The sequence below is a fragment of the Symphalangus syndactylus genome, chromosome 24, assembly GCF_028878055.3.
Source record: "Symphalangus syndactylus isolate Jambi chromosome 24, NHGRI_mSymSyn1-v2.1_pri, whole genome shotgun sequence".
Lineage (NCBI taxonomy): Eukaryota > Metazoa > Chordata > Mammalia > Primates > Hylobatidae > Symphalangus > Symphalangus syndactylus.
In genome coordinates this window covers 44,693,573-45,173,852 of record NC_072446.2, presented here as the reverse complement: position 1 = coordinate 45,173,852, position 480,280 = coordinate 44,693,573, and the positions used below count along the sequence as shown (strand labels likewise).

Below are 480,280 nucleotides of genomic sequence, written 5' to 3'. Positions count from 1 at the left end.
GACAAGGAGTTTGAGTCCAGCCTAGGCAACATAGCAAGACCCAGTCTCTTAAGTAAATTTTTTAAAAAATCAATTTAGTTTCCAAATGAGATCAACATATTAACATATTATATTTGATTACTTTGCCTTTTTTTTTTGAGGTGGAGTTTTGCTCTTGTTGCCCAGGATGAAGTACAATGGTGCAATCTCAGCTCACCACAACTTCCGCCTCCCAGGTTCAAGTGATTCTTCTGCCTCAGCCTCCTGAGTAGCTGAGATTACAGGCATGCACCACCACACCCGGCTAATTTTGTATTTTTTTTTTTTTTTTTTTTTTTGAGACGGAGTCTCGCTCTGTCGCCCAGGCTGGAGTGCAGTGGCGCGATCTCGGCTCACTGCAAGCTTCGCCTCCCGGGTTCACGCCATTCTCCTGCCTCAGCCTCTCCGAGTAGCTGGGACTACAGGCACCCGCCACCACGCCCGGCTAATTTTTTGTATTTTTTTTTTTAGTAGAGACGGGGTTTCACGGTGGTCTCGATCTCCTGACCTCGTGATCCGCCCGCCTCGGCCTCCCAAAGTGCTGGGATTACAAGCGTGAGCCACCGCACCCGGCCCTAATTTTGTATTTTTATTAGAGATGGGGTTTCTCCATGTTGGTCAGGCTGATCTCGAACTCCCAACCTCAGGTGATCCACCTGTCTCAGCCTCCCAAAATGCTGGGATTACAGGCATGAGCCACCGCGCCCGGCCCAGGTTTGATTTCTTTAAAAGAATTCTTCACAGGTGCTGTTTACCTTTTTAAACATTATTTTTCTATTTTTGTTTTGCTTTTGAGATAGGGTCTCACCCTGTCACCCAAGCAAGAGTGCAGTGGCGCAGTCACAGCTTACTGCAGCCTCAAACCCCTGGGCTCAAGCAATTCTCCCACTTCAGCCTCCCAAGTACCTGGGGGTACAGGTGTGCACCACCACGCCCAGCTAATTTTTTTTTCTTTTAGAGACAAGGGTCTCACTATGTTGCCCAGGCTGGTCTCAAACTCCTGGCCTCAAGCGATCCTCCCACCTTGGCCTCCCAAAGTGGCTCCCACTTATAAGTGAAAACATTACAGGTGTGAGCCACCGTGTCTCACTATTTACTTTTTATTCATCTCATCAAGAGAAGAGAAATTCATAACATTAACTACTTACGTTAGGGGCTACAGCCCCTAACTTAATTTTCTAATCAGGTAGTTTCCTCTATGCTTGGTTAACTGGAATTGTGTGTGTGTGTGTGTGTGTGTGTGTGTGTGTGTGTGTGTGTGTGTGTGTGACAGAGTCTCACTCTGTCGCCCAGGCTTACTGCAACTTCCTCCTCCCGGGTTCAAGGGATTCTCCTGCCTCGGCCTCCTGAGTAGATGGGATTACGGCTGTGCACCACGACACCCGGCTACTTTTCTTTTGTATTCTTAGTAGATATGGGGTTTCGACATGTTGGCCAGTCTAGTCTCGAACTCCTGACCTCAAGTGATCTGCCTGCCTGGGCTCCCAAAGTGCTGGGATTATAGGTGTGAGCCACTGCACCCAGCCTAACTGGAATATTTCTATAAAGAATCTCCCTCATCAACTCTTTGTTATTCTGAAGTACCTCAACCTCAGCCTCCAGAGGAGCTGGAACTACTCAAATAGAAAAGGCAGGATCAATTCTTTCCCTTTACTGACCAGTTTTCAGAATGAGTTGGTTTCCTGGGGCATCCTCTGGAGGTCAACAACGAATTCTTTTTAGTATTATCATGAACTCATGGATTTTTTTTTTTTTTTTTTTTTTGAGATGGTCTCACTCTGTCGCCCAGGCTGGAGTGCAGTGGTGTGATCTCGGCTCACTGCAACCTCCGCCTTCTGGGTTCAAGCGATTCTCCTGCCTCGGCCTCCTGAGTAACTGGGACTACAGGCACGCGCCACCATGCCCAGCTAATTTTTTCTATTTTAGTAGAAAGGAGGTTTCACCATGTTGCCCAGGGTGGTCTCAAACTCCTGAGCTCATAGAATCCACCCGCCTTGGCCTCCCAAAGTGCTGGGATTACAGGCGTGCGCCACCGTGCCCAGCGGTTTTGTTTTGTTTTGTTTTGTTTTGTTTTGTTTGAGACGGAGTCTCACACTGTTTCCAGGGCTGGTGTGCACTGGCATGATCTTGGCTCGCCGCAACCTCTACCTCCCGGGTTCAAGCGATTCTCCTTCCTCAGCCTCCTGAGTAGCTGGGACTACAGGCGCGTGCCACCACGTCCAGCTTATTTTTGTTTTTTGTTTTGTTTTGTTTTTTGGAGACAGAGTCTCTGTCGCCCAGGCTGGAGTGCAGTGACGCGATGTCGGCTCACTGCAAGCTCCGCCTCCCAGGTTCACGCCATTCTCCTGCCTCAGCCTCCCGAGTAGCTGGGACTACAGGCTACCTGCCACAGTGCCTGGCTAATTTTTTGTATTTTTTTTAGTAGAGTCGGAGTTTCACCGTGTTAGCCAGGATGGTCTCAATCTCCTGACCTGGTGATCCGCCCGCCTCAGCCTCCTAAAGTGCTGGGATTACAGGCATGAGACACCGCACCCGGCCTGTATTTTTTTTTTAGTAGAGACGGGGTTTCACTATGTTGGCCAGGCTGGTCTCAAACTCCTGACCTCGGGATCCACCTGCCTTGGCCTCCCAAAGCACTGGGATTACAGGCGTGAGCCACTGCACCCAGCCAACTCATGGATTTTAAAAGCCTATTTGATGAGTTTCAGTCCACTGGAGTCAGGTCTTTTTTTTTTTGGAAGTGGTGTGATCTCGGCTTATTGCAACTTCTGCCTCCCACATTCAAGCGATTCTCCTGCCTCAGCCTCCCGAGTAGCTGGGACTACAGGTGCGTACCACCATGCCCAGCCAATTTTTTTTGTATTTTTAGTACAAAAATACAAGACGGGGTTTCCCCATGTTGGCCAGGATGGTCTTGATCTCCTGAGATAATCTGCCCGCCCTGGCCTCCCAAAGTGCTGGGATTACAGGCATGAGCCACCGCCCAGCCCAAAGATTCTATATTATATATACAGTTTTCCACTTTTTTTTTCCTCTTAGCAAAACATCATGGAGTTCACTCCATAGCAGTATAGAGATACTCATTTCTATTCACAGCTGCATAGCACTCCAATGTAGATATACCTTGGTTTATTGCCAGTGTCCTGTAGATGGACACCTGAGTTATTTCCAGGCTTTTGCTATTTACAAAGTGTGCTATAATGACTAGCCTTGTACATATATATTTTTGCCAATGTTATCTTTGGCTTAGACTACTATAAATGGAATTGCTGGGTCAAAAAACACATGCATATGTCATTTTGTAGGACAGAATCAAATTCCCCTCCTGAAGAAGCAGCTGCTATAATGGTGCTTCCAGTGGTTCCTACTTCTGGGTAAATTGCCCCTTGACTGTAATTTACAGAAGTGATGGGACTGGATGCATAGGCTCATGCCTGTAATCCTAGCACTTTGGGAGGCTGAGGCAGGAGGATCACTTGAGCCCAGCAGTCTGAGACTAACATAGGCAACACAGTGAGACCTCATCTCTACTAAAAATTCTGAAAGTTAGCCAGGCATGGTAGCATGTGCCTCTGGTCCCAGCAACTCAGGAGGCAGAAGTGGCAGGATTGCTTGAGCCCAGGAGTTTGAGGCTGCAGTGAGCCATTCTACTCTACTGTACTCCAACCTGGGCGATAGAGCGTGCCCTTGTCTTAAAAAAAAAAAAAAGTGCTGGGATGTCACTTTCAAGATTAAGTACCAAAGGACTGTGACTTCTGTTTTGCTCTCACACATTCTCTGTCTGAGAGCTGGGAGCTTGTCTTTAAGTAGAAATCCACCCATCCCCAGGGAGAAGGCAGGAGGGAAAAGGAGGAGAGGTCACAGACAAGCCTCCTGACTCTGTTAATCTTCACTGCAGTAGCTTCTCATTACAAGCAGGCATCTGGCCATTGTAGACCATTATAACTGTAGTTCTAGAAGTAATAATAGCAGATTTACTGTACAGAAGTGTCCACGGGCTCACAATTCTAAGGACATCATCATGACAGCAAGTAGGAAAAAAAATTAAAGTAATTCTTTCACCAATTACCAGTTTCTCTCTTCTCCAATTCCTTTGGATACGCCTCCTGCAAGAAGCCGATTTCCAGCTGTATGTGATAATGAAGGGGTTTTTCTTTCTTATGTTAAATACAAGCAAAGTGATTAACTGGAAGATAGCGTCTGATTGCGAGGAAATCAGTGATTCAGATGGTGTGGGAATGGCACCTGGGGATGGGGGAGGAGGGACGGAGATGGAGGAAGCTGGTGCAGCCTAGCCTGCCTTGTGCCAAGGACACCCAAGGGCGGAGGGACTGAGCTCTGGGGGAGGACGGATTTGACATAACTGGTCCAGCCTCACAGTTTACAGGTCCTGGAGGGTGAGGAAAGTGGGAGCTGGCTGCAGACGCAGGACAAGAACCCAGGGCTTCCCTTCTTCATTTTGCCTGCCCTGCCACTTCCTCCCCCCACTTCCACCCTTCCTAACCCTCCACCTCCCTTGTGCCTTTCACTGCCTTTTACAGCATTTACATTACACTTCAGTAAAAAGTTGTGGGTTTTTTGTTTTTGCTTTTTTTTTTTTTAATAAAAAACAGCACTGAAGAAGTAGAAGGAAGATATTCAGGGTTTTTATTTTTATTTTTTGAGTCTGGGTCTCGCTCTGTCACCCAGGCTGGAGTACAGTGGTGAGATCATAGCTTACTGTAGCCTCAACCTCCTGGGCTCAAAGATCCTCACACCTCAGCCTTCCAAGTAGTTGAGACTGCAAGCGCATATCATCATGCCTGGCTAAATTAATTATTTTATTTTAAGAGATGTGGTCTAGCTATGTTACCCAGGCTGGTCTCGAACTCCTGGCTTCTAGCAATCCTCCCACCTCAGTCTCCTGAATCACTGGGATTACAGGCTGGGGCCATCATGCCCAGCTCTAGGTTTTTAAAATGTAGGCAAGGAGTTCAGCATTTACACAAAAGCAGGGTTTGATTTTAGGAAGCTTAATAAAGAGAGGGGTCTAATCAGGGTTTCCTGTAGGATCTGGGCTTTAAGTTAGGCCTTAAAGAACAAAGAATGTTTGTGGGAGTAGTAAGCAATGACTTGGAGCAGAGTCCTCTAGCCATCGGGCTCCCCCTCACAGGCAGGCACCACTGACCCCAGGGGCTGTAGGCAGCTGGAGGAAGTGCTGCGTGTCTCCCATTCCAGCGATGGCGGCCCCTCTCAGAGTCAATACCCTTCCTTCCAAGAGACTGAACATATAACCGGACAATGGCCAGGCCACATATGACAATAGACTCTGACCGGAAACCCATAACCAGCCTGGGAAGCCAACCCACAGCCTCAGCAGCAATCGGACCCAGAACAGTCTGAACTTAGTGGCTGCCAGCTTCTTCCCAATCCCCAGCCACCACACCCCCTCTTCCAACTCCAGACCAACCAGAGAAAGCCAAATATACCCCCCCAACCAACCAAAGATGCCCCTCCACAGTTAGTCCACTCTGTCCCCATGCCAACAGTCTCCAATCACAGCACACCCAAAGCCTTCCCTTTTTTCCATTATAACGTTTCCCAGTCCCTGCCTGCCTTTGACCCCTGCCAAATGCAAGCAATCATGGCTGACTCCTTTGCAAACTTTGACTAAATGGCCTCTCTGCTCTTGTTTAGGTGGTTTGTATTTCCACATCTCCAACAGGGAGTCTGGACACAAACTGACAATACTCGTGAAATCAACACCCAGATGAGGAGGTAGACCAGCACTCCAGGATGCCCCTCCCCAGTATCCCTCCCCTGTTAACCGTTCCCCTAGCCTCTAACACCATGGATCAGTTTTGCTTATTTCTGTACTTTTTGTAGGAATAGAATCATACAATGAATTCTCTCTTGATGGTGAGGACTCTGACCTCTTTTGCTTGACCTCATGTCTGTGAAATTTATCCATGTTGCTGCGCATAGCGATATTTTCATTCATATTCGTTACTGTACCGTAGTATTCGACCCTGTGGCTTCACTGCAACTTCAACTGTGGATGGACATTGGGTTGGTGGATGGACATTTGGGTTGTTTCAAGTTTGGGGCTACAGTCAGTGTGGTGGTTAGAAACATTCTTGCCAATGTCTTGGTGGACGTAGCTTTCTGTGGTGTACACACCCAGGAGTGGAACTGCTGGATCACAGTTTATATGTATGTTCAGCTTTTGGTAGATACTGCCAGTTTTCCAACAGGGTGACACCAGCTTGGTCCATTCAGGCTACAATGAAACACCTTAGCCTGGGTAATTTGTAAACAACAAAAAATTATTTCTCACAGTTCTAGAGGCTGGGAAGTCCAAGATCAAGGTGCCAGCAGATCCAGTGTCCAGGGCGGGCTCTCTGCTTCAGAGATACAGTGCCTTCTCACTGCATCCACACATGGTAGAAGGGACAGAAGGGCTCCCTCAAGCCTCTTTTATAAGGTGCTAACCCCATTCATGATCTCCACCCTCATGACCTAACCACCTCCCACAGGCCCCACATCTTTATTTTATTATTTTTTTGAGATGGAGTCTCCCTCTGTCACCCAGGCTGCAGTGCAGTGGCACGATCTCGGCTCATTGAAATCTCCACCTCCTGGGTTCAAGCTATTCTCCTGTCTCAGCCTCCCGAGTGGCTGGGATTACAGATGTACGCCACCACACCTGGCTAATTTTTGTATTTTTAGTACAGATGGGGTTTCACCATGTTGGCCAGGCTGATCTCAGACTCCTGGCTTCAAGTGATCTGCCCCCCTGCCAGCCTCCCAAAGTGCTGGGATTACAGTCATGAGCCACCATGCCCAGCCCCAAAGGCCCCACCTCTTAATGCCATTGCTTTGGGGATTAGGCTTCAACATATGAATTCAAAGGGTACACCTACATTCAGAACACAGCACTGACTTAGATTCCCCGTAAAACCCATGAGAGTTTCATTTCCTCCATATTTTCATCAGCATTTTATCTTGTCAGATTTACTCTCTATAGGCTCTAAGTATTATTCCCCCTCCCCGATTTACTTATTATGAACAGTACATAACTGATCAGATAAACACCTGTCCCCTTGCCACCCCTAATGCCTGCCCCCACTTCATGTTCCAGGAACACTCCATTAAACCACCCCCTACTGTACTGGTGGGTGGGTACTGTACTGGGGGCTCATTGGGTGGGGTCTTTGCTGTATTATTCTGTGTCACTGAGGCCTATCCCAATGCTCTGCACACGCAGGTGCAAATATCTGTTGTATGATTACATAAAAGAATGATGTGAAAGCCTATTTGTCTGTACCACAATCATGAACGTCCCCAACCACTTGAAGGCACTCATAGTGTCTTAATCATCTTAGGCCTTCGATCTGGCATAGGGAACTGCTTTAATAAACAATGTCTGCTAAACTGAATGGCTTCCTGAGGCCTGGCATTTTAGGCTGTGTCCCCTGCCCCACCTCACCCAGCCTCGGGGCACTGAGCCTGGCTGGGCACACACGTGATAGTTGTAATCATATTGTCATAACATCCCTGAGACTACATTAATTACATACTGAGTGTTATAGTACTATTATAGCAGGTGGCAGATCTTGGCATACTGGGCAGGGATGTGTTGGTGTGAAAATCTCTATGTATTTTAGAGACAGGGTCTCCCTCTGTTGCCCAGGCTGACTTGCAGTGGTGCCATCATAGCTCACTGTAACTTCAAACCCCTGTGCTCAAGTGATCCTGCCACCTCAGCCTCCTGAGTAGCTGGAACTTGAGGCACGTACCACCACACCCAGCTAATTTTTAGATTTTTTGTAGAGATAGGGTCTAGCTGTTACCTACACTGGTTTTGAACTCCTGGCCTCAAGCAGTCCTTCTGCCTTGGTCTCCCAAAGTGCTGGGATTATAGGTGTGATCCACCACCTCCAGCCAAAATCTCACTTTAAGTGGGGTCCCGGACTCCAGACGTGATAAGCTGTGGCTCACAGGCATAAAGAGCATCCAGCCTGGGGCCCCGGGGTCAGAGTTTTCCCTCGCATTGTCCCCTGGGGTCTTCATCCCTCCTAATCTTGCAAACCAGCTGTCAATTGGGTTGAGATAGTATCTCTTTCATAGGGTCATTGTGAGGATTAAATGACTTAATATACGTAAAGCACTTAGCTTAATGCCTGGCAGACAGTAAGGTATGGAGTTAAGTTGTAACCGTTATTATTATTGCTGTTGCCGTTAGCAACACAGTGAGGAATGCTAGAAGTGACCATGCCCAGCACCAAATGAGGCCTTCATAGCCTTGGGCTAAAGGAAAAAGAGCAGAAAGGTGAACACAGGGGAAGGCCTCAATTTCAACACAGACGCATTAGACCAAAGACTTTGAACTCACTTTCCCTGAAGGTGGGGGTGCTATCAGCTGCTTAGTGGAGTATCATGGAAAACGTGGGACTCAAGGCCTGAAGGACTCCATTCCTAAGAGATGGGAGCAGGAGACATGCTACAGAGTTTGAATCTTGCCTAGCACAGGGATTTCTGCCTGCTGGAAGGGCTCTGTCAGGGCCTAGTGGAAGCCCCTGCCTCAGTGGGGCAAACTGCCACTGGACACACCCATCATTCATCATCGCCTCTCTGGGACAGTAGTAGCAGCCAGGCACCTCCCAAGAGCTTGACAACAGAGGAACCCGCTTCGGCCCCTCCTCTGAAAACAGGATCCAGCGCTACTCCAGCTCTGAACTGGTTCAAGGTGAGAGATGTCATCCACAGAGGCCACAAAACCAAGAGGTGGATGCCTCATTGTTACTTCATGCTGCCTAGGAGCAAAGAGAGGGCCTTAGGCACAAAATCCTCCAGACCTGCGTCTGCCCCTTGGCTTTCTCAACCCTTCACTCTCCAACTTGTATAAAGAACCTGTACAGTGGCCAGGCACCGTGGCTCACACCTGTAATCCCAACATTTTGGGAGGCCAAGGCGGGTGGATCACTTGAGGTCAGGAGTTCGAGACTAGCCTGGCCAACATGGTGAAACCCCATCTCTAATAAAAATGCAAAAATTAGCCAGGTGTGGTGGCGGGCATCTGTAATCCCAGCTACTTGAGAGGCTGAAGCAGGAGAATCACTTGAACCCGGGAGGCGGAGGTTGCAGTGAGCTGAAGTTGTGCCACTGCACTCCAGCCTGGGCAAGAGCAACACTGTCTCAAAAGAAAAGAAAAGAACCTGTGCAGAATGAGGGGAAGCAGGGAAGCAGGCAGGGGTGAACAAGATGGCCATGAATTGATAATTACTGAAGTTGGGTGATGGGCTCATGGGGATTTGTTATTCTACTCTCTCTACTTTTTTGTGTTTGAAAGTTCATAATAAATAATGTTGCTCAAAGGAAGCTATTAATAATTTGAGGCCAGGCAGGGTAATGAGCCTCTCCTAGATTTTTTTTTTTTTTTTTTAAAGATGGGGTCTTGCTTTGTTGCCCAGGCTTGTCGCAAACTCCTGGCTTCAAGGGATCCTCCCACCTCGGCTTCCCAAGATGCTGGGATTACAGGCATGAGCCACCACATCCAACCTCCCTCATATTTGACTAAGAAGTCTCATAAATCTGAGAACATCTAGCAAGGAATTAAGGCGAGGGTGTGGCACTGTTCTGGCTTCAGTCTGTCACTAGGCAGAGTCCACGCATTCTTCCCAGAGAGAAAGAAGCAGTGACAGCTCTTGGGCTTTGAGGGAAATGATTCAGCGGGAGAAAGAAGGTGGAGAGGGGCTAATATGCAGATACCATTGCTGCAGGTGGCTCTGCCCCTAAGTGCTGAGGAGGGCACTGGTCCCTCTGGCCCCACCCAGCCTTCACCCCAAGGTGAAGTATGCTTTCTCAGGTCCCCAAGGATGGGTGGCCAGGTCCCCCACTGGGGGTAAAGGTCTCACTCCCTTCTTTGGGTTCTGACTTCCACATTATCTGGCTGTGAGGGTGACCTGCCTGGCTTTCCCCACTAAGTGCAGCTCCCTGCAGCTGAAAGCCACACTCTCAACACAGGACTCCTGAGATCTGACACTGGCCAATTCACACCCTGCTTGAAGCTGGCATTTGAGAGGTCTTCAGGTTGACAACAGCAGCAACAAGTTTGCTATTCAAAGTAGGCCAAGTCATGGCTTTGGGCGGCATCATTTGAAAAGTGCTGGGGTCAGCCAGGCGCAGTGGCTGACGCCTGTATCCCAGCACTTTGGGAAGCCAAAGTGGGTGGAGCACTTGAGGTCAGGAGTTCAAGAACAGCCTGGCCAACATGGAGAAACCCCGTCTCTACTAAAAATACGAAAATTAGTCAGGTGTGGTGGCAGGCCTCTGTAATCCCAGCTACTCGGGAGGCTGAGGCAGGAGAATTGCTTGAACCCGGGAGGCGGAGGTTGCAGTGAGCCGAGATCATGCCACTGCACTCCAGCAGCCTGGGCAACGGAGTAAGACTGTCTAAAAAAAAGAAAAAAGAAAAAAAAATGGTGGGGGTCGGGTGCAGTGTCTCACATCTGTAATCCCAGCACTTTTGGAGGCTAAGGCAAGATATCATGAGGCCAACCAGGGAAACATAACAGCATGACCTCATCTCTATAAAAAATTTAATTTGGCCGGACGCGGTGGCTCACGCCTGTAATCCCAGCACTTTGGGAGGCTGAGGCGGGTGGATCACAAGGTCAGGAGATCAAGACCATCCTGGCTAATACGGTGAAACCCCGTCTCTACTAAAAATGCAAAAAAAATTAGCCAGGTGTGGTGGCAGTCGCCTGTAGTCCCAGCTACTCAGGAGGCTGAGGCAGGAGAATGGCCTGAACCTGGGAGGTGGAGGTCGCAGTGAGCTGAGATCGCGCCACTGCACTCCAGCCTGGGCGACAGAGCAAGACTCCATCTCAAAAAGAAAAAAAATTAAATTATTCAGGGATGGTGGCAGGTACCTGAAGTCCTAGTTACTCAGAAGGCTGAGGCAGGAAGATCGCTTAAGCCCAGGAGTTTGAGGATACAGTGAGTTATGATTGCACCACTTCGCTCCAGGCTGGGTGATTCTCTAAAAAAAAAAAAAGAAAAGAAAAGAAAAGATGGGAGGATGGGAGGATGGGAGGCGGGGCTGGGGGGCTGGGAAGGTCCCTCAATCCTTTCTACATGCCTTACCCAGGGTATCTCCCATAATGGCTGGTTACTGTGCTAAAATTATTATTATTATTATTTTTTGAGACAGAGTATCACTCTGTCACCCAGGCTGGAGTGCCATGGTGCGATCTCAGCTCACTGCACCCTCCGCCTCCTGGCGGGCTCAAGTGATCTTCCTACCTCAGCCTCCCATGTAGCTGGGACTGTAGATGAGTGCCACCACGCCCAGGTACTTTTTGTACTTTTTACCGAGGCTGGTACTGTGCTAAAATTCTACCACTTGGGCAACAGTCTTTGGGGCTACATATTGCCTTTTTTTTTTTTTTTTTTTGAAACAGAGTACCACTCTGTTGCCCAGGCTGGAGTGCAGTAGCACAATCTCGGCTCACTGCAACCTCCGCCTCCTGGGTTCATGGAATTCTCGTGCCTCAGCCTCCTGAATAGCTGGGATTACAGACGTGTGCCACTACACCTGGCTAATTTTCTTATTTTTAGTAGAGACTGGGTTTCACCCTGTTGGCCAGGCTGGTCTTGAACTCCTGACCTCAGGCGATCTGCCCACCTTGGCCTCCCAAAGTGCTGGGATTACAGGCGTGAGCCACCGCGCTCGGCCCATGTTGCCTTTTTGAGATACTTTTTTCAAAGCTACCCTGGGACAGTAATACAATAAAACTAGTACCTGTGCATAAATTGTTAACTGACCTGCCCAGCATGGGTACCTAACTGGGGTTTAGGGTAGGGGGACAGAGGGCTTTTTAAGATTGGTGGCGAGGGATGGGGATTAATAGACAGCTTGGGTAGGGTCCAATCCTGGTTCCAGGGTGCAGGTTGCTGGACTTGGAGCATGGCATGAAGAGATGTTCAGAGATAGAGATCTAATGGTTGCTGAACTCCCCTAGGGCAATGGAGTGAAAAAGCTGTAGCAGCCAAGGCAGGGTGTATATCCCTGGAGGCCGACAGCTTGGGGAGGGGCCACAGTGAGCCCAACCCCTGATGGGTCTAGTTCTTGTCCCTTGCAGAGCTCAGAAATGGAGGTGGCTCCTGTGCCTTGTCCAGCAATGGTTCCCTGAAAAGAACCCATAAGGATACCCCCAATCCACCCCAATGTGTTTCTGGTGTTATTGTAGCTAATCTCCCCACCAGTGGGTGAGCTTGGGGTGGGGGAACCTGGCTACTGGGAGTGGAAATGCCCTAGAGCCTCCATCCTGTACAGCTGCCCAGTGGACACACCTCTCTCCCCAGCAATTTCTCAAGGCACAAGATAAAGTAAGGGGCAAATACAAAGATAAAGCTGTGAGGCAGGAGGGTCTGAGTCTGCCTCTAAAGGAGTAGCCAAGGCTCCTGTTTCTCTGCATTTTTTTTTTTTTTCTTGAGACAGGGTCTCGCTCTGTCACCCAGGTTGGAGTGCAGTGGCACGATCCTAGCTCACTGCAGCTTCAAGCTTCTGGGCTCAAGTGATCCTCCCACCTCAGCCTCCCAAGTAGCTAAGACGACAGGTGCACTACCACGCCTGGCTAATTTTTTAAACTTTTTTGTAGAGATGGGGTCCCTCTTGCCCACCACGCCTGGACCCTCAACACTTAGTAGTGATAATAACATATATCCAACCCTTGGTAAATGCCAGGACTCATCCTAAGACCTACATCGATAAACTCCTTTAATCTTCACAACACTGGGAAATACATATATATACTTATCCTCCTTTTACAGGTGAGAAAACTAAGGGACAGACAGATAAATCCCTTGCCCAAGGTCACAGAGCTGGTGAGAGGCAGGCTGGGATGCAGGCCTAGGCTGCCTGTGCTGCAGAGCTGCACCCTTGACCACTGTGCACTCTGCCTCTCATGCCCTCTGCTCTACCAAGTTGGGCAGGAGAGAGGTGGGAGAAGCTGTGGCCACTTGCTCTGGGCCAGGCACTTGGCAAACACCTGTAGGTTCAATCTCAGAAGAACCCAGTGAAGAATGAGCAGGATACTCACTGTCCACGTGGAGAAGCAAGACCAGAAGTCTGACATCCACCAAAGCCACACAGCCCCGGAAGTGAGGGAGCTGAAATCCAAACCTCTGCCTGAGCTCTGCCCACCAGGTGTCTCCTCCCCAGCCCATGTAGGGAGCTGAACAGAATGGAGACCAGAGGAGAGGGAAAGAGGAGGCTGGAGAGGAGGTCCAGAGGTCTTCCTCAGGCCTGGCAGCTGCCCCTGGCTTCCCTGAGGTCCACAGGAACCTCCAGACCTTCCCAGGATTGCCCAGCAGGGGAGGGGGCCCAGTGGGGCAGGAACCCAAGGCAGTTGGGCTCCTGGAGAGCGGCCACCCTGGCTCCTGCCTGCCTCAGTGCAACGGTCTCAGGCTGGACTGCCAGGGTGGGAGGCAGGTCTTGTGGAGTCACCCACACACCACACACCTGCCCTGAGGCCTTCAGGGACCAATACAACAGGAGAAGCATTCCCAAGCACCACATGCTCCAGTGGTCCCTCCTGCTCCACCTGGGCCAACAGGGCTGAGGCCTGGAGGAGGAAGATCCTCTGGAGGACACGGATGATAACCTGGATTGCCAGTGGGGAAGGTCTGGAGCACTGGGGGCAGCCCAGGACCCAGAAAGCCAAGGACGGGGACTCACACAAGGCACAGTGGGGACAGAGATGCTGCTCTCAGGACTTGGTTCAGCCAAGGCATGTCCTGCTGCCAGGCTTGCGGTCCCTTAACTCCCCTCTGACCCAGCCTCCACCATCCCCAAGAAAGGGACAAGGGGCTTCGGAGAGGGGCCAGGTGTACTGCAAGAACGGAGCAGATGGGTAGTGGGAAGGGCCCAGGGCTTCACTAGTGCAGACGCCGCCGGTACAGCACCACCAGGAGTGTGACTGCCAGCACCCCTGCCACAGCCACCTGGAGCCACAGAGCCCCAGGTGAGGGCCTGTGGCATGGCACCTCCCCCTCCTGGAACTTCCGGCCTGTTTGTGGCCTGGGGCCACCCTCCGGGTCCACAGGTGGCCCAGGGTTGCCCTCCAGGAGCTGGATGCTGGGGTTCTCAGCCACGTGGATCCCAAAGGTGCCCTCGGACTTGTACTCATTCTCCTCTGGGCCATGGCAGGGCCCCATGCCCAAGGAGGTGCTGGCACTGATGGCAAGATCCTCGAAGCAGCCCGAGAACGGGCTGTCTACCTGGGATGCCAGCACGCCAGGCTTACTCAGCTCCGACCCAAGGCCCCCATTCTCAGAGCTGCTGTCTAGCCAGGCTGAGCTGCCTCCAGTGGCGCCGGCGGGTGTTGGAGCTGCTGGGGTCTCCTGGGAAAGAAAGGAGAGCACTGGAAGGGACTGGGGTTGGCAGGGAGACGAGCCTGGTGGGGCGGTCCCATTCCCAGGCCAGGGCATGAACTAACACTCCAACCCCTCAATTCCCAATCCATAATGCCCCTAGGCCACCTTTTCTTGGAGCAGTGGGGTAGAGGGGACCAAGGACCTGCACCAATGGTGGCCTTCTCCAGGGCAGCCTTTCCCTACTCCATGGCCTGCCTGTGAGCTCATGCCCACCTGGAAGCCCTTAGTAGGGCGGGGCCCCATCCTGCACTGACATCCTGTCTGGGCCTGAGAACTAGAGAGCAGCCACAGGGTCAGAGGCCTGGCCATGTGCCCAAAGGGCCCTATGGACTTGGCTCCTCCCAGCAGACAGCCGCAGCTAGGGTTAGATGTGAGGCTTGGAGCAGGCAACAATGGGGGGCTGCTGGGTCAGAGTGGCTGCTCCAGGTGGGACTGCGTTCTGTAAAGCCTGGCCATGGAGGGACACGCTGCGCATCCTGGTGGTGAAGAGCAAGGCAAGAGGCAGATGGGCCACTGCGCTGTCCCCCTCACTGCTGCCTTATGTGCAAAACAGCACTGCTCAGCTTCACTAGGAACTACGAGCCCTAAATGAACTTATGCACCTGACCAGTGGGTGCCCCCTGTGGCTGACCCTCCTGACGTGTCCAGACTTAGGAGCTCAATGACTGTTCCTCCTGGAGAACATGGTGTGGTGCCTGCATGAGGCTGGTTCTCAACTGTCTGTATGCCCTCAAGGAGAGGCCACGGAGCAGCACAGGCTGGAGATGGAATGCAGACTGGGAAGGGGCCAAGGCCGGGTCCAGGTAGGCAAGCTCTCCTGAGGGAAGGGGCCAGGATCCCTGCCAGGAGGGGTGAGGACTCACCTCATTTCTGCTGCTCCTGTCGGTGGGGACTGCGCTGGCAGACACCTTGGTGAGCACCATGCTAGTAGGCACTTTGGATGGCACCATGCCAGCATGGGTTGAGTTGATGGGCAATTTGGATGGTGCTGGATTGGTGAGCACATTAGAAGGCACTGCACCAGGGGGCTTTGAGCTAGTTGGCAACTTGGAGGGCACTGTGCTGACAGATGCTGGGTTGGCAGGCACTTTCAGGGCCACTGTGTTCACAGGCATCAAGGTGGTAGGCACTTTGGAGGGCAGAGAGTTGGCAGGTGCCTCTGCCCCACTGGAGCAGATGATAGGCTCAGCCTGGTCACTCTCTGCACCCTGTTTACCCTCTGCAGCCCCTGCAGAGGCCAAGCCAGGGGATGAGGAGGAGGAGGAGGTGCCAGGAGATACAACTGACCCTGTGGGTCCAGGCAAGCGGCTTGCCCTGGGGGTGGAACGGGCCAGGGGCTGGAAGGAGACAGATGGAGACACAGGCCCACGGGATGGTGTGAGGCTGGAGGTCGCACCTGCCGGTGGAAAAACAAAAGTGGAAACACAGACCCAAAGACCATTACCTTGAGGCCTGGAGAAGGGTCCCTCTGGCCCAGGTCTCATGGTCCCTACTGTGTGTAGGCCTCCAAATCTCCTGCCCTTGGAGGAGATGCCACAGTCACTTTGGTCACTGCTTCCTAGCCTGAAAGCCCAACAGCTGCCCTCAGTCCTTGATCTGTAGCCCCAGGTCTGTCCTGGCACACGGTGAAATGGTACCTAGGAGCTTGAAGATCATTATTAATTATTCTCTCCGCTTTTTCCTCTCCCACCTGGGAAACCTTCCCTCTCCTGTGTCTGCCTTTTCCACCTTGACCTTAGCCTCATGGAATCCTGGACACTTCCCCCACTGCTGTCCCTCTCCCACCACCATGAGTGGGAGTAGCCATGGATCAGGGTGAGGGGTGGCAGGATGGCTCATGCAGAACAGCTCACACCAGCCAAGACGCCTGGCCATCCCGGAGTCTTGGGAAAAGAGGGGACAGAGACAAAGCCACCCCTGGGAGGCTGCCTGACCTGGGTGGGGGAAGCAGGGGATAGCAGGTGGTGATGGTCTGCAAAGGCAGTTGCAGCAAGACTCTCCACAGAACTCGGAATGCACATGCCAAGCCCCACAGCTGGCAAAAGTCAGGGTGATTCTGATGTACACGTCCCCCACCACAATCTAATACCACAGAATCTCATGGGAACTGTGTCTACAAACGTACTGAAACCTAAGCGCCCTCTGCCTCTGTGGTCTACAGCAACTCCTGAAAGGCATCCCATGGCCAGGTTACACTGCAAAGCACAGACAGGTGCTTGGAGCAGTTTGGGGATGACAAAAGTACTAAGATGATGTCTCCCAGCCTTTAACTGCTCATGTGACTTGTGGCTGTCCCAGGGCACTGAGGGCTGACTGGGCACCAGCGTCATGTGGAATCGTTTGGGAAGGAGGAAAGAGACATGCTAGCCTGAGAGGTCCAGATGGACAACTATATATTTCTGAGGGGGAGCACTGACATCTGGAGTTGGGTCCAGGCCACTGGATGATGAAGACCTTACTTCCCCTGGGGACTGAGAAGTTTTCATGATTCACTGGGAACTGGAGATCTCTGCAGTAAGGCAGTGCCTAAAGGTTCCCCTGCCAACAGCTGATGCAGCCCTGCACTGTCCCTCTCCCACTGCCCTACAGGCCCTGGCTGCTCCCTGCAGTCCCTTTGCAGAGTGCAAAAATGGCCCTACTTATCTCGCTCACCTCCACCCAGCCTCTCTGCACTGTGCCTGTCAGTCCTCCCATCTAGGGAGGGAGTCTATTTCCCTACTCCTTGAATCTAGGCTGGCCTTATAACTTGCTTTTGTCCACAGAATGGGGCACAGGGGACACTGTGCCAGTTTTGAGCCCTCTTTCTCTCTCAGAACTCTGCCCAGCTGTCATGATGGGTTTGTGTGCTGGAGGATGAGAGACTACATAGAAGAGAACCAAGGTGCTCAGCAAACAGCCAGAGACAGAACTTATGTATACACCGGTGAGTACTTGAGAGGAAATCCAGCCAAGACCAGAAGAAATGCCCATGTAGGTAGCCCAAATGCCTGACCCACAGGATCATATGCTAAATAAATGGCTGTATTTTAAGCTACTAAAAAAAAAAAATTGGAAAACTGGAGTGGACTATTTGTTACACAGCAAATGCTAACTGATACACCCACTAAGGAACTGGTTTGCTTCCTGGGTTGAACTCCCTTTATTCCCACCTTGTCTCCTGTTCAAGGAAGCCAGATGGGGCAACTCTAATTCTCACCCTCACTTGAGAGATCAGAAGGACCCTATAATTCCAGATTCCATGCATACCTGCTGTGTGGGTACTGCCCAGTTCTCTGTCCTGCTCCTGATGCCCACTGGAGGTCAGAGGACTGAGGGCTGCCAGGTCAGAGGAGGACTCCAGGGGGCCACCATCTGGACTCCTTGGGATGGCTCTGGGGCTAAGCATCTGCGGGGCTTGCTCTGAACTCTGCAAGAGGGAAAATATGAATAAGGCAGTTGCCTCTCCCAAGAGCTCACAAAGGGCAGCTTGTGCTCTTGGGGCATCTCCTATAGGCCTCAGCCCACACCATGGAGCACAGGAGCCAGGGGAGCCCTTGCCTGGGTTCTGGTAATTCCCACACCCTCTGTCCACAGGTGTCCTTGCGTCTACCTCACAGAAAACACAGCATTGCCAGGCATGGTGGCTCACGCCTGTAATCCCAGCAATTTGGGAGGCAAAGGTGGGCAGATCACCTGAGGTCAGGAGTTCGAGACCAGCCTGGCTGACATGGCAAAACCCCATCTCTACTAAAAATACAAAAATTAGCTGGGCGTGGTGGTGGGTGCCTGTAATCCCAACTATTCAGGAGGCTGAGGCAGGAGAATGACCTGGACCCAGGAGGCAGAGGTTGCAGTGAGCCAAGATCGCTCCACTGCACTCCAGCCTGGGTGACAGAATGAGACACTGTCAAACACACACACAAAAAAACTGTGGTCTCCCAGCTGGTTGCTGACAGAGGATTAGGGCTGCCACAGGGTGAAGACCTGGTCAGCAGCCTGGAAGCTGGTCTGGGGCAGATTCCCACTGAGGAAGCCCTGGGGTTCTGAGCAGAGATTAGGCGTGATTTACAGGGAATGGGAGAGGGTTTCTGGAAGGCTCAATGGGCAGAAGTGGGCAGATAGGAACACAAAAGTGGTGGCTCAAGGTAGACTGTGAGGACAGACCTCTCCAGGGGACTCTGGCACCTGGGTCTCCTGGACAGGCATGGGGTAACTTGGCTCCTTCTCTCTGCAGCCATTGTAGGGCATGCTGTGGGCCGCAGCAGGTGTGGGGGGCCCTGGCCCCTCAGCAGGAAGTGACGGTGGCTCCAGTGGGTCTGGGGGACGGTCCAAGGTCCCTGGAGGACAAAGATGTAGCGATATCAAGAAGGAATCAGGGCTGGGCACAGTGGCTCATGCCTGTAATCACAGCACTTTGGGAGGCCAAGGCAGGCGGATCACGAGGTCAGATCGAGACCATCCTGGCTAACACAGTGAAACCCCATCTCTACTAAAAATACAACATTATTATTAGCCGGGCGTGGTGGCGGGCGCCTGTAGGCCCAGCTACTCAGGAGGTTGAGGCAGGAGAATGGCGTGAACCCGGGAGGCAGAGCTTGCAGTGAGCCAAGATCCCGCCACTGCACTCCAGCCTGGGCGACAGAAAGAGACTCCGTCTCAAAAAAAAAAAAAAGAAAAAAAAGAAGGAATCGGGGCTGGGCATGGTGGCTCATGCCTGTAATCCCAGGATTTGGGGAGGCCAAGGCAGGTAGATTAGGAGGTCAGGAGTTCAAGACCAGCCTGGCCAACATGGTGAAACCTCGTCTCTACTGAAAATACAAAAATTAGCCAGGTGTGGTGGCAGGAACCTGTAATCCCAGCTACTCAGGAGGCTGAGGCAGGAGAATTGCTTGAACCTGTGAGACGGAGGTTGCAGTATGCTGAGATCGTGCCACTGCACTCCAGACTGGGCAACAGAGCAAGACTCCGTCTCGGGGGAAAAAAAGAAAAAGAAGCCAGATGCGGTGGCTCATGCCTGTAATCCCAGCACGTTGGGAGGCCGAGGTGGGTGGATCACCTGAGGTCGGGAGTTCAAGACCAGCCTGACCAACATGGAGAAACTCCGTCTCTACTAAAAATAACAAAATTAGCCAGGCGTGGAGGCACATGCCTGTAATCCCAGCTACTCCAAAGGCTGAGGCAGGAGAATTGCTTGAACCTGGGAGGTGAAGATTGCCGTGAGCTGAGATTACACCATTGCACTCCAGCCTAGGCAACAAGAGTGAGACTCCATCTCAAAAAAAAAAAAAAAAAAATTGAAGGAATCAGGGACTATAAGGAGGCTGAGGAAGGAGAACCACTTGAACCTGGGAGGCAGAGGTTGTGGTGAGCCAAAGTCATGCCACTGTACTCCAGCCTGGGCGACTGAGCAAGACTCCGTCTCAAAAAAAAAAAAAAAAAAAAAGGAATTGGGGGTTCTCCTCATGATAAAAGAGGCTTGGGTGCTCTTGGGTACACCCCCCCGCCCCACTCATAGGTCCAAAAGCTGTTCTGATGTGGGTCCACTCCTCAAGAGTGACAAGCAGGGCCGGGCTTGTTGGCTCACGCCTGTAATCCCAGCACTTTGGGAGACCAAGGCAGGTGGATCACGAGGTCAGGAGATCAAGACTCTCCTGGCTAACACAGTGAAACCCTGTCTCTACTAAAAAAAAGTACAAAAAGTTAGCCGGGCATGGTGGCAGGAACCTGTAATCCCAGCTACTCGGGAGGCTGAGGCAGGAGAATGGCGTGAACTCGGGAGGCGGAGCTTGCAGTGAGCCGAGATTGCACCACTGCACTCCAGTCTGGGCGACAGAGCAAAACTCCATTTGAAAAAAAAAAGGAGTGACAAGCATCACTTGGCAAGGGGGCAGGAGTAGGAGGGTGAGAGCAGTTGGAGGACAAGGTAGCAAGGGAGGAAGGGGAGTATGGGGGGGCCTCGTGGGTCTCTAGCCACCCACACCATGTCAGCAGTCACCCTTCTCTGTCCCCAGGCATCCTAGGACCCAGTGGCTTTCTCCTCCACATGACTATCATTGCTCACTGACCCCTGCCCTGATGCTGCCACCTGAGCCCCTCCCCTTTGCCCCCACCGCTCATCAGGCCCTACCACAGCCATTGTATTCAGGGGATCACTATTTTTTCTTTTTTTTTTTTTTTTTGAGATGGAGTCTCGCTCTGCCGTCCAGGCTGGAGTGCAGTGGCGCAATCTTGGCTCACTGCAACCTCCACCTCCCCAGTTCAAGCAATTCTCCTGCCTCAGCCTCCCAAGTAGCTGGGATTACAGACTTGCACCACCACGCCTAGCTAATTTTTTTGTATTTTTGGTAGAGACAGGGTTTCACCATATTGGCCAGGCTGGTCTCGAACTCCTGACCTTGTGATCCGCCCGCCTCGGCTTCCCAAAGTGCTGGGATTACAGGCATAAGCCACCGTGCCCAGCCAGGGATCACTATTAATCTTGACACATGAAGAGATGTATTTAAAAAGAAGGAAGGAAGAAAAGGAAGAAAGAGAGGAAGGGAGGGAGAGAGGGAGGGAGGAAAAGCAAGGATGACAAAAAGGAAAGAAAAGCAAGCATGACAGCCAGACGCGGTGGCTCACACCTATGATCCCAGCACTCTGGGAGGCCGATCGCTTCAGCCCAGGAGTTCAAGACCAGCCTGGGCAACATAGTGAGACGTCATCTCTACAAAACATTTAAAAATTAGCCAGGTATAGTTGCCCATGCCTGTAGTCCCAGCTACTCTGGAGGCTGAGGTAGAAGGATCGCTTGAGCCTAGGAGGTCAAGGCTGCAGTGAGCTATGATTGCACCACTGCACTCCAGCCTGGGTGGCACAGCAAGACTCTGTCTCTAAAAGGAAAAAAAAAAGAGAGAGAGAGAAAAAGAAAAGAAAAACATGGATGTCCCACAGCTATAAATGTGACCAGGGTCTCGGGGGTTACCTCTAGTTTGAAATATAAATAAGGCTGGCTTGATTTTTTTTCCCATGTCTTTTCTTTTTTTTTTTGAGATGGAGTCTCGCTCTGTCGCCCAGGCTGGAGTGCAGTGGCGCGATCTTGGCTCATTGCAACCTCTGCCTCCCTGGTTCAAGTGATTCTCCTGCCTCAGCCTCCTGAGTAGCTGGGACAACACGCCCAGCTAATTTTTTGTATTTTTAGTAGAGACGGGGTTTCACCGTTTTAGCCAGGATGGTCTCCACCTCCTGACCTGATGATCCGCCTGCCTCAGCCTCCCAAAGTGCTGGGATTACAGGTGTGAAACACCATGCCCAGCCTCTTCCCATGTCTTAATCTCACTCAGGATCAAACTCAATCTCACCAAATCCCCTCCAAGCACTCAGAGTGGCAGGGACACTGAGAGGGACTTAAAGAATAACTGGGCAGCTGATAGAGGGCGTCGAAGGCTCTCAGGGTAAACCAGGGGAGGGGAAGAGAAGGTGGAGAGAGGGAGGGTGAATGAGTAGATGGGGGAGAAGAAATGAGGAAGGGTGGGAGGCAAACACTACAGCCGAGAAAGTTAGAGGAGACCCCATGTGCTGGGCATACGGGAAGTGCCCAGCCCAGCTCAACTCAACACGCATCGTCCCGCGGTATCACCCACTGCAGCTTCCCGCGGCAGACGCTGCCATGAGCTTCATTTTACAGAAGAGAGGCCTGAGGCTCAGGGAAATTAAGGGACTTGGCCAAAGGAACACAGCTGGTAAGTGGCTCAGCCGGGATCTACACCCAGGTTTATTCATCGCTTCACAGTGACAAGAAAGAGGATGACAGAGAAAGGCAGGAAGTACAGGGAGAGGGGAAGGGAGAGCGGAGGCCAGGGAGCAGGCTGGGGGTCCAGGAGGAGGGCAAGGGCAGGACACTCACGAGGCTGGTAGCTCTGGTAGACACAGGCCACTTCGTCCGCGAGATCAGCTAGCTCACAGCCTCTCAGCGCCGTAATGAAGTACTCCACCCAGCCGGGCCGCCGCTGAAGGGTATTGAAGAGATGCCAGAGGGTGTCCCGGTTCCCTGAGAGTGTGCAGGTGGCCCGCAGTCGATCCTGGAAGACACAATGCCACTGTCCTGCTCAAGCCAGGTGGCCCCTGCCGCTTCCCCACCCAGAATGAAGCCACAGCAGGGGGGTGGGGCACCAAGAAAGCCACAACAGCAAGGAGGCCACGTGAAACTGGATCAGAGCCCAGGACAGGGCCAGGTATGGAGTGAGGAATAGCAATTAGCAGCCACATCAATAAAGGCAGCTGCCGGAAACTGGCAATTAACTATGTCCTGGGCTCTCTGTTAAGGGATTTGCATGTATCATCTTTATTTAATGCCATTATTATCTCCACTTTACTAATGAGGAAACTGAGGCTTAGCAGAAGCAAAGTACTATAGCAAAGATCCTACAACAGTGGGGCAGGAATCCAAACCCAGTTAATCTGATACAAAAGCCTTGGATTTATATGGCCCCCAGGGCAAAAAGAAAGGTTTGGATTAGGAGAGAAGGAAAAGGTAGATAGCAAAAGTATGATGAAAGGGGCAAAAGAAGGAAAGAGAGGGGGCCGACAATAAGAAACAAGGAAGCTGAGAATGCCAGGGAGATTGTGGGCAGATGACAGTGGCTGCAGAGTTTTCTTGTTTCTTTTTTTTTTTTTTTCAGACGGAGTCCCACTCTGTTACCCAGGCTGGAGTACAGTGCCACGAGCTCAGCTTACTGCAACCTCTGCCTCCTGGGTTCAAGCGATTCTCCTGCTTCAGCCTCCCAAGTAGCTGGGATTACAGGAGCCCACCACCACGCCCGGCTAATTTTTTTGTATTTTTAGTAGAGACGTGGTTTCTCCACGTTGGCCAGGCTGGTCTCGGATCACTGACCTCAGCTGATCCGCCTGCCTTGGCCTCCCAAAGCGCTGGGATTACAGGCATGAGCCACCGTGCTCAGCCCTAGAGTTTTTATGTCTACCTGAATTCTCACATAAAAACAAGCAACTTGATAACAGAAACAAAAACCCACAGAATCCTGCAGGAGCTAGATTTTTAGAAAAAGGAAAATAGCCAGGTGCAGAAGCTCAAACCTGTAATCCCAGCACTTTGGAAGGTCGAGGATCACGAGGTCAGGAGTTCAAGACCAACCTGACCAACACGGTGAAACCCCGTCTCTACTAAAAATACAAAAATTAGCTGGGCGTGGTAGCACATACCTGTAATCCCAGCTACTCAGGAGGCTGAAGCAAGAGAATTGCTTGAACCCAGGAGGCAGAGGTTGCAGTGACCCAAGATGGCACCACTGCACTCCAGCCTGGAAGACACAGCGAGACTCCATCTAAAAAAAAAAAAAAAGGCTAGGTGCAGTGGCTCACGCCTGTAATCTCAACACTTTGGGAAGCCGAGGCGGGCGGATCATGAGGTCAGTAGATTGAGACCATCCTGGCTAACACGGTGAAACCCCATCTCTATTAAAAATACAAAAAATTAGCCGGGCGTGGTGGTGGGCGCCTGTAGTCCCATCTACTCAAGAGGCTGAGGCAGGAGAATGGCATGAACCCAGGAGGCAGAGCTTGCAGTGAGCCGAGATAGCGCCACTGCACTCCAGCCTGGGCGACAGAGCGAGACTCCGTCTCAAAAAAAGAAGGCCGGGCGCGGTAATCCCAGCACTTTGGGAGGCCGAGGCATGTGGATCACGAGGTCAGGAGATCGAGACCATCCTGGCTAACACGGTGAAACCCTGTCTCTACTAAAAATACAAAAAATTAGCCAGGCGTGGTGGCGGGCGCCTGTAGTCCCAGCTACTCAGGAGGCTGAGGCAGGAGAATGGCGTGAACCCGGGAGGCAGCATTTGCAGTGAGCCGAGATCATGCCACTGCACTCCAACCTGGGCGATAGAGTGAGACTCCGTCTCAAAAAAAAAAAAAAAAAAAAAAAATCGTGCCACTGCACTCCAGCCTGAGTGACAGAGCAAGACTCTGTCTCAAAAATAAAAATAAAGACCAGCCTGGCCAACATGGTGAAACTCCATCTCTACTACAAATACAAAATCAGCCAGGTGTGGTGGCATGCACCTGTAACCCCAGCTACTCAGGAGGCTGAGGCGCGAGAATCACTTGAACCTGGGAGGCAGAGGTTGCAGTGAGCTGAGATCATGCCACTGCACCGCAGCCTGGGCAACACAGTGAGACTCCATCTCAAAAAAATTTTTTTAAAGAAAATAAAGAAAACCCACAGAAAATATTTACTACAAAACAAGATATCCCTATAAACCCCAGAATACAAGAGGGAGGAGCAAACCCCAAACAGACCTGGATACTAACGCGATCTGTGTGGGAGGACACCGGAGACAACAATGGGGCTCCTGAGAAATCTGAGGACAGGAGGCGCCAAAAGAGCCAACAGGTACCCTCTGGAGCACAGGGGTCCAATCTGAGAACAGCAGCTACAATGGGGAGGGGTTGTGCCCATTTCACCAGCTAGTGAGTGCCAGGGGCCTGCAGCAAGTTCTGTTGGGGCTAGAGCGACCTGGATCCTGCCAGCTCTCAAACCTGAGTCCCAGCTCCGTGCCAGGACAGGGCCCCATGACAAGGAGAATGGAATCAAAACTGAGCAGGACAAGGAAGGGCAAGAGAGATGAAGGAAATAGGAGGTTCCAAAAAAAGTGGGCAAGTGGACCAGAGCCAGGAAATCTCAGAGCCAGCGCCATATTTTTTTTTTTTTTTTGAGACAGAGTCTCGCTCTGTCGCCCAGGCTGGAGTTCAGTGGCGCGATCTCGGCTCACTGCAAGCTCCGCCTCCCGGGTTCACGCCATTCTCCTGCCTCAGCCTCTCCGAGTAGCTGGGACTACAGGCGCCCGCCACCACGCCCGGCTAATTTTTTATATTTTTAGTAGAGACGGGTTTCACCGTGGTCTCGATCTCCTGACCTCGTGATCCGCCCGCCTCGGCCTCCCAAAGTGCTGGGATTACAAGCGTGAGCCACCGCGCCCGGCCTGCCAGCGCCATATTTTTGAGCAGTGCACAAAAGCAACACAAGGGGGAGCTCGGCGAAGTCAGTAACGCCACCCTGAGCAACACTTGATCCAAAAGTTAGAAAAGCAGCAAGGGTGCGGTGGCTCACGCCTGTAATCCCAGCAATTTGGGAGGCTGAGGCAGGCAGATCACAAGGTCAAGAGATCAAGACCATCCTGGCCAACATGGTGAAACCCTGTCTCTATTAAAAACACAAAAATTAGCTGGGCATGGTGGCACGCACCTGTAATCCCAGCTACTCAGGAGGCTGAGGCAGGAGAATCACTTGAACCCAGGAGGCGGAGGTTGCAATGAGCCAAGATCGTGCCACTGCACTCCAGCCTGGCGATAGAACGAGATTCAATCTCAAAAAAAAAGAAGAGCAGCAAGGACAAGGAGCAAGACACAGCAAGAGGAAGAAGGAAGGAGCCGGCCCAGGCTTGGGTGAGGAACTAGGATGGGGCTGAGCTTTGAATTCCACAGCCCTGCCCCCAGGCCAGTGTCGGCTGTCACTTCCCTTGCTCACCTGGTCTCTTGCTGTGAGGCAGGGCAGGTAAGGCAGAATCTCTACAACATCCACATTGCAAAAATTGCTGAAATTGTGGCAGATATACTTATAGGTCTTGTCTTCAGCAAACGGCATTGCTCAGATTCTGGAGAGAGGGCTCTGGCCCCATGAAGGGTGGATGGACTGAGCGAAAACGAGACTGGAAGAAAACAGATCACACATTTACAACAGGGTTTTGGGGGTTGGGAGTGGGGCTGGACAAAAGGCAATTCTTTCTCAACTTTTTGGAATGTTTGTTTTCTTTCAACTTTAATTTTTTTTTTTTTTTTTTGAGAGCGAGTCTCACTTTGCCGCCCAGGCTGGAGTGCAACGGCGCGATCTCGGCTCACTGCAACCTCCGCTTCCTGGGTTCAATTGAGTCTCTTGCCTCAGCCTCCCTTCCGAGTAGCTGGGATTACAGGTGCGCACCACCATGCCCAGCTAATTTTTGTATTTTTAGTAGAGATGGGGTTTCACCATGTTGGCAAGCTGGTCACGGACTCCTGACCTCAAGTGATCCACCCGCCTCGGCCTCCCAAGTTTGGGGATTACAGGTGTGAGTCACCACACCTGGCTGTTTTTTGTTTTGTTTTGTTTTGTTTTTAAGAGATGGGGTCTTGGGCTGGGCGCAGTGGTCCAGGCCTATAATCCCAGCACTTTGGGAGGCCAATTTGGGGGATTACCTGAGGTCGGGAGTTGGAGACCAGACTGACCAACATGGAGAAACACCGTCTCTACTAAAAATACAAAAAAAAAAAAAAAAAAAAAAAAAATTAGCTGGGCATGGTGGCGCATGCCTGTAATCCCAGCTACTCGGGAGGTTGTGACAGGAGAATTGCTTGAACTTGGGAGGCAGAGGTTGCAGTGAGCCAAGATCGCGCCATTGCACTCCAGCTTGGGCAACAAGAGCGAAACTCTGTCTCAAAAACAAACAAACAAACAGATGGGGTCTCACTCTGTCACCCAAGTTAGGTGCAGTGGTGCAATCATAGTTCACTGCAGCCTCAAACTCCTGGGCTCAAGCAATCCTCCCGCCTCAGCATCCCCGGTAGCTGGAACTACAGACCTGTGCCACTATGCCCAGCTAATTTTTTTATTTTTTCTAGAGACAGGGTCTCATGATGCTACCCAGGCTGGTCTCAAACGCCTGGCCTCAAGCGATCCTCCTGCCTCAGCCTGTCAAGTAGCTCGGATTACAAGCGCCAGCCAATGTGCCCAGCCATCTTTAATTTCTTTTTTTTTTTTTTTGAGACAGAGTCTTGCTCTGTCGCCCAGGCTGGAGTGCAGTGGCACGAACTCGGCTCACTGCAAGCTCCGCCTCCCGGGTTCACGCCATTCTCCTGCCTCAGCCTCCCGAGTAGCTGGGACTATAGATGCCCGCCACCAAGCCCGGCTAATTTTTTTGTATTTTTAGTAGAGACGGGGTTTCACCGTGTTATCCAGGATGGTCTTGAGCTCCTGACCTCGTCATGCGCCCGCCTCGGCCTCCCAAAGTGCTAGGATTACAGGCGTGAGCCACCGCACCCGGCCGCCATCTTTAATTTCTGTAAACATCCTATTTATTACTGCCTGGGTCTCTCCAAAATTCCTAGCGGTGGCTCACGCCTGTAACCCCAGCACGTTGGGAGGCCGAGGCAGGTGGATCACGAGGTCAGAAGTTTAATACCAACCTGGCCAAGATGGTGAAACTCTGTCTCTACTAAAAATACAAAAAAATTAGCCAGGCATGGTGGCAGGCGCCTGCAATCCCAGCTATTCAGGAGGCTGAGGCAGAGAATTGCTTGAACCCAAGAGGCAGAGGTTGCAGTGAGCTGAGATCACGCCACTACACTCCAGCCTGGGCAACAGAGTGAGACTCCGTCTCAAAAAAAACAAACAAAAAAAAATTCTGCAGAATTTGTTAAAAATGAATTGATGACCACCAGCTACTCAAGAAGTTAGGGCAGGAGGATCGCTTGAGCCCAGCTATTCGAGGCCAGCCTGGGCAACACAGCGAGACCCTGTCTCTAAAAAAATAAAAATAAAAATAATTGATGACCAAAAAGAATCAGATCCAGAATACCTAGGGCCCATTTCTTCTCTGCAGGTTGGTCAGCACTGGGGAGGTCTGCATGTACCCCTAGCACATGTGGTGGGGGGATCTGTATGTGACCCTAGTTTCTGTGCCTATAAATGTCCTGGCTCCCCTCCTGGCTCTAAGGCCCTCAAGCTGATACCAAGAGGGCTATACCTAAATGTGCTGCTGCTTTGGGACACGTTGAAAAAATAAAAAGTGAACCCCAACATGATAATAATAAAGATCATCCTACTTTAAAGAAGAAATTGAGGTATGCTTGCTAGTTAGCAGAAGAGGAAAGAACTGAGATCTTCAGGTCAGCTTCTTTCCGTGACATGGCTGCAGGCCCACCATTAAAGCCTGCCACACATACACTTTTTTTCTTTTTTTGAGACAGAGTTCCACTCTTGTTGCCCAGGCTGGAGTACAATGGCGCAATCTCGGCTCACCACAACCTCTGCCTTCTGGGTTCAAGTGATTCTCCTGCCTCAGCCTCCTGAGTAGCTGGAATTACAGACATGCACCACCACATCTGGTTAATTTTGTATTTTACAGGGCTTCTCCATGTTGGTCAGGCTGGTCTTGAACTCCTGACCTCAGATGATCTGCCTGCCTTGGCCTCCCAAAGCGCTGGGATTACAGGTGTAAGCCACCATGACCGGCCCACACACATTCTTAAGATAGGAGACTGAGTTCCATGTCTTGAACTCACTGTGTGTCCCGGGCAAGTTATCAGTTTCCAGACTTATTCACCCTTAAAATGGCTCAGATAGCTTGTTTTGACAGTACGGTAATTCAGCCTTATAAGCTTAATTTTTTTTTTTTTTTTTTTTGAGACAGTCTCCCTGTCGCCCAGGCTGGAGTGCAGTGGTGTGATCTCGGCTCACTGCAGCCTCCATCTCCCACGTTCAAGCAATTCTCTTGCCTCAGCCTCCCGAGTAGCTGGGATTACACTTGCGCACCGTCACGCCTGGCTAATTTGTTTGTTTGTTTGTTGTTGTTTTTGAGACAGAGTCTCGCTTTGTTGCCCAGGCTGGAGTGCGGTGGCGTAATCTCAGTTCACTGCAACCTCTGCTTCTCGGGTTTAAGCAATTCTCCTACCTCAGCCTCCCAAGTAGCTGGGATTACGGGGACACGCCACCATGCCTGGATAATTTTTATATTTTTAGTAGAGACGGGGTTTTGTGTGTTTTAATGTTGGCCAGGCCGGTCCTGAACTCCTGACCTCAGGTGATCTGCCCGCCTTGGTCTCCCAAGTTGCTAGGATTACAGGCACCAGCCAATGTGCCTGGTCAATTTTTGTATTTTTTAGCAGAGACAGGGTTTCACCATGTTGGCCAGGCTGGTCTCGAACTCCTGACCTCAAGTGATCCTCTTGCCTTGGCCTCCCACAGTGCTGAGCCACTGTGGCCGGCCTCTAAGCTTAAATTTTTTTTTTTTTTTTTGAGACGGAGTTTCGCTGTGTCACCCAAGCTGGAGTGCAGTGGTGCAATCTCGGCTCACTGCAAGCTCCACCTCCTGGGTTCACGCCATTCTCCTGCCTCAGCCTCTCGAGTAGCTGGGACCACAGGTGCCCGCCACCACGCCCGGCTAATTTTTTGTATTTTTAGTAGAGACAAGGTTTCACCATGTTAGCCAGGATGGTCTCGATCTCCTGACCTCGTGATCCGCCTGCCTCGGCCTCCCAAAGTGCTGGGATTACAGGCGTGAGCCACTGCGCCTGGCCTTTTTTTGTGTGTGTGACATGGAGTTCACTCTTTTTGCCCAGGCTGGAGTACAATGGTGTGATCTCGGCTCACTGCAACCTCCACCTCCTGGGTTCAAGTGATTCTCCTGCCTCAGCCTCCCCAGTAGCTGGGATTACAGGCATGCGCCACCACGCCCTGCTAATTTTGTATTTTTAGTAGAGACAGGGTTTCACTATGTTCTGGTCTCGAACTCCTGACCTCAGGTGATCCGCTCACCTCGGCCTCCCAAAGTGCTGAGATTTACAGGCGTGAGCTACCGCACCCAGCAGCTTAAAAAAAATTTTTTTTTTTTTTTTTGAGACCGAGTCTCGCTCCTTCGCCCAGGCTGGAATGCAGTGGCGCGATCTCGGCTCACTGCAAGCTCCACCTCCCGGGTTCACGCCATTCTCCTGCCTCAGCCTCCCAAGTAGCTGGGACTACAGGCGCCCGCTACCACGCTCGGCTTATTTTTTATATTTTTAGTAGAGACAGGGTTTCACTGTGTTAGCCAGGATGGTCTCGATCTCCTGACCTCGTGATCTGCCCACCTCGGCCTCCCAAAGTGCTGGGATTACAGGCGTGAGCCACCACGCCCAGCCAGCTTAAAAATTTTTAAGCGTCTCAAATATAAGCACTTGCTGCCAGTTGTTTATGTAGGAGTTACCACAATTTGCAATTATAGATGTACTTGCTTGTTACTTTTTTGCCTCCTCCATCAGGGAATGCTGCAGGGAATAAAAGCGACAAGGTCTATGCCACATCCAATTTATATTCTAATGGAGTGGGACAAATAACAGATCGGTAAATTAATACCCAAATAAGAGTTCCAGATAGCAATAAAGGTTCTAAAGAAAATAAAGCAGGTAATGAGACAGAGCCCATGGAAACAGGCATGCTACTTGAACTAGGGGGTCAAAGAAGACATTCTGAGCTAGCGTGCAGAACACAGCTGAGCCGTTCTCAGGCTCTGAGAAGATTGGTGTTTTAGGCAGAGGGCATGGTAAATGCAAAAGTCCTAAAATGGGAATGAGCTTGGCATGTTTGAAGAATAGAAAGCAGGTCAGTGTGGTCTAGGTTAAGAAAGCTAGGGATGGCTGGCTGCGGTGGCTCACGCCTATAATCCCAGCACTTTGGGAGGCGTAGGCAGGTGAATCACCTGAGCTCAGGAGGTTGAGACCAGTCTCGTCAACATGGTGAAACCCTTCCTCTACTAAAAATACAAATATTAGCATGGTGGTGGGTGCCTGTAATCCCAGCTGCTCAGGAGGCTGAGGCAGAACAGCGTGAACCCAGGAGGCAAAGGTTGCAGTGAGCCGAAATCGTCCCATTGTACTCCAGCCTGGGCGACAAGATCAAAACTCCGTCATAAGAAAAAAAAAAAAAAAAAAGCAAGCAAGCTAGGAAAAGGGGCAGAGATTGTCAAGGAGGTGGCAGGGGCCACTCATGTAGAGTGCTGTAGGAAAGGACTCTGGGTTTTAGTTGGAGTGAAACAGGGAAACACTGGAAGGTTCTGGTAGGGAAAGAAGAGGATCTGATTTACATTAAAGACTTCTCTGGCATTTGTGAGGACTTTGGAGGGGCCAAGATGAAAACTGGGAGACCAGTCAGGAGGCCACAGCCCAGGAGACAGGATGATTATGGTCAGGATAGGAACCACAGAGATGGCAGGAGGCAGCCAGATTCCAGGTGTTTTGAGGGTGTAGGAGATAAGGGAGAGAAAAGAAGGATGACTCCTTGGGCACTGGGTGGATGGAGGGTGCCCTTTTACCAGGCCAGAGAAGCCAGGGGAGGAGCAGTGGCTCAGAAGGGACTCCAGAACTCAGTTCTGAACAAGTGAAGCTTGGGATGCTATTGGATTCCAAGTGGGTTGTCAGGGAGGGAAGGAGGCAGGAGAGGACCAAGTGGGCATCAGGCAGGCATGAGACCTCTCTCAGGAGGCAGTGCTGTAGAGCAGACAGCACCTAAAAGCTGCTGGGCCACCAGACCCTCCTCACAGGGGAAACAGTCCTGTCACTGGCCTCAGAGCCTCACATGCACGAGTTGCTTTGCCAACCAGCAGGCGCTGCTACATTCCTCGTGGGGCAAGTACTGATGACAGGTCAGGAGAGTCAGGAAGGTGAGGCGGGGGTCCTCTGAGCCTTCAAGAAATTATCAAAGAGGCCGGGCGCGGTGGCTCAAGCCTGTAATCCCAGCACTTTGGGAGGCCGAGGCGGGCGGATCACGAGGTCAGGAGATCGAGACCATCCTGGCTAACACGGTGAAACCCCGTCTCTACTAAAAATACAAAAAATTAGCCGGGCGTGTTGGCGGGCGCCTGTAGTCCCAGCTACTCAGGAGGCTGAGGCAGGAGAATGGCGTGAACCCGGGAGGCAGAGCTTGCAGTGAGCCGAGATTGCGCCACTGCACTCCAGCCTGGGGGACAGAGCAAGACTCCGTCTCAAAAAAAAAAAAAAAAAAAACAAACAAGAAATTATCAAAGAACAACTCTATGGGAGTTAATAGACCCCTTTCTCGGCCAGGCATGGTGGCTCATGCCTGTAATCCCAGCACTTTGGGAGGCCAATGCAGGCAGATCACTTGAGGTCAGGAGTTTGAGACCAGCCTGGCCAACATGGTGAAACCCCATCTCTACTAAAAATGCGAAAATTAGCCAGGCGTGGTATCAGACACCTGTAATCCCTGCCACTTGGGAGGCTGAAGCATGAGAATCTCTAAACCCAGGAGGCAGAGGTTGCAGTGAGCCGAGATTGGACCGCTGCGCTCCAGCCTGGGCAAGAGAGCGAGATTCCGTTTCAAAAAAAAAAAGACCCCTTTCTCCTTCCTTTCTCATGGCATCAGCCAGGTACCAGAAGGCAGTCAGATGAGGCACTCTTCTGCATTCCAGCCTCAGCCACAGATGGAGGGGAAGGGATGATGTGGGCCAAACAAAAGGAAAGGAAGCCCACATTTGTTCACATTTATAGAGGGCCCACTGTAGACAGGCACATCCTAAGGTTCTTTCAGTTAATCCTTCCCCAATCCCGTGACAGGGAAAGTGATGCCAAGGTGCACAGCTGGCCAGAGGCTAGCACAGGATTTGAACCCAGAACCTGCTGCCTCACTGCAGCTGGTCATACACCTTGCAGGGCACAGAGACCCCTGCAGCGAGACCCACACAGCCACCTGCCTTTAAGCCCAAAGAGGACCCAAGGTCACTTGGCGGGAGCGAGGCTGAGGGTGCACTTGGGAGAAAGCTACATTTAGTCCAGACAGTAACCTTGTCCTCACATGGCTGCCACAGGTCCCAGGTCGCTGGTTGTCCTCCTAGATATTTTTGAGGCTTCACGGCTTCCATACAGAGAATGCCTTTTTCGTGTTTTTGGTTTGTTTCATGTTTTCCTGGCACCTCCTTCCCAACTGAGAAGGAAGGAGGTGACAGAGTGTTCCCGATACAGCAAAGTTTCCGACCTGACTGTCCAGAGGCTCTGAGTGCATCCCGGAAATAAATACCCACCCTTCCCAAAAGGACAGGCCTCACAGCCTTGGATCGGATTCCTGGGCGCGACCCAGGTCCGCGGAGGGCGGGGAGGCTGTTCTGAGCTGGTGTCGCCGCCGAGAACTGTTCAGACCCAGGGGAGGGCGGCAGCACTCGACCTCTAGGCGCACCCGGTCGAGGCTCGGCCCCACCTTAGCGTCACCCTGGGCCCGTGGGCGGCAGGAAGAGGTCAGCGGCCGCTGCCGGTCCCCTTCTGGCCCTACCTTTCCCCTAGCCCGAGCAGACGCCCAGCGCCACCTACCCCCTTTTCCCCGGATGCTGCATGCGGCGCCTGGGGCCCTCAGTGTTCCCGAAACTCTTGCGCCACAGGGCCGGCTCCTCCGGAGCTCCTCCTCCTCCTGTCCCCTCCTGGGCCCCCCGCGCGCCCCAGACCCAGGGCGTCCCGGCGGACTCCGTCCTGCCGCTGCAGCCACCTTCCCTAAAGGCGTCCGTGCGTGCTGAGCCGAAAGGACCCAACGCCCAGGCAGCTATCTTACCTCGGGTAGCCCCGGCCCTGAGACCTAGCGACCGCCGCCCGGGGCCCACGACCCTTCCCGCAGCGAGGAGGCGGGGCGGGCAGAGCGCGCGGCCATTGGCCATGTGGAGGGGCGGGGCTACTTGGCCGCGCGTGGTTGGCTGGCGACGCAGGCTGCTGCGCGGCGGGGGCGGTCACTGGGCCTTGGTTTGCGGGTCGGGAAGCGCTAGACTGGGCTCCGAGTACCGACCTGATTTTCTGCTGGGGGCGCGCAGTCTCGAGCAACTTCCAGGGGAAGTCCAGTGTCCGGCCAGAAACCAGGCAGGCGGCCGGCCTCGGAATCATCGGGGGGCTGAGAATTCCATCCCCACGCTTCCCAAGTGAAGCAGCCCCTCCTCCCGCTGGGAGCTTTGAGGGGTGAGGATCTTCGTGTCGTTCTCTGCGGCATCCCCACGGCCTGGCATACAGTTTGTGCCCAATAAACGTTGGGTGACGCTGAAGTCACAGGGACAAGGATGCCTAGCCTAGAGACGTGCACGCTGGGCCTGTGGGAGTGGGAGCGGACGGGGGACTGCCGGGTAGGTAGGCGCAAGGCAGGGACGCCAAGGTTGGCTGGCGGGCAGGCTGGGTATGGGTTGGGTGCTGAGTGGGAGAGGCCTCTTATGCCCAAGGGCCTGGGACAGGTACCTCCCGCAGTTCCTGCCATCTGCCTCGCCCTTCCCCTTCTGGGGCAGAGGCCAGCACTTATTGAGCACCTACTGTCTTCCAGGCACAGGGTCTTCTATTTTTTTTTTTTTTGAGACAGAGTCTTGCTCTGTCGCCCAGGCTGGAGTACAATGGCGCGATCTCGGCTCACTGCAACCTCCACCTCCTGGGTTCAAGCAATTATCCTGCCTCAGCCTCCCCAGTAGCTGAGATTACAGGCACATGCCACTGCGCCCGGCTAATTTTTGTATTTTTAGTAGAGACGGGGTTTCACCATGTTGGCCAAGCTGGTCTCAAACTCCTGACCTCAGGTGATCCTCCCACCTCAGCCTCCCAAAGTTCTGGGGTTACAGACGTGAGCCACCACGCCCAGCCTCAAGTGAGGTTTTATTACTGTACTTTATATCCCTGTGAATATTTCACAACCTTCAGCATTTACAAAGTATGCTTAATCACACCTGAACTGTAATAAAACCAGCTCTGCCTAGTTCAGCCAAGAGGGCATAAATGTTGATTAGTTCAAGAATCAATCCTGCCTGCTCCCCACCGGGCTCTAGCAGCTTCATATCTAATTCTTTCAGGAAGAACATTGAAAGTGTGGGGGGCGGGCTTCCAAGTGCGGCTATCACTCCTGTCTTTGCTGGACCTCAAAGAGCATTCAAACAATCCCACTACCTGACTAGGTGGTTCCCTGCCACCTGTCAACAGCTTTTATAAAAATTTAGACAAAGAAGAACACAACAACATGCTTATGGTATTCCTATCAAAAGCTCATGATCTGAAACTAATCATAGGGAAACAGTAAGCAAACCCAAAACGAGGGACATTTGACAGCTGTCCTATCCAATACAATGGCTACTAGCCACATGTAGCTATTTTTTTTTTTTTTTTTTTTTTTTTTTTTGAGACGGAGTCTCGCTCTGTCCCCCAGGCTGGAGTGCAGTGGCGCAATCTCGGCTCACTGCAAGCTCCGCCCCCCGGGTTCACGCCATTCTCCTGCCTCAGCCTCTCCGAGTAGCTGGGACTACAGGCGCCCGCCACCACGCCCGGCTAATTTTTTTGTATTTTTAGTAGAGACGGGGTTTCACCGTGGTCTCGATCTCCTGACCTCATGATCCGCCCGCCTCGGCCTCCCAAAGTGCTGGGATTACAAGCGTGAGCCACCGCACCCGGCCAGGGTAACTTTTTTTTTTCCTTCCTTCCTTCCTTCCTTCCTTCCTTCCTTCCTTTCCTTCCTCCCTCCCTCCCTTCCTTCCTTTCCTTCCTCCCTCCCTCCCTTCCTTCCCTCCCTTCCCTCCCTTCCCTTCCTTCCCTTCCTTTCCTTTCTTTTTCTTTTTTTGAGACAGGGTCTCACTCTGGTTGCCCAGGCTGGAGTGCAGTGGCGTGATCTTGGCTCACTACAGCCTTGACCCCCTGGGCTCAGGTGATTCTTCCACCTCAGCCTCCCAAGTAGCTGGGACTACAGGCACATGCCACCATACTCGGCTAATTTTTTATATAGATGGGGTTTCTCCATGTTGCCCAGGCTAGTCTCAAACTCCTGGACTCAAGCAATCCGCCTGCCTCAGCCTCCCCAGAGTGCTGGGATTACAGGCGTGAGCCACCATGCCTGGCCCAGCCAGGGTAACTTCTGAACATAGGGTGACTTGCAGCAGGAAACTTGCAGGCCCTACACAGCTGCTTCCTTTCTGTAACTTGTGGCTTATCTTCTGGGAAATTGCAAACAGTCCTGGGAGTAGCATCCTTGAGAGATTAAGAGATATTGTCTATTGTTTCTCTCTGCTTCCCAGGAGAAAGAAAAAGTTACATGGTGATGTTGCAGAGTCCCCAGCCCCAGGGGTTTCCTATAAGCCACCTATTCATTCATTCCTTCATTCATTCATTAGTTCGTTCAGTATATATTGGGTGCCTGTTATGTGCTAGCTGTTGGGTATAAAGTAGAAAACAAAAGAGACACAACTCGTGGAGGTTATAACAAGATGGAAAAAAGAAATGGTAAACTAAATAACAAAAGAAAGACTACGTAGTGGGGGAACGTTGTTGAAAAAATTGGTAAAGCTCTATCTGCCTCTTAAGGAAAATGCATAATTCATCTCCAGAAAGATGTGTCTTTCTGTGGCCCCCTTCAGAACAGACAGACATCAGTGGGGAAGGAGGTCTTGCCCATGAGTTTCATCGTGTTCCTTGAGTCTGTAATTTCAAAGCGGAGTTGAAAACGTGCTTTGAGATGCTAAGGGTGGAGCTTCAGGTCTGCATTTTTCTTTCTCCTTTTTTAGTGGGCACAGCTATGATATCAAAAGGTAGGCCTGGAACCAAGCTGATGGGAGAGGGAGCCCTGAACAGGTCAGTATAAGAAGGAAATGAGAAATGAACAGGAATGAAATGGGGCGCGAGTGGTCAGAGAGCAAAGAAAGAAGTGTGGGCAGTGAGTGCCTGATGGCTGTGGAGTTTCTGTTTCGAACGATACAAAAAATTTTTAGAAATGGACACAACATTGGCCGGGTACGGTGGCTCACACCTCTAATCCCAGCACTTTGGGAGGCTGAGGCAGGCGGATCACCTGAGGTCAGGAGTTCGAGACCAGCCTGGCTAATATGGTGAAACTCCATCTCTATTAAAAATACAAAAAATTAGCCGGGCATGGTAGCAGGCGCCTGTAATCCCAGCTACTTGGGAGACTGAGGCAGGAGAATCACTTGAACCCGGGAGGTGGAGGTTGCAGTGAGCCAAGATTGCACCACTGCACTCCAGCCTGCATGACAAGAGTGAGACTTCATCTCAAAAACAAATAAATAAATAAAATAAAAATAATGGACACAACATTGTGAATGCGCTTAATGCCACCAAATTCTACACTTAAAAATGGTTAAATGGTCTTTTTAATGTTAGGTATATTTTACAATAAAAAAGAAAAAAAACAACAATTTTCTTTTCTTTTTTTAGGACCGAGTCTTGCTCTTGTCGCCCAGGCTGGAGTGCAATGGCGCGATTTTGGCTCACTGCAACCTCCGCCTCCTGGGTTCAAGCGATTCTCCTGCTTCAGCCTCCCTAGTAGCTGAGATTACAGGCATGCACCACCATGCCTGGCTAATTTTTGTATTTTTAGCAGAGACAGGGTTTCACCATGTTAGCCAGGCTGGTCTCCAACTCCTGACCTCAGGTGATTCACCCACCTCAGCCTCCCAAAGTGCTGGGATTACAGGTGTGAGCCACCGTGCCTGGCCAAAAAATCCTCCACAATTTTTTAATGAAAAAAAGTGGGCTGGGCGCGGTAGCTCACACCTGTAATCCCAACACTTTGGGAGGCAGAGGCAGGCGCATCACGAGGTCAGGAGATCAAGACCATCCTGGCTAACACAGTGAAACCCCGTCTCTACTAAATATACAAAAACTTAGCCGGGCGTGGTGGCGGGCGTCTGTAGTCCCAGCTACTCGGGAGGCTGAGGCAGGAGAATGGCGTGAACCCGGGAGGCGGAGCTTGCAGTGAGCCGAGATCGTGCCACTGCACTCCAGCCTGGGTGACAGAGCGAGACTCCATCTCAAAAAAAAAAAAAAAAAGGTTAAAAGGAATGTAGCCCCAGCTACACAGGAGGATGAGGCCAGAGGATTGCTTGAGCTGAAGAGTTCCAGCCTGGGCAAAAGAGAGAGATCCCATCTCTCCAAAAAAAAAAAAAAAAAAAAAAGAAAAGAAAAAAGCTATTTTTGGCTGGGCGCAGTGGCTCACCCCTCTAATCCCAGCACTTTGGCAGGCCAAGGCAGGCGGATTACTTGAGCTTAGAAGTTTGAGACCAGCCTGGGCAACATGGCAAAACCCTGTCTCTACCAAAAATACAAAAAGAAAATTAGCTAGGTCCAGGCACGGTGGCTCACACCTGTAATCCCAGCACTTTGGGAGGCCAAGGCGGGCTGACAACCTGAGGTCAGGAGTTCGAGACCAGCCTGACCAACATAGAGAAACCCCATCTCTACTAAAAATACAAAATTAGTCAGGCATGGTGGCACATACCTGTAATTCCAGCTACTCAGGAGGCTGAGGCAGAAGAATTGCTTGAACCCAGGAGGCGGAGATTGCGGTGAGCCGAGATAGCGCCATTGCACTCCAGCCTGGGCAACAAAAGCGAAACTCCATCTCACAAAAAAACAAAAAGAAAGAAAAAGAAAAGAAAATTAGCCAGGCTTGGCGGCACGTGCCTGTGGTCCCAGCTACTCGGAAGCCTGAGGGGCCAAGGTGGGAAAATTGCCTGAGCCTGGGAGGAAGAGGTTGCAGTGAGGCGAGATCATGCCACTGCACTCCAGCCTGGGCAACAGAGTGAGACCTCGTCTCAAAAAAAGAAAAAAAAGCTTTTAAAAATACAATTTTATTAAGATAGGATCTCGCTTTGTTGCCCAGGCTGCTCTCAAACTCCTAGCTTCAAGCGATCCTCTTGTCTCAGCCTCTCAAAGTGCTGACATTATAGGCATGTGCCACTGTACCCAGCCTGAAAACAGTTTAAAAATAAGGAGTACTGCCGGGCCCGGTGGCTCACGCCTGTAATCCCAGCACTTTGGGAGACCGAGGCGGGCGGATCACAAGGTCAGGAGATCGAGACCATCCTGGCTAACACGGTGAAACCCCGTCTCTACTAAAAATACAAAAAATTAGCCGGGCGAGGTGGCAGGCGCCTGTAGTCCCAGCTACAAGGGAGGCTGAGGCAGGAGAATGGCGTGAACCCCGGGGGGCGGAGCCTGCAGTGAGCCGAGATCGCGCCACTGCACTCCAGCCTGGGTGAAAGAGCGAGACTCCGTCTCAAAAAAAAAAATAAAAAATAAAAAAAATAAAATAAAAATAAAAATAAGGAGTACTGTGAAAGCTGATGAGAAGCTGAGGCCCCAGGAGACTAGGAGTGGGGAAACCCCACTGGGTGGAATGGGAAAGAGACTCAGGGGAAAGGGAGCATGTAACAATCAATTGTTAAGTTTTTTTGCTCTGTCATTCTGTAAGATGATTCTCCTCTATCCCCCTAAACTTTTCTAACAGTTGGCTATACCCAAATGTCTGTTTCTTTAGGGACATCAAGGAAAAGATCTTCGTTTAGACAGCAGGGCAGGGAGAAGAGCCGTATCTCCTGACCCCGAGTGAGACTGACAATGCCATAGAAGCAGAAAGCTAAAGTACATAATGCCTAGGAGACATACGTCCCCATGAGAAACCCAGAAATGCTGGAGTACTAGGCATCCCATTGCAGGTAGGATGAGGGCTCAGGAACTTGCATTTGCATACTAAGGGATGGAGCAATTCCATAATGGTGGAGGACCTGGAACTGACCAGAAGGCAGAGACGTGAGTCACACAAGTGAACCTCCTGAATTTCACAGCCTGAAGGCTCTCTCCTTAGTTAAACTAAACTGGGTCTTCCCTACAGAGCTACATTGTAGTCCCTACTTTACTGCAAGTAAGAGATACATCTTCAGGAAGCAATTTTTCTTTTCTAGCACTTTCTGACATCTGCCAAATTAAAAGGATTAAGGGGGTGGGGACAATATAGCTACAATTGATAGGCAAAGAAGAGCCAACTAGTGCATAATTTGAATTCCTAGATGAAACAGAAACAATGAAATACAATACCTATTTAAAGATATACATTGGGAGGTTGAGGTGGGCGAATCAAGAGGTCAAGAGATCGAGACCATCCTAGCCAACGTGGTGAAACCCCGTCTCTACCAAAAATACAAAAATTAGCTGGGCATGGTGGTGTGTGCCTGTAGTCCCAGCTACTCAGGAGGCTGAGGAAGGAGAATCGCTTGAACTCCGAAGCCATAGGCTGCAGTGAGCTGAGATTGTGCCACTGCACTCCAGCCTGGCGACACAGCAAGACTCCGTCTCAAAAACAAATAAAAATAAGATATAATTCTGGAAAATATTTCTGAAGTAAAAAAGGACTTCAATCTACTTTTGAAAAAACACACTATGGGCCGGGCGCGTTGGCTCACGCCTGTAATCCCAGCACTTTGGGAGGCTGAGGCGGGCAGATCACCTGAGGTCGGGAGTCTGAGACCAGCCTGACCAACATGGAGAAATCCCGTCTCTACTAAAAATACAAAATTAAATGGGCATGGTGGCGCATGCCTGTAGTCTCGGCTACTTGGGAGGCTGAGGCAGGAGAATTGCTTGAACCTGGGAGGTGGTGGTTGCGGTGAGCCAAGATTGAGCCATTGCACACTTCGGCCTGGGCAACAAGAGCAAAACCCCGTCAAAAAAAAAAAAAAAAAAAAGAACAAACACACTATGTTTGCACTATGAGATACATTCTAGTAATGTTACTGAAATGTAAAGATAAAGAATCTTTGGGGCACCCAGGCAAAAAGATCAAGTATAAAGGCTCTAAAAAGATTTTTATTTTTTTTTTAGACAGAGTTTCGCTCTTGTTGCCCAAGCTGGAGTGCAATGGCGCAATCTTGGCTCACTGCAACTTCCACCTCCTGGGTTCAAGCGATTCTCCTGCCTCAGCCTCCCAAATAGCTGAGATTACAGGTATGTGCCACCACGCCCGGCTAATTTTTTGTATTTTTAGCAGAAATGGGGTTTCACCATGTTAGCCAGGCTGGTCTCGAACTCCTGACCTCAGGTGATCCACCCTCCTCGCCTCCCAAAGTGCTGGGATTACAGGCTTGAGCCACTGTGCCCAGCCAAAAATAATTTTTTAACATACAAGAACTCAAAAATATTATTCTCACGAAGTCATGTAAAAATAGGGAATTAAGAAGGAAAAAAGTAAAACTACGGATTTCTAGAAAATGTCAATAGTGAAAACACCGTATCAGGAGGTCAGGAGTTTGAGACCAGACTGGCCAACGTAGTGAAACCTCGTCTCTACTAAAAATACAAAAATTAACTGGGCGTGGTGGTGCACGTCTGTAATCTCAGCTACTTGGGAGGCTGAGGTGGGGGGATCACTTGAGCCCAGAAGGCAGAGGTTGCAGTGAGCCAAGACTGTGCCACTGCACTCCAGCTTGGGCAACAAAGTGAGACTCTGTCTCAAAAAAGAACAAAAAAAAGTCAATTGCTTTCACTTATACAAGCAATCAGCAAGTGCAATTTTTTTTTTCTTTTTTTTTTTTTTTTTGAGACAGAGTTTCGCTCTGTTGCCCAGGCTGGAGTACAGTGGTGCGATCTCGGCTCACTGCAAGCTCCACCTCTCGGGTTCACGCCATTCTCCTGCCTCAGCCTCCCAAGTAGTTGCAACTACAGGCGCTCGCCACCACACCCGGCTAATTTTTTTGTATTTTTAGTAGAGACAGGGTTTCACCATGTTAGCCAGGATGGTCTCGATCTCCTGACCTTGTGATCCGCCCACCTCAGCCTCCCAAAGTGCTGGGATTACAGGAGTGAGCCACTGCACCCAGCTTTTTTTTTTTTGAGACAGAGTTTCACTCTGTCACCCAGACTGAAGTGCAGTGGCATGATCTCAGCTCACTGGACCTCCGCCTCCCAGGTTCAAATGATTCTCCTGCCTCAGCCTCCCAAGTAGCTGGGATTACAGGCACGTACCACCACTCCTGGCTAATTTTTGTATTTTTTTTTTTTTTTTTTTTTGAGACGGAGTCTCGCTCTGTTGCCCAGGCTGGAGTGCAGTGGCGCGATCTCGGCTCACTGCAAGCTCCGGCTCCCGGGTTCACGCCATTCTCCTGCCTCAGCCTCCCGAGTAGCTGGGACTACAGGCGCCCGCCAACACACCCGGCTAATTTTTTGTATTTTTAGTAGAGACGGGGTTTCACCGTGTTAGCCAGGATGGTCTCGATCTCCTGACCTCGTGATCCGCCCACCTCGGCCTCCCAAAGTGCTGGGATTACAGGCTTGAGCCACCGCGCCCGGCCTAATTTTTGTATTTTTAGTAGAGACAGGATTTCTGCCATGTTGGCCAGGCTGGTCTCGGATTCCTGACCTCAGATGATCCACCCACCTTGGTCTCCCAAAGTGCTGGGATAATAGGCATGAGCCACTGTGCCCAGCCAAGTGCAATCTGATATTAAAACCACATTACCCACTTTGGAAGGCCAAGGTGGGAGGATTGCTTGAGCTCAGGAGTTGAAGGCCAGCCTGGACAACATAGCAAGACCCTGTCTCTACTAAATATTTAAAATTTAGCTGGGTGTGGTGGTGCATGCCTGTCGTAGGAAGACTGCTTAGCCAGGGAGGTCCAGGCTGCAGTGAGCCGTGATCACACTACTGTACTGTAGCCTGGGTGACAGAGTAAAGACCTTGTCTCCAAAAAAAAAAAAATATATATATATATATACACACACACACACACACACACACACATATTTATATATATATATATATGAAGAAAAAAGTTGAAGACTGACACTGCCTGACTTCAAGACTTACTACAAAGTTACAGTAATCAAGATAGTGGGCCGGGCGCAATGGCTCAAGCCTGTAATCCCAGCACTTTGGGAGGCCAAGACGGGCAGATCACGAGGTCAGGAGATCAAGACCATCCTGGCTAACACGGTGAAACCCCGTCCCTGCTCAAAATACAAAAACAAAATTAGCCAGGTGTGGTAGCGGGCGCCTGTAGTCCCAGCTACTCAGGAGCCTGAGGCAGGAGAATGGCATAAAGCTGGGAGGCGGAGCTTGCAGTGAGCCGAGATTGTGCCACTGCACTCCAGCCTGGGCGACAGAGCAAGACTCTGTCTCAAAAAAAAAAAAAAAAACCTTGAAAAAAGATAGTGTGGTGGCCAGGCACGGTGGCTCATGCCTATAATCCCAGCATTTTGTGAGGCTGAGGCGGGCAGATCACCTGAGGTCAGGAGTTTGAGAACAGCCTGGCCAACATGGTGAAATCCCGTCTCTAATAAAAATAGAAAAATTAGCCAGGCATGGTGGTGCATGCCTATACTCCCAGCTACTAGGAAGGCTAAGGCGGGAGGGTGGCTTGAACCTGGAAGGTGGAGGTTGCAGTGAGCCGAGATTGCACCATTGCACTCCAGGCTGGGTAAGAGTGAGACTCCATCTTGAAAAAAAAAAAAAAAAAAGATAATGTAGTATTGGCAAAAGAACAGACAAACAGATTAATGGAACAGAATAGAGAACCCAGGAGAGGCCCACATTAATACAGTCAACTGGTCTCTGACAAAGGAGTAAAAGCAGTACAGTGGAACAAAGATAGAAAGACTGTCTTTTCAAGAGATTATGTTGGAACAACTGAACATCCACATGTAAAAACATGAATCTACACATAGACCTTACAGCCTTCACAAAAATGAACTCAAAATGGATCATAGACCTAAATGTAAAATGCAAAACTGTAAAACTTCTAGTAGATAACATAGGAGAAAATCTAGATGATATTGGATTGGTGATGACTTTTTAAATACAACAGTAAAGGCAGGATCCATTTAAAAAATTGACAAACAGCTGGGCATGGTGGCTCATGCCTGTAATCCCAGCACTTTGGGAGGCCAAGGCGGGTGGATCACCTGAGGTCGGGAGTTCAAGACTAGCCTAACCAACATGGAGAAACCCCGTCTCTACTAAAAACACAAAATTAGCCAGGCGTGGTGGTACATGCCTGTAATCCCAGCTACTCAGGAGGCTGAGGCAGGGGAATTGCTTGAACCCGGGAGGCGAGGTTGTGGTGAGCCGAGATTGCACCATTGCACTCCAACCTGGGCAACAAGAGAGAAACTCCATCTCAAAAAAAAAAAAAAAAAAAATTGACAAGCTTAATTTTTTTTTTTTTTGGAAACAAGGTCTTGCTCTGTCACCCAGGCTGGAGTGCAGTGGCACAGTCACAGCTCAGTGCAGCCTTGACCTCCTGGGCTTAAGCAATCCTTCAACCTCAGCCTCCCAAGTAGCTGGGACCACAGGTGTGCACCACACTCAACCAATTTTTGTATTTTTTTGTAGAGATGAAGTCTCTATGTTGTACAGGCTGGTTTTGAACTCCTGGGCTCAGGCAATCCTCCTGCCTTGGCTTCCCAAAGTGCTGGGATTACAGGCCTCATGAGCCACCTCAGCCAGCCCACTTCATGAAATTATATGAAACTGGACTTCATTAAAATTAAAAAGCTCTGCCGGGCGCGGTGGCTCACGCCTGTAATCCCAGCACTTTGGGAGGCCGAGGCGGGCGGATCACGAGGTCAGGAGATCGAGACTATCCTGGCTAACAGGTGAAACCCCGTCTCTACTGAAAATACAGAAAAATTAGCCGGGCGTAGTGGCGGGCGCCTGTAGTCCCAGCTACTTGGGAGGCTGAGGCAGGAGAATGGCGTGAACCTGGGAGGTGGAGCTTGCAGTGAGCCGAGATTGCGCCACTGCACTCCAGCCTGGGCAACAGAGCGAGACTCTGTCTCAAAAAAAAAAATAAATAAATAAAATAAAATTAAAAAGCTCTGCTTTGTGAAAGACACTGTCCAGAGAATGAGAAGACAAGCCACAGACTGGGAGAAAATATTTGCAAAAGGTACATCTGATAAAGAGCTGTTATCCAAAATACAAAAAGAACTCTTAAAACTCAACAAAAAGAAATCACCCGAACAAGCTGCCTGTTTTAAAATGGGCAAAAGACTTAACAGACACCTCACTAAAGATTTACAGATGGCAAGTAAGCATAGGAAAGATACTCTACATCATATGTCATTAGGGAACTGCAAATTAAAACAAGATTTCACTATATACCTATTAGAATGGCCAAAAGCCAGCCGGGCACAGAGGCTCACTCCTGTAATCCCAGCACTTTGAGGGGCTGAAGCAGGCAGATCACTTCAGGTCAGGAGTTTGAGACCAGCCTGGCCAATATGGTGAAACCCTGTCTCTGCTAAAAATACAAAAATCAGCCAGGCGCGGTGATGCGTGCCTGTAGCCCCACCTATTCGGGAGGCTGAGGCAGAAGAATCATTTGGACGCGGGAGGTGGAGGTTGCAGTGAGTGGAGATTGTGCCACTGCACTCCAGCCTGGACAACAGAGCGAGACTCTGTCTCAGAAAAAAAAAAAAAAAAAAAAAAATCAGCCAAGCATGGTAGCACATGCCTGTAATCCCAGCTACTCAGGAAACTGAGGCAGGAGAATGGCTTGAATCCAGGCCGTCAAGGTTGCAGTGAGGCGAGATAGTGCCACTGCACTCCAGCCTGGATGACAAAGGACACTCCGTCTCAGGAAAAAAAAAAAAAGAATGGGCCAAAGCCAAAACAGTGACAAAATCAAATGTTTCAGAGGATGTAGGGCAACAGAAATCCTCATTAACTGCCAATAGGAATGCAAAATGGTACAGCCACTTTTGAAGACAGTTTGGCAGTTTCTTACAAAATGAAACATACTCTTACCACAGGATCCAGGACTCATATTGCTTGGTATTTATGAGTATTTATACTCCCAAAGGAGTTGAAAACTTATGTTCACACAAAAACCTGTACACAAATGTTTGTAGCAGCCATATTCATAATTGCCAAAACTTGGAAGCAACCAAGATGTCCTTCAGTAGGTGAACAGATAATGCACATCCACATAATGGAATACTATTCAGCAGTACTTCTAAAATGAGCTGTCAAGCTCATGATTCTGCCATGAAAAGACTTGGAGGAATCTTAAATGTACATTACTAAGTGAAAGAAGCCAATCTGAAAAGCCTACATATATGGTATGAATCCAACTACACAACATTCTGGAAAAGAATGGAAAGCAGTAAAAGCAGAAAAACTATGGGAGCAGTAAAAGGATCAGTAGTTGCTAAGGGTTGAGCGGAGGGAAGGATGAATAGGTGCAGCAGAGGACTGTTAGGGCAGTGAAACTCTTCTGTATGATACTATAATGGTAGATGCATCTCACTGAAAATACATCCAAACCTATAGAATGTACAACCCCAAGAGTGAACCCTAATGTAAACGATGGACTCTGGTGATAGTGACGTGTCAATGAAGGTCCATCAGTTGTAACAAATGACCACTCTGGTGCCCCATGTTGGTGATAAGGGCGGCTGTGCATGTGTGGGGACAGGGAGTAAATGAGAACTCTCTGTACCCTCTGCTCAGTTTTACTGTGAACCTATAATTGCACTAAACAAATAAAGTATATTTAAGAAAATGGTCACGGCCACTTCAATTGCAGTAATAAACATACAGAGACTTGGTTAATGGGTCACAGAGTATTGAATCTGACAAACACGGTTAACTGCATTACAATAAAATATAGGAATAATTGTTTAAAAGAAAAGATTGAGGCCAGGCGTGGTGGCTCATACCTGTAATCTCAGCACTTTGGGAGGCCAACATGGGTGGATCACCTGAGGTCAGGAGTTCGAGATCATCCTGGCCAACACGGTGAAACCTGTCTCTACTAAAGATACAAAAATTAGCCAGGCATGGTGGCACACGCTTGTAATCGCAGCTACTTGGGAGGCTGAGGTGGGAGAATTGCTTGAACCCAGGAGGTGGAGGTTACAGTGAGCCAAGACTGCACCACTGCACTCCAGCCTGAGCAACAGAGTGAGACTCCATCTCAAAAAAAAAAAAAAAAAAAGAAAAGAAAACATTGAGCCCTGGGGGGATGCTGGACAGTGCGCAGCACCACAGGGCTAGAAAAAAACACCCTGCCCTAAAGGAGACATGATGATCCAATCCCATCCCAGGGCTCACCACCCTTCCAGTCAGTGACCCACATATACGCAGGCCAGTTCCTGCCTTAAAACCTGTGACTTCATGCTGGGCGTGGTGACTCATGCCTGTAATCCCAGTACTTTGGGAGGCCACGGCAGGCGGATCACGAGGTCAGGGGATGTAAACCATCCTGGCTAACACAGTGAAATCCCGTCTCTACTAAAAATACAAAAAATTAGCCAGGCGTGGTGGCAGGCGCCTGTAGTCCCAGATACTTGGGAGGCTGAGGCAAGAGAATGGTGTGAATCTGGGAGGCGGAGCTTGCAGTGAGCCGAGATTGCGCCATTGCACTCTAGCCTGGGCAACAGAGAGAGATTCTGCCTACAAAAAACAAAAAACAAAAACCTTCACAGGTTCTTCCTCCCTCCATGTAAGCTCTATTCTCTGGGCTCTACTGCCCTCCTGTCATCACCTGTTGTCCCACGAGTGTTTGTGGAGGTACACTGGTAACACTACCAGCTGCTCAAAGTCTCTAGTTGTCTCAAGAAGCTGAGGGATGTGTGGTTTGTCCAGGGTTCCTGGGGCAGGGAGAAGAAAGGGAGGAGGCTTGGAGACGGAGGCAAGTTTGCTTCCATAGCCATCTCACTTTTAGTTCTAAATCCTGGCTCCTTCACTTGGCCTTCCTCACTAAAGTGTCCCTTCTTCCTTTGGGTGTTTAAAGCAGTTGTGAGCAGCAATTCAGGGATGCTCAAACCATTGCTGCTTTGCAGTCATCTGCAGTCACCTGGCCTTAGCACTGTCTCTCCTGGAACTTTGGGGACATTCTGTATCCTGCACTGCACCCAGCAGAGCATCAGGCCCAAGGGAGGCTTGATAAATATAGGGTGAGCATAAATTGTGGTGGAAACCCAGCCCAAGGGGCTGGGGCAGAAGTGTAAAGTGTGGGAAGGGTGCTGGGCACACTCATCTGGTTAAGGAAACCCTGGTCCAGCTGGGCATCTGGAACAGGAACTGGAGCTCAGCAGCCCCAGGGTGTGGTATCAGTCTCTGCTATTCTCTTGTGCATCAGTTTGCCTCACCTCATGGGAACCAGGCCACCAGCCATGCCTAACCTCAACTTCCCACAGCTCCCAGGGGAGCAGGGTCTCAACCTCTTAAGTTCTGTTTGAAAAAAAGGCAGAAAGAATTTGGATCAGTAAGCTTGAGCCTTTCCATAGAGGACAAAATGGCCTGTTCCCTGAGAACACAGCCAATCCACCAGGACCGCCAGCCTGGGGTGACGGGTGGGAGGGGTGGACCAGGAGAACAGAATGTAAAGGGAAGGGGTGTCCCTACTAGAGGCCTGTGGGACATTTCCACTGGTGGGACTTGGCCACACACACAGTAACATCCCTTTAAGTCTTCAAGGTCAAGGTGGTTTGTGGCACCATAAAATGGAAAAGGTGGCCTCATCCCAATTATGTTGACAGTGGTGGTAGAAGGCCTGGCATGGCTGGTGGCCTTGGCCATGGACTTGGAAGGGGTAATCATCAGTGCTGCCTCCAAAGTAGGTGTAGGTGGGTCCATCCTGGATGCTAAAGGGCAACTGATGGATGGCAAGCATGAGAGCTAAGCACCTAGGAGGCTCATTCTGCCAAGAAAGCCTCACCTTCCTTGGTAACAGGAAGATCATGAAAATCAATTTAATCTGAGGTGGTTTGTTTTTTTTTCCCCCAACTGAGTAAGTTTAAACCTTCACGCCGGGCGCGGTGGCTCAAGCCTGTAATCCCAGCACTTTGGGAGGCTGAGGCGGGCGGATCACGAGGTCAGGAGATCGAGACCATCCTGGCTACCACGGTGAAACCCCGTCTCTACTAAAAATACAAAAAATTAGCCGGACGTATTGGCGGGCGCCTGTAGTCCCAGCTACTCGGGAGGCTGAGGCAGGAGAATGGCGTGAACCCGGGAGGCGGAGCTTGTAGTGAGCCGAGATCGCACCACTGCACTCCAGCCTGGGGGACAGAGCAAGACTCCGTCTCAAACAAAAAAAAAAAAAAAAAACCTTCACTAGAAGCTGCTGATTGAAGACCTCCTAACCACCGGCTTTTGGTACCCCACCCATATCCCTTTGGGACTCAACATGGTGCAGGCAGGCCCAGCTCCACATTGCCTGAAGGCTTTTTCTCAGGGGCAGAAAGAGCCAGGGAATGTATGCACCCCAGGATCAACCTGTAACCACTGACTAAAGGCAGTAGGCAAACACCCACAGCCGCCACCTCTCAGGTGAGGTAATTCAGAGGCATCTGCTGTGTGCAGCCCCCAGAGGCACTCAGCTCCCTACCACAGTCCTAATAGGGTGACAAGCATTCACGAGGACTGTGTCCACTTCCTGCTTCCTGGGATCACCACCCGCCCTACCTAAACCACTCGCACCAATTCTCAGCCCAGGCACTGCTTCTCAGATGGCTCTGCCACAGCCACCTGCCACCTGTGATATATACTTTGGTGGAGAAATGTGTACCACCATCCAAAGGAGGCCCCTAAGGAGACAGAGGTGAGGTGGGCATGAGAGATGGAGGCATCCCAAGAAGCCTCCTAGGGGGATCCTTGACCACAAAGGCTCAGACACCCAGCTTGGGGGCCATCCAGAGAGGCACTCACTCGTAGGAGCAGGATGCACGCATCAAACTCACAGAAAGAGGGTAAAATCACACAGCCAGTGCTTTTAATTCAAAATGAAAAATACTTCATCCAGGCTAGACTGCTCGCATTCACCTGACAGCACCTTCTCTCCCTGCAGATGAGGGAAGGCTGTGATGATTTTATCTTGAGCCTGCCTGGTGGGCATGGGCTTGGCACAAAAGGAGCTGCAGAATCCTGCTGATTGGCAGATGCATTTCTGAACTCTGTGGGGGCTGGACACTGAGCAGGACCTTGTTGATAATACTGCCTAAGTGGGCACAAAGCCAGGGGCTGGGGCCTGCCAGCAATGCAGGCACAGCTCCTCCACCCGCAGGGAGTCTGAGACCCCTTTTGTGTTTCGATGACTGGGATTTTTTTTTTTTTTTTTTTGAGATGGAGTCTCACTCTGTTGCCCAGGCTGGAGTGAAGTGGCGCACTCTCGGCTCACTGCAAACTCTGACTCCCAGGTTCAAGTGATTCCCGTGCCTCAGCCTCCTGAGCAGCTGGGATTACAAGCGGGCACCATATACCCAGCTAATTTTTGTATTTTTAGTAGAGACAGGGTTTCACTATGTTGGCCAGGCTAGTCTCGAACTCCTGACCTGAGGTGATCCAATCACCTTGGCCTCCCAAAGTGCTGGGATTACCGGTGTGAGCCACGGCGCCCGGCCTTGACTGTGGGTTTGGAAGGAGAAGAGTGGGCTGACCTCCAGGCAGCTCCTCACCCTAGCACTAGCTGGCAGGGATGGAGGAAGGTGGGGCCAAGGACAAGAGTGGCTGCCGCACTGCAGTGGTCTAAGCTACACAGCAGCTCTAGGCTCAGGAAGTTCTGTGGTTCCACTAACCTGAGGATAGGCAGGACCTCCTCCACCCTCTGCCCAGCCCCTTTCTGCAGGCTTGTGTCGCCCACTTGTCCTGGTATAGCAGCACATCAGAGCTGGGAGCAGGCTGGGCAGGAGGAAGATGACAAGCTTCATCTGGCTGTGTGTCTACCCTCTGCCTGCCCTCGGAAGCACCATCCCAACGAGGAATCAGCGGGGCCAAGCAGCACTGAATTCCTTCTCCAGGCCTTGGACAAACTGGTCGTTGAGGAAAAGCAGCTGACCATGTGGCAGGAAGCGGGTGAGGATGCCCTCAATGCGGTCAGCCCGCAGCAGGAGGTTGGTTCCAGGCGCCAGCAGCCGGAGGTGGTCAAGGAGGAGGCGTGCCAGCAGCCGGAGCGTGCCCTCAGCCAGTAGCAGGTTCTCGTGGGCGTCCAGCACCAGGGCAAAGCCTAATGAGAGCACGCCCAGCCACACCACTGTCCGTGGCTCCTGGAAAGGGTTCTCTGCTGCCAGGCGGAAAGCCCCACGTGGGGCCTCATGTAGCGGCACTTGCTCATCTGAGGACTGCGGCTGCAAGTCCATGGGGGGCCGGCCGGATGCCTGCTGCTGCAGCCAGCACATTGACTCCACCTGCCTGGGGAGAATGGGCAGGTCAGGCTGGTGGGCTCACACACCAACTCTGCCATCCTCATGATCAACCCTGGTCCTGGGAGCTACCGTCATCCCCATATCTCAAGTAAGAAAAGTGAGGCCTAGAGAGACTAAGTGATCTGCCCAGGGCCACAGAATCAGGAAGTGTGAACCTCCAGGTCCTGAACCACTTTATTCCATGTGGCCAAGACGGCAGGTTTTCAACCCAGCTCCTTGGGCTGAAAAAGGGCACCAGAGGAAGAAGATCCTGCCCTCACCCTGCTTCACAGAGGCCTTCTCCACATAAAGGAAAGGGAAGCGGCTTGGTCGGGTGCGGTGGCTCAAGCCTGTAATCCCAGCACTTTGGGAGGCCGAGGCGGGCGGATCATGAGGTCAAGAGATCAAGACCATCCTGGCTAACATAGCGAAACCCCGTCTCTACTAAAAATATAAAAAAAAATTAGCCTGGCGTGGTGGCAGGCGCCTGTAGTCCCAGCTACTCGGGAGGCTGAGGCAGAAGAATGGAATGAACCCAGCAGGCAGAGGTTGCAGTGCGCCGAGATTGCACCACTGCACTCCAGCCTGGGCGACAGAGCAAGACTCCATCTCAAAGAAAGGAAAGGGATGAGGCAGAAAATAAACGCCATCGCCCAACATGGGCGGTCCAATCTCCACCCTATCCTGCAACCCTCTCCAAGTATGAAAGAAAGACCTTCCAAGGCCGGGCGCGGTGGCTCACGCTTGTAATCCCAGCACTTTGGGAGGCCGAGGCGGGTGGATCACGAGGTCAGGAGATCGAGACCACAGTGAAACCCCGTCTCTACCAAAAATACAAAAAATTAGCCGGGCGTGGTGGCGGGCGCCTGTAGTCCCAGCTACTCGGAGAGGCTGAGGCAGGAGAATGGCGTGAACCCGGGAGGCGGAGCTTGCAGTGAGCCGAGATTGCGCCACTGCACTCCAGCCTGGGCGACAGAGCAAGACTCCGTCTCAAAAAAAAAAAAAAAAGAAAGACCTTCCATTGGACCAACAAGGCTTCTTAGAAGCTCCCTTTGATCTTTCCTGAATCACCTTCCAGTCTGAACCACACACAGGCTGGTTTTAAAAGCATGTATTTGGTTTTCTGAGCTACAGGGAGGGGAAGGAGAATGAGAAGAACAAGAGAAAGGCAAGAGTTGGCAGAAGGTTGCCCCAGAGTGGTGCTACCCCACCCAGAATGGGGAGGTCCAGGAGGCTCCAGCACCTACCAGTTCTGGCTGGGTCTGAGAGGGGAAGAGCCAAGGCTAGCCACCCTAGTCTGGAACAGTATATTCCAAACTGTGATCTGGATCCCTGGCTTTCTGGAGTCCTCATGTACCACACCCTCTTTCTTCCTTAGAGATTCATAAAGTCTACAGGCACACTAAAGGCCCTGTTAAGTACTGCACTGAAAAGCATGTTTAATCTGTACTGTCTGCCTGCCTGCTCTCAAATCTTAGTTCTGCTACTTTCTAGCTATATAACCTTGGACACGTTAAATTTCTCAAACATTCTGTACCTCAGTTTACTCATCTGTAAGGTGGAGATAATAACTATACCTACCTCAAAAGACTACTATGAGGGTTAAATGAATTAATATATATAAGATGTCCAGAATATAAATGCTTAGCACTTACAGGCTGAACAAATGCTAATTATACTGATAACAGAATTATTATTTATTTAACCCTTTTCACATAACACTTATGAAAAGCTGTGGAAGACTCTCTGGGAAATGCTACTTTAAAACTTCCTCTCTGCTCCTTAGTCCTCATATTTCTCTGCATCCCCACTCCCCAAGAATACCTATTACAATCAGGTACGTGTTCAATGAAGGCCTGGGGCTGGGCTGTGTGGTTACCTGGCCACAGCTAAAATCTGTTCCTTCCGGAGAAGCCTGTCCCTCTCGGCACCATGCGGCCGTGGGTCATCAGGTGACTTCTCAGCACCGAAGACGCAGGAGTAGAGCACTCGGCAAAGGCCCATGTCCTCAGTATTCGGGGCCCTCAATGTGTGAATGAGGAAGGCGTGGACCATGGCTCCAGGGTGGGTGCTATAGAGAAGCCAGAGACATTGGTAAGGTGAGAGTGAACCCCAGCAGGAGAGGCAACCACAGGAAGGGGGCTGACCTGGCAGTGTCCGGGAGTGTATCCAGAGGCCGGTGAGGCTGAACACTTTGAATAACAGCATCTGAACAATATCACATAACAGAGTCCAGTGGTAAAAAACCTCAGACATACATAAGCAGAATAGAAAAAGAAAAACAAACCAAAAAAAACAAAAAAACCTCAGACAACCCTAAACCTAGTTCTACAAAACAACAGGAATCTTCAAAAGCGTCAAGGTCATGAGGTCATGGAAAACCTGAGGAGCTGCTCCAGACTGAAGGAGACTGAAGAGACCAGATAGCTGAATGCAACGTGTACTCCTGGATCGGGTCCTGGACCAAGAAAAGGGTAATTTGGGCCAGGTGTGGTGACTCACGCCTGTAATCCCAGCACCTTGGCAGGTCTAGGTGGGCGGATCACTTGAGGTCAGGAGTTCGAGACCAGCCTGCCAACATGGTGAAACCCCATCTCTACTAAAAATAAATTAGCCAGGCATGGTGGCGCATGGTTGTAACCCCAGCTACTTGAGAGGTTGAAGCCAGAGAATCGCTTGAACCCGGGAGGGGAGGCTGCAGTGAGCTGAGAGCGCACCACTGCACTTCAGCCTGGGCGACAGAGGGAGACTCTGTCTCAAAAAAAAAAAAAAAGAAAGAAAAAGAAAAGGATAATTTACATAAAGGGCATTATTAGGACACTAATAAAAACTTTAAAAACATTTAAATACGGACTATGGGTCAGAAAAAGTCTTGACCAAGGTTACCCGATTTTTTTTTTTTTTTTTTTTTGAGACGGACTCTCGCTCTTTCACCCAGGCTGGAGTGCAGTGGCGCGATCTCGGCTCACTGCAGGCTCCGCCCCCCGGGGTTCACGCCATTCTCCTGCCTCAGCCTCCCGCGTAGCTGGGACTACAGGCGCCTGCCACCTCGCCCGGCTAATTTTTTTTTTTTTTTTGTATTTTTAGTAGAGACGGGGTTTCACCGTGTTAGCCAGGATGGTCTCGATCTCCTGACCTCGTGATCCGCCCGCCTCGGCCTCCCAAAGTGCTGGGATTACAGGCGTGAGCCACCGCGCCCGGCCGGTAACCCGATTTTGAATGCAGGAGCTTGTCCTTGTTTTTAGAAAATAAACACGGATGTGCCTCTAAATATAGAGGTAACAGGATTTCATATCTGCAACTAACTCACATGGTCCAGGGAAGAAAAAAGGCAGAGACAAAAACAGAGGAAATAATAAGGTAAATGGGGTAAAAGAGGTAAAAATCTCATCAAAGTGCATACAGGAGTTACTTGAAACTGTTTCAAAATAAAAACTAAATAATAGTAACGGTTATCCGGATGGCTCAGTGGCCGGCCCGGGGGTTGAAAGGCGGCGGGTACACAGTCAGTAGGTATCTGTGGCTAAGACTAAATAGACAGTTTAAACTGGTCAAATAGCAGGTTCTCAAAGGCACTTCGAGAACCAGAGCCCAGCACCCAAGCGCGGACCTCCGCAACCCTCCAGCCGCAAGCAGAGCGCGTCATCACTCCGCGCCGCCGCGTTCCCCCTCTACTAGAGAAATGGTAGCGGTCAAGACAGCTTACGTCACTGCCTCCGTAACCCTGAGGCGCAATGCACTTCGGGGGTTGTAGTTTCTTATTCCGGTCAGCCAGGCCTAAATGGGGCACCCCGCCCTGAATGTGTTGCCCCTGCAGCTCCGGTGGGCTGTCGTCGAAGCGTCGCCTCAGCCTTCCGTCCGGGCCCGCGGACTGCCAACAATCGCTCCCCTCAGTGGCAGGAGAGCAATGGCGGCTGCGCGGCCCGTGGGCGCCTGCGCACGTCGGTCGCGGGCGAGCGCGCCAGCTGACGCCGTCAGGTTGGGCGGAGCTCTCACGTCCAGCTCGGTGCTGCGGCAGGCAGGTGCGGGCGGCATCTTCCGATGCCTGGACTCTTGGCGTGGGCTGGCCTCACAGTCAAAACCCTCCGGCCCCGAGCTGCCCGCAGGGACCATGCTGGTCACTCTCGTTGCGGGCTCGAAGCGTCCCCCGCTCGTTGCCCTAATCAGCTGAGCCCCAGGCTGCCGACCCCGGCGGCCGCGAGGGGGCGCCGCGGCTCGGAGCGCGGAGTCTGCGGAAAAGGCCGGGACCTGGTTGTCCCCGGAGGGCGGGGCGCGTCGCCTGCGGCCTTAGGAGGCTCCGGGGCGGGCAGCGGGTGGACCTAGGCCGGGCCGCGCAGCTACGGGCTGCGGCTGAGTTCTTATCTAGCCAACATGTGTGAGAATCACTGGGGCACCAGTTCAAATGTACATTCCTGGGCTGTACCCCCGGAAATTATGACTTTGGAGGGAAATATGGGTATTTAGGCACATGGGTATTTTGCGCGGATTTTAAATACAAATATGTGTATTTTGCGCAGATTCTGAATTCGTGGGTTCCTGCAGCGGATTAATGCTGGCACTCGGTTCGGCGCAGAACGATTCGAACGCTGCTTCCGAACTCTCAGTGTGTGTCCTTGGCAGAGCTGTCAATTTCATTGGGCCCCAGTAAAACCTTGTAGAGTGTCGCCCAGGGCAAACGCTTAGTAGGGCTGACCAGCAAGCCCCCTTCTTGACTGGAGGCCATCAAAACAACAGGGAAGAGGTTTATACCTTAAACCTGAAGGGGGCACTCTGGCACTAACCCCTATAGAGCCTTACGTAAAAGCTCCAACTTGGAGGCTTGGCCCATTGGTGTTTGGGGGCCCCACAAGACCTGCCTGGGCCTCACTGCCTGACTTGCATGTGTTCCTCCAGCCACCACCACCACTCCCACCCCCACCGCGACCATAAAGGTGCACCTCCTTTACCTCTTGGCATGTGAATGGCTTCAGCCTTGTCCCCCAGATGTGCCTTGGAGGCTCCCCCACTGACTGTTCCCCCAGCCTAGAATTCCCTTTCCTGGCCCTTTTTTTTTTTTTTTTTTGCAGCCTCCCTGCCTCCTCCCACCAGCAATGCTCCTGCCTCAGCCCCCCAAGTAGCTGGGACTACAGGCAGGCAACACATCCAGCTAATTTAAATTTTTTTTGTAGAGATAGCGTCTCACTGTATTGCCCAGGCTGGTCTCGAACTCTGGGCTCAAGTGATCCTCCTGCTTCTCCCCCACAAATTGCTAGGATTACAGGCGTGAGTCTCCACACCTGGCCTTTCCTGTCCTTTTAATTGCCATTGTAGATACATACTCAGACAAAATGGGAGGAAGCCTGCCTGCTCAGGCTGCCCGTTGGCATTCAGCTGCGGCCTTTGCACCCCTGTGAAGGTCTCACCAATAGTGCTGATGGCTTCCATCTTCACTCCCCAGGGCCATGCACAACGCAGGACTGGAGCCGGCTTGAACACGCTCTTTGGTGACGAGGAAGGAGAACAGGGTAGGGTGGCCCAGGCAGGGATCCTACAGCCAGCACCCCCTGAGAAAGTGCACTCTGAGCCCCTTAAGCCATAGGACCCAGGATAGGTTAGGAGGTGGCTGAAGGGAAGCTGCAGGTGGCCAGGGCCTGGCCAAAGCACGTGACAACACATAAATGTGTGTGCAGGTGTTGCGGCAAGCCCAGAGACTCTGGGGCCTCAGCTACGAGGCTGGGGAGTGATGTTGGCACAGCTCCTGGTCCCCAGTCCCTGTCGCTCTCAGGCAGGGCTGGTGTCTGCCAGCTGATTACAGCAGAGAGCCAGCAAGGAGAGGGCTCTGGTTGCTGGGGGCCACCTGGCATCTGGAACACAGTTTCCCAGCCTCTGTCCACTCCTCAGGCAGTGAGTCAACACCAAGTTTTTGACCACTAGAGGGCTGGCCTCATGTCAGGTGTGTGGAGGAGACAGCTGTGGGAGGCTGGCTTGAGCTACTACTCCCAGAGGACAGTGGGAGACCCAGATGGAGGTGATAGCATGGAGGGCTTCCTCAGCCTGGTGGGAGTGGGGGTTTTGCTTGATGGTTTTGCTGGAGGCTGCTTGTGGGTGTGCCCTGGGAGATCCCTTTTCCTTGGCCACTGGGCTCTCCCGGGTCCAACCCATGCTTCTGAGAGTCTGTTCTGGGTACATTGGGAATGTCTATGCCTGCTAGCTCAGACATCATCTAAAACAGCAAGCCCAGCAGTGGCTGCTCATGCTGACCTCACTGCTCCATGACCCAGCAGCGCCACTCTTGATGTGTACTTGAGTGAAATAAGGGCTGTTGTTCACCAAAAGACACAAATAGAATATTCATAGTATCTTTACTCTCTTTTTTTTTTTTTTTTTTTTGAGATGGAGTCTTGCTCTTGTCACCCAGGCTGGAGTGCAGTGGCACGATCTCGCCTCACTGCAACCTTTGCCTCCTGGATTCAAGCGATTCTCCTGCCTTAGCCTCCCGAGTAGCTGGGGTTACAGGCACCTGCCACCACGTCTGTCTAATTTTTGTATTTTCATTAGAGTGGGGGTTTCGCCATGTTGGCCAGGCTGGTCTCGAACTCCTGGCCTCATGATCTGCCCGCCTTGGCCTCCCAAAGTGCTGGGATTACAGGTATGAGCCACCGCCCCGGCCAGTATCATTACTCTTAATTGTCCCAAACTGGAAACTACCCAAATATCCATCTTTAATGATGGATAAATTGTGGTATACTCGTACAGTGGAATAGTATAGGGCAATGGAAAAGAACAACTACTGATACACAACATGAGTGACTCTCACAGACACAATGTTCAGTTAAAGAAGCCAGTCACGGAAGTGTACATGCCATGTGACTCCATTAACATAAAAGGTCCAAATCTAGGCAAGCCATGCTGCGCTGCTACAAGTCAGAATGGTGGTTATCCTAGGGAGGCAATGACTGGAGAGGCATGGAGCTTTAGGAGATGGCGACATTCCGAGTCTTGATCTGGGTGGTGAATACATGAGTACATTCTCTTTGTAAGTATTAACCAAGCTGGACACTGAAGATACATGCACTTTTCTATATACTAAATTCAGTTAAAACCTTAATAATGGCTGTGACAATTCCACTAAAACGATTTTACTCTGAAGTCTGCCTTTAAACTGGAAGATATAAGAATGTGATAGCCGGGCGCAGTGGCTCACGCTTGTAATCCCAGCACTTTGGGAGGCCGAGGCGGGTGGATCACAAGGTCAGGAGATCGAGACCATGGTGAAACCCCGTCTCTACTAAAAATACAAAAAATTAGGCGGGCATGGTGGCGGGCGCCTGTAGTCCCAGCTACTGGGAGAGGCTGAGGCAGGAGAATGGCATGAACCCGGGAGGAGGAGCTTGCAGTGAGCCGAGATTGCGCCACTGCCCTCCAGCCTGGGCGACAGAGCAAGACTCGTCTCAAAAAAAAAAAAAAAGAATGTGATAGAATCCTTCCCCTGCCCCAAGGCTTGAATTCTGGCAGGGTTGAGGTTTTTAGCATGAGAAGAAATTTAGAGCATAGCCTTTCATTTAACAGATAACTAAGTGGGCTCAGAGATGCTCCCTGATGTGGCCAGTGTTTCACAGCACAGTGCCACGTGGAAGGCATCGGGGACATGAGCTCTGCTCCCTGGAGCAGCCACCATGGATGTAAGAGAGGTCGGGGGAGGACTGTATGTAGAGGACTTGAACAAGATTGCAAAGGATGGAGATGGCCTAAAAGTGAGAACACACCATTCATTTGTGTGCTCATCCACTCATTCTGCTGGGAGAATCCTCTGGGTGCTTAGAGTTCCCATCAGGCTCTGTTCACACAGGTGCAATGGCCAAGGCAAGTAGGAGTCAAGATGACCAACAGATTCAGAAGTGGGGAGGACTCTGGAGGAGCAATCTGGCAAGACTGTGTGGAGGAGGAAGCATCTGAACTGGGCTTTCTGGAGAGGTAGGAGTTCAGTAGCTGCAGCTGGCAGGAAGGGCATTCTGTATATAAGGACTAGATCAGAGCAAATACAAAGGGTGAAAAGAAGCCAGCCTTCCCAGACTCAGGGTCCCCTGGCCCTCCTTTATTTAGAGGACATGGGTCCAATCAGAAATGTCTCTACATCCTCCCCAGCCAGTGGGGCACTGTAGGAGCCACCTGGGTAAGGCCTCAGGAAAGTCATTGCTTTCCAAATAAGGGGGGCAGACTCAGTGCCATTCTCTGACTTTTTGCGGCCCCAGGGCCGAAAGCTGTGTGCTGAGAACAATGAGGCAGGAAGGAGCCTCGGCCCCAGAGATGCTGCAGAGTCTACTTGTTGAGTGAGGTGTACAGTCATTTATGTGGTTAAACCGTTGAGTGGGGTTTCTGTTACATGCAACTTAATGCACTCTTAAGTGATGCAGCATGTGAAGTGGACAGGGTAGAGCCTGGCACCTAGTAGGCACTCAATACATCAATAAATGTTGACAACCGTTAATCCAGTGGCAAACAGGGTAAGGTATCAGAGAGGACTTGATCAGCACCAGAAAAAAAACAAGTGGGGCAGCTCAGAGGTGAGGGGGTATCAGCAGGACATCCTGTGGTTGCCAGACCTGCCCTGAAGACAAAACAGAAGAGTCTGAATGTGTTGCGGCCATATGTGTGCATGTTCATGTGTGTGAGGCTTTTTTAATTTTATTTTTTAGACAGTCTTGCTCTGTCACCCAAGCTGGAGTGCAGTGGCGTGATCTTGGCTCACTGCAATCTCTGCCTCCCCAGTTCAAGCGATTCTCCTGCCTTAGCCTCCTGAGTAGCTGGGATTACAGGCACCTGCCACCACGCCCAGCTAATTTTTATAATTTTAGTAGAAATGGGGTTTCACCATGTTGGCCAGGCTGGTCTCGAACTCCTGACCTCAAGTGATCCACTCGCCTTGGCCCCCCAAATTGCTGGGATTACAGGCATGAGCCACTGTGCCCGGCCATGTGTGAGGCTTTTACAGGGGTTAGCCCAGGGCTTGTGGCAGAGCTGGGCACCCAGTGGGTACAGATGTGGAATTGTGTGTTTGTGTGTGCCAGAGAAAATGAAAAGGAAGAAAGGTAAAATAAAACACTACCAAAAAAAAAAAAAACACCCAAAAACCTAGAGGAGGTTGAAGGCAACAGGTGGCTGGATTTGTGACCCAGCCCACCTACCTAGAGGGGCCACGTCTCCCTCGTTCTTTCCCTTCCCCTCCCTCTGACTGTGGGCAGAGGCGCCCATCGCCACACCCCCCAACCCTGCTTTTCTCAGTGGTCCTCCAAGTTAGGGGGTTGCCCACAGCCACTCCCTGCCCCCTCACATTGGCCCCTTTCCCACCTTCCCACCCGCCTGCCTTCCACTTTCTATTCACATGGGGTGGGGCCTGCCCCCACAATAGAGGCAGCCTGGCTTGCCTTTTTATTTGTTTGTTTTTTGAGGCAGAGTCTCTTTCTGACCCCTAGGCTGGAGTGCAATGGCGCAGTCTCGGCTCACTGCAACCTCAACTTCCTGGACTCAAGCAATCCTCCTGCCTCAGCCTCCTGAATAGCTGGGACTACAGTTGCACCCCACCACACCTGGCTAATTTTTAAAAATTTTTTGCTGGTCGCAGTGGCTCACGCCTGTAATCCCAGCACTTTGAGAGGCCGAGGCGGGCGGATCACGAGGTCAGGAGATCGAGACCACGGTGAGACCCCGTCTCTACTAAAAATACAAAAACTTAGCCAGGCGCGGTGGCGGGCGCCTGTAGTCCCAGCTACTCGGGAGGCTGAGGCAGAAGAATGGCATGAACCCGGGAGGCGGAGCTTGCAGTGAGCCAAGATTGCGCCACTGCACTCCAGCCTGAGCGACAGAGCAAGACTCCGTCTCAAAAAAAAAAAAAAAATTTATAGAGACAAGGTCTCCCTATGTTGCCCAGGCTGGTCTCAAACTCCTGACCTCAAGTGATCCTCCAGCCTTGGCCTCCCAAAGTGCTGGGATTACAGGTGTGAGCCACCACGCCCAGCCAGGGCTTGCCTTTTGGAGCTCCGCTGGGGCCCAGCTGGAAACTCATTGATGTGATTTATTTATTTATTTATTTATTTATTTTTGCAATGGAGTCTTGTTATGTTGTCCAAGGTGGAGTGCAGTGGCTATTTACAAACATGATGATCACGATGATAGCGCCCTAAGGCTTTGAACTCCTGGGCTCAAGCTATCCTCCTACCTCACTTTCTCTAGTAGCTGGGACTATAGGCACTTACCACCATACCCAGCCACAATGATGATTTTTACAGAAACAGACTTCAAGCTAGACCAGCAACCACCTATTTCTGGATGTGGGGAGAGCAATTAGGTAGAATCTGCTAGCCCCAGGCAGTGGAATTTTTTTTCATTTTTTTATTTTTTTTATTTTTGAGACAGGGTCTTGCTCTGTCGCCCACGCTGGAGTGCAATGGCATGATTTTGGCTCACTGCAACCTCTGTTTCCCGGGCTTGAGCCAACTTTGCACCTCAGCCTTCAGAGTAGCTGGGACCACAGGCACACGCCACTACATCTGGCTAATTTTTGTGTTTTTTGTAGAGACGGGGTTTCACCGTGTTGCTCAGGCTGGTCTCAAACTCCTGAGCTAAAGGGATCTGTCCATCTTGGCCTTCCAAAGTGCTGGGATTATAGGTATAAGCCACTGCACCCAGCCAGCGGTGCATTTTTTAATGCCTCTCTGATAAGAGTATTTAGTCATTTCTCAAAGATCAAAGCAGGAAACTAAGAAGAAAAGGGAATATGCTTTTCTGCAAATCACGGTGGACTGAAATTAGGTGGATTATGGCTGCCCTAGAATAAAGGAGGCCAAAGTCGGGCATTGTCTGTCTCTTCCTTTCTTCTACCTCCCTGGACCCTCTCAGACACAGCAGCACTCTGTGTTGGGAGCCTCCCATTGGGCACTCAGACAGCTCTCTCATCTTCTGTCTCCACCAAACCTCCATCGGCAGCTTCCTAACTGCTACCTGTACTGCTGCATAGGCTGCTGCTTCCTACACACCACAGCTGGACTTTGCTTATTTTGTTACAGACAGGGTCTTGCTCTATTGCCCAGGCTGGAGCAAGCAAAGTGCTGCTAGCTCAGCAGCCTGAACTCCTGGGCTCCAGTGATCCTCCCACCTCAGCCTCCCAAATCCCAAGCTGGGACTACAGGAACGTGCTACACCCAGCTAATTTTTAAATTATTTCTTTGTACAGACAGGGTGTTGCTTTGTTGCCCAGGCTGGTCGCCAACCCCTGGGCTCAAGCAATCCACCCGCTTTGGCCTCCCTGTTACCGGTGGGAGCCACTGCGACCTGCCAAGCTGTGCTTTTCTCCTGTGATCCATCACCCAGAATCTTGTCCATGTGCAGAAAGAAAAGGAAACCTTCAGACTGGCTCCTTTAATTAAATGTTTTCAGGCATGTCCTTTTAACCTTTCTGATCTCCTGTCAATCCCTACATTGGCCTTAAGCAATAGTGGCCATAGCAGACTCTTGTATGGCACTTGCTGTAGATGCCCTTGTTCTTTTTCTTTTCTTTTTTTTTTTTTTTTTTGAGATGGAGTCTCACTCTGTCGCCCAGGTTGGAGTGCAGTGGGACCATCTCGGTTCACTGCAAGCTCCGCCTCCTGGGTTCCCGCCATTCTCCTGCCTCAGCCTCCCGAGTAGCTGGGACTACAGGCGCCCACCGCCACACCTGGCTAATTTTTTGTATTTTTAGTAGAGACGGCGTTTCACCGCGTTAGCCAGGATGGTCTCGATCTCCTGACCTCGTGATCCACCCGCCTTGGCCTCCCAAAGAGCTGGGATTACAGGCGTGAGCCACCGCGCCCGGCCGCCCTTGTTCTTTTTTGAAACAGAATCTTCCTGTGTGCCCAGGGTGGTCTCCAACTCCTGGCTTTAAGTGGTCCTCTCAGCTTGGCCTCCCAAAGCACTGGGATTACAGGCATGAGCCACTGCACCTGATCAGCAGGCCCTGTTCTGAGTGCTTTGCACACATCAGCTCATTTGATCCAATCCACAGCCCTGTGAAGTAGGAGCTTTATTATTCCCATTTTACACATGAGGAAATAGAGGCCCAGTGGGATTCAGCAACTATTCTGGTGTGACACATGTGTCCTTGGAGGTGTACATATCAGTAGATTTCAGCCTCTACTGAAATCTTCTACTGAAGCCTTCTACTCCCCTTGTGTTTCCCTGTCTCCCCCTGTCCTCTCATAGTCATGCCAAGGGCTGGCTCAGCCCTCTTCTCCTGGAGCTCTGGAAGGCCATAGCATCCCTGCAACCCCATCCCTGCTCATCCTCCATGACTCAACCCTGAGAGCTCCCTCCCCTCCCTATGCTTGGATGACCTCCTTCCCCAGTGCTCCCAATCCCGAGCCAGAAGGCACCCTCCCCTCAGCCATCCTTCAGGAACATAGTCTTGGCTGGGCCCCAGGAGGACTAGGCCATGTGTGATTTGTCCTTTCAAACAGCCGCACTGCCTGCAGGGCTGAGAGCCAGGAGGCCCCACGAGGCAGAGGAGGCCCAGCCACGTGAGGCCCCTTCCCTTCCTGCTGCCCCAGGCCCCGCTGACTCAGAGCCTGGCACTCCTCCCAGGGTTGTGCGTGCCAGTATGCGCTGGGTGGGGCCGAGGCAACCCTTGCTGCGCCCCTTGGCACCCACACAGACTCCTCCTGTGTGGGGAGGGTGGGAACGCTTCTTACCTTCTGTCCCATAATCAACTGTCTTCTTTGAATAATAGATTGTGAATAATTTCACATCCCGGAACATTCTCTCTCCAGGCATGATTTTCGTGGCTGCAAAACAGCGGCTTCTCCATCATTACGCAACTGGCCTCTCTGATTGTTTCCAGGTTGCTCTCGGCCATGCACCTCCTTGTCTAAACTTCGTTCTGCACCACCAGCAGTATCATGGCCTGGGGAGAACAGGGGCTGTGTGCTCCATTCCAGGATCAAGACTGTAGAAATCATGTTTTCTAGATGGTTGTGGGCTGTTGTCAGCAGAAGGACTCAAGGCAATTAACATACAGCTAATGAACTCCAAAGAGGCGCTTTGATTTTTGAAGAATCTAACTTGAGAACAAATCAAGACTAAGACTAATATAGCCTCATCTTTCGACATAGGAGAGTTGGAAAACCAGCTGAGTCTGCGACACCCAAATGCCTGCCACCACCACATCCCGGTATGTGGGTTCAGCACTTGACAGCTAACAGATCTCTTTGATAGCAATCACATTTTCTGGTTAAGGGAGTGAAGTTAACATTTACCTTTTTTTTTTTTTTGAGACGGAGTCTCGCTCTGTGTCCCAGGCTAGAGTGCAGTGGCGTGATCTTGGCTCACTGCAAGCTCCGCCTCCTGGGTTCACGCCATTCTCCTGCCTCAGCCTCCCAAGTAGCTGGGACTACAGGCGCCCACTACCATGCCTAGCTAATTATTTTTTTGTCTTCTTAGTAGAGGTGGGGTTTCACCGTGTTAGCCAGGATGGTCTCGATCTCCTGACCTCCTGATCTGCCCACCTAGGCCTCCCAAAGTGCTGGGATTACAGGCGTGAGCCACCACACCTGGCCTTTTGTTTTTGTTTTTTTTTTGGAGATAGAGTCTCACTCTGTCGCCCAGGCTGGAGTGCAGTGGAGCAATCTCGGCTCACTGCAAACCTCGCCTTCTGGGGTCAAGGGATTCTTGAGCCTCAGCCTCCTGAGTAGCTAGGACTACAGGCGTGCACCACCACATCAGGCTAATTTTTGTATTTTTAGTAGAGATGGGGTTTCACCATGTTGGCCAGGCTGGTCTCAAATTCCTGGCATCAAGTGATCTGCCCACCTCGGCCTCCCAAAGTGCTGGGATTACAGGCGTGAGCCACCGCGCCCAGCAACATTTACCAATTTTGATGAGAATGTGGAACGCTAGAACTCTGGGACACTGTGGGTGGGAAGGTAAGGTGGTGCAAGGACCTTGGACAACTATGTAGAAAATACTAAAGTTAAATGTACACACGGTAACCCAGCACTCCACTCCTGGGTATATTTCCAGCAGTTTGTAACAGGCCCAAATAATCCATCGAGGGTAGGATGAATATGTTCTATATCGCAACTGTGGTGGGGGTTATACAACTGTATATATTTGCCCAAACTCACAGAACTGTACACTCAAAAGGGGAAATTTTAGCACTAACTTTGGCAGCACATATACTAAAAAAAAGGAAGACTTAATTTTACTGCATGTAAGTTTTTCAATTTTGAAACAAGCCAGGAGCAGTGGCTCATGCCTGTAATCCCAGCACTTTGGGAGGCCAAGGCGGGAGGATTGCTTGAGCTCAGGAATTCAAGTCCAGCCTGGACAACATGGCAAGATCCTGTCTCTGTAAAAAAAAAAAAAAAAAAAAAAGAAAAGAAAAATTAGCTGTGTGTGGTGGCATGTACCTGTGGTCCCAGCTACTCGGGAAGCCAAGTTGGGAGGATCACTTGAGCCCAGAACATCAAGCCTGCAGCGAGCCACATTTGTGCCACTGCACTCCAGCCTCAGCAACAAAATGAGACCCTGTCTCAAAAAAAAAAAAAAAAGAAAAAGAAAAGAAAAAAAAATTCAGCCTGGGCAACATGGTGAAACCTCATCTCTATAAAAAAAAAAAAAATACAAAAAATATTAGCTGTGGTGGCATGCACTGATAGTCCCAGCTACTGGGGAGGCTGAGGTGGGAGGATCGCTTGAGCCTGGAAGGTGGAGGTTGCAGTGAGCTGAGATCATGCCACCACACTCCAGCCTAAGCAATAGAGCAAGAACTTGTCTTGAAAGAAATAAAAATAAGTAAATAAATTATATATATATATATATATATATATATATATATTTTTTTTTTTTTTTTTTGAGAAGGAGTTTCACTCTTGTTGCCCAGGCTGGAGTGCAATGGTGCAATCTCAGCTCACTGCAGCCTCCATCTCCCAGGTTCAAGTGATTCTCCTGTCTTAGCCTCTCAAGTAGCTGGGATTACAGGCATGCACCACCACATTCAGCTAATTTTGTATTTTTAGTAGAGACAGGGATTCACCATGTTGGTCAGGCTGGTCTCAAACTCCTGACTTTAGGTGATCTGCCTGCCTCGGCCTCCCAAAATGCTGGGATTACAGGCGTGAGCCACTGTGCCTGGCCATAAATAAATATTTTTTAAAAGATAAGAGAAAGAGAGCCGGGCACAGTAACTCACGCCTGTAATCCCAACACTTTGGGAGGCCAAGGTGAGTGGATAATGAGGTCAAGAGTTCGAGACTAGCCTGGCCAACATTGTGAAACCCCATCTCTACTAAAAATACAAAAAATTAGCTGGGTGTGGTGGTGGGCGCCTATAATCTCAGCTACTTGGGAGGCTGAGGCAGGAGAATTGCTTGAACCCAGGAGTTGGAGGTTGCAGTGAGCCGAGATCATGCCATTGCACTCCAGCCCGGGCGACAGTGTGAGACTCGTCTCAAAAACAAAAAAATTAGCTGAGTGCGGTGGCAGGGGCCTGTAATCCCAGCTAATTGGGAGGCTGAGGCAGGAGAATCGCTTGAACCTGGAAGGCGGAGGTTGCAGTGGACTGAGATTGTGCCATTGCACTCCAGCCCTCCAGCCTGGGCAATAAGAGCGAAACTCCATCTCAAAAAAAAAGAAAAAGAAGAAAGAGAGTAGGGGTATATTCATACAGTGGAATAGTATGCAGCAATGAAGAATAAACAAACTCCTGCTACACAGGACAAAATAATGAATCTCAAAATCATTGTGCTGGGTGAAAGAAGCCAGACAAAAGAGTACTCACTGTATAATTTCATTTATAGGAAGCTCATGAACAGGTAAAACTAAATTACTGTGACAGAGGTCAAAATAGTAGTTACCTCTGGAGTGGGGGTAACTGGGAGGGAGCCTCCTGAATTGATGGAGATGTCCTACATCTTAAGCTTTGTGGTGGTCCCTTGGGTCTGTGCTCCATGCTGAAGATCTGTGCCCTTGATGAAATGTCAATTATTCCTCAATTTTAAAAGAAAACCTTAATTTGTAAAATTGTCATGGCAAAAGTTACCGGGTGAACAATTCAGACAATGAAGTGGATGAAGATTCTTCCCCCTTCCCTCCAGACACTACTGTTCCCCCGACCGGCTCTCTGTGCTTATGCCAGCCTCATGCAGCTCTCTAACCATGTGAGCTGGCAGCACGTGGTTGCTCGGAACTCCTGTAGGCTGGAATTCCTGCCCCACCCTGGCCAAAGCTAAACAACTTTTAAAACTGGCTGGCAGCCTGGGATTTTAAACTGCTTTCCTGCCTGATCCACTTCCCTTTAGCACATCCAGGAAGAAAGTTATAGCTTCTCTTGCTGGGGGGAAGGGAGATGAGACACCTCTGCCCCATCCTCCTGAACTTTCCATGGCAGAGGGGGTCCCAAGTCAGAAACTGAGAGGCAAGCCCACAGCACCCCCTTTCCCAGGCCCAGGCTCCTGCTTCCTCAGCAGAGAAGTCAGCACCAGGGCCTTCTCTTCGGGGAAGAGGTGTCTCCTGGCTTGACCAATCCCCCCACCTCTCCCACAAAATAAGCTGAATACCTGCTGGGTGGGCTTAGGAGACATTATATCTGAAAGTGTCTACAGCATACTAATTGTCCCATGGCTGCAACTAAGACTCTGATGGTGAGTTACAATGAGGACAGATGTGGCCACAGACATCAGCACTTGGCACAAGGCCCGGGCATTGTAGACACTCAGCCCATGTTTCCTCCTCACCACGTGGCCTGATCCCGGAGTGGGAAGAGGACGCTCACAGCAGAAGTGAGGCTGCCCAGCCCCACCTGCCTGGAGGCTCTGGGACTAAGATGGGAGGTAAGGGGGGATAGGATACTCCTGGGAAGGCTGGAATGGCTGCTCTGCTTACGTCTTCTGTGTGCCCTGGGGCAAGTGAGTGCCTTCTCTGAGCTTCTGAAGCTGCTTTCCTCTGTGAAACCAGGAGGAAGGGTGGCTTCACGAGACCCCCTAAGCACTTAGGGTGGAGCAGGCATGCCAGCAGAATGACGCCTGGGGCCCATCCTCTCCCCTCCTCCATCTCCCTTTCTCAGGGGTCTGCACAGCTGTTTCCCCTTTTCTGGGGCAAATCGTCTCTCACCAAATAAACGTTTGCCTTTCTATCGCTGCCGGCTAGGTGGAGGGGACTTCTGAAGCCTTGAGGTCCCTTCCCTCCCTGAGCACAGCTGAGCCCCAAGACCAAAACAACACCCCAATAACTCCCACCTATTGTGCCCTTGCAGAGGGCTCTGAACCAGGAGTGAAGACCAAGCTCTTGGGCATAAGAAACTTGAGAGAACAAGCTAGAGATAGGGCAGGTGTCCTTTAGACTCAGCATAGAGATCTGGAGTTCCCTTTTTCTGTTCTGATAGGAAATAGTCTCCATTTTCCCATCTGAAAAATGGGGTGGATAATCATTGCATCACCTACTTCACAACATAGATGAACTGTCTCACAAAGTGGTGATCATGCCTGACATGTGGGTGCACTGTCAAAGACAGCATCTTATATATACAGATGCAAAGGAGTCCTTCCCATCGCACAGCTCCCATTTGTGTGTGGGGGGCTGGGAGAAGGGTCACCTGCAGTGGTATTCAGGGAGGATTTCCTCAGAGATCTGGGTTTGGCCTGTGCTCCCAGATTGGCCCTTTCCCAATTTCTTGAGGGAATGAGGCTGGGGAGGACCCAAATCTTAAAAGGCCGTGCCAGTTTTGTTTTTTTTTTTTTGAGGCGGTATCTCGCTCTGTTGCCCAGGCTGGAGTGCAGTGGCACAATATCAGCTCACTGCAACCTCTGCCTCCCAGATTCAAGAAATTCTTCTGCCTCAGCCTCCCAGTTAGCTGGGACTACAGGTGTGTGCCACCATGCCTGGCTAATTTTTGTATTTTTAGTAGAGATGGGGTTTCACCATATTGGCCAGGCTGGTCTCAAACTCTTGACTTTGTGATCTGCCCACCTCAGCCTCCCAAAGTGCTGGGATTACAGGCATGAGTCACTGCACCTGGCTTTAAGTTTATCCTGAGGACAATGGGGAGCCACTGATGATCCTTGAGTGATGAGGTCACTCTTGCTTTTTGGTGCCGAGTTTAGGAAGGGCAAGCCTAGAAGTACTTGGGAGGCCAGGTGAGGGGAAGGAGAGGTTGAATCCAGAGTCCTGGCAGGAGTCTCACCCAAGAGATGGAAGACATTGGGAGAAGAAGGGACAAGAGCATGAGGGCACCTTTCCAGCAACTCTTCCTGCCTCTGCTGACCCTGTCCCCTACCCCAATCCCGCAATTGGCGGGCTGCTGGGGTCTTGCCCAGGGCCCCACAGGACACAATGCTGGTTTCTCAACTTGCTCAGTGCTTTATTGACCCAAAGCCCTAACAGATGACTCAGCAGGGCCTTCAGGCACAGCCCTGCCCCCATCTTGAGATTCAGAATCCAGAGGGTGCTCAGTCCTTGGTTTAGCTGCTTCTGTGACATTTCCTCTTGAATAGTTCCAAACCCTAAGTGTAAAGATTTTTGTCCACATAAATAGACACACATATATACCTGCTCCAGGCTGTCATGCTCAACAAAACGCTCCCACCTGGTTTGGGTGTGCAAGGCACTGCACATCCACGGCCATCCACCCATCCATCCAACCTTCCATCCATCCGCAACAAGACAGCAGCAAGTTCTGACCAGTCAGGCCCCAGGGTTCACAGCAGTAGGGGCTGGGCTTCCAGCAGGCTCACGATTCAGGCCTTAGCCCTTGCCCAGGGGGCCCCCAAGGATAATAACATCCCTTTCTGGGGCAACAAAACTGGGACCGAGTGGGTAACTGATATTTGACCTGGGAACCTAAACAGTCTACGGAAGTGTCCTGAGATGGGTATAAAGTCAAACAGACCAAGCACACAGGTAACACTGAAATAGGAAAGAGTAAGAGCTTCTGTTCAGGCTGGAGGTGCTCATATGGTGGAACAGGAAAGAGGAAAAGAGAAAGGGGCAACATGGCAGACATACCACGGTTCCTACAGAGGTTAGGGGCAGCCCTGGCCCGGGAAGTACACAGGGCAGAGAGCTGACTCCCAGGCCAGGAAGGAGTTTAGCTCTGACCCATCCTCAGGAACCATGGCTCTCCCCCAGGTTTAGCTGACACACACACAAAGGAGCGTTTCAGGACACAGGAAGATGAAGGGTTAACCCTAACAAGGAAACAAGAAGCTCCTGGAGGACACAAAATACTGCCTTTAAGCTGGTAGTAACCCAACTTAACTAACTCAACAGACTGGGCTCTTCCAGGGGTGGGGGGGCACCAGGATATGGAAAATGATGGGATGCCACAGGGGAATCAGGGCTGGGGCAGACAGGCAGGACACCCACACCATCTTTCCCATGGATAGCACCTGAGGCCTCCAGCAGGCCCTCAGCCCGGCAGGCCCATAGGGCAGCTGGCTTCAGGCCTTGAAAGGCAAGGGAGGTAGCAGGACTGACACAGGCCCCTCACTGGTCCTGCAGCCGGCTACAGAGCTCCCGCCGGCTCCGCTCCCCAGCCCAGCTGCGAGTCTTGAGGCGGAAGGTCTTTAGCTCATCCTTGAAGGCCTCGTGGTTCATGGGCCGGTAGTCCTGGGGTTCACAGAAGTTCTAGGACAGGACAGGAGGGGTCAATGCAGTGGAATGGGTAAGTTTGGCAGGGACTCAACACTCCCACCCCCTATCCCATGGCTCCAGCCTGGCCAAGCCAGCCCTCACACAGAGACTGTGGCCTTCCCCACCCACGCTACCGGGTGCTGAGGGAAGAACTCCTTGTAGCCGCCTTTCAGGATATACATCTCGGGGTAGTAGAGGCTGGGGTAGTCGTTGACAGCACGGTCTCGTTCCCTGATGAAACGGCACCTGGGGCATCATAGGCAGGGTGTGGTCAGAGTGGGGCATGCAGTGGCTTGTACATCATGGGACCTATCCCCCAGGTCCCCTCCTTTGAGGGCCTTGGGGAGCCACAGAAGGCTTTAGAGCACAGGAATGTAACCACAAGAACATTTTTAGATCAGTCTGGCTACAGAAGAGGGTGGGGAGGTGGAAGGAAGGAGGTAAAATCAAGGGGATGAACTCTCCGTTTCTAGAAGGCAGTTGCACAATCTTTGTTAGAGATATCTGTGCCTGGACCAGGAAAGGAGAAGCAGGAGAGGAGACAAGTGGGCCAAATTCAAGGGATCCATTCAGGCCACTCCTGGACAAGACCCAGTGAGGATCAGTGGTGGGGAGAAGGGAGGAGGAGGACCCAAGACTGAAGCCAGTGCCCAGGCCCGGTGCCCGGGTGGAGGTGTGTGACACGTGCTGGGATGCCTGGAGAAGTTGGGAGGGCCGCAGGGATGCGACTCTGTAAGGGGCGTCAGGGTGCAGATTCCCACCACATGGATGAGGCCAGGCTGGAGAGCCACTAGCAGTCAGATGGACGAGTGGCAACCCAGGAGGAGGCAGGGGTGGGAGGACAGATGGCCAAGCAGAACAGGAATAGAGACAGAAGGAGCTCAGCCAGGGAGGCCCAGGTGCTGTGGATGCCAATGGAAGAGGTTGCAATGGAGACCTAACAGCACTGAACATGTGGAGGGTCAGTGTACTGGGGACTGACACGGGCCCTTAGATTTCGAGAAAGACACCGCTAGAGACTTGGAACTAGATTTTCTGAGGGTGGCAGTAATGGATGGGGGGTGGACATGAGGCTTGATAGGCAGGACAGTGAGCGAGATGGGAGGCGGGTACCATGCACAGTGAAGCGGGGCTGAGGTCAGCTGTAGGCCATCAGATGGGACAGAGGAGGACCTGGACTTGCACCCCTGGCCATCTCAATGGTGCCAGCACTGGTGAGCCTGGGCAGGGAAGGCCGGGGCAGACACTAGCTGGCTGGGCGGAGCTGGGACTCACATGCGGGGCCCACGCTCAGATGAGAATTCACAGTGGAAAATGAGGATGACTCTCTTGTCCAGGCTACAGGGTGTGATGGGGCTCTGCAGCAGGAAGCTCTCAGCGTCGCGTTCCAGGGGCAAGTTCACCGCAGTCTGTCAGAGGAGCCAGAGGTCAGGCATAGCCCTGGGTCCAGGAGGCAGGCCCCTCCCCCTGCAGTCCCTGTCCTTCTCTTAGTAGGAACCCTCCCCATGAGAGGGGGCACCCGTCCTCCACCCATTCACCCTCTTGGCAGAGCAAGGACCTAAACCAGGTGGGATCTTCGGGGCCTCTCTCCATTGCCCCACTTTACCTTGATGTGCCCACCTTCATACTCATAGGGGTATCTGCAGTCTACAATCACAAACTTATCCACGATGTTGCTGAACTTGCCCGTCAACAGGGCCACCATCTGTAGGAGGTCATGGGGGTTGTTTCCAGCAGGTCAGGCTGGCAGCTGGCAGGTGGCCCTAGCCTGTCCTCTGGCCTAGTCCATACAGCCTGTCCCCAGGGAAGGTCAACAATGGAGCTACAGTCCCAAATGTGCCTAGAAAATGGGGCAACGCTGTTTACCGTTTCTGGTGAGATGTACTTGAGGTCTTGGTGCTTTCCATCTACTGTCTGTAGGAGGAAGGCCTGAAGGGAAGGGAAGGGAAGGGATGCGGGAGAGAGGAGAAAGTTAAATTGGTAAGACCAGGAGCCTAAAAGAATGAAGTTTCATTCCCAAAATCAGAGGACACCTGCTTTGGCCTTCAAATTCAGTTCTGGTTCCCATGGCAACTGAGAGGCGCCTCTTGGGTCTGACACCCAGGGAACAACCTTCCAAGGGGAAAGAGAAATGAAAAAGGGAAGTGGAAGAGATGAACTCCACACTCTGCTCCCTACTCTCTGCCAAGCCCGAAGGTGAGACATCAGGGGGTTCCAAGCTAGGTATGAGCTTGGAAATAAGACGGCGACGCAACAGATGCCTGGACTGACTTGAGGTGGAGTCAGGAGACAAGGAGGGCCAGAGGGAGGAGTCTGTGTGAGAATAAAGGATGAAAAGATACAAAGGACAAAGGAAAGGGGGGCTCCAGGGAGAGAGGGAGGAACCCAAGCAGCCCCTGGGCTAGAGGACCACTAGTCAGTAAGAGGTCAAGCCCCCAAGGGACCCTTCGATGCTGCAGGTACCTTAGAGTAATCTCCAATCAGCTCTCGGTGGTCACTGTCCAGGAGGTTCTCGATCTCATCGTGACACAGTGATTTTGAGCGGAGGACGCGGGCTTTCTGGAAAGTGAGTCAGATGGAGGCCAGGGTCAGGGTGGGGCTGTCCCTCTGTGCTCTGCCTGACTGGTACCCCCTTTCTCTGCCATGCCCAGGCTGCCACCTGCCCTCTGCCACAAACTTAGCCAAGGGGGTGGCTGCCCAGGTGCATGCCAAAGTGGACCCCAGGAGGAAGGCACTCACAGGTTCCTCAGCCTCCTGCTGCTCCTCAGGAGGGGTCACGCTCCGCTTCCGCTTATTCTGCACGGGTGTGTCCCTGTCCTGGGGCCGCTCCAGCCTCTTGAGGATGGGCCGGATCACACTGCAGGGCATGGACGGAGAGCGGAAGAGCCGCTGGCACTTGCTGTACATGACGAGGTCCTGGCAGGGACAGCAGGTTAGGGATCAGAGTGCCCAGGCCCCACCCCATCCCTCAAATCCACCGGAGAGTAGGATGGACCCCATGCCTCCAAATTCGGAGGGGGCCACCCCAGAGGCCCACCTGTTCCTCTTCCTTTTCCAAGGTCTTGACCAGTGGGGCACTAATGAGACTCTCCATGCCTGGGGGAACTGCATCATCGTCCTGAGGCCAGATTAGCAAGGACAAGGTCATACCCACGGGCATAGGCCAAACCCCTCCAGTCCCGGAATCCTCCAGCACAGCCTTCCCTGTTTCCCTGGCAAACTCCAGGTTGGGGTGAGAAGCTCCCCTACCTCCCAAACCTGCCCTCCACTGTGGCACCAGACACCTGCTCTTCTCTCATTGGCCAGAGGTTAGGCTGTGACTCAGTTACCTCAAATTCTTCTTCTGACACTGGAATGAGGTCTCGGTCCTGCCACGAGGGCTCAGAGCTCTCTTCTTTTGGGCGAACCCAGGGATGGGGAGGTAGGGGCCTGGTGGGACAAGGCTGTTTACCTTTAAGTCACTCTCTAGGATGTCCACAAATCCATCATCTTCCTCAGTATCCCCTTCTACAGGGGTCAGAGAGAAGCGACCTAGGGCCAAGGGGCTGAGCTCCTCCACTTCCATCTTCCGCTCAGGACTGAGACACTGTCCACATGACAGACAGACACAGACTTAGAGGTGGAGATAGTTCCTGCCCCATCCTCCTGAGGAAAAGTTCCCAGTGCCTGGGGGTTCAGGGCCACCCTCCTCTTCCCCGAAGCTGCATCCCCAGGCCCCTCCCAGAGGTCAGCTCTCTGGATGTACCATCAGGTCAGGGGCCGAGCTGGGTCTCTGGGCAAAGGCTTCCCTGCGGCTGGCCCACTCTGCCAGAGCATGGGTGGAGCTGGGATATGTGGGCTTCCATGGCATCTTGAAGACAAATCCATCCTGCAGCCAAGATGGGAGAGGAGCATCCTCACATGCCAGGGAACCACCCCAGCATGCCCCCTCCTCTCCCTGGAGAGCTCCCATCCCGGCCTTCCAGAAGCGCACATTCTCCTTGTCTTCCCCAGAGCTGCTGGCAGCTCCACCGCCCGCCTCGCTCTTCCTCCGGCCGTTGGGTGCCTGGGAGTTGGTGATGTTCCGAAGCACGGGGCTGTGGCCCAGCAGCCTCACCTAGAGAGCCAGGCAGGACGGCAGGCAGAGGAATGAAGGCTGTATTCCTCCGGCACCAGCCCAGGCCCTACCTTCTCCACCTCTCCTCCAGTTCCTCCCACTTACCTATCTACTTCTGAAACCCCATCTCCCACAGCCTGCCTGGGGACACCCAGCTGGGTGATCCCTGGATGCCTCCTGCTCATCTACCCCATGCCTGGCCAGCATGCCTAAGCCTTAGTCAGGCCTCAAAGACACTCACCGGCATAGACTGGAAGCGTCTGATGGCAAACTGCTCACTACAGGAGGAAATGGGGACAGGTGAGAGCTGGGAGAGGCAGGGCAGGGACCGAGAGCATGCAGCATGCCCTTCCAGAGCCCTGTGCGTCCTAGGGGAAAGCTTGTGGTAGATGGAAGAGGCCCAGGAACACTTACTTTCGAATGACCTGGCTGGCTGCCTGGATGGCCTGTTCAAACCTAGGACAGAGAAGGGTCCCATGCAACCCATCCTCCCTCCGCACCCATCACCCACCCCAGCACCAGGCCCCTAGTCCCCAGCACCAGGTCTCCAGTCCAGGGGGGAGTAAGGGCAAAGACAAGGGCCAGGGCTCAAGGCAGTGGAAGGGGTGGGGTAAGAAGAATGCCCACCATCAGGGGGCCCAGGTATTGGGGAGGGGGGAGATAAAAGGCAGGCTGGAATTTTAAAGGCTGCCCTGAATGAAAGCAAGCCCAGAGAATGGCAGTGATAGAGACAGCTGGGGCAGGTCACAGGGTCAGGGAGGCGTCACCAAGGCAACAGTCTCACCAGCCTGCACCAGGCCTTCCACCTGTATGCAAATCACCTCAGCGGGGCCATATGGCTGCCAGGAAAGGCATCCATCCATCCTATGATGATAGGCCAGGGGCACCCAGCAATGTGGGTGTCTCCAGGGCCTGGACAACAGCAAGGCTAGGCTTCCTCTCCCCTGTGAGGAGCTGGCCTGGCTCCCGGTCCTCCGAGGACTGAGGCCTGCTTTAGGGCTCCCCCAAACAGCTCCTGTCTGATACGGTAGACCCCCTAGTGACAAACGTGCAGGGTCACATCCTCTCCTCCCTCCTGTGGAATTTTCCAGGACCACCCCCTCCTGTCCCACCCCCTCCTCCTGCCTTAGAAAAGGCCAGCAGGCAAGGAATTCCAACACATGTTCCCTCTGAGGCCCCGCCCCCCAGCCATGTTACAGGAGACCACCTGCCACGCGGAGCTTTTGTGTATCTACACACACACACACACACACACACACACACACACACACAGCTTCTTTCTGAGAAACTCTGTATAACTGTCAAAGCAGGTGCAGGGAAGGGAACCACTTAGGGATAAAGTGGGGGATGCCCCCCTGGGGGGGGCTGCTGTGCCCAGCCAACCTGGCATCAGGGATGACCAATTTCATTGGCTTGCACATGAGCCTTGGGGGTAGGGCAAGACTGCTCTGTGCTGCCACCAAAACCAAGCTGCAGTCCCCCAACCCCACCCAATCCTCTCCTCATTTCCTGTTTGTGAACCAATCTGCAGCCCAGCCCAGTCTGATCAAAGGCAATGGGAGGTAAGACAAGTCACTACCCTAAATCCAAAGCCACAGTCCCCTGCACAGGCCAGGGATGCCCAGCTGTCCTTATTAATGGCTGGCAGCTGCTCCGCTGCTTGGGCTTTAACAACTGGACGGGAACAGCTGTGCTCTGGAAGACACCACCCATGCCCACAGCCAAGGGGAAGGTCTGTCCAGGCCAGAGCCCACCAAGTCTCTCTCCATTTCCTTGCACAAAGAGCCTAGACCAGGGCTGGCCAGAGGGTCAAGTGTCATCGAAGTCAGAGGTTGCTGTTCGGCCAAGAGCCAAATCAACCTGCAGGCAACTGTGTTTTGTTTGGCCTAGAGTGAGTTAAAGTTTTGAATTAGTTGGATCATATTTTTAAATTGTAATATTTCTCAGAAAAAAATGGGTATAGGCAAGAAAGAAAAATAGGACATACGCTGGGCTTGTATTCCTGCAAGACATGGGCTGTAGTCTAGTATCTGCTCTCCCAGTGGCCACTGTCCCCACTATCCCTGGCCCTGAGCCCACTCTCGATTGGCTCCCATGAGAGCAGATCCTTCTCTGAGACAGGGAGCAGAATGCCAAGGCCTAAGAAGGTCAGTGAGCCCCCCGGCCATGGGGATCCTGAAGCCACCCCATGGTCTGTCTGCTTTCCCAGGCCTTCTCGGTGAGTTTGTGGTAGAAGTAGGATTCTTAAAGACAGGTGCTGAATGCTTGGTAGTACACATTCCCCTCTCTACTCACATCTGCTCTGCCATCTGGGGGTCCATAGGGCTGGGGGAATCCATGCAGAGACCTGAGGGGACAGAGCACCTTGGTTTGAAATTAGTGAGTGGCACTTTCTGTATACTTTCCCCCACCATGTCCCAATAAGAAAAAAAAAAAGTTTCTAGTTTGGACTTTGACACATTAGAAAATGAAACAAAAACCCAACCATGGACCCTGAGAGCTGAAACATCGTCCCGCAAATGGTCCAGGGCTCCACTCCCTGTTTACTATGGAAATTCCTTCATATCTGTCTTTAAACCACAATGCTCGCTAAGCATTTTTCTTGAACTGGTTTAAAATAATTTGTTCTAGAAGAGACAACAGATTTTTAAAGAAGAGGTTATAGGCTAAGAATGTTCTAAAGACCAACTCTCAGCCCTGGGTGCTTCCCAGGTAGGGCAGTGGTTAGGAACTTTGGTGCGTGGTTTTACATAGGTAAGATGTCATCTCCGTAGAGGGCCCCACCCTCTCATCCACTCAGCCAGTCCATGTTGGGTGTGGTGAGCCCAAGAGGTGTGTCTTCCTTCCATCTCTGTGGAGGGTTGGGGAGAGGCTCCGGGGCCCACCAGGTTGTGGGGAGGATGTTAGTTTCATCAGCAGGGAAATTGGGAGGCCCAGGCAGCCCCCACAAACTCTCCTGGCACAGGCAGATCTCTCCAGGCTCCCCTGGGCCTCACCTGCATCAGAAGATTCGGAGGATTCAGACGTCAGGGAGGATTCGGATGCCCGTCGAGACAGGGAGAGGCGCGTCAGGCGGCTGCAGCTGCGGCTGCGGAGGAGCAGGGTCCCTACCTGACTCTTTGGGGTTTCGCTGGGAAGGGAGCAGGGACCCGGGAAAGGAGAAAGGTAAACGTGGGGCTCAAGACCTGGCTAGCCCACGTTCCCACTCCCTTGCTGAGAAAAGAACTGAGCGAAACACTACACTGGGAAAGCAATGGCCCCGAGGGCCCCCTCTTCTCAGGTCAAGGCAGGTTCATTCTACAGAGGCCCTAAAGGGTCTTCTCTTTGTTGACTGGTTTAGGAAAGGTCCTCCCAGGTGCAGGGGAAGGTGAGCCCAGGGTGAGAGCAAGGCGGCCTGGCTGGAGGCCAGCCTAGGGGTTGGTGGTCGGTCTAGCAGAGCCACCCCAGAGAGCCTTCCCCTAAACTGTCAGACCCCCACCTTTCCAGGACCCTTCCTGAAGGATGGACCAAGACCAGGTTCTCCTACTGGAACAACCCAGCTCTCCCCTTGCAGACTTAGGGAGCAGGATCAGTGTTTAATTAATTGCCTTAATTCTGGGGGCAGAATTGGAGGGAGCAGGGGCATGGATGTGTGAGTGCTCCACGGCTCTGCCACCCTCAAGTTCCCTCTCCAGGCTTGGGATTCCCATCCTGGGGCAAAATGGTGGCTATCTGGGCAGAGATTAGGGAGGCAGCGTGGTGGAGGCACAATGAGGGAGGAGGGAGTGAGGGGAAAGAAGACTTGGAGAGGCTTGTGCAGACTGAGAGCAGGTCACCTGGAGGGTGTGGGGGGCACAGCCCAGGTCTCACTTCCCATGTCCTGCGCCCCTATGAAGGGACAAGGGCGTACCTCTCCACTGCCCAGGATGCCTCCCCGGGACTCCACCTCCTGGATTCGACTACCATGCCCAGTTCTCCAGGAGGCCCAGGACTCCAGACCGAGCCTCTCACCCCCATATCCAGCCTCCTTGGAGTGTCCTACCTGCCAAGCCCGGCGAGGTCGTGCATGGTCTGGGTGAGGGTGGTGACCGGCGAGGAAGCGGCGGCGCGCACCGGGGACCCCAGGAGGCCATGAGATCCCAGCAAGAGGCCCGGGAGGTGGCTGGGACGCTGGGCGCCACCGCACACGCCTGCTGGACTGAGAGCCGAGCCTGGCGCGGGCTCCGGCTGGGGCACCTCCATCGCGGCGGGGCCGGCAGAAGGCTGGCTGGAGGGCCGGGCGCAGGGCAGCCAACAAACGCCGGCACAGCTGGCTGGGCCGAGGGAGGCAGCGGGCGAGGGGTGGGGAGGGAGGGAAGGAGGGAGGAAGAGCCACAGGGTCAGGCGCGAGGGAGGAGAGGGATGAAGGGAGGGCGGGGGGCGAGGGACGCGGGGCTCAGGCACCAGCCTGGGAAGCCTCTAGTTGCAGCTGCCACTTCCACCTCCTTATATATTCGAAAAATAACAGCAGCCGCGCCGCCAGACGCCACCAATGGGGTAGCGGGTTAGATGAGGGCGGGATTGAGGGCGGGGCCCGCAGGGCAAGAGGCGCGGAGGCTGGATTTCCAGGCTTTGGGTGGGCCGGAGGAATTAAGATTTATCCCACACCCTCTCACATCCCCCTGGCGCGAGGATCCTGGCCTCCCAAAATCCGCCTCTCGCGACATGGTTTGGAGCTCCACACTCCCAAAGGCAGCAGCAACGCCCTAGGGTGGCCTCCGCAGGACCCCCTGCGGCATGTCGTCACCTGGGATCACCGCTAGGGACGGGGAGAGGCTCCAACCGGCTCCCGGAAGTTTGCTAAACCCAGCTGGGCTGTGCGGTCTGCGTTAGATACCCCATTTTACAGACCTGGACGTTGAGGCGTGAAGTTCATTAACTAAATCAAGGTCACGCGGTTGGGCAGGCGGTGGGCCAGGATTCGCTCGCTCCAGGCGCCTCTGACCGCGCAGCCTCCCCGCCTCCGCGACTGGCTGCGCTGAGCAGCAGCAAAACGTCATTCGCAGGCGGAGCGCCCAGCGTAGGAGGTGGGAGGGCAGTGGGGCCCCCAAGCGGAACTGATGGGCGCCTTCGGGGGACCCCAGGTTAGATGTTACCCCAACCGGCCCAATTTTCGCGGCAGCCCCAGTAGAGGCTCTAAACGGTGGAACTAGGAATGGATTTCCGCGGCTGGGAGTCGAGGAGGGTGTCAGCAACCAGAGAAGCGAATTAAGTATCACGCCCATTGATGATCTGGCTAACTTGGTGCCAATGGCACCATATTATTTAATTGGTGTTTCTTTGATGACCAGACCAGAGAGGCTGAATTTGTCATTCGTTTTAAGCGGAGCATCTTCCAATTATCTTCTTTTTTTTTGAGATGGAGTCTCGCTCTGTCAACCCGGCTGGAGTGCAGTGGCGATCTCTGCTCACTACAACCTCTGCCACCCGGGTTCAAGCGATTCTTCTGCCTCAGCCTCCCGAGTAGCTGAGACTACAGGAGCGTGCCACCATGCCCAGCTAATTTTTGTATTTTTAGTAGAGACAGGGGTTTCACCATATTGGCCAGGCTGGTCTCGAACTCCTGACCTCGTGATCCACCCGCCTAGGCCTCCCAAAGTGCTGGGATTACAGGCATGAGCCACTGTGCCCGGCCCATCTTCCAATTTTCTAAATGCCTTCCAGCCCCGCTAGTTTTCCAGGCCTCTTGTTCCAGGAGGCTGCACCCAAAAGCCAGTGGGTAGTGAGCAGCTTTCGCATCCCGTCTCCCCAGGTTAGAAGTGGCCTCTGGCTGGGCGGGTGGTGGTGTGGGGGGCGGGCTGCAGCTCAGCAAGGCAGGAGCACCCCTTCTCGTGCAGTCCCAGCCACCCGGACCCAAGGTGCATTGGATGGCAGTGGCAAAAGGGAGGGCCTGGTGCTGGGGGGTTGAGTGGGCCAATGCATCTGAAGGGGAGGGGAAGACCCCAGCCCCATCTGAGAGGGGTGGCCAAGGTGGGAACCGTGACCTTTCCTTTTCTCTACATTTTGCCTAGCTCCTGTGCTGTGCAGAGGGCTCTGCAAGACTGAATTTCCGGTTCATCCTCCCTGGGTCAGGGGTCATGCCCTGGACCTCCAGCCACTACTTCCAGTGAGGATGTGACTGCCCTTAGTGCCAGGAGGGAAGGGGGAAGTGCCCTTGTGAAGCCACCCAGCCCAAAAACCAGAAATAAAACTGCCCCGAGATTTGCATTTTCAAAATAAACACAACAGGTATCCCCCCCACCCCCCACCCAGCCAACATACATCTGCACAGGGTGTGTGTGGCAGGGCAGGCATTATACTATTGAATCCCTTGAAATTCCAGTCAGGTCACCTCTGGGCCAGTGAGGGGGGAGGTGGGCAAGACCACAGAGGGGTTCTGGGTTTTTTTGTTTGTTTGAGATGGAGTCGCCCTGTCGCCCAGGCTGGAGTACAGTGGCATGATCTCGGCTCTCCGCCTCCTGGGTTCAAGTGATTTTCCTGCCTCAGCCTCCCGAGTATCTGGGATTACAGGTGCCCACCACCATTCCTGGCCAATTTTGTATTTTCAGTAGAGACAGGGTTTTGCCATATTGGCCAGGCTGGTCTCAAACTCCTGACCTCAGGTGATCCACCCACCTCGGCCTCCCAAAGTGCTAGGATTACAGGCGTGAGCCACTGTGCCTGGCCCACATACATAATTTAAAATATTATAGTAGCCACATTTAAAACAGTAAAAAAGAAACATGAAATTACTGTAATATTTTATTCAATGTAATGTATTCAAAATATTATTCGACATGTTATCAATATAAATTAATGTGATATTTTACATACTTTTTTGGATACCAAGTCTTCAAACCGTAATATGCATTTTACACACCCAGCACGTCTCAATTTGTACTTGCAACATTTAAAGGGCTCAATAGTGCTGGCACTGTGGCTCACACCTATAATCCCAGCAACTCCAGAGCCTGATGCAGGAGAATTGCCTGAGGCTAGTAATTCAAGACCAGCTTGGGCAATATGGTGAAACCTTGTCTCTACAAAACATTTTTAAAAAACTTAGTCCGGCATGGTGGCCCCTGCCTATAATCCAAGTGACTCGCTGGGCGCGGTGGCTCACACCTGTAATCCCAGCACTTTGGGAGGCTGAGGCAGGTGGATCACAAGGTCAGGAGTTTGAGACCAGCCTGGCCGACATTGTGAAAACCCGTCTCTACTAAAAATACAAACATTAGCTGGGCCTGGTGGCACGCACCTGTAATCCCAGCTACTCGGGAGGCTGAGGCAGGAGAATCGCTTGAACCTGGGAGGCGGAGGTTGCAGTGAGCCAAGATCACGCCATGGCACTCCAGCCTGGGCGAAAAGAGCAAGACTCCATCTCAAAAACAGACAAACAAACAAAAAATCCAAGTGACTCTGGAGGCTGAGGTAGGAGGATAGCTTGAGCCCAGGAGTTTGAGTCTGCAGTGAGCCATAATTCCACCACTGCACTCCAGCCTGGGCAACAGAGTAAGACTTTGATTCTAAACATAAAAATAAATAAATTAATAGTTCAATGGCCACTTAGGGTTAGTGGCTGCAGGTCTATATCTTAACAAGTGTAAATCCGTCTGTATTTTAAAGAATATACAAACAGCATACGAACATTGTTCTAGGCTGGCATGCTGGCTCACACCTGTAATCCCAGTACTTTGGGAGGCCAAGGTAGGTGGATCACCTGAGGTCAGGAGTTCAAGATCAGCCTGGGCAACATGGTGAAACCCTATCTCTACTAAAAATACAAAAATTAGCCAGGCATGGTGGCGTGCGCCTGTAATCCCAGCTACTTGGGAATCTGAGGCAGGAGAATCACCTGAACCCAGGAGGCGGAGGTTGCAGTGAGCCAAGATCGTGCCACTGCACTCCAGCCTGGGTGACAAAGTGAGATTCTGTCTCAAAAATAAATAAATAAATAAAAATAAAAACCATTGTTCTATACCTCTCTTCATCTTACTTGGAGATGGATCCATATTAGTACCATAACAATATATATTTACTCAAGCCCCTAATGCTGAACGTTTAGGATATGAGCTTTTACAATGATGCAGTAAGTATGCCCTTATGTGTCTGTGTGCTACCTACAAGATGAATTCCTAGGGAGGAACTGATGGGAGGCACAGCATTTAGTTTTTTTTCTGTTTTTGTTTTGAGTCCAAGTCTCTCTGTCACCCAGGCTGGAGTGCAGTGTTAAATCTCGGCTCACTGCAACCTGTCTCCTGAGCTCAAGCAATCCTCCCACCTCAGCCTCCCAAGTAGCTGTGACTATAGGCGCATGCCACTGCACTTGGCACATTTTTGTATTTTTTGGAGAGACTGGGTTTTGTCATGTTGCCCAGGCTGGTCTTGAACTCCTGGGCTTAAGCGATCCACCCGCCTCAGTCTCCAAAAGTGCTGGGATTACAGGCATGAGCCACCACGCCCAGTAGCATTAAGTATTGAGATCTCCTTTTCCCTTTCTTGAATCTCATCTCAAGCTGACTGGGCTATTGAAGGACAAGGACCAAATCATTTACCTCTCTCCCGGGCTCCCAGAACCTTGCTCCCAGAACTTTGGTTCAAGACCAAAGTTGACCCCTGACCCTAATATCCCACTTCTCAGCATTTCTCTTAAGGAGATGATAAAAGTACACACAGATGTAAGTTCATAGAGTTATTGTCTTCAGTAGGGGAGGTGATTCCTCTGCACTGTGCAATACCTGCAACCTTTAAGGAGAATGGGCAGGTGGGTGGGGATGCCTGCTTGGTAGGGGGTCAATAATTGTTCATTATTGAAAGACTACATATTGAGATCATAGCAAATGGACTTTTGAACAAAAGATTCCTAGAGTAAAAGAAGTGTGGGTGGTGGCTCATGCCTATAATCCCAGCACTTTGGGAGGCCAAGGAGGAAGAATCGCTTGAGCTCAGGAGTTCGAGACCAGCCTGGGCAACATGGTGAAACTCTGTCTCTACAAAAAATACAAAAATTAGGCCAGGTGCGGTGGCTCACGCCTGTAATCCCAACACTTTAGGAGGCCCAGGCAGGTGGATCACCTGAGGTCAGGAGTTCGAGACCAGCCTGGCCAATATGGTGAAACCCTGTCTGTACTAAAAATACAAAAATTAGCCAGGTGTAGTGGTTGGCGCCTATAATCCTAGCTACTTGGGAGGCTGAGCAGGAGAACTGACTGAACCCATGAGGCGGAGGTTGCAGTGAGCTGACATTGCGCCACTGCACTCTAGCCTGGGTGACAAGAGTGAAACTCCATCTCAAAAAAAGCAAAAAAAAAAAAAAAAAACAAAAAAAAAACCAAAAATTAGCCCGCCATGGTGGTGGATGCCTGTAGTCCCAGCTACCCTGCAGGCTGAGGTGGGAAAATTGCTTTAGCCTGGGAGGCTGAGGCAGCAGTGAAGCAGTGAGTAGTAATTGAGCCACTGCACTCCAGGTTGGGTGACAGAGCGAGACACTGTCTCAAAAAAAAAAAAGTGTGAAATTCACTGATGTAGCTATTTATCGACATGAAAAGATGTTCACAATATGGGCTACGAAATATTATGCCAAGTGTAGTCCCATTAAACACAATATGCATGGCTGGGCGCAGTGGCTCACACCTGTAATCCCAGCACTTTGGGAGGCCGAGGCGGGTGGATCACGAGGTCAGGAGATTGAGACCATCGTGGCTAACATGGTGAAACCCCGTCTCTGCTAAAAAGAATACAAAAAAATTAGCCAGGCGTGGTGGTGGGCGCCTGTAGTTCCAGCTACTTGGGAGGCTGAAGCAAGAGATTGGCATGAACCTGGGAGGCGGAGCTTGCAGTGAGCTGAGATCGCGCCACTGCACTCCAGCCTGGGCGACAGAGCTAGACTCTGTCTCAAAAAAAATAAAATAAAAAAAACCCCCACACAATATGCATGTGAAAACATTCTACAAGGATATTCTTTGAGTGGTGGAAATAAAGATTAAATGTTTTTATCTTCAAAATATTCTGTATTTTAAAATATTTTTCAAAGAACAGGTATAATTTTTTTGATTATCATTATTATTATTTTTTGAGACAGAGTCTTGCTCTGTCACTCAGGCTGGAGTGCAGTGACATGATCTCAGCTCACTGCAACCTCCACCTCTCGGGTTCAAGCAATTCTCCTGCCTTAGCCTCCCGAGTAGCTGGGATTACAGGCACTCACCACCAAGCCCGGCTAATTTTTTTTTATTTTTAGTAGAGACAGGGTTTCCAGGATGATCTCGATCTCCTGACCTCGTGATCCTCCCGCCTCGGCCTCCCAAAGTGCTGGGATGACAGGCATGAGCCACCGCGCTCAGCCCGAGATGTTAACTTTTAAGCAAATCTTTTTTTTTTTTTTTTTGAGACTGAGTTTCTTGAACCTGGGAGGTGGAGGTTGAAGTTGAAGTGAGCTGAGATCGAGCCACTGCACTCCAGCCTGGGCAACAGAGTGAGACTTGGTCTCAAAAAAAAAAAAAAGATATTCCAAAATGGACTGTGGTGACAGTTGAGCATATCTGTGAACTGTACACTTTAAATGGGTGAAGTGTATGCTTTTTGAAATATATCTTAATAAAACTTTTTTTTTCTTTTTTTTTTGAGACGGAGTCCCACTCTGTCACCCAGGTTAGAGTACAGTGCCGTAATCTCGGCTCACTGCAATCTCTGCCTTTCCTTTCCTTCCTTCTTTCCTTCTTTCTTTTTCTTCCTTTCTTTCAAAACAAAGTTTGTTACCCAAGCTGTAATGCGGTGGTGCAATCATAGTTCATTGCAGCCTCATGCTCCTGGGCTCAGGTGATCCTCCCACCCACCCCAGCCTCCCTAGGAGCTAGGACTACAGGCGCAAGCCACTATGCCTAGCTAATTTTTTTTTTTTTTTTTTTTTTTTTTTTTTTTGAGATGGAGTCTTGCTCTGTCGCCCAGGCTGGAGTGCAGTGGCGCGATCTCGGCTCACTGCAAGCTCCGCCTCCCGGGTTCACGCCACTCTCCTGCCTCAGCCTCCTGAGTAGCTCAGACTACAGGCGCCTGCCACCGTGCCCGGCTAATTTTTTGTATTTTTAATAGAGACGGGGTTTCACCGTGTTAGCCAGGATGGTCTCAATCTCCTGACCTCGTAATCTGCCCGCCTCGGCCTCCCAAAGTGCTGGGATTACAGGTGTGAGCCACCGCGCCTGGTCAATGTTGTTTTCTTTATTTTTATTATTTATTATTTATTATTATTTTTTGGCCGGGTGAGGTGGCTCACGGCTGTAATCCCAGCACTTTGGGAGGCCAAGGTAGGCAGATCACTTGAGTTCAGGAGTTTGAGACTAGGGGCTGAAGCAGGAGAATTGCTTGAACCAGGGAGGAGGAGGTTGCAGTGAGCTGAGATCGTGCACTGCACTCCAGCCTGAGCAACAGAGTGAGACTCCATCTCAAACAAAAAAAAAAATTAAAAATCAGCCGGGCATGGTGTCTTGTGCCTGTAGTCCTAGCTACTGAGGAGACTGAGGCTGCAATGAACTATGATCGTGCAACTGTACTCCATCCTGGGTGACAGAGCTAGACCCTGTCTCAAATAAACAAACAAAAAGAGAATGGAAAGCTTGCTGAGGGTCCTGAAGGACAGCTTTGGGCAGGCTGGACCAACAGAAGAGAAGGTGAGTTATGGATTTCCCAAACAGTCCTAAAAGCAGAAAGCTGGAACTTACAGAAAGAGGTAGGGGAGCCCAGGGCCTCAGATGGATTGCTGGGGGAAGTGGTCACTTGAGAGGGGATGGAAATGGGCCCCGTGCACTGCTACAAGCAAAGGGTAGACGAGGTATCTGGAAATGGCTATGATATCAGCATACGATGGGTGTGGCTTTTCTGTCCTAGAAGTGGTTGTGCCAATGCCCTTTGTATGGCACCAAGGAGGGGCCATAGGAGAGGAAAGGAAGAGAAAGGAAGGAAGAAAAGAAGGAAGGAAAGGAAGGAAAAGAGAGAAAGAGAGAGAGAGAAAGAAGGGAAGGAAGGAATGAAGCAAGGAAAGAAAGAAGGAAAGGGATGAAAGAGAGGAAAGAAAGAAAAGATGCATGGCAAGGAGTTCTCATCCAGATAATCTTAGATTCATTTTTGCCCAGTGACCACACACTCCTCTTGGGCCAAGCAGTGCTCTGGGAAAGTCTCCCACGTGTTCTTTCGGACCTTGAGATTAAAAGAATATGTTTTTTTTTTTTTTTTTTTTTTTTTTTGAGACGGAGTCTTTCTCTGTCCCCCGGGCTGGAGTGCAGTGGTGCGATCTCGGCTCACTGCAAGCTCCGCCTCCCGGGTTCACGCCATTCTCCTGCCTCAGCCTCCCAAGTAGCTGGGACTACAGGCGCCCGCCAACACGCCCGGCTAATTTTTTGTATTTTTAGTAGAGATGGGGTTTCACCGTGTTAGCCAGGATGGTCTCGATCTCCTGACCTTGTGATCCGCCCGCCTCGACCTCCCAAAGTGCTGAGATTACAGGCTTGAGCCACCGCGCCCGGCCAAAAGAATATCTTTTATATCTCAGGGATAGGGAAGGCCTCTCTAAGTAAGACGCAAAACCCCGAAGCAATAAGGAAAAAATTGACAGGTTGAAGATTAAAAACTTCTCATATCCAAAAGATTCCCTAAGCTAAGTCAGACAAGTGGCAGACTGGGAGAAAATATTTGCAACATACTTAACAAAGATCTTTTCTTCAGAGCATGCAAAGAGCTCCTAAAAGTCAAGAAAAAGACAAACACATGGTCAAAGGATATGACTAGAAAATTCACAGGATTCAAATGGCCAAGAAACACACGAAAACAGAAATTTGCACTAAAACAGCAGTAAGTTACGCTTTCTTCTTTTGGCTTCTAGAATGCCACAGTAGCCTGGTTTTTCTCCTGCTTCAGGGGCTCCTCCACTTCAAGAGTCTCTATTTGGTTCTTTCTTTCTTTTTCTTTCTTTCTTTCTTTTTTTTTTTTGAGATGCAGTCTCACTCTTTTGCTCAGGCTGGAGTGCAGTGGCATGATCTTGGCTCACTGCAACCTCTGCCTCCCAGGCTCAAGCAATTCTCCTGCCTCAGCCTCCCAAATAGCTGGGACTACAGGTGAGTGCCACCACACTTGGCTAATTTTTTGTATTTTTAGTAGAGACGGAGTTTCACTATATTGGCCAGGCTGGTCTTGAACTCCTGACCTCAGGTGGTCTGCCTGCTTCGGCATCCTAAAGTGCTGGGATTACAGATGTGAGCCACTGCACCTGGCCTCTTTCTTGAGCCCTTAACCTTGAAGGACCCGGGGCACTGTCCTTGGTCCTCTTTTCTTCTTTGTCTACACTCACTCACAGCTTCATCCAGCCCCAGGTCCTCAGCCTGTCCCCCTGGGTCACAGCCTTCCCCTCTGCCAATGCTGGAGTTCCCCTTGGTGCTGCCCTAAGAGATTTTTAAAAACACAGCTATACATTCATTGTTTTAAGAGCTTGGCATTTTAATGTTTTGCTGAGGAGAGGGAGGCTTCAGGATTCACTTATGTATATACATGACGTTATTTCTGTAAGTGCAACACATACATTTATGGCTATATGCATAGAAAAGCCCAGAAAGTGACACACCAAGATATTATGAGTGTTTATCTATGGGTTGTGGGATTACCAGAACTTTAAAAATGTCATTAGCAACATCAAATAGATTTACAACTGTAACGCTGATTTTAAAAATAAGTGTGTAACAATAGATTACATACGCTAGTGTTCATTCATAGCTGGAATGCTACACAATCATTAAAAAGCGTGTTGGCAATACTTACCGATATGGCAAAATTCTCACTACTTGATGCCAGGTAAAACAGCAGGAGATGCCAGATATACAGTCTATACAGTCTGATGCCAGTTTTATATACTAAATTTTAAAAAAGAAAACTACATGCATCTAGAGAAAAGACTGGAAGGAAATGTATCAAAATGTCACCTGTGCATCTCTCCAGGTGATGTGAAAAGCGTTTTTCAACTTCTTGAATTTTTCAGTTTCCGCAAAAAAAAAAAAAAAAGTGCGTTATTTTTACCTTAATTTAAAAAACAAAAACCCTGATTTTTACTCTTTTTGAGTCGCAAGTCGCTGTCCGCCGGGCGCAGTAGCGATGCACCGCGTCCCCGCCCGCGTCGCTGCCGGGTCGCCGGAGGCCGCAGCACGGGCAGGTCCAGCAGGCCGCAGCGCCCCCCTGCGGTATGTCCTGGCGGCGGGAAGGGGGTGGGCGCGGAGGGCTGGGAGGAGGCGCCGGGCATCCCCGCGCTTCCCGCGAGATCCCGCTCCACCCGCTCCGCCCGCTCCGCCCCGCTCGCCGTGCTCCCAGCTCCCCGCGCCGCGGCACTTCCTGCCTTCCGCGCCCGCGCCGCCCGCCCTCGCCTGCGCCCGTCGCCTGCCGCCCGCCGCCCGGCGACGCGCCCGCCGGCGCCTCCGGAGGTGCCCCCGGCCCGGCCGGGTCATCGCCCCGCCGCCGCGCCCGCGAGCCGCTTTGTCTCGGGCGGGGCGCGCGGGAGAGGCCGCCAGGTGCCCCCCGCCACGGACCCGGGCCCCCCGCCCCGGGGCGGCGGCGGCGGCGCCGGGCCCCGGGGCGGGGGGCGCGCCGGGATGGGCCCCAAGCGGCGACAGCTGACGTTCCGGGAGAAGTCACGGATCATCCAGGAGGTGGAGGAGAATCCGGACCTGCGCAAGGGCGAGATCGCGCGGCGCTTCAACATCCCGCCGTCCACGCTGAGCACGATCCTGAAGAACAAGCGCGCCATCCTGGCGTCGGAGCGCAAGTACGGGGTGGCCTCCACCTGCCGCAAGACCAACAAGCTGTCTCCCTACGACAAGCTCGAGGGCTTGCTCATCGCCTGGTTCCAGCAGATCCGCGCCGCCGGCCTGCCGGTCAAGGGCATCATCCTCAAGGAGAAGGCGCTGCGCATAGCCGAGGAGCTGGGCATGGACGACTTCACCGCCTCCAACGGCTGGCTGGACCGCTTCCGCCGGCGCCACGGCGTGGTGTCCTGCAGCGGCGTGGCCCGCGCCCGCGCGCGAAACGCTACCCCCCGCACCCCGGCGGCGCCTGCCAGCCCGGCCGCGGTGCCCTCGGAGGGCAGTGGCGGGAGCACTACTGGTTGGCGCGCTCTGGAGGAGCAGCCGCCGTCGGTGGCCGAGGGCTACGCCTCGCAGGACGTGTTCAGCGCCACTGAGACCAGTCTATGGTACGACTTCCTGCCCAACCAGGCCGCGGGGCTGTGCGGAGGCGACGGACGGCCGCGTCAAGCCACCCAGCGCCTAAGCGTCCTGCTATGCGCCAATGCCGACGGCAGCGAGAAGCTGCCCCCGCTGGTGGCCGGCAAGTCGGCCAAGCCCCGCGCAGGCCAAGCCGGCCTGCCCTGCGACTACACCGCCAACTCCAAGGGTGGTGTCACCACCCAGGCCCTGGCCAAGTACTTGAAGGCCCTGGACACCCGAATGGCTGCAGAGTCTCGCCGGGTCCTACTGCTGGCCGGCCGCTTGGCTGCCCAGTCCTTGGACACCTCGGGCCTGCGGCATGTGCAGCTGGCCTTCTTCCCGCCGGGCACCGTGCATCCGCTGGAGAGGGGAGTGGTCCAGCAGGTGAAGGGCCACTACCGCCAGGCCATGCTGCTCAAGGCCATGGCCGCGCTAGAAGGCCAGGATCGCTCAGGCCTGCAGCTGGGTCTCACGGAGGCCCTGCACTTTGTGGCTGCCGCCTGGCAGGCAGTGGAGCCTTCGGACATAGCCGCCTGCTTTCGTGAGGCTGGCTTTGGGGGTGGCCCTAATGCCACCATCACCACTTCCCTCAAGAGTGAGGGAGAGGAAGAGGAGGAGGAGGAAGAAGAAGAGGAGGAGGAAGAGGGTGAAGGAGAGGAAGAGGAGGAGGAAGGAGAGGAGGAGGAGGAGGAAGGAGGGGAAGGAGAGGAATTGGGGGAGGAAGAGGAGGTGGAGGAGGAGGGTGATGTTGATGACAGTGATGAAGAAGAGGAGGAAGATGAGAGCTCCTCCGAGGGCTTGGAGGCTGAGGACTGGGCCCAGGGAGTAGTGGAGGCCGGTGGCAGCTTCGGGGGTTATGGTACCCAGGAAGAGGCCCAGTGCCCTACTCTGCATTTCCTGGAAGGTGGGGAGGACTCTGATTCGGACAGTGAGGAAGAGGAGGACGATGAGGAAGAAGATGATGAAGATGAAGACGATGATGATGAGGAGGAGGATGGTGATGAGGTGCCTGTACCCAGCTTTGGGGAGGCCATGGCTTACTTTGCCATGGTCAAGAGGTACCTGACCTCCTTTCCCATTGACGACCGCGTGCAGAGCCACATCCTCCACTTGGAACACGATCTGGTTCATGTGACCAGGAAGAACCACGCCAGGCAGGCGGGAGTTCGGGGTCTTGGACATCAAAGCTGAGTCACTGGACCTAGCTGTGCCCCCAGCCTAGATTGGCAGCACCACCCCAGGGCAGAGGACTCTCTGGGCACCCGCTGTGCATGGAGCCAGAGTGCAGAGCCCCAGATCCTTCAGTAATGCTTCCCCTGGCCCTGCAAAAGGCCCAGTCACCTCGGCCAGGCCCGGGGCTGAGGTCAGCCTCACTGCCTGCTTATTGCCTCTTTCTCAGAATCCTCTTTCCTCCCCATTTGGCCCTGGGCTCAGGGGACCAGGTGGGGCGGGTGGGGAGCTGTCCGGTGCTACCACACCGTGCCCTCAGTGGACTAGCCACAGCAGCAGCCAGGGATGGGCCCTGGAGGTTCCCGGCCGGAGAGTGCCTCTCCCCTCTGCCATCCACGCCAGGTCTTTGGTGGGGGGGGACCCCAAAGCCATTCTGGGAAGGGCTCCAGAAGAAGGTCCAGCCTAGGCCCCCTGCAAGGCTGGCAGCCCCCACACCCACCCCCCAGGCCGCCTCGAGAAGCACAGTTTAACTCACCGCGGGCTCCTGAGCCTGCTTCTGCCTGCTTTCCACCTCCCCAGTCCCTTTCTCTGGCCCTGTCCATGTGACTTTGGCCCTTGGTTTTTCTTTCCAGATTGGAGATTTCCAAGAGGCCCCCCACCGTGGGAGTGACACAGGGCGCTTCCCTTGTGGGCAGCTGCAGGCCCCATGCCTCTCCTCCCTCTCTGGCAGGGCCCCATCCTGGGCAGAGGGGCCTGGGGCTGGGCCCAGAGTCCAGCCGTCCAGCTGCTCCTTTCCCAGTTTGATTTCAATAAATCTGTCCACTCCCCTTTTGTGGGGGTGAACATTTTAACAGCCAAGGGTGCATCCTTCATGGTCTGGGCTTGCGTCTGTCTTGGGGGACATATTCGTCCTGGCTCCCTTTGGTCCTTGCTCTGGTGGGACATGGAAGCAAGTGTTGAGAGGGTTGCCCTGACTGGAAGAGGGGCAGGAGGAGACCTCAAGCTTGGGGTCACTTGGCTGGGGCAGGAGGGAGGGAGCCATCAGTCTCGGGGGGCAAATCAATATGCACGTAGGGACTAGGCCTACCGAGGCTGGTTTGAAGGCCTTTGCAGGAGTGGGGTCAGGACAGAAAGAAAGGAGTGTTGGGGCAGCTTTTGGGGTCCGGATTGGAGTTTGGAGGGGCATACAGGGCACCCTTTGGTTTACCTTTGGTGCCTTAAGAGGGAGCCCTTTAGGCCTTTCAGTGATTGGCATCTCCAAGCCTGGTGGCCACCTCTAGGCACAGTGGCAGGAGGAAGGTGAAATTGCTAGGAACAGGTTGCAGAGGATGGTTGGTAACTCCCTGTGCAGTGCCTTCCAGGGGGCCCCCAGTACAAAGGTGAGGTCAGGTCCATTTGCTGATCCTACCCTTTTTCCTTTCAGAGCCAGCCCCTCCCTCCCTACCCCTCCCTCACTGAGGCCCTCAGGCCCCAGCGGTTCCAACCAGGGGAGGGCCTGGGCTTGAGCATGGCTGGCAGCTCTGGGCCCCAAACCGGTTTTCCCACCTCACCTGAGGCTGGCACATCACTTCTGTGTTTCCTTCCCAGCCCCGGCCCAGCTTTACCACCAAGTTTCTCCTCTCCAACACTGGGAATGTTAATGAGGGAGTATCCAGTTCATCTCTTGTCCCTGGCCTGCCCTGGTTATGGCCCCTTGTGGAAAATCAAGACCACTGTATATGACTTTAAAACAAGAAATAGGGGTGACTTCCACTCTTGGCCTGCACTTCTGGCATTCAGGAATCCCCTCCAGGCCTTGAGGGCTTTGAAGCGACAACAAAAAGTAGTTGGGATCCCCCTTGCCACTACCTTCCCGCCCCAAATCCGAGCCCTGGAGTTGGAGACCAGAAGGCCACAAGGAAGCCCCACCTGCTCTGGAGTGAGCAGGAGCATTGCCTGCTTGCCCAGGTGCTCCTGTTTAACCCAGCTACGTCACCGCAGGTTGCAACAAGGCGAATTACTTCCATTTGTCTCCTGTGAAAAAGAACACTTCTTGCTGGAACTGAGACTGTCTCATTAATGATAGCCCCTGCTCTGTGCTAAATGCTTTAGATGGTCACAAAGCCCCTATAAGGTAGGTAAAGCCATGAGAAACCAGGCAGAGGTCTGGTCAGGTGCCCAAGGCCACACCATTAGTCAAGCTCTCTTCCCATCCTGACTCTAGAAGTACCTCTTCACTAAGGAGGGACCCATACTCCTAACCCTCCTAAGGGTAGTGCTGTTTTGGAATGGAACTGGGTACTGCAATGAATTTCTTCTCTTTTCTTTTTTTTTTCTTTTTTTTTTTTGAGACGGAGTCCTGCTGTATCGCCTAGGCTGGAGTGCAATAGTGCGATCTTGGCTCACTGCAACCTTTGACTCCTGGGTTCAAGCGATTCTCTTGCCTCAGCATCCTCAGTGGCTGGGATTACAGGCATCCACCACCACTCATGGCTAACTTTTTTGTATTTTTAGTAGAGACAGGGTTTCGCCATGTTGGCCAGGCTGGTCTCGAACTCCTGACCTCAGGTGATCTGCCTGCCTCGGCCTCCCAAAGTGCTGGGATTACAGGCATGAGCCACTGGGCCTTGCCTGAAATCAATTTCTTTTCTTTTTTTCTTTTTTTTTTTTTTTTTTTTTGAGACGGAGTCTCGCTCTGTCACCCAGGCTGGAGTGCAGTGGCGCAATCTCGGCTCACTGCAAGCTCCACCTCCCGGGTTCATGCCATTCTCCTGCCTCAGCCTCTCCGAGTAGCTGAGACTACACGCGCCCGCCACCACGCCCGGCTAATTTTTTGTATTTTTAGTAGAGACGGGGTTTCACCATGGTCTCGATCTCCTGACCTCGTGATCCGCCCGCCTCGGCCTCCCAAAGTGCTGGGATTACAAGCGTGAGCCACCGCGCCCAGCCAACCCGAAATCAATTTCTAATCCATGGAAGAATAGCTCATTGACGGGAGATGAGTGCTTTGGGACAAATAAGTGAGAACCATTGTCATTTCACAAAGGAGGAAGTAGAGTTAAGAAGTTAAATGACCTGCCAAGGTACTGGCCTTGAACTGTGGTGTTCTCCCTGGGAGTCTGGGTTACCTATTAAATACCTCACTAGAACACTGCTGGGAAGGGTGAGTGGCAATGGCCCCATGAGCATAGAGTTTTGGAGAGGGACAAAGCAGGAAGCAGTTGTATCACGCAATCCATTTGGGTGGCAGATTATCAACAATGCACCCCCAAATAAAGCTGACAAACATTGGAGTGCTCCCTTCATTTGGGACTAAAGGGCTAAAGGGTCAAGAAGGGGAATCCCCACTCTAGGGGTGCAGATGCAGGAATTCTGGGGTCCTGGTTAGCTTTGGCTGGTCCCAAAATGGATGAGTGGCTGGTCACCAGGTGGCGTGGGCACAGAAGTGATGCTTTCTTGGGAAGAAGGGCAGCTAATCGCCTTTTCAGAGCTCGGGCCTGAGAGGAGGTAACGGGGAGGGGATGAAACTACAACTCCCAGAAGTCTTTGTTCCCAGGCGAGTCGGGGATGGTTTCCATGGTTTCAGAAAACAATATGGCCGCCCCCAGCTGGGACGTGAGTCTCTGGATTAGGCAGGCAGAGGCAGTTATGGGCTTCTGTGGTGGCGAGAAAGGAAGCGCCTGAAGGGTCGTGAGGCTGGGGCTGGACCCGGCACCGCTGGGGCGGCCAGGCCTTGAGGACGCCAATGGCGAGCAGCGTGGACGAGGAGGCGCTGCACCAGCTGTACCTGTGGGTAGACAACATCCCTCTGTCCCGGCCCAAGCGAAACCTCTCCCGGGACTTTAGTGATGGAGGTGTGTGCCTCTGTGTGTCTGCATGTTCTGTCCTGTATGTTCGTGTGTAACGGGTCTCTATGCAAACTCTTTGTGTTTGTGTGCTTGTGGGAGTGGGGAGGAATCTGTCTCCTGGGACTTCAAATTTTAGACGTGTGTGCTTGTTTTCTATTTGCATCTGTGTGTGAACGATGTGTGTCCATATATGTATGTCTACATGTTCTATCCTGTGTGCATGTGGGGGGGTGTGCCTCTAACTCCCTCCAGGGACATTAATGATTAAGATATGTGTCTGCATATGTATTTGTGCATTTCTGTATGTGCTAACTCATTGCTATGTGTTCTGTGTCTTGTGGGAGTCTGAGCATGTGTGTGTTCATACGTGTGTTGACATGTTTAGTTCTGTATTGGGGGGTCTTGTGTGCATGTGTTTCTTTGTGATTGTGAAGGTGTTTGTGTTTCTAGGAATGTCTCCTGGGGTCTCAATGACAGAAATACTTATCTGTCATCTTTTCATGTCAAGTACTTCTATGCATCTCTGTATCTGTATATTTGGGGAGGCTGTATGCATATGTGGCTTTTTGTGCTTCTGTTTATGTGTGTTCTACATGTGTGCCTATGTGTGTCTAGCATGTGTTTGTTCTATGTGTCTACACATTCTGCCCTATGTATCTATGTGTAGGAAGATCTTATCACATGTGTCTCTGCTTATGTGAGTCTTTTACTCTCCTGGAACTTTGGTGTTGGAGTGTGTGTGTGTGTGTGTGTGTGCGCGTCATTTATCTATGTGAATTCCCTGGGCTCCTGAAAGCCTCTCTTGGAGACTCATTCTCTTTTTTTTTTTTTTGAGACAGAGTCTCACTCTTGTCACCCAGGCTGGAGTGCAGTGGCATGACCTCAGCTCACTGCAACCTCCACCTCCTGAGTTCAAGCGATTCTTCTGCCTCAGCCACCCAAGTAGCTGGGTTTACATGCACCATCGTGCCCGGCTCATTTTTGTATTTTTAGTAGAGACGGGGTTTCACCATGTTGGCCAGGCTGGTCTCGAACTCCTGGCCTCAGGTGATCTGCCCGCCTCAGCCTCCCAAAGTGTTGGGATTACAGATGTGAGCCCCTGTGCTGGCTGACTCATTCTCTACTAGAGGACCAGAGACTCAGTATTCCCATCCCTAAATTAATGGGGAAGGGATGCAGCTCCTCTGAGGTATGCTGGAGACTTAGTCTCCTCTACCTATCACTAATCTTAATGTCTTTGTCTCCCTCCTTATCCTTCCCCTTTCTGCATCTCCACCCCTCCATTGGGTTCCACCACTCTGCCATGCCTGATTCTCCCACCCCCACCTTCTCTCACCTCCTCCTTCCTTACCCATGCCCCCACTTTCCATGTCTGCTCCCCTCTCCCTCAGTCCTGGTTGCAGAGGTCATCAAGTTTTACTTCCCCAAGATGGTGGAGATGCACAATTATGTCCCCGCCAACTCTCTCCAGCAGAAGCTCAACAACTGGGGTCATCTGAACAGGTAGCAGAACACCTGGGTGCAGGAGTGGGAATCTCCAGCCCCCACCCTGGGTTCCCGGGAAGGACTACCCCAGCCCCATCATCTCCTATGGTCTTCTTTGCCCAGGCTGAGACTGTTTTGGTGGCAGGGTGGGGAGGGTCAACGCAGACAGAATTCGTCCGATTACAAAATCAAGAGACTCTTTTTTTTTTTTTTTTTTTTTTTTTTGAGACGGAGTCTCACTCTGTCACCCAGGCTGGAGTGCAGTGGCGCAATCTCGGCTCACTGCAAGCTCCGCCTCCGTGGTTCACGCCATTCTCCTGCCTCAGCCTCTCCCAGTAGCTGGGACTACAGGCGCCTGCCACCACGCCCGGCTAATTTTTTGTATTTTTAGTAGAGACGGGGTTTCACTGTGGTCTCGATCTCCTGACCTCGTGATCCGCCCGCCTCGGCCTCCCAAAGTGCTGGGATTACAAGCGTGAGCCACCGCGCTCGGCCAAGGGACTCTTCTATTTGGAAGGAGGCAAGGAACCTTGGGACACCCACACAAAGAAGCTCAGATGCGATGTGCTTTCACTCCCCCAGGGCTGTGCACTCAGAACTGCAACCACCATGCCCCTTTCCCTCTCCCCCATCCCCTCACTTCATTTCCCCAGGACCCAATCTGCTATCCCTGTGTCTACCCCTCAGGAAGGTACTAAAGAGGCTGAACTTTTCAGTACCAGATGACGTGATGCGCAAGATCGCGCAGTGTACCCCAGGCGTGGTGGAGCTGGTGCTCATCCCGCTGAGGCAGCGCCTGGAGGAGAGGCAGAGGCGCAGGAAGCAGGGCGTGGGCTCCTTACAGGTGCCACCCCGCTCAAGCTTCTCCCACTGCTCTGGGGGCTGGGTGGGTGGCGCTCCCCAGACCACACAAAGGCCAGCCTGGGTGATAAGTGTCGGGGAGGGTGCTTGGCTAATAGAGCCTGGCCTGGGGGCCCGTGGAAGGGACATGGGGCTCCTTGGGGATGACTGAGCCCGGGCTTACAGCGGACCCCCGGGGTTCTTTCAGGAGCTGGCTCCCCAGGATGGCAGTGGCTACATGGATGTGGGTAAGGTGGCCTTTTCCATTTCTCCGTCCTGGGTGGAGCTTTCCTTCTGTTCTTCCTGTCGCTTGTGAGAGTGGAAGTAGGGAGGGGGAAGCAGGAGAATGAGACTCCAGCATAGTCATTCCTCCACTTGCCCTGTCTCAGGTTTATCCCAGAATGCCCGAGGTGAAGGTGCCCCGGACCCCCAGCGAGGGGGTCAGCTCAGGTAAAGAAACTGGGAGTTCCCGACTTCACCAGGCTGGTGATCTCTGCACACAGCTGGGGTTGGGGGACCCGGTAGGCTGAGCCTGAGACAGTCGGGAAGCAGGAAAGGGGCTAGAGGGAGAGAAGGGAAGGCCTGGTCGAGGGCACTGGAAGGGTAAGTGTAGGGCCCGAGGTCCAAGCCTCCGCTAAGCTGCTTCCCACCCCAGCTGGGACCGGCCGCCGGCGCCTCGGCCTCCAGCATATAACCAGGAGTTGCAGGGCGACCCAAGCTTCGTCCTCCAGATCGCTGAAAAGGAGCAGGAGCTGTTGGCCTCTCAAGAGAACGTGCAGGTGAGGGGTCTAGGAAGGCTGCGGGTGGGGGCTCGTGGCCAGCAGAGGCCGGGCAGGAGAGAGCAGGCCGTCAGGCTTGACCCCTGCGCTGCGCGGCGCGGCTTAGGTCCTGCAGATGAAGGTAAGGCGCCTGGAGCACCTGCTCCAGCTCAAGAATGTGCGGATCGAAGACCTCTCCCGGCGGCTCCAGCAGGCAGAGCGTAAGCAGCGGTGAGCGGCGGCCCGGGCCGCGCGGGGACGCCCCGGTACCCGCAAGAGCCCCGACGCCGCGCCCCACCCACCCACCGATGGACAGACCATTGGGAGAGCGGAGCCCGCTGCTCTCACGAGCCTCTTGGAGCCCGAGTGCCCTCCTTCCTTGGGATGGGTGAACGTGGGGGGAGATGGGACAGAAATTCTAGGAGCGGAGGCCCGGGACTGAGCCGCCTCCTCCCACTCCGGAGATCCGGGTCAGGAGAATGGACCGCTTTCCAGAGCCCAGAAGCCACGTGCAGAGACCTAGCCTGCCCCCCAAAGCAGTGTTCCAACACCTTGGTCCCGGCCTTGCAGCTCCCGGCGCTGGGCCTTGGGGGGCGGTCCCTTGGCTCTGTCCACACCCCCAGTATCAGGTCCCCGCCCAGCTCTGAGGACGGCGGCGTCTCCATCCAGGCTAGTTCCCCATGCCCTCAGCCATGGGGAAATCTGCCCCAGGCCTCTGAGGGGCTCCCCTGCCCCTCCTGGGAGCTTACCCGGGACCCACCTCGGCGACGGAGACCGCAGCAGCTGGAGAGGAAGGGGTGAGGAGTGGGATCGCCAGGAGTAGGGAGGACATTGACAATGTGCCTGTAGCAGTCGCTTCTCCCTCCTCGCGCACGGGGTACTGAGGGGGAAGGTTTGAAGGATACGGCTCAGGGCTGCCCCATTAAAGTTAGTGTTGTGTTCTATTTCCTGTGCCTGCCTTCTCTTTCTGCATAGATCTCTGAGGGGAGCCAGTTTCTTCTTCCCTTGTCCTCCATCTCCCCACCCCCGCCTTGAGTGAAAGAGCTTTCTGGACCCAGAGTGGATCTCATGTTGTGGGTGGCTGAGTCCTGTGTGGCCACAGCTTGGTAGGTTGATGATATCACCAGGGGTCAGGTTTTGCACAGGATGACAGCCTAACTTCTAAGTTAGAAGTTAGGCTAAGCCTTAGATTGACCCCCAAACCCACCCTCACAGTGTTCTCCAACCTTGTCCAAACCCAACCCCAAACCAGGCTTCAAATTCTTCCCAAATGTGGCCACTCACTCACCCTCAACCCTACTTATGGACTGACCCCTAACTTGGCCCTCTGTACAACTCCAACCCTGTCCACAGACAATCCCAGCTTCAATGGATTGACACCAAGCTTTATTCCCAACCCTGGCCAATACACTGCAGCCATGGCATGACCCTAACTTTAACGGTTTTCTGACTACCAGTAATGTGGAACATTTGTAAATCCTGAGATCCAGCTGGGCATGGTGGCTCAGGCCTGTAATCCTAGCACTTTGGGAGGCCAAGGCAGGTGGGTCACTTGAGGCCAGGAGTTCAAGACCAGCCTGGCCAACAGGGTGAAAACCCATCTCTATTAAAAATACAAACAATTAGCCAGGCGTGGTGGTGGGCACCTGTAGTCCCAGCTACTTGGGAAGCTGAGGCAGGAGAATTGCTTGAAGCTCGGGGGGCAGAGGTTGCAGTGAGCCAAGATCGCACCACTGCACTCCAGCCTGGGCAACAGAATGAGACTCTGTCTCAAAACAAAACAAACATCCTGAGATCTAACAATTCTATTCCTAGGCATATACCCAGCACATACCCAAGGGAAACCTAGGCTCTTGTGTTCTGTGTTCTGGGAGACATGTTACAGCAACGTTCATAGCAACACTCTTTTTGTTTGGTTTTGTTTTTTTTTGAAATGGAGTCTCACTCTGTCGTCCAGGCTGGAGTGCAATTGCATGATCTCGGCTCACTGCAACCTCCACCTCCTGAGTTCAAGTGATTCTCCTGCCTCAGCCTCTCAAGTAACTGGGATTACAGGTGCATGCCACCACATCTGGCTAATTTTTTATATTTTTGGTAGAGACAGGTTTCACCATGTTGGCTAGGCTGGCCTCGAACTCCTGACCTCAAGTGATCCACCTGCCTTGGCCTCCAAAAGTGCTGGGATTACAGGCATGAGCCACCATGCCTGGCCCATAGAAACACTCTTTGTAATAGCAAAAGAAATGAAAAGAACCTGTATACATTATCTCTTACTGTGTAGCAAATTACCACCAATTTAGCAGCTTAGAACAACACATACTTATTATTATATCTCACATTTTCTGTGGGTCAAGAGTCCAGGCCAGGCTTGGCTGGGTCCTCCACTTCAATGTTTCCTACAAGGCTGCAAGCAAAGGGCCAACAGAACTGCAGTCTCATCTGAAGGCACAACTGGGGAAGGATCCAGGCTTCCAGGCTTACTTGGTTGCTGACTGAATTCACTTCCTAGTGGGCTGTCAGACTGAAAGCTTCAGTGTTTTACTTGTTGTTGGCCAATGGCCACTCTCATTTCCTTGACACATGGCCATTTCCCGTATGGTAGCTTACTTCATCAAAGCCAGAAAGGGAGAGAGTTGATAGAGTCTGCTACAAACAAGGAAGTTACAGGCCTGGTGCTGTGGCAGAGGTGCACTTCTCAGAGACAGACAGCTATATCTGGATACCAGGAGCAGATGCATCAAAAAGGAAGAACCATCAGGACCTGGCCCAGCCTCTGCCATGCAGGAGGCCAATAGGTGAGGTCGTGACACCAGCCATCAAACCTGTATTTTGGGCCCACAGTGCTACTGCTAAGGCAGAACTATTAGCCTGCCCTGTCTCCTGGTCCTTGGGCCACTCCATCAGCCATTCCTACTGTCTTTACATACAGCAGCCTACAGGTGAGGTTACATGGATAAAAGTTTCAGAGAATAGAACTCCGGGGGCCTATTGCAGACTATGGAGAGATCGTGGTGCTATAGCAAGGGTCAGTGTGTGTGAAGGGCTAATCATTAGTTTGGGGCAAGTGGAGGGTCAGGTGGAGCCAGTGTTAACCTAAGACCAGGTAGAGTGCATGGATGGGGCTCAGAACAAGGTCAGGAGTAGTTGGCAATTTTATTTCATTTATTATTGAATATTTTAAATATTACTGAATTGGACTAAATATAATCCTTGGTTCATGACACTCTCTCCCCATTTGTCCATAATCAACTCACTTATGAACACCTATAAACCCACCACCTGCCCCAAGAATGGAATTATTACAAATAACTTTCACCTGCCATGTGCTTCTTGCATCTCTCCCCCTTGCTTCCACTCAGAGATAACCACCATCCTAGATTTCATCCTTTCATTGCTTTTTCCTCCTTGTAGTAGACAGCTCCTAACATGGCTCCCAGTAATACCTGCCTCCTGGACGTCACCCCCATGTGTACCCCTTTCCTTGAATGTAGGCTGGACTTAGTGACTTGCTTCTGATAAGTAGAATATAGCAAATGTGATAGGATGTCAACTTTTGTGATTACATAAGATTATAACTCCCTTATTTTTAATTTAATTAAAAAAATTTTTTTCTTTTTTTTTTTTTTGAGACAGAGTATTGCTCTGTCACCCAGGCTGGAGTGAGTGGTATGATCTCGGCTCACTGCGCTCTCCACCTCCCTGGTTCAAGTGATTCGCCTGTCTCAGCCTCCCAAGTAGCTGGGATTACAGGCACACGCCACCACACCTGGCTAATTTTTGAATTTTTAGTAGAGACAGGGTTCCACCATATTGGTCAGGCTGGTCTCAAACTCCTGACCTCAGGTGATCCACCAGCCTTGGCCTCCCAAAGTGCTGGGATTACAGCCGTGAGCCAACGCACCCAGCCATAACTCCCTTCTTTTTTAGAGACAGGGTTTTACTCTGTTGCTCAGGCTGGAGTGCAGTGGCACAATCTTGGCTCACTGCAACCCCAGCCTCCCAAGTTCAAGCAATCTTCCCACCTCAGCCTCTGGAATAGGTGGGAGGACGGGTGCATACCACCATGTCCAGCTAATTTTTTTTTTTTTTGTATGAGATGGAGTCTCAATCTGTCATCCAGGCTGTAGTGCAGTGGTGTGATCTCGGCTCTCTGCAACCTCCGCCTCCCAGGTTCAAGCGATTCTCCTGCCTCAACCTCCTGAGTAGCTGGAATTACAGGCACCTGCCACTACGCCCAACTGATTTTTGTATCTTCAGTAGAGATGGTGTTTCACCACGTTGGCCTAGTAGTCTCAAACTGCTAACCTCAGGTGATCCACCCACCTTGGCCTCCCAAAGTGCTGGGATTACAGGTGTGAGCCACTGCGCCTGGCCTTTTTTTTTTTTTTTTTTTGTAGAGACAGGATCTCGCTTTGTTACCCAGGCTGGTCTCCAACTCCTAGGTTCAAGTGAGCCTCCTGCCTCGGCCTTCCAAAGTGCTGGGATTACATGTGTGAGCCACTGTGCCTGGCCCCTCTTCTCTCTCTAACCGACGCTAAATCTGCTATCTTCTGGTTCATTCATTCGTTCTTTCCTCTATTTAATTGAGTACTTACTATGTACTAAATACCAGGAATACAAAAGTGAGTATAAAACATGATTTGTTCCCTCCAGTGTTCACAACCCTACAGGAGAGGAAGGCATGAAAGGGTATTTAAACTTTGTTACTTAATGTTTTGAATAGATAAAACATATATATGATTTAAAAAAAAAACACATAAAAAGTGAAAAGTCTTCTTGTTCCCAGCACATCTCTAATAGGGAATCTCTATCTTTAGTTTTTATGTATCCTTCCAGAATGACTTTATGTGACTATAAACAAACATGCACATTTGTCTTACTCTTATTTTTGAGACAGAGTCTTGCTCTGTCACCCAGGCTGGAGTGTAGTGGCACAATTTCAGTTAACTGCACCATCCACCTCCTGGGTTCAAGTGATTCTCGTGCCTCGGCCTCCTGAGTAGCTGGGACTACAGGCACATGCCACCATGCCCAGCTAATTTTTATATATTTAGTAGAGGCGGGGTTTCACCATGTTGACCCAAACACCTGAGCTCAAGTGAGCTGCCCGCCTCGGCCTCCCAAAGTGCTGAGAAAACAGGTATAAACCACTGCACCTGGCTAAGGTTAACATTTAAATCAGCAGATGAGGCCGGGCATGGTGGCTTACGCCTGTAATCCCAGCACTTTGGGAGGCCAAGGCGGACTGATCACCTGAGGTCAGGCATTCAAGACCAGCCTGGCCAACATGGCGGAACCCCGTCTCTACTAAAAATACAAAAATTAGCCGGGCGTGGTGGTGATTGCCTGTAACCCCAGCTACTCGGGACGCTGAGGCAGGAGAATCGCTTGAACCCGGGAGGTGGAGGTTGCAGGGAACCAAGATCATGCCACTGCACTCCAGCCTGGGCAACAGAGTGAGAATCCATTTCAAAAAACAAAAGGAAAAAAGAAAGAAATCAGCAGATGAGTGAAACAGATTTCCCTCCCTAATGTGAGTGGGCCACATCCAGTCAGCTGAGACCTAAATAGAAGAAAAAGGCTGGCCCTCCCCAAATAAGAGAGAATTTTTATTGCCTGGTAGCCTTTGAACTGGAACATCAGCTTTTTTCTTGCCTTTGGGCTCAAACTAAAACACTGATTCTTCCTTGGTCTCAAACCTGCTGGCCTTTGGACTGGAGCTACATCATTGACTTTCCTGGTTCTCAGGCATTGGGACTCAGACTGGAACTAAACCATTGGCTCTCTTGGGTCTCCAACTTGCCAACTCACCTTGCAGCTCTTGGGACTGGTCAGACTCCATAATTGTGTGAGCCAATTCCTTATAATATGTCAGTCTTTCCTATCTGCCCTCTTTCCTAGTTCTGTTTCTCTGCAGAATCCTAGCTAATACAAAATCTTTCCTTAGCAGGCTGGGCATGGTAGCTCATGCCTGTAATCCTAGCATTTTGGTAGGCTGAGGTGGGTGGATCGTTTGAGGCCAGGAGTTTGAGACCAGCCTGGATAACATGGCAAAACCCCATCTCTACTAAAAATACAAAAATTATCCCGGCATGGTGGCTCATGCCTGTAATCCTGGCTACTTGGGAGGACATTGAAAATTTCCTCTGTTTTTTTTTTTCTTTTTCTTTTTAAAGCCATATAAGATTATATTGTCTGTACCAAATTTATTTAAGAAGTCTTCTATTTATGGACATTTGAGTTATTTACAATCTTTTGCTATTACAAGAATGCAACAATAAATAACCTCATACACTCATGATTTAGTATCATGTGGAAGTATATCTAAATGATAAATTCCAGAACTGGGGTTCCTAGATCAAAGAATATATGCATCTATAATCTTTGTTGTGTTTTTTTCCTTTTTTTTTTTTTTTTTTGAGTCAGAGTCTTGCACTGTGGCCCAGGCTGGCGTATTATGGCGCTATCTCGGCTCACTGCAACCTCCGCCTCCTGGGTTCAAGCGATTCTCCTGCCTCAGCCTCCTGGGTAGCTGGGATTACAGGCACCTGCCACCACGCCTGGCTAATTTTTTGTATTTTTAGTAGAGATGGGGTTTCACCATGTTGGCCAGGCTGGTTTTTTTCTCTTTTTCTGTGTGTGCATTTGTAATCTTGATAGCTGTTGTGAAATTGTCCTCTACAAGGGCATGGCTCAGAGGAGAGGCTGAAGACTGGTAGTCCGTTGCCCTGCTTTGTTTGGTTTGCATGGTGTAGTGTTTTTTACAAAATTGCAAGTTTTTATGTTGATGAGGATGTGAAGCAACAGGAACTCTTATACTCTCCTAATGGGAGTGTAAGTAAGTACAATCATTTTGGAAAACAAGTTGCCAGTTTCTTTTAAAATTAAACACATGCCATGGCTGGGCATGGTGGCTCAAGCCTGTAATCCCAGCACTTTGGGAGTCCCAGGTGGGTCGATCACCTGAGGTCAGGAGTTCGAGACCAGCCTGGCCAACATGGTGAAACCCCGTCTCTATTAAAAATACAAAAAAATTGGCCAGGCACGGTGGCTCATACCTGTAATCCCAGCAGTTTGGGAGGCTGAGGCAGGCAGTTTACCTGAGGTTGGGAGTTTGAGACTAGCATGACCAACATGGAGAAACCTGTCTCTACTAAAAATACAAAATTAGCCAGCGTGGTGGCGCATGCCTGTAATCTCAAAAAAAATACAAAAATTAGCTGGGTGTGGTGGCATGAGCCTGTAGTCCTGGCTACTGAGGAGGCTGAGGTGGGAGGAGTGCTTGAGCCCAGGAGGCAGAGGTTGTAGAGAGCCGAGATTGCACCACTGCACTCCAGCCTGGGTGACAGAGTGAGATTCTGTCTCAAAAAAAAAAAAAAAAGTGGAATTACTCATTTCATTTATCATTTTTATTAGGTACTGCCAAACAGTTTTCCAATGAGGTTATAGTTGTTTAATTTTTAATTAAAAAGAATAGAGGGCTAGGCACAGTGGCTTGTGCCTCTGGTCTGGTCCCAGCACATTAGGAACCCGAGGTCAGGAGATTGCTTGAGGCCAAGAGTTTGAGACCAGTCTGGGCAATATAGTGAGACCCTGTCTCTGAAAAATAAAAATAAAAAAACTAAGAGGGTACAGAATACCATGTGTTTGGAGCTGTAGCAAGTGTTGTCTTTTTTTTAAAACTCACCAGGTTCTCATGGTGAGTGGATTTTTTTTTTTTTTTTTTTTTGGAGATGCAGTCTGGCTCAGTCGCCCAGGCTGGAGTGCAGTGGCGCAATCTCGGCTCACTGCAAGCTCTGCCTCCCGGGTTCACGCCATTCTCCTGCCTCAGCCTCCCAAGTAGCTGGGACTACAGGCGCCCGCCACCACACCCGGCTAATTTTTTGTATTTTTAGTAGAGACGGGGTTTCACCGTGTTAGCCAGGATGGTCTCGATCTCCTGACCTCGTGATCCACCCATCTCGGCCTCCCAAAGTGCTGGGATTACAGGCGTGAACCACCGCGCCCGGCTGTGAGTGGATGTTTTATACGTGCTCCATCTGTTCTCCTAACCTGGAGTTGTTCCTAATTCTTCTTGTCCTGCCTCCATCTCCAGGGAGCCGGGTATGGGCCTGTAGTTTCCCTTGCAGGGCCATCTAACTTTGGTAAAGGCCCCAGAGCCTGGGTACCACTCATGTGGTAACACAGACACATTGGGCAGTGATGGGGCAGCCATGTAACTCCTGCCCTGACTTCCTCCTGACACGAAGAGTCTAATTTTCTCCTGGAGGCTTTCCAGAACCATCTTTGGCCTTCCCTGAGAGCATGTAGTATCCCTAGGCATGGGCAGCTCTGTATTTCAGCTCCTCTCAGTGGGCCAGACTGCCCGATGCCTGGGAGTGTGAGGAACATTTGGCAAGGACAGGAGACCACAGTTCTTTGTGTGTGGTGTCCCTCCTACACTAAACTGTGAGTGCCTTCCACTCCACAGAGCCTAGCACAATAACTTACTCATCAGATACATTCAGTAAATGTTTGCTGAAAGGAGTTGACAATTCGGAAATAACCCCGGGCTGTGCAGTTAGCAGCTAGTTTGTGTTTGAGAGAGCCCACACCAAAGATGGTTTTGAGAAGTTGGCTAGAAAGACTTTTGAAAAAGGCAGGCTTGGGCCAGGCACGGTGGCTCATGCCTGTAATCCCAGCAATTTGGGAGGCTGAGGCAGGTGGATCACTTGAGGGTAGGAGTTTGAGACCAACCTGACCAACATGGTGAAACCCTGTCTCCACTAAAAATACAAAAATTAGCCCTGGGTGTGGTGGCGCGCACCTATAATCCCAGCTACTTGGGAGGCTGAGGCAGGAGAATGGCTTGAACCGGGTGGGGGAGGGGGTGGAGGCTGTAGTCAGCTGAGATGGCACCATTGAACTCAAGCCTGGGCGACAGAGTGAGACTCTGTCTCAAAAATAAATAAATAAATAAATAGGCAAAACTTATCTTGGTTGAAGAGGGCTTGAATTTTGGCTATGGGAAGAGAGGGGGGAGGGCCTTCCAGGTTGGAAGGTGGGATAATGAGGGGGAGGGGATCACAAATGTCTGCACAGACCCAGAAGGTAATTAACCGTGAGAAATAGGGATTGGTGGGGACTATGGTAAATTGATGTGCTCTTAAAGGGGCTTGTAATGCCAGGCTGGAATGTGAGCCCATGTTGTTAGATCTTCTGATATTTCAAAAGAAGCCACGAAACCAGATTCCTGATTCCAGAAAGAGGCGGAGGAGGCGGGAGGGGGAAGGACTTCTTTTAAAAAGCCCCATGTGAGCTAAACAAAATACACCTACGGGCCACTTGAGGCCCACCGTCTGCCAACTTTAGACTTTCAAGACAAGGTCTAAAGGTAGTGGGGTGGGAGTGGGTAGAGTGGGCAGGAGTGGATGGGCTGAGATCAGAATGTGAAAAGCTCTCAATGTAAGCGCTGTCTCTCAAACGCGAGGGCACATGAATCACCCAAAATGCTGCTAAAGTTTGTGAAGCGCTGCTGAAGACAATCCCAGAGGGCTTTGGAGCAGGAGAGGGACGCGATGAAAACAAGAGCTCAGAAAGATTAATTTGCCAACAGTGTGCAGACTGGAGATCAGCAGACAGGTTATGGGCCACAGGGTGGCAGACTTGAGGGCTCCTTTAAGGCAGCGACCCCGGCCCTGCCGAAGGGAGGCTGGCCTTCAGCCGCCCAGGCGGTCTCTCTGGTTCCGCTGGAAGCAAGGCGCTGCGTGCTCCGGCGGCTTACTGAGGGCACTTTGGGGAATCCGTCCCCACGGGCGAAGTATAGGTGGAGTGTTCGCTAACTGGCGGGCGGAGAGCACCGGCAAGAACCCCCGCAGACCAGAGGGCCACGCCTCTCGCTCCCCGGCTCATTGCAGGCGCCCACATCCCACCCTGCGGTGCTGAGCGAGGCGCATCTCGCTGCCATGGCGACCGCCTCCATGGAGACCGGGAGCAGAGGCTGTGGTCCCCGGGGGCGCGTCACAGGATCTCCCAGCCCCCAGCCCACGTGCCTTCTTTGTTCTGATGCTTCTCCAGGCCGGGCCCGCACGGGGGCGCTTCTTCCGAGACAGGGGATGGGGTGGAAGGGGAAGAGGTCCAAACCCTGGGGTGGAAACAGGAGTGATGGAGGGTTCCTCAGCTCCTGAACGAGACCAACATGGCCCGTATCGATGGCCGAAGCCGGCGTGGAAGCCCAGGGAGAAAGGCCACCTTGAGGAGCTCCACCCAGCCCCGAGACGCGCCCGACAGCCCTCCCGAGAGCGAAGGGCCCAAGGGAGGTGCGTCCTAAGCAAGGGTCAAGGCTAGAGGCGCTATCCCCTAGGCGGAAGAAGTAGCGGGGGCGGGGCCTATCGGAGGCCCTCCTTCTCCCTCTTCCAGTGCCGAGTTCTGGCCCCTGGCCTAGTTGGGCCGCTTGCCCGCCTTCCTCGCGAGAGCTAGCCCCGCAGGCGCGGACTCGCAGGGCGCTGCCTCAGCGACCCTGGCACGTGACGTAGGCGGCCTTCGCCAGTTGGCTGTTCTTTGGAGCCCGCTCATTGGTCCGGAGCGTCCCTCGCCCCACCCCCCCAGATCAACCAATGGGCGGAGGCGGGGGCGTGCCAACGGGAGGGCGGCCGCGGCGCGGGGCTCCCTTCCTCGTGCTCGGCGTTGAGCTCCTGCAGCCGCCGCCGCCGCAGCGGTCGTCCGTGCCCTCCCCGGCCCCGGGGTGCACCCCGCAAGGTGAGGCCACCCCTCTGCTCCCTGCCTCCCGGTTCCTTCCCGTTCGCCGAGGTCCCCTCCCAGTCCCGGCCCTGTCCTGAGCAGTCAGTGCCTGGGACCCCAGCGGCCGTGATGGCAGGGCTGGGTGGGGGGCTCCGCTGTCGGGGCCGGGCCTGGAGGACTCCCCAGCACCTGAACTAGAGTGATGTCAGGTTCCCGGGGCGCAGTGACCGTTAGCTGGTGCAGCTGGGGTGTTTTCCGCGAAGCGATTGTCCGGGGGCACGAATGCGGTGGTGAGGGCGGGGGCGTATGGGGGTCAGCGCCCCCTCCTCCCCACGACCCTGTTCATTGCCGCTGCCTCGCTGCATGACCTTGGACGAGTAGCATCTCTGAGCCTCCAAGCCTCAGCACCCTCAGGAAGGAGGGCATTGATGTCTGGGAGTGCGGGCTCCGGAGACTCCTGCGTCAGCCGAGGTGAGTGAAGGTGGGGAGCGCACAGGATTATCTCCGAGGGACAGAGCCGCCGCCTCGCAGCTCAGGATGGATTGGATGGGGGGGTTGTCCGATTACATTTCCCCCCTCCCCCTGAGATGACAAGAATGGGGTGTGGCGGGGGTGCCACACCCACAGGGATGGCTGCCGGAGAGGATAAAGGGTCTTACACCTGGACCCCTGGGGCCTCGGGGGCTTGGGCTGCACCTCCCTCCCGGTGGTACGAAGGAGGAGGGACTGGATTTAGGTTCTGGACCGGTGTTTCCATTAGTAAGCAGGGACTGAGAAAGGGAAGTCTCCGCTTGCCTTTCTTCTTGAATCTTGGCACTGGAAAGTGGAGGTAGGGTATTTTTCTGCCTCGGGGACTTGAAGAAAGTCGGGGCAGCACCCCTATCCCCCTCCCATTCTGGTCTTCTGTGGAGGGAAAATGTAGCTGGGTATCCCCCCACATTCTATCCATCCTGAGCTACGAGGCAGCAGCCCTGTCCCTGGGAGATAATCCTGTGTGCTCCCACCCTCACCTTGGCTGACCCCCTGCATCCAGCCTGGCCTCTGCTTCTTAGGACCTCTGGATCACAGGCCCAGGGCAGGGCTTAGGTGGGGCATGCGATCTGGAGGCTAAGCACCCACTAGCTGAGGGCAAAGTGGGGAGAATGCTGGGCAGAGGAGGGCAGCACTTGTTGGGGAGGCAGGAAGGTGTGGGTGGTGAGGGTCCCTTCTCCATATTCCCCCACCCCCACCCCCAGCACCTCACTGTTAGAGGGAGAGAGAACAGCCATACTTATCTTTGCACCTTTGGCCCGCTGGAGGGAGAAGGAAATTAAGTCACATTAAGGCTGAGTTGATGTGAAGCTGCCACAACTATTGACCCTTGACTTTCCAGGCCTTGTTCTGAGTATGTGTGGCCCCTGCTGTGTCCAGTCCTGAGAGTCAGCAGGTCAGTGTGGCCCCATCTCAAGGCCTCAATGGGTGTTCTTTTCACAGGCGTGAGCTTTAATGGGAGGCTACACAGTGCTTCTGCTGGACTGAGTGCTTAAGCCAGGACTGAGCCCCAGGCTGGGGTAGGAGAGGAAGAGGTAGCGAGGGTGGAAGGTTGCGGAGTTCTGGCTCAGAGAGAAAGACCTCGAACCACTGTGAGAATGGGAATTGAAGAAGGGATGAGAAATGAGGTCTCAGACGTTGGGAGCATGCTGACCAGAGGTGAATAGGTGTAGCTCCTCTTCCTGCACCCTGGGCTGGGGCCTGGAAGCTTGCTGACACTCCATCTCATGGGGGAGGGTATAATTTTTTTTTGCTGTGGGGGAAGGCACCATGTTCCTCCCTGGTCATTTCCCAGTTTCCCAGGATGTTCATTCTGCACATCTTCCTTGTGACCCCCTCTGGTTAGGGGGACTGGAAACTCCCAGCATCTGTTCTCTGACCCTCCCTAGGGACCTGGCTGCTTTGGGAGTGGGAGAAGGGGGAGGCAGGAGGAGGGAGGCCCCCTCACCCCTTGAGCTGTTTTCCAAGAAGGCTGACGTCCCTGGGGCCCACTCTAAGGGTCACTCCTGTCTCCTCCAGGATTGGCTTGAAGTGCCTCTCTGACGGTGCTGCTGAAATTGCTGTTGCTTTAGAAACCAGGCCTTTGGGGGTTTGCTTTTGCAGAGGTGGGGGGTGCATTGTCACAGAGCTTCAGGCACAGTTGCAGCAAACCCTGGGAGGAAGAGGCCACTGCTGCTTATTCCTGTGTTACACATTAGGAAACAGGGACAGAGAAGTGAAAGAACTCACCCATGCAGCTAGCAAGGGCAGATCCTGAATTTGAACCAGGACTGCTGCCTCTGGGGGCCATGTGGATTGAGCCGCGGTGAGGCCTTGGTTGGCACAGGAGGAGGCTGGAGGCAGGGCCAGGCTTGGGGTTGTGTGGTGGCCTAGCTGTTCTCTGTGGACACAGCTGCAGCAGGGGAGGCCCAGTGTCCTCTTTGCCTGTGAGGAATTGTATGTGGACAAGAGTCTAGCTCTCGGGGGACAGCGACCAGCAGGTTATCCATTGAGAAAGGAGGTTTGGTTTTCTCAGTTTCCTTTGGGTTCCTGAAGTCACTTGCTTCCTGCCTGTATGTTCTCGCTGTCCGGAGGGTTACAGGCCCTGAGTGTTTGCCCTTTACTGAGTACTGGCACTGCATGGATGTGGGTCCTACCCTCAGTAGACATGGGGCATGTCCCTCTCAAAGCAGGCATGGACAGGTAAACAGCTGATTGCAGCAAGGCCTGAGGAATGTCAGTTGGAGGCCACTTGGTGGGGGCCAGGGAGAGGGAAGTGCCCCCCAGGGCAGAGGTGGGGTAAGAGAATGGGGTGGGGAGTTCTGCTTCCTGAGAGCCCCCAGTGCAGTCATTGGCCCTGACCATATCATTTAGCGCTGAAGTATGGGCCTTGGCCAGGCCCTCCAAGGAAATGTGATGTGGTCATTCATTCAACAAACATAAACCAAACACAGCTCCTCCCTGTCTGGTGCTGCGCTGAGTGCCGGGGACACAGGGTTTGACAAAAACACAGTCACTACCCTTATAAGGTGAGGAAGAGGGATATCAAATTATCCCAGACATGAGAAAGGGGATTCCATAAAGAGCTGTAGTCCTGTCCTGGGATTTGCAGGGTGTGCATCCTTAAAAAAGAAATATTGGGGCTGAGACCCTGTCGAAGGTGTGGCTGGGAGGGACGGGATTGTTCCTGGCTGAAGGGATGACCTGGGCAAAGGCGGGGCGGGGGCGCGGTCAGGCAGTAGGTTGGGAGGAAGACAGGGAGGGTGCCCTGCACGGACCGGGTCGGAGTGTTTTGTGAAAAGGGCCTGCAGCCTTTGCTCACCAGCTACTGGTGCAGTTTAACCTGAGCCTTCAGGAAGCATCCTGGGAGATGGGGGGACCTTGTGGACACTGGGCTGTCACTGCCTCCTGGCTGCAGAGGTGTGGCTGGAGCAGCCTCTGCAGGATAGGAGGAGGGCCTCACACTCTTCACTTGGCCATTTGTCATATACTCAGTTCACAGCTTTGGGGGCAGCTGTAGTCGGGTGGTGGTTACGGCAGGCTGCTCTCCAAGACCAAGTTCCCTGGGGACAAGCTGAGCTTTCCAGGGCTGAGGCAACGGACCCCACAGTGGCCCTGGCCAGAGGTGAATGGGTGTAGCTCCACTTCCTGCACCCTGGGCTGGGGCCTCGAAGCTCACCTCCAAGAGGGGGTTGCTGGCCTGGTCCATTGGCCAAAGGGGGCTCCTGATGGTACCCAAACTGTGAACACCCTGCCCATTTGGCAAAGCTTGGGCCTGGGTGGACTTTGCCCACATTGAGAAGTGGGGAGCAAGGTGAGGCCACATCTGCTCCCAGGGAAGCTTGGCACCAGAGGGACCTAGAGGTCATGCCCTCCACAGGCCCAGCCCTAGACTATGAGGCCACCCTGTAGTTCGTCTTCTTTCCCTGGACTGACGAGCCAGTGTCACTCATCTCTAAGTTGTTCAGTGTGTTTCCCTGACAAAATAAGGACATACTTCTTTACATAATACAATTCCACGATCAACTGATTTCTTAGTGTCACCTCATATCCAGGCTATTTATATTTTCCAGATCCCCCAAATGTCTTTTTTTTTTTTTTTTTTTTTTTTGAGACAGAGTTTTGCTCCTTTTGCCCAGGCTGGAGTGCAGTGGCGCAATCTCAGCTCACCACAACCTCTACCTCCTGGGTTCAAGCGATTCTCCTGCCTCAGCCTCCCGAGTAGCTGGATTACAGGCATGCGCCACCACGCCTGGCTAATTTTGTATTTTTTAGTAGAGACAGGGTTTCTCCATGTTGGCCGAGCTGGTCTCGAACTCCTGACCTCAGGTGATCCGCCCGCCTCGGCCTCCCAAAGTGCTGTGATTACAGGCGTGAGCCACCTCACCTGGCTTTTTTTTTTTTTTTTTGAGACAGAGTCTCGCTCTGTCACCCAGGCTGGAGTGCAGTGGCGGGATCTTGGCTCACTGCAACCTCTGCCTCCCAGGTTCAAGCGATTCTCCTGCCTCAGCCTCCTGAGTAGCTGGGATTACAGGTGCACACCACCATGCCTAGCTAATTTTTGTATTTTTAGTAGAGATGGGGTTTCGCCATGTTGGCCAGGCTGGTCCCAAACTCCTGACCTCAGGTGATCCACCCGCCTTGGCTTCCCAAAGTGCTGGGATTACAGGTGTGAGCCGCAGCGCCCAGCCCCCCCAAAATGTCTTCTTTGATAGGTAGTTTGAAACACCCTCTCCTTTAATTTTCTTCTTGCAGATGATGTGGTGAAAAAAACAGGTCAGTTGTCCTGAAGATTATCCTTTTTTGGTCTGTTAAGTGTGTGTTGATCTAGAACAGGGGTTGGCAAACTTTTGCTCTGAAGGGCCAGATAATAAATGGTTTAGACTTTGCAGGCCATATGGTCTCTATCATAACTACTTGGAAGTAACTTTGTTTTAGTGCAAAAACAGACAACATATAAGTGAATGAAGTGTAGTATTCTATTAGTAAAACTTTATTTGCAAAAAACTTTATTTGCCAGTCCCGGCGGCTCATGCCTGTAATCCCAGCACTTTGGGAGGCTGAGGTGGGTGGATCGCTTAAGCTACAGAGTTTGAGACCAGCCTGGGCAACTCTGTCTCTACAAAAATTAGCCGGGCATGGTGGTGTGTGGCTGTGGTCTCAGCTACTTGGGAGGCTAGGGTGGGACGATTGCTCGAGCCTGGGAGATTAAGGTGGCAGTGAACTGGACTCCAGCCTGGGCTGGACAGAGTGAGACCCTGTCTCAAAAAAACCCAAAAAAACAGGCAGCAACCCTACTACCATCAGCTGTGTAATCAGCTGTAGTTTGTTGCTTTCCTATCTAGAACAATCTCCCTCGTTTTATTTTTCTTCTTTTTTTTTTTTCTTGTGACAGAGTCTCACTGTGTCACCCAGGCTGAAGTGCCGTGGCGTGATCTCGGCTCACTGCAACTTCCGCCTCCCGGATTCAAGTGATTCTCCTGCCTCAGCCTCCCAGGTAGCTGGGACTACAGGTGCCCGCCACCACACCCGGCTAATCTTTGTACTTTTGGTAGAGACGGGGTTTCACTATGTTGGCCAGGCTGGTCTTGAACTCCTTATCTTGTGATCCGCGAAAGTGCTGGGATTACAGGCGTGAGCCACCGTGCCTAGCCTGCTTTCTTTTTATTGACATTTGAAAACAAAAACAAAAGCAAAAAACAGGTCAGTCATCCTGTAGAATGTCCTGCCTTCTCGGCTTGCCTCATTGCTTTCTCATGTAGTTGTTAAATTTGTTCCACCCTCCTCTGTGTTTTCAGCAAATGAGAAGTTGAAGCTAGAGGCTGGTTTAGATCCAGGTTAAACCTTTTTGGCAGGAATCTCTTGTCAGTGACGCTGTAACTTTGGGCTGCCTTACTTCAGGAGGCATCAGTGTGACAGGCTGTCCTGCAGAGAGTAGAGAGATAGACCATTGTGTGACTGGGAGAAGTCACATATCTCCATTGTAAACTTGTGCTATTCCTCTTAAACACCAGGTCCTCGGCCAGGCATGGTGGCTCACACCTGTAATCCCAACACTTTGGGAGGCCGAAGTGGGCGGATCACTTGAGGTCGGGAGTTCAAGACCAGCCTGGCCAACATGGTGAAACCCCGTCTCTACTAAAAATACAAAAATTAGCTAGGCGTGGTGGTGGGCGCCTGTAGTCCCAGCTACTCGGGATGCTGAGGCGGGAGAGTCGCTCAAACCCAGGAGGCAGATGTTGCAGTGAGCCAAGATCGTGCCATTGCATCCCAGCCTGGGTGACAAGAGCGAAACTCCGTCTCAAAAAAAAAAAAAAAAACAAAAGTCACACCAGGTCCTCTGTCAGTGACACTTGGGCACCTGTGAGTATCTGCTTCCTGTCAACCTTCCCCTCTGGCTTAGCATCCACTGGCTCTTGCTGCCTCCAGCATTTGTTCCTTTAGGGGTTGCAGAATGACTTAGCATTTGGTCATTTCTTTGTTATTTATTAGCAAGAATTCTTCCCGAAAGAAGAGCTTTCCGACAACCACCAGGGCAATTTGGTTACAAGAAAGGCCAAGAGACAGGCTGAATTCTTTCTCTTTAATCCCTAGCTTTCAGAGTAAAGAGGGCACTGCTACCGTCAGTGGTGACAAATGAAGGCTTTTGAGGGCTTGGGTTTGTTTGTTTTGCTTTCTCTCTTCTTTTCTAATAATCTCTGTGAATGCACTGCTTTTATGTGTTCCATCTGTTTCCATCAGTTGCACTCATTATTCTTTTTGATGCTCAGATGGTCCCAGCTCGGCCCATTGGAGGCTTCCTGGGGCGCCTCTCACTGCCCCTGTGCTGAGGCTGCCATTGGGGAGCTGAGCCAGAGGCAGGCCTGAGACTCAGGGCAGGGTCTGAATGGCGGGTTCAGGTGGGGGCACACCCCCTCCACAGGCATCTGTTTTGCACATGGCCCTGACCGATCACCAGGAGGGAAAGCTCTAAAGGCATGTTTATTTTATGTGGTCCCCTGTTCTTGCCCACCATCGAGCACACTGTTGCCTCTGACCTCACCCAGCTGCATTGCTTGTGTGACCTGAATAATGTAGCTCCAGGCCCAGCCTTTGGGGTCAGCAGCACCAGAACTGGTCCCTGGAAGATACCAATAAAGTCCTCCTTTCCAGGCTGCCCCTCCTGCCAGTCTCCGGGGGTGCTGGGGATAGGAGTCCTATGCTGTTGCTTTGGCACCTAGAAGCTGCAGCTCAGCACATGCTGGCAGGACCCTGAGTCATTGGGGTATCAGGAAGCGGTGAGGGCTCTTGGTGAATGTGGGCAGTTGGTAGAGGGTGGGCGGAAGCCCCCGTGCTAGACAGTACAGGCACCACTTGGGCTGCCGAGAGCAGTAGGGGTTTGAGTCCTTCCTAAAGGGAGCTCCTCTGCTGTCCCCGAGCCATAGGTCCATGGGTGGCCCTGACCCCTGCCCTCCCCACTCCCTATCCTTCAGGCTCCCGCTGGTGTCCCTGGAGCATGGGAGGCTGCTGAGTGTGAGTGGCGGTGTCCGGCAGGGAGGGCGTCCATGGCTGCAGCCAACAAGGGTAAGTGCCTTCCTGGCCTGGTGGGGCTTGCACAAGCTCTTCCAGTGGGCCCTGGTAGGAGGGCCATTGCTGCAGGTAGGGCCCGCACCACCTTTATGTGTGTGTGCATGTGTGAGTACGTGTGTGCTGGTGTGCGAATGTGATTGGGAATATGTCAGTGTTTGTGCCAGGTCCTGGGGCTCATGCAAGCCCTAGCAGGGACCCCTGCAGAGCCCTGCTGACTCCTTAGGCTGGTCTGTGGAGGTGTGTGCTCTTGTGTCCCTGCCGTTCCACTGTGGGGGTTGGGGGAGCCGAGGGGCTTATGGTGAGCACTGAGACTGGTGATGTGGGAGGGCCACAGCAGGCTGTGGAAGGGAATTTTGGTTTCTTTCAGAGTCCAGAAGGGATAAGGGAGGGTTTTAGGCCAGGGTGATCTGGTGAGATTTGAGGGTTAGTTCTGTGGGGCTCACCAGGGATTGTGGATGTGCCAGGCTGGCCTCCTGGGCCTCCGAGTATCCAAGAGGCCGGCTCAAAGCTGGATCAGGTCCTCCCACTAAGAAGACCCTGGGCAGGGCTCTTGGTGGGAGGGCCTAGGGGCCAGGGGTCAGGGAGGACTAGGGCCATGCTCTCGGCTTCTGCAGCCTGCAGCGTTCATCCAGTCCAGGCCTTCAGCTCGGCTCCCGGCTACCCTGCCTGTCTCACTCCTCTGCCCTTTCTGGCCTTGAAGAACCTGACCCAGCTCAGAGACAGCTGAGGGCCTTGATGGTGGGCTAGGCAGAGGAAGGAAGGGGGTCTTGGGGTGGGTCTGGAAGCCTCCTTGGATTCTCTCTTCTTGCTGCCAGTGGCCAGTGAGGTTTAGTGGCAGCTGCAGCCTCGCCTAGGTGGGCTGAGTGTGTTTTTTGATCCCCTTTGTTTCTGCCACCCCTAGGCAGATCCCCTAGAGTCTGTTCCTGTCCCTGCCCATGAGGATGGGCAGGCAAGGGCCTCATGCACTGACACAGCTTAGGGGTAGGCCCCAGGGATGGGGAGCTTTGCACTGTGAAGGAGAGCACTGGGCAGGGTATCCAGAGGACTGGGCTGAGCCCCATGCTGCCCTGGCTTGGTGGGAGTCTGGAAGACTGTCCCTTCCTGGCTCTGGCACCAGCCCCATCCCCTCCAAGCAAGGGTCATATTAGTCAGTCCCTGAGTCCCCCTATGCTCACTCTCAGGGGATGGATTTTTGTGGGAGGGGCAGGTCGGCGCCGAGGGGGAGGCCTCAAGCCTCATGATCCTAGCCTGAAAAGAGCCCAGCCAGTGGAAGCTGGATGATGTCAAGGGCAGTCTTGGGGGCGACGAGGGGACAAGGGGGAGGAGTTTCTTGGGGACAGGGAAAGCCCTCAGAGCCCTCTCCCACTCTTCCTAGGCAACAAGCCCAGAGTCCGGAGTATCCGCTTTGCGGCAGGCCACGATGCAGAAGGATCCCACAGCCACGTCCACTTTGATGAGAAGCTGCATGACTCGGTGGTCATGGTCACCCAGGAGAGTGACAGCAGCTTTCTGGTCAAGGTACGTGCACACCTCCCCCATCAGCAGCTTCTCCCCCTCCCCGGCTCTGCCTGACTTCTGGGTGCCTATCCCCGTTCCTCTCAGCTGGGCTTATAGGCATGTCTGTGCCTTTCTCTGTGCCTTGGTTTCCCCATCTGTCAGATGGGAGGCAGTGAGATTTCAATGAGATGAGAGCATTTAGAATGTTATCCAGCTCAAGATGAGCAGAGCCATTGCTGTCATCTGCTTCACCCAGACAATAGCAATGGAAGACAGTGTCGCGGCTGTGGTGCCACTGGCCTGAGTTCAGGTCTAGGCCAGCCATTCTGGCTCTGTGACCTTGGGAAGGTCACCTGAGTTTCTCTTCTCTCAAGTGGAGACAATCACATCCCCTAGAGTTGGTGTGAGAATGGAAGAATGTATGTATGTGATACAGGTGTGACGCTAACTATGGCAATAACAAGGTGCAACTTTTTTTTTTAACCCTTCTTTGCCAAATCTCTGGCTGAGTTAGGCTCTTTGAAGTAGTATTAATCACTGCCTTTTCTGCTTGGTGGAGCTGGATTGGGGAAAATGGAGACTGAGACCTTCAGGTTGGTCAATAAATCAGGGGTCCAGAGTTGAACAGGAGTGCCCTTGGGTTGGGGGAGGTCTGGCCCGTTGAGATGGCCCTGAGTGGGGTGTCTGCTGTGCTGCTCAAAAGGGGCCCAGGTGTAGCCTGGCCAACGGGTCGAAAACCCATCTCTACTAAAAATAACAAAAGTTAGCTGGGCGTGGTGGCACACGCCTGTAGTCCCAGCTACTTGGGAGGCTGAGGCAGAAGAATTGCTTGAACCCAGGAAGCTGAGGTTGCAGTGAGCTGAGATTGTGCCACCGCACTCCAGCCTGGGCAACAGAGAGACTCTGTCTCAAACAAACAAACAAAAAAGAACCTGGGGGGCCCAGGTTTGTATCCATTTCTGTCCAACTCTGAAGTTCCCATTCTTTGTCCTACAGCTGACAGCTTCCCCAAGAGAGTAAACGGAACAAACCAACACTTAAAAATAGCTCTCTCCCATCATTGCAAAATCCACTCATGTCTTAATAGACATGAGAAAATTTGGAAGACAGAGAAAATATGAAGAAATTTAAAAGTACCCACAGTCATACGATCCCAAAATAACCATGGTTAATATTCTGATGTGTGTTATTTCAGCTTTTTTTTTTTCTTTTTGAGATGGAGTCTCACTCTGTCACCAGGCTGGAGTACAGTGGCGCCATCTCAGCTCACTGCAACCTCCAGCTCCGGGGTTCAAGCAATTCTCCTGCCTCAGCCTCCAGAGTAGCTGGGATTACAGGCGTGTACCACTATGCTCGGCTAATTTTTTATATTTTTAATACAGATGGGGTTTCACTCTGTCGGCCAGGATGGTCTTGATCTCCTGACCTCGTGATCCGCCTGCTTCAGCCTCCCAAAGTGCTGGAATTACAGGTGTGAGCCACCACACCTGGCTTATTCCAGCTTTTAAAAATTTTATTTATTTATTTTTCTGAAAACACTATGGTGATGAATCCAGCTTATTTTAAAAAGCTTTGTTTCCAAAAACAAAAGCTGGCATCACCGTGTCCACACTGGTTTTTGCTTGCTTCTGTTGTGAACTGTCTTCTACCTGTGTCAGTAAATAATTTTCCACGAAATTTTACAACTGCCTACTGGTCCATGATATGTGTCATCATTGACTTAGCTGGCTCCCTATTCCTGGGTGTTAACGGCTGTTTTTGTTTTCATTGTTATAAATAGGGCAGTGAAGAGTATTTTTTTGCACACCTCTATTTCCCCTGGAAAATTCTATAAGTAGTACCCCTGGGTCACAGGGTCACAGTTAGCAGGTACGGCCAGAAAGCCTTCTTGAGGGGTGTGCCCTCTACCAGCACAGCGTGAGGGGGGCACATGGATTGAGGTTTGTCATGTAGCAATATCAACCTGGTCCCATTGAACAGCTAAAACTCTCTGCAGCCAGTCCCAGTTGGTCCCCAGGGATGGGGCTGCCCAGCCCCAGTAACTGTGAGCAGGACTCTGTGTGCCCATACGAGCTGGGAGTACAGCATGCACCCTTTGCCTGCTGGCCTGGCACCCCCGCCAGCCACCCTGCTCAGCAACCACCCTGGCTTGTGACCCTTCATACTACTGGAGTTTCCAAGAATGGCATTTGTCCCAGAGGGTGGTTGTCACCAAGCAGTGTGAATGAACAACAGAAATTGCTTGGGTTGTGAGTATGAGCCATTGGGCACAGTCAGCCTTTGAGTGGGCAGGCAGGCATCCACAGTCCGGTGCTAGCAGGGCAGCCAGGAGCCCCAGTTCAATGGCTGGTGCCAGGCCTGTGGGCCAGCTCTGGGCTGACACAGCTGGTCTACTGTCATGTCTCTAATTTGATCCCATCCCTCATCCCGCACTGTCTGTGGCCTGGTGTCATCCTATGAGCGAATGGAGGACCAGCATCCCTGACCCTGCGATACTGGCAGTGATGGGGACAGGTGGATGACCTGTGGGACTTTGAACCTTTCCTTGTAGGCAGTGGGTGGTGCCTTGCTGGGTGCCATGCATGGCAGGAATGGCCAAGAAGTCTAGGGAGGACTTGACCCTGGCCACACTACATAGCCTTTGGCCAGTCATTTTGTGGCTTCCATTTTCTGGTCTATGAAATGAGCCACTGAGGACTTTGGGGCCTGTGAGACAGATGCTGAGGATCTTGCTGGCCAAGCTGTAGGGCTGGGACCCTCAAGGGGTCTGTGAAAGGGCTGGGGCCACTGGGCTAGGGGGTGGATCAGCTGGAGTGATGGAGGGAGTTGGGCTTTCTGGGATCTCTGGGGAAGCAGGTGCTGGGGCCCATGGGATCATAGGTGGCACAACTGGGTGGGCCTGTGGGAAGCAGGAAGTGAAGGTGCCTCCCTCCCTCACCTCTCCTGCTGTAGGTTGGCTTCCTGAAGATCCTGCACAGGTATGAGATTACCTTCACTCTGCCCCCAGTGCACAGGCTGAGCAAGGATGTCCGCGAGGCACCTGTCCCCAGCCTGCACCTCAAGCTGCTCAGCGTGGTGCCCGTCCCTGAAGGTGCGTCCCCTCCTCCAGCAGGGCCTGGATGGGAGTGGGAGTGAGGACATGGGGTGCTCCCTTACCCCCAACTAGGGTGGATGGGCAGCTCAGCAAGTCGGGGACATGGCACCTCTTTGTGAGCTTGCAGTGTGGCAGCATGGCAGGTCCCACACTCCAGGCCTTGCTCCCTGTCCTGAACAGAAGTCCATGAGCTCGTACTTGCCTGTACCTGCCCATGGTGTGATGGTTACCTCCGTGGGGCAGTAACCAAGATGGGAGCTGCTGAGGAACTGGTTTGAAGCCTCCAGCCCTCCCTCCTGCCTCCCTAAGCCTCGAGAAAAACCTGCTGGAGCTACACACACCGTGTGGATAACTCCTAGCACCCACCAGTCCCAGACCTTGGGTTTCAGGCTGCTGTTCCTATCAGGCTCACTTCAGGCCCTGCCCCACGCCCCACTCCCAGCCTGGCAGAGGCTAGGGTGTCAGTTTTGTGGAGCTCCAGCTTCAGTTTCATGTCCCCGTCACCAGCCTCCTCATGACCTTACTGACACCCCTCAGGCCTTTACCTCTTGCCATCTCATCTGCTCAGAGCCTACCCCGCCCTGCCCCCCTCACTCCTTATCACCGCCTCTCCCTGCCTTCCTTTTGGGAGAAAACAGCCAGCCCTTCTTTTGGAAGCCTGAATTGGACCCTACTTCATTCACTCTTGGAGCTACATTGGGGTGGCCCACAGGCTGGAGGCATGTCCAGCTCACTGAAGAATGGGTTTTTGAGACCTGTGCACCCCTGCTAGGGGGAATGGGTCTCTGGGCTCCAGAAGGGCCATCCCTGCCCCTTTCTTGGGGGGGCTTAGCATGTAGCCCCCCCATGGTGGTGGGTAGGGGCCAGTGAGTGCCAGGGGCAGGATTAGGAGGCTGGGGGAGGTGCTGACCAATTGCCCCTGTCCCCGGGCAGGTTATAGTGTCAAGTGCGAGTACTCGGCACACAAAGAGGGCGTCCTAAAAGAGGAGATACTGCTAGCCTGCGAAGGTGGCACTGGCACCTGTGTGCGCGTGACGGTGCAGGCCCGCGTCATGGGTGAGAGCATGAGGCTCCTGGTTGGAGGAGGGATGCACAAGCTCGACTGCAAGGGTTTCCGTCCTCTTCAGGGAACCAGGGCTGAACAAGGGATCCTTGCCTGGCTCGGGGGTTCTCAACCTCCTTGGCGGGTCCCTACCTCCGGCTGATCCCTGAGGGAAGGGGAGGGGTCCCCTTAGTGGGCCGCATGGGTGGGGCTGGGGGCCAGCATGGCACTGACTTGCACCCTGCCTTGCAGACCGGCACCACGGCACGCCCATGCTGCTGGATGGTGTCAAGTGCGTGGGCGCTGAGCTGGAATACGACTCAGAGCACAGCGACTGGCATGGCTTTGACTGAGGCCCGAGGCCCCGCCTGCCCCGGGCCCCTCAGCCTTAAACCCTGCCTTGTCCCCCGACATGCTGCGTGATGGTGTGGCTTCCTCACCCCTCTCTGGGGTGGGCGTGGGGGTGGAGTGGCCTTGCTCATGCCTCTCACCTCTGCCTTCATTTGTGCTGCCACCCTGCCCCTCCCTCGTCCTCCTCTCCCACTTCCTCCTCTCCGTGTGCCTCAGTCTCCTGCTGGAAGAAATGGGTTGAGCCCGAAAGGAGGCTGTCTGAGGAAGGGAGAGGGAGGGCCTGGGGTGGGTTCCCTACTCCCCACCCCAAGCCACAGGGGCTCCAACCAGGGTCTGGGAGAGGATGGAGCTGGCTCTGTGTCGTCGTGGCCCCATTACTGCTGCTGCTGCCTTGCTTCAGCCACCTCTCCTGCCCCTCCCTCGTCCCCAGTGCTGTCCACCATGAGTAGGAGGGAGGTGCAGTCCCCAGCCCCCACCCCTCAGGTCTGTGTTACTTGGTTTTTAAGCGACTGGTTGGGATAGAACCCTAAAGAAATAAAACTTTCAATGGATACCAGAGGCCAGGTGGATTTTTGTTCTCTGGGGTTGGGGTAATGCCTACTCCTTTGCAGATGGGCCAAGGAAGGACTTGGGTAGACTCACTCTTTCAGGAGGTAGGGGCACCGAGTGGTATTATAGCACCTAGCCCCACAAGAGGTAGGCACAGGTGGTGGCATTTTAGGCCAGAAGCTGGCTGCCAAGACAATTAGTTTGAATGAGGAGAGAGGGACCTCATGTGTAGGCCAGAGAGGTCTTAAGCAGTGGAGTTGTTTGGGATGCTTGATGGGAGACAGCAGCACCCCCTTCTGGTCAGTTCCCTACGCACAGCTGAAAGCTTTCTCCCTGCTCTCTCTAGCACCCGGAACCCCTGCATTCCTCCCACTATTAGGGTCTCCACGCCATATCAGCAGGCTGTGGCTTCCCCTTGAGCATAAATGTTTTATTGTCACCTCAGGGCTCTCAGGCAGGTGGGGCTGTTGCATGTCACAGTTGGAGGGAAGTGCCTGACATTTCACACTTTAGGAAACTGAGGCCCATGGGCGGTCAGAGAATGTCCTAAAGGCACACCAAGTCAATAGCAGAGCGGGGACCACCCCTCAGTGCTCCCTCTGGCCTCCCCATCCACCCTCCAGCTGCCCTTCCATGGTTGGGGTGGGGTGCAAGTTGGGTCCTTCATCAGCTGCCCTTGGGGCCTTCCCAGATGGGTGTTTTGTCTCGAAAGAAATGCTACCCTCATATCCCCTCATAATTGCCTCCACCACAATAATGTTCCCATCTCCCCATTAGAGATCTACTGCCCTTTCCACAATTCACAGTAATATTTGGGTGGTCAGCACCACACCAGGACTGTGCTACCCTCTGGAGTCCACTTCCAGTCACTTTCCTACGGCACAGGGTTTTTCTGCCTGGCTCCGGGTTCGGGCTGAGTCCATCAATGAGTGAACTTCAGCCCTGCAGGTCCAGACCCTGCACAACCTCCTTCCTCCTGCGGCTCCTCCTGCCATCCCACCCCCACCCCTACTCGGCCAAGTTCAGACCAGGACTCTTCTGCTCTTCCTTCGGGGTCACATGCCCCTTGCCGGGCTGCGCGCTCTGTCTTGCAAACCTCTTCTCAGTCACCCTTACCCGTTCAGTCCTTGGCGGGTCCCTTCAGCCTGGCAGTCAGCGGACCAGTGCCCAATCCCAAAGCCAGTCTCTGGGTGTGTCCCCACCCACCCTCCCATGACCTCATCTCCCCGGGGCCGGAGGGCGTGGAAAGAGGCGCAGACTGCAGAAGCATCGTTTCCCCCGCCCCACCCCGCTCCGCAGGCCCCCTGGACCGGAAGAGGGCGGGGCCGGGCAGAGGGCGCTGGCACCGCGCCGGCGCGCCCTCAGTTGGAAAGAAAGTCGATGGACGCGCGCACGGAGCGATTGGTGCTGACGTCGACGGCGGTGACCTTAATTTCGGTGTCGCCAAACTGCATGGCGGCGCGGATCTCGCGGCGGCCAGGAGGCGCGCCGGCGGTGTCCTGGCCGCAGTCGGCGGGCTCAAGCTCGAGGCTGAGCGCGCCGCATTTGCGCACGCCGGGGTCGGTGATGAAGCGCGCATCCTCCGCCGCGCAGCAGTACAGGTTGATGAGTACGCGCCGCTGGCCGGGACGCGCCGGGCAGTAGCTGCGCCGCACCTCCTCGCCCAGGGCCACCGACTGCTCGGCGGCCACGAAGCGCTCGAAGACGTCGGTGCACCAGCGGCGGCCGTCGCGAACCAGCAGCTTTTCGGGCGGGTGGCGCCCAGGCACAAAGCGGTTGAGCACGCCCACGCCGTAGGTGAGCGGCGAGCGGCGGACCCGCACCACGCCCGGCGCCTGGCCGAACAGCACCGCGCCTTTGAGGATGGTGAGGCCCACGTCGTGCGGGACCACGACACGCAGACCGCGGGCGCCCAGCGCCGCCTGCACCGCGTGCTGCAGCACCGCTGACTCGGCAAAGCCACCCACTAGGAACAGCAGCTTCACACCCTGCACCTCCGGCCGTGCCAGCAGCGCCTCTGCGGGACAGGACGGGGGGACGCGGGTGAAGGGGGCAGAGAAGAAGGGGCGGGGAAGAGAGAGCCACTGAGGCCACCACTAGGCGGCCACCGGCGCCTCCCCTCCCTAGCCTGTACCCGCCTGGCAACTAGAAAGTAGCCATTTGAGCACTTTCTTTGAGAGCTCCCGGGAGTCCTCGAGGGCTTCGCCTCCCCAACACTCATGCTCCCTACTTCTCTCCCACCACGACGTGGAGGACGAGAGATAAGGATATGCATTTACACGTATTAAACACCTAGACATTGTGTGCAAGACATTGTGCTCACTCTAGGTACTTCAGCTCATTTTATCCCTGTGATAACGTTTTGAGAACCCAATACTATCATCCCATTTTATAAATGGGGAAACTGAGGCACCAGAAGTTTTTTGCCTTGGCAAGACTACATATCAACCCCCTAGCTCTTAATCACCACTGCACTTCATCCCCCAGGTGTTCTAGATGATTCTAGGTCTCATCCCAGTGTATGGATGTGTGGAGGTTTCTAGGCACTGATGGGGGGGGAATTATTCCGCATCTGTTTGTTTATGTGGGGACGGGTGGCGGACCAAGCTCAGGTGCTCACCTATGTGCTGGATGATCCCGCTGACGGTGGGCTGAAAGAGCTCGTTCATGGCTTCACAAGACATTCGGAGCATCCCCTGTGAGGACCACTTCACGAAGTTCACGCTGTTGGTGGTAAAAGGGGCAAAGATCCATCGGTCAGGGCCCAGCTGCTTGCCCCAGTTTGGGATCCGTGGTCCTTATTCTCTACCTCTGCCTCCAGGCAGAAGTGCCTGGGCACCGACTGCATGTGGTGTCTGGAGGACTGGACCTGCTGAATGTTAGTCCCTTATCTCCACCCTACTCACTCAGAGGATTTAGTTGCCAGCCTGCTCCAGGTTCCAGGTACGAGGTCCTGGGAGGGGCCTCCCCTTGCTTTGGTGCAGGGAAACCACGGAGCATGGGCCGTTAGGGCCCGGGGTGGGGGTGTAGAGAAGGCTAGGAGGAGATAGGCATTGCCGCTTCCCCGCCATGATTCTCTCTCTTGCCCCAGTTCGGGCTGCGGATTCCGTGGGTGGAGCCTGCTGGGCTGGGGCACTCACTCGCCGCTCCCCGCCGCCCCACCCCGACGCCCTGCTGGCTTAGTGTATATGTGGGATGAATCAGGCAGACCCCCACCGTTCCTTGGGGCCCGGGACCCTCCAGTGCACGGTCATTCCCGGGTCGGCAAACCCTGCCTGAGCCCGCGGGCCTAGGACCCACCTGCTCCTGCGCAGAGCGGTCTCCACGTTGTGGCCCCGCTGCTTGCGGTAGAAGTCAATGAAGGAGAAGGGCAGCGAGATGTTGAGCGCCCCTGAACGGTGCGGGCCAGCAGTGCGCTTGCGAGCCTCGAAGGCGATGGTCAGATCTACCCAGGCTGCCGGCCGTTGCCTTTTGAAGGTGGCGATGAAGTCCTCGCCGAAGATGCGGCACAGCAGCTGCTCGAAGGCCAGGTCCACGCCCACAGCGCCATAAGGGCCCCCTGGGGTGGAGCAGGAGGCGAAGGGGGCGTCAGAGCTCACGGGGGTGTCAGCGCTCACCCGGCCGCCAGGGGGCGGTGGCGGGGCCGGAGCCCTGGTCGCGCTGGGTACCGGGGCGCCGCCTGGCTACTCACCAGATGCCTTGTAGAGCTCCTTGAGGGTGCCATGGGGCTGCTCCAGCTGGTGCACCGTCAGGTCCACGGTGCCTCCGCCGCAGTCGGCCACCACGTAGCGGTCTCCTGCGGCGGCGAGCGCGGGCACACACTCGTGGGCGGCCTCGCACCCTCAGCCCTGCGCCCCCTCCAGCCTCGCCCAGCCTCCAGCCCTGCCCCGGGTCCCAAGGCCTGTCTGCAGGGTCGGGGGAGGGACGTGAGGGGCTTCAGGTGCTTGAACCTCAGACCACCACATATGGGCGCAGGGTGTGGGGGAGAAATGGTTCCAGAGGCTCTGCAACTCCACCCGAGCGTCCACGGAGAATCCCCTGGAGGAGTGGGAGTTAGGGGCGCCGCTGTGAGTGGGGTGGGGGTGCGGGTGACTGTGAGGGGACGGCCAGGTTAGGTACAGCGGATGGAGGAGGAAGAGACGGGCTTTGCAAACATGCCCTTCCCCCCATCAGTATATGGTGCCCGGTAGGGGCCAAGGATAACTCTCCATCCCCCTTTCCCCTTACCTGCTTGCATCTCTGCCCACAGCTCTCCTACGCCCGACTCCACCAGGAACGTGCGGCTGTGGCGGGACCTTCGCAGCTGCTCCCGAGCTGGGGGTCAGGAGACAGCAGGGAGCGAGATTAGAAGGAGGTGCTCCAGCTATGGCGTTCAACTCCCATCCTCCTGCCCAGGCCCTCCGTGGGCACTGGGAGCAGCCAGTGCTTCTGAAACTCCAACCTGCTCCTGACTGGGAGAGGGCAATCCTGAACCCCAAACTCCCACCCTGTATCCAACAGCTGGGGGGAAATATTTATGGACACAGGGCCTTCCTTTAACCCAGGAGGCCTCAGGTCATGGCAAAATCAGGGTTAGAGGGGTTGGGAGGAGCGGAGGCAGGTAGGTCTTTGGAGTCTCAGAGGGGACTCAGGACTTAGGGCTTCTCCTTGCCCTGGGAGATGGCATTTGGGAGGATGACCATAGCTGTCCTTGGCCTGGGTGCCTGGTCCTGGCAGCAGGAGCTTGGGGCTGATGTGTGTCGGGGAAGATGAGGGGAGTGAAGGGGACAGCTGATGCAGTGGGCTGACTTCCTCCTTTGTCAGTACCCCAGCAATTTCCTCCTGGGGTAGGCTGTGTCTCCCCCAACCCTCAGACTCAGGGCTGGGCAGAGTCCTGCCCTCCTCAGACCTTGCTCCCCTAGGGCAAGGTGAAATCTCCACCCTGAGATTGGGCTGCCCTAGGTAGGGCATGTCCCACCCTGAGACGAGGTTGGCCTTGGGCAGGGCTGTGCCTCCCTCCCTCAGACGGGCTCCACCAGACATGTTTCTGCCTGCTCAAATTGGGCTCCTCCAGGGTGGGGACCCTCTCCCCTTCATACTAGACATGGCTGAGCTTCTGGCTTCAGTGACCCTCTGACCCTCCAAGGGTGGGTGGTGTCCCTGGGGGCAGCTCACCCTGACGGAAGCTGGAGTCGATGGAGCGGCGCTCACCCAGGCGCCTACCACCTGGGGCCCGGCCACTCAGGTCCAGGAGCTGGTGCAGGCGCAGCTTGCGGCAGTATACCGAGGCGGCCTCGGGCTCCAGGGCGATGAGTAGCTGCTCTGCATTCTCTCGGGACACTAGTCCGGCCTGGGGATGGGTGGTGGGCAGGGTCAGGCAGCACTATGGGCTGTCACACCTAAGATGGCACTGCAAGGTGGGGAACCTCGGCCTGTGGGGCTCCCACCTCCTCCATCACACCCCACCCATGTTAGGCCTCTCAGGCCCCTCTGTGCTGCACAAATTTGGAGCTGCCTCATAGCCACGCTGTGACCAGGCTGGGGAGGGAATGGCCCTGGCAAAATATGCCAAGAAGTTGCCCAGCAGGAAAAGACTCTAGACAGAATGCAGACCTAGAACCCCTGGGATCTGCCCCTTCAAATTTCCCAAGATAGCGGGGCTGCAGCAAGGTTTCCCTTCACAGGTACAAGTGGCCAGCTGAGCGCTGGCTGGGGGTGTTGCCAGAGACTCTAGCACAATGTGGAGGGGGTGTGGTGGCTCAGAGGAGGCAGTGGGGAGCCCTTTTAGCTCATTGAACCCTCTTTCTCCACTAGGCTGGTATCAGACAGTAGCCATAGGCCACCCCACTTCCAGGAGAACTTTGTTCCCAGGGAATCTGATACAGCAGGGAGGAAGCTGAAATTCCAGGCACCAAGACAGGCCAGTTGGGTGGAGAAAACACTTGAGATCTGGAATTATTTCCTTCAGGGCAGGGGATCCCTGTGGGAAGGACATTATGGTTTTGTAGGGTTCCCCAGATTCTGACCAGATAGGGGAGAGGGATAAGGGTGTGAATGGAGACTTTTACCCAGGGCCAGACTTTCCTGAGCAGCCAGGGAACAGCGTGAGAAGAAGGAGGGTGGGGAAATAGGCAAGGGGACGCTGGGGGAGCAGGTGTTTGTTCTGGCTGGGGACAGCCTTGCTTCTGTCCTGATCCTTGCACAGGGATGTCCACTGTGCTCAAGGTTAGCTCCTTCCAGTGAAAAGTGTAGACATCTACAGACCTGGCCCTGGGTCATGCCTGGCCCGTAGGTATGGGAGGATTGGGGGCCCCTCCAGGGTGTACACAGGCAGGCTTGAGATCCCTTTTGGACAGCCTAGGGTCTGTATCCAAGGCTCCAGGGTTACGACCAAGCAATGAGTCTTGAGGCTATGCCTTCTCTGTCTCCACTGGAGCTCCCCCAACTCCTTGCTCTAGACCTTTGAGCATCTCAGTGGTAGGAAGACCTGTATGCATTGGCCAGAATCGTCTCCCTTTATACTTTCATAGTCTTATTTCCCCTGCTCAAGAACCAGCAAAGGTGGGTGGTAGTGGGGGTGTCCCTCAAAATACTGATGCCAAGTGAAGTGAATGTTCTGGGTACCCTGCCTGCCACTGTGAGTGTTGGCTGTTATTCGCTCACAGCTGCTACCTCCTCTGGATAACTGCCCTCAGCTGAATGGGAATGGCCTCACTTGGAGAGGTTTCCCTCCCATTTCCCCAGAGCCAGTGGCAGACTGATACGGATGTGGAAGAAGCCGGCCCCAACTCTGTGCTACAGTTGTCCCTCTGCAGCTCCCCATGGGATCTAGCTGAGGCTAAACCTGAGGCTAGACTCCAGCCAAGACCACATCCTTCATAGCTCCTTCTTCTGTCCCGCCTCCCTCCCTCCCTCGCCTTTCTCCTGAGAAACCTTCTTCAATAGACCTCACGTATAAGACTTTCCATCTTGGGCTCTGCTTCTAGGACACCTGACTTAAGGCACTGTCTACACTGGCCTGGGCTGTGCCTGTTGTCCCTCTGTCCCCTGTTCCTGCAGGCCCACTCCCTCTCCTGGTGGGAGCAACTCTACAAACTCCCATCAGGAGGAGGCTGAATTACTTTCTACAATAACTCTATGGTCTCAAGGGTGGTGGGGTGCATGCAGGCATGGGGACAGGCCTGGGCCTTCCTGAGCAGTGTTCTCGGGCCCGCCTGCATGTTCTCACCAGGTAGGCAGCCTCCCGCATGAACTGTTTGGCTGGCTGTTTCCAGATGGCAGGCACCGTCAACACCCAGCGCACAGTGTCCTTCTCTGGCAGCGATGGGCTCTGCTCCCTCAGTTCCTGGTGCAGGAGGGGGCAGTGAGAGGAAAGCTGGCTTGGAGGGAGGGTGTCTTCAGCCCTCTGCGGAACTGGAGGTACTAATCAAACCACAGGAAGGACTTTCCAGCAGAGCTGGAAGAATCGGCCCCCCTCCCATCAGTATGGCTTGGTGCAGGCTCTACCAGACAAAAAGGGAGGAGGGTACTGGAGAAGATAACCTCTGAGCTCTGGCAGTGGCTACCCATCCAATGTCGGGGACGGGATGGGGGAGCGGTTTCGGATGAGGGGAAAATAGGGGGTCCCTGCCACAGTCGGCAGAGGTGGGGCCGCAGCGCACCTGAAGGGCGTGCTCCCTGAAGAAGCGCAGGGCATGGGCGAACACCTCCAGGGCGGGCATCGTCTTTCCATTTACTGCCTCTAGCTGGGTCTTCAAGGTGAGATCCTGGCAGGGACACAGGGCGGCTCTGCAGGAGGCCTCAGCTCGGCACTCATTTCCTGACGACCTCGCTCTTAAAATCACCCCGTTTCCTGGAGCTTTCCCTCCTCTTTACCACCGTCCCACTCTTGCCCCAATCTGACATTAGCTCTGCCCCAACCCCTGTCCTTAGTCCCACCCCTCCTGCAACCCCAGCTTCACTATTAGCCCCACCCACATTAGCCCCGCCTCCACCTCGTTTCTGAGCTCCGCCCACACCGGAGTCCGACGTCTCCCTTTAGCCCCGCCCCCTCTCAGCCACGACTCCATCGGGCCGGTCCTCACACGTTTTGGTTTTGTCCCACCCACCCCCATTAGCCCTGCCCTTTTTCCATGCTGGCCCCGCCTCCCTGTCTGGAGCCCTGTGACTCACCGTGGCACTGTGGATCTTCATCTTGAACTTCTCGAAGTAGAGCCAGTCCCGCGCCTCTTCGGGGTCCAGGTCATGGTAGTAATCGCGGGCGGTGTAGCCAAAGCTGTGGAAGGCGCCCTCTGGGGTCAGCAGCAGGCAGGTCGGGGTCTTCTGGTGGGCCACGCCCGGGTCTCCGCCCTCCCATTTCCTGCGGAGGCACAGGGCAGTCAGTGCAACCCTTCCTTCTTGGGTGGGAATCCAGGCAGAGGGAACAGCATGTGCAAAAACTTACAGATGTGAAAGAGCAAGGAGAACTAGCTATGGGTCGGCTCCATAGGCAGCAGGAGAAAATACAAGAATACTAAGGTGAGATCATGAAGAGCACAGAAGGCCATTCAGAATTCTGTCTTTGTGGATTTAAAGTAGCGAAGAGGTATGACCACATTTGCCTTTAGAAAGAAAGGTCACTGGCTCCCATGGAGCAACAGAATGCAGGGAAGGGAGCATGGAGAAAGGAAACCAAGGAGGAGGATATTGCAGCCATCCAGGTGACAGAAGGTCGGGGCTGAACTTGGGCACGATCAATGGCCATGGAGAGAAGTAGATGGATATTCTAGAGATGTTAGGGAAACATCTAGAGATGTTAGGGGCGTGGTGTCTGATGGGAAGAGAGAGCTTGGGAGGAGGCTGGAATGTCCCCCAGTTATTTCCTGTGACCTCCACAGGACAGAGACAGTGTTCCTGGATGTGTCCTTAGCCCCAGCCTGGCCTCAGTCGTGTGTGTTGATCAGCAAGACATCTGGGATGCCCTGCAGCTCCTAGAGGGCTGTAAGTGCCCAGAGCCTTTGTGGTTTCCTGTGATGTGGAAGGAAGGACAGTCCAATCTCACGAAGCTCAAGTCCCATGTATTTTGGGAGCAGTTACCTGTCTGTCTATCTCTCTATTCACCCTTCCATCCAGTCTCCAGGCCTTGGGAAGCCCCTCTTACCTCCCATCCCAGTCTGGGTTGAGAGCTTTGAGGTCTCCAATAGCTTCACCTACTGCCTGCCGACCCTCTAGGACACATTCAGAGGACTGGGGTCTTGAGGTCCCAAGGGGAGTGTTCACATAAAACCCAACAACATCTGAATGGATTTTTGAAACATGTCTATCAAAACAACTGTGTGACTTGTCAACCCAGCCCTTAGAACCTTCATTTTCTTGTTTTTATTTTTATTTCTTGTTTTATTATTTTTTATTTTCTTTTCCTTTTTACTAAACAAGGAAAAGAAAAAAGATTTGAGATGTTGGACCTAGGAATCACCTCTAGGAATTTACCCCATAGAGATTGCAGCACCAAGTTTTCTTTTTTTTTTTTTTTTTTTGAGACGGAGTCTCGCTCTGTCGCCCAGGCTGGAGTGCAGTGGCGCAATCTCGGCTCACTGCAAGCTCCGCCTCCCGGGGTCACGCCATTCTCCTGCCTCAGCCTCCTGAGTAGCTGGGACTACAGGCGCCCGCCACCACGCCCGGCTAATTTTTTTTTGTATTTTTAGTAAAGACGGGGTTTCACCGTGGTCTCGATCTCCTGACCTCGTGATCCGCCCGCCTCGGCCTCCCAAAGTGCTGGGATTACAAGCGTGAGCCACCGCGCCCGGCCGCAGCACAAGTTTTCAAAGAAGGATATTACTGCTGCACTTTTTGTAATAGTGAAAAATGAGAGGAGGAAAAAAAACCCCTAAAACTGTCAATAGGGGAATGGATAAATTATGACACATCTGTACTATGGAATACTAGGCAACTGTTCGAAGAAAGTGGTAGCTTCGTGTGTGCTGACATGAAATATCTACAAAATAGTGTTGAAGCTTTAAAACAAAGCAAGTTGTATATCTCACTTTTACTTAAAAAACACATATATGTTTGTGTGTGTTTGTCTACAAGCTTACAAAAATATTTGTGGGCTGGGCATGGTGGCTCACGTCTGTAATTCCAGCATTTTTGGGATGCTAAAGTGGGAGAATCACTTGAGGCCAGGAATTCAAGACCAGCCCTGGCAACACAGTGAGACCCTGTCTCTCCAAAAAAATTTTTTTTTTTTTTAATTAGCCAGGTGTGGTGGTGCTGCCTGTAGTCCTAGCTACTCAGGAGGCTGAGGTGGGAGGATTGCTTGAGCCCAGGAGTTTGAGGCTACAGTGAGCTATGATCACACCACTGCATTCCAGCTTGTGTGACAGAGTGAGACCCTGTCTTAAAGAAAAAAAAAAAAGAAAGAAAGAAAATAAAAAAGGCCAGGTATGGTGGCTCACATCTGTAATCCTAGCACTCTGGGAGGCCGAGGTGGGCGGATCACCCGAGGCCAAGAATTCGAGACCAGCCTGGCTAACACGGTGAAACCCCGTCTCTACTAAAAAGAAAAAAAAAATTAGCTGGGCGTGGTGGCGGGAGCCTGTAGTCCCAGCTACTCGGGAGGCTGAGGCAGGAGAATGGCGTGAACCCAGGAGGCAGAGCTTTCAGTGAGCTGAGATCGCGTCACTGCACTCCAGCCTGGGCGACAGAGTGAGACTCTGTCCCAAAAAAAACAAAAACCCCCCACAAAAGTTAGCCAGGCATAGTGGCACACGCCTGTAGTCCCAGCTACTTGGGAGGCTGCGGCAGGAGAATCGCTTGAACCCGGGAGGTGGAGGTTGCAATGAGCTAAGATTGTGCCATTGCACTCCAGCCTAGGCAACAGAGTGAGACTCCATCTCAAAAAAAAAAAAAAGGAAAAGAAAAAAGATTTGCCTATTTTATTGTTGTTTGTTATATCTCAAAAAAATTCAAAATTAAAAACAAAGTCTGACTTTCCCTTCAGTGGGTTGGGAGCTGCTCCAGTTGAGGCCGGGGACCCAGGCCTGGGGCCCATCCTCCAACTTTTGCCCCAGTGGGGAGCCCCAGACTAGGGGTGGCAGGGCCTCTGAGGAGACCCCATGTCTCGGTGACAGTACTTTTGGGACCAGGGTATGAGGAACTCCCCCCCCTCCCCACCTCACTCTCCCAACCCAGCTGCCCTCACCTCATCATGTGGATGGCCTCAGGGTCACTGGCAAAGCTGAAAGCATAGCCACTAGACGTGGTGCCAAAGTCAATGGCCGCCACCACAGAGAAGGAGGCCTGCTGGGGGGCTCGGGCCTCGGGCTTCTGAAAGTGCAAGACTTCGAATTAGCAAGCAGCCAGCAGGGACACCCCCACCCCTCACACCCCCAACACTTCCTCTGCATGGGGAAGACACTCCCCTCCACTGACTGTGGTCTAGACCAGCCCTGGACCTGGCCCACCCCACCTGGCCACCTGCTCGGGCTCCCCTGCCCTCCCAGACTCCAGGCTGAGCCTTGGACGTGTCTCTCAGGTAGCCCCAGGCAAGGTTTGGCTCAAGCTCCTGCTTTCCTGCTTCCAGCCTCTGCCCACCCTCCCTCTGGACCGCCTTAGCCCCACCCCCACCTCACACCATCTTCATAGGCAGCCACTAGTCTGGGCCCAGCTGGGAGCAATTTTGCTCCTCCAGGCAGTTTTACAGCACATGGACCAGTGTATATATTTTATCCTCTTGCTCTTTGTGGCCACAGTGACACAAACCAGACTGTCTGATTCTGTGGCAGAGAGGACAGGGCACGTGCACGTCCCCAGAGAAGTGTGTGCCTTCTTCTATGCCAGGGCTGGACTCCCTAAGAATAAGGGGGTCCCTAAGCTGGATCACCAGGGCAAGGTCATCCAGGTGGGGTGACCCACGGAGCTTGGGGGTGGGGAGATGGTGTCCTGGATACTTCAAGCTAGTACTTTCCTTTTTATTTGAGACAGGGTCTCACTCTGTCACCTAGGCTGGAATGCAGTGGTGCGATCTTGGCTAACTGCAACCTCCGCTTCACAGGTTCAAGTGATTCCCCACCCTCAGCCTCCCAAGTAGCGGGATGACAGGTGCACACCACCACGCCTGGCTAATTTTTGTATTTTTTGTAGAGATGGGGTTTCGCTATGTTGCTCAGACTGTTCTTGAACTCCTAAGCTCAAAGCAATCTGCCCACCTCGGCCTCCCAAAGTGCTGGGATTACAGGTGTGAGCCACCTCGCCCAGCCCAAGCTAATGGTTTCCAGACTATTTTTTAGCAACACATCTCCTCTCCTTCAGATATGACTTGGATTAAGGTGGGCTGTGGTCAACAGGGGGCCCAGTGCTCTGGGGACCTAGAAAAGCCACATGCTCAGAGGAACACTTGCCTCAGCCAGGCCAGCTTCAATGGCCGTGGGTGCCTCCTGTGTGGGGGGGTTGGGAGTTAGTTACATGGGGCTCACCTTCTCAGTAGAATTGTTACCCTTATAGTCCAGGGCCACCCAAGACCAATCCTTCTGGGGGGCACATGACTGGAGTGTACGGGGACAAGAGGCATGGTGGTACCCCCATCCCCTCCTCCTTCCTAGCCCAGGCCCTGCCATGACTGCCAGGCACAACCCTGTCCACACCACCCAGGCCACCCACCACTTGATCCCTGCTCCGGGCTTACTGGAGACTGCGAGGGTGTGAGGGGGGCAATGCCGCAGCTTTCCTGGGTCCTTGGGGAGCCGGGTGGGCTAGGCACTGGGGACCGCTCCGGGCTGGAGCCTGCAGAGAAGAAACGGCAGTTCATCCTGGCACAAGCAGGGTAAGGATGGCAGCGGGGCCCCAAGCCAGGCACCCAAAGGTTCTCCATCAGTCCTTGCTGGGCTAAGGCAAAGGGCTCTCTGCTGGGGAGGAGGACTGGGGGGTGTAGGAAAGACACACATGACATAGGGGCAGGAGCTGAGGGTCTGCTATCAGAGGCAATGTTTCCCTAGTGGGTGACCCATGCTTTCCCTGGGGACTCACTGTCTCCCCACTAGGGCCCCTCAGACACACAGTGTGGGAGGGGAGAGAGACAGAAAAGCATTGTGTAGCAGGGAGACTCAGTCCACAGATGGAAGGGCAGGGGAGATAGGGCAGGTGAGCTCCTGGGAGGGAGTAGAGGAGAGAGAAGCCCTCCTCCTTCAAAAGGTGGAGCTACAGATCTGACTGGCTAGGAGGTGGGGTTGCTCCCCTCCACCCTAAAGTTGGGCCACGTGGTTCTAATCAGAACTTGAGGGAACTCCGCAGGTCCCATGCCCACAAGGGCCACAGACAGGCCCAGCTGGCTGCTTGAGGAGGATATAGGAGGGGCAGCACCTCCTCCCACACTCATAGAGATAGCCCAGTCCTGAACTGGGGGTGTCCACAACATTAGGAAGTCTGATTCCCACCCCCCACCCACACACAAACACACACCCTGAGCCAGCATTTCAGGGCAGGAGGCCCCATCAAGACCCTCTTGCACGCCTGGGACTGAGCTGGACCTTTGGTGGGAGGGAGTGGAGTAGCCCTGGAGGACAGCCTCAGGCCTGGCCCCGAGGATCAGGCGGCTCATGGGGCAGGAGGGCCTGCCTGGCTGGTAGCTGCCACCACCACACTGGGCATTGCTAAGGGGCATGTGAGGAGTACTGGGGCAGCCTTGATATCCATGGACAGGCCAGGGAGGCTGGCTAGGGAGGGAGAGTGAGATCTGGTAGGAAGCTCCATGGACAGATCAGGCGGGTCCTGTGCTCCCTCAGCCACAGTCCTGTCATGTGCTGCCAGGCAGGTCTCCACTCTCCCTGGCCTTGGGGGTAACCTGGGAACACAGGCGAAGGGCCAGGCATGAGGAGGACTCTGGGAAGTGCCTGGACAGGGCCAGAGTCTGAGGTGCTGGAGGGGCAGGGACAAAATGGCCACATTTCAAGGGCTCCCTCTCCTCAGGCAGCCAGGGCAGGCTCTGGCCCTGCCACCAGCTGCAGCCTGAGAGGCCAAGTTGCTGTGGCTCGAGCTTGGGAAGGGAGGCAGGAAGGAAGGGCCCAGCCCACCAGGTCTTTGTGAATGGACTTCCTGAGGAGTGTCCCTCTTGCCTCCGGCCTCCCACCCCTGCAGAGAACCCAAGCCTGCTCCCAGACCAGGCTATGGTCAGACGCACATGCACGCGCAGAATTCTCTGCATTGCGTGCCCACCTGCAGACTATACTCCCATACACAGATCCTGTGCACAGAGACCTGCCCACAGAGACACACACTCACTGATGCACTCACACGGGGTCCTGTGCACATAGCCTGAACAAAACACATGGACATGCAAACATTCCTGTGCACACAGACCCTCCATGCACACGCAGAATTCTCTGCATGTGTGCCCACTTGCAGACTATACTCCCGTACACAGGTCCTGTGCACAGAGACCTGCCCGCAGAGACACGCACTCGCTGACACACTCACAGGGTCCTGTGGACAGAGCCTGAACAAAACACACGCACATGCATACACTCCTGTGTGCACAGACCCTCCTGGCACACACACACATGCACTCAGCCCACACTCATATACACGTGGGGGTCCTGTGAATAGACCAGTCCTGTGTGCATGCATACTCACACAGACCTGTGCACACAGACCCTTCCTGCACACACAGGGGGGTCCAGTAAACACAGACCTGCCCTGTACACATGCACACACACACACACACACACACACACACACACACACTCACTCAGAGAAGGGCTGTTGGGAAGCTCTGCGGGAGAGGTACATTGGACAACCTGTAGGTGGGTCTCAGTGCCTGCTCGTGGGTGGATCAGGGCAGAGTGGTGATGGGTCAGGGCAGAGTGGTGGGGGTTCTTACCGATGTACAGCCCCTGCAGGCCCATCTCCGGGACAGCCAACATCCTTGCAGGCCCTGTAACTGTCAACAGGAACAGACAAGCAGAGTGGGATTTATTTGTCCCTTTGTTCCCTCATCTGAATGCTTATTTATTTTATTTGTTTACTTTTGGTTGGAGTCCTTTGAAGCAAATCCTAGCCATCATGTTGTTTCACCTGTGAACTCTTTAATACATCTCTCCAAGAGATAAAGACGTTTTAAACAATGTCATCGCAACACCATTCTCATGTCTAACGAAATTAACAGTAATTCCTTAAATCTCATCTAAAGTCCCACAGTTCCCAGCTTGTCTCAAAAAATGGCTTTACTTTCTTGGAATCAGGATCCTCCTAAATGTTTTCTGGTGCCTGCTCTGTGCCAGGTGCTGGGAGATATTAGTGACCCAGAGAGACACTGTCCCTGCTGTAGAAACCAACAGTCTGATGGAGGAGATAATCAGGCAAGTGATTTTGAAATGATAAGTGTTGCTGAGTGCTAGGAAGGATAATGCTGGGTGGGAAGGGGACATGGTAAGTCTGGACGGAGGGTTGGGCTGGGCTTACCCTGCAGGCAGGGCCTGTGCACCCTATTTCAGATTTGATTTTATATGAAGGGCAACAGCAAATCTTGAAAGGTTTGAGGTGGCAGGGTGGGGTGGGGGCATGACTCAATTTGTCTTTTCTTTTTTCTGAGACAGGGTCTCACTCTGTTGCCCAGGCTGGAATGCAGTGGCACGATCTTGGCTCACTGCAACCTCTGCCTCCCAGGTTCAAGCCATTCTCCTACCTCAGCCTCCTCAGTAGTTGGGATTACAGGTGAGTGCCTCCATGCCCAGCTACTTTTTGTATTTTTAGTAGAGACGGGGTTTCACCATGTTGGCCAGGCTGGTCTCGAACTCCTGACCTCAGGTGATCCGCCCACCTCGGCCTCCCAAAGTGCTGGAATTACAGGCATGAGCCACCGTGCCTGGCTTTCCTTTTTTGTTTGTTTGTTTTGAGATAGGGTGTCACTCCGTCACGAGGAGAACCTACATCGAAAGGCTGAACAGGCCGGGCGCGGTGGCTCACGCTTGTAATCCCAGCACTTTGGGAGGCCGAGGCGGGTGGATCACGAGGTCAGGAGATCGAGACCACGATGAAACCCCGTCTCTACTAAAAATACAAAAAATTAGCCGGGCATGGTGGCGGGCACCTGTAGTCCCAGCTACTCGGAGAGGCTGAGGCAGGAGAATGTCGTGAACCCGGGAGGCGGAGCTTGCAGTGAGCCGAGATTGCGCCACTGCACTCCAGCCTGGGCGACAGAGCGAGACTCCGTCTCAAAAAAAAAAAGAAAGGCTGAACAAAGGAACATATACTGGCCAAGGAGATTGAGATGCCCCATGGTCTCATGAAGATTGTACCAAGAGATGGGTAAAGCTAGATCCCTGTAAAAGGTCCTAGATGAGACTGGAAACACTGTTTTAGTGGCCCGAGGCAGGTAAGCTTAGGTGAGGAGTGAGCAAGAGGTCACATGAGTTAGAACTTCTTTTCTTAAGATGGAGTTTCCCTCTGTTGCCCAGGCTGGAGTATAGTGACGCAATCATATTGAGCTAGAATTTCTGAAAAGCTTGGCTGAGATCAGGAATGCATGTGAGGGCAGTAGTTAGAGGGCACTAAAGCTGAAGGGAGGTGAGGAAGAATATTTATTTTCTAAGATGGGAGGGGCTCGATCCTGTCTATGAAGTTCTGGGGCCAGGCTATAGGCAGGATATTCCAAACCATCAACAGCTTTGTTACTCAAAGTGTGGGCTAAGGACCAGCAGCGTTGGTATCACCTGGAAGCTTGTTAGAAATGCAGAACCTCAGGCCCCATCCCAGACCTGCTGAATCAGAACCTGTATTTTATTTTTATTTATTTATTATTTATTTTTGAGGCAGAGTCTCACTCTGTTCCCCAGGCTGGAGTGCAGTGGCGTGATCTCAGTTCTCAGCTCACTGCAATCTCCACCTCCCAGGTTCAAGCGATTATCCTGCCTCAGCCTCCCAAGTAGCTGGGACCACAGGCATGCACCACCATGCCCGGCTAATTTTTGTATTTTTAGTAGAGTTGGGTTTCACCATATTGGCCAGGCTGGTCTTGGACTCCTGGCCTCAGGTGATCCGCCCGTCTCAGCCTCCCAAAGTGCTGGGATTACAGGCGTAAGCCACCGTGTCTGGCCTAGTTTAACAAGATTCCCAGGTGATTCAGGTGCACACTGAAGTTTGAGAAGTGTTGCTCAACAGTGTATCTCAGCCAGTCTGCAGACCACTGACACTGTGTTCTCATTGGTGGGCCTGGCTGCTCCTTTAAACAAAGGGGGAGGCTACACAGGGCCAATGCATTCCCTCTCTGTCACCAGCGGCCCGATCAGAAAGTTTTGCTACAGAACACAGGCAGACACAGAGCTGGCTCTGGCATGCCCATACACACATGCACACACCCTTGCTCACACACTTCACACAAACCAGCCCCATTGTGGACAGACACCTGGACTCCCACACACTCTTGTATGTCCAGGATTCTCCTGCATGGCCAGCACCATGGAGATTTCCAGACACTCTTGCTGTCCTCTGTACCATTGGAGGTACACAGTTGAATGCTCAGGAATCAGAATCAGAAGAAGGATGGGTGCTGGTTGTGGGCACACATATAGCAGCTGGCTGTTGAAGAGAAAAGGGAAAGCACAGAGAGGGGAGGGGAGGGTTCTTAGGAGCCTGGGGCAGGAGCCCAGCTCAGGATGATGAAGTGGGATGCTGAGCTGGGTCCTGCCAGCTCATGCGAGCTGATTCTTTCTATCCCTTCCCAATTCTGCACTCAATGACATCACATTGGTAGCTTCAAATCAGTCATGGCTGGGAGTATTTACACGACAGAAATTGGCAAGCACTACAAATCAGGATTTTATCCTTCTTCCAGAGCTGATTGGAAACCATTAACCAGCATACTACTGGATCAAGGTCTCGAGGGAGGAGCTGGCAGCCCTATTTGTATGTTGTTCTGATTCTTCAGCAAACACTTATCAAGATTCTTCATGCCAGGCTCTGTGCTAAGCACTGGGGAACCACTTTGCTGAATGAATGAATGGATTTTCTGGACCAAGGCTATTGTACCTGGAGGAGAAACAACCTAGAACCATCAGAAAAAAAAGACTCTGGGCCGGGCGCCGTGGCTCACTCCTGTAATCCCAGCACTTTCAGAGGCTGAGGCAGGTGGATCACCTGAGGTCAGGAATTCGAGACCAGCCTGGCCAACATGGTGAAACCTTGTCTCTACTAAAAATACAAAAATTAGCTGAGCGTAGTATTAGATGCCTGTAATTCCAGCTACTCAGGAGGCTGAGGCAGGAGAATCGTTTGAACCTGGGAAGCAGAGGTTGCAGTGAGCCAAGATCACGCCATTGCATTCCAGCCTGGGCGAGAAGAGCAAGACCCCATCTCAAGAAAAAAAAAAAAAAATACTGAGTCCTCGCTCTACACTGGATTCCACATCCAAACCATGGGCCTATACTCTTCCCAGCTATCAGAAGTTTGCCCAGTTATCTACTGTCTCTCATTGTGCGATATGCTGAGTGCCCCTATGCTGGGGTTTCAGGGATGGCAGGAGCCTATTATGGCACCTGGCGTGAGTGCATCATGCCACATCTCTGTGCCTCAGTGCCCTTTCCTGTAGAAGGGTGACACAAAGGGCTTATGTTAACAAGTCCAGATATGCAAGGTGTTGATAAAAGCAGGGAGTTGGGCAGGTTTGAGCGGTGTTCTTTCCCTTCGTGATGCGGATTCTGAATTTTCTTGTTAGATATTTTGGTCTTACTGAGAATTGCATTCTAGTCATCATGAGTTCTTTAAGGAAGGAGGTAGGAACTAAATCAATTTGTGTTAAAGGCTGGGTGTGGTGGCTCATGCCTGTAATTCTAGCACTTTGGGAGGTCAAAGTGGGTGGATTGCTTGAGCTCAGGAGTTCGAGACCAGCCTGGGCAACAGCAAAACCCCATCTCTACAAAAAATACAAATACTAGCCCGGCGTGGTAGTGCATGCCTAGAGTCCCAGCCACTTTGGACGCTGAGGTGGGAGAACTGCTTGAACCTGGAAGGTTGAGGCTGCAGTGAGTCATGATCACACCACTGCACTCCAGCCTGGGTGACAGAGTGAGACCCTGTCTCAAAAAAAAGAAAAAATTGTGTTAAAGAAGGAGGATCCCACGGATTCTGAGAGGTGGAGGTAAGCCAAGAGGTGGCTGACTGCCAAGTGAGCACACACACCCAGGAACACTTAAGGAGAATGCTGACCACAGAACACGGGACAAGCCCAGCTCCCAAGAGCTAGGTCTAGGCAGAGTCCACAGCTGAAAATGAGGGGAGGCTGAGCCCCGCTTCAGGGGCCTACTAATTTCAGACTGGTGGTGCCTATGGGTTTGAGAGTAATTGAGTGGGACAGTTTGATTTACACAGAAAGGAACTCCATTTCCTGGCTACAAGCACATGCCAAACTCTGGCCCCAGCCTGATCCCTAACCCTGCCCATGGACTGACCCCTAACTCTTGGCTTCATATTGACCTCTAGTCATCAGCTTCACCCTGACCCCTGGCCCAGACTTCTACCCAATAGACAGGGCCTATTAGTCACTGGGGACCAGGATAGAGTGTGGCCCAGGAGGAACTCACAACCAGAGACTCCCATCCCAGAGTATCCCCTGGTCTTACAACAGCCTAGGACGAACTCTGCCCCCCCGCCAGCCCCCGCTCCTTTTTTTGAGACAGGGTCTTGCTCTGTTGCCCAGGCTGGAGTGCAGTGGCACAATCATGGCTCACTGCAGCCTCGACCACCTGGCCTCAAGCGATCCTCCCACTTCATCCTCCCAAAGTGCTGGGATTACAGGCATGAGCCACCTTTGCCTGATAGAATCCTTGGAGGATCTCTTCCTGGGTGGGGTGTTTCAGCTGGCCACTCATGTCCCCAGGAGCACTACGGGAATGCAGTGTTCTGGGTTTCAGGGCTCCACACGATGCCTGTGTAGACAAAGAGCCCACCCAGGTCCTTCCAGCTCCCCTCCTCACTAGGACCCTGCCTCTTCCGCCTGCCGCTCTCTGCTCAGCACCCAGCCAGCCCTGTAATGGAACAGGACTCCGTCAGCGGGCTAAGTGAGGCCACAGGCGTTTCTTCCAAGCCACAGACTGGGCCAACCAGGGCCCAAAGCACAGATCAGAAACGGCACCCAAAGGGCTGCCCCACTCTGTTCTGGAGAGGAGCCCTTAAGAAGATGGGGCCATGTGTGGCTGAGTGAGGTGGCTGCCCCATCCTGCGCTGGGGCAGGGAGTGACAGAAATGGCCTCCCATGGCCCCTCCCTGTCCTCATCTTTGCTTTCCATACATCCTGCCGCACCCCCTTGGGTCCTCATCATGGGAGCAGCCAGTTCACAAACAACAGAGCCCCTCCCATGCTCTGCCCACAGCCCCCCATTACCCCTCTCGCCTGGGATTCCTGCGCTGCGTCTGCTTGCCGGAGAGTCCCTAGTTTCGTGCTCACTCCCTTCCAGTCTCTCTCATCAACACACGCTAGCCTCACAGACAGGCTCCACTGCCCTAGTGGGAACCTGGACCCCACCCCACCTGGACCTCAAGCTGGCCCGGAAGACCAGGTCCCAGCCTCAGACCCTGGCACCTGGACCACTCAGTACTCTGTTGCGCTTCGGGACCACAGGCCTGGGACCCCCGAGGCACCCCCCAACACACACACATACACTCAACTCCCAGGTTTCCACCTCAGACCTGGGCACCGGGTCCCCCAAATTGGCTCCCTGGAGCGCGCCCCAGCTCACACCAGTCCTGCCAGCCCCTAAGACACAGGAGTTTCTCCAGCCTAAGCCTCTGAGCAGCTGTGCGAGGGACAGGGGAGGTGGTCCCCCGAAACCCAGGTGGGAGACCAAGGTCGCTGCCCCAAGTGCCTTCCCGAGCACGCAGCCTCGCTGAAGAGGGGGGCTTGCAGATCTGTCCCCACCAGACACCCGGAGTCTGGAGGTTTTGGTGGGGTCTCAGCCGACAGCCCGGGACGGCAAACCTCCTCGCCTTTCCCCACTCGGGGCGCCCAACAGCCCCCTCCCCAGAACTCACCTCCGCCCTCCCGACAGCTCGAGCCCCGTCCAGCCGCCGCGATCCCGGGCCCGCAGCCCGGTGGCCGTGCCTGCTGCGGCGGCCGCAGTCCTCGACGTGCGCCCGGTCCCGAGGCCTCCCGCCTCCTCGCGCCGCCCACCCCGCCCGCCCGCCGCCCCCTCCCCCAGGCCGGATGGCCGCGCCGCCTGCGCCGCCGGGTCGGCCCGCGCTCCCGGCCCAGATGTGCGAGGCCGGGGCGGGGCCTGCCTGCGCGGGCCTCCGCCAAGGGGCCCAGCCTGGTCCCGCGTCCAGGGCCCCTCCCTGAGCCCCTCCTGCGCCTCCCCCGCTCCGCTAGCAGCCCAGGGTGTGGGAGAAGGGAGAGGGGACGGCGTAGGGAGGGGAAGAGGAATTCCAGACCCTCGTCGGCCTCCTGCGGTCCAGCTGCTGAGGGGCTCCCCTGCCCCGCCCCCACAGGCCCACCTTGGGGCTCAGCCTCGGCCCCTTCAGCGAGGGCCCAACAGCCGAGGGGGAAGGGCCCACCCTAGACCCCTCCACTTCCCTGCCCCAGACCCCTCCAGTCCCTTGACCCAGAACCCTCTCTCCTCCCACCCCCACTGCCCCTACAGTTTCCCTAGCCCGGTCCTCAGTGGCCAGAAAAGAGGCAGAATTGCGGATGAGGGCAGGCCCTCGGGTCCCCAGGCTAGGCCTAGCTCTGTCTTTGCTCAAGTTCAGACGACTGAGGCGCGGAGTCTCACAGACTGAGGCCCCATGCCCCGCAAGGGGACCACTCTGCACCAAGGGGCACCCAGCCTCTCCTCCGAGGCTCACGGCCTTTTTCTTGTCCTAACCGGAGCCCTTTTGGGGATGCTGGGACTTGGCCTCCAAATAGGGGGTTTGTGGGGTGAAGATCTCTTTCTGGGCTGGGAACCATGGCTTATGCCTATAATCCAGCGCTTTGGGAGTCTGAGGCGGGAGGATGGCTTGAAGCTGGCTGGGCAACAAAGACCAGCCTGGGCAACAAAGGGAGACCCTGTCTCTAAAAAGTTTTAAAAATTAGGCCGGGCGCGGTGGCTCACGCCTGTAATCCCAGCACTTTGGGAGGCCAAGGCGGGCAGATCACGAGGTCAGGAGATCGAGACCATCCTGGCTAACATAGTGAAACCCTGTCTCTACTAAAAATACAAAAAATTAGCCAGGCGAGGTGGCGGGCGCCTGTAGTCCCAGCTACTGGGGAGACTGAGGCAGAAGAATGGTGTGAACCCCGGGGGGCGGAGCCTGCAGTGAGCCGAGATCGCACCACTGCACTCCAGCCTGGGTGACAGCGAGACTCTGTCTCAAAAAAAAAAAGTTTTAAAATTTTTTTTTTTTTTTTTTTTGAGACAGAGTCTCGCTCTGTCGCCCAGGTTGGAGTGCAGTGGCGCAATCTCGGCTCACTGCAAGCTCCGCCTCCCGGGTTCACGCCATTCTCCTGCCTCAGCCTCTCTGAGTAGCTGGGACTACAGGCGCCCGCCACCACGCCCGGCTAATTTTTTTTTGTATTTTTAGTAGAGACGGGGTTTCACCGTGGTCTCGATCTCCTGACCTCGTGATCCGCCCGCCTCGGCCTCCCAAAGTGCTGGGATTACAAGCGTGAGCCACCGTGCCCGGCCGAAAAAAAAAAAGTTTTAAAAATTAGCCAGGTGTAGTAGCTCACGTCTGTAGTCCTAGGTACTCAGCAGGCTGGGGTGGAGGATTGCTTGAGCCCAGGAGTTTGAGGCTGCAGTAAGTGTGATCACACCACTGCACTCCAGCTTGGGTGACAGAGAGAGACCCTGTCATAAATAAATGAATGAATGGATGAATGAATGAATGACTTTCTGCTAGGTCCTTCGTGGAGCTTTCAAAGGCAGCTGACTCGTTCTGCCTGTTCCCCTTCCCCTCTGCCCCATGTGCCCCCACAGAAGTTCCAGATGCTTCTCAGTCCACCTCCCTTTGTGCCTGGGAAGGCTGCCCGTCAGAGAAGGGCCCCACAGCCCCATCAAATGAGGCACAGTTCTTGGGACATCCCTTTTGCTCTTCCACTCCAAACCTTTGCAAGGGCTGTTTTCCCTCCCTGAAATGCTCTCCTTCCTCCTCTCTGCCCAGCCAAAATGCTCCCCAGCTACAGCGTCACCTCCCTAGGCTTGCTGCCTTTCTTCTCAGGGCCACTGCCCCAGAAGGCCTCCTTAATGAGGTCAGGCATGGGGTGTGCGCTGCACCAACAATTCTGGATACCAAGCCAGCATGGTATCCAATCAGCAGTCTCCACAGGCCGCCTCCCAGTGTGCGTCTATGTGTGTCCATCTGTGCATCTGTTGGTGTGTTTGTATCTGTGCTTAAGTGTGTCTTTGCATGTGTTTGTATGTCTGTGTTCATGTGTGAATGTGTTTCTTGGATTGTCTGACTGTGTGTGTGTGTGCTAGTGTGTGACTGTGTTTCTGCATTATGTGTGTGTGTTGCTGCATCTTGTGTCTTTGTGTCTATGTGTGAGTGTGTGTCTGCATTTGTCTGTGTGTAACAGGGGTCCTTGGTCAGGGCCTACAGGCCTGCACCTCATTTGAGGCTGAGCAGAGCCAGGAGGGATTGAAGTGTGTGTCTGCTGTGCATGTCCTGGGGGCTGCAGGGTCTGGCCCCTCACACTCATGCCTGCCCCTTTTTTCTTTTTCCCTTCCACCTGGTTTTCCTCTGTCCCCACCTCCAGCTCCAAAGATGGGCTTGTCTCTGAGGGCCACAGCAGCAGGTTCCGAGCAGGGGTGAAGACTCATGGGGGGCGTATCCCCTGTCCTCAGTGCCAGTGCCCTCCAAACCTTCCTGTTTGGAAGCTCCCTCCTTCCCCCACCCCCACATTTCAGCCCCCCTCAGTCTTATGAGGGAGTCACAGACCCCACCCTTGGGCTGCGTCCGGTCTGACATGAGAGAAGGATAGCAAATAGCCCCAGTGAGCCCACATTCCACACTAGAGGAAGCTCAATTCAATTGTCCAGGTGGGCATGGATGAGGGTCCTCAGAGTCCCTGCCCTCCACCTCTCTGTGCCCTCCCGTCTCCCTCCTGCTCCTCTCCAGCATGGTTGTGGGCCCACCCACTGAGCTCACCAGCTTCCTGCATCTCCCTGGGTGGGGTAGCATGAGGAAGAATCAGCCTCTGAGTAGGTCCTCCCCAGGAGCAGCCTCTCCCCAGGCCCGCTGTTTTCCTCTGGACTGTGGTCAGGGTTTTCCCCTCCCATGAGATGCCCTTCCTCTCAGCCCTGCCCCCAATCCATCTCTATCTGCAACCAGAGGTGACTTTCAAAGGCACAAATCTGATGCCATCCCATCACCACTCCTATACTCTCCGTGGCTCCCCATGACCTAGAGAAGAGCCAAAGTGTGGACTGCCCTTGGCTGATCTCCCAAACTCTCTTTCCCAGCCCTAGCCTCCAACCCCATGTCCGGCCCCTCGGGCACATCCTGCCTTCTGTGCTTCTGAACCTTCCACCTAGGCCATCCCCAGCCCTGAGCTGCTTGTCCACATCCATCCCTACCTCAGGCAGTTGGGGAGAAAGGGGTCCCTTAGACCCTTGTGTGGGTGCTGTGTCTGCTTGGGGAGTCCCCTGGCCCCAGGTACCCTCCATGGGGATTTGAAGAAGACTGCCTGGGTTTGGAAGGCAGAAGCAGGGCCGTCTTTCCAAGTACCCACTGCTTGGCCCTGTGGCAGACCAGCAGGCAGTTTTAGGGCAGAGGGTGAAGTTTGTTTCTAAGACATGTCATCCCCCACCTCAGCCTGTTAGCACTGAGGGGCTTTGGAGAGAACTTTGCATGTCCCCCCTTGTCCCCGGGCTCCTGCCCAAGCCTGGCTGCTTGTTCTCCAGAGCTTAGCACACATGCATGTGCACACGCACACACACACATATTCACACACACACATGCATGTACACACACACATGCATGCACACACACACTCATGCACACACAATTGGGAGGGCAGGTGCCTCCACCACCTGCCTCAGGAGGGACGGGAGGGTGGGCGAGGCTTTTTTCACCAGTGGGCCTTGTTGACTGAACCTCAAGTGTGCTGGTGCCCCGCTGGGTCCCCTACCCTGACACTTCAGTTACTCTCACCACAACCACAGTGGAGAAGGACTCTTCACCCTCTTTCTACAGATGAGAAAGCCGAAGCTTAGTGAGAACAGGTCACTGTCCCATGCAGACCCCGTGGGCCCGTGCTCTTGCCTGTGCCACAGCTCAGGAGGCTGGGCCAGAAGCATGGTACCTGAGCACCCAGGGGTGGCTCCCAGCTGGTCACCCAGGCCCACCTGCTTATTCATGGGGATAGGAGGTGGGCAGCTCCTGGGCCACCCCTGTCTCTAGTGTCCCTCTACCCCAGTGCTGAGGGGTGAGCTTCCTTCCAGGAATTCCTCTGCCTGCCCCGCCCAGCTGAACTTCCTCCCTGTGGCCAACTGCCTCAGGCTGCATCATCTTCCTCCCTGGAAATGGGAGTGTGAGAGGCTGAGCTGCTCCCAGTTGCCTGCAGGAGCCTGGCGGCCCAGGGTTCAAGGCTCAGCCTTGGTGGCTCTCTGCTGTTGCTGCTCTGTCAACAGCTGGTGCCTCCTCCTTCATAAAAAGAAAGCCTTGGGGTCCCACCTTCCTGCTGAACCTCCCCAATACCCTGTCCCAAATGACACCCAAAGCCAGGTCCAGCCAGGATGGGACCTACCTCCCACACCTCTGTACTGACCTCCCCCACTTTTGACTTCTCCTAGTGTGATGTGAGGGTTTCCAGCAGATAGGTGGAGACTTCTTGGAGGAGGTGGCTCTGGATCTGAGCCTGAGGGGTGGCTGACAGTATACCACATGGAGGAGCGGGAAGGGCACTCCTGGTGGAGGAGATGGTACAGACAAAAGTGCAAAGGGTGGCACGGGCAGGAGGCAGAGTGGAGCTGATGTGCTTGGTGGACAGCCGGATGAAGGGCTGGGTGACTTTGCCCCTGGTGCTTTCAGTAGAGACCTGCCCTTGTGTCCTACTCTGCTGGCATTCTGTCCCCTTGGACAAGAACTCTCAGCTGCATTTGCTCCACCTGGACATCTTCTGTTTGGGGTTTTCAGTGTTTCCTCCAGACCCCTGGAAATTTAGCTTCCTTGTACAATTCTCTCTGCTCACCCTTGACTGAGCTTGGGTGAGACCTCCCCTTGCCAGTGAGCCCACCCCACAGAATTGCCCCTCTGCTAGGGTATGGGGTACAGAAAAGGAACAAGACTAAGGGAAAGGAAATGTTGAGGGGAGATGCTCTTTTTATTTCAGCGACATCAAGCACGAGGAGGTTGTGGGGCTGCAGTGTAGCCAATGCTGGTTGTCCTCCCCCAACCCAGTCTATTCTCATTTTCCTAAGAACAGAGCACTCTCTTTTTAGTCATGCATACGGTAACCCAGCAGAAACAGTATATTTCCCAGGCTTTCTTGCTTCTAGGTGTTGCCACGTGACTAAGCCTGGCTAATGAGATATAAACAGAATTGTTATGTAGCATCTTCCAGGAACCTTCCTTGAAACAGCTGGAGGGTGGCTGTGGTTCCTCCTTCCTCAGCCTGTTCTTCTCCATTCTGTTGCCTGGAATGTCAGTGGGAGGACTGGTCCTTCAGTCACCACTTTGGACAGTGTGGTTGAGGGACAACCCTGGTGATGGCTGAGGAGCAGCCTGCAAGGAGGCGGAGCACCCCAGCAGTATCCCTATTCCAGCCTAGGGCTGTGTACTTCCAGACTTTGCAGCACAAGAAAAAGAAAGTCTTTTGTTTAGGACTCTGAATTTTCAGTCTCTGTTACTCACAGCAGAATATAATCCTATCTGATTCAACTCCACAGGGAAAATGTTGACTAGGCAATTAGTAGATGGGTCTGGAGCTCAGAGTGGAGTTTGGGATTGCGGGTAGAAATTTGGCAGTCGATCTCCTGGAGGTGGAAATTAAAGACACGAGGACGATGAGCTCACCCAGGCGGAGCGTGTGGTGTGAAAGAGAAGGGAAGGGAAGAGAGGGGAAGACATGAGCCTGCTCCCCTCTGCCCACTGCCCCCATCTTTCCACAAAAAAGGATTCTGGCTTTGTCTGCTCAATTTCATCCACCCACTTCCAATATCATACAAGGAGGCTTCTGCCTCCCCAGAACTCTGCTTGGTTTTTATGATGCAGAATCAAAATGGAGCGGGTTTGAGGGGAAGACAAGAAGTGGATAGATAGGTTGGGGGAAGGTTTTTTGAGTTTTTAAGGAGAAAATGGTAAGAGCAGCTATGGTGTGTGGTAAAGCGGATAGGAGAAGAAAAGGAAGGGGCTTGAGAATGTGTTGCCATTTACTATGAGTATCCTTTTGACAGTATGTAAGAAAACACACAAGCCAGGCAGGGTGCGGTGGCTCACGCCTGTAATCCCAGCACTTCGGGATGCCGAGTCAGGTGGATCACAAGGTCAGGAGGTCGAGATCATCCTGGCCAACATGGTGAAACCCTGTCTCTACTAAAAATACAAAAATTAGCTGGGCATGGTGGTGTGCGCCTGTATTCCCAGCAACTCAGGAGGCTGAGGCAGGAGAATTGCTTAAGCCCAGGAGGCGGAGGTTGCAGTGAGCCAAGATCGTGCCACTGCACTCCGGCCTGGGTGGCAGAGCGAGACTCCATCTCAAAAAAAAAAAAAAAAAAGAAAACACACAAGCCAGATGTGGTGGCACACACCTGTAGTCCCAGCTAGGAAGGAGGCTGAGGTGGAAGGATCGCCTGAACCCAGGAGGTTGAGGCTACAGTGAGCTGTGACTTTGCCACTGCACTCCAGCCTGGGTGACATAGGGAGGTGCTGACTCTAAAATAAATTAATTAAATAGAAAAAAAAGAAAAGAAAAGAAAAGAAAGCACACAGAACTTGAAATTTGTTGCAGCTTTTTTTTTTTTTTTTTTTTTTTTTTTGAGACAGAGTTTTGCTCTTGCACCCAGGCTGGAGTGAAGTGCCATGATCCCGGCTCACTGCCACCTCTGCCCCCTGGGTTCAAGTGATTCTCCTGCCTCAACCTCCCAAGTAGCTGGGATTATCGGCGCTCGCCACCACACCCGGCTAATTTTTATATTTTTAGTGGAGGGGGGTTTTGCCATGTTGGCCATGCTGGTCTCGAACTCCTGACCTCAGGTGATCCACCCATCTCAGCCTCCCAAAGTGCTAGGATTACAGGCATGAGCCACTGTGCTTGGCCACAGCTGTCTTTTGGTTGCTGTCTTCTCATAACACCTCTCTGAGACAGGTCCACTTGGTTAATGATGTTAGTTAAATGTTCCACAAGTAACAAAAACTCATTAGAGCACATGAAGGAAAGGAGAAGTTGATGTCAAGGATCCAGGGTTTGTATGTAGGGACGGGTGGGGACATCTGGGCTTCCTGAGGGCTGGGAACAGGGAATTGAACATATGCCAGGAGCCTGGGAGCTGCCACCATGACCACTTTCCTCTCCCTGTTGTTCATGGACTCTCCTCTGTCCTGCTCTCTGTATACCTGCTAACTTCATCTTCTCTTGCTGCAGATTGCGTTTTAAAATTTTATTTTATTTTTATTTATTTATTTTAGAGACAAGGTCTCACTCTGTCACCCAGACTGGAGTGCAGTGGGCACCATCGTAGCACACTACAGCCTCGAAATCCTGGGCTCAAGAGATACTCCCTGCTCAGCCTTCTCCCATGGTGCTGGGATTACAGGCGTGAGCCACTGCCCCAGCCAGACTGCCTTTTAAAAATGGACATTTTAGACCAGGCATGGTGGCTCAACCCTGTAATCCCAGCACTTTGAGAGGCTGAGGCGGGCGGATCACCTGAGGTCAGGAGTTCTAGACCAGCCTGGCCAACATGGCAAAACCCCATCTCCACTAAAAATACAAACATTAGCCAGGTGTGGTGGCGCATGCCTGTAGTCCCAGCTACTTGGGAGGCTGAGGTGGGAGAATTGATTGAACCCGGGAGGCAGAGGCAGGAGAATTGCTTGAACTAAGGAGGCAGAGGTTGCAGTGAGCAGAGATTTTGCCACTGCACTCCAGCCTGGGTGACAGAGCAAGATTCCCTCTCAAAAAAAAAAAAATTGACTTTTTATTTTATTATTTTTATTGTTTTCTAAGAGACTTTATTTTAAAAAAAGTTTTAGATTTACAAAATTATTGAGCTGTAGTACAGAGTTCCCATGTATCCTCTCCCTCACACGCAGTTTCCCCATTATTAACATCTTGGATTAGTGTGGTACATTGTTACAATTAATGAACTAATATCGATACATTGTTGACTAAAGCATATAGTTTACATTAAGAGTCACTCTTTGTGTTGTACTTTCTATGGGTTTTGACAAAAGCATATCATGGATCCACCATTACAGTATCATATAGAATAGTATCATTGACCTAAAATTCCCGTGCTCCACCTATTCGTCCTTTCCTGTCCCCAGAACCCCTGGCAACCATTGATCTTTTTACTGTCTGTAGTTTTGCCTTTTCCAGAATGTCAAATAGTTGAAATCATACAGCACGCAGCCTTTTCAGACTGGCTTCTTTCATTTAGTAATATGGATATTACTTTTTGTGGCTTGACACATCTTTTTTTATTGCTTAATGCATATTAATATTACTAAATGCATATTTAGTATGCATATTACTTTTTGTGGTTTGCTAAGTCTTCTTTTTATTACTTAATGATACTCTATTGCATAGATATACCACAGTTTGTTTATCCTTTCACCCATTGGAGAGCTTCTTGGTTGCTTCCAGTTTTTGGCAATTATGAATAAAGCAGCTACAAACATTCTTGGGCAGGGTTTTGTATAGATGTAAGGTTTCTCTCTCTTTCTTTTCTTTTCCTTTTTTCTTTCTTTCTTTCTCTTTCTTCCTTCCTTCCTTCCTCCCTTCCTTCCCTCCCTTCCCTCCCTTCCCTCCTTCCTTCTTTTCTTTTCTCTTTTCTTTTCTTTTCTTTTCTCCTTCCTTCCTTCCTTCTTTCCTTCCTTCCTCTCTCTCTCTCTCTCTCTTTCTTTCTCTTGCTCTATTGCCCACCGTGGAGTGCAGAGGCATAATCGTGGCTCACTGAAACCTCAAACTCCTGGGGCTCAAGTGATCCTCAGCCTCAGCCTCCCCAGTAGCTGACACTACAAGTGTGTGCCACCACATGTGACTAATTAAAAAAAAATTTTTTTGTAGAGACAGAGTATCACTGTGTTGCCAGGACTGGTCTAGAACTCCTGGCCTTGGCTGAGCACAGCAGCTCATGCCCGTAATCTCAGCACTTTGGGAGGCCGAGGCAGGCAGGTCACTTGAGGTCAGGAGTTCAAGACCAGTCTAGCTGACATGGTGAAACCCTGTCTGTACTAAAAATATAAAAATTAGCTGGGCATGGTGGTGTGCACCTGTAATCCCAGCAGCTACTCAGAGGCTGAGACAGGAGAATCACTTGAAGCCGGGAGGCAGAGGTTGCAGTGAGATGAGATCACTCCACTGCACTCCAGCCTGGGTGACAGAGCGAAACTCTGTCTCAAAAGAAAATAAATAAATAAATAAAAAGAAAGAACTCCTGGCCTCAAGCAATCCTTCCTCTTTGGCCTCCCAAAGTGATGGGATTACAGGTGTGAGCCACTGTGCTCAGCCCTGGATGTAAGTTTTCAACTCAATTGGGTAACTATGTAGGAGTGTAATTGTTAGATTGTATGGTAAGACTATGTTTAGTTTTGTAAGAAACTGCCAAACTGTCTTAAAAATGGCCATACCATTTTACATTTCCACCAGCAACAAATGAGAGTCCTGTCACTCCACATCCTCGCCAGCATTTGGTGTTTTCAGCATTCTGGATTTTGGCCATTATAATAGGGGTTTAGTGGTATCTTGTTGCTTCAATTTGTAATTCCTTAATGACATCAGGTTAAGCACATTTTCATATGCTTATCTTCCATCTGTATATCTTCTTTGATGAGGTGTCTGTTCACATCTTTTGCCCCTTTTTTTTTTTTGAGATGGAGTCTCACTGTGTTGCCTGGGCTGGAGTGCAGTGGCACGATCTTAGCTCGTTGCAACCTCTACCTCCCGGGTTCAAGCTATTTTCCTGCCTCAGACACCCAAGTAGCTGGGACCACAGATGCACGTCACCACTCTTGGCTAATTTTTGTATTTTTATTAGAGACAGTTTCATTATGTTGGCCAGGCTAGTCAGGAACTCCTGACCTAAGGTGATCTGCCCTGCTCGGCCTCCCAAAGTGCCGGCATTACAGATGTGAGCCACCGCCACCATGCCTGGCCCTTTTGCCCATTTTTTAATGGGGTTGTTTGATTTCTTAGTGTTGGGTTTTAAGAGTTCTTTGTGTATTTTGGGTCATCAGATATTTGTTTTGCAAATATATTTCTCCCAGTCTGTGGCTTGTCTTTTTATTCTCTTAACAATTGCTTTGTTGTTGAGACAGAGTCCCACTCTTTCGCCCAGGCTGGAGTGCAGTGGTGCAATCTTGGCTCACTGCAACCTCTGACTCCCGGGTTCAAGCAATTCTCATCCCTCAGCCTCCCAGGCAGCTGGGATTACAGGTGCACACCACCACGCCCAGCTGATTTTTGTATTTTTAGTAGAGACGGTATTTCACCATGTTGGCCAGGCTGGTCTCGAACTCCTGACCTCAAGTCATCTGCCTGCCTTGGCCTCCCAAAGTGTTGGGATTACAGGTATGAGCCACTGCGCCAGGCCAACAAATATTTATTTATTTATTTATTTATTCTCCATGTATACGACCGTTCCACATCTCGTGAATTTAGTTGCCCGATTCCAGCTACCAGCAGATTTCAAATATAGCTAACCCTTGAACAACATGGGGGTTGGGGGGCACTAATCCTCCTCATCATCAAAAATCTGTGTATAACTTTTGACTCAAAAACTTAATTACTAATAGCCTTCTGTTGACTGGAAGCCTTACTAATAATATAAACAGCCAATTAACATATATATTTATGCATTCATGACCTACCTAACTTTGTTTCAGTTTTTTTTTGATATTTCTAGCTACGTGGTTTGCGAGTTTTTTCAAATTGTCACATCTCTCCAAAATTTTTTTCAATATGTTTATTTTTTTAAAAATCTGTGTATAAGTGGACTAGCACAGTTCAAACCCATGTTGTTTAAGGGTCAGCTGTAGTGTCTCTTAGTCCCAATTCTAAAGTTTTTAAAAGAGACAATTATTGACCAGTTTGGTGAAGTGGAGAATCAATGATGGCTGAATGAGGTGGTAGCATTAAGGTAGCTGGAAGGGAATCTGGATGATATAAATTTAGTTTTCTAGCCTCTACAGTACAGGAAGACGAACTGGCAGGAGGCAGGAATGATTGCTCAACCCTCCATATAAACACAGCAGTTGGAGCCTGGTGGATGGTTGGGGGCTGCGGATATGACGTAGTACATGTAGGTTAAAAAAAAGGTCAACATATACACAGAGATGAAACAAAATGCAAAATTGTCTACCCTGCAGTTCCACTCTTCCATCCTCTTTTCATTTTTATATATTCTGGAGTTTTGTTCTTCTTTGTTTTTTTTTTTTTTTTGAGAGAAAGAGTCTCACTCTCATTACCCAGGCTGGAGTGCAGTAGTGAGATCCTGAGTAGCTGGGACTACAGGTGTGCACCACCACGCTTTGCTAATTTTTTGTATTTTTTTTTTAGTAGAGATGGGGCTTCATCATGTTGCCTAGGCTGGTCTCAAACTCCTGGGCTTAAGTGATCTGCCCACCTCGGCCTCCCAAAGTGCCGGGATTACAGGCACGAGCCACTGCGCCCAGCCTTTTCTGGAGTTTGAACATCACACCTCTAAACAATATACTTTATCTTTGTTTCTCAATTTAGTAACTCAAGAGAGCATCTACTGACACCTCATCATTAAAGCAGGGAATGGAAATCACACTTTCTCATCTCCCCCCCATGTCTGTTTTCTCAGTTTTGTTTGCTGTGTGATTACTGGAGTCCTATGTTGGTGATACTTATAGTTCTAAACAATCTATATTTAAAATTTCATTCCTCATACATCAATTTTAGAAAGAATTTCTTGAGCCCTATCACTATGTAAGAAAAATTGTGCCTCCCCCAGCCCCAGGTCACCTGCCATCTCCCTCTAATTTCTGCTGTTTTCTTTTCTTTTTTTTTTTTTTTTTGAGACGGAGTCTTGCTCTGTTGACCAGACTGGAGTGCAGTGGCGTGATCTTGGCTCACCACAAACTCCGCCTCCTGGGTTCAAGTGATTCTCCTGCCTCAGCCTCCCATGTAGCTGGGACTACAGGTGCATGCCACCATGCCTAGCTAATTTTTGTATTTTTAGTAGAGATGGGGTTTCACTATGTTGGTCAAGCTGGTCTCAAACTCCTGACCTTGTGATCCACCCACCTCGGCCTCCGAAAGTGTTGGGATTACAGACGTGAGCCACTGTGCCTGGCCTCTTTTTTACATTTTCATGGTGAAAGTTTGTAACATTTACATGCTGTTCGGTAATTATAATAAAATCTTCCATGCTTTATCTTCAGGTTGATTCTGAAAATTGAAAACCAACGAATGTTATGATTGTATAGACGTTATTTACTGCAGAACCAAGTAACCAGATAGCTCCTTTGAGAAGGAAATATAGTATCATTTCCTCTACCCTAAAGTGGCTTGGTGGAGAATATTTGCTGTTTCAGATGTCAAGGTCAAATGGATTCTCTTTTCTTACACTCCACTAATTGTTCAAAATCATGCCTCAGATGTGTTTTCTTTCTATTTGGTCCTGGAATAGATTTTGTTGTTTCTGGTTCTCCAATTGCCTTTCTTATTTCTTTCTGAGAGAAGAAACAGATGTTGTCTCTGTTATGTCAACCGGAAAGACTACTTGCTGTGTCCACCTTCCTGTGCCTGGATTCTTTGCAGGTGCACTGAGATGAAGTAGTTGTTGTGTTTATCCAGCATTCCTTCTCTCCTGTCTTTTGGGGAACTGCAGCTCTTTCAGTTCAATGATGTGACTTGGGTTTTTTCCCCATTTTCAGTGGGTGGGCTTGTCACCAAGGTCTGGCAGTTTCCCTTGATGGTAGCTCATCCGAGGCTGGACACGCAACTGAGGCAAGGATAATTGGAGTCCTTCTGTGGAATTTGATCAGCGGCTATTAACAATGAGAAGCACTCATCCCTTTAGCTTTAGGTAAGGCTTGATCCAGGGACTCAGTGATGTCCACAAGGACCCAGGGTTAGTATATATCTTCTGTCTGCCCTCAGTGTTGTCTTTACCTGCTGGCTCTCATAATGAACTGTGAGCAGCAACATGCTTCTCTTGTGCAGTAAATGGAAGAGGTGTCAATCCCACCAACCCACAGGGCTTGAGAATACAGGAGGAAAATCAGGGTATTTTTACCAAAAGAAGAGTGAACTAATTTTGGAAACCAAAACCACAGATGTTCACACTCTTTTCTATTGAATTTCTTTTTATTTCAGCAATTCTATTTTAAATTTCCAAGAATTATTTTTTGCTTTCTTTTCATAGCTGCTTTTTTTGTTTTATGAATATATTGGCACTAGAATCTTTCTTTTCATAAGTTTTCTTGTATTCCTTGAATTATCTCTTCCCTCCGGGATTGGTTTGTTCACTTTTGGTTTAGTTTATTAAAGAGGGAGTATTGGCCAGGCACGGTGGCTCACTCCTGTAATTCTAGTACTTTGGGAGGCCAAGGTGGGTGGATTGCTTAAGCCCAGGAGTTAGAGACCAGTCTAGGCAATATAGTGAGAGCCCTATCTCTATAAAAATTTTTTTTTTGATTAGCTGGGCATGATAGTGGGTGCCTATGGTCCCAGCTACTTGGGAGGCTGAGGTGGGAGGATCGCTTGAGCCTGGGAGGTCAAAGCTGCAGTGAACCATGATTGCACCATTGCACTCCAGCCTCGGTGACAGAGTGAGACCCTGTCTCCTTGTTATCCAGGCTGGTCTCGAACTCCTGGCCTCAAGTGATCTGCTCCCCTCAGCCTCCCAAAGTGGTGGGATTACAGGTGTGAGCCACCATGCCCGGCTGACCCTGTCTCAATAAATAAGTAAATAAATAAATAAATAGGCAGTATGGCTGAGTAGTTCAGAGCCCAACTCAGGAAACAGGTTGCCTGGGTTCAAGTTTCATTTCTCTGCCACTTACCAGCCATGTAAACCTCGGTCAAGGTTATTTTACTGTACCATTCTGTGACTCAGTTTCCTGTAAGTGGAGATAACAATAGCACCTAGCTCAGAGGGTTGCTAAGTGAGTTAATAAGTATAAAATTGTCAGAACACTGGATGGGTGTGGTGGCTCATGCCTGTAATCCCGGCACTTTGGGAGGCTGAGGCGGGTGGATCACCTGAGGTCAGGAGTTTGATACTAGCCTGGCCAACATGGTGAAACCATGTTGTAACCCCGTCTCTACTAAAAATACAAAAATTAGCCAGGTGTGGTGGGATGTGCCTATAATCCCAGGTACTCCGGAGTCTGAAGCAGGAGAATCGCTTGAACCCAGGAGATGGAGGTTGCAGTGAGCTGAGATTGAGCCACTGCACTCCAGCCTGGGTGACAGAGAAAGACTCCATCTCCAAAAAAAAAGAAAAAAAGAAAGTTGTCATAATACTGCCAGGCCCACAGTAAGGGTGCAATAGCTCTTTGCTGTTGGTTTTTATTTATTTATTTTTATTTTTTGAGATGGAGTCTCACTCTGTCACCCAGGCTGGAGTGCAGTGGCGTGATCTCAGCTTTCCGCAACCTCCACCTTTAGGGTTCAAGCAAGAGGGCAGGGCTTCTTCTCCCCCTACTTCTTAGCACTGGGGCCCCAGGATTTACTCGGGCACATCACCTGTTAGAATAAAGACATGAGACCATGTGACTAACCTCTAGCCAGTGGAATATAAGCAGCAATGAAGTGTGCAATTTAAAGAATTACCTTTTTTGTTGTTGTTAAGAGACAAGATCTCACTATGTCACTCAGGCTGGAATGCAGTGACACAATTATAGTTTAATGCAGCCTCGAGCTCCTGGGTTCAAGTGAACCTCCTACTTCAGCCTCCCAGCTACTCGGGAGGCTGAAGCAGGAGAATCCCACCACACCTAGTTAATTTTTGTATTTTTAGTAGAGACAGGGTTTCACCATGTTGGCAAGGTTGGTCTTGAACTCCTGACCTCAGGTGATCCACCCGCCTTGGCCTCCCAGAGTGCTGGGATTACAGGCATGAGCCAATGTGCCTGGCTTGTTTGTTTCTGGATCTTTCTCTTTGTGTTGGTCTTCCTCACCTGTCTGGTAATAACTGGTAACCAATTCATCTTTATGAACAAAGGGCAGGTTGATTGATACTGGAACTCACGTAGGGTATTTCCTCTGCCCTGCAGTGTTACATGTGGGAGTGGAGAGGTACGTGTGCCAGCTGCCAACCCTTTGGGGTGTGTTGAGTCCCTGTAGAGAGTCCACTCCTGCTCCGGCCTCTGGGGCAGCTTTCTCTCAACGTGCTTTGGCTCTGGTTTCCTTTACCCGCATCTGTTCCTGAACGTGATCCTCTGTCTTTCTATCTTCTAGAAGTAAATCAAAATCCCTGTGCAGTGGATACTTCCCATCCCCCAGCCATCCTGTTCCCAGCCCTTCTATCTCCTTTTCCCTTTACTTACTGTGCTCTTAGTGGTATTGGATGGGCCAGGAATGGCAGAGACAAGTTCTCAGTCCACCATCTTGAACCAGATGTTGGTGTGGTGGTTTAAATGTCTGTGTGTGTGTGTGTGTGTGTGTGTGTTTAGATGGAGTCTTGCTCTGTCACCCAGGCTGGAGTGCACTGGCACAATCTTGGCTCACTGCGACCGCCACCTCCTGGGTTCAAGTGATTTTCCTGCCTCAGCCTCCTGAGTAGCTGGGATTACAGGCACCTGCCACCACGCCTGGCTAATTTTTGTATTTTTAGTAGAGATGGGGTTTCACCATGTTGGCCAGGCTGGTCTCAAACTTCTGACGTCAGGTTATCCGCCCACCTCAGCCTCCCAAAGTGCTGGGATTACAGGCATAAGCTTCCGTGCCCGGACTAAATGGGTTTTTTTTCCTTTCTTTCTTTCTTTCTTTCTTTCTTTCTTTCTTTCTTTCTTTCTTTCTTTCTTTCTTTCTTTCTTCTTTCTTTCTTTCTTTCTCTTTCTTTTTCTTTTTTTTTTGAGATGGAGTCTCTCTCTGTGGCCCAGGCTGGAGCGCAGTGGAGCGATCTCGGCTCACTGCAAGCTCCACCTCCCGGGTTCACGCCATTCTCCTGCCTCAGCCTCCTGAGTAGCTGGGACTACAGGTGCCTGCCACCACGCCCGGCTAATTTTTTATATTTTTAGTAGAGACGGGATTTCACCGTGTTAGCCAGGATGGTCTCGATCTCCTGACCTCGTGATCTGACCGCCTCGGCCTCCCAGAGTGCTGGGATTACAGGCGTGAGCCACCGCGCCCGGTCAGCTAAATGTTCTTAACTCCATCTGACTCTGTACAGATGGTGTCCCTTGGGGCCTGCATGTGTTCACACTGTATGCCCAGACCCTGCGCAGGGAGTAAAAATGGAGGACATGTACTTGGGTCTTTTAACTTTCTTGTAACAGGCATCCTTGGGCTTGTTGACTTTCCCTGGAAGTCTCTGGCTTCAGAGCGGATCCCTTAGTGGGTCATTCCACCTAGACCTTGTGGTTGTGTTGGGGAGGGAGGTCCCTTCGGTGTCTCTGAAAACCCCAGAGCCTTGAAACACTCAGGGATGGAAGTGGGTGAGTACAAGATGCATGAACAGGAGAGGAGAGCCAGAGGGATAGATGACAGACTGGGTGAGGTGACTGAATGAGTGAGGGTCCAGGGTGTGGCTATGAGAGTAGAGGTCACCTCGGGTGGAGAAGAGAGGAGAGTACGGCCTTCAGATACCCAATAAGAGAAGCAACAGCAGAGCCAACATTCTTAGAGCTCTTTTGATGTTCCAGGCCCTGGGAACTCTTCATACAAGCTTTCCAGAGGACTCCAGCTTCTGAGTCATTGAGTGACTCCTGGGATCATACAGCAGGTGACGGATATGCCTGGATTTGAACCCAGCTCTATGCAGGGCCTAGGCTTTTAGCCACTGAGCTACATGACTCCCATCCGCCCCAAGCTGACTACAGTATGGGTCTCAAAGATCTCCCTTGGGCCTCTATAGACTGAGCTGTCCACCTGAGATGGAACAAGTGGGTCTGAAGGCTGAGGAAGCAGAGGGCTCTGGCACCCTCTGGGGGAGGCAGGAGGCTCTGCAGAGATACTGACAAGGAGGTGGGCAGGGGCCTGAGGCTGGAATCTGGGTAGGTCCAAGGAATGAATGACTGAATTAAGGTCCTGGTTGCTCCACAGGAGGGCAGGGCTTCATCTCCCCCTACTTCTTAGCACTGGGCCCCCAGGATTTACTCGGGCACATCACCTGTTAGAATAAAGACATGAGACCATGTGACTAACTTCTAGCTTCTAGTGGAATATAAGCAGCAATGAAGCGTGCAATTTAAAGAATTACCTTTTTTGTTGTTGTTAAGAGACAAGATCTCACTCTGTCACTCAGGCTGGAATGCAGTGACACAATTATAGTTCACTGCAGCCTCGAGCTCCTGGGTTCAAGTGAACCTCCTGCTTCAGCCTCCTGAGTGGCTGGGATTGCAGGAGTGACCCACCACATCAGCAATTTAAGGAGTTATCTTGAAGTAGAGAGCATGGCCTACTTTGTCCCTTCCTCCATCCTGCTTTCCTGAATGCAGATACAGTGGCTGGAGCACAAGCAGCCACTTTGGACAATGACTGGAAGCAGCCCATTGACAATGACCAAGCCAAAAAATAAAAAGGGATCTAGTTTCATGATTGTAGAGTTGCCATATCATCTGGGATGCCAACACTTACTTGAGGGAGAGGGTGAAACACTTCTATTTTATTTAAAACACTGTTATTTGGTGTTTTCTGTACTCGTAGCAAAAGTAATTTTTTTTCAACCAAAAAGTTTTGCCTTTGGCAAATTCTCTAACCTCCCTATGCCTCGGTTTTCCTATCTGGAATGAGAATAATTCACCGGGTATGGTGGCTCATACCTGTAATCCCAGCACTTTGGGAGGCCAAGGTGGGTGGATCACTTGACTGAGAACTCTCAGGAGTGTGAGACCAGCCTGGGCAACGTGGTGAAGCCCCATCTCTACAAAAAAATACAAAAACTGGCTGCGTCTGGTGGTACTCACCTGTAGTCCCAGCAACTTGGGAGGCTGAGGCAGGAGGATCACTTGAGCCTAGGAGATCAAAGTTGCAGTGAGCCAAGATTGTGCCATTGCACTCCAGCCTAGGTGACAGTGAGATCCTGTCTCCAAAAAAAAAAAGAAAAAGAATAATTATTATTAGATGAATATATAACAGTGTGACCTGTTGAGAAATTACATTTTTTAAAATATTTTGAGGCAGAGTCTCGCTCTGTCATCCAGGCTGGAGTGCAGTAGTGTGATCTTGGCTCACTGCAATCTCCACCTCCCGGGTTCAATCAATTCTCGTGCCTCAGCCTCTTGAGTAGCTGAGATTACAGGCGCCTGCCACCAGGCCCGGCTAATTTTTGTACTTTTAGTAGAGACGGGGTTTCGCCATGTTGACCAGGCTGGTCTTGAATTCCTGGCCTCAGGTGATCTGCCCACCTCGGCCTCCCAAAGTGCTGAGATTACAGGCGTGAGCCACCGTGCCCAGCATACCTAGTTATTTTTATTTATTTACCTAGGCTGCTGTATACTCAAGGAAATGACAGGAAGCAATGCTCCCTGACTAATCAAGGTAGACAAGTCTTTGCTCTCCTCACCCTAAGGAAAGGTAAGCAAGTTCTAGGCGTGTTGTTCTGGGACTTAGGCCTTGTATCATTTTGCTAATGTAGCCACAAAATTCTCAGCAGCATCCAGCAATAAATTCACACATCCACAGTTTGACTGGTCTGGCGGATGTAGGCTGGGCTCAGCTGAGTTTTGTTTCAATCCATGGGTTTGATTCAGGTCATCTGCATGTGTTCGTCATCCTCTTTGGACCAGCAGGTTAGTTGGAGCCTGCCCCTTGCATGGCAACGACAGAAATTCAGGGGGGAAGGCAAACTGCTTAAGTACGTTTCAAGACTTAGCTTGTGTCATGTCCATGCACATCCATTGGCCAGAGCAAGTCATATGACTAAGGTCAAAGTCAAGGGATGCTTTCCCACCATGAAGCCAAGGGGTGGATGTATATAGTCCCAGTGGACTGAAGAATTGGTACCCATGTGTCACAACCCCATAGGCCTAGAGCTGGGTGTCTCTGGACCAGCTGTTGAGGGAGGAAGTAATGGGATGAACCCTTTGTGTTTTGGCCAAAAGAGGAAATGGCCCAAGCATAGGAGTGGATGCAGGGGCTATAAAGAGGAACAGAGTGATAGAGACCTAATATCTCTGTAGCCTGAGCATTTCAGGGTAGCATGTCACCAGACATCTGCTTTGGGTCACCATGGCCTGAGATTCTGGATCCACCCTGATTTAGGGTTTCACATCCTTTTATATCTGCACATGTGGCCTTGCCCTCAGGGTACAGGGGCCTAATTTGCTGTGGCCAGCTCCCCACCAGTACAGGTAGGAAGGGACTGAGTTGAATTAAGTTTGAGTTGTGAAAAAAAAAAAAAAAAATGGCCAGGAGTGGTGGCTTACGCCTGTAGTTCCAGCACTTTGGGAGGTCGAGGTGGGAGAATCACTTGAGCCCAGGTGTTTGAGACCGGCCTGGGAATATAGGGAGACTCCATCTCTACAAAATAATTAAAAAAATTAGCTGTGCATAGTGGCAAGCGCCTGTAGTCCCGGCTTCTTAGGAGGCTGAGGCAGGAGGATTGCTTAAGCCTAGAATTTCGAAGCTGCAGTGAGCCAAAGTGAGCCAAGATTGCACCAGGACACCCCAGCCTGGGCGACAGAGCAAAACACTGTCTCAAAAAAAAAAAAAGGTTTTGTTGGCTTGTATCTGGGATTGCTTGGAGCAATTAACATCTGCTTCACATGTCAAGTGCCTGCACAAATGAGGCCCTCAATAAGATGGGCTGCAGTAATGTAACAGTAACTAGCTGTGGTGGGGGCTTTCCTTTCCTGTCCCAAGGTGGGGGTGAAGGTATAGGATAGTGGCCAGGTGCAGTGACTCACCTCTGTAATCCCAGAACTTTGGGAGGCCGAGGCAGGCAGATTACTTGGGGTCAGGAGTTCAAGACCAACCTGGACAACATGCTGAAACCCCGTCTCTACCAAAAATACAAAAATTAGCCGGATGTGGTGGTGCATGCCTATAATCCCAGCTACTCGGGAGGCTGAGGCAAGAGGATCGCTTGAACTCGGGAGGTGGAGGTTGCCGTGAGCCGAGATTGTGCCACTGCATTCCAGCCTGGGCGACAGACTGAGACTCCATCTCAAAAGCAAAAACAAACAAAACAAAAAAAACCAACAACAAGAAACCAAAAACCAAAAAACGTACAGGACAGTGAGGGGGGGAAGAGAAAACCTGAGGAGTGTCCTGGACATTGGGGCCCTATGTTCCCCACAACAAGGGACTGCCTCTTGGGGGCTCTTAAGAGTACTCAGTGGTACAGGGAGGCTCCTGAATGGCTTGGAGAATAACTGCCTTGGTCTGGGCATCGTGTAGTGCATCCCCACCCCAGGCTGGGCGCATCTCCCTCTCAGGTGTCAGGGAGGAGCTGTGTACAGGAAGCCCCCTTCCACCTCCCCCAGCCTCCCTAAGGGGCTCAGAGAGAGTGGGGTGTGGATTTGGCTGGTGAATGGGAGCCCCCCACCCCATTTCTAACTTTGCCTGGGAAGGCTCCAGCCTTGCAGCAGTCCCACTTCTGCTTGCTCGAGTCCCTAAGTCCCTGGCCTTGCCGAGGGCCTTCCCCTATGGAGGTCTTTCCTGTTTTGGCATTGCGCAAGGCCTGCAGCTGCCTCCCTGACCAGCCTCCGGGTTGGACAGTAGAGCTGAGGCTTTGGGAAAGAGGAAGCAGCCCCTGATACGGGATCCCTCTCTCTTGAGCCAGCAGAGCCCTGGGGAGCCAGCTGCACCAGGAGCTCTTGGCCGTCCTTCCTGTTCTCCTCTCCGCAGGTCCAGCACCCCCGCAGCCACTTCCTCCTGTGGAGCAGGTACCCCTGTCCCTGGTCCCTGGGCCCGGAGGGTGAGTGGAGCATTAGAAGCGGGGCTGGGCTGAAACTGGCTGAGCGGGGTAGGGGCAGGGGTGGGGGGGTCCAGCTGGGTGCGAGTGGCGGACCCCAAACCAACCCAAGCCCAAGACACTAATCAAAGCTGGACTCAACTAAAACCCTTCCACCACCCCAAATCCTTCCAACCTGCATCCCAATCCCAGTCCTGACCATCACCCTGCTCTGACCCTACCTCAGCCCCAGCCCCAGCCCCTATTCCAACCATACCTCACCCTCACCTCACTTGCACCCCAACCCTAACCATTTACTCATCTCATCCAATCCCAACCATCCATCATCACAAACCTAACCACAATTCCGACTCTACCATCCTCATCTCAACCCAGCCTTCACTATATATTAACCATCACCTGCACCCAACTCCAACCTTCACCCTTACCCCCACCCATCACTCAACCTCAATGTCCACCCCAATCCCAGCCTTAATTTGCTTCCAGAATTCCAACCTGACCATCACCCTGACCTCAGCCCCAGCCCAGCCCAATGATAATCTCTCCTTACTCTAACCCCAGCACCATTCCACTTCATCCATCACCACTTCGTCCGTCTACAGGAGGGCTTCTGGTGCTGTCCAGTACAGTTTGGAGAGTGGGCACTCCAGCCAGAAGCATTTAGAGCCAGATTAAGGAATGAAGTGTGAAATTTCTACTGCCCATGTCAAAGCCAGTAAACATTAGTTATGGATTCTATGGCTCTGAGAATTAAACATTTGGCCTGTGATTGGGGATTTCCACTATTTTGACCATAATCTGCTCCAGGAATTGCCCATCTGTACCCTGACTCCCTATCTGTGGGCCAGTAACCTCCAGCTGGACATGTCACCCTGTGTTCTTCCTTCTCTAGCCCAATGGGGAAGTTGGGGAGAAGCCTTGGGGTCAGGAAACAGAAACTGAATCGTACACCTGGGCCTAGCTGTCCACAGGGAAACTGCCTCTGCCCTTTCTTCCCCAGCTAAACTTGGCCTCTGGAATCAGAGGTCAGGGAATTGGGGCCCCAGTGCACCCTCCAAGACCTCCTGAGGCACTTGGTCTCAAACAGGCAGCAAACGTGAGTGCCCACTGTGTACCAGGCCAGCTCAAGCCACCCTGATGCAACACATACCAATACTAGGAGTGGGGATTTAAAATCCTGTCTTCAGAGCACCCAAGACTTGGAGACCCAAGGATGAACCTCAGGAACTTCCTGTCTGGGGGACAATGATTTCCAAAAGAGTCACCCAAGGGAGGGATGGTTCAGGGCTGCAGAGCTGCTTGCTCCCTGTTGCTAGCACACTGCTCCCTTTCCCGGGACCCGCAATTTCCCCTCGACCACCAGGAGGCTCTGGCTGCTCACTAGGCCACAGCTGCAACCCAAGTTGCGGGGGGACGGGGGGCGGGGCACTGTCCCCTCAACTCCAGGCTTTCAAACAGGGACAGAGATCTGCTTTCTGGGCTGTCCCTGCTCTTTCTCTTTCTAGAACAGTTATCTGGGCTGAAGCTGGCCTTTGTGGTGGAACAGGCTGAACCAATAGGCTGGACTCTGGTGGGGCTGACCCCTTTGGGGTTAGGGCCAGGCTAAGCATAGGTGGCCTCTACATTATGTGATTGGAGTGGTCCTGGAAAGGGTCCTCCCCCACGCCCTGTTCCGGGGTCGCTGTGTCCAGAACCCCACCATTCTTCCATCAGGTTCACGATTGCCCTTTTCGGGACCCCAAATGGGAGGAACAGGGGAGCTGGGACAAGATAGCTGCCCTGGCCATAGCAGAGCTGACCCTGACATCCCCTGTGGCCAGGGACACATCTGACCCCCAGTGTGCCCAGCAGGCTGCTTTTCTTCACGATGAGGTGTCCTGGTCCCAGGGCCCCAGCTATATCATTCTCCAGTGGCCAAGAACCTGTTGTGGAGGCTGGGGGTGCATCTCCCCAGAAGAGGAGGAGGCCTAGGGCTTCCCAGAGAACTGGAGACGAGCCCTTGGGCCTCCACAAATGGCCAGATCAGTCCACTCCGGCAGCCTGCAAGAGGGCTGGGTCCCCTGGGGAGTGGTGTCCTTCCTGTCCCAATCCCGCCCTGTACTGTGCCCCCCTGCCGGGGCACCTTCTGCCTTCTGCAGCGGGCTAAGTCCCACCTGGTCAGCCTGACCGGCCCTGGGCCTCAGCTCACCCCCTTCCCAGGTGTGCCCCCTGGTAGTCATCGGAATCTGCTGAGCCCAGCCCCTGAGGCGGATGGGCTGGGGGCTGGGAGGTCATGAGTTTCCTTTCCCCACTTCCAGCCTCCCCGTTCACTTGGCCAAGTCAGCATTTAGGACCAGGGAGGATTGCAAAGTTGGCAACATGGGTGTGTATGTGGTGAAATATACATAATATAAAATTTACTGTTTTAACTGTCTTTAAGTGTACACCCCATGACATTAAGTACATTTGCAATATTGTGTAACCATCAGCACTATTTCCAGAACTTTTTCATTATCTGAGAGACTCAGCAATCATTAAACATTAACTCTCCCTCCCTGCAGCCCCTGGTTACTGCTATCCTACTCTACTTTCAGTCTCTGAATATACGTAGTCTGGATATTTCATGTAATTGGAACCCTACAATATTTGCCCTTTTGTGTCTGGCTGATTTCACTGAGCATAATGTTTTCAAGGTTCACATATGTTAGAATTCATTCCTCCTTATGGCCGATTGATATTCCATTGTATGTACATACCACAGTTTGTTTATCCACATCCATTCACTGTGGACACTTGACCTGTTTCCACCTTTTAGTGGAATAGTGCTGCCATGAACATTGGTATACTCTGTTAGAGTCCCTGTTTTCAGTACTTTTGGGTATATACCTAGGAGCGGAATTCCTGGATCATATGGTAATTCTATGTTGACGTTTTGAGGAATGACCAAATTGTTTTCCACAGTGATGGAACCATTTTATATTCCCACCAGCAATACATAGGAATTTCAACTTCACATCCTCACCAATATTTATTGTTTTCTGTGTTGCTTTGTTTGTTTGTGAATAGCCATTCTAACGGATGTGAAGTGGTATCTCACTGTGGTTTTGATTTGCATTTCCTAATGCCTAGTAATGTTGAGCATCTTCATGTCCTTATTGGCCAGTTATATATCTTCTTTGAAGAAATGTTTATTCAAGTGTTTTGCCCATTTTTGGAGTTGGATTTCATGGTTTGTTGTTGTTGTTGTTGTTGTTGTTGATTGTAGGAATTCTTTATATATTCTGGATATTAGTCCTTTATCAGATAAATGATTTACAAATATTTTCTCCCATTCTGTGGGTTGTCCTTTTATTCACTCTCTGGATAGTGTCCTTTGATGCATATCCTTTTTTTTTTTTTTTTTTGAGACAGAGTCTTACTCTGTCACCAGGCTGGAGTACAGTAGTGTGATCCTGGCTCACCACGACCTCCATCTCCTGGATTCAGGTGATTCTCCTGCCTCAGCCTCCCAAGTAGCTAGGACTAGAGGTGCACACCACCACACCCAGCTAATTTTGTATTTTTAGTAGAGACAGGGTTTCACCATGTTGGCCAGGATGGTCTCAATCTCTTGATCTTGTGATCTGCCTGCCTCAGCCTCCCAAAGTGCTAGGATTACAGGCGTGAGCCACCGCGCCCAGCTGTTGTTTGTTCTGTTGAGACAGGGTCTTGCTCTGTCACCCAGGCTGGAGTGCAGTGGTGCAATCATGGCTCACTGCAGCCTCGACCCCTCCTCTGGGCTCAAGCGATCTTCCCACTTCAGCCTCCAGAGTAGCTGGGACCACAGGCCTGTTTTTTAATTTTTCGTAGAGACAGAGTTTTGCAGTATTGCCCAGGCTGGTCTTGAACTCCTGGGCTAAAGTGATCCTCCTGCCTCAGCCTCCCAAACTGTTGGGTTCACAGTCATGAGCCACTGTGTCTGGCCAAGTTTTAAATTTTGATGAAGTCCAACTTACCTATTTTTTTTTCTGTGCTTTTAATTTCATACTTAAGAAAGCATTGCCTAATCCAAGGTCAGGAAGATTTTCACCTATGTTTTCTTCTAAGAGTTTTATAGTTTCACTTATATGTGTTTCTGGCATCTCTTCCTTTTAGACTCAGGTCTATGGTACCCCTTAGACACTCCCTGACCAGGGGCACTCCATGGTTGAGGGCCTGCCTTTTTGGATGTGGTACATTCAGCACACATTGAGCTCATATTAGTGGGGTATGTGTTCCACAGCGCTCTCATGCTACCTTTCAAACCTAGACTTGCCCTGCCACCTCCCCACTCCAACTCTGAACCTCAACTCTGAACCCCTAAAAACCTCACCCCTCTCTTAGTCACTAAGGGGTTTGCTGAATGCCTGGTGGGCTCCGCATTGCTATGGGGCACATATCTTCAGTTCTGGGTCCTGAGAAATGGGCTCTCACAAGCTGTAAAAAACAAGGCAAGGAAAATAGAGATAGCTCTGGGGTAGCTACAGGAACCTCAAAGGAGAAGTTCCAACTGGAAGCCAAATTCATGCTGCTCCTTGAAGGTTGAATAAGGTTTCAGTAGGCAAAGATTATTTGTGGTGGAAATAGAGCTGGGCAGCTAGGGAGCCCGTGAGCAGACAGAACTGCCCCCAGAGTGGGTCTGCAGAGAGCAGGGAATGGGGACAGAGCTGGGGGCAGGAAATGAGGACTTTTCACATCTCATGGGCAATGGGGAGCCACAGAAGGTTTTTGAGCAGGGGAGTGACTGTTAAAGGCAGCACTTTGGCAAGTTCAGTAAAGCCCCATTATGGTCTATAGTTAGCAAGGCAGGTGGTAGGAGACAAGCCTCAGGAAGAAACCATCATTCTAGCTGGGTGTCTTGGAGTGAGTCACTGGGCATCTCTGGGCTCCAGTTCCTGTTGGCTTGGGTGGTGGGGAGGGGGCAGGGAAGTGGGGAAGAGGGAGAAACAGCTGTTCATCTGCCTTAGGGTGGTATCCTTGAGGGGCTGGGAAAGCAGAACTTGGGATAGGGCCAAGGGACACACAGGCTTTTCTGAGGCAGGCCACCAAGTGAGGGCATTCGTGGGCACAGCCTGAGCTGGGCACGTGGCCTCCTGGCTCTCTGCTTGTGGCTGACTCAGAGGTCTTTAAGAGCCCTGCCCTCTTATTGGGTTGGCCAGCAGAGGAGGTGGGGACACAGGCTTGGACTTCTAGCAGGTGCTGGGGCTAAAGTGCCCAGAGGTGTCCCTGGAGGCCCCTGTGTGCCCAGCCAGTGCAGTGCGCACCATCCTCTTAGGCAACAGGAGCAGCACAAGAACCTGCTATGGGCTTCTTGCCCAAGCTTCTCCTCCTGGCCTCATTCTTCCGAGCAGGTAAGCTTTGCAGGCCTAGTGCCTGTCTTCCAGGGCCTAGCCTTCATAAGTCCAGCCCTTGGCAGATTAGACTATGCCTGGGTCACATGTTTGGTTGCTGAGGTCAAGGGAGGGCCCAACCGGGCAGTGGCCGGGAGCTGGGCAGGAAGCTGCGATCTGTCTTGGAGCCACCCTACCAAACCTCTGAGCAGCCTCAGGCAGTGGACTGACCCCTGGGGCACTGAGAAGGGCTGCTCTAAGTGTGCATTTCTCGGGGCAGGGCAGAGTTTGGGAGCCCATCTGGGGCACCTTCCCTGGGGCAGGTCGCAGGGCTCTGTGGCACCCTGAGGCCTGTATCACCCTCCTCTCTGTCCCCCTGCCTTTCTTCCCCCAGGCCAGGCCTCATGGGGCGTCTCCAGTCCCCAGGACGTGCAGGGCGTGAAGGGGTCTTGCCTGCTTATCCCGTGCATCTTCAGCTTCCCTGCCGACGTGGAGGTGCCTGATGGCATCACGACCATCTGGTACTATGACTACTCGGGCCGGCGGCAGGTGGCGAGCCACTCGGCAGACCCCAAGCTGGTGGAGGCCCGCTTCCGCGGCCGCGCCGAGTTCATGGGGAACCCGGAGCACAAGGTGTGCAACCTGCTGCTGAAGGACCTACAGCCCGAGGACTCTGGCTCCTACAACTTCCGCTTCGAGATCAGTGAGGTCAACCGCTGGTCAGATGTGAAAGGCACCTTGGTCACAGTAACAGGTGATAAGTGGGGTGGCCTGGCTGCCCCCGGGAGGGATTCCCAAGCTGCTTCCGGACCCCTTGGCTGTCAGCCCCAGCCCTTGTCCTGACTCTAACACCAGCCAGTCTCAGCCTCCGTTCCAGCCCCTGTGTAGGCCCAGGCCTGGTTCTCCCTTGTATTCCCCCAAGTGGGGCTGGAGTAGAAAGCACCTTTCCTTCCCCTAAAAGCCCCCTCCCCAGGGCTCTCTCCTCAGCTGGGGTTTCCAGGGCAAGGGATCTCAGGGGTGGTGAAAGCAGGTCCTGAGCACTGCTGTCTCTGTCCTCAGAGGAGCCCAGGGTGCCCACCATTGCCGCCCCGGTGGAGCTTTTGGAGGGCACAGAGGTGGACTTCAACTGCTCCACTCCCTACGCATGCCTGCAGGAGCAGGTCAGACTGCAGTGGCAAGGCCAGGACCCTGCTCGCTCTGTCACCTTCAACAGCCAGAAGTTTGAGCCCACCAGCGTCAGCCACCTGGAGACCCTCCACATGGCCATGTCCTGGCAGGACCACGGCCGGATCCTGCGCTGCCAGCTCTCCGTGGCCAATCACAGGGCTCACAGCGAGATTCACCTCCAAGTGAAGTGTGAGTTGTCTGGGGACACACCCTTGTGGCTGAGCACATCTGTGGCTCCCTGACAGAAACCAGCCCCTCTCCAGCCCACAGAAATGGAACCTTTGCTCCTGACGCAAAACCAGGCTGCACCTGGGCCTCCAGGGCAGGGCAAGTGGAGAGACACTGCTGAGCCCCGACGGCTTCGTTAAATGGTTCCCTTCCACCTCCTACTGCTTCGAAGGGGCTTGTCCTTGAGGCCAGGCTGGGCAGAGAAAGGGAGACACAAAGGGTTGGGGAACAGGAGCTCCCACGCAGCTTCAGGGTTGGCAGTGAGTGCCCCAGGATTTACCCTGCGCTGGAGGATGCTGGTGAGGTGGGGTTTATCCCTTTCCTGCCTTAAGCCTGCTCATGACCATGGTGACCAGGGTGTCACGCAGGCACGGCTATGAGTCAGTGGGGAGAAAGCCCGGGTTTCCATTGGTTATGCATCTTCCATCTCAAATGGGGCAGCCTATTCTAGAACAATCGCTGCTCACAGGCATCCGGCTGCTGGCTCCACCCATCCACTAGATGTGAAAACTTCGAGCAAGTTCCTTGCCTCCTAGAGCCTCTGTTTTCTCATGTCTATGGTGAAGATAACAATAGATGGTTCCTGTCTCATAGATTTATGATAAAAATTAAAGGAGATGGGCTGGGCGCGGTGGCTTATGCCTGTAATCCCATCACTTTGGGAGGCTGAGGCGGGTGGATCACTTGAGGCCAGGGATTCAAGACCAGCTTGGCCAACACGGTGAAACCCCATCTCTACTAAAAATACAAAAATGAGCCGGTTGTGGTGGCACATGCCTGTAATCCCAGTTACTAAGGAGGCTGAGGCACTAGGATTGCTTGAACCCAGGAGGTGGAGTTGCATTGAGTTGTGATTGTGCCACTGCACTCCAGCCTGGGTGACAGAGTGAGACTATGTCTCAAACAAAAAACAACAACAACAACAACAACAAAAACAAATAAAGGAGATGATCCAGGTAAGGTATTTAGAAGAGTGCCTGGCACATATTAAACACTTGAGGCCGGATACAGTGGCTCACACCTGTAACCCCAGTGCTTTGGGAGGCCAAGGCAGGAGAATTGCTTGAGGCAAGGAGTTCGAGACCCAGCCTGGGCAACATAGTGAGACCCTGTCTCTACAAAAAATTAAAAAACAAAAATTAGCTGGATGTGGTGGCTTGCACCTGTAGTCCCAGTTCCTCGGGAGGCTGAGGCAGGAGGATCACTTGAGCCCAGGAGTTTCAGGCTGCAGTGAGCTATGATTGTGCCTCTGCACTCCAGCTTGGGTGACTGAGCCAGACCCTGTTTCTAAAAAAATAAGAATAAAACACTTGAATACACAGAGAGAGGCTTTGGAACAAGATTTAAGGAAATGCAGTTTCTTTGTATTGTTGGCCTCTTGCTTACAAACTGGGTAACTATTTTCAGAGCTAGTTTGATGCTGCCTTTGGCCCCCTCCCACTAGGTGGTTGGTCCCTTACCAATAGCTTCCACAGGCCACTAAAGCTAGCAGTGGGGTACCCATGACCGTGTGTGTGGAGCTTGCCCCAAATAGAGCAGGGGCAATGGACAGCATTGGGAAGCAGAAAACTACATCTGGTGGGGTAGGCTGGACGCTGCCCAAGCATCACATGATCAGCTCTCAATGGGCATAGGAATGCGTCAGGCACAGGGGGCGGGAAAGGGATGGACACGGGCGGACAGAGCATGCCCTGGGTGAGGATGGAAGGGGACTGCTGTTTTATCTGGGCATACTTCCTTAGGACAGAGCTTTTAAAGGGGGGCAAGAAGAAGTGTGCCATCCTCTGCCCTCCCCAAGCACTTTACCCGATACCCCCCACTGTGACTTGCAGATGCCCCCAAGGGTGTGAAGATCCTCCTCAGCCCCTCGGGGAGGAATATCCTTCCAGGTGAGCCAGTCACACTCACCTGCCAGGTGAACAGCAGCTACCCTGCAGTCAGTTCCATTAAGTGGCTCAAGGATGGGGTACGCCTCCAAACCAAGACTGGTGTGCTGCACCTGCCCCAGGCAGCCTGGAGCGATGCTGGCGTCTACACCTGCCAAGCTGAGAATGGCGTGGGCTCTTTGGTCTCACCCCCCATCAGCCTCCACATCTTCAGTGAGTTCTTGGGAAGGTTGCATATTGGCCAGAGAATAGGGAGGAGCTCAGGCCTCAGGGACGGAGGGGAGACAGGGCAGGGCAGGGCCAGCAACTGGCATAACCCAGTGCTTCCTGGATGCAGGGGTGGAGTCCCAGCCCTGCCTTACCATGAGACAGGTGACAATACCCCCCTGAAGGGTGGGGTGTCAGGGGGATCCTGGTGAGCTGGATGAAGAGATGCAGAGCACTCCAGGAGGCTCCACTGTAGCAGCGGGCGGGTGGTGTAGGATGTGCAGAGATTGAGGCTGATTGGCTGAGACCCAGGGACTGTGTGGGGCTGGGGCTGGAAGTCGGCTGGGACCCCCCAGCACTCCCTATGCTGCCATTGCAGTGGCTGAGGTCCAGGTGAGCCCAACAGGTCCCATCCTGGAGAACCAGACAGTGACGCTAGTCTGCAACACACCCAATGGGGCGCCCAGTGATCTCCGCTACAGCTGGTACAAGAACCATGTCCTGCTGGAGGACGCCCACTCCCATACCCTCCGGCTGCACTTGGCCACTAGGGCTGATACTGGCTTCTACTTCTGTGAGGTGCAGAACGCCCATGGCAGCGAGCGCTCGGGCCCTGTCAGCGTGGTAGTCAACCGTAAGTGGCCAGGGTGGGGTGGCACTGGACACGGTCAGAGCAGGGCCAGATGGTGGAGCCCCAAGGAAGGGTTGGGGTCCTGGGCATAGGAACTTCAAGGCCACTTACCCGGAGGTGGCCTTGAGCTCACGTCCCAGCTCTGCACACCTGGGCAAGGCTTTGACCTCCCTAGTTCCCTCCTGTTTTATATTTGGAAGTTTAAACTTATGAAAAGTTGCAGAGAAAGACAAAGAATGATTATATACCTTTAACCTAGATTTCCCATTTATTAACATTTTGGCACATTTGCTTTATCTTTCTCACTGTCTACACAGACACACACACGTATATACATACATATGAATATATGGATATAGACTTGCATATATACATGTGCACGTATATGGGCACTTGTGTGTATGCACATCCACTCTATGTGGACATGTGCACTTATACATATATGGACTCTCTATATACATATGAATATGTTATCTATCTATGTATCTACCTACATATTTATATTCCTGAAGTTGCAGACATGATGCCTCTTTACCGCTAAATTCCTAAGATCATTCTCTTACGTAACCACAATGCAATGATCATGATCAGGAAATTTAGCATTGATAGAAGACTTTTTTTTTTTTGAGATGGTGTCTCGCTGTGTTGCCCAGGGTGGAGTGCAATGGTGCGATCTTGGCTCACTGCAACCTCCGCCTCTGGGGCTCAAGCGATTCTCCTCCTGCCTCAGCCTCCCGAGTAGCTGGGATTACAGGCACCCACCATCCTGCCTGGCTAATTTTTGTGTTTTTGTAGAGACAGGGTTTCACTCTGTTGGCCAGGATGGTCTTGAACTCCTGACCTCAGGTGATCCACCCACCTTGGCCTCCCAAAGTACTGGGATTACAGGTGTGAGCCACTACACCCGGCTGATAGAAGACTATTATCCAAGCTATAATCTATATTCACATTTTACCAATGGACCTAACACTGTCTTTTGTAGCCATTTTTTTTCTGGTCCAGAATACAATCACAGTTCACACATTGCATTGGGTCGTTGAGTCTCTTCATTCTCCGTTAGTCTGGGACTGTTCCTCAGTCTTTCCTTGTCATTCTTGACATTGAAATTTGCAGAGTTCAGGCCTGCTGTTCTGAGGAGGTCCCTCACTCCACATTTGCCTGACTTGAATGGCCTGAGACCATGCCCGCTGGGTGGGAAGGCCGCAGACGTGCTGCTCTGCCCTGTCAGGAGGCACTCTGTGTCAGCTAGTCCCATTGCTGATGATGCTTACTTTGGTCACCTGGCTGAGGTGCTGTCCCTAGCCAGGTCTCTCTATTAGTTTTCTCATCTTTGAAGTGGGGCTCCTATCCCCACTTGCAGGGTGGCCCTGAACACTGACTGCGACAACAGAGTGATATGCCCAGCCCAGCCAAGGACAAAAGTGTATTCAGCAGGCACTCAGGCACTTTGGGATCGCCCCTTTCTCGCAGGGCAGTGTGGGACAAAGGGGTGCATAGGTCACGGGTTGTATCAGGGTATCCAGGGAATGCCCTTGTCTGAGGGTGACAAGCTCACCTCTCGTCTCTACACAGACCCGCCTCTCACCCCAGTCCTGACAGCCTTCCTGGAGACCCAGGCGGGACTTGTGGGCATCCTTCACTGCTCTGTGGTCAGTGAGCCCCTGGCAACACTGGTGCTGTCACATGGGGGTCATATCCTGGCCTCCACCTCCGGGGACAGTGATCACAGCCCACGCTTCAGTGGTACCTCTGGTCCCAACTCCCTGCGCCTGGAGATCCGAGAGCTGGAAGAAGCTGACAGTGGGGAGTACAAGTGCTCAGCCACCAACTCCCTTGGAAATGCAACCTCCACCCTGGACTTCCATGGCAATGGTAAGACGGGCACTGGCAGCCAGGGAGAGTGGAGGGAGCCTGAGGAGGAGCCTGCTCCAGTCTGTTCCTTCTAGAAGTCTAGTGCACTCAACTGCAGGACTGAGCTAACTGGCTACGTCACATAAAAGACAGGGGCTGTGCAGTGACCCAACCTCAGAGCTTCCTGAAAGTCAAGGCAAAAAGGGAAACACAACAGGTCACATCATTCCTTTTGCACATACCCTGACTCTAAACTTGGAGAGTCCCTCAGAAGCATTCGTTATTTTTTAATTATGAAACTTTGGGAGCAGGCTGTATGCTAGCAGTCAGATGTGGGAAGCCAAATAGAAAAGCAGGGTCTTCTGGCTGGGCGCAGTGGCTCACTCCTGTAATCCCAGCACTTTGGGAGGCCGAGGTGGGTGGATCACGAGGTCAAGAGATCGAGACCATCCTAGCCAACATGGTGAAACCCCATCTCTACTAAAAATACAAAAATTAGCTGGGCATGGTGGTGAGTGCCTGTAATCCCAGCTACTTGGGAGGCTAAGGCAAGAGAATTGCTTGAACCCAGGATGTGGAGGTTGCAGTGAGCCAAGATAGCACCACTGCACTCCAGCCTGGGCGACAAGAATGAGACTCTGTCTCAAAAAAAAAAAAAGAAAAAGAGAAAAAGAAAAGTAGCGTCTTCCAACTTTCAGTATGTGCACTGTCCTTCTCTTCTCCTGAGGGCATGGTAGCTAATTGATCAAGCCAGGTTTTTGTTTTTGTTTTTTGAGATAGGGTGTTGCTCTGTTGCCCAGGCCGGAGTGCAATGGTAAGTTCATGGCTCACTGCAGCCTCAAACTCCTGGGCTCAAGCCATCCTCCCATCTCAGCCTCCCAAACAGCTGAGACTACAGGCCCATGTCACCACACCCAGCTAATTACAAAAAAAAAAAAACTGTAGCCAGGCACGGTGGCTCATGCCTGTAATCCCAGCACTTTGGGAGGCCGAGGCAGGCAGATCACCCAAGGTCAGGAGCTTGAGATCAGCCTGGCCAACGTGGTGAAACCCCCTCTCTACTAAAAATACAAAAATTAGCTGGGTGTGGTGGCGCACACCTGTAGTCCCAGCTACTTGGGAGGCTGAGGCAGGATAATTGCTTGAACCTGGGAGGCAGAGGTTGTAGTGAGCTGAGATCGCGCCACTGCACTCCAGCCTGGCTGACGGAGGAAGACTCCATCTCAAAAAAAAAAAAAAAAAAAAAAAAAAAAAAAAAAAAAAATTGCTGGCCACAGTGGCTCACACCTCTAATCCCAGCACTTTGGGAGGCTGAGGCGGGTGGATCACCAGAGGTCGGGAGTTCGAGATCTGCCTGGCTAACATGGTGAAACCCTGTCTCTACTAAATATATAACATTAGCTGGGTGTGGTGGCACACCTATAATCCTAGCTACTTGGGAGGCTGAGGCAGGAGAATCACTTGAACCCAGGAGGCAGAGGTTGCAGTGAGCCAGGATCACGCCACTGCACTCCAGCCTGGGAGACAGAGTGAGATTCAGTCTCAAAAAAAAAAGAAAAAAAAATTGTTTGAGATGGAGTCTCACTATGTTGCCTAGGCTGGTCTGGAACTCTTGGCCTCAAACGATCCTTCTGCCTCAGTCTCCCAAAGTGCTAAGATTACAGGTATGAGCTACCATGCGCAGCCAAGCCAGGTGTTGGACATAAGCCTGGGCTCTGGCTCTGAATTTTCAACCACGCTGCAGCCAGCTACTACCAATAGATCTGATTTGGCATTAAAGGGCAAACCCTCCTGATCCACCACAAAGCCCAGAGCTACCTACAGTAGTGTGGGGAAAGGAGAACCCTGGAAGGCTTTCTGTATAGGGCAGCATGTGGGGTTGAGAGGCAGGACCCTTCCCAGCCTCTTCCTCTCCCCGCAGCCGCCCGTCTCCTCATCAGCCCAGCAGCCGAGGTGGTGGAAGGACAGGCAGTGACACTGAGCTGCAGAAGCGGCCTGAGCCCCACACCTGATGCCCGCTTCTCCTGGTACCAGAATGGAGCCCTGCTTCACGAGGGTCCCAGCAGCAGCCTCCTGCTCCCTGCAGCCTCCAGCACTGACGCCGGCTCATACCACTGCCGGGCCCGGGACAGCCACAGTGCCAGTGGCCCCTCTTCACCAGCCATTCTCACTGTGCTCTGTGAGCAGCCACCACCTGCTGCAGCCTCCTGCCGGGACCCACCAGCCACCCCACCTCCTCCAGGCCCCCCAGCCACCCCACCTCCTCCAGGCCCCCCAGCTCTGTCCTGCCCTGCCCCACAGTCTGCATCAGGAGGGCTGGGTCACAGACCTGGCCACAATGGGCCTTTCCACCTGGGGCTGAAGTTTAGGAAATGAGGCTGGGGTCTTCTCTACCTCCCCATGTCTTTACCCTCCAATCCCAGCCCTGTGGGCTCCTCTGTCCCAGCCTCAAGCTCAGCATGGGCACCACATCCATGCTTTGTCCTCATGGGTGAGCCCTGGGACACCACACTCCTCTATTTGTGCACATGCCCCACAGGCTGTGCTGGGCTCCCATAGACGCCAAGGCAAAGCCCCTCAGCACAGGGACAGACAGTGCCTCTGCATCCGCCAAGCGGGGAGGCTCCGTATAAGACCAAGGGCCTGATTCCAGAGGCTTCCCCTGACACGTGTGTGCCAGAGCCACGTCCCGGAACTGTCAGAGGGCAGCAGCCTCTGCAAAGTTTTCTGGTGTCTGAGTGAGATCACATGGGGGCCTTGGCTGATTGCTCTCTTTTGGCCAACTGTCTCCAGAAGCCTTCAGGAAGAGGCCATTCTATGCATTCGCTAGTATCACAGGAGCTGGCTTGGAGATCAGAGATAAGCTGCAGGGCAGATCTTGAGGGGAGGCTCCGTGGTAAGGCATTGGGTGCAGGGTGGGAGCAGAGAGCATGACCCCCAGGGATTGCTAGGTGGACACCCTGCTCAGCAGCAGATGGGACTTATGCAAGGTGGCAGCCAGCCCATACAGCACCTTTGTCTGAACTAGAAAATGGTGCTCCTTCTTCTGGGAAGACTCAGTAAGCATCAGGGCACAGCTAGCTTGAGGAGCATGAGCCTAGCTTGAGTTCCACCCACCCTGGTCTGGCTGCCCTTGTGCAGTGCACAGCTGTTTGGGGCAGCCTTGGAGATCTGCCTTTGTCCAGTGTATTCTGGGAGCCTAGCCAGGCTTGTGGGGCCCTGGCAGCAACCGTGGGATGAGTGCCCATGTTCTTCCTCCCTGCAGACCCCCCTCGCCAACCAACATTCACCACCAGGCTGGACCTTGATGCCGCTGGGGCCGGGGCTGGACGGCGAGGTCTCCTTTTGTGCCGTGTAGACAGCGACCCCCCTGCCAGGCTGCAGCTGTTCCACAAGGACCGTGTTGTGGCCACTTCCCTGCCGTCAGGGGGTGGCTGCAGCACCTGTGGGGGCTGTTTCCCACGCATAAAGGTCACCAAAGCCCCCAACTTGCTGCGTGTGGAGATTCACAACCCTTTGCTGGAGGAGGAGGGCTTGTACCTCTGTGAGGCCAGCAATGCCCTGGGCAATGCCTCTGCCTCAGCCACCTTCAATGGCCAGGGTGAGTCGGGCAGGGAATGGGCGGCATGGGGGCAGGGGCTGGAGCTCTGGACTGTTCTGCTCTGAGGAAGATCTAATCAGGCAAAACCACTCTGTGCAGCAGTGGGGGCCCCTCGCTGCCCTCCTCCACATTCAGGAAGATCAGAGCTGTTCCTTCCCATGATCTCTGTTCAGGCCGGGGACAGGCATCACAGCTGGTCCCTGAGGAAGGACTCCCCAGCCGGGACAGTTGGGCTGCCTTGTCCTCCTTCCCTGTACTGCAACCCTCTCTGCCCAGGGCCCCCACAGTTCCCAGGGCCCACTTCTCCTAGGCTGCCCTGTGAGCTGGCTTGCTTTTCTCCCCAACCCTGTGAGCACCCCAGGGGGCCTCCTTCCTGTTCCTTCCAGGCTGGGCGGCTGGACCCCTGGCTCCTGGGGGCCAGGGGTGGTCAGTGAGCCTGTGCTGCCTGCTCTCCAGCTACTGTCCTGGTCATTGCACCATCACACACGCTTCAGGAGGGCACAGAAGCCAACTTGACTTGCAATGTGAGCCGGGAAGCCGCTGGCAGCCCTGCCAACTTCTCCTGGTTCCGAAATGGGGTGCTGTGGGCCCAGGGTCCCCTGGAGACCATGACACTGCTGCCGGTGGCCAGAACTGATGCTGCCCTTTACACCTGCCGCATCCTGACCGAGGCTGGCGCCCAGCTCTCCACTCCCGTGCTCCTGAATGTACTCTGTGGGTGACCAGCATGGGCAGCCTGGGGACTTGGAAGGTGGAGGGGTGGTCTGGGGAGAAGCAGGGTCTGGGCTGGGGTTTGGGGAGGAAAGAGCATGGCTTAGGCTGTGTGTGTGGCAGGAGGTGGGGGACATAGTGTGGTAGTTGTAATGTGGTGAGCTAGGCTGGGTGGCCTCAGCTCCCTCTGTTCCTGCAGATCCCCCGGACCCTCCAAAGCTGTCAGCCCTCCTAGACATGGGCCAGGGCCACATGGCTCTGTTTGTCTGCACTGTGGACAGCCGTCCCCTGGCCTTGCTGGCCCTGTTCCATGGGGAGCACCTCCTGGCCACCAGCCTGGGTCCCCAGGTCCCATCCCACAGTCGGCTCCAGGCTAAGGCTGAGGCCAACTCCCTGAAGTTAGAGGTCCGAGAACTGGGCCTTGGGGACTCTGGCAGCTACCGCTGTGAGGCCACAAATGTTCTTGGATCATCCAACACCTCACTCTTCTTCCAGGTCCGAGGTGAGTGTCAGTCTTCTGAAGATATGGTAGACTCTGATGCCCTGGGGGCTACTCTGGTCAGACTTTGGGCTGGGTGCTGTGAATTTTGTGCAGCAGAAATGTGTCTTTTTCAGTCCTGGTAATGGCAGTTTCCAGCCAGCAGAAGGCCTCCCTTTGCCTCCAGCTAGATATTTTCACCTGTAATAACTGCAGCAGCCACTAGGAGGCAATGGCAATTCACAAGGTGGCTTGCTTGGTGGGAGCACTTTCTGAAATAACTTATTTTGTGATTATATAATTTTGTTACATAGTAAACATTCTCATACATATGTATATTTATATTATGCATATATGTTTATGTATGTATATACACGTACAAATATACATTATGTATATTCTTATGCATAATATATTCATATTCTTTATATACACATATATGTGTGTGTATGTGTATATATTATATATCTATACTATATATTATACATATTATATATCTATACTATATATTATATATATTATATATCTATGCTATATATTATATATTATATATCTATGCTATATATAATATATAATATATATCATATATCTATACTATATATTACATATCATATATCTATACTATATATAATATAGTATATATATATGAGTTTTAGGAGCTTTTCCCCAGTTGCATGACCCTGCTAGCTGTGGTGTCAGGCGTGGTCTGTGTTCTTGCTTAGCATTCCAGCTGTCCCTCCATCTCACTCCCTGCAACCTGGGGTTCTCCTGCTTCAGACCCAGGGGCCACTGAGGAGCTGCCCTTTGCCTGGTCCCCAGGTCCTGTGCTCTTGTGGCCTGGATGCAGGGCTAGCCTGGCGAGGGCGCTCAAGATCACATAGCTGCTAACATTCCCTTTCAAGCCCTTGGTCACCCATGCTGAGTCCAGCTCCTAGTTAGGACGATGGCCCTGGGATGATCTAAATCCTTCCCTTTTCAGTACTTTATGGGTTGAACCAACATTTGTCAGGAGCTAACACATGCAGGCACAGTGCCTGGAACTGGGGTCACAGGTCACACAAGTCCAGTGCCCATAAGGCTTATGCTTTGGTAGGCGAAATATGACTGACACAGTAAAACCATCCCACCAGGTGGTGGGAGGTAAATGCCAGGATGGAGCCTGTGCAGGAGAGTGGGGAGCAGGAGGGGCCAAGGCATGGGGCTGAGTGGGCCCTGCCGGTGGTCTGGAAGGGGGCTGCAGCTCCAACACACGGGGTAGGGTTGTGTAGTCCTAGGTAGACACGCACATGGTCCCAGACTGTGAGAGGTGTGGTGGAGAGCCTTCACCTGCTCTTGGTTTTCCCCTGCAGGAGCCTGGGTCCAGGTGTCGCCATCACCTGAGCTCCAAGAGGGCCAGGCTGTGGTCCTGAGCTGCCAGGTACCCACAGGAGTCCCAGAGGGGACCTCATATCGTTGGTATCGGGATGGCCAGCCCCTCCAGGAGTCGACCTCAGCTAAACTCCGCTTTGCAGCCATAACTTTGACACAAGCTGGGGCCTATCATTGCCAAGCCCAGGCCCCAGGCTCAGCCACCACGAGCCTAGCTGCACCCATCAGCCTCCACGTGTCCTGTAAGGACTTTTGTCCCATCCAGGTGTGGGGGAAGGAATGCAGTCCCCTGGTCCCGGGCTCTGTCACATGACACAGCCCTGGATGAGGGACCCCCTGGCTGGGTCCTGACCACTCCCCACCCTGTGTAGATGCCCCACGCCACGTCACACTCACTACCCTGATGGACACAGGCCCTGGGCGATTGGGCCTCCTCCTGTGCCGTGTGGACAGTGACCCTCCGGCCCAGCTTCGGCTGCTCCACAGGGACCGCCTCGTGGCCTCCACCCTACAAGGTGTGGGGGGACCTGAAGGCAGCTCTCCCAGGCTGCAGGTGGCTGTGGCCCCCAACACACTGCGTCTGGAGATCCACGGGGCAATGCTGGAGGATGAGGGTGTCTACACCTGTGAGGCCTCCAACACCCTGGGCCAGGCTTCGGCCTCAGCTGACTTCGACGCTCAAGGTCAGTGTGTGTGTGTGTGTGTGTGTGTGCATGTGTGCTCCTTTAAAAGAGGAGAGGAGGTGGGACAGGGTTCTAGAAGCCTGGGGGCATGGGAATAGTCCCCATTCCCACCCTTCCTAAGGGTGGTGGACTCCAGACTTGAGTTTCTTGGGAGAACCTTTTTTAAACACCAAATTTTACATGTATGCCCAGTGGATAAAACTAAACAGGGAATTTCAGGAGAAAGTGCAGCAGGGGAGGGGAGGTCTGTGGTCTCCCCATTTGCCCCCAGCCAGGGTCAGGGAGGAGCTCAGGGCCTTCCAGGACTCTGTGGAACTCTACTTGGGACCACTCAGGAGCCAGTGGGCTATTCCCAAGCTCGACCTCTAAGCCCCATTTATAGGTGGGCCACCTGAGGCTCCCAAAGGCCAAGGGGCTCCCCAGCAGTAGGGGCAGCTTGCCCACATGGAGACAGGTGGCCTGCTGTACACAGCCTCAAGACCCTCACTGGTGTCCTGTGCCCTCCCTCTCCCCAGCTGTGAATGTGCAGGTGTGGCCCGGGGCCACCGTGCAGGAGGGGCAGCTGGTGAACCTGACCTGCCTTGTGTGGACCACTCACCCGGCCCAGCTCACCTACACATGGTACCAGGATGGGCAGCAGCGCCTGGATGCCCACTCTATCCCCCTACCCAATGTCACAGTCAGGGATGCCACCTCCTACCGCTGCGGTGTGGGCCCCCCTGGTCAGGCACCCCGCCTCTCCAGACCTATCACCTTGGACGTCCTCTGTGAGTCTGGCTGGATGCAGGGTGGGACTGACAGGAATGACAGAAGCCCACAGGGATCAGGGCATGGCCGGAACCCCACAGGTGTCCAATGGGGAACTCGGTACCCAGTAGCTAGTGGAGCACTGGGCAAGGAGCATTAGAGTAGGGGCACTGGGGTGAGTCCTGTCCGGGCAGAGGAGCAGTGCCTCAGATTGGGTGGTTGGGAGCCATGGGGGGTGGGGAACCAGGGCCCTCCTGAGTTTGAATGCGACCTGCAAACTGGCCTCCTGCAGGCTGTCGCCTGTGACTCCGTGTAAGCCTCTCATGCCCTGCAGACGCACCCCGCAACCTGCGCCTGACCTACCTCCTGGAGAGCCATGGTGGGCAGCTGGCCCTGGTACTGTGCACTGTAGACAGCCGCCCACCTGCCCAGCTGGCCCTCAGCCACGCCGGTCGCCTCTTGGCCTCCTCAACAGCAGCCTCTGTCCCCAACACCCTGCGCCTGGAGCTGCGGGAGCCACAGCCCAGTGACGAGGGTTTCTACAGCTGCTCTGCCCGCAGCCCTCTGGGCCAGGCCAACACATCCCTGGAGCTGCGGCTGGAGGGTAAGGCAGGGCCCAGGCCAAGCCCACTGAGATGGAAACCCACTGTGATGTCTGGCTGGGCCCAGCTGATCCTGGCCTCCTTGGTACAGGTGTGCGGGTGATCCTGGCTCCAGAAGCTACCGTGCCTGAAGGTGCCCCCACCACAGTGACCTGTGAGGACCCTGCTGCCCACCCACCCACTCTCTATACCTGGTACCACAATGGTCGTTGGCTGCAGGAGGGTCCAGCTGCCTCGCTCTCATTCCCGGTGGCCACGCGGGCTCATGCAGGCGCCTACTCTTGCCAGGCCCAGGATGCCCAGGGCACCCGCAGCTCCCGTCCTGCTGCCCTGCAAGTCCTCTGTGAGCAGAGGGTCCTTGGCCAGGGCTGCCCAGGAGGAGGGTGGTGGAGGGTGCTTCTAGGCTCTGGTGGGAGTGGGCACAGGACTGCAGTGGGCCCAGGAATGGGCAGTTGGGGAAAGAGGACATCGGTGCTGGAGAAAGAGACAGTCCTATAAGCCCTGCCTGGAGTACTCTGCCCACAGGACTCCTGGGAAGGTGTCACTTCTAGGAAGTGGCCATTGGTCCAGAGGCTTCAGCCTGGCCAACCCCAGGCAGCTGGGCAATGGGCAGTACAGGGTGCCTAAGCAAGGCCCCCATCTGTGCCCTGCCTGCCCACAGATGCCCCTCAGGACGCTGTCCTGTCCTCCTTCCGGGACTCCAGGGCCAGATCCATGGCTGTGATACAGTGCACAGTGGACAGTGAGCCACCTGCTGAGCTGGCCCTATCTCACGATGGCAAGGTGCTGGCCACGAGCAGCGGGGTCCACAGCTTGGCATCAGGGACAAGCCATGTCCAGGTGGCCCGAAATGCCCTACGGCTGCAGGTGCAAGATGTCCCTGCAGGTGATGACACCTATGTTTGCACAGCCCAAAACTTGCTGGGCTCAATCAGCACCATCGGGCGGTTGCAGGTAGAAGGTGAGTGGGAGAGAGAGGAGGAGGAGGGGCTCTGATGCTGTCAGGTCCAAGTCCATGAGAGGGGCTGGAGCTCCCACTAGAGCGGGCTGTCTGGTCTGAGAAAGCCCTGCCTTGAGAAGCCTAATCTGATGGAGGAGGCTCAGCTCCCACTGGAGGGGGCACAGTTCCACCTTGGAAAGCCCAATCCCAAGTCAGACTGAGACCTTCCCACAATGTGCAGAGGCCCCTCAGAGGTCCCACCCAGAGGCTCCAGCCCCCGAGGCCTACAAATCCCCAACCATCTCTCTATCCTCCGCCCACAGGGGCGCGCGTGGTGGCGGAGCCTGGCCTGGACGTGCCTGAGGGCGCTGCCCTGAACCTCAGCTGCCGCCTCCTGGGTGGCCCTGGGCCTGTGGGCAACTCCACCTTTGCATGGTTCTGGAATGACCGGCGGCTGCACACGGAGCCTGTGCCCACTCTCACCTTCACCCACGTGGCTCGTGCTCAAGCTGGGATGTACCACTGCCTGGCTGAGCTCCCCACTGGGGCTGCTGCCTCTGCTCCAGTCATGCTCCGTGTGCTCTGTGAGTGTGAACCCCCTCCCCGCCTTAGTCTCCCCACATCTCACGTGCCCACCTCAGTTCTTCCTCCTCTTCTGTCTGCCAAGAGTGAAGGCTTCACGGATATTGAGTCCTAGGTTGGAATCCTGGCTCTCCCAGTGTCTGGTTGTGTGACCTTGTAAAATGGGGAATACATCATTCACCTCATCTTGCAAGTAGTATAAGAAATAAATGGCTGGGTACGGGGGCTCATGCCTGTAATCCCAGCTCTTTGAGAGGCTGAGGCGGGCAGATCACTTGAGGCCAGGAGTTCGAGACTAGCTTGGTCAATATGGCGAAACTCTGTCTCTACTAAAAATACAAAAATTAGCACGGCATGATGGCATACACCTGTAATCCCAGCTATTCAGGAGGCTGAGGCAGGAGACTCGCTTGAACCTGGGAGGTGGAGGTTGCAGTGAGCCAAGATCACCACAATGCACTCCAGCCTGGGTGACAGACTGAGACTCTGTCTCAAAAAAAAAAAAAAAGAAAAGAAAAAAACAAAAGAAAGCATGCTGAGTGTCTGGCACACAATAAGCCCTCATCAGTCTTGGTCTCCCACCCCAGCCTTCACCAAGGCCCACACTGTATCGGTCAGCTATTGCTATTGACCACACCAAAACTTACTGCTTCAAACAAAAGCCATGTTATTTGCTCAATTCTGTGGGCTGGGCTCAGCTGGGGAGTTCTTCTGTTGTTCACACCTCATGTGGCTGCAGTTATCCAGTGGTCTCAGATGACTGCATGCTCGTGGCTGCTGGTTGGGCCACATGTGCCCAGCAGGCTGGCCTGGGCTTCCCACATTGTTGTGTTCCAACCAGCAGAGCAGAAGCTACAAGGCCTCTTGAGGTCTGGCTCTGAAGTTGCACAACGTCACTTCTTTCTTCAGTTGGTCAAACTGAGTCACAGATTCAAGGAGTGAGGAAATAGGTTCTGCCTCTTAATGGGAGGAGCAGCAAAGTCACTGTGCATGGGTACAGGGAGGGAGGAATTTGTGGTCATTTTCTGCAATCACCATACTCCCTTCCTCCCCACAGACCCTCCCAAGACGCCCACCATGATGGTCTTCGTGGAGCCTGAGGGTGGCCTCCGGGGCATCCTGGATTGCCGAGTGGACAGCGAGCCGCTCGCCAGCCTGTCTCTCCACCTTGGCAGTCGACTGGTGGCCTCCAGTCAGCCCCAGGGTGCTCCTGCAGAGCCACACATTCATGTCCTGGCTTCCCCCAATGCCCTGAGGGTGGACATCGAGGCGCTGAGGCCCAGCGACCAAGGGGAATACGTGTGTTCTGCCTCAAATGCCCTGGGCTCTGCCTCTACCTCCACCTACTTTGGCGTCAGAGGTGAGGGGAGGGGGCTCCATCTCCCAGGCCACTCTGCACAAAAGGCCAGCTCTTAGGCCCAAAGGCTTCCTTCCCTGTATCCCTCCTGCTGCAGCACGATTTGCCTGTCTACTCTAAACTGATTGCTAGGAGCTCCCTTGTTTGGAGAGCTTCAGAGATAAAGCAAAAGTTAGAAGGTGTCATCTTGGGTGGGTCCCTTTGGAAGGAAGCACTGGGGGCTTGCAGCTGTGGCTGCCCTGAGTCCCGCTCTGTGTTCCAGCCCTGCACCACCTGCATCAGTTCCAGCAGCTGCTCTGGGTCCTGGGACTGCTGGTGGGCCTCCTGCTCCTGCTGTTGGGCCTGGGGGCCTGCTACACCTGGAGGTGGGTCTGGAGCTGGGAGTGGGCCAGAAGATTGGGGTAACGCAGCCCACCTCATCTTCTCCCCAAATTCCCCCAGGTCCTTTAGGACCTCCTATTAAGTTCACGGGCTGCCTACTTCCTAGACTGCCCCTCCAAATTGGGAATCCCTTCTAGAATTGCCCCTAAATCCTCCTTGCTATAGTTTTCTTCTTTCCTCCTCTCTGCCCTGGCTGTGCTAAAGCAAGGGCTAGGGAGGAAGACAGAGGAAGCACCCACTCTCCATGAGGTTCCCAAGCTCTGGTGGTCTGGAGCCAGCCTGTGGGGAGCGGGAGAGGAATGGGGGCAGGCGGTGGGGAGGGGAGAGGCTCTCTGAGTCCACTCTGGGCCTTGCAGAAGGAGGCGTGTTTGTAAGCAGAGAATGGGTGAGAATTCGGTGGAGATGGCTCTTCAGAAAGAGACCACACAGGTATCCATTCAACACACGCGGGCAGATATAATACCCAGCTAACCCACAGTGCCGACTGGCATCTGGAGACTGCTGTCATTTAGAGGATGGTGCCTGGGACCACGGGGAGGTTGGGGAGAGCGTGCAGGGAACCAGGAGCCCCTCAGGAGATAGGAGAGCCCTGTTCTGCTTGGGGCAGAGAGAATCCCTGTGTCAGCTGGTGGCTGGCTTAGAGGACTAGGGGAGACTTTCTGGACTTAGCAGCATCCCCTCCATTTCCAAGACACATATGTTCTGACTCCCTCATCTTTGTTCTGAGGCCTCTTCCCCACTCCTGAGCCTGCCCATCACCTGGGCAGAAGTGAAAGTCAGTTTCTCCTCTCCTGTGGTGTGTCCCTTCTGTAGCTGATTCACCTGGTGGGCCAGGGCTCCAAGTCACACTTCCAGCGATGCACACTCCCACCAATCCTCTTGGGACCCTGCCTGAGGCTGGGGCCCTGGGGGCCTGCCTTGGCTCCCAGAGGCCTCCTGTGACCAGGGTTTTCTCTGTGGGAAGCTCATTGATCCTGATGCAGCCACATGTGAGACCTCATCCTGTGCCCCGCCCCTGGGCTGACCAGTGGTGTTGCCTGCCCTCTGGAGGAGAAAGTGGCCAGCATCTGTGATGACTCCAGCCTGTGAATGTGAATGAGGCAGTGTTGGGTTCTGCCTGCCTCTACGAAAACAGCTCTGTGACATCTGACTTTTTGTGACCTGGCCCCAAGCCTGTTGCCCCCCCAAAAATGGGTGGTGAGAGGTCTACCCAGGAGGGTGTTGACCCTGGAGGACACTGAAGAGCACTGAGCTGATCTCGCTCTCTCTTCTCTGGATCTCCTCCCTTCTCTCCATTTCTCCCTCAAAGGAAGCCCTGCCTTCACATCCTTCTCCTCGAAAGTGACCCTGGACTTTGGTTGGATTACAGCATCCTGCATCCTCAGAGGCTCACCAAGGCACTCTGTATTCAGCAGAGTATCAGTCAGCCTGCTCTAACAAGAGACCAAATACAGTGACTTCAACATGATAGAATTTTATTTTTCTCTCCCATGCTAGTCTTGCTGTTACAATGGTTTTTATGATGTTGGGGCTCAGGATCCTTCTATCTTCCTTTTCTCTATCCCTAAAATGTTGCCTTTGATTGTGAGGCTCACCATGGCCCCTCATTGTCCACATGCCCTCCAGCCAGAAGAAGGAGGAGTGGAGGTAGAAGCACACCTATGCCCACGGTGAATGCAACCCAGAAGCTGCACATGACTTTTCCACTCACTTCCCATTGGCGGGAGTATTGTCACATGGCTACTCCAAGCTACAAGGGAGACTGGGAAATGTTTTTATTTTGAGTCCAGAGGACATTTGGAATTGGACTTCTAAAGGACTCCCAACTGTGAGCTCATCCCTGGGACTTTTGATGTTGTTGGGAATGCCACCAGCAGGCCATGTTTTGTCTCAGTGCCCATCTACTGAGGGCCAGGGTGTGCCCCTGGCCATTCTGGTCATGGGCTTCCTGGAAGAGGTGATCACTCTCACACTAAGACTGAGGAAATAAAAAAGATTTGGTGTTTTCCTAGGGAGAGAGCATGCCAGTCAGTGGAGTTGCCTAAGCAGATATCCTTGTGCCAGATTTGGCCCCTGAAAGAAGAGATGCCCTCATTCCCACCATCACCACCCCTACCCCCAGGGACTGGGTACTGCCTTACTGGCACTTACAAGAGTGGAGGGCAGACACAGATGTCGTCAGCATCCTTGTTCCTGCTCCAGATGCATCCCTGTTCATGATTGAGTGAGCTCCTGTCCTTTTCCTGGAGGCCCTGTGTCAGGCTGTTAAAGAGAGTTACCAAGAAGGAATCACGTGCCCCTGCGAATCAGGGACCAAGAGGAGAGAGCTCTTGAGTGGGCTAGTGACTCCCCCTGCAGCCTGGTGGAGATGGTAGGAAGAGCTAAGAGCCCTCTGCTCTAGGATTTGGGTTGAAAAACAGAGAGAGAAGTGGGGAGTTGGCACAGGAGCTAACAGGCTGGGAGGCAGTTGGGGGCCAGGTGAAATTTGTGTAGCAGAGGCCGCACCCTCCCTCATTCCAGGCGCATTCATTTTCATGCTCCATTGCCAGACTCTTGCTGGGAGCCCGTCCAGAATGTCCTCCCAATAAAACTCCATCCTGTGACGCAACTGGAGTGAGTCTCTTTCTTGTAACCCAAACAGCTGGGCTAGAACAGAGGAGTCACATGTTAGTGGGGTTTATTCTTAGACACTATCTGTAGGAGGGGGCCAGAGGCTGCAAGTTACATGACATTTATCACAAAGTACCTTATGCTGAAGTGATTTGTGTCCCTTTCTGCTCCTTGAGGCTTCGTGTGTTGCTCACATTTGCCACCCATGATGACCAGCCCCGTGCATGGCACGCAGCAGGTGGGCACGTGAACTAAGCATTTGTCTTGTCTACATTGCTGACAATGGGGAGGGTGGAGAACATGGACTAAATCCAGAGGTGGGACAGGGAGAGAGCAAGTCAAATGCAGCCAGATGTTTGGGGGCTGTCTGGGTAAGAGAGAGTGTAGGGAGGACCATAAGCAGCCGCTGAAGCTGCGGCTACTGGGGGATTTGGGAATATCCGGCTTGGGAGTCTTCATCTGCTTCCGTGTACTTCCAAGGGGACATATGTCCATCTTGGATTGGAGGGTTCTCAGAGGGGTTAGTTGTGTCCGCTTCCAGTAGTCTGAGGCCTCCTGAGACTTTTTGTACATTTAATTAAAGTGTAACATACAGAAAAGTTCACACATTATAAATGCAACTCAAGGACTTTTCCAAAAGCGAACACACCCAGATCAAGAAACGGACCATCCCATAGTCCCCCCTTACACTCTGTGCCAGTTGCAGCCACCACAAAGGTAACTACTGTCTTGACTTAGAGCACCATAGATTTGATTTGCCTGTTTTTAAACTATCAGTAGAATCACAGAGTGTGTACAATGACTTTGGAAAACTGTTTGACAATATTTTTTTTTTTTTTTTTTTTTGAGACGGAGTCTTGCTCTGTCGCCCAGGCTGGAGTGCAGTGGCGCAGTCTCGGCTCACTGCAAGCTCTGCCTCCCAGGTTCATGCCATTCTCCTGCCTCAGCCTCCCAAGTAGCTGGGACTACAGGTGCCCGCCACCACGCCCGGCTAATTTTTTGTATTTTTAGTAGAGACGGAGTTTCTACCGTGTTAGCCAGGATGGTCTCGATCTCCTGACCTCGTGATCCGCCCGCCTCGGCCTCCCAAAGTGCTGGGATTACAGGCATAAGCCACCGTGCCCGGCTGACAATATCTATTAAAGCTAAAATACCCTTGCCCTATGAACCTGAAATTCTACCCATCTTGCCAAGGGACAAAAAGTTCCCCTCTAAATGCACCAGGCTGTCAGGGATGAAGCGTTGGCTTTGGGGCCCCCATTCACACACATGAATTTTTCTGGGGCACCCAAGCATCAGCCTGTCATCGCCAGGTGCCACCCTGGCCATCTCTGAGAGCTGGAGTCAGAGTGCCTCCCTCAGACATCCTGTTCTGCATCATTCTTTGGGAGGAGTCGTGTTTACAGATGGTGGGTGTCACCCATGCCAAGCACTTCTAAGGGTTAATGCTCACTGGTTTGCCTGGTTCCCAGGACACTTCCTGATGCCCCTCTGGAGGGTGACGCCAACAAGCCAGTGGAGAAGCCATCTTTCCCAGGTGCTGTCGGGTGCACCCGGAGCTGCTCGGTGCATCCTAGGATCCCTCTTCCTCAGCTTTGGTTTGATGGCCTCACTGCAACCTCAAAATGTAAATAAACCCTCTCTCAGAGACTTCGGCAGAAAATTCCTCTGACCCGCACTCAGACACAGCTCATCTGGGCTTGGGAGGTGTCAACTGTGTAAGGGTGACTCTGATCCCCATGTGGCTCTTCGACTGTGTCCCCTCCACAGTCAGTTATTAGCACTGACTGTGCTAGGAAGTGAGTAACACACATATTCCCAGACTACATGGAGCTCAGGAGCTTGGGGAGAGAGACAGGGAAGTGGACGACTACAGTGCCTTGTGAAACGTGTTGCAGGGAGAAGTGTCATTCAGGGGATGCTAACCTGGCTTGGGTAAGGGACAGCCTCTGAATGACAGGACATTAAAGCCATGGCCTGCAGTTTAAGTAGGAGTTTAAGTAGGAGTTGGCCAGTTTGAGGTAAGAATACCAGTAAGCAAGAACGCCACAGTAGCTCCTCGAGCTGCCTTCTCTACCTGACATCCACACTGAAGCCGGCCCCTCTGTGTTCAGCCTTGCTTTACTGAAGAGGTGTCGCTGAGGGGCTGCTCTGGGGCGCTGCTTTGCTTTCCTGTCCCCAACTTGTTCTGAGCTCGAGCCACCTCCATATTGGTGCTCCTGGTTCTCAGGCCTTTGGACTCAAACTGAATCACACCACTGGCTTTCCTGGTTCTCCAGCTTGCAGATGACAGATTCTGGAACTTTTTGGCCTCCATAATCACATGAGCCAATTGCTATAATAAGTATCTCTCTCTCCCTCTTTCTTCCTGTTTCTCTCTCTCCTTGCAAATATAGCTCCAATTATAAGAGCCCCAAACTGGAAAATAACCCTATATTGCACTGGTGAGTAGAGAAACTGTGGTTCCCTCAAACCACAGAACACTATTCAGAAATATGAAGGAACAAACTATTGATATGCAAAATAGTGTAAACGAATCTGAAAAACATCGGCAAGAGGGAAGGAAGCCAGACACAGAAGAGTGCATGCCGCATGATTCCATTTATATGAAATTCTAGAACAGGCAAAACTTATCTATAGACAGAGAACAACAGATCAGTGGTTGTCTGGGGTTGGGAGTGGGGAAGTTTGGCTGGAAGGGCACAGGGCTCTTTCTGTGGGTGAAGGAATGTGTCTGCATTATAGTGATGCTTATGTAGTTATATACACTTATCGAAACTCATCTTACTGGCCACTTAAAATAAGTGCATTTTATTGTGTGTAAATTATACCTTAATGAAGTTGATTTGAAAATCCAAAGTAGTAATAATAAGTAATAATCTCATAGCTGGGCAGGTGTGGTGACTCACTCTTGTAATTCCAGTGATTTGAGAAGCTGAGGCAAGAGGATCACTTAAGATCAGGAGTTCTTTTTTATTTTTATTTTTATTTTTTGAGACAGAGTTTCGCTCTTGTTGCCCAGGCTGGAATGCAATGGCACGATCTCGGCTCACTGCAACCTCCACCTTCTGAGTTCAAGCGATTTTCCTGCCTCAGCCTCCCGAGTAGCTGGAACTACAGGCGCTTACCACCATGCCTGGCTAATTTTTGTATTTTTAGTAGAGATGGGGTTTCACCATGTTGGCCAGGCTGGTCTTGAAGTACTGACCTCAAGTGATCCGCCCACCTTGGCCTCCTAAAGTGTTGGAATTATAGGCATGAGCCACTGCGCCCGGCCAAGACCAGGAGTTTGAGACCAGCCTGGGAAACAAAGTGCGACCCCCTCTCTACAGAAAAATTAAAAATTTTAGCTGGGCCTGGTGCTGTGTGCCCGTCGTTCCAGCTACTCAGGAGGCTGAGGTGGGAGGATTCCTTGAGCCCCGGATTTCAAGGCTGCAATGAGGCATGATCAGGCCACTGCCCTCTAGCGTGGGTGACAGAGTGAGACCCTGTCTCTAAATAATAATCATAAGAACAAGGGCCCTCTGAATGCACTGATATCTAAGGTGTATTAAGTGACCAAAAAAAAAAAAAAAATCAAGGTGCAGAAAAATGTTAATAAGAGAAAAAATATGTCTGTATTGTCTTGAGTATGCATAAAAATAATCTAAAAGCCTATGAAAGAAACTAATCATATTGGTTTCCTGTTGGGGAGGAGGGCTGAGAGCACGGAGACTTTTCCCTATGCTTTCTGTACTTTTTGATTTTGAGACATGTGAACATAGGTTTCTCTCACTGCTCGAACTTTCACTAACCAAATTACTACATTCCAAATTCTCAAAAACAAATAGATTTGCTTAAAAGTAGTACGGGCGCGGTGTCTCACGCCTGTAATCTCAGCACTTTGGGAGGCCGAGGCAGGCAGATCACCTGAGATCGGGAGTTCGAGACCAGCTTGACCAACATGGAGAAACCCCGTCTCTACTAAAAATACAAAATTAGCTGGGCGTGGTGGCGCGTGCCTGTAATCCCAGCTACTCGGGAGGCCGAGGCAGAAGAATCACTTGAACCCGGGAGGGAGAGGTTGCAGTGAGCCGAGATCGTGCCATTGCACTCCAGCCTGGGTAACAAGAGAGAAACTCTGTCTCAAAAAAAAAAAATTTTTTGCTTAAAAGTTAACATCTCGGGCCAGGCACAGTGGCTCACGCCTGTAATCCCAGCACTTTGGGAGGCCGAGGTGGGCAGATCGTGGGTTCAGGAGATGGAGACCATCCTGGCCAAAATGGTGAAAACTCGTCTCTACTAAAAATACAAAAATTAGCTGGGGGTGTAGCACGTGCCTGTAATCCCAGCTACTCAGGAGGCTGAGACAGGAGAATCGCTTGAACCAGGGAGTCGGAGGTTGCAGTGAGCCGAGATCGTGCCACTGCACTCCAGCCTGGCGACAGAGGGAGACTCCGCCTCAAAAAAAAAAAAAAAAAAAAAGTTTAACATCTCATCCAAATTTGCACCGAGCAGGAAAACAAAACTTTAAAACATGAAACAGATGCTACTGAGGCCGAAAGTGTCTCCCAAGTCTGGGAGTGTGTAGCTTTTACACAATTCTGCCCTCTGGCCACCGCCAGGAACAAAGGGTTGTCTCGGTCTGCTGCATCGCCTTTGCCCAGCAATGAAGCCCCCAAGACCTCCGTCTCCACTGGCTCCCTCCTCCCCGGGGGCAGTGGCTGGCGGCCACCGTGGTTTAGAAACAGCAACCCTGACAGCGGCAGCCGGTGGCCTGGACCTTCCTATCCCTGGGGGCACCCAGTGCAGGTGGATGACCCGACTCAACCTCCGCCAGGGTATCCTCGGGGCAGGACGGGTAGCAAGGGGGGGACAGAGATCGGCCCCAGGAGACCACGGAAGATCGCGCTCCTGGGGCCAACTTCAGCAGCGAGAGGCGGCCTTTGCCCACCGCCTCACCCCACCACGCCGCGGTCCTCAAAGAACCTTCCCAGCGGTTCTCTACCCCTCTCCGGAGTAGAGGCCCTCTGAGACCGACGGGGAGGGGCGGCTCGGGCCGGTCATCCGAGGGGCCGCACGGATTCCCTCCTCCGCCCAGCTCCACCCCTCGAGCGGCGGCGGTCCGGGAGTGGCGTCCCGGCTACCCCAGGGCGCACGCCGTCGGGGCCCCTGGCCAGGCTCCGAGTGGGGTTGGCGGGGAGGGGAGGCGGGAGCGAGGGCGGGCGGTGGGGGGTGGGGGCGGGAAGGTCCGAAGGCGAAGCCTGGGGCTGCATTGGGCGTGGGTCGGCCGCAATCCAGCCCGGGCGGAGCCGGAGCTGCGAGCCGCTGCCTAGAGGCCGAGGAGCTCACAGCTATGGGCTGGAGGCCCCGGAGAGCTCGGGGGACCCGGTTGCTGCTGCTGCTACTACTGCTGCTGGTCTGGCCAGTGCCGAGCGCCGGGGTGCTTCAAGGTGAGGACGCGGGCGGGGTGCGCCCTGAGGGGCAGGCTAGGCGAGGAGGTGGTGGCGGGGATGGGTTCTGCTCAGAACCCGGGTCAGCGCGCGGAGGTTCTCACAGCCCCGGGACCATATGGCCAGTAGGTCAGGGCGTGGGGACGGTTTGCGGGGGTCTCCGTGGGACCTGCCCAGGGACGCTCAAGTGTGCTTGAGCTGGCCTCGGGCCCGGCCTTGCCCACACTGCCTGGCTACCACTCCGCTGGCAAAGCAGAGGGCATGGTCCCCTCCCCCTCGAGGGCAGCCCAGCCCCCAGCCCCCAGCCCGTAACCCCCTTTGCCTGGATTCTCGCTCTCACAACCAGCTCCCATCCGCCGGCCACCGTGTGACCCGCTCCTGCACCTCCACCCCTTAGGACTCAGCGGGGCTCCATCCTCCAGGAAGCCCCCATGCCAAAGAGTCCCCCAGAGTCCCTGCTTTGCTCTCAGGCTGCAGAACTAGCTGTGGCCTCCGCCCTGCCCACCCCTCGTCCCTCCTCCCAGGGCGGCAGGGCAGTGTGTATGTTGTTTATATTGTTGCCTTGTTTGGTGAGATAGAGAAGAGCCTCTGCAGACAGAAGGTATCTGTTTAGCAGTGCTTTGGGAAGACTGCAGCTGTCTCCTCGGGGTAACCCCTCCAAACAAAGATGTTAAGATGGGGCTGGAACAACCTCTGCAAGCGGGTGGGAGGATTAGCCAGTCCTGCACAGCAAGTGCCTGGCCGGGGACAGGGAGGGCAACCAGGGAGGAGGCATGCGGGGCTGGGCAGGGCTGTGCAGTCTGGGCCGTGGCTTCCACAGCACTGTGTGGGGACCAAACAGGTACAGGTGCCTGGTCTGTTCTGGCCCCAGGGGAGGGTCCTAGGCGGTCCACTGCTCCCTCCCCTCTGAGCCCTATCTTGGGGCCAGGGGAGGCGATGGGACCCCTGGGAGAGGGGGGTCTATGTGCCCTATACCAACCTGGCTCCCTCGGGTTCCACTCCCATCCACCTGGTCACTGGAGCTCCAGCTCTGCCCCTCTCTCCCTCATTGGGGTCAGGGTGCCCATGGCCAGCACATGTGTGCAACGCCACGTGGAGAGCACCCACAACCACACTGCACCCACACCACACCTGTGCCTGGGCCCACCCTACCTCCTCCCCACACCCTTAGAGGCCTAGGAGCAGCAAAGCTTGGTTCTCTACTCTCAGTTAAGTGCTCTCTGGGCTGAGAGACCTCCCCTCCTTCCCCTCCTCCAGATCCACTCAGAGCCCTCCCTGCACTGGCCCCTCTAGCCTCCTTTCCAAGGTGGCAGACTCCTCTCGGCCCTCATCTGCCTGATGGCAATTCACTCATCCAATCAAGGAGGGCTTCTTGGAGGAAGGGTCTTTGATGTTTGTAGTCTGGGAGAGAAGGTGGAGGAGAAAAAAGGAGTTGGGGTGGCCTAGCAGGAGCTGAGTCACTTCCACAGGCAGCCATCAGCCCAGCAGGACTGAGGCCAGGGCTGCCTGGGGACAGGGGCTGTCTGTTCTGGGAGCTGGGACTGGGTACCGGAGGAAGGAGGGCTGCTGCAGGCTCTGGGGGACTGGGGCCTGGCTCCTGCAGGGCGGGCCTGTGAGAGTGGTTGGGGCCAGTCGGGGGCTGGGAGCATTCCAGGGGAGCCTTCCAGGCGCGCTCTGAGTAATGCTTGGCTCTGGGATTCCTCCTAGAGCCCCGTTAGGCACACCCGGCCAGGGAGCACCAAGGCTCCATCCGGAAGCCTCCCCTCCCCTTGAAGAGATGAGGAAGGGCCTTCTGGGCCAGGGTACCAAAACCCTGCCACCAGACAGAGTCCCCGAGGGAGCTCCAGGCAAGGTGGACCTCGCAAGGCAACATCTGGCTGTTGTTTTTCTCAGATGATGGGGAGGCACAGGCGTCCTCTCTTCGTAGATCTCTCACCCTAAAAGCATCTGCTGCCCATCTAAGAATCCCTGAGGCTGCCTCCCTCTTCCCTTCCCCTCTGCACTGGCGGCCTTGGCCTCTTCCTTGTGATCGCCTAGCCCAAGCCTGTCCCCCCGACAAAGGTCAGGGGACTCCCGCATCCCCAGCTGAGCTGTCCCTTCCCAGCCTTCTCTTTTCCTCCTCCTTGGTAGCTCCTCAGATCCAAGGATGCCCACAGGTGTCCCTCCTCCTCCAGGCTGAGCCCACGCGTGTTGAAGATGAAGTCTGCCCCGAAAGGCCTCCCATGCCTCCCCGGGGATGTCCTCTAACCCCCTGCCTCTGCTTTGTCCCATGCCCCTGTGTTCCTCAGGTCCCCCTCACCCTGTGCTCTGTCTTCACTCCAGGACATATCCCTGGGCAGCCAGTCACCCCCCACTGGGTCCTGGATGGACGACCCTGGCACGCCGTCAGCCTGGAGGAGCCGGTCAGTTCCATGTCACCTCGTCCTCCACAGGGGCCCTGAACCTCCCAGCCCTTTTGTCTCTCCCTACATTACAGCTTCTAGTTTTGCTGCGGTCCCTAGAACCACCAAGTCACTACTCCTGTAGGCCCCTGCCTCCCCCGCCCCTCAAGTGGGCAGAAGAGGGCACTGGGGGTTGGACATCTAGATCTCGTGAGCCCGCACACATGGAAGTCATTTCAGCTTTCTCCGCCCCACCTCCCCCTTTCCCTCCCTCCCTGGATGATCTGGGCCACCCCCACCCCCACCAGGCAGAAATGGGTCCAGGGTTTGTGGGTCCTGAAGCTTTTCAGGAGCCTCTAGAAAAAAGAAAAAGCACCAAAAACAAAACCTTTTGCAAAGTTGACCAGAACATGTGACCCTATGGACACACTGCTGTCCCTCTCAGGGCCCTGCCACTGAAGGCCTGAACCTTCAGCCTCACTGGCTCCTGCGGAATCCACTTCTGGTGTGGGGGGGCAGTGGTCACTCTCCTGGTGACCCCCAGATGTAAGACCACCCCATGTGCTTCTGCAGGACGCTCTTGCCCAGCCTCTTCCCAATCCCGCCCTTCACACGCTTCCAGAATAACCATGACCCATCTGTTTGTGCCATAATATCTGTGCTGCAAACTAAGAGGGCAGTAGCCTTGATTTGCCCATTTTACAGAGGGGCAAATGGAAGCCCAGAGAGGTTAGGGAAATTGTCCATGGTCACACAGCTCTTTAGGCTGGGAGCCTGAGACTCACTAAGGTCTGAATGATTTTAAACCATTGGCTACACCCCTGCCCCTCCTAGAGAGCCCTGTTTGTTTGTAATTTTCAGCCCTACTGTCCAAACCCAGCAAGAGGGAACGCAGGGAGCATTGCCATGAAGGCTGGGAGGCCCCCAGAGACCCAGCAGCTCCCAACCTAGGGCCCTCACTGGGATCCCCTAGGCCCATAAGGCCCCCATTCCACTGGTCAAGCACAGCACTGGCCTGAGCTTTGAGACTGCCCTCCCCATCTTCAGGAGGGGAAGGCTGGACACACACTGGGGTCACTCTGCCTCAAGAGGAGAGCCCCAAAGGGGCTCTGCTTCCCCCAACTGTGGGGGCCCCTGCCCCCAGGAAGCCTGCCAAGATGGTACAGAAGAAAGAGTAGAGGCTGGGTATCCCCTCCAACAGGCAGGAAACACTCACATTTCAAGATGAAGGGTATATATCGAGGGGCAGCGTACCAGGAGGGCAAGAGTAAAGACGGCAGGGGCTGCAGAGGAACAGGGACCTCGAGTATGGCCTTCCATCTGGGACACCACCTTTCTCCCAGTGCAGACCTTTCCCCAGTAAAGCAAGTGGCATTCCAGCCACATGAACTCATGCTGGAGGCCTTGTGGGGCCTGTGGCCAGAGAGGCAAGGGCCATCTGCTCCCCACTTGCAAAGGAAGAACTCCCTCCAAAGACTCTGAGACCCTTGGACAGGGCCCCAGCCCAGTGCATTTTTGGAGAAAAGGAGTCGGGGGTTAAACATTCCGAAGGCACAGCAGCCTCCCAGAAAGCTCCTGGGTCGGCTCCAACTCTGGGCCCCCAGCCAGGCTGAGTGGACAAGGGGGAAGTGGGGTGTTCCCACAGGGTGGGAGACGCCAAGAGGGTGGGAGAAGGAGAGAGGGCTGGCTGGCCAAGCCAGCCTCCTGACACCTAGCTGAGAGCCAATGTGCTCTCTTGGCTGGAATGGCGTCCATGTTTACTTCATGGGTCCAGTGAAGCAGGTGTCAGAGCAGGAGGGACGGGGGCTGCTGGAGGCCCAGGAAAACTTTGGAAGAGGGAGCAGTTTGCCAAAATTGGAAGTGGAGGAGTAAAGTTCGAATGCTATAGGGAATGAGCAGCAGCTCATTTGGAAACAAGCCTCAGGTAGAAGAGGCTCTGAGGAGGCCCTGACCGTGGCTACCCGATGCCCCCATGATGTCCTCAGCACCCCTCTGTCTTCCCCTGCTTTTGATGTCCCTTCTGGGCATGAAAGAAGAGGGCGGGCCAGGGGAGGGGCACCTTTCTGGGACTTCTGGTCTCTAGGGAGGATGTTGGTGTGCCTGGCAGGCGGTGCCAATGCCCTTCCAAGTGGCTGTTGTCAGGACTGCAAACATCGGAGTTTGGGAACATCTTTGTATGTTCTCACCTCCTCCATGCCCTCCATAGTATGTGGGGGGTCCTGCTGACTCCCCAGCCCATGTTCTCCCCAAGAACTTCCTCCCCAGCCAGCTCTACAGGCCACCTACTCCCTGGCAGGCAGGAGGCTTGGAGGCCACCATCTCAGCTCCACACTCTTTCTTGCCCAGGTCTCGAAGCCAGACGTGGGGCTGGTGGCCCTGGAGGCTGAAGGCCAGGAGCTCCTGCTTGAGCTGGAGAAGAACCAGTGAGTGCCAGGCTGGGGTAGGGCTGGGAGGAGGGGATCAGTGTTGGGGGGCAGGGACTGACACGGATCTGTGCGGGTGGTTGGATGGGCAGAGGACCCCAGAGAGGGTGCAGATGACAGGGAGAGTCACGCAGGCCCGTGGCTGGCCCCCTGGAGGCTGTTAGCCGCGCTGTGGGGCACATCCGCCCTCCCAACCCCAGGAGGGGCTTGTCAGCTCCCTGCTGGAGATGAGTGAGCACCACCTAGTGGACATTTGCAAGATACGCTGAGTCTAAAGAAATCCTAGAGGGATCCCAAAGATGAGCCAGCACTCCAGGCTAAGGGAATGGCAGGGACAAAGGTGCGGTGGCTTTGGGAGGCCGAGGCGGGCGGCTCACCTGAGGTAAGGAGTTTGAGACCAGCCTGGCCAACATGGTGAAACCCCGTCTCTACTAAAAATACAAAAAATTAGCCGGGCGTGGTGGCGGCGCCTGTAATCCCAGCTACTTAGGGGGTTGAGACAGGAGAATTGCTTGAACCCGACACATGCACACGTATGTTTATTGCGGCACTATTCACAATAGCAAAGAGTTGGAACCAACCCAAATGTCCAACAACAATAGACTGGATTAAGAAAATGTGGCACATATACACCATGGAATACTATGCAGCCATAAAAAATGATGAGTTCGTGTCCTTTGTAGGGACATGGATGAAACTGGAAAACATCATTCTCAGTAAACTACTGCAAGGACAAAAAACCAAACACCGCATGTTCTCACTCATAGGTGGGAACTGAACAATGAGATCTCATGGACACAGGAAGGGGAACATCACACTCCGGGGACTGTTGTGGGGTGGGGGGAGGGGGGAGGGACAGCATTAGGAGATATACCTAATGCTAAATGACGAGTTAATGGGTGCAGGAAATCAACATGGCACATGGATACATATGTAACAAACCTGCACATTGTGCACATGTACCCTAAAACCCTAAAGTATAATAAAAAAAAAAAAAATTGCTTGAACCCCGGCGGCAGAGGTTGTGGTGAGCCAAGATCACACCACTGCACCACTCTGGCCTGGGCAAAGAGTGAGACTCTGTCTCAAAAAAAGAGGAAAAAAAAAAAAAAGAAAGAAAAGAAAAAAGAAAAAGATGCAGTGGCAACACTTGGGGGCAGCAGTTTGTCTGACCTGCCTGGAAGGTCTCCATCTACGGGGAGGGGAGCGGGGGGAATGAATTTGGGGAGTCCCAGGATGGCCAGATCACAGAAGGCCATTTTAGTGCTCAGTGTCCTGGACCATCCCGAGCCAAAGATTTTGAGCTGGGGAAGGGACAGGCAGACCTGTGCTCAGGAAGGTGCCTTGGGCTGAGTGGGGTGGGTGTCCGAGTTGGAGCGCAGGCTCTTAAAACCACCCAGATTATGTTCTCAATATATATCACCTACTGAGTGCTTGTTTGATCACAGGCGCTGTTCTGAGCACTTGACACGTATTCTATTCTCCCTTGTGGAGTCGGATGGACCGGAAACAAACTCTAGTTCCACTGTGCCCAACCATATTTTCCCTGGGGCGAACGTCCCTACCCTTTCAATGGGGTGGTCACATCACCTACCTCCTAGGGTGGTGTGAGTGTGTGGAGCAGGGGTGGGGGGCAGAGCTGGGGCAGGTGGTGGAATGCCTGGGAGGTGGGAAGCAGCCATCATTGGGGGTGGTCTGGAGGTAATGAGGCCAAGGTGAGGTTGGGGTAAAGGATTTTCTTTGAAGAAGAGAGATTGACTTATGATTGATCCATCCATGTGGGAAGGATCCTGTTGAGATGGAGCCTGAAAATGGAATCATTACCGGAGTGGGTGTGGAGAAGGCGGGGAGGGTGGAAGCAGCGTGGACAGGTGGCGATTCTGTTTTCTCTGGAGGCAGGGGGTGAGCATCAATCACTGAAGGACAGGTGGGAGGTATGTAGGGTCTAGAAGTCTGAGGAAAGTATTTCAAGGATCTAGGGCAGGTGGGGGCAAGAGGGTTGACCAGATGCCCAACAAAGGAGGGCAGCAGTCAGGGGAACCTGGGGAGGTCACTGCATTTCCCCAACTCCAAGTCCCTTTCCTCGGCAGTGTCTCCTGACTCCTCCCTTCCCGACCCGTGGATCCTGCTGCCTGCTGCAGGTCCCCTGGGAACCACAAACTCTTCCCCTATTCCCACTCCTCCCTGGCGTCCTCCCTGGTGCTTCCCATATTCACGCCTCCCACAACTAAGCCATCACCAAGGCTCCTTTCTCTAGCCCCGAGAGTTTCTGATCTGAGCAAGTCACCATTGCTCCTGTCCCTTCCCTAAGACACACTGTGAGTGCCTCACTCATAAAGCTGCTCCATTAGCATTTAGGGAGGAAGGCTGGGAGACATCCTGGAGGAGGCAGGAGGAAGCTGAATTCAGTGCTCCCTGTTAACACCCCCTCTCAGCAGGCTGCTGGCCCCAGGATACATAGAAACTCACTACGGCCCAGATGGGCAGCCAGTGGTGCTGGCCCCCAACCACACGGTGAGATGCTTCCATGGGCTCTGGGATGCACCCCCATAGGTACCCCCCACCATTCCTACCCATACTCCTCCTTGCATTCCTAAGGGGAGGTCGGAGCTAGCCCCTACCACACATTCCGTCTTGCCCCTCTTGCTCCAGCCCTGGCTGAGATTTGGGGCTGGCCCCTTCCTCCCTAGGATCATTGCCACTACCAAGGGCGAGTAAGGGGCTTCCCCGACTCCTGGGTAGTCCTCTGCACCTGCTCTGGGATGAGGTGAGCTCGGGGAGGGGAGGCTGGGCCTGGGATGGGGAAAGGGCTCCCTCACACCCGCTCCTACCCCTCTGCACCCTAGTGGCCTGATCACCCTCAGCAGCAATGCCAGCTATTATCTGCGTCCCTGGCCACCCCAGGGCTCCAAGGACTTCTCAACCCACAAGATCTTCCGGATGCAGCAGCTGCTCACCTGGAAAGGAGCCTGTGGCCACAGGGATCCTGGGGACAAAGCGGGCATGACCAGCCTTCCTGGTGCTCCCCAGAGCAGGGTCAGGGGCATCGAGCGGATGGGAGTGGGAATGCTGTATCTGTAGCCCTCCAAATCAGAAGAGACAGGAATTCACAGGCCTCGAGTCCCAGTATTTTTACTGGAGTCTGAAGAAACAAGTTCCAGAAAACATGTTAAACTTCCTTCTGGGAGCTGGGATTGGTGGTCAGGGCTTAAGCCCAGCAGCTTCCACTCAGGGTCCCCATTTGCCCCTCCGCAGGACAGGCGAGAAGCGCGCAGGACCCGGAAGTACCTGGAACTGTACATTGTGGCAGACCACGCCCTGGTGAGGACAGACCCCAGGGGTTGGCGGGGTCTGGGATGGGGCCAGCTCAGCCCCTCAAGCCACCGGGATTTCTGCCTTCCCAGTTCTTGACTCGGCACCGAAACTTGAACTACACCAAACAGCGTCTCCTGGAAGTCGCCAACTACGTGGACCAGGTTGGGGGCGGCGGGGAGACAGCGGTGATGGGGGTGGCGGCGGCAGGACAGGCAGGTGCTAGTGGGGTTTGGGGAAGAGGAAGGGCGCCCCGCGAAGGACCACCGGCGCGATGGGGCGCCCTGTCCCGGCTTCAGCCCCTCCTCGCCCTCAGCTTCTCAGGACTCTGGACATTCAGGTGGTGCTGACCGGCCTGGAAGTGTGGACCGAGCGGGACCGCAGCCGTGTCACGCAGGACGCCAACGCCACGCTCTGGGCCTTCCTGCAGTGGCGCCGGGGACTGTGGGCGCAGCGGCCCCACGACTCCGCGCAGCTGCTCACGTGGGTGCCTCTGACCCGGACGCGGGTCCCGGGCGGGGCGGCCTCACCTCTCGGCCCCGCCTGGTCACGCCGCGCTCTGCCCCCAGGGGCCGCGCCTTCCAGGGCGCCACGGTGGGCCTGGCGCCCGTCGAGGGCATGTGCCGCGCCGAGAGCTCGGGAGGCGTGAGCACGGTGAGCCCCGCGGGCGGGAGCGAGGGGAGAGACAGGAGACTCTACGGCCGCAGTGACCGCCCCCCCCGACCCCCTAGGACCACTCGGAGCTCCCCATTGGCGCCGCAGCCACCATGGCCCATGAGATTGGCCACAGCCTCGGACTCAGCCACGACCCCGACGGCTGCTGCGTGGAGGCTGCGGCCGAGTCCGGAGGCTGCGTCATGGCTGCGGCCACCGGGTACGCGGGTTGGGGGTCGGGGCTGTGGCGGGGCGGCTAGTCCTGGGGACTTCCTCCGCTGCGTTTCTTTGGTCGTCCCTCAGTTTCCTCTTCTGTAAAATGGGGATAATGATCATAGTGTCCGCTTCAGGGTGGTTTATGAGGCTTAAAGGGAAGAAGCTCAGGCAAAGTGGATTCTCAACGGTATGAAGATTATTTTCCGAGTAACCTGGCGAGGTTACTCCTACACCAGGAGGAGCACCGTCGGGTCGCGATTCCACGTTGGGTCCCGGGCTGCCCACTCTTGGGGCCACACCATCCCCCGTCCCGCTTGCTGTGTGACTTTGCGCGGGTTACTTCCCCTCTCCGGGCTCTGCCTCTAGAGGATTTGAGCCTCCCATCGCTCAGGCGTGTCTGCGCATCTGGCGGCTGTAGCCAAGCCCAGGGGTGGGGATCGGAGAAGCGCGGGGGTTGGGGGACTGTCCATCCATGCCCAATGCCCTCCCCATGCCGGTAGGCACCCGTTTCCGCGCGTGTTCAGCGCCTGCAGCCGCCGCCAGCTGCGCGCCTTCTTCCGCAAGGGGGGCGGCGCGTGCCTATCCAATGCCCCGGACCCCGGACTCCCGGTGCCTCCGGCGCTCTGCGGGAACGGCTTCGTGGAGGCGGGCGAGGAGTGTGACTGCGGCTCTGGCCAGGTTAAGTCGGCTCGCTCGGCCCCCACTCGCCCTCTCCGCCCAGGTCTGGGGCGCTGCGCCGTCACCTGGTCCCTTCTTGCCTTTCTGGTCTCAGGAGTGCCGCGACCTCTGCTGCTTTGCTCACAACTGCTCGCTGCGCCCGGGGGCCCAGTGCGCCCACGGGGACTGCTGCACGCACTGCCTGGTGAGGGCATGGAAGGTTCACGGTGAGGGTTTCGGGGCGCTTAGGAGCCGGCCTGTTGGCCTTAGCTAATTGGTGCCCTCAGGTTCCCCCGCTGGGTGCTGGGCGTGGATCTGCCTGGCTCCCCCAGCTCCCAGCCGTGCTCTCACGGCTGGAGCATGGACTTCTCACTGCCCGTGGCCTCTCTCTGCCTTCCCCACCACCCGTCACCTGCACAGCTGAAGCCGGCTGGAGCGCTGTGCCGCCAGGCTATGGGTGACTGTGACCTCCCTGAGTTCTGCACGGGCACCTCCTCCCACTGTCCCCAGGACGTTTACCTACTGGATGGCTCACCCTGTGCCAGGGGCAGTGGCTACTGCTGGGATGGCGCATGTCCCACGCTGGAGCAGCAGTGCCAGCAGCTCTGGGGGCCTGGTGAGAGGTCACTAGCACCCTTGCACCCTGCCCCCCATCCTCTGGTGGAGCCAGTTTTCTACTGTGGAGAAGATGGGCAGGGGAAACTGAGGCCCGCTGAGCGCGGCCCCCCTCCGAGCTGCCCGCAGCTTGGCCCATGCTTCCTCAGGCTCCCATCCAGCTCCCGAGGCCTGTTTCCAGGTGGTGAACTCTGCGGGAGATGCCCATGGAAACTGCGGCCAGGACAGCGAGGGCCACTTCCTGCCCTGTGCAGGGAGGTAAGGAGTGGAGCTGAGTGGAGGGAGCAGAAGCTATGGAGTAGGTTTGGGGAAGGGGGGTACTGCAGCTGTCGACCCCCCTCTGCTTCCTCCCCAGGGATGCCCTGTGTGGGAAGCTGCAGTGCCAGGGCGGAAAGCCCAGCCTGCTTGCACCACACATGGTGCCAGTGGACTCCATCGTTCACCTAGATGGTCATGAAGTGACCTGTCGGGGAGCCTTGGCACTCCCCAGTGCCCAGCTGGACCTGCATGGCCTGGGCTTGGTAGAGCCAGGCACCCAGTGTGGACCTAGAATGGTGAGCTCTGCCCACCCGACCCCTCCTTGCCATTTGAATCCCGCAGGCCAGTGTCCCCCTCACTGCCTGGTGCACTGCCCGTAGGTGTGCCAGAGCAGGCGCTGCAGGAAGACTGCCTTCCAGGAGTTTCAGCGCTGCCTGACTGCCTGCCACAGCCACGGGGTGAGAGCCTGAGGAGTGGGGGTGACCTTGGGGTTCCTAATCCTACGTGACCCTCCTTCTCTTCTCTTCTCTGCAGGTTTGCAATAGCAACCATAACTGCCACTGTGCTCCAGGCTGGGCTCCACCCTTCTGTGACAAGCCAGGCTTTGGTGGCAGCATGGACAGTGGCCCTGTGCAGGCTGAAAGTATGCCAGTGGGGGGCATGTGGGCAGGAGCTGGGGTGGTGCACCTGCTCAGGACTTAGCCCCTCTTCCCCCAATCCCCGCAGACCATGACACCTTCCTGCTGGCCATGCTCCTCAGCGTCCTGCTGCCTCTGCTCCCAGGGGCCGGCCTGGCCTGGTGTTGCTACCGACTCCCAGGAGCCCATCTGCAGCGATGCAGCTGGGGCTGCAGGAGGGACCCTGCGTGCAGTGGGTAGGCTCCGAGCGCCTGCTTCCCGAACCTACTCCTGCGGTTCCCCTCCTCAGAGCTCTGCTGGGGCTGTGGGAGCTGGGGCAGGCCCTCAGCCCCAGCAGAGAGCAGCCCCAGAAGCCATGGAAAGAAGTAGTTTTGAACAGGAGGTTCCAGTGGCCTCCCAATCAAGCAAGGGGGTGGATCCCTGCCCCACCACCAGCACCGCAAGGCATGGCCCTCTGCCTCCCAGTACAGCTCCTCTTGTCCACTCTCCTGCTTCTCCCACCAGCTGGCTGCCTCACTCTTGACTTCGCCCTGTTTTCCCCGGGCTCAGATTGCAGTCCCTGTACCATGCTGCCCCCGGAGGCCTGTCCAGCCTCTGTCTCACGAGTTTTCAGCCCTTTGCCACTTCCTCTGCCCAAATCACCTCTGTCACCCCCTTGAAGTTCCCAAATGCTGGGCCCAGCACATCTTTTCACTCCATACCACTGGTCAGCTACGGTGCTGGCTGCCCCTGTGCCAGGGCCCTGCCTTAACCCAGTTCTCTGTGACCTGGGTGGTGGCGGAGGGGGGAGTCACATAATACTAAGCATGGCCGTCCTAGGACTCACCCTGCACCAGGGCCCTAGGCAGGGCAGGCACTCTGTGTCATGTCTGACGTAAGCTGATCTTGGGAGTGCTCCAGGCAAGCCAAGGGAGATGGCATGATTTGGGCCAGAGATAGGGGCAGAGGGCATAACAGACAGGGGCAGGGCACCACCTGGCCCCGGGTGGCAGCTAAGAGGAGGCTGACACAGTGAGTCGTAATTGAGGGTCTGTGGGCAGAGGAGCAAGGTGGCCAGAGCCTGGCGTGTCAGCACGGAGGGGGTGCTACAGAGGGCGGTGGCTGCTTCTTATCCCCAGGCAGGAGTCTTAGGACAGGGGAGAATGTTTTGAAGGAACATCACCGGAAATGACAAGGCCCTGGGAGATGGGATGGGGACAGTCAAAGATGGCTTGGAATCATCAAGGGCAGCAGGGTACCCAGGGACAAGGAGAGCAGACATAGCTGCCGAAGGGGCGGACGTCCAAGGTTCTTTGGAAGCTGAGCGATGCCAGAATCTGAAGAGTGCCAGGGTGCTGGGTGGTGCCAGAGCCTGGAGGAAATGTTAGGACTAGAGAGAGGAGGTGCCAGCCGAGGGTATGAGGCTCACTTGGAGCCTGGATCTCAAGGCTTCCCTGAAGAGGGAGCAGGAAGGGAGCTGAGAGGGTGACTTAGAGCAGATGGGTGCCCCAAGAAACTCAGTAAACGCAGAACTCCCTGGGCTGGACACCATGCTGTGGGGAGGCAATAACCCACTCAGGATCACTGTGCCAACCTCCTGGACTCTTATCACGTTGCTCAGGCCCAAAGATGGCCCACACAGGGACCACCCCCTGGGTGGCGATCACCCCATGGAGTTGGGCCCCACAGCCACTGGACAGCCCTGGCCCCTGGGTGAGTGAGGCACCAGGGGGAGGTGGAGAGGGAAGGGAGAAGGGAAGGGCTCATGCCTCCTGCCTCCTTCCAGATGGGCAGCACCCAGTCACCTTGAGTCCCCTGTGCCCCACCCCAGCCCCAGGGTCTTCTGCTGACCATATTCACAACATTTACCCTCTACCATTGCTCCCAGACCCTGAGAACTCTCATGAGCCCAGCAGCCACCCTGAGAAGCCTCTGCCGGCAGTCTCACCTGACCCCCAAGGTAAGCAGGGACCTGGATTCAAAGTCTCCCCCTCTCATCACCCACCCTCCCACCTCTCCCACCCCTCAGTTTGCTGCCCCCAATCAGGTTTCTGGGCTCAGGTTATTATGGAAATTAGTTTATGACCTCTTGGTTATCATGGAGACCAGGATGCTGGAAGCTCCTGGGCTGGGGAGGGAAAGCTGTGGCTTTTCCTGTATCATTGGTCCTCACTGAGTGAGGATGGACTCCCTGCCACACAGCTTGCAGCCTGGGGCCCCAGTCTTTAGGGGACAACATATCCTCCTTGTTCGCAGCAGATCAAGTCCAGATGCCAAGATCCTGCCTCTGGTGAGAGGTAGCTCCTGAAATGAACAGATTTAAAGACAGGTGGCCACTGACAGCCACTCCAGGAACTTGAACTCCAGGGGCAGAGCCAGTGAATCACCGGACCTCCAGCACCTTCAGGCAGCTTGGAAGTTTCTTCCCCGAGTGGAGCTCCGACCCACCCACTCCAGGAACCCAGAGCCACATTAGAAGCTCCTGAGGGCTGGGGGACACTGCTGGGCACACTCTCCAGCTCAATAAACCATCAGTCCCAGAAGCAAACGTCACACAGCCCCTGACCTCCCTCACCAGTGGAGGCTGGGTAGTGCTGGCCACCCCAGAAGGGCTCTGTCCTGGGAGCCTGGTGTGTCTCCTACATGCAATTTCCACAGACCCAGCTCTGTGGAGGGCATGACTGCTGGCCAGAAGCTAGAGGTCCTGGGGCCCTATGGTTCGACTGGGTCCACACTCCCCTGGAGCCTGGCCTCTGCAAACAAACATAATTTTGGGGACCTTCCTTCCTGTTTCTTCCCACATGTCTTCTCCCCTAGGTGGTTCCTGAGCCCCTACCGCCAATCCCAGTGCTGCACCTGAGGTTCTGGAGCTCAGAATCTGACAGCCTCTCCCCATTCTGTGTGTGGGAGGGGACAGAGGGAACCATTTAAGATACCAAAGTAGAAGTCAAAAGAAAGACATGTTGGCTATAGGCGTGGTGGCTCATGCCTATAGTTCCAGCACTTTGGGAAGCCAGGCTAGGAGAATCACTAGAGGCCAGGAGGTCCACACCAGCCTGGGCAACATAGCAAGACCCCGTATCTACAAAAAAGTTTTAAAATTAGCTGGGCATGGTGGTGTGTGCCTGTAGGCCTAGCTGCTCAGGAGGCTGAAGCAGGAGGATCACGTGAGCCTGAGTTCAACACTGCAGTGAGCTATGATGGCACCACTGCACCCCAGCCTGGGTGACGGAGCAAGACCCTGTCTCTAAAATAAATTTTAAAAAGACATATTACACTTGGACCTTGGTTAGTCTTTTCTGTATGTAAATTCAACCCTATGGGGTACCCTGAGGACCACACGGGGTGGTGGTTGGTGGGGTGGTGGCTGACGGGGTGGTGGTTGGCAGGCCGAGGCTAGATGGCAGCCAGGGCCCCAGGCATGTGTCTGGGCACAGGACAGTGTTGCCTAGTTTGAACACCCTCTTTGCTCTGTCACTCCTGCCTCCTTTGGGCATTCACATTCTCCCATTGCTTCATGCAAGAGCTGCTGAGTGGCCTATATCAGCCAGCTGTTGCCGCATAACAAAACCATCCCAAAACTGAGTGCAGGGAGGCAACTTCAGCTTGGGCGCCACTCTGCAAGCCCAAGGGGCCAGGTGAGAGTGCTCTCTAAAGCCCTCTCCTGCCTCAGTTGTAGTTGCAAAATTTTAATTTATGAAGGTGACTGAATGATGACACAGAGGCCAATGCTGTTGAAAGAAGTTATTACTCACAGTTTCCCACCATGCAGGGCCACAGTCGGGAGGCACTAGGTTTGGTCCAGGGACAGAATCAGGAGCGAGTGGAGGGCACAGGCCACAGCCCTCAGTGCCGTTTCCACTGGGGAGGCAAGGCAGGCCAGGGGCAGAGGGTAGGATTGGCATTTTGAATCATTCTGGTGGGCTTCGGGGCATGGGGCTGGGCTCTAGTTGTCTGGGTCGGTACCTGGCCCTGAGCTGGTTGAGGGCAGGGGAAATACTGGCTTGGTATGTGAGAGTTCCTTGAAGGGGGTGGTTGGTGTATGGACTCAAGATTGGTCGGTTTGCATATGAAAGGCATGAGTTGTTTCTGATCTCCAGGAATCAAGCAGTTTCTCTCCAGCCAACAAGCCCCCACCCCGAGATGTTAAACCATCATAAAATAGAGAATCTAAGGCCAGACATGGTGGCTCACGCCTGTAATCCCAGCACTTTGGGAGGCCAAGGCGGGCGGATCATTTGAGGTCAAGAGTTCGAGACCAGCCTGGCCAATGTGGTGAAACCCCATCTCTACTAAAAATACAAAAATTAGCCTGGTGTGGTGGCACGTGCCTATAATCCCAGCTACTCAGGAGGCTGCGGCAGGAGAACTGCTTGAACATGGGAGGTGGAGGTTGCAGTGAGCTGAGATCACGCCACTGTACTCCAGCCTGAGCAACAAGAGCAAGACTCCGTCTCAAAAAAAAAAAAAAAAAAAAGAGAGAATCTAAAAATACATGTTAATATACCTCCCCCGCTCTTACCCTTCAGGAGGGGGTGTCTAGACCCCCCGGGGCTCCAGCTACAAGGGACCCTAGGGGAGGCCAACTCTGCCCTCTTGGCTATTCCTTAAGACTGCCCAGCGCCCCCTCCACCCCTTCCCCATTCAGTGGCGAACCCTGGGGAAGCCACGTGGGAAGGAAAGAGGGCTCTAAGAGGGGAGGCCCCAGTCTGGGGGAGAGGCCTGTCTGGAGCCCGGGATCACCTGGCTGTGCTGGAGAACTGGAGAAGAGAAGCTCAGCGGAAAGGAGCTGGCATGGGGCCAACAGCAGAAAAGCAGGAGGCACGCAGAAGGGACTGGGAAGCAGGAGGGCAGGCATGGACCCTGAGGCTGAGCAGGGGGTGCTGAGGGGCAGAGTGGACATCGAGCTGGGGGCAGTGAGCCAGCCCCGCTCAGCTGTGATGCCCTCTCTTTGGCCACCCAACTACCAGCTATTTGGGCTGCCCCGGGAGGGACTGGGCTTCCTCTGACACTCTGTGGCCTGTAGCCATCTGTCACGCCTTCTTCTCTCCCTCCCCCTCCCTTGACTTGTGGCACCCACAGACAGGTGGGAGAGTGCACCTGCCCTGTGTGGTCAGAGCTTGGTTTTGAGTTTCCTTCCCTCACCCCTTTCCTCCCACACGCCAAAACACAAGAGGATGTGTCAGAGGCCTGTGAACCAGAGCAACTCCATCTTGAATAGGGGCTGAGGAAAATAAGGCTGAGACCTACTGGGCTGCGTTTCCAGTTACCGCATTCTACGTCACAGGATGAGATAGGAGATACAGGTCATAAAGACCTTGCTGATAAAATAGTTTGCAGTAGACCGGGCTCGGTGGCTCATGCCTGTAATCCCAGCACTTTGGGAGGCTGAGGTGGGCAGATCACCTGAGGTCAGGAGTTCAAGACCAGCCTGGCCAACAAGGTGAAACCTTATCTCTACTAAAAATACAAAAACTAGCCAGGCATGGTGGTGTGTGCTTGTAATCCCAGCTACTCGGGAGGCTGAGGCAGGAGAATCGCTTGAACCCAGGAGGTGGAGGTTGCAGTTGAGATCGTATCACTGCACTCCAGCCTGGAGCGAGACTCCGTCTCAAAAAACAAAACAAACAAACAAACAAAAAATCAGGTTGCAGTATAGAAGCTGGCTAAAACCCACCCAAACCAAGATGGTGATGAGAGTGACCTCTGGTTGTCCCCACTGCTACACTCCCACCAGCGCCATGACAGGTTACAGATGCCATGGCAGTATCAGGAAGTTACCATATGTGGTCTAAAAAGGGGAGACATGAACAATCCACCCCTGTTTAGCATATCATCCAGAAATAACCATAAAAATGGGCAACCAGCAGCCCTCAGGGCTGCTCTGTCTATGGAGTAGCCATTCTTTTATTCTTTTACTTTCCTAATAAACTTGCTTTCACTTTACAGACTCGTCTCAAATTCTTTCTTGCACGAGATCCAAGAACCCTCTCCTGCGGTCTGAATCTGGACCCCTTTCCGGTAACAGATGTCGTAGAGTGAACCACTGCAGGGGCATCTTGGTTTACATTTTGCTTCAACGGCCATGGTTAGCACAGCAGAAAGCACATCACAGTCTTCCGATTCATAAAAAACACTAGGAAATGAACCACCACAAACCACAGACAGATGTACTGAGACAGGATAGGTAGTCAAGAAAGTGAGCATGTTCTAGGTGCGCAGCAGCAACTGTGGTGACTGTACAGTCAACAAGCCTCAGCACTGGCATTGCAATTGAGCTCATTCAAGCAAAGCTATCTTCAGCGGGGACTTCTCCCTCTAGACAGCAAGCGCATTTTTATTTTACCTATCCTCAAACTGATCCTTTGCTCATTATAATAGTAAGAAACACACCCCTGTGTGGAGATTTAAGATGCTAATGAGGCCGAGCACAGTTGCTCACGTCTGTAATTCCAGCACTTTGGGAGGCAGAGGTGGGTGGATCACTTGAGGTTAGAAGTTCGAGACCAGCCTGGCCAACATGGTGAAACCTCGTCTCTACTAAAAATACAAAAATTAGCCGGGCGTGGTGGTGGGCGCCTGTAATCCCAGCTACTTGGGAGGCTGAGGCAGGAGAATCGCTTGAACCTGGGAGGTGGAGGTTGCAGTGAGCCAAGATCGTGCCACTGCACTCCAGCCTGAGCAACAGAGCAAGACATCGTTTTTGGTTTTGTTTTTGTTTTTTAAAGTCAAGACAAATCATGGTGGGGGCTTTTTTGGTTACTTTTTAAATCTCAGTGTTGAGACTTATTTGAGACAGGGCCTTACTCTGTTGCCTAGGTTGGATGAGATTTTTAACCTCAATATTTACTTATAGAATAACTTTTTGGTTAGTCAAAACAATGCTGTGTGTGTCTCATTCTGATCAGAATAAAACATCAGACAACTCAAGAGAAACATTCTACAAAATAACTGGCCAGGATTCTTCAAAAGTGTCAAGGGTAAAGATAAGAAAAGATGAAGGAACTCCCAGACTGAGGAGAATAAGGAGACAACTGTGATGTGGGATCCTAGAATGGATCTTGGAACAGAAAAAGGACATTAGTGGAAAATGGGAAATGCAAAACAGTCTACAGTTTGGTTAATAGGATTGTACCGAGGTTAGTTTCCTAGCTGTAATGATTGGACTATGATTAAGTAAGATGTACCATTAGGGGAAGCTGGGTGAAGGGTGTAAGGAAAATGCTTACATTTTCCAACTTTTCTGCAAGTCTAAAATTAGTCAACAATAAGAAGTTTAAAATAGGCCAGGCATGGTGGCTCACACCATGGACCTGTCATCCTAGCACTCTGAGAGGCCGAGGTGGGAGGATCGTTTGAGCCCAGGAGTTCAAGACCAGCCTGGGCAATAGGGCGAGACCCGAACTCTATTCAAAAAAAATTTTTTAAGTTTAAAATAAAATTATACAAAAAAGGAAAAGAAAAATGTTTCACAGCGCTCCTAGTTTAGCATGGAGAGACCAGGTCTCCCTGGGTGGTTGTCTGTGTGTTGCTGGGTGTGCACGGCAGGGCTAGTGTGTTGGGGTCCATCTAGGTACATTCAGGCACCAGATCCTGTGGCTCCCAGGTTTACCTGAAGGTGCAGCCTGGGGTGGAGACTTAATGAGGGCGGGGAGTTGTCGCAGCAAAGGCTCCTCCCAGGGGTATCAGCACAGACAGCTGGGTTTTCACTGTGTTCCTGCTCCAGAGGCGCTAGGAAGGGGGTGCCTATCAGGGCTCTGCCAGCCATCCTTCTCTGTTGAACGTCCAGCATGGTCTGCTGCCTGGGGCCTGCGCTGCTGCTGCTGCTGTTACTGGGTGAGTGCCCCTCTTTTCCCCTGGACCCCGAACCCTGGCCTCTCTGTTCTTGCTCCTCAGTGACAAGGTGGGAGGGCAAGAGATTCCAGGAAAAGCTGAACCACAGGAAGGGTTGCCAGGGAGCGGCCTGTGCGCAGGGCTTGGGGACACCTGGCAATCGATCCCACTATGTGCTGAGCACCTCGCCTCCCAGCCCAGTCAAGCCACCACCGCCATCCCCCTCCAGCCTTGGCACCCCCACCCCAGGAACTTTTGCCTATTGTCTGCCATCTCCCAACTCTCTCACCCTCCCCTCAGCGCCAGCCCTCCTACCCATCACACAGATTCCTTGCCGTGAATCTTTGGTGTTGTTCATCTGTTGTTCCACCTTCTTGGACTGCTCCTTCCCTGCGTGGATGTTGCGGAGGGAGGGGTCACTTTACTGAGTGTAGTGTGGAAAGTGGAATCTGGTAAAGGTTTAAGGTGGAGGAGATCTTGCAGCTGAGATGAGCTGCTGTAAGGGTGGAGACTGGGTAAGGGTGTTCTGGGCAAGGGTGACAGGTAAGCAACAGGCAGAGGTGGGTCCAAACCCTTAGGCAACACCAGGTGCTGGTGTGTGCAGCTGAGACCCAGGGATGTGCCTGGCAAGTCTGTGAGAGGAGAGCAAAGTGTGCCCTTTGGGGAGGGGAGGAAGAGAGGACTCACCCGCTGCCGTCTATCCCCTCCACTCAGGAACCATTCTAAGCTCTCAACCTATGTTCATCCTTCCTGCAGAGGCCGGTGCTGAAGTCACAGCAGGAATCACTGTCACCACATGGTCAAATCCACGGCCTGAAAGACACGGCCATTGCCAGAGAGGCACCCTGCTCCCAGCCTGGGGTGGGATACCATCCCCTAGCCCCTGTGCACAAACACACAGGGAGATGGATGAGGGGCCAGGCTGTGTATGTCCACCCAGGCTGGGCACCAGAAAGGCTTCTAGTCTGAATGAGATGTTCCAGACTGGAGAACTTATGGAGGCTGGGGGGCATTCGATTAGCCTGGTTTTGGTGACTCAAATCCTGGGAAAAGGCTGTCAAGTCTCAACTTCCAGTTTTCCTGGCTCCATTTAGACATAGCCTGTGGGCATCTGGGCAGAGCTCGCCCTCTGTCTACCCAACCCCTGGTGTGTGACTGTGGTGCCAGACACCTTCTCTGTCTCCAGCAGGGTGTCACCTATCCTGGGGCCTGGTCACTAAAACCACTGATGAACCCTTGGGTCCTGTGGCTCAGGACAAAGCCCGGCGGTGTGTCGTCAGGGACTTCTCTGAATCCACACCCTGGCAGCCAGGACTCAGTGGGTTCTTCAGTGGCCAGAGCTCTTGCATGAATCTGCTCTCCCCTGGCTGATGGAGGGTGGAGGGGCTGGAGGAAGCCCCAGATGGGGCAGGATGACCTCGACTCAAGGGAGCATCAGGAAGGGCTGGAGAGGGGAGACGCCGATGCAGGGGGCAGGAGGAGGAGCAGGAGGTCAGGAAAGAGGGAGAAACAGAAATCAATAGACCCACCCAAAGGGTCTCCATGGTAGGAGATAAGGGGCGAGGTGGAGGGGGTAGGGGAGGAAAGGTATGGTGTCACGGCCTGTCATTAAGAGACTAGGAGCAGCCACTGTCTTCTATACCATCTCTGGTTTTAAAGTCTCCATTGGCCAGATCCCCAGAAAGCCTCATTGTTCCCCCGTCAGGTAGTGCCCATGAGTGTAGGAGGAGCCCCTGGACCCGTCTTTGGACGTGTGTGGCGGTTCTGGGAATGGTGGTGATGCCCGGGAAGGAGGGGCTTCAGCTTCTGGGGAAGGCCTGGCTCAGCCTCGATGCTCCCTCACCATCCCTGAGGTGTTGCAGGGCCCTCCAGAGCCCGCCGCTGCCCATCCCCACGACGGAGAGCCGATCAGTGCCAGTCGGCCCCCCCTTTGGGCCACACTCTGTGCCTTCTCGGGTTTTCAGTGTCCCCCACCTTCCAGGGGCGTGGATGGGCTGGGTGAGGTGTGCATGCGGGGCGCACGGAGACCCGCAGCCTGCCCGCCCCTTTCCCAGGGTTGGTGAGCTCGGTCAGAGGGAACCGATGTGTGGACGCGGCCGAAGCCTGCACGGCGGACGCTAGGTGCCAGCGGCTGCGCTCCGAGTACGTGGCGCAGTGCCTGGGCCAGGTCGCCCAGGGGGGCTGTCCCCGCGCCCGCTGCCGCCGGGCCCTGCGCCGCTTCTTCGCCCGCGGGCCGCCCGCGCTCACCCACGCACTGCTCTTCTGCCCGTGCGCGGGCCCCGCGTGCGCCGAGCGTCGGCGCCAGACCTTCGTGCCCTCCTGCGCCTTTTCGGGGCCCGGCCCCGCGCCGCCCTCCTGCCTTGAGCCCTTACACTTCTGCGAGCGCAGCCGAGTCTGCAGGTGCGCGCGGGAGGGGGCGGGGCCGTGGCGAGGGTGGGGTCGGGGCCTGTCTCCCGCTCACCGCCCTCCGGCCGCGCAGGCCTCGCCTCCTGGCCTTTCAGGTCTCGTGCACCCCAGCGCCCAGCGCTCCCGACGGCTGCCTGCTGGACCAGCGCGCCCGCTGCCTGCGTGCCTACGCGGGCCTCGTGGGTACGCGCGGCCGGGATCTGGGCGCGGGCGGGGGCTCTCCAGGGGATATCTCCGCCTGGGTGGGCCGATGACCTCGCCCTCGGGGTCCCCGCAGGCACCGCCGTCACCCCTAACTACGTGGACAACGTGAGCGCGCGCGTGGCGCCCTGGTGCGACTGCGGAGCCAGCGGGAACCGGCGTGAGGACTGCGAAGCCTTCCGGGGGCTCTTTACAAGGAACCGCTGCTTGGGTGAGGGGCCCGGGCGGGGGTGGAGAGGGAGTTGGGGCGGCGCTTACTGCCCCCTCCCAAGCCGCCTGGCCGGGAGCCATTTTAGAGGGGAGAATGGAAGACTGTACAGTTGAGTCACTCTGTCACAGCTGTCCTTATTATTTTGTTATTCCTCACCACGCACCTTCCGTCCCAAGGAGCCAGTCTTTGCAGCAGGAGGTCTCTCACTTTGTCCCCTGTGCTGGGCCCTGTGCTAGGGTTTCCCAGCCAAGTCCACCCTGGACCCCTCCCTCCATAGATGGTGCCATTCAGGCCTTTGCCAGCGGGTGGCCCCCAGTCCTGCTGGACCAGCTGAACCCCCAGGGAGACCCGGAGCACAGCGTCCTGCAGGTAGGTGCAGGGAGGGAAGGGTGAGCTGGCACCTTCACACCCTTCCGTGCCTGGTGGGCCTGGGTGGAGGCATGAAGGGCCTGGGGTGGGGTGCAGGCAGAGGGCAGAGACAGGCTTTTGCCTCAAGTCTGCACTTGGCTCCCACCCCCAAGGTGTCCTTCGCATGCCGGGCCCTGGAGAGACGCTCCCTGCTCTCCACAGTTCCTGTCCTGGCGCTCCTGGCCCTGCTCTGACTAGGACAGCGACCTCGGACAGCACAGCCAGCTACCCCACCCTGCCTGCCCGGGCCGCCTCTGTGGCCTACTGGCCCTTTGAGAAGGGACTGGCTTACCCCCCAAGCCGGCCCTGGTGCTTTCACCCTGCTGCCCTTTGTAGGTTTGGACACCCTGTGTGCGGTCCCCTGGGGCGAGGGATGTAGGCTGGGGCCTGACTGCAAAGCCCCTGGTCTCCCTGTCAGGAGGCATCTTGGTTGTAGGTCCCTTTATCCACAGACTTTGAGACCATTGGGGTCTCCCACAAGGTGGGGTCAGGAGAGGATAACTTTTGTAGCTGAGATCTCTCTGGAGCCCCAGATCTCCTAGAGCAGGTCAGAGACCATCTAGAATCCCAGAATTCTAGGAAATTATATCAGCCTCCCAAGCATTCCTAAGGAATCCATCGGACAAGACCCCTTCTAACACTGCATCCTCCCAACTGGGCATTACCCACCATTGTAGCCACCTGTGCACCATGACCATGCTGGCAGAGTCTTTCCGGTTCCCCATATGCTGCTTGATGGGCCCCACCCTGTGCCCTGCCTGGCATTGGCCCTGTGGCCATCTTCCCCCTGGTTTCCTGCAGCTGTAGGAATAACATGCAGTGCTTATTAAATCTATGTGTGCTGAGACTGACCTTGCTTTTATGTGATCTGTGTCGTGGGAGCCTGGAGACCAGGGTCTGCCACTGGGTGTATCCCTACTGGCCTGTGTGACCTCCAGTGGCCTCAGAACCTGTCTGGGCCCCATCACCTCACCTAAGGAAGCTGAAATGAATCAGCTCTCACCTCCTTGCGGCAGGGGTTTTCATTGCTTTCCTCTCTTCTTTCTCTCCCCACTAGTACTCAGATAATGAAACTGCGTTTCCCAGCCTCCCTTGCAGCTGGGGGTGGCCATGGCACACACACTGCCCAACGTAGACCCAGCAGATGCTAAGAGCATTGGTTTTTTTTGTCTGTTTGTTTTTGAGACAGGGTCTCACTCTGTCACCAGGCAGTAGTGCAGTGGCATGATCATAGTCCACTGCAGCCCTGAACCCCTGGGGTGAAATGATCCTCCCGCCTCCTGCCTGCCTCCTTCTTCCTCCAAAGCTTGGAGACTCCTGATGAGGAAGGGGTTCCTGTGTCTCTAGCGGCTCCTTCTCAATCTGCTTGAGGTTTGGCAAGAGGTTAAAGTGGAGGTTGTGGGGGCCTTCCTCAGAGACCTCTCTGGGCCATTGCAGCGCATGCCCCAGCCCCTGGGAATGGTGGCTGGTAACACAGCTCAGAGCTGTCCCCTTCTGTAGGGAATTGCACTCCCAGAAATGCCTGTCCACTTTTACTCCACTCCCAGAGGCAACTGCAGCCAGTGACTGCCTCAAGGGACAATGCGGTGTGCTGTTCCTGCTCCAGAGCCCCTGTGGGGTCAAGCTGAGGCTAGACTCCAGCTGGGACCCCCACCTGGCTCAGCTCCCGCCCCTGCCCGCCTCCTCCTGCTCTCCTCACTGGCAGGTTCCCCCGAAGGCATTCCCTCCACAAATCATGGCATTTGAGAACTCCTGTCTTGGGCGTGGGTTCTAGAGATCCTGACCTAAGATACAGGGGTTAGGTACAGACCACACCAAAACTCAGGCCTGGAGCTGTCCTGATTGGAAAAAGAGCCACCAGCTCTGAGATCAGGTGTGGACTTAGCAGCTCACATCAGACCCACAAACACTACTTGCTGGCAGCTGTCCACCAGCCTCTCAGCTTCAGTCAGGACTCTCTTTTTTTGAGACAGAGCCTCACTTTGTTATGTAGCGTGGAGTGCAGTGGTGCAGTCTTGGCTCACTGCAACCTCCACCTCCCAGGTTCAAGCGATTCTCCCACCTCAGCCTCCCGAATAACTGGGATTACAGGGACATGCCACCATGCCCGGCTAATTTTTGTATTTTTAGTAAAAACAAGGTTTCACCATTTTGGTCAGGCTGCTCTTGAACTCCTGACCTCAGGTGATCCGCCTGCCTTGGCCTCCCAAATTGCTGGGATTACAGGCATGAGCCACTGTGCCCGGCCAAGGACTCTCTTGACTGTAACAAACAAATCAGAGTGGCTTGAGCATGTGCCTGAGCCATGCGGGCTTCAGGCACAGCTGTCTCCAGGAGTTCAAATGATGTTGCCCCTGCTGGTCTGTGCATTGGTTTCCCCTGCAGCCGGGCAGGCTTTCACCGAGAGGGTAAGACTGCCACTGGCAGCCCCAGTTTTCAGTGTCTTCTTTTAGCAGCCTCAGTAGGGAAAGGTACCTCTCTCTTCCAGCATTTATGGACTGTCCCAGGCAGAACCTTGATGGGCCCAGCATGGGTAATGGGCCTCTTCCTGTAGCTCAGTGAGTGATCTCAGCCCACCATGGTTACATGGAACAGGAAGGACAGTTTCCCAAAGGAAAAAAAAAAGGGTTGTTGGGCAGTGAAGCTGAGTCCAGCCCATTCTCACTTTACGAAGAAGAAGGAATACTCTAAGGCACCCACACCTGTGTGGGGATGGACACCTGTAAGTGGGTTGGGGAGAGGCGGGGTGTGCGCGTTGAGAGAGGGCTCATCATCTTGCCTTGCTAACCACAATGGCATGGTAGCCCAAATGCAGAGTTAAACATCGGCTGAATGATTCACCTTACATGAAAGTGTGTTCAACTATTCTCCATTTTTGACTCAGTTAATTAGAGTAAAATATAAGCACTGAAAAAAAAAGTGGAGGAAGCCAGGTGCAGTGGCTCACGCCTGTAATCCCAGCACTTTGGGAGGCTGAGGTGAGCGGATCACAATCACTTTCTTGTTTGCAGGACACAGGGTGGAAGGGAATTCTTGCCAGGCGTGTTATATAGCCAGTACCTGCAGGGTTGCAGGGCATGTGTCTGTTCAGATGTGACCCATACAGATGCCAGGAATGACATTGCTGTTGTTGACAGAATTTGTCAAAATGATGACCAGCTGGCGATAAGTTTTAAGGAAAACAAAGTTCAGTTTTCCCTTGATGTACACAGTAGTTGCATTTCTGGAAAACTGGCTGTATATTAAACCAGCTCTCAAATACTTTGTGTTCGCCAACATGGCGAAACCCCATCTCTACTAAAAATACAAAATTTTAGCCAGGTGTGGTGGTGCATGCCTGTAATCCCAGCTACTCAGGAGGCTGAGGCAGGAGAATCGCTTGAACCCAGAAGGCAGAGGTTGCAGTGAGCCAAGATCGTGCCACTGCACTCCAGCCTAGTGACAGAGCATGACTGTCTCAAACAAAACAAAACTGGAGGCTGGGCAGGTGGCTTACTCTTGTAATCCCAGCACATTGGGAGGCCGAGGCTGGAGGTTTGCATGGGGCCAGGAGTTTGAGACCAGCCTGGGCAACATAGATCTTGTCTCTAGAAAAAATTAAAAAATGAATCAGCCAGGCATGGTGATGTGTGTCTGTAGTTCCAGCTACTCAGGAGGCTGAGGCTGGAGGATCACTTCAGCCCAGGGGTTGGCTGCAGTGAGCCATGATTGTGCTAGTGTAGTCCAGCCTGAGTGGCAGAGTGAGACCCTGTCTCAATAAAAAATAAATAAAAACCAGAAATGAAATGACCTGAAATAAAAATAGAATTGTGGATTAAAAATATAGGCATATGCTTTCCAAAAGATTGGAAAGATAAAAAGGACAGAACCTATTTGAAAATTATGAGATTGCTTCATGGCTGTCAGTGGTCCCAAAGATATGTCCACATCCTAATCCCTGGATCCTGTAAATATTACCTTATATGTAGGCAAAAGAGTATTATTTTCTGTGGCAAGAGATGTGATTAAGTTATGTTTTATGTTTTTTGTTTTTTTTTTTTTGAGACAGTCTCACTCTGTCACCCAAGCTGGAATTCAGTGGTGCAGTCATAGCCCACTGCAGCCTCAAACTCCCAGGCTCAAGCAATCCCCCTACCTCAGCCACCTGAGTAGCTGGGACCACAGGTGTGTGCCACCACGCCTGGCTATTTTTAGTAGAGACAAGGTCTCTGTGTGTTGCCCGGGCTGGTCTCCAACTCCTGACCTCAAGTGAACCTCCCGCCTTGGCCTCCCAAAGTGCTGGGATTCCAGGCGTGAGACACTGTGCCCAGCCAAGTTAGAGATCTTGAGAGGAGCTTATCCCGGATTATCCGAGTGGGCTCTCAACACCTATATGTCGCACCTCTGCATCTTATGAGAGCGATGCAGAGGTGTCTAGAGGGAAACTAAACACAGACATTTTGAGCAAAAGACCAGGGGAAGACAGAGATAGGGATTAGGGTGATACAGCTACAAGCCAAGGAATGTCAGGAGCCACCGGAAGCTGGAGGAGGTAGGCACAGATTCCCCTAGAGCCTCCAGAGACTACAGCTCTGGCAACACCTGCATTTCAGACTTCTGGTCTCCAGAACTGTGAGAATCAGTTTCTCTTGTTTCAAGACACTGAAGTTGTGGTAATTTGTTCTGGCAGCCCCAGGAGATTAATAGCACTGTCTAAGATCATTAGAGTTTGGCTTCCATTACTTCTACCTAAAAAGGTCCTGGTTTATACACGGTGTTGTCTGGCCAAGCCTCAAGGCTGAGTCCAGCTGTGGCCCCTATGACAGGGAATGGGTCATGCCTTGTTCCTCCACATCTGAATGTCAGCCTCCTTGTCCTGCCAGGGAGTTGTCGCTTTTTGTGCACGGGCTTTGGGAGACTGCAGTCCTGCCCCCATACTACCCTCCTGTGACTGGGTCTTTCTGTTACCTGTTGCCTGGCAGGTGGCTGGGAGTGGGGGTGATGCAAAAAGGCAGGTGCTGGAAGCATCCGTGGATTTATTGCTGGAAACTTCACGGCTCATGAATGCCCATCCTGGTGTGGAGCCCAGTGATTAGGTGCAAGGTTGAAGTGGAAACCACTCACCGCCCACCAAGCAAGTCAGGCCAGGCCGTGCTCACAGAACCAGCTCATTTTTGCATGAAATGTGGACACGGGTTGGTGAAATTTCCAGAGGGCTAGGAGGACAGGGGCTGTGCAGGGCTTTAGAAGCAGTTCCTCAACCAGACAGCAGCTTGCAGTGAGCCTGTCATGCTTGTGAGCTGATGCAGAAATGCACGGCCCTGCCTTGCCAGGCTGCAGGGAAGCCCTGGGTTGGAGGATGTGTTGGGAAGCTGCTCTGCTGGGGTCATGTCTCTCCACACCCAAGTGAACCTTCAGTTCAATGCAGAAGAGAGAGAGAAAAATTAAGATGAGGACACACACTAGAAAGTAAAACACACACAAACTCAGAAATGGAGTCTTCAAGGGGCAGGAACCAAACGTGGAAGGAAAGGCTTACAGGGCATGCCAGTGGGCCCTGGCAACTCCATCCAGCACATTTGAGACAGCCATTGGGATCTTCTGGTCTAATCGCTTTCTTGTTTCCAGGACACAGGGTGGAAGGGAATTCTTGTTATACAGCCAGTACCTGCAGGGCTGCAGGGCGTGTGTCTGTTCAGACGCGACCCATACAGATGCCAGGAATGACATTGCTGTTGTTGACAGAATGTCAAAATGACGACCAGCTGGTGATAAGTTTTAAGGAAAACGAAGTTCAGTTTTCCCTTGATGTACATGGTAGTTGCACTGCTGGAAAGCTGGCTGTATATTAAACCAGCTCTCAAGTTACTTTGTGTTTATAACTGAGTTAGGTTCTCCACGCAAACAACTGGGAACAGATTTTTTCATTCTCAGAAATATCCAGCAGGCCTACCAGGTATGCTGCCCCCTCAGGGCCTCTGCATCCCTGTTTGGAATGCTCTTCTCCCAGACCTCCACATTCCTTCCTGCCCCCTCCACTCATCATTCTGCTCAGCTGTCACCTTAGCAGAATGGCTTTCCCTAGACACACTATGTTAAGTAGCAATCCCCCCAGCACTTTCTACCCCCAACCCTACTTTACCTTTCTTCATAGAGCTTATCTGACATTTTATTATCGACTCCCCTGGAGGACATGGAGTTTTCTCTGTTTTGTTCATTGCAAAATCTCTGGTCCTGACACAATGCCTAGCCCTGATGTGCTCAATAAAAATTTGTTGGATAACTAGGTGAATAAATCTAGAGAATTAATTAATTCACTTAAGCAGGGTAAAACAAGATACCTAATTCTACTACTATAGTGCTCTGTTCCACAAAGTCATTCAGGGACCCAGTCTCCTTCAGTCCTGTTGTATTACCTCTTCAACATAAGCCTTCAAGGTTGATGGAGACAGTGGAGGAGACACTGTCACTCTGAATGGCCTTGAAATGACACATCATTGGTGAGGGCTGATCCCAAGGCTCTACCCAGATGCCATGGGCCCAGGCCATGCAGTCGAAGCTGTGGACTCAGGAAGAGGAAATGTGTGGTAAGCATCTGGCCCAGTTTGCTATTCTAATCACCAAAACCAGTTTTGTGCTTCCTCTCCTACATGGGTCACAGACACCCTCTCCTAGGGGGACAATACAAGGTCACATCCCGCCAGACCTCCAGGTGTTGCAGCCTCCCTCAGGTGGCTCTTTGAAGTCCACAATCCTGAATTAACAAGACAACTTACTCCACTTCATACCCAGCAGGTAGTGATGAGAACAGGCAGGACACCCTTCTAAGCCCTCCTGCCCAGGAAGGAGCAGGTGCAGATGCAGCAATTGCTGCTCTGTGGTGTTTTTGCAATCCTGCTGGGCCCTGTCCTGGGCTGGGGGGAGTCCTCACTCAGGCCCAGTTCTGCTCTTGGACCCACATCTGAGCTTGTAAAGCCCTCACTGGACACAGCTTTCACAACCATCTTCCTGCCTGAAGGTGGATTTAAGACTTCCTCAATCACCTTTTTTTTTTTTTTTTAAGGTTTTGCTAATGGTTTCTTAAACTTACTACATCTTTATTTATTTCCAGGCAGGTCCAGGTCAGTGACTACACTCGTGGTTTGTTCCTGGAAACAGTTCTCACGTCAGCTTTTTCTTTGCTTCCTTAACCACATGCCCCTCCCTCAAGTTGGTGGCTTTGCAGTTTCCAGGCTCCAGTGGGAAGACCAGGGATGTTCACCATGAGGCCCAGTCACTGTGTTCAACTAAGTCTCATGGGGCCTTTGTTGCTCACCTGCACCTCTCACTGGTTGGAGACTAGAAGCAGTTGGCTTTTCCAGAACTGCAAGGCCCTGGTTGACATCTTTCCACCCTTTTCCCTTCTGCTTGTAAACTGGCTAATTCTTTCCTGAAGTAAACTTTTTCTCGTGATGCCTCGCCAAAAGCAGCCAGTAACAATCAACACATAGGATGTTTTTGTTGTTGTTGTTGATTCCCCTCAAGTCAAAAAGTCAGCAGACATGGAGTTTGCTTTCCAACTTACTGAGCGAAACAGCCTTACCAGATGTTTTGCTCCGCCTGGCAGGGACCTCAGTTGTCCTGCCAGCTACACCTGTCTTCTCACTGCTCGCCACCTGGCCTCACGCTGAACCAGTGCCATGTACTTAAGGGTTTGGTTACAGGTGCATTGCACTTCAAAGTGCTGATTTGTGTATTAGTGAGAATAAGAAAAGCTAGCTGGTGTAACAAAGCCCCAAATCTCAGTGGATCAGTAGAGTGAGTTTGCTTTCCAGTGACGCAAAGCCAGCAGAGCTCTTACTGATCAGGTGGCCGGCCTCTAAGGGGTGACTCAGGGACCCACAGTCCCTCCAGTGTCTTTAACATGTGGCCCCTAGGAGAGTCCCCTGTGGGAGCATTTGTGTGCCAAGCTTGGAATTGGTGCCCATCACTTCTTCCAAGCTTTCCTTGGCCATGGCTTAGTTTGGTCCCAACCTAACTGCAGGGAGGCCGGGAAATGATGAGCTGTGGGCCCAGTAGGTTTGGGAAACACAGCATTGTCTCTGCCACAGTACCACCAAATCACAGGGTTTCTATCCTGTTACCGTTGGTGGCTCCCACAGCCCTCCCTGGAAGAGTTTCAAGGTCCTTCTCAACTGGTTTGCAGCCACTAGTCCAGCCATTTCCCTCCCTAAGCCAGACCTGAGCTCTGGTGGGCAGGCCTCCCCAGGATCCTGCCGTCACCTCAGGCCCTGGCCCTAGTACCCTGCCACCTTCCCCTATAGGAGTGACCGTCTTGTGTTTCCTCCTTCTTTCAATGACCTCATCCTTCTGGAAGGAACTGTTAGCACTGGGAATTTGCACTCTGCACTGGGGCACTGAAATGCATGACTGACCCATTCTGAGGGCAGGAGCCAAATAAAATGGGGCAGGACGCACAGGAAGCCCCCAAACAAGGCCTTGCCAATGGGAATAACTTCATCAAAAATTCAAGGCCAAGGAAAACACTGGCCACGGTTGAGACCTGTCAGCACACCTGAGATTTAGCAGTTTGGAGACAACCTAGAGGGACATTCAGGAGCCTATGAGGAGAGCACAAAGTGGAAGGATAACGGCACCACTGGAGACAGTGGCGTGGTTAGTGGAGGAGTGACACGCTGTCCATACCTCACTGCTCAGATCTCTCCCTGCCCCCACAGGCCCAGCTGCCCTGTAGGCACACAAAGGCTGTTGTGGAAGGTCTGTGGCTCACAAGCTGCCTGGAGGGGTGTCTGAGGTACCTGCCAGCGGTTTTCACTCTCATCTCCGTAACTGTCAAGTGCTCCCTCTGAGGCAGTCTGAAAACTGGTAAACGCTTTTTTTTCCCTTAAGGTTCTAATGACCAAAATGTAAATATAGGCAAAACAATGCAAAATCAAAATGAAACACTCAGAACAAAAGCCACAATTTTACCAGATCTACTTTTATTTCAGAAGGAAGTTTGTATTATAGTATTTACTTTTGTTTATATACAAGTTCTTCACATTTGTGTTTAAAATGCACAGACCTCCCTTAGTTCTCTTGTTCCTGCTTAAATTAGCTGTTATTTTACAATACAAAAAATACCAAAAAATTGCAGTCCTAAATGTATGTATAACACCCACAATCCCCAGCAATGAAATAGTTTACAATACTTACTCCATATTTACATGAGTGTAATAGATGCTAAATTATACATATTAACAGACTAAGCTTGAATCCAAATAAACGAAATCGTAAATAACTATAAAACAAAAACATTTCCAGAGCCAGAATTAGTTCAACGAAACAGGCTTCACTAGTGTTTAGAATGTTTTGTGCACAAATTCAGTTACTGAAAGTCAATTCCATTATTGCCTTTAAAAGAGAAGGCGCCAATTTTCCTCTCCACTTCAAAACATCTCCTTGTAGGCAGGGTGTTTGACTCTCATCAAGGGGCAATGTCTCTTGGTGGGCCCGGCTATCTAGAAACCACCGCAGTGGCTGAAGCCAAGTTTGGTCAATGGGGTAAACATTTCAGAAAGTAGGCAGGGCATGCCCTGAGGACAGGAGGCCTCTGCCATCCTGGCTCTGTCCTCAGGATGGCCAGTTCTCACAGAAACCACCACAAGGAAAGATCTCCTGGGATGACAGGGGTGTGAGGACTTGGATTTTGTTTTAATTCTAAAATGTATTTTTACACTCAGTCACTACCCTAGCATTAGCTTAGGTTAGTGTTTAGTAAATACTTCTTGAATGGATGGATGAATAAATGAAATAGAAGGATCAAAGATGTTCATGAAAACACCACCATCTCCCAAGGAAGTGAATCAGCCCCTGGCCCCAGTACACCCCATTAAATCAAAGGAGCAGGATTTGCACTGGAAGGTAAAATGCCTCTTCCCACCGGCAGTGCTCTGCTCTTTTTATTTCCCAGGTGTCTCCATTCTTGAATGGCAGGCCTTACCCACGGGTAGTCCAGTACTTTCCTTCTGCTGACAGTCTTCTGTCCAGGACTGCCTTTCCTCCGGGTTAGCTCAGGGGATCTGGGGTTGCCTTTTCTCCACACGGGGAGGCACAGGCTTCTCCCCAGGCTGTGTGCAGGGACGGCAGGAGGCACACAGGAGTTCAGGGTGTGTCAAATTCTCCACGGGGAAATGGGAACTATTTATCAACAAACTAGCTCCCTACTCCCACCCCCAGTTTTCAGTATAATAAACTGATTCCAGGAAACGGTCATTAAAAATTTAGACAAAACTACAAAAAATGGAGAATCCCCTTTTGGAAAGTCTGATTGCCACAGGTTATAGTCTTTGAACTTAAAGACTAAGAGAAACATTTCTCAGGACAAGACTGGTCATCGCTCACTACCCAGAGTACCAAGAGGCCGCCAGAAAGGGTCATGATGTGCTTGCAGGGCCAAGGGCAGCGGCAGAGACACCTCTGCTTCCTGAGTCTCCTCAAGCGTTTCGATTCCCTGCCTGATTTTTCATATGCACTCTGACAGATGAGTCCTGTTTTAAGAAATACCTAATTGGTGCCAGATGCATCTGAACACATCACACAATGGGGATGCGTTTCTTGGGTTTGTTATTCATGTATTGGGGCCTGGCGAGAACCTGGATATCCAGCATATGGCACAAAAACATCTTAGGTGAAACTCAGACATTGTTATATTTAATAAAAATACATGAAGATTTTTTCTGTTTTATGTACACTCCGAATGTCTGAACATTCTGGACACTACTGTATAGTTATGTACAAGTGCAAGGTCAGTGTTGTCTTGACTATTTTAATTTATATACAGGCTCTCTTGCAACGCGCAACATTGCCAGATGACAACCAATTCCTTCTTGGTAACAGGCTCCGAGCCCAGCGCCTCTTACTCCCTGCCATTCCCTTTTTCTGCCCTGAGGCCGGAGAAAGCTGTTTGCTGTTGGTTGCAAAGGAGAAGCAGGTGGATTCAGCGGCTTCCCCACCGCTGGAGCAGAATGAAACTTAACTTGCTTCTTCCTTCCTTTTTAAAAATAAACATTATCTTTTAGGAAAAAAAATAAGACATAACCAGATGGCTGTGGGTCATGGTGCACGATATTTCAAGGCATAGGACTAACACGGGGAAGAGACTTCTTTGGCTAAGGAAAACTGGTCCTTTGAACAAACAAAGAGGATCTTCCTTGTAGGAGGACAATGCCCAGGGGCCTCCCTTTTGCCTTGCCGGGGGGGCCTGTGGGAATTGAGGGGCCAGTCCACTGCAGGCGCCATGGGTGCTGTGTTCTGCAGCAGGGATGGGGGATCTCATGAGAGGAGGGGTCTTTTCTAGAAGGTCTGCTCTTTAACAATAATGTGAAAAAGAAGCTTTATGAGAGGTGAGTCTCAAAGTAGAGGTGTTTCGTGCATCAGATAGTGTTTTATGGTTCAAATTCCTTGAAAACATCTTTCCAGGCAATTCTTCATGGGAGTGGGGTTAGTGTTGGGGAAGAGACAATACTCTCTCTCTAGGCACTGCATTTAAAGGTAAAATCCCACAGTTTTAGCTCTTTTGAGTATTTCTCCAAACTCACAAACTCGAGCATTGCTGTCCAGTGGTCCATCCCAATAGAGTAATGCCAGAGATCCCAGGTTTTGAAGCAGAAGAGAGCTTCTGGGAGGCTGCTGCATAATGCCAGAATACAGAGCACCATAAATGGGGAAAACACAATTTCCAGGCAGTGCCGTCTAGGAGAGGAGCAGGGGACTGTCCCACCCTCTTAAATTTGGTCATTTTCCATTTGGCAGAGTTTTCCCTCCTCGTCCTTTTTTTCCATGTGCTTTTTATCCTTGTCAGCATTTGCTGCCCTCCTCACAGCCACCACCTTGGTCTGAGAGGGAGGGTGGGTGGGTTGAGCCCCTCCTGGGGGAAAGAGGGCAAACAGGTCCTTCTCCAGGCTTTGGGCAGCTTCTGCCTGACAATGGGAGGCTGTCCCTTTCCTGGCATCTCAGTCCACCCCAGCCTGAGAATGAACCACAAGTTCAGAGGAGGCTGCAGGACACACAGCTGCTCTCTGATCCAGGGGTCCCAAGTGTTCTCAGTGCTCTTTTCTGCTCAAGGAAATGTGACATGAATGAGTCCTTTCCTCTGATCACTTAACAGGCCTAGGGTGACACGGGGGTGGGGGCAGGGGGCGCCTTCTTGACAGTGTCCTTTTTGATAATAAAAACAGGAGCTTTCACAGTTCATTCATTTCTGCTTTCCTCTCAACCCTGCTGCTAGGTCAAACGTTCCTTGGGTGAGAAAATTCTTTCCTGGCTGCAAATCAGATTTTAGAAAAAAAGCAGATTGCCAATGGTAGCTATTTAAATTTTACAAGAATGTAGGAATGCAATTATGTAAAAACTTAGGCTTACTAACTTTCCAATTGCTAGATCTATTTAAAGTCTAGGCACTTAGTGTTGTGTGTATGTGTTTGTGTGTGTATGTGTGAGAGAGGGAGGGTGAGATGGGGAAGGAGAAGGACAGGCAGAGAGAAAGGAAGAGAGAGTTTCAAATGGATTAAGACTAAATTAATCAAGTTGCTATAGAAAACTACCTATTATACCAGTTTACATTCAAAGTACACTGTTGACCTTGACATTTAAAATAGCCCCCCTTCTATCCTAGCTTGATATGATCAAAAGAGATGGACCATTATTAATTCTCAACTAGAAAAAAAGGTACTCCCTGGAAGAGAGATAATTGCCTAAATCGTGCAAGAATAAATATCACATCTTTTAAAAAAGATAGCAGGCTTCAGATGAAAACAAGTTAATTCATCTGACTAGTTTTTAAAAGACCATGTTCAAGAACAACTGATGATGAACGTCTACTTGTAAACACTCCATCTTTTGTTTTTTTGCACAGTTGAGACAGTCCCAAGAACAGTTTTCCACAGTGAACCTGAGTGTCATTCCTAGTTCTCTCACTGGCTCTACACCGGCCTCCTCCAGCAACCATCAGCTCATCCCTGGACCTGTAATTAAATCAAGTATTTCCTATGCAAAAGTAAAAGGTTAGATGCTGGAACACAGATGGGAGAAACCGTCAAAGAAAGCTTGTGATCATGCAGGTGAGTCAGATGCTTTGAGGGTTTCCAGTCTTCTGCCCCGCACCGCACAGCCATTTCCCCGCCACGCCCTTCCCTGCAGATGGCTCTGGTGTGCCACTCACTAGCTCGTGCGCGGGAGAGTCCCTGGCCCCAGCATCAGATGCAGGTCCCAGGCTGTGCAGGGGGCTGCTGCTTCCGGTTTCTCACAGCTCCTGACTTCTCCTTGTACACTATCGGCATCTGCTGAGAAATGTCCACCAGGGCGCTGGCCACAGCAAGACCTTGGGAGAACCACAGAGAGAACATACGTTGGGAGCAGCTGGCTTTATTTTGTTTTAAAAAATAATTTAAACATTTATTTTTCAATCCCATGGTGCAAAACAAACAAACCAAAAAACCATAACAAAAAACCCCCAAAAAGGTGCTCATACACAGGGAAAAGTCTTCCTTCCACCCTGACCCCCCCTCCACCTTCCCCTCCATCTGGGTAAATGCTTTCACTAATTTTTATGTATTCTTTGAGGGTATACTTATGCAAATACAAATACATATTCTTCTCCTTTCCCTACTTTTTACATAAAAGGTGTAGTTTGCTTTTCAGCACATCAACCAAGCACAGTGCTCTGCTTGGTGGTGGTAACATATAAATGAGATTGTAGACATGTGCTAAGTGCCCAATTTCTCCTGCCTTCCTCCAAAAGGAGCTGAGAAACAGCAGCACACTTTATGAGGAGATTCAGATTCACCCACATCACTCAGTCAGCATTAGTCACTTCCATTCCATACCACGATACAGGCACGGCAGGCTCTGGGGCCAGGCTTTGGAATAAGCAAGGTTCTTTAACCTCCCTGTGCCTCAGTTTCCTCATTTGTAAAATGGGGATAATAATAGTACAGGGCTAGTGTGAAGAATCAATGAGATTGACATAAAGTCTTAGTACCTGGCATGCATAAAGTCTTAGTATCTGGCACATAGCAACCAACGATCAATGGCAACTACCCTTTATGCTCATCACTGCCCCGCCGCCCACTTTGCTTTGGGGACTTGCAATCCCATTTTCCTTCCTGTATTGGTAACGGAGTAATCTGACATCCATTAGGGAAGGCACAGTTCTGGGGGAGCTGGATTCCTAATACACGTGGGAAATGGCCAGCGCAGGCTCGGAGCTCTGCTGAGACCTGCCAGGAGCTGTGTTAGTGGAGCGTGTTACTTGCCTTGTTGAGCCTGTGAAGGGGAGTGGCGGGGGGGATAGATAGCTCTAAGTGCCTGGCACACAGTGGGGAATGCTCTGGGAGTCTAGAAAAGGGCACCACTTAAAACAGGCGGTACAGAAGGGGCAGCAAGGACGGCCCCACTGTTGGGTGGGTCTCAAGCACTGAGCAGGTGTTTCAGGTGGTTGGGGCATGTCAGGCAAAGGCTGGAGCAGGAAAGGCTACAGGGCTGCACACCTGTCACCTTGCTGCCCCAGCCGCCACCCTGCCCTCAGGGAGCACCAGCCACTGTTTGCTAGGCTGGGTGGTGGCAGGAGACACAAACTGCACTTGAGTGACAGATGAGAGAGTTGTCCTGTCCTCAACACAGGCAAGGCCGAGTTAGGGGCTCAACTCACAAGAATCCCTAGGTGAGATGAAGACAACGAATCCTGGCCGAGCCATGCCAAAAGGCCTCCCTCGTGAAGATACTATAGATCCTAACCGTTCTAAAGCTGGGCTGGAGGATCTTCTGGGTCTGAGGGTGCACTGATGGGACAGTGGAGCTCAGGGCCTGGACCAGTATCCTGGGGCAGCCTTTCCACCAGACACAGGGTTCTCTCTGGCTAAGGTAACTCTGACTCCAGAATCATCTCAACTGAAAGTTGTCTAAAATGATCACATTGAGGCATCCTCCAAAGCACTCTGTAATTAAGTGAGATACTTTCAAAACTGTATTCCATATTTTCTGTCTTCAGAATAAGAGTTTATATAATCATGATTCATATATTTGATGGAGAAGTGTCACATGCATTGGTAAAATATTATGTAGTAGGCTATAAAAATGTTTAAGATAGTTATATGAAAAAAGCAGAATAAAAATTAGATCTTTTTATTTATTTATTTATTTTTTTTGAGACGGAGTCTTGCTCTGTCCCCCAGGCTAGAGTGCAGTGGCGCGATCTCGGCTCACTGCAAGCTCCGCCTCCCAGGTTCACGCCATTCTCCTGCCTCAGCCCCCCGAGTAGCTGGGACTACAGGCGCCCGCCAACATGCCCGGCTAATTTTTTTTTTTTGTATTTTTAGTAGAGATGGGGTTTCACCGTGTTAGCCAGGATGGTCTCGATCTCCTGACCTCGTGATCTGCCCGCCTCGGCCTCCCAAAGTGCTGGGATTACAGGCTTGAGCCACCGCGCCCGGCCAAAAATTAGATCTATGCAATCATTTCAACTAAATTGCTGGCCAGGGCTGGAAAGAACACAGAACAATGAAAATTGGTGGGTTGTGGGATAGCAGAACTGTGCGTGGATTTTCAGACATTTCCTTGTTATTGTTGTGTTTATGCCTTATATTTAAAACAGCGAAAAAGCAAAAGAAATGCAGGAGGGCTAGAAATACCAATTGAAGAAACACCAGCCCAGGGGAGATGGCTGGAAGTTGTGGAGTGGAGAAGGCAACTGAGGAAGAACGTGCAAGGTGAAGGGAGCACACCCAGATTCAGGGGCAGGACAGGGCAAAAGAGACAGGGAAAGAACAGCAGAGGCAAAGGGGGACCAGAAACTCTGACAGCAAAGGAAGGTGTGGTCAAAGGCATCCACGAGCACTGAGAGGCTGGGGAGGCCAGAACGGTGAGGAGGTCCCGGGACGTTTCCCCAGGAAGGGACGATGACCTCGGGAAAACAGTTTTGGGCATATAGGTGAAAATGGGTTATCTCACTGAATCCTTGCCATGACATGGGCAGGCACTGTTGGTTATCACCTTTATAACCTTGTTCTCTAGGAAAGGGAAGTATCCCATGCTTCGCTCCCTCACATGCTTAGAAGGTGTCTTTCGCTGGACCGCATCTACTCACCTGACTGCCCAGGAGGAGGGATGCCACCCAGGCCTCGAGGGAGCCTCACAAACACAGAGAGGACAGCGGCTTTGTTGCCAAAACACGGCTCCAGTGCAATGGGTTTGGGAACAGTCTGGCGGAAGAAAACAAAATTACCTTAAGTGATACTCAAGCTTTAATGTACACAGACAACTTAACCGTCATTTGCGCTTATAAGAACCATCAATTTTAGGTATATAAAAAAGGTACACTGCAGTTTTAAGATAATGAAAAAGGGCAGGAGAGAGCTCACAGTACTCTCTGAGCACCAGCGACATGGATGGTACTGCTTGCTGCCTTCCACTGAGGTCTCACAGTCGCCTTCCAGAGGGCTGCTTGAACTGTAGGGAAGGGGCCACGCCAAGTGGGTTTCTTCTGGATGCTGTACTTTGGCTCAATTTGAAATTCTAACTCATAATTGTAGGTCACAGGAATGGCAGTGGTGAGTGCTTGGTAGATTTGTCAGACAGTTCTACATACCTGGCTCAAACACAGATGCAGATATCATGGAGACTTAAAAAACATTCTATTTTGTCTGTCCTTTAGACACTAAGTAGACAAGCCTGCTGGATGTAAAAGCTTGTAAAAGCTGGTGGCTGACCAAGTGGATTCTTTGTCTACTCTCTGGATGCATTTGGCTCTGGAAAATATGTCTTCATCTTCTGTTGCAGCCTTTAGATGAGATTTATCCTCTATATTAGTTTCTTCTTTTTCCTTTTTCTTTTTTTTTTTTTTTTAAGAATAGAAATGGGGTCTCAGTATGTTGTCCAGGCAGGTCTTGAACTCCTGGGCTCAAGCGATCCTCCCACCTTAGCCTCCCAAAGTGTTGGGATTAAAGGTGTGACCTACCGCACCCAGCTTATATTAGTGTAACAAACTACTGCAAACTTAGTTGCTTAAAACAACACCCACTTATTATCTCACAGCTTTAGAGGTCAGAAGTCCCAGCAAGCTCTGTAGGGTTCTCTGCCGAGAGGGACAGGTCTGTTCATGTCTTCCATGAGTTCTGGGGAATTATCAGCTATCTCCTGAGGTCTCCTAGGCTGAAGTCAAGTTGTCAGCTGGATGGGACTCTTATCTGGAGACTCTGGGGAAGACTCTGCTTTGAAACGCATTCAGGGCTTACGCAGTGGCTCACACCTGTAATCCCAGCACTTTGGGAGACCCAGGAGGGAGGATCCCTTGAGTCCAAGAATTTGAGGCTGCAGTGAGCCATGATCATGCCACTGCACTCCAGTGTGGGTGACACAGCCAGACTCTCTCTCACAAAAACAAAAAAACTTCTGTGGCCACTCCATCTCTAAACCAGGGATGGTGTGTCAAGTCCTTCTCATGTTTCCAACCTCTCTGGCTTCCTCTTTCTGCCACCAGCCAGAGAAACTTTCTGTATCTTAAAGTCAACTCCCTTGTTTCATTACATCTGCAAAATCCCTCTAGCAGTACCTAGAGTAGTGTGTGACTGAATAAACATGGGATGGAAATCTTGAGGGCCACCTTTAGAATTCTGCTGACTATACCCACAAATGTCATCAGTTTCTTCAATTTGGTTGAAGAAAATAATTTCCAGTACCACTCTGCTGTGACAAGGAACTGACTAGATGGGTGAATGGCAGAGGCAGGGAGATCAGTTATGAAGTAACTGCAAGAATCCAGGTGAGAGACAGCAGTAGCCTAGATCAAGTGGGAATAGTGACAGAGGCGGGATACAGTGGCTGGGAAACATTTTTGAACATGGAGTCAAGATTTGCTGATAGACTGGCTGTCCAATGAGAACATGACATCAAGAATGAGTCAAGAACAATTCCACGATTTTGGCCTGAGCAACTAGGATGATGGAGGTGTTATGTGCTGAAAGGCGGAAGGTATGTCAGAGGAGCAAGTTTGAGAAATAAACATCCAAAGCTCAGTTTGGCCATGGCCATGTTAAGATATCCAAGTGGGGACACTGAGTAGGCAACTGATGTTTGTGTTGGAGGCTCATGGGAGCAGTCTAGGTGAGAGGATCATAGTGCTTAAACCTGTGATAGTGAAGATCACTGAAGAAGTGGGTATAAAAGACACGAGAAGGGGACAAAGACAGGGCCTGATGCACACCACTGTCAAAAGATGAAGAGGATTGAGCAAAGACCACTGAGCAAGAACAGCTAGAAGGCAAGTGTGTGGTGTCCTGGAAGAAAATCAAGAAAATGTTTTAAGGAGCAACTAACTGTGTCATATGCTGCTGACATATATCATGTTGTTCAATACTTTAGGCTTGTCTATTTTTTAATCCCACAAATATTATTTTACCAAGATAATGTTTGTTTAGATTTCTATATATGATTATACTTTTATTTACTCACTATTCTTATACTTTAGTCTATCCTACTGGGGGTAATTTTCCTTCATTTTAGCACATCCTTCAGACATTTCTTTTGTGCAGGTCTGCTGGTGGCAAATTCTCAATTTTTATTCTAATTTGAAGATATCTTTATTTCATCCTTGTTCTCAGAAGGTGCTTACTGGGCACACTATTCTAGGTTGGGAGGTTTCTTTCAGTACTTCAAAGACATTCTCCCACTCTCTTCTGACTTCTGAGAAGTCAGCGGTCAGCTTGTCATTCCTTTGCAGGTGATCTTTTCCCCCTTTTTTTTTTTTTTTTTTTGCGATAGAGTCTTGCTCTGTCGCCCAGGCTGGAGTACAGTGGCATAATCTCAGCTCACTGCGACCTCTGCCTTCTAGATTCAAATGATTCTCATGCCTCAGCCTCCCAAGTAGCTGGGACTACAGATGCGTGCCACCATGCCTGGCTAATTTTTGTATTTTTAGTAGAGATGGGGTTTCACCATGTTGGCCAGGCTGGTCTTGAACTCCTGACCTCAAGTGATCCACCCGCCTCAGCCTCCCAAAGTGCTCGGATTACAAGTGTGAGCCACCACACCCAGCCTCTTTTCCCATTTTTAACAAAAATTGTGGTAAAATACACATAACATTTACCAACTTGACTATTTAAAAATATACAGTTCAGTGGTATTAAGTATATTCACATTGTTGTGCAACCATCATTACTATCCATCTCCAGAACTCTTTTCATCTTGTAAAACTCAAACTTTGTACCCATTAAACACTAACTCCCCATTTTCCCCTTCTCCCAGCCCCTGCGAACCACTGTTCTATTTCCTGTCTTTATAAGCTTGACTACTACAAGTGTATCTCTTAACAGCGTAATCATACAATGTTTATTTTTTTGTTACTGGCGTATTTCACTCAGTATGTCTTCAAGGTTCATCATATTGTAGCATGGGTCAGAATTTGCTTCCTTTGGAAGGCTGGATAACATTCCATTGGATGCATAGACCACGTTGTGCTTATCCATTCATCCATCCATGGACACTTGGGCTGCTTCCACTTTTTGGCTACTGTGAATAATGCTGCCAAGAACACTGATGTTCAAATACGTCTTTGAGACTCTCCTTTCAGTTCTTCTATGTATAAACCCAGATTGCCAGATCATATATAATTCTATTTTTAATTCTTGGGGGAACAGTGGTACTGTTTTCCACAGTGGCTCCATCACTTTATACTTCCATCAACAGTGCACTAACGTTCCAGTTTCTCCACGTTGTATGTGATACTTTTTCTCTGGCTGATTTTAAGATGTTCTCTTTGTCTTTGGAGTTACACAATTTCATTATGAGAAATCCAACTTGTTTTCTTTCCTTCCTGCCTTCCCTTTCTTTCTTTAATCATGCTTACAATAGGTTTTGCTTCTGGAATCTGTATATTCATGTTTTCCATCAGTTCTGGAAAGCTATCATCTCTGAATATTGCCTCTCCTTTGTTCTGGGATTCTGGAAATACATGAGTTGGATCTTCTCATTCTATCCTCCACATTCTTAGTATCTATTGTACTTTCTATCTCCTTGTCTCTCTGAGCTGCATTCTGTGTACTTTTTTCAGATTCATCTTCCACTTTGTAAATTCTCTCTAAAGTCTGATATGCTGTTTAACATGTAAATTGAATTTATTAAAAAAATTTCAACAAGTATATTTTTCATTTCTAGAAGTTCCATTTGGTTCTTCTTCAGATCTGCTTGGCCATACTTGACTCTCATCTTTATGATTTCATCTTTTATTTCTTTAAACATTTCATACACAGTTATATGATATTCTTTAGATTTCAATTCTAACACTTGGAGTCCTGTCCACATCAATCATCTGTTGTTTCTGCTACTCTTATTTATGGTGGCTTGCCTCTTGTCCCTGGTGATCTTTAATTACTTCATCTTGATCTGTGGGACTCCAACAGCACTGAATTGAAGATGTTTTTCTATAGAGAGGATTTCCATCTATTCAGGTGGGTGTTGTGTTTACCATCTGGAACCACTTAGGACAAATCATGGTTCTGGTTTTGGTTTATGGTTTGTTCTTTTTAGGGTAGAGAAGGAGAGTATTCCCTGGAGATTTTACCTACTTCCTGTGAGCTCAGTAACATTTTAAGTAAGTATGTTTTATTCAAGATACATACCTATTTCTCTAGCGTATCTTAAATATTCCATCATTTTGCCCAAGGAGAAAGTCTTACCATTTTCTTCATCATTTTGGGGAGGGGGGTGATAAATATTTTCCACAGAGTATTAATACATAGTGTATTATCATTTTGCTGCTTAAAAAATTCCCCAAAATATAAAGAACAACAGGCTGGGCGTGGTGGTTCACACCTGTAATCCCAGCACTTTGGGAGGCCGAGGTGGGCGGATTGCTTGAAGTCAGGAGTTCAAGACCAGCCTGGCCAACATGGTGAAACCCCGTCTCCACTAAAAATACAAAAATCAGCTGGGCGTGGCTGCGCACATCTGTAATCCCAGCAACTCAGGAGGCTGGGGCAAGAGAATCGCTTGAACCTGGGAGGTGGATTGCAGTGAGCCGAGATCACGCCACTGCACTCCAGCCTGTGTGACATAGTAAGACTCTGTCTCAAAAAAAAAAAAAAAAACAAACAAAAAAACAATGATTCGATGTTCAATGTAGCTCTTTTCAAATAAAAGTTTTGTATGCCACAGAATACTCAATAGAAAAGCAGACAAATCATTTAGATTTTAAAATCCCCTGAACACAAGACTGCTCAGTGACATGAAACAAAGATTGAAAAAAAAAAGCAAAAGAGTACCCAGCAACTTCAGGTTTTAACTTATTGTTAAAAAGAAAGAGAGGAAAAAAAGGAGGTAATGGAATAGGGCTTTTGCTCTCTCTGGTTTCCCAGACTCAGGAGCCTAAGTTTTAAAAAGTCAAGTTATAGGGACTTCTGAGTCACATTCTCACCTTTATACTCCCCCCAATAAGATCAGGAGGCTCCTCATCTGTTTCCAAAGCGACGTTTACGGAGGCAAAGGGACGGCTGGCCATCTGTTGCATCTCTCGAAGAAGTTGCTGATAAATAATATGGCAAAGCCATTAATGGAATGAGTACCGAGGGGGTTTTATTAGTTAATGCTACATGTTAAAAACACCTCATCCTCCCTGATTCAAACAAATCAAGTCCAAAATGATACTTTTTAGACTTGATATTAGATAACATTAGGGATTATTAAATTTTGTTGGATGTGATAACACCATTGTCCTTATATTTTTAAAAAGCCCCTGTTAGAGATACATATTAAAGTACTATGTTTATTGCAGCATTATTTACAATAGCAAAGACTTAGAACCAACCCAAATGCCCATCAATGATAGACTGGATAAAGAAAACGTGGCGCATATACACCATGGAATAGTATGCGGCCATAAAAAAGAATGAGTTCATATCCTTTGCAGGGACATAGATGAAGCTGGAAGCCATCATTCTCAGCAAACTAACACAGGAACAGAAAACCAAATACTCCATGTCCTCACTCTTAAGTGGGAGTTGAACCATGAGAACACATGGACACAGGGAAGGGAACATCACACACTGGGGCCTGTCAGGGGTGGGGGGCAAGGGGAGGGAGAGCATTAGGACAAATACCAAACGCATGCAGGGCTTAAAACCTAGATAACAGGTTGACAGGTGCGGCAAACCACCATGGCACATGTATACCTATGTAACAAATCTACATGTTCTGCACATGTATCCCGGAACTCGAAGTAAAATAAGAAAATAAAGATAAAAATAAAAGTACTGTGGATTTAATGCTATGATGTCGACTTGTCAAATACATAAAATGGTGTGGCCCTATCTCCTCGTATTTCTACTACTAAAGTCAGGCTTGCTTTCTTCCTTCTGAAACTTGCACCAAGGATTCACACAACAACAAAAACCTATGCCTCATTATTCGGCAGATAGGAACTGAGAGAACCCTTCCTTCAGAGAGGTGGTATAAGCTAAAAACATAAACAAATGTGAAATTTTGCAGAGGAGAGGGACAAACAGGGGCTCGGGATTTAGGGAGGCTTGATGTGAACTCCTGCTCCAATAGTCTACAGCTGTGTGACCTTAAGAAAGGTGTTTGAAGTCTCTGGGCATCAGTGCCCTCCCTCTGAAATGTGTTCCTAGCCCATAAGGTTGTCACTGGGATCAAATGAGATAATACAGCACAGTGCCTAGCACATGGTGAACGGCCGTTCACATATCTTTAAGGATATTAGAGATCTTCTGAGCATGATGCTGAAGCTTTGAGGTTATGCCTTGGGAGACAAGTAGGCCTTACTTCAAACTGCCTCCTTGGAACTACTATAGAAGACAGAATCTTGGCCTGGATAGATATGGCTCTGTTCTAGAACGGCATTTTTATGATAAGTATTTTCTTAAAATACCAACATTCTTACATTTTATAAAGCTGTAGGTCCATTTACTCGACTAATGCAGCATTGTTCCTTGGGGTCTGTGCTTAAGTGCTGGGGTCACAGTAAGACAGGGTTCAGGAGGCAACGTGTGTAAAAGCACTTAAAACCGGGGCTAGTGTGTAGCAAGGACTAAACAGTGTCAGCCGCTACTACTATTGTTTTAAAAAATAACATCACATCATTGCTTCTACAGTTCTGAGAGGGAATAAATAATGGCTGACATTTTAGAAATGATGAAATATATTCTGAATGGTCAGCTTCACAGTTACAGAGAAATTCCAAATCACATGGGTAAAATCATAGTTTATTAGATGACCAACTCCATACTAAACACATATATATATTTTAATCTTTTTCCTATAGGCTGTGCATCTTACTTTCTCTCATGCACACTGCAAACAATTTCCAGTTGATTGTTCAGCTTCTGTGTTATTCATTTATTTTTTGATATACTTAAGCCTTCATTTTTATGCAGGCAAATCTCTACTATATTGTTTTAATAACTTTATACGAAAATAATAATTTTGTTTCCTTTCCAATAGTAACAACACTTCTTAGTGCCCTTTCACTGAGTGCACAGTCTAGAACATCCAGCACAAAGCTGAGTGACTGTGGGATTAAACAAAGATAATGAACTTGGGCTGTGAAGACAGAAGTCCCTAGTTAAAGCCTCGTTCTGCCTCTTAGTTAATTATGTGGTGTAAGTCATTTCACCTTTCTGAGCCTCAGTCCCCTCATCCATAAAACATAGCTAGGGACAATACCTGTTTCATAGGTTTGAGACGAGGATTAGTTAATCTATGTAAAACCACTTAGAACTCAGTGCCTGGAATTTTTAAATGCTCAGATGTCAGCTCTTGTTAAAACTAACTTGCCTGAATACAGCCTCTGGTGTTTGTTTTATCATGAATGATGCTGGTTATCCAGATATTCTTCATAGCGTTAAAAAGGTATTTTTGATTTTACTGTGAGTTTTGTTTTCAAATTAGGAATGGATATTGAGTTTCAATAAATGACAAAATGATTTCTTGGCCTCTAGGAAGAATTCAGGTGTTATTTTTTCCCCATTGATAGGATATATTCTTTTTTTGACATGATATATTCTAATAGGTTTTCTGGTATCAAGTGACTCTTCCATTACACTGCAATTAGACTGCTGCATATACATTCACTATGCAGCTGCCCTTTGTATTTTGGTGCTACCTTTGTCAGGTTTTGGTACCAAGATTTCTGTGTATAAAATCAATTTGGACTCTTTCAAGCTTTCCATCTGTTCCTTTGCTTTACAGATTTTAGAAACAATTAATTCTCATAAGCACTCAGGGAGGAATAGGCTGTCGTAATCTCCATAAGCTCATCTCAACCTTGAAACTCCCTGGGTCTAACGTCCTTCTTGGAGAGAGTAGCACTCAGACAAAGTTTTCAACTCCTATCTTGATAACTGGTTTACTGTGGCTTCTTACTTCTTACTCCATTGTGAATAAATATACATTTAAATTGAAAATATAGTTTTTTCAGAACATCACGTAATTCATTAGGATTTTAAAGTACATCAGTAACACAGCTATCTAAAAAACCCACTGAATAAGCTATCCCCTTATTTAAAAAATAATAATAAAGAGTGTGCAACATTCCCTCTACGATAACATCATCTGTATGTGGGTCAGAAAAGGTGGTACTGTGGCCTACAACAAGAGGCCCATATCCTGGAGCCTGTCTTAACCCTATTCAGACATGAATATCCTATCAACAGTGCTGAGTGCTTGTGAGTTGTGATTTTAGATACTTCCCTTCTCTTCTAAATCTTATCTATAAATACATTTTTATATAGAAAAAGGCATGAGTAGATCCAAAAAAACCCCAGACAGCTTCTTTGTCTAGATCTTATATACATGTGAGCATTTCCATTAGCAACAATGCAACAGGCATGACTAAATGAAAGGCAAAGTAATGATGGAAGTGAAAGTTGCAATAAACAAAGTTTTTATGTTGTAATTATTTCAATGGTGGTTATTTTAAAAATATTTATTTATTTATTATTTCAATAGGTTTTTGGGGGAACAGGTGGTGTTTGGTTACATGAATAAGTTCTTTAGTGGTGATTTCTGAGATTCTGGTGCACCTATCACCTGAGCAGTGTACACCGTACCCAGTGTGTAGTATTTTATCCCTCATCCCCCTCCCACTCTTTCCCCCGAGTCCCCAAAATCGACTGTATCATTCTTATGCCTTTCCATCCTCAGGGCTTAGTTCCCACTTGTAAGTGAGAATATATGAAGTTTGGTTTTCCATTCCTGAATTATTTCACTTAGAATAATGGTCTCCAATTCCATCCAGGTTGCTGCAAATGTATATAAATATATATATATATACACACATACACATATACATCCCACATTTTCTTTATCCACTCATTGATTGATGGGCATTTGATATGTTGTAATTTTCAACCAAGTTTATTTATTTAAATTTGTCAACTGTAAATATTTGCTTATTACTTTTGGAATGAAGCTCTGGAAACAAGTCAAGACTTATTAAAAAATAAAACTCAAAAACTTAACTACACACACATTTATCTTTCCTTGAATAATGAAAAATTTTTGAGATGCTTAAATGTCTGATTTCCCTCTCCCATGAAAAGTTCTTGTGAAGGTGGTGCCTAATCACGTGGCAGCTGTGCTGTGCTAATAAGCCCTTGGATCTTTGGCCTCAGTCAGGACTTGGGCTCTGGTCGGAAGGATAAAACTGGCATTTCTAAGTCAATACCAGAGTTTCCTTTTTGGAAAGTAAGACCCTGTGGTGCAGAACTAATTACACTTTATGTAGCACTCATCTACGTCTACTGACCATATGCTGCGGAACCATGGACTGCAGAAAGAGCCACATTATTCCTACCGTGGAGATGTCTGTCTGTCCATTACCACTAAATAGCTAAAAGCCACTTGCTTAAGAGAAAAAGAAAGAGAAAAAGCTCTTCCAGGGATTCTTTAATCTTTACCCACTGAAGCTTACCTCTCTACGTCTGGAGGCCCAACAACTTTGTTTGATCTTCCAAACCACAGCAGCCACCAGGAGCAAAGAGAGGAAACAACTGTGAGAAAGGAAAGTACTGAGTTATTATCCCAGCCCCCAGAATCAGCTCCATCATTGCCCACACCTCAGGCCAGGCAGTGAAAACAGCTCCCAATTGCCACCTCCGGGCTCCCTTCTGATGCTTTGTCACAACAATGTGCCGGTTCAGGAGGCAATGAGTGAGACAACTTCGGTAAGCCAGGCTTCCTAACCAGGCCTCTAGACTGTATCGTTCCCATGTGGTACTCAGAGAGAGCCCTGACCTTCCACTCGGCTTTTATCAGAATCGCCCACAGTGGCTTATCCCAAATAAGAAAAGTAATTCTAAGATAATTATAAGAAATATTAGTCATGCTGTTTATTCAAGTTAGCAAATATTTACTGGTAAAATCTAAGAAGGTGAAAAAGTTAATTATTAAAGTAACAATCAACTTTTCATAAAGGAGAGGCAAACAGAAGAAATGTGTGTAATTATTAGTGTATATTCAATATTTTTACAAACACATATTTTTAAGTAAAATAAAACACATTTGAAATGATCAAACCCAAGGCAACAACTTTCTTAAAAATATTAAGAGAAAATAACTCCCAGTGGCCTTAATAGTTGCAGAGGATTTCAATGCTCTCTCATGTATAAACCAGGTGTGGAATGATTTGAAAAGCTACAGTGATGGCAAAGAGAATAGCTGACTTGCGGTTAAAAGGAAGAATAAGCTTAACAAGTAAAAAAATAGATAACTGCTATAACTGCATTTTTACTCATTAACTTGTAAAAGGGGCTAGCTACAGGGTATTTTTCCAGAGTGCTACATGCAGACATAAGGCTCTCTGCCAATGTCATCAAGGTACTCTCTTGCTGGCTGAGCTCTGCGTTTGTAGGATGGGGTCAGCTTCATGAATGGCACCTCAGTGCACCCAAGTGCTGACACCAACACAGCCCTCCCGGGCTGGCTGGAGAGAGGGGCTCTAAGATGCTAGGATGACTGAACTGCCCTTATCTCAAGGCTTCCTCAAGGCTCACTGCCTCCCTAAGGGGTACAAGGGTGCAGACCCCTCAAATGGGTGCCCTGACAAAAGGCAATTCGATAAGATTGCCTTCCAGCCCCCCCAGGATCATCACTTGGTGTAAAGTCTTCATCTCTAGGCCTCTCTGCTATCAGGACACTGCCAATTCTTCTCTCTGACAGTCTACATTGTCATTTTTTTTGAGACAGAGTCTCGCTCCGTCACCCAGGCTGGAGTGCAGTGGCACGATCTCAGCTCACTGCAACCTCTGCCTCCCAGGTTCAAGTGATTCTATTCTCCTCTTTTAGCTTCCTGAGTAGCTTGGACTACAGGTGTGAGCCATCACACCCAGCTAATTTTTGTATTTTTAGTGGAGATGAGGTTTCACCACGTTGGCCAGTCTGGTTTCAAACTCCTAACCTCAAGTGATCTGCCTGCCTTGGCAAAGATTACAGGCCTCACATGACTGGCCTACGTTGTCTTTTTAATCAATACTTTAATTGGGTCAGGTCCTATTCTAGGATCATGGAAAGCACTGATAAACACAGCAAAGACCACTGTCCCATGGAATTTACATTCCAGCAGGTGGAGACAAACAGTAAGTAAATAAGCAAATTACGGAGCATGCCAAAAGGTAGGTAAGTGCTACAGAAATAAAAAGATGGTTTATAGTATTCTCTGTTGGAACCAACCCAACAACGATAGACTGGATTAAGAAAATGTGGCACATATACACCATGGAATACTATGCAGCCATAAAAAATGATGAGTTCATGTCCTTTGTAGGGACATGGATGAAACTGGAAAACATCATTCTCAGTAAACTATTGCAAGGACAAAAAACCAAACACCGCATGTTCTCACTCATAGGTGGGAATTGAACAATGAGAACTCATGGACACAGGAAGGGGAACATCACACTCCGGGGACTGTTGTGGGGTGGGGGGAGGGGGGAGGGACAGCATTAGGAGATATACCTAATGCTAAATGACAAGTTAATGGGTGCAGGAAATCAACATGGCACATGGATACATATGTAACAAACCTGCACATTGTGCACATGTACTCTAAAACCTAAAGTATAAAAAAAAAAAAAAAAGATGGTAAGAGCAAGGGGTTCTGGAGTACCAGTGGCACTCCAGAGCAGGATGGTCAGAGTGGGTGGGCCTTTCTTTCTCAGAAGGTGACATATGAGCAAAGACTTGGAGAAGGTATGGGAGGTGGCTCATGGACGCCTGCAAAAGTGCATCTGGAAAAAGGGGTAGTCAGTGCAAAGCCCAAGGCAAGGCCATGCCTGGGATGGCTTGGGGAGCCTCAGGAGGCCAGCATATTTGGAGTGGGGTGTGTAAGGCCAGATATAAAGGCAGAGAGAAGGGTGAGGGTGAAGGGCAGATCATGTGGGGCAATGCAGGCATTATGAGGGCATTGGGAGAGAAAGAGCCAGTGCAGGTTTTTACACAGAAGTGTTGTGATTTAACATTTGCTGAGAAGACCACTAGGGGTGCAATGGCATTATCAGGGAGACCAGCAGCTTAGGTGAGATGATGGTGGCTCAAACCAGGGCGGTGGAAGCAGGGGTGTGAAAAGCACTTTGGAATCTGGACATATCTGGAGATCCATTTTAGACATGCAGAGCCCTAAGATATCTACTGGACAGCCCAGGGGGGATGCCCTGGGCAGATATTCTAACTTGGAGGCTGGCTGCCAGGTCTGGGCTGGACATGGCATTTGGAAGGCATCAGGATATATACGGTATTTCAAGCAATAAACCTGGCCACGGTCACCAAGAAAGTGTATACACATAGATGAGAATGCCCTGGGGCCACCCTAACAATGAGAAGTTGAGGAGAACAGGAAGAACCAGTAAAGAGGTCTGAGAATAACCTTCTCAGTCTTTCTTGGCTTCCATGCATAATCCTGATTTTTGTTATTTTTATTCTAATAGATAAACATAAAGAGGCAGCAAATCCACAAGGAAGAGCATGAAGCCAACGGGAACAGCTTCTAAGTTGGTCAAGAGCCTGCTGCTGCTGCTGAGAGGCGAGGACCCTGGTATCACTCAGAAGCCTCTCTTGGGTCCACCAGTAATACAGTCTGTGCCTGCTTCCCTCAAGGCCTCAGGGAGGGTGAGAGGGCCCTTCTGTATTCAATAGAGATCTGTTGACAACACCCGTTACCCAGTTCCTTCTACTTGCTGCTCCAGCTACAAGAAGCGATAGAACAGCAAGCAGGGGAGAGTCTCTTATTTCCCTCTTTATAGAGGCTCCTTCCTGAGGCTGGAAAAGCACCTCATTAGGACACAAAGAGGTCTCAACAGACTGTGTGAGGACCTAGAGTTTACTTCTCTGTGTGCTGAGTCTGGAAATACTTTTTCTAACTCACCTTACATTGATTTTCTCATTTGAATCATCGAATTTCCCCCCGACTTTTGTTCTCTTTTCCATATATTATATGAGCCATTCTTCAGAGTGCTTAGGATTATCTGGTACCTTTCCCCTTTTCCTTAGAGGCTCCATTTTAAATTCTTTTTTTTTTTTTTTTTTAGGTTTTTTTTTTATTATTAATTTTTTTTGCACACATAAACAATAAACATTTTCTAAAAAATACATACAAACAAAAAGATGCGTATCAAACATATTAGGAAGGTTGCACATGGGAAGTCGGGGAATAAAAATGGGGGGTGGGAGTTAAAATAAATGAGAGAGGGACTTTATATGGATCAGTGATAATAACTCAATCTTCTATTTGACAAAGAAGAGGGAGAAGGAAGAGGAAGAAAAAGAAAGTGGGATAAAGGATCAGAAAGGGAGGAAAATAGAAAAAATTAGAGTATGACTCCAGGGTAGACCGGTTTTGTTGTCACTGAGTTGGTTGGTTGGTTTGTCGGCTGTATTTTTCATGCTTCGCCAAGTTGGCCAGACTGGTCTCGAACTCCTAGCCCGAAGTGATCAACCCGCCTCGCCCCCCAGAGTGCCGGGACCACAGGCGTGAGCCACCACGTCCAGCCCCCACATTGCCCCTGGCCTCCGTGGTAGACCTCCCAGACGGGGCGGCCAGGCAGAGACGCTCCTCACTTCTTCCCAGACGATGGGTGGCCGGGCAGAGGCGCTCCTCACTTCTTCTCGGACGGGGTGACCGGGCAGAGGCGCTCCTCACTTCCCAGACGATGGGTGGCCGGGCAGAGGCGCTCCTCACTTCTTCCCGGACGGGGCGGCCGGGCAGAGGCGCTCCTCACTTCCCAGACGGGGCGGCCGGGCAGAGGCGCTCCTCACTTCTTCCCGGACGGGGTGGCCGGGCAGAGGTGCTCCTCACTTCTTCCCAGACGAGGCGGCCGGGCAGAGGCGCTCCTCACTTCCCAGATGGGGCGGCCAGGCAGAGGCGCTCCTCACCTCCCAGATGATAGGTGGCCGGGCAGAGGCGATCCTCACTTCCCAGACGATGGGTGGCCGGGCAGAGGTGCTCCTCACTTCCCAGACGATGGGTGGCCGGGCAGAGGCGCTCCTCACTTCCCAGACGGGGCGGCCGGGCAGAGGCACTCCTCACTTCCCAGACGATGGGTGGCCGGGCAGAGGCGCTCCTCACTTCCCAGACGGTGGGTGGTCGGGCAGAGGCGCTCCTCACTTCCCAGATGATGGGTGGCCGGGCAGAGGTGCTCCTCACTTCCCAGACGGGGCGGCCGGGCAGAGGCGCTCCTCACTTCCCAGACGGTGGGTGGTTGGGCAGAGGCGCTCCTCACTTCCCAGACAGTGGGTGGCCGGGCAGAGGCGCTCCTCACTTCCCAGACGATGGGTGGCCGGGTAGAGGTGCTCCTCACTTCCCAGACGGGGCGGCCGGGCAGAGGCGCTCCTCACTTCCCAGACGGTGGGTGGCCGGGCAGAGGCGCTCCTCACTTCCCAGACGGTGGGTGGTCGGGCAGAGGCGCTCCTCACTTCCCAGACGGGGCGGCCGGGCAGAGGCGCTCCTCACTTCTTCCCGGACGGGGCGGCCGGGCAGAGGCGCTCCTCACTTCTTCCCGGACAGGGCGGCCGGGCAGAGGCGCTCCTCACTTCCCAGATGGGGCAGCCGGGCAGAGGCGCTCCTCACCTCCCAGACGATAGGTGGCCGGGCAGAGGCGATCCTCACTTCCCAGACGATGGGTGGCCGGGCAGAGGCGCTCCTCACTTCCCAGACGATGGGTGGCCGGGCAGAGGCGCTCCTCACTTCCCAGACGTTGGGTGGCCGGGCAGAGGCGCTCCTCACTTCCCAGACGATGGGTGGCTGGGCAGAGGTGCTCCTCACTTCCCAGACGGGGCGGCCGGGCAGAGGCGCTCCTCACTTCCCAGACGGTGGGTGGTCGGGCAGAGGCTCTCCTCACTTCCCAGACGGTGGGTGGCCGGGCAGAGGCGCTCCTCACTTCCCAGATGGTGGGTGGTCGGGCAGAGGCGCTCCTCACTTCCCAGACGGGGCGGCCGGGCAGAGGCGCTCCTCACTTCCCAGACGGGGCGGCCGGGCAGAGGTGCTCTTCACTTCCCAGACGGGGTGGCCGGGCAGAGGCGCTCCTCACCTCCCAGACGATGGGCGGCCGGGCAGAGGCGCTCCTCACCTCCCAGACGATGGGCGGCCGGGCAGAGGCGCTCCTCACCTCCCAGACGATGGGCGGCCGGGCAGAGGCGCTCCTCACCTCCCAGACGGGGCGGCCGGGCAGAGGCACTCCTCACTTCTTCCCGGACGGGGCGGCCGGGCAGAGGCGCTCCTCACTTCCCAGACGGGGCGGCCGGGCAGAGGCGCTCCTCACTTCCTCCCGGACGGGGCGGCCGGGCAGAGGCGCTCCTCACTTCTTCCCGGACGGGGCGGCCGGGCAGAGGCGCTCCTCACTTCTTCCCGAACGGGGCGGCCGGGCAGAGGCGCTCCTCACTTCTTCCCGGACGGGGCGGCCGGGCAGAGGCGCTCCTCACTTCCCAGATGATAGGTGGCCGGGCAGAGGCGCTCCTCACTTCCCAGACGATGGGTGGCCGGGCAGAGGCGCTCCTCACTTCCCAGACGATGGGTGGCCGGGCAGAGGCGCTCCTCACTTCCCAGACGATGGGTGGCCGGGCAGAGGCGCTCCTCACCTCCCAGACGGGGTGGCCGGGCAGAGGCGCTCCTCACCTCCCAGACGAGGTGGCCGGGCAGAGGCGCTCCTCACCTCCCAGACGGGGTGGCCGGGCAGAGGCGCTCCTCACCTCCCAGATGATGGGTGGCCGGGCAGAGGCACTCCTCACCTCCCAGACGGTGGGTGGCCGGGCAGAGGCGCTCCTCACTTCCCAGACGGGGCGGCCGGGCAGAGGTGCTCCTCATTTCCCAGACGATGGGTGGCCGGGCAGAGGCGCTCCTCACTTCCCAGACAATGGGTGGCCGGGCAGAGGCGCTCCCCACCTCCCAGACGGGGCGGCGGCTGGGCAGGGGCTGCAATCCCAGCACCCTGGTAGGCCAAGGCAGGCGGCTGGGAGGCGGAGGCTGCTGCGAGGCCACACCACGCCACCGCACTCCAGCCCGGGTAACACCGAGCACCGGGTGAGCGAGACTCCGTCTGCAGTCCCAGTACCTCGGGAGGCTGAGTCGGGCAGAGCACTCGGCGTCAGGAGCTGGCGACCAGCGTGGCCAACATGGCGAACGCGTGCCTGCAGCCAAAGGAGAAAAAGCAGGCAGCGGTGGAGCGCGCCGGTCTGCGGCGCAGGCAGCAGGGAGCCAAGTAGATTGCAGCCTGGGCCACAGAGGGAAGGAAGGAAGGAAGGAAGGAAGGAAGGAAGGAAGGAAGGAAGGAAGGAGGGAGGGAGGGAGGGAGGGAGGGAGGGAGGGAAGGAGGGAAGGAAGGAAGGAAGGAAGGTTGGTTGGTTGGAAGGAAGGAAGGAAGGAAGGAAGGAAGGAAGGAAGGAGTCCATTTTAAATTCTTTTGGACCAGGCTGGGAGCAGTGGCTCACGCTGGTAATCCCAGCACCTTGGGAGACTGAGATGGGAGGACTGCTTGAGGCCAGAAGTTTAAGACCAGCCTGGGCAATATAGTGAGAACCCAACTCTACAGAAAAGAAAATATTAGCTGGGCATGATGGTGCATGCCTGCAGTCCCAGCTCTACTTGGGAGACTGAGGTGAGGAGGACTGCTTGAGACCAGCTCAGGAGTTTGAGGCTGCAGTGGGCTATGATTGCACCACTGTGTTCCAGCATGGGCAACAGAGACCCTATCTCAAAAAAAAAAAAAAAAAAAAAAGCCAAAAAAATTCTTTTAGACATGGTTAACTTGTCCTGGGAAAATATTTTCTTCCTCATGCCATGAAAGTAACTCTATTCTTAGCTAAAAGTTTATCATCGCTAGTTAGTAAACATCGTCTAGAAAAACCAAAGTTCTGGATTCTTTTCCAGAAGTTCAACCCCCACAAGGGAGAAGCGATGAAAACGCCATCTGTCCTTGTTTACTATACAAGAGGCCATGGGCCTGAAAAATACTTCCCCGACCTATTCTGATAGTGTCATTTGGTCGTCCAGGGACTGAATGTCCAGTAGAAGTGGCCGGTCCTCACCGGGCTGGTACCTGGCAGCAGGGCCATCTTAATCCATACACATGCTTCAAGAATTTAAGGACGTCTACTAAGTGGAGCTAGAATACAGCCCCTACATCCCTTAAAAGCAAGCCATTGACACAAGCTTTTTTCCCTGAGAGGTTAGTGCCTATGGTTCCTCCTCACTCTGCACTTACCCTGAAGAATCTAAGTTTACTTCCCACAAATATCTTACTAGATTATGTACTAGATACTGAAGGTGTGTGTGTATAGGAGTGAACGAGAGACAGTGCCCTGCTCCCCTGAAGCTTGGTCTACTGACCCAGATATTAAGCAAGTAAACATAAGAATATATTCTTCAAATCGTGATGAATACCACCATGAAAAATAATACAGTTCTACGGGAGAAAGGAACAAGGGGAGACAATTTAGCTTAGCCCTTAGAATTTTCAGAGGGACAGGAGTGTCTTGTGTGTGCTAATGAATGACTCATGGGGAGAGGTGCCTAAAGAGCCTCAGATGCGGGCTGGTCACCAGAAAACCCAACTAGGTGTTTAGAGGGTTAGAACTTTCAGCCCCATCCCCCAAACTCCAAGAAGGGGAAAGGGGCTGGAGATGAGTTCAGTCACCAATAGAAAGTGGTTTCATCCATCATGCCTATGTAATGAAACCTCAATAAAAAAACTCAGAATGATGAGGCTTGGGGGAGCTTCCGGGATAATGAACATATCCACGTGCAGGGAGGAGGCTTGTCCAGAGATGCCATGAAAGAGTTGTGCTCACCCACCCCCATGCCTTGTCCTATTCATGTCTTCCATTTGGTGGTTCCTGAGTTGTACCCTGTATAATAAAACTGTAATTCTACGTATAGTGCTCTCCTGAGTTCTGTGAGCTGTTCTAACAAATTGTCAAATCTTGGAGTGAGCAGTCACCAGAAGCCCTGAATTCGTAGTTGGCCCAGTAGCAGTGAGGTAGCCTGGGGACCCATTTGTGCTTAGTGTCTGAAGTGGGAGCAGTCTTGTGGGACTGAGCCCCTAACTTGCAGGATTTGTTCCAACTATGGGTAGTGTCGGAATGGAACTGAACTGTGAGACACTGAGTTGATGTCAGAGAATTGGAGAACTTGTTGTTGTCTGGAAAAATCAAGCAAGGTATGAAACTATACAAAATGAAGGGTAGTGAGAAGAGTGTTCCTGAAAATGGGATAAGCATGTACAAATGCTCAGTGTAGGGAAAGAGCTTGTGCTTTTGAGGACACAGGAGATGGCCCTGGTAGGAGAATGTGGAAGAGAAGAGTGCAAGCTGAATGTGGAGAAGTGGAGGCCAGTTCACCCAGGACGCTGAATTTTATTTTAGATACAACAGGAAGGTAAGGGGCTAGACACACGATCTTTAAAGGTCTTCTCTGGACTTTTTGTGGATTCTGGAGGGGCCAAAGTCAACTGAAAAGGTCCAGGCGAGACTGATGCTAGGGTTGGTGGGGTGGGGAGTGGAGGTGGAGAGTGCACTGACGGCCGTAGCTCTGGGGCCTGGTAAGGGAGTGCCTGCTGAGTGAAAGCAAGAGAAGTGGCTTGGAACCGGCAGAGCCATGTTGCCAGTTAGTGAGGTGGGGAACACTGGTGAGGAAGGATGGAATTGGTCACTTCTGGGCACATCGTGCTGCAGATGGGGAAGGCAGAGTCCAGTCAGAGAACACGGAGTGAGAAGATGGCCAGGGTCAAGGTCTGGGAAAAAATCAACAGTGAGAGGCTGAATAGAAAAGGTTGCACACTAGGGAGGCTAAGAAGCAGTGGTAAGGCAGCATGGGTCACAGATGGCTGGAAGAGTCTCGCTCATGAAGCAGTCAGTTGGTTGATACCACTGAGAAGTCAAGAAGAGGAGAACCAAAAAGTATCCTTTGGATTTGGCAATATAGTGTGCTGCTTAATCTGTGGGGTTACATTCCCAGCCTCCCAGTGGATGCCTGAAATCATGGATAGTACTGAACCCTACATATACTATGATTTTTAGATCTGATAACCAAGACACTAGCGGGCGGGCAGCACAGGGGCGTGGATACACTGGACCAAGGGATGATTCCTATCCCAGGTGGGACGAAGCGGGATGGCATAACATTTCATGACACTACTCAGAATGGAGTACAATTTAAAACTTATAAATTGTTTATTTCTGGAATTTTCCACTTAATGATTTTGGACCACGGTTGACCCTGAGTAACTGAAACTGTGGAAAGTGGATCTCTGTCTTGTTCCCAAACTCAAACTTGTAACATTCTACCATTAAGAAAGTGGTTTGCTGTTGACTTTTTATGTTGTTCCATTATTAGTGTTCAAGAAGTTTCTCTTTCTAGTTTTCTAATAAGTTTTTTTAAAAATGAATGGGTATTAAATTTTATCAAATGCTTTATCTCCTCCATTGATTAAGATGATCACAGTATTCTCCTTTTTTTTTTTTTTTGAGACAGAGTCTTGCACTGTCGCCCCGGCTGGAGTGCAGTGGTGCGATCTCGGCTCACTGCAAGCTCTGCCTCCCAGGTTCACGCCATTCTCCTGCCTCAGCCTCCTGAGTAGCTGGGATTACAGGCGCCCACCACCACGCCCGGCTAATTTTTTGTATTTTTAGTAGAGATGGGGTTTCACTGTTAGCCAGGATGGTCTCAATCTCCTGACCTCATGATCCGCCCACCTTGGCCTCCCAAAGTGCTGGGATTACAGGCATGAGCCACCGCACCCGGCCTAAAAAAGGTTATGTTACCAATGAAGTCACCTGGGGCCTAGAGTTTTCACTATGACAAAACTTAAATTAGTATTGTTTTAAAAATGGATAAAGAACTATTCAGGCTGCTTCTTCTGTGTCAGTTTTGGCAAGCTGCATATTTTTCTTTTAATGGTCCCATTCTATCTGTTTCATTTGCAAATTCATTCACATAAAGTTGTTCATCAAATACCCTTCTGGAGGAAAAAAAGTCTGCGGGATTTGGAGGAATGCCCCCTTTTTATTTCTGATATTGGCTACATATACTATATACCTTCTCTCTTTTTTCCTTGGTTAATCTTGCCAGGGGTTTGCCAATAATATTCTTACTCTTTTCAAAGATCCAATTCACAGTTTTTAAGATCCTCTCTACTGTACTTCTTCCCTTAGATCATTAATTTTTGCTCTTATTTATATTTTTCTTTCTTCTACTTCTTTATGTTTAATTAGCAGTTCTTTTTCTGAGTTACTGAGAGAAATGTTTTTTCTTTTCTAATATATGCTTTTAAAGCAGTGATTTTCAACCTTAGCTGCACATTGGAATCACCTGGAGAGTTTTCAAATGTTTGGGGTGCACCCCTAGAGGTTATGAGTCAAATGGTCTGAAAAGTGGCTTGGACATCAAAAGCTCCGCAAGTGATTCTAGGTGCAGCTAAGGTTGAAAACCACAGATTTAAAGCTATAATCTCTAAGTACAACTTTAACTGCATCCCACAAGTTTTCAATATTTTCTTCATCAACCAAATCATCTTAAAATTTATGTTGTGATTTAATTTATATACATTTTGACTGAGCGCAGTGGTTCATGCCTGTAATCCCAGCACTTTGGGAGGCAGAGGTGGGCGGATCACTTGAGGTCAGGAGTTTGAGACCAGCCTGGCTAACATGGTGAAACCCCATCTCTCCTAAAAATACAAAAATTAGCCATGCGTGGTGGCACATGCCTGTAATCCCAGCTACTTGGGAGGCTGAGGCAGGAGGATTGCTTGGACCCGGGAGGCAGAGGTTGCAGTGAGCCAAGATCACAACACTGCACTCTAGCCTGGGCGACAGAGAGAGGCTAAGTTTCAAAAAAAAAAACAAGAAATAATTTATATGCATTTCAAAAATAGCAAATGCAATGTATGGTTTGAGAAGTCAGGTAAATGGTACCTTTGGGGAAGAGGCAGGGGGTTGTGAGATGGGGAAACACAAGAGAAACTTCTAGAGTATTGGTAATATTAACTCTTGTTCTGAGTGAACAAGAGAATGGAACAGATGGAATGGGATCATTAGAAGAAAACTATATACAACTTGCCAAAACTGACACAGAAGAAATAAGAAGCCTGAAATGTTCTGGGTGAACAAGAGATAATATTACCAATAGTCTAGAAGTGTTCAATTTGTGATAATTCACTGAGCTACATACATGGGATTTGCAAATGTTTCTGTAATTTTTTATTACACTTAAATATACTTTTCTTTTTAAGAGAGAAAATGGATTCCATACAAAGAGTGGGAATTATGACAGCACTAGCCTTCTCAATATTATACTGGACACTAGAAAAAATAGTATAATGTCTTCTAAATTCTAATGGAAAATGATTTTCACCTAGAATTCTGTAGTCAGACTTTTTTTTTTTTGAGACAGGGTCTCACTCTGTCACCCAGGATGGAGTGCAGTGGTGCATTCTCCACTCACTGCAACCTCTGCCTCCTAGGCTCAAGCCATTCTCCTGCCTCAGCCTCCTGATTAGCTGGGACTACAGGCTTGTGCCACCTCACCCAGCTAATTTTTGTATTTTTTGTAGAGACAAGGTTTTGCCATGTTGTCCAGGCTGGTCTCGAACTCCTGAGCTCAAGTGACCCACCCACTTCGGCCTCCCAAAGTGCCAGAAATACAGGTGTGAGCCATAGCACCTGCTCCCAGAAATTCAATCAAATTGTAGGATAAAATAAAGATATTTTTAGTCAGGAGAGCTCACAGAAAAGTTATCTCCCAGGCATCTTTTCTCACAAATCTGGAGAATGTGCTCCAGTGAAAAGAGGGAATGGATAGGAAGATGAAGACATGGGATCTGGGAAACAGAGACTTCAATATAGGAGTTTCCAAATGACAGTTGTGCAGCAGGCCCCAGGAACAAGTGCACTTGGGGGCAGGAGGTGGGAGGGTTCTAGGGTGGGCAACTCCAAGAGAAATTCAAACCAAGAGAGCACCTTCCTGTGTGTGACCATTGTGAGATTTCTCAGTTCTGTCACAGTATAATGATACTTTATTTTATTTTATTTTTTACTGTTCTAAAGGTACATCAGCAAGAGTATAGTGATAAATCAGGGGTAGGCACATAGAAAAATCAAACAATTAAAAAGCCAAAACATGGCAAATACTACATTTAGGATAAGCAAAGAATGATCCTTCTACCCAAAAAATGTGGTAGTGTAATCACTGTTCAATGCAGCTGTGAATAAGAGTTTTATGGCCATAACATAGATAGGGATCACTGATTTAGCCATGCATTGTGATACAATGGTATTAAGTGAAAGAGAAGGGACTTTTGTATGCTTTTGTGGTGTGAGGGGAGATGCTAGGGGAGGCCATGTAACACAGTATATCCTCATCTTCTACAGTAGGACATCAAAAGAGAACTTAACTGAAAAACCAAGTGTAAACACAGAGAAGTAAAAAACAATTAAAACAATTTAAATTGGCGGACTTGGGGTGGGGAAGGTGCAAGGCAGGCTATTGTTGCTTTCTGTTTTAAAAACTGCAGCACTTTTTTTGTCTTTTTCAATTATTTGTATACAGTATTTTCATAAAGATAAAATTAAACTAAGAAAAAAACTATGGAAATAAAAGAAAATCCCAGGGCACTAAAAAATCACTTTCAGCTTTAAAACTTTGGATAATCACCAGAATCATCTCTTGAACAAGAATAAGCATATATGTCGCTCACATCAGTAACCATTATTAATTAAATGTTGTTTTAGTCCCAAATTCTCCCCATATGAAGAGCCAAATTATCTATAGGATATATGCAAAATTAATACATGATACATGCAAAGCCCCCCGCCGGAAGCCAGAACATAACAAACCAAATGTTTTCACTTTGTCATGCTAGATTGAGTTTATATTACTGTAACTGACATCTAACTTTTCAGGAACACATATGAAATAAATTTAATCTGTGGTGGAAACACAGGATTACTCTTTTATCTTTTAGGAGCTGATACTCTATTAATGGATCTAGGGCCTAAATCAAAAGAATAGAGAGAGTCTGTATAAGCAAAATTACCTGAAGAAAGTCACGAAGAACTGTACCAGGTCCATAAAATTGCTGTGCTGAGAGAAGGCAATCTGTAACAGAAAAACAGGTAGTGTGATTATGCAGGTCATGAAACCACCACGGATTCAGGCTTCTCATTTCAAGAGTTAAGCTGAAAACAGAGTTTACATTTTAAAGAAGTTAAGGAAACTTTTTTCACTTAAGGAAAAGTACCTCACCCCTTTAGTTTTCTTGTTTAGTTGCCAGTCCCATAGCAATACACTGAGGCTTTAGCACAGCCTCCTGCAGCCCCTTCTAAGCTTCACACCAGTTCTGAGGTTCCCTCCATTTGACCCTGGAGACCCTCGCACGCCTCCATGAAGCCTGGCGCTCCCTCCCTGCACCTCCACCCACACAAAGCTCTCCTTGTTTGCCTCAGTACCGATTCATGGCTCTGCCTCCAGGTGGGCAGCCCCATTCTGTGCTCTTCATTTGGTCAACATTTATGTACTCAGTGTGTACTGACTGCAAGACATTGTCCTTTTTACAAAAAATTGTGCCTCACGTTTTGCTACACTGAACATCATCTGACAATACGCTATCAGAACTTAAATAATTTTATTATACAGTTAATAGTCTTCATACCAAGAATATAAAAATATAACATATTTCATCAACTCTAAAATAACATTGGCTGAAAAAGGCATTATTCTGTATATTATTTAGGAAAAACACTGTCAATTTAACTATGACATAATGCTTTTTAAGTCACTGACCATAAGACACATCATGATTTCAGGGATATTAACCCATGAAAAAATGCATACCTCCAAATTGATTAAAACGAGAATTGTGTCCTTACTATCACCTACAATATACGTGCTACCAACCCAAATGTCCAACAACGATAGGCTGGATTAAGAAAATGTGGCACATATACACCATGGAATACTATGCAGCCATAAAAAAGGATGAGTTCATATCCTTTGTAGGGACATGGATGAAACTGGAAAACATCATTCTCAGTAAACTATCGCAAAGACAAAAAACCAAACACCGCATGTTCTCACTCACAGGTGGGAATTGAACAATGAGAACTCATGGACACAGGAAGGGGAACATCACACTCCGGGGACTGTTGTGGGGTTGGGGGAGGGGGGAGGGACAGCATTAGGAGATATACCTAATGCTAAATGACGAGTTAATGGGTGCAGGAAATCAACGTGGCACATGGATACATATGTAACAAACCTGCACATTGTGCACATGTACCCTAAAACCTAAAGTACAAAAAAAAAAAAAAAAAAATACGTGCTACTAGCCAGACGTGTGGTGCATTGCCTTTTTTTTTTAGGGAACTCAGCCCTCTTTGGAGAGACAATGGTACTATAAACGAAACAATTACTGACCAAGGTGACAATCCCAGTACAGACAATTCTCATGACAAACACAGGAAGGTAAATGACGAGCATCTGCTTTCCTAGTCCCACCAAACCCCAACCCCTTGCACTGTTTTTAGAGCCAGACTCACAGGGGCCTAGAAAATAGATTTCCACTGTTTGCTTTTTTGATGGCCCTATTTTCTTTTTTTTTTTTTTTTGAGACGGAGTCTGGCTCTGTCACCCAGGCTGGAGTGCAGTGGCGCAATCTCAGCTCACTGCAAGCTCCGCCTCCCGGGTTCATGCCATTCTCCTGCCTCAGCCTCTCCGAGTAGCTGGGACTACAGGCGCCCACCACCACGCCCAGCTAATTTTTTGTATTTTTAGTAGAGACGGGGTTTCACCGTGGTCTCGATCTCCTGAACTTGTGATCCGCCCGCCTCGGCCTCCCAAAGTGCTGGGCTTACAAGCGTGAGCCACCGCACCCGGCCTCGATGGCCCTATTTTCTTTCTGACATTCCATAAATAAACAAGTTCCAACACTATTCAGGCCATAATATATTATGGGGCTTGGAATTTGACGTTTTTGTGTCCTCCCTCTGGCTACCATTTATAATCAGAAATACAAAGTTACATCAATTTCATACAATAAACAGAAACCCACTTTCTTTTCTTTTCCTTCATTTATCACAATAACCAGTCCCAGCTCCTTGAGAGAAGGAAAGCTGTGGAATATGAGCCATGGTCCTCACATAACAGTTTTAAATAAGATTGGAGAATTATGCCAAATTGTAAAGACCACCGAAGCTAGGAAGAAACTGCATCAACTAACGAGCAAAATAACCAACTAACATCATAATGACAGGATCAGATTCACATATAACAATATTAACTTTAAATGTAAATGGGCTAAATGCTCCAATTAAAAGACAGAGACTGGCAAACTGGATAAGGAGTCAGGACCCATCAGTGTGCTGTATTCAGGAAACCCATCTCACGTGCAGAGACACACACAGGCTCAAAATAAAGGGATGGAGGAAGATCTACCAAGCAAATGGAAAACAAAAAAAGGCAGGGGTTGCAATCCTAGTCTCTGATAAAATAGACTTTAAACCAACAAAGATCAAAAGAGACAAAGAAGGCCATTACATAATGGTAAAGGGATCAATTCAACAAGAAGAGCTAACTATCCTGAATATATATGCACCCAACACAGGAGCACCCAGATTCATAAAGCAAGTCCTGAGTGACCTACAAAGGGACTTCAACTCCCACACAATAATAATGGGAGATTTTAACACCCCACTGTCAACATTAGACAGATCAACGAGACAGAAAGTTAACAAGGATATCCAGGAATTGAACTCAGCTCTGCACAAAGTGGACCTAATAGACATCTACAGAACTCTCCACCCCAAATCAACAGAATATACATTTTTTTCAGCACCACACCACACCTATTCCAAAATTGACCACATAGTTGGAAGTAAAGCTCTCCTCAGCAAATGTAAAAGAACAGAAATTATAACAAACTGTTTCTCAGACCACAGTGCAATCAAACTAGAACTCAGGATTAAGAAACTCACTCAAAACCGCTCAACCACATGGAAACTGAACAACCTGCTCCTGAATGACTATTGGGTACATAATGAAATGAAGGCAGAAATAAAGATGTTCTTTGAAACCAACGAGAACAAAGACACAACATACCAGAATCTCTGGGACACATTCAAAGCAGTGTGTAGAGGGAAATTTATAGCACTAAATGCCCACAAGAGAAAGCAGGAAAGATCCAAAACTGACACCCTAACATCACAATTAAAAGAACTAGAAAAGCAAGAGCAAACACATTCAAAAGCTAGCAGAAGGCTAGAAATAACTAAAATCAGAGCAGAACTGAAGGAAATAGAGACACAAAAAACCCTTCAAAAAATTAATGAATCCAGGAGCTGGTTTTTTGAAAAGATCAACAAAATTGATAGACTGCTAGCAAGACTAATAAAGAAGAAAAGAGAGAAGAATCAAATAGATGCAATAAAAAACGAAAAAGAGGATATCACCACCGATCCCACAGAAATACAATCTACCATCAGAGAATACTACAAACACCTCTATGCAAATAAACTAGAAAATCTAGAAGAAATGGATAAATTCCTCGACAAATACACCCTCCCAAGACTAAACCAGGAAGAAGTTGAATCTCTGAACAGACCAATAACAGGTTCTGAAATTGTGGCAATAATCAATAGCTTACCAACCAAAAAGAGTCCAGGACCTGATGGATTCACAGCCGAATTCTACCAGAGGTACAAGGAGGAACTGGTACCATTCCTTCTGAAACTATTCCAATCGACAGAAAAAGAGGGAATCCTCCCTAACACATTTTATGAAGCCAGCATCGTCCTGATGCCAAAGCCTGGCAGAGATATAACCAAAAAAGAGAATTTCAGACCAATATCCTTGATGAATATTGATGCAAAAATCCTCAATAAAATACTGGCAAACCGAATCCAGCAGCACATCAAAAAGCTTATCCACCATGATCAGGTGGGCTTCATCCCTGGGATGCAACGCTGGTTCAACATATGCAAATCAATAAATGTAATCCAGCATATAAACAGAACCAAAGACAAAAACCACATGATTATCTCAATAGATGCAGAAAAGGCCTTTGACAAAATTCAACAACCCTTCATGCTAAAAACTCTCAATAAATTAGGTATTGATGGGACGTATCTCAAAATAATAAGAGCTATCTATGACAAACCCACAGCCAATATCATACTGAATGGGCAAAAACTGGAAGCATTCCCTTTGAAAACTGGCACAAGACAGGGATGCCCTCTCTCACCACTCCTATTCAACATAGTGCTGGAAGTTCTGGCCAGAGCAATCAGGCAGGAGAAGGAAATAAAGGGTATTCAATTAGGAAAAGAAGAAGTCAAATTGTCCCTGTTTGCAGATGACATGATTGTGTATCTAGAAAACCCCATCCTCTCAGCCCAAAATCTCCTTAAGCTGATTGGCAACTTCAGCAAGTCTCAGGATACAAAATCAATGTACAAAAATCACAAGCATTCTTGTACACCAATCACAGACAAACAGAGAGCCAAATCATGAGTGAACTCCCATTCACAATTGCTTCAAAGAGAATAAAATACCTAGGAATCCAACTTACAAGGGATGTGAAGGACCTCTTCAAGGAGAACTACAAACCACTGCTCAATGAAATAAAAGAGGATAAAAACAATTGGAAGAACATTCCATGCTCATCGGTTGGAAGAATCAATATCGTGAACATGGCCATACTGCCCAAGGTAATTTATAGATTCAATGCCATCCCCATCAAGCTACCAATGACTTTCTTCACAGAATTGGAAAAAACTACTTTAAAGTTCATATGGAACCAAAAAAGAGCCCGCATCGCCAAGTCAATCCTAAGCCAAAAGAACAAAGCTGGAGGCATCACGCTACCTGACTTCAAACTATACTACAAGGCTACAGTAACCAAAACAGCATGGTACTGGTACCACAACAGAGACACAGATCAATGGAACAGAACAGAGCCCTCAGAAATGATGCCACATATCTACAACTATCCGATCTTTGACAAACCTGACAAAAACAAGAAATGGGGAAAGGATTCCCTATTTAATAAATGGTGCTGGGAAAACTGGCTAGCCATATGTAGAGAGCTGAAACTGGATCCCTTCCTTACACCTTATACAAAAATTAATTCAAGATGGATTAAAGACTTAAATGTTAGACCTAAAACCATTAAAATCCTACAAGAAAACCTAGGCAATACCATTCAGGACATAGGCATGGGCAAGGACTTCATGTCTAAAACACCAAAAGCAATGGCAACAAAAGCCAAAATTGACAAATGGGATCTAATTAAACTAAAGAGCTTCTGCACAGCAAAAGAAACTACCATCAGAGTGAACAGGCAATCTACAGAATGGGAGAAAATTTTTGCAACCTACTCATCTGACAAAGGGCTAATATCCAGAATCTACAATGAACTCAAACAAATTTACAAGAAAAAAACAAACAACCCCATCAAAAAGTGGGCAAAGGACATGAACAGACACTTCTCAAAAGAAGACATTTATGCAGCCAAAAAACATATGAAAAAATGCTCATCATCACTGGCCATCAGAGAAATGCAAATCAAAACCACAGTGAGATACCATCTCACACCAGTTAGAATGGCCATCATTAAAAAGTCAGGAAACAACAGGTGCTGGAGAGGATGTGGAGAAATAGGAACACTTTTACACTGTTGGTGGGACTGTAAACTAGTTCAACCATTGTGGAAGTCAGTGTGGCGATTCCTCAGGGATCTCGAACTAGAAATACCATTTGACCCAGCCATCCCACTACTGGGTATACACCCAAAGGACTATAAATCATGCTGCTATAAAGACACATGCACACGTATGTTTATTGTGGCACTATTCACAATAGCAAAGACTTGGAACCAACCCAAATGTCCAACAACAATAGACTGGATTAAGAAAATGTGGCACATATACACCATGGAATACTATGCAGCCATAAAAAAGGATGAGTTCATGTCCTTTGTAGGGACATGGATGAAACTGGAAAACATCATTCTCAGTAAACTATCGCAAGGACAAAAAACCAAACACTGCATGTTCTCACTCATAGGTGGGAATTGAACAATGAGAACTCATGGACACAGGAAGGGGAACATCACACTCCGGGGACTGTTGTGGGGTTGGGGGAGTGGGGAGGGACAGCATTAGGAGATATACCTAATGCTAAATGACGAGTTAATGGGTGCAGCAAAACATCATGGCACATGGATACATATGTAACAAACCTGCACATTGTGCACATGTACCCTAAAACCTAAAGTATAATAATAATAAAAAAAAGAAAAAAAAAGATTGGAGAATTATATAAACAAGGTCATCTTGGGGAATGAAGAATCCAAGTTATAACACATAAAGAGAGAGAAGGAAACAGATTAGAGTCCACCCCAACCCTGTCTGGATTTTAATCTTTTTTTTTTTTTTTTTTAATTTTTTTTTTTATTATACTTTAGGGTTTTAGGGTACATGTGCACAATGTGCAGGTTTGTTACATATGTATCCATGTGCCATGTTGATTTCCTGCACCCATTAACTCGTCATTTAGCATTAGGTGTATCTCCTAATGCTGTCCCTCCCCCCACCCCACAACAGTCCCCGGAGCGTGATGTTCCCCTTCCTGTGTCCATGAGTTCTCATTGTTCAATTCCCACCTATGAGTGAGAACATGCGGTGTTTGGTTTTTTGTCCTTGCGATAGTTTACTGAGAATGATGTTTTCCAGTTTCATCCATGTCCCTACAAAGGACACGAACTCATCATTTTTTATGGCTGCATAGTATTCCATGGTGTATATGTGCCACATTTTCTTAATCCAGTCTATCGTTGTTGGACATTTGGGTTGGTTCCAACTCTTTGCTATTGTGAATAGTGCCGCAATAAACATACGTGTGCATGTGTCTTTATAGCAGCATGATTTATAGTCCTTTGGGTATATACCCACTAATGGGATGGCTGGGTCAAATCTTTTAAAACATTAAGTGTGTCCTCGGTGTTTACACTTAAAGAATCTATGAGATACTTTTACTCCCTGCTAGATGCCAAAAACCGCTGGATGCTAAGGGCACTGTCTGAGGACCTATCTGGTGTTCATGTGCCCTGTGCCACACAACACTCCTCAGGGCAGCCCCCGCCTTTCCCCACACTGGATGCTAATGGTTATTAGCCTGATTTCTTGCTGAAGCAGGACCACTCCATGTTCATGTCCAAATTATAATCATAAAGAACCTCATATAAAACAGCTGCCAGTATGGCTGGTACCCAAGACTTTAAAGGGATCCTCTTAGTTGAATCTTGATCATCTAAGTCTCCATAGTTACAAGATTGTGTGAGGAGGCAAAAGTTAAAACGTGAAAATGTTTATGAATGCACTGACCACTTAGAAACATCTAACCCTGCTGAATACCCCGCCCACTGTTGTCAGTCTTTGTTGGTCAATCTTTGGCTGATAAGATGACGAACTTATTGTTCAAACTGAACACTTCTGAAAATGAAGGGGAGTGCTGTTAAAAATTACACTAGATAATTAAAAATTACTCAATGTAAAAAGCATAAACTTGATTAACAAGCATAAATTGTGCTGTCCCTACTCACAGACTGTCATACAATGCCAACCAACTGTAAAATCAATCTTGCAAAAGATTTTAGTGGAAGCGCTGTTGGAGAACTGTTCACACAAAACCATTGGCAAAGGAAGACTTCGCAGATTTAGCCCTTCAGTTATCAACTGAAGAAGGGATAAAGGATGAAGGCATAGGAAGTGTTTCATAATTCTCTGAACGAGATTAAGGGAGGACTTTGGGAAAACTGAGGAGTTTCCTGGCTGTTGCTTTTTACATCCTGCTGTGAAGTCTCAAGTGAAGGACTCCATGATGGAGCTATCAGATTTCTGGGCACCATGTGCACAAATGAAGCCACACCCCCATCTCTTTATCTTGCTCTATTTAATTCATAGCCCGTATCTGTACACTTACTTATGGAAAATAAGATCTGTGAGGATTGAAGACAGAGACTTCCCCTTATCCCACTGACCATATATCTCCAGTGCCTAAAGCAGCCACTGATACATTAATTGGCACTTAATAAACATTTGCTGAATAAATGAATATGTTAATAAGAAAAATGATCTGTCTCACAGAACTCAGTAAGATCTGATTTTTTTTTCTTTTATGAACTTGGCTCATGAAGCAGCACCATACCTGCTTCATGATTGTAACTATAAATTTTGTTAACTCTAAAATTATTTTCCCATACTTTTTGGTTTCATTCTTAAAGACAATATCTCAATCAAATCTTTCTTTCATAATTTATTATGGAAATGGTGAAATGGATTTGGGGGCCTTTCTGATACTGAAGGCAATGAAAATTTCCTATATAAAAATCTATTTTAATACAAAGAAGAAATTCTAATTATATTTTATAAATAAAACTCATAATGTCATTCTTCTCTGTTTCCAAACAGTAGACACCACACTCCACACTCCAAGAGACCTAGAATTCACATCCTACTACTTCCACAACCCAATTCCAACTCCACTTTCATCAATATGTCTAAGGTGTATCTTCCCCATGGGCCTTTTGGATGTGTTCATCAATTCTGAAAAACTCTGAACTTGGAAGCTCAGTGAGCCCCAGGATTTGGGGTAAGATATTATGGACCTGCACTTCCTCAATCACTAATGTTGCGCTTCAGCCAAAAGTGCTTCTGCTCACTATACTACTGTACTACTGTACCTGACAGCAGATGGTCACCAGAGAGCCTCCCTGCCTGTGTGCATGGGGGTCCTCCCTGTCCTTCCTGGCTCAGCACATCACTGCCTACCTTTTTAAGCATCCCCGGCCCCACTGGAAACTCTGGCAGGCTCTCCTCTACACTCCCTTACCATTGATCTGCTCCCCTCTCAGGGCGTGTGATAATTACGGTCTATATAGGGGTGTCCAATCTTTTGGCTTCCCTAGGCCACACTGGAAGAATTGTCTTTGGCCACACATAAAATACACTAACACTAACGATAGTGCTGATGAGCTTAAAAAAAAAAATAAAAAAAATAAATTTCATGTTTTAAGAAAGTTTATGAATTGTGTTGGGCCGCATTCAAAGCTGTCCCGGGCTGCATGTAGCCCACGGGCCACGGGTTGGACAAACTTGGTCTACCATATACCATGGCTGTGTACAGACAGACATCCTGAGAAGAGGATTCCTGCATTCTTCTATGAAGATACCAATTCCTAACTTTTAAATTACTGTTATAGGATGAATGAATGAAAAGGTAACTCCCTACCTCCCATAAAACAGCAGATACACTTTTGTATTCCAAGAACTAGGCCATGGCTCTCAAACTCTGGATATCTTACAACAAAGTCAGAATCTCAGGCCCTATCTCTATCTCTATAACTTTAAGCTCAAGTGATTCTGATGCTAGTCTCCATAGGCCACACTTCAGGAAACTCTGAAGTAAGAAATTATTTAAACATCAGGCTGGATGCAGTGGCTCATGCCTGTAATCCCAGTACTTTGGGAGGCTGAGGTGGGTGGATCACTTGAGGCCAGGAGGTCGAAACCAGCCTGGCCAACATGGCAAAACCCCGTTTCCACTAAAAATACAAAAATTAGCTGGCGTGGTGGTGTGCACCTGTGATCCCAGCTACTTGGGGGGCTGAGGCACAAGAATTGCTCAAACCCAGGAGGTGGAGAGGTTGCAGTAAGCCAAGATCGCACCACTGCACTCCAGCCTGTGCGACAGAGCGAGACTGTCACAAAACAAAACAAAACAAAACAAAACAAAACAAAACAAAACAAAACAAAACGCCTCCTGTGCTCCTTTCCCTGGACAATTTCTTTAGCATTTCAGGAACTGCATTGAAAAAAAAAAACCCTCGCCTTTACTTGGAAGGTTAAAGTCCCATAATTAGTTTGGCTCTTTTGGGGAGTGGGAGGGAGATGGGGAAGGATAAGGGTAGAGGAAGAGAGGATGGTGCTTGGGAACAAAAGGAGAGGCAGGGCCCAAACCTGGAGGCAGGGACAGGGAGGGAATGGAGGGGAGGTTTCACATTCTGAAAGTGCCTGGGAATATAGGGTGTCCTTGTGGCAGGCTAGGGAGGCTCTGGTGCTTAAGTGTCATTCTGTGTCCAAGCCTGTGCCACACAAGAGTGAGGATGCTGCCCTCAAGAGTGAGGGGCCAGGGAATCGGGTGCAGCAGTCAGCGACTGAAGATCAGACCAGGGGGCCTTCCCCAACCTCTGAGGTCAGTTCAGCCCTGAGGTTTCTGTATGTTCCTGAGGGAAGAGAATGGGTCTCTGCCAAAACAGAGGCTGAGAATGAATTTCTAATTAAGTATGGTGGGTAGAACCTGAGTCCAAGATTACCATAAAAATAAGGAAGCATGGCATTTCTTATATTCCACTACCACATAACAAATGCTTTCCATTTTAAAAATGATTGTATTTTTGCATCTACTATGTGCCATCCACAAAGAAAGTACTCAAAAGCTTGAATAAATGGATGAATGAATGAATACTGAATGACTAGGAAAAGTCACTGTTTAATACAGCAGATTTGAAAAGAGAGAAGAAAGGGCCTCTCATTTGCCTCTGGCCTCATTCAGGACTTGGGCTCTGGTCGGAAGGATAAAACTGGCATTTCTAAGTCAATACTAGAGTTTCCTTTTTGGAAGGTAAGACCCTGTGGTGCAGAACTAATTATACTTTATGTAGCACTCATTTAAGTCTACTGACCATATGCTGTGGAACCATGGACTGCAGAAAGGGATGCATTATTTCTACCATGGAGATGTCTGTCTATCCATTATCATGAGCACGCAAGACAGGGAGAGGAAGAGAAAGGACAGCTGGCCACCCTGTGAGGTGAAGTCTTTCCGCTTCAAGGCAGCACCTGTCAGGCTCTGAGAAAACGCAAGGTATGTGTGTATTGGGCAGAATCTCCGCAGGCTCCCATGGTCCCCTGGGACCACTGGCTCCACCAAGGGTGAGAGCCCAGCCCAGAAGGAGCCCATGTGCTCCTCTACTCTCCTTGAGGCCAGTGTCTGCAGACTCTGAAGACCTCGTGAATGTCCATCCCTCACATCAGAACCAGAGAGAGCCTAAGTGCCCATGGCTGCCACAGGGCTCCTGGTCTGACCATGCCGATCCTTCCTTTCTGGACACTGCAAGGCCGGAAGCCAGAAGAGGACTGATTCCTTCCATAAGAGCTTAGCCCTGTAAGCCAACAGCCTTTCTACTCACGCCTTGGCTTTGCAAAGGATGGAAGATTCTGTGAACCCTGGCTGAGTATATTCTAACCTGGGTCTTGTGCTGTCACCTCCTTGAGTTTTGCTGTGACATAAAACAACTCTTCCCTTTTTCTTAAAAAACGAAACAAAACAACCACCACCACCAAAGTTCATACATGGAACTCTATGTCAAGACCACAGCTCTGGACCAGATCCACATGACCATCACCTGGCCTCACACACCACGAACCTAATGCTGGTTTGTGCTGGCACAGAAACTGTATACCCAAGCTCTGGTCAGAGCCCCATGGCCAGTTAATACCATTCAGCCACTCATTCCTGCCATGCAAACAAACACTCACCATCTGTCTGCTCCCAGCCTCCCACCTCAATACTGCTCTGTGCTTTCTTTCCCTAATTTTCTCCTAGCAATTCCTTTTTACCAATCTCCAGAATTCCTATTCTATCACACTAATTAACAATTTAGAAATCATTAGAGAACTACATACTTAGCTGAAATATCAAAAGGTACTGAAAGGCTAGTCATGAAAAGCAATGTTCCTTGCTCTTCCTCTGCTCTTCTGAAGGCTTCTCTCCAGGGGCCCCCACCTTGAACTAGGTTACTTTTCAGTTCTTCTGGGAGTTGCCTTTTTATCATTAATGTTTTTATTGTTATTTCCTATTCTATCCATTTTAGGCATCACTTTAACCAACTTCTTACTGAAACAGAAGGTGATTTTGGTCATCAGCCCCGCCCCTCTCTCCAGTATGTATCACTGCTCTTAGTGCCTCTGTTAGTTCCTGTGCCATTATCCTGAGGGTGACAGTGATAGAAAGATGCCGCCAGAGAGGAAATGGACATAACTCTCTGGGATATGCAGAGACGATGTGACTGTTACCCACACACAGCTACAAGATCAGAAGACAACGCAGCCATAGCCCACTGAAGGGCGGCTTCCCAGGCCCCACAGGGAGGAGCCCTCAGACCCTGATGCACCTGTGCATGGGGGTGAAGGCAGGAGGCTTGCTGGGAAGCTCCATTTTCCATTCTCACCAAGACAGGTGGGCTGGTTTGAGGGAGAGGGAATTTTGCCCCTGACCCCTGAGTGTTCTAGAGACTGCCCACCAGTAACTGATAAAACCCCCGTACAATGCTGTGTACTTCCTGTAAAGGCGAACAGAACTTCAGCTCCAGGGTGCACTATGCTGCAGGCCCGCCCAGCAGAGGCATGCTCCTGTAGCTGTCTTTAGGAAGCCAAATCATATACTCATACCTTTATTTCTTCTTCTACCACCTGTATTATTCTTTTCATTGTGTAATTTTTTTCTTTTTTAGTGGGGATGGGGGTCTCACTATATTGCCCAGGCTGGTCTCGAACTCCTGGGTTCAAGTGATCCTTCCATCTCAGGCTCTCAAAGTGCTGGGATTACAGGCATAAGCTACCATGCCCAGCTTCTTTTTCATTTTGGAAAATCTTAAACTTTTTAAAAAGTAGAAAGAGCACTATAATGAACCTCATGTGCTCACCATCCTGCTTTAGTAAATTATCAGCTCAAGGCCAACCTTGTTTCATCTGCACTACACTTACTATCCCTATGATCATATTATTTTGAAGCACACCCCAGACCTCCAATCATTTCCCTCTTAACTATTTCAATATAGACAGGAGCACTGAACTTTCTTCTTTGTAAAATTTGGATGTTTATGTCCTCAGCCCTCCCTTTTCTTCTAACTCTCTGGACAAAATTCTAACCAAGAACAATCCAATCTTCTAATTGCATGGCATAGACTGAGATAATAGATTCTTGGTTGCCAACCTCAGCCAGCCCATAGCACTGGTCAGCAATTGTTCTGACAATATCAGAAAAAGGTGTCGGCTCCTTTATAAGAGTTATAAAAGTTATAAAAAAGAAAAAGTTCTGATACCTACCATAAAGCCCTTGTACTAACAACTATATACTCATCTGGCATACATTTAGGGAGTGCCTCCAACTGATTAGCACATGACACTGAGGACATAAAATACGATCCTTGCCATCAAGGAATCTTCGTATAGTGAAAACAGACACTCCACTGTGGAGGTGCAGAGGAGGAAAGGAAGTTGCTATGGGATGTGTGTCATCAGATGGTCCCCTTCCCTGGGTTTCTACACAAGAATTCCACCTGGACTCCCCAACTTAGGCCTGGCTCCTTCCAATCCACACCCCAAATGCTGCCAGTGGGGTCTTTCTAAACACTGATCGTCGGTGACTTTTCGGCTTAAAACATATCAACGATTCCCAGTCACATCAGGACTCCAGTTCACAGACCGCAATCTCCAGTCTCTTCATAATGGCCCTCCCCAGCTCTCCACCTTCTTGCTCACAGCACTGTCACCAGCTCTGCTAAACTTCTGGTAGTTCCTGAAAGGGCTGGTCACTCCCTTTCCCCACCACGAACACCCCCTTCCCCCCACCCCCATGCTCCTTAGGAATCAGCTCTGGTGTGGTCTCTCTTAACCCGGACTCAGGTGACACAGGGCACTCCCCTCCCCTCTCATGGCTCCCAGGAATGCATGGGCACACCTCCAACACCGAGCTTCTTTTTTTTTTTTTTTTTTTTTTTTTTTTTTTTTTTTTTATTATACTTTAGGGTTTTAGGGTACATGTGCACAATGTGCAGGTTTGTTACATATGTATCCATGTGCCATGTTGATTTCCTGCACCCATTAACTCGTCATTTAGCATTAGGTGTATCTCCTAATGCTGTCCCTCCCCCCTCCCCCCACCCCACAACAGTCCCCGGAGTGTGATGTTCCCCTTCCTGTGTCCATGAGTTCTCATTGTTCAATTCCCACCTATGAGTGAGAACATGCGGTGTTTGGTTTTTTGTCCTTGCGATAGTTTACTGAGAATGATGTTTTCCAGTTTCATCCATGTCCCTACAAAGGACATGAACTCATCCTTTTTTATGGCTGCATAGTATTCCATGGTGTATATGTGCCACATTTTCTTAATCCAGTCTATTGTTGTTGGACATTTGGGTTGGTTCCAACTCTTTGCTATTGTGAATAGTGCTGCAATAAACATACGTGTGCATGTGTCTTTATAGCAGCATGATTTATAGTCCTTTGGGTATATACCCAGTAATGGGATGGCTGGGTCAAATGGTATTTCTAGTTCGAGATCCCTGAGGAATCGCCACACTGACTTCCACAATGGTTGAACTAGTTTACAGTCCCACCAACAGTGTAAAAGTGTTCCTATTTCTCCACATCCTCTCCAGCACCTGTTGTTTCCTGATTTTTTAATGATGGCCATTCTAACTGGTGTGAGATGGTATCTCACTGTGGTTTTGATTTGCATTTCTCTGATGGCCAGTGATGATGAGCATTTCTTCATGTGTTTTTTGGCTGCATAAATGTCTTCTTTTGAGAAGTGTCTGTTCATGTCCTTTGCCCACTTTTTGATGGGGTTGTTTGTTTTTTTCTTGTAAATTTGTTTGAGTTCATTGTAGATTCTGGATATTAGCCCTTTGTCAGATGAATAGGTTGCAAAAATTTTCTCCCATTCTGTAGGTTGCCTGTTCACTCTGATGGTAGTTTCTTTTGCTGTGCAGAAGCTCTTTAGTTTAATGAGATCCCATTTGTCAATTTTGGCTTTTGTTGCCATTGCTTTTGGTGTTTTAGACATGAAGTCCTTGCCCACGCCTATGTCCTGAATGGTATTGCCTAGGTTTTCTTGTAGGATTTTTTTTTTTTTTTTTTTTTTCAGTGATAATAATTCAATCCTCTATTTGACAAAGAAGAGGGAAAAGGAAGAGGAAGAAAAAGAAAGTGGGATAAAGGATCAGAAAGGGAGGAAAATAGAAAAAATTAGAGTATGACTCCAGGGTAGACCTGTTTTGTTGTCATTGAGTTGGTTGGTTGGTTTGTCTGTTGCATTCCCCATGTTTCGCCAAGTTGGCCAGACTGGTCTCGAACTCCTAGCCCGAAGTGATCAACCCGCCTCGCCCCCCAGAGTGCCAGGACCACAGGCGTGAGCCACCACGTCCAGCCCCCACATTGCTTCTGGCCTCCGTGGTAGACCTCCCAGACGGAGCGGCCAGGCAGAGGAGCCCCTCACCTCTACCCAGACACGGGGCGGCCGGGCAGAGGGGCTCCTCACTTCCCAGACGGGGCAGCCAGGCAGAGACGCTCCTCACCTCCTCCCAGATGATAGGTGGCCGGGCAGAGGCGCTCCTCACTTCCCAGACGATGGGTGGTCGGGCAGAGGCACTCCCCACTTCCCAGACGATGGGTGGCCGGGCAGAGGCGCTCCTCACCTCCCAGACGATGGGTGGCTGGGCAGAGGCGCTCCTCACCTCCCAGACGGGGCGGCCGGGCAGAGGCGCTCCTCACTTCTTCCTGGACGGGGCGGCCGGGCAGAGGCGCTCCTCACTTCTTCCCGACGGGGCGGCCGGGCAGAGGCGCTCCTCACTTCTTCCCGGACGGGGCGGCCGGGCAGAGGCGCTCCTCACTTCCTCCCGGACGGGGCGGCCGGGCAGAGGCGCTCCTCACTTCCTCCCGGACGGGGCGGCCGGGCAGAGGCGCTCCTCACTTCCCAGACGGTGGGTGGCCGGGCAGAGGCGCTCCTCACTTCCCAGACGATGGGTGGCTGTGCAGAGGCGCTCCTCACTTCTTCCCGGATGGGGCGCCCGGGCAGAGGCGCTCCTCATTTCTTCCCGGACGGGGCGGCCGGGCAGAGGCGTTCCTCACTTCCCAGACGGGGCGGCCGGGCAGAGGCGCTCCTCACTTCTTCCCGGACGGGGCGGCCGGGCAGAGGCGCTCCTCACTTCCTCCTGGATGGGGCGGCCGGGCAGAGGCCCTCCTCACTTCTTCCCGGGCGGGGCGGCTGGGCAGAGGCGCTCCTCACTTCTTCCCGGACGGGGCAGCCGGGCAGAGGCGCTCCTCACTTCTTCCCGGACGGGGCGCCCGGGCAGAGGCGCTCCTCACTTCTTCCCGGACGGGGCGGCCGGGCAGGGGCGCTGCTCACTTCCCAGACGGGGCGGCCGGGCAGGGGCGCTGCTCACTTCCCAGACGGGGCGGCTGGGCAGAGGCGCTCCTCACTTCTTCCCGGATGGGGCGGCCGGGCAGAGGCGCTCCTCACTTCTTCCCGGATGGGGCACCCGGGCAGAGGCGCTCCTCATTTCTTCCCGGACGGGGCGGCCGGGCAGAGGCGCTCCTCACTTCCCAGACGGGGCGGCCGGGCAGAGGCGCTCCTCACTTTTTCCCGGACGGGGGCGGCCGGGCAGAGGCGCTCCTCACTTCTTCCCGGACGGGGCGGCCGGGCAGGGGCGCTGCTCACTTCCCAGACGGGGCGGCCGGGCAGGGGCGCTGCTCACTTCCCAGACGGGGCGGCTGGGCAGAGGCGCTCCTCACTTCTTCCCGGATGGGGCGGCCGGGCAGAGGCGCTCCTCACTTCTTCCCGGATGGGGCGCCCGGGCAGAGGCGCTCCTCATTTCTTCCCGGACGGGGCGGCCGGGCAGAGGCGCTCCTCACTTCCCAGACGGGGCGGCCGGGCAGAGGCGCTCCTCACTTTTTCCCGGACGGGGGCGGCCGGGCAGAGGCGCTCCTCACTTCTTCCCGGACGGGGCGGCCGGGCAGAGGCACTCCTCACTTCCTCCCGGACGGGGCGGCCGGGCAGAGGCACTCCTCACTTCCTCCCGGACGGGGCGGCCGGGCAGAGGCGCTCCTCACCTCCCAGACGATGGGAGGCCGGGCAGAGGCGCTCCTCACTTCCCAGACGATGGGTGGCCGGGCAGAGGCGCTCCTCACTTCCCAGACGGGGCGGCCGGGCAGAGGCGCTCCTCACTTCCCAGACGGGGTGGCCGGGCAGAGGCGCTCCTCACTTCCCAGACGATGGGTGGCCGGGCAGAGGCGCTCCTCACTTCCCAGACGATGGGTGGTCGGGCAGAGGCGCTCCTCACTTCCCAGACGGGGCGGCCAGGCAGAGGCGCTCCTCACTTCCCAGACGGTGGGTGGCCGGGCAGAGGCGCTCCTCACTTCCCAGACGGTGGGTGGCCGGGCAGAGGCGCTCCTCACTTCCCAGACGGTGGGTGGCCGGGCAGAGGCGCTCCTCACTTCCCAGGCGGTGGGTGGCCGGGCAGAGGTGCTCCTCACTTCCCAGACGGGGCGGCCGGGCAGAGGCGCTCCTCACTTCCCAGACGGTGGGTGGCTGGGCAGAGGCGCTCCTCACTTCCCAGACGGTGGGTGGCCGGGCAGAGGCGCTCCTCACTTCCCAGACGGGGCGGCCGGGCAGAGGCGCTCCTCACTTCCCAGACGGTGGGTGGCCGGGCAGAGGCGCTCCTCACTTCCCAGACGGTGGGTGGCCGGGCAGAGGCGCTCCTCACTTCCCAGACGGGGTGGCCGGGCAGAGGCGCTCCTCACTTCCCAGACGGGGCGGCCGGGCAGAGGCGCTCCTCACTTCCCAGACGGGGCGGCCGGGCAGAGGCGCTCCTCACCTCCCAGACGGGGCGGCCGGGCAGAGGCGCTCCCCACCTTCCAGATGGGGCGGCGGCCGGGCAGGGGCTGCAATCCCAGCACCCTGGCAGGCCAAGGCAGGCGGCCGGGGGGTAGAGGCTGCCGCGAGGCCAGACCACGCCACCGCCCTCCAGCCCGGGCAACACCGAGCACTGTGTGAGCGAGACTCCGTCTGTAGTCCCAGTACCTCGGGAGGCTGAGGCGGGCAGAGCACTCGGCGTCAGGAGCTGGCGACCAGCGTGGCCAAGATGGCGAACGCGTGCCTGCATCCAAAGGAGAAAAGGCAGGCAGCGGTGGCGGGCGCCGGCAGTCCCAGGCAGTGCGTGGCGTGGGCAGCAGCAAGCCGAGTAGATTGCAGCCTGGGCCAGAGAGGGGAAAGAGAAAGAAAGAAAGAAAGAAAGAAAGAAAGAAAGAAAGAAAGAAAGAAAGAAAGAAAGAAAGAAAGAAAGGAAGGAAGGAAGGAAGGAAGGAAGGAAGGAAGGAAGGAAGGAAGGAAGGAAGGAAGGAAGGAAGGAAGGAAGGAAGGAAGGAAAGCAGGCAGGCTCTTGTAGGATTTTAATGGTTTTAGGTCTAACATTTAAGTCTTTAATCCATCTTGAATTAATTTTTGTATAAGGTGTAAGGAAGGGATCCAGTTTCAGCTTTCTACATATGGCTAGCCAGTTTTCCCAGCACCATTTATTAAATAGGGAATCCTTTCCCCATTTCTTGTTTTTGTCAGGTTTGTCAAAGATCAGATAGTTGTAGATATGCGGCATCATTTCCGAGGGCTCTGTTCTGTTCCATTGATCTATGTCTCTGTTGTGGTACCAGTACCATGCTGTTTTGGTTACTGTGGCCTTGCAGTATAGTTTAAAGTCAGGTAGCGTGAGGTGACTGCTGTCCACTCACAGCTGCTGCTCTGGACCAGAAAGTCTGCTGGCTGAATGAATTTTAAGGAAGTCTAGTGGGTTCCTGGCCCTAGAGATCACAAGAGAGAAGTCTGCTAGAGACAAAGATTTACCCGTCCAGCCACAGGCAATGTTCCCAGATGGTGTGGATGAGATTATCCAGGGAAAAAGAGTCCAGATGACACCCAAGGGAACAATAGCATTAAAGAGCTGACAAGAGACAACCAAAGCCAAAGCTGAAAAGCAGGAGAGGAGACTTTCGAGACGAAGGAATGATACATTTTTCTTTTTTTTTCTTTTTATTATACTTTAAGGTACATGTGCACAACGTGCAGGTTTGTTACATATGTACACGTGCCATGTTGGTGTGCTGCACCCATTAACTCGTCATTTAACATTAGGTATATCTCCTAATGCTATCCCTCCCCCCTCCCCCCACCCTACAACAGGCCCCGGTGTGTGATGTTCCCCTTCCTGTGTCCATGTGTTCTCATTGTTCAATTTGCACCTATGAATGAGAACATGCGGTGTTTAGTTTTTTGTCCTTGCGATAGTTTGCTGAGAATGATGGGGGCAACATGGTAAAACCCTGTCTCTACTAAAATACAAAAAATTAGCTGGGCGTGGTGAAGTGTTCCTGTAGTCCCAGCTACTCGCAAGGCTGAGGCACGAGAATCACTTGAACCCAGGAGGCAGATGTTGCAGTGAGCCAAGACTGCACCACTGTACTCCAGCCTGGGCGACAGAGCGAGACTCTATCTCCAAAAAAAAGAAAAAAGAATTAAACTGTACTTAAAGCATGTGTCTTTCTTTGTTTCAAACTATATTTAAGGTTCTTATACAGCCTTGTGGGTTTCATCATAAAGAAAAAGGTTTTTTTTTTTTTTTTTTGGAGACAGGAGTCTCACTCTGTCGCCCAGGCTGGAGTACAGTGGTGCAATTTTGGCTCACTGCAACATCTGCCTCCTGGGTTCAAGTGATTCTCGTGCCTCAGCCTTGCGAGCAGCTGGGACTACAGGAACACTTCACCACGCCCAGCTAATTTTTTGTATTTTAGTAGAGACAGGGTTTTACCATGTTGCCCAGCCTGGTCTCAAACTCCTGAGCTAAAGCGATCTGCCTGCCTCGGCCTCCCTAAGTGCTAGAATTACAGCATGACTTTATAATTCTTAAAACTCTTAAGATACAGATAACTAACACCAGGAGGTATAGATACGCATTGTTATTATACAATAAATATAAACATTAAAAGTATATCTGACACTATTCATAATAGCCAAAGAGTGAAAACCACCCAAGTATCCACCAATAGAAAAATGGATAAACAAAATGTGGTATATACATATAAGGAATATTATTCAGCTATGACAAGGAATAAGTACTGAAACACACTAAACACGGGTGAACCTTGAAAACATTATGCTAAGTGACAGCATATCATGTGACTCAATTTATATAAAATGTCCAGAATAGGCAAATCCATAGAGACAGGAAATACAGACTGGGGGTTGCCAGAAGAGGGAGGAATGGGGACTGACTGCTAAGGGGCTTCTTCTGGAAGTGATGAAAATATTCTAAAATTGACTGTGGTGACGGGTGGCTGCACAATTCTGTGAATATACTGAAAACCACTGAATTGTGTACTTTAAATGAGTGAACTGTATGGTATGTAAATTATGTCTCAATAAAGCTGTTATACGAAAAAAAGCACATCCAAGTGAACAAAAGTTTCACACATCCCTTGCTCAGTATAGCGATCTTGTTAGCACCCATAAACAGAACTCTAAAATCTAAATGAATGCCCAGTTCTCAATACCAATTCTGTGTTGTGTTTACTTGTGAACACTGGCCTCTTATATAAAACAGTAGATGAAACACCCAGCATGCAGACAGCTTCTATATTAGCTCCACATTACAGTAACAACCTCTGTTGCAGAGTCGGGAACAAGCCAGAGCCTCACCACCCCACCTTCCCACCTCACACACTTTCTGCCCATCCACCTCCTATCTTGAATACCTACCCCCCACCCCCCCCAAACTATGGACATAGCTGAAGCCGGCTGAGCCCCGGCTTACTGGGGAGAACAACTAGGATAGCTTTCAGAAAGCAGGCACAGAGGGAAGGGTGCTCACCCACAGCAACAACCGATCAAAAAACAGGCACAACCGGCCCCAACACACCCGTCACCCTCCCAGAAACAGGACTTTTCAGTCTGTGGGTTTTGTTTGTTTTTTAGCTGCATCTACAAAGATTTTTATAGTCAGTTCCACATTCCCTCAGCAGTTATAGGTTTTGATCTGTTCCTAATTATGGAAAAGAATCCTGGGATTGGTTCAGAGTGAAGGAACTTGAGTTTAGTATTACCATTTTTAAAGCCCCAATGCTTACACAAATTTCCAAGTAGAGAATTAGATTTCCTCAGTTACTCTGCTTTAAAAAAATGAGAATCTCAATTTTTAAAATCTCATTTAAAAAATGAGAATCAAAGGCAAAACGGCTTTGCCTGCATTGAAAGCCATACTGAAATTTAACTGAATGGCCTACACTACACTATTTAGACATTTCCCTACTCTCTTCCTTAAATAAGTCTCTCCATTTTTACTGAATTTGCACAGTTGCTAAATGTGTGTATTTAAGAGCCATGCTACACACCTAGAAAAGCTAAGTCTCTGGGGAAAAAACAGCAATAAAGAAACATGCAGCCCTTGTTGAGAACATGATGTATTCACCCAGGAAGACATGAGCTCAGCCCTCCACATAGCGCACAGCCAGATACGGTCCCCAAAGCAGAGAGAACCAGTGTCAACCAGGATCTCGTGAGAGGACTGAGAACACACGGTGACACGGGTCTAGTCACAGTGAATAGTGCAGTCATTTGTACCAAACAGCAAAAAGACACATTTGCAATAGAACTTACCTGCGTTTTCAAGGAAAGCTTGGCAAACTAAATGGTGGGCATGCCATCGTTTATTTTCACAAGTGCTCCTGAATGCAGCGTTCATAAGTGGATCTTAAGTTAGTGATCCAGAACAGATAAGGAGCACCAAAAAACCAGGAAGAAAATCAACATCTCCTTGATTATGAAACTTAAAATTATTACTTCTTAGAAGTAAGTGTGGGGAAGAGCTCCCTCTAGAATGAAAGCTCTAAAACCATTTCAGTGACTTTCAGAGGGTGGAGCAATAGGAAACTGGGAGGAAAAAAATTAAAACTTGGCATTGGCAACAAGTATGGCTATCTCCAGCACAAAAGCCTGCTTTAGGCACAGACTGGGAAAAGTGTCAGCAGCATAAGTCAAGATTTTCACTAAGAATCTAAAAAGTATTAATCATTTGTCAGCTATAAGCAACAAAGCATGATGTTCAATTAGATTGAGAATATGGAGAGGTATGTCAGTACAAAAACAATCTCAACTTAAAATGAGTAAATAAATTTTATTTACTAGAACCCTAATCAAGTGTTTTACATGAAAATAACCTAACAAATATATATAATCTATATCTTAATAATGTCAGGAGATGTTGCCAAACTGAAATTATACTGACTGGAACCTAGAGCTCAACCTCTTTCGGATTGGAGAAACTGAAACCCCTGCAAGCTCTATTCCAAATGTAGACTATGGCAGGGAGAATTCTAAGAATGCCCCCAAGATTTCCACCTCTTGATGGGGACGCTCTGTATCTTCCCTCCTCCTGTGTAGGTAGGCCTGACCTAATCAGATAAGCTCCTTTAAAACAGGGTCTAGAGATCACAGTCCTAAGAAGTTGGAGAAATTTGAAGCTTCAGGATACATATTCAATATGTGCATAGGTATACAAGATCTAAAATTTTCATTTTCAAATGTTATATAAACGCAATCATGCAGTATATAAATTTCTAAGATTTTCTTTTTCAATCAGCAAAATTTGCTTGGGATTTATCAAATTTGTTGTGTTTCTGTATATCAATAGTTCATTTCTTTTTGTTGCTGGGTATTAGGCCATGGTGTGTATGTAGCATCATTTATTTAAGCATTCATTTGTTGAGGAATATTTGGCTTGTTTCCAGTTTTGGGCTATTATAAATAAAGCTGTTAAATATTGCTTTCAAGTGCTATAAACACTGGTGTACAGATATTTGTGAGAACACTGGTTTTCATTTCTCTAGGATAAATGCCTAAGAATGCAATTGCTGGGTTATAGGATAAGTATAACATTAGTTTTTTAAGAAACAGACAAGGTATTTTCCAGAGTGACTGTACCATCTTATATTCCCACCAACAATGTATGAGTGATCCAATCTTTCCCCATTCTCTCCAATATTTGGTGTTACTACTATTTTTAATTTTAGTCATTTTGATAGGTGTGTACTGTGCTTTCAATTTGCATTTCTCTAATGGTTATTTTATTTTTATTTTGAGAGGCAGTCTCATTCCGTTGCCCAGGCTGGAGTGCAGTAGCACGATCTCAGCTCACTGTAACCTCTGCCTCTCAGGTTCAAGTGATTCTCCTGCCTCAGCATCCTGAGTAGCTGGGACTATAGGCATGTGCCACCATGCCTGGCTAATTTTTGTATTTTTAGTAGAGACGGGGTTTTACCATGTTGGCTAGGCTGGTCTTGAACTCCTGACCTCAAGTGGTGATCTGCCTATCTTGGCCTCCCAAAGTGCTGGGATTTCAGGCGTGAACCACCACGCCCAGCCTCTCTAATGGTTATTGATGCCGATCATCTTTTGTCATTATTTGCCATATGTATATCCTCTTTGGTTACATGTCTATTCATGTCTTTTGCCCATTTTCTAACTGAATTGTTTGTTTGTTTACTGTTGAGTTTTGAGAGTTCTTATATTCTAGATTCAAGTGCTTTCCCAGAAATATGGTTTGCAAATATTTTCTCCCAGTCCATAGCTTGCCTTTTCATCTTCATAACAGGGTTTTTCACAGAGCAAAAACTTTTGGTTTTACGTGGTCCAGTTTATCAAGTTTTCCTTTTATGAATCATGTTTTCAGTATTGAGTCTAAAAACCTTTTGTTTCATTTTGGGATTCAAAGATTTTCTCCTATATTTTTTTCTAAAGTTTTATAGTTTTATGTTTTACATTTAGATCTGTGATCAATATTGAGTTAATTTTTATATAAGATGTGAGATTTAGAGATTCCTTTGTTTGCCTATGGTTGTCCAACTGCTCTAGCACTATTTGTTAAAAGGCTGTCCTTTCTTCATTGAATTGCCTTTGCAGCGCCTTTGTCAAAAATCAGCTGGGGGCTGGGTGCAACGGCTCATGTCTGTAATCTTAGCACTTTGGGAGACCAAGGCGGGAGGATCACTTGAGCCCAGGAGTTTGAGGCCAGTCTAGGCAACATAGGGAGATCCCATCTCTACCAAAAAGAAAAAAAAAAAAAAAAAAGAATTAGCCAGGCATGGTGGTATGTGCCTGTAGTCCTGGCTACTTGGGAGGCTGAGGTAGGAGGATCAGTTGAGCCAGGGAGGTTGAGACTGCAGTGTGCTGTGACTGCACCACTGCACTCTGGCCTGGGCGACAAAGTTTTTGAGACCCTGTCTCAAAAAAAAAAAAAAAAAAAAAATCAGCTGGAACTAGCGTGGTGGTGTGCACCTGTAATCCCAGCTACTCAGGAGGCTGAGGTGAGAGGGTTACTTGAGCCCAGGAGTCAAGACCAGCCTGGACATCATAGTCAGACCCTGCCTCAAAAAAAACACCAAAAACAAAATCAAGTCCTAATCAGTTGGACATATTTATGTGGTTCTATTTCTGGGATCTATAGGTCAGCCTATCCCATTGATCTGTGTGTCTACCCCTCCACCTGAAACAATGTCTTGATTACTGTACCTAGATAGTAAGCCTTAACATTGGGTAGGTTGATTCTTCCCATTTTATTCTTCTTTTTCTAAATTGTTATAGCTATTCTAGAACTTTTGCCCTTTCATATAAATTTCAGAAAAAGCTTGTCTATATCTACAAAAACATCTTGCTGTGATTTTTAAAGACTTTTTTTATTGTAGTAAGATATAACATAAAATCACTTAAACCATTTTTAAGTGTACAAATCAGTGGCAGTAATTACATTCACAATTCTGTGCAACCAATATCACTACCTACTTCCAAAGCTTTTTCATCACCCCAAAGGGAAAATCTTTAATAACCATGAAGCAGTAATTCCCTATTTCCCGCTCCCCCTAGCTGCTGGTAACCTCCAATCCACTTTCTGTCTCTAAGAATCTGTGTACTCTAGATATTTCATGTTAAGTGGAATCATTCAATATTTGTCCTCTTGCAACTAGCTTATTTCACTTAGCATGTTTTCAAGGTTCACTTGTGCTGTCGCATGTATCAGAATTTCATTCCTTTTTAATGCTGAATAACATTTTATATACACATACACACGCACACACATACACACACACACACACACACACACCACATTTTGTTTATCCATTCATCCACTGATAGATATTTGGGTTGTTTCCACATTTTGGTTATTGTGAATAATGCTATCAACATTGGAATACAACAAAGCGTTTCATGAACACGATGCTGCGAGGATTAGAGGACAGCATCAACAAGTTATCAACATATTTGACCAGAGCAACTAGGCAAAAAAAAGAAATAAAGGGCATCCAAACTGAAAGGAGGAAGTCAAAGTGTCCCTATTTGCAAATGATATAATCTTATATACAGAAAACCCTAAAAACTCCACCGAAAAACTAAGGACTGACAAACTCAGTAAAGTTGCAGGATACAAAATCAAAACACAAAAATCAGAAGCATTTCTATATAGGAGCAACGAACTAGCAGAAGAAGAAATCAAGAAAGCAATCCCATTCTCGATAGATTTTTTAAAAACTTCCAAAAACGACCGTAGGAATAAATTTAACCAAGGAGGTGAAAGCCCTCTTTACAAGGAACACTATAAAACACTGATGTAAGAAATTGAAGAGGTCACAAAAAAATGGAAAGAGACGTGACGTTTGTGGACTGAAATAATTAATATTGTGAAAAAAACCATACTACCAAAAGCTACCTACAGATTCCATGTAATCTCTACACCAATGACATTCTTCAGAGAAATAGAAAAAACAATCCTAAAATTTGTATGGAACCACAGCAGAACTCAAATGGCCAAAGCATTTCTTTCTTTTTTTTTCCTTTTTTTTTTTTTTTTTGAGATAGAGTCTCGCTCTGTTTGCCCAGGGTAGAGTGTAGTGGCTCAATCTTGGCTCACTGCAGCCTCCTCCTCCCGGCTTCAAGACATTCTCCTGCCCCAGCCTCCCAAGTAGCTGGGATTACAGGCACCCACCACTGCACATGGCTAATTTTTGTATTTTTATTAGAGACAGGGTTTTGCCATGTTGGCCAGGCTGGTCTCGAACTCCTGACCTCAGGTGATCTGCCAGCCTCGGCCTCCCAAAGTGCTGGGATTATAGGCATGAGCCGCTGTACTCAGCCAACCAAAGCATTTCTGAGCAAAAAGAACAAAACTGGAGGCATCATATCACCTTACTTCAAAATATGCTACAAAGCTATAGTACCCACAACAGCATGACACCAGCATAAAAACAGATACACAGACCAGTGGAACAAAATAAAGAACTCAGAAATAAATCCACATATTCACAGCCAACTGGTTTTCAACAATGGAGTCAAGAATATTCAGTGGGGGAAAGGACAGGTTCTTCAATAAATGGTGCTGGGAAAACTGGATATCCATGTGCAGAAAAATAACACTAGGCCCCTCTCTCTCACCACATACAAAAATCAAATTTAAATGGATTAAAGGCTTAAGTATAAGACCTAAAACCATAAAACTACTTGAAGAAAATATTGGGAAAATCCTTCAGGACATTGGTCTGGGCAAAGATGTTTTGTGTAAGAGGTCGAAATCACAGGGCAACAAAAGCAAAAATTGACAAATGGGATTATATCAAGCCAAAAAGCTCTACAAAGCAAAGGAAACAAGAGAGTGAAGAGACAGCTTATAGAATGGGAGAAAATATGTGGAAACTATCCTTCTAACAAGGGATTTATAACCAGAACATACCAGCAATTCAAACAACTCAATAGAAAAAAAACCTGATTTAAAAATGGGCAAATGATCTGAATAGACATTTGTCCAAAGAAGACATACAAATGGCCAACAGGCATATGAAAGAAATCTCAACATCAGTACCATCAGGCAAATGCAAATCAAAACCATAATGAGAAATCATCTCATCCCAGTTAAAATGGCTATTATTAAAAAGACAAAATAACAGGTGCTGACGAGGATACAGAGAAAGAGGATACTAGTTCACTGCCAGTGGGAATGTAAATTATTTAGTACAGCCACTATGGAAGACAGTATGAAGATTGCTCATAATAGATCCACCACATGATCCAGCAATCCCACTGCTGGGTATATATCCAAAAAAAAGAAAATCAGTATACTGAAGATACTGCATGCTCTAAATGTTTATCGCAGCACTATTCACAAGAGTGAAGACATGGAATCAACCTACGTGTCCATCAACAAATGAATGGACAAATAAAATGTTGTCTATATTATACAATGAAATATTATTAAGTCACAAAAAGAATGAAATGCTGTCCTTTGCAGCAACATGAATGGAACTAGAGGTCATTATGTTAAGTGAAACAAGCCAGGCACACAAAGACAGATATGTTTTCTCATTCAGATGTGAGACCTAAAAAAACTGATCTCATGGAGGTAGAGTGTAGAATGGTGGTTACCAGCTGCTGGGGGGCTGGGGAGATAGAGGTTAATGGGTATAAAAATAGAGTTACAAGGAATAAGTTCTAGTGTTCAATGGCACAATAGTCATTATGACTACAGTTAGCAATAACTTATTATTTCAAAATAGCTAGAAGATGTGAAATGTACTCAACACAAAGAAATGATAAATGTTTGAGGTGATGGATATCCTAATTACTCTTATTTGATCATTATACATTGTATGCATGTATCAAAATATCTCATGTACCTCATAAATACATACAATTATGTATCAATTTAAAAAGTAAAATTAAAAATACATTTAAAAACATGATATAAAAACCTAGAAAAAATATTAAAAAGTGAATCAAATAAAGAGGAAATTCAAAATATCCTTTAACTATTAAAGAAGCTGAATCAGCAGCTAAAAAATATCTCCACAAATAAGACACTAGGATCAAATGATTTTATAGGAGAGAGCTACCAAGTACTTGAGGTTCAGTTAACTCCAATCTTATATCTTCTCCAGAGATGAGAAAGAGTGAAAACTCCTCAAATTATAATTATTAAGGGTTAGTTTAACATGATGCCAAAACCGTAACAAGGACAGGAAGGGAAAATTATCAGACATTCTTACTCATGAAATAGATAAAAATTCTAACCAAAATATTAGCAAATTGAATCCAACAACGTGTAAAGTAAGGAAATAATACGTCATGCTCAAGTTGGGTTTATCCCAGGAATGCAAATGATCATCAGGCCCTAGCTTGTGCAACAGCTTGTGATGGTGGTGCTGTTTATACAGAAAGGAAGCATGGAAGTCTGGGGCTAAGATCACAAGAAGGAATATGCACCGAACGCAGGGAGCTTTGACTACCCAGGTAGGGCTGTCCAGGCAGCAACTGCCAGTGCTGGTCTAGAGACAGCACTGAGAATCACCAGAATAGATGTGGCACCACAAGTCCCACATGCAGGAAACAGAGTGACGAGAGAAAAGGACCAGGTCTGAATCCTAGACAAGCCTAGTGTTTAAGGAAGAGGAAGAGGATTCCCTAAAAAGACTGGCCAGAGAACGAGGGAAAGAAAAATCCAGGAAGACAAGAAAGATGATGATTCAAAGCCATGCAATGAGAGAAAAAGGGGACTGAAAAATTCCATCACTGGGGCCCACTATGACAGGACAGTTTCAGGATGTGGTGAGGGAAGAGGCCAGACCATTGTGAGCAGATGTGTGACTAGACAAGAGAAAACAGGAATAGGAAGCGTGGCTGATGCTTACAAGACTGGCTGAGGAGGGACACAGGGAGTATGCAAGGGCAAAGGGAGAAGCCGATGAGAGGATTAACAAATCTTAGACCATGGAGACAGGAAAAAGGAGAGAGGGTGGTGAGAAAAACTATAACATAGTTTTTGTCCTCCATATTTCCAGAATGGAAAGATCAACTGTTCTTTAGTCACAGTCCCAAGGCATCCTAATTGATGAGTGATAACTTGCTTTTTTTGTTGTTGTTAATTTTTAAGTTCAGGGGTACATGTGCAGGATGTACAGGTTACACAGGTAAACGTGTGCCATAGTGGTTTGCTACACACATCATCTCATCACCTAGGTAATAAGCCCAGCATCCATTAGCTATTCTTCCTGATGCTCTCCTTCCTCCCCATCACCCTCCAACAGGCCCCAGTGTGTGTTGTTCCCCACCATGTGTCCATGTGTTCTCAGCTCCGACTTATGAGTGAGAACATGTGGTACCTGGTTTTCTGTTCCTGCATTAGTTTGCTGAGGATAATGGCCTCCAGCTCCATCCATGTCCCTGCAAAGGACATGATCTCATTCCTTTTTATGGCTGCATAATATTCCATGGTGTACATGTACCACATTTTCTTTATCCAGTCTATCACTGATGGGCATTTAGGTTGATTCCGTGTCTTTGCTACTGTGAATAGTGCTGCAATGAACATACATGTGCATGTATCTTTGTTACAGAATGATTTCTATTCTTTTGGATATACACCCAGTAATGGGATGGCTGGGTCAAATGGTATTTCTGCCTCTAGGTCTTTGAGGAAGTGCCACACTGTCTTCCACAATGGTTGAACTAATTTACACTTCCACCAACAGTGTAAAAGTGTTCCTGTTTCTCCACAGCCTTGCCAGCATCTGTTCTTTTTTGACTTTTTAATAATAGACATTCTGACTGGTGTGAGATGGTATCTCACTGTGGTTCTGATTTGCATTTCTCTAATGATCAGTGATGTTGAACTTTTTTCATATGTTTGTGATGACTTGCTTCTGAGGTTGATTATGCTTCTGAACATTGGCAAACGGCAACAGCCTCCGTCCAGTGACCATGCTTCCATGGTTAAAGGTGAACCAGTCCTTGAAAGCCCACCTATCCCTAACCTCCACATTCACCTAAATGAAGAAGGTAAGAAGCAGAAGGTATTGAGGAAAGGCCCCAGGGCACATGAGGATAAAAAGCTAAAATGGGGCCACAGGTCTCGGACAAGAGGGAGTACACTGGCCCCCTGGGAACAGAGGAAAGGAGCAGGCTGACAACAAGACACTGCAGCAGCCGCACAGCCCCTTACAACTACCCTTCAGGTCACATGCACAGAGAACTGGAGACTTGGAAAGGCTGTATGATTTGTATAGGAGCCAGGAATCAAACCACCTCTGTCTGACTACAAGGCTGATGTTCTTCAACATAGTCTCCCCATTTGTCCTCCTTTAAACTTTGATAGCATTTCTGGGATCATCTCATGTCACTTTCCACACTCTGGCTTTCACTCATTATATGTGGGTTTGTTTCACTTACATCCACCTTACTCTAGAATTGAAGTTCTCTGTGTAGCCCTACAGGCTTTCACATGGCAAATGCTCACTGAAGAAGTGAATACGTATATAATGACCAAATCTGTTACATGCCAACTTGCTTTCAACAGTGCTTTTGCAAATGTCTTTCATGAGTGATACGGTCCATCCCCACTCCAATCTTCTGTGTAGCATGCATGTGCTCAGCACTCCTCTGCTGTACACATTACAAAGGCAAAGCCACATTGCACATCTCATTTACCACAAGCTCCAAATTAGCAAATTTAGTCTTACTAAAGAGATTTCACCACCTTTGCAGGTATGAGACCAAAAGCCTCTTCTTACCTGAATTTTGATGGGCCAGGTGAAATTACTGACATAAACAAAGAAAGTGATATTTGGGTGGTTGCGAAAATCAAACTTCTCATTAGAGAAACTATCTTTGTACTCCTTAATGTTGGTTTTTGAAACAACAGGCATCTCCTCTCCAGCCTGGGTTCCAGCTGTTAAAAGAAAAACATGAAAGAGAAGAGACATTTTTTGGGGGGCTAGGGGGAGAACAGAATCCGGCCTCATTAATAATAAGGACAATAGCATTTATCAAACATTTCCTGTGTTCCAGTAATAGCCTTTAAGAGCTCAATCTCATTTAATCCTCACAGCTGCCCTATTATTATCTTCATTTACAGACTGGGAAATTGAGGTTCAGAGAAATTAAGTAACTTCCCTCAAGTCACACAGCCAGCAAGAAATGGAGATAAGATTTAAAGCTGGGCAGGCTGATATACAAAAGCCTATGTCCCTAACCAAAATGGTTTTACCGGCCAGGTGCGGTGGCTCACATCTGTAATCCCAGCACTTTGGGAGACCGAGGCGGGTGGATCACCTGAGGTCAGGAGTTCGAGACCAGCCTGACAAACATGGACAAACCCCGTCTCTACTAAAAATACAAAATTAGCCAGGCGTGGTGGCGCATGCCTGTAATCCCAGCTACTCAGCAGGCTGAGGCAGGAGAATCGCTTGAACCCGGGAGGCAGAGGTTGCGGTGAGCCAAGATTACGCCATTGCGCTCCAGCCTGGGCAACAAGAGAAAAATTCCGTCTCAAAAAAAAAAAGAAAAAAAAATGGTTTTACCAGGAATCCATGTAACTCCCTTCCACCTTTGCGCCACCCCCAAACAGACGACACACATGATCATGAAAATACAGATACCACTAGAATCCTATTAACAAGCACTGGCATTCACTTTGTCCACACCACTTCAATTCCTTTGCATTTCCTCTTTACACCTCCTTGGCAATGCGCCAGACTCCCATGCCAGTAATGCTGATGTACTTCTCACTGCCTAACCTACAGTAGCAGGGAGGAGGGGCTCAAGGGGTCACTCAGTCCTCCCTTCTACCGCCAGCTACCACAGTATTTAAGTCCCCCTAATCTGGTATAACTCCATCCTATTCCCAGAGAGTCCTTCAACGTTCCACATTCTCCCTTAGCCAGGAATTCAAGTGCCGATAAAGATTAATGAAATGGACTTTTTTCCATGTCTGAGTTAGACCCTGTGACTACAGCCCACATTATCAGGTCTTCATTGAGACACTCACTGCAATTTTTTTTTTTTTTTTTTGATGGAGTTTCGCTTTTGTTGCCCAGGCTGGAGTGCAATGATGCAACCTTGGGTCACAGCAACCTCTGCTTCCCAGGTTCAAGCAATTCTCCTGCCTCAGCTTCCCAAGTAGCTGGGATTACAGGCACGCCCCACCACACCCAGCTAATTTTGTATTTTTAGTAGGGACGAGATTTCACCATGTTGGTCAGGCTGGTCTTGAACTCCTGACCTCAGGTAATCCACCTGCCCCAGCCCCCAAAGTGTTGGGATTACAAGCATGAGCCACTGCCCGGCTCATTGCAAATCTTTCACATGCCTGGCGATATTGCCTTTCTCCAAATACTCTGATAATTCAGACTTTTTCTTAAAAGTCTCTCCTCATTGTGAGTTTCTGAACTTTTCTCAAATTCTACACAATGTTTTAAGATGATAAACGTAAGTGGCATGCAAAAGGCAATATTCTTATTTTGCATCACTCTAATTGGTTTGTGTTTTTGATAAAAAACCTCAGTATTGTAATAGTAATAATGACAAAATATAGTTACCATTTACCACATTTCAAGCACTATATTGAGTACTTCATTTATTATCTCATTTAATTCTCACATCACTCTACTTGGGAAGGTGTTTTTTTTTTATTTTTTTTGAGATGGAGTTTCACTCTGTCACCCAAGCTGGAGTGCAGTGGCGTGATCTTGGCTCACAGCAACCTCTACCTTCAAGGTTCAAGCGATTCTCCTACCTCAGCCTCCTGAGTAGCTGGGATTACAGGCACGCACCTCCACGCCTGGCTGATTTTTGTATTTTTAGTAGAGATGGAGTTTCGCCATGTTGGCCAGGCTGGTCTCAAAACTCTTGACCTCAGGTGATCTGCCCATCTTGGCTTCCCACAGTGCTGGGATTACAGACATGAGCTATCACGCCCTGCCAGGATGGTGTTTTTTACTATCCTACTTTATACATGAGGAAACTGGCTCAGAAACCTTAAGTAACTTGCCTAACAGCACGGTGCAAGTAAATTTAATGGACAAATTTCAAACCCATATCTGCTTGTTGAGTTATCAAGTTAAGCAGTGATTATCCTTTTTTCTTTCTTTCTTTTTTTTTTTTTTTAAAAGAGATGGGATCTTGCTCTGTTTGCCCACACTGGAGTGCAATGGCACGATCAGTGCAACCTCCAACCACTGGGCTCAAGTGATCCTCTCATCTCAGCCTCCTGAGTAGTTGGCATTACAGGTATGAATCACCACACCTGGTTTTCTTTTCTTTTTTTTTTTTTTGTAGACAGGGTCTCACTATGTTGCTCAGGCTGGTCTTAAACTCCTGAGCTCAAGCAATCCTCCTGCCTCAGTCTCCCAAAGTGTTGAGATTAAAGGCATGAGCCACAGCACGTGGCCTTCATCCTTTATTTCTTTAGATTTTCTATACAGTAGATCTTCAGTGAATCACAGTAAGGCAGACGGCGAGAGCTGTGCTTTTAGAGCTTGATGTAATTCCCAAGTTACATTTCTCTGCACCTACTAAAATCTCATTTTATTTAAAATGTTTTCATTTACTGAAACGAGTCATTTGAATTTTTCACTTCTGAAGCACGGATGTAGACAATGATGGTAGCACCAGTGGCCACAGCAAGAACAGAAACGGTGGTGGTGGGTTAGGGTAGTAACCACACACTGAGCCTGACATCACAGCAAGCTCTGGTAGGTATAACCTAATTTAATCTATACAACAGTTCTAAGAGGTAAGTATCATTATCCTCACTTTACAGATGAATAAAATAATGCTAAGGTTTAGAGAGGGATTTAGATACTTGTTCAAGGTCTCATAGCTAGTAAGTGGCAAGGGTGGGTTTCAAACCAATCTGTCTCCTGAGCTCGCTTTCTCAATTCCTATATTATGTTTCTTAATCTATCACACCTCCATATGGGGGGTCTTCTCTAGGTATGTCTTTTACCTGAGAAACTGGCAGCCCAGGTGATGTTGAGGTTGAAATTCTTGGAGGCATTGATGAACATGTCCAAATCCCTGTTTTGCTGATGAGAGGTACAAATTATTAGAAAATTACTTAAAACAGATTCTAGATTTTAAAATAAAGCAATAGTTTACTCCTTTAAACGTTCTTAATCACAAATATTTTATGATGTCTTTAGAGAAACTCACAGAAGAGTTAGCAAAATTTCTAACCAATTTTCCTTAATACAAGCAATATATCCCAATACAATTTTATTCCCTCTCATTAAAGTATACATAATTTAATGCTTTATCAAATGCCTAACTGCATGAGAAAGTGCCTTTTAAAAAGACCCCTATCAGAGCACAATGATTTGCATCTTCTGACCTGTGTTGGGGAATCACCCTCCTAAGGATTCTCTGGGCAGCTGTTTTCAAATGTCTGAAGTTCACTCCTACCAATAAAACACTTGATCAAGTGGCCTAAATTATATTTATTTATAACTGAAACCCATATAATTCTAAACTCATAGATTACATACAGTGTAAAACTTCTCCAAAACTGGAAACAGCCTTTAAAAAAGGCATATAGAGCTGAAATGTACTTAATTTATAAAATAATTCTATTATATTCATGATTTGAAAAATATTTTTCTCTTACTAAAAATATTACTTCAAGAGAAATATGATTGAGTATGGCTTCTTAGTTTTGAAAACCCTGTCTACCACTTAGAGATATAGCAGTTCACAGGGCTAATCTAACTTATTTTGATCCTTGGTCTTAATGACTAATAAAGATATTGCTGAGGAATCTGTTAAGCCAATGGAGGAAGTGTACTGTTGGTGACGTTAGGTAAATTACAACATTAATAATTAGTCAAACTGAAATTTGATTAGTACATCTCTTAACTGGGGTCAAACAATTATTTTTGCAAACTAATCAATATTTTTATCTTTTACAGATGCATCCAACTGTACTGAAATTATTCATTTTTAAAAGATCTTAAGAGAAGTTAGAATAAGATTTTTAAGGGTGTTGTTTTGATCATTTTAATAGCGCAAAATCACAACAATGGAAACATTTCCAAACAGCTATTTTTAAAACGTGATCATTAAACCAGAAGTTTCTCTCACAAAGCATTTACCTTCTCATTTACTGATAAGACCTCACCTTCATCTTGAAAGGACAGCTCAAGTGTTTACTTATTTGTATTTAGTATTTGCTGGCAGCACACAACTAACAATTACAGTCATCCCTTGGTATACGTGGGTCATCGGTTCCAGGACCCCCTGAGCATGCCCAAATCCACACATACACACTCCAGTCCGCAGTCTGCCCTTAGAACCCTTGCATATGAAAAGTCCACCCTCCATATACTCAGGTTTCACATCTTGCAAATACTATATTTTCATTCCACGCTTGGTTGAAAAAAGTCTGCGTATAAGTGGATCCTCACAGTTTTAACCTGTATTGCTCAAGGGTCAACTATATGTCTTTCCACAGAAAGAATCAATAAACTTAAAATCCTTGTACTTTTATAGAAGAAAGAACGTATGCATTTGGATAACTCTAGTAAGTATTCTGTTGTAAGATAAACTGGGAAATCCAGAAAGGTCCAAATACTTTCATGGTTACTTCCCACCTGGTTAAGAAGTATTACAAAGATTCTACTATATTTATTTTTTTAATGAAATTAATGGCATCAAGTACATCCTGAAAGATTTCGAGCGCTTCAAACGCTTGCTTATGAGGCAGTGAATACATTTCATATGTGGTACTTTTGTTATAATCTTATTCTAAAATCTTTAAGAAAAAAATTTCAGTCAATACAGCCACTCAAATGATATACTAATACCTATAGTTTTTCCATAAAATAATTCATTTAAAGTAATTTATTATTTTTACTTAAAAAGCAATTTACTTTTGAGAATGTATCTTTTCTAGTACATTTTTTCTTAATTTTATCATTCAAATAGAATATTAAAAACAAATCCTATTTTCATTTACTTGTATAGTAAACATACCACACTATAGACTTTGTTCTACTTTTAAAATTAAATTTAGCAATGTTTATAGATAACATTTGTTAACAGAGCAATATACTTTGGCTTACTGCCATACTGTTTTCCATGTATTATTTGTCACATTTATTGTCAATGGAATTTTGTAATGGCAAATGGCTTTGTGTATGTTCATGAGAAGTAAGAAATCTCCAAGGAAGTTCCTAAACAATTTACCATTAAGTTTAGCAAAATTTCTTTAAATACTGAAGTGGGTACTGCATGGCTTTATATTTCATTGAAGAAACTGTACAGGTGCATCTTCGTGTTCTGGATGCTTCAGTTTTAAATGTCATGCAGTGTGGCCTTCCTTCCACCACTAGGTAATACCTTAAGGCAGGTTGGGCTTCATCGTTAATGACAGCAGATAAAAAAAATCCACATTTACATACATATTTTAACAATTTAAATTATTCCTGGCTAACTTCTTAATGGACCCAACTAAGCCTTTGCTGTTTTGCCTCCTAATGAGGCTAAGAACTCACTCTAGGAGCAGAAGTGTCCCCTCCCTTGCTGTCTGATTGGGGCTGCATCATTGGCATTTCAATCAGCAGTGTCTTTAAGCCTCTGGTCACTCTTGAGAGAGTAAATCCAGGCTCTGCTATCTGCCCTCTGATGGTGGAGTCCCCTTTCTGTATGAGGTCGCGATGGGCTGACAGGCAGAGTAAGTATGTGTGGAATCAATGTCAGTCTGTGTCTAAGATCCTGGTAATCTTATTAACACCACTTTTGCCTTTTATGTGGAAAGGAGATAACGTAGATTCTAACATTTCTTTTTTTTGTTTTTTTTTTTTTGAGATGGAGTCTCGCTCTGTCACCCAGGCTGGAGTGCAGTGGCGCGATCTCGGCTTACTGCAAGCTCCGCCTCCCGGGTTCACGCCATTCTCCTGCCTCAGCCTCTCCAAGTAGCTGGGACTACAGGCGCCCGCCACCACGCCTGGCAAATTTTTTTGTATTTTTAGTAGAGACGGGGTTTCACCGTGGTCTCGATCTCCTGACCTCGTGATCCGCCCGCCTCGGCCTCCCAAAGTGCTGGGATTACAAGCGTGAGCCACTGTGCCCGGCCGATTCTAACATTTCTTTCCTATACCTCTAGAGATCATCTCGTGTACTCCAGTCTGGAGAGTACTGTTAAGGCAGTACTTCTATCCATAATGATCAAGAAAAAGATCCATACAAATTCAAAACAAAATAGGAAGACTTTAAAAAATCTTACTTCATCAGGAGTAGCCACAAAATTGATAGCTGTGTAATAGCGGTCATCTTCCTGGGATAGACTAAAGGTGAACTGATAGTCAATAAGAAGAGTATCTATGGAAAGAAAGAAATGCATATTTAAAAACTAAACATACACACACAAAATAGAACAGGTCTTTAGAGATACAGGCTGCTTTTCTTATAAATTAAGTAACGAGGAAAGCACTTTAACTCAGCTGTACCCAGGTTCCTCAAAGAAAATCAAGTCAGTGGGCAGTATCATTTTATTTGGGTTAACCCATCAAACCGCTTTAAAGAAATGACCAGTTGTCCAGTTTCAGCATAATTATCAAGTAACATCCATAATTATCTGAAAAGGCTATTAAAAGGGCATTACTATACCCTTTTCCAACTGCATGTCTGGTAAGGCCAGGTTTTTTTCATGTGTTTAACCAAAAAGATGTACTGCAACAGACTGAAAGCAGAAGCAGACAAGAGATTACCACTGTCTTCTACAAAGTCATGGCAGTAGCGTTGGATTCTAATCACTTTAGGGCTGTATCTGACTGTGGTTTTAGTATCTCCATTCCAAATAACTAATGATGTTAAGTCATTTTTAATGTGCTTATTGGCCACTGTAATACCTTCTTTCATGAAATGTCTTTTCAAATCTTTGCCTGTTTTTAACTGGAATTGTCGTCTTATTCAGTAGTAAGAGTTCCTCATGTATTCTGGATACAAACTCTTTATCATTTGATGATATGATGATGTGTCAATATTTTCTCTAGTCTGTGGCTTTTTATGTTTTGGATGGTTTTTTCCTACAAGTTTTAAATTTTTATATAGTTTCATTAGTCTATTTTTTGTTTATGAATTATGCTTTTAGAATCATATCCAACAACTTTTCCTCACCCAAGGTCAAGATGTTTTTCTCTTGTTTTCTTTTAGAAGTTTTATAAATATATATCAAGTCACATTCACAGGTTCCAAGTGGACATGAATTTTGAAGGGATGTTATTCAACCCAGTATAGCAGGTATGTAACTACAATGGATATGCCATAACATTAACTCCTTTTTTCTGGTCCCATACTCTGGTCTACCATGTGGATTCTCCCATAAAGAGAAAACACATTTACCCGTAAAAACCTGGTCACCTTGACAGACTCACCTTTCACCCCAAGGTGGTTAACACAAATCAGTTCCAGACAGAATGACAAAAAGTTCAACCATATTGTAAGAATTCTGTTTTTGATCTATATCCTAAAACACGAAATATGATGACCCCAACTAGGTAATGGCAAATAAAATTTTAAGAGAACATAAACGTGGAAAGACAGAGATGCATGCCTCTCTACTCTCTCCTGCTATCTGCTATGGACACATTAATGTTAACCCCAAACACAATTAAAACAGCTTAAAATAGTGCTCCTATATGTAGTAAACTTAACAGAATGTAAACATATCAAGTCAGGGAACACTTCATTGGTGGCTGCTATAGTCTTATAGCACTTATCATTCTCAAACCAGTTTAAACAATGAAGTTTTACTGAACTACTTTGCTTCTAGAAATAAGAATTGCAAAACCACTTACAATAACACGTTCCTTTGAGAGGGTTTCCTTGGTATCGATTTTCTACCTCACATCTGGGGGGGAAAAAAGACTATTTTATATTGCTATTTAAAACAGAAACTGAATTCATTTTAAAACCAAGCAGATCCTTTTATCTAAAGTACAGAGAGTCTGGAGCCATTATAATTGCATCCTTCACCATAACTCAGCTCGGGTAGTCTAGGAAGAGCATGCATGACGGTTTCAATACTGACTGCTCAGCAGTTCACACACCAACTATATGAGGACAATTGACAAGCATTTGCCAAAGCAATGAGAGAAATCCAAATGTAATAAACCTATATACTATAATGAAAAACATTTTCAATTTTGTATGGACTACATATTCTTCTAAAAGTGCAGTCAAAACATTTTTCAAATACTAATTTCTCACTTCTTTCCTATGTTCTCTGGGTAAACTAATTCTCTTCTTTAAACACAAGTGAAAGAAGACTAAATACCAAGAATCACTGTTTTTTTAAACCCTGGAACAAGTGTTCACCAGTCTGTAGAAAAAAAATATGTTCTACTCAGAAAACAATTTCCCCACAGATATCATCTATAAACCCAGCCTCCCACTTCATGAAGCATTTAGGTAAACACAACAGCTATGCACGAAGAGGAAAGGGCGGGAAGCGGGTGACGGCCTTTCCCAGGCAGACATGCTGTTTCCCTTCAGCCAGGGTGATGAGCAGCACCTGCCTACATCTGTGATCTCGAAGGAACTTGAAAGTCTTACTTGATGCCACTTCATGTCTTTGTTGCATCAGCTAACTGAGGGTAAGAGTGATTAATTTTGCTCGATCGCATTTTTCTGTTTAAGGGAATGTGGACCTAAAAGTTAAATTTAACCTTAGATTAGACTTTTCTTCACATATTCGCTTTAGGGCAACATGAAACTAGTAAACATATACACAGATATAAACTAAAAAAGTAGACAGACCAAACCCTGCTGAGTAGCACTAGCAATGATGTCTCAATCACTAGTGGCATTATTACTACTGTTATTTAAGAAATAATGATGTTTACAATGATTAATAGGCTCAGTGTTTTGACACTAAACACTTTTAAGTCTCTTCTTGAGAATGAGTAAATGCGGATACATGCATTTTATGAGGTTTCCCAGTGAGACAGCCCGGTATACATTGATTGAGGAACTATCCTTCCTGTTTCTACTTACCAGGATACCAAAAACAAATATTGCTAGTCCCACTACTGACAGATGAGGGGAACAGTGATTTGCCTCAAGAGCACCTTGCTCAGTGGAGGCAGGGCCAGGTCTGAAACCTTAAATGTGCCTGATGCTGCTGCACCTGCATCCTCATGGACGGGGACTTCAAACCCTCTCCAGGAAGATGCCTGACATGCTTCAACAAGGAAAATGCTAGAGTAACGAGAAATGTTAAAGGTAAGAGGATCATTTCCACAATCAGACAACCAAACGCCAAATAAATGCCATCACTAAAACACCAGCTCTTCCATCTCTACTCTTTGGGAAACAGTATAATCTCTTGACATGACAAAAATCAAGTAGTTGCTGAAGTTAAAATGACTAATCCAAATGGACAACCCAGGAAATGTCGGTATCACTTAAACAAAAATGTGAATTCAAGAGCCATTAAGGAATTGCTGCTAACTCGACGACCTCCTCATTTTGGGGATTGACCTGTCTGAAATAGAATGGGGAAAATTTCAAACTAATCAACCCAGGGATCCCTCAGAGCCCACAGCAACAAGACACAGCGAAGTGGGTGGCTCTCAGGGTGGGGTTCAGGCAGCTGCACAGCCTCTGGTGGTCCAGGGAGTATGGTACTCACAGCTGGCACTCGTCTCCCTTGACGCCCTTGGTGGTGCAGAAGCACTTGCCCGTGTTGGTGTTGCACAGCGACGCGTGCCCATTGCACTTGCATGCTGCAGAGAAGAAAAAGGAATGGAGGTCACGACTGACTTAAAAAATTCTGACTATTGGTGACTTTTTCCAAAACAAGCAATTTTATCTGAATTGAGTTCAGTAGGAAAGACAGATTAAAGAGCATTCAATGGGTAAGATTCATGATTTTTTCAGCTAATGATAATAATGTATAGGTAACATTAAAGGAACCAAACAAAGGACGGAGGAAAGTGAATGCTGGTACCCATTGCCTTCTGAAGCAATGACTATTTTGATCTTTTCAATAGACTCTCTTTTTCACTGCTATGATTCTTTCATTCATTCAATAAATATTTGTGAAGCATCTCTAGAATGCCAGGTGCTGGGTGTGGGGACACAGATATAGCTGCTGCCCCTAGAGAGGTGCTCTGGAGGTGACTGTCCTCTGAAGGAGGGCTGGTCTTGGCTGAGGTGCCTTCTCCACGATGGCCACATTTGGAATCACCGCAGGGCTCAGAACCAGGATCCAATGCCAAGGTCAGCGCTTTAGGGGCCCTCAGGACGCGCCACCCTTGCTTCACCTTTTCCTTTGCCTTTATAGAAAATATCTCTTCCCATCTCCCTCATCTGGCCATCTCAACATCTCTCCTTTTATCATCCAACGTAATACAAGCTGTGATAAATATTATACTCCAGTTGAAAAAAGTGAAAGCCTTTTTGGTCAACAACTTTTCACTTTATACCTTGTTTTGCTGGTGAATAAATGAAAGGCATTGAGCTGGAGAGAGGTATGCTTTAAAAATAAATCCTTTGGAATTACCCAAAGAAAACTATAAAACAGAATAGTGCAGAGATTAACAGAATGGATGCTGAAGTCAGAATCATGAGTGTCTGACGCTTGGCTCTGCTGAGACTGGGGGAAGGTGTGTAATGTATAGTGAAAAGCAAAGGCCTTACGTCCATCTGCCTGGGTTTGAATCCAGCATCCTCTACTTGGCTCTTCTGTCACTCTGGGAATGCTACTTAACCTTTCTGAGTTTCAGCTTCCTTGTCCATATGATGGGGATAACAACAGTACCTATCTCATAGGGGTGTTTGTGATGATATGTATATGATGTCTCAAACACAGTAAGCATTCAAGAAATCATGGCTACTATCCTTACCTAAGGACTATACAATTTTAAGAAGAAAACATCAAAGACTTGGTGCCATTTGTAGTATTCTAAACACCACGCTTTCTACCGTGGATTAGGACTCTGAAAAATAAGGCAAATTGTACTCAGGCCCTGTAGATCTCACAGAGGAAAATGTGATGCTTCTAGATAGCAGCTGCTGATGTGGGTCTGATGGCATCTGGAAGCACAACCAGCCCAGTAGTTAAGGTCAGCACAGACTGGATGTGGTTCTCAGCTTGGCCACATCTCACTGTGAGACCCTGGGCAGTTTACTTGATCCTGGGGATAATAAAAGCACCTGTATCTTGAGTGGCTAACAGCACAATGCCTTGTACACTCCACCACTCTGTTAGGTACTCTGGTTACTGTCTAACGGATTAAGTCTATTCACAAAGAGTGGGGAAAACATTTTTACCAAATACCTTTTAATCTGAGCAAGAACTTTTACTTAGGAGTAGTGGGGAATGGCATTAGAAGGGTAATAAGAATTGCCTACATCTACTGAGTATTGACTAGTATCCTGAGGAACATGTGTCATGTACTGCTCTGCTTTCATCTTAACAACCACCCTATTATTAGGAGGAAACTGAACCCCAGGGAGAGTAAGGGACACACAGCTAGAACCCTGCCACTCTCCTGGCTGGTCTTGGATCAGATCAGATTCTGAAGGGCCATGCCAAAGAGTTTGGAGTTGGGATCTGGGGAGTAGGTAGAGATTTCCCTATGTTGTTTACTTTTCCTGCTCAGAACTTTGAAAAGTCTTTCAACTATAGTACTCATTATGTTTTTTGGCTGGAAACTAGAATAAAAAAAGCAGTTCATTAATATCACTTGTCGTAATTTTTGTTCTCATAATAAAATGTCCTATTGCTTGCAGGCTTCTATTTGACATAAATGGGGAAACACAGGACTTTTTTTTTTTTTTTTGAGACTAAGTCTCACTCTGTTGCCCAGGCTGGAGTGCAGTGGCGTGATCTTGGCTCACTGCAACCTCCGCCTCCCAGGTTCAAGCAATTCTCATGCCTCAGCCTCCTGAGTAGCTGGGATTACAGGCCCCCGCCAACATGCCCAGCTAATTTTTCTATTTTTAGTAGAGATGGGGTTTCACCATGTTGGCCAGGCTGGTCTCAAACTCCTAACCTCAAGTGATCCACCTGCCTTGGCCTCCCAAAGTGCTGGGATTACAGGCGTGAGCCACTACACCCAGCCAACACAGGACTATTTAAACCTTTAAAATACACTATAAGTATTGAGGAGTCTGCCTCTTGGTTAAAAAGCCTGTGTGTGATTTTTCAGGCCTGACCACAGGCAATGACATAGCCTTTACCTGGCTGCCCAGGGGGAAGGGGGCCCTCCCCACAGGCAGAGCACGACCTGTGAGGTGGACCTGTGTGGGGCTCTGAGAGAGGTGCAGTTAAGGACTCAGGTCTACCTCATGGGTCACGCTCCTTCACATGTTTACATTCCTAGCCCTGGAGCCTTCATTCCCAGGCTCCCAATCTGAGGCCTTGGGCTGAGGTCTCCTTCAGGCACCAAGAACTCCTGAGGCAGGGAGGAGGGGGAATTCAGAAGACACTTTCCTAACTCTGACTCCAACCCAGGACTTTCCCACTCCTAGCCCTTACACCTTGCCCTTTCCACAACCTTAGTGTCCATATACTGCTGGAACCTTTTGTCCGGGCCTCAGTGAGACGAGCCCCAAGACTTCCATGTCTGAGCTGATCCCTGACTATTGACCTGTGCCCTGTTCAATGGGAGGAAAGGAAACAGGGGAAGTTGGCACTTTCTTTGGTTTTGGGCCGTTGCTTATACCACTGCAGAATGTGGTCAAAGGCTTGACTCTTAACATTTTTGGCTTGTTGCTTTAACCAGCTACACTGAAACCTTGGTTCTTTCTTCCAGCTCAGCTGAGCTTCTGACCAGTATGATTTAATAAGAAATGTGGTATCCAAAACAAAGTGGCTTTTTTCCTCTTGGATATTCAGGTCAAATAGAAGTGCTGTGTTCCACACCGATTTGCCATGAGTAAACCTGACCAATTTGACTTACGCTGACATTTCCCTCCATTGGTGGGATCACCGTAGAAGCCAGATATGCAGGTCTCGCAGTGCTTGCCTGTGGTCAGGTTCTCACACTTCTCACAGATGCTCTGATTGATGCATTTACTGTGGCCGTTGCATTGGCAAGCTGGAAGAAAAAGAGTTTCAAGGGGTCTGTACCACAGAAGAACTGCATGTAGTAAGTTCAGTAAGATTTATCTGCAACTATCTCTGTAGTTAACTTATCTTTGATAAATCACCAAAACTGGCCCACTAAAAACTAATTTGAGAAATAAGATAAAAAATATCAAAGAAGAGTTAGTCCAGGAAAATTGAAAATGTATCACAGCAAGGTGAAAGCCCATAGTGATATTAAAAAATATTTTTTGTTGTTATTCACTAAAAAATAACGTATGCTCATGACGGTATATTTAAAAAATAGAAGGATGGGGAAAGATCATATACAATCCAACCACTGAGAGACCACTGTTCACATTTGATATGTTTTCTTCTGGTATAGAAAAATACCAGAAGAACATAATTTGCACAATTATATTCATATTAACATTCACCTTTCTTAACTTAGATCACAATTATTTTACCACCTTATTTCATCAATTATAAACAAAACTTCAAATGGCAGAATGATTTTGATGAATCTTAATAGTTATTTAACCATTCCCTTATATTCTAATATTTAGTTTGCTTTACATTTTTCATTATTAGAAAAATAACCATCTTTATGGATAAACATTTCCACAAGTGGGATTACTAAGACTCCTAATGGATATAGGGCTTTACAACTAGAAAGGTATATGAAGCTTGGACCTCTGAGGACTGCTCAGGACAGCTGCACAGGCTGTGCACTGCAGAACTCTAGGGGGGAATAGGATGGGGGAGACATTTACATAGTGCACAACCTGCACTGTAAGCAAAATCTGATTCTTCATATCTGCCTTGGTTGATCAGTGTGATGTAGTTTTCCACCATCTTGGCAACCTTCCATAGCCTTGTACTTGTTCTGTTTATGCACCTGTTAGTATTTGAGTGTTTGAAAGAAAACTCAGCTGGGTGTGGTGGCTCATGCCTGTAATCCCATCACTTTGAGAGGCCAAGGTGGGTGGATTACCTGAGGTCAGGAGTTCGAGATCAGCCTGGCCAACATGGTGAAACCCCGTCTCTACTAAAAATGCAAAAAATTAGCCAGATGTGGTGGCAGGTGCCTGTAATCCCAGCTACTTGGGAGGCTGAGGCAGGAGAACCGCTTGAACCCGGGAGGCGGAGGTTGCAGTGAGCCAAGAAAGCACCATTGCATTCCAGCCTGGGCAACAAGAGTGAAACTCCATCTCAAAAATAAAAGCAAGCATGCAAGCAAGCAAGAAAGAAAGCTCAAGGCAATGTGCCAGCTATCTTTAGGTGGCCCTACCACCCAAGGCTGGGAGGCACTTGGCACACCCATGAACATGCCAATTGCACCCAGCCACCCAGGTCCATTGCTCCTTCCTTCTTCCAATGAGGGAGAAGCGCACACCAGTCAACAACAGTCCAAGTGGACCAGAGCTGGAGTGTCCTGAGGCTGGCTTGCTAGCTTTTCCAGGACATCATACCACACTTTCACAACAGCTCGGCACACCCAACCACTGACCAATATTGACAGATCTACACGTTTAGGTATTAATACAAATTAACCTTTAGGATTAACCAGTATAAGAAAACTCTCAATCTCCGAATACCACCAGGATAAACATGCACAGCAACAAATCCTGAAGGAAGGGTTAATGCAAGAAATATGAGAGAATGAAAAACACGAATTTTAGTACATTCAACAAGGCTTAAATTATTGCATCCACAATATAAGAGAGCAAGCTCTTAAAAAAAAAAACCCTCACAATATTTAGAGCCCTTGCAAAATGTATAAGAATAAATAAAACCAAATTAGAAAAAAAAAATCCTTAACAGGTTAAATAGGAGACTACATATTGCTAAAGAGCAACCTGCAGGAAAATCCTATGAACTGGCCAGGTGCGGTGGCTCACGCCTGTAATCCCAGCACTTTGGGAGGCCAAGGTGGGCAGATCACGAGGTCAGGAGATCGAGACCATCGTGGTCTACATGGTAAAACCCTGTCTCTACTAAAAAAAAAAAAAAAAAAAAAAATTAGCTAGGAGTGGTGGCGTGCACCTGTAGTCCCAGCTACTTGGGGGGCTGAGGCAGGAGAATCGCTTGAACCCTGGAGGCAGAGGTTGCAATGAGCAGAGATCACGCCACTGCACTCCAGACTGGGTGAAAGAGTGAGACTCTGTCTCAAAAAAAAAAAAAAAAAAAAGAAAATACTATGAACTGTACATTAACAAATCTGATTACTGAGAAGAAATAGCCAAATTCCTAGAAAAACACAGATTACCAAAACTGACTCACTCAGAAAAAGAAAATCTGAATAGATCTATAACAAACAGATTGAATTATTAAAAATTTTCCCGCAAAGAAAAAGGCCAGGCCCATTTGGTTTCACTGGTGAATTCTATCAACATCTAAAGAAGAATTAATGCTAATCCTTGACGAACTCTTCCAGTAAATAGAGGAGGAGGAATATGTTCCAACTTACTCTAGGAGGCCAGTACTATCCTGCTATGAAAGCCAGATAGTAATCACAAAAGAAGAAAACCACAAACTTATATCCCCCTCATGAATGTACACACAAAATCCCCAACTAGCAAATAGAATCCAACAGCAGATTAAAATTATACATCGTGATAAAAAGTATACATCATGACTAAATGGGCTTTATCCCAGGAATGCAAAACTGGTTTAACATTCTTAATTAATGTAATACATAGTATTAATAGAATAAAGAACAAAATTTCATGATCATCTAAGTAGACACGGAAAAAGTGTTTGACAAAATCTAGCACTCATTTGTTACAAAACCCTCAAAAAACTAGAATAGAAGGAAACTTTCTCAACCCAATAAAGGGCATGTATAAAAAAATCTAAACCAATATCATATTTAATAAAGACTGAATTATTTTCCCCTAAAAAAAGGAACAAGACAATGATGTACACTGAAAACTACAAAACAATGCCAAAAGAAAGTAAAGAGGTAAATAAATACACATTCCAGGTTCATAGGCTAGAAGATTTAACCTTGTTAAGACAGCAAGGGCCAGGCATGGTGGCTCACACCTGTAATCCCAGAACTTAGGGAGGCAGAGGCGGGAGGACTGCTTTGAGCTCAGGAGTTCAAAACCAGCCTGGGAAACATGGTGAAACCCTGTCTCTAAAAAAATACAAAAATTAGCTGGGTGTTGGTAGCTCATGCCTATAGTACCAGCTACTCGAGAGGCCGAGGCTGGAGAATCACTTGAGCCTGGGAAAGCGGAGGTTGCAGTGAGCCAAGATAGCACCACTGCGCTCCAGCCTGGGTGACAGAGTGAGACCCTCCCTCAACAAACAAACCAACCAACCAAACAAACAAACAAACTGGCAATATACCCCAAATTGGTCAGTAGATTGAATGCCAACCTTATCAAACCAGTTGGCTTTTTGTTGTTGCAGAAAACGGCAAGCTCATCCTAAAATTAATATGAACATGCAAGAAACCCAGAATAGCTATAACAGTCTTGGAAAATAAGAACAAAGGTGGAGGACTTAGACTTCCCAATTTTAAAACTTATACAAAGCCACAGTAATAAAAACAGTGTAATACTGGCAAAAGGAGAAACGTAGGTCAACAGCACAGAAATGAGAGCTTAGAAATAAGTTCCCAGATTCACAGTCAACTGATTTGCAACAAATGTGCCAAGAAAATTCAATGGTTAAAAAAAAAGTCTTTTCAACAAATGGTGCAGGGACCACATCCATAGGCAAAAAGAGTCTGGACCCCTACCTCACACCATACACAAAAATTAACTCAAAATGGATCAAGGACCTAATGTAACACACAAATCTATGAAACTTTTCAAAGAAAACTTAGGAGCAAATCTATGTGATCCTGGGTTACTTGGGCACTGATTTTCTAGATACAATACCAAAAAGCACATGGGATAAAACAAAACATTGATACATGGAACTTAATCAAAACCGAAAACTTTTGATTTCAAAAGGCATATTAAGAAAGTGAAAAGAAACTCATATAATGGGAGAAAGTATTTGCAAATAATATATCCAATAAGGGACTTCAGAATTCATGAAGAACTCTTACAACTCAATAACAAAAAAGACAACATAACTGAAAAATGGGCAAAGAATTTGAGTAAATATTTCTCCAAAGAAGACATACAAAAGGCTAACTAATGCAGCTGATGTTCATTTCATTAGTTATCAGGAAAATACAAATCAAAACAACAGTGAGATGCCATTTCTCATCCACTGGAACAATTTTAATTAAAAAGATGGTCAGTAACAAGTGTTGGCAAGGACGTGGAAAAACATGAACCTTCATATGATGTTGGTGAGAGCATAAAATGGTGCAGCTACTCTAGAAAACCTCATGCCTATTATTCCTCGTTTCCATCCCCAGCCTTAGGAAATCACTAAACATCTACTTCCTGCCTTTGGACATTTCATATAAATGGCATCATGCAATGCATAATCTTTTGTACCTGGCTTCTTTCACATAGCATGTTTTTTTAGGGTAATTCATGTCAGAAAATAATACTGCAGCTACTCTAGAAAACCTCATGCCTATTATTCCTCGTTTCCATCCCCAGCCCTTGGAAACCACTAAACATCTACTTTCTGCCTTTGGACATTTCATATAAATGGCATCATGCAATGCATAATCTTTTGTACCTGGCTTATTTCACATAGCATTTTTTTTAGGGTAATCCATGTCAGAAAATAATGCTGCAGCTACTCTAGAAAACCTCATGCCTATTATTCTTCATTTCCATGCCCAGCCCTAGGAAACCACTAAACATCTACTTTCTGTCTTTGGACATTTCATATAAATGGCATCATGCAATGCATAATCTTTTGCACCTGGCTTCTTTTACATAGCACGTTTTTTTAGGGTAATCCATGTCAGAAAATATGTCAGTACTTCATTCCTTTTTATTGCCAAGTAACATTACACTGTATGAATATACAACACTTTGTTCATCCACTTGCCAGCTAACAGGTATTTGGCTTGTTTTCACTTTTGCTTATTACGAATAATGTTGCTATGAGCACGATGCTATGAAGAATGATGCTACAGGCATAAGCATTTATATACAAGTTTTTGGGTAATACACGTTTTCAATTTTCTTGGGTATGTACCTAGGAGTAAAACTGCTGGGCCATATGATAACTCTATATTTAACTTTTTGAGGACCTGCCAACCTGCATGAGAGTTCCAATTTCTACATATCCTTGCCAATACTTGTTATTACCTGTTTTATTGATTACAGCCATCTCAGTGGGTGTAAAGTGGTATCTCATTGTGGCTTTGACTTGCATTTCTTGGTAATGATGAATGATATTATCTTTTCGTGTGCTTATTGGCCATTTGCATTTCTTCTCCGGACATATGTCTATTTAAATCCTTTATCCATTTCTTAATTGGGCTGTCTTTCTATTGTTGAGTTTTAAGAGTTACGTGTTCTGGACATTAGATTCTTACTAGATATATACTTTGCAAATATTTTCTTCCATTCTCTGGGTTTTCATTTTACCAGATATATTCTTGATATTAATGAAAAAGCAGAGATTTAAATATTTCGTTAAAAAGTTAACTCCTAGTGGATTAAAAACAGAATTGCAGGTCCCCCATATCTTAGTATGGAAAAAAGGGAACACAGGAAATTTGATCCAGTTTAGTAGACAAAAAATTGGTTCCCGGTGTTAGTTTACATTTTCCTGTTCTATTTCCTTTTCTGAGAATGGCTTCTTTATCTCCAATAACCACTTTTTCTGTTGGGTTCACATTTAGCTTCTTATTTTTTCCCTGGAGGGTGGGAGTTTATATACTCTGGATGATCATCAGTTGTTACATACAGTGCAGGTATTTTCTCCCGGTCTGTCTCTGCCCTTTTAGCTTTGTTTACAGTGGACTTTCCCTTGCAAAGTCCTCACAAAAAGCCCTGTTGTCAATGGCACTATCTGACAGGCTCTTAGAGAAGTTCTTGACCGCTAATCTCTGAGGAGTCTTTGCACCAGCCCAGCCTCTCCCAATTGTTCTAGAAGCCCACAGACACACTGCTGAGTGGTCACTTCAAGTCTGAATCAAAGGCCAATTTCTTAGAATTGGTTTCTTAGGAACCCACCACCACTCCCAGCAGGTCCAGGTCAGGCCTTGGACCAGCTTCTGGTCTATTCCTTCTTGTACCAACCATTAGGAGGAAGGGAAGGGGCTGAGGGGAGGGAGTTACATATACACAACGTAGCTTTCAAGGTTTTATTCTTCATAAATCGGTAGTGAAACACTTGAATTTGGATATGCAAGGCATCTTACCTGGACAGTGAATGAAAGACCAGTTGTATCTGCTGTCCTCTAGACACATGCTGGAATTGAGCAGGGGCTGTGGATAGAAATTTCCTGTAGGGGCTTGCGAAGGCATCTTCACCGGTCCTTTATAGGAACCCTCTATGCATTTCCCTTTGCCAGTATTGCTGGGATCAGTACACCAGCCACAGCCTGGTTGCTCCAAGCAATGACTACAGGTACAGTAGCCTGAACAATTTTCAGCTATTAAAAAAAAAAAGTTGCAATTGACTATCACAGGTAGATCTGAATTCACTGTATTTAAATTACATTTTTCTTTAACAGACTATTCAACTGGCTTGAGTCAAAAATACTATTCTGTCTTGATTATTTAAAAGAGATAAGGAATGTAAAGAGCCCAGTATTTTGCCCAATACATAACAGAGATGACCCTTCCCTCCTCTCTCAATCCCAGGATGTTGAAGGCAAAAGGGGCCTTAGAGGTTATCTATTGGAAAGCATTTACTTTACAAATTAGGAAATTCAGATATGGAGATATTACATGGATTGAGCAATAAGAAGTTGGACAAGTTATTTCTGTACTCTGTGATCTATCCTACATTTATTTACTGTCAGTGTGCCTGATTCTGTATGAAGGTTCTCAATAGGCAGCAATGTCTCGATGGCAGTCTCTGGTCAGGTTTGAGCAGAGGTCATGTCCAGTCTTGTTTCTAAAATGTTCAGAGGCTTGACAGCACAGCCTCATGGCTGAGTTGTTGCCTATACAGAGGGCATGCATAAGTGCCTGGGGCTCCCTTTTTCACTTACGGGGGCAGGTGCTCATTGTATACCATTCCATACACTGGCCGAAAGGGAAGGAGGCCACGTAGGCATTGGAGTCCACACACTGCTTCATGTTGCTGCACCACATGCACTCAGAGCTGCCACTGGTGCAATCTCCACATGCTGTCCTCAAGGCACATGGTGTCCGGCACTGCTTGGCACTGTGGTTTGCTGGGAATGAAACCCAAGAGAGACACTTAGAGCTCCCACCATGTCTGCTAAGGTCAAAGACCTTTCTTTCTTTCTTTCTTTCTTTTTTTTTTTTTTTTTTTTTTGAGATAGAGTCTCACTCTGTCTCCAGGCTAGAGTGCAGTGGCACAATCTCGGCTTACTGCAACCTCCGCCTCCTCGGTTCAAGTGATTCTCCTGTGTCAGCCTCCCAAGTAGCTGCGTCATCACGTCTGGCTAATTTTTTGTATTTTTAGTAGAGATGGGGTTTCACTATGTTAGCCAGGATGGTCTCGATATCTTGACCTTGTGATCCACCCGTTTTGGCCTCCTAAAGTGCTGGGATTACAGGTGTGAGCCACTGTGCCCAGCCAAGACTTTTCAAATGTGGGTGATGACCCATTAATGTGCCATGAAATCAATTAAATGAGAGAAAATACAAAACAATAAAAGTCATCAAGTACTGTTTAGTCAAGTGTATTTACACACTTGTGGAAAAAATAAATTTTCTTTTCAAAGAGCATTAAGGACAAAGATGAGGAAACAGTGAATCTTTCCATAAAAGTAGGGCTGTAAGCCCCTTAGAATTTGGGGACCCAGGATGAACTTTAGGGGTTTTACAATCCACTTGAATATGTAAAATCTCATGTTTGCAATTTTGGAGGGAAGAAGGTCCACGGCATTCATTAAGTTCACCAAAGGATTCAGAATTCTGAAAGGCTGCTGGGCAGCTCCCCTAGAGAAGTTTAGAAATCAATATTTAGAAATCTACAATGCTATGAATTCTCTTCTACACCTCTGTAATTCCTCAAATTACTTTCCCAAAACTGGACACAATGCGAATGGAGTCCAGCCTCCCAAAACAACCCACAATTCCACCGACTGCTTGTGAGTCCCTCTGCAGGAGGAGGAGGCTTATTTTGGGTTGTCTTTATGCTGCAGCAGCTACCCCTGGGCCTGCCTTTAGTTAGCCGAAATGTAGCCCAGAGAGACTGAAAGCTGGGAAGCTACTCCGAGTGTCTGTCCGCTCAGTACTCTCCCACAGCTTTCGCGCAGTTCTGGGTTGCTTCTGTCCTCGCTTACAGAACTGCTCTCATCACTTTTCTCTCTGTTGACACTACCTTTCTGAACACTGTCCCCGCAGTGACTTGCTTGCTTTACTCATCTTTTCTTTGCTTTTATTTTCCTTTTTTGTTTTTTCTTCCACAGCATTTCTCTGCCAACATCAATAAATTTGCTTTTCAGAGCAATTCTCAATACTTTTTCTGGTCAATAAACCTATCAATCTCATTGTTAATTGGAATACCAGTTTCTTTGAGTAGTGTTAGTTATTTTTGGTTTTGCTTATAATTAAAACTATTCAGGGTCCCAGAATATTTCCTTCTGCTTCTGAAATCTGGGTTATACTCTTCTTTGCATGCTTGAAATCAATACTTCATCTGTTTTCATGACTACTTCGCGCATCTCAGCAATGAACTATGCCTCCTATGGCTTCTCTCACAATAAACTCTGAATACCACCTAATTCACCTGTGAACTTACCAGGCCTTTCACAGACGCTACCATTGAGTGGGTTGATGCAGGTTGCAGCCTTCAGTCCCCGAGTACTGGGTTCTGATAAAATTCCACAGAATCCAGCATCGCTGGGCTCAGATGGCATCCACTGTAGTAAACTATTTGTAAATGGGGACATATCTTCCCAGCACCAGTAGGACACATTAATCTTCCGAAGGCCGACCCATGGGGTTAAGGTGAGCTTGGACTAAAGGCAAAAGAGACACAATTATGAATACAACTAGTATCTTTTTTTTTTTTAGTTTAAATTTTGGAGATGGAGTCTTGCCATGTTACCCTACCTGGTTTCAAACTCCTGAGCTCAAGCAATCCTCCCACCTTGGCCTCCCAAAGTGTTGAGATTACTGGCATGAGCCCCTATGCCTGGCCTGAATATAACCAACATCTTGACCAAAACAAGCTTCTAGATAAAAACCACCAAGTTAAGTATACCCCACAGACACAGGAAAACCTCTTTATCCCTTGACTCAGCCATGGTAGATTAGGATAGATCATCACTTCAATATGGCCATTTTATAAAGGATAAAAATGTAGCTCAGAGAAGATAATATATCAAAAATTCACAGAAATTATAGCAAAGCAGTATTTAAGTTCTCAAATGTCTATAGGAAGAGATGGCTACCCCCAAACACAGGTTGAGTATCCCTAATCTGAAATCCAAAACACTCCAAAATCTAAAACTTTTTGAGTGCCAACATGATGGATGCTGAAGAAAAATGTTCACTAGAGCATTTTGGATTTCCAGATTAGGGATGCTGAACTGGTTAGTATAATGCAAATATTCTAAAATTCGAAACACTCCTCGTCCAAAGCATTTTAGATAAGGGATATTCAACTTATACCACATTTGCTTTATCCATTCATCTATCCTGGCACTGGATTTTATAGGGAATAATAGGACAGTGACACCTGGGACAGTCTGTCTTCTGCTCTCCTGAAATTTCCTCCTCATTGCAATTTTTAACAAGTTTTAAAAATCAAAATATAAAGTTTAGCCAAGAAATGGTAAGTATTCCTAATTTTGGTAGTTATAAAACAAAAGATATACTGTATTTCCCTCCCTTTGTTTTCTTTTGAGACAGGGTCTCGCTCTGTTGCCCATGCTGGAGTGCAGTGACATGATCATGGCTCACTACAGCCTCAAACCCCTGGGCTCAAGCAACCCTCTTGCCTCAGCCTCCCAAGTAGCCGGAACTACAAGTATGTGCCACAATCATGCCCAGCTAATTTTTTAAAAAAACTTTTTGTAGAGATGGGGTCTCCCTATGTTGCCCAGGCTAGTCTTGAACTCCTGGGCTCAAGCAATCCTCCCTCATTGGCCTCCCAAAGTGCTGGGATTACAGGCATGAGCCACCACATCCAGCCTATTTCCATTTTTGAGAGGAAAAAATACACATGCCTACTAAAAGACCTAAAAAAAAATAGATCCAAAAGAAAGAAAATTAAAAATACTTTTTAAAGGCCCTTCAATAATTTCTTTGCCTTCATGATAAAATTCAAATCCATTACTATTGTAGCCATGACCTCGCAGGGTCTGGCCTTGGTTCCTTCTTGAGGCTCAACTATAAAAATCCCCTCCCATCCAGCCTGCAGCCAACCATGCAAACTTACCTGCAGCTCACTCAAAGAGCCACTCCCTTAATCATCTCCCTCTACATCTCACAGATGGGGGCACTAATTAATGCACAGGAAGCCCTTCCCTCTTCGACATCCTAATTCACTCCTTCTCACCTTCAGGGGTCACCTCCTTCCAGCTTTCTACCAGGCAGTCTCTGTCCTAAAGGTTAGGTTAGGTGCCCTTTCTTGTTTTTCCATAAAAATCTGGGCTCTACCAACTGGGCTACATCTACAGGTATAGCTGTGGAAGGACATTACACTTCAGTTGTCTCTCATCTGTCAGTCTTATCATTAAGACTGTGAATTTCTGTTTCATAAACGTGGCCACAGTAGATTAGAATACCCAGAAACGTTTAGAGTTAGAAAACCTAAGGAAGAGAGAAAGGGTACCAGAAGTGTATCTGTGGCCACCTGGTTGAACCCTTTTAACTTCTGTGGACTTGAGAGTCATTGTTAGAGATGCCAGGGTAATAAGCAAAGCTGGGTGCCATCCATTTTCTGAGGGAGTGAATGACTATGAGAAAGGTCAGCTGCCAGCCAAGGATAGAATGTGGAAGAGACCCACATTTGGACATGGAAAGAGAAACAACAGAGACAGTCACCAATGGAGATTCTGAAATCTGAAAAAGCTATCAAAATATTATGAAATACCAAATGTGGCCACAGTAGCCTGAGGTAAACACACTAAGAATATATCACTAATGTTTGAGTGTCCATACCCTATCTAAGTTGCACCGAAAAAAGGGACTAATTGGAGAAAAGTAAATACAGGGCACCTCCTACCAGTCTCAGAATGGCCCTATAGGTGGTACACAGAGGCCACAGGCAGCCAAGACCCAGGCCACATTTCCATACCTTCACATGAAGAAGGCTGTACCCAAGGAAGTGTTGCCCTCAACTCCCCCCTGCTTGGTAAGAGCATTTCCACTAAATGTTTCTGTACCACAGCTGAAACTGCTGAAAGAGCTTTGTTCTATGAGTCTACTTAACTGAGGGTAGGATCACAATTTATGACTCTGGACTAAAAATGACAAAATGTGATCATGGAATATCGACCATAAGCCCCCTGAGAGCACTGGGTGGACAGGCAAAGAACTTGAGCCTTTCTGGGCTTAGAAACTCTTGACAAGAAGGTGCTCTCTTCTTTTGAGATGGCTGGGCTATGAAAGACCCAAGGAGACGTACATTTCTTTTTTTGTTGTTGTTGTTGTTTTTTTGTTTTGAGATGGAGTATCGCTCTGTCGCCCAGGCTGGAGTGCAGTGGCGCAATCTCGGCTCACTGCAACCTCCACCTCCTGGATTCAAGCAATTCTCCTGCCTCAGCCTCCTGAGTAGCTGGGACTACAGGCGCATGCCACCATGCCTGGATAATTTTTGTATTTTTAGTAGAGACGGGGTTTCACCATATTGGTCAGGCTGGTCTTGAACTCCTGACCTCAGGCAATCCACCTGCCTCAGCCTCCCAAAGTTCTGGGATTACAGGTATGAGCCACTGCATCTGGCTGAGATGTACATTTCTTAGTGGTAATTATACAGTTTATGCACTATTATAATACCTTAACTCCAAGGAACTCAGGTGGCTTAATCCAACCTAGCTAATTATCAGTGACCTCTCTTTCTCCCCTAGCAGAATCCAGAGGTAAAACAGGTATGAAATCATCTACTGATGTCACCAGATTATGTACACATATACATGTTACAATTCATTCCCCATATAATTATTCATAGATCTTATATATACAAAGTATTAAAAATTTTAAGAGGAAGAGACTCTGACAGCACAAACCCACAGTCCCTCAGGCTGCGTTCACCAGCACTCCCCTTCTTGCCAAGCACGTCACACGTATCCACAGCCTTCCACATGCAAGCTGCAGTCATGCCCTTGGTAGAAAGGTGGATACCAGAAACTTAAGTTTTGAGGATTTTAACTCACCATGCTCTGAGATGACTGCATTATTCGCAGCTGCTTAAGAACAAATTCTACCTTCTTCTGGGTTGTAAGAGAAGCCAAAAGGGCATTGTGGTTCCTACAGAACAATTTAGCATTGTCATAATTCTCCTTGGCAGTAGTAATTTTCAAACATGAGTTTCCAACCAAATGCCAGCCAATGCCACAGATATTTTCTTTCATTAAGGGGAAAAGAGAAAAAAAAGAGTTTTAGAAATCAGACAAAACTACTATGAGTTCAAATTATTGAATACCGAAATGGCCTTTCTTATTTAAATTCTAGGTACTTCATTAGGATGTGGGAGCCTCTGACACATTATTAAGGACCAAATGTAGAATACAAGAATTTTAAAATGTTTACTAGTGATATCTCCCGGATCCTAAAAAGCATATTCTGAGGCCACTTATCCTATGTCTTAGAGGAAAATACCAGTTTGGTGCCAATATTAGACTGGTACACTTCCTTCTGAAGAACAATTAGAAAGAAAACTAAAATCCTAAGTGAAGAGCAGACAAATGAATATGTATATTGGAGGGCTGGAGTAAAAACTGCAAGAATGGAAATGCATCAAGGAATTAACAAATCTATAGTCTCCAAAAGCTGCACTGTTTTCATATCATCAGGTGGAAGGTACAATCAAATGTACAAAGCATCCCAAAAGCAAGGTGAGAAGGTCCTTCTTGAGAAACAACCCAAGTGATATGGCTATAGCATACAAGGCAAGCTTGTAATCTGCTATCTGTGATCATCCTGAACCCACACAAGGTACTGCACAGAAGCTATGAATGCTTCCTGGAAGACAATGAAAGAACAAAGCAACTTCACCAGAACCAAAGTACTTCGGAGACAGCAACAATGTTTATTAACAGTAACAGTCACTGAGATAAAAGAAAGGTACCATGGGAAAGAGATCATTTAAGAACAGACAAAGACTTGCTCCTCACAGTGTAGCAGTCGACTAGATAAAATGCACACTCTAGGCCCCACCCCACACTTGCACCAGAATATGCCTTTCACAAGATTCCCAGGTCTTTTACTGTACCTTAAAATTTGAGACACACTGAGATACAGAAAAGAGTCCCACTCTGCAAGCTGAATCAAAAACTTCCAAGGGACATTCAAAAAGGGCCTGGTCCAAACCAACTTCCCTGAACAAGCTCAGATGTTGTGCAGAGACAAGAAAGTTACCCTTCCTGGACCATCCTGGTCCAAATATATCACAGTGGTTCGATCATGGCTGGCTGGTCTCAGGCCCTGAATTAATCATCCTGAACCTCAGAAGTAGGATATATTGAGGTTTTCAGGGCTGGAGATCACCCCTAAAAGGTGCTGCTGACAGAAGTATCTATCCCCTCCTTCTCAGAGAAGGCCCATTAGCAGGTGCCAACAATTAAATCCCAGTGGTTAATAAGAAGTACTCTCCATAAAGTGCTCAGCACTGAGACATCATGGTCTAGTCCCAGGTTATCAAAGGTGGATGGGAAAGAGACAAGGAGCAGCCTCAGTGATACAGAACCAAGCTGTCACTCAATTCTACAGAGGAGCGAAGGATGTTTCACTTTATTTCAAAGGACAGTAGGAGCAAATACTTAACAACTGTATTTTAGTTAAAAACAAAAAATCCCATAATACTGCTGTGGGGGATGAATGGACAGAATTAGCTTTTCCCCTCTGCTAGGTTCAACCTAGGCTGCACAGTGTTGGGGGAAGCGGGGTGAAGTATTGGACCCACACACACCAAGATGACCCTGCAAGGCCTACCGGGCAGGGCAATGCACTCCTGATTCCGGGGCTCCCACTGGCAGTTCTGGTCCAGAGCACAGCTCCTGCAGCTGGTCTTCTTGTTACAGTAGTACATGGGGTTATCCTTGGGGCAATTCTCATACCTAAAAATGGAGATCTAGAACACAGTGGACAAAAGCTTTTCTCTTGTATCCACAGAGAGAACTTATGGTGAGGACCAACAGGATACTATAGGCAACAAAATCTAATTGAGGAAGCAAACTGCAAATAGATAGATAGATAGATAGATAGATAGATAGATAGATAGATAGATAGATAGATAGATGGATGGATGGATGGATGGATGATAGATAGATAGATAGATAGATAGATAGATAGATAGATAGATAGATAAGTTGCAGTAGCTCTGCAGTGGGAACACTGCAATGGAATGTTCTGCTCAAGGACATGCTTTTAACTGGCAAGGAAGCAGCCCACTCTTTTAAACACCATGCCTCAACCTGCTCATCTGTAAAATGGGAATGTTGAACTTGATGCTTTTCAAATGCTCACTTCAAAAGTCTGAACGTTTTCTATTTTATGAACTGCATGAGACTGACAAAAAGTCTTGTAAGCTGTCAAAAACTATAAAAGCCTGGGTCATCTTATAACTTAAATTTAAAAATCTATGTATGATGAGCAGTGAGATTATGCCAAACCAAGATATAAAACAAGGAGATTTTGCAAAGTCTGTCATTTCCACAGTTCAATATGGGCCGCTATACACCTGACTCACTCTCAGTCTCAAACCCTAACTTTATCAAAACCTGGCACTGGTAAAGTGAGGTCACTATTAGATGCCTCAAACCAAGGATCCAGTGCTCAGTCACAGCCATGCCCAGGGACAACAGTCCTACCTTCTTCTAAAACACAATACACAAATTCCCAGGGCTAGTAGGACCCTTGGAATATACAGAACATCTCTTCCTAAAGGAAAACCTCAGGGAGAACAAAATCCAAATAGAAACCCATTTGAAAAGTAACTCTTGGCCATTATTTATACCATATATACTACAAAAGCTAAACCTATGACAAATTAGGATTTTTCTGAAATCCTTAAGAAACAGCCTCTGACCTGGCCTTCTGAGCAGCTGTGGTTCCTGGGGACACAATGGTCATTGCACCAGTGGCAATCATTGGTGTTGGCTGTACAGCTGTAACAATCTGTGTGCTGGTCACATCTGTCATGGTCAAGAGCTACAAAGAAAAGAAAATCTCATCAACTGGGACAACTTCAGTTGAGCACAATCTGAGACCGAAGTTAAAAAAAAAAATCGTAACAATGGTTAAGAAGTAAAATGAAGAATGAAACTGGCAGGAAAATATATTTGGTATGTTCTGGTTAAAATAATATTTAGAAATAGACAATCTAAAGAAACACTGTTTTGTACCCCAAAGAAAGAAGTACACAGAAAGTGAAAACAAGGACAGGCTAATTTAACAACTGTAAGATATAATGAAGGTAAATTCTGGCTCTTTGAATACTTTTCCTTCCAAGAAAAAAAAAAAACAACTAGTAATAGAATGAACACCAAAGAAGTCCAGGAGCCAAAATATTGTAGGATACCAAGTCATTCCTCCTAGTTATAAATGCAAGGCTAATTTGGGCACAGGAAGTAGGCAGCACCACAGAACTGCACAGGAGGCATTAGGCTGAGCTGCATTTTGTACATACATGTAAATTCAAGAGTGCAAGTTTGAGAACTTCTGGACTACTACAGACCTGCTGCATCTCCTGTTGACTCTAGAAAAGAGAAGCTGCACAGCCGGGCACGGTGGCTCACGCCTGTAATCCCAGCACTTTGGGAGGCTGAGGCGGGTGGATCACGAGGTCAGGAATTCAAGACCAGCCTGGCCAACATGGTAAAACCCCGTCTCTACTAAAAATAGAAAAATTAGCTGGCCATAGTGGCGCGTTCCTGTAATCCCAGCTACTCAGGAGGCTGAGGCAGGAGAACTGCTTGAATCAGGACCTGGGAGGCGGAGGTTGCAGTGAGCTGAAATTGCGCCACTGCACTCTAGCCTGGGCTACAGAGTGAGAATGTCTCAGGAAAAAAAAAAAAAAGAGAGAAGCTGCACAACCATGTTGTCTCATCTGTTCAACCATCTCGTGGACATGGCACGTGGGGGAATTCACAAACAGGAAAAGGCAGGTGCCACCCTCACAAAGACCCCAGCAGTTAGCTCCTTAGGCTGCTCTTCCTGTCCTGGTCATTATCCCAAGGATTGGGCCCACCCAGAAGGTGGGGTGAAACAGGGAACTGAAGTCTCAGGTGAGATGACAGCAAATGGGTTGATATAAACACCTAAGGTAATTCAACACTATTTCCTATAAACATGCACATTTAATTTGAACTTTTAAAATTTGGTTTAAAAATTAACTATTTCACTGATTTTATCCCTTTCAAGAGACGAGCTAACCCTGCTAAGTTCTGGTAATCTTGGTTCTCTAGCACCCACCAGCCCACCAATGAACCTGAGTGGGTTGCCTGGGTGGCCTGTTTTTTTGTTTCTGTTTTTGTTTTTTTTCTTTTTGAGACAGAATCTCATTCTGTCACCCAGGCTGGAGTGCAGTGGCACACTCATGCCTCACTGCAGCTTCAACATCCTGGGCTCAAGCCCTCTTGCCTCAGCCACCCTAGTAGCTGGGACTACAGGCATGCACCACCACGCCCATGAATGGCTAATTTTTGTGTTTTTGGTAGAGACAGGGTCTCATTATGTTACCCAGGCTAGTCTTGAACTCCTGGGCTCGAGCGATCCCCGTGCCTCAGCCTCCCAAAGTGCTAGGACTGCAGGCATGAGCCCCTGTGGCCGGCCCTGGGTGTTCTTACTGAGAATTTATGTTCACGAAAAGTTTAACTTGGAGCAGCATCCCAGGAATGAAAGCTGCTTCTATGCATCATAACTCTCAAGTTAACTGCAACACCAATCCTACTAGTAAGAAATTCAGCCAACATACTTTAAATTAATTGATGTAGAGACAACATTTTTACTTTTAAAGAACTTTCTGGCCATGCACAGTAGCTCATGCCTATAATCCCAACACTTTGGGAGGCCGAGGCAGGCAGATCACTTGAGGTCAAGAGTTCCAGACCAGCCTGGCCAACATGGTAAAACCCTGTCTCTACTAAAAATACAAAAACTAGCCGGACATGGTGGCAGGTGACTGTAATCCCAGCTACTTGAGGATTACAGGCTGAGGCATGAGAATCACTTGAACCTGGGAGGTGGAGGTTGTAGTGAGCTGAGATCACGCTGCTGTACTCAAGCCTGAGCGACAGAGACTCTGTCTCAAAATAAATAAATAAATAAAATAAAATAAAATAAAATAAAAAAGAACTTTTTAATATATTGCTTCACTGTACTGCATTGTGCTCTATGTCACAGCAATATAAGACAAGAAGCAAAGCAGGCAGAAGGAAGAAAACAGCTTGGAAAACATGACGGGAGGTTCTAGAAGCAGAGATCATCACCCATCCTCAGTAACTGTCTGTCTTGATATCACTGTTGTATCCAACTAGAGAAGCCAGACAAAAATACTTTGCAAGGACAGCAGCTCTCCTTCTCTCCACCAAAACAATTTACTTCAACATGGCTTTTCTGGGCTGACTCTCCTAATTTCATCCTTAATGTTAGATCTGCATCCAATATAGTAGCCAGTAAGCACAAATGTCTTTTAAATTAAAATTAAATTAAAAATTCAGTTCTTCAGTCACACTAGCTACATTTCAAGTATCTGATAGCCCGTGTGGCTACTGGCTACCATATCGGGACAGTCCAGACACAGAACATTTCCATCATCAAAAATAAAGTTCTACTGGATGGCACTGCCTCAGAGCAACTGCAGCCAGAATCTGGGGTCAGTATGCAAAGCCTATGCAATGCCAAGAAGGTTATGTCTCTATCACTCGCAGACAGCTTCCAGGAGCCACATGGCATGTTCCCATCTGAGATGTTTACTAACCAATTTTCAAATATCCAAAAACACTTTGTACAAGTTATTACTGAATAATTTTGGATAAGGTGAACATAAAAAGTATACATATGCTAAGTTCTTTCACAATTCAGATAAAATGAGGTCTCAAATTCATTAAAATCTAAGTAGAGAAAAAAAAGCATACTTCTTTTGGAAAAACATTCTGATTTTAACTTTTCTTCTTGTTCATCAGTTGCCAGCGCCCACGAGATACACTGAGACGACCCTGTGTCCCACACACACCGGATACCAGGTCCTGCTGCTAAACAAGCGGCTTCACTCCGATGCGCATCACACTGTTCCGAGGTGAATACCAGGATGTCACTGAGGAGCAGACTATTGAAACCACCGAACACATACATGGTGCTAAGAGGAAAAAGGGAGAGAAGAAATTTACCAGAGACTCAGATAACAATTGCATGCTATACTTTTTTTTTTTTTTTTTTTTTTTAAGAGACGGGATGTTACTCTGTTGCCTAGGCTGGTCTCAAACTCCTGGGCTCAAGAGATCCTCTCGCCTCAGCCTCCTGAGTAGCTGGGACTACAGGCACACACCACCACATCCAGCTACCATGATACACTTTTTACAGACAATCTTCAAACAAATCTTACACATCATAAGTCTTCTAAGAAATTATTTTTCAAGGTCTTAAAAAACATTCTTATTCCCTTCCTTTCCAAATTCCATCCTTTCATCCTGGCCTATAACACACCCAGAATAGTTCCAATAAGCTGCCTCTTCATCATAGCTACTGTATTAAAAAGTTCTCATGATAGCCTGGTGACTTCTAACCACGAGTCACTGGAAAATTTTAGTGTCAGGATATGCTCACATCTTTTAATGCTAAACAGCAATTCCATATCTTCATTTTTTAAATATTAAAAATAAAAATGTACAAATTTAAAGCACAGGTAAAAGCCTCTGTAATTAAAGTTGTGTCATACTGGTACATGAATATGAGCCCAATCATAAACAGATAAAAGCACACATGTACATTTAGTACACAGTAAAAGTGGCATCTTACATTAGTGGGAAAAGATGGTCTTTTTAGTAAATGGTATCAAGATAACTAAACATATAAAAAAATTGAATCTATTTCTCTATATTCTGGGATAAATTCCACATGGATCAGAGCATCTTCTGAAAAAAACAAAACACACAAGCAGTAGAAGAATGGGTGAATTTCTCTATAACCTGAGGGTGAAAAAAAACTGACTTAAAACCCAGAAGGTAGGGGAAAAGAAGATTGAAAAATCTGGTCATATGAATTAAAAAGACATTTTACGTGGAAATAATGCTATAAGCAAAGTAAAAAAAAATGATATGCTATGAAAAAAAGATTTACAAGTTATGTTATAGGTAAAGGACTATCCCTAACATAGAGGGGGGCTTCAGCCAGTTTTCAGAGAAAAAAATGCAAATGACCTTAAACATATGAGAAGATGCTCTAATTTCAGTGTGAGAAAAATGCGAATTAAAACTACACTGAGATAGCATTTCTCACCTATAAGACTAGCAAAAAAAAAAAAAAAAGCACAAAAAATTGACAATATACGGATTGATGAGACTATGGGGCAAAAGGCACTCTCACACACTACTGCTGGGCATGTAAAATGGTGCAGCCTACAGAGGGATTTGGCAAGCTCTAATAAAACTTTGCATTTACTTTTTGAACCTGAAATCACATTTCTAGAAGTCTAGCACAAAGATAGAATAGCAAAAATACAAAAAGAAGTACATGAGGCTATTCACTACAGCATTAACCCACTTATGCCAGAGGGCAATATTTTTTTGTGAAAAATCAGACCTTAGGGATGACCTTGAGCAGCAGGATATAAATAACTCCCACAAGCTTATCATTCCAATAATGGAACACTAGGCATAAATGAGTTAATGATAATAGCAAAAGACTCAAACAGCCTCAAATGTCCATCAGTTGGGGATGTGACAAACTATAATACATCCACATAATGAAATATTAGGCAGATGTAAAAGGCATGAGGAAAATTTCTACATACGTCTATGGAGTGAGCACCAGTATATACTGTTATGTGGGGGAAAAAATGGAACGCAGAGAAAAGTATTCAAACAATGTAGCCATTTATCTATCGAGGGAACAAGAAGGTCAAACACACCAATGTGCACAAATACTTCATTTTCCTTTTTAAAAAGAACACCACAGTTTCTCTTTAACCTGCCTTCTTAAAAAACCTAGAAACAATAGCCAACCCAGGAGCAATGAATACAACTAGTGCTTAGATTGTGCATATTTAAAAACCATTCTTTCTCCCTCCTGTCACCCCTTAAAAACTAGAACTTTTTAGAGAAAAACCCAATTTCATGTCTGGATGAAGAACCGTTCACAATGAGTCAAGCAGATCTTGTTATACTGGAAAGAAAAGAAGACTAGGGTAGTATCAGATAAACTCAAAAGCTAACATAAAGATGCCCTCACTGGCTAAAGATGGAAAATGTTTGAAATTTAATAAAAACACAAACTACAAGAGATTAAAACACATGAAATATTTTTAAATCCATGAGTTCATAATGATACACATCTCCCATCCCCTGAAAAAAAAAAAAAACCTAATTTGTCATCTTTGGACAATGCTAAGAAATTAGTACATTATTTTGAAAATTGGTAAACAAAGGGAAAGAAATAAACTTATGAAGTGATCTTGCCAAGATACTGAAGTGAATCTGATCAAGTTAATTTGTAGGAAGTTTAGGAGAGAGACCAATATGTTATATGAAAGCCAGGATACAATAATCAAAATCTGGACTACGGGAAACTCTACAGGACAAACAACCCAGTCTCTTTAACAAGTAAGGGGGAAAATTATGGATGGGGTCCCTACAGATCAAGAGAAACTTCAGAGACATTTTAACCAATTGTAACATATGGATCTTATTTGGATTCTGAGTTGAACAAACTAAACTTGAACATCACACTTCCGGGACTGTTGTGAGGTGGGAGGAGGCGGGAGGGACAGCATTAGGAGATATACCTAATGCTAAATGACGAGTTAATGGGTGCAGCAAAACAACATGGCACATGGATACATATGTAACAAACCTGCAAATTGTGCACATGTACCCTAAAACCTAAAGTATAATCTTAAAAAAAAAAATTGAGACAATTAGGAGATGTAAACACTGAATGGACACTGAGAGATATTAAAGAACAACTTTTTTTTTTTTTTTTTTTTTTTTTTTTTGAGTTAAGAGTCTTGCTCCATTACCCAGGCTGGAGTGCAACGGCACCATCATAGCTCAGTGCAACCTCAAATTCCTGGGCTCAAGCAATCCTCCCACCTCAACCTCCTCAGTAGCTGGGAAAACCGGCATGCACCGCCATGATCAGTTAATTTTTGTATTTCTAGTAGAGATGAGGTCTTGCTGTGTTGCCCAGGCTGGTGTTGAACTCCTGGACTCAAGCAATCCTCCTGCCTTGGCCTCCCAAAGTGCTGGGATTACAGGCGTGAGCCACCACACCTCGCTTAAAGAATTAACTTTAAAAGTGTGATAACTGTATAGGGGTTGTGTTTTAAAAATTAAGTCTTCATCTTTAAAAGACAGCCAATCCTCATTATAGTCATGTGGTTCTGCATAATGATGTTTCCATCAATGATGGATGGCATGTACAATGGCTGTCATCTAGTAAGCTAAGGTTAATTTATTATTGAAGAAAACAATTTTAAAATAAATTTAGTGTAGCCTAAGTGTATAGTGTTTACAAAGTCTACAGTAGTGTAGTCTACTCACAGACTTCCCCAGAACAACTTCCAGTCCTGCATGTTCCCTCCCTTCATGGTAAGTAGCCTGTATAGGTGTACATTTTTTTATCTTTCATATTGCATTTTTACTGTACCTTCTCTACGTTTAGATATGCTTGGACACACAAATACTTACATTGCATTACAATGACCTACAGTATTCAGTATAGTAACATGCTGCACAGGCTTGTAGCTAGGAGCAACAAGCCATACCATATAGCCTAGATGTGTAGCCTAAGTTTATATAAGTACACTCTGTGATGTTGGCACAATGATGAAATTGCCTAAGGATGCATTTCTCAGAATGTATCCCTATCATTCAGCGACGCTTGATCATATCTGCAGATTGTAGATTCCATATTTGCAAATTTGCCTACTTACAAAATCTATTTCTAACTCCAAAATCAATACTTGCAGTAGTTTCATGGTCATTTACTAGCATGTGTGTGCACAGAATGGCAAAAAATTTGAGTTGACACACATGCATATTCCTGGCTAAGGTCAAACAAGGAGATGCTCTCCCTTCTTGTTTCAACTATCATACTACAAACAAGTGTCCCTTCCATGATGTATCTAGTGCCATATTTTATGCATTTTTGTGCCTTATGTTAGTGCTTTCACTGTTGAAAATGGCCCCCATGCAGTGCTGAAGTGCTGTCTAGTGTTTCTAAGTGTAAGAAGGCTGTGATGAGCCTTACTGAGAAAATACGTGTGTTACATAAGCTTTGTTCAGGCATGAGTTAAAGTGCTGTTGGCTGTGAGCTCAATGTTAATAAATCAAGAATATATATTAAATAAGATGTTTTTAAATAGAAACACACATAAAAGAAAGTTATGTATGCTGACTGGTTGATGAAAATGTTGTCATCAGAGGCTTACAGAAACATAACCCTGTATTTCCCCGAGGAGCAATAATTCAATATTCAAGAATTCAGTGTTTATAGTTACTTTATAGAGTTGTGAATAATGAAAATAAATTGTAATCTGGAATATATATTTTTTTGAGTTAGGGTCTCACTCTGTCACCCATGCTGGAGTGCAGTGGCGCCATCATAGCTCACTGCAGCCTCAAACTCCTGGGCTCAAGTGATCCTCCTGCCTTGGCCTCCCAAAGTGCTGGGATAACAGGCATGAGCCACCATTCCCGGCCTAATCTGAAATATTTACTGGTAGATTTCAGAAACTAAAAAATTAATATCAGATTTTTTGTTTTTTTTTTTTTTTTGACCAAGTCTCGCTCTGTCGCCCAGGCTGGAGTGCAGTGGTGCGATCTCAGCTCACTGCAAGCTCCGCCTCCCGGGTTCACACCATTCTCCTGCCTCAGCCTCCTGAGAAGCTGGGACTACAGGTGCCTGCCACCACGCCCAGCTGATTTTTTTGTAGTTTTAGTAGAGATGGAGTTTCACAGTGTTAGCCAGGATGATCTTGATCTCCTGACCTCGTGATCCGCCCACCTCGGCCTCCCAAAGTGCTGGGATTACAAGCGTAAGCCACCACGCCTGGCTAGGTTTCATTTTTAACCTTGCTATTGGCTTACTCAGTACCACAGTAAGCAGGCTAGATTCAACTAGTTAATTTGTTGCTTAAACCAAATAAGCAACCTCCTCTTCCCAGTACAGTTGGTGTTCTCAGCAGTTGTGAATCCACCGGCTCGCACAGGGGCTCTGCAAAGTTAGGGAGAGTCCCTCAGAGACACATGGAGCAGGCAACTGAGAGGCACAGCTGCATCTCCTGCCGCCTTGGTCACAGCCATCTCTCCTCCTCCTTCCTGCCTCCCTCAAAACCTCAATGACAACCAAGGAAGGCACAGCTCACCCAATGCTGTTGATCCACTTAAAGCATGAAGAAATGATGCGAATCAAAGTTTCTTTTTCTGTAAATTATTTCATAAAATTAAACCAAAACTATGGCCTTTTAGTAGCTGGCCTCCCTCAGGGTCTCCTGCTACCTACCCAATCCTGTCTCACACACACAGATACTTACATATCAGGGTTCAAACACACCACTGGAATCACAAAAAATAAAAACATTACAACTCAGGGAAGGCATTCCCAATTTTGACTCATGGTTAAATTATATTTTATGGTAAAGTCTCAACTTCTCTGAGTTTGAATAAAATCTAAGAATGTTTTATAAAAGATTCATTTGTTTGCTAGTTATTACTGTACTAATACCTGCCATTTGGCAAATGTCTATTATGTGCCAAATCCTATGCTAGGAGAACTAGGAACACAAATGAAGACAATTGAGGCCAGGCTCCCACAGGCATGATAATGACAAAATGGTCCCACCGCGTTCCAGATGAAAATCTCAAGAGGCACTTGCTAGAAAGCTTTAAAGGTCTTCTGTACTGAGGAAGTTCCAGATTATGATTTATAATAACACTTCAAATTAGCAAGGTGGCCAGAAATCCTTCCATTTTAGTCTCTAATTGTCAAATGTTCTCATAGTAAAACCATACACATTGCTAAAAAACTAAATAATTACCTTATAAAGGATAGCACCTTTTCCTAGTAGCTAGTTCCTAAATTGTCTCAACTCTTCCTTCACAACATCTCCAAAATATGTCACTTTCTCACCTTTCCTTTTTTTTTTTTTTTTTTGAGATGGAGTCTCGCTGTCGCCCAGGCTGGAATGCAGTGGCATAATCTTGGCTCACTGCAATCTCCGCCTCCTGGGTTCAAGTGATTCTCCTGCCTCAGCCTCCCAAGTAGCTGGGACTATAGGCGCTTGCCACCACACCTGGCTAATTTTTTTGTATTTTTAGTAGAGACAAGGGTTTTGCCATGTTGGCCAGGGTGGTCTCGAACTCCTGGGCTCAAGTAATCTGCCGTCCTCGGCCTCCCAAAGTGCTGAGATTACAGGCGTGAGCCACCGTGCCCAGCCTCTCATCTTTCCTAATCTAAGTTAAATTACCTCATCTGTCTTTCATCGTTACAACAGAAATTTCAAAAGCCAAAGGAATTCTAACATGATGCAGGCATTGTAACACTTAAACATCCTTAGGATTTATATGGCTTAGAATTTTAAAAAAGGGAAAGTAGACAGTGGTAATAATAGCAGAAACTGAATGAGAAAAATTAATAATGTGATTAGGCTGTTTAACTTCTTAAAAATCTTTAAAGCACACTATAAGGAACAAGTAGAGTGGCCATTCTGAATCTCCCTTATTTGACTGAGACTTCTCCAAGGGCCAATTTTTTTAAGAGCTCTGGTAGTTTGGGTCAGGCATTTTTGAGCAATACAATGCAATGAACTGCAGACTTCTGATTATACAGAGCCTACAGACTTGATCTATATTAAGCCTCACAATCTCTCCACCTCTGTTCTCCTACCTTATCCCCCTCATCTGAAGTGTCCTCTCTCCTCTTTTCCAAACTTCTTACTATTCAGATACAACTACTAGAAACTTGACAACCTAAATACCACAAACAATAACAAAGGACGTAAGACAATGGCATGCACTTAACTTTTGTTGCCCCAGGCACTCAGACCACACCAAAAAGCATGCTCTTGCATGCTAACAAAACCAGATCAATAAACATGGCATTCAAAGTAATTCACCTCCACATCAAATATTTTAAACATAAATCAGAAAATTTATACCCACATAATCCTGTAAAAAAACTACTGGGATGAGGGAATCTTGTGAATAATATGTTAAGTCCAATTCCACTTTACTTTTCTTTTTTTCTTTGTTTTTGAGACGGAGTCTTGCTCTGTTGCCAGGCTGGAGTGCTGTGGCGCGATCTCGTCTCATGGCAACCTCCAACTCCCTGGTTCAAGTGATTCTCCTGCCTCAGCCTCCCAAGTAGGTGGGATTACAGGCACACACTACCAAGGCCAGCTAATTTTTGTATTTTTAGTAGAGATGGGGTTTTACCATGTTGGCCAGGATGGTCTCGATCTCCTGACCTCGTATTCCACCTGCCTCGGCCTCCCAAAGTGCTGGAATTACAGGCGTGAGCCACCGTACCGGGCCCTTTATTTTCATTTTAAACACAGAAAAGGAGCAATCACTTCTTCTCCAATTACCTGTTGTGTAAGACTGCTGAATGGCCAAATCTGTTGACATCATGGTGGAGATCAGGTCTGGGAAGCACTGACCAGCAGTCACAGGCTAGGAGAAAGAAAAATATATTTTAAAAGGGACTACCATTTCTAATCAACAGGACCTGACATTTTCTTTGGGAAGAATACTACAACAAAGAGAACCTCATAAAACATGCCTCTCAATTTTCTCAGTTACAACATCATTTCTGGGTTAAAATGCAGCAGCAGCAGAGCAACAGGGCATGGAAGAAAGGCGGGATCATACCGCAATTCTAAATAGCAAATGCACCCAAAATCCATGACATTCGGATCACTCACCCAACTGCCTATCAGTTTGATGCACTAGAATTGAGACAGAGTCTCGCTCTGTCGCCCAGGCTGAAGTGCAGTGGTGTGATCTCAGCTCACTGCAAGCTCCTCTTTCCAGGTTCACGACATTCTCCTGCCTCAGTCTCCCAAGTAGCTGGGCCTATAGGCGCCTGCCACCATGCCTGGCTAATTTTTTTTATTTTTAGTAGAGACAGGTTAGCCAGGATGGTCTCAATCTCCTGACCTCGTGATCCACCCGCTTTGGCCTCCCAAAGTGCTGGGATTACAGGCATGAGCCACCACGCCCAGCCAAGAATGTTTTTTAAAGCAAGCAAATTTTACATTCTACAAAGCAAAACATATGGGTTTCATAATTATTTTCCACTCTTTTCTATATTGATTTGCCCAAATTTAGTAGCTAAAATGGAAAAATAAAGGTGGAAAATGAAATTTCAAAAAATTTAAATGTTATCTAACTTTTAAAAAGTCCTTTCCTAGATCCCCTAGATTGATTAATTTTCCTTTGTTGTGACCCATACTAGCAACTTCTCTTCTGGATCTAATACCAACTGGTGCTGCTATACCATGCCAACCTCACACTTAGTGTCTTACTCTTTGAGCCCTTAAATATGTGCTGGTCTTTTCTACTTCTGTGTCTCTGTCAAGTGGGTTTCCTCTGCCTGGAGAGTGCTGCCTAACTTCACCTACCTGACACCTAGTGTCCCCAAGGATCCAGAGGGGATGGCCCCTCCTTAAGAAAGTGTTCCCTGTTTATCACTCTTACCCTCCATGACTTAAAGGGTACTCAGAGGTGCTCTTATACATTCTTTTCAGCCAGAAGCACCCTGAAGTGCAATTCTATTGTCTGCTCATTTCTCTACCTCTTCTACTTTGAGGCTAAGGGCTTTAAGTTATTCATCTGATCTTCTCAATGTACAAACTGAGTGGCTGCCACACAAACATCTGTTAAAAACAACAACGACAGACTGGATTAAGAAAATGTGGCACATATACACCATGGAATACTATGCAGCCATAAAAAATGATGAGTTCGTGTCCTTTGTAGGGACATGGATGAAACTGGAAAACATCATTCTCAGTAAACTATCACAAGGACAAAAAACCAAACACCGCATGTTCTCACTCATAGGTGGGAATTGAACAAGGAGAACTCATGAACACAGGAAGGGGAACATCACGCTCCAGGGACTGTTGTGGGGTGGGGGGAGGGGGGAGGGACAGCATTAGGAGATACACCTAATGCTAAATGACGAGTTAATGGGTGCAGGAAATCAACATGGCACATGGATACATATGTAACAAAGCTGCACATTGTGCACATGTACCCTAAAACCCTAAAGTATAATAAAAAAAAAAAAAAAAAACGAATGTCTGACTTAGAATAGTCAAAATCACAGAGACAGACTGTAGAATAGTGGTTGCCAGGCATTGTGGGGAGGAAGAAATGGGACATTATTGTTTAATGGGTATAGACGTTCAGTCTTACAAGATGAAGACAGTTCTGAAGATGGATGGCGGTGATGGATTTATAACATTATGAATGTGTTTAATATCACTAAACTAGACATTTAAATATAGTTAGGATGGTAAATTTTATTTGTATTTTACCACAACCAAAAAAATAATAATTTGTTTAAAATGAACATCTGACGATTTTTATGAAAGAGATCATCCGGTATGCATTTGCCTTGCATGAACAAATACTGCCCTCTTCTGGTCTGGTATATTGCCACACCAAGACCATGTGAGAAACCAGTTTTCTAGGGAATGAGATAAAGCTAATACGTGAACCAATTTTAACACAATGCTGGTGGTTCCAACTATGTAACACTACCAGGTAGGCATAACATTACAAAGGAGAGACTAGACACCTCAACTCAGCCTTAAAAATTAGCATTCAAGCAATTAACAGGAGTGATTTCAAAAAGAATTTAATGTAGAAATAATTTTTACCAGATGTGTAACATTCATCAAATGAATATAAAAAATACCATCTGGACCTCTTTCAAATGGCCTGATCATTTTGAACTGGCAATATTTTCAGTCTCCTTTTAAATGTTGCTTATAGACAAAAAGATGCCTGAAGCTAAAATGGTTTTGGGAAACTTACCAATGTCATAGGCCATGAAATCTGAAGAGAAGCATTTGGCGCCATGGCTCATAGATGTGTCATTGTGTGTGTTTCCTCCAAACACCAGCATGGTTCCACTCACTATCACAGCTGTGTGCAAGTAACGGAAAAATCGGCTGTCCTTAAGAATGGTCCTTTTGAGTTTATTTAGAAATAATAAATACAAGGTTAGTTTTTAAAGAATATTTATGTATCTGCTAATGCAAGCACAACCACTTTATTAACCTCAGACCCAAATGTACAAATCCTTCCAGAGTTCTCCCTACATATAAGTAAGTTTTTCAACAATAAATATATACAATTTTAAAGACTTGTAAGAATTTTGGCAAAATATGTTAAGAACCTTAAACTCTTCATACCCTGTGGCTATATAATTCCCGTTTCTGGGCAGAAATCTTGTGAAATATTGACAGAAGCTTAATGCATAATGGTTTCTTAATAACATAAAAACTAGAAAGAAACCAAAACTTTCACCTGCACAGTCTCAGCATACCCACAAAATGGAGTATTGCACAGCTACTAAAAATGATAATTTTTATGACAGACAGAATATAAAACAGTATCCATAGCAGGGTATCAAATATGTGAGGAAAAAGAAGAGAAACCATTGCTTTATAATTACATTATTTTGTAACTCAAATTTGTTTTACATTTGTTAAAAAAAACTCAAGTATTTTCTAACCAACCTACTACAGAATTACAGAATAATGCAACAAAATAAATACTAGCTACTTTATTACCCTCTGTTTATTTCCTAGTTTCTCTATATATAATGCTGAACAGAATTATCTGCCAGGAATGAAAACAGAAAGTGAGCACAATATTTTCTCAACAATTGCCTCTACAGAATTTACACCTTAAAGTGAAAGCTCAAGAAAAAGTACCCACCACATCTGGGTATCCACATCATATCGGTAGAGATCATCTGCAAGCCGGTACTTATTGGCACTGAAAGCCTTGTAGCCACCATGAACGTAGAGGGCCCCGGTCCTGTCATCGTAAACACTGCTATGGCCATAACCCCCTTGCACAAGGGCACCCTGGGTGTGTAATATACTCCACGTGTTCTTATCTGGAAAGGAAAAACAGTTAAAGGCAAGCATGGCAGGCTCCTCCTCTCTACTATTGAAAATGTCCAAAGAGCTTAGGGCATGAGAATGGATTTCAGGAGACCTGATACATATACTTTTTTATCTTTATATTTTAAAGAAAGCCACCTAAAACTTATAACAAAGCCATGTGGCCTAATTCCAATCTGTTCTATGTTCTGATGTTCTAATATGCCATGTAGGAAAAGAATTAACTAAATTTAAAACACCCAGGGCCAGGCGAAGTGGCTTACATGTGTAATCCCAGCACATTGGGAGGCTAAGGTGGGAGGATCACTTGAGGCCTGCTATGTTGGCCAGCCTGGGCAACATAGCAAGATCCCATCTCTACTAAAATTAAAAAATTAGCCAGGAGTGGTGGCACGCACCTGTAGTCCCAGCTGCTAGGGAGGCTAAGGTGGGAGGATCACTTGAGGACAGGGCATCAAGGCTGCAGTGAGCTATGATTGTGCCACTGCACTCCAGCCTGTGTGAGAGAGCAAGATCCTGTCTCAATTTATTAAAAAGATCAGATTCCACTCAAATGAACACTAAATTCCCTACAACCTTTGGTGACCAATATACAGATATATTTTATAGGCCTACTGCCACAAAATGTTAATTATACCTGGTATTCCTACTGCACAACAACAGATACAATGAAATTTAACCAAAGGAAATATTTTTTATTAAGGGTAAATCATACTCCACTAAACCAATCTCTAGAAGGCTAGGCAAATATTTTTTTTCTTCAATATTTGTTGTTTTGAACCATTTTTATTTATTTATTTTAAACACCCAAAGCACTTTGCATCATCTTTGGCTCCTTACCAAATTGACAGTAACAAATACATACTACATAGGAGCATCAATAATCTGCATTTCACTGGTAATACATCAATGTTAACTATGTTGGGTTTGTTTGTTTGTTTTGAGACGGAGTCTCACTCTGTCCCCCAGGCTGGAGTGCAGTGGTGCAATCTCGGCTCACCGCAACCTCCACCTCCTGGGTTCAAGTGATTCTTCTGCCTCAGCCCCCTGAGTTGCTGGGATTATAGGTGCCCACCACCAGGCCAGGCTAATTTTTGTATTTTTAGTAGAGACAGGGTTTCACCATGTTGGTGTCAGGCTGGTCTTGAACTCCTGACCTTAGGTGATCCGCCCGCCTCAGCCTCCCAAAGTGCTGGGATTACAGGAGTGGGCCACCACGCCTGGGCCCAGTGTTTAACATGTTTCAAGATAAAGTACTGAATTAAGATTAGGTTGAACCTTTCTAAACAGTCAAAATAATAAGCTTGGAGGTTTTAAATCTCATGTTCAAAACGCATCTACTGGAAAAAATATACCTACCCAAATCATATTCCTGCACATTGCTTATATATCCATAGAGAGGGCAGTGACCAAAGATGACCAGCATGACCACCCGGCCATTCTTCAGTGTAACAATGTGTGCAGAGTGCCCAACCACTGCATACTGCTCCTTTGCCTTAGGGGTCAACAACACCCATGACTCATTATGAATGTGAAAAACTCTCAACTCATTGGTCACATTCCCAGTTGAATCAATTTTTCCTCCATACATGTAAATTTTATCCTAGGAAAAAAATGCAAACAAAATTTTTAAAAACATTGAAAAGATTAAATCTGAGAACAGAGAAGAACAAAAGCTCAATATTATTCTCAGCTTAAAGAAGGTTAGTCAAGAAACTAAAAATAGAACTATCCTATGATCCAACAATTTCGATATTGGGTATATATCCAAAAGAATGGAAATGAACATATCAAAGAGATATCTGCACTCCCATGTTAATTGCAGCACAATTCACAATAGCCAAAACATGGAATCAACATAAGTGTCTATCAATGGATAATTAGATAAAGAAAATGTGGTGTATATATACACAATGGAGCATTATTCAGCCGTTAAAAAGAAGGACATCCAGTCATTTTGTAGCAACATGGATTGAACTGGAGGTCATTATGTTAAGTAAAATAAGCCAAGCACAGACAGACAAATATCACATTATCAATCATATGTAGGAGCTAAAAAAGTGGATCTCATGAAGATAGAGAGTAGACTGGTGGTTACCAGAGGCTGGCAGGCTGGCGGGGGAGAATGAAGAAGGAAAAAAAGAATGTAAATGTATTTATTACCACCAAACTGTACACTTAAAAATGGTAAAGATGGTACTATTATATATGTATATTTTACCTCAATAAAAAATAAATTAAAAAAATTTTAAGGGTTAGCAAAGGGCGCCTTTCATTGAGTTACTAGGAAAAGGATAAAAAAAGGAAAAAGGGAAATAAAACTAATCATATTTACATCTCTATTACTTCACCGGTTTTCTTGGACTTCCTCACACGAATCTTTTACGGTATAAAAGGACTTGGAAAAATAAAGTTGCCTCATCCTACCATCTATCTATAAAAATGAGGAAATGAAAATGTTTATTCAGCCACATTACAATGTGGCTATTCTTGGCTAAACTTGCTTATAAAAAAAAAAGCTAATCTACACTTTTTAATCTACATCTTTAACCATTTAGTGCCATAATTATAATATCCCATTACAGTTTGAAGCCATTAAAATCTCTTGAGTTAAAAAAGTTTCCATTTTAATTTCTACTTATAACTTAGCCAATTATATAAAGCCCCCAATAAAAAGTTTTCCCCAATTAAAAACCAACACTGAGGTAGCTTTTCAACTATGTAATACATGAAGTAACTGAGGAAAACTTAGTTTCTTGCTTAGCCCAGAGTGGAGATGCTTTACCTTGTATAATGCCAAAGAATGACCATATCTAACAACCACACTGTTCACGGAATGGTTTAGTGGAAGCCACTCCCTAGAAGCAAGGTCATACCTACAAAACAAACAGATCATATTTTCACCCAACGAGTAAGACAGAACATCTCATACTATTTTATTTGTGACATAATCCAGTTTGGAGATGCTCACTAAATCTACCATGGATGCAGGGGGGCACTTGTCACCTTCACAAATAAACCTGACACCTGGGCCCACTGGACACGTGATAACTCAGGAAGAGGAGCTGGACTACAAAATCCTGGGAAAAGAATGGAATACAAAGCTACTGGAAGGTTCTAACACTTCCTGAAAACCTCTTCTATACACAGTCTAAATCGTTTATAGGTTGCATTGTACTCAAGGGACTCAAAATTTTATTACAATAACTTTTATTTAATCATGAGAAACTGAAGATAGGTACCAAAAAAGGGACGATAATTAAGTAAAAGAACATTACTAATCTTTCCTTTTCTTTATATAATTGACTAAAAACACATTTTCAAAATCCAGAATACCATTATAGCATTTCACTTGTACTATGAATATAAAGACCTTAAAATACAAAAATGCCAAAAAGAAAATAATTTATAATCCTGCCATGCAATTTATACTTATTCATGCATTATTGAATAATCACATTCAATATCTTAAAGTACTCACTTTTGAGTTTTTGCTTTTGAGAAAAACTCTGTTTTTATAAAAATCCTACATGTTCATTATAAAGAATGTAACCAATACAAAGAATAAAGAGCTAAAAGTTTTTAAAAATGATCCCACATTCCATGATCTAGAAATAAATATCATTAAGTAAACATCATTCCAGACATCTTTCTATGCATATAAGAGAATACTGTTAATAAAGTGTTAATCTTAATTATTTTCTTAAAATGGAAAAAAACCAAAAAGAAACAATATTGTTATATCTTAAGTAAATGTTTCTTTTCTATAAAAGTTTACCTGGATATTCCAAGTATTTAAGAAATTTTGAAAAACATTATCATATATAAGCACAAAGGTATAAGAAAGTTTATCACAATAGCAAAAAAAGAATACAAATAAATGTCCATCCCTTGAAAATCAACAAATAAATGGTAAAATATCCAGATAGATAACATAAAGAATAAGTATACAGAATGAAAAATATACTCCAGCAAGATATGTCAACATAAATCTCAAAACAATGTTAAGCTAAAATAGCACATTGCAGAATATTGTTACTATAAAGACTAAAAACAGAAAATTTAATTCTACTATGCTTTCTATATATGTAATGTATAACATGTATGTAAAGTATAACATACATATGAAAGTATGAACAACTGACACCAAAATCAGGATACAGGTTATCTCTGGGACTTTGGAGGGACATGCAAGGGACTTCATCTGTGTTAGCAGTGTTTTATTTTCTAACCCGGTGGTGAATCCATTGGTATTAATTTTCTCTAAGCCTTTCCTTTTATCTTAAATATTTTATACACTATCTGAAGCAAATATAACAAATGGTGACAACTACTAAATATGAATTGCACATATAACTATTATTTTATATATTTTTGGAATATTGCATACTTAAAAATACATGAAAAATTATTTAGAGGTTGAATTTAAAGTTATATGCAATTTGTTTTTGTACAGAATTCACTAACTTCTTGCTTTGAAAGCTGAAAAATCTTAGCACCCACATTGCCTCTCATTTCTTCTTCCAATTTTTGTTATAAAATTTTTACAATGTCCAGGTCCTTAACATTTACACTACATTCGGTAACAGTAATTCCACAGTCCTGAATTTTAGCTGAATCAATCTCCTCATAGTCCTTTTACCACAACTTCTCTTTCTTGAGCTCTTCAATTCTCCTCTGGATTTCACTGTCAAGTGGGTTTTTGTTTTGTTTTGTTTTGTTTAAGTAGAGTTCATAGTACTCTTTCCCTGAATTAACTCTTGTTTGAGAATCTCCGCCTGCCAGCTTTACAGCAGAATGACACCTTGGCTGGGTACACTATCCTTGGACCATCCTTTTTTTCCTCCAGAACCTTGCAGATGTTGCTCCCTTGAACACTGGTGGTATTGAAAATGTTGCTACGGAGAAGTCTGTGGCCAGCTTATTTCTCTCTTTTTTCATGGTTTGCTTTTCTGCCTGGAAGCCTGAAGAATTCTGAATCATTCTCATTCTCTCTTCTTCTCTGCCTACCTGCAACCTCTATTTTTTTTATGACATGATATTGTATTTTACTTCAAATAGAAATAAATCCATCCAGGAATATGTTTTTATAAAATGGACTGCATACCACTACAAAGCTTTTGTGGAATTCTGGCTATGAAAGGTGTTTCCTGAGAAGGACTCATATAGCTTCCAACTACACATATAGACTTTATGTTCAAGCCAGAGGCTTGTTTCTGTATGTTTAAAAGAAAGGAAAGAAGCAGAGGAAGCACAGAAACAGGTCTCCACATTTCTGTCAAAGGGCACGGAGAGTGCCCAATCTGTCTCTTAATGTATTTTGCTCCTCTTCTGTCAACAAGTCAGACCAAGAGCTTGTTAGAGACACTTAGGTGCTGGCAGGTCCCCATAATCTGGCTAAGGTGAACTATCAGAAGACACTTAAACAACATGCTGTTAATCATCTCTCAACACAGAGAAAAAAAACATAAGACAAGAACGATACTGATGCAATAAAACATAAATTCCAAGTACCAGATAAATGCTCCTTCTGGGAGCTGAATCCAAGATAACAGAATCATGAACAACTAATTCTAAGACCTAAGCAAGCAAATAAGCAAAGATAGATTCCAGAAATTCAGAAAAAGATGTCTTCCATAGAGTGACAGCACCTCCCTTGACCCCTCTAGGATGGCTGGCAAGCCAATGACCATCATGTACCACAGGGTACAGGTTTCAAACTCCATAATGGCCTGGTAACCCAATCGGGCCACCTAAAGACCAAGGCAAAGGCTCTGTGGAGACTAGACAGGACCCCAGCCAGCAGATAGCACAGAACTACCTGAGGCCTCCCAAATAATAATTTGTCCTTTATCCCAAAAGTTCAATGACTTTATTTTTCTTGGATACACTCCAAGCACAAAAAGTTCAATAACTTGATCAAATCAGGTTTTGTCATGAAGAAACTATAAAATTTTTCTGAAACACCTTGTGCTGTTTCAATCCAACTGTTACGTGTGTTAGGTTCTTTTCTTCAGTGACAGCAATTACAGTTCTATTTGATCACTTCCTGTCCTTCATGTGTTTTTGCTTTTCTGTTTATTTTTCCAATGTATTACTACAATTATCTCAACCTGTCAGTAATTAAATTTTCATTCTAATTTTTGCTGTATCTAATTTATTCGTATTTCTTTAGGCCTATAACCTCCCAATTCTTCTGTTATTATCACCTTGTCTTCTAGCTTGTTTTTCTGAATTCAAATTCTCATTAAGTTGATCTGCAGCACGAAGCAGTTGGAAGGAATCTCCTTCTGCTCCTTGAAGCTGCTTTTCCTCCACGATGGGTTCTTGTTAAGATTTTACAGGCTGCAGTCTTTCTTCCTCTTTATTTTTTCATCATAGAATATTTGCACTAGCTACGATGCCACTTCTTTCATCTTGTTTGAGGTTAGACATAGCTCTCCAGACATTTTATTTGCAAACTGTGGGTGATTTCTTAATTCTGTTCCCACTGTATCTAAGACAAGTTTATTGAATTTCTATCCTTTCCATAGCTTTAGCGTGAGGGCTGGTATTTTATGTTCTATCTACTCTTCTGAAGTCTAAGGAAATGTTGGGGCTCAGATGAGAGTGCAGTCTGTTAGAATAAAATACCCAGACTCTCCTCTCCTCTGAGATTTTGTTTGTGGTCTACCACAGTGCTCAGATCATATTCTAATTTAGATAGAAGCCCTGAGTTCTGGGTAGGGAATCAGCCACTTGGTCAGTTTCTCCCCCTTTCACCTAATCCTCCCCAGCAACTATGTCTCCTACTCTTCAGTTACAGTCAAAAACAGTAATGCTCACTCAGTTTGCTTCCTTCTAGATTTTGGGCTATCACCGAGAATTATCAGAATCTCCCCCAGTGTGGTTTCTGTGGGGTACGTAAGAGGTCAGGTCACACTTGGTGTTCCATGAGTCTGCTTTAACATTTATTGGATTCGGTGATGCTACTTTGCTTATTTGTTTGACCGCTGATTGATTTCCTAATATATATTTTTTAAACTTAAAAAAAAGAAAAAAAAAACTTTTCTGCTCAAGAGAAGGAAATTTGGTAATGAAGTTTCAACTGGCAATCTTAATCCAGGGGACCAAGACCACTTATTTCACAAGAGGACCATTGGGTAACAAAATGGGAACTGCTTTTTAATGCAACTAAAAAGTTTTGCGTTAACAGGACTGTGAGGAAAATGATAGGAAGGGCAATTCCTAAAATACTTTAATGTAAGAGTATAAATGACTATAAAATCTGTAATCCGGCTGGGTGCAGTGGCTCACGACTGTAATCCCAGCACTTTGGGAGGCCGAGGCGGGCAGATCACGAGGTCAGGAGATTGAGACCATCCTGGCTAACACGGTGAAACCCCGTCTCTACTAAAAATACAAAAAATTAACTGGGCGTGGTGGCATGCGCCTGTAGTCCCAGCTACTCGGGAGGCTGAGGCAGGAGAATGGCGTGAACCCGGGAGGTGGAGCCTGCAGTGAGCCGAGACTGTACCACTGCACTCCAGCCTGGATGACAGAGTGAGACTCCATTTCAAAATAAATAAATAAATAAATAAAAATCTGTAATCTAAGTTCCAGAAACACTACTTCTAAAATGAATCACTAAATTAAATTTTCATGAAAGTTCATTATTTGAAACTATGCTAATATTTACATGAAACAAATAAAGCTGTAGAAAATCATGTCTTGATCAAGTAGAAAAAAAAAGTTATGATCTAAAAAACAATGTGGCTCATGAAGTACGTCAGTCAAAAAAAAGTAATAGGTGATATTCATATTTCCAGGAACAGATGTTTGTGAAGGAAATAAATCATTTACTCCCCTGTTTATCTGATACTTATCTGAGTACCTTCTATGAGCTAAGCTCTGAGTGCAGTGAGTAAACAAGGTCCCCAACCTCGAAGAACTTGGCAAAGGCAGACAAAGAGCAAGTACAACAGCGTGCACTGACATAACAAAAAATCACTAACACTGACGTAAAGAAAATGAGGAAGAACAGGGAGAAATGTCTGAACTGGATGGTCAGAGATCTCTCTGGGAAAACCACACTGAGATCTAAAGGGTAAGAAGACACCAGCCCTGAGGCACAACAGCAGGAACAGTCTAGACCAAGGGAATGGCAAACGCACAGCCTCTTAAGGTAATGATGTACATTGTACGTTTTGGGTAAGAAAGCAGGTTGGTGGGGCAGGAGTGCTGTGAATGATGGCAGGAGAGGAAAAGACTGAGTCTGGGAAGGTAAACAGTGGTCCATCATGCAGGGCCATTAAGTCCAAAGGCAAGACACTGATGGGTTTTAAGAAGGTAGTAAATGATATTATTTATATTGTTAAATGGCACCCCAGTTCATGTTTAGCAATTTGATTAATAGGAATAAATGGAAATGAACAGATTTGAGAGAAACCTACTGCTGAAGACTAAGTAAGAGATAACAGCAGGCTGTACATAAAGATAAAAGAATAAATATGACATGTATTTGGTGACAGAGTTGAGGGGGCTTAATATGAAATTATGGTATGAAGAGGAGAACATACGGAAATATCTAAAGACTCCCAGATTTCTTGCTTCAAGAGACAGGGAGGATGTTAGGGTAAAATCACATAATGGTAAATATGTGCCTTTCATAACATCTAGTGTAACAGCAGAAGGCGCAATCACTTTTGTGCCTTTAATTTTACCTTCTCTTCTCATGGTGGCAGCACTAGAGGTGATCAGATTTGGGATAGATTCTAAAGGTAGAGCTAACAAGATTTGACCTATTGTGTCAGACACTGGGGTAGTCCTTATGATGTCCACCTCCTGGTATTCATACCCATGTACAATCCCCTCCCCTAGGAGGTAAGCAGGATCTATGACTTGCTTTTAACCAACAGAATATGGCAAAGATGATAGGATATCATTTCTGTGACATCCATCCTGCTAGCAGACTCAGTCTAGAGACTCTCCTTGTGACCTGATGAAGTAAGCAGCTATACTGGTGAAGCCCAGCTGACAAGAAACTGGGTGGCCTCTAGGAACTGAGGTAAGCTCTAGGAGCTGAAGGCAGCCTCCGTAAATTGAGGACAGCCTCAAGTGAATAGCCAGCAGAAAGCTGGGACCCTCGGTTCTATAACCACAAGGAAATTGATTCTGCCAGCAACCTGAGTGAGCTTGGAAATGAATTCTTCCTCACTCAGGCCTCTAGATGAGAATGCAGGCCAGCTGACACCTTGATTACAGAGGACTCCTGACCAACTGAAATGGTGATAATAAATGCAACTGTTTTAAGCTGCTAAGTTTGTGGTAATCTGTTACGTAGCGAGAGATAACTAATAAATATACCAATATGGGGTGTGAAGAAACAAGAAGTCACAGATGACCCAAGATTTCTGCCTTAAGTAAATAGAAGTATGGAGTGGCCATTAACTGAGATAGGGACATCTGGGGGAAGAGCAGCCTTGAGAAAAAGATGAGTGTGGGACATGCTGAGCATAAGATGCCTAGTACACAGCCAGAAGGTTGAGACATCAATTAAAGAGCTGGAGATAGGGGATCAGGTAAAAAGTCTTGGCTGCAAATACAAATTTGAGAGTCACCAAGTATAAAGGCCAAGATACTATATGAGGTCACCAAGAGTGAATAAACAGACAGCAACGGACCAAGGGTTAAGCCCTGGTCTGACATCATTCAGAAGTCAGTCAGCTGAAGAGAAACCAGCTCAAGAGGCTGAGAAAGAATACGGAATTAAAAAAAATATCAAGGGGATGTGGTGTCCTGGAAGCCAACTAAAGAAAGTGTTTAAAAGAGGAGGGAAGGATTAACTGTATCAAATGTTGGTGCCAGATCAAGTAAGATGAGAACTAAGAACGGAAAGTAAAAAATTCAGCTAACTCACACTAGCCACATTTCAGGTGTGAAATAACCACATGTGGCCAGTGACACAACAGGGTAAATACAGAACATTTTCATGATGCCTGAAACTTCTATGAGACAGCACTGATCTACAGAAAAGAAAACAATAAAGGGGCACAGATGTAGGTGAAGGGGAAATGTGGTGGTAGGAGTTTGTGGAAATCGTTTTCTGACCTTTGTCTTTCAAAAGAGAAGCAGGAAGCAAGGCCATTAACTGAGAATGAAAACAGAAGAAAAGGTGGTAGGAATTTGAAAAATGAAAAGAAGATATTAGAGTTAAGAAGGAGAACAGGAGAGGGAGAGAGAAAGAATCAATGAATTATAGACCCACGTGCAGATCAAAAACTGTTAGGGTATTAGAGAGAAAGATCTGAAAAGATTGGAAAATGTCTCAGGTAAGATCCCCTGCAAGCAGAGCTGGAGACAGAGATTCCTGTACAAGTGATTTACTGAGGGAATGCTCTTTTGACAAACATCAGGAAGTGAGACAAGCAAGGTAGTAGGAAGAAGGAGAGGATAAGCAAAAAGGTGGTCTCAGCTGAAGTATAGCTTCGACCTGATCCCAAGGGGAGCCCTGGAACATGAATTTTCCCATGTAGAAACAGGGTCAGACTCATGTACCTCCATACAGCCAGTCAGCGGCTGGGGGCCAGGGTGACCATCCCATTTCGTCCAGTACTGAGGGGTTTCTTGGGACACAAGACTCAGTGCTAAAACTGGGAGAGTTCCAGGCAAACTGGTTGGTCACTACACTAGGGGACATCCTGCGGATAGAGCATAGTATTCTAGGTGTTCCTGGGTAAGACAGCTCCAATCTGCTGAGAGAATTCTTCAGAGAAAGGGTCAGCTATGAACTGACAACAGCCAAATTGCACAGCATCAGGTGACTGGGTGCATTGCACCAGCCAGGTAAAGATAAACAGATCTGGGCAAGGCACCAACAGTGTCCACCACAGAAGAAGCAGGGTGGAATGTGGAACGTTTAGAAATGAGATTATGGAGGGGCTGCAGTTATTGATAATGACACTGTCTAAGAGGTGCCCACACAAATGACTTGCTGAGGTAGAGTCTGGAAAGAGCATGAGCCCCTGAACAACTCTGGGGCTTCCTTTGGGTTGTCCAGCTAAGAAAGAATACAGCCTGACAGCTCTCTTTCCCCCAGAGGGAAGGGGGATGTGTAAGAAAAGCTCTAGAGATCCAATCTCCTACAAGATCTCTGGGTGCCACCTGTGCCACTCCCAGGGCTGGCAAACAGCTCTTCTGATGAAAAACATGAAAATGCCTAAAATCTGTGTACCTAAAAACTGTAATAAGATATGACTTTAAATTCATATTCAGGAAAGCATTTGTGTTCCAGGCAAAGAAAATAGTTTGAATCTATGTATGGGGAAAGAAAAGAACCTGGAGGAAAACTACTAACCTGACCTGACCATTGCAGGAGTCTCATCAGAAATTAATGGGCTTGAACAAAGGCAGCAGCAATGAGAATAGAGATTGGGCCAGTTCAATCCTACGCAAAAAGAACAAAGCTGGAGGCATCAGGTTACCCAACTTCAAACTATACTACTGGGCTACAGTAACAATAACAGCATGGCACTAGTACAAAAACGATACATAGACCAATGGAACAGAATAGAGAGCCCAGAAATAAGGCTTCACGCTTACAACCATCTGATCTTCAACCTCTGTCTCCAGGTTCAAGCAATTCTCCTGCCTCAGCCTCCTGAGCAGCTGAGACTACAGGTGCCTGCCACCGCGCCTGGCTAATTTTTGTATTTTTAGTAGAGATGGGGTTTTATCATGTTGGCCAGGCTGGTCTCAAACTCCTGATCTCAAGTCATCTGCCCACCTCAGCCTCTGAAAGTGCTGGAGTTACAGGTGTGAGCCACTGCACCTAGCCTGACCAAGTTTTATTATAGATGTTGCTCATGTTTCTCTGATTTTGCTAGACTAGTTGTGTGATGTGTTTTAACGACTATGTTTGGGGGGATGCAGAAACTAGGCCACCACTGCCATATTTCCAGAATTCTTTAATGAACAGATGCTGGGTTTTTTTGCCAATCTTCATTAATAGAAAATGCCTAGAAAAAAGTTCCAGATAATAAAATCAGCAAGATTAAATGTTTATAAATTTTTTCTACAAGTCCACCTCCATAGCTAATTCCATTATGACAACACACATTCTCCCTTCAAAATGAGCAGCACAGGATCAGCAAATAGATCTTGAACCCTGGGACGTATCAGACAATGGTATAATTTCCACTAGCAAACTATAAATTCAAACCATTTGACCTTGGAACTATTAATTAAATTAAAAGATAAAATAATCCCTACTTATATAGAACTTACTACATATACTTAAAGCAAAACATCAGAGACAGTATTTGAAAAAAATGAATGCTTATCATGACAATGAATTTTTTGTAGCATTCAATTTTAAAAACTCAACATACGTCAAAACAATTTGAAAGACTACTACCAAAATATTAACAGGGATTTTCTTTAGGTAGTAGAATTACTGGTGATTTATTTTTGTTTATCTGTGCTTTATAAATTTTCAAAAAAAAAAAAAAACTCAGCTTCTTGCAAAAATGTTTAAAACAACTTACGCTAGAACCATGTTATAATCTGAGTGGTTGAACATATATCCTCCAACAACCCACATAATGTTTCCATTGACCACAGCTTTATGAGATGCTCTGGGGAGCTTTAAGTTAGAATATTCCTCTCGAGTCCAAAATGACTGGTTAGCTGGTACAGGAACTGAACATCCAGGACCTAATAAAAACATAATGAATTAGCTTCACAAAAGACACTTTAAAGCTTACTGCATTTCAACTTTTAATTATCTAAATGTAACAAATATTTAAATAATAGTCTTTCCTTTAGAATTTAAATATCAGACAAATCCTTTAATTTGTTATTTTAATTTATTCAGGGTATTGACCAAGGGTAAATCACATACTTTCCAATGATGACTTGACTATATCCAGGTTAGGGTTTTTTTGGTAATGAAATACGTGCTTAAGCAACTCTCAGGAGAAAGCACAGATAAATAAATAATTAACTCACATGAAAAATCTTAAGGACAAAATATACAGTTATCCCTCAATATCCACAGGGGATTGGTTCCAGGACCCCCTTGGTACCAAAATCCACAGATGCTCAAAGTCCCTAATATAAACTAGTGATGTAACACTTGCATATAACCTACACACATCCTGCCATATACTCTAACTCACCTCTAGATTACTTATAATACTTAACACAATGTAAATGCTATGTAAATGGTTGTTTTAATATGCGTATCTTTTATTTGTATTTTTTTTTTTTTTTTGAGACGGAGTCTCGCTCCGTTGCCCATGTTGGAGTGCAGTGGTATGATCTCGGCTCACTGCAACCTCCGCCTCCAGGGTTCAAGATATTCTCCTGCCTCAGCCTCCCGAGTAGCTGGGATTACAGGCACCTGCCACCATGCCCAGCTAATTTTTGTATTTTTTAGTAGAGACAGGGTTTCACCATGTTGGCCAAGCTGGTCTCGAACTCCTGACCTCAGTGAGCCACCTGCCTTGGCCTCCCAAAGTGCTGCGATTACAGGCATGAGCCACCACACCCAACCTGTATTATCTTTTACTGTGGTTTTTTCCTGAATATTTTCTACACATGGTTGTTTGAATTTGCAGATGCAGAACTTATGGATATGGAGGCATAAGTGTGATAACTAGACCTGGGGGCAATCATACAAACTATCCATCTTCTGGTAAATCAAGAAACTTAAACAAATTGAAGAGACAGACTCCATTCTTGGGAGGTTTGGCTTCTGCTGCAATATTTGCACAATGGTAGATACTGAAATGCTTCAGTTATTAACTCTACAATGTCAGCCAAACCCAACAAACTAAGGTATTTAAACAAACATGTTTCCTTTCAAAATAAAAAGGTTCTGAGGAAGGGGTAAGTTTACAAGGAAGATCACCAAATTAATAACAGTTATTAGCACTCACCCCTTAAATAATTCCCTAAAGTTTCTTTAATTATTTCTGTAGAGAATACTATTAGCTAACTCCTTTAAGATTCTAATATATAACTGACTCCAATTTTCTCTGAACTTAAGAGTGTGTTTCTGAGGAAATACCATTATTGTCAGCTCTTGTCCGATCTCCCAGCTTGGCTCTCTGCTACATTCTTTTATGACTGAGTCCAAGTTCTCCAACTTTCACAAACAGGTTGCAAAAAATGGCTGACCCTCCATAATTCTAGAGACCACGACCACACATGTATGAAACTGAAATTCATAAGCAGCTAGATAGAGGGATGTTTCAAGCTTAAATGCTACCAGGTATTTGATTAATATAAATTATATAGGTGCTAAGAATAAAGTCAATCTATAATTTATTTAGTGGGAATGTTCTATAAATGGAAGAAAAAATAAAAATGAAAGAAGCTCCTACCCTGCCAGTCTGAGAAGCAGGAGCATCCTCTGACATCACTTGAATTGCAGATGCCTCGATGAGGAAAACCACAGTTGTCGGTACAGTGAGGAAAGTCACATGCTTCACCTTTCCAGTTTTCAGAACATTCACATTCAACAGTATTGCTGCTATTACTGATCTTACACTCTCCTCGGCCTGAGCAGTTATTCGGACACATATCAAAACTGTAAAAATAGCAGGGAAAATTACATTAACATAATGCAATGCTTCGATTAACTTAGCATAACTTCCTCCCACACAGGTTTAAGAATCTCACTGTCTCAGTTCATTCACAAGTGTAACTGCAGTACTTAAGGATTCAGTCCAAATGGGTTTGCTCAATACTGCATAGCTAGAGCCTGAGTACAAGTAATGAAATCAAATCAACCCTCCTGGATTCTCATAATAAGAGGATAAGAATAAATAACTCATAAAGTCAAAGAAATTACAAGGAGGTAGGAGATTTGTGCAGAACTGTTAGCTCCTCAAGGATGGGAGGACTATCCTATTCTTCTTGGTAGCCTCCTAATGATAAGCTTTACAGAGTTGCTGAATTCATGCTTGGAAGTCTGGGAAGGAAAAGAATAAAACAAACTGCCAACAATAAACTACCATCCTCATGGTACATATTCCTCTGTATAGTCTCTGAAAATTTGTACTTAATAGAATTTAAGGTTACTGCCCAGATTGGTATATTTAAAATTCCTTAGTAATTTTATCTACTCACTTCAGATGGAAGAAGGCAGGCTAGTTTAACTTAATGTAAGAATTGAACTATGGCCAGGCACAGTGGCTCACAGCTGTAATCTCAACACTTTGGGAGGCCAAGGTGGACGAATCCCAAGGTCAGGAGTTCAAGACCAGCCTGGCCAACATGGTGAAACCCCGTCTCTACTAAATATACAAAAAATTAGCTGGGCGTAGTGGCGGGCGCCTGTAATCCCAGTTACTCAAGAGGCTGAGGCAGGAGAATTGCTTGAACCCAGGAGGTGGAGGTTGCAGTGAGCCGAGATCATGCCACTGCACTCCAGCCCGGGTGACACAGTGAGACTCCGTCTCAAAAAAAAAAAAAAAAAAAAAGAATTGAACTATAACGCATCTCATAATAACAAGATAATTATACTGACAGTGCTTTGAAACAATGTAATTCAGAATTTAAAAGGGGGGGATAAATGGACTATCAAGGTACTTTAATGAGCATAGATTTCTTCTGCTATTGAGTACATGACAACTAGTAATATTTGTTGAGCTGTACTTTGAAAAATTCCAACGTTTTTGTCCATTAGCAGAAAAGTCCCTCTCTTCTAGGAGAAGTTCAATAGCAGCAACACCTGGGTTTAAATTGTGGTCCCACCACTTACTTTGACAATCTACTAACCTTTTCCTGCCAGTTTCCTCAATTATAAATGAGTAGAAAAACAGAGTCCAGACTTCACCGAATTTATAGAAGAATTTTAAATGAGAAAATCCATGTAAACTGCCTGACACTATGCCTGGCACACTGTAAGCTCTCCATCTATGTTAGCCATTATTGTTGTTAAAACGTAGTAGATAGTCTCCTGAATGAAATCACAAATACTAGACTTAAGTATCTTACCTGTAAGTAATATTAAATCCAGTCAAATTATAAGCAGCATCACTAAAAAAATGCAGCAGGGCATAACCTGATGTGGCAACAACCTCAGGGACAGTCTCATTGCCATCTCTCTCAGGAACAATGAGGCCACTGAAATGAAAACACACTTCTTATAGAGGGAAGCACAAGCACAGACACGTCAAATTGTAGCAGACAGAAATTAAAAACAAATCCGTCCTTATAATTTAAAAACCACATCCAGGAAGACAGGCAAATTCCTGTGATAAACACATAGTGCTACCCTATTAGTTCTGAATCCTTGAGGAACAGATCTGAATCTTTTGCTAGGCTTCCTTTATTCTGAGTTGTATTTCTAATGAGATTTGAAATCAATGGCCCTAATTCTTTTTCTTACAAAACTTTTTATAGTGCTTCTTTGAAAACATAAACCTCCACAATCACATAAAGTAACAAATTTTATGAGTGATGAATACCACACATATATTGCTGAAAGACATGAGTTTTTTTTTTTGAGACAGAGTTATGCTCTTGTTGCCCAGGCTGGAATGCAGTGGCACAATCTCAGTGCAACCTCTGCGTCCTGGGGTTCAAGTGATTCTCCTGCATCAGCCTCCTGAGTAGCAGGGATTACAGGTGCCAACCACCATGCCTGGCTAATTTTTTATAGTTTTAGTAGAGACAGCATTTCATCATGTAGGCCAGGCTGGTCTCGAACTCCTGACCTCAGGTGATCCACCCACCTCAGCCTCCCAAAATGTAGGGATTACAGGTGTGAGCCATCGCGCCCAAAATATTTTATATAAAGTATTTATATAAGAATATGAAGAAGCTAGATAAACAAACACCCATAACTCCAACACTGTTAGTATTCTGATGCATTTTCTTAGCCTAATTGATATTACTTACATTGTATATTCTATTTTACAAATAAAACTTACGCATTTTCTATATCATTAAAAGCTCCCTAGGTTCTCCTTAGGACCTCACTCACAACCCAGCACATGACAGATTCTAAATATTTGTTGTGTGACTGGTTAAAAAAAAAAAAAAATTACTGAGTAAAAGGGTCTAAATGATGCCTTTAAGACTCTAGAGCCATAATACCAACTTGCTTTCCAGAAGAGATATGTGATTTGAAATCGTATCAATACAGAATGAAGGGTCCATCCCACTTCACTCTGCCAACAGCAAGGACTACTAGTTCTATTTTAATTTTGCTAATTTAATAAGTAAAAAGCAATTTTTAAATTGTAGTTCTGAGTTCTTTTTACTCCTGAGGTTAATCGTTTTTCTTATGTCTACCTGCTGTTGCATTTCTTCATATGTCCATGATTTTTGCCCCATTATTGATTCACCACCACCATCACATTTGGTAAAAGCCTAGATCCTTGCCAGGCCCTACGCAATCTGTCCCAGACACACAATCTCATGCTCATTCACTCTGACCTAGCAATTCTATTTCTTTGTAGAAGAAATATTTGCTCATGTACACAATGACCAATATACAAGAATACTAACCACAGCACTGTTCAGATGGCAACAGGTTGAAACTCATCTAAATGCTCATGCCCAGAAATCTGACTGCATGAGTCACTGCATATTACATAGGTCTGCGGGACTAACAAGAAGCTCATCAGGCATTCTGATAAGGGCATGGGGGAGAAGCAAGCTGCAAAACAATGGACCGTACATGTGTACACTTACACATACCTATATAAATGCATACAAAAATGGCTGGAAGAGTCCATAAGCAAGGAATGAAAATGAAGAGGGGAAAGGATTTTCGTTCCTTTTGTTTTGCTTTCTTTTGTTTTGAGACAAGGTCTCACCCAAGGTCTAGACCCAAGGTCTAGCCCAAGCTAGAGTACAGTGGCATGATCACAGCTCACTGCAGTCTTGACCTCCTGGGCTCAAGAAATCCTCCCACCTCAGCCTCCTGAGTGACTGGGACTACAGGCACACACCACCATGGCTGGTTAATTTTTAAGATTTTTTGTAGAGATGAGGTCTCACCCTGTTGCCCAGGCTGGTCTTGAACTCCTGGGATCAAGTAATCCTCCTGCTTCGGCCTCACGAAGTGTTGGGGTTACAGGCCTGAGCCACTGTGCCTGGCCCTTCATTCAATTTTTTTTTTTTTTTCTTGAGACGGAGTCTCGCTCTGTCACCCAGGCTGGAGCACAGCGGCGCAATCTCAGCTCACCGCAACCTCCACCTCCCTGGTTTAAGCAAATCCCCTGCCTCAGCCTCCTGAGTAGCTAGGATTACAGGCGCACCCCACCATGCCCAGATGATTTTTTTTGTATTTTTAGTAGAGACGGGGTTTCACCATGTTGGCCAGACTGGTCTTGAACTCCTAACCTCAGGCAATCCTCCCACCTCGGCCTCCCAAAGTGCTGGGATTACAGGTGTGAGCCACCACGCCTGGCCCTTTAATTTTTAATATGAAGACAGAACTCTAGGAACTCTGAAACTCTGGTGCTCCAGGAGTTACAAAACACTGATGCATTTTCTACTGTGTATTCAACTAACAAATATTTACTAAGCACTTACTACATGTGAGTCACTGTTCTAGGTACCAGGAATACAACAGTGAATAAGACTATGTCCCTGCCTTCATGTAGTTCACATTAGAAAAACAACAGATAAGCCCAGATACTCCCCACACAGGTATGTGTATACGTAATGCCAGGTAGAGACAATGCTATCTAGGGAAAGAGAGCAGAGGGAAAGAACAGAAGGTGCTACTTTAGAAAGGGTGAAAGGAAGGCCTCTTGGAAGAGGTGACATTTGATTGGAGATGTAAATGAAGGGTTAACCATCATCACGCTTTCACTGGTTATATACACCAGAATCCCTTGAAATGCAGAAGGAATAAGTACTGACAAGATCAGGGCCACCTGGAAACAGGTATGTCAAAAGCAATCTTTGGCCGGGTGCAGTGGCTCACACCTGTAATCCCAACACTTTGGGAGGCCAAGGTGGGAGGACTGCTTGAGCCCAGGAGTTCAAGACCAGCCTGGGCAACATGGTGAGACCCCATCTCTACAAAAAAAAAAAAAAAAAAAAAAAAACACACAAAAATTAGCTGGGCATAGTGTTGCATTTTTGCGGTCCCAGCTACTGGAGAGGCTGAGGTGGGAGCATCTCTTGAGCCCAGGAGGTTGAGGCTGCAGTGAGCTACGTTCCTGCCTCTGCACTCCAGCCTGGGGGGAGAAAGAAAAGGAAAAGGGAAGGGGAAGGGAAGGAAAAGGGGAAGGAGGAAGGGGAAGGGAGAAGGGGAAGGGGTAAGGGGAAGGGGAAAGGGGAAGGGGAAGTGGAAGGGGGAAGGGGAAGGGTTCCTCTAGATCACACAGTCTAACAACTGCCCCACCAGCATATAACTTTCCTAAAAAAAAAAAAAACTCTAAAAGGAATAATGTTCTTTTGAAGAATTTTCTCAACCACTCTCTCTGCTCTACCACTGCTACCACTGTTTATCAAATACACAGTCCAGGTGAACCACAGAGTGATGTATACCTGTTTGGCTCATGTTCCTACAAGGCTCCTGATAAGCTGATTCAAAGTGCCTGGCATACAAGAGCTCTGTGAATTCTGATTAACAAACACAGTAACAAGTGAATCACCAACAAGTATTATTATGATAACATCACACTTAGTTTTGGGGCTTGTATTAAAGTTTGGGGTGCTTTTTGCTACAAGTTATGTTTCAAATGCTGGCATAAAGATATACACTCCAACACTTGGCCAATGCCATTTTAAATGCTCAGCATAGCCATCCACCCTGCTCTTTGGCCTTGTAAGTGAACCTTTAAAACCCAGAAAATGGCCTTGGTTCTCAGTTCAAAGATATGTCAGAGAGATTTCTAAGCCAAAGCGGGTAGAAAAACACAAGGGCACAACAGTCGCCTGATCTCCTGTCCTTGTGTACTGTTTGCTCCCTGTTACCTCCCTCACCCACATGGGACATCAGCCAGACAAGCCCCACGTGAGAAACACAAAAAATATTTATTGAACTGATTTCTTTTTAAAGTAAAGGAAATAAAATATTTGAGACAAAGAAATTTAGAAAGCCAGTTGCAGGTGAAAAACCGAAAACTATGGTTTCCTAAGGGGATATGCATTTTAGAAAAATATACAGTCATACACCACATAATGGCATATGGTCAACAATGGACCACATATATGACAGAGGTTGCATGAGATTATAATACTGTATTTTTTCTGTACCTTTCCATGTATAGATATGTTTAGATATACAAATACCATTGGTTACAATTACCTACAGTATTCAGTACAGTAAAGATGCTGTACAGATTTGTGGCCTAGGTACAATAGGCTGTACCATATAAGCAGGGTGTACAGTAGGCTATACCATCTATTTGTATAAATATACCCTATGATGTTTACACAATGATGAAATCATCTAATAACACATTTCTCAAAACCTATTCCTGCTGCTAAGTGACACATGACTGTATCTTAAAATCTTCTATCAAGTAAAAGGAAGAAAACTAGAGATAGTTTTGAATTCCCATGTGGCCAAAAACATAATAAACAACACAGCTACTTGCTGCTAATCAAAAGTAAAACACCCAAACAATTCATAACAGTCCATATATTTGGTGTTAAACTGCTTCTGTTTAACTACTAATGCAAATGTACTTATTGAAAAAATATATATATAATAAGTATGTTCCTCATTTCTCCACAGGTAGCCACTGTTCATTTTATGTGTACTGTTCCAAAAAGTTTCCCTCACTCATGATGCACATACACACACACACACACACACACACACAATTATATTTGAATTCAACAAATAACTCCTGAAGGCCTATGCAGTGGGCAACACACAAGGAACATGATGGATATTATTCCTGATTCAAATTTTTCACAGAAATAGTATCATTCAATATATCACTCTCAAAACATTTTGTAACGATAAACTTCACCACCACCACAAGGAGCAGGAGAACTTAATAGAACTATCACAATTTTACAGATCGGGAAACTGAAAAGAGAAGTCAAGTACTATGCCTAGAAACTTACCCAGGGCTACAGAAACCAAGTTAGCACTAACACACAAGTGATGGGACTCAAGAACTAGTATTCTTTCCATTAAATAAATGTGTTAAGTGATAATAAAGGTGAACCCAGTAAGAATGCAATCCAGAAGAGATGTTTAAATTTAGAAATCAATGATGAAAGAATGCTTGTAAGACTGAGCTTACCTAAATGCAGCAACCAGCGGTGCATAAATTGAGTCCCCATCATAAACGTATAAATGGTCCCAACTACACTCTGTAGCAAAATGATTGAAACGAAGTCTCATTATTCTATTTGGCCTGAAAAGAATAAAAAAAAGTAATTTATAATAAAGTTATCACAACTATCAGACATTTGAGAATATAAAAATTCAGATTTTTAAATTAATAATATGTAACACAGTCTAACAACTGCCCCATCAGTATTCCTTCATTTGTCAAAGATTTATTTAGTACTCTCCATGTGCAAGAGACTATTAAACATGCAATGGGAAACAAAACTGATGTGGTCCATGATTCTGGGCCTTACAGTCCATTCAGTGGCCACTCTTTAACGGCTTCTGAACCAACCCATTAGCCCTTCCATTTCTGCACTTCCTTATTCAACTTCAGATTCCACACTACGTCATCTCATAAACATGCCTGCCAATCCTCTAAATTTGCCAGCCCCTCTGATTTTTCATGACACTGGCTGGCAAAAGCACTGTTCTACAGGAAACCGGTTATCTGCTCTAAGATTTAATCAGGAAAAAAAAAGTGGGAGGGGGCGGTGGAGGAAAAAAAAACAAAAAACAAAAAACTAAGCTGTACTGAAGAAAACCATACTTCTATACCACACCACTGGGTAGACTGGTTCCAGCAATGGTCTCTGCTCTCCAACTGCAAATGGCACTTAGATTCTGCCAGCAGTCCTACCAATTCTCTCTCCCTCTCCACAACTGCTACTCTCAATGACTACTTCAAACCACCCAGTCCCACCTCCCTGCTTATGCTCAGCAACCAGACAAAAAACCTTAAAATTCCCATTTTCCAAAATTCTATACCTATCTGCTTCTCTGTTTCTCAAATATTTGACATCTCCTCTCATCTGGAACTTTTGCATCCACATTTAAATCTGCTTAAGTATCACATATTTTACAAAAATAAAAACAGCCTCAAATCCCAACTCTCCCTCTACCAAATACCTGCCCTACCCTTTCTCCTCCTAAAAAGGTAAAACTTCGCAGAAGACTTTGCTTTCTCCAGTGCCTCTATCTCACTCACCCCTTCACTCTCTAACCTGGCTTCAGCCCAACACTCCACTCAGAAAGCTCTGGGAATATCAACATCATTATATCCTGCTGATGCCTAATTCTGTTTCTCCAGTTTAGACCTTTCCTATATCCCACACTTTTCTAACATCTCTAGGTTAACAACTAAATAAATACATAAACAAGTAAACTCAGATGGTGATGAGTAGTGTGAAGAAATTAAAAGAAGGTGATGTGGCAGCACAAAAAGTAGTAGGGAGATAGGCCAGTAAGCTTTGGAGATATGAGAATGACAAGAGATAAGCCATGTGAAAAGCGCCAGGAAAAACGTTTCAGACGGAGGGAACAGCACAGTCTTAAGGGAGAAAGAGGTTGATGTGTCCAAGCAGCATGAAGAAAATCAGCATGCCTGAAACACAGCAAACAGAGAACACCTTAAGAGATGAGAAGTGGGAGGTGGGCAAGGGGCAAAAGCAGAAATCGGGAGGCCAATTTCAAGGCTATTATGTGGCCCAGGAGAGAGGCGATGGTAGGTCTCCCAGTTGTAGAGATGGAGGTGAAAAGCAGTCCGGTGATGGATTGGGGAGACATTCTAAAGGGAAAACTGACAGAACTTACTGACAGGCTAAACGTGGGGAATAAGGAAAAGGAGGAATGCGAGTTTGTTGCTTAGTTTTTCACTTATGCTGAGAAGGAACAACCATTGAGAGCACATTCAGAAAAACAGTGGAGGAGGGCATCAGGTGGCAATGAACTGATAGGACACAGCAGAGCTTCGTAGAGCAGCAGTTCTCAAAATGAAGTCCACAAAATGCTACAGGCCCTGAGACCCTTATGGGAGGTCCCAAGAGGTCAAAACTATATTCACAGTAAAACTAAGATAGCATATATTTTATCACCATGCTGGCATTTACTAATGGTTCAAGGAGAAATGGTGGGTGAAACTGCGGGCATCTTAGAACAAATCCAGACAGCAGCAGCAAATGGTACTAGTGATCACTGCTATTCTTCACCACCAACCACTCATAGAAAAAAGAAAAACTGCCAGTTTCATTTAAGGATATCTTGATTAAGCAGTTAAAAACTTCTAATGTTATTAAATCCTGACCAATTAGTAGACATCTCTTTAATATTCCGACAAGATGGAAAGTAAATATAAAACACTTCTTTTACCTAATAGAAGCACAGTGGTTTTCTCAATGAAAACCACTTTTGCAACTGTTTAAGTTGCTAGCTGAACTAGTTACTTTTTTCTTAGAACACCATTTACCACGTTTACTTGAAAGAACAATCAACAAACTATGGTTATTCAGAGTTGGGTATCTGGCAGACATTTTCTTAAAAATGAGGAAAGCAAGCCTGCCACTTCAAAGAAAACAACTGACAGTATTTGCTGCCAAAGATAAAATACAAGCTTTCAAGTAGTAATTAGAATTTTGGAAAATTTGTTATCTGCCATACTTAGAACTTTTTGAGGAGACTGATGGTGATACTAACCAATGTGATTTTTAAAATATTATGTAATGGACTAAATATATCAACATATGGAAGATCTGCATAATTCAATGACCTGTTGTTTTCCAAATGACCTATATATATCATGTTACCAAAACATGGATGGGCAAAAGATCCATTCAGTGCAAGAAAACCAATGGATTTTAATTTAACAAGTACCAAAAGTTCCTTAACATAGTTTCAGATTCCATACTGCAATTTACTTTTAAGAAATTACTACTTGTTAAGTTTTGATATGGTATCAAAGAAGACTATATACAATCATTTTAAAATACTGTACTAATAAAATATCTTTTTTCCTACTTCTTATTCAAGTGAGGCCTCATCTTCTTGACATGCTTCAACCACAATAACATACTGCAACAAAGTGAATGCACAAGATATGATAATCCAGCTGTCTTTTATTAAGCTAGACATTAAAGAGATTTGCAAAAATGTAAAACAATGCCATTCTTTTCACTACAATTTTTTAAATATAGGTTTTTTTTTTCATTAAAATATCATTTCTACTAACATGGCTTATAATTGTTGCTTTTAAATGAATAAATAATATTTCTTGGTTGTAAAAGTTCTAATATGGTGAACACAGATAGATAAACATAAACTTACTTGGGGCCGGGTGCAGTGGCTTACGCCTGTAATCCCAGCACTTTGTGAGGCCAAGGCAGGCGGATCACTTGAGGTCAGGAGTTCGAGACCAGCCTGGCCAACATGGTGAAACCCTCTCTACTACAAGATACAAAAACTTAGCTGGGCATGGTGGCACATGCCTGTAATCCCAGCTAGTCGGAAGGCTGAGGCAGGAGAATCGCTTGAACCCGGGAGGCGGACGTTGCAGTAAGCCGAGATCACACCACTGCACTCCAGCCTGGGCCACAGAGCGAGATGCCATCTCAAAATAAATAAATAAAAAATAATAAATAAACTTATTTGGAATCCTCAAAGTTTAAGAGTGTAAAGAGGTCCTGAGACCAAAAAAGTCTGAGAAGTACTACTTTAAAAGTCTCCCGTGAAGACAAGGAGAAAAAAGGCCAACGGCTAGAGGGACACAGTGGGTCCAGAGAAGGGATCATTTAGGCAATAATAGTTATTACAATTTTCTTATCCACAACAAAAATAGATACTTAGAAAAATAACACAATATTGTAATTCTCTAATGCTTTAAGCAAACCATTAAAAATATGTTAACTATGGCTGGGCGCAGTGGCTCACGCCTATAATCCCAGCACTTTGGAAAGCTGAGGCGGGTGGATCACTTGAGGTCAGGAGTTCGAGACCATCCTGGTTAACATGGTGAAACACCTTCTCTACTAAAAATACAAAATTAGCCTGGCGTGGTGGCATGCACCTGTAATCCCAGCTACTCAGAAGCTGAGTCAGGAGAATCGCTTGAACCTGGGAGGCGGAGGTTGCAGTGAGCCGAGATCATGCCACTGCACTCCAGCCTGGGTGACAAGAGCAAAACTCTGTCTCATAAAAAAAAAAAAAAAAATATATATATATATATATATATAACCGTTTCTGAACTATTACAGTTGGAAATACACAAATTTGTGGTGTGTACAATTCATTTGCAGCATTAAATCAACATGAAACTTTTAAATTAATGAAGGCTAAGATAAAATTCACTTGTCAAATGAAAGGTTATCAAGTAATGTTTTAAGAACTTTATGCTACAGATTGTTAATTTTACTTGTGGGAAAACTAATGTCACACTGACTTCTATGCTAAAAAAAACAAAAATTAAGTCAGCCATTTCTACTTACTGTCCTTCAATGAGCCATGTGCACTTCGTTTTATATTTATAATTTCCAGGTCCATCTGTTACAAACCCAGAAGATCCAGTTAGTCTGTAATTTAAATCAAGAAAGAAAACTTAAGTCTGCTATATTAATTTCATATATTTTAATGTATTTTATATATTTTCATATATTAATATTTCTTAATTCTTAACATAATACAAATTAAACAGAATAGGTACATTAACACATACTATAACCAGTAGAAAATGACTAGTTATATTCAGATTCCATAAATTTAGATGAAACAAATACTCATCACGTACATTAAAAAAGAAGACAGAAAAATATTAAAACCAACAGGAATGAACAAAACATACCTAAATCTTATCTTAATTTTATGTCATCCTTTTTCCTTTTGGTAAAGACAGGTGTCACTATGTTGCCCACGCTGGTCTCAAATTCCTGGCCTCAAGAGATCCTCCCACCTCGGCTTCCCAAAGCACTAGAATTACAGGCTTGAGCCTTCACACCCAGCCATAAATTTCTTAAATTTATTTTTTGCAGAGACAGTCTCACAATGTTGCCCAGGCTTGAACTTCTGGCCTCAAGCAATCCTCCTGTCTTGGCCTCCCAAAATGCTGGGCTTACAGGCATGAGCACTGCAACCAGCAAGTATATGTTGCTGTATAAAAATTTTTAATATTTAAGAAGGATGCTATTTCCTTATGGAGACCACCAATCCACTGAACTATCATTTCTTCACTGTTCACCACCTACCATCCACACATTTCACTTTCTCACATACCTAGTTAAGACTCCATAATCCATCAGAAGAATCATATCCTGCAAACTCCTTGATGTTGTTGCCTTTCTCTCCCTCTGCTGTACTTGCCTGATAGAGATGTATCCATGCCTTACTCCCCAAAATCCATTCCACCCCAAAATGTCAGTCAAAGCCAATCATGTTTTCTCATGCCCCTTGCCACTGACTGATTAGAAATGTGTATCAATTAAAATTAGGTGTGGGCTGGGCATGGTGGCTTTTGCCTGTAATCACAGCAGTTTGGAGGCTGAGGCAGGAGGACTGCTTGAGGCCAGGAGTTCAAGATCAGGCTGGCCAACACAGCAACACCCTCATCTCTATTTTTAAAAATATATATATCTATATAGATATAGATATACATCATATATAGATATAGACGCAGAAAAAAGATTAGGCTTTAATGCAACTGACAGAAAAACCTAAATAGTAATGGACTAACCACCAAGATAAAAAAATCCAAAGGTAAGCGATCCAGAGCATGTAATGCATTTCCATGATCATCAGGGACCTAATGCTGTTCTATACTACTGCTCTGTCATCCCCAACATGTGGCTTCTACCTCATAATCCAAGATAGCGGCTCAGGCTCCAGCTATTATACCCAAATTCTACCCAGCAGGAAGGAGGAAAAGAAAACGGGGGGGTACGCCCTCTCTCCCTCTGTTAAGTCGCACATGAAAATTCAACTTACATTCAATTAGTCAGAAGTTACTGACATGTCTACAAGTAGAGGGAGGCTGAAAAATGTAGCTGTTATCCCAGATGATCATGTACCCATCAAAAAATCAGAATTCTTTTTACTAGAGAAGTAGAAAAAGGCGATGATGTGTAACCATGAATCTCTGACACAGCATGTAATCTAATACTTAGATGTGAGGGCACATCTGATGGATGACTTCCAGGAAATATTTTCTTATTCTTAAGAAAGTGTGTGGACAGGGAGACATGCCACCTAGATCTCCTCTTCAAGGAAGGACTTGCTGCCAGCAGCAGCAGGGAATGTGGTCAGCAGAACATCAATTTCTTCAGGGGCTGCCTTGCTGCAGGTCATGCCCTTCCCATGGCAGCCCATACCATAAAGAGGCCCATACCATAGGCTGGGCATGGTGGCTCACACCTGTAATCCCAGCACTTTGGGAGGCCGAGGTGGGCGGATCACGAGGTCAGGAGATCGAGACCATCCTGGCTAACACAGTGAAACCCCGTCTCTACTAAAATTACAAAAAATTAGCTGGGCATGGTGGTGGGCGCCTGTAGTCCCAGCTACTCGGGAGGCTGAGGCAGGAGAATGGCGTGAACCCGGGAGGCAGAGCTCGCAGTGAGCTGAGATCGCGCCATTGCACTCCAACCTGGGCAACAGAGTGAGACTCTGTCTCAAAAAAAAAAAAAAAAAAGGCCCAGGCATTTCAATCCAACATGGGACAACTCAAATAAGCAATCCCGTCCCCAGAGTTCCCCTTTGTCAGGCCTGCATTGGAGCTCAACTTCTTCTTTTGCCTAACTATGCTTTTCCTTCCAATAACACCTTCCTCTACAATACTATAATCAAGTTGTAACCCAAACTCAGCCTTAGCAAATGCTTTTAAAAAAACAACCTATGATAAACATCCAAGAAGAGACCATTCTTCTCTGTCTGGACTTTGCTATGGCTGGATTTTACAGCTGGAAGTACTACAGCCTGAACACAACGCCTGTGCTATGCCTGAACACAAAGCCAACACCAAGAATGACAAATCAAAGGAATGCAAAGTCCCTGAAAAACAGTGTCGACCACCCACAAAAATCACCTTACTCTAGGCTTCTAGTTTCTTAGGTAAATTTCCCACTGGTTGTTTTATTGCGTGTGTGTGTGTACACACTTCCTTGATTCTTTGTCTTAGGGCCTAACATAAAAGGTTTTATGGCTCTCCACTGTGCTTCTTCTGCTCCTAAGAGTTTCAGTGGACTTCACATGAACACTTAGGTTTGCAAATCAGCATCAGTTTTATAAAACAAATATTTGTGCTTTTTGTTTTTTGTTTTTGAGACAGAATCTCTCTGACACCCAGGCTGGAGTGCAGTGGCAAGCTCAATGGCTCACTCCAGCCTCAAACTCCCGGGCTCCAGTGATCCTCCTACCACAGCCTCTGGAGTAGCTGGGACTACAGGCACACACCACTATGCCTAGCTAATTTATTTTAATTAATTTTTTTTTAGAGATGAGTCTTGCTATGTTGCCCAGGCTGGGAAATAGGTCAGTTTTATTTTAAATGTTTACTTAGTATCTTTAAACATACATATTTATATAATTTTACAGATAATGCATAGATATGATCACAAATTTTGTTGTTGTTGTTGTTTTAACCTACTTCCCCAGTTACTCTGACCCACCCTTGACCAAGGTAAACATTTAACCACCTAGGAGGAATTCTTAAATACTTTTCTTCATACTCACGACCCTATGATATAGGCACAGTTCTCTTATTTTTTGGTTACATAACTTATTATATACTTTTCTGCATCTTTCTTTGCTCACTCAACAAAACCTTATGGAAATTTCTCAAACTAATCTGGTATTAGTCTAATTTATTTTTTCTTTATGTAGCATAATATCTCACCTATGAAGGTATCATTTTTCCTGCCTTTCCCTACTAATGTTCATTTTGTTTTCAGTTGGCTGACAATATGCACATCACTGCAATAAATATCCCTATACATATGGCCTTACTTGGGCTTTTATTTCTAAGAATAGAAATCTTAAGAGGAGGTATACTAGGCCAAAAGGAATATGAATTTTAATTGTTAACCAAGCTGTCAAATTATTTTCCAAAAGCCTGTAACAATTCACATTTGCACCAGCAATGTATGAGAATATGCTATTCCCCACATCCTCTCAGCATTAGATGTTCCTGTTTCTTTTAAATTATGTGAGTTTTTAATTCAAAATTCCCTGTGTTCTAATAAATGGCCAAAAAGTAGTTACTGAAAGTTTAAAGGAATTTGAAAGAGAAAGTCCAGGAATATCAACCTAAAATTTCAGGTCAAGTTTTACAGTATCATTGATAATCTAGGTGTGGGCATGGGCAACACCTGTACCCTAGGAAAACCTAGTTCACTGGCAGTCACACAAACGCATCAAACTGAAAGGCATTTCAATAATGCAAGGCTAGAAATATGAAGAATAAAAACCTTGCCACCACCAATTTCTTAGTTCAAGAATACTGAGGTAATTCTGCAGTGGAAACAAATATAGGGAGAATAGGGGAACAGGAGGCAGGTTTCAAAGGAGTCGTCTCACAGTTATTTCTTTCTACTTTACCAGTATTATTACCAGACAACGCAGCCTATAAAATCTCAACTTCTCTCATCTGTTAAGATTTTCTTTATGGTCAAGTACCTTGGACATTAAACTTTGACCACAGTTCCTTGGACATTAAAAAAAGATCTATTCCAGGAATTTAAAACACTATTTCTACACACATATAATTAAGTTTATTAAATGCACTATTCAATTCCTTATACTCGTATTTTCATCTACTAGACCTAATTCTGATAAACATGTACTGAAATCCTGGACAGGCGCAGTGGCTCACACCTGTAATCCCAGCACTTTGGGAGGCTGAGGCGGGTGGATCACGAGGTCGGGAGTTTGAGACCAGCCTAGCCAACATGGCAAAACCCCGTCTCTACCAAAAATAAAAAAATAAAAATAATAAAAAATTAGCCGGGCATGGTGGCAAGTGTCTATAATTCCAGCTACTCGGGAGGCTGAGGTAGGAGAATCGCTTGAACCTGTGCGGCAGAGGCTGCAGTGAGCTGAGATTGCACCACTTCACTACAGCCTGGGAGAAAGAGCAAAACTCTGTCTCTAAAAGAAAAAAAAATAATTATATATATATATATATATATATATATAAATCCCATACCATGCCTACTCTATCACACTACTCAGATTATTTTTGCTTTACGTGTTAAGCTTTTTAGCCATACAAGATTATGGCCATTGGATTTTCATAAAATATGCCTTTTACAATGGTAACAATCCACTTACCTAGTTTGATATTTAAATTTCACCTTGTCTAATATTATTATAATTATTGATCTTTTGGTTATTTTCCTGTATCTTGATCTTTATTCAACCCTTTTATTTTCAGCTTTACTCATCAAGTTTTCAATAGTTTGCTTCTTCGAAACAGGACTTGGTTAGGTTTTGTTTCTTAAACTAACCTGACAGTATTTTGCTGGCACAATACATAATCTGTTTGCATTTAGTTTAATGACTGCTCTACCAATTTGATTCCTTCCAACCAAATGTTTAATCAATCTTAGTGAAAAGTAATTTACATATAATAAAATGCAGCCACTTCTCCCAGGCTGTAGTGAAGTGGTGCAATCTCAGCTCACTGCAGCCTCTGCCCCACAGGTTCAAGCGATTCTCCTACCTCAGCCACTTATGTGTACAATTTATAAGCTTTTGCCATCACGCCCGGCTAATTTTTCTATTTTTAGTAGAGATGGGGTTTCACCATCTTGGCCAGGCTGGTTTGAACTCCTGATCTCGTGACCTACCCACCTCAGCATCCCAAAGTGCTGGGATTACAGGTGTGAGCCACCATGCCCGGACTTCTGGTTGTTTTTTTGTTTGTTTGTTTTTATACTTTAAGTTCTGGGATACATGTGCAGAACATGTAGGTTTGTTACACAGGTATACACATGCCATGGTGGGTTGCTGCACCCATCAAGCCGTCATCTACATTAGGTATTTCTCCTAATGCTGTCCCTCCCCTAGCCCCCCACCCTCCCAACAGGCCCCAGTGTGTGATGTTCCCTTCCCTGTGTCCATGTGTTCTAATTGTTCAACTCCCACTTATGAGTGAAAACATGCAGTATTTGGTTTTGTTCCTGTGTTAGTTTGCTAAGAAGGGTGGTTTCCAGCTTCATCCATGTCCTTGCAAAGGACATGAACTCATTTGTTGCTATGGCTGCATAGTATTCCATGGTGTATATGTGCCACATTTTCTTTATCCAGTCTATCATCGATGGGCATTTGGGTTGGTTCCAAGTCTTTGCTATTGTGAACAGTGCTGCAACAAACATATATGTGCATGTGTCTTTAGAGCAGAATGATTTATAATCCTTTGGGTATATACTCAGTAATGGGATTGCTGGGTCAAATGGTATTTCTGGTTCTAGAACCTTGAGGAGTCGCCACACTGTCTTCCACAATGGTTGAACTTATTTAGTCTCCCACCAACAGCATAAAAGCATTCCTATTTCTCCACATCCTCTCCAGCATCTGTTGTTTCCTTTTTAATGATTGCCATTCTAACTGGTATCTCATTGTGATTTTGACTTGCATTTCTCTAATGACCAGTGATGATTAACTTTTTTTCATGTTTTCTGGCCGCATAATGTCTTCTTTTGAGAAGTGTCTGTTCATATCCTTTGCCCACTTTTTGTTGGGGTTGTTTGCTTTTTTTCTTGTAAATTTGGTCTTTGTAGATTCTGGATATTAGTCCTTTGTCAGATGGACAGATTGCAAAAATTTTCTCCCATTCTGTAGGTTGCCTGTTCACTCTGATGATAGTTTCTTTTGCTGTGCAGAAGCTCTTTAGTTTAATTAGATCCCATTTGTCAATTTTGGCTTTTGTTGTCTTTGCCTTTGGTGTTTTAGTCATGAAGTCTTTGCCCATACCTATCTCCTGAATGGTATTGCCTAGGTTTTCTTCTAGGGTTTTTATGGTTTTAGGTCTTACGTTTAAGTCTTTAATCCATCTTGAATTAATTTTTGTATAAGGTGTAAGGGGTCCAGTTTCAGTTGTCTGCATATGGCTAGCCAGTTTTCCCGACATCATTTATTAAATAGGGAATCCTTTCCCCATTGTTTGTTTTTGTCAGGTTTCTCAAAGATCAGATGGTTGTAGATGTGTGGTGTTATTTCTGAGGCCTCTGTTCTGTTCCATTGGTCTATATATCTGTTTTGGTATCATGCTGTTTTGGTTACTGTAGCCTTGTAGTATAGTTTGAAGTCAGGTAGCAAGATGCCTCCAGCTTTGTTCTTTTTGCTTGGGGCTGTCTTGGCTATATGGGCTCTTTTTTGGTTCCACATGAAATTTAAAGTAGTGTTTTCTAATTCTGTGAAGAAAGTCAATGGTAGCTTGATGGGGATAGTATTGAATCTATAAATTACTTTCGGCAGTATGGCCATTTTCACGATATTGACTCTTCCTATGCATGAGCATGGAATGTTTTCCATTTGTTTCCTCTCTTATTTCCTTGAGCAGTGGTTTGTAGTTCTTGAAGAGGTCCTTCACATCCCTTCTAAGTTAGATTCCTAGGTATTTTATTCTCTTTGTAGCAATTGTGAATGGGAGTTCACTCGTGATTTGGCTCTCATGAGTTTGTCTATTATTGATGTATAGGAATGCTTGTGATTTTTACACATTGATTTTGTATCCTGAGACTCTGCTGAAGTTGCTTATCAGCTTAAGGAGATTGGGGTTGAGACGATGGAGTTTTCTAAATATACAATCATGTCATCTGCAAATAGAGATAATTTGACTTTCTCTCTTCCTACTTGAATACCCTTTATTTCTTTCTCTTGCCTGACTGCCCTGGCCAAAACTTCCAATACTATGCTGAATAGGAATGGTGAGAGAGGGCATCCTTGTCTTGTGCTGGTTTTCAAAGGGAATGCTTCCAGCTTTTGCCCATTCGGTATGATATTGGCTGTGGGTCCGCCATAAATAGCTCTTACTATTTTGAGATAAGTTCCATCAATACCTAGTTTATTTAGAGTTTTTAGCATGAAGAGCTGTTGAATTTTATCGAAGGCCTTTTCTGCATCTATTGAGATAATCATGTGTTTTTGTCATTGGTTCTGTTTATGTGATGGATTACGTTTATTGATTTCCATTATGTTAAACCAATCTTGCACTCCAGGGATGAAGCCAACTTGATTGTGGTGGATAAGCTTTTAGATGTGTTGCTGGATTCAGTGTGCCAGTATTTTATTGAGGATTCTCATATCGATGTTCATCAATGATATTGGCCTGAAGTTTTCTTTTTTTGTTGTGTCTCTGCCAGGTTTTGGTATCAGGATGATGCTGGCCTCATCAAATGAGTTAGGGGGGAGTCCCACTTTTTCTATCATTTGGAATTGTTTCAGAAGGAATGGTACCAGCTCCTCTTTGTACCTCTGGTAGAATTCGGCTGTGAATCTGTCTGGGCCTGGGCTTTTTTTGGTTGATAGTCTATTAATTACTGCCTCAATTTCAGAACTCATTATTGGTCTGTTCAGGGATTCAACTTCCTGGTTTAGTCTTGGGAGGGTGTATGTGTCCAGGAATGTATCCATTTCTTCTAGATTTTCTAGTTTATTTGCATAGAGGTGTTTATAGTATTCTCTGATGGCAGTTTCTATTTCTGTGGGATCAGTGGTGATATCCCCTTTATCATTTTTTATTGTGTCTATTTGATTCTTCTCTCTTTTCTTGTTAGTCAAGCTAGCAGTCTATTTTCTTAATCTTTTCAAAAACCAGCTCCTGGATTCACTGATTTTTTGAAGGGTTTTTCATGTCTCTTTTTCCTTCAGTTCTGCTCTGATCTTAATTATTTCCTGTCTGCTAGCTTTTGAATTTGTTTGCTCTTGCTTCTCTAGTTCTTTTAACTGTGATGTTAGGGTGTTGATTTTAGATCTTTCCTGCTTTTTCCTGTGGGCATTTAGTGCTATAAATTTCCCTCTAAACACTGCTTTAGCTGCGTCCCAGAGATTCTGGTATGTTGTGTCTTTGTTCTCATTGGTTTCAAAGAACTTATTTATTTCTGCCTTAATTTCGTTATTTATCCAGTAGCCATTCAGGAGAAGGTTGTTCAGTTTCCATGTAGTTGTACAGTTCTGAGTTTCTTAATCCTGAGTTCTAATTTGATTGCACTATGGTCTGAGGGACTATTATGATTTCCACTCTTTTGCATTTGCTGAGGAGGGTTTTACTTCCAATTATATGGTCAATTTTAGAATAAGTGCTATGTGGTGCTGAGAAGAATGTATATTCTGTTGCTTGGGGGTGGAGAGTTCGGTAGATGTCTGTTAGGTCCTGTTGGTCCAGAGCTGAGTTCAAGTCCTGAATATCCCTGTTAATTTTCTGTCTCATTGATCTGTCTAATATTGACAGTGGGGTGTTAAAGTCTCCCACTATTATTGTGTGGGAGTGTAAGTCTCTTTGTAGGTCTCTAAAGACTTGCTTTATGAATCTGAGTGCTCCTGTATTGGGTGCATATATATTTAGAATAGCTAGCTCTTCTTGTTGCATTGATCTCTTTAACATTATGTAATGCCCTTCTTTGTCTTTTTTGATCTTTGTTGGTTTGAAGTCTGTTTTAACAAAAAGTAGGATTGCAACCCCCCCCTTTTTTTTTTTGGCTTCTATTTGCTTGGTAAATATTCCTCCCTCCCTCTGTTTTGAGCCTATGTGTGTCTTTGCACATGAGATGGGTCTCCTGAATACAGCACACCGATAGGTCTTGACTCTTTATCCAATTTGCCAGTCTGTGTCTTTTAATTGGGGCATTTACACTTAAGGCTAATATTGTTATGTGTGAATCTGATCCTGTCATTATGATGCTAGCTGGTTATTTTGCCTGTTAGTTGATGCAGCTTCTTCACAGTGTCCATGGTCTTTACAATTTGGTATGTTTTTACAGCGGCTGGTACTGGTTTTCCTTTCCATATTTAGAGCTTCCTTCAGGAGCTCTTGTAAGGCAGGCCTGGTGGTGACAAAATATCTCAGCAATTGCTTGTCTGTAAAGAATTTTATTTCTCCTTCGCTTATGAAGCTTAGTTTGGCTGGATATGAAATTCTGGGTTGAAAATTCTTTTCTTTAAGAATGTTGAATATTGTCCCCCACTCTCTTCTGGCTTGTAGGGTTTCTGCTGAGAGATCTGCTGTTAGTCTGATAGGCTTCCCTTTGTGGGTAACTCGACCCTTTCTCTCTGGCTGCCCTTAACACTTTTTCCTTCATTTCAACCTTGGTGAATCTGACGATTACGTGTCTTGGGGTTGCTCTTCTCCAGGAGTATCTTTGTGGTGTTTTCTGAATTTCCTGAATTTGAATGTTGGCCTGTCTTGCTAGGTTGGGGAAGTTCTCCTGGAAAATATCCTGAAGAGTGTTTTCCAACTTGGTTCCATTCTCCCCATCACTTTCAGGTACACCAATCAAACGTAGGTTTGGTCTTTTCATATAGTCCCATATTTCTTGGAGGCTTTGTTTGTTCCTTTTCATTCTTTTTTCTCTAATCTTGTCTTCATGCTTTATTTCATTAAGTTGATCTTCAATCTCTGATATCCTTTCTTTTGCTTGACTGATTCGGCTATTGATACTTGTGTATGCTTCACAAAGTTCTTGTGCTTTGTTTTTCAGCTCCATCAGCTCGTTTATGTTCTTCTCTGAACTGGTTATTCTAGTTAGCAATTCCTCTAACCTTTTTTCAAGCTTCTTAGCTTCCTGGCATTGGGTTAGAACATGCTTCTTTAGCTTGGAGGAGTTGTTATTACCCACCTTCTGAAGGCTACTTCTGTTAATTCATCAAACTCATTCTCCATCCAGTTTTGTTCCCTTGCTGGCGAGGAGTTGTGATCCTCTGGAGGAGAAGAGGCATTCTGGTTTTTGGAATTTTCATCCTTTTTGCACTGGTTTTTCTTCGTGGATTTATCTACCTTTGGTCTTTGATGTTGGTGACCTTCGGATGGGGTTTCTGCATGGATGTCCTTTTTGTTGATGGTGTTGCTATTCCTTTCTGTTTGTTAGTTTTTGTTCTAACAGGCCCCTCTGCTGCAGGTCTGCTTGAGTTTGCTGGAGGTCCACTCCAGACCCTGTTTGCCTGGGTATCCCCACTGGAGGCTGCAGAACACAAAGATTACTGCCTGTTCCTTCCTCTGGAAGCTTCATCCCAGAGGGGTATCTGCCAGATGTCAGCTGGAGCTCTCCTGTATGAGCTGTCTGTTGACCCTTGATGGGAGGTGTCGCCTAGTTAGGAGGCACGGGGGTCAGGGACCCACTTGAGGAGGCAGTCTGTCCCTTAGCAGAGCTTGAGTGCTGTGCTGGGAGATCTGCTGCTCTCTTCAGAGCTGGCAGGCAGGAACATTTAAGTCAGCTGAAGCTGCGCCCACAGACGCCCATTCCCCCAGGTGCTCTGTCCCAGGATGATGGGAGTTTTATCTATAAGCCCCGGACTGGGGATGCTGCCTTTCTTTCAGAGATGCCCTAATCAGAGAGGAGGAATCTAGAGAGGTAATCTGGCTATGGAAATTTAGATCATTTATATCTTTTCTCTTTTCTAATAAAAACATTTGCAGGTACAAATTCCTCTCTATATACTGCTTTAGCTGCATTCTACAAATGTAACAGACTGTGTTTACACTTTCATTCATTCCAAAATGTTTTTCTAATTTCTCTTATTTCTCCTCTGACCTATGTGTAATTTAGATGTTGCTTAATTTCCAAATGTTTGGGGAATTTTTCTAGTTATCTTTTTGTTAATGATTTATATTGCAATTCCACAGAAACTCCGGCTCACGTCTATAACCCCAGCATTTTGGGAGGCCAAGGTGGAAGAATCACTTGAGGCCAGGAATTTGAGACCAGCCTAGGCAACATAGTGAGACCTCATCTCTACTAAAAATTAAAAATAAAAAATTAGCTGAATGTGGTACAGTGTACCTGTAGTCCCAGTTACTCAGGAGGCTGAGGTGAGAGAACCATTTGAGCCCAGAGATAGAGGCTGCAGTGAGCTACAATCCCAACACTTCAGCCTGGGTGATAGAGCGAGTGAGACCCTGTCTTCAAAACAGAACACACATGACATATGGTTTCAAACCTTTTAAATGCATACTTGTTCTATTATCCAGCATATAGTTTATTTTACTGAATGTTCCAAGGGCACTTGAATGTGTAATCTGCAGTTGATATGTATCATGTTCTCTAAGTGCCAATTATGTCAAGTTAACTGACAGTGTTATTCACATCTTCTATATCCTTCCTATTTTTCTGTATACTTGTTTTATCGATATTGAAAGGCAAATGTTGAAATCTGCAACTATAATTGTGGATTTGCACATTTCTCATTTTAGTTCTGACCATTTGTACTTCATGTATTTTAGAACTCTGTTGCTAAACACCTACAAATGTAGGACTGTTCTGTCTTCTTGATGAATTTACATGTTTGTCTTTATGAAATATTTCTATCTCTGTTAATATTCCTTGTTTATCTGAAATCTACTTTGTTTTTGGGTTTTTTTTTTCTCTTGACTTTTATTTTAGATTCAGGGGTATGCGTGCAGGTTTGTTGCATGGGTAAATTGCGTGTTGCCGAGGTCTAATGTACAAAGAATCCTTTGTACGCAAAGTACCTAATACTTTGCATACACCTTCATTCATTCCAAAATGTTTTTCTAATTTCCCTTATTTCTCCTTTGACCTGTGTGTACTCATAGTACCTAACAGGTAGTTTTTCAACCCAACCCCGCCTCCCAACCTCCCCTCTCAAGTAGTCCCCAGTGTCTATTGTTCCCATCTTTGTGTCCACGTGTATTCATTGTTTAGCTCCCACTTATAAGAACATGTGGAATCCTACAAGAAAACCTAGGCAATACCATTCAGGACATAGGCGTGGGCAAGGACTTCATGTCTAAAACACCAAAAGCAATGGCAACAAAAGCCAAAATTGACAAATGGGATCTAATTAAACTAAAGAGCTTCTGCACAGCAAAAGAAACTACCATCAGAGTGAACAGGCAACCTACAGAATGGGAGAAAATTTTTGCAACCTACTCATCTGACAAAGGGCTAATATCCAGAATCTACAATGAACTCAAACATATTTACAAGAAAAAAACAAACAACCCCATCAAAAAGTGGGCAAAGGACATGAACAGACACTTCTCAAAAGAAGACATTTATGCAGCCAAAAAACACATGAAGAAATGCTCATCATCACTGGCCATCAGAGAAATGCAAATCAAAACCACTGTGAGATACCATCTCACACCAGTTAGAATGGCCATCATTAAAAAATTAGGAAACAACAGGTGCTGGAGAGGATGTGGAGAAATAGGAACACTTTTACACTGTTGGTGGGACTGTAAACTAGTTCAACCATTGTGGAAGACAGTGTGGCGATTCCTCAGGGATCTAGAACTAGAAATACCATTTGACCCAGCCATCCCATTACTGGGTATATACCCAAAGGACTATAAATCATGCTGCTATAAAGACACATGCACACGTATGTTTATTGTGGCACTATTCACAATAGCAAAGAGTTGGAACCAACCCAAATGTCCAACAACAATAGACTGGATTAAGAAAATGTGGCACATATACACCATGGAATACTATGCAGCCATAAAAAAGGATGAGTTCATATCCTTTGTAGGGACATGGATGAAACTGGAAAACATCATTCTCAGTAAACTATCGCAAGGACAAAAAACCAAACACCGCATGTTCTCACTCATAGGTGGGAATTGAACAATGAGAACTCATGGACACAGGAAGGGGAACATCACACTCCGGGGACTGTTGTGGGGTTGGGGGAGGGGGGAGGGACAGCATTAGGAGATATACCTAATCCTAAATGACGAGTTAATGGGTGCAGGAAATCAACGTGGCACATGGATACATATGTAACAAACCTGCACATTGTGCACATGTACCCTAAAACCTAAAGTATAATAAAAAAAAAAAAAAGAACATGCGGTATTTCATTTTCTGTTACTGTGTTAATTCACATGAAGTCGACTTCGATCTTCATATAGCCACTCCAGTTTTCTTTTTTTGAGACTACACAATTTATTCACATTTAGTAGATGACCTAAATATTAATTTTGTTCTTTCCATCTATATTTTGTTTGTTGCTTAGTTTACATTGCTATCTTCTTTTTTCTTTTTCCTTATTTTACTAGTGTGATAAAGTTGGGGTGCAGGCCAGGTACGCTGGCTCATGCCTGTAATCCCAGCACTTTGGGAGGCTGAAGCAGGCAGATCACTTGAGGCCAGGAGTTCGAGACCAGCCTGGCCAAAATGGCGAAACTCCATCTCTACTAAAACTACCAAAAAATTATCTGGGCATGGTGGCACACTCCTATAATCCCAAGTACTTTGAGTCTGAGGCACTAGAATCATTTGAACCCAGGAGGCGGAGGTAACAGTGAGCCAAGATCCCACCACTGCACTCCAGCCTGGATGACAGAGCAAGATTCTGCCTCAAAAAGAAAAAAGAAAAAAAAAAGTTGTCATTCATTTAATTTCCCCCTTTACCTGGAAATACTACTGAATTTTTCCATCTTATCATGGTTATCTTCCCTTTCCTGCCTTTCACTGTTGAAAGCATATGTCTTTACTATAATTTATAAACAAGATGTCAAACATTTCCCCTACAAAAATACTCCACACTTACCCACTCCTTTCCTATTCCCAACCCCAAAAATGAGACTCCTAAGATACATCTACCCTTTGTTCCTTTCCCTTCCCTCCCTACTCTATGACATCTTTGGCACATTTTTTTCTGCAGAGCACTCTAATTCCTATATTTTGCAGAGACAGCTCAATACTCATTCAAAACTTTTCCTTATGTCCATTCTATTAAAGAGGTCTAATGGAGCACTTATATATTCCCAGCCCAACCTCATCCATTAAGGTATAATTTTAAATATAAAACCAAGTTCATTGTTCACCGCTCTTCACTCTCTTCTTCAATTTTATAGTCTCTGTTCTGTTTCATTTATTTGCCTCAAATAGGATACTCGAGTGGTATACTCTGAATTTATATAGATCCCTAAACATCTTTCTTTTACCTGTACAGATAAATACCTTGGCTGGATATGGTATTCTTGGATTGCAGCCATTTTTCTCTCAGTAGCTCTAGATGCTAATTCACTGCTTTTTAGCTATAGTTATCAAATTTGAAATGTGATGCCTGTCTTTTTTTTCTCCTGTGGCTTACTGCCACTCCTCCATTCATTTCCTTTTTCTGTTCTTTTCTTTTCTTTTCAATAGCTGTGGGGATACAGATAGTTTCTGGTTACATAGATGGGTTCTTTAGCGGTGACTTCTGAGATTTTAGTGCACCCATCATTCAAACAGTGTACACTGTACACAATATGTAGTCTTTTCTTCCATCTGTTTCTTTCTCTCCTTCTGGAAGTTCTATTATTCAAATTTTGGACATCTCAAATTTCTCCTCCAAGTTTCTTTGCTTTCATAATTTCTATCTCTTTATATATTTGCTCTCCAAAAATTTCTTGCACTGCCCCTCTTTTAATTCATTTGCTGAATTGTCTAATGAGGAAATCATAGATTTCAGCTCCAGAAAGTTATTTGTTTTAAAAAGTACATTTAACTCTCTTTAAATGTTCTAGATTTTTAATTTAAAAATTGGAAAGCCAGTCTCACATGGATGTATTCAAGTAGACAGGCTGTGAGTACACTGTGTGTTAACCTACAGGAATCTCCTCTGTTCTCAGATCTCCCAGTACTGCTTCAGCCTCAAGCACAGGTTAAGACTCTGCCCATCCATTCAGCAATACACTGGCCTTGTAGAGATCAAGAAGGCCTACATATACACTACATATATAGGCGCTATGTACCATCTTCCAGGATCTGCAGCTTCATGGTCCTTGACCCTTGCTACAATGGCCAGCTACACACCAGTTCTCTCTGCTTGGAAGGATCACTACAGAACCAGATCCTACAGTTTTCTGTAGGGCCCCACAGCAGACTGGTTCAAGAGAACCAGAGCGCTAGCAGGTAGCTGAGGGAGTCAAGGAAGCAGGCCTCATTCAGGCTGCCATTTTCTTCATATCCCCTTTGGCTCCTCCTTATTATTAAAGTGCATCTGAGTTTGGGTTTTCTGTTGTTTCCAATCAAAAGTATCCCAACTACTTATTTTACCAATTCTAAAATGAACACTTTTAAAACTAATAGCTCAGAAATCAGGATATATTATAAAATCTATGGTATGCCACAGTTTAAATGACAGTGTTTTTTCTCAGTTCACAAAATAACAGTGCATTTTACACTCAATGGCACCTTGGTAAGCTGCAGTTATACATATGGCAACTCTAAACCTGGAGGAGCCCAACTCTCTGCTTACTCTATGTATCAACGAGCAGCTAGGTAAGGCTAGAGACAAAATATTACGCTATTTGGTCTCTTTTCACACTTACAAACACACATCTCATATAGACTCTCCGCACTGTGGGTCAATCAATAATTCATTTCCCTGGTCAATTCACTTTTTACACCTTATTTTCTCTCAATTTCCTAAACCTTCTTCCCTCTCTTCAATTTTAGCTGATAATTAGTGGATTATCTTACTTGTTTCATATCTACTTTCTTCCAGTGGAATGTAAACTTCACAACAGCATGGATTTTTGTCTGTTCTGTTGACTATTTCCAGTGCCTAAAAGTATGCCTGGCATTCTAATGGCACTCAGTGAATAGTTGTAGAAAGAATAACTAATGAGGAGAGAACTATATATATTTTTTTCCCACTACTAAATGCATGTATTATGCCTCTCCTCTAGTTACAAAGAATAAATGGTTTAAGCCCATTCAGAGTTGCATCATCTACCTGGGTCCAGAATTCTCAAACTCCACCCAATCAAGGGCATCACCAGAGCAAACCTAATTCTAACTTTCACCCAATATTTTTACCCTCTGCTGGATTAGCTTACAGACGAGCTGTTGCATTCTCTTCTTAAAAAACAAACCCCCTTCCGCTCATATTCTTCAGGCTACTGTCTACTTCTCTTCTCACTTTTATATAAAAAATCTTGTTGAAAGTTGTCTACTTTGACTCAACGCTCTCACCAAATTTCTTAACCAACATCAACTGGACTTTAACCCTTACCCTCTTCTGAAATCCCTTTGTTAAGGTACATAAGGTAAATCTCATAGCATTCAAAAATCTAGTAACTCTCTTCTTAAAACCCTTTTAACCTGGTCCCCCAAACCCTCCACTCTGGATTCTCTGGCAGCTTCTTCTCAGTTCACTTTAGTAAATCTACCTGCCTTCCCAATCTCTAAAATGTAGCCTCGCTTCTCTACCTAAAGACTGTTTCTCTACCTAATTCACTAGGTAAGTGATCTCACACTGTCTCAAAGCTTTACATACCACCTATATACATTTTTAACAACCAAATTTTCATCTCTAGAATGGTAACACCATTCTCCTGATTATTCCAAGTAAAAACTAGGAATAATGCAAGCATAACATCTGTTTAAAAAATTCTATTTTTCCTTTCTAACATTTATCACTTTAGTACTTTTCTTGCCCTACTGCAGCTGTTTTAGACCTTCATTACAATACTGAAAATGAAAAGAACTTGTGATGGAAGTATCCTGTCTTATTCCCAATCTCAGGGAAAAGCTTTCAGTACTTTACCATACAGTGTGATAGTTATCCTAAATTCTTTGTACAAGCTCTGAATATATTAAGGAAGTATCTTTTTTTCTTTTATTTTTTTGAGACAGGGTCTTGCTCTGTCACCAAGGCTAGAATGCAGTGGTGGGATCATGGCTCACTGTAGCCTCAACTACCCAGGCTCAAGTGATCCTCCCACTTCAGCCTCCCCAACAGCTGGGACTACAGGCACACACCACCATGCCTGGATAATTTTGTTATTTTTGTAGAGACAGAGTCTCACTATGTTGCCCATGGTGGTCCCAAACTCCTGGCCTCAAGCAATCCTCCCACCTCAGCCTCCCAAAGTGTAAGGATTACAGGCATGAGTCACCTCGCCCAGCCAAGGAAGTATTTTCCATTCCTAGTTTGTTAAAGGTTTTTATCATTAACGTATTGAATTCTATTTTTTTAAATTACCTATCTACTAAAATAATCATTTATGCTATAAATGTTATTTTCAAATATTAAATCAACCTTAAATTTCTCAAATAAACCTACTTGGTCATGATTTCAGTATTTCACTAAACACAGTCTGCAAATATTCTGTTTACATTTTTTCCATCTATGTTCATAAGATAGACTGACTTGCTGTTTTCCTTTTCTTTCAGGTTTTTATAACAAAATGATGCTGGTTGTATAAAAACAAGAATAGAATTTCACCTATTTTCCTATGCTTTGGAAGAGTCTGTGTAAGATTGGTGAAATGCCTATAAAAGTTGGGAAGAACTGACTGGTGAAGCTATCTGGACATGGAGTTTTCTTTTTATAAGTTGGTTTTTCTAGAAATTTGCCATTTCATCTAAAATTTTCAACATATTGGAATAGTCATTAATAATATCCTCCTGAGGGTGGTTCCAAGATGGCCGAATAGGAACAGCTCCAGTCTACAGCTCCCAGCGTGAGCGATGCAGAAGACAGGTGATTTCTGTATTTCCAACTGAGCTACTGGGTTCATCTCACTGGGGCTTGTCAGATGACATGATTGTATATCTAGAAAACCCCATCGTCTCAGCCCAAAATCTCCTTAAGCTCATAAGCAACTTCAGCAAACTCTCAGGATACAAAATCAATGTGCAAAAATCACAAGCATTCTTATACACCAATAACAGACAAACAGCCAAATAATAAATGAACTCCCATTCACAATTGCTTCAAAGAGAATAAAATACCTAGGAATCCAACTTACAAGGGATGTGAAGGACCTCTTCAAGGAGAACTACAAACCCCACTGCTCAACGAAATAAAAGAGGGCACAAACAAACGGAAGAACATTCCATGCTCATGGATAGGAAGAATCAATATCGTGAAAATGGCCATACTGCCCAAGGCAATTTATAGATTCAATGCCATCCCCATCAAGCTACCAATGACTTTCTTCACAGAATTGGAAAAAACTACTTTAAAGTTCATATGGAACCAAAAAAGAGCCTGCATTGCCAAGTCAATTCTAAGCCAAAAGAACAAAGCTGGAGGCATCACGCTACCTGACTTCAAACTCTACTACAAGGCTACAGTAACCAAAACAGCATGGTACTGGTACCAAAACAGAGATTTAGACCAATGGAACAGAACCAAGCCCTCAGAAGTAATACCACATATCTACAACTATCTGATCTTTGACAAACCTGAGAAAACCAAGAAATAGAGAAATGATTCCCTATCTAATAAATGGTGCTGGGAAAACTGGCTAGCCATATGTAGAAAGCTGAAACTGGATCCCTTCCTTACACCTTATACAAAAATTAATTCAAGATGGATTAAAGACTTAAATGTTAGACCTAAAACCATAAAAACCCTGGAAGAAAACCTAGGCAATACCATTCAGGACATAGGCATGGGCAAGGACTTCATAACTAAAACACCAAAAGCAATGGCAACAAAAGCCAAAATTGACAAATGGGATCTAATTAAACTAAAGAGCTTCTGCACAGCAAAAGAAACTACCATCAGAGTGAACAGGCAACCTACAGAATGGGAGAAAATTTTTGCAATCTACTCATCTGACAAAGGGCTAATATCCAGAATCTACAAAGAACTCAAGCAAATTTACAAGAAAAAAAGAAACAACCCCGACAAAAAGTGGGCGAAGGATATGAACAGACATTTCTCAAAAGAAGACATTTATGCAGCCAACAGACACATGAAAAAATGCTCATCATCACTGGCCATCAGAGAAATGCAAATCAAAACACAATGAGATATCATCTCACACCAGTTAGAATGGCGATCATTAAAAAGTCAGGAAACAACAGGTGCTGGAGAGGATGTGGAGAAATAGGAACACTTTTACACTGTTGGTGGGACTGTAAACTAGTTCAACCATTGTGGAAGACAGTGTGGCGATTCCTCAGGGATCTAGAACTAGAAATACCATTTGACCCAGCCATCCCATTACTGGGTATATACCCAAAGGATTATAAATCATGCTGCTATAAAGACACATGCACACGTATGTTTATTGCGGCACTATTCACAATAGCAAAGACTTGGAACCAAGCCAAATGTCCAACAATGATAGACTGGATTAAGAAAATGTGGCACATATACACCATAGAATACTATGCAACCATAAAAAATGATGAGTTCATGTCCTTTGTAGGGACATGGATGAAGCTGGAAACCATCATTCTCAGCAAACTATGGCAAGGACAAAAAACCAAACACCGCATGTTCTCACTTATAGGTGGGAACTGAACAATGAGAACACTTGGACACAGGAAGGGGAACATCACACACCCGGGCCTGTTGTGGAGTGGGGGGAGGGAGGAGGGATAGCATTAGGAGATATACCTAATGTAAATGATGAATTAATGGGTGCGGCACACCAACATGGCACATGTATACATATGTAACAAACCTGCATGTTGTGCACATGTACCCTAGAACTTAAAGTATAATAAAAAATAGATATATTTATATAATAAATATTATATAACATATTATATATTATTATATATAATATATAATATATTATATATTATATAACATATAATATATTATTATATATAATATATAATATATATATTATATAACATATAATATATATATTATATATAATATATATTATATGTTATATAACATATAATATATATAACATATTATATATGTTATATATAACATATATAATATATATATAAATATATAACATATTATATATATATGTTATATATATATAAATATATATATTTATATATATATATATATATATATATACACATACAAAAGAAAAAAGAACACATAGCCCAGTGCAGGCCTTGTGAAAAAAAAAAAAAATCAGGTAAAACTAGCTTTTCTTTTTGCCAAAAACAGTTTATACTTGGCCTCACAAAAACAGAAGCATAATTTTGAAATTAATTGATGTTATTAACTCCTCTGATATTTAGATTGAAATAATTGTAAGGCTGTACAATTAAAACATTTTTCAGATTGTAGTTCTAACCATGCTTAAACATGTAGTAAACAAATGCCCCACACATTTCATATTTAGTCAGTGAAACCCTGGTTTTGTCATGATTAAGATTCTCAAGAAAATAAGCTACGTGTGATTTTTTCAAATGTCCTAAAACATGTCTTTCTTCGTTGTTGATTTGTGTGATAACTACACCTTGTTGACTTCTTTTGAACAGAACATATTAGTATTTTGTATCTAATTAATAGATTTAATAATCAATCACCTCTGGTACAACTATGGAGAATTCCTCAAATGATAAACAGAGTTAATGTCTAAATAGAAACAATCTACCAGATTTATTCCAATTGTTTCTTGTATAGTTTATTGACCTCCTATGAATATTTACTGTATTGTGCCATATAGTTTAAAAATTATACAACAAAATGAACTGAAAATGTAGCTTATATTAAAAAAAAACCTACTAAAAAAACCTCCTGATTTTGTCAGTGTCTGTAAGATCTACCGCGATCTCCCCTTTCCTATTACTGATACCAGTCATTTGTTTTCTTTTTGCCTTTATCAATCTCTCCAGCAGTTGATCAATTTTATTAGTCTTTTCTAACGTTTGTCTTTGTTAATCCTCGCTACTGTACCTGTTTTATATTCAACTAATTTATCTTTATTGTTTTCTTCCCTTTAGGAACATATTGCACAGTGCTTTTTCTACTTGGAGTTGAAAACTTAGATCTTCACCTTTCTTTTTTAATGTATGCCTTTAAAGCTATAATTTTAATTCTCAGAATGCCATTAGCTGTATCTCAAAGGTTTGACAGATAATACTTTCATTGCCATTCCGCTCAGAACATTTTCAAATTTCCAAGGTGATTTCTTCTTTGATTCATGAATATTTAGAAGTATACAGAAACTATATGGTGCAATGTTCTGTATATGTCAATTAGGCCAAGTGTTTTCAAATCTTTTTGTTCTATGAACTACTGAGAGAGTATTAAAATTACTTTTGCCATTAGCAGTGGATACTAAAAAGTAGAAGGAAATTCTGATGAGCAGCAGCATATGTGCATGGTCTTAAAGCATCTCCCCACAGACTGCTTATTGATTGCAAATAGGAAAAAAAAAAGTAATTATATAATGGAAAAATAAGACAGCACCTCAAACAGGAGAATAAAATCAACATTAAAAAAAGCAGACAGATGGGCAACGTATGCCTCCAGATCTAAGAAGAACACTCCTTCACCTATGCAGTATTTTCGTCAAGGATTCTTAACTTGAATCTAATGATGGGAAAACAAAACAAATGCAAAATAAGGAACTGGATTAAAAGAGGGGAAATGCATTAATCAAAGAATGTCGAGATCGTTAAAAAACAAAAAATAAAGAAAAAGAAAGGCAGCACAAATATTCTAAATCAGGGACCGGCAAACTACAGTTGCCAGGCCAAATCAGGCCTGCTGTCTGCTTATATAGATAAAGTTTTCCTGAAACACAGCTGTATCTTTTCACATACTTATAGTCAATGGCTGCTTCTCTCTACAACAGCAGAGGTGATTAGATGTGACTATGACACAGACAAAGCTAAAAATATTTACTATCAGGCCCTGTAGAGAAAACGTTTGTTGACCTCTGTTCTAGACTAAAGCGTGGCAATCAGATGCAATACCTAACCCTAGACTGGATCCTGTACTGCATGTTGAAAATTACACAAAGGACACTGCAGGTCAACTGACAGAATGAAACACAAACAGTAGATTAAAGCATTGTACAATGTCAAATATATTGAAGGTAAAAATTGTACCTTAAGGCTCTTAAGACTCACTATTCTCAGAAAATACATACTAAAGTATTTTGAGTCAAGAGCCACGATACATATAGTTTACCCTTGAAAGGTTCAGAGGGAAAAATTATGTATACACACACATATCTGTGTATGTGTACTTATGTGGAGGGAGGGGTGAGGAATGATAAAGCAAATGTAGCGAGATGTTAACAATGAATTTGGGTAGAATACAAAGTTGTGCTTTGCACTGTTTTTATTCTTGCCCTTTTCTGTGAGCTTAAAATTATTTACAAATAAAAAATTTGTGGCTGGGTGTGGTGGCTCACGCCTGTAATCCCAGCACTTTGGGAGGCCAAGGCAGGTGGATAGCTTGAGGTCAGGAGGTCAAGATCAGCCTGGCCAACGTGGTGAAACCCCACCTCTACTAAAAATACAAAAATTAGCCGGGCATGGTGGTGCACACCTGTGGTCCCAGCTACTCAGGAGGCTGAGACTGAGGCAGACGAATCACTTGAACCTGGGAGCTGGAGGTTGCAGCGAGCCGAGATCACACCACTGCACTCCAGCCTGGGCGACAGAGCAAGACTCCGTCTCCAAAAAAAAAAAAAAAATTGTTAACATTTACTCTGACATCTTTCACTTTATATAACATAAGGTTACATTATTAGGTACACACACATTTAGAATCATTCTTTCTGGTAGACTGTGCTTTCATCATTATGAAAAGTTCCTATTTTGCCTCTAGCAATCCTTCTTAAGTCTATTTTGTCAGATATAGACATAAACCAGCTGTCCGTGGGTTAGCGTGTGATATACCTTTTTCTCCATCCTTTTGCTTTCAATATTTCTGACTCATTACAGTTACGTACAGTATTGTATCATAGTTCATTGGTTTTCTTAAACCCACTTAGACAAATCTGTCATTGAACTGGTATCTTGAGTCAGTTTTCATTCCAGTACTGACATAACTGGGATTAAATCTACTGTCTCGCTACTTGTTTTCTATCTGCCGGCTTACTCTATGTTCCTTTTCCTATCTTGTTTTACCTTTTTTTGGATTAAATATTCTATTATTCCATTTTTTTCTTTATAAACTATTATGTTATGCATCCTTTTACTATTTACTTTTATTTTTGCTATTACCTTTACTTTTACTACTATTAGTGATTACCCTAGAAATTATAACTTGCACCCCTGATTTACCAAGGCCTAATATAAATTAGTACATATACCATTTCCTGGGCAATTCAAGGACCTTAAGCTTCACTTCTTCCATCCACCTATACCAGCTGCTTGTGCTTTGTTGGTGTATATTTTAATTCTATATTCTAAATCCCAGAGGACATTATTATTGCACACAATTAACATTCAGTTAAGTTTACCCACACTTTATTCTTTCCACTGCTCCTCATTCCTCTTAGAATCTCTGTATTTCCTTCTGCAATCATTCTCCTCTGCTTACGGAACTCCCTTTACTGTAAGGCTGCCGGTGATTAATCCTCTCTGTTTTTGTTCATCTGAAAATATCTTTAGTTCTTCATTTTTGAAGTATATTTTCTACTGGATATAGAAGGGTAGGGAACTACAGCCCGTGGACTAGCAGCCTGTTTCTGTAAGTAAGGTTTTATTGGAACACAGCCATGCCCATTTGCTTATGATTGTTTATGACTGCTTTCATGCAACAATGCAGAATAGCTGTGGCAGAGATCTTACATGGCCCAGGAGTCTAAGATATGTACTACCTGGCCCTTTAAAAAGAAAAGTTTGTCAACTCTTGGTATACAATTCTATGCTGGCATTTATTTTCTTTTCTGCACTTTAAAACTGTCATTCCATTGTTTGGGTTTCCATTGTTTATATTAAGAAGGTAGTTTTCAGTCTTGTCCTTGCTTTTTTTTTTTTTTTAATAAGAAAATCAATTTTTAAAAGAGACAAGGTCTCACTATGCTACCAGGCTGGTCTCAAACTCCTGGGCTCAAGGAATCATCCCGCCTCAGCCTCCCAAAGTACTGGGATTACAGGTATAAGCCATCACGCCCAGCCTTTTTCTTGCTTGTGTAAAGATAATGTGTCTCAATCCACTGGTTGCTTTAAGATTTTTAACTTTGGCCAGGTGCGTGGCTCATGCCTGTAATCCTAGCACTTTGGGAGGCCGAGGCAGGTGGATCACGAGGTCAAGAGATCAAGACCATCCTGGCCAACATGGTGAAACCCCGTTTCTACTAAAAATACAAAAATTAGCTGAGCGTGGTGGCGTGCCTGTAGTCCCAGCTGTTCGGGAAGCTGAGGCAGGAGAATTGCTTGAACCCGGGAGGCGGAGGTTGCAGTGAGCCGAGATCCAGCCTGGCAACAGGGAAAGACTCTATCTCAAAAAAAAAAAAAAAAAAAGATTTTTAACTTTGTCTTTGGTTGTTAGCAAAAATGCTGAGTATGCTTTTCCTTCCTCACCCTGTTTGGTGTTTGCTGCATTTCCTGAATTGGCAGCTTTAAGCATATTATCACTTTGTGAACATTCTAGGACATTATCTCATTAAGTATTGCTTCTGCTCCACTCTTTTTTTCTCCTTTTGGAGTTCTAATTACAACTGTGTCCCACATCATTCACACTCTTTTTGGTATGTGCAAAAGTAATTGCAGTTTTCGCCATTTTTTAACTCCAAATTTTTTTTTTTTTTTTTTTTTTGAGACGGAGTTTCGCTCTGTCGCAGGCTGGAGTGCAGTGGCGTGATCTTGGTTCACTGCATCCTCCGCCTCCCGGGTTTAAACAATTCTCTGCCTCAGCCTCCCAAGTAGCTGGGATTACAGGCACCCACCACCATGCCCGGCTAAATTTTTTTTGTATTTTTTAGTAGAGACGGGGTTTCACCATCTTGGCCAGGCTGATCTTGAACTCCTGACCTTGTGATCCACCCGCCTCAGCCTCCCAAAATGCTGGGATTACAGCCATGAGCCACCGTGACCGGCCTTTAACTCCAATTATTAAATATTAGGTTGGTGCAAAAGTAATTGTGGTCTTTGCCATTTAAAAAAAAAAAAAACCCGGCAAAAACCGCAATTACTTTTGCACCAACCTAGTACTTTTCATTCCTTTGTCTCTGTGCTTCTATACAGGTATTTTTTCCCAACATATCTTATAGTTAACTAATTCTCTTCTAAGGCTCTTTAAAATCAATTATTGTATTTCTAGTTTCCAATGCTTCTTTTTATACTTTCTATTTCTCTACTGAAATTATTGATCTTGTTATATAAATTCTTAAAGATACTAATCATTTATTTTAAAGTCTATTTCTGATCATGCTAATAAAGATACTAATCATTTATTTTAAAGTCTATTTCTGATCATTCTAAAAACTGACTTGTGTATGTGTGTGTGTGTGTGTGTCCACTAACAGCCTTTTCTGGTCTGTTCCAAAATCCAATCCAGAACCCCACAGTGCATTTACTTTTTTTTTTTTTTTTTTTTTTTTTTTTTGACATGTAGTCTCACTTGGTCACCCAGGCTGGAGTACAGTGGCATGATCTTGACTCACTGCAACCTCCGCCTCCTGTGTTCAAATTATTCTCCTGTCTCGGTCTCCTAATTAGCTGGCATTACAGGCACCTGCTACCACGCCCAGCTAATTTTTGTATTTTTAGTAGAGACAGGGTTTCACCATGTTGGCCAGGCTGGTCTCGAACTCCTGACCTCAGGTGATCCACCTGCCTCGGCCTCCCAAAGTGCTGAGATTACCAGCATGAGCCACCATGCCAGGCCAGTGCGTTTACTTTTAATGTCTTCTTAGTCTCCTTCAGTCTGTTTCTTAAATAACTGAAATTTTAATTGAGATAATAGCAGACTCACATGTAGCTATAAGGAGCAATACAGAGAGATTCCTTGTACACTTTGAACAGTTTCCCCAAATGGCAACATTTTAAAAAACTACAGTACAGTATCACAACCAGAATATTGACATTGATAAGTCAACTGCATTCAGGTTTCTACAGTTTTACTTGTACTCATTTGTGTGTGGGTATATGTGTCAGTGTGTCAAGTCTATACAATTCTGTCACCTGTATAGATTCAAGGATCTATCTCCACAGTCAAGATACTGAATAGTTTCAACACTACAAGGATTCCCCATATTGCCCTTTTACAATCAGCATACCTCCTATCCCTGTGCCCTGGCAACCCTTAATGTAGCATTTTATCATTATGCCCTTCTTTGTCTATGGTAGTTGTCTTTGCTCTGAAGTCTAATTTATCAAATATTAATACAGCCATTTCTGCTTTTTTATTAAATCAATGTTTGCATGGTATAATTTTGTATCCTTTTCTATCTACCTACATTATTCAATTTGAAGTGACTTTCCTATAAGCAATATATAGTTGGGTCATGTTTCTTCATCCACTCTGCCAGTCTCTGTCTTTTGATTGGTATATTTAGTCCATTTACGGTTAATTATCAATACATTAAGGCTTAAGTTCTCGGCCTTTCATTCTTCTCTTCTTGCCTTCCTATAGGTCACTTGAACATTTTTTAGAGTCCTATATTAGGGTTCTCCAGAGAAACAGAACAAATTGGGTATACGGGAGAGGATTTATTAGGGAAATTGGCTCACACAATTACAGGAGCTGAGAAGTCCCACGATAGGCTGTCTGCAAGCTGGAGAGCCAGGGAAGCCGATGGCGCAGTGCAGGATAAGCCCAAAGCCTGAGAACCAAGGGAGCTGGTGGTGTAACTCAGTCTGAGGCCAAAGGCCCAAGAACCTGGGAAACTGCTCGTGCTAGTCCTGAAGTCTGAGGGCCAGAGAGCCTGGAGTTCCGATTTCCAAGGAGAGGGGAAGACAGGTGTCGCAGCTCCAGAAGAGAAATGAGAGTTGCCTTTTTGTTCTATCTACGCCCTCAAACAATTGGATGGTGGCCACCCATATTAGGCAGGGGTAATCTTTACTCAGTTCACTGATTCAGGTGCCAACCTCTTCTGGAAACACCCTCACAGATACACACAGAAAGAATATTTTACCAGCTATCTAGGTCCTCCTTAACCCAGTCAAGTTGATACCTAAAATTAATCATCACGGATTCCAGCTTGATTTGTTTATATTGTTTTCGAGTTTATCTTTTTGTATAGCTTTTAAGTGATTACTTCAATTACTGCAATATAAACATGCGGCTTATAATAATCTGCTTATTAGTAACAACATTTTACCACTTTGAACAAAGTGTGGAAACCTCACTTCCATTTAAGTCCTTTATCTTGATTTAAATATCATCATCTTTAGTGTTAGATGGTTTTATATTTTTTATTCTATCATCAAATAGGACTGATGAAACTTGGGAGGAAAGGGACAGTCTATTATTATTATTATTATTATTATTATTATTATTATTATTATTATTTTAAGACAGAGTTTCACTCTTATTGCCCAGGCTGGAGTGCGATGGTGCAATCTCAGCTCACTGCAACCTCCGCCTCCCAGCTTCAAGTGATTCTCCTGCCGCAGTCTCCCAAGTGGCTGGGGTTACAGCCATCTGCCACCACACCTAATTTTTTTTTTTTTTTTTTTTTTTTTTTTAGTAGAGACAAGGTTTCACCATGTTGGTCAGGCTGGTGTTGAACTCCTGACCTCAGGTGATCCACCCACCTCGGCCTCCCAAAGTGTTGGGATTACAGGCGTGAGCCATTGCACCCAGCCTGGGACAGTCTATTATTTTATGTACCCATATTTCTGTCTTTCCATTGTTCCTTCTTCCTTCCTAATGCTCCAAGATTCCTTCTACTATCATTTCCTTTCAGCTTAAAGAACTTCCTTTAGCCAATTTTTAAGGGTTGTTCTGCTAGCAACAAATTCTTTAGGTATCCATTATCTGAGAATGTTTCTATTTTCCCCTAGTTCCTGAGGCACAATTTCACCAGATACAGAAATTCACGATTGACAGTCCTTTTATTTCCGCACTTGAAAAATATCATGTCTTGTCCTTCTTCCTGTTTTCATACAAGAAATCTACTGTCATATGAACTGGTGTTCCCTATAGGTAATGCAACATTTCAGATGGCTTCCATGTTTTCAGATGAGAAATCTACTGTCATTTGAATTGGTGTTCCCTATAGGTAATGCATCACTTCTCTCTGGCTGCTTTCAAGACTTTCTCTTTGCCTTTAGGTTTCAAGAGTTTAATTATAATGTATCTTGGTGTTTCACTGGGTTTATCCTGTATGAAGTTTGCATAGCTTCTCGGGTCCTTAGGTTTGTTTCTTTTGCCAAAGGTGTTAAGATTTCCACTACTGGCCGGGCGTGGTGGCTCACACCTGTAATTCCAGCACTTTGGGAGGCCGAGGCGGGTGGATCAGGACATCCTGGCTAACACAGTGAAACCCTGTCTCTACTAAAAATACGAAAAATTAGCCGGGCGAGGTGGCGGGCGCCTGTAGTCCCAGCTACTTGGGAGGCTGAGGCAGGAGAATGTCATGAACCCCCGGGGGGCGGAGCCTGCAGTGAGCCGAGATCGCGCCACTGCACTCCAGCCTGGGCGACAGAGAGACTCTGTCTCAAAAAAAAAAAAAAAAAAAAAAAAAGATTTCCACTATTATTTCTTTCAAACACTCTTTTAGCCCTACTTATTCTCCCTTCCTCTGGAAATCCAATTACGTGAATATTAAGTCCTTTGTTATTGCCCCACAAGTCATTTTTTTTGCAGTTTGCTTTCTTCCAATATATTAAGTGAATTCTATAGTTCCTTCCTCAAGTTTACTGATTCTGTCATTGCCACTCTATTGAGCCTGTCCAGTAAGCATTTTTTTTCCTGTTGTTTTTCAGTTCTAAAATTTCCATTTTGGTGCTTTTTTATTTCATTTATTTAGTTTTAATTAATGTTATATGGCTCTTTGCTGAGATTTTTATATCTTTTGTTTCAGGATAATTTTAATTGATTTTGAAGCATTTTTATGATGGGTGCTTTAAAATCCTTGTCAGAAAATTCCAACATCTGATTCATCTTGTATTGGTGACTGTTGATTGTCTTTTCTGATTCAATTTGTGGTTTCCTTTGTTGATGGTATGACAAGTGATTTGCTATTATATCATGAACATTTTGTCTATTATGTTAGAAGTCTCTAACATAGGCTTCTACTAAATCTTTTATTTTAACAGTTAGCCACCCTGTTTAGTTTTAGCACGAGAATCCTGGCCTACTTTGCTAGGCTATCGTTCCAATAGCAGACTAATTTACACAGCCTTTGCAGTGTTATTTAGCCTGCTTTGTTTATCTAGTGTCATTGAGCTCCCACTGGTCTCTGCTGGCACTGCCTGAGAGGGTAAAGAAGTTCCCCGAGCCAGGCTGCCAGTTGTCTCTTGGTGGAAGAGGGTGTGGTAGTCCTAGGTTACTCCTAGCTTCCCCAGTATCACTGGAGAGAAAAAGGCAAGCTTTGAACCCACAGAGACAAAGAGGTCTTCTGTAATGGGCCACTTGCTCTTGCCAGTTCCACCTACCTGCCTGTATCTCTGGGTAGGGGAGAAAAGGCTCAGGCCCACATGGCCAAAGATTTCTCAGACCAGGCCATTTGCTGTGGCTATGTCCTTTTTGCAGGCAGTGCCTGCCCTGGTGTCTCTGGGCTGAAGAGGAAAATCTCACATCCACAGGGAAGAAGAGTCTTCTCAAACTGAACTGCTAGCTATAGTTGGGTCTCTCTTACCAGTTCTGCCAACCTACCTCAGTGGAAAAGGGACATCTCAGGACAGGCAAGGAAGGAATGTGCTTCCTCTCACCACTTACAGGTTTAAGATTAGGGCTAGAGTTCCCAACTGATCCCCTTTGTCAATGCTGTCGGCCTTGCCAGATGTTTTCGGGGGGACTTTCATTTGATTCAGGGGAGGAATGGGCCTACCTACCCAGCCTGCACTCTGTTGCTAGGTGGGAGAGTCAGGGAACACCGGGTCTAGGTGGCCTTGTAATGGATGGGAGGATGCAAGATGCTCTATGACTATGTTGTTCTTCCAATGCTGTGATCCCAAGTCAGTTCACTTTCTTCTTATAAACTTCAAGAATTCTCCTTTGGGTGTCTTTTGTACCAATTCCAAGATTTAGAGTTGTACTTAGCAGGGAAGAGCAGGAAAACTGAGTCTATATCATCTCATTTGTAATAAAAGCCTCCCTATGAGTCTGTTTCAATTATCTGTTTTCTCTCTTGATTTTCAGTCAATTTTTAAATTTTCAGTCTTCTTTTTTATTGAATTCCAGACTAAGTTTTATAAATATGTAAATATTTATTACATGTTATAAAATATTATACATAGTAATTATAATAATAACTTGAGGCAATGCTTGATGCTGTCTTCCTCCACAGATTTACATTTGCTTCCAGCAAACAATAAAGCTAGGAGCAGACTCTTTAATCCAATCAGGGATTGAGGTAATGTGAAAGCTGGGCTTCAGCCTTTGGAAGAGCTGATCTATTTTGAGTTCACCCTTAAGCACAGGGTGTAGCCCATCCTTCAGGGTTCCCAACTAAAAGCCTGAGATATTTTCCAGTGCCCCTTCTTTCTTTGCAGCCCCTGAAATCCAACTGTGTCCCCCGATGCTGCATAACCACCAAAACTCTGCTTAGAATCTCAGTCTCTCTGCCATTACTTTGTGCTCAATCTCTTAGCTGCACATCTCAAATCGGCCAATCCCCCCAAGGGAAAAGCTGTACCACAAGTTGGCCCTCGCCCCTGAGTTTACCTTCTCTCCAAAATTTTGGTCTCTCTAGTCCCTTCTTTGCCTTGCTCACTTTCCAAAGCCTTCAAGCAGATTTTTAAAACAATATTTCCCAGCTTCTCTACTAGTTGTTCTCAGTTGGAGCACTGGCTTAGAAAAAGCTATTCTACCACTGACAGAAATGAAAATCTCCCTAGTAGCCTGTTTTGTGATATAAAAAGATGTTCCAGGATCATCTTATAGCATTCTTGACCCCAACATGAAATAAGCCATTTTTCTAAGGTACACTAAGTTCCTTGTAGTGGGAATTAGTATTTACAGAACAGAGTCTGGCATTAGAAGTGCTCAATGCTACCTAGGTTGCTTTCTGGGATTTTCCAGCAGAGAAAACCAGAAAATACATTTTCAAAAAAGAAAAAATACCATGAGTTCATACGGACATCTCCATCTCAAATTTATGATCCCGAGATTCTTAATCAACAACTTCTCTGTTTCTACCTTTGTATCTCCTCTTTTCCACACCAAAATCCAGGGCACCAATCCAATATAATTATCCATTTGTTTTACTTAACAATGCATGCTTCCAGAACAATACCAATAATACCAGTTATACGATTACTAAAAACCGTTTACAGTATTTTTGCAGTTCTTTGTCCTTGAGAATATGTCCCTCTAGAAATGTATAATCAAATTACTATGTTTCAAAGTCATTTGAAAGATCATGTGCTTCAGCCTCAAACTTAATATACATTTAGGTTCACTTATTCCATTTGTACTTGATTTTTAGAGATTGCCTTTTTCTCTCATTTTAATTTATTTTTATAATATGGTAAAGCATTGGCATGGTTCTAAACGTAATCCACAAAATAAAGTACATTCAGAAGTCTAGCCTCCATCCCTGTTTTATCCACCCCATTCCCTCTCTCTCCTTAATCATTTTTATACTTTTTGGTTTATCATTCCATTGGTGTGTTTATATATATGCACAACAATGTACATTTATAGATTTGTAGATCCCCTTTCTTTAAAAAATGATAGTGTACAATACCACTGTTCTGCTACAGTGGGTTTTTTTTTTTCATTTAACAATATATTCTCCCCCACAGTAGTATATAGCTATTCCTCCTTCCCTTTTATAGCTACATAGTACTCTGCTCTGTGAACATGTCATATTTTATTTAACCAGCCCTCTAATGATACAAGCCCAGACTGAACTGCTATTGAATTTTGTTTTATAGTTTAAATTCACACGAAAATTCAAATGGTCTCACTGTGATTACCAAATCGCTAACCTGCTGGTATTCTGGCCTTTGCTTTAACAGCTTTAAACAAAAAAGTTAACTATATAAGCAAGACACAAAATATGCTAACAAAGCCCCTACCCAAACCCCTGATACAGGGTTCTCAGATTAACATCAAAATATCCACAGAGCTTTAAAAAATACAAATGATGTGGCCCTAACACAAACCCCTCTTGGGTGGAATCCAGCACTGCACTGGTGTCTTTAAAAGCTCCACAAATGATTCTAATACACCAAACCAATAACAAACTTTCCATACATGATCTTGTAATTTCTAAGTGTTAAAGTAAGTGACTTAAATTTTTGGCACCAATACTAAAAATATTTCTGCATTCCAAAGTTTCGTCTCTATCAGAAAATTTTGATCTAATTTATTAAATTCAAAAGAAATACAAAGAAAAGGATTCATCATGAATATTGACTCATACTAGTGATCTAAAATGTAAAATATTAAGCATTTGTCCTAATTATTAAAAATAATAATAAAGCTACAACCATTATAAATGATATAACATTATAAATGAATGCTATATGTTTTAATATTTAGGAGATTCTACTATACCCATCCACAATGATAATTAAAACCATAAAATAATATGGCTCCCTCATATTTTTAAATAATAATAAATCATCAACCTTGAAAGACTCAATAAAAGCAATGGACAAGTCCTTTGCTCAAATCCTGGGCTGTCCCTGAAATTGTCCTGGCTGGATCAAGGTCTCCATGATACTCCTACAGGTAATTCCATCTGCATCCATGGCTTCATCTACCATCTCTATGTTGCTAACTGCCCAAGCTGTATTTTCAGCTCAAGGCTAGACCCATGTTTCAGACTTATATTCCCTATATCAAAAATTTAAGTCATTAAATCCCCTTCTTTTATGCTTTCTTTAAACAACTTTGTCATCTACCCTATCTTCCAAAAATTATTGACTCTCTTCACTTTCACCTCCATTCATTCAGCCTACAAACCAATCTCATCTTTTTCCCTCTTTGATCCCCCTGCTAACGCCAATGCTCTAATTCAAATTCTCCTCCTCGTAGTCTAGTCTACTGCAACAGTCTCTTAACTGTGGCTCAGCTCAGCTCCCCCGTCTGGACAGTTCTTTGCAGAGCCACCTGTCATCTTCTCTATAATGTTATAAAGGGCAATCTGATCATGTCAAAACCTGCCTGGAAACCTCTGCATGCCTTAGCACAACATGCAAGGTCTGTCACAATTCAACCCCAACTTACCCCTCCTGCTCCATCACTAGCCACTGCTCCCCAGACTGAGCAGACCATATTGTGGCAATATTGACTATGTATTTCTTCCTCAACTCACCTGCATTAAGTCTTCGTGCCTCAGCACAGCCTGACTTCTCTGTCTAGAATAACTTATTTTCTCCTAACCAACCTTTCAGATCTCACTTCAAATGTCCCTTGGAGCTCTGGGAACCTGTGCCCCAAGTTTTCAGTGCTAAGCTAATTAATACCTTCTCCATGGTAAACTTATCATGTGGTTTGATTATTACTGTTATAGAGAATAATCTGCCCACTACGCTACCAAGATTTTCTCAAGAATATATCTCATTCACCTCTTTTTCGCCAGTGCCTAAAACATCGTAGATATTCAAGTAACATTTGTTGCCTAATAAATAAAGTATCAGCTCTAACACAGTTTTGCAACAACAAAAATTTTCAAGCTCTTATTAAGAGCAAAGTTTAAAGGAAGTCCAGAACAATCTCATGTGTATCCATGACAGTATGGGAAAAAAAAAAAAACATTTCAGAAGCTAGAGAACTGCAGGTGGACCTTTCTTTCAAAGACATCTGAACACTGACTCTATCCCCTCAGATGAATAAGTGCCGTGTGGATGCCTAGCTTGGTTCAAGAACAAAGAAAGTCCATTGGTTTACAGCAGCCATATAAAGGTTGTTCATGTTTTTCTAAATAGAAATAAAAACTCAGGCTAGCCAGACTGGCTCATGCCTGCAATCCCAGCACTTTGGGAGGCTGAGCTGGGAGGATCGCTTGAGGCCAGCCTAGGCAACACAGCAAGACCCTATCTCTACAAAAAAATAAAAATAGGTTGGGCACAGTGACTCACACCTGTAATCCCAAACACTATGGGAGGCTGATGCAGATGGATCACTTGAGCCTAGTAGTTCAAAACTAGCCTAGGCAACATCGTGAGACCCCCATCTCTACCAAAAAAAAAAAAAAAAAATTTAGCCAGGTGTGGTATGGCACACACCTGCAGTCCTAGCTACTCAGGAGGCTGAGGTGGAAGGATCACCTGAGTACAGGAAGTCAAGGCTGCACTGAGCTATGATCATGCCAATGCACTCCAGCCTGGTGGCAGAGTGAGACCCTATCACTAAAAAAATTTTTTTTAATTATACACACACACACACACACAAAGGTACCTACATATGTATATATATTTATTATATATATTAAATTATATATAATATATAATCTATAATACATATATAATTATATATTTTATAAAATTGTAATTATGGATAACATAAAATTATAATATATATTTTACATAATTATAGATAATTATATATTATCTATAATTATAGTATATTATATTATATATAAATAATATATATACCCACATATATATGTATTTTCATATATTAGTTATTTGTGTGTGTGTGTGCGCACATGAGCATCTCTCTCTCTCTCTCCCTTTCTCTCTCTTTCTCTCTCTCTCTCGACAGTACAACAGCAAAAACTGAGTTCCAGAACCAACAAAACTCAACCCTGATCTTATGGCAGAATTATCTCTTCCCATTCAACTATAGTCCACCTGAAATGATGAAATAGCCCCATTCTCCCATGCGCAAAATGTTGGTGTGAGTTTTGTTAGTTTCTTCCTGTACTTGATATCCCATTCATCACATGTATGAACAATTTATGATATAACTGCCATCAAAGACTTCCTTAGATGTATTCCTTCATCTCCATTCCCACTCTACCCTAAGCTCAAAAACAATTCATGGTAGTCTTATTGCCAACACCTCTGGCTATCTTCAGCAGCTTCTGAGACCACAAAGCCTACTAAGCACCCTGCAGCAGAACAACATTCCTAAAGCACCAATGTCACCAAGTCACTACCCTTGTCAATATTTAGAATAACTCTGCACAGACTGTGGAATGAAGTCTGAACTCTTCCTGTTCCTGACATTCTAACTATTAAGAATGTCAATCCTTCTCCTCTCACCTGTGAAGCCAATTCTCATGGTCCCCCAGACACTCAGTGCCCACTCTTACCTCTCCTGTGCTTTTGCTCCTACCATGTTCCCCCTCCCTGCCCGGAGGACGGACACACACACACACACACACACACATTCCCCTATCTAGAATATGCTCTCAACCCTTCTTGTATATTCAACAACCAGAATCTCTCACAGGGCCCTGAATATTAGGCAAAAACAAGCATAAATAAGGCTTACATTCAACCTGTTGGCTATCAGGTCTCTGTAACTATAATCTCTTTGAAAGAGTCCACGTAAATATATAGCAATGAAAGAAAAGGCAATGGGCAAAGATAAAGAAAAGAAGTTTAAGGATCCTGATATTTAACTCCACTCCTCTTAGCCATCTGATACCTTTTATTTGCATACAACCTTACACTTTCCAGAAATTTTTTATGGTTATTTAAGACTACAAAGACCTACACAATCTTGCTTCTATCCACAAATGAAGAAAAAAGAATACCAGCAGATACTCAGATAAGTTTTGGGGGTTGAACAGACAAGATTTAATAATAGTTTGCAAGTGAGTAAATGGGAATAAAGAAAACACCCAGGTTTCTAGCCTGAGTGGTCTCATACAAATGCTAAGAAAACTGAGAGTCAAACAGGCTTGGAGTAAAAATCAAAAGTTCAATGTTACAGTATTCGAAGTCCCCAGAGAATACTGTAGAACTGAAGAACATCTGAGTTTCAGGTACAGATACAGAAGACGATTGAGTGCAGAGGCACAGCAAGTGCCCAGAAGAACTCTAACTTTTAGAAGCCAGAAGAAGACAAAGTCTGCAAATGAGCAGCCAGTCAAGCATGGCAAAAAAGAGAGAGAGCATGGAGTCCCAGAAATCCAGAAGCAAGTTTTCAAAAAGGAAGCAGTGAAACGTTATGAAGTTTAGTAAGACAAGGCCAGAGAATTAACCATTGGATTTGACAAGCTGTGGACACTGCTGTTCCTATGATCTCTCGCAGCCATAAGTAAAGAGAAAATTGGAAGTGAGGAAGTAGGAGATGTTAACAAGAGAACAATTTCATTTGCAAGAGTTTTGTTGTAAAATGAAACATAGAAATGAGGCCACATTTGGAGAAGCCACAGGGGATCAAAGAATGGTTTTTTTTGTTTTGTTTTGTTTTGTTTTCCTCCAGAGAGCTAATATCTGCAGATAATTATTAGAATCAATAAAATACTTTAGGAAAGGTGCAAAAAGTCCACTGCATTTCCTTTAACCAGCAGCAAACAACTAATCATAAAATTTTTAAGAGAGGCTGTGGCTAAAGGAAGATGGAGACAATACTGGAGCAGCAGTGGCACTATCATGAGGAGAAGGAAACGCTCATGGACGTCATGGCCAAACAGATGCTCACTAAGAAGTCCACACTCCGGGACCAGATCAATTCTGATCACCGCACTCAGGCCATGCAAGATAGGTATATGGAAGTCAGTGGGAACCTGAGGGATCTGTATGATGATAAAGATGGATTACGAAAGGAGGAAATCAATGCCATTTCAGGACCCAATGAGTTTGCTGAATTCTATAAAAGACTCGAGTAAACAAAGGAATTCCACCAGAAGCACCCAAACGAGATCTGTGTGCCAACGTCAGTGGAATTTGAGGAACTCCTAGGCTCAGAGAATCCAAGTGAAGAGGCACAAAACTTGGTGGAGTTCACAGATGAAGAAAGATATGGTCGTTACCTCGATCTCTGTGAATGTACCTCAAGTACATTAACCTGAAGGCATCTGAGAAGCTGGATTATATCACATACCTGTCCATCTTTGACAAATTATTTGACATTCCTAAAGAAAGGAAGAATGCAGAGTATAAGAGATACCTAGGGATGCTGCTTGAGTAACTTCAGGATTACACAGATAGAGTGAAGCCTCTCCAAGATCAGAATGAACTTTTTGGGAAGATTCAGGCTGAGTTTGAGAAGAAATGGGAGAATGGGACCTTCCTGGATGGCCGAAAGAGACAAGCAGCGCTCTGACCCATGCTGGAGCCCATCTTGACCTCTCCGCATTCTCCTCCTGGGAGGAGTTGGCCTCTCTGGGTTTGGAAAGATTGAAATCTGCTCTCTTAGCTTTAGGCTTGAAATGTGGCGGACCATAGAAGAGCAAGCCCAGAGACTATTCAGCACCAAAGGAAAGTCCCTGGAGTCACTTGATAACTCTTTGTTTGCCAAAAATCCCAAATCAAAGGGCACCAAGAGAGACACTGAGAGGAACAAAGACATTGCTTTTCTGGAAGCCCAGATCTATGAATACTCTGACTCTCGGGCAACAGCAACATCTCACTCATGAAAATGTACAGTGCACGCAAGCAAGGACAGCAGAAGAGCAAGAAGCGCAGATCAGTGACAGTGAGAGTAAAGATGAAAAGAACGAGATCATTTACAACCCCAAAAACCTGCCACTTGGCTGGGATGGCAAACACATTTCCTACTGGCTATATAAGCTTCATGGCCTAAATATCAACTATAACTGTGAGATCTGTGGAAACTACACCTACCAAGGGCCCAAAGCCTTCCAGTGACACTTTGCTCAATAGCATCATGCTCATGGCATGAGGTGTTTGGGCATCCCAAACACTGCTCACTTTGCTAATGTGACACAGATTGAAGATACTGTCTCCTTGTGGGCCAAACTCAAATTGCAGAAGGCTTCAGAATGATGGCAGCCTGACACTGAGGAAGAATATGAAGACTCAAGTGGGAATGTTGTGAATAAGAAGACATATGAGGATCTGAAAAAACAAGGACTGCTGTAGTGTTCAGGGATGTAGCTCAGCTTTTGGGCTAGCCCAGGCTTCCGAGATCTGTTTTTTTCTATGTCTCCCAACCAAATTCTCTTAAAGACCCTTTGCTACGTAGTCTTATGGTCTAGCATGCATCCTGTAGAAACAAGGCATGCTGGCAGATTGCAGGGTTGAGATGTGTTTTATCTGTTTTATATTTTAAAAGATTCTGACAAAAAATAAAACCAGACCTTGTTCAAAAAAAAAATTTAAAGATACAATTCACAAAAGTATAAAAAACATCAAATATCTGTGGCTCACCCTGTAATGCCAGCACATTGGGAGGCCGAGGCAAGCAGATCACTTGAGGTCAGGAGTTCAAGACCAACCCGGCCAACATGGTGAAACACCATCTCTAATAAAAATACAAAAATTAGCCTGGCATGGTGGCGCACACCCGTAATCCCAGCTACTTGGGAGTCTGAGGCAGGAGAATTGCTTGAACTCAGGAGGCAGAGGTTGCAGTGAGCCAAGATCACGCCACTGCACTCCAGCCTGGGCAACAGAGCGAGACTCCATCTCAAAAAAAAAAAAAAAATCAAATATCTTGGAAAGAGATCTACAAGACCTCTGCATAGAAAATTATAAAGCATTAAGACAAATTGGAAAAGATTTAAATAAATAAAGGTATACACCATGTTTGTGGTTCGGAAGACTCAACATTATAAAAGCTGTCAATTCACTTCGAACTGAGTTATAGGTTCATTACCAACCTAATCATATTCTCAAGATATTCTTCTTGTCAAAAATGAACAAGGTGATTCTAAAATCCATATGGAAATACCAAGGACCAAGAAGAGCCAAAACAAACTTGCAAAAGAACAAGAATAAAGTAAGGTGACTTAACATAAATCCATACTAATTAAGATAGTGCAGTATTACTGGCATAAGGACAAACGGACCAAAGGAATAGAACAGAAAGTCCAGAAACAGAACATATATACATAAACACCTGATTGATAACAGACGCAGCACTACACAGCACTGGGAAAAGAAAGGTCTTCTCAAAAAATGGGACTGGATATGCATAAAGCAAATAAATGTGACTCTAATAAATGTGAATCTGAATATGCATAAAGCAAATAAATGTGACTCTAACCTCGCACCACACACACACACCTCTTTCTCTAGGTGGACTGTAGATTTAAGTGTGAAAGACAAAACAATGAAATGTCCAGAAGACAACACAGAAGAATATCTCCACGATCTTGGGATAGGGAAAGATTTCAATAAGACACAAAAAGGGAAAAAAAATCAACACATTTCACTACGTTAAAATCAAGAAATAAACGCAATCTGCAACGTAACATCATTTTAACTGCCAGCTGAACCTGAAAAAAAGGAAGAGAAATCAGTAAAGGCCAAAAATAGAGACCTGAAAATCAGAGCGGGGAACATGTTAGCCAACTCCATAGTGTCCTGTGAGAGGCTGTCAATCCCCATGATCCAAGAGCATATCATCTTCTATAAAATAATCTGGATCTAAATGCTCAAAAGGAAGACACTGAGGCCTAGGTCCATGTAAGGCAGGGAGTTGGAATCGAGAGCCCTTCAAGAAGGGTGGAACCCTTAAAGAGCTTTTAAAAACCAAACCCAGCTCTTAGGCACAGAAAAGCAACAAGAAAGCAGTTTCAGCATAGATCAAGGCAGGAGAAAATCCCTCCCAATGACTTCATAACGAGTCCCACACCCATTTGAGTTCTAATACATACTACCCTCACTTGGGTTCTAGGTACCCATAAGAAAATAAAATTAACATAGAAAGTAGCCCCAGGTCAGAATACCCCCAAAGATATCTAGTAGAAGTAATTACAAACTCTCTCTAGAGACATATGTCCATTGATAAAGTCTCACTGAAGAGAAACTCAAATTTTCGACAAAATTGAAGCAATGTACCATGAACAAAAATCAGCAAACTAACAGCATTAGACCCTATAAAGTTCAGTTACTAGAACAATCCAACAAAGAACATAAATTTAACTTTGGGAGGCCGACGCGGGCCACTAAAACAGTGTTTCCAGTCTCATCTGAGGACCTTTTACAGGGATCTAGCTTTATCCATCTCTTGGTACAATCTTCATGAGACTATGGGGCATCTCAATCTCCTTGGCCAGTATATGTTCCTTTGTTCAGCCTTTATATGTAGGTTCTCCTCGTGACAGAGTGACACCCTATCTCAAAACAAACAAACAAAAAAGGAAGGCCAGGCACGGTGGCTCATGCCTGTAATCCCAGCACTTTGGGAGGCCAAGGTGGGTGGATCACCTGAGGTCAGGAGTTAGAGACCAGCCTGGCCAACATGGTGAAACCCTGTCTCTACTAAAAATACAAAAATTAGCTGGGTGTGGTGGCACGCACCTATAATCCCAGCTACTCGGGAGGCTAAGGTAGAGAACTGCTTAAACCTGGGAGGTGGAGGTTGCAGTGAGCTGAGATCATGCCACTGCACTCCAGCCTGGGCAACAAGAAGACTGGGTCTCAAAAAATTAATAAATTAATTTAAATTGCTTAAAGGCACAATAGGATCAAAAGTATCAAAAAATAACACTATGAACATAAGCAGCCAGTTTTATTAATAAAAGATAAAACCTCAAGAAATTAAAAATACAATCACTGAAAATGAAAATTTAACAAGTTACACCACAAATTAGATACAGTTAAAGTGAGAATTTGTGAACTAGAGAACAGATCTGAGGAAATTACCCTGAATGCAACAGAGGGAAATAGATAAAAATTATGAGAAGTAGAAAGTAAACAGAATAAAAAGAATAGGCGACACGTGTCTGTCTAAGAGTCATACTAAGAGAAGATAACAAATAAAATGTAAAGGAAGCTTTAAAAAGAGAATACCTGAGAATTTCCCAGAAATGATGACAGACTTGAATCCTCAGATAAAGAATGCACATACACTGAGCAAAATAAAAATAAATCCACATTTGGGCACATCATAGTAATACTACATTAATACAATCAACCAAAAGAGAAAGGGAAAGGAAAAAATAACAGAGAGATAGACTATGAGTAAAAGCAAGAGCACTTATAAAAAACCAGAATGGTTGGGTGTGGTGGCTCACACCTGTAATCCCAGCACTTTGGGAGGCCAAGGTGGACAGATCACTTGAGGCCAGGAATTCGAGACCAGCCTGGCCAACATAGTGAAACCCCATATCTACTAAAAATAAAAAAGTGGCACACAACTGTAATTCCAACTACTCAGGAAGGTGAGGCACCAGAATCGCTTGAACCCGGGAAGCAGAGGTTGCAGTGAGTCAAGATCGCACCACTGCAATCCAGCATGGGTGAAAGAGCAAGACTCTGTCTCAAAAAAATAAAAATAAAAAGGAAAAAAAGAAAAAAGAAAAGAAAAACAACCAGAAGGAAACAAAATGGCACCTGAGATTTGCTTCAAAATAATCTATGCTAGCTGGTGGGAGGAGGGGAAGGCATGGGAATGGGGCAGTGGTAAAAGTGAAAAAGACTGGCTATGAGTTGCAAATGTTGAAGCTGGTGACAGACACGTCAGACTTGTTATACTTTCAATTTTTGTTTATTTGAAATTTTCCAGAATAAGAAGCTAAAAAAGAGAGAAAGAAAAAAAAATTACCTATGAATGAATTGGACTGACAGCTGACTTTGAAACATCAGTAATAAAAATCAGAAGACATTGAAAAAAATATTCAAATTGCTCAAAGAAAACAATGATCAATCTTAAATTCCAGCCCCAGCTATATGAGCATTCAACGGTGAAGACAAAATAAAACAATAGACAAAATCTGACATGCTTGCCAAAAGAAAAGCTCACAAGCACAGTTCAAAAATTCAGGCCGGGTGCGGTGGCTCATGCCTGGTAATCCCAGCACTCTGGGAGGCCAAGGCAGGAGGATTATGAGGTCAGGAGTTCGAGACCAGCCTGACCAACATGGTGAAACCCCGTCTCTACTAAAAATACAAAAATAAGCCAGGCATGGTGGCAGGCACCTGTAATCCCAGCTACTTGGGAGGCTGAGGCAGGAGAATCGCTTGAACCCAGGAGGCAGAGGTTGCAGTGAGCCAAGATGGCACCATTGCACTCCAGCCTGGACAACAGGGCAAGACTCCATCTCAAAAAAACAAAAAAAAACTCAAAAAAAAGTATTGGCAAATCAAATATAAAAATCTGTATTAAAAAACATATCATGGCCAAAATGGGTTCAACTCAGGAATACAAAGATGGTCTAACAATTAAAAAGTATATAAGTGTAATTTCCCACATTAACAGATAAAAAGACAAAAATCAATATGATCACAGGCCACCTTCTATGTGCAGGGAACTATTCCATAGGATTCTTTTCAAAGTCAGGATCAAGACCATTCAACAACGTCCTACAATGATAATATTCAACAACATGAACTAGCTCATTAATTACACAAGAAAAAGAAAGAAGGTGTATACAGTTTAGAAGTAAACTGTCACAACTTATTGGCAGTATGACCATCAACATGGGGAACAAGAGAATCCACGCACAAGCTACCAGTACTACAAGAGCTTAGGAAGGATTCATAGACATACAAATTCAAAATACAAGGAAATCAATTCTGCCTTTGCACTTCTGCCATCACCATGATGGTGAGGCTCAGCCAGCCTCCGGTACAAAGAGATGTGACAGCTGTGACACCCCCATCCCCACCAGCTGAGCCCAGTCAACCTCCTGCCTAGATCCAGACAGGTGAATAAGTTTACTAGACATCAGAGAGGTACCCAGATAAATACAGATACTCATGAGCTAAATATTACTCAGTGCAATAATAATAATTTTAAAATCCATTCCTAGGTACTATAGTAATCAATTAGTTTCTAGTAATAACAAAATTCTCTGTCGAGTAGTAAATCTAATAAAAGTGTGTCAGATCATTTGAAAAAAGCTATAAGAATTTACTGAAAGATATAAGAGACCTAAATAACTAGAAATATAAAGCATCTTTCCAGAAGGATGCGAAGGATGGAAAGACCCTCTATTATAAAGATGACAGATTTCCCCAGGCTCATCTCAACATCAGGTGAAATTCTAAACAAAATATCAATAGGGATTTTTGTTGAAATTAGAGGAGCCAAGAGTTAAGAACAATCAAGACAAGTCTGAAGTTTTAAATGATTATAGCACAATTCAATTCAAATGGGGAGCAGGGGCAAAACTGTTCTATAAATGGAACTGCAACAACCGCTTACCATATAAAGATAATTAAATTAGGTCAATATAACAAATCATTCACAGAAACAAGTTACAGGTGGATAAAAGATCAGAATGAAATAAAGCAAAAATTTTAAATTTTAAGGAAGTAAAATATAGAAGAGTATATTTACAAGGTCAGTACAGGAAAGGAATTTTACAATACAACACAAAAAGGATAAGCCACAAAGGAAAAGAATAATAACATTTACTACATATGGGTTTTGGTTTTTTTGGTTGTTTTTTTTTTTTTAAGAGACAAGGTCTCTGTCATGCAGGATAGAATGCAGTAGTGTGAGCTTAGCTCACTGCAGCCTCAAACTGCTGGGCTCAAGTGACCCTCCCACCTCAGCTTCCCAAGTAGCTAAGACTACAGTTATGTGCTATCATGCCCTGCAATTTTTAAGTTTTTTTATAGAGATGGGGTCTCACTATGTTGCCTAGACTGGTCTCAAACTCCTGGGCTTAAGCAATCCTCTCACCTCAGCCTCCCGAAGTGCTGGGATTATGGTGTGAGTCATCATGCCTGGCCTCATGTATTTTTTAAAATGAGAATGGTTATTAAACTGCTATGGAATTTGGATTCTACTCAATATATATTTTTAAAGTAATACTGTATAATGGGGATTTTTTTCGGCAGCTCTATTTATAACATACAGAAACTGTATCTCTTCAACTCTATAAATTCATTTTTTTTGAAAAATAATATGTGTCAACTGCATGTCAACCTGAAAGCAAGGAAGTAAAAAGAATTTCAGTTATTTTGGAGGTGCTTCAAAAGACTGAAGATCACTACCCTAGAGAAAAATCACACATGTATGCATAAAGAGATAGGTAAAGAATGTTAATTGGGCCGGGCATGGTGGCTCACACCTGTAATCCCAGCACTCTGAGAGCCCCAGGCAGGCAAATTGCTTAGGCCAAGAGTTCAAGATCAGCCCGGGCAACATAGTGACGCCTGGTCTCTACTAAAAACACAAAACATTAGCTGGGTGTGGTGGCACATGCCTGTAGTCTCAGCTATTCCAGAGGATGAGGTGGGAGGATCACCTAAGCCCTGAAGGTCAGGGCTGCAGTGAGCGGTGATTGCATCACTGCACTCTAGCCTGGGTGATAGAGTGAGACCCTGTCACAAAAAAAAAAAAAAAAAAAAAAAAAATGTAATTGTAGTACTGTTTGTAACAGCAAAAGTTGGAAAACTCTAAATGCCCATCAGCAGGAAAATGGGTAAGTAAACTGGAATCCTTCTGTAATTAATATTAACTATGAATCCGCTAGAACTACATTTATCAACAGATAAATCTCCAGCATATCTCATCTCAAGATTAAAAAATGCTACATGTTTTTGGGAACAAGATATTGTTTGCAGAAATATCTCTCTGTATTCTCTGTAATAAGAGTAGAAACATGCAAGAGAAATAATAAACATCAACTTCACCATACTAGTTACCTCTGGGGAAAGGGTATGGTGAACAGGATGAAGAAGGGGTGGTAACACGGGGACCTTGGTCAGTATCTGTAACATTTTATTTTTTAGAATAACATTAATATGAAGAAAATTCAGAAAAACCAGGTTGCAAGTACAGAGATATTCCTTGCATCTCTTCCATAGGCTTCAAATATTTCATATTAATATGAAGTTATAGTTAGTTCAGAGACTGAACCAGCTTACTAAACATATCATCACTTCAAAGAAATGAGTTATACATTTTGTCAGTATTGGTCAGTGTTTCTCAAAGAGTTGTCCAAATACTGCTCCCATTAAAAGACAGTCATGGCATCTATCAAAAGAGAAGCATAAGACACAATGATATTTATATATAAGTTATGAGAAGGCATAAAATGAATCTAATTCTGCAGATCTGTCTCAAGGTCATCTTTGCCAAACCTTCTGATCAAAATCCTTGATAAGATATCTCCAGTACTTCAAAAAGAGTGTTCAAAAGGGAAAACTGAGTGACAATTATTGCCAGGTTGGCCTTTTCATTCAATTTAGAGAAAAACTATCCAAATAGGAAATGTGCTATTTGCAGAGAAATGCTTACAAATAGCTGAAAATTGCTATCATTTTATCATTCAGAATCAAAACACGCAAAAAAATTCTAAAAAATAATTGTGAAAGCACATATTTATGAATATCAAACATTAGGACAGGAAAACTATTTTTAATAGCACAAAACACAGTTAAACTCAATCTCTATTTTAATATACATTTTATCCCAAAATTTAATGTCTTTTTTTTTTGTCTACAACTCATGCTTTTCCTTACATAATTAAAGCACATAAAACAATATATGCACCGGCCGGGCGCAGTGGCTCACGCTTGTAATCCCAGCACTTTGGGAGGCCGAGGCGGGCGGATCACGAGGTCAGGAGATCGAGACCATGGGGAAACTCCATCTCTACTAAAAAAATACAAAAAATTAGCCGGGCGTGGTGGTGGGTGCCTGTAGTCCCAGCTACTCAGAGAGGCTGAGGCAGGAGAATGGCGTGAACCCGGGAGGCGGAGCTTGCAGTGAGCCAAGATTGCGCCACTGCAATCCAGCCTGGGCAACAGAGTGAGACTCCGTCTCAAAAAAAAAAAAAAAAAAAAAAAAATATATATATATATATATATATGCACCATGTTTTAAATAGAGTAAGGTCAAATTTTCCTTTGAATATCATTATAAATTATATTTAAAATATACATTGTAATCTTTACTAACAAACTACTTTTACTTTATTTAAAATTATCTTAAAAACAGGATACTTTTTTAAAGGATTATTATTTTTTAATTCCTACGAGAGTCCATAAGAGTATACATTTTTGTGAAAGGATCTGTGAATTTAAAAATTTAGAAAACACAGGTCAAGGGAGGTTACTTATGTGACTCTTAACAGCAACTGACAGAATTCCAGCCCCTAATGTTTACTGGCTTATTAGTAAGCCAATCAAAAAATTCTTAGAATACAAAAAGGACCAAGAGAAATTAATTGGAAAATTCATTCATTTAATAATTGTATACTCTTAATGTCAAATTCCAAAAAAAAAAAAAAAAAGGAAATTCACCCATTACTAAAATTAACTTCTCTAAGTGAAAAACAGAAAATTCTCAATAGGTAAGCATGTAAACAAATAGCTAGAACTGAAGTCCACCCAAAACGTAAACTGAAAAAAACTGAAAACTTAAGAATTAAAAATTTAAAGGGTCCAAGCATGGTGGCTCTCATCTGTAATCCCAGACTTTGGCAGGCCAAGATGAGAGGATTGCTTGAACCCAGGAGTTCGAGATCAGCCTGGGCGACATAGTGAGACCCTGTCTCTACAAAATCAAAAAATTAGCCAGGCATGGTGGTGCGCACCTGCAGTTCTAGCTACTCAAGAGGCTGAGGTGGGAGGCACTTGAGCCCCGAGGCTCAAGATGGTCGAGGCTGCAGTGAGCAGCAATTGCACCACTGCACTTCAGCACAGGTGACAGGGTAAGCCCCTGTCTCAAATACTCGAAGATCAATCCACTAGCAGAAAAAGAAAAAAAAAACTTTTTTAATGTTTTAATTGAAAGGATATCGAACCATGGTCTCAGTGATAAAAAGAAAAGCAGTTAAAGAGATATGACATAAAGAAAATGAAAAGTGGAAAAAAGCAAGACAAATATAAGAAAGCCATCATAAGAAGGAAGTCACATTAATAATAACAGAGCAGTTTGAAAGTATAGAAAGAAAAGGGAAAATGGAAGGAACAAACTAATGAAATGAAAGATGAGAATAGTACATAGTATACAGATGGAAGTCACTTGCCAAAATGCATTTGGGAATTCACAGAAAATAGTACAGTATTATTTAAGTGGGAAACAAGTTTCATAGTAAGTTAATGGCTGATCAATTTCCAGACACAAGTATTTCAAAAAGTACAACTATAGTTTCATTACAGTTTTGGAAATATGATTGTACTAAAAAGAAAAACCAGTGTAAGATTTCTGTTCAATCATAACACTAGGTACTCACTTCGTATTTCTTAAGATAAAAATATCCTAGGCCGGGCGCGGTGGCTCACGCTTGTAATCCCAGCACTTTGGGAGGCCGAGGCGGGCGGATCACGAGGTCAGGAGATCGAGACCATGGTGAAACCCCGTCTCTACTAAAAATAAAAAAAAAAATTAGCCGGGCGTGGTGGCGGGCGCCTGTAGTCCCAGCTACTCAGAGAGGCTGAGGCAGGAGAATGGCGTGAACCCGGGAAGCTGAGCTTGCAGTGAGCCGAGATTGCGCCACTGCACTCCAGCCTGGGCGACAGAGCGAGACTCCGTCTCAAAAAAAAAAAAAAAAAAGATAAAAATATCCTACAAATGTATTAAATCACTTAATCACATTTATATGATCAAAACTGTTTTGATCATAAACACACTCTCCTTTTTCTCCTACATATGTATCTCTCCTCTATACTGTGGTAAATAAAAAGCATCTGCCCATCTTGGGAACCTTTCATAGAGGTAAAGTCTATGTTAATTTGTTACAGAAGCCCTAACTGACTAACCTTAGTCAGCTGACTCTACCTCCCTCCCTCTGTATGTTAGGAACTGTTCTACTGTAAGTGGAAGGAAATCCAACTCTAACCGGCTTAAGAAAAACATGGACTGCAGTACTTCATAAACCAAAAATTACACCTTCAGGCAAGTTTTGATCCAGAGATTCAGAAAGTTATCAGGTCTCCAGCTCCATTTCTCTGCCATCCTCCATCTTCTGGGAGTTGTTCTGACCTGAGGTGAATTCCTCACAACAGCAATGCTAACTCTAACAGTTCTAGGCATTATGGCCTCGCCACACAGAAAAGAAGGCAACATATGTCCTTCTAAACGCCCACAGAGGAAAGGGATCTCCGACAAAAGTCCTGAGATTCACTCTGATTGAGTCCATTAAAATCAATCATAAGCTCATTTCAAAACAATCAGCACGGCCAGAAACTGGAATGCCCTGAGGGCTTATCCTAGTCAAGCATAAACCCGGAAGCTGGAGATTGTTGGGAAGGGACAAAAAGAGGCCATTATAACCTTAAAATCTTCCTTCCGTTACACCCCTCACAAGTTATGTTCCAACAACATGCATCTTCATTCAGTTCTCCACCTGCTGTGGGTTGGACTGTGTTTCCCAAAAAGATATGTCAAAGTCCTAACCCTGGGTCCCTGTGAATGTGACCTTATTTGGAAACAGGGTCTTGGCAGATGCAACAAAGTTACAATGATGTCATACTCGTATATCCACTATGACTGGTACCCTTAAGAGAAAAGACAGAGACACAAAGGGAGGGAAAGTATCACGTGAGATTGAAGGGATGGAGGCAGAGACTGAAGTGATGCATCTACAAGCCAAAATGTCAAGGACTGCTGGCAACTCCAGAAGTGAAGAGAAAGGCATGGAACAGATCCTCCCTGAGAGTCTTCAGAGAGATCGTGGCCCTGCCAGTGCCTCGATTTCAGGCTTCTAGTCCCCAGAACTATGAAAGAATAAATTTCTATTGTTTTATGCCATGAGTTTGTGGCACTTCACTGTAACAGCCATTGGAAATTAATACACTAAGTATGATAATCCATAATTCTTTGCCTTTGCACATCAACTCTTCATTCCTTCTGGAACGCCTTTCTCCCCCAGATGGTCTACTCACTCTAAACCTCTCAGACCTGCCCAAATGTCCTCCCTTCTGTGGTGTCTTCCACCAGAACCCCCAAAAGAGTTAGTCGATCACATCTTAGTCCAGCACCACATATTGCCTGTATTTTTATTATGAAGTTCTAATTGCTGCGCACGTAGCTGTCTTCCCTTCATAGTTATAAGTCCTCTGAGGGGAAAGCAAGGCCTGATTCTTACACACCTTCATATCCTCAAGGAAGGGCACAGTACCTAACACATAATATTCAGCAGATATTTATGAAGTGAATTAGCGGATGACTCATTTCAAAAGAAGATAATAGGCGTCAGGTGCAGTGGTTCATGCCTGTAATCCCAGCACTTTGGGAGGCCAAGGCAAGATGATCTCTTGGGGACAGGAGTTCCAGACTGGCCTGGGCAACATAGTGAGACCTCATCTCTACAAAAAATTTAAAAATTGGCTGGGCACCCTGCCTGTGGTCCCTGCCACTTGGGAGGCTGAGGTGGGAGGATCACTTGAGCCCAGGAGCACTGCCCTCCAGCCTGGATGACAGAACAAGATCTTATCTTTCAAAAAAAAAGGGTATGATTTGGGAGAACTAACTATTATAGATTATAGAGAACTGAAGGTGGGCCTTGGTAAGTAGAGATGAAAAGAAAGAATGGGGGAGCAGTGAGGAGGGAGGTGCTGAATTTAGCAAACACAGAAAAACTACGAAGTAGAAAGATTTGGTTAGGAAAAAAAGGGATGTGAAAGGAATGGGATCCTTCTGCTGAGGATCATTTTAGAGGTAATAAAAGAAGCAAAATAAGAGACACACATTTTTGTCATTACACTTTAAGTTCTGGGATATATGTGCAGAACATGCAAATTTGTTACATAGACATACACGTGCCACGGCAGTTTGCTGCACCCATCAACCCATACTCTACATTAGCTATTTCTCCTAATGCTATCCTTCCCCTATTCCCCCACCCCCCGACAGCCCCAGTGTGTGATGTTCCCCTCCCTGCTCCCACTTACGAGTGAGAACATGCGGTGTCTGGTTTTCTGTTCCTGTGTTAGTTTGCTAAGAATGATGGTTTCCAGCTTCATCCATGTCCCCGCAAAGAACATGAACTCACCCTTTTTTATGGCTGCACAGTATTCCACGGTGTATATGTGCCACATTTTCTTTATCTAGTCTACCACTGATGGGCATTTTGGTTGGTTCCAAGTCTTTGCTATTGTGAATAGTGCTGCAATAAACATATGTGTGCATAGAGACATATGTTTTTAGAAGACTGATATGACAAAGCGTGAAACAGACTCTGCAGGTGTAAGAAAACAGTAAAAGTGCAACAGAAGCAGGTCAGCAATGAGGTGAAGGGTTAGGTACATTAGAATGACAGCAGAAGAAATGGAAAGAAACAAATTTATACAGTGTGAGAGCAGAAAAAACAAACAGGTAGAAAGAGCCAAAGATTACTCCTAAGTTTTGACCTTTGGTTAGCTAAATTTAGATTTAGTTAAAACAAATAAGGAAGTACAAAGAAAAAGACTATTATTTTCAATGAGGATAGAAGTTTGGTGTTATACATGATTCAGTATGAGGTGACAATAAAACATCTCAGCAAAGATGCCCACCAAACAGTGGAAGACAGAGAAGTTCAGGAGCAATATAAGGACAGAAGACATATATGGCAGTCATGTGGGTAAACATGACTTTTTTAAAAGTCATAAGTAAATTACAGAATTTCATTCCTTCATTCAACAGATATTTACTGCTCACTATGCTCCAGGCCCCTGCCCTCATGGAACTTATATTGCACTGGGGAAAACAGATAAGCCTAAATTGGACTTGTGAACATAAATTTAGGGCTTGAGGTTAACATCACTTAGTAATTACTATAAGAAAAAAATGTTTTAACTTTTTACTTCTTCACATTTTATTTTCGAGAATTTTCTTTCTTTCTTTCTTTTGAGACAGAGTTTTGCTTTAGTTGTCCAGGCTGGAGTGCAATGGCGCAATCTCGGCTCACTGCAACCTCCGCCTCCTGGATTTGAGCGATTCTCCTGCCTCAGCCTCCTGAGTAGCTGGGATTACAGGCGCTCGCCACCATGCCTGGCTAATTTTTTGAATTTTTAGTAGAGACGGGGTTTCACCATGTTGGTCAGGCTACCCTCGAACTCCTGACCTCAGGCGATCCGCCCACCTCAGCCTCCCAAAGTGCTGGGATTACAGGCGCGAGCCACTGCGCCCAGGCAAGAATTTTCATTTCACTAGTTAAAAAGGTATTTATGTCCTCAGATCGTCAGTCAGAGAGATTGAAGTGAATTTAAGATTTTTAAAATGTTAGCTTTCCTATTGTAAAAATCTATTTTCCTTCCTTTGTTTCTCAAAGTATCTGTTGGAATTAGGTCAGTCCTTCAAAGAGCGTCCATAAAGAATGACTGGACTCAGAGAAAAATGAGATGCCAAATGGTATAATAAAAAGAACACAGGTTTGGGCATTAGACAACCCTGAGTTCAAATCTCAATTCTGCACAACTTCTGTGACCTTGGACAAGTTATTCAGTACATCCAAGTTTATTCATCTGTGAAATGGGAATAACTTCACTCTAAGGACTAAAAGGGAGTTATTTCTAATAGGCAGTTGGTACTATATATATATACATATATATACATATATATTTTTTTTTTTTTTGAGACAAGGGTCTCGCTTTGTTGCCCAGGATGGAATGCAGTGGCATGATTATGGCTCACTGCAGCCTCAACCTCCTGGGCTCAAGCAATCCTCCTGCGTCAGCCTCCCATGTAGCTGAGACCACAGGCACATGCCAACACACCCAGCTAACTTCTTTTTTTTTTTGGTAGTGAGGAGCTCTCACTTTGTTGCCCAGGTTGGTCTCAAACTCCTGGGCTCAAGTGATCCTTCTGCCTCTGCCTCCCAAAGTGTTGGGATTACAGGTGTGAGCTACCATACTCAGCCACTACTATTATTACTCTATGTGCTGGGCACAAAACAGATGTCTGATAAATGCTTATTTCCTTTTTTTTCTACAGAAGGTACATCTTAACATTATCAGGCTCAATCCAATTCACCAGATTATTCTATTCAATTCTCCCAAACATTTTCTACAGCAGGAACTTAAAAGAACTGAATGCATATTAAATTCAAAAATGAGCTTAATTTATCCTATGGGCATATTTATCCTTCCAAGAAAAACTACACTGGTGACATTACAAGTAGAAAAAAACGATCACTGAATTATGAAGATTCACATAAGAATGAATGAAAGTGGTACTGCCTTAGAAATCACACACCAAAGATTCTATAGGTATTTTTATTAAACTGACATCCTTTAACTTATCCTTTAAAATCAGTCATTTCTATGTCATCTTTTATTTAGAAAAAATGTTACTAACTACAATAATTCAATAATCTAAATTTTATATAACACCCTCAGAGTTGTCCTGAGGATTAAATAATACAATGTCCATGAAAATGCTCTGTGGCAGGCCGGGCGCGGTGGCTCATGCTTGTAATCCCAGCACTTTGGGAGGCCGAGGCGGACGGATCACGAGGTCAGGAGATCGAGACCACGGTGAAACCCCATCTCTACTAAAAATACAAAAAAATTAGCCGGGCGTGGTGGCGGGCGCCTGTAGTCCCAGCTATTCGGAGAGGCTGAGGCAGGAGAATGGCGTGAACCCGGGAGGCGGAGCTTGCAGTGAGCCGAGATCGCGCCACTCCACTCCAGCCTGGGTGATAGAGCGAGACTCTGTCTCAAAAAAAAAAAAGAAAATGCTCTGTGGCACACAGTATGCATTCAGTGACAACCTCAGGGAAATCCACTCCTCGTTAGCCCATGTTCCCTTCAATTAATGAAAAAACCCTATAACGGCAATTATAACACAGGATTTACAGGACTAAAAAGCTCAAAAAACACTCCAACTTGATTGCCATTCTAAATCAGAAAGGTATTCATTTAATGTCTTTTAATAACAAAGAGGTTTGTAAGTTAAATCAAGATACAAACCACTGCAATCAAAACCAACATTTCACTCTTGCCCCGAAAAGAATACTTCGACTAAATATATACATTTTTTTTTTGAGATGGAGTCTCACACCATCGCGTGGTCTGGAGTGCAACCTCCGCTTCCCGGGTTCAAGCGATTCTCCTGCCTCAGCCTCCCGAGTAGCTGGGATTACAGGTGCCCGCCACCACGCCCAGGTAATTTTTTGTATTTTTAGTAGAGACGGGGTTTCACTATGTCGGCCAGGCTGGTCTCAACTCCTAACCTCTTGATCTGCCTGCCTCAGCCTCCCAAAGTGCTGGGATTACAGGCATGAGCCACCGAGCCCGGCCTCGACTAAAATTTTATTGAGTTTTTGTTGCTGTTGTTGTTTTGAGATGGAGTCTCGCTCTGTCGCCCAGGCTGGAGTGCAGTGGGGTGATCTCGGCTCACTGCAAGCTCCGCCTCCCGGGTTCATGCCATTCTCCTGCCTCAGCCTCCCGAGTAGCTGGGAATACAGGCACCCGCCACCATGCCCAACTAATGTTTTGTATTTTTAGTGGAGACGGGGTTTCACCACGTTAGCCAGGATGGTCTCGATCTCCCAACCTCATGATACGCCGCCTCGGCTTCCCAAAGTGCTGGGATTATAGGTGTGAGCCACCGCACCCAGCCTACTGAGTTTTTTTTAAAGGATCAGAGTCATAAGTTCCTCCTACTTTCATTTTTAAAAATGCAAAATCCCAAAGCCCACAAAATATAATGGTATCAGGACCAAAGTCATAATTATCTACCCAGGAAACAGCACTGACATCACCTAGAACCAGCTCAAAGGGAATGTCCACAATAAGCAGGGGAGTCCCTTCACTCACTCGTGACACCATTTGAGACAACCAGTGTCAGGACTGCCTGTTCCCTGCAACAAGTAGCTCTTCTCCAATCCTCTGGGCTTTCCATGTGGACTCTCAGAGAGAGCTCCCTGGCAATCTCCCTCATAGGTCGATGACTCCAAACTTAACATCTGCCAGGTGTGTACTCTGAGAGCACCCCAAACTCAGCATGCATGCAATTAAATGTCTAACACCTGCTCATGTGTCCCTGTGTCTGTTAATGGTATCACTGTTCCCTCCATCACCCAAGATAGGATCTAGTTTTCTTTCCCTCACCATCCCCCACCTTTCCAAGAGCAAACCAGTTTACACAAAAGACTTGTCCATTTCACCTCTACAAGCTCTCATTACCACTGCTCTGACCCATGCCAACAGATCCCACCTAGCTGCCCACTATCTCTCATGCCCAAAGTGAGTCTACCTATTCTGAACATTACAGATTGATCTTGCTATGAAGTCCCCTTCCCACACTGTGGGTCCCCACTGCCTACCACAGTGTCCCAGGTTTTCAGAACGTGAAGGATCCTCATCTGACTCAACCATCCATTCACGTGATCTTGGAAGCTTCTCAATTGAAAATGCCCTGGCCTCACCTTCAAGGCCATCTGTATTCTGGCTCCAATCTAAAAGCCTATAATGTCATGAAAATACGAGTGAACTACGCCATTTCACAGCTCTTGGGCTAAAGGTCAAAATTCTCAATCCAACATCTCAACTTGGCCTGGCTTCTGCCTTTCTCTCCAGTCTTGCCAAGCTCCCCTTTGCTCTCTCTGCTCCTGCCACCTGGCCTTCCATTCAGGCTGCCATCATCCCCTTCAACCCCAAGCCTCTGTACCTGCTGGCCCCTCAGCACCCCACCCCTCACGCAGGTAGTACCATCTCACCCCTCAGACTTCACATCGCTTCCTCAGTGACTTACCTTACCCCTAGACTAAGTCAAGTCCCCTGTTTATCTCCTGCTCTTTACCTCCACAGCCTTAAACAAAATTACAATAAAATTTTTGTTGGATTTTTTTTTACTCCCAAGCTGGAATGTGTGCTCCATAAGAGCAGGACTGTGCCTGTCTTGTATACCACTGTATCTCACAACCTAAAACACAGGAGCCCTCAACAAATACATGTAGATTAATGGAATTCACAAATCAGAACACCCTAAGTTACAAAAGCAGCTTCACTGCATAGTGGTCCTGAAGTCACTTGGTTTCTCCATCCATAAAACTAAAGAGCTCATCTGCTCAACGTTAGCTCTGAGTTCCTCAGAAGACCTAACATTACCTAAGTCTACAATTTTGCTACTCCAATCTCCTCTCTCACAACTCTCTTCCACATAGGCAGCAGCAAAACTTTACTTTCCAGCCTCCACAACTTTGTTTGCACCCTTCCTTCCATCTGTAATTTTTTTCCAGCTCCACATTTCCAAATCCTACTTAACCTTACACGCTCAAATCCAATGTTACCGCCTCCTCAAAGTCCTCCTTGCATCCCTCCAGCTACCCACAACCTCTCCATCCCTGAATTCCCACAAGTTGCCTGTTGCCTCATTCAGGTCTCAGATCAAATGTCATTTCAAATGAGAACCTTCTCCAAGAGTCACCACTGGTTATAATTCTCTATCAGACCACGCTGTTTTTATTTTCTTGATAGCATTTACCATTACCTGAAATTACCATGTTCATTTCTGTCATTTATTTACTTGTTAAGTGCCTGTTGCTCCCACTAGAATGTTAAGATCGATGAAAGCAGAGACCCTGTCTGTCTTGTTCACATTTCCCCACTCCCCCACATCAGACATGTGTTCACTAAACTAAATACCTGTCAAAGGCGTGAATGACTCTGTAACCCTTATGACTAGGGTTATGTGCGTACATTATCTCTCTCTTGCTATATTCCAAACTCCCTGTGGACCAGGCCAAAGTCTGGCTATTTGTCTGTATTATCTGGAAAATCATTGCACAACTGAAGCAAATAACGATAACTGCTAATTAATTTATTGATTTCTCCAAGAGGAACTGCCCACACCAGGCCAATTCAGAACTTCATATTGTCCAGAAACCAAGGCAAAAAGGAATCTCCTTCCATTCCCTCTTCACCACAGACCCTGTTCCAATCTGCCACCTCCAGTGAGCTTTTGCCAAATGACTAGTTTTCTCACTTTCCTTTAGAAGGACCACTGGTCCTTCTATCCCTAATATCTTAACAATGCTACCCCTTCCCTTTTATCTCCAGCCAACAAAGCATTTCCAGGGCCCTGTTTCTTCAGAGCACCCCACATCTCCAGTGCATCGGGGAACTCATCGTGTCCTAGGGCACATGTGGATGTTAAAAGGAAATGTTCAAGCAAACCTGGCTAGTTCACCTATCCTTGGATACCTCGTTTAGCTGAAACAGGCCGAGTTTTAGAGCGATCGGCTTTGATGCTCTTTGGGTCCCTCAGCATTCTTCCAATCTAACCCAAGCACCCAAATACCGTCGGGGTGCCCCCACCTTTGCCCCACACCTTTTCACCTTCCAACAGAGGAAGATCCCAGGCCAGAGACGATGATCTCCCCGGAAGCAAATGGCCCTCAAACCCCATGGGGCGGCCCTACCCTCTCCACTTTCTGTCCAGCATCTCCCTCTGGCCTGGAGCTGTCTCGAACGCCCCTCAGCCCCAGCCTCTGGTTGGGCCCGACCCTCCGACACCACCCGCCACTCACCTGAAGCGGCCCCCGCAGTGCTGGCATTGCTCGCCCACCCAGCCGGCGGGGCAGACGCACTGACCGGTGCCAGGGTTGCAGCGACCGCCGTTGACACAGGGCCGGTCACATTCCTTGGCCTCGGCTGCGGCTGAGCCCGACACCGCCGCCGCCGCCGCCGCGGCCTCGGCCTCGCAGGGCAGCAGCAGCAGCAGCAGCGGCGGCGAGAGCAACAACAGCAGCAGCAGCCGTGGCCGCAGCGGCGGAGACAGCAGCCGCGGGAGGCGCAGCCCGGCCCCCAGCCCCGGCCTCCCAGCCCTGGTCACGTCCCAGTCCCGGTGCGGCCCGCCGCTCCTCCCCGCGAGCGCTGCCGTCGCCGCCGTCCTCCTCCTCAGCCTTGCCTCAGTCGCCGCCGCTGCAACCACCATCTTCTCGGGGCTGAGACGGCGCCCCGCGAACACATACACACACACCGCACGGCCGGCTCCGCTTCGCCTGGCCGTGCGGGGCGGGGCTGTGCGGACGGTGGCTCGTGCGGTCCACAAAGGGCCGCAGCAGGGCGGTGGGCGGAGCCGGCGCGCGCGTGCGCGAGTGCGTGCGTGCGGGGGCGCAGATAGTGGTCTCCGGCGCGCGCGGCGCCGGGGGCGGTCTTCTGACGTGGACCGTAGAACTAGCTAAAACCCGGCCGCGCTGTCCCTGCCGGCGAAAGCTTTAGTTTTCCTACTTCGCCTTTCGTCCCCGGCGGCGGAGTTGCAGCCCCACTGGATGCCTAGGAGCCGATCGCGTTGAGTGTTGCCCTCCTAGAGACCTGGCGCTCTGCCCTAACTCCAGCTGCCGGACGGACAGGGCACAGGAGGCTGCATCGCATCGTGGTGCTGGGTGCGGTACTGTAGAAGCCAGGCTTCATTCGAGCCTCTGTAACACAAGAGTCAAGAAAGAACACATGTAGAACCTGGCATAGGCCGGGCGCGGAGGCTCACGCCTGTAATCCCAGCACTTTGGGAAACCGAGGCAGGCGGATCACTTGAGCTCTGGGATCCGAGACCAGCCTGGCCAACAGGGTGAGACACTGTCTCTACTAAAAATACAAAAACTAGCCGAGCATGGCGGTGCGCGCCTGTAGCCCCAGCTACTCCAGAGGCTGAGGCAGGAGGATCGCTTGAGCCTGGAGAGGTCAAGGCTGCAGTGAGCCGCAGTCGCAGCACTGCACTCCAGCCTAGGCAACACAAGACGCTGTGTCAAGAAATGAAGAACCTGGCATGTAGGCTGTGCTCAGTAAATGCCTAATAGACTGAATGAAGACACACAGCCAGACCTCTTGATAACAGATGGACTGTAGCTGACCAGACCCCCTACCTTTAATTCTGTAAAAGTTTGGAGTTACCTTGCTCCCCACAATTTGCCCTCCAACCATCTTCTCTGAAGAGTGGGCAATATTGAATTAGGAACTGGCGCTCACACAGACCTGCCCCTTCTGGTCTGGTAGTTGTTACTCTGGTGTCCCTCAGTGAGACATGTCTTCCATCAATGTAGCCTTTTATGGTCCTTGACCCTGGAATCTGGACTGGGTCATGATTGAGACCATGAGAAACCATGACTCAATTTCACCAATAGAAGAAGGTGGTAGGAGCAGCAATGTCTTGTTTCTAGCTCTGAGCTTAAAAAAGACCTGGCAGCCTTGGCCGGGCACGATGGCTCACGTCTGAAATCCTAGCACCTTGGGAGGCCGAGGCGGGCAGATCACGAGGTCAGGAGTTCGAGACCACCCTGACCGACATGGTGAAACCCTGTCTCTACAAAAAATACAAAAATTAGCCAGGCGTGGTCGCACGCACCTGTAATCCCAGCTACTCAGGAGAGTCGGTTGAATCCAGGAGGCAGAGGTTGCAGTGAGTCGAGATCGCGCCACTGCACTCCAGGCTGGGGGACAGAGCAAGACTCCATCTCAAAAAAAAAAAGACCTGGCAGCCTTGATTTTGAGCTGTTGGTGGTCATGAGCTGCACCCCTTTAGCCACCCTGCTGGAGAGAAACCACGTGCAGAGACCACTTGGACTTGGAGAGCTGGGCCACTCGGGCTGGTGGAGCCATCCTAGCTAAGGGATCAATCATTGAGTGAAGAAGCTATCTGGGTTCGGTTATTCCAACCATCTGGGCTGTTCCATGTTACCCACAACAGTAACAGGTCTTTCCTAACTGTGACTTATCCAAAATCCTAAGAAATAACTTATTTATCATTTAACCCTTAAATGATGAATTGTTTACAATTTTTCATAAATTATAATTTATGTTATTTTAAGCCTCTAAGTTTTAGAGAGGTTTGTTGCTCAGTAATAGATAAGCAGAACATTGTCCGACATAACGCTTATGCTGTGAGGAATATTCCTATGGCACCTACCTCAGAATTTGGGCACCTTACAGTCCCTGGGAAACAAAGAAAAACCCTCATAGACCTGTGGAGCCTCTCAGCTTTACCTCAGAGTATGGAATTTTAAGGTTCTAAGATGGACTTCCACACTCATACCCAGGTCCCGCTCTCATACTCAGGTCCTGACTGTCCTCACTGCATCTTCTTCAAGCCTGGTGAAGCTGAATTGCACAAAAGCCTTACCCCCAGCTCTACATCCACACATACTCCCCATTCCTACAGGAAAACTATTGTTTGGCCTAGGCCCTAGCACTGACATTCTGGTTTGTAGGTTATGTTTTTGCCGTGTAGGATTTTGAAATTGAAGACATGGCCCTGCCCTCTGGCAGGACCCCATCAGATGGGGAGGCTGGCATAGACCATGTCCTAGCTATAGGAGACATTGCTCCCCCTACTCTTCCAGGCCAGAAGTGAACCAGCCCTTTCCTTCCCTTCCCTCCCCACAGCAAGACCGAACCCAGACTGTGAAGTTTCATATGATTTTACCAACATTCAGGGATAACAGAAAAGGTGTGCATCTGAAGAACAGCAGTCCCTAGACTAGATATTGCTACTCTGAAGCCTTAGAATCTTGCTGCAGCAAACATTCTTTCTTCCTTAATCTACTCCCTTCTCTGGTTCTTTTTCCTTAGCTTTCAAACATGCTGAAATTATTTTGTCCTTAAAAAACAAACATGCTGGGTGCAGTGGCTCATGCCTGTAATCCCAGTGCTTTGGGAGGCCAAGGTGGGAGGATCACTTGAGGCCAGGAGTTTGAGACCAGCCTGGACAACATAGTGAGACCTTGTCTCTACAGAAATTTTTTAAAAAATTAGTCAGATGTGGTGGCGTGCACGTGTAGTCCCAGCTACTTGGGAGGCTGGGGCAGGGGGATCACAGAGCCCAGGAGTTTGAGGCTGCAGGAAGCTATGTTTGGACCACTGCACTCCAGCCTGGGCAACAGATCAAGACCCTATCCCTAAAAACAAATAAACAAAGAAACAAAATCTTACCTGCTATCTTCTGTTTCCTTTACTGCGTTTATCAAAAAGTCCCCTACACATTCTACGTCTGTGTGATAGATTAAAGATGGCTGCAAATTCTCTTACGTTCCTTCTACGGAGAGATCAGGTCTAATCCTTGGCCCCACCCCCACCCCCACCCCCACCCCCACCCCACTCTTTGAATCTAGCCTGGCCTTAGTGATTTGCTTGACTGATAGATTATGGTGGAAGTGATATATTGGGATTTCTGAGGTCCCAGAAATGGGACCTTATGCTAGGTCATAAGAAGTCTTGCAGCTTCCTCCTGAAGTGTCTTGGAACACTTGCTCTGGGAAAGCCAGCTGCCATAAAAGATGTCCAGCTACCCTGAGACCACCATGCTGTGAGGAAGCCAGCCCCCAGCCATTCAAGTCTTCCCAGCTGGGGCCCCAGACAATCGAAGCAGGGGGGTGTTGTTCCTGCTGAACCCACCCCAAACTGCAGATACATAAGCAAAATAAATGAGTGTACTTGTTTAAGCCATGAGCCAACTGGGGACAGTTTGTTACACAACAATAAATTATCAGAACACTCTGTACCCTGGTTCCTCCAAGGACAAGAATAAGTCTTGTGATGTGGACTTGATTAAGAATTAAGAATGACAGTATAACTGTATATAAATATATCATCTACAACCAGTCATCTATATGTAATACACTAGTATCATTGTCCAGTTGCTTCTCATGAAGGAGGTCACCGTAGTCACCATAGCTTCAGAAGTGCCTCTGTTGGACCCCACATGCCTTATCACCAAGATTCTGCAGCTGTTCTGCCTGAAATCCCTTTTTTTCCACTGGTCTTTGTCATGGTGGTCACTTCCAGGTCCCAGAAACTGTAATGCCAGTGGCAAAGAATACCCAGGCTTTGATACAACTTGCTCTAAGTCCAGACACTAAAATAACATAGTTCTTGCCAACTGCATGACCAAAAGGGTTTGTATCCACTTGGTTAGTGCAGGATGGTTTGACGGTGCCTGTGCCTATTCTTTTTCACTCAAGTAAGGCATCTTACTCACCTTGGCCCTTTCTCTGATTTCATGTCATCCCTTCCTGTATCTTTGCTTGCATTGTCTCCAAGTCATGGACATAGATGGATTTTATAATTTTTGGCTTTTACTCATGCAATGTCTTCGGTCTGATTCCCTAGAAGCAGCCTGAAACAGGATCTGAGTGCATAATTTATTGGAAGATTGCTCTCGGAAGAGACACAGTGAAGGAAGAAAGATAGAGCCCAGGAGGGGGTTGAGAAAAGATGTGGTCTGGTCTTATCTAGAGTTGAGCTTCAGCCTGATCCTATGGAGAGCCCTAGAGCATGAATTGTACCATAGAATTGATTCCACTTTGAGGTAGGGGAGCAGCATTTTGTACACACATCTCTTTCAGCAGACAACATTCACAGCAATAAGAAGGATCCTATAGAGGAAATTTGGGAGGGGTACCAATAGATACAAATAGATAGCTCCATGTATGTGTAATACATACAACAAATGTTTGTTTATCAAATACCTACTAGATAGCAAAGATTGAATACTGCTCAAGTAAAATCTGACTGACCATCTGACTTTCCCCCAAACATCACCGGTCCTCATTCTGCACTATTTGAAACATCGATATAGTTTATTGTCCCAAAGTTCTCCTTATAGTTTTAGTCAATGTGTGACCAAGCAATTCTCTAATTATAGATGTTAAAATCTCACCTAGAAGGTAAGGTACTATGTTGCCTGTGAAAGAGGTTGATCCTGAAGGTTTGGAACAAACACAACTGAGAGGGTTCTAGGTAGGAATAAAGTGGCATTGAAAGCTCCAATGGATATCCCACTGTCAACCAACCAGCATAAGATTCCAATAGTCCTTGGCAGACTGTAAGAGAAAGTGTTTAGGAGTCCCTGATCTGGGAGCATAAAGTTATACCTCTGAGCTGTTGGCAGAGCTCCTGGTGGCCTCCTCAGACGAGGCCCACAGGTACAGGAGTTCACCTTTATGTCAGCTCAAGGGACAAGACCCTGCACTGGGATGAGCACATCAATTTAAAGGCAGAAGACTTGAAATTTCTATTGGATGAGCTAGATTCATGCCCCCTCCCCCAAATTTCTACAACAGAGAACAAAAATTTTCTCTTGTGTATAGATAAGATACTATGAAAACAGTACTACTGTTAAAAGACAAATGACTTTGCTAAATATGGCCATGAAGGACTTCAAATTAGAAGTTCCCAAACTGAAGCCATCCTTTTGGATTAAAATCCCTTATAATTTCTCCTAATTACAGATTACATATTAGTTTCCTGTGATTGCCATAATAAATTTCCACAAACTTGGTGGCACAAAACTACAGAAACTTAAGAGTTGACAGTGCAGAAGTCCTACTGGTCTGGTTCTCGTTCCCACCTGGGTACCAGCTTCCTTCAGCAGTGTAGGCCAAGGTGCTGGGGGCCAACGAAGGGAAGAGTCAACTTGTGAGAATTTTGCAGGTCTGTTGTTCTTAGCACAATCCAAGGCTAGACAAAGAGGAGAAAGAAACTTACCTGATCAGTGCCAGAAGTTATTGCACTCAAAGGGGAATAAGCAGGAAAAAAGAAAGGAAAGAAGGAAGGAAGGAAAACGAAAGGAAGGAAGGAAAAAGAAAGAAAGAATAGAAGGAAGAAAGAGAAGCCCCACAGACATGAGATGAAACCCTGTCCAAAAATGGAAGGAAGGCCAGAAAATAGTGAACCAAATTTTGAGGAAAAGCCAGAGGAGGAGGAAAATGCAGAAGGAACTTTTAGAGAAAGCCTAATTCCATCTCTCCAGAATATAAAGATGTACATAAGAGGCATTTAAGCAATGAAGATATGTTTGGAGAAGTGGGTGAAATAGACAAGATAAGGAGAGTAAGAAACAAACTCACAGGGATGTACTGAAAGGTTGATCAAAACCATCCTTGCCCCTATTTAATGCAATTTACTTTTATTTTTATTTTATGTGATATTAACAATGCCATATAACTTTCTTTTTATTAGCATTTTTCTGATACACGTTTGTCCATCTTTCTACTTTTAACCTGTTGCTGTTAGTGGTTTTAGATGCATCATTTATCCACATCTCATTGTTTACCATATTTGAACCAATCTTCAAATCTCTTTTATAGAAGAGCTTTACTCATTTGTAAAAAAAAAAAAAAAAAAAAAAAACAGAGGTTCCCGATAGGATATAAAATGAAAAAAGGGTTACTAAGTAATATGTTAATATCGTTTTAATTTTTTAGTTTTTAGGGACAGGGTCTTGCTACGTTGCCCAGGCTAGAGTGCCGTGTCTATTCACAGATGTGATAATCGCACACTACAGCCTCAGACTCCTGGGCCGAAGCGATCCTCCTGCCTCAGCCTTCCTAGTAGCTGGGACTACAGGCACACACCACCATGCCCAGTTGTGAATAACATTTTTGAAAGGTAAGAGTACATTTAGATATTACATATATGCACATAAAAACTCGTGAAGGGTGAAAGATAAAAGGTACAATCTCTCTATAGAGGATTATAAAAGTTTTTTTTTCATCTGCTTACTTGTGTATTCCATATTCCTAAAATGAACACACAAGATTATTGCTAAAAACAATAAAAGTTTTAAAACAACAACAAAAACCAACCTACAGAAATGTATTCTCTCACAGTTCTGGAGACTGGAAGTCTGAAATCAGGGTATCAGCAGGCTAGGCTTCTGGAGACTCTAGGCAAGAACCCTTCCCTGCCTGTTCCAGCTCCTGGTGGCTGTCCACATTCCTTGGCTTCCTTGGCTCGTGGTCACAAATCCCATATCTGCCTCCACCTTCACATCACGTCCCCCTCTATGTCCATCTTCTGTGTGTATCTCCTATAAAGACATTTATTGGATTTAGGGCCCACCTGGATGATCCAGGATGAACTCACCTCTAGCTCCTTAATTAATTACATTTGCAAAGACTTTTTTTCTTTTTTTTTTTTGAGACAGAGTCTCACTCTGTTGCCCAGGCTGGAATGCAATGGCATGATCTTGGCTCACTGTAACCTCTGCCTCCTGGGTTCAAGCGATTTTCATGCCTCAGCCTCCCAAGTAGCTGGGACTACAGGTAACTGTCACCACGCCCAGCTAATTTTTGTATTTTTTTTAGTAGAGACGGGGTTTCACACGTTGGCCAGGCTAGTCTCAAACTCCTGACCTCAGGTGATCCTATCGCCTTGCCTCCAAAGTGGTAGGATTACAGGCATGAGCCAACGTGCCCGGCAGCATTTGCAAAGACCTTTTTTTCCAAATACAGTAACATCCAGAGGTTCCAAGGATTAGAACATGGACAAATCTTTTGGGGGAGCCACCATTCAGCCCACTTCACGCACTAAAAAGGCAGTCAATTCATTCAATGTATTCATTTAAGCAACTTATATTTTTTGAGTGGCTGCTATATACCAGACACTGATCTATGTTCTGGGAGGCAGAAATGAAAAAGGATATCAAAATTCCTCTCTTTCCTCATGCCATTAGAATAGCCTGTATTTAAAATAAAAGAAGAAGAAAAGAAAAATAAACAGGCCAGACATGGTGGCTTACCCCTATAATCCCAGCACTTTGAGAGGCTGAGGTGGGTGGATCACCTGAGGTCAGGAGTTCGAGACCAGCCTGGCCAACGTGGCAAGACCTCATCTCTATTAAAAATACAAAAATTAGCTGGGTGTGGTGGCGCATGCCTGTAATCCCAGCTACTCAGCAGACTGAGGCAGGAGACTCAGTTGAACCCGGGAGGCGGAGGTTGCAGTGAGCTGAGATCGCATCATTACACTCCAACCTAGGCAACAAGAGAGAGAAACTCTGTCTCAAAAAAAAAAAAACAAACACACGGGAAAAACAGACAATAGCTGGCATGGTGGTGTGGTAGCGTGTTCCTGTAGTCCCAGCTATTCGTGAGGCGAACACGGGAGGATTGCTTGAGCCTAGGAGTTTGAGGCCAGCCTGAGCAACAACATAGCAAGATCCCATCTCTAAAAACAGAAAAGCCAGACAAACAGACAATAACAAGTGTTGGTGAGGATGTGGAGAAATTCCAATAACCACACCCTTGTGCATGGTTAGTGGTAATATAAAATGGTGCAGCCACTATGAAAAACAGTATGGTGGCTCCTCAACAAGTTAAAAATAGAATTACCATATGATCCAGCTGTACCACTCCTGGGTATATTTCCCAAATAATTGAAAGCAGGATTTTGAAGAGATAGGTGTATTTCCACGTTCATTGTAACTTTATTCACAAGAGCCAGGAGGTGGAAGCAACTCAGGTGTCTGTAGACAGATGAATGGGTAAACAAAATGTGGTATAAACATACAATGGGGCCGGGTACACTGGCTCATGCCTGTAATCTCAGCACTTTGGGAGGCCGAAGCAGGCAGATCACCTGAGGTCAGGAGTCTGAGACCAGCCTGGCCAACATGGCGAAACCCCATCTCTACTAAAAATACAAAAATTAGCTGGGCATGGTGGTGGGCACCTGTAATCTCAGCTACTCGGGAGGCTGAAGCAGGAGAATTGCTTGAACCCAGGAGGCGGAGGTTGCAGCTAGCCGAGATTGCTCCATTGCAATCCAGCCTGGACGACAGAGCAGGGCTCCGTCTCAAAAAAAAAAAAAAGTACTATGGGCCGAGCATGGTGATTCACGGCTGTAACTCTAATGCTTTGGTAGGCCAAGGCAGGAGGATTACTTGAGGCCAGGAGTTTGAGACCAACCTGGGCAACAATAGCAAGACTCCTGTCTTTACAAAAGAAAAATTGTTTTAAATTAGCCAGGCATGATGGTGCATACCTGTAGTCCCAGCTACTTAGGACGCTAAAGAGGAGGATTTCTGGAGCCCAGGAGATCGAGGCTGCAGTGAGCCATGATCATACCACTGCACTCTAGCCTGAGCAACAGAGCAAGCAGCTGTCTCAAACATAAAAATAAAAATTAGCAGAGTATGGTGGCATGCACCAATAGTCCAAGCTACTTGACAGGCTGAGCCAGGAGGATCACTTGAGACCAAGAGTTTGAGGCTGCAGTGATCACACCACTGCACCCTAGCCTGAGCCACAGAGGGAAACCCTGTCTAAAAAAAAAAAATAGAAACTTATATACACACATCATGATATGACAATTTATTGATTAATTCTCCTGCTGGACATTTGGGCAGTTTCCAGTTTGAGATTGCTGTGAATCATGATGCTATGATCATCTGGAAATCAAATACAGGTATTTTGGTGAGTATACATACATTTCTATTGTGTAGATACCAGAGGTTTGCTGATAAATGTTTAGCAACCAGCTCACTGAGAAGAAAAAGCCTTCATGCGTAGCACTAGTTGATTTCTGTGGTGTAAATACTCCCACCATGACCTATTTCGAGCTCCCATCACGATGTCACTGAGTGTGGAATTGGAAAGAGAGACATAGGCTCAGCCCTGACAAGCCAGTGGGAACCAGCTCCAGCACCATGTACGCCTGGGAGGTCTACTGAGAAACAGATGCCAAAACCAAATTAGACATACAAGGGATTTATTGGGGGAAACGTCTGTGAAGGATAAAGGGGAAGCAAACAGGAAATGGCAAGAGAGGATTCAGACAGGAATAAAAATCTGACAGCTGTGAAGGAAAGTGGGAAGAAAACATTGGTTAAGAAGAGTGTCAGATCTCAGTGCAGTTTCAATGAAGGCTCTCCCAGGCCAGTGGGGAGTCCTGGAGCCAGATTTGTCTGTCAGAGCAGCAGCATCTTGCAGGAATCAGCCTGCATTAGCACAAATGCAGTGGGGGACCCGGAGGGGGAGCAGCTGGGGCTGCCAGTCAACTCCGCTCCCCACAGCAGGAGAGTTGAACAATGAATTTTCACGGTTGCCATAACTGGCAACATTCCTTTGCGCCATCTCCATGTAGATGTGAGGTGGCTCTCAGACAGTGTCCCCTCCAGGTGACCTGTTTTTCACAAGTTAGATACACAACCCGGGCTTGGCTGACTCGTTTGGAAGCTGGACTGGCTGTTTTAGACTTAATAAGCCCCAGATTTATTGGGTTTATTAAGTAGAAAAGAGAGTGTCTCAAGAGGAAGACATTGGTTTTTTTCCTAATAAGAACAGATAAGTATTCTAATTGTTAACTAAAGAAATTGGCTGGGTGCAGTAGTTCACGCCTGTAATCCCAGCACTTTGGGAGGGCGAGGCGGGCGGATCACCAGGTCAGGAGATCGAGACCATCCTGGCTAATACTGTGAAACCCCATCTCTACTAAAAATACAAAAAAATGAGCCGGACATGGTGGCGGGCACCTGTAGTCCCAGCTACTCGGGAGGCTGAGGCAGGAGAATGGCGTGAACCCGGGAGGCGGAGGTTGCAGTGAGCCGAGATTGCACCACTGCACTCCAGCCTGGTGACAGAGCAAGACTCCGTCTCAAAAAAAAAGGAAAACAGAACTATTTCTCTCTTTTGTATTTTTTGTATTTATGTTTTCATCATGTTGCCCAGCTGGTCTTGAACTCCTGGGCTCATGTGATCCTCTCGCCTCGGCCTCCCGAAGTGCCAGGATTACAGGCATGAGCCACCGTGCCCGGCCTGCAGTTACTATTCTTGTTGCTCAAATTGTCCCATACTGTAAGTGGGCTTCTACAGCCATATTGTATAGTTTTTTAAAAGTTCTAATACAACAGGATGTTTCAGGTTCATCCTGTATATCTTCTGCTCCAGACATGAAATCTAACATCTCTTCAAGTAGCTATGGTTCCTTTTAGGGAAAAATTATATTTAAAGACTATATCTGGGTGCTAAGGGGTAATACTTTTTATTGTCTTGGTCATTGTTTTTGAGATTTGTTTGTTTTTGTTGTATTTTGTGTGTTAGCATGCAGAGCTAGAAAAAAATGTTGAATTAATTAATTATTTATTTTTTGAGACAGGGTCTCCTCCGCTGCTCAGCCTGGAGTGGAGTGGTGCAATTATGCTCACTGCGTCCTTGAACTCATAGGCTCAAACTGAGCGACCTTCCCACCTCAGCCTCCTGAGTAGCTGGGACTACAGGCATGTGCCACCACACCCCACTACTTTTTTTTTTTTTAGAGATAGGGTCTTTCTATGTTGCCAAGGCAGGTCTCGATTCCCTGGCCTCAAGCAGTCCTCTCACTTCAGCCTCCCAAAGTTCTGGGATTATAGGCATGAGCCACCACACTCGGCCCTCCATACCTATAATAATTTTTTTTTTTTTTTGAGACAGAGTCTTGCTTTGTTGCCCAGGCTGGAGTGCAGTGGCGCAATCTCTGCTCACTCCAACCTCTGCCTCACAGGTTCAAGTGATTCTCCTGCCTCAGTCTCCTGAGTAGCTGGGATTACAGGTGCCTGCCACCAAGCCCAGCTAATTTTTGTATTATTAGTAGAGACGGGGTCTCACCATGTTGGCCAGGCTGGTCTCTAACTCCTGACCTCAGGTGATCCGCCTGCCTCATCCTCCCAAAGTGCTGGGATTACAGGTGTGAGCCACCGTGCCCAGCCAGTAATTTTTGACTGACCTGTGTCCGTAATGTATCGATTGTTAAATATCTTGAACATTACCTGTTACCCTATGACCTTCAATTTCTGTGAATTGTTTTCTGCCTGCATTCCCTCATTTTGAGGAATTGCTATTCTCTTACCACCCATGATTTTGTAACCTGTCAGTCAGGAACTTGGCATCCCTTTCTATAAGAGTGGAAAAGAATGCTAGGCCACAAGGGAGTTAACACTGCATGGGTGAACTTTGGACAGTGCAAGATAAGAAACAGGAGGGAACCAGCAAATAATCTTTCTCTTTCACCCCTCAGTGGAACATTCCAAGACATAACTTTTTAAGAAGACGCCTCTGTAAGCAACGAGCTATGTTTTCTTTTTCGTTGTTTTTTTGAGATGGAGTCTCGCTCTGTCGCTCAGGCTGGAGTGCAGTGGCACAATCTTGGCTCACTGCAGCCTCCGCCTCCCAGGTTCAAGTGATTCTCCTTCCTCAGCCTCCTGAGTAGCTGGGACTACAGAAACGTGCCACCACGCCCAGCTAATTTTTGTATTTTTAGTAGAGACAGGGTTTCACCATGTTGGCCAGGATGATCTCGATCTCCTGACCTCGTGATCCGCCCACCTCAGCCTCCTAAAGTGCCGGGATTATAGCGTGAGCCACCGCGCCCGGCTGCAACAAGCTATGTTTTCTTGTGCAGCTGTGGTCAGCTCAGTAATACACCATCTTGCATTTGCCTGCCTTCCTTCCCCTGGTCCCTAAGTTTTGTTACCCTAAGATTGCGCCTCCCATTAAGGCTCTACCATGAAACCTTTGCCTCTTGCTCTGTTCTCTAGGGAATCCAGGCAAAGACAATTTCCCAGGATCTTCTCCTTTATTAGGGTAAAAAATAGTGTTGGGAATTGAAGTATTAATAAGCACTCCAAATGAGTCTTTTGACCAGGCAAGTATGGCCGGCATAACCTTAAGGCATCCTCAGCCCTCAGATCTTGCATCAACAGGAAATGAGCTGCTAAAGTTGTGCAGAATTCAGAAGGGGACTCCATCCTAGGTACACTTTAGATGGACAATGGACAAGGAAGATAGGCAAAGGGAGCAGCCCAGAGGCAATGAGATGGGCTAACTAAAGAACAGTGTCTGCTGCCCAAGCCAAGATCACTTATGCTTGCTGCTCCTGTGTTGCAGGGACGTAATGTGTGCTGTGAACTCGTGACCACCCTTTGATGTTCTCCTTCTCTCCTGTTACAGTGTTATTTTTTATTGAGGTTCTTCCATCCTTCTTTCAACAATTTGATTTTTTTTTTCTGAGAGTGTTATTTATCTGCCGTACCATTGGTAGTCACATCTGGACCTAAATTAGAAGAATGCAGCTGGCTTCCTGCCCCTCTGCCTCACTCTTCTTCCCCTCTTCCAGCCTCTCCTCCTTCCCCAGTCTTCTGGTCTTCTCCACTGCGCAGCTCTTCCCCAGCAGACCCCTTCTCTGGGATTCCCTTCAGGGGCACCCAGCTCCCGGGTTCTCCTGCCCCTGCCAAGCACGTATTCCACAGGCACCTGGGGAAGGGAAGTCCTGGGCAGGGCCCGGCAGGGAAAGACGTCTGGGGCACTTCCCAGTGTTAACATAGGGAGCCACCAAGAACCAAGTGGGGTGGAGCAACGGCAGCCTCTGCAGCCCAGAGTGCAGGGAGCAAGGGCAGAGCTGGTTTTGCAGAGCCCTGCAGCCAGCAGTCCTGAGAAAAGCAGTGAATGTCACGGAGCCCAGCTGAAATGAACTGGTCCCCTTGAACCTGTCCCAAGCCCTGGTGCCAGAGTTCTATCCCAGAGCTGAGATGTTTTTGATCATCTTGAGAAAAATAAGCCTTGGCCTCCAGGCCAAATAAAGCGAACTTTTCTCCCATAGAGAATAGCGCTAGTTCCTGAGGACCTGGAGGGCCCACAGCCCTGGGGAACTAGCCAGAAGCTTTCCTGCTTTCCTTCTCAGAACAAAGCGGATTACCTGAACACATCTTCCTCCTGGCTCACACCAACCTGCAGAAAAACTTCAGCTGCTGTGTCCTGGCCTTTCTCCTGTTTGCGGTCATCTGTGTGTAGAAGAAAAAGAAGAAAGGGAATTACTATGATTCCCTTAAATTTCAAACCAAGAAATTCCAGATGTTGAAGAGTCTGGGGAAAGTGGCCATGAGGTCTTATTCCCAATCTGCATCCTCAAGCAGCACCCAGGACCCCCACAGGGGCAGCCAGGCCCTCAGCAACCCCAGAGGCCCAGCCAAGGCTATCCAGAGGCCTCCTTCCAGGTGTGGAACAAGGACAGCTTTTCCAAAAACCTTACCCCCATGCTGCAAACCATCTGGAAGAATTATTTAAGCATGAAAAAGTACAGTGTCCTACAAGGTGCCAGGGCCCGCCGTTAAGTTCAGTGCAGAGGCCCCGCGCTGCCACCTCCTGGACCACGTGAACGTATCCACAGTAGAGACCACAGATTTTCTCTTCAGTACCTCTGAGTAGGAGGGTTACCTGCCAAAGGACAGCATTAGGACCAAGGCCAGGTCTTGGGGCAAGTGTGCTGTTTTCTCATCAGCAGGATCTCTGAAGTCCTTGCAACCGGGCAGAGATCTAGATGATCATGATGCAGTCTTGAGGTTTAATGAGGCACCCACAGCCAACTTCCGTCAAGATGTAGCCACAAAAACTACCATTCACCTGCTGAACTCTCAGTTGGTCACCACAAAAAGGCATTTCCTCAAAGACAGTTTGTACAACGAAGGAATCCTGATTGTATGGGACGCATCTATATATCATTCAGATATTTCAAAGTGGTACCAGAATCCAGACTATAATTTCTTTAATAACTACAAGAGCTATCGTAAGCTGCACCCCAATCAGCTCCTTTACATCCTCAAGCCCCAGGTGCCTTGGGAGTTGTGGGACATCCTGCAAGAAATCTCCTCAGAAGAGATTCAGTGACACCCCCATCATCTGGGATACTTGGTGTCATGATCATGATGATGCTGTGTGACCAGGTAGATATTTATGAGTTCCTCCCATCCAAGCATGAGACAGACTGGGGCTGCTACCACCAGCAGTTCTTCAATAGCACCTGCACAATGGGCGCCCACCACCTGCTGCTGTATTTGATGAAGTGCCTCAATGAGGGCACAGATGAGGACACTTACCTACTTGGAAAAGCTACACTGCCTGGCTTCCAGGCCATTCACTGCTAAGCACGGGCTCCCTGGTATTTTATGGATGGTGTCTTGGCCGCCCCAGCCTGGGAAGCCCATTTTCCTGAACAATCCCAGCTTGCTCTTGCACTCTAGGGACCTCTGTCAGCAAGATCTCTGGGGATTCAGGAGCCTGAGGGCAAGAAGTCAGGCCCAGCCTCCCCTATAGTCACAAAGAGTGTATGAGCCGAGAGCCTCCTGACACACACACACACACACACACACACACACACACACACCCCAGCATTCTTTCCAGACAGCATCCTCCCTGCTTTCCACACAGGTAGATGCCAGATCTACCTTTCCCAGCAGGGCTGCCAAAGCTGGACTTTGTTCCAACTGAATGCTGTCATTCTCACAAACCAATTCTCTATATTGCTTGAAATCTGCACCTAGATATTGATTTCATGTTGTGGGCCAGGCGCGGTGGCTCACACCTGTAATCCCAGCACTTTGAGAGGCCAAGGCGGGCAGATCACTTGAGGCCAGGAGCTCAAGACCAGCCTGGCCAACATGATGAAACTCTCTCTACTAAAAACACAAAAATTAGCTGGATGTGATGGTGGGAGCCCGTAATCCCAGCTACTCGGGAGGCTGAGGCACGAGAAATGCTTGAACCCGGGAGGTGGAGTTTGCAGTGGGCCAAGATAGCACCACTGCACTCCAGCCAGGGGGACATAGTGAGACTCTGTCTCTAAATAAATAAATAAATAAATGATTTTATGTTTTAAAGAAACTCTCCCAAATTACAATTATGCCCATTGTAGGGTGGCTCTTGGGGGGTAAGTAAACAGTACAGGCATTAGAAACATGCTCAACTCCTCCAGAACAAAATTGCTCCTGAGTCCCATGCACATGTTCCTGAGCATGGTCCCTGGAACATGTTCCTGTCACTCTGGTTGGTTGGGCTGGTCCTTAGCCTGGGTGCTTATAAGCAAAAGGGCTTGATTAGTCCACCTTCCCTCTAGTTATTCACAGTTCAGTGTGAGAGACCAACATCTAAACAGGCAGTTAGGATTCAGAGTGCTCACTGCACGGGGGCTTGTAGAGGGATGGACTTGCTGTCAGTGCACCCAGGAGGGCCACACACTTACTGTGTCTGTGGATCAGACAAGGCTTCATAGCACTGGGGTGTTTGAGTGTGTCTTAGAGGAAGAGGAGAAACATGGCAAGCAGATATGTCTGAGCAGGTGTGAGTTGTGTTTTTCTTTCTTCCCATATTTACTATCTAAGACCTGCCTGAACTTAGAGGCTCAAGGGAGATGTACGTATGTATGGACGGATGGATGGATATGGATATACCTATGTATCTATATATATATTTTTTGAGACAGGGTCTCGCTGTGTCACCCAGGCTAGAGTGCAGTGGCACAATCACAAGCCCCCGTGCAATGGAGCCTCGACCTCCCGGACTCAACTGATCCACCCGCCTCGGCCTCCCAAGTAGCTGGAATGACAGGCATGCAGCACAAAGTCTGGCTATTTGTTGTTGTTGTTGTTATTTGTAGAGATGTGGTCTCCCTATATTGCCCAGGCTGCAGTGATCCTCCTACTTCAGCCTCCCAAAGTGCTGGGATTACAGGCATGCGCCACTGCACCTAGCCTCAAGACGTTTTTGACAAAGCCCCCTACCCATGCCTGAGGTAGCGAGTGCAACCTCACAGCAGACAACAGGCAAGCCAGATCCCTAAAACCTGATTTCTCTAGGCTCAGCCTGGCCTGACCCTATCCTACCAGCTGGGTTTGCACACCATACTCCAACCCTTTCTTTTTAATACCCACTCCCAAACCTCCTCCTATCACCTTTCTTTTCCCTTTGAAACCTGTCTTCCCCTCCCAAATTACTTTTAAGCATTTTTGGCTTGAAAGTATCCTGACCCCAATGTCTTTGACCTCATGGGACTTCTGCAAAAGATGTCTCAGGGAGTGGGGGCTGTGCTTCCCTAGGACTCATGACACTCTCAGAGGTCAGAACCATGGAGATCATAACTGATTCTCAACAGGTGTGAGGGGTGTGATATCAGATTGCTATGCCAATCTGATAGTGGAGTATGGCACACCACGTACTCCCTGCAAGGGAACAACATCAGAGTCTGTGGGCAGAGGCTGGCTCCCTGTGGTTTGCAAATATACTCCCCCGATGGTTTTCCTGAATCCCCTCTCCCTGGTAGGGAACCCCACTGGATTAGTCTGGCCCTGGTGTAGAGAAGTTAAAGGACTCACTCAAGATCATGAAGTCATGCTGTAGAGCCAGGGTTCCTGGACCCAGGCCTCTGGACTCTCAGGGCTGGCCCCATGCGCTCAAGGGGATCTAATGTTTGAGCTCCAAAGCAACCACCTTGGAGCTGGGATCCTCATTTACTGCCAAATCCTCAGCTCATACAGGCAGGAGAAAGAGCCTTGGAGTGAGAAGACCTGGGTTTTCAAATTGATGCTCCCCTACTTACTAGCTATGCCATTTTGGGCAGATTCCCTTCCCTGGCCTCTGTTTCCACATCTGTAAAGAAGGGATGTTGATCCCACCCCCCGTGCTGTTGTGAGGATTACCTGAACGCACCTGTCCTGGCTCTGTACCTGGCACCTAGTAGGTGCTCAGTATAAGCTGGTTTCCTTCCATCTTTTATTAAGGACCTGCTCTCTCCTCACACTTGGGCTGGACCCTGCTGTGAGGGAGGTGGGAGGAGGTCCTGTCCTCACAGAGTTAACTTTCCTATTAAGAAACAACTACCCCACTTGGGACATTCAAGAAACCACCCAAGGCAATGGACAAGGAAGAACGTGCTCTCCTCCTCACTGCCTGCTGCTCGGGTCTGATTCTGCTTGGGAATGGGCAGAGCACTTGGGCTGCTTACCTGCTGGATGGGACGAGTTCTTTACCCTTCTCTGGGCCCGTGAATTCCTGGTTTCTTTTATGTTCTGATTTGACACATCAGATCATAAATCATGATCACTGAGTGCAGAGGAAGGTGGCATTCTCTCAGTAGTAAATACATGTTGGTGTGGAGACTGAGACTACACTGAGTGGAATCTAGTTTTTAGTTTTTATTATTAATATAAGAGATCAGATTAATTTAAATATGATCTGAAGTGTATAAAACTTTTAGCTCTGGAACTTCTATGCTATCTGTATGTGGGAACTTTGGTAAAATACAAATAAGATATGGGTGTTATTGTTGGTCTGGTGAGCTGTTTAATATTTGCGGCAGATAATTTAAAATTAACATCTTTTTTTTTTTTTTGAGACAGAGTCTCTCTCTGTCATCCAGGCTGGAGTGCAGTAGTGCAATCTTGGCTCACTGCAACTTCCACCTCCCAGGCTCAGGGGATTCTCCTACCTAGGCCTCCTGAGTAGCTGGGATTACAGGCATGCACCACCACGCCAGCTAATTTTGTATTTTTAGTAGAGATAGGGTTTCGCCATGTTGGCCAGGCTGGTCTCGAACTCCTGACCTCAAGTGATCCGCCCGACTCAGCCTCCCAAAGTGCTGGGATTACAAGAGTGAGCCACTGCGCTCAGCCTAAAAATTACGTTTTAATGCTTCCTTTGTCTATGGGGTTCTCTCTTCTTCAATAGCCATCCATGCATACCAGATCATGGGGTCCTCTCTAATCCTTCCACAAATCAGATAAGCTATTTCTATTGGTGTTTTCTCTCTTTCTTTCTTTCTCTTTCTTTCTTTCTTTCCTTCCTTCCTTCCCTTCCTCTCTCTTTCTTTCTCTCCTTCCCTTTCTCTCTCTTTCTCTCCTTCCTTTCATTCTTTCTTTCCTTTCTTTCCTCTCTCTCTCCCCTTCCTTCCTTCCTTTCTTCCTTCTTTCTTTTCTCGCTCTGTTGCCCAGGCTGGAGTACAGTGCTGCAATCTCCGCTCACTGCAACCTCTGCCTCCCAGGTTCAAGTGATTCTCCTCCTTCAGCCTCCTGAGTAGCTGGGATTACAGATGCCCGCCACCACTGTGACTAATTTTTGTGTTTTTAGAAGAGATGAGGTTTCGCCATGTTGGCCAGGGTTGTCTTGAACTCCTGATCTCAGGTGATCCACCTGCTTCGGCCTCCCAAAGTATTGAAATTACAGGCATGAGCCACGGCACCCAGCCTATTGGTGTATTTCAATCTTTATTTTTAGTAAAAGATGAAAGATTAATACGATCTGAAGAGAAACTAGAGTATGCTATTGCTTTAAAGTTGAGACACCAGTCTCAGAAACTTCTGAAACCTGCCTAAGCTAATTCTGAATTACCCAAAGATTATGTAAAATTTTAAAATAAATGTGTTTTAAAAAAATAAAAAGAATGCAGCTAACACACAAGTGATGGAAGCCACCCCCTCACACATACACATTCCCTCCCACAGCAGACATGGCCTGACTTGAGCTATTTCATTTTGGGGAGGGGAGGTTTTTGTTTGTGTGTCCCCAGAAGCATATTCTGAGACAAAGAATCCATTGCAAGGAGTTTATTTGGGAGGTAAAGGAAAACACTGGTGGTAGAGGGGGAAAGTACGACAACTAATATAGGGCGCATTATCAAGCCAGTTACCACTGTGTACAGTTGGAGCACAATCTCGTGGGGGACTCTGGGAGCCTGCATAGAACACTCGCCACAGTGTTATCCCACTACAAGGAGTGAGGGGGCTGCAGTATTTATACATCAACTCCCATCAGCCATTGGTTAAGAGTAGCTCCCAAGGAGGGAGAAACATTCATTCTTCGTGCTTCTGGCCTGCTGTGCAGGTGGCAAAGTAGGGAACAGTCAGAGAAAGCCTTTAGGCAAAGAAATGCACATACTGGCAGCTGGAAATCAGCCCAGAATGCACTAAAGTGGCAAGAACAAGGGTATGGGCAGAGCAATGACAGTGTTTATTGCAAGAAGGGGGAGAGCTTTTCTTCAATTGTGAACTAGCTATGTTATCTTAAATGGGGACTTTTTAGCATTTTTTAAATTGGTAGGCACACATGTGTGAATACCAGGCAGTTAAAGAAGTGAAATGCAGCAGGGTGCAGTGTGATCCTGACACTTCAGGAGGCCAAGGCGGGAGGAATGCTTGATTCCAGGAGTTAGAGATTAGCTTAGGCAACATAGCAAACCCCATCTTTACAAAAAAATTAAAAATAAAAAAAAGGAGATCCTACCATTTGCAATAGCATGGTTGAACCTGGAAGACATTATGCTAAGTAAAATAAACCAGATACAGAAAGAAAAATACTGTGTGATCTCACTTATATGTAGGATCTTAAAAAAAAAAAAAAAAAGGCAAGGCCAGGGTGGTGGCTCACACCTGTAATCCCAGTGCTTTGGGAGGCTGCAGCAGGAGGCTCACTTGAGTCTAGGAGCTTGAGACCAGCCCAGGCAGCATGGTGAAACTTGATCTCTACGAAAAAATTAAAAAATTAACTGGATGTGGCCGCGCACGCCTATAGTCCCAGCTACTCAGGAGACTGGGGTGGGAGGACCACTTGAGCCCAGGAGGTCAAGGCTGCAGTGAGCCTTGATTGCATCACTACACTCCAGCCTGGGCAACAGAGAGAGACACTGTCTGGGGGGAAAAAAGTTGAATGCATAGAGAATAAAACAGTAAAACAGTGGTTATAGGGGTAAGGAGGAGGAAATAGGGAGATGTAGGTCAAAGAATACAAAGAGTAGGTATGTAGGACTAAGTAGTCCAGAGACCTGACAAACAGCATGAAATTTACAGTTAGTAATAATGTATTGTAGTTGAGATTTTCTGCTAAGAGAATAGATTTTAGTTGCTTTTGCCACACACACACAAAATGGGTAATTATGTGAGGTGATAAATATATTACTTTGCTTGACTATAGTAACCATTTCACTGTCTACAGTAAGCTTGTCCAACCCGCGGCCTGCAGGCTGCATGTGACCCAGAACAGCTTTGCATGCAGCCCAACAAAAATTCATAAACTTTCTTAAAACATCATGAGCTTTTTTGCGATTTTTTTTTTTTTTTGCTTATCAGCTATCATTAGTGTTAGTGTATTTTATGGTTGGCCCAAGACAATTCTTCTTCCAATGTGGCCCAGGAAAGCCAAAAGATCAGACACCCCTGATCTGCATGTATGTCAAAATATCATGTTGCATATCTTAAATATATACAATAAAACAAAAAGAACCACGTCCTCTGTCACAAGACTGACAAATGTCCCCAGCAGTTCAATCTCACTAGTTCACTGTGGTAGGCACTGTTGGAGGCCCAGCCAGATCCCTTTTACTCACCCTAGCACACAGCCCCCAGTTCCCCTAAGTGCTGCCTGCTGCCACTAGAGGCTCACAGATGCACCTTTCATCAGAAAATTGCCCTCAGCAGGAGAGGGTCACGTTGCTTGAAAGATTATCCCTCAAGGGGACATTCCACATCCAAAGATAAGGGGTACAAAAGGCAGCCCCCTTTGCCTCACTGGGGGACAAGGATAAGAGCAATTGATGCTTCAGAGCTCTCCTAGGGATCAGGCTGAAGCTAGACTTCAGTTGGACTCATCTTCACCTAACTCCTTCCCCTGCCCTATCCGTCCCTCACTCCATTACAGGTTTTTCCTGAGAGCGCTCCCTCCATTAATCAGGGGCAGTGAATTTGCTGTCTCAGGCTCTGCTTCTAAGATGCCCAGCCAAAGACACCACTTCAGTAGGACACAATGATGGCTTGACCCAGAGGAAGACACATGACCCCAACATAGCTACAGCCTTCTGGAGCGTTGATATGGCCTCTGGGTAGAAGCAGGTTTGTCTCTTTCTAAGGTTATGAGCTACATGTAAGAAAATTGTGGTAGGTGTATGTTAATTTTACTCGCTAACATATATTTCACCCCTGATAACACTACACCCATTGTGCAGGAAAGGGGAGGGATCTACCTTCCTCTCATTCTCAGTTCCTCTACTTTGAGTGGAGGTGAATTCTCTTTGAGCCCACAGTTGGGCATGTAACCCACATCTGATTAATCATGTTCCCATGGCCACAGAGATTGTTTAGCATAGCCTTGCGTCCCAATGAGAGCCATTGAAATATGGGATTGTTAAGAGAGAGAAAAACTCTTTTTCCCTGGACTAAGAGCATCAAGGATGAGAAGAACCTAGGGCTGCTGGAAGGTAGCATGAGGGACTGCTCTGAGAATGAAGCCAACAAACACAGCAGCAGGCAGGCTCCTAATGAAAGGAGTGAAATAAGCCCAAATGGTTGACATTGCTGGAGCTCTTAGCTTAAGCTCCCCTACAAGCCAACCCTATCCTAGATTACACCTCTTTGATTATACAGGCTAGTAAGTTCTCTTATTTTGTTTGTTTAAGCTAATTTACGATGAATTTTATAACACTCACAACCCAAACAGTTCTGATAGACGGCAATGATGGCAAGCCTGAAGCTGCTGGAAAATACATTACTGCCATGTGGAGAGACTCTGGGTGACAATAAAACCTACTCATAAAAAGGAAAGAATTCGAACCAAGAGAGGAAGAGAGAGCAAGCAATAGCTGTGAGCAGTGTCAGAACAAGAACAAGGATCCTGCTGTTTCTGAAGCATATTGCTCCCTTGGGTTCTCATTCAATTATTGAACCAACAAATCCACTCCCCACCACCTTTTTTTGTTTGTTTTTTAACTTTAAAAGGGTAAGAGTTAAGCTTTGTCATTCCTAAAGGAAAGCGCTTTGACAGCCACAATACCCTTTTAGTTTTCTCGTCTTTCCTTTGAGTCATCTTATATTTTCTCTATTGAGTTGGAGGTACTCTATATATTCTGGACACTGATTTTTTTTTTTCCTTTTCTTTTTTTGACACAGGGTGTTGCTCGGTTGCCCAGGGTGGAGTGCAGTGACATGAACACGGCTCACTGCAGTCTCCATCTCCCAGGCTCAAGCAATCCTCCTGCCTCAGCTTCTTGAGTAGTGGGAATTACAGCACACACCACCATGCCTGGCTAATTTTTAAATTTTTATAGATATGGGGTCTCCCTACATTGCCCAGGCTGGTCTCAAACTCCTGGGTTCAGGCGATCTTCCCACCTTGGTCTCCCAAAGTGTTGACATTATAGGTGTGAGCCACTATGCCTGGCCCAGACATTGATCTTCTGTCCATTGTTTGCTGTAATTTCTTCCACTCCATCTCATACCTTTGACTTTGTTTATTGCTATTTTTCACTGTTGAGAAGGCTGTAATTTTATGTGGTCTAAATTGACAAGCTAACCCACATCATTTCTGGATTTATCAGATGTGGTTCTTTGGGCTGAAGGTGATGGAAACCCAACTCATTCTGATTTGAATCAAAAGACAATTTTTGTAACAAAATTGAGAATTCTGGAGTTATTTAGCATTAAGCCACAACCAGAATCATAATTCCAACCATATCATTAGATCTATTTCTCACTGGGCATGGTGGCTCACGCCTACAATCACAGCATTTTGGGAGGCTGAGGCAGGAGGATCATTTGAGCCAAGAGTTTGAGACCAGCCTGAGCAACAGAGTGAGATCCTGTCTCTACACAAAAAAAAAAAAAAAAAAAAATTATCTGGGCATGGTGGGTCTTGTCTATAACCCCAGCAACTTGGGAGGAAGATCGCTTAAGCCCGGGAGTTTGAGGCTACAGCGAACTACGATCGGCCACTGCACTGCAGCCTGGGCAACAGAGCAAGACTTTGTCTCTAAATAAATAAATAAATAAATATGTAAATATGAAAAACAGGGCCGAGTGTGGTGGCTCACACCTGTAATCCCAACACTTTGGGAGGCCGAGGTGGGTGGATCATGAGGTCAGGAGATCAAGACCATCCTGGCCAACATGGTGAAACCTCGTCTCTACTAAAAATGCAAAAATTAGCCGGTGTGGTGGCGGGCGCCTGTAGTCCCAGCCACTCAGGAGGCTGAGGCAGGAGAATCCCTTGAACCTGGGAGGCAGAGGTTGCAGTGAGCCAAGATCGTGCCACTGCACTCCAGCCTGGAGACAAAGCAAGCCTCCATCTCAAAAAAAAAAAGAAAGAAAAACAGAACTATTTCTCTCTGAATCTCTCAGTTCTCTGGGCTTCTTTTCTGTTGAAGTTCCCTTCACCTTGTTGGAAATACGGCCCATATTCTTATACTTCATGATTTCAAAGGAAGGGAAAGAGAGAGACCGTCATGACAGACTGGGCGTAGGAATTCCAGAAGAGTCTTTGAACCAAGTTGGGCACTCTGACTGACATGTATCGTATATCCATTCCTGTGTCTGGATCAGGCATTTCAAACTACTCAAGCTGCTCCACACGAGACAGAAGAGTTTTGTCATGGAAGAATGAAAGAAGGAAAAGCCTGTAAGTATTGAACAGCTGCCATATTCATCTCAACCTTTTGTGTCTCACTTATGAAAACTTTCCTCCCTCTAAATTTTAATTTTTAATCCTCTCACATATTTGCTTTTAGAATTTTTGATATTTTCATTTTAGATCTATATTTCACCTAGAATTTATTTTTATTGATGGTATGTGGTAGAAACCTAATTTAATTCTTTTCCCATATATAAAACCTATTGTCCCCAAACCATATATTGAGTACTCTCTTCTTCCCAACAGTTGGAAATGCTGCATTCATTAAAGCTAAATTCTACATTTCTGTGCGTCTGTTTCTTGATTATGCAGTTTGCTCCACTGATCTGTTCTTCTATGCATGTAACAATTCCCTGTTGTTTAAATATTGGTTAACTTCTTTTTTGTTGTTTTTTTGGAGATGGAGTCTCGCTCTGTCGCCCAGGCTGGAGTGCAGTGGTGCGATCTCGGCTCACTGAAACCTCCTCCTCCCGGGTTCAAGCCATTCTCCTGCCTCAGCCTCCTGAGTAGCTAAGATTACAGGCACACACCACCATGACTGGCTAATTTTTGTATTTTTTTTTTTTTTTAATAGAGACAGGGTTTCACCATGTTGGTCAGGCTGGTCTTGAACTCCTGACCTCGAGTGATCTGCCTGCCTTGGCCTCCCAAAGTTTGCTGGGATTATCGGTTAACTTCATTGGGAAGCCCTGCTTTTTACTTGATCCTAAACTTCTAACAGGTATGTTTTGATTCTCTCTGGTCTTGTGTTCCATTAATCTGATTCTGCCAATTTTTCTTTATTTTTTCAATAATTTTAAAATTGATTTCTAATTGTTAATTCTTACCAAAACAACAAATGAAAATGGTTTAAAAAGTAAAATAGTGCTGTGAAGCTCAAACTGAAAAGTAACCCATCTGGGCAACAAAGTGAGACGCTGTCTCTACAAAAGAATGACAAATTAGCCAGGCATGGTGGCACCCACCTGTGGTCCCAGCTATTCAGCAGGCTGAGGCAGGAGGATTCTTTGAGCCCAGGAGGTTGGGGCTGCAGTAAGCCCTGGTCATGCCACTGCATTCCAGCCTGGGCAATAGAGCAGGAGCCTATTAGAAAGAAAAAGAAAGGAAGGAAGGAAGGGACAAGGATGGGAGGGAGGGGGAGGGGAAGAAAGAAAAGAAAAACTCCCTTTCCCAATCCCACCCAAGGTGAGTGCTAAAATTATTTCTCCTTGCATTTACATCCATAGTTCCAAGGAACATGCTTATAGCGCCAATTTTTTTCTTGAGACAGAGTTTTGCTCTTGTCACCCACGCCTGGCCTATAGTGCCAATTCTTTACTTTTAAATACATTAACAAATTGGCTGGGTGCGGTGGCTTATGTCTGTAATCCCAGCACTTTAGGAGGCCGAGGTGGGTGGATCACTTGAGGTCAGGAGTTCGAGACCAGCCTGGCCAACATGGTGAAACCCTGTCTCTACTAAAAATACAAAAATCAGCTTGGCATGGTGGCATGCGCCTGTAATCCCAGGTACTCGGGAGGCTGAGGCGGGAGAATCGTTTCAACTCGGGAGACAGACGTTGCACTGAACCGAGATCGCACCACTGCACTCCAGCCTGGGCGACAGAGTGAGACTCCATCTCAAAAAATAAAAATAAAAATAAAATTAATAAATAATAAATTAACAAATCAATTAGACAAAAGCAAACAACTCAATAGAAAAATGGGTAGGTATTCTGGATACAAGTCCTTTCTCAGACATATATATGGCAAATATCTTCCACTCTCTGGCTTACCTCTTTGTTCAATGCGTCTTCTGGTGGACATAAGTTTTTAATTTTCAGGGCCAGGTGCAGTGGCTCACGCCGTAATCCTAGCACTTTGAGAGGCTGAGGCAGGCGGATTGCTTGAGCCCAGGAGCTCAAGATCAGCCTGGACAACATGAGAACCCTTCTCTTAAAAAAAAAAAAAAAAAAGTCCGGGCACAGTGGCTCACACCTGTAATCCCAGCACGTTGGGAGGTCGAGGTGGGCGGATCACCTGAGGTCGGGAGTTCGAGACCAGCCTGACCAACGTGGAGAAACCCTGTCTCTACTAAAAATACAAAATTAGCCGGGCGTGGTGGCGCATGCCTATAATCCCCGCTACTCGGGAGGCTGAGGCAGGAGAATTGCTTGAACCTGGGAGGTGGAGGTTGCGGTGAGCCAAGATCACACCATTGCACTCCAGCCTGGGGGACAAGAGCCAAACTCCAAAAAAAAAAATTCTTAATTTTTATGGCCTTGAATTTATTGTTTCCTTTATAGTTAGTGGTTTTTGTGACCTGTTTAAGAAATATTTGTCAGGCCAGGCGCCGTGGCTTACACATGTAATCCCAGCACTTTGGGAGACCGAGGCAGGCAGATCACTTGAGGTCAGGAGTTCAAGACCAGCCTGTCCAACATGGCGAAACCCCGTCTCTACTAAAAATACAAAATTTAGCCAGGTGTGGTGGTGCACCTCTGTAATCCCTGCTACTCGGGAGACTGAGGCAGGAGAATTGCTTGAACCCGGGAGGCAGAGGTTGCAGTGAGCCAAGATCGTGCCACTGCACTGTAACCTGGGTGACAGAGAGAGAGACTCCATCTAAAAAAAAAAAAAAAAAAAATTGTCTACTGTTTGACAGTGAAACATTTTTCCTACATTTTTTTTCTCTGAACATTTCATTGTTTGCCCTTAATATTTAGATGTTATAGTGTGTATGGTATGAGAAAGAAGTCAATTTTCATTTCTCCATATGGATACTAGTGCTGATAATTTACCTTTCCATTTTCTGCTTGTGAACACTGGGACCAGGGGCCTGTGAATTATGTTTCTCAGCCTTCCTTGTTGGTTGTTTCCCATTAGGCTCTCCAAGAAGAAATACATGGGCAGGAGATCAGAAGGCAGCAGAAAGAAGTCTTTCTTCTTTTTCCTTTCTTCTCTCTTTCCTTCTTCCTCTTTGAAGTGGAGGCCCCTCCTTCAAAGTTGAAGCTCTGGCAACATGCTCCTCCTCCCTGGGCCCAGCTCCTTTCTCTGCACTCTTAGATTCTGGTGGCACCACCTTCCCTACATTTGTTCCCTAAATGCTAGAAGAGACTGGAGTTACTTTTCTCTGAGTTACCTTATCTTCTTTTTGATCTTTCAGATTTCCATCACCTGTCTAACCACTTCTTTATACCAACTTTTCTGTTTCAGCGCCATTTAACCGAAAAGGCTCTCCTTCCCTGCTGCTCTGCAGAGCCATCTTTGTCATAAATTGTTTATATATGGTCTAGTTTTCTATCTTAACACCAATACCATGCTGTTCTTGAGTACTAACTTTTTAAAATTTATTTTATTACTACTATTTTTTTAAGGCAGGGTCTCGCATTGTCACCTAGGCTGGAGTGCAGTGGTGTGATCACGGCTCACAGCAGCCTCCACCTCCCAGGCTCACGTGATCCTCCCACCTCTACCTTCCTAATCGCTGGGACCACAGGCACTCACCACCTTGCCCAGCTAATTTTTGTGGTTGGGTTTTTTTTTTTTTTTTTTTTTTTTTGATAAGGAGTCTCGCTCTTTTACCCAGGCTGGAGTGCAGTCGCGCTATCTCGGCTCACTGCAGGCTCCGCCCCCCGGGGTTCACGCCATTCTCCTGCCTCAGCCTCCCGCGAAGCTGGGACTACAGGCGCCTGCCACCTTGCCCGGCTAATTTTTTGTATTTTTAATAGAGACGGGGTTTCACCTTGTTAGCCAGGATGGTCTCGATCTCCTGACCTCGTGATCAGCCCGCCTTGGCCTCCTAAAGTGCTGGGATTACAGGCGTGAGCCACCGCGCCCGGCTGGTTTTTTTTTTTTTTTTTTTTCGTAGAGATAGGGTTTCGCTATTTTGCCCAGGCTGGCCTCAAATTCCTTGGCTCAAGCGATTCTTCCTCCTTGGCCTTCCAAAGTGCTGGGATTACATACATGAGCCACTACACCCAGGTTCTAACTTTTTAGTAAGTCTTGGTATCTGGTAGAACGAGTCGTCCCACCTTGAGCCAATATCACGCTCCATTACTGTAGTGATTAAGGAAATGCTTTTTTCTCTATTACCTGAAGGAGTCTGTGTAAGACTGAAATTATTTATTCCTTAAATGTTAATATGACTTGCCAGTAAAGCCATGTGAGCCTTAAATTTTCTTTGAAGAGAAGTTTTAAATTATGAATTCAGGTACTTTAAAAATTATAGGAGTTTTTCAAGTTTTCCATTTTTTCTTGTATCATGTTTGTATTTTCCCTAGGATTTCCACCTTAATTTTTGAATTGATTGATATAAAATATGTTCATAATATCCTCTTTTTAGTTTTTAGAATTTATAGGATCAGAAGTGATGCCTCTGTTGTATTCCTGAGACTGTTCTCTTTTTTCTTGATCAGAATCTCAAAAGGTTTATCAATTTCATTAGTCTTTTCAGAGAACCAATGTGTGTTTTTTAGTTAATTAAATTTTTTTCCAGGTGGAAGCTGGGGCTGTGGAGAAAACACACACACACCACTCAAAGTAGAGAGAAAATGGCTTTCCCCCGCTACCTGCCAGTTTTCTGAGAATGCCCCTATCAGCTGAACCAAAGTCTAGGACATGCAGCTCCCTGTATTTCAGAGTAGAAAAGAGAAAGGAAGAAAAGAATAGGCAGAAAGAAAGAATGGCAAACAACAAGCCTGTAGATCTATTTTGTCAGTTTCTGCAAGAAATATGTTAAAATGTCTCACCGTGATCATAGACACATCTATTTCTACTTCTAATTCTGTCGATTTAGCATTTTATTTTGAGGACGATATTAGTAGGTGCCTACAAATTTAGAATTATTACATCTTCCTGGAAAATCGCCTTTTTTCTGAGACGGAGTCTTTCACTGTCACCTAGGCTGGAGTGCAGTGGTGTGATCTCGGCTCACAAAGTGCAACCTCCGCCTCCTGGGTTCAAACAATTCTCGTGCCTCAGCCTCCTGAGTAGCTGGGATTACAAGTATGTACTACCACACCCGGCTAACTTTTGTATTTTTAGCAGAGACGGGGTTTCGCCATGTGGGCCAGGCTGGTTTTGAACTCCTGGCCTCAAGTGATCTACCTGCCTCCCAAAATGCTGGGATTACAGGTGTGAGCCACTACACTCAGCCAAAATGACATTTTATCATTGTGAATTATGAGTCTTATATTTGTCTCAGTTCTTCTTCTTTTTCTTTTTTAATATATAGAGACCGTGTCTCGCTATGTTGCCCAAGTAGGTCTCAAACTCCTGGCCTCAAGTGATCTTCCTGCCTCAGCCTCCCAAAGTGCTGGGATTACAGGTGTGAGTCACTGTGCTTGGCCTGTCTCAGCTTTTCTAACACCTTTTCCTCTCCTTTCTTTCCTTCTGACTGATTAATATAGTTCATTATTCCATTTTTTGTTTCTGCTAATTTGAATGTTAAACAATCTTTTTCTAGTAATTTAGCAGTGACCCTCAAAATTATAATGTTTATCATTGACTCATTCAGTCTAATGTGAATTGATCCATTAACCCTCCTCCTGGGCAATGCAAGGACCTTAGAATACTTTAAGTCCTTTTACACACACTTGACATATAGCCATTGTTGCACATATACATATAGTTTTTTGTTTTTTTGTTTTTTTTTTGAGACTGAGTCTCGCTCTGTCACCAGGCTGAAGTGCAGTGGCGTGATCTCAGCTCACTGCTGCAACCTCCAACTCCATGGTTCAAGCGATTCTCCTGCCTCAGCCTCCCGAGTAGCTGGGATTACAGACACGCACCACCACGCCCAGCTAACTTTTGTATTTTTTTTAGTAGAGACAGGGTTTCACCATGTTGGCCAGGATGGTCTTGATCTCCTGACCTCATGATCCGCCCGCCTCAGCCTCCCAAAGTGCTGGGATTACAGGCATGAACCACCACACCCGGCCAACATATAGTTTTTATCCAACAAAACATCATGACTATCATTTTAAATGACCAATGTACATTAATATTTACCCACAATTTACACTTATATCTACCCACATATGTTCCATTTTGTTACTCATTATTTCTTTCTGCATTTCTGGTCTTCTATATTAGAGTCATTTTCTTTCTACCAGAAACACACCTCTTATACTTTCATTTAGTTATGGTCTATAGGTGACAAAGTATTTGTTTCTGAATTCTATTTTTTATTTTTTAAAGACCGAGTCTCGCTCTGTCGCCCAAGCTGAAGTCCATTGGCACAATCAGGGCTCACTGCAGCCTCCAACTCCTGGGCTGAAACAATCCTCCAACCTCAGCCTCCCAAGTAGCTAAGACTACAAGCATGTGCCACCACACCTGACTAATTTTTTGTTTTGTTTTGAGATGGAGTCTCGCTATATTGCCCAGGCTGGTCTCAAACTCATGACCTCAAGGGATCCTCTCACCTTGGCCTCCCAAAGCACTGGGATTACAGGCATGAACCACACCCAGCATTCATTGAGCTTTAAACTTCAGTTATTCCAGTTTTTATTTACTAGAAACTCTAATAACTGAATAAGTTCAGTTATTCTAGTAAACTAATATTTACTAGAAAATTATTATTCTAGTAAATATAATACTATATTACTAGTAAATATAATATATTTAATATAATGTTGAATATACTAATATAATACTATAAATATTACTATTATAATATTACTATTATATTACTAGTAAATATAATATTTAGTAGTTATTCTAGTAAATTCTAAAATTTACTAGAATAACTTATTAGAATAACTTCAGTTATTCTAGTTTTTATTTACTAGAAACTTTAATTGGTATTTTTCTAAAACTTGTTGGTCAACTTTTAGCATTTGCTATCTCTTATAGATATTTTTCAGGCTTTTTGCTTATTTCTTTAAATATTGTAAGTGTACTTTTTATAATCTGTCTAACAATTCTAATATCCTAAGCCTGTGTGAATCTGTTTCTAGAGTTGGTTGTTTCTGCTGTTTCTTTCTCATGTTATCTTATTTTCTCGTTTATTATCTTTGACCTCCTGCTGGTCATCACCTTTGAAAATTTATTTTAGGTGCTCCCTAAGGCCCAGAATGGATATATCAAGTTCCAGAGAGACCTTCTATTTTGCTTCTGTTTCATCACTCAATGACTTCCTCAAACTAAGTTCACAGCTGTCCCCTCCAGGTAGCACAGACTGTTCCGGGTACAAGTCCGGACTGATCGGTAGCCACAAATTCTCAAAGACAGATTTTTTGTTTGTTTGTTTCTCCTATCTTTTTTTATCTTTGTTCAGGACCAAGACGGCCTTCTCCAAACTCCTCTGGGGTAGTGGAAGGAAACAAGTTTGGTTCTGATTTACCCTTATCCTGAGAGTATAGGCCTTTGGTGGGGGGGTCCCAGCTTGATTTGAACAGGGTCTTTGAGGCTACCCGCCTTAAACAAGCCCTAAGCCTCTAAATTTTTTTTTTTTGAGACAGAGTTTCACTCCTGTTGCTCCATCTGGGCTCACTGCAACCTCCACCTCCTGAGTTCAAGCAATTTTCCTGCCTCAGCCTCCCAAGTAGCTGGGATTACAGGCGACCATCACCACACCCAGCTAATTTTTCTATTTTTAGTAGAGACGGGGTTTCACCATGTTGGCCAGGCTGGTCTCAAACTCCTGACCTCGGGTGATCCACCCGCCTTGGCCTCCCAAAGTGCTGGGATTGCAGGTGTGAGCCACCGTGCCCGGCATAAGTCTCTACTTTCATCCATTTGCCCTGTCTCCCAACATCACTGAACAAAAGCCCAAGTATGCACTATTAGCAAGACAGAAGCAGCTCTGGTAATCTGATATTACGCTCAAAACAGAAAAATTTGATCTCAGTATTTCCCCTTATGTTTTTAGCTCAATGTTTTTAGGGATATAAATAGATAGATATAGTCTGATAGATAAATGGAGAACTAGAGACAAATAGATACAGACACTTAAGCATTTTTAAATAGTTTCATTATAAAATTGATTCAATTACCTCGTCTTTTCTACCAGATATGGAAGTCCTATTTTTTTATTTTTCATTCTTAAATATTATCTGACTCCTTACCATATAAACTTAATTTGCACTATCTTGTTCCCTATCACACGGACACATTCACATACTCACGTAATTTTACTCCTACAATCACACTCCCAGCAAATGATAGTTATAATATATATTATTATGCTGGTATTTAGCATTTATGTTATTATCATTATGCAAACATAGTTCACAGCCAGGGCCGCCCTAATGTAGAGTCCAGGGTGACCTCTGGGGCTAAGCAGTACGTGACCTATGCAGTGACAGGGTTGCCCTGTTCAAGGCTGAGGCAAGTAGGTGACTAATTTCTCCCAGGTTGTGGGGGGATTGCTTCAGGGTTCCTGATGGGCAATCTGATGCCATTTTGTTTCCTGATTGTTTTCATGTGACCTACTTTTTTTTCTTCTCTGGAAGCTCATACAATACATTGTTTCTAATATTCTGAAATTTTATGTGTTGTGCCACTAAATGTTTTTGTGAAGAAACATTTTATTTTGCAATAATTTAAGATTTACAGCCGGGCGTGGTGGTTCACACCTATAACCCCAGCACTTTGGGAGGCCAAGATGGGAGGATCACTTGAGCCCAGGAATTCACGACTAGCCTGGGCAACATAGTGAGATTATGTCTCTACAAAAAAAAAAAAAAATTAGCCAGGTGTGGTAGCACATGCCTGTAGTCCCACCTAGTTGGGAAGCTGAGGCAGGAGGATCATATGAGTCCAGGAGATGGAGGCTGCAGTGAGCTATGATGGCACCACTGCACTCCAGCCTGGGTGACAGAGTGAGATACTGCCTCTATTTAAAAAAAAAATTACAGAGAAGTTGCAAAGATAATATAGAGAATTCCTGTATACCCCTCACCTAGTTTTCCCTAATGTTAACATATGAGATTACTATGGTACATTTGTGAAAATTAAAAAACTAATATTGGTATGTTACTATTCACTTAACTCCAGACTTCATTCAAATTTCACCAGTTTTTCTACTCATGCCCCTTTGCTGTTCCAAGATCCAATCCAGGACACCATACTGCATTTATTCATCATGTCCCTTTAGTCTCCTCGGGTCTGTGATAGTTTCCCAGTCTTGTTTTGTTTTCGTAGCCCTGACGGTTTTGAGGAGTACTATCCAGCATTTTGTAGAATGTTTCTCAGTTTGCATTTGTCTGGTATTTTTCTCAGGACTAGACTGGGCTTATGGGATTTCGAGAAGAATAGCACAAGTAATATACTCTTATTACTGATAATGTTAACCATGATCACTTGGTTAAGGTGGTATTTGCCAGGTTTCTCCATCCCACAGTTACCATTTTTCCCACTTCCATATTCTGTTATTTGGAAGTGAGCTACAAAGTCCAGCCTACCCTCAAAGGGGTTGGGAGAAGAAGTAAACTTCTTTTTGCAAGGTGGAGAGCATAGCGACTTATGTCACTTGAAATTCTTCTATAAGGAAATTTGTCCCTGTTCTGTCAGTTATTTTTCAATCATTTTCTCTATGTAAATATGGCCTCATCTATACTTATTTACACTTTGGGTTACAATCCAATACCACATTATTTATTTTGGTTCCCAAATTGGTCTGGCTTTGGCCATTAGAAACTCCTCAAAGTTGGCTCTGGTATCCCTCTGACTTTTTTTTTTTCTTGAGTACTTCCTTGCCTTCTGGTCTATAAGGTGCTCTGGGCTCATCTTGTATTTTCCTTGCCTTGAAATAGCTTCAGTCATTTTTTCAAGAAGCCCTGGTTTTTTAAAATCAGAGGATGGTGTTTAGAAACCAAGATCTGGGCACTGGATATGCTTGTTTTATTGGGTGTCACTGCTCTTAGGATCTCTTAGCAGAGGGTTAGAATAATATGTATGTGTATACTAATCCATTTAGACACACATTTATTTCTAAAGTTATTTCTGTATTTACCCATCTGTGGGTGTGTGTATATGCACACACACACATAAATATGAGTTCATACTAATTTCTGTGTGTGTGTGTGTATATATATATATATATATATATATATATATATATATGTATTTTGAGACAGAGTCACACTGTGTCGCCAGGCTGGAATGCGATGGCACAATCATAGCTCACTGCAGCCTCAAACTCCTGGGCTAAATCAGTCCTCCTGCCTAAGCCTCCCAAGTAGCTTGGACTACAGGTACATGCCACAATGCCTAGCTAATGTTTTAAATTTTTTGTAGAGATGGGGGTCTCTCTATGTTGCCTAGCCTGGTCTCAAACTCCTGGCCTCAAGGGATCCTCCCACCTCAGCCTCCCAAAGTGCTGAGATTACAGGTGTGAGCCACTGTGCCCAGCCTGTGTGGATATTTTTTAATTAATTCATTGTTCTGCGTTCCTGGTAAGACCTTTCAATGCAGAAACTTGTGACTTTGTGTTAGGGAAGCAGGAGCCTAGAAGAGCCAGACTAAAAGTTCAGCTCCATCTGGAGACTAACAGGGCACATTCCTCGCCAGTCACTACCCATGATCACAGATGTTTATAGTTGAGGAAAGACCATAAAGACACCTACGAGGACGCACTCCTCCATCAGAGAGTTCGGATGTCCCAGTACCCATAAAAACACACGCTTTCAAGATAATAACAGTTATGGCAGGGTATGGTGGCTCACGCCTGTAATCCCAGCACTTTGGGAGGCTGAGGAGGGCGGATCACTTGAGGCCAGGAGTTTGAGACCAGCCTGGCCAACATGGTGAAACTCCCTCTCTACTAAAAAAACAAAAATTAGCCAGGCATGGTGGCGCACATCTGTAGTCCCAGCTACTCGGGTGGCTGAGGCAGGAGAATTGCTTGAATCTGGGAGGCAGAGGTTGCAGTGAGCCGAGATTGCACCACTGCACACCAGCCTGGGCGACAGAGCAGGACTCCATCTCAAAGATAAAAAAAGAGAAGAAAGATAATAACAGTTATGCTCTGATGGACTCACACACGAAAATGTCAAGGAGGCCGGGCATGATGGCTCAAGCCTGTAATGCCAGCACTTTGGGACGTCGAGGTGGGCAGATCTCTTGAGGTCAGGAGTTTGAGACAAGCCTGGGCAACATGGTGAAACCTGGTCTCTACTAAAAATACAAAAGTTAGCTGCGTGCGATGGTGGGAGCCTATAATCTCAGCTACTCCAGAGGCTGAGGCAGGAAAATCACTTGAACCCGGGAGGCAAAGTTTGCAGTGAGCCAAGATTGTGCCACTGCGCTCCAGCCTAGGCGAGAAAGCAAGACTTTATCTTAATAAAATAAAACGTTAAGAAGAGTTTTCTTTAAATCAACAGACTAATAAATTTTGTCATGCTGTCAGCCTACCTGCATGTAGTCAGCTTAGTTTAGTCTTTAAACAGACTAGACCCCTGTATAAGAAAAGCTTAAAACAAACATGGTATGTTCCTCCACTTGCTCTCTGAGGATGCCCTACTCTGTAACTGAGCAGCTGTCAATAAACTCTCTCTTCTCAGTGCACTCTGTGCTCACCTTGAGCTCCTTACTATGTGAGATTCAAGAACCCTCTCATGAATTGAGGTCTTTGATCAAGACCCCTTTTTCTGGTAACACTAGGATTCTGGGAAATTGGGATTATCTTATTGGCAATTTCCTCCCTCATTTTCTCCTCTCTCTCTGTCTCTCTCTCTCCCTCCCTCTGTCTGACCAGAGCTGGCATGTCAAGTGTGGGCTTCCTCACAGTCCACACTCTGCCTCCCTCTCCTGTGTTCACAGGGGTCTGACTCAAGCTTCTCAGGTTCTCTTGGCCTCTGGGAAGCACTGGCAGGAGACTGAAAGGCAGAAAGAGTGGAGGTGAGGGTCTTTCTATCTACTTTGGATGGTGTCTGTGGCAGGGGGTGTATCTCCTTCTGGGTAGCCCCCTACCGTGATTTCAGTTAGCTGTTTTTCTGTACCCCTTTTCTCTGTACTGGTCAACTTCTCTGGATAAGGCTCTTCCTATCATCTGCCTGGTGGGAGGAGGTTTGAGCATAAGTGGAAGTGGCTAGGTAGTGGACAATGATGGAATTTTCCTGGCTCTGGCAGGGGATGATGCCAGGGACTCTGTTCAGAATGCAGGCTTCACTCGGTCCCCCAATGTCTGCTTCAGCAGCCTCACCTTTAGCCATGTCTGATCTCCCTAAGCCTAGAATTCTGGGGCCCAACCTTTCCAGATGGCAAACTCTAATTTTCTGCCCAGGTAGAAGAGGACCAAGACTTTCAATTATGTCCTTCTGTTCCAGCACCAGCCCTCACCTCTGACATCAGAGCTATGTGGTATCTCCAGTACTATCTTTCAGCCTTTCTGGGGCACCATAGCACGAATTGGTTTTCGTTTTGTAGACTCCCACCCTTGTCTCCTTGACAGAACTGAGAAAACTGAAAGAAATATTTGAAATTCTGCAATCAAGAGATTCTGAGCATTTATCAAAATTTTATTTAACTAATTAAGGAAGGAACTATCAGGTAGACAAAAGAAGGTGGTTTGCCCAAGCTTGAAAAACTCCTGTGTGTATGCCGGGCACTTGTGGCTCACGCCTGTAATCCCAGCACTTTGGGAGGCCGAGGTGGGCAGATCACGAGGTCAGATCGAAACCATCCTGGTTAACACGGTGAAACCCTGTCTCTACTAAAAATACAAAAAATTAGCTGGGCGTGGTGGTGGGCCCCTGTAGTCCCAGCTACTCGGGAGGCTGAGGCAGGAGAATGGCGTGAACCCGGGAGGCGGAGCTTGCAGTGAGCCAAGATCTCGCCACTGCACTCTAGCCTGGGTGACAGAGCGAGACTCCGTCTCAAAAACAAAAAAAACGAAAAACTCTGTGTGTGTGTGTGTGTGTGTGTGTGTGTACCCTCGCGTGCTCGCACAAATGAACAGAGCTAGAGTTAAAGGAATTCCAAGGACAATTTGCTGGGTTAAATTCAAGACTGATTAATTTTCCACAGGGCAATAAAATCATTGTATTTAACCACACAACCAGGCTATAAAAACATAGAACCTATTAGTCTCTAAAGTTAAACTATAACTTTATAGAACCATAAAACTGTCTGTTTCTTCAATAATTATGGATTGATTACATACATTGTGGCAATGGAATTTCATTCCCCTGGTGTGTCCCATGAGGGTAAATTCCCAGGATACAGGTTCTGCTTTTATTGAAAAACGGTTTGAAAAAGTGTTCCCCTAAGATCTCAGGAATTAGGCAATCATAATTTTGCCATTTTCCCAAGTGTGGAATCATTTCCTCTTTAATACCTGTGTCAGGTAAGAACGTCTAAAATATGTGTTCTGTTTTGTTTTTTGAGACAGGGTCTCACTCTTGTTGCCCAGGCTGGAGTGCAGCAGCACGTTCATGGCTCACTGCAGCCTTGACCCCTCAGGCACAAGCCATCGTCCCATCTCAGCCTCCTGAGTAGCTGGGACCACAGGTGTGTGCCACCACGCCTGGCTGATTTTTGTAATTTTTTTTTTTTTTTTTTTTTTTTTTTGTAGAGATGGGGTTTCACCATGTTGTCCAGGCTGGTCTCAAACTCCCAAGCTCAAGCAATCCACCTGCTGCAGCCTCCCAAAATGCTGAGATACAGGCCTGAGCCACCATGCCTGGTCCAGAACATCTGAAATATTTATTCTCAACATCACTAGCTCAATCTTGTTTCAATGTCTATTCTTTTTGTCCTTGTGAGTTTTGTCCTTTTTATTTTTTAACTGTCATTTTAGTGAGGTCTGGAGAGGACGTAGGCCCAAATGCATGAACTCAATTCCCCACTTTAAAAAAATTTTTATTTTATATTATTTTTTGGTAGAGACAGGGTCTCACTATGTTGCCCAGGCTGATCTTAAACTTCTGGCCTCAAGCAATCCTTCTGCCTCAGCCTCCCAAATTGTTAGGATTACAGGTGTGAGCCAGCAAGCCTGGCCCAATTCTGCTTTTTTGATCCCACATTTCCTCCTGCTCTCTATTGTCCAGGACTTTCATCAAATGCCTGGCCTGTTGGCTTTTCAGTTTCCTGATGCTGCTGTAGATGTATTACTTTCCCTCTTTCGTGTCTTTTCTGGATTTCACCGGGAGTGTTCAGCAAGAGTGACAGTGTACACTTGTGTGTTTTATGTACTCCCTTGATCCAGGTCTTTTCCTAACTATATCAACGCTTGGTTCCAAATAGCAAAGAGCTCTCCACCTTTGGGGATAGAAGCAAACTGTTCCTATTACTCAGAAAAACCATTGCTGTAATGTTGCAAGAATTAGTAGGTATCTTGTCTGTTATAGTCTTCCCAAGGCAGGAAAAAAACCATAAGCATCTCCTTTCCAGCCCTGACCTCTCCATTTCTTCCTCACCCCCTTCCACCTCCAGAAGACACATCTTGTTTTGCTGGCATTCTGGCCTTCTTTGCCTCAGAGGATGCCCTTGTCAAGTTTTAGCTGTATTGCCTGGTGGGTGTGAAACCACTCTTAACATAAACTCCTCAGCTGGTCCTTGGCAAGGGCTTTGCCTCAACTTTTCAGATTTAGTGGATGTTTCAGATTTCAGTTTAGTGTTAGTTATATATGCAGAATCCCAGGCCCCACTGCAGGAGAGGGAGAAGGTGGCCTGGGATCTACATTTTTACAGAGGGCCTCATGACAAAATCTGGGACAATCTCAGCCTCATATGAATAATGCAGGAATGGATTGTTATATATTGAATCAAAAGGAATCCATGTGTCTGTATTGATTTTAACACCAAAAATTTTGGCCAGGTGTGGTGGCTCATACCTGTAATCGCAGCACTTTGGGAGGCCAAAGCAGGAGTATCAGTTGAGCCCAAGAGTTCAAGGTTACAGTGAGCTATGATCATGTCACTGTACTTCAACCTGGGTAACAGACAGAGACCCTGTCTCAAAACAACAACCACCACAATAAATAAATAAAACAACCAATAATGGTATTTTATTTTATTATTATTTTTCTTAATAGAGACAAGGTCCTGCTATGTTGCCCAGGCTGGTCTCAAACTTATGGGCTCAAGCAATCCTCCCACCTCAGCCTCCCAAAATGTTGGGATTACAGGCGTGAGCTACTGCACCTGGCCAACACCAAAAATTTTAAAGGGGGTAGAAAAGAGGGCCAGGTGAGGTGGCTCACACCCGTAATCCCAGCACTTTGGGAGGCTGAGGTGGGTGGATCACTTGAGGTCAGGAGTTCGAGACCGGCCTGGCCAACATGGCGAAAACCCATCTCTACTAAAAATACAAAAATTAGCCAGGCGTCCTGATGCCCATCTGTAATCACAGCTACTTGGGAGGCTGAGGCAGGAGAACTGCTTGAACCTGGAAGTCAGAGGTTGTAGTGAACCAAGATGGCATCGCTGCACTCCAGACTGGGCGAGAGAGTGAGACTCCATCTCAAAAAAGAAAAGAAAAGAAAGCTCTTCTTCATAAAAGAATGCCAAATTGTGAGTGTAGATGGAATGACAGAAATGGAAAAATCATCGTTTTATGACCAGTCTATTAATAATTGATTCAGGCAGGCATCATCAATGGAATGTAAAACCATTAGGATGAAAGGGGTTGGAAAAATGATATTCATAAGGTTTGAAAGTATCACCCTACAGGCTATTTAGTAATTGCAAAAGGGAAAAGTATCTTTACCACAGAGAGAGCTGAAGGTCACCACGTTGACCATCAGATTACACTTAGCATCACCATCAATGTGACAAATTGACTGGTGTGATGCACTGAGAAGATACAACATCACTTAATGTTTCTACCAATAATCTGAACCCAGATTTATTTTTAAGAAAATCAGGTTGGCCAGGTGTGGTGCCTTATGCCTGTAATTCCAGCACTTTGGGAGGTCAGGAGTTTGAGACAAGCCTGGCCAACATGGTGAAACCCTGTCTCTACTAAAAATACAAAAATTAGCCAGGCATGGTGGTGCACACCTGTAATCCCAGCTACTTGGGTAGGCAGGAGAACCGCTTGAACCCGTGAGGCAGAGGTTGCAGTGAGCTGAGGTTGCACCACTACGCTCCAGTCTGGGCCACAGAGCGAGACTTTGTCTCAAAAAAAAAAAAAAAAAAAAAGAAAAGAAAGAAAGAAAGAAAATCAGGTCATTATGATGTCATCTTGATTTTAAATACAAAGGCTTAGTCAGTGCACATGGTCAACACTTTGAACTTTCAGTTCCCTTCTACCACAGCCTCCTATATGTTCTAGAAGTGTCTAAGGGAGACTCTTGTGCAGTGCTCTCAGAATCTTCCATTCTCCGTCTGGAAATGTCACCTGCCAGGCCTCTGTTGTATGAAAAGAGTTAGCATGGCCTCTTATGTTTTTGCAAAGTGCTTCCAACGCCAAGGTTACTCTATGCTGAAATATGCCTTGAAGCCACTTTCTTACATTATGATCCCAAAGGGACCACTTTAGACTTCCAGCATCTCACCAAGATTTTTATGTGACCACCATCCAGTTTATGTCATTAATCTCTCTCTCCTTAGGACTGAGAAGTGGGTCTAGGGTGGCTTACAGGGGAAAGTGGCTTAGTCAGTATTGTCTTGCTGGTCTTGCTTTCTGGGGCACGGGATTCTTATTCCAAGCACCCATCCAGTCATCTAGCTCACGCTGGAACTCTCATCAGCCCATTGATATCTTGGAGTTTAACACAAGGAAGTATTGCACAAGACAAGCCAGAGACCTATGGACATAATGGCTGCCAAAGCAGAGAAGGGGAGGTGACAGATTTAGGGGACAGCAGATGCCCTCACCCTCATTGTCCTCTCTGTTCCTCCAGCAGGAGCTTCTCCTCTTTCCTTGGAAAACAGGCCTTCCTGGGGACCTCCTGCTCCCCTCAGTTATCCAGACTGTACCTGTCTTTTGTTTATACTAATGATAGCATGCTAGGTAAAGTGTTCTCCATCTTGCTTTTTTCATTTAATTTTTGTTTTTTTGAGACAGGATCTTGTTCTGTCACCTGGGCTGGGGTGAAATGGCACCAACACAACCCACTGTAGCCTCGACCTCCCAAGCTCAAGCAATTCTCTTGCCTCAACCTCCTGAGCAGCTGGGATTATAGGCACATGACACCATGCCCAGCTATTTTTTTTTTAATTTTTTGTAGAGACAGGGTCTTGTTATGTTGATGAGGCTGGTCTTGAACTCCTGGGCTCAAGCAATCCACGTGCCTTGGCCTCCCAAAGTACTGGGATTACAGGTGTGAGCCACTACACTCAGCTCAACATTTTTTATGTGTACACCTTGTTCATATCCTTTATCTTTGTCTTTTATATCTTTAAGAAAACTCTTTACCACCATTTTAGTGAGGCTTCTGGAGAGGGTGGAAATGAGTATTTTCTATCCACCACGAGGTTTTCTTGGAGTTTACAAGTATATGTTGATATCCCCTGAAAATCTAGATAATTTTGTCTCCTCTTTTCCAATTCTATACTTCAAATCTTTAAAGATTTAAAGACTAGGTGTAGTGGCTCACGCCTGTAATTCCAACTCTGTGAGAGAATCACTTGAGCCCAGGAGGTCGAGGTTGCAATGAGCCATGTCATGCCACTGCATTCCAGCCTGAGTGACAGAACAAGACCTTGTCTCAAAAAGCAAGCAAGCAGGCAAACAAACAAACAAACAAAACACGCTTATTATGGAAAAGAAGGGGGCAGAAGCCAAACTAGGGAGAGGAAGAAGTTAAACTGTGATGCAGGCCTAATAAAGCCTCAGCCAACACGGCAGGGAGTTTTTGAGTGAGAATTGCTCATTAAAGTGTCCCATGTTGACCCCAAAGAGGGGGGCCTTTATGCCTCCACCCGACTCAGTCATTGCACACCGGCTACCTTCGGAGGGACTGACCACATTCTCTGCAGTCGGGTAGCAAGTTCTTCCCTGAAGGGAGATCTGGGCCGCATATCTCTATGTCTATCACAACTTATCCATTCCATCAGGATGGTGGGGAGGATTTGATATATTGCAGGGGATAAGCAAAGAGGAATTTTTTTTGCAACTTTGGACATTCACAGTGGAGTCTTGCTGCAAATCAATAGGCTCCAAAGCAAGATGTTGTCAAGAGGAAAATAGTTTTCTAAATTCCTTTAGTTCTCATTTGACATATGAAGACTCTCAGGTTGGAGCATTTCTTCCATAGTGTGCTTTCAAAACCTAGGCGTAGGCCTGAGGGTATTATGGAGAAGAAAATGAAAGAGAGGTAGCAGAGAATGAATATGGAATACATGGGCCCTAGTCGCTCTGTTCTAGACTGAATCATGAAGAAGCAGAGGTAGTTTGATAATTCGACTGGGCTTCAAGGGAAGGAGGCATTTGATTTATTCCATATTTGGGATTCTGGAAGGAGGCCACCATGTAGAATGGCCCTGCTTGAATCCAGTTAAGAGTAATGTGCAGAATGGCTAAGCAGGGTTACAGCCTCGACTGGACTCCTGCTATGATCCTTGGTAGAGCAAATGCTGAGAGTCAGTAGGTTTGTCCTGGGGCTGCAGAGGGTGCTGAGTGGACTGATCAGCATGGACAGGAACAGAGGGGGCAGAACCAGGACTCAGAGGTGTCCACAGGACAAGCAAAAGCCAACGAGAGGCTAAGTCATCAGACCCAGCTCAAACAGAAAAAGATGGATCTCCTCAGTGACAGATGTCAGCAAGTAGGAGCTAGACACATAAACCCACCTCTCCTTGTTCACCCAGATACCGTCTGAAAATGGGACAGTACAAAAACCCAAAGATCTGAGTATTTGTTTATTTATTTACTTTTTTGAGACAGAGTCTCGCTCTGTCGCCCAGGCTGGAGTGCAGTGGCGCAGTCTCGGCTCACTGCAAGCTCCGCCTCCTGGGTTCACACCATTCTCCTGCCTCAGCCTCCCAAGTAGCTGGGACTACAGGCGCTGGCCACCACGCCCAGCTAATTTTTTGTATTTTTAGTAGAGACGGGGTTTCACCGCGTTAGCCAGGATGGTCTCGATCTCCTGACCTCGTGATCCACCCGCCTCGCCCGGCCCTGAGTATTTGTTTTTAAATACTCTACTAGTCATGCTTCTCCTGCATAACTACCTCGAAATAAAAGGACTTACAACAAGCTTTGATTCTCCACTCATAGGTTACAGGTTCAGCTGCCCCGCTCTGGCTTCAACTAGAATCAGCTGGGCTTGGCTCGAGGCTGTGAGCGGGATTCAAGTCCACTCCACAAGTCTTCTCATTCTAGGACCAGCAGTGACTGTGACATGCTCTTTATATAACAGAGGATGGGATTACAAGAGCCAAACCAAACCACGCAGGCGCGTTTTTAGCCTCGGCTCACATCACATCCACTAACATTCCATGGGTCAGTCAGTCTTAGAGCTAAGTTCTAACTCAATGGGGTGGAAATGAATAATGTATATCAGAGAGGGAGTGAAGAATTGGGAACAATAATCCAATCTACCACAGAGACTAGGCATTACCTAAAGGACTGACCAAATTTTAGTATTAGACTACGGTCGTTGGACAGGACTGAAACTTACTTTTATTCCCTTGCTACCCAGTAATTGGGGACTTGTCTTGGGGATTCTTGTGTACATAATTTATAAAGAGTGTGTTCTCAAGAGGAACATGTCAAGAAGTGAGACAAGTATAGAAAATAGGAAGAAAAGGAGCAGGAATGAATCATGTATATCAGGGAGGGAGTGAAGAATGTGGTTTCAGCTGGAATCTAGTCTGATCACGTGGGAAATTGGAATAAGAATTGTACTCTAGGGATGTCTCCCTTGAGTCAAGAGCTGGGCTTTTTGACCTTGTGTTGGTAAGTCATTGGCTGTCTTCCTCTCCCCCAGAACAGGTATAACCTCCCCGACATTTCTTGGTAAGGTGACAGACAGCTGTAGACCAAGAACAGTTCTCTGGAGAAAGGGGAAGCTGTGATCTGAGAGCAACTAAAATTCACAACAGCTGGGGGTTGACACCCTGGCTGGTTAAGACCATCTGGACAGGATGGCCTTAACATCAACAGACCGGTACCAGTCTGTGGCCTGTTAGGAAACGGGCCACAACGCAGGAGGTGAGTGTCAGGCGAGCGAGCATTACTGTCTGAGCTCCACCTCCTGTCGGCGGCATAGATTCTCATAGGAGTGCAAACCCTATTGTGAACTGTGCATGAGAGAGATCTAGGTTGCGTGCTGTTTATGAGAACCTAATACCTGATGATCTGTCACTGTCTCCCATCACCCCCAGATAGGACCGTCTAGTTTCAGGAAAATAAGCTCAGGGCTCCCACTGATTCTACATTATGATGGGTTGTATAATTATTTCATTATATATTGCAATGTAATAATAATAGAAATAAAGTGCACAATAAATGTAATGTAATGTGCTTAGATCATTCTGAAACCATCCCCCCACCCTGGTCTGTGGAAAAACTGTCCTCCAGGAAACCGATCCCTGGTGCCAAAAAGGTTAGGGACCTCTGCTATACATATGGCTCATGAAAGACCAGACCAAAATTAAAGTACACACCCACAGCAAATACTGCTATTTCCTAATATCCATTCTCTCCTACTTTTTAAAAAAAAATTTTTTTTTGAGACAGAGTCTCTCTCTGTCACCCAGGCTGGAGTGCAGTGGTGCTATCTCCACTCACTACAACCTCTGCCTCCCAGGTTCAAGCAGTTCTCCTGCCTCAGCCTCCCAAGTAGCTGGGATTACAGGTGCCCACCACCACACCCAGCTAATTTTTGTATTGTTAGTAGAGATGGGGTTTTGCCATGTTGGCCAGGCTGGTCGCAAACTCCTGACCTCGAGTGATCTGACTGTCTCTGACTTCCAAAGTGCCGGGATTACAGGCACCTGCCACCACACCCAGCTAATTTTTGTATTGTTAGTAGAGATGGGGTTCTGCCATGTTGGCCAGGCTGGTCTCGAACTCCTGACCTCGAGTGATCCACCCATCTCAGCGTCCCAAAGTGCTGGGATTACGGGCGTGAGCCACTGTGCCCAGTCAATTCTCTCCTTCTTCTACCCGGAAAAAAAACAAAAAAGATAGTCTAGCTGTCCAGAATCAAAACTACCTTTCTCAGACTCCCTTCTAACTAAGCAGGGCCATACATTTAGGTTCTAGACGTCAGATGAAGGCAGGCATATCACATGGAAGCTTCCGGGAACCTTCCTTAAGAGACAGCTGGTGTTACTCTTTGCCCCTTCTTTTCCCTTTCCTCCATCCTGCTGGCTTGAATGCATGTGTAATGGCTGGAGCAGGAACAGAACTGTGAGGTCATCTGGAGAGTGAAGGCCAAAAGGGCCACAGTTCAAAGGGGGTCTGGTTCTGAGGTCATTGTGAACCCCAGTCGCCACGCCTTCAACATGGAAAGGTACAATCTTCTACCTGCGTCAAATTATTGTTAATTAACTCTTACAAGGTAAAACTTACTCACAGAGTAATGTAATCCTAACCAATCCAATATTTAAGACAGATTGAAAATGAGTTTAAGAACCTGCTGTGTGTATTTTACCAAAACACCCTTTCGTAAAATTGTACCCATTTATACTCCATTTAGTAGATATCAGTGTTCATTTCTCCACATTAGTTATTATTTTTTTTTTGGTTGGGTCAATTTTGTTTGTTTGTTTGCAATGGAGTCTCACTCTGTTGCCCAGGCTGGAGTGCAGACCTCGGCTCACTGCAACCTCCGCCTTCTGGTTTCAAGCAATTCTCCTGCCTCAGCCTCCGAAGTAGCTGGGACTACAGGCATGAGCCACCATGCACAGCTAATTTTTTTTTTTTTTTTTTTGTATTTTTAGCAGAGACAGGGTTTCACCATGTTGGCCAGGCTGCTGTTGAACTCCTGACCTCAGGCGATCCGCCCGCCTCGGCCAAAATGCTGGGATTAGAGGTGTGAGCCACCGCGCCCGGCCTGGTTGGGTCAACTTAATAAGCAAAAAGACAGCTCACTGCTGTTTCCATTTTCTTTCTCCTGGTGTCTAGTCAGGTTGAATGTATTTTCCTCTCTTCCTGAGACATCTGTATTTCTTCCTCTATAAATCTGTTCGGGAAACAGGAGCATAAGGGAGCCAGGGTGACACCGTTTAATAATCAAATCCATCTTAAAACTAGCAAAGTACGGCTGTAATCCCAGCACTCTGGGAGGCTGAGGCGGGTGGATCACCTGAAGTCAGTAGTTCAACATCAGCCCGGCCAACGTGATGAAACCCCGTCTCTACTAAAAATACAAAAATTAGCCAGACACGGTGGTGCACGCCCATAATCACAGCTTCTTGTGACCAGCCTGGCTAATGTGGCAAAACCCCATCTCTACTAAAAATACAAAAATTATCCCGGTATGGTGGTGGGCGCCCGGCCGGTGGTCATAAGATGTTTACAGTTGAGGAAACAGCTTAAAAATGCTTTAAAATGGGCAGGGCGCAGTGGCTCAGACCTGTAATCCCAGCACTTTGTGAGGCCGAGGCCGGTGGATCAAGAGGTCAATAGATCGAGACCATCCTGTCCAACATAGTAAAACACCGTCTCTACTAAACATACAAAAATTAGCTGGGCATGGTGGCGTGCACCTGTAGTCCCAGCTACTCAGGAGGCTGAGGCAGGAGAATCGCTTGAACCCAGGAGGCAGAGGTTGCAGTGAGATGAGATCGCACCACTGCACTCCAGCCTGGTGACAGAGCGAGACTCCATCTCAAAAAAAAAAAAAAAAAAAAAAGAAAGCTTTAAAATGCCTCAGATCACTGCAGCCTCAACCTCCTGGGCTCCAACTATCCTCCTGAGCATCTGGGACCACAGGCACATGCCACCACGCCAAGCTAATTTTGTATTTTTTTGCAAGGACAAACTCCTACAATGGCAGAATGTACACACTTCCCAATATCAAATAACAATATTTTTTTTAAATGATGCACTAAAATGCCAAGGATGGCCTTCTTTAAAATCAGCAAAGTACTAAATTTTGTCATGCTGTCAGCCCACCTGCACGTAACCATAATTTAGTTTAGCTTTTACATAGACAAGACTCCTATATAAAAAGAGGTTAAAAGTAAGCATGTTCCTCCTGTTTCCTGAGAACTCCCAATTCTGTAATAGAGCAGCTTTTAACAAATGATCTTTTCTCACCGTCCTCTACAACTCACCCTGAATTCTTTCCTGCACCAGATCCAAGAACCCTCTCTTGGGGTCTGTATCAAGACCCCTTTTTCTAGCAACAAATTAGCTTTTTGTATCATTTGGCCATTTTTGATGGGGGTGTTTATATTTTTGTAGTGATTTAGAAGTACTCCTTTATTTGAAAAAGTTTAAATATGCTGATAAGAAAAAAGGCCAATATAACAAACTCCTGGGTACCAATCACCCAAATGAACAAATGTTGATATTTTTGTCATATTTGTATCAAACCCGTTTTTAAAGAAATAAAAATTGAGGCCAGGCATGGTGGCTCACGTCTGTAATCCCAGCATGTTGGGAGGCTGAGGTGGGAGGACAGCTTGAGCCCAGGAGTTCAAGACCAGCCTGGGCAACATAGCAAGACTCCATCTCTACAGAAATTTTAAAAACTAGCCAGGTGTGGTGGTGCACACATGTAGTCCTAGCTACTTGGAAGGCTGAGGTGAGAGGATTGCTTGAGTCTAGGAGGTTGCAGCTTTGTTGAGCTATGATTATACCACTGCACTCCAGCCTGGGCAACAGAGCAAGACCCAGTGTCTTAAAAAAATTAATAAATAAAATTTAAATAATAAAAAATTGCAGATGAAAATGTACTTATTGAGTTCACCTTCCCAGTCTGAACAACCACTCATGGTTTTTATACCTTTGCTATGTACATAGTATTGTTCTGGTTATGTTTATTTTAATTTATCCTAATGGTGTCAAATTATAAATATTCTTTCATAGCTCATTAAACCCTGTGTTTCTAAGATTCAACCATATTAATTCATTTTAATTGTATAATATTACATTGTATAACTCTTCCATGTTTGATTTATGTTTCACATTTGAGACCCCCTTGATGGATATTAAATCCTTCCCCCCAACCCCCCGGCCAGTTTCACTATTACAAAGAACATGGATAAACATCTTTGGTTTTACTTCACATGCTCCCATATGCAAGAGCTTCTTTTTTTTTTTTTTTTTCTTTGAGACAGCATCTCAATCTGTCGCCCAAGCTGGAGTGCAGTGGCACAATCACGGATCACTGCAGACTCGACCTCCTGGGCTCCAACTATTTTCCTGAGCACCTGGGACCACAGGCACATGCCACCATGCCAAGCTAATTTTGTATTTTTTTGCAGAGATAAGATTTCATGATGTTGCCCAGGCTAGTCTCGAACTCCTGACCTCAAGCAGTCTGCCTGCCTTGGCCTCCCAAAGTGCTGGGGTTACAGGCATGAGCCACCTCGCCCAGCCGAGAGTTTCTTTGGAAGTGGTATTTCTGGGTTTTAGGGACATATATGTATCTTTTTAATTTTTTTTGAGACAGGGTCTTGCTATGTTCCCTAGGCTGCTCTCTAGCAGCTCTCTAACTCTGGGCTCAAGCAATCCTCCTGCCTCAGCATCCCAAAATGCTAGGATTATGGGCATGAGCCACCACATCTAGCCAATGTATCTTCTACTTCACAAATTATAAAATTGCTGTCCAAAGTGGTTGTACCAATTTATACTTCCTACAGAAGTGTATGAGAGTTCCCATTCCATATCCTGGCAATATTAAATAATATCTCAAGCTTAAAATTCTTTTCTCAAATTAATGGGTATAATGGTATCTTTTTTTTTTTTTTTTTTCAGACAGTCTTGCTCGGTCGCCCAGGCTGGAGTGCAGTGGCGCAATCTTGGCTCACTGCAACCTCTGCCTCCCGGATTCAAGTGATTCTCCTGCCTCAGCCTCCCGAGTAGCTGGGATTACAGGCACGTGCCACCACACTCAACTAATTTTGTATTTTTAGTAGAGACAGGGTTTCACCACGTTGGACAGGCTGATCTCAAACTCCTAACCTCGTGATCCACCAGCCTCAGCCTCCCAAAGTGCTGGGATTACAGGCATGAGCCACCACGCCGGGGCAGCATCTCATTGTTTTAACTTTTCTTTTCCCTCATTGTTAATGATATTGAGCATATTTACATACGTTGAGTTTCTTCATCTGTGAATTGCCTATCCTAATTCTTTTTTTTAATGAATTTTATTGTGAATATTTAAGATGTACAGCGTAACGTTATGATACATGTATATATATATAGTAAAATATTTATCATAGTGAAACAAATTAACATAGCCATCATCTCACATAGTTACCCATTTTTCCCACAGTGGCAAGAGCCACTATACTCTACACATTCAGCAAAAATCCTGATAAAGGCCGGGCGCGGTGGCTCACGCTTGTAATCCCAGCACTTTGGGAGGCCGAGGCGGGCGGATCACGAGGTCAGGAGATCGAACCACGGTGAAACCCCGTCTCTACTAAAAATACAAAAAAAAAAAAATTAGCCAGGCGTGGTGGTGGGCGCCTGTAGTCCCAGCTACTCGGAGAGGCTGAGGCAGGAGAATGGCGTGAACCCGGGAGGCGGAGCTTGCAGTGAGCCGAGATTGCGCCACTGCACTCCAGCTTGGGCGACAGAGCGAGACTCCGTCTCAAAAAAAAAAAAAAAATCCTGATAAAATAAATTATTAACTATAGTCCTCAGCTAGGCGCATATGCTCGTGCCTGTAAACCTAGCACTTTGGGAGGCCAAGTGGGGAGACTCGCTTGAGCCCAGAAGTTCAAGACCAGCCTGGGCAACTGGTGAAATCCTGTCTCTAGTAAAAATACAAAAATTAACTGGGCATAGTGGTGCACACCTGTGGTCCCAGCTACTTGGGAGGCTGAAGCAGGAAGATTGCTTGAACCCTGGAGGCAGAGGTTGCAGTGCTGAGATTGCTTCATTGCACTCCAGCCTGGGTGACAGAGCGAGACTCTGTCTCAAAAAAACCCCCAAAACCAAAAAACTGTATTCCTTATGGAATCACACATTGGATCTTGAAATTTGTTCATTTTACATATTTGCTACTCTGGATCCTTTGACATCTCTCTCAATTTCTTCCTCATCACCCTATCCCTGGTAGCCACTTTTATTCTCTATCTCTGTATATTTGACCTTTTTTTTTTTTTTTTTTGAGACTGAGTTTCGCACTTGTCGCCCAGGCTGGAGTGCAATGGCTCACCACAAACTCTGCCTCCCAGGTTCAAGCGATTCTCCTGCCTCAGCCTCTCAAGTAGCTGGGATTACAGGTGCCCGCCACCACACCCAGCTAATTGTTGTATTTTTAGTAGAGATGGTGTTGCACCATGTTGGCCAAGCTGGTCTCCTGGTAATATTAAATATCAAGCTTAAAATTATTTTCTCAAATTAATGGGTATAATCGTATCTCTTGTTTATTTTTGTTTTTTTGAGACAAAGTCTCGTTCTGTTGCCCAGGCTGGAGTGCAGTGGCGCGATCTCAGCTCACTGTAACCTCCACCTCCTGGGTTCAAGTGATTCTCCTGCCTCAGCCTCCTGAGTAGGTGGGATTACAGGCACCCGCCACCATGCCCAGCTATTTTTTTTTATTTTTAGTAGAGACGGGGTTTCACCAGGTTGGCCAGGCTGGTTTTGAACTTCTGACCTCAGGTGATCCACCCACCTCCACGAAGTGCTGGGATTACAGGCGTGAGCTACTGCACCCGGCCTATAGTAAATCTTAATTGCTAATAGCTTTATAGTAAATCCTGCTATCTGGTAGGGCAAGTTCTCTCTCCTTGTTCATCTTTTCCACAAATAACTTTCCTATGAATGACCTTAGGGAGCAGGGGGTTTTTTTCTTTCTTTTTTTTTTTTTTGAGATGGAGTTTTGCTCGGTCGCCCAGGCTAGAGTGCAATGGGACAATCTTGGCTCACTGCAACTTCTGCCTTCGGGGTTGAAGCGATTCTCCTGCTTCAGCCTCTCGAGTAACTGGAATTACAGGCACGTGCCACCACGCCTGGCTAATTTTGTATTTTTGGAAGAGACGGGGTTTCTCCATGTTGGTCAGGCTGGTCTCAAACTCCCAACCTAAGGAGATCCGCCCACCTCGGCCTCCCAAAGTACTGGGATTACAGGTGTGAGCCACCGCACCCTGCCAGGGATCAGTTTTTAAAGTTCCTTTTAAAATATTCTGTTGGGATTTTGTTCGAAATTGCATTTAATTCACAGAGTAACTTGGAAAGAATCAACGTTGTAACGAGCATTCTAATAATCATGGTATATATTACTTCTTATTCTATCTGTTTTAGTTCATAGTCCCCCTCCTCCTGCTGCTCAGTAGTGGACCTAAGGTAAGGATTTGAGTGCAAGTACCTTATGTGGGAGGTATTCCTAGGAAAACCAGCAGCAGAGTGGGGAAGAGATTCAAGGAAGGGAAAGCGACTAGTCGATTGCACATTATCAAGCAAATGGGCAACTGGAGCTTAATCCTGCTGGGAAACCCTTAGAATAGCTACAGAATGTGTGTCTCAGAGTTATCCTACCTGACAAGTGAGAAGCTGGGGTATTTACGCAACTTCCTTCAGTCATTGACTGAGAGCTCAGCTCCTAGCAGGCATTAATCCCCCAGCTCTTCCAGCCTCCTGACCCAGCATGCAAGGAAATGGTAAGTGCCAAGGAGCACTAACAGTGTCTGCTAAGCTACCAAACGGTCTTAAAAAATATATATGTAATATATATAAACATATTTCTATATAATAATAAATATATATTATATATTTCTATATAATAATAAATATATTATATATTTCTATATAATAATAAATATATAATATATTTCTATATAATAATAAATATATATTATATATTTCTATATAATAATAAATATATATTATATATTTCTATATAATAATAAATATATATTATATATTTCTATATAATAATATATAATATATATTAATACATAATTATATAAAATATATTACATGTGAAATATATTTAGGAAAACAAATTATATAAAAATATATTATAGATTATATATTAAAATATATTATATATTATATATTATAATATATAACTGTTAATATAATTAACAGTTATATATGACATGTTATATATAATATATACAATATAATATATTATATATGTTTAATATACACTTTTAATATATAATACATTTTACTATCTATTATATATACATGGGGTACAAGTGCAGCTTTCTTACACGCATATATTGCATAGTGGTGAAGTCTCGGCTCTTAGTGTACCCATCATCTGAATAGTGAATATTGTACCCAATAGGTAATTTTTCAATCCTCACCCTCCTCCCACCCTCTCACCTTTTGTAGTCTCCAATGTCTATTATCCCGCTCTGTGTGTCTATATGTACACATTATTTAGCTCCCACTAATAAGTGAGAACATGTGGTATTTGACTTTCTGTTCTTGAGTTATTTCACTTAGGATCATGGCCTCCAGTTCCATCCATGTTGCTGCAAAAGATATGACTTCATTCTTTTCTCTGGCTAAGTATTACAGTATTCCATGGTATATGCACATACCACATTTTATCCAGTTCTCCTTTGACGAACACTTAGGTTGATCCCGTCTTTGTGATTATTGTGAACAGTGCTGCGATAAATATTCCAGTGCAAGTCTCTTTTTAATACAATGATTTCTTTCCCTAAAGAGTCTTTTGGAAATTCAGATATAAGCAACTTTCTCCCCTGCCTAAAATTTTTTGTTGTGGAGAAATCCAAAATTGTTGGCATGGCCTATGGGTTTCTATACACTGGCTACGAACTCCTTTCCTGCTTCACCCTGCCACCTCCTTTCCCAGGAAGTTTGCTCTCTAGCCCCGCTGAACCATTGTCCCTCTGCTCCCTCAGAGGCAGCCAGATTTTGTCAAACCCTCGCTTCTTTGCATTTGTTGTTTTCTCTACTTGTAATGCCCTTCCCTTATTTTTCTTCCTAGAAAAACCCTTCTGGGAACCAGAGTGGTTAGGAACACGGACATTGAAGTTAGAGCTGGAATCGAAACTCAGTTCGAATGCAGCCACCTTTTTGCTTTGCTGAGTGGGAAATGCAAGAGGGAGGCTAGAGGTAAAGCTGGGCAGGCTTGAGAGTTTTTGAGAGAAATGTTGGAATGCCGGGGAGGAAAAAGAGGTTCAGGAAGGGCTGAGGAGGTTTGCCATCTGAGTTTTGATGTTTCTGTTTATTGTTTCTCCATGGAAATAAATGTATTTATTTATTTAATATTTTGAGACAGCAGGGCCTTGCTCTGTCGCCCAGGCTGGAGTGCAGTGGTGTGATCTTGGCTCACCACAGTCTCTGTCTCCCAGGCTAAAGCGATCCTCCCACCTCAGCGTCCCAATTAGCTGGGTCTACAGGTGCACACCACCATGCCTGGCTAATTCTTTTGTATTTGTTGCAGAGATGGAGCTTTGTCATGTTGCCCAGGCTGGTCTTGAACTACTGAACTCAAGAGATCTACCTGCCTCAGCCTCCAAAAGTGCTGAGACTGCAGGTGTGAGCAATTTAAATTTAAAATATAAATTTCAAATTAAAAAATTTTTTTGGCCAGGTGCAGTGGCTCAAGCCTGTAATCCCAGCACTTTGGGAGGCCAAGGTGGGCAGATCACCTGAGGTCAGGAGTTTAAGACCAGCCTGGCCAACATGGTGAAACCCTGTCTCTACTAAAAATACAAAAGTTAGCCAGGCGTGGTGGCAGGTGCCTGTAATCCCAGCTACTCAGGAGGCTGAGGCAGGAGAATCGCTTGAACCCAGGAGGCAGAGGTTGCAGTGAGCCAAGATCACGCCATTGCACTCCAGCCTGGGCAACAAGAGCGAAATTCTGTCTCAAAAAAAAAAAAATTAAAAAAATTTTTTGTAGAAACAGGGGTCTTACTATATGTGGCCACAGCTGGTCTTGAACTACTAGCTTCAAGCAGTCCTCCCACCTCAGCCTCCTAAAGTGCTGAGATTACAGGAGTGAGCCACTGCACCTAGCCTCTCCATGGAAATTGCCATAAAATGTAAATTATTTGTCAAGGGAAAAAAATCTGCTCTGACAGTTAATTTGGGCAAGTCACCTAACCTTTCTGAGGCTCAGTTTCCTTATTTGTATAGTGGAGATAATACCTCATTCTTACCTTATAGAACTGTTGTATTAATTATCTATTGCTGAATAACAAATTACCTTCAAATTTAGTGACTTGTTACAACATAAGATATTTATTATTTTAATCAAACAGTTCCTGTGAGTCAGGAATTCAGAAGCAACTTAGCTAATTTGTTCTAGATCATGGTCTCTCTGCAGCCAAAGTATCCACTGGGGCTGTGATCAACTGCAGGGTTGACTGGAGCGGGAAGATCTGCTTCCAGGATGGTTCAGTCACATGACTGACAAGTTGATCCACTGGGGCTGTGATCAACTGCAGGGTTGACTGGAGCGGGAAGATCTGCTTCCAGGATGGTTCAGTCACATGACTGACAAGTTGATCCACTGGGGCTGTGATCAACTGCAGGGTTGACTGGAGCGGGAAGATCTGCTTCCAGGATGGTTCAGTCACATGACTGACAAGTTGATGCTGGTTTTTGGCAGGAGGCCTCAGTTTCTCACTATGTGGGCCTCTCCATAGAGCCGCTTGAGTGTCCTCATAAAACGGCAGCTGCTTTGTCTAGAACAGATGATGCAAGAGAAAGCAAAAGGAAGTTGCATATGTCTTTTATGACCAAGCCTTGGAAGTCACAATGTGTGCCATACTCTATTGGTCACAGGCTAGGCATGATTCAGTATTGGGGGAGGCAATACAAAGGCATGAACACAGGACTTGAGGATCACTGGGGGCCATCTTGGAGGCTGGCTACCACAGAGAAGGGTGCTTAGTGTGGTTTTGAATTATAGCTTTCATTATCACTCAGCTTCCAGACTCCTTCCACAAATGTCATTTCTTCTGAGAAACCCTCTAGATCACCACAGGTAGTTATGAAATAGCCTTGCCAAAAACAATCAAAGTGGAATCTGTACAAGCTTTTATTATTTTCCAACTTCAAGATCCTGATTTGAGGCATTGAAGGAAGAAGAATTTTTACCTCAGGTAAAGTCTCTTGGCTGGTTCAGGCCTTCCTACCTCTCTCTGTTCCCTTATCACTCAACATCAGAGCCAGCCACATTCTCCTCTAAAATAAATGAAAAAAATAATAATACATTAGAATTCATGAAAATTAAAATCTTCTACTGCACAGAAGACACCTTTAAGAAAATGTAGCTGGGCATGGTGGCTCACGCCTGTAATCCCAGCACTTTGGGAGGAGAAGGTGTATGGATCACCTGAGGTCAGGAGTTCAAGACCAGTGTGGCCAACATGGTGAAACCCCGTCTCTACTAAAAATACAAAAAATTAGCTGGGCATCGTGGCACATGCCTGTAATCCCAGCTACTTGGGAGGCTGAGGCAGGAGAATCACTTGAACCTGGGAGGTAGAGGTTGCAGTAAGCCGAGATCGTGCCATTGCACTCCAGCCTGGGCAAGAAGAGCAAAACTCTGTCTCAAAAAAAAAAAAAAACACAAAAGAAAATGTAAATGCAACCAACGAGAGAAAACATTCCCAATGCCTATATCCAGGAAAGGACTCAGAAATAAAATACTCTAAAAGAACTCCTTCAACTCAGTAATAAAATACAAACAACCCATTTTTTAAATGTTCAGAGCACTTTAAAAATATTTTATAACAAGATATTCAGATGGTAAATAAGAATATGACAAGATGCCCAACATCATTAGTCATTAGGGAAATGCAAATTAAAATCACAATGGGATGCAACTGCATACGCAGGAGAATGACGAAAGTTAAAGACTGATACTACCAAGAGTTGATAGGGTTGTGGAACAACTGGAATTCTCACACACCTCTTTTTTTTTTTTTTTTTTTTTTTTGAGATAGGTTCTCACTCTGTGGCCCAAACTGGAGTGCAGTGGTGCGATCTCGGCTCACTGTAACCTCCGCCTCCCAGGCTCAAGTGATTCTCCTGCCTCAGCCTCCCAAGTAGCTTGGCTTACAGGTGCATGCCACTACCACCCAGCTAATTTTTGTATTTTTAGTAGAGATGGGGTTTCACCATGTTGCCTAGGCTGGTCTTGAACTCCTGACCTCAATGATCCACCTGCCTCAGCCTCCCAAAGTGCTGGGATTACAGGCGTGAACCACCGCGCAAGGACCGAATTCTCATACACTTCTGACAGGAGTGTAAAATGGGGCACAACCACTTTGAAAAACTGTTAGTTATAAAGATAAACATACATGTTCCATATAACCTAGCAATTCTTCTATTTACCCAAGAAGAGTGAAAACATATGGCCACACAAAGACTTATACATAGATGTTTTATAGGAGTTTATATATAATATCCTCAAACTGGAAACAAGTCAAATGTTCATCACCTAGTAAGTGGATCAACAAATTATGTTATGTTTGAGCTATAAAATACTACTCATCATCAATAAAAGTGAACAAATTATTGATACATATAGCATAATGAATGAATCTCAAAAATCAATATGCTGATTCCATTTATACAAATTTCAAGAGCAGACAAAACTAATCTATGGATGTTAAAATAAAATCAAGGGCTGGGTGTGAAGGCTCATGCCCATAATCCCAGCACTTTGGCAGGCTGAGGTGGTAGGATCATTTGAGCCTAGGAGTTCAAGGCCAGCCTGGGTAACACAATGAGACCCCATCTCTACAAAAAACTTTTAAAAAAATTTTCCAGGCATGGTGGCACTCACCTGTGGTCCCAGCTACTTGGGAGGCTGAGGCAAGAGGATCCCTTGAGCCTGAGAGTTTGAGGTTATAGTGAGCTATGATTGTGCCACTGCACTCCAGCCTGGGCAACAGAGCAAGATCCTGTCTCAAAACAAACAAACAAAAAAATGAAATCAGTGGTTGCCTAGGGTTAGGTGAGGGATTTGACTGCAAAAGGGTCTCGACTTTGTGTGTGTGTGTGTGTGTGTGTGTGTGTGTGTGTGTGTGTGTTGTTATTTTGTTATTATTTTTCATTGAGAGTCTCCCAGAACTTTCTGCGGTCATGGAATGACACTGATTTGAGGAGGGAGTGGTAATAGTTTCACAATTGCATACATTTGTCAAAAATTGTCAAATGAAATATACATTTTACTATAAAGATATTATACCTCTGTAAAAAAAAGATAGTTACAGATTTTTTTTTTTTAGATGGGGTCTGGCTCTGTGGCCCAGGCTGGAGTGCAGTGGCACGATCTCAGCTCACTGCAACCTTCGCCTCCTGGGTTCAAGCAATTTTCCTGCCTCAGCCTCCTGAGTAGCTGGGACTACAGGCACGTGCTACCATGCCCAGCTAATTTTTGTATTTTTAGTAGAGATGGGATTTTACCATGCTGGCCAGGCTGGTCTTGAAATCCTGACCTTGTGGTCCGCCTGCCTCAGCCTCCCAAAGTGCTAGGATTATAGGCATGAGTCACTGTGCCTGGCCTGTTACAGATTATTTTTAAAAGATCATTGTTAACATTACATGCAATATCTCAGATCATCCACGAGTAGGGTTGCCAGATTTAACAAATAAAAATACAAGGACTCAGTTAAATTAGAATTACACCTAATTCCCTATGCATATGTACATTGATATAAAAATTATTGCATGGGACATTCACTAAAAGTATTTCTTTGCTTATAGAAAACAAATTATAAGTATCTGAATTATATATTTTTCTAATTATATTTTTGACCACTGTAATTAAGGATTCTTGTTTTTGAAATTTGCCTATAAAATTCCCTGTAGATATAATCTATAGTTATTTTCATTGTAACATAGCTTCAACAATGGTCACATCTAACTTATTTCAATTGTCCATTGAACATTCATTAGTTAGATAACATGCTCAACCTTAGCAATATGAGGCTGCATACTGAATGATATGGTTTGGATTTGTGTCCCCACCAAATCTCATGTCAAACTGTAATCCCCAGTATTGGAGATGGAGCCTGGTGGGAGGTCATTGGATCGTGGTGGTGGTTTAACACCTTCCCTTTGGTGCTGTACTCATGATAGTGTGTGCTCTCAAGATTTAGTTGTTTAAAAATGTGTAACACCTCCCCTCTTTCTCTCTTGCTCCTGCTCTAGCCATGTAAGATGTGCCTGCTTTTCCTTCACCTTCTGCCATGATTATAAGTCTCCTGAGGCCTCCCCAGAAACAGAAGCCACTATGCTTCCTGTATAGCCTGCAGAACTGTAAGCCAATTACACCTCTTTTTAAAATAAATTACCTAGTCTCGGGTATTTCTTTATAGCAGTGTGAGAAGAAACGTTCAGAAAATTGTTACCAAGGACTGGGTCATTGCTATAAAGATACTTGAAAAGGTGGAAGCAGCTTTGGAATTGGGTAATCAACAGAGGTTAGAAGATTGTGAAGGGCTCAGAAAAAGATGGGAAGATGAAGGAAAGTTTGGAACTTGCTAAAGACTTGTGAAATCATTGTGACCAAAATGCTTATAGTGATACAGACAATGAAGTCCAGGCTGAAGAGGTCTCAGATGGAGACAACGAATTTATTGGGAACTGGAGCAAAGATCACTTTTATTATGTGTTAGCAAAGAGGTTGGATGCATCGTGCCCCTGCCCTAGGGATCTGTGGAACTTTGAACTTCAAAATGATGATTTAGTGCATCTGATAGAAGAAATTTCTAAGCAGTAAAGCATCCAAAATGTGGCCCAGCTGCTTCTAACAACCTATGCTCATATGTGTGAGCTAAGAAATGACTTGAAACTTGAGCTTATATTTAAAAGGGAAACAGAACATAAAAGTTTGGAAAATGTGCAGCCTGGCCATGTGGTAGAAAATAAAAGCCCTTTTTCAGGGGAGGAATTCAAGCAGGCTGCATAAATTTGCATAAGAAAACAAAAGCCAGGTGGGTTGTGGTGGCTCATACCTGTAATCCTAGCACTTTGGGAGGCCAAGGTGGGTAGATCACTTGAGGTCAGGAGTTCAAGACCAACCTGGCCAACATGGCAAAACCCTGTCTGTACTAAAAGTACCAAAATTAGCTGGGCATGGTGGTAGGCACCTGTAGTCCCAGCCACTCAGAAGGCTGAGGCAGGAAAATTGAAAGAAGCCAAGTGCTAATATCCAAGACAATGGGAAAGAGGCCTCACAGGCATTTCGGAGACCTTCTTGGCAGCCCCTCCCATCATAGGCCCAGAGGCCGAGTAGGGAAGAATGTTTTTTGGGGCCAGGCCCAGGGCCCCACTGCCCTGTGCAGCCTTAGGACACTGTTCCCTGCATCCCAGTCACTCCAGATTTAGCCACAGCTAAAAGGGGCCCAGGTACAGCTCAGGCTGCTGCTTCAGAGGGTGTAAGCCATAAGCCAAGGCTTCTATGTAGTGTTAGCCCTGCAGGTACAGAGAGTGCAAGAGTTGAAGCTTGGGAGCCTCTGCCTGGATTTCAGAGGATATATAGAAAAACCTGGATGCCTAGGCAGAAGCATACTGCAGGGGTGGAGCCCTCATGGAGAACCTCTACTAGGGCAGTGTGAAGGGGAAATGTGGGGTTGGAGCCCCCAGACAGGGTCCCAACTGGAGCACTGCCTAGTGGAGCTGTGAGAAGAAAGCCACTGTCCTCCAGCTCCACTAGGCAGTAGAATGGTAGATCCACTGATAACTTGCACCCTGTGCCTGGAAAAGCCAGAGGCACTCAACAGAAGCCCATGAGACCAGCCTCAGGGGCTAAACCCTGCAAAACTACAGGGATGGCACTGCCTAAGTCTTTGGGAGCCCACCCCTCATACCAGTGTGCCCTAGATGTGGGACATGGGGTCAAAGGAGATTATTTTGGAGCTTTAAGATTTAATGACTGCCCTTCTGGGTTTCAGACTTGCATGGGGCTTGTGGCCAATTTCTCCCTTTTGGAAGGGGAGTATTTACCCAATGCTTGTACCCCCACAGTATCTTGGAAGTAACTAACTTGTTTTTGATTTTACAGGTGGAAGGGACTAGCCTTGTCTCAGATGAGACTTTGGATGGTGAACTTTTGAGTTAATGATGGAATGAGTTAAGACTTTAGGGGACTGTTGGGAAGGGAGGGTTATGTTTTGAAATGTGAGAAGGATATGAGGTTTGGGGGGCCGGGGAAAAATGACGTGATTTGGATCTGTGTCCCCACCAAATCTCATGTCAAATTGTAATCCCCAGTGTTGGAGGTGGGGCCTGGTGGGATGTGATTGGATTGTGGGGGTGGTTTCTCAGGAATGGTTTAGCACCATCCCCTTGGTGCTATACTTGTGATAGTGAGTGCTCATGAGATCTGGTTGTTTAAAAATATGTAGCACCTTCCCCCCTCTCTCTTGCTCCTCCTCCAGCCATGTAAGATGTGCCTGCTTCTCCTTTGTCTTCTGCCATGATTGTAAGTTTCCTGAGGCCTCCACAGAAGCAGAAGCCACTATGCTTCCTATACAGCCTGCAGAACCATGAGCCAATTAAGAATCTTTTCTTCATAAATTACCCAGTCTTTCCTGAAGTAGCAGGTCCATAAAATACAGAAAATAAAAAATACCCAGTCCAAGGTATTTTTTATAACAGTGCAAGAATGGACTAATACACAGAATATATTCTAGGATAAAGTTAACAACCCTGAAAATTGCTCTTCAAATTTGGTTCATTAAAGCAAATACCATCTTTCATGGCACAATTTGATTTTCTATTCTTCAGGATTGTTTCATCTCTTGATCAATAACTTAAAAATGCTGTCCCCCCAACAAAAAAGAGCATTATCATCATTTTTTATTCCTTTCTTCTTCAACACTAAATATGAGGATTCCACTTGTTCCCATGCTAGAAGAGTATTCAGTAATTAATATCCATATAAAAGAATAAAATTCTTGGCCGGGCACGGTGGCTCATGACTGTAATCCTAGCACTTTGAGGCCAAGGCAGGTGGATTGCTTGAGGCCAGGAGTTCGAGATCAGCCTGGCCAACATGGTGAAACCCTGTCTCTACTAAAATTACAAAAACTTAGCCAGGCATGATAAAGCACGCCTGTAATCCCAGCTATGTCGGGAAGCTGAGGCACAAGAATTGCTTGAACCCAGGAAGTGGAGGTTGCAATGAGCTGAGATCATGCCACCATACTCCAGCCTGGGCAGCAGTGAGTCTCTGTCAAAAAAAAAAAAAAAAAAAGAAGAATAAAATTCTTCATGGGATGAAATCCATTTCAAAAGGTAATCATGACAAGTACTGTAATAATTATTCACTTCAACTCAGACTTTTTCTTGTTCGTAAGTAATGTTGTCCCTTTTAAGAACAGCCTTGACACTTACCGGGTTACATTTTTCTTCATCAATTATTCATTTAACGCATTCAAGAGTTCTCCTAAGCAATGGAGTATTTCAATAACACTGTTTGCTCTTTTTTCATTTGCATGATCCTATTGCTAAAAAGGGTTCCCTCAATGGGTTACTTTAAAAGTCAATAAGAAATTTGGGGGACCTTTTTTTTTTTTTTTTTTTAACAAAGAGAGATGAGGTCTTGCTCTGTTACCCAGGCTAGAGTGCATAGGTCATAACTCACTGCAACCTTGAACTCCTGGGCTCAGGCTATCTCCCCACCTCAGCCTCCTGAGTAGCTGGGACAACAGGCATGTGCCACCATGCCCGGTTAATTTTTAAATTTTTTAAATAGAGATACAGTCTCACTATATTACTCAGACTAGTCTGGAACTCCTGCCTCAAGGGATCCTCCCTCTGTGGCCTCCCCAGTAGCTGGTATTACAGACGTGCCACTGTGCCTAGCCCAAGAGCTTTTTCTTTAAAATTAAAATATGTTTTCAGTACTTCAAATAAACTGAGGAGTCTCTCAAATCCATATGTTAAAAAATGCTGGCTGGACGTGGTGGCTTACGCCTATAATCCCAGCACGTTGGGAGGCCAAGGCAGGTGAATCACCTGAGGTCAGGAGTTCAAGACCAGCCTGACCAACATAATGAAACCCCACGTCTACTAAAAATACAAAATTGGCCAGGCGTGGTGCTGCATGCCTGTAATCTCAGCAACTCAGGAGGCTGAGGCAGGAGAATGGCTTGAACCCAAGAGGCGGAGGTTGTAGTGAGCTGAGATTGTGACATTGCACTCCTGCCTGGGCAATAAGAGCGAAAGTCCATCTCAAAAAAAAAAAAGAGAGACAGCTAACAGGTTTTTGAATGCAAGAGAATTGAGAAACACTAAATGCCAACAAAATCACAAAAATATCTTAATTATTCAGTTCAAACATTATAAACACTGACATAAGAACAATTTCAGGACAGTTGCTTCAAAGGCCATGGAAAAGACATCATATGCTGTTTGAGCAGCATTACGCAGAATATGAGCAGGACAGTCAATAGCTTCCATAGAATCAGTGAAGCTTGACTTCACTTTTGAATAAACATTGTGCAAGCATCTACCAATATTTATTTGTATTTTTCCATCAAAAACTGTACAGTTTTTAATAACTCCTAATTCATTAGGAGAATCTCTGCAACAATTTGCTCATTTCTGAAATCTCATCTGGAAGGGATTTTACACAAAATAGCCCCACAAGCAAGCCTTTTTCACAAGAAAACTGTTGCACAGGCAAAGGAAAAGCTTTTCTTCACTGTGATTACTCACATCCATGGTTATGCTATAAAACAGTGAGGCATTTAGAGCTTTGATAATCACTGCAACAGTAGTAAGTGGAGTCATTACATCTCAAATTATTGCAGTAGATTTTGTCCTGGCATTTGGAAATTTGCTTGCAATATTGGCATTAGAAAATACTACTGGTAGCAGTATGTTCAAAGAGTGACTTGAGCTGAATGATGACAATAGACAGTATGGGAGGCCATTACAACTTTGCTGTGATTATCTTCTCAATCTGAATTTATCTTTAAAATTTGTCATTTTATCCATTCCTTTGGTACAAAAATCACACATCTTTTATGCTTAGCCGTTAGTATATGCTGATTTATATCTGACTTTCCACCATTTTCAATATTGAATAAACACTTGCATACCACATAAAGAGCTGCAAATGGATTTTCCCTCCTTTAATAAATGTACACTTCAGAAAATTTGTCATAAAATTCACTCTTGCAATTTGGCATTTGTGGATTCAAATATACACAAATAAAAAAATAGGTAACACAATCGATTTTCAACAAGGGTACCAAGACAATTCGATGGGAAAAAAATAGTCTGTTCAACAAATGGTGCTGAGACAAGTGAATAGCCACATGGAAAAGAATCAAGTTGGATCCCTGCCTCACATCATATAGAAAAATTAATTTGGAATTAATCAAAGACCCAAAATGTAAAAACCAAAATTATTAAACTCTTAGAAGAAAATGTAAGAGTAAGTCTTCATGACTTTGGATTAGGCAATAGTTTCCTAGTTATGACACGTAGAGCACAAACAACAAAAGGAAAAATTGATAAACTGGATATCATTAAAATTTTAAAGTTTTGTGTTTCAAACAACAACATCAAGAATGTGAAAAGACAACCCACAGAATGTGATAAAATTTTTGCAAATCGTATTTCTGATAAGGTACTTGTATCTAGACTATATAAAGAGCTACCACAGCATAATAAAAGGACAAGTAACAAAGTAAAAATGGTCAAAAAATCCGAGCAGACCTTCCTCCAACGAAGAGGTACAGGCCAGGCACGGCAGCTCACGCCTATAATCCCAGCACTTTGTGAGGCTGAGGTGGGCAGATCACCTGAGGTCGGGAGTTTGAGATCGGCCTGACCAACATGGAGAAACCCCGTCTCTACTAAAAATACAAAATTAGCTGGGCGTGGTGGCGCATGCCTGTAATCCCAGCTACTCGGGAGGCTGAGGCAGGCGAATCGCTTGAACCCTGGAGGCAGAGGTTGCGTTGAGCTGAGATCACGCCATTGCACTCCAGCCTGGGCAACAAGAGTGAAACTCCGTCTCAAAAAAAAAATAATAATAAGAGGTACAAATGGCTAATAAGCACATGAAGAGATGCTTGACATCATTAGCTATCAGGAAATATAAACCAAAACCACAGTGAGATACCACTTCATACCCTCTAAAATGGCTATAATAAAAAAGATAGGCCGGGCACGGTGGCTCACGCTTGTAATCCCAGCACTTTGGGAGGCTGAGGTGGGCGGATCATGAGGTCAGGAGATCGAGACCACAGTGAAACCCCGTCTCTACTAAAAATACAAAAAAATTTAGCCGGGCGTGGTGGCGGGCGCCTGTAGTCCCAGCTACTCGGAGAGGCTGAGGCAGGAGAATGGCGTGAACCCAGGAGGCGGAGCTTGCAGTGAGCTGAGATCGCACCACTGCACTCCAGCCTGGGCGGCAGAGCGAGACTTCGTCTCAAAAAAAAAAAAAAATGAGTATTAGGGAAGATAGGAAAAATTGGAACCCAAATATGATGCTGGTGAAAATATAAATGGTGCAGCCACTTTGGAAAACAGGTTGGCAGTTCCTCAAAAGGTTAAACATAGAGTTACCATGCGATCCAGAAACTCACTCCTAGATCTGCAAGGGAACAAACTGTGCGTCTACAAAAAAACTTGTACACAAACGTTCATAATAGCATTAGCTACAAAACGTAGCAAAAAAGTGGAAACAATCTGACTGTTCATTAACAGATAAATGGATAAGCAAGATGTGGTATATCCATTCAATGTAATAATATTCAACCATGAAAAGGAACAAAATTCTGATACATGTTGCAACATGGATGAACCTTATAAACATTATGCTAAATGGAAGAAGCCAGTCATGAAAAACCATATATTGAATGATGCTGATAACACGAAATGTCCAGAATAGGCAAATTAAAAGGTTAGTGGTTGCCTTGGGTTGGGGTGGTTGGGGAGAAATGGGGGAATGACTGCTAATAGGTACAGGATTTTCCTGTTGGAGTGATAAAAATGTTCTAAAATTGATTGTGGTGGTGGTTGCACAAATCTGTGCCTATATTCATTGATTTTTTTTTTTTTTTTTGAGACAGGGTCTCACTCTGTCCCCCATGCTGGGGTACAGTGGCCTGATCTTAACTCACTGCATCCTAGACCTCCCAGGCTCAAGTGATCCTCCCATCTTAGTCTCCTGAGTAGTTGGGACTACAGACATATGCCACTATGCCTGGCCAATTTGTGTATATATGAAATACATTTTTATACATAAATATATAATATAAATATATATTTTATAAATAAACTATATATAGAGAGAGAGAGACAGAGAGATGAGGTTTTGCCATGTTGCCCAGGCTGGTCTCAAACTCTTGGGCTCAAGAAATCCACTCATCTTAGCCTCCCAAAGTGCTGGGACTGCAGGCGTGCACCACCACGTCTAGCCCCGTTGAATTGTTTTTAGAGCTGATTTTCAGAGCTTTTGCACCGATGGGAAGTTATCTCTAAATAATGGTGGTTACTTGCTTATGACTCTGGATTTGAGCTAAAAAATTGATCACTGCAAGCATAGAAGGAATTGAAAGAGTTGTATTTGATAAATCTCATGACGGTGTCATAGCGTCTGTCATTAAGTCCAAACTCATACCAAATGGTAACTGGGAATTGAATCTTGAGCTATGAACTTTGAACTCGGACAAAACAATAAATTGAACTCAATATCTGATGCAAAAAAAAAAAAAAAGTGAATTTCTTCTCTGCTTGCAAGGGAGAGTGGTACTTGTAAGGTACAGCCTCTCTGAACAAAGCCAGAGCTGATCTTATAAAAGGTTTTGAAGGCCGGGCGCGGCTCACGCCTGTAATCCCAGCACTTTGGGAGGCCAAGGCTGGCGAATCACTTGAGGCCAGGAGTTCAAGACCAGCCTGGCCAACATGGCAAAACTCTGTCTCTACTAAAAATACAAAAAATTAGCCAGGCGTGGTGGCACAGGCCTGTAATCCCAGCTACTTGGGAAGCTGAGGCACAAGAATCGCTTGAACCAGGAGGCAGAGGTCGCAGTGAGCGGAGATCATGCCACTGCACTCCAGCCTGAGCAACAGAGTGAGACTCTGTCTCCAAAAAAAAAAAGAGAGAGAGAGAGAAAGGAGCTTTAAAAAAGGCCGGGCTCGGTGGCTCAGGCCTGTAATCCCAGCACTTTGGGAGGCCAAGGCAGGCGGATGAACTGAGGTCAGGAGTTTGAGACCAGCCTGGCCAAAATGGCAAAACCCCGTCTCTACTAAAAATACAAAAATGAGCCGGGCGTGGTGGCGGGAGCCTGTAATCCCAGCTACACGGTAGGCTGAGGTAGGAGAATCGCTTGAACTGGGAGGCAGAGGTTGCAGTGAGCCCGCGCCACTGCACTCCAGCCTGGGCGACAGAATGAGACTCAGTCTGGGAAAGAAAAAAAAATGGTTTTGGAAATACTTGCCTTCAGGGATTGGCTGTCTTTCCGAATCAGAAGTGTGGAGCGAGTGACCGACTCTCGGCTGTGTGTGTGGATACTGGAGTGCGACAGCTGAGTACCCACTGACTTTCGGAAGCTTGGTCGCTGGT

General features: G+C 47.3%; 12 protein-coding genes, 2 long non-coding RNA genes and 2 pseudogenes across 57 annotated transcripts; 9 read left to right on the top strand and 7 right to left on the bottom strand.

Annotated features, from left to right (window-relative positions):
• Positions 1–12,764: 12,764 nt before the first annotated feature.
• MAVS (mitochondrial antiviral signaling protein) lies at positions 12,765–34,105 on the bottom strand. Of its 9 annotated transcripts, XM_063633506.1 has the most exons (8): positions 33,520–33,815; positions 26,644–26,697; positions 25,940–26,120; positions 22,304–22,478; positions 18,583–18,755; positions 17,686–17,845; positions 15,303–15,835; positions 12,765–14,406 (listed from the first exon to the last, which is right to left on the bottom strand). In XM_063633506.1, the coding sequence occupies exons 3-8, from the start codon at positions 26,054–26,056 to the stop codon at positions 13,942–13,944; spliced, it is 1,623 nt and encodes a 540-aa protein (XP_063489576.1). In that variant the 5' UTR covers positions 26,057–26,120; positions 26,644–26,697; positions 33,520–33,815; the 3' UTR covers positions 12,765–13,941. The 9 variants fall into 9 exon arrangements, with proteins under 9 accessions (XP_063489576.1, XP_063489577.1, XP_063489578.1 ...); XM_063633507.1 differs by lacking the exons at positions 26,644–26,697; positions 33,520–33,815 and adding an exon at positions 33,983–34,105; XM_063633508.1 differs by lacking the exon at positions 26,644–26,697 and having other exon boundaries at positions 18,604–18,755; positions 33,755–33,859.
• Positions 34,106–49,695: 15,590 nt separating this feature from the next.
• Positions 49,696–55,069, bottom strand: AP5S1 (adaptor related protein complex 5 subunit sigma 1). 3 transcript variants are annotated; one of them, XM_063633524.1, is made up of 4 exons: positions 54,832–55,064; positions 53,273–53,333; positions 53,005–53,196; positions 49,696–51,132 (listed from the first exon to the last, which is right to left on the bottom strand). In XM_063633524.1, the coding sequence occupies exons 3-4, from the start codon at positions 53,178–53,180 to the stop codon at positions 50,706–50,708; spliced, it is 603 nt and encodes a 200-aa protein (XP_063489594.1). In that variant the 5' UTR covers positions 53,181–53,196; positions 53,273–53,333; positions 54,832–55,064; the 3' UTR covers positions 49,696–50,705. The 3 variants fall into 3 exon arrangements, with proteins under 3 accessions (XP_063489594.1, XP_063489595.1, XP_055121818.1); XM_063633525.1 differs by lacking the exon at positions 54,832–55,064 and adding an exon at positions 54,736–54,750; XM_055265843.2 differs by lacking the exon at positions 53,273–53,333 and having other exon boundaries at positions 54,832–55,069.
• An 8,063-nt stretch (positions 55,070–63,132) lies between these two features.
• On the bottom strand, positions 63,133–67,888 carry LOC129474236 (uncharacterized). The gene is made up of 4 exons (XR_008654498.2): positions 66,986–67,888; positions 65,540–65,657; positions 63,824–64,035; positions 63,133–63,396 (listed from the first exon to the last, which is right to left on the bottom strand). It is a non-coding gene; the product is annotated as an uncharacterized lncRNA (long non-coding RNA).
• Positions 67,889–69,465: 1,577 nt separating this feature from the next.
• On the bottom strand, positions 69,466–79,868 carry CDC25B (cell division cycle 25B). Of its 11 annotated transcripts, XM_063633417.1 has the most exons (18): positions 79,723–79,868; positions 78,875–79,145; positions 77,850–77,983; positions 77,149–77,200; positions 75,268–75,309; positions 75,095–75,131; positions 74,731–74,853; positions 74,503–74,625; positions 74,209–74,343; positions 73,795–73,875; positions 73,497–73,673; positions 73,221–73,316; positions 72,624–72,686; positions 72,364–72,462; positions 72,033–72,166; positions 70,892–71,003; positions 70,602–70,751; positions 69,466–69,628 (listed from the first exon to the last, which is right to left on the bottom strand). In XM_063633417.1, exons 1-17 carry the CDS (start codon positions 79,745–79,747, stop codon positions 70,611–70,613), a joined length of 1,845 nt encoding a protein of 614 aa, XP_063489487.1. In that variant the 5' UTR covers positions 79,748–79,868; the 3' UTR covers positions 69,466–69,628; positions 70,602–70,610. The 11 variants fall into 11 exon arrangements, with proteins under 11 accessions (XP_063489487.1, XP_055121284.2, XP_063489489.1 ...); XM_055265309.2 differs by having other exon boundaries at positions 69,466–70,751; positions 77,850–77,941; positions 79,723–79,860; XM_063633419.1 differs by having other exon boundaries at positions 77,850–77,941; positions 78,875–79,850.
• A 9,343-nt stretch (positions 79,869–89,211) lies between these two features.
• On the top strand, positions 89,212–92,111 carry CENPB (centromere protein B). The gene has a single exon (XM_055265315.2). It carries the CDS (start codon positions 89,472–89,474, stop codon positions 91,272–91,274), a length of 1,803 nt encoding a protein of 600 aa, XP_055121290.1. The 5' UTR covers positions 89,212–89,471; the 3' UTR covers positions 91,275–92,111.
• Positions 92,112–93,993: 1,882 nt separating this feature from the next.
• SPEF1 (sperm flagellar 1) lies at positions 93,994–99,107 on the top strand. Its single transcript, XM_055265316.2, has 7 exons — positions 93,994–95,086; positions 96,472–96,583; positions 97,253–97,409; positions 97,614–97,653; positions 97,795–97,855; positions 98,061–98,184; positions 98,291–99,107. The coding sequence occupies exons 1-7, from the start codon at positions 94,978–94,980 to the stop codon at positions 98,396–98,398; spliced, it is 711 nt and encodes a 236-aa protein (XP_055121291.1). The 5' UTR covers positions 93,994–94,977; the 3' UTR covers positions 98,399–99,107.
• A 9,659-nt stretch (positions 99,108–108,766) lies between these two features.
• Positions 108,767–122,995, top strand: ADISSP (adipose secreted signaling protein). 6 transcript variants are annotated; one of them, XM_063633528.1, is made up of 7 exons: positions 108,774–108,900; positions 109,264–109,353; positions 116,364–116,454; positions 117,836–117,978; positions 120,910–121,048; positions 121,985–122,107; positions 122,346–122,995. In XM_063633528.1, the coding sequence occupies exons 3-7, from the start codon at positions 116,436–116,438 to the stop codon at positions 122,444–122,446; spliced, it is 525 nt and encodes a 174-aa protein (XP_063489598.1). In that variant the 5' UTR covers positions 108,774–108,900; positions 109,264–109,353; positions 116,364–116,435; the 3' UTR covers positions 122,447–122,995. The 6 variants fall into 6 exon arrangements, with proteins under 6 accessions (XP_055121293.1, XP_055121292.1, XP_063489596.1 ...); XM_055265318.2 differs by lacking the exon at positions 109,264–109,353 and having other exon boundaries at positions 108,767–108,900; XM_055265317.2 differs by lacking the exon at positions 109,264–109,353 and having other exon boundaries at positions 108,770–108,900; positions 116,364–116,529.
• A 413-nt stretch (positions 122,996–123,408) lies between these two features.
• On the bottom strand, positions 123,409–144,087 carry HSPA12B (heat shock protein family A (Hsp70) member 12B). Of its 5 annotated transcripts, XM_063633495.1 has the most exons (14): positions 143,967–144,050; positions 140,347–140,519; positions 137,824–137,883; positions 135,634–135,731; positions 134,152–134,276; positions 131,145–131,331; positions 130,634–130,738; positions 130,201–130,317; positions 128,148–128,322; positions 127,221–127,307; positions 126,685–126,789; positions 126,294–126,552; positions 125,614–125,717; positions 124,001–125,010 (listed from the first exon to the last, which is right to left on the bottom strand). In XM_063633495.1, the coding sequence occupies exons 2-14, from the start codon at positions 140,399–140,401 to the stop codon at positions 124,355–124,357; spliced, it is 2,133 nt and encodes a 710-aa protein (XP_063489565.1). In that variant the 5' UTR covers positions 140,402–140,519; positions 143,967–144,050; the 3' UTR covers positions 124,001–124,354. The 5 variants fall into 5 exon arrangements, with proteins under 5 accessions (XP_055121280.1, XP_055121282.1, XP_063489565.1 ...); XM_055265305.2 differs by lacking the exon at positions 140,347–140,519 and having other exon boundaries at positions 123,409–125,010; positions 143,967–144,075; XM_055265306.2 differs by lacking the exons at positions 140,347–140,519; positions 143,967–144,050 and adding an exon at positions 143,675–143,708.
• Positions 144,088–164,964: 20,877 nt separating this feature from the next.
• On the top strand, positions 164,965–190,479 carry SIGLEC1 (sialic acid binding Ig like lectin 1). 2 transcript variants are annotated; one of them, XM_055265646.2, is made up of 22 exons: positions 164,965–165,095; positions 170,315–170,472; positions 170,846–171,205; positions 171,511–171,807; positions 173,679–173,945; positions 174,319–174,573; positions 176,143–176,442; positions 178,343–178,600; positions 179,687–180,022; positions 180,479–180,736; positions 180,933–181,235; positions 182,561–182,821; positions 182,951–183,262; positions 183,778–184,029; positions 184,344–184,613; positions 184,703–184,954; positions 185,273–185,572; positions 185,875–186,135; positions 187,191–187,493; positions 187,753–187,855; positions 188,228–188,300; positions 188,836–190,479. In XM_055265646.2, exons 2-22 carry the CDS (start codon positions 170,424–170,426, stop codon positions 188,893–188,895), a joined length of 5,130 nt encoding a protein of 1,709 aa, XP_055121621.2. In that variant the 5' UTR covers positions 164,965–165,095; positions 170,315–170,423; the 3' UTR covers positions 188,896–190,479. The 2 variants fall into 2 exon arrangements, with proteins under 2 accessions (XP_055121621.2, XP_055121622.2); XM_055265647.2 differs by lacking the exons at positions 164,965–165,095; positions 188,228–188,300 and having other exon boundaries at positions 170,318–170,472.
• A 5,230-nt stretch (positions 190,480–195,709) lies between these two features.
• Positions 195,710–210,329, top strand: ADAM33 (ADAM metallopeptidase domain 33). 10 transcript variants are annotated; one of them, XM_055265999.2, is made up of 22 exons: positions 195,710–195,913; positions 198,236–198,315; positions 200,641–200,717; positions 203,153–203,231; positions 203,408–203,484; positions 203,564–203,753; positions 203,973–204,038; positions 204,122–204,193; positions 204,346–204,512; positions 204,599–204,683; positions 204,761–204,903; positions 205,400–205,577; positions 205,672–205,761; positions 205,977–206,172; positions 206,321–206,429; positions 206,527–206,725; positions 206,810–206,887; positions 206,964–207,072; positions 207,156–207,303; positions 208,668–208,759; positions 208,935–209,006; positions 209,306–210,329. In XM_055265999.2, exons 1-22 carry the CDS (start codon positions 195,817–195,819, stop codon positions 209,338–209,340), a joined length of 2,439 nt encoding a protein of 812 aa, XP_055121974.2. In that variant the 5' UTR covers positions 195,710–195,816; the 3' UTR covers positions 209,341–210,329. The 10 variants fall into 10 exon arrangements, 8 of the variants coding, with proteins under 8 accessions (XP_055121974.2, XP_055121973.2, XP_055121979.2 ...); XM_055265998.2 differs by having other exon boundaries at positions 209,303–210,329; XM_055266004.2 differs by lacking the exon at positions 206,810–206,887 and having other exon boundaries at positions 209,303–210,329.
• Positions 210,330–214,836: 4,507 nt separating this feature from the next.
• On the top strand, positions 214,837–218,957 carry GFRA4 (GDNF family receptor alpha 4). 2 transcript variants are annotated; one of them, XM_055266159.2, is made up of 6 exons: positions 214,837–214,882; positions 216,934–217,279; positions 217,359–217,468; positions 217,563–217,697; positions 217,975–218,066; positions 218,219–218,957. In XM_055266159.2, exons 1-6 carry the CDS (start codon positions 214,837–214,839, stop codon positions 218,297–218,299), a joined length of 810 nt encoding a protein of 269 aa, XP_055122134.2. In that variant the 3' UTR covers positions 218,300–218,957. The 2 variants fall into 2 exon arrangements, with proteins under 2 accessions (XP_055122134.2, XP_055122133.2); XM_055266158.2 differs by having other exon boundaries at positions 216,934–217,465; positions 217,549–217,697; positions 218,219–218,466.
• Positions 218,958–227,048: 8,091 nt separating this feature from the next.
• ATRN (attractin) lies at positions 227,049–413,878 on the bottom strand. 4 transcript variants are annotated; one of them, XM_055264937.2, is made up of 29 exons: positions 413,368–413,878; positions 356,507–356,590; positions 352,162–352,275; positions 346,931–347,059; positions 345,313–345,518; positions 343,471–343,639; positions 333,732–333,822; positions 332,306–332,549; positions 330,756–330,939; positions 329,847–330,001; positions 327,389–327,473; positions 319,722–319,942; positions 316,673–316,794; positions 315,577–315,715; positions 313,800–313,990; positions 310,217–310,436; positions 308,493–308,678; positions 307,695–307,928; positions 301,272–301,409; positions 297,995–298,088; positions 296,160–296,212; positions 294,587–294,681; positions 291,314–291,392; positions 288,099–288,256; positions 257,648–257,709; positions 244,042–244,120; positions 239,530–239,637; positions 234,208–234,322; positions 227,049–231,444 (listed from the first exon to the last, which is right to left on the bottom strand). In XM_055264937.2, exons 1-29 carry the CDS (start codon positions 413,772–413,774, stop codon positions 231,320–231,322), a joined length of 4,287 nt encoding a protein of 1,428 aa, XP_055120912.2. In that variant the 5' UTR covers positions 413,775–413,878; the 3' UTR covers positions 227,049–231,319. The 4 variants fall into 4 exon arrangements, 3 of the variants coding, with proteins under 3 accessions (XP_055120912.2, XP_063489533.1, XP_063489534.1); XR_010119363.1 differs by lacking the exon at positions 227,049–231,444 and having other exon boundaries at positions 234,209–234,322; positions 244,042–244,077; XM_063633463.1 differs by lacking the exons at positions 227,049–231,444; positions 234,208–234,322; positions 239,530–239,637; positions 244,042–244,120 and adding an exon at positions 254,492–255,027.
• LOC129474093 (splicing factor 3A subunit 3-like) lies at positions 393,271–396,735 on the top strand (annotated as a pseudogene).
• Positions 413,879–419,459: 5,581 nt separating the features above from the next.
• Positions 419,460–419,776, top strand: LOC129474425 (transcription elongation factor A protein-like 9; annotated as a pseudogene).
• Positions 419,777–426,358: 6,582 nt separating this feature from the next.
• LOC129474424 (beta-galactoside alpha-2,6-sialyltransferase 1) lies at positions 426,359–428,507 on the top strand. The gene is given in 5 exon segments (XM_055265714.2): positions 426,359–426,395; positions 427,268–427,558; positions 427,561–427,663; positions 427,665–428,245; positions 428,248–428,507. Coding segments are annotated over 5 exon segments (1,272 nt in total).
• A 39,444-nt stretch (positions 428,508–467,951) lies between these two features.
• Positions 467,952–470,650, bottom strand: LOC129474089 (uncharacterized). The gene is made up of 3 exons (XR_008654446.1): positions 470,531–470,650; positions 468,835–468,921; positions 467,952–468,419 (listed from the first exon to the last, which is right to left on the bottom strand). It is a non-coding gene; the product is annotated as an uncharacterized lncRNA (long non-coding RNA).
• Positions 470,651–480,280: the final 9,630 nt, after the last annotated feature.

Bases quoted from the DNA above. Each gene is read 5' to 3' on its own strand.
- MAVS (XM_063633507.1), bottom strand. From the start codon at position 26,056: ATGCCGTTTGCTGAAGACAAGACCTATAAGTATATCTGCCACAATTTC. The intron at 17,846-18,582 runs GTCTGTCCTCAC...TCCCTCTTGCAG, and splicing joins TGCCAGAGTCCCCTGGAGAG to AGTTCAGAGCAAGCCCCGCA. The intron at 14,407-15,302 runs GTGAGTCCTCAC...TTTCTTTCCCAG, and splicing joins ACAGGAGCAGCAGAAATGAG to GAGACCCCAGCAGCTCCAAC.
- AP5S1 (XM_055265843.2), bottom strand. From the start codon at position 53,180: ATGGTCCACGCCTTCCTCATTCACACATTGAGGGCCCCGAATACTGAG. The intron at 51,133-53,004 runs GTAACCACACAG...CATTCTCCCCAG, and splicing joins CAGATTTTAGCTGTGGCCAG to GCAGGTGGAGTCAATGTGCT.
- CDC25B (XM_063633417.1), bottom strand. From the start codon at position 79,747: ATGAACTTCACGCCTCAACGTCCAG. The intron at 72,463-72,623 runs GTAAACAGCGTT...GACCTCCTACAG, and splicing joins AGTACATCTCACCAGAAACG to ATGGTGGCCCTGTTGACGGG. The intron at 72,167-72,363 runs GTAAAGTGGGGC...CTCCTCTGACAG, and splicing joins ATGAAGGTGGGCACATCAAG to ACTGCGGTGAACTTGCCCCT.
- CENPB (XM_055265315.2), top strand. From the start codon at position 89,472: ATGGGCCCCAAGCGGCGACAGCTGACGTTCCGGGAGAAGTCACGGATC.
- SPEF1 (XM_055265316.2), top strand. From the start codon at position 94,978: ATGGCGAGCAGCGTGGACGAGGAGGCGCTGCACCAGCTGTACCTGTGG. The intron at 95,087-96,471 runs GTGTGTGCCTCT...CCTCTCCCTCAG, and splicing joins CCGGGACTTTAGTGATGGAG to TCCTGGTTGCAGAGGTCATC. The intron at 98,185-98,290 runs GTGAGGGGTCTA...GGCGCGGCTTAG, and splicing joins CCTCTCAAGAGAACGTGCAG to GTCCTGCAGATGAAGGTAAG.
- ADISSP (XM_055265317.2), top strand. From the start codon at position 116,436: ATGGCTGCAGCCAACAAGGGTAAGTGCCTTCCTGGCCTGGTGGGGCTT. The intron at 116,530-117,835 runs GTAGGGCCCGCA...CACTCTTCCTAG, and splicing joins TAGGAGGGCCATTGCTGCAG to GCAACAAGCCCAGAGTCCGG. The intron at 122,108-122,345 runs GTGAGAGCATGA...CCTGCCTTGCAG, and splicing joins GGTGCAGGCCCGCGTCATGG to ACCGGCACCACGGCACGCCC.
- HSPA12B (XM_063633495.1), bottom strand. From the start codon at position 140,401: ATGGTGCTGGCCATGCAGGAGAATCCTGGACATACAAGAGTGTGTGGG. The intron at 130,318-130,633 runs GTGCGCTGCGGC...CTCCTGCACCAG, and splicing joins TCAGGGAGCACGCCCTTCAG to GAACTGAGGGAGCAGAGCCC. The intron at 125,718-126,293 runs GTGGGTCCTAGG...TACCACCAACAG, and splicing joins ACCGCTCTGCGCAGGAGCAG to CGTGAACTTCGTGAAGTGGT.
- SIGLEC1 (XM_055265646.2), top strand. From the start codon at position 170,424: ATGGGCTTCTTGCCCAAGCTTCTCCTCCTGGCCTCATTCTTCCGAGCA. The intron at 171,808-173,678 runs GTGAGTTGTCTG...TGTGACTTGCAG, and splicing joins GATTCACCTCCAAGTGAAGT to ATGCCCCCAAGGGTGTGAAG. The intron at 183,263-183,777 runs GTCAGTGTGTGT...CCCTCTCCCCAG, and splicing joins AGCTGACTTCGACGCTCAAG to CTGTGAATGTGCAGGTGTGG.
- ADAM33 (XM_063634029.1), top strand. From the start codon at position 195,817: ATGGGCTGGAGGCCCCGGAGAGCTCGGGGGACCCGGTTGCTGCTGCTG. The intron at 208,760-208,934 runs GTGAGTGAGGCA...CATTGCTCCCAG, and splicing joins TGGACAGCCCTGGCCCCTGG to ACCCTGAGAACTCTCATGAG. The intron at 209,007-209,302 runs GTAAGCAGGGAC...CCTTGTTCGCAG, and splicing joins AGTCTCACCTGACCCCCAAG to CAGATCAAGTCCAGATGCCA.
- GFRA4 (XM_055266158.2), top strand. From the start codon at position 214,837: ATGGTCTGCTGCCTGGGGCCTGCGCTGCTGCTGCTGCTGTTACTGG. The intron at 214,883-216,933 runs GTGAGTGCCCCT...CCCCTTTCCCAG, and splicing joins GCTGCTGCTGCTGTTACTGG to GGTTGGTGAGCTCGGTCAGA. The intron at 217,698-217,974 runs GTGAGGGGCCCG...CTCCCTCCATAG, and splicing joins TACAAGGAACCGCTGCTTGG to ATGGTGCCATTCAGGCCTTT.
- ATRN (XM_055264937.2), bottom strand. From the start codon at position 413,774: ATGGTGGTTGCAGCGGCGGCGACTGAGGCAAGGCTGAGGAGGAGGACG. The intron at 308,679-310,216 runs GTAAGTTCACAG...TTTCATTCCCAG, and splicing joins TAGCGTCTGTGAAAGGCCTG to CAAACCACAGTGCCAAGCAG. The intron at 291,393-294,586 runs GTAAGATTTTTT...ACCTCTCATCAG, and splicing joins TTGTGGCTACTCCTGATGAA to CAAAACAGGGATTTGGACAT.